Here is a 576000-nt window from a genome sequence, read left to right on the forward strand (position 1 = left end):
TAGTAGTTCAAAAACATCAAAATAACATATAGACTTATAATAATAATGCTAATAACATCAGAAATATAAATAGGTACATCATTATCACTATTATTATTTCGTCCGTATAAAGTCCGAGGACACGGGCCTCCCCTATTGATTTGTTATAGAACTGGTTGTAAAAGGTCTGCATCCAGCATTTTCTGACAATCATAATGTGATCTGTCCACCTTATGAATGAACTTCATACGCTGCGCGTGGCGATCAGTAATCACCACTGCAGAATGTTAAGGCTTCAACGACTATTTGTAACGCACGCAATTTGACCTGGCCATTGCCAGTTTAACTTTCCAATCTACTAAGCTAAGTTGGATACTTTCATTCGTTTATGAATCGCTTTAGCTTTGCTTCGATTTCGAAAAGATATCCTAAGCATACTTGAAGTGACCTTGCCAATGAGACACGAACTGAGAGGCCACGTTCCAGCTAAAGAATAAATAAAAAAATTATAATTGAGAACTTAAAGAATATCAGAAAATTATTAGAAAACAAATAGCAATCGTATAAATTCATAAACTAACCTCGTTTTTCATTTTAATAATAAACTCAATGAAAATATTTACAAAGCAATGAAATGATAATCCATTTTATGAGTTTCTAATTACTGACATTAATTTATAATCATACTAACATCAAGACACTTAATATTCACAATTAAGACAGAACAAAGCAAATTTAATCACATTATACAAATGCTCAACAGTCAAGACAATTATGAATCCATTGCAGAATTGTATCGTTCTACGTCCTTTTATTTAAAAATTGAAGTTCAATTAGTAAAATTATTTTTGTTAATAAAATTCATAATGCATTAACATTCGAGCTGGAAAACGAGACGATGTTAATTCGAATAATTTTAAAATTAAAAATATCATGCACATTCAAATTCAATAAATTAGGTGCAAATGTACTTAACGTTATAATATTACATTATATACATATAGCGTAAAATATCTGTGACCATTGATTTTTGAATACGGTGTACCATATAGTAATGATCTATACATTTACTTCTTTAAAGGTTTTACACTTTTACCTATTACCATGTAAAGCTGTCAAAACGTTGACGTCAATTGAACACAAAAAGGCGCCTTTTGTGATGTAATGAAAAAGAAAATATCGTGTACGATAAAGTAATGCAATAAATACGTAATTACATTATGACTCTTGCTGTGTGCGAAAGAGAACACATTTTAAGGTATCGTTGTTTCTTACGAAGAATTTAAAAATAAAACGAGCGTTATAAAGAGCAACTTATAATTATTTAATATAAAAATAATAAGCACGCCGCGGTTCAAAGAGGTTGAGAGTGAAAGTCTCCCTTCAGAACTGAAGTTTAAAAATAACTTTAACAAACTAAAGCCGTTAAAGTTGCTGACGAGAGAAGAAAACGCAACAACACCGCGGTCGAATCCTTGATAAAGTCCAGACAAAGTTTGGTTTTTAATTAAAAACCTACTTTATTAATATATATACTTAGTCTGCCATAAATACTGTTAAAAAGAAAACATTTTTTATTGTCCGTTACATTCATTATTTTTACTGTGTGTTAATTTAAATAAATATAAAACCATTAAAAATATATATAGCTTATTCGAAGTCATCCCCATTGGCTTGAATAAAGTCCTTTAAACGTTGTGGACAGTTGTCAATAGCAGCACGCATTCTTTTTATGGGAATATTCTTCACTACCAATCGCATGGGTTGTTTCAGGAACTCCAAATTATCACGGCGTTTAGAGTAAGGCCTTACTATTTCCAACTGATCTTAAATCTTAATCCAGTGGATTAAGATCAGAACTAGATGACGACATCTTTAGCTCTGATTTAGTCCGGAACGATCGTTTCGTTGTTTAACTTACATATTCTAAATTTAAAAATTTATGACAAGGAAAACCTGAATAAACGAAGAGGTTATTTATCTGTGTAAAAGAATAAATCGATTTTTTGTACATTCAAATTCGGCTTTGAATATAGATAATTAACTAAGGTTTTTAATAAAGTAAAGAGTAAAATAACTTTTTGGAAAACATTTTTAATGAAGAAAGCAAATAAAAAATATTTAAAATTGTTGATAATTGTCTAAATTCCACAAAGAAAGCGATAAAATTGTTATTAACATTTGTGTTTTTTCTAAATATGGTTTGGACTAATGTAAATAGATATTTACAAAATATTATATAAAATCACGAAAAGTAGGACATAAAAGTTTGCAACAATTAATATATTTTGTGTACTATTATAAACATATTTAAACTACAGATTGCTCCACAGTAGTCGACGAGTTATATTCTTGAAAATCATTACCGGGTGTCCAAATCGAAGAATCATAGTCGGTATCTTTCTTTTGCTTCTCATGTTTAGGATCGTGAAAACTGACTATGTAGAGAACGGGAGCTGTACCTCCAAAAGCTATGCGCTCCTGGTAACTGGCCACAGCTAGGATGGTTCCAGCGGCCGGATATGAACAGCTGATGTATCGATTGTGCAAATTGATCACTTCTAAGCAGCCTGTTCCACTCCCTCCAATAAGAGCGTATTTGCCTTTGCGGTTAAACTAAACAGAAGAGTTTTCTTAATTTTCACCTTTCTGTGTTGCATTGAAACCCAAATGTAGTGAACATTATCATTTACATAATTAATATCGTATTACATTTATATGTTATATATAACAGTACTCCTTATACTTCTGATACTGACAGATTTATCATTATCATCATCATCATTGTTCTGGCTAACATTTACTATCACTTCAGAAAGAGTTAACGGTGGAAGAATTCCAGAAACACTATTTGTGATGGGAAAGGAACTGTCCGCTTTTGTCTAGCAACGGTTTGTATATACTTTGGTGATTTAAGTTGCGTCGTTCGAAGAATATTTCATCATCATCCTTTTAGCCGTAGAATGTCAACAGCAAGACATAGACCTCCCCCATTTATGTAGAAAAAGACTGGTTGGAAGCGGCTTGCATATAGAATATTCCAGCAATTTTGTCAAGGGCATCTGTCCACCATGTGGACAGGGTGGGCATATGTTCTTACAGACACTTCAATTACACAAGCCAACTACTTCGACTACTTTCGCTTGTCGGGTCTTCTCATTTCTGGTTCGATAACGAAGAGAAATCCCGAGCTCTCTTCTCTCGTGTTTTATAATGGTGTAATTAATTTGTTTATCACATGAGCATAAAACAGTTAGAATTTCAAAACTTTTGTAATGTTCTTTGTATCTATAAGGCTACTAACCAAGATGTCCTATCTTGGTTCATAGTTTGAAGAGGTGTAACAATACTTAGAATAATTGCCGGAAGGGAGTTGAAGAAGAGAACAGAGGATAGCTTAGAGTGGAAGACATTCGACAAGGATGGTGAATCTTGAACAGGTTGGATATGCAGCAATTAACAAGACTATATAAAATTCTTACATCACTTGACCTCCAGTAGCGACAAGTATAAATATACTCTCCGTCAACGTCAGGCCGTCGATTTTGCACCCTGATAGTGTTCACCTTCTTCTTTTCAGCAATATCCCACACTGTCAAAGCTTCCGTAGGTTGCCAGCTGCCAACTATACATTGATTTCTCTGAAATTTCAATGTATTAATAAGTTCAAATTTTACGTATTTTATACTTTAATACAAGATACTTGAAAAAGGTTCCAAACAGGTGTTACAAAAAACGTTTTACAAGACTATTTCGTGTACATGCATACCACTGCAATCTTCACGTACTCATCAATTTAAAAACGTTAAATAAATATTTTTTTCTTATTGGAATATTAAAGGCCAATAACTTCTGGTAGAACGAAATTTGCTAATACAGATAGTACACAATAATTAATTTTGATATCAGAATTTCGAAAATGCTTCTTACGGATTACATAATTTATTATTTCTAAAACTTTTGATGTTTCTGGGCAAGCTGTACCCTAAGTTAATTAACAGCAAATGAGATATATATTCACTCCTTTAAAATATTTTACACCTATAACAAATCACTCTGTATATATATTGCCATATTCATAGAGCATAATATCATAGACATATAGTGAAAAGCACGAGCCTTACGTTTAAATCAATACTGTCAGCGCAAACATTAACACCTTCGAAAGTCGTAACGCAACCAATTTTGCATCGAATGTCCCATATCTGCAAAGTACAGGAAATGCTATAGAATCGCCATTAGATGTCTAAAAAAAATATTGCCAAATACAAATAATTTACAGTACCCGCAAAGTCCGGTCCCAAGCTCCGCTGGCAAACATAAAAATGTTCTGATCATGGCAACGCAATGCACAGATCTGACCGAAATGTAAACGTTGCAATTTCTTCGGAATAAACTGCATTCGAAGCTTCTGCACTTTGTAAGTTAAGTCCAGCTGTGTCAGAAATATTTCCATTGAAAAAAAAATTTAAACACCTAAATAATGAATAATTCACTTGTTTTCTATGCGGTGAAAAGAATGTTGCCAGAAGACTTAGGAGAAATGGACAGATCAGCAATATTTGTTTAGAAACATATCAAAGATCTGAATAGTATTTCGTAGAATCGTGCGTTAAATTGTGTGAGCATATCGACGTGCTGTATCTGTTACCAACTGCATTACTTAAATTAAAATTTATTAGAGAATATATCATAAGTTTAATCATCATTTCAGTCAGAGAATGATCATGGCCGAACAGGTTTTCCCATTGGAAAAGCTGGCTGGAAGCGCTCTGCATCCAACGTCTTCGAATCTTAGCAAAGTCATCAGTCCACCTTGTGAGTGGACGTTCTAAGCTGCGCAAGTTCGCGGTTTCCAATCCAGAACGTTAATATATAGAATTATATTACCATTGGACTGTATACTTGGCTTGCTGGCTTAACACTTCTAACACAAATAAAGAAATACAACATTAGCCAAAGTGACGTACGTGTTCGCTTCTGTGCCGGTTTGTGAAAAAATGAGAGTGTGTGCGTATCCACGAGCGAAATGTTCATTTATGTCGTACCTAAGTTTAAAAGATACCTCGAAAGCCTCGTTATGGAATTAGGTATCCCTTAAATTAATATTCTACTGGCTGGTATGCTATATTGCTTCGGTAGATGCTACAATGACTCTGTGTTTGGCACTGGTCGATGTAACATCTCCTGAGGATGCCCCGTGGAGGAGTGAAACACGTGTAGAGTAAATTAACGGTGGTAGTTGTGTTTCGCGTTTGCCCCACGCGCATTTATCAGCGGACTGGCGTGCGGTGTACTTCATTGCACTACTACTGCTGCATAGCGGAAGTAGCTATATATTAGTCCCTTTCTTAGTTAGGATGGACTTCCGCGAGGTAACGCCGGAATTTATTAGATATCCATGGTTTTTGTTACGACATTCCATAATTAAAAGAATGAAGGAGGGGATGGCCTACAGAACCATGAAATGTCCAACGATTTTGTTATATCACGAATTAAACATCAATTTAACATTAAACCCTCTCATGCAAGAAATTATAGTAAGATAAGGACGTGTAATATCTTCTCATCTGATATCAAAATCCTTGACCAGCGACCTACTTAATAAAGGTAAAAGGATCTTCAAAGATCTATAAAGCCGATATAATACTGGCTATAAAGAGAGATTAAATCTGTTTTATGACATTGAGGTTTATATTAAGCCTTAATATTTCTTTAAGCTTTGTTATCTGTAGATTTACCCTTAGGTATTCTTTATTTGATATACGTATATATATTAGATTGTCTGACAGTATTCCGATCTTTTAAATTCGATGAATATATATATATATATATATATATATATTATTATTAAAATATACTTAGGCATACAAATATGTTATTTATGATAATTTTATACGATGTAAAATATGGTGTAAATTAATATTAATATAAAAAATTATTAATATTAAAAAAATTGTTGTGCGAAAATCCATCACTGCAGATAAAGAAAAAGGAAAACACAACGAAAGTATCCCATGCGTGAGACAGAAGAACATAAATGATTAATATTTTTTTAAATGTCATTTAATAAATGCATTGTACAATTAATTTTACATATAAATTCATATTACCTACAAATTCGAATAATTTCTGAACAAATGTGTAACATTAAAACATAATAAAATTAATTCGAGAAGCCTTCGCATAATGTTAAAAGAATATAGTTCTTTTTAAGTTAGCAAATACCTACTAAATGACCTACTCGGTCGCTGAGGCCTTAAGATTCTGAAGTGGAGACCAAAGACCGGTAAACGCAGCGTAGCTCGTCCAAGCACAAGTTGGACGGACATCATTATCATTATTTTAGTGGCAGTACATCTACTACTGAACATAGGTCTCCAGTATAAATTATCAAAAAGAAAATCCGCTAAATAGGTAGGAAAACATTCACGTAATCTGCTTATAGAATAAGTAATAGATGAAAAAACCTCTTGCGTTTCTATATCATAAACTTTTATGCTGGAATCCCCGTAGCCGACAACCATCTTCACCTGGTCAGCAGTAATACCCAACGACAATGCTGGAGTTCTTTCTGAAAAAGGTTATTCATTCATATACATTATTTTTCACTTAGGATAACGTCGTGAGAAGAATACCAAAGTAACCCAATTTGTAAGAAACTAGAATCAAATTAACCTTCCCTATTGACATTCTTATCCAAAAGCACCTTGGTCTGAGAAAATCCTACAATAAACTTAATTTTTGTGATTCGCAATTTATTTAACAGTAAAAGGTACGTAGCAAAACTACTTTAGAACAGTTTTAAGTTTAAACAAGCGAAACTATGAAATATGCGCTGTGCGTTATTTTCAGTAATGTATATATCTTTAAAAGTAAATTACATCGGTCTACACTTGAAAATATTAAAAGCTACTTAATGGCAATAGTCTGTCGATGGTCTTTTACACGAGACCGTATGACCAATAAACAATTCAAGTCATTCTTTAACAATTGCGGTTGCCTTTTGATGCGATCACATTGTCAACTGACTTAAAATTATTTATTTTATTAAATAAATATAAAGGAAAAACAAGATAGACGCTGCCGAAGCAAATAGTTTAAGACATATTTCTAGAATCTATAGACCACAAGAAAACAATTTAAAGTTTTTTTACTAAACTAAACGAGATGACAGCAGCGTTACAAATGCTACCATTGCTATTCTCCAATGTGAATTACATCCTACAACTGCCAGTATCAATGACCTACGTTTTAGATGGATTGACGAACAATCTATAGGCTTTGTTCCATACGCTAATGATAATAAAATATACATCAATTAAAAATGCGAATAGTGTAAGTTGAACTTTATCTACCTAACTTTTCTATTTCAAAAGCCTTATAGAGAGCAAAAGGCCTTACTGAGTAAAAATAAACAAAAACAGGAAAAGAGCAATTTGTCACCATACGCGTTATGAATGGCGTAGAAGAGGAAGAAATCCCCGGAGCTCCATAGAACTGCGTATTCAAACATTCGAGCGTGGGATCAGCCTTAATACAATATTCCGGTGGATCCTCTGTTGACACATTTATCTGCGTGAAAAAAATATTTTATGGATCATAAGAATTTTTCCTAGTTAAAGATTTCTTCTACATATAAGAACTGCAACCCTTAGCTCCGCATGGCCTGCGCTGTCTATTGTAAATGTATTTTCGCCATAAGTCCAAAAAGTTGTGCAGTTTTAAAGTTTCTTTTTTTTTCAAATCAACATCCCTCAGCCCCTTTGCGGACAGGAATTTGTAAAATTCATTCTTAATTGCCCTTTATTTTGTAAAAGATATATTTCTAACAAATTTCAAGTCTTGAAAGACTTATTATTCGAACGATATGTTAATTTTAGAGTCGATAAGACGATGGAATATAAGAACAATAACAATAGAAAGAAAAATTATAGCTATTGAAAATTTTAAAGTAATATTGCGTAATAAATTTGACCGATTTTCTTCTTTATAAAATGCTATAGAAACTCAAAATCGTGCTTTACTATGCTAAACCTATGATTTCTTCAAAAGAAAAACTATAAGCAGAATTGTTAAAAAAAAGTTACAAAAAAGTACTCCAGGAGGAAATGGTGAAGGAAGAGGCGATTTATGAACACATAAATAACCTAATTTTGAGTGTCAATTATTTTAATTTTACTTAAAACAGTTTTCCACTATGATTGTCTCCGATTTAGTCTTTTATAATCTCATATATCTCGACATGTCTTGATCGATTATCTAAATATAAACCTTTTTCAAAATTTCTACCTACCTAGTTTAACTTAATAAATTAATTAATAATTAAGTTTAAACTACGGTCTTATTTTTGAGGTCCAACTCTTATCCTTAACTGAGTTGGTGTAAAATAACCTTTGCATATTTATAAAATGTAATGTTTTAGGTTGACGGTATCTATACAATTTAAATTCTATAATTAGTTTTAACGGTCCTTCGTGAGCTTAAGCACATAGCTTTATTACAAAATTTTCATTCAGACGGTCGTATAACCTGTAATTATAAGGCGACATTACGACGGTATCTTTGTAAGCGCGTGACCTCAATTGTTACGAAATTTAATTCAAAACACGGCACATGCGGAAGTCGTTTGCCATTTGTTATTTCCCAAACCGCAAAGGGTTCAGTTTTAGTTAGCGTCTACCGCAACTCTATAGAGGGTAAATCTTTCTAATACCGTTAATTAAATACTCAGGTTAAGTACATATAAGTATGTTCTTAAAAAGGTAGGGAATCTACAATTAAAGTCACTGAAGGCTACTTTTAAATTCCAAACGGTCTTACTGTAAATCTATGGAGGTGGCATATGTACAGCAGTAGACGTGTTATAGATTAAATAATGCAGGTTTTTTTTACATGTTGCGTGTAATTTGGACTTAGAGGCGCACTAATATATCTATCCTTCATGAGCTTAAAATGAAACAATATTTCGCAGCAATCGTTCATTTGAAATTTAAAATGCTTTTAATACGTTATGCAAAAGAAAGACGCTGTTGACAGACTTGTCCAAGGTATATAACTAATGACTCAAGATCCATAGGACATCCAACTTTAAGATAGATAAATAAAGTGAAAGCCTTCACGGTATCTCCCCTTAATCCGCGCGTAATGACTCAGTCATAAAGAGATGGCGGAGAGCTGTAAAACGGGCCATGACACCCCCATAACGCTCTCCCAGAATCACACAACTAATAATATTTAGATAATTTCGTAGTTCTTGCCAAAGGATGGATCTTTAGGAGGTATTACTAACGTTGGAGAGTATTGAGTGCATGAAAGCTTAATTAGCTAAAAATGTCCTTGTCCACCCAAGATAGGAAGAACGAGAGGTTCTCAAAGACGGGGATTATATAATAAACATTGGAGAGCATAAAAAATGGATACTCTTTGATTTGAAAAGTAAGAATCAAAATTATGGCGACTGGTTTATAAACTAAAACATAAACTAAAATTTTTATCCTTACTTTTCATCTCTAGAGTCACATTTATTACCGGATAATTACAACGATAGATATACCCAAATATAAAACTTACGTTTGGTATTTCTATGCGGTATATTGCACCGTCCATACACGCGGCATAGCATACTCTTTCTTCCACCAAACTATATTCAAGAGCGTAAATTGGCTTCGGAGGATACTGTATATTCCTCAAAGTACAGATCACTGTCCCAGTACTTCCGTGCCGCATCTAGTATATAACAATATGTATTGATATAAGTAATACCTCGAAATCACCCATCAATTTAAGCCCAAAAAATCTAGTAAAATATTTAAGAAAACTATTGATGACATAACTTCACAAGTTACATTACTACTTAATAGACAAATTAATTCATCATTACTGTCTTTTAAGAGGCTGTGAATTTCCTTAAGATTTCTATTCCCATGACAAAGTAGTAATGTAAAAGAATCTACCCACAGTAACGTACAACATGACGATAATACAATAAGAGCGTTGCGTCTAAAATGTTCTGTTTTATAACCACCGCACAGTCCACAAATGGACTCGGCAATGTATTATATACAATAAGTGATTTGTGAGTATCTATATATGCTTCGTCGTTTCAGCCTATAGACACCGACTACAAAGCATAGGCCTTAAAGACAACTATTGGCAGGTGGGTTTGCGATCGCAGTTTCGTATCATGGTTCGCAAGGGACGAATATTTGTATGCTAATGTAAGTATACTTAATAATGAATAATTAATAATTGTACTAAACTCGATAAAGATATTTCAAAATAATAAATGAAGGATTTCGCGAGCGAACCTGTATTAATCCTGAAGAATGTCCAACTATAATATAATTTCCTTGAGGCGAAAAAGCTAATGATGTTATTGCACCATATTCAGAAAGGAACCATCGATTGTACAAAATTTCGTTTGGTGTCCCTTTCAAAAAGGTTTTATAATTTTCTTTCATCCAACCATTATGATCTCTTTCTTTGCTTCCACCTTTATAAAACATCGGATACCAAATGTGTGGTTTGCGCTCATTTTCGTAATATGTGAATATATTATTAACATACTTTTCAATTATCTGTTTATGTCGGTTCATGTTTTACCATAACCTACTAGACTTCAAACTTATAGCGGCATATTTAACTAAATTTAATCACTGACCTATAGTCCCTTGTGTATTATTAAATATCATTAACAATGTGAACACTGTTGACAGACAAGCCTGCTCTACTACAATAAATACGGGACATAATTCACTAATACGACACAATGCGTTTTGTAAACACAGAATTTCTAAGTTTTTGTCGGGGGATGTTGTAATCATTTTCCGACGTTTGTCTTTAACTTATGTGAGCAACGGTGTAGTGAGGGGTTTCCAGAGCATCATTGGTAAGATCATTTAAAATTTGGTTTAGTAGGAAGTGGAGCTTGGTTGTTTGAGGTAAACGGCAATTCATTGCACGGAGAACTTAAAACTGCTACGTGGGTTTACAACCGCGAATATCGTACCCGAACTCACTACAAGGCGATGGACGACCGCCGCAAGATGAATCCATGGAGTGCTAAAAAGTTTCGCCTTTTAGAAGTGTACCAGCGATCTAAGATTATAAGTTAACGACTAGCACTACATTAAATATGAATATTGTAATAAAATAAAAGTTAAGAAACAGAAATGTCTAGTAAGTTTTGGTAATAAATTTTATACAATTAAATTTCGAATCAGTCGATTTTGAGTCGATGTTGATTCCTAATCTGTCAAAAGTAATTTACATAAATAATCTTCGTAAATTTATTACAATTTATATTATTGAAATATGTCCGTGCTGGGCCTTATAAGTAGGTCACCCAGAGAGCAATAATAGGAGGTGGCAATATGACTGGAGTTCGCTGCGAGATCGAATCAAAATTAGGGAAACACGCAGAAAATAAAAGGTCACTGACATAGCATGAAAACTTGCACTTGGGCAGAGCACACTGCTCGCGCAACTGATGGTCGTTGAGGCCTAAAGGAGGCGAATGGCAGCCACGAACCGCTACATGCGGTGCGCGTAAGCCTCCCACTGAATTGTCTGACGACATAATTAAAGTCGTTGGATGTAGGCAGCGTAAGACTGGCCATCGTGGCTATCTTTGGAGAAGGATTAGGCCTTATAGCGGACGTCTATAGGCTGAAAAGAAGTCGAAGATTGCATCCATTAATATATGTATGTTTATCTTTATATTACACTAAATATTAAAATTGATCAACTAGTATTATCAAATTAAAATGTATACAGCGCCATCTTTTGAATTGAGGTGTTACTATTATGACACAATGACAACTTATAAAGAAAGTATGTGTATGTTTTAAAATTAAAACGTGTATGAAAAACTACACTAATGAATAATAGTAAATAATTATGAAACACACAATTGTTTTACAAAGGCAAACGAAAGAGTTCGGATTAATGTGAAACATGTCTTGAAGATACAGAGCCATCTACAGGTTTAAAATAGAATATCGTTTCGTTTAATTTGACATTTGTTTGTTTCGTAATATTTATCAATTTTGTAATAATAATATAACATACTAATAAAACAATCATGAGAATATTATGTTAAAAATATTTATTAAACCTGAATCATCCCAGTGGAATGTCCGACAATGATGAATTCGCCGTCGGGAGTGTATATCATGCAACAAATAAAGCCAAGTTGATTTAAATAACTTTGTTCAACTAAATAGTCATTTTGTGTATTATCAATGTATTTCTCGTAATTTTCTTGAATCCAGACTTTTTTTTGGGCTTGTGATCTTCTCATGCTAAAAGATACAATTGACTCATCACATTCACCATCTTCATATTTCAGCTCTCCCATAATACGATTCCTATAACTATCTATTAATGATTTCATATCACTGTTTTTGTATTTTTCCTTCGCTGCGCATTCACACATATTGAATTCTGTTAAAATATATGTTATAAATTTAGAATATAACAATCTTTTGCAGTGGTAATTAGACTTCCACAAATATTTCAAAATCTTTTTTGACAACTGATATACATTTTTTTTAATTGAATTTACCCAGAGAAGATAGCAATAGAATTACAGTTATTTAGTGTTCAATGTTAATTCTTTTATAATAAAATATATACAAATATCACGTGAAGATCAAATCAATTCCCATGGATAGGAAAAAGTTGAACGCATTTAAATTAATACGTAGAAAAGGTTGTATAGTCATGCGTCGAACCGAACATAGAGACAGATTAATGCTTAAATTAATCAGAAATCAAAGCATGAATCATTCAAGATTATAATTTTAGTCAGATAATAGAGATGTTGCCATAAATGGCAGCATTGTTAATATTGCCGTAGCCTCTTTTTGAATTAGGGTAAATAAAAAGTACTTATTTGTAAGGAGGTATTGTTTCATTTAGATTACAAATGATAATTATTTTTCAAGTGACACGGCACAAACATAGCCTAACAAGGAGCCAATTGAGTGGGAATCCGGCCGTTTCAGAAACCGTCTTGTCGGAATGTTTTATGCTATTTGATAGTATAAGTCTTGGTTTGGAGGCAGTAGGCTTGATCGCGACCGCCCAAGCGACGTAAGAACTAGGTAATTTACTAATTTGTTTACATGTTTAAGTAACGGTCTAAACCGACGTACCCGAGGAAGCCATAAATCTTAGATACAAAACAAAAATTTCAAGGTAAACGCCCTGAAGGCTAACACAATTTTTTTACGAAAACAAAAAACTCTGCACATACGTCAATATTTTTAATGTATTTATTTTTATTTAAATATAGATATCTTTAATGAAAAAGAATTAATGTTTTTATGAAAAAAAAAAAGTTTAAATTAATTGAAATACTCAACTTAACAATATATTAAGTCCAACATGGATTACTTGTAATAAACTACTGCAAAACTAGGAAATTATTGTCCGTCTCTTTTACTTCTACGAGTAAAGTGTTGTTAATAAAAATATTGCGTATTCACTCGCTCAAACATCTGACACGCACTGTCTATCAGCTAACCGAAAAAAAATACATCAGATGACGAAGTCGGCCCATAAATCTGTTTTCTTAGTTCGTCCAAATAAACGAATTTAAAATGATGGAACAAGAGAAAAGACTGATAATTGAGTTACTACAATTATACAGGGATTTTCCTTGTTTGTGGGACCATACACATTTGTTATACAATAATAGAGAAGCTAGAGAACAAGCTTATAATGTTGTATTAGAAAAGTACAAAGCAATACGTGAAGATGCAACGCTTGAAAATTTGAAAAAGAAATTAGAGAACATGAGAGCAACCTACAAACGTGAATACAAAAAGGTAAATATATTCTTTTGAGAAGGTTTCTATGTAAAATTTTTTGACGTACAGATAAACACATTGTTGCCAGTATCTGTAACCTTGTTATGACATTTTTGAACAGTATAACATTTATAGTAGTAATACGTATACTATAATATATACATTAAATCTGAACCATAATTCCAATCAACTTAAATCTTATTAATAGTAGTGCTTATTTTTGAAAATAAAGTGGTAATCGAGCATTAGTAATAGCCAAGTTATAAAGTAAAATGTTTTGAAATTAAATTTCATACTTCATTTCTATAATAAAATTACCTTTCAGGTACAGGCGGCTAGAAATAACGGAGAACGCGAACACCGACCCACATTGTGGTATTATAAATATTTTACATTTTTAGATAATAGTGAAGATCAAATTGAGTCTGAGACAAACGCCAGTGTTGATAACGATCATATAGACGTAAGTAAAATCCGTGTTCGTTAAAATTAAAACTTTACAAATATTGCATTACAAGTATTTTTAATTTTACAGGAAATAGAAGAATATCATTCAGACTTTGAAGGCGAAGATGAACCGAAGCCTAAAAAATCTAGGGTATCTGCAATTTACTTAAGGGAATCAAGCAAAGATGAAGATTGTAAACAAAATTTTAACTACAGTTTCAATTCTAGAACATCATCACAAGAAAGTTGTGAAACTGAAGCATTTGGAAAAGCGGTAGGGCTGCAACTGCGCGAATTAAATCCTATGCAACGAACGATAGCAGAAAAATTAATATCAGATGTTATATTTCATGGCCGAATAAATGTTTTAACCATAAAATCGTCAATAAACATAAATGGACTTTTGTAGCAATATATTTATTTAATACTTTCAATAACATAACCCGACTCGTCTATAACGTTAGCACGTGTTAGAAATTCACTTTAGATGCCAAAAAATAAGGAAAAGAAATAATTATGGCAACTTTCATGAAGATAATTTAAAGAAACGTAAAATATTAGTTTTTTTAAACATTAAAAAAATAACGATTAAAGTAATTTTCTTTATGAATTTTATATCTATTTTAAACAACAGTAATTAAGAAATTGTGTCAAACAAAGTTTGAAAGAGATAGATATATGTGTCTAGTGTTGTTTCTGATCGAAGAGATCCGATCGTTTCCGAAGTTTCACACCGGGCCCCGAACTCGACGCCATATTGTCATGTCAGGATAGACGAAAGTGGTGAACGCAGATTGCGTTTAGTTTCAATAAATTCTTCAAATAAATTGAAATACCAATTAATCGCGGCTTAAACGACTTTAGGTATATTGAAAAATACTTAAAATACTTGTGTGAACAGTTTGATAAAAGAAATCGATTGAATGTAGTTAATTATGTCGGGGTGTGGTATTTAGATCACAGCTCTTAGGATACTTGTTTGTTTTGTTATAACTAATAGATATCTTAGTTCCATTGCTTATATTAAGGCAAAGTAAGAAGTGTTTATGTGAATAACATGAAACTTTTTGACTTTTGTTTGTTCAGTTGTTTATAAATCGATATCCACGGCTGCGTGGTGAACGGCCTTTCATAGTTATATTTCGTTTGCAGGGCGCAGGGTGCATTGCTGCATCCACTGAATCATGAGCTATCAGATACCATCATCGCAAAGCCGCACGAGTAAGTTTTCTAAATTCATTTAATGATCTAAATAATTAATTAAGAATAAAAATCTTAAAAAATAATCTTAATGTTCCCAGTTTATCACAGTTATATGTTTAGGTTTTAATTCGTAGGTTTATACTTGTTTTTTTTACACAAATTATATAAGGAAAAGAAATAAAAGTTTATTCTATTTATTATAACATAATATGAAGTTAACTACAATAATGACTCACACTTGAAAATATTGTCTTTTTGTTAGTTGTATTGTAATATGATACATCGTACAATTTTGTTCATCCATTATCTATTAAATCAGTAATTTTAATTGTTTAAATCGGTAATCGGTTAAATTGTGCTTTGACATAATTATTAAAAATACAAAATATTTTTCCTGTCTTATAACTGAATATATTTATCGAACTGAAAGTTTAAATAACTTTCTAATTTATACAAAACTACAACTGGGAAATATCATCCTGGGACTATATTTAATATTAAAACTTAGTGTGAAAACCAAAATTTACGTAAAAATTTCGTTTTTAATTTGGCTTAAGATCATATACATTATTTAAAAAAAACATTCTTATCAAAATAGTATTTTTGATGCACAAATGTCTATGCTTCTATGACTTGTAGCAACTTTACTGTTTGCCCCATGGTTTCTCTGGGATGGGATGTAGTATCCCTAAATTTGGAAACTATATACCCAAAGCAAGAGAAATACAATGCCATAGTATAACATTATGAAAATTGAGGAGTTCATAGAACTAAAAAGAAATGCCATTGACCATTATTATTCTTGCATTATAGCAAGAAACTTGGAACCTAAAAGGGAATAAGATATACACTAATTTTAGGATTGTGTAAAAGAAAGTTATGAAAAATCACCTTTTTAAAAACAAAGCCAGTAGTAGTAGAGTAGTAATAGTGTAATTTTATTTTTTCCACATTTAGAAAAAAGTACTTCTATTCTATATTCCAAAAGAAATTGCAGATATTGGCTTTTCTATAATATATTTTGTTAATTGACTAGCCCTGATCTGACTTAATTACTATTTTTATTCAAGACTAAACTAAGACTAATAAAATATGTTGAAGTAATCAAAAGGATAATTACAAATATGTGTATTAATGTTTATATATACATAATATGATTATAGTTAGAAGCAGCCGTTAATATATTTCTGTTTTTCATCATCGTGATTATTTTCATTTTTGATTTTTCCTTTTTTGTTGTATTTCATGATGTTTACTTATTTGACCTACTTTCATTCATCTATCTGTGCAACTAACTAAATGGTTAACAAGATGAAAATGCCTACAGCATTAAGTTTGCTGTTATACACACAGTATAGGAAGAGTTTAAATAAATGAATAATTATCAAACTTTTAGCACTATCTGACCTGAGATATGTCTTAGCAGAGTAATCAATTTAAATCATAAAGTGCACACACTCAAATATTTTACATAAGGTACACAGTGAATTGAAAAAACTGTAAATTGTCAATAATCATTTTATTTTCTGAAAGTTTAAAGTTGATAACCTGGTTTTAATACCCTATAGGTACTTGCTTATGCATAGTACTGGCATATGCAACAAATTACACTATAAGTTTTTGAATTTGTGTAGAATTTTCTTTTTTCCATATGAATGTTCTACAAAGTATAAGGAAACTTATTAAAAAGGTTAATAAAATTGGTTGTCAAGTTATGACATGACCAGCGGAAATAGGGGTTCAGTTTTAAATATACGAAGTAATACTGCTTTTGTTAAAACAGGTTTCATCATTGCCTTGTCCTCACAATGGCAATAATATAATAATAATTCACTTTAATTAATTATTAAATTTGTGGTTTACGTAATTTATACAGCAGAAAAACAATGAATAGTTTGTCTTATCTCTAAGTTAAATATATACATTTATATAAATATAATAGATACATTATTATTGATTCATATAATAGTATTCAGTATTTTATTTTATGAGAGATATTTATTTTTGCCACAAAAGCTTTTCAACTTATTATGTATATTTATCATTCCTGCCATATTATATCCGCTGCTGCATTCTTCATGTTATTATGATTTAATATAACACAGCAATGTTTATATATAGATCATTGCAGGGATAATACAATTGAACGAAACTTACATTAGTCTACTGTGAATGTGTTATTACATTGGCTTATACAAGAAAAACATGAATATTCCACTGAAGGACAGATATAATCCCCTTTTAAACTTATGTTTATATCAAGGCATTTTCATGAATTATTATAATATATAAATGAGATACATATTTTGAAAAAAACTTTTGACATTTTATGAACTCTTTTCAACGCAGATTTCAACCAATTAGGATAAGGTTTTGGTTAAAAAGTTGAACATTAATGTATTTTTGTAGTTAATCTATGAATAATAATTAATGCAAGTTTGAAAACACTGACTTAGTTAAAAATTGGTAAACAAATATGTTTTATTAAGTATTTTATAATCTATTTACTAAAGATAATGGTTAAATGTTTATCTATTGATTTATCAAAAAAAATTGTAATCAAATCAAAATTTTTCCATGTTTTATGTAAATGCTGTGAACAGAACTACTAACTAGTTTATTTATTACTTTATATAAGTACTTTATACAATTCACCAATATATAAACGGAAAGCCAATGAGTTCCAAGGAGAAAGTTAAATTTGATGGAAACACTAATTATGCCGATAACAACTTTAGTTTTTATGTTAAAATTTATGTTACAGTGTCGCACAGCAGCTATGGTGGGTCTGATGTGCCCATGGCACCCAGTAAGGAACAGCAGACTCTTATGTGGCAGCAGAATTCTTATTTGGTGGATTCTGGTATCAATTCTGGGGCAGCTACTCAGGTAATTTGAAAACAATATAGAATTAGTTACTGGTAATGACAGTAAGTAGTGATAAGTGATTTTTTTAATAAAAGGTTTTTTCCAAATGTTTATTTTAGACTCATAATATTAAGCAATACATTTTTACATTGTTATCAAGGAGTTTTTAATTATATATAGAATGTCTTTTGGCCACTGAAATGGTTTTTAATATGTAATGTAATGTATAATTTGAATTCTTGGTCACACAGTTTGATAATAATATAAACATATATATCATAGATCTTAGTTTCTGATGATTTTTCTTAAGATAGACATTGAGCAATAATTTTTTATTGCAGAATTAAAAATATTTTGCAATATCAATGAATTTAAGCATTAAATGGACATCAAAGAATTGATTTCTGAGAGTAATTAATTTAGTTTGACTTCAGTGATAAAGTGGTTCACATTGATTTTTTCCTCAGGTGCCATCACTTACTGGCAAGGAAGATGATGAAATGGAAGGTGATCAACTTATGTTTGATTTGGATCAAGGTTTTGCCCAAGGCTTCACTCAGGAACAAGTTGATGGTATTTATTTTCAAAGCTATTTTGAAATTAAATTTATGTTTTTCATACAGTTGTTATAAGTAAATACTGTTTGTTTTAGATATGAATCAACAGCTATCGCAAACACGCTCTCAGCGTGTACGTGCAGCAATGTTTCCTGAGACCTTGGAGGAAGGAATTGAGATACCATCTACACAGCTGGATCCAGCACAACCTACTGCTGTTCAACGTCTTGCTGAGCCATCACAGATGCTTAAGCATGCTGTTGTTAACTTGATTAACTACCAAGATGACGCTGATTTAGCTACCAGGTTACCTATCTATTTTATTATAGGTTATTTAAAGATTTAAAAGTTATTCATAAATCGATGTTATTATAAATATTTAAGTACCTAATAGAAAAATTTATCTTAGAACATATTTTTGAATAATAGACCTATGTTAATTAACCTAAGTTACATGCCATCATGTAAATTCTTTGATTAATTTACTGTATTTGATTGTGTAGGATTTTGATAAAGTCATTGCTACATAATGTGCCATATAGTTCAGAGAATTGTATTTGTTTAAGAATGCTCCACTATGGTCATCAACACTTACATACAATATGCTATGTAATTCTTCTTCTTGCAAAAATGTAGTGTTTGAAAATTCTCTTATAAAATATACAATACCTTAAATGGTAGGTTATTTAAAAATAATAACAAACAGTATAAGCTACAATTAAGTTTATTAATACCATATTGAATATTTATTTTTAATTAAAAAATCTTGTTAATTTACAGAGCTATACCTGAGTTGATTAAGCTATTGAATGATGAGGATCAAGTAGTTGTATCCCAGGCTGCAATGATGGTTCACCAACTCTCCAAAAAGGAGGCATCTCGTCATGCTATTATGAACTCCCCACAGATGGTAGCCGCTTTGGTTCGCGCCATATCTAATAGCAATGACCTGGAAACAACTAAGGGCGCAGTTGGAACTTTGCACAATTTGTCCCACCATCGCCAGGGTCTTCTGGCTATATTCAAGAGTGGTGGTATACCTGCTTTAGTTAAACTTCTGAGTTCCCCTGTTGAGTCAGTACTGTTTTATGCTATCACCACCCTGCATAATTTACTGCTTCATCAAGATGGTTCCAAGATGGCTGTTCGTTTAGCTGGAGGGCTTCAGAAGATGGTAGCATTGTTACAGAGAAACAATGTAAAGTTTTTGGCGATTGTGACCGATTGTCTACAGATATTGGCATATGGAAACCAAGAGTCTAAGCTCATCATACTTGCATCTCAAGGACCTATTGAGCTAGTGCGAATCATGCGCTCTTATGACTATGAAAAGTTGCTTTGGACTACTTCTAGAGTTCTGAAGGTTAGTACCCATAACAATTTGCATTTTCACAAAAGTTCTTAATATTTGCATAATCATTGCTATCTATTTCTATTTATATATATTAATCTTTTTCTTCTTCAAGAGGAAAATTTGTAATTATGTAATTGAAAAAAATTTAATATCATTAAATATGATATAAAATGAAAATATGTAATTACTTTCAGGTCCTTTCGGTGTGCTCCAGCAATAAGCCAGCAATTGTGGAGGCTGGCGGTATGCAAGCTTTGGCCATGCACCTTGGTAATCCTAGTGGCCGTCTTGTTCAGAATTGTCTCTGGACTTTGAGGAACCTTTCTGACGCCGCTACAAAGGTATTTTATATTTCTTTTAAAGCTAGAAAAAGTAGATCAATGTCAGTTATTTCAGAATGTGCACTTTATTTATTGAATGTGAAATAGATTAATTCTTTGATTATCATTTTATGGTATTTACATTTACTAAAATAAATTTTCAATAACATCATTAGGAATTTTACAAAGGAATGATAAATGAAAATAGTGAGGTCAGTTTGAAGTTATAGTGACCAAAATTGAATGATTATATAAGTTGAATCACTGTACCTTTCAATATTGTAAATCTTAGGGCAGAACTTACCGTAAATTTTCTTTAAAAGTAGATTGGTAAAATTCTTTAAAAGATGTATTTAATTCATGTCAGCCAATAAATGCCTTTTGCAAGACAGGCCTTTCAAAAACATCGCTTCAATAACCAGTCTTGATCTGCTTGCATCCAAGGACTTACAGTGACTTTGATTATGTTGTTAGTCCACATAGTAAGGGCGTACCCACTCAACCTACAGGCTCGTAGTAGCCATTTAAAACCTTGCGCCCTCAATGACCTTTGGCTAAACGAGCAGTATGACCCGTCCACTAACACATCTGACAAGCAATTCTTAGAGATATGTTGGTGACTATGTTTCTTCTGTGGATCTCCTATTTTCCGAGTCATCTGAGTACATTGCTCTCTAGGTGACGTTGAGCCTGTGAGCCCCATCATAAGCGGCTCCGTCCGTCGTCAATAGTCACAGACTTACATCTTCAGATATTGCAGTATTTTGGACGATATGTTTCGGGAGCTTCCCGAACACTGTCAATATTTAATCTTTAACGAATGAACGCATTTTTCTAGAACGATAACCAGTTATTCGGATTTTTAAGAAATTGTGCGCGTTATTTCCAAAGCGAAAAAAGGTGCATAAATCCTTTAGAATATTTGCAATGTCGCGAGTGTGGCGGCATTCGTTCGCTATGGGTACCAGTTAATAGTTATAAAATAATTCCTTTTCTCACAGGTCGAAGGATTAGAAGCTCTACTTCAAAGTCTGGTCCAAGTGCTGGCATCCACCGACGTTAATATCGTCACATGTGCTGCAGGCATTCTGTCTAATTTGACTTGCAATAATCAGCGCAATAAGGTAAGTTACAATATAATACTACAATTGTTATTCTTTTTTTTTTCTTAATTATTTTTGTATACAGGAACAAAGCTGAACAAGGGGTCTTTGCTACACGTTTTGTTTGCGTGATATCAGTCTTGATCCAAATTATTGCTCTAGTGATTCACGAGACATTCTTTAAGAATTTTTTTTTATAATACTTCACTTCTCTTTCTTCACCAGCCACAGCAAATTCAGTTACTAATATATTCCACAATTCATATAAGTTTTACCTGAAGACCTGAGTTTAATTGAACAACTCTATTCTTGTGTGTAAACATGTCTGTATTACACTCAATACTAGTTCAGAAGTCTTATACATTTTGGCACCGCAATTTATAAAATTAAAGATTATTATTATTAAAATCTAAAAAATGTTTATCAAGCTCATTTCATAGAGGTTTAATAATGTTTTTATGACATTGTTGCAGGTGACGGTGTGCCAGGCGGGCGGTGTAGATGCACTGGTGCGCACTGTGGTTTCGGCGGGCGACCGCGAGGAGATCACCGAGCCCGCTGTGTGCGCCCTGCGTCACCTCACCTCGCGTCACGTCGAAAGCGAGATGGCGCAAAACGCAGTCCGCTTGCACTATGGTCTGCCGGTTAGTAAACTCTTAATATTATGATTACCAGTCTTGTCAAAATTATTGTTATAAAGTATACTATTATGGTTCCATGATGTCACTAATAGAGCACACTGCCGATGCCAAAGGGTTAAGTGTAGCCTCACGCCATCATGTCCCTCATTGTTGGAACCAACTAAAATGGGAAGGCACTCTTCCATCATTTGTCTGTCAGCTGTCTATAACCAATTATTACAATAAATAGCTTAGATATGACAATCGCAGATGAGTCAACATTCCTAGTTCTACATATATTCATTAACTAACAACTCCTGATTTCTAAAATAAGAGTAATTCAATATTATATTTTTTGATTTTATCTTTATAACTAAAAAATGGAAGGTGATCTTGTAGAACTCTATAATAAATTCCTAATAATATATAATATTTATATAAGTCATGTGTTTTAACACATTAATATATTTATTTTTGTAAATTAAATAGCAGCTATTTCATACTGATCATAAGCCACTAAAACTCATGCATGATGAACTAATGTAGATGTCATAGTAGGTGATAAAAATTTATTTTAAGTACAGGGTAAGTTGAAAGGTAACTACTCTAGCTCAATGTGAAACACTACATTTGAGACTATCTAAGAACATTTATTTGTTTAATGTGAAGAATAAGCTCTTACACTTTGTTCTGTATTACACTCATAACAGTTGAATAATGTGCAAATTCAAATTAACATAAAACATTGTCTGATCTGTAAATAAGAAGTCATTTTCTCTTTTATAATCGGAACTTAAGGTTTCATTGAAAATAAATCTCTTTGTATGTAGAAAAATATTTAACAATCCTACTTCAGACCTTAAGGACAAAGTGATAATTATAATTTTTTAATGAATTCCAGGTCATTGTAAAGCTCCTGCAGCCACCTTCCCGCTGGCCATTGGTTAAGGCGGTGGTCGGTTTGGTGCGTAACCTGGCGCTCTGCCCCGCCAACCACGCTCCGCTGCGCGAACACGGCGCCGTGCACCACCTGGTTAGACTCCTGATGCGTGCATTCAACGATACGCAGAGGGTTAGTATATCAATTAACATTATTGATTTCAGGATTTTTACTTAAACATAGTAAACTGCTTGCAAGCATCTAAATAAAATGGTGGTGAATACAAACTATGGTTTTAACAAGCAGTACAATATCTGCAAGGTTCTGACAGTTATTGTCTTAGTGTTAAATGCAATTCGTAAATTTTAATGAACTCATCACATTGAATATAATATAAGTAGAGTTAGAGAGATACTAAAAGAATATATCCATCATTTAGATGTCAGTAATGAAAATTGTCATTAGCTTTCTCAACTGTACAGTTAGATGCCTTATGTATTTTTAAATTGACTATAAGTTAATTGCATTAATATGGCAGCAACGTTCATCCGTGTCTGGCGGCGGCGGTGCCGGAGGAGCCTACGCAGATGGGGTACGCATGGAAGAAATTGTAGAAGGGGCTGTGGGGGCCTTGCACATCCTCGCTAGAGAGAGCCTCAACCGCCAGCTTATTCGCCAGCAAAATGTCATTCCGATATTTGTGCAGCTGCTTTTCAATGAAATCGAAAATATACAGGTGAGAGAAATGCTATTTTTATTTTAATTTAAGTGGTTCTAGTGAAATCATTAGGAAATTTATAGAATCTGGTTATGCAATCAAAATCGAACTATTAATTTAAAATACGATGTTATTTTTTAAAGGTTTAAGTGTAATTCTAGTTCATTGGAAGTAAGTGACATGGGTATTCGTTTTTAATTTTTTTATTGCATTTATTAAGTTAATAGTATTTCATAACCTATTTTGTAACTTGGATCTTGGATTAAGAAGTGGCTGTGTTGTACTATGTTTTGACCTATCTGTTGAGTTATAATGATGAATAGTTTCCATATTTGAAACACAATATAACTTATAATGCAATTAGTGTTAATAGCACAAGAATAATTAACTTTTAGTAATATTAGAATTCATTATCAAATTTAATTGCCAGATTCATATTTGGTTAGGCATGAGATTTATTAGTTAATAATGAATAATGTTTTTATACTAAATTCATAATCACAATATAATAAATTAAAAAAATATTTTCATAGTGTATTTATAAAGCACTGATCAAAGACTGGCTATGGCCCAAATTTCGATTGATAAAAATTTCCAACTCATTCAATAATAAATGAATAATGCATACTTTTCAGAAGCCATTTTTGATCTTAAGTTTTATTATAAAGAAAACTGTAAATATGTAACTTGACTTACCATACTATTTTTGTCCAATCCTAAATTTCATTATTAGAAATATTGAAGAAAAATACTTTGATATATCATTAGACTTCCAGACTCTTTATATTAATTATTCATTCTTTACATTACACTTAGAACAAAACCTGACTCTACCCAAATTTCGACTAATAAAAATCTTTAATTAATTTGTAATAAACGGAATCAGATTTTCTTAATTTTTCGTAAAACATTATTGGACTACCATTTACGAAATTTAAAACGCATATTAAAAGTATATTGGCTGAAAAGGCATAATATTCAATAAATGAATACTTAAATGACAAGAATCCTTGGCTATGAATTTGCCTGATTATTTTTCATTTTGGTTATATCTGACTAGGTGTATGTAAACATTTTAAAGCATATATAATTGTGGATTTTCTTTCCGCTTCTTTTCCACAACCATAACGCCTTGCAAAACAGAGTAGAGTCAAAAAAATAATTAAAAAAAAGTTAAAACTCAATAAGAATCCATTATTAAGTAAATTAATCTTTTATACTTTGAATGTAAATAGTCTTCCAATGACCTTGACAAGAACATCTATTCAATTAAAGTATATTACAGAAAAAATAATAGACCGGGCTGTTAATGAACATAAAATTTTGTTTAAATCTGGTATGAGAAAATAAATCCAGTATTTAATATACAATGTTTTAAATAAGTAATTTATTATCTTTCTTTTTTGGACTGAGGTTATTGTTACGTTTAACAGCGCGTAGCTGCTGGGGTTCTCTGCGAACTGGCGGCCGATAAGGAAGGCGCTGAAATGATAGAGTCTGAAGGTGCCACGGCTCCACTCACCGAGTTGCTGCACTCTCGTAATGAAGGTGAGTATTTACTTTCAAATATAGAACTGATTTAAGTCTGATGTGATGTTTATATTGAACAAATCAATAACTTCGCCCTTATATACATGTGTCACCATGAATTCTTTTTTCTATTTTTACAAAAATAATTTCAATTATATCGCTAACACATAAGAAGGCAAAATATCATAAATGTCTTTGCTATTCTTCCAAGTATGAGTTACTTTCAAATATCATTCTTATTTTTAAAAATAAAAGCTTTTTAATGCACTCCTTTGTAGATATATATGTTTGAATTTGATCAGCTAATCAAGAAACAAGGAAAAATTAAAAAAAATGAATGTATCTTTTTAATTAGGTAAAAATAAAAATTTGCTGCCAGAGAGTAATGACTGACAAACAATTAAATGTTGCCATTCTCCAAGATAAAAATGTGGTTTTAGTTTATATGACTTGGTTATTTTTCAATTCACATTCGTTTATTTTATCCTGGTATTTAATATCTTAACATTTAACTTAGCTCTTGATATGGTTGGTCCTTTACTTTAACCACGAGAACACTTGAAGTAGGAATGTAACTGAAGAATATTTGTTCCCAAACAAAAATGCATATAATTACCGTCAAATTTTACCCAGGAGTTGCTACATACGCCGCCGCTGTTTTGTTCCGCATGTCTGAAGACAAGCCTCATGATTACAAAAAGAGACTCTCTATGGAGTTGACCAATTCGCTGTTCCGCGATGATCACCAGATGTGGCCCAACGATCTTGGAATGCAGCCAGACCTTCAGGTAAATATTTACAAAATTTATTATCTGTGCTTTGTCACAAGCATGCAGAAAATAAATTTAAGTTCCCACACAAAAGTTAAAAAAATAAACCCATAAATGTATAGCTGAAAATACTTTTACATGTCGTATTTTTTATCTCGTAAAGGCAAAAAAATTAATCCATATGGTATTTTTGGTTTCATTTCATTATCTATTTCGCTTCTGGTGTAAAGAACAGATGTAAAATCAAAAACGCACACTTTTCAGAGCAGCTATTTATGATCTAAAGTTATCTATAAATATTGGTTTTATTGTATAAATACTTTTCGCATATTATGATTTAAAACTACTATATATATGTAACTTATCATCCTATGCCTGTCAAATTCCAATTTTCACTGTTAGAGAAATATTGATGAAAAATACCTTTGTTTGTTGTTAGAATTACAGACTGTATGTTAAATACTTATTACATTTACAACAATAGCATGTGGCTTAAATAATGTAATAAATTAATCAACATTTGTTTGTAATATTTACTTGCTGTAAATTAAGCCCAAATTTAATATCATTTCCGATTCATAAATTTCCAATTTTCTAGGATATGTTGGGGCCAGAGCAGGGCTATGAGGGATTGTATGGCACTCGACCATCATTTCACCAGCAAGGTAAGCATGGACATTTTCTTAAGTGGTTTGGTTAACTAACACCAAGAATGGAAAAGTAGAACTTTGAATATATTGTTTATTAACCTAGCAAAATTATATGTATTATTTAGTTTCTATTTTATTAGATTTAATGCCAATCTGTACTATATTTGCTAATTAATATAGCTCTATTTCAACCACTCTTTTATATACAAGTTATTGTGAAAGATAACAGATAACAGGTGTCAACAATTAAAAAGAAGTCTTAAGGTCCTTTCACACTTAGCCACTTTTTAAAGGTAACTTTTTTATTCAATTCATTATAAAATTTTTGAATCTTTTTTCAGTGAGGTATCATTTAATTATGTATAACATACAATTTTTTACTTAATCCTTAATTTTTTAAATACCTTGATTGACTGATTGTCAAGGGGGTACACCCCTAAACCCATACTAGTTACACTAAACTCGGTTCCGTGTAGTTCATTAAATTTTATTATTACGACTGTTTGTAATTTTTTGACCCGGAAATCTCTATTCACTTAAAAAAATGTGAATAGTATTCTTCATAGCCGCCCTTTTAAAACTTGCTCTGAACACTGGCGGTTCTCCTTCTAGGGCATAATAGGTTTATACGTGTTTTTTTCGCAAATGTAGACACATCCGTTAGCAATAATGTATGTATTATGTGATATTTATTGTATTCAGCAAACATAGTACAGACTGGCACTTAAAAAATATGTTACGGCATTAGTATATTAGTTATTATAATATATGTTTCAAGCCATTTCAATATTTTCAATAGCACATATCTGTATTGTCATATAAAGATTTTCAGTTTCTGTATAAATATGTACCTTCTCTTCTTTACACGCAGCTTAATCCGGGACCTATATATCACTAAACACAGGTGATGGGAATATTATTATTATGAGTGTGTTTCGTTTTATAACATCATCCTCTATTTATTTATTCATTTCTCCTATAGTGATTACTAAGAAGATTTTGTTGTGACTAATTACTAATATTTACAGGCAATATCATCCATATCTACATTAACACTTTAATTTTTTTTATAATTTTATTTAATTTTTAATGAGCTTTAACTGACCTTTAAACACGTTTTTGGTAACGAAAGACATTATATACGATTTCTTTTTACATACCTCATAACGTAATTTACTTTAAGGCTTTCGTTTGAATGTATCTAATCCACACATAAATACATCCTATAATTTTTTTCGTGTAAAAGATTCCCGTGAAAACTAAATTAAATCAAAGTATTGGAAAAAAAATATGAAAAAAGTTCAATTATGGTAATACCAAAAATTTTCGACTTTTTAGTAGGGCAACATTATTTTATTCAATATTATTTCCTAAAAGTAATTTGTTGCGAAAATGTTTACTCAATACACTGTGGCCAAAAGGGATATGGCGAATGTCTTACATGACTACTTACAACTCAAAAATTTTCAAGCCTAAAATGTTTGGCTACAATTATTTATACAAGAACTATTAGATAAGCAATGGAAAATGATACATATTTTTGTTTTCAACATAATTACCAGCTTTTTTACATAATACATTGCCATTTTACCATTAATACAGTCTGCTTTCAGATTTGTTTTTAAGTTTTCTTAATACATTATGTGAATTAAGTTTTAAGAGTTACTCGCGGAATCCATTTGCTTTCATGTTTGATATGCTTATGATGTTGTATTTCAATGAGATGTTTCGAAATCAGCAGGCTACGATCAGATCCCGATAGATTCGATGCAGGGCTTGGAGATTGGCAGCGGCTTTGGAATGGACATGGACATTGGAGAGTCGGAGGGGGCAGGCGCCGCTTCAGCTGACCTGGCCTTCCCAGAGCCGCCGCATGACAACAACAACGTTGCAGCCTGGTACGACACCGACCTATAAGCACTACCTCCAATGAGGCCTCTATCACCCAATGTCAACTTTTATGTCAGGCAAACTCCAAAATCAAGTGAAGCTATATTGTACTAAATACAAACATGTACCTATCATATACATATCATTTGCATCATATGGAAATATAAATGCACATATAAATCAGTATTTTTTGTTATTAAAATGCAAAGTTGTACAAAAGTGAAAAAATTAATGCACAATTATTTATTGGTAATTTTATGCAGTGTGACAAAATTTTTAGTGGTAAATGTTACAAATATCCTGTTACAAAAATTTAAAATATTTAACAGGGCATCTATTCAAGCAAAGTAACTTATGAGTATCAGCGCTTGCTTATCTGGTCATATACTGATATGGAGTGTATCATTACCTATATATTTGGTTTCAATGATGAACGCAGTCGCGTATATATACGCTCCGGTTAGTGATCGGGAAAATTAAACGTATATATATATACACTTATGATGCAAATGGGTTAAACATTTAACTAGTTTTTTTTTTTTTAAGTTAAGGTTGAAAATAATCAATGGTGAAAACATTTAGCAGTCATTGTTTCAAAATTATTTGATTGGATTTGACTACATTAACCTAGACTGCAGTATTTTTCTTTACTTAAAGTTTTGAAAGAGTAATTATTTATATTATGTGTTAACAATACAAACTAGGAAATATATTCCATATCTAACTGTTGATTTCAAACTTAACATTACAAAGTTTGTAAAGAGATTCAATATGTTATATAGACTTTGTGCATTATAAACATGCCTTTTGACTTTTTATTAATTGTTATATTATTTTATTAAATCATATAAATTAATAATACTGATGATGAATGACTCGAGTGTGCTGTTTTAGTGTTTGCTATATCACATATCTGTACTTCATTTAATTTTATATGGCGATATCTCCAAGCGTTATTTCCTGTGATACAACGAATAATGACGTGATTAAAAGCAGCGCCAATTTTAATTCTTGTTTAAACAATATTGTTTCCTTTGGTTAACATTGGTGCTACTTCCGAAGATAACCATGTGATTTTCCAACGAGATTCCATCATACGAGCAACGCCCTGCATCGATTATATCTCAACTTTTATATACGAATGTATATAACGCGTGTAATCGGAAAATAGGGTAATTTATAATTATAAGATTTTTCTAGGCTTTAAAATTGTTAGTGTACCTAATTGAAATTATTAATACGCGCATTTACGTAGTTGTCATCCACTCTGTCTTGTCGGTTGTATGGAACATTTTAAATGAAAATTAATAAGACTGTCTGTCTGTTTATATTATAGAATTGTAGAGTGACTGCCATTTCTTTTAACAGGCCAAATACTAAAGGCGGTTGACCATAACGCACTTTTTTTTTTTACTTAAGTTAGTATTAAGTTTAGTGTTTGTGGGAATGTGATTGTTTTACGTTATAGGAAAAGATATCATTTGCCAATACAGTAGTATTGTAATCGTAATTTAAAATATAGATGTATTTAATATCTGGCAGCATTATGCAATTGAATTACCATTTATGCATTTGTTGTATCCCATATTATAACAACTTATAAGATTGCATGACACATCATCTGAAGAACTTTGTTTGAATTAGTACGGCTGGAAATAAAAGTTGATAAATAAATAATGTTGCGTATACTCGGACTTTTTCTAATAAAAGTCTTCTGGTGTACTGTCATTTATGTTAAACTGAAACTTAGCGAATGCACTAAAAATAAAATAAAATACACGTGTAGATGAATAGTATTATGTAATCGTATAAACAATAAGTGTTAGTATTAATTACGTAATTCCGTTTAGGATCCTCTATATAATTTTTCTATTTAATATTTTAACCGTCTTTACCAATGTTTTTATACTATTGACTATGAAGACATTGTTAAAGTATGTCATTTTGTGTCCATTTATGTATGGATAATAAATAAATTTAAACACTTCAAATGAGTTTTATTTAATTAGGGTAATACCCAAAGTAAATTTATTTTATTATAAGTTTTAATTTATTAAAACGGCTATTGTAGACGTATGATGGCTCAGGTCATAATTAAGTAAATTACAAAGGTTTACTAAATGTTAATAAAGTAAGATTTCTACCTTATAATAAAACGATACAAAATTAATTACACTGAAAATTGACAAATTCTGTTTTAAACATTGAACATTTTCCAAGTGATTTTATTGACTTAAAAAGGAATGCTTTGCTAAGTTACCAGTGACTCGTTCGGTTATCGGCACCCACAGTTTCTATAAAGCAGAATCATTCAAAAACATGATAAATAATAGTTTGTTATTTACAAAAAAAAGCAAAGCTGTATTTTTAATTGATTATAATGCGTCTAAATACAAAGGTCTGGCCAATGTGTGTTTCTAGTTACATACGGATCCTAGACGTCGCTTACGATAGGCCTCATAAAAAGGCTGTCGCCCAGAGAGCAGTGGGGAGGCATAGGCATGGTTACGCTGCGAGATCGAATGAAATCAGAAATGACTTTGTGGCCTTACCACTAGGTGGTCCGACGACATATTAGATGCCGTCATTTTCAGGTCTAGTTATAATCCAAATATTCAAGTTTTTAACAAAAGTTACGATTTAAGAATAAAAGGCAAAGTACAATAAAAATCAAGAAGGTAATGTTAAGTTTTGAATGAATTCTAAAAAAAAGAACGCATATGCAGAAACAATTATTTTATGATTGTAAGAAAATTACGGGAATACATATAATTTAGCGATTTTATATAGCGCTCAAAACCAAAAGAATTGACCGTGGACCGGCAAGCGCAGCGTTGGAGGTCCGCCTACAAAATTGACCTTTTTAAGATTCTCAGAAGACTTGATGCTAGCCGCTTCCAACCAGTCCTATTGAAAATGTATGAAAGGGCCTATGTCCAGTTGCAGACATCTTATGGCTCTGGAATGCTAATGATAATGATGGCAAATTTTGGCTTGCGCCCGGCTAACGGAAATATATCCAAAATCAACCAATAAACTTTTGCTTCAAAGCAAAAAGGAATAAAAGTCAAACCTTTATGTTTTGATATAAAGAGTTAGGTGCTTTTAATAAAACAAACATACTGACAAACTTGATGTTATATTATTATGTCCAAAATAAAAATTCAGCCTAAGGTAAACGAAGTTACAAAATTTCGCATGATATTTTCAATCTATATAGCGTATAACAGTATATGATATCCTAATAAAGTATATTCAAGCTTTAATGACAGAATATTTTAAATATAAAGTTTAAAAACATCCATAATCCTTAAGCAAATAATTTTAATTTTGTTAAATATTTATATTGAAAATAAAGCGAATAATGACACAAAATATGATTAAATTACTTAGGCCGGTTATAAATATTGTTATAATTAAAAATACAGAAATTGATTTTGAATTTGGAATCTGTCATTTTTATATGATTGTGCATTATGTTTTATTATTTTCGCGCCAATATATTGTCAAATATTTTGTGATATTAAAATGGAGCGAGGTGATGAAGAGAACCGATTCGTTGTGATTTCACATAAGGTAGGTATCGTGCCAAATACAACTTATGAAACCCTTGGTATTTCAAAAATGTTTGGGTGTCAAGCTATTGATAGGTACAATGAAACCTTTTGGCACAAAAACAGAATCTGGCCCTTCACATAGTGCGCACGAAAAAGGCGATCAAAACAGTAACATCAGTGTACAACGTGGGTATTATCCGACTTCAGTGATGGTTTGATGGGGAGCTATGAAGGAGTGACTGAGCTATATTTTGGTAAAAAAAGTATCAAAACAGTCACAAGCGTATCAAGATTCTTTAGAGGACGAATAAGCTCGTTAATAAAACCATGTTCAATAATAAGTCATGGTCCGAATCAAAAAACTCGAATCATCCCATCTTGGTTCGAAATAACCGAAATTAAAAACTACCCGTTATCTAGTTCTGATCTTAATACAATGGATTATGGTTTATGGTCAATTTTAGAGAATAAGGATTTACTCTAAACGCCATGATAATTTGGAGTTCCTGGAACAATACATACGTTACCAATCGTAAAAAAAATTTCCCATAGAAAGAATGTGTGCTGTTCACTGCCCTCAAAGTTTAAAGGACTGTATTGAAGCCAATGGAGATCACTCAGAATAAGCTACATTGAAAATATATATATTATATATTTTCAATGGTTTTAACTAATATACTGTGATATTAATAAATATTATGTGTAATGAAAATGTTTGTTTTTTTTTGTAACAATATTTATGGCAAGATTAAGTATTGTTAAACGGGATTTAAATTGATTATTATAACTAAAAAAACGCCAAGTGAGGGAGACAGGCCATGGTAGACAAGGCAATTAATGTAAGTGTAAGAAACTGTGTACCGTGCAAACGACAGATGTAGGCTAATATTTTTTCTAATGTATCCCTTTGTTTAGATGAAAGTTTTATAGCAACCTGTTAATATTTTAAAATCATTAATGAAAAGAAGCTTTTAGATAATCTGAAGAATAAAAGAGTAGTGCAATTAGTTTTGCGCATAGGCTTTTAGTGGAGTTGTATAAGCTTCAAGGCGTGCATGTATCCAAAGACGACATAACTCGACGCGGCCGCAAATTGTTAGCGAAGTAAGGTGGGACCGCAGACCGCGAGACGCAACTTCCCCACCTTTGTCCCGACAGTTATTATGTTCAATTTAGACTTAGACCGAAGCACGCGGCACTAATCTTGCAAGAACTCCGACGTCGCGTTACCGGGGTATAGATAAAATAGTTCGTCTCGGCTAATTGTTGCAAGACCAGAGTTACTGACTATGCATAAAATAAATATAGGTTGGCTGAACATTGGTTGAAAATGTATTGTATTTTTTTTATCTGTATATCTATATACAAGGTCATATATGTGAAAGCTTCAAGGGCTAAATTTATAATTCATTTGCTTTTGGTTCATGTATTAAACCCTATCTATAACTTATTGGTTCCAGAAATAATAAATAACGTAATGATAATCTAGTAAGAAAAATCCTTTTCAAGATGCATATTAAAATTAATCATTGTTTACTCCGTCCCTGCAAATTTTAAAGTGTCAAGACATGTCGCGTTAAAATAAAAATTATTTATATATTTCGGAGTGATCATTTTATAGACGGTGATTTGTTATAAGTATAAAAATTTAAATCTTTTCGTTGACATTAACCCCTTTTAACCCAACATACGTATAACCAAACACTCTGTATAAATAAAATGACAATCTAAACGTGTTGATAAGCGTTAAACTCGAGAACGTCTTTTCCAATTCGTCTAGTTTTTTTAAATATTTTAGGTAAAGCCTAAGACAATATGCCATTCCGAAAACGAAATATAAAGGATAAAATATGAAATTCAGCAAGAAACCATTGTTTTAATCAAAAATTTACAACAAAATTTTACAGTAATAATAATTATTTTATTTTAGATTGGATAAACCAACCAGATAGCACTTTGAACTTGCTAAATATTTACTACGCGACGCGCAGGGCATTTATAATTCACAAGGGAGTTCCCAAATCACTGACTGTACCCAGTAATCATCGACAAATTTACTCATTTATGTTTGATACGGCTAAATGGTTTTCGGCCATTTCCCATGTGACGATCAGAAGGTAGCAATTAATATATGATCGGTATTTTGTACATGCGCAGACCTATTGCCACGTGTATAAGGTTCCACTTCCTGAAACTAATTCTAATACGTGTAATTATCGAGGAGTGCACTGTTGTCGTTAATTATTGTTCGAGAACTAAATACTACCGGCGACGTATAACTTGCGTAGGTGGATAACTAAGTTGGGAACTGAAAATCCACAAATTATACGGTATATTTGTTCATGTTTAAATTATTTTTAATTTAATTTAAAATTTTATTATAGGTATGTATCTATAGTCATCATAGTAGTAATAACGTCAAAAGTAAAAAATTCGTTGAAGTTTGTATATAATAAATGTTTTACGTTAACTATATTCTTAGGCAAAGTGGAGGTGAACACGGTACTGGTCCAAATGTTCGCGGGACACGGGTGATTCGCTAAGTACCTCCATATGTTTAAGCGCAGCAAAACCCAGCGGTGGACCAGACCGTGGTGCACGTAATAACAAGCTGTTTCGTATTCGCAAGACAAAGGTTAGAATTTGTAGTGGAGGTTGAGGAAAAGGTAGAAAACGGAACTGTCACCCCCCCCCCCCCTAATAAAATACAAAACACTTTGTTATATGTTTTTTAAACTTTAAAAATAAAAACTACAAAAGTAAAGTAAATGTAAAACTAAAAAGTTAAGATAAAATATGTAAGAAAATGTAACGTTTGAAAAGGGATAGAATGAAAGAAATAGTGAAGGCTGTGAGGAAAGAATACTAAAAAAATTAAAAGGAAATTTTTTTTCACAAAAAGTCCCTATTATAGCTATACAATATGAGGGTCGAAAGGCCCCCAAAACCGGCGTTTTGTTATTCGTATATTATTTTAACTTAATTTCCATGTTTAATTGTTTTTAACACACAGAAGTAAAAATATTTAAAGAAACTACCTCAATTACTAAGGTAATAAATAATTATTATCTTATTGTATTACACAAAGTTGAAAAAAAAATGTTTTATCACGGTGGCCTTATTATCATATATTTCGGCATAGGATTATTGAGTTCCGAGGCCGTCTAGTTCTTATGAAGTGGGCGCATGCTCCATGAGTAACCAGGATGGATGCCTCGTAGATGGGACTCCAGTTTGGGCTGTCACGTACATGCACGATTTAATACTGCGAAATGGTGCCGGATAGGGCCTTTTTAACATTTACTAATACTTTGGAAAGCGTTAGCGCTGAAAGAAGGAGTAATGAAAGAAACTCTTACGACAATTTTATAGTATTAATAGCTGTTCCCTGTATACTTCTATTTGCTGTTTAGCTGTTCTCGACGTGATGTGGTCTTGTCTTGCCTTGGTTTATATATACTTCGGTATGGATTATTGTTTTCGCGTCATCTAAAGCATATTTTATCATCATTATCTTTTCAGCCATATGACGTCCATGGTTGAATATATGCCTTCCCTATAGACTTTTAATAGGTATGATTGGAAGCTGCATCTAGCGATCTAGCGTCTGCCGACTACCTTAATAAGTTCGTTCTTTCTCCTTCTGGGTGGACTTCCTATGCTGCGCTTGTCGGACCGTGGTCACTTCTTCAGAATTAGGATCCTTCAGGGTCTCTTCTGCGTCCTATGTGGTCCGCTCACTGCCAATTCACATTGCCAATCTGATGCACCTATTTGCTCTATTTGCTGTTTATTTCTAATATTAATAGCTTTTGTTAGTTAACATCAAATTGATTCATATTAGATTGTTGTTGTAAGTGAAAATGAAGAAGTAGTTACTGTAAATCTTTATAATTCGCTATCAAAGGTAAAAGTATTAAAACTCATGTTTACGAAACACAGAACTTTTCAATTCTTAAATCTCAAACAATAAAAGTATTTGCTCATTTTACATTCTAAAAACGTTTGTTGCTTGGGCTTAGAATAGCATAAATAATTATTTAAATTTATTCTTAATTACGTACATTTAAAAGTCACATAAATTATATAAATTGTATATTTATTGATTATTTAAAATTTACCAAAGCACGCCGAGATAACGTATTAGGTTGAGAACGACATGGAACGCAAATCGACGTGCGGTTTCAAGTCTGTCGCCGAAACTTTTTTCATTAGAAACTTCACTGCCAGAAACCCGTGCAAAATTTTGTATTTCCGCATTATGTACGGTTTTTTTATTCAATGTATTTCAACAATAAAAAAATAATGTCTTGTTATAATTTATACACAATTACATAAACATTATCTAATTTATGTAAATTAAAAAAAAATTAATTTAAATTACATATAATAAAAAAAAAATGTTTTAAAATGTTTTCTAAAAGATAACATAGTCAAAGATTATTTTAAGATATTATGTAATACTTCACTCAAACACTTCATCTTCGCACAAGCGTTTAATTTTAAAAACCGACTAAATCAATAAGTAACCAATACATATAGTTCATATTTATTTAAAAATAAACGGTTAACTCTATCACAAATAAAATAAGATTTTCTGTAATTTGTAATTTTATTGCCATAATTAAAAAGACTTACCTATTTTTTGTTTGTAAAGAATAATCTGTTAATAATAATATAATCATATTAAGTTAATTGTTATTCAAAATGTTATTAATTAACAATTTCCAAATAAATAACTTCTTATTATTCGAAGTAATAATTGTGCTTAATTACTTTGTTTCCGCATGTGATTGACTTTTAAAATGCTTATATAAATTATAATACACTTAAAACAATAATATGAACAAAAAATGCTTATATAAATTATAATACACTTAAAACAATAATATGAACTAATATTGAATTACAGAAAGAAATAATGTCAAAATTAAATGTAGTCTCTTTAAATCACTATCAAGATGAATGCAGTAAATTACGAATTTTACTACTTTGCAGTTAAGAGTCTAATTATCAGATGCAATGTATCTGGACCCTTGCATCATATTTTACGACTGCTTAATAAACCCTTGTTTTCAAGCAGGGGTCGATGATAATATTTTTTATAGCCAGAGATCGGATCTCGATTTGTCCACTCCTCTTGTTTCTGTTTTCAAGTAGACGTGTTTATTGTGAGACTGATACAGCTACGTCGGCCACAGGACTAATAATTTGTCCAATCTGTTAGTACAATATTCATATTTTTTCAGCCGACACACCTCCTCTGCAAGGTACAGGCCTACTCCAAAGATCGTCACGATAAGTGGCCCTGCACTGCCCGCATTTAGCGACTTTTCGCGATCTTAACAATGTTGTCCACCTAGTGAACCACTTGAGAACCTTTCGACCACAACGGCATGATATTAGCATGGCATGATATTTATGTATAATGCAGCTAATTTAAATATATTTTACACAATAAATATCCACTTTGAGTGTAATTTACTTCGTGATTTGACAGTGATAGACGCTTGTAATATTGAACCAATTAACGTTACAATATTATTGTGTATTTTACAGCGAATCACTTTAAATACGTGTTTAGCAAAAAATACACCAAAGGATAACCTGTGTGAATAACATACTGTTTTGAATATAAACACCTAGAAAATTAATTATAAATACTCATTAGTATCAGTTTGTACTTGCTTCGTGTACAGACCAAATATTATAATGTACTGAATCGGATTTAATCGTGATTCGTCTAAAAAGCCACTAGATTTTTACGATATAAAAATATAAATATCTTTTAATATTAATTACACAGATAAGCTTTTAGTCTTAATAAAAATTTCTCGTTTAAAAAAAGAAATATCGACCGTGTCCCACCTGCCGACCGTTACGGGATTAATGTACGGAGTTTTTACTACTTTTTAAAAGCCAAGAGTGACTCCCGACGATTTTATGGACTTTTAGAATAAAAACACTCTGAATTAACTTTACGGCTAAATCCATGTTTTAACAAGAAACAGTCTGTGGAGTGGCTCAACTATTTGCATTATACAGAAATTATTACAGACATTTACCGGTATTAAATATATAACATAAAAGTACGTTTATGACAAATATGTTGCTAGTGATGATTTATGGCACTGAAACGTGATCTCTCACTTCGGGATACAACGTTTTCTTTTTCTCCTAATGTGATATTTCTTCATTGATACGTTTATTTTTAAACATTCACAAACTATTTTGTATATATTATAAAAATAAACACTCGCGGAACTATTGATAACAGAACTGCAGGCTCACTTAATCTATCTATTACTATGAACATTTAAAAAAGATTTTCTTGTTCTTAGCACATTACACGATTATATTATTTTTTAACGAACAACTTATTGCTTATCTTATTTACTATACTTAATAATTAATTTAATTGTGTATACTTGTTTTATTTACGATTTCTAGTTTTTTTTTGTATTTTTCTCTTTCTACCGTAGACTCTGTTTTAAAATAGTTTTACGTTGAACAATGTTTAAATATGTATGAAAAAAAAATTGATTTGACTCTACATTAATAAAGCCTTTTACGTTCTTGTTCTCGACCTTGAACTTTCGACCGTTACCGTGTCTCTGTAAATTTTCCACGAATTTCTTCGCTTTAAGTTAAGCGTGTGTTTTTTTTTTTATTAAAGAACGCGTGTTCCCAGATATTCTTAATATTCTATTCAACTGTTGACTATGCCTCGTGTCATATAGATATATAACATAATAAAATCGGTCTTTGCTGTTATCGCTTCGGAACGTTTGTATATAGAATAAAACTTTATAATAATTTTTAAAGTCCCGCAGTCAGTATGTACTGTATAACCTTTACTGAAATCATTGCAATGAAAGAAATAATAAAGTTCTTTTTTTAAATTAATTTATTATGTATTCAACAATAACCCAATTATGACGGCTATCTAAAAAATATTCAATTAAAACTTAAACTATAGAGTTGGCTGTACTTTTGATAGAAACTTAAATTCTATGTAGTGACAAAAGGCACATGTTTCATCTAGATGGTATTTCATTGAGAGTCCGCCTAAGCTATGTAAAACCTATACCTTTAAGGAGGTCTTAGACCAATTGCCCTTGTTCCCACTAATTTACAAATGACAATTAGCCGCGGTGTAAACCAGGGAAAAAAAACAAAGTTTTTACATTAATATTTTCGTAAAACTACAGCCAGTGTATTTGATTCGTTCACGGCTAGCTGTGGGATAGCCGTGACCCGTCGGGGTGCCGTTACTGTCGTTGACAGGCGAAAATTAGGCCCAGTCGTGTCCACAGGACCGCCGGCAATGGAATGTTAATTAAATTCGTCGCCCGCGAAAGATTCGATAAACTTTCTCCGTTTTGTAATTCTATTGTTTCATTCCTATTATTTTTTCCATAAGATTTTAGCACACGATATATGTAGACTTTGTTTTAATATTTATTTATCTAAGAAAAATAAGAATTTGCAAATATGTGAGTATTTTTTTGTAAAAATTATTTTATGTTTACCGAATTATAATAAAATATTTTTATATGTAACATATGACTAATTATTTATAAAGTTTTTTTATCTGTTTTATATCTATCTTAGACAAGTGAGAACTCCTTTCAGTTAATATTAAATTTTTATTTACAGCTGCATATATTTTAATATATTTATTATTAGTATAATTAAATAAATATTTATATACAAATAAAATTATTGTGTATGCTCGTATAAACGTCGACTACAAGTTACTTCTCTTTTTATTTTCATATTGTAGTAGTCTGTTACAGATTGCTTTCAGCGATAAGACATTGTACTTTTTTAGTTTTTATAAATTTGTATTTCTTTTGTTATCTACGCAATGAATTGAATTTAAAACTTAATTACATCACACGCACACATTTCATGCTATCGCAAGCGGTAAGGAACAAACTGAGGATATAGTTTAATGATTTGTTGTTCTTAATTAAACCTTTACCTATTCTTTCCTGTTTTTATTTTTTTATGTATTGTACCTTTAAAACATTACTATTTTGATTATTTATTACATTTAGTTCAAAAAGTTTAACATTTTTAACTTAAATAAAAAATTTAAGTCTTTAGTCTCGTCATAAATAATCTGACAATAAAAAAAACTTTTTATTAAACGTAACATTTATTACTATTACAGTGTGTTAGATTAATATATTAATATAAAACCATTAAAAATACATAATACTTATTTGAAGCGGTCTTTATTGGCTGCAATACAGTCCTTTAAACTTTGAAGCCAGTAGATAGCATCTTTCAATCTATAATTCTTTATATCTATATAAATCGTACCGATTATTTTAGGAACTCCAAATTATCAAGGCGTAAAGAGTGAGCCTTTCTTTCTAAAACTGATCATAAAACCTAATCCAGTTGAGTAACTAATTCGGAGCCATGTCTTCCTAAACCGTTATTGGTTATTAAAAATAGTGTTGTTTGGTGCACTCATGCTGATGTTTTGAAGCTATCACTGAAGTCGAATAATGCCCACGTTGAACTGAATTGACTAATTGAAAGGTTTCTTTAGAGCTTCAGCATAAATAAGGTAGTTTGATATGTTAAAGTAATGCACAATTGTAAAAATTTTCTCTCACATAAACAAAACGTTTCTGTGATCTCATTGCATACCGCTTAACATCTTACAACTTGATCTTAAAAACGCCCGTGCATCTCTGTACAAATCCTAAGACATCTGTTTAAAATACGCGGAACCGTTCAAGGTGCCATCTTTATTTCCAGAACCTTTTGCTTTCGAACAGGATTTCTTCGAATTCTTTCCCTCATTGCTTTGATCGCCTTTTTCGTACGAATACTAAGTGAATAGCCAAATATTTTTCTGTTACAAACACACAAACATATGATTAATATTAAGCGTATGCAGGTACTTTATTTTAATTAAAATCTCTCATCTCTATTTTATAAAAATGAGAGATTCCAAATTAAAAAGTTAAATTATGTTTATTATTAATTGAAACTGTATTAATGGCAAGACTTAGTATTTATGATTTCGAATGCCATTATTTTAAATAGTAAAAATAAAATATTTTACATTTACATAAATCTGTCTGTTTGAAATGTATTAATTAAATTATTAATATATTAATAATTACCAACGTTATACGTGCGGTCTTTTGATCATAGTACTGTATAAGAACCTCAAAAACTGTGTTAACAAAAAGTTTTGGTAATTTTTTAACTACTTAAGAATTTTCAAACGGATTCGAAGTGATCACCAGGTAATTTAAGGCGATTGCCAAGCGCAATTCCTGTCTGCTATTTATTATGCCTTATCTAGCAACCATAAATAAAGGCGCAAGACAGAGAATTCAGATGCGTTCTTGTTTAATTTCAGAAGTAAATATTGAAGATTTTAAGGTGTAAATAAATCTTCTGCTAACTAAAAGAGGGTTTTAAATATATTCACACTAAATAATATCGTTTCTTGTCCATACAATAGTAATTACTAACACTATATATTGTCCAAAACTAACCTAGCACATATCTGTCTCAATTGATTTAATTAAAAATTATTTTTATATTATATTTACTCAAGAATCTTCAACGGGCGATACTCTTTATTCAATGAGTTCAATGAAACAATTTGTTTACAATTCAACATTCTTCCAAAAAATAGATAAAAATATTATTCCGTTTTAAGTTTTACACAAAAGTAAAGTACAGATTATTTTTTTTTTTGCACATTATCCATTCCGGACACTTTCAAATTATAATTAAAATGCACTGAATACTTGAATGGATTCTTTATTTTTTTTCTTTTATTTACAGTGATCAAGTGTTTTTTAAACACCTATAACCAAATCACATAGCGCGTAGAACAGATAGCCGCAGGGGTCTTAAGTTTCTGGAGTGGAGACCCGCAAGATTAATAGACGACTTTGTTAAGGTGGTCGGAAGGCTTCCCATCGGTCTTATTGGAAATCTATGTGTGAGGATGTCCAGCAGTGGATGTCCCACGGCTGAAATGATGATGACGACGCACTAAGCGCTGTGACAATTTTAAGTTCCCGAAATAAACTATTACATTGCCATTCTAGTAATTTTCCATAGAGTACAGGGCTCTCTTAATAACTTGCTTAACGTTTAAATGATTAAATTAAACCATTTGGAGTTTTTTGAATAATCTTTATTTATTTAGGTGTTGTAATATAAATGTATAAATTAACACACAATATATTTACAAATGTTTTATTTTACAGGAAAAAAAAGAATTTTTTCTTGTAGTAACAGTTTCGGCAAAACTGAGTTACATGAACCCCCCGATGTTTCAGTAACTGGCAACACAACAGACTAGGGAAAAAAAACAAAAACAAAAATTTGCTTGTTTACTTATTACTAAGACTTCAGTCACTTAAAATTATACACTCTCTTGAGTCGTAACTGCACAGCACTCAATTCAAATTAGGCCCACTGCAATAAAGGAAAATGAGATTTTTTTTATGAAGAGAGAGGTATATGCTTTTATTGCGTTGGAAATTTTTCCCGCCCTCACCGCACTGATTAACTTCATTTACCGGAGGGCGGATTTATTATGATTTCATTTATTACCTAATGCTACGCAATTTTTCGACGTAATCTTTGAATAATTATTGTTTCTTTATTTGTTTTTATTTTTTATTTTTCTTGTAAAAGGGAGAAAAACTAAACTCCTAATGTTGTACATCATGTAAAAATCAACATCTGTAACAAGTTAAAGAACAGATGGCTACTGAGGTCCTAAGACTCGGGAGTAAAGAACACGAATTGGCAAACGTAATTAGAGTAAAAAAATCGTAATTATACACTATTATGTTATAATTTTTTTCCAAATTAATCAATAATATTGGACGGGGTCTGCCATAAATTATTCGACAACAAATGAGTTGTACATTTACCTGTTTATAGTTTTTACACCTATAAGCGATCACCGTGTATTTTAATAACACACACTCCTTAGTATTGTACCTACCTACATATACTTCGCCGTTATATTAACATACGTGTAATGATTATTAAGTGTAGTCAAAATATAGACTTATTATGATAATTGAAGTTACGTCACATATTTTGAAACACACTGTGATATAATCTCCGGCGTAAGCAAGTTTTATATATAGGTTTTATATAATTTTATTTGATATTTATTTTACTGTCAAGTCACGCCTAATGTTTATTTATTTATTTTACTATCGAGATAGGATCATTTAAAATGATCACGTGAGAATGTCAAATAAAGAGGAATGTGAATCAAAAAAAAAATAAAGTTAGGAAAGCCCAATTTTATCGAAGAATGCTAGAGTTAGCCCATAAAAGCGTCTCTCAAATTTACCTACGAGAATATCAAACATGCCCTGAAGTGAGAAAAGCTCACAATAAACTCAAACAGTTTTTTTTGTGGTCACTTTACATTTTCACAATATTCTTAATACAATCATAGAGAAATACTTTTGCAAGCTTTAATATCTCTTAAAAAATTCTTTACACTGTAATAGGTTACAAGTTTTGTTAAATAATACGGGAATGTATTGTAAAACCATAGCCAGTAACTTTTCAGTTACTAATGTTATGAAGCATAGAGATATAATAAGCTTCTGTTTCTATTTTATGTTAACAAAAAACGTAACCAAAATACAAACAGAAACGAATTAATGTCAAAAGAAAAATGTTCATAGCAACCCTAATGAATACAGCCCTAATTTACTTCGAATCGCGACGTAATCTAATAAACAAATAATAACAGAACAAAAGCGAAGCACTCAATCAAGGAATAATGAGCGGGAAGATTAGATAAAACGTTTGGCGGAGCGAACTCAGCGAGACAGGGTCCATAAATCTCTCAGCGCCAATTACATGTCTATGATCGTCGAATATCCGAATTCGGAATCGAACTAGGCACCGGCTGCTCAATGGCTCTTTTGGGAAATACTTGCGACAATTGAGCTCGCGATCGGGAACAGCGACGGGTCCCGGAGTGCGTCCGCCACGACGTGTTCCATTGTGAATTATTTTATTTGTGTACACGTGCGTTAGAAAAGCGTTAACGTTCTATATTCAAATTTCTTTTTATTTAACCGTCAATCATATAGAGTTTCTTATACTTACTTTATTTTCATTTATTAAATAGCATTGTAAACGAAATAACTATGTATTATAAAGGTAAAGGAAGTGTACTAATTTTTTATTATCATTATTCCATTGTTTGATTTTAGTTGCTTAATTAACAAAACAGAGGTGCTATACGGCGTATATATATGCTTCCAAAATGTATTGAAAAAACTTAATTTTATTTTTACAAAACTTAAATAAGCGCTGAATAAACTTTTTCAACTTTAAATAAAGAGCTATGATAATGTAATTTAAATTGATTACATTCAGCCACGTTAGCGATTTTGATTTCAGGTCTTTATTTGTTATAGTACATTTTCGTCATAATATCTAAAGCAATACTTTCTGTTTTCAGCAGAGTAGAAACAATAGAAAATTTATATGTTATTATGAAAAATAATAATTTTGTTAAAATTTAACACAAAAAATGAACTATGTGCTCTACTAGTGGATAATTCATTGTACATGAGAAACAACAAAATGACCATTATACCTTTTAGCAGTATCTCAGTATCTTTTGATAGTCAATTATTGTATAAAATTTACTTATTTGTCATCAACACAAACATCGTCAAACAATAAGCAAATTAGGTTGGAACGGGTCTAGAAGGCAAGTATAAAGGGAAAACAAAGACACCGGGCACCTTGGACGAAGCGGTGGAACTTTTAATTCATTCGTTTCTCCGCGGACCTTTCTGGAACTTCTCTAAGTTGTATGCGGTCGCTGGTTTCAAAAATACAAACCCCTGACGAACCGAAACAGCGTCGTTTAATATGCTCTACGGTAAAAACGAAGCTCCTTTGCGGTTTTCCTTCTATACCGCGAACTTTATGGATTACGATTTTTAAGTAGCCACTCTCTGATGCTTAATATTTCAGCGTACCATTTGCTATTTACATTTTAATTAAATGAAAGTATTATAATAGATATAGATATTAAGACAATTTAATACTGTGTCTTTTAGTATATATGTGGAAAGAAAATATGAAAAAAATCCTAGAAATAAAAACTAAAACAACTATTTTATTTACCCGTTCAAATCTTGAAGTATTTTAAAACACACGTTCCGATCCGGCAAAAATTTTTCGTCAATAAAATAAAAATAATATATATAATTAAGAAAAACATATTATTACCATATTCAGATTTTCGTTACAAAACTACGAAGAAAAAAATTCATGTAAAGAAAATATTCAAAACCGTTCATTTTACATTCCCATACAAAATAAAAATAAATTAAATGGTCAGGCTCTTGTTTTTCCATCGTAAAACATTACAATGAAAATATAAAAAAAATAATCATGAAATCAAACTTTTTTTAAACAAAGTAATCTATGTTTATTAGTAAGACATTAAATAAGTAAAGAAATGGATCAATGAAATAAGTGTTCTGTCTGAGCTGCGACCGGCGAATAACTTTCGATATAATTCTATCCGGGCAACTAGCTCTTAATAAATCTGTTTCGGAGAATATTGTATTACATACCGAACTATGGACATCAGGTTAACGGCCTGTTCAACTTGCCTTCTATAGCTCTAAAATATTATGTATATTCGAATAAAGATATCGTGATGTATAGATAATAGGCTAAACTTAAATAAAGTTAATCGCTTTACATGAATTTAATGTCTACAGAAATGACAGAAATATTTCCTATATAAATAACATAATTTCAGAAAAAATAGTTATTGATATAGAATATACATGTATACAGCCGTTAGTAAGAAATTGACGTATTACTGACTTTTACAGATTTACGTATTAAAGGGTGTAGGGCGCAGATTGTGTTTTTTTAGCCTGTACTTCCTTTTTATTAGTAAATCTTGGGAATTCTCTCAAGACCCTTGGCTGGAGTCTGTATAAGTGATTTGCAATTTGTAAAAAAGTAATAATATACACACCAGACTTCGTGAGTCTTAAAAATATTAGTAAGTTAAAGTCAATTTTTACTTTAAAGGCTATGTTGTTAACTGTTTAGTACTTCAACATAATACCAGGAAAACTCGATCGAAAAATCGAAAGTAAATGATCATTGTAAAAAAATAACAATACTACTAAAATGATTTGTCCAAAATTAATTAACTGTCAACAATCAAAACAGAAACAACGCGTCCCAAGAACGTAACTCGGGTACAATTTAAATCGAAACTGTTTTGTTTGGAGCCGTCATAGAACGGATTCAATCAATGACAACTTTGTGGAGCGCTTGGTAATTTGTACAGAGGTACCATATTGAAAGGTTCCCCAACTTTATAATTGGTGTTGGTACATTCTACCTCTGTTAGGGAAAGAACAATGCTGCGCCGGAGAAAAGGCGACAGGTGAGAGACAATAACGATTTCGTAACCAGTACAACGTTTCACTGCCGACCATTTTTAATTTTCAACCTGTGTGCTTCGTCAACCTATATTTTTATTTGTAATTCTTTTCTGGAAAACTGTGTACGTTATTACAATACCATATTACATACCATGTAATGTCTCTTAATTATCTTGTAATAAATTACAGAAATCCTGATAAAACCTATTATAATATGTAAGTGATATTACAGTTTGAGGATAAATTTCTCTACATACGTATTAAGGATAATGTAAATGTGACCACCAAAAAAACCCTCCTGACTTTATTTAGATAAATCGTAAATTAAAAAATTTCTTAATAATTTTTATACACATTAAAGCACTAAACTTATCTATTTATTATTTTACTTCTTATTAAACAATATCAATTTAATTACAACTAGGTATTTAAATTTCCTGGTAGTGAACTTTGTAAAAGAATTGCATTGCAACGACAACTTTATAATGAATCAGATAATATAAAAGTGTTTTTTTGTTGTCAAGGTGATAGATTTTTGAAAATTTTCAATTAACACAATATAAAACTTTCAATAGGGCTTTCAGCAAACTAACGAATGAAGAGAATTATTTACGTCGAGATTTATTTGATTTGGTAGTTCGTAAATATGTTACGTTGTTAATATTAATCTTCTATGAACACAATCGGTTTTAATTACTCAATAGGTACATGCGGAGCTGTCGGAAGACTGTGTAATTAATTACAGAGTTTAAGTTTAGTCTTCTGCCTGATGTGCCAAATATATTTCCACATACTAATTTTTTTTGAATCGTGCATTGCTTTCATTGTTATCTAAATATGCAAAAATTTAAAAAGATTATATATACGATATGATACGAACACTAATTATTTAATAAGTATTCGTTCATATTCGGTCAACTTCATTGAGCTGAGCAAAAAAATAATATTAGTAGGTAATATAACCTAGATATACACTACTATATAGTGTACTTAATTTCAACTTTGGTACAAAATTAATGAATTTCGTACAGTGGTTATTTTTTTTTGAAAAGTATTTTCTAAAGTTGAAATTTTGAATAAATGAACGTGGCAGTTTTGTTTAGATGAGATATGCGAAACTTCTGTTTAACATTATTATGGGGAACCTAATTAACTTTTCAGCGTCGACAGCCGAGCCGGGAAGTCGTGACCGCGCCGCTACACCTCATATTAAGAGTAAATCCTTTTAAATGCATAAATAATTTAGCTGACGTTGGATTAAAGATCACCGCTTTTATAACGTTCCGTAACGTTAGCTCTTGTTTTTTAATAAATTTAAACTAAATTTTATTACATTAAATATATACGTTGTTTGTGTAATATCAAACGTCGATATAAAATAAAATAAAATATAACATTATTTTACTGATAATATTTTATGCGACCTTCATCTTACTTTACTTCACTGGCATGCTCACAGTTGCTGGTTTGAGAGGGCTATTTTCGGAATTTTCCTAGGAGGTCGCATAAGGAGACTCGTTTACGAAAGAATGTAACCGACCGATATTCGGATGATGTTCGGAACCGAATGATATTCGGATTCGAAAGTTGAGGTGGTAGTACTGGACACAGCGGGCAGAACACATGGCTGCTGGGGCCTGAAGGTCTGGAGTGGACCAAGGATAGGCAAAAACAACCAGGGCCGTCGATCCAGAGAGTGAGCAGACGACTTTGTTCATGTCTTATGAAAATGAAGAATGCAGAACGCTTCCAGGCGGTTCTATTGGAAGTCTATGGAGGAGGATTATGTTCGGCGGTCGACGTTCTACGGCTGAAATTATAATAATCATGTCGAATATTAAACAAGAGACCACAATCTAATATATAAACGCACAGATGTAACTTTAAAATTTGTTTTCTTAAGAAATATTTTTCTTTACAAGGTTTTTTTTTATTGACCAGGTCGAAAGAAATGATCACCAGAGAAGCTTAACAGACTAAAACCAATTTGCACTAGCGAAAAGATACACGAGCGATGGCACAATCCGTATGACTGCAACCTTTTGCAAAGAGAAGAATCGAACTATTACATAGTTTTTGTATTGATGAACAACTGCCTCCAGCGACTACTCGTGACCTTAACTATTTATTTTTATTGACCCCTATTTTTGTGACTCTCGTACATCCCTATCGTATTTTTCGGCCAAGAATTTGTACATTATTAAATTAGTCTTTTCACTTAATATTTTCATTTCTTTACTCCTCTATCATTCGTTATAAGATTTTTATTTTGTCATCTTCAATTCTGCATTTTTCTAGCATTCCTTTCCATAATAATTTTTCTTTCATGCATCGGCTCTCTTTCTTCACCTCATTCCTGAAATATACGAGATACAGGTTATTATCACATTTTATTTCTTTAGCTTATATTAATGCTATACTATTTATTATCCATATTTAATGCAGGTTATTGTATTTTATTACAGTTTACTATATTTTAATTTATTTACATTACTTCTGTTTAGCTTATTTTTTAGTCTTTTGTTTTCAATTCATGTTTTATTGACCCTGACTATTACGTCGGTCTACCTAGCAGAGACCGTAACTACGCCGCGTCTACCGACTAAATGCAGAGCTACAACGTAATTATGTAACGTGGCTAGATCGTAAATACAATCAACGAATGGATATTAAAAATACACGTCGGTGTGAGTGGAGGCCGTTGCTCGTATGAGATTTGAATGCGACCCTCGTCTTGCCGCTGCATCACGTAATCCTCTTAATAGATTCCGACGGACGCTGACGTATGTACCGATAAATGGAACTCTCCGGTGAAGTGATCTCAGCAGTGACATGTTTGCAAACGAAGTAATTAAACTTACGATATCGTTTTACTATAACTTCACCAAAGGAGTTTCGATAAAGGAGTAATTAGTTACCTTGTTAAAATACTTATAACTTATAATACCTGATTTCACGTAACATGTTAAATCTTACGGAAGTATAAACTGCTTATACTCCATTGTATACCCAGGAGGCATGTAATATTGATCGACGAATATCATTATCATCGGAATGAGTGACTGCTGGGGTCTCAGGGTTCTAGGGGCGGAGACCACGGACTGGTAAGCCCAACGTAAGATGTCCACCTGCAAGTTAGCCACACCTAACCATCTTATTAAGGTTCTCGGGTGACGCTGGATGGTAATATATAATAAGATGTTTATTTTACATAAAAAATTTGTAGCTATATATGTGTTTACCACAAAATAATTATTTTTTAACAATCAAGCGATTTTAAACAGGATTAGTCTTGTGTGAAGATTTTTGCCACTATCAACAACAACGAAATACAAAGTAGTATCGAGAAATTTACTTATATTGGACTAAAGACGGTTCTATTCCTTTTATAAAAGAGGCGTTATTTAAAATATTACAATAATCACGTTACAAGCATGCGTATCTCACACGTCATGTTTTAGGCTTTTGCTCATGCCTCTTCATTAACTTATGATTGTTCGTCGCTTTAACGATTTTAAATTATATTTTATAGAGTAACAGCGTTTATTAAAACTTGTGTTATTATACGCACACATTCCCCAACTTAGCAGACAGGTTTTCATCATATTTCACGACAAAGCAAGAAAGATTACTTTTCTATCCTGCTTGCAAGAAGATTATAATATCATTACAGGTTTGAAAAGTTTACTACGGACAGATGACGAAATTTCTTGTATTCTGGAAATATATAAGATACTCTGAAATGAAAATGTTAATTAAAAAAAATATATACCACTAAAATGTCCTTACGACGTAACGATGAACTTGTCTACAGTTCCGTTCATTTATTCGTAATATAAAAACGATAAAAATTTGAATTTGGAAATTTTATTTTTATATGGAGCCTTCAACAATGAGATTGGAAGAACTAATTATATAATTTTATTTCTATAAGGTGGACAGACGAACAAGTCGTCTAGAGACGCTGGATGCAGGGCGCTTCCTTCCGATTATATTGGAATTCATTCTAAGGGGAGGCCATTATCCAACAATGGACGTCCTATGACTGAAATGATGATAATGATGATTATGGTGACGACCGGTCCTGCGCTGCCTGCATCCTGCGACCTTATCTATGTCAGTCTACCTAGTGGAGGGCCTAGTCTCGCCGTGTCTACCCACTCATGGTCACCACTCGTGAATCTTTCGGCCCCCACGGCAATTGGTTACACGAGCGATGTGCGCCGCCCACTGCCACTTTAGACTTCAGATGATGCCTTTACTTTAGGTAAAACAAACTTAACACGTTCACTGCGGGCCCAATTTTGAAGAACTTTCAGCTGGATGCGGCTGAGGTCGAATCAGCCTCAAGCTGAACTTCCTAGTAGTGCGGTTGAGGCCTTTTCTGCCTCATGTTCATCAATATTTTTTTACAATATTGAGTCAATGCTTCGCAGACATAAAGAAAGCTTTATTTGTCTTTGTCATACCTCATACGGTTGAGTGTAAACAGCCGCCGCACTAGAGAGAAAACACGAGTTTTACGCGCCGCACCAGTGCAAAGTTTACCATGAGGCTGAATCGACCTCAAGCCGCAGTGAACGTGTTAAATGGTTTTTAAAGTTATTTATATTTGGTTTCAACAAGAAAAATGGTTCACAAATAAATTCTAAAAATGTTTCAGTTTCGAATTTTCGTTAAGGTTTAAAAATAATCCCATGTCGTCGCCACGCCCCGTGCGTAACCCTTTGATGGGGCGATGTATAATTAATTAACATTTTTAAGAATATATTTCAATGTGAAATAATTCAATACGGTCCGTAAAAGGGTGAAATTTTGTCACTTGTCAGGAAATCGAGAGAAAAGCGAAACCGTGTAAGTTTTTAATTGAATTAATTTAAATACAGTTCGTTTATTTTATATTACAAATTTTCAATTTAACTTTTTCAAAACAATTTGAGAGAATTTGATTTTAAAAATTATTTAGTTACGATCAAAATGGTATTATCATTCTAGAATCAAGTAAATTTATAAACACATAAAAACATATAAAATTCTGTTTACAAAACGGTGCAATTAAATATATATTTTTAGGAAGCTACTATGATCAGCTATTTCAGAACATATGGTACAAATTGGTTGATATTTTATACAATAATTTTTTAAAGCAATCTCATGATACTTTCCGGATCCTTGAGCATTGTGACCAAAGAAGCTGTAACAAATCTACAAAAGTTAAATTCGTCGCCTTCACTTACAGGATGTCTAGTCTTGTCTTACGGTAGTCATCGGCGTCACATATCCTATACATTTCCAATAGCACCGGTTAGAAAGATAGTAAAATTGTAAACAAAACATTAGAATTAATAAAATTGATTGTGATACCAACTGTGATAATATCAACAAATTAAATTAGTAAAAAGGGTTAAGCACTAAAAACTGTGAAATAAAAAAGTTAAGAGACCCATTACCACCCCTTTGACATTTGAGAAGTGAGGTGAAGGATGAAAGGTGGTAAAAAGGAGATAACTAAAAATGGATGAGTGTGTAATTATCATGTGATGTATGTTCGAATAGTAAATGAATGAACTTAAAAAGATTAAAAGAGGAGGAAAAAAATAAAAAGAAGGATGTGAAATGATTAATTAAAAACTTTAAGTTCATTGTCCCTAAACGAAATAGGATAGAACGAGAGGCCCCAATAACTTTTGATACTATCTATATTATATACGTACGTCTAATGAGGCAAGGACATAGGTATTTAAAATTAACGTTTATATGACATATACTATAATTAAGAAAGTGAAAGTTTTTTTATGTTAACTTAATTACATGGTTGATAAAAAAAGTACCGGTTGAAAGCGGTACATTAAAGTCCACGTTGTAGGTTGACGCCCCATGTTGCGCCTTCGGGTCTATGGTCTCCGCTCCAGAATTTTAAGGCCTGTGGCTATCTGTTCTGTGCATATGGAACCTGGCTACTGGCACCTCAACTCACTAATCCATTGGGCTATAAGGTTACTTTCGTTCGTGTACAGATCACATATACAGATAGCATAGTTTTCTCTATGGTTCTTTGAGAGACTGTGAGTTTGCTAATGAGGTTCAAAATAAGAGACAATTTCACTGCGTAAGGCAACATTCGAAGATCTTTTTCTTAAGTACTGTGGGATATTGGACGAAAATATTTTCCGAAGTTTTATTTATTTAAATTATTTTTTTATTTGCGATTCATGTACAGCGTATTATTAGTTATAAAATAGAATAGGATATGATTAACAATTTGCACATGAGATATTTAAGAACAGATGGCATTATATTCGGTAGGAAAACGACCTGCCTCCCTGCAGCATAATTCCTTTTATGTACAAAAAAGATAAGACAGTAAAAATTATTATTGTAAGTGTGTAACATACCCGTAAAACAATAAAGGCACACGAGATTTCGGATGTCGCCGAGACAAAGATTAAATGATGCAATAGTCGAAGAGCTATGTGTAATTTCCTTTTCTTCGGAAATCCTCGTGAATTTAACTGACAACATACTTTGTATTGGTTTTCTATGTCTAATTTTATTACTGTTTAGGCATGATGCTCATAAGATTTCATATTACATCAATTATGAATAATCTTTTAATTCGTTAAAATACCTAACACTGTTATAATGACATCACATCATTTTCTAGCACTATTGAAAATTATGTTAGACTGATATGGTAAATATGGCCAGCTTTGTTTATTTATTGATTTATTATTTCAGTTTACTATGACGGTCTGGTATATAAAGGAAATGCAACCAATATTTTGTTTACACGATTAATACTATCTGAGAAGAATAATGATATATAAAAACGCGTCGAATAAAATTGAGTTTTCTGTTAATAATTTTAAAGGCTATTAGCGTGTTAGGTCGTATTTATGATTATGTTTTTTTTTTAAATATTGTTTAACATGATATGTTATAAATGAATATTATCATGTTATTTATATATGTTAATGTATTTACAAATACTACATATAAATATTTATATTTATATGCAAATATCATCGTTGTTTCAGCCCATAAATGCTAACTGCAATGCATAGGCATTCCCCTAAAATGTATATTGGAAGATATACCACAATCGCCATGCTTGGCAGGCGGGTTGGTGATCGCATTTTCGTATTATAGTACGCAGATGATGCTACTACTTTTGCTCTCGGAAAATTTTCATTTATTCGACTAACAGCGTAACAATGTCATTAAAGATTCGAACGTTCCGGCGGTTGAAGCGACAACTCTACGCTGTCGATACGACGTTTATTTATACTAGCTAACAAGACATACTTCCATCCTCAATAACTACTTTTTAAATATATCATTGGTTCTCAACAATCATTCGATTTTACAACGCAGCCACGTTGACATATAGTACATATAATATTAATTGACATTAGTAAAAACTATGGTCACAGTTATAGGATTTTTATTATGTCATGTTTGATATAATATTGAACGGAGGTTGCTTAATGGTTTATAACTAAAACTTTTATTTGCGTGTAGCGGATTGGATTTACACTAGGCGAATCCTCGAAATCATTTTAGTTGTTATATGTCCACTCCTCGTAGGAATAGACGTCTTTCCTGGATTTTCAGAGAAACGGTTCGAAACGGCCTGTACTTAGCGTCGTTCAATAACCTTAACCAGGTCTATCGGCCTTATGTATCTTCACACCCTTACTTACCTACTCCGCTGGCTCAGTGACCTAAAGTGGGTCTTGGCTTTCGAAACGAGAGACTTCCACTTTCCTCTATCTAGCGCCATCGTCTGCCATTGGTTGACATTCAATTCGCGCAAGTCTGCCTCAACGCGATCGATCCAGCGATACCTGGGTCTACCCACTGGTCTTCGACCCCTCGGTTTTTCCAGGTACGCTGCCTTCACACCCAGAACGTTAAATTCCCCAAAGGACTTCTTTTACAGGCGCTATGTAGTCTTCACACTACTATTTCAATTTAATTATTCGATATTAGTGATACTAACTGATTAACACAACATTTCAGTTACCAACATAAAAACACTAATAAAATTTATTACCACTGGATTTTGTTTTTAATATACGTTAATTCTGCTTGTTGAAAAAATTAAATAAATTAACAAAGTTTATTCTTATGTAATGTAGTGAGAAATAAACAGTATTAAATTTTCCGTGTCTCTAAATTTTCAAAGTTCTCGCGGCGCAGTCTATGCCCGGGTACACTTATGCACTTTAATTATGCGAGGTAATTGCATCTGCGCAGCGCGATAATGATTGTAAGATTACATAAATGTCGCCGTTATGATTTTAATGCTTTACAAACACAAAGGAAGCGTGTATTGAACGTGTAGTTATAAAATGAGGTATGTATTTTTAAACATTTATTACTGAATTTAGAAAACAATGGCACGCCGAAAATAAATTTATTGTATGATTCTGTAATTGCTTGAATAAGTGTTTTAATTGTATCGATATGTTTCATGACGGAATGAACATTTTTAGTTAAAAAATACATATTTATTTATTTATTTATTTATTTATTTATTTAACAGTTTATTGTACACAATAAAAACACTAAAGTAACAATACAAATATAACTGACACAACAGGCACTACTTATTTCTAACCAGAAATTTCTTCCAGTAGGCCTACGGAAGGAGATTCATAAAAAGTAAGGCAGACACAACGTGCACAATAATTAAATTGAAATATTTACAATAGATACGACTTTTGACCATAATTATATACTTAACATGAACATAAATGTATACTTACATATTATAAACTTACATAAATAAGCATAATAAATAATATATATACATAATATAAGCATAAATACATATATAACATATATAACTAAAAATATTATATATACTAGACAACTAGCGATAAATAGTGCTCTTTGACTCGCTTTTTAAATACAGGTAATGATGGACAATCACGTACTTCGTAGGGGAGAGCGTTCCATAATCTTGCAGCATGGACAGTGAAGGAATAGGAAAAGAAATCAGAGTGATGGGTGGGGATGGCCAGTGACGTCCTTACGTTCGTACGACAAGGTTTGTCCTGGGCCCGGGAGAAGTGGAAGAGGTTACGGAGATAAGAAGGAGCAGAGGGATGTTATAGAGAGTAGAAAGAACATGAGCGTTCCTGCGGTGACGAATTGGAAGCCACTTGAGTTGCGATCGGAACTGGGAAATATGATCGTACTTACGTAAACCGAAAATAAATCTAATACATACATTTTGGAGACGCTCTAGTTTGTTTAGAAGCTTCTCAGTGGCATCCAGGTAGCACGCGTCAGCGTAGTCAAGAATGGGGAAAAGGAGAGTCTGTACGAGGGAGATCTTGGTTTTCAGAGGTAAAAAGTTCTGGAGGCATTTGAGCGAGTGAAGTGAAAAATGTAATTTTTTGCTGACCTCATTGACGTGCGGGAGCCAAGACAAATTGGAATCGATGATTACCCCTAGATTCTTTGCAGATTTGCTAAAAGGTATAATAACGCCATCGTAAAGCAATGGACGGATAGCAGTGACAGCGCCAAGACGCTTATACATATATGCGCTCCCAATAAGCAAAGCCTGTGACTTTTTCGGGTTTACTACTAGTCCGAATGACTTAGCCCAAGTAGAGATCCGCTCCAGATCGGCATTGATAAGAGCAATAGCATCATCAAGATCAGAGATTTTGAAATGCCGATAGATCTGCAAGTCGTCTGCATAAATATGGAAGTTAGACAAAATTACAGTGGTGACTGTGTTTATAAAAACGGAAAACAGGAGTGGTGACAGTACACCACCCTGCGGCACACCCGCACCGAGATCGCACCAGTCTGAGGAGACATCATCAGAGTGGATCCGCTGAGAACGACCACGAAGGTAAGACTCAAACCACGCCAAAGCAAGAGGAGAGACGTTAAGAGAGCGAAGAATAGCGAGAAGGACATCAAAGTCTACAGAATTGAAAGCGCTGCTAAAGTCGAGTAGTGTTAATATCGTCAGAGACTTGTCCTCCATTGCAAGACGTATATCATCTGTGACCTTTAGCAGCGCTGTCACAGTACTGTGACCTGACCGGAAACCTGACTGGAAGGGAGAAAGTAGACTATTTGATGTAAGATAAGAAGACAGCTGATTGTGGACAATGTGTTCGAGGACTTTGGAAAGGTAAGGCAATAAAGATATGGGACGAAAATTGGAAAAGGACGTAGGATTGGAGACTTTTGGAAGAGGAATAATATTTGCACGCTTCCAGGCTGATGGAAAACAACTATTTACTAAGGAGTAATTAAAGACGTGACAGAGAATGGGTAAGAGTTGTGGAAGTAGGAGAGAGATCATGCGGGAGGATATATCATCATTGCCCACGGCTGTAGAAGTGATAGCGAGAATATGCTTCTTAACGTCCTCCTCCGCAACAGTAGTTAATTGAAAAGAAGAGCAAAGAGGGCGTGGCTGGTCATTGAGATATCCCAATGTGCGAGCTTTAACACTGGCATCTAAGGTCACAGGCACCGAGGAAAAGTGGACATTTAGTGCATTCAAATCCACAGAGCCACTAAAGGAATTTGAAGTCTTACCGATGCCTAGTGACCTCAGAAATGACCAAGTTTTTGCTGGGCTAGAGCCAACGATGGAATTATGTATATGGCGTCTTCTCGCATCCCTACACAGACGACTGCAGAAGTTTCTCCAATACTTGTAGCGACCGAGGTTTATGTCTGAAGAACATTTATTGTAGCGACGCTTGGCGCTGTCCCGTTTTAACATCGCATCCCTAATATCCTGCGTGATCCAAGGCGCAGGTGCATGTCTTAATCTAATTTTCTTGATTGGGGCATGAGCATCATAGAGCTGGAAAATGAGCCTCTGAAATTCTTGAACCTTCACGTCAATGCGGTCGGCATCAATAACAACACTCCAATCAATATGGACTGCATCACGTCTCAAAGCCTCCAGATTGATACCACTGAAATTACGCAAGAGTCGAAAGTTGGGTTTAGGTTTGGGAGTACGAGTTTTAAAAGAAAGGTAGACAAGATCATGGTACGAAAAGGTACAATCTTTTTTTTTCAAGATTAGACAGTATTTCATTGTTGTAGTTCATAGAAATTTAAAACTAAAAAAATTTAAATGCAACAGATGATTCATTTGTATCATTCATTATATAAAAAGCTACTAATCTTCTGCTAATGAAATTTGTAACTGTTGACATTTAAAATAAATTCATGTATATTTTTTGTTTATGTTACTATTTGTACAAAACATGTAAATATGTAACTGTTTTACTAATGCTATCCTGAAACTTATTATCAAAAAATATTTATAATGAATGATTATTTAATGTTTTAACAATAAAGTTCTTAAAAAATTGTTTTTATTTTTTTCCTGCCTTGTCTTGCCTTCTATTTCCGTCCGGGAAGCTCTGAACACCTTCACGTTTAAAAATATCGACATACGGTTCTGAGACGTGGTCAATGGTAAGCCCATGCCTTAAAGAAGGAAAATAGTAAATTATGATTGTTTATAACAAAAGTATTTAATTTTTTTTCGACAAGACATTATTAAGAATCTAATTACATTTTTATTGTAATTGTTTATAATAATAATAATTTATGTGAAACTAGTGAGTCCACAGAATTTGTGTATGTTTTAATCATGTTTTAATAATTAATAAATTAAAGCTATGTTTGTTATAGGTTGGTATTTACATATTTATTTATTCTTTATATATTGGCGAACTTAATGCTTTATATCTATTTCTACCAGTCAAACCTAATTAGTATTGTATACAATTTAAAGATAACAGAAATTTTGAATATAATTTCAAGTTTAAAAAACAACTTAATACATGAACTTATTTTAGTACTAGATGTGTGGTAGACATACACTTCCATAAACAATGACATAAAAGAGGTAAATCATAACGGCCAGCAATCATTTTTGGGATTCGATCGGAACTAGTTTATGGTAGATGATATTTTTGGTTGATTATATTTTAACACACGTTTTTGGTTTCGATTGACAGGAAATATTTGTACTTTGTATGAAAATCGAAAAGTGATGTTTATTTTTTTGTCGTATTATTTTCGTTTTTCTCTTAATAGTAACTTTTCTCGTTCATTTTGCCTGCATTGAATGAGCCGTTGTCGAGTTTGGTACGTAGCAACATATTCTGAGATTTTTACTTAAATAGTTTTTTGATTTATTATAACACGTCGAGTAACCGTAGGCTGGTGGTGGCTTCGATTTATTATCATTATTCGTGATTTCAGTCGCCAGAGAGCCGCACATTGTTAACTATATAAAAATTACATTGATACCAAACGGTCAAAGAAAACATCGAAACTGTCCTACTTCGGTCTAGTGTTAAAATTCGATCAATATATGATGTGGTTTTTATTATCGTACGCCACAATAGGAGCTACACCACCCGGTCATATGAATACTTACAATCAATTTAATCCGAAAAAATCCGAATTGGACATTTGGGATACCATTAGGTGCTTTTAGAAAAATAATGTTTAAGCAATTCGTAATTATATTACTTTTTATTTTTTCGCTGAAACGAAAGTATAAAATCTTGGCCATAATTAATTTACCATAGAATAGATTATTCATGTCTATACTTATTAGAAAGCTGTTTAATACTGTTTACAGTTTTATTTAGACATTAACGTTTAGATATAAGTTATAAGCATAATTATAGTTAAGGCTGCGTATGCTTACGATAGACTAACATATTTAAATTTGTACTTTGTTAAATAAACCTAACGAAAAATTATATTTTATAAACAAGAGAAAAATGGAGAGGATTATACTCGGAGTTTCGTTGCGAGAATTAGAAAGAAGGAGATGCGATCAGGAAGAAGAATTGCTCGTCTGAAGTGGCAGTGGGCGAGGAACATCGCTCGTGCAACCGCTGGAAGCGGGCAGCGCAAGGCTGGTCATCGTGGCAGTGGCGTAGCTAGGGGGTGGCGAGCGGGGCGGCCGCACCAGGCACCACAAGTAGGGGGGGCACCAAAGTTGAAAATGTTTTTTTTGAATGATGAATAATGAAATGTTAAAAGAAAAATGAAAACCAGAAAAAAGAAAATAACATAAAAAGATTATCGAATTTTACTATTTTTGTGCTAAAAAAGTTGTTAAATAATATCAACATAAAAAAATAAACGGTTACAAATTATAATAAACACAGTGTTTAAGCCTTTCATTCGCAAAACACAAAGTGTTTTTCAAAAGGGCCCTAAATGACAAAATAATAAATTATTACATTATTGCAAGATTATTTATTGATAAATAGATTAAATAATCTTGCAATAATGTCAATAGAACATGAACTAGTCGACACTATTGATTTTGAAAATGTGGTTAATGACTCTGCAGGCCAAAAAGCGAGGTATGTTCGTTTTTAAATTTTCCCAATAAATTTTATTAAGATCTAATGTTATTTTATATATATTTATTATTATTTTGAACTAAAAAATATATATATTAACTACATTCTGTTCTAAATTTTGAAATTATTTACTCTTTAGGGGGGGGGGGGGGCACCAAGCCCCAATCTGCCCCAGGCCCCAAATACCATAGCTAAGCCACTGCATCGTGGTGACCTTTAGCGCAGAAGAAGAAAGAAGAAACTTATATTTTGTATTGATGTACATCAATCTTCTTATGTGAAAACATTTTTACTGTTGGAACACAAGTAACAAAATACATTAAGAGTTAAACATTGATATTAAACGTTCATGGTCTCGGAATAAGGTACGCGTACATCGACACTTCGTAGCTTCCCTGCTACGATTCTACGAACTACATTTATCGTTCGCCTTATTGTGACTTCGCTCAGGTCAGTGATCTTTTCAATATCATTTTCAAAAATTAATGTTGACAAATGTAAATATATAATACATAGTTCTAATGTAAACAAAATATCATAGTTTACTTATAAGTAGAGATACATTACATATTTTTTTATAATTTCTTAATCAGTTTTGTTTCAATAAATATGTCGACTACTTCTTCTATTCAGCCGATGGACGCCCACTGCAAGATATAGTTCTCCCTCTTAAATCGCCACGGTGACCGGTCCAATATATGAAATGAATGATATGTAATAAGTATAATATATATAAGTATTTAAACTAGACAAATACTTATTTAATCGTGTAGAATAAATAACTCGTTATTCTCAACATACTGGTTCCGAATAGATAGCAGCCATTAAATATTGATAAATAAAATTTGACAAGCGATTTTTTAAAACTTTCTTTCGTTATACCATAAACAAAAAAGATTCTTTTGTATATTTTTATTTCAATTCTCAATTTTTTTGTCAAAATAATTTATAAAGAGGATATTATCAAAATTTTTGAACTGTGTAAATATTAATATGTATTGTAAAAAAAAATAACCCGTATTTCCCTACCAACTGGCTGTGAAGGGGCAACGCATTCAAATTTGCCATCATATTCTTTACTAAGAATTTATATCTAAATACGAACAACAGTTAATTTTGGATGTTAAAAATAATTTGTCGCTTTTAATGATATTGAAATTAATATTATTTTGTATAAACTGGTTTTAAAGGTTTACCTTTGTTAACGTGATATTTATAGAAATAAATTCACTCTAATGAAATAACCCACGCATTACAATGTTCGTCTGAGTTTCTCAAAAATCCTCACAAGCGTCAACAGCATTTCATAAGCTAACTTTATTTATCTCATAAAGTACTCGTTAATACTCAAGCCCCGGGAGTCGTAGGTACGTCGGAGTCTGGCTTCGGTGTCTTCGGTCAAACCCGATTAGTTGCTCGACTGGCTGGATGATCTTACAGAAAGCCAACTTCCCTTGATCTTTGCTTCCCTATTTATATTTGAGCTGAGCACTTGAGTTTACTGGCGCTGTAAGATTCGTCGTAGTTCTATTAATATTAGTTTCGTTTCGCAGATTGATTGTCGAATAATTTGTTGTTCAGGGGGTGAATGTTGGTAGGAGGGTTGGCGGGGTGGAAGCGTTTATAGACAAAACTTGTTTACACTACTTAAAGAATTAAATCACTTTAGTCGATATTCTAAGTTCAACCGTGTACCGACTGTCTTTAACTTTGAATTTTGATTACTATCTTACATTTGCTAATACTAAAAGTTAGTTCAGTTAAATTATTGAGTGTTATTTTTTTCTATAAAATCCTTTTTGATTTCGACATAAATTTTATTAATGAAAGTAAAAAAAACAGTAGATAAAATAATAAGTTATTAAAAATTTTAAAATATAGAATAGACTAATTACGAGAGTTACTATTAAGAGTTATTTAAAATAATACTCGTATTTATGTGCCGAAGTTTTAAATGCTATATCCTTAGTACAATACCGAATGAAAATGTAATTTAAACTAGGACGCGAACGCAATAAAAACTTTACAAGTTATTAAACAAACTTTTAATTTGAACTGGTGGGCGATATGAAGTTAGGCAAGGCGGTTAGACACGGTGTGTCGAGGTCGCCAATCATTCTTACGTCGTTATATAGTTATATAAAGTAGTACTTCTTTGTAAAAAATAGTTTGCAAAGTTTAAACTCGTAAAAGCAGAGAGCGCGTGTGGTGTGTAGTTCACTGCGCTGCTATTCGTTACGAAAGCCGGCCGTCGCGCCGCACAAGCGCGCCGCGACCGGCAATCGTCCCCCTCCGGCAAATAAACGGACAAGTTTTAATGTTTTGCTCACAAAGTGTATGATTAAACGCGGAGAGCGGCAGAGAGAGTCGGCCGTAAGTTATTGATTTTCCCCGACGGAACCCCTGTCGGCTACGCGACTCGCGGTCCGGTAAGAGAGCTCTACGCGACGATCTTAACTTCTAACTTACTTCAAAGTATTAAAAAAGTTATTATATTAATGAACCAAGCGATAAAAACACTTTTTGAGTCGGCCAAAAAGTTTTCGGTTTGAAAAACTAACTATTGGCAAGTTTTTTTTATGTATTATTATGAGAAAAGTTAGGAGGGACTGCGCAGACGTACCACGCGCGGCGCGAGCCAAACTCAACAACTTCACGTCGCTCTACGTTCCGAAGTTAACGCAAAGTTCCACCATTTTGGAACATGCTCACAACCCACTTGTTTTATAAAGAAACTTTTTATTAATTCCTGTGGGCCGCGGAGTGTCAGTAAGATGTTTTGAGGTTATACTTAAAGACAAAATACGTCGCCGTGACTTGAAGATATTGTTTTAGTGTGTTTGTGGTCATGTATGAAACGAAAATAAGTGTTTACGACAATTTGGAGATTTGTTTTGAAGTGTAACTTAAGTGACTGCTCTTGAAATAAGTCTTTGTAATTTGTGTTTACTTCTGCGATCTGCTGTTGGACGCTGAGACTACTTCTTGGAATTGCCTATGTACCGGATAAGTGAACAAGTGACAGGTGATAACAAATAAAGTTAGTTTCAATACTTTATATTACGTTTTAAAAGTTAGCTTACTGAAAAGTTTCAGTGAAAAGTATTTACGTGTATGTCATTGTACAAGTCAATAGTTGGATATATAAAAATACGAGTTGTTCGAAATAGAGTAATGTAAACAAACTTGAAACGATATTAAAATGAAATAATAATACTTTTTCGCGGAACATATGATTGTTGTACAACAAAGAGGACGTTTGTTTATAAATATCAGAGGCCAAAACGTAAATGAAAATAAGAAAAACAAGTGTAAAGGCGCACAGAGAAATGTTGTAATAGTGTTTACTTTTCTTGAAATCAAATCAAAGTAAGTATTCAGTTTCGTAGAAAAGGGGAATTTTATAATTGCTTTTTGTGATGTAACTTTGAGTATGGTCGCGAACGTTTAGTTAGAATATTTGTTATTTTACTGTAAGACAAGTGATTTTTTAATGTTAAAAGCTATTTTGCATAAAGGATTACTAAAACCGGAATGTCTTTTAAAAGTTATTTGTTCTGTTTTTTAACATTTTATAATTTTAGGTGTTCTTTTAATGTTATTGATTCTAAGAAAAATTTCATTACCTTTTATGTTCTAGGTAACAAAATTATAGTCTGTTTGTTGCGTAACGATCAATGTTTAATATTTTATAAATCATATTAACATAACAATAAGTCAACATAAAATCGCTTTATTGAAGATGTCAGCCATTACAAAGTCATTTTGGTAACCGATTTTAGTTCCAGTCTATTGTGCAGAAGGAAAATCTTTCTACAGTCACGGCTCTCGATGGGATAACACCAAGATTATTTGAAAGCGAAACGCCCCATGTACAATCCAGTCTCTAAACAATAATTAACCCAATCCCTACAGTCTAAAGTGCAAACTTGTATAACAGCTAAGAAAGCTATGAAACTTTGTTAAATAACTTTTCAGATAACTTGAACTTGGTCTATTTGCGCAAAGTTGTAAGCGGAATTCTACCGCGAGCTAATTCAATCTGTGCTCGCTTGTAATAAATGTTGTTTTCGCGTAATGCCAATTGGGGAGTTAGCGTACTTCGCCGAGTTGGAAGTTGTGAACTTCACGAAGCAAAACGCGAACTTTTGTAGAACATTTCAGTGTAGTTAGTACAATGTTATAATGGAAATAAGCACTTCAAAATGGCGTCTCTTGCAGCTGTGTTAATAGGTATGTGTATCGATTACCAGAAGTTGTTTAACTTATTGCAGGATTATTTTAATTTGCATACTTTACACATAAATACATACAATGTTTTCTTTGCGTACTGGACACCAAACGCCATCTCTGTGTCTAATTTGTACTAAAAGACATTTAACAGTTATTATTAATAACTATAATTACAAGTAAATTTTTTTGTACATATATATGTGTATAATATATACATAATATACATTGTCATAACAAACAAATAACCTTCATTTGAGTTTATTTTGGCTTACATTATAACAATAATAGAAATAAACAATGTAATTTAATTATAACTAAGTGATAATCTCAAAGAACATTATTTTCATATAATTAAAGCAGAACGTAAAGAAACCCAAATTGTGGAAAGCGGCTCTAATGACATAGTGATTATATAATATACGTGAACACAGTATTCAGAATTTACTGCTAGCGCTGAATAAACTCTAATAACCTGTTGCTTCCAAAAGGTGACATCGTCATTCGATGTGCTAAATCAAAAACGAGTCTTATGTTTAATTGATAAGATATATATTTGTTTGTTTAGAGAAGTTGTCAAGCGTCTTTAACGACCGTCTATTTACGTTTGTTCCGTTTCTTTTTACTTTGAACAATAAATGGCTGTTTGGAACGCAACTGTCTTTTAAGACCTTCGTATGAATAGTATATTCGTGATACGTTTTATTGAAATTTTGTGACAGACCACTCCTTTTATTATTTTAAAAATAATGGCTGAATGAAATTTAATGTAAAGGCGGAGTGGGTTAATCCCCTCCCTCACCCCCTAGGTGGACCGATAAAATACTCAAGGTCAAGATCGGTCATTGTGACGATTCCTATTCCTTTTAGTTGGCGTCTATCGACTCGATGAATCGAGTGTGATTGTAACCTCATTGGATCAGCGCAAGGTGCTGCAGCCTCGTGGTCGCCGCCCATCTTTTCCAACCGCCGTCCAACTTTCTATAGATCAAAAGTAGTTCTAAATTGTCACCGCTTTTCTTGGCTATTTGACCGAAAAATAGACTAGATTGATAGATAAATAGTACACGTTGTGTATAAATCTGAGGCAATTTATTGAAGTAATAAATAAAACGATGAAATTATTTTGTACAATATGTTCGCAATAAAGCAATCTCGCTCGCTGCTTCATAATTTTTTTCATGTAATGAACCTGTCCTTTTCAATTTTTCGTTGCTGAAGCGAAACCATTTGCTTTACTTTTTTATCGAAATCGCAAAATATTAGGTCAATGGAAAAAGATTTTATCGTGTACAGTAAGTCAATACTTCATCAAGTATTTTACGTTATCCTACGTGTACTACGAATGAGTTTTATTGTTTTGATGTACGGGTGACTTTAAAAGCCTTTACGGATTTGAAGGAGTGAATGTATAGCTCATCAATACATTAATAAATGGTTCAACTTATCTGAAAAGCAATGGTTTCAGAAATAATAAATTACGTAATGATAATGTAGTAAGAGAAATTGTCTTCAATATTCGGATTACTGCGTATTAAAATTAATTATCGTCTTCTATCTGTCCTCGCAGACTTACATTACATATCTCACATTAATAATTTATATAGAGTGATGAAAATAGGTGTAAAATCTTGAAAGTATTTTGCTGACAAATGAGCTATGCATTCACACTTTTATAGCTTTTACTTTTATAATCAATCAACCTGTATATTTATAGCAATATCTTGTAATACAAAAGCTTCTGAAATGGCACCGGATGGTCTCGTTTAAGGCTTTCTACAATTACTCACGTAGCCTACCATCACTGCATATATTATATTTTTCCGCCAAATAGTTATGCAATCATCACGTTCCAATTTATACTGTTACAAGTCCAAATAATCAATAACCATGAAAATTGGTCCAGCAGATCTCGAATTACAAGTGTTGTAATGAACCCGTCTTTGTTTTATATATATAGATAAGTAAAATTTTGACAAGTTTTGCGCGGGAAATTGACTGAAGGTAAGATCTTATCTATAATGGATAGAACGACTAAAGTGTTCAGACGATGTTAATGACCTGATAGTAAGTTACATAATTATTTAACGCGGCACTAAAAATATTTTTATATACAAATTTAAAAATTCTTTATTCAACAAATAATGCATTTCTTTTTGACGTCAAGAAGAGTCTATCGATTGTCCGGATGATAAAGGTATGAAACCTGAGAAGAACAGGCCAAAGACACAATAAGCGAGGCTTTAATATTTTTTTAAAAAAATAAAATTTTACATTTAATTTATATTGAAATATTCTTTACTAAAGTAACACAGCCCAGTGGAAGAGGCAGCGGGCTAATCACACAACTCCCAGAACAAATGGCCGCTCTAGCCCTAAGGTTTTGGAGTGGTGACCACGAACCGGCAAGCTCCGCGGAGGTGGACAGAAGACGTTGGATGCAGGTCGCTTTCAGTTATAGGATGGCTGGTTCTAAAGGGAACTTTTGAGGCAGGCCTATGTCCCAGTAGTGGACGTCTTACGGCTTAAATGAAGATGATAATGAATGACAGATGCTATCTTCTATGATTTGGAACTACAACATCTTGTGTTACACCCTTTACAAATTTAAACAAAAAAACCTTTTTTTTTAGTTTAACGGTTGTAATAGTCATTTGTAATAGTACTGTGTTCATACAGTTTTTTTAAAACATTTTCTGTATTAGAATGTTGTAAAAAATTATAAATAAATCGACATTAGGGCACTTAATTAATAAACAGTTATTACATTATGTTAATTTATAACTGTTATCAAAATTAACGTTCTAGAATATTCCATTGTTCTCAGCGTCCGTTCGGATCCTTTGCATGCAATACAGATACAAACAATGTAGCTCGCGTAGGAAACTATTTCTAATAAAAGCAAAGTTTCATATAGAATTGGTAAACGTATAGAGAACAAACAAAGCGATAACTTTATTGCGATTTATTTTCTGTATAACCAACAGATGTGGAAATAATAAATTTATATACGAGCCTGGTCTTCTGTTGAGTCAACTTTTACAAAGGTGATAATAAATTTATATAACATATATAATTCCTAGTTTTACATTGCATTAATGGTACTTCAAAATATCTAAACATGAGTAAAATTTATACACAGTTAACCTATAATTCATCGTCATCTGTTCATCCGTATGACCACCGCCGAACATGATTTCAGGGGTTTCATCAATAGATTTACAATAAGACCGCGATAAGCGGCCTAGATCCATCATTAACTGATGACATTATCAAGGTCATATCCACGTTGTGGGTGGATGTCCCACGTTGCTTTTGTCCCTAGAGTTTCTATTACATACCATATGGTCATATAAGGTTTTGTCGTGTACGGATCTCTTCATTTCCACTTGACCTAGCCATAAATTTTAGCCGATAGATACCCCCTTCTCTTAAAAATACCTATAGAGTGACATACCATAACCGCTACGCTTGGCTAGCGGGTTGGCCATCACAGTATGGTGATATGATATGCAGAGGATGCTGCTGCTCATCCCCTGGAGTCGTTTATGAGCAATGGCAATCCGATATAATTAACGCACAAAGTGTGAATTATATAAAATTTTATCACGGGAATCAAACTCGCAACCTACGATCGCAATTCTTAGTTCTCTACCGCTAAGCTACCACTGCTCTACATTTCTAAATACATTTACATAATAAAAATATATGTCTTGGCATATTCTGTTCACTTCGTGACAAATTTAACCCACCGATAGGAAAGGTAAAAAAAATCTATAATGCTGTAATTTATTGATACACCGACGCCTAGGAACGTCTTGTTTAACCTTGTCATTACAAGAATATCGATGGCACTCTATAACTGGTACATTATGTATATGCAGTAAACTGTGGTTAATATAAATAATAGTTATTGTATTTTTATATTTGTAATTAATATATGTTTATTAAAATAATGATTTTCACATTTTTACCGTATGAAAGTTAATCGTGGTCGTGGTGAACACACATTCTTTTTGAGTTTTCCCTGTCGTAGAGTGACTCACTCCAACTTTCTCTACGAGATCGAGTCAGGAATGAGAAGATCCGTAAATGAAAGAAAGCAACCGTCATAGCACAGTGAAAAGGCAAGTTGAGTGACAGGCATAGCAGAGAACAGAACAGATGTCCTCTGGGACGTTAAGGTTCCGGAGCGGAGACCATGGAATGGCAAGCGCAGCGTAGGACTTCCAATCACATAGTAGACAGACGGCCTTGTTATGGTCGGGACACGCGGGTGCAGGCCGCTTCCAACATATTACACCTGTGACCCAGCTGTGGGCTAGATTCTGGTGCACTTGGTCGCCCACTGCTTTGCATTCGGAAAACAGAGATCGAAGTTGGAAATGGAAAAAGGAGAGAGGAATGAGGTAGAAAACATCGCCTCCATGATGGGCGACGAAAAACGTCGCCCTTCGTTCCTAAAATTCAGCAAAGAGGTCACATAAGTTGTAATGGAGAGAAATAAAACAAAGCAGTAAGGGCCCGACCCTTATAATACATTATAACTAAAAAAAAAAGTGCAAGAATGTAATTAGAAACCTACTACGATATTTTGGGAGCGAAAGAGAAACCAGAAAGTTGATAGGTAGAAAAAGACTACTAAGGTATAAGCATTCCTCTGTCCTCGAGATATTGTGAAGAAAAATAAAAGAATGTATGTCTGAGATTGTGGCGGGAAAACAAGGGTACAAAAAATATAAACGGAAGTGAAATCAATTTTGAATTGTAAAAAAAACCCTGTCCTTCTCAAGTTTGGGGTGAGCTAGATAATAAAAACAGTTTTTATTAGAAATCTACAAAAGAAGTCTATGATTGTTGAACGAGTATTTCGCGCGGGCTTTTGAATTTTAAAATCCAGGAGTTCTTATCTTAGGACATCGAAATGGATAGGCCTTGTCATGTTAATTATATATTCCGTAGCCTTATGAATTATCTATGATGAATTAATATCGTCTCCTTTAAATAACGAAATATATCTCTTCGATTTATCGCTTCATGGGTTATTTATTATCATAAGCCGAATAGAAAGTCGACGAATGTAAACAAATAAAAATGAAATATTAATGAGAGTCAGGTTCGTGTGCTGATATTTATTAAAGAGAAACCTTTATAAAAGTAATGAGGTACGTCGTTTCTAAGGTAATTGGTTGCGGCACATCAAAAGTTAGCTTGTATCGCATTGTCAAGTGAATATATAAGCGAAATACCTTATAAGAACGCGATCTAGCGGAAACGATTACGTATATCAAGTTGTACGAATTGGCTCTAAATTATAATAGACGTATATGTACTCACTGACTCACTAACTTAATATTATACTGACTTACTGACTGACTCACTAACTTAAAATGTATTTACTGACTGACTTACTAACTTTATAATTTACTGACACACTAACTGACTTACTAACTTAATATTATACTGACTTACTGACTCACTAACTTAATAATTTACTTACTGACAGACTTACTAACTTAATTGCATGTGTCAATGTGTTTTGAAGACTTTACTTTAAAATATAGTTATTATTCTATTGTTCCATAATAATGTAAGAACTTTCACTATAATAAAATGGACTGGGTGTAGTCTTACTATCAAATAGTATGCTGTTATTATAATTTAATAAAAAAGATAATTTTGACGATAATTAGTTTCTTTTGTTGATAGACGTTTTGTTACAATTATTTGACCAAGCAACAAACATTCTATTTCAAGAGTGTTGCATTACTTTCTCTAACTTGCGATTTACTATTTTTATTTTACATGTAATTAGCAGAAGATAGTCTATTAAATAATTACGTATAGTTTATATATCCATGTAGTGCGTATTCAAATAATGTGAACTATGACAAAAAATGTAACACAGTTTAATGATTGCCAGATATAAGTTACTATATCACTATATAATAAAGTTACTATTTCGTTAATTTTTTTTTCTTGTGGACATTAAATACTTTTATAAAAAAATAGCCGTATAATTTTATAAATGAAAAATCGAATAACCGTTTTTGTTTATCTGTAAACACATTAATGTTATCACGTAGTAAGTTATTCATAAATAAATCATTGGAATAGGTATAGCTAAATTCGTTTGAAATACTTTTTCTTCTCCTTTCATCCAATAGACGCTTACTGTAAGGCACAGGCCTCTCCCAAAGATGGCGATGATCATCGGTCCCGCGCTGCTCGCATCCAGTGATTTTCGGTCTACCCACGTTACCAACCGACGCCGCGTAACTGTTCTTGGTTGCGACACGAGAACCTTTCGGTCCTAACATTGGTTACACGAACCATCTGCCCACAGCCACTTCAGGCGAAAAATTTTTCAAGCTACGTTGGTGACCTTGGTTTTTCCGGTTCGTCTCTTTTCTGATTCGATCTCGCAATGAAACTCGGAGCATAATCCTCTCCATTGCCGTCTGGATGACCTCAGATCCGTATGCCATCACTGGCAACACACATTGCTCAAATACCTTTGTCATCAGATATTGCTGTATTGAGGACGAGAAGTTGTTCCTAAACGCTGCCCATCCGAGTTGGATTAGGCGAATCATCTCTTTCTCTTCTTTCTATTAAATTATTTAGCAAGATTTACAAGCAAAGAAAAGAAGCTTGTACTTCTGTAAATTCGTAGACATTTGTGTGAATGTCTAAAACCTGTTTACAATGTATGTTAATAAATGGCCATTACAGTGCACTTGTCGGAGCTTTAAGAAGAACGTGTTAAGCTGTTCAGTGATAATATAATAACTTGAATAGCTTTCAACAGACGGTACGGACGGTAAAGTTACATAAATTGACAAGATACCTGATAAGAAGTGATTTAAATTTTTGAAAATTAAATTCTTGTGCAACACTTCATTATTTGTTTTATTGGACAATTTTGCTAGTATCTTTAACACTCTTACTTCACTAGTTTCGTCACTATATAGTATTAATAAAGTGACGAAACTAGTGAAGTAAGAGTGGTAGGTAATAAAGACCTAAACCTATTTAAATAAAGTATGTAAATTACCACTGCTAAGTTTGCAGTCGCTGATCGAACCAAAATGTAGCTTTTGTCAGGATTCCTCTAAGAGATAGATAGAATCAGGAATAAGTAAATACGTAGATGAAGTAGAAGTGGAAAGGCCCCTAAGCGCGCAGAACAGATGTCCGCTGTAGTCTTAGATTAAAAAGTAGAGACAACGGGCTGGGAAGCGCAACGTTCGACATCCACATACAAGGTGGACAAACGACCTTGTTGAGGTCATTGGCAGACACTGAATGCAGGTCACTTCTAACTGGTTCTATTTAAATCTATAGGAAAGGCCTATGTCCAGCAAAGGACATCCTATGGTTTAAATGATGATTATTATTATAAAAATAAAAGTTAACCTAGGCTGTACTCCTTAAATTTTTATTTAAAATAAGAACACACATATACAACTTTTCTTTCTAAATTGTTGTAAATTAAAGTACAGAAGAGTAGAGTTAAATAAATAAAATAAAAACTTTGTAGCGGTGAGCTCGCCGCGGTTTTTTGTATTTACTCGTTGAAGGACACACGTGTAAGCGTGCAGTACACCCGAATAGCACAGATAAAAAATTATTTGTGTACTTTTTACATTGTTGACTGTATAAACTATACTAGAAATAGATTAGGACGTACATTTAAACTAACAAAATAGCATAGTTTAAATAGTAATATACAAGTTAGGGACTACTTTTAATGAGGGGAAAACATTATTTAAAAATTTTGTGATAGATTCAATTAAATATAAAAATGTTTTAAAAAATGCAGTTTATTTGTAATGCTGTGCATTGTAAAATTCAAGGATGGCTGGATCAATTCGTCTTTTTTTTTACGCATTGAAAGCGCGCGGAATTGGAGGATTTATAGAGAGGAAATAATGTAACAAATAAATTGCGTTAAATTTTCTTTTCCCGTACAAACCATAGAGTAAATTAAATATACCCGTCTTTAGCTATTAAATATTTGCAAATAATCATGTCAAAATAAACCAATAAAGTCAAATAATTTAAGAAAAATTGTAGTGTATTAAAACATTATATTAAAAATATAAGTAAGCCTTTACCGTTTTTTTTTCCTTTCATTAGTCTTGCAGTGTATGAAAAAGAAAACATATTTTTATAAACAATTGTAATTTAAGGATAAATAGATTAATAGGAAAAATATAATAACGATTAACATTTCATAAATGCTACGAATCAAAATATAAAATATACTGATGAAAAACTAAAACCTTTTTTTAAATATATAATCACTTTCATGCATTAGTAGAACAATGATTGTATTTATATTGTAAAGAGGATAGAATCATTTTCTTAATTAAAGAAAAAAACAAATTCATTCACGTGGAAAAGTATATACGGTTCACGTCTTTTCGTAGACATTTTTCCGTAGAAGCTGACTATGCGCGGCCCGCTACAGAATAAACGCGGCCATTGAATTTCGTAAACGATCAAAGAATGTTTTTAAAGACCCTATTATGATATCACTGGGTACAGTAGGCAAAAACGCGCTCTGGTATTTTTAAATAAATTTACATTAACTCTATTATAGTTATGAAATTTAATTAAATTCAAGAATTTCCATTGCAAATAATAATAACGGCACCTAAATTTAAAGCTTTTTATGTAATTGCGTGCGCTGCAAAGTAATTTTTAACTTAAGAAAATAGTCGAACAATACTCTTGGGATGTAAGATCTTTGCGTTTCATGAATTCACCATCATGGAAGGCTAATCGGGTTCATCGCCTTCAAGAGGACCCAAAAACGATGCTCAAGACTCGCTAAGGAGCTTTAAAGAAAACTTCCGTTCGATGCATTTGCGTACACCTTAACCGATCAGACTCTCCCTACTTAACAAAATTTGTAATGATTAAGACAAACTAATGCTGCTTTAGAAGCCAGTTATAGAAATGAGTTAATGTTAGCTTTCGACAGGCCTAAATTCTTCATTAGACCGTAGAAAAGTCGTGGTATAAGGAATAAAACGAATGTTTGAAAAACTTCATAGTAAATAATTCTCGTAATAAAAGGTTGAGAGTTAGCTAATAATACATATAGTACGAAGGCAGTACTATTAATTCCATTCAAATGAACATACAGCGAAGCTATAACTTGTACAGTGAACGAACATCGATACGTCTTCAGAAGGTTATTCATAGCAAACACGTTATTTGTTACGACTGTTCCATTTATGGCATTTCATTACATTTGTTATTTATTCGTGTGTATTTATGTATTTTTATATTGATTATTTGAAGACGCATAAAAGTTGTACTCTATATTTTATTTAGTTACGATAACGAAAACATATTACCAATATTAGAGAGTGAAGAAAAATATTTACTTTTTATTAATTTTTAGTAAAAGGTTATAAGCTATTTATACCATGTTATATAAGGGGGCTAAGGAAATATCGTAAAACGTATGATGAAATAAATTGTCGTATAATGTCGTACGAATATTTTGTGTAAATACAAGAGTGACGCAAAAATAGAACAAAACAATGTATTCGTTTATGTTTACATGAAACCCGCAAAATGTCAACAGAAATGAACTTTTGGTAGCACAGTATACAAGGTGATTGTTTATACGTATTAACGCTTTAAAGGGGTGACTGAATAGCTTGTTTGTCAAAGCATTAAAAGTTTTAATTCCAACGACGCTTATTTCCAATCATCCTGTGTAAAGTGATCATCCTGAAATATGTTTCATTAATTTATTTTTTCTATTGTAATGCGACTGGCCAATAACCTTCAAGATTATAGCCTTTATGGACAGATAGTAAGCAATAATTTATTTCAATAAATAGTACATTACCCGGCGATAAATATTGCACATCGACCTTTAAGAAGAGACAATCGTCTAATATCGGTTTCGTAGAGTGTTATCTCTGACGCACGAAATACAATGACTGACAAAACGTCACATAGGTAGTGTGGGACAGAGATAGTGCTTTTAGAGCCATTTATTTAAACTTTTACAGCCTTTACACCTATAAACAATCACCTTATGTAAGGACGCGTTTGAAAATCAATGTCTGGTTGACTTTGATGTTTGTTGACGCGTCTGTATCTTTCGCAGGATGTCCCGCAAGTCCCGGCAAGGTTACAGCATCCGGCACCTGCTGCAGCTGCCGAACGCGTCCCGCTCCCCGCCCGCCTCGCCACCGCACCCGCCCGCGCCCTGCATCAAGGTCAGTTATAACGACCTCACTTTGAATAGATATAGCCGTGGAAATTTTATTAGCGCTCGATAACTTATTACTCGCTGCGACGGATTACCGTCACAGAGTTCGTTACTACAGTTTAGCGTTGAAGTTTTAAAGTACTTTGAAATGTGAGTAGTGTTTAAAACTTGCAGCTCGACATTTCACAGTGTTACTTAATTAAAATTACAAAGCATTTTATTACACGATAAAAAACTTTTATCTATAATTTGGGTTAATTTATTTTTGTTTTAAAATTATTATAGCTATTAATTAGTGTATATTGTAATTCACTTAGGATCATTTGTCTTACCTTGTATCAAAACGGTTTTTCTCAAACAAAGGTCATTGCGCTCATATTGTGTTGGCTTGAGTCTACTCAACCCAGCTCCTTAAGAAATCCCAACAGACCATATGCCGCCGATGACATCGGGGATTCCCCGGACTTAGGATCATTTACAACGACCGCTTGTATTCGTCATGGGTGTTGTATTCGTCAGTGTGCCAGAGAAGCCTAATTTGATACAAACTAAGTGAGATAGTATAGTTTTTGCTCCTTTATAACATCATCTTTTAAGTTAATGACTTGAGGGTTTAAAACGAGCCATGAGAAGAGCCCAGAATAATTTTCTTTGTTCTTCCTGTTTTCGTTTTCTTCCTATGTTTTATAATTACTTAAAAAAAGTTTTAAATATAATATGGTTTTTCACCTAAATACTGTAAAATAAAATTGTTAACATTCTATATATTTATGAAAATAGAATCAGCTTTTAAGCTAACGTTACGTCCTTTTATTTAAGAGAACGGTTATGAAATATTTACTCGACCATTGATTACTTATCCATTTATTCAGTATTTTTTTCTTTCTTTGTTTCTTTATTATCTCTGAGGTAAGTGCGCTGCATATTAATTTATTAATGTATATATGTTTGTATGTACACGTTAATTACCTGCTGCTGCTTCTTCTATTTCCTTATTATGGTTGTCTGGAAGAAATTACCGTGTCGAAATAATGAGACGGCTTATTTTTTGCAACTATGTGTTTATATTTTCTAACATTCGCATTAAAAAGAATTAAATTAAACTTAAGTCCTGTGTTTTTTCTTGTGTGATATTATTAAAGTCTCTCCAAAAATACATGATATTTAAATACAAAATACATCATTATTATTAATTTCACCCGCAGGACGCTGGATATAGACGCCTTTATTATAGATTTCCAATAATGTAAAAGCGAAAAACATAACGTATATACCGTAAAATATACCAACAGTAATATGTAGTTAGAACAAATAATACGAAAATAATTATTTAAGCTATAAAGTATTTTTTTAGGCGAATATTGCAGGTAAATATTCCAAAAAAACAACATTTAGAACTAGTAAAATATTTATATTCAATAGTGTACTTAAGAATAGTCGATTCACGTTCTTAATATAAAAATAAAAAGGCAGGTGCGGACCATGTGCTCGTAAGTTATAACGCCATCTAAATAGGAAAACAAAACAAATTTGCTTTCTAAAAGGACACAAATGTAGTGAGCAATTTAATTAATGTTTTTCAATAATTTACGAAGGTAATCGCTATTTAATATTATCCATCCATCTTGTTTTGGAGATTACCAAAAGTAGATAAATATGGAGGTTATGAAACGTCAAAAGATACTCGTCTTAGTTGTACAAAGAGATATGCGTAATTCGGGAAAGAGTCTGACCATACTTCGATCATCGCACAGAATGTATTTGTTTTGGTTGATTTGCCTCATGTATTCCAAGGGCTTTAAATTTTTTTACGGTTGAAAAGTAAAAGAAAACTATATTCCAAATTAAACATGCATAATAAATATTTAATTTGACGGAAAAACCCAAATCGAAGGTATGCTAGTGTCCTACAATTTTAAAAAGTAAAGTAGAATTAAAGAGGTCAATGCTCATACGAATCGGTGAACAAAGAACGTTAAGATTGCTTTGACAAATTTAAATGAAAATGTCGTTTTGAATACATTTCGGTAAGATGTAAAAGTTTTTTACAAAAATGATTTGTACAAATACTTTATTTGTTACGTGATATTTATTGATAACATAAGTAATCTACAAAATACACTGACTGTACACAAAATACGTCAAAATGATTTTTTATTCTTTTTTATAATCATTAATTTTAAAGAAAAAATATTAAATAACTATAAAGTATTCACACGTTTTCTTTTTTACCTACATAAAGAAAAGTGATTCGTTAAATGTCATGAAAACCGCGTGGAAATGTCGGTAAAGTACACTGTAAAACGTTTAGTAAAGTAAGCTTACAAAGAGGTGTTTCAAAGCAAATTTTCGTAGCGCTGTAAACATCCCATCGCGGAGGGTTGTTCTTGAGAGAACAAGGACGAGCTAGTTCTCTTCAGATAACACAGATGGCGTTGTTACATATTACAAGTTGTATTATTTTTCCGAAAGTTGTTTCAAAATTTTAATTTATATTTCATTAGGATCATGCAAATACAATATAACTTTTTATAGAAAAGTGCCATTTTAATTATCTTATATCATACATTATGTTCATGTTTTTCATTTTTGATTTTACATGGACAATAAATAGTGTAAATAAACAAAAATAATATATATATTTTTAATTTTCACTAAACATATTCTTTATTATATAATTATTCGTTCTTTGGCTCTTTATTTCGTTCTTTATTTCACAATACTAATTTAATATTTATTTGAAATTTTAATTTACTATACGACAATTTAGACATGTCTTAGTTATGTTCAGTGAAATACATTTATTTTGTTTTTAATACTTAATTTATTTTTAGGATAACGGATAATGCAAAAGATATCATAGAGCCGCTACAGCTATTTTGTATATAGATAATATAGATCTTATAATGTTTGAATCACGATTTGTTATCTATACGTCTTTGCCATTTTAAAAAGTTAATTTTCAATATATTTATATTTAAAGCTAAGTAGAGTTAGTTACACCATTTACAACGTACGTACTACTGGAATAATTTGTATTATTTCTATGATTGATTATAAAAATTAGTTCAGATAAAAAATGTTATATTTTTCGATTAAAAATATTGTTTATGAAGTAGATTATATTCAGATACATTTTTTAAATTTATTTATATTTCAATAATGTTTGCTAATGTATTCAAAATGTAATTTTTGTAACTAGTGTATTTTTAATCAATTGATTGTTGGCGGAACCAAATAGGACTCGACTACTATATAGCATGAAATTTAGCATATAATCAATTTCAATAAAGTACAGATTATAAAAGCCATTACGTTTTTCTTTTTGAGAAGATATACTAGTTGTTAATTTTCGTACCTTTTAATGAAGGTGAGTTATTTCCTGTTTATTTTTCGCCTGCAATACCTAAGGGTGCACGGAGGGCATTTTTGGGCAATAAATTTGTCGTTAATCGGGCGAGTGTTAAGTGATTAAGCACTCAGCGGGTGACCGGGCGGTCTCTTACGCGCCGATTTGTTAAACAGCTATGTGATGTAGACAACAGTGTTGCGGTTTCATTATCGACATTTTATTTTTGTGACAAGACGTACTATTTTGTATCGCTGTGATAAAGAAAATGCAGTACAATGTGATTATTACTCAAAGAATTCGTGGTTTATTTTTGAGGAAAAGGTGTAGTTTTGTGCAAATAAAAAATCTTTTGATTTATCTGACTTTTTAATGTGATTTTGACTGACTAGTTGTAAGAACCTTATTACTTTAGAGACACTTAGCTTTTTTGCTTTATGTGGCTCGCTCACTGCCACTAACCAGCCCACCGTTGGGCGATGTCGATCTCCTGATTCCCGAATCTAACTTATAGAAAAACTTGAGTTCGTTGATGGTTCGTTGTGTGACTGTGAGATTTTCAATGGGACCCGGGAGAGAGACTACAGGAATGTTTAACTAATGTGTCTTTATTAATTAATTATTAGTAATTATTTATTAGCGTGTACATTTTAAGGCTTTTTTTTGCTTGTAAAACTCGTTCTTTGTTACCTTACTTACTTAACAATTACATAGTTGCATATCAGTAATTTAGTTACTGAGTTAGTCGAAGGCTTACTCGGTCAATGCCGTCATATACAGTTATTACCGGATTGAGGCTTAACTCAGGATCTGTTATTGTTTTAGACATAATGATACTATAATCGACATCATGTATACGTGTTAGTTAACGCTTAACACCTACATACGTTATCTTTCATTCGTATATTTTGCGAAGTATTTAAGTCAAAGAATGATTTAAAAAAATTCTGGGTTCCGTTACAAAATTTATTTAACTTTTTAATTTGCATAAAGATACAGAAAACAAAAATAAATAATTTATATAAAGAATAAGTACAAGAAGAATTACAAATGGGGGTATTATTGCAAAAGGTGATTTGTCCCAGACAACCAATGGATGGATCTTTTAAATGAGGAAAAATAAAGCGAGCAGTCATCGTGTAATGAAAGGGGCTTTAAATGTGACGTACATAAGTATTGAAATACAGAGCTAGAATAACTACATATTATAATATGTAAAATTAAAGTGTTAAGGAGTATCATTATTTTAGACGTATGACGTCCATTGCTAGACATAAGCCTTTTTTATATATTTCCGAAAGAAACGCTTGGTAGCCTGCATTCAGCGTTTTCCGTCGATGTAAACAAGGTCTTTCTACTTTATAGAATTACAGAGGTAAAATATTATAGTTAGAAATAATTTAGCATTATAAGCCTTTTGAAAATAGGTTATGATTTTGCCTTTCTTACTGATAAAAGAAAAAGGAAAGAGATGTTTATCTTTCCGTAAACACGCTAACTTGTAAATATTTTAAAGGAAGATTAGTATACAGAGATTGAAAAAAAAATCATGATGGTGGTAGTTTTTAACTGCCAATCTATCTTCAGTTATCGATATCCTATAAAGATAGCAACTGGCAACACCATTAGTGGCAATATTTCTTTCGTCGACGACCACGCGCGCCTTCGTCCGGCGATTTACCGCCCTCTCGAAATATACGGCGGTGGATTGAAACAAAGCGACTGATTGTAATTTATTTATCTATTAACATTATATAACAGATTTTATTAAGTTTTAATCAATTGTTTATTTATTTATTGTATGAATAGGATACCAATTACGATAAGTTATTGGAAAAGTCGTGTCAATGGAGGCTTTTATCATAAGATGTAGTTAGATATTTATGCATTTATATTACTATTCATTAAGGATCATTTATAGTGATAGCTTGTGTATTTCATAAGAAAAATGCAACAAGAGCCCAATTTGGTAGAAACTAGAATTAAATTCAGCTCCCTTACAAATGCAATCGTTTAGCTTGAACCTACGAGACTTCAAACGCAGCCTGATCGTAGAAGAGCCCATAACAAACACGAATGGGTTTTCTGTGGTCACTTTTATAACATCCTTAACATAGTGGTAGAGAAATTCATTCCCAACCTTTATAGTTAAAAAAGTTTTTGTGCAACAAACTTTTTAAATTTACTGCATGACAATTTAGACGTTACACGGAAGTGTTATTTAATTGTGTTAAAATTATATTAAAAAAAGAATTATTAATTTTAGGAAGAGAAAGGTATAATAACCATACATATCTTAATTTTTAGGTTTAACCTAACAAACATAGCAGTTTTTCTCATATTTATTAATGTTTTGTTAAACTTTAACTAAAATACGTATGTATAGATTTTGTATTGTCAAAAAAACCTTTTTGCGCGGTTTAACTCTCTCTATTACACATGTATAACATTGCCCTTTCTTATTTAATCTCATACGGGCTATATTTTGACTCATACGAGGAAATATACGATCACTAAATAATCTTTTTTGTTCCAAATTCGAATTTTACCAACTCTTACACTACTTCTTCTTTCTACTACTTCTTTCTTCAATTTTACCAATTTTTCCTTTTCTGTCAATAGCGTCTTACTTTGGAATTTACTCTCTCGGAATTAGAAAGTCCGTAAATCTTAATACAAGATTCGAGACATACTGGAAGAATTGTCGTATTTATCATTACTTTGATCACAATCATCATTTAAGCCGTTGGACATTTTTCAAAAGGATCAGTTGGAAACGATCTGTGTTCAGGGCCTTCCGAAGTCTAACAAAATTGTAAAAATCCAACCATGATTTGGGTAAACATCCTATGCTGCTCTTACCGGTACATGATCTCCACTCCTAAATCTAAAGATAGCTCATGATTTTTTATTATAGAACTTACACGTGCTATTCATTTTTTTATAAACAATTACTTTGGACTAACCACAGAAGGTTTACGAACGGAGTAGAGACACAGATAAAGCAAGAACACTTCGAATCAATATACGTCACTATTTACGGGCAATATGTCTTTTCGCAATAAGTTAGCTTCGTGCTTTTAGCGAACGTTATTGTTCCCGGGCGGGTAATTCCCGATAAACGCTCGTAAGGTTTGCGTCTCACGTGCTATCGGCCCTCCGACAATTTTTTATTCTTTTTATCTTATTTAAAATAAACCACCAATATAGCGGAGATATTGCAACTTAAAACGTGTGTATAAATAGGCTCAATGATTCAGGCACATCCAGTGCTATTGCACAGAACGTCATCGACATTTTTACTGTAAAAGCGTTTGTACAATTTTACCAAAGTCAAAATTCGTAGATCTGGAGTCTAATTTTAATATAAAAATGTATGGCATTCATTTTACGTAAAATAAGTTAGATATTTGAAATAATATCTATTGAACAAAAAAAAACTAGTGCGTTTTACCAGTAATTTTTTACGTATATATATTTATTTTTATTAGGCAAAGAAAGACTTCTTTCAAGAAGCTGGCAGCGAATAACCGTTATCATTATTTTAATTATAAGACGCCTACAGCTGAATATAGGCTTGCTACATAGGATTTTAATAAGGTGGTTTGGAAGCGGTCCATAAACAATAAAGAAATACAACAAAACCTAACAAGATAATTTATTTAGTCGCAATTTCAATTTGTATAATTTTATAAATCAAAAATAAAAAGTCTTAAAAAATGAACATACATGCTTGTAAATCTAATTAATCTTCTATTAATTTATAGAGGCTCAATTTAATAAGAGTATATTTTAGAAGCAAGATTTTGATAATTTCGGTTTTCCTTGTTACCATCAAGTCACTTCATTATATTGTGACGTTGTATACAGTACAAAGTTTCGCAGAGACATTTTGTCGTGAGGCTGCCACGATCTCACGAGACGTGACCCTCCACCGCAGCATGGCAGCATCCTAACGAGTTTTTGAACGCCTCCGACAACGGACTCATCGTAAAGGGATTTTCACTTTGTAAGTATACTGCTGACACTGAAACAGATACAACTAGACAGATTATTGCGGCTCCAACCGGAATTACTTAATATTTACATTCAAATCTATTTCATTTCACATACAATTATTTTTTGTTACGTATTACTACAATTTATATTAACACAATAATATTTTTTATATACATGGTGATGATATCTAAAAGTTTCAAATGGGTGAAAGCATAGCACATATGCAGTGTATTATTGTATTGTACACTCTATTAAAATATCAATGGTTTTAAAACTTATTAATAACATAATGATAATTCAATAAAGAAGCGTCGTATTAGACAATGAAATTATATTAAAAAAATGCTTGTATTTTAGTGTAATTTTTTCATTTTGTCGTATTAATTTATAAATGTCGAGAATGCCTGAAAACCCCAAAATCAGAGGGTTTTTTTATATATCTTTAAAACATGAGTAGAGAAATTAATTCTTCACCTAAAATCCTTTAAACTGTAATCATTATTTTTTTTAAACAAAATTGTTTAATTGACTTTTTAACTTATATTTATTACATGATAAGAAACATCAAATGAAAGTATTTTGTAGTAACGTACACAGTGCCCACAAAAAAGTTTTTAATTTTTTGGAGTTACATACAACATGTTTATTTTTTTGTTAGTGTTATTTTATATACAACAATACTTTTGTTTTAAATTTTGAATGAACTCTATAAAAGATACACGATGCGTGATGAATTGAAAATGAACACAAAACAACAGTCAACAAAGTTGTTCTTATAAATTTTAGAATCATAAGCTAAATATAAACATTAGTTGTTTCAAAATTAGTTATGTCAAAGTAAATCTAACGGTATTCGAATGTTCAATAGCGTCAGCAATGAGTTTTGGAAACTAAAGTTACAATACATTATTAGTCAGGTCAACCGTCCTCACTTGAGGATCCGGTGATGATCCATACATTAAGTATTCATCTTGCGACATTAGCGCCGGCCGTTATTAAAACCACCTGTAAATCCCACACTCCTGCATATTGCGACTTGTAGACGCACCACACGTAGCGTGGGGTGGCGGGTGGATCCCTTCCGCCCTTCTGACTTTTGTGTCGAATCTCAGCACGTCTTGGACATCGGGGACACGTCTTACGGAATTAATAATAAGCCAAGAAGGCGGGTGCGGTTTGGTCCCGCAATGTGCCGAAATTTCCAACCCTCATTAAGGGTCCTCTGCACTCACCGCGCGCTCGCAACTTTCTACGTTCGCGCGCGCGTTCGCCCATTGTTTATTGGTGTTGCCAACATCTTAGAACGGGTTTTAATAGTCGAATTAAGGATGTTGCGGACGATTGTAATTTTAGATGTTCGAGCGGCTTATTTGTTCCGGTTTTATCGTGGAAAACTTACCACAAAACATTATCATTAAACCTCGACAGTTTTCGATAACTCGAAGCTTTAAATGGTAAAGAAAATACCTTTATTTCCATTTTTATCATTCTAAAATTACTAAAATATTATTAGAGGATTTTTGCAAATCATCTTCTCTATTAGACGTTGGCAATTGCGTACGGTTTCACATTACAGTCTCGTGTAAGTGCTTAGAAAAACTTGTAAAAATTCTTTTACAATGTCAATAACTTTTTAAGTGATAATAAAAATCTAGAATAAATTACACTAATACTATATTAAGGATGTTGTAAAAGTTATTACGAAAAACTCGTCTGAGTTTGTTGTGGGCTTTTCTTGGACCAATAAAAAATAATGCTATTTTAGGAAAGCTCAATCTGATTCTAATTTATTATTCTATCCCAATCTGATTTTAGTTTGAATAGGCATTCTATTGATGACGTCACACAAGTAGTCACTATAAATGATCCTATAAGGATAGTGATATGATCAGATGAATATTAAAACAAATGGCTATAGCTCCAGGCGGTATATCGAGGATCGAGTTCAATTGTATCTTTTGCATTAGAAAAGACAATACAGTCAAATGAATACCTTCATAATTTTCAATTTCAAAAGATTTTTTAACAGATAATGATAATAAATTTATTATACAATTACGATAGTGCCTTCAAAGATAGAATAAAAGCGTTCAATGGTTACTTATAAATGTCGAGTTACATATTCGAGTGCTTGTTGGCGTCAATATGCCTCGAGCATATGAAAACAAGTTGAAGAAATGTTTAACATCGTTTCGAACCTTTTTACAGACACATACACGGAGAAACGTGTCGTGAGTTACTACTATTATTTACTTTAGATTGAATGTAAAGTAAGTAACGTTTACAGCTATTAAATTTAAATAGAAAGTTCAGAACTCAAACATCATTTCAGTCGTAGGACGTCAACAGCTGGACATACATAGATCTCTCCTATAGACTACGTGGAATATCAGTAGGAAGCGGTTTACATCCAGCTTCTTCTGGCGAGCTTACCAACGTCGTCTGTCCACCTTGTTGGACATCCCACGCCGTGCTTCCTGATTCGTGGTCTCTACTCCTGAATCTCAAGGTCTCAGCGAACATCAGTTCTGCGCACTATGTGGCCTGCCTATTTCTCCTTTAGTTCACCAATTCGCTGGGCTATGTCAACACTCAATACCAAATAAAAAAAATCAAAAGGAAACAATGCCAAGCAGAAAATTAATATTACCATTTATTTAAAAATTATGTCATGTTTAATATTTAAACCCTCAAGATGGTAGAAAGATTTTTTTAGCAATACTATATAATCTTGCAAATAACTTCAATTGCTTGTTAAATCTAACAGGAAGTTGCTAACTCTTATTTGAAAAATATTTTATTGTAAATACACAGAAATATTTCTCTATAAACAGAATCATATTTTTATAAGTCCTTTTCTAATCGTGGAACCCTGATATCGTAAAGCAGCTGCTATTGATCTAAAATTTCGTAAAAGGTACACGAAAATTATCAAAGAAATTTCGTACATATTTTATGCAAAGAAAACCCCATCACACTAAAAAACGGATGTCCTTAATAATTTCACAGGCATTGGGGTGAAGGTATTACGTAAAATCAAAAGTTCATTTCAAATTTCAATTACTTATTCGTTCGATGCGTGTGCTGCATGCGAGGGTTGTCTAGGAAATGAAATAACGTTTAAATGTGATTTATAGCTGAAAATATTATTCCGTTATAAATAAGACATTGTTTTCTTGAATTAATTTACACTCGGTTAACGTTTCGCGAAACTTATCATCGTAATTTATACCTGTACATGCGTAATATTTCTTATCAGATCTCATTTCCTATAATGGAAGTACTTAAAATATTGATCTATTTAAGAAGCAACGAGAAGAGTGAAATGGTTTATTATTTAATGGGGGATACTCGTATGTCACAAATGCTACGATACGAAACAAAGAGGACGCTGCTGTCCATCCTCTAGAAATTAATTCCTGTACCAAAATCAAGGTCGCGGGACATCACACTGGCAGCCTATGCCTTCCAGTGACCGTCTATCGTTTGATATGATGATCAAAGCGGACTAAATCAGATTCTTAATTTTATTGTTTAACTCTTCAACAACATTTATAGTTTTTTTACATAACGACAAGTAAATATAGTAATTATTTCAGCAATGTTTTTTTTTAAAGCATATTCTTAAATAATAATTTTGTAAAATAAATGTAAATGCACTTTGCTTGGTGGCAGAAATACTCGATACTGTTTTATTGCAACATATTTTTATTTCTTTTTCGTTAACGTTCCTTTTAAAGATTAACAATTATTAATATTTTTTTATCGTACTAGTATATTTTACAAAAAATTTCTGTACAAGCATATTTCAATATTGTGTCGTATTATAATCACCAGTTTGTAATTGATAGACTCGCAGGATCAAATGTCACAAGTTCGATTCCTGGCAGGTACATTGTTGAATTATGTAACATTAACATAGCCCACAAACCGTAAAAAATGTCTAAAACGAGGCTTGGATACCTATAGTTGAAATATTGCAAGACTTAAAAAATGTTCTGATTTTACATTACCACACTGAGTAAAAACTAATGTGTAGTTCTTGTACCCTATAAGAAAACTGAAGGACTTATTGGAACACTTATAACTTTTTAGTGAAGAATGTCTTTATAGGGAGTTTTTATTCCAGTTTCTGTCTAATTGAGCCCGTCTGGCATTTACCTCATGACGTACATAAGTCGTTACTGTTACCCTATGTGGATAATATATAAATAAAGAAACAGGGATTCGGAGCTACTTTACAACATAATACTGATTTATAATGATTTTAATAATGTATTCGGTCCGTGTAGCGAGTATTTTACGTATAGAAACGACCACAAAAGAATTTTGTTACACGATAACAATATGTTGTTTTTATTATTTCCCGGTACACCGGTCTCTGTATATTACAAGGAAGATGATGATACAACAGATTTTAAAAAAGGTAACGTTTGCTTCAGCAGAGTACAGAAAGAAACGCGGTCTAGGTAGTTCATTATAAAAGTCCTGATGAAATATAGTCAGTGGAACGACCACATGTCACAGACCTCTCTCGTTTGTGTATATAGTATGTTGCAGTTGTTAAACCTTTATAGCGTTGAATGAAAGCTCATTTGCTATTAATGCAAGATATACCCTATCTAAGAATCAATGATATTATAGTAAGACAAAAAATAAAAAATTAATAAAACGTCTTCAAAATTCTGAGTAACACATATTAAAATTAGTCGTTTACTATCAATTCCTGCAAACTTTGTACTCCTGAAAGTATTAATTCAGGGAGTGATTGGACTATCGCAGTCCAATAGAAATAATAAATAAATATAATATTTTTCAGAGTGATAACTTTATACAGTGTGATTGGAAAGAAAAATAAAAGTTAAGCTTTTAGCTGAAGTACGGCATGTTACTAAAGTAGTGAATATGTTCCTTTAAAGCTTTGAAATCAGTAACCAAACACTCTGTATATTATTAAAAATGGCATCAATACACACAGAACAATATAAACTGTAGTCATGTGAAGGTGTATCCATGCATTAAGATTTGTAGATATTAAATCTCTTTTTCAACCAATATTTTAAAGACCATGATGCTTCTAATGTAAACGAATTTCAGGGTTGATTCCTTTAGCCCCTTCGTTACCGGACGTTGTTCAAGACAGGCATCTATCCTTTTGATGTGGACAACTATTGCATGCGAACGATACGATTGAGATTCTTCCTTATTATTGTCTTAGCACAAACGAAGTAAATTAGTTTACTCGTCGGTGTTTATGAACAATTATAGCTAAGGTCGGCTCTTAGAGAGAAGAAAGAATAGGCTATTGGGTAAATATCTATATTGCGTTTTATTAACTAAAGTTGGCATATCCTAAATTGTTGATGAAAGACTTGTCGACGGACGTAAGAAGGAGTTAACGGGATGTAGTGCAAGTTAAATCGTTTACGTGATTTACGAACCATTACTGCTAATAATCTTAAAACTTTAAAGTACAGTTGCTTAAAGTAAACTTAATCTCGGTGTATTATTCCGAAGCACCGAAGGCCTCCAAATGCCTGCATAACAAATTTTATTTCCCCAAAAAGGAGCGTCCGTACAAAAACGGAACAAGAAAGTTGGGCGTTACGGCGGGGAAGTCCCGTGAATTTATATCGCTTGAAAACAAGAAAACAAAAGTGGAGTCGCGCCAAAGGTACATTATCTTAACAAAGTACAGCAATTAGGTACACGTTCCACATCTGACTATAATAATTTAAATATGATAAAACAAAGTGAGACGCCGAGGCGAAGAATAAGGCCGGGCGCGCTTAACTTATTTATATATTCTTGTGTTCGTAAGACGTTACCCTAAGACGGAGGGCCGCGAGGGCAACCCTTCCTCCCGCTAATGCAATAAAAGGGGCACTCATATAAGTATCACCGCTTACGTGAACAGTGATAAGGGCTAATCCCTTGCTCTTAGTGAACGAATACAGCCTACCACTTACATTGCTTTGTCTTTAGTCCGTTAAAGCACATAATATTTTTATTTATTATTAAGTAATGCAATAACCTTTAATTTTAAAATGCATATAAAAACATTAAACACTTAAACGAAAAATATGAAAAAACACAAACTGAAAATAATGTCATATCTTTTTGTGACTCAATACACAATAATATACAATCTAATATATGTATTAACTATTTTAGGCAAAATAGGCAAGCTTTATGAATAGATAAATCAAGGATAGTAAATGATTCAGCCACTTTATTTTTATCTAGACAGTCGTTACGATATAGAGCCGTGGGAAATTTGAAGGTTGTACGATAACCTATAAATTTTTTAAAATAATTAATCTAGTTAAGATGTACAATGTAACATAAAGGAATATACTGTATCACTAAGGAACTTATATTTACTTTTAAAAGCATTGTACTCAATGGTAAATTTCTCAAAAACTTAAACAAGTTTCATTTTTAAGTTTTTATCAGAGAAAATAGCAGCCAGTGTGTTACATGGAGATATTTTAATAAAAAATTATTTTAATTTACACTAGTTGGAATCATATAATCTAAATCCTACAAATTAAAAATATCTAAGATTAGTTAACATATACGTAAAATTAATGTATATCTGTCTGTCTGTACTGGATAGATTCAAAAAGCATAAATCCAATTCAATTTTTGATTAGATGCATAACACAGTTATGATTGAACAGGTACACCTAGTATTTTATAATTGCAAGAAAGAGTTTTACCTCACAGGACATAAAGTTCGTTATTATTTAATCGTTTGACTGTTATACGTAGTTAAGGCGTAGCTCAAGGTTGAGGTTAAAGTTGAGCTATTGGATTGCATTTACAGACCGCGTCTTCTTTATCTCGTTACCGAAGCCACTAAACATCGCGCTTTAACAAAAACAGACAAGTCGGGGATCGATAGGCCACAATCCTTAGAGCGTGGGCTGGGGGCCGTCTCAATGCTATAAAATTACAGATCAAAACTTCATCGACCCGGTGGCCTTTATTCAAAGCCAACGGAGCGCACTATCAAAGAAAGTCTTCTTAGGAGTTAGCGTCTTAGGGTCGGCCAAGTTTGTTGGCAAGGGTTACGAGATGCGGGTAGGGTGTGGGGTACGTTTTTGAATGTAAATAGTGGCGCGTGGGTCTCGTATGAATTAAATTTAAGTAATTAATGGGTGCCGGTGCGATGGGACTGGATGGTCGGCGGTCGCTACCTCGGCTGAACCGAATGGCCATTTGTTTTAATTGCAGTCAACCTAATGCAATAAAAATATATTAAAACGACTAACATACGTAAAAGATTGCAAAATTCTGAAATTGCGATCACAAAATTAATTAAGAGGGGTTGAAAATTATATTAATAACAATTATTTTTATTTCCATAAGATATGAAGTTAATTTAAAACCCACTGCGTAAAAATGTACGAGGCACAGTAAGTCACGTAATAATTATGATAAAATATATTTTTATTTTCATAACATCAACTATAAATTAGGTAAAAATAGTTTGGCTGGTGTTCAATATTAGATAGTACAAAATCATTAAGTAAAACAAAAATACATGTGTACGATATTATAGTTGCCTGATAATTTTCATAAAATTTTCGGTTCGTAAAAAACTCAATTCTTTTGCAATGATATTTTTAGTTTCTCAATAGTTCATCATCATAATCATGTATTTCAGAAGAGGCCTACTGAAAGGAATAGATAGACCTTCCTCGAAGGTTGCTGCTATGGTCGGTCTTGCGCTGCCTTAATCTAGCTACTCCTCGCAATAGTTAAGGTTGTAAATTTGTTAGATTTTATTAAATTGGTTAATTAAATATGGCTTCATATAAAAACAGGAGGATCGAGTGAATGCTGTTCAGACTGAGGCACTGGTATAAAATATTTACGTTTATATATATTCTGTTTAATTTTATGATTGAACAGCTAAAATATTTTTTTTATACAGATTACTTGGTTATAACTGGAAAAATTTTAAACTGGTGAATGCTCATTTGTCGGCAAAAAACTTTTACACTTATTTCTTATCATGCTGTATAAAGTGAGTAAACTCAAGTCTGAAAATCTATTGGAATACGACAGTAAGTACAGTCTGTAATATGAACTTTATAATCACCATTTCTTACTATATAATCTTTGCGTTATTTATTATCTCCGAAACCGTTGATATATAGAAAATAAGGAAATGGACTTCTTAGAGAAGTTGAAGGTTTAAGTGAAAACTGTTCGGACTGGAGACTCTTGGCATTTAAATACTTAGCAACCAAGCGTATATTTGCTGTACCAGTAGTCCCTGATGTTTGAATACAGAAATAAAAAAGCTTCTCTATGACGTTAAAGATATGTTTACTATTGATTAAAATTTTATTATTAATTTTGCGAATGAATATATTAAAACATTTTTTTATAAAGATAAATAAATTTAAAATGTAACAAAATAGTTTAGATTTAAATTATTTTAATTTATACCATGGTTAGCTGTGTGTATTCGTATTAGGCCTGAAGGGGTCGTGTGGGTCATTAATAAATTATATTAAGTCTAAGAGTGCGGCGTAGGGTAAGGAGTCAACAGCTGAAGGGAGGCTATATTTTAAGACGTCGCCGTCATCTGGTAGCTGAGGAATGTGTGGTGTGGGTCCGGCAGTTGTAATTATTTATTACAACTAACTGCGAGCAAGTGTTTGCCTGATTAAGGTTAATTTTTAACGATCATCGCAGGAGATTCAGTATCAAAGTTTTGTTCTAAAAAGTTACTAACAATTACTTTCAACTTTCTTGATTATTATTGCATGAAATGGGGGCCCAATAAAGGTTTTTTATCAGACTATTTTAAAGAGAATAATTATGACCATTTGCATTTCAGTCATAAGATTTCCAATACTGGATTTAAATCCAGCATAGGACAAATATAACCTATGCCTCTCTTATAAATTTTCAATAAGAGAGACAGAAAGCAGCCTGCCTGCATCAAGCATCTTTCGACGCCTTTAACAAAAATGTCATCTGTCCATATTGTAGGTGAATGAATAAAAAAAATTAAACATATACAACTTTTTAATTTGATTAAAATACATTTACGAACCATTATCAAGTTTTATTATTATTAATTTTCATTATTATTAAGCTACATAGTTTTACAGCGCAATGAAAGAAAATTATCAAAACTGCATTTATTAATTATCAATTTAGAATTATTTATAGTCTACAGTTATACGTAAAAAGAATAATTCACACTGGTACAATTTTGTATTAACCAATTGTAACAAGGTTTAACTTAAAAAAAATCCTTCAACTCAACTTCCTCTTTAGCCTTTTCTGATTCCATGGTCTCAATACTAGCAAGCTCATCAGAGATCTTGTTTGTATATAATATATTTATTATATAAACTAAATGAGCAAAATGTTCTAGAACGTTCAAATTACTTTTGAATAAGTTCGATCGCTCCGAGCAAGCCGATGCCTCTTTACATTGTTAGTTCATTGCGCAAATAGATACTGAAGATTGTAAACCTTAAGTGGAAGACATAAAGTATGTTATCGCGTAAAATTAATTCTGAACGCAGTAGTCTCATGGAGTACATTTATCGGACGGTAACATGATCAAAGTGATCCGTGCCTCTAATCGACGAAATACGTCAAACTCCTTAAAGCCGTTTCACATGTTTTGAGAAATATGTGCATTTGCGAATATATGTACGTTCATTAACTTCGATTCATATAACCAGGGTCTGCATAAAATATTATTATATATGGAAAGTCCTCGGATTACGAAAATAATGTATGCAATGTAGTTTACTTTCTGAACGTACGTGTGTTTTTTTGTGATATAATTTATTTACCACTGGAAGAACGGTGAGAATATCTTGCATTATAAAATTTATACACTTTAGGGTATATTTTTAACCATTTTTTGATTTAATATATTTAGCATAGGTAAACCAACGTCGTTAATAACTTAAAAGTGATGCGTAATGGATAACACGTCTTCCACAAAAAAAAAAACGATGTCAACCCTTAAATTGTCTTTTTAGCCATATTGTTTGAATATGAAATATGTGAAAATTCCATTTTTAAATTATTATCGATGTTCGTCAAAGTACCATTGGAAACGGTCTGCCTTAGGAAAAAAACCGATTATATATTTATGTAGATGTAGATAACCGACAAAAGGTAACATAACTAGGCTTTATGAAAAATTACCAAAGCCGGCAAGAGTCAGTGTTGAAATTTTCTCCAAGTTATTATAAAGATTTTTATTCCGACACTATTACTATACTTTTAAAATTTTGCTGTATAAAAAACATAAAAGTTATATTCTCATTAAAGACTACTTCTTAAAAAAATCGGAGAGAAAAGGTAACGTAATCAAGAACTGTTTTACGTGATTTCGTCTTCCTACGTAATGTTAAAAGTTATATTATTAAGAATTCGCTATATTAAAATACAGAATAGATGGTGCTGTAGACCGCGAAGAGAAAGGCTCATTGTAAGGCGTCAACCCATAAGGCAGACAGACGGTCTTGTTAAAGTCGTCGAAAGACGCCGGATTCAGGCCACTTCCTACAGGTCCTGTTGGAAATCTTTGGGGGAGACTGAAATAAGGACGAAAATGAATTTCCATCTTAGTCACCTTATTAATTGATCGAATCCTTAATATTATAGCTGGAAGTGGTTTGAAAAATTCTTCTCTTTTTAGATGGATATTATAAATAAGTAAATTCTGTCCTTCCGCTACAACGGTTTATGTGAAACAGCACGATAACCCGTTAAATATTCAAAGAACGGGTCAAAGTTCGCGCGAGTCTCCTGGGCCGAAAACGCCCCCTTCTTGGACATAGTCGGGGTTAACCCGCGAGCGCTCACGCGTGTCTAATTTCCGATTTGTCAACCTGAAGGGTTGACTGATTAGCATCTGACTTGTCAAAATGTATCAACCTTTGTTGCTGACGTCTATTCGGCTGTTGGCATTTGCCTTGCGTAATTAACGTTTCGATTGAAATGAATTTGTCTTCTAGGTTGTTTTAAATATGTTAGTTTAGATGCGTTAGATAGAATATAGAAGTCACAAATATTCTTTTAAACAATTGTTATTACTACCTCATTAGGAAATATATTTACAACTTCTCATCTCTTCCCATTTTATCATTTTTTTTTAATTTACTCGTATTACACACACACACATACCGCTTCTTTGTGTTTTGACACTATTTTTCTTGAAGTGAGAAATTGGTGTCTGTAATTTACATATTATTTTAGAGATTGCATTAACTTTATAAACGCAATTTTATGTCATATCATTTATTGTGGAGTCGTGATTAGTATCATAGATGTTTCTTTATTGGAAGATTATCGAAATATATACTTTCTTCTAGATAGGACGTGAAATCGGCCAAAGCAAATTTCTAATCAGAATTTTCTGTTCTAAAAGCCTGTTAAATTGTAATGTTCTAATTTCGTTCATATCTTCAGAGTGAACAAAAGGTAATTTATTATTTTATTTATACACTTTATGTATATCGGAGAACTTAATGTCAAAGACATTCTCTATCAGTTAACCGTTTGGGCGGTGCTGAGACAAATTATTAAAGGTGGGTGAAACATGTTAATATCGTGAGAGACGAAATATAAAATAAAGAAGAAAAATCAGGTTGAGAGGAAAAATAATCAAATAACCTTATATAAATATACTAATGGCTACTACTTAATACAATTATGCATAAATACGAGTATATCATAATATAAATATTTAACTATCTATATATACTATTTATATAAATAAAATAATAAGGTAACTTCCATCTCGATGTACGAAAAAGTTAATTAAAATTGGTCTATTAAGGTATTTATATTGCAAGCAATTATTAAAATTATATTTAAGTATTGGATTTTAGTGTAGTCTTGCAAGATTATTAGTGCGATTGTTAAATATGGCGCGACAGTTTTTTAAGTGTCTAAACAATCATTGCAATAAAGTAACATATGAAAGGTTTGACGTTACTGGGTTTGTTTAAATAAATAAAATTGACAAATAGATGGATCCTCACATTTTTAAGTTGTAATAATTTCCGAACGAAGGTACTTTTTACTAACGAAGGCGTTTTCGGACGAATTCATTCATTCGCTGTTTGCAATTTGTCTATGGAGAAATATATATTAGTTTTTCATATTACTAAAACAATTAATATCGTGCTATCTTTTGTGTAGATATTTTTTTGTTTTCCTTCCGCTTACTGTAAATAATTCAGTTGAGTCACGGCAGACGCTACCCCGGCTTCTCGCTGCATTACCTCGCCGCGACACATGTAAGCCCTCACGACTGTCGAGTGACACCTCATGAATGTCTCATTAATCATTCGTACCATCATTTTCGCACTATACCTGCTTCATAAATGATATTGTCTTTTTAATAAATGGCATTTCGATGATAGTTAAACGATGAAATAGTGCAAGTCTCGCACGTATATAAAATACTAGCTGTTGTTTTGCAAAAAAAAAAAATAAGGTTTTAATTAACAAAAAAAATAAGGGTTGATCGTAGAGGGGTGAAAATTTAAGGTTGTATGTATTTTTGTATGCTGTATCATAATAAAATAAAAACCAAAAAATTTGTCTAAAAAATAAAAAAAAATAATTTAGGGGTGGACCACCCTTATCACTTAGGGGTATGAAAAATAGATAGTAGCCGATTCTCAGATCTACTGAATACGCATATAAAATTTGGTAAAAATCGGTCAAGCCGTTTAGGAGAATTTTATATATTAGATATATTAACTTATCAACCCTAATGAAATATTTTCGAGGAGTTATCTCTGTGAATTACGCCAGCTCTTCTAATTAACAAAAACACGTGCTCAGAGTACTAGGACCTTGGTCTATCCACAGTTTTGTTCTGCATTATTCAGGGATTCACGCATGAAGTGTTGGTTAAGTTTTTACGGGTGTTTACTTGAGTAAAGGGTTCTTGCCTCCTTATAAACCTTAATTAGGTTCGTAATTTTGTACAGCAAGTTTAATTTTTTGTAGTTTGGAGGTTAGAATGAGATTTCTTCACTTCTCTAACGGACGTTTATTTTACTGTAACCGCTTATCTTCAGGCAAGGGATTTGTTTGAGGTATCTATAGTATTGACAAAATTATCCAGTTTGTGTATGTATGTTCGGCAAAGAATAACGTAGTATCGCCTTTCCGAATGTAATTAGATTTTTTTGATAACAGTAATAAAGGAAAGGATTGTTATTATGATCATATATGTATAGTTTTTTTTCCTAAAAATATTTTTTATCAATAGAGTTATTCATTTCCGAATTATTTCTGCATATTTTGGAGATATTGTTTTTTTTTATTTTTGTGTTAACTTTTTTATTTATTTGTATATAATGTGTGTGAGATAAGGGAATGTTCGAAATTTAAATTGTCCGGTGTGGAGGTGGTGGCGACTGGCGACGTATCGGCTGTCACATTACCGCTCCCCGACGCTGCTGCTGTTATTATCAAACTTTTTGAAGGGTCTCCGGTCGCCGGCGCGACGCCGCCAACCACGCACAGATGAACGCTTGGATAATATGGAATCGGCTTTTATTGATTACATTTTATCACATTTTTTTTTAAATTTAAATAACGAAAGTATTCGTGGTGCGATGTTTTATCATCACCATGACGCCAGAAAGATGTCCACCGCATGGCATTGGGCTCGCCTAAAGTTAGTTCTACAGGATAAGTGATCTTGCGGTGTTTGCTTGAATTTGAATATATTATGTTACTATTAAAATAAAATAGTGTAATTAATCTTCCTATATCAAAATATCTCGTATGTTAAGAACTGGTTAAGAAATGGAAGAAGCTTTTTTTTGGAAATCTATATTGTTGATTATCATGAAGTACTGTAATCATTAATGTTTGAGAATAAGGAGTAAGAATAATGATTAAAACACCCCATACAATTTCACAAAATTAAAAATTAATAATTTATAAATAATAAGCTACATAAAGTTAATATGGTACGAAAAATGTTTTCCTAATTCGAATTACTATATATTAAAATTATTATTTAATATCTTTCCATGCAGATTACACTGCCAGAAGTTATTTTTCTGTCGTGTTCTAATAGAAAGATACATAATTCAGAGCAATCGTTTTATATAGGGCAATGGGCAAATGGATTATACATTCCCCCCTTTAAAGCTTTTATACTTATAATCATATGTATAAATAATAAATAAAAATATAAAATTTTATTTTATTATTGCCATCGTGGACAGATTTTTTTTAATAATTTGAATAAGTGGTTGTCCATACTTAGTTAGCCGATGGGCCACAATGTCCAGGAGGCGCATATGGTAATTCCTTATACCAATAGGAAATAGAGGCGGTCAGTCGCAATAATCCATCACGGGCCTCGGTTATTTGTTTGTCCCAGGCTCGACATGTTTTATGTCATTTTACGTATTCCTTACAGCTCCTGATAAATATTTGTTTTGCTCTAGTTTGGACATGTCCAGAAATTGAATATCCGGTATGAATGAGGGTCGCTCGTTGCGTGATTGGCATGAGTCAAGAGTGAAAGCAGTGTCTTTTCATTTTCCCTAATATTTTCCACTTGGTACCACATGTAATGCAATAGATTTTTACTGAGCTCAGTTAACTCAAAAAGTTAACTAGAAAAACGGAAAATAATTTCAGTTAATAGTTTAATAATCGAAAAGTGCTCAAAGGTTTCGGAGAAAAATCATGAAGAAATAGATATGTGAATTCTTAGCGCTCCATCGATTTACCGCACTGTTGATAGAGTTGACGGGTAAGGTGCTTGTGACTACCCGCGTAGCAGGTTTAGTAATGCCTCCTTGAATTAGCTTCTTGCAATTTTATAAGGTTCATATAGCTTTCCCATTTATTATTATATAATGATAGGTGTTGATAAATCTTTTGGTAGAGAGTAGGATTATAAAGCATCTCGAATATAATATCGTGTTTCGGTATGACCACATCTAAAGGTGGAAACATAATGGCCGATAGATAACAGTTCATGTTTCGTGGTGATAGGTTCAATTCCATGTTGTCCAACTATGGGCAGCATCGCACTCTTATGATTTAAATGCATAAGAAAACGAATTATCATCTTGTATTACCTTTAGGTTTCTTTTTATAACTCGATATTAAGTTTAATTACATTGTCTAGAAATTACTATAAAGCTAGTCTAATGATTAAAATATTAGATTTCGTCTGCGTGTTTTAAAAGCGATATAAAATTTTCTCATTTATTTTCTATTAATTCGTTAAGATGTGAAACAATGTTAGCCAACAAAAACTGTTCGCACTATTCTCTAGGGTTTTGACGTCATTACGCCCACAGAGCCGAGCTAAGGATCGCATGCATACAGAATGGGGCTTATCAGTTATGCATAATGTGGAGACCCCAAAGGTGGGCAAAATATTGCAGCGTTAGACTCGACACTGGCGACTAATATACAGGTTGTTCATATTTTTCAAATGCATTAAGTAGTCTTAAAGTTTAACTTTTTTTAAAGATTTTTTTTATGGAGATACTTGAATAATGTCTTAAATTCTTCAGAGTTATAAATTATGTCATAATTTAAATAAAAAGGTTTTCATCTTGCTTATGTCGTCCAAGACTATTCGTAGTGTTGAGAGAGAACCGAAGTAAAAAGAAATTTTACTTTTATTCATTACCCAGTATGTTTAGTCTTTAAAGTATATTATATTTCGCTTAGACTAAATTCCTACAATTTTTACCAATTGATTTTGAGAATTATGTTTGTACAGAGAATCCTAAGTTTGTATTTATATACTTTTTCTCTTTTCCATAAACTTTTTTTTCAATTGAATAAAAAGATTTTTTATTGGCATTACAGATTTACTTTTATTATTCTAAAATAAAGTATATTATACATGGGGAACCCCATTTTTAAACCGTAATTAACTCGTTATTAATATATAATATTTAATAATCGCAATTGCCCTTCTATTCGAAATAATCTTTGTTAAGCTAAATTAAAGCTTTTTTCGCTGCAATTTTAGCATTTCGTAAATTCCACATTGTAAACATCATGTACGTAGTCCAAAATATATGCATCGCTACATCTAGTGTCCCTCTCTGTCACCGTGATGGATTTTGTTTTCTGAATCTATTACTGTTTTTTGTATGGCATCGCTGGTTCCGTAACAATTCAACCTTTCCATGAATATGTACTGCTAAAAAGATATTGTTCTATATTTATCACAGTCTTGACCAGCGTAACTCAGACATCAGTTCCAATTTGTTGCTATTATATTTAGGTTTAGTTCAACCTATATCTTCTTCATAATTGCAGCCCCTGCTGAATGTATGACTTCGCCGAATATATTTCTGATAAGACCCGCTGTAAACCGCCTACGTATCTTACGATGACCGTAACAAGGTCACAGTTCCAACTTATGCTCTTCACCGGTGGGTCTGGCCCTCCAGTCTTCAGCGGGCGTTTGTGCTGCAGCGTTCTTTTTCCACACTCCTGATTCGACCTCATAGAGAAATACAAAATTTGCCAACGAGGTCTTAATTGAAAGAGTACATGACAGGGCAGATAGTCATGTATGTAGTGTTGCCGCTATTTACAATCTGGAAGAATATGCCCCAAAAAATGAATCAACAGTTATAAACAATTTTTAATAAACACACGTATATTTTTGATCAACTTGAAGTCGACGCTAAGGCCTTAATCATTTGATAAAAAGAAGAATCGATCTATGGACACAAGAATTATTTAAACGACGAGACTTGCTTTGAGGTCACAAAAATAATGATAATAAGAAGTAATAAAAATACATCAGTTTTTTCTCAGGCTAAAATCAAAAAAATATTAAGCAGATTCATACGTAGCAACATTAAAAAAGAAATTCTAAGCAAACTACGGTGCGCTGACAAGTTGAAGTTTAAAGTTAAACTCTCCCGCCTTTGCAGATATCGGATCGGTTTCCAATTAACAGCGCCTCAGCTGAGTCTCATTATATTTTTAATTTGGGGGAGGAATCTCTCAAATTAAAGCGGGCGACGTCAAAGGACAAGCTCGACTGCCATTAGAGCTAAATAATTAAAGAATTCGACCGTCTTCACAGTCGTTAGGCGGAATTAAGAAACCGCCCTGTGTTACTCCGTAATTTTGATTCAGCTACACGAACTGTAAACTTGTTTTCAAATTTACAAGTACACTAATAAATAATCGTTTATTAGTAACTGACTCCACTGCGCAGAGGTGCGAAGAAAATCATCGAAATGATTTAAAAAATTATTCGAATTCTGTCGTTTGAAATTTAAACATGAAAAAAAATATTTTAATTACAAGTTTACTTTTTGAATCTTTCTTTACATAGATTGAGAAATACCTAAATTACATACATTCATAATAAAATATTGATAATCAATGGCCAAAAATTATAAAACCGTTTATGTATCACATACTTTGGAATTCTTTTAATAGAACTTATTTCGGAGTAACCTTTTATTTAATGTTTTGATAATAGAACAACTATTGCTTATTCTCTGTTGAAGTACGTGCGGTTAGCCCGAAGGCTTTTACAGCTTCATCTGAGTTCACGGAGCGGAGGGTCTGTGAACTTAAAGACAACTATTACTATTAATATCAAGTTTTCTATTGTGTATTGAAGGTTGAAAAACATTTGACTGCAATGGCCTATCCACGTTTTATTTTACTCTACGTTTATTGTAAGAAAAAAAATATGTATTGTTTTACTATTGTCCTTGCAATTTTTTAGGAATTTTCCTCGTGACAACAATAAAAAAATTGAAGAAAAATTAAAGAACCGTGCCGTTATTGAATTTTGCTTATAGTAGTCAATTTGGCAAATTGTTTTTATTTATTTAGAAGAATATTTATAACTGTTACAGAGCCATACAACAGTCAATGTTTTCATAAAACAATTTAAAACATGACTATTTTGGTCATTGTTCAAAAGAACAAAAATAACCAATGAAATTGTGTACGTATATTAACACAAAAGTTCGCAACCGATTCGCACGGATGAAACAATAGTTAACAACGTATAAAGTTCAAAGCTAAAAGCTTTTGTGGCACCGCCGCGTGGACCCATCGCTTGCACTACGGACAGCCTTCAATTGCCGAACTTTACGAATGTAAATTTCAATTTAGTCGAGACGTGTGAACGTAGAGCATTTACTCGCTAACAAGATTCGTTACAACAATGTACTGCAGTAAACCGATACGTAAAACTGACTTTATTCAAATTTACTTACAACAAATATTTTTATGATTTAACAGAATTAAAAAAAATGATATTTGACAACGAAATTAATACAAAAAGGAGATAAGATATACAACCACACCGCTGTATACCGCAGATGAAAGAAATGATATACATAAAAATGTATATCTTTCAGTGCATAAATCATCACGAAGAAGGAGAATTGCTCCGCACAAGTAAATCGAAATCGTCAAGCCTTTCGTTAGTCATTGTTTCAGCCCATAACCGCCCATTGCAAGGCACAGATAGGCCTCACCCGAAAATCTAATTTTTAGTCCGATGTAAAAATTACAACTTTTTTGTTGCCACTACATTATAATATATATATATATATATATATATATATATATATATATATATATATATATATATATATATACACAAATATATATATATATATATATTTGTTTATCTATATAATAGATTATGTATACAAAGTTATGTAATACTATATGTAGAAACTACGACTTGATATTTTCCTAATGAGAAGTGACAGTTATGATAATACAAGAGTTATATTTCCTTCTCTAATATTTTTATATTTGTGTAGATATCTTATACAAGAAGACATGAATAAGTAGGACCATCACAATTACTTCGTTCACCATAACACAGTAGTGTATTGTAATTTGAAAAAAATTGTAATTTGTAATTTAAATTTAGATTCAGATTTTGGATCTGTGATATAAAAGGAAAGGAAAATTACAACTGACCCGCAGTGTCACCCCAATCTTGCAAGTTTTATAGTTTAGACGTATAGGAAGCGTACATAGTATATTAAAAAAGTATAAACAATTTATTTCAAAATTATATCAAAAAAGCTGCCAACAATATTAATAATGAAAACAATATTAAATAATCAAGATGAATATATCATATTACTGTTTGACACTCAAATGCCTTAAAATATTAAGCTCAAGACGTATAGCCTCGAAAACAAGTGCAGCATTAACCTTAAATGATAATTAAAATTAGAAATTTACGTGAAATTGAAAATAATTACAAACTAAAAATGCATGTTAATTTTCTAGTTAAAAATATCAGTATAGTTAAAATTGTTATTGTCGCATTTGCTAACCCGTACAATAAATTTATTTATATGTAAGTTCTCATTAATAACAACTTTCATAACTTATTTGCCTTAAGATGTTGGTTTTCTACCCTGTGATAGAGATAATCGTAATAAAGAATCTCATATTAGCATAATTTATTAATGTACTAAATAATTTTGAATTAATCACAGCTCTAGCATCTGTGGCTACACTATAAAACTTTCATCGCCACAGAGGTGTCGTTGCTACGATAGTATTCAAATGGAATAAATCCAGAGACCTGGTCTAGGAGACCCTGGGGAGCAATCCACGTAGAGATGACCGCTCTAAAGGTGTTCGACACTTAGATGAGTCCCTGTTATAAAGTCAATACAAACAAACGGCCAACAGATGTAAATCTGATATTGGAATATGTTTCGCTATGAAATATATTTTATTTTACTATTAAAGGCGTTTTTATTACATTAGATAATAATGTGTACGTATATATACTAATAATTCTTTTATGTTGTCTCTAAGATGGGTCAAAATTCTGGAATTCACTTATAAATGTACTTTTAATTTATAACAGCCTAAATGTATAGCATAAATATGTGAAAAAGCGTTATATTTGGGTAAGGCATTAAAGTATCGAGTAAAGATGATTACTCCAGATTTTTTATTACAATACAGGGCATCTATCTGGCCGTATCATTTTAATTTACTCAAGATCGTAGGCGTATGTGTAACCTCTCTGCTCGTCGATCTGATTTTCCATCATTCAAAAATTTGCAAGCTTTGAATACTACTTATTTATGTATATTTTCAACTTACTCCACCAAACACTTTTTATTTGATTCAAACTATCAGGAAAATCCACAGTCATCAATGATCTTTTACAATTTTGTTTTTCACGTAATCTCGATTTCGTTTATTCTTCTTTTTCTTTCTTAAGCGTTTAAATTTGGAATAAACTCCACGGAATTAGTGAACTAGACCAATTGACGAGAAATTTATTGTAATTATCATCATTATTTAGTTATATATTTAATTGTATAATATATAATTTATTTGTATCTGTGTAATTTAGTAAATGTAGTACTGTATTACTCTTTTTTCTTTCTTGATATTTACATGCCTAATGGTTACCTCTACATTACTGGTTGACTAGAAAATAATGCATCATCATCTTCGTCTCGGCCAGGGGATGTTCATTGCTGGTATCGTATACCTCCCCCACATAATACAAACAAGACCGGTGAGAAGCGGCTGACGTTCAGCGTCTTCCAGTAACATTAACAAGGTTGTCTCTCCGTCTTGTGAGTGGAAGCATCAAGTCCGTCATTAAAAACTATAAGTGTATAAGGAGTTAAAATAAGTAAATAAACAAATTGCGATGTCCGTCACATAATATTGCAATTAAAAACAACTTTTGCTTAACGTTGAAAGAAAATATTTTGAGCGTCTGAAACGCTCGTTTGTACGATGCTAATGTTGCAGACAAATTACGATTTTGTCCTGCGTCGACTTGGCGGGAAAGGGGTAATGTTTACAATTTAATGTAAGAATGCCACCTCGGTGCCTCGCGCTCGTTAAGGGGATCATTTCTCGCCCGCAAACATTGACGCTTTAAAATGTCTCTTTTCGCTTTTAATATCGGATGAGATTTGATTAAAGCAGTTTCTCATGTCTTTGCTATTAAATATTTGATCTTGCACTCTTAATTAAAGGTGAGTTCAGAAAAAAGGGGGGAGTAGTGGATTTAATCAAGTTGGTAAATCTACGAGTACTTCTGTTACAAAGTTTATTAATGTTTTTAAAACTAAATAACGTCGAAAAATGTTAAGCTTCAAAATTTATGTCCTTTATAAATAATTTACCTTCATAAACTAAAAAAAAACTTTTAAAAATAAACTAAGTACTGTATCGTAACAGGAGCTAGAGAATAACAGTTTTGAAACATAACTTTGAATAATGAATTATATTGTAATTTACAAAGTAAATAACAAAGGAAATCATTATTTATAAAATGTAATTTGAGGTCTTCTCGGCCAATGTCATTACTAACGTCATCATAATTTCATACGTAGGACATCCACTGCCAGACATAGGCGTCACCATAGATTTCTAATAGGACCACCTGGAAGTGAAATGTTAGTCGAAATATCTAAAACCGCAATGGCAGTGGGCAGTTTTATAATATATAGTCATATATACATTTAAGCTAATGTTTATTTTATATGGTGATATCTCCTGATAGTCCTAAACAAATTGATGAATATATAATAAAAAAAAAACAATAACTAAGCGTTATTGATAGTAGAATTACTGCACCTAAGATATGTTACGATCACTGTGTTTGTATCCGGAAGCGTCTTCTCCGTATTCTTCCTCGCCTAAAAGCTAAATTGTTTTAACATTTTCATCATTAAACAGCCATATGATGTTCACTATCGGCCTCTCCCCTCCCTTTCACTTCCCTGGACAAGTTGGAAGCGACATGCATCCAGCGTCTTCCTTATCAAGGTCATCTGTCTGATCCGTGGTTTCCACTCCAGAACCTTAAGGGTTCAGCTTACCGTCACTTCAACTTCTAAATCGACTTGGCTATGTCATTTGTTACTTCAATAATAATAGCCAAAAGTTGTATGGATATTCTTTAATTTTGTTAATTTTTTATTCATTATAACAATAATAAAACTAATTACAATCATGTTGACTCTAACTAAATAGTTAACTCTTTCGATGCAACGAAAATATAAAATCGTCGCTATAAATAGGCAATAACAATTCCAGTTAATATTAATCGTTTTTCTTTCGCGACCCTTCCGGGAGTCTGCGAGCCGATTTGCTTTATTTCCCTTCTATTTGTCCCTCGGGGATAACTATGATATATTTATTATTACACTAAGACCATTCGAAGACACCCGCGAGATGTATTACATTGTTTCTGCTGCCATTTAACTTAATTATTTTGTCTCCATAAATCAGATACAGAATAATTTTGATTAAAAATATGATTATTTATTTACACACTAGCTGTATCGACGAACTTCGTTCGGCCTTAAAGACAATCATCAATAATTTTGGATTTTACACGGACTATAACATCTTGCGAAGCAGAAAAGAGACAAAAATAAAATAGACTAAAAATTAAATAAATAATAATTTGATGATCCATAAGAGCTCTGTTAAAAATTCCAATGTTGAATAAATGAATTTTATCTTGACTTATTTTACAGGAGTATGTTTAAATACTCACCTATTCTGGACGAAAAAAAACAAAAATCTTAAAAATTGTTCCAGCCGTTCTAGATTCAAAAATATTGTAACTAACATAACTTTGTTTAATATTTACTGAGTGATTGATTATGGGTGTAAAAGCCATAAAGGGTGTCAGGTGTGTAGCTTATTTTCTTTCAATTCATATATGGTACGTTCTATCCAAGCATCAAAAGTTTTAGAAATAATAAATAACGCGATGATAATATAGCGAGAAAAGACGTTTTTTTTTTTAAATCAGGCAATAGGAGCTTCCTGATCAATATCTAAAATCCTGTTGTGAAAGCTCAACATCTACATAATTTTAATGTGTTATCTGCTTGTGAATTTCAATATAATAAAATAGGTAATAGATGTATAGTAAATTTAAAATTTTAGAATAACCATGTTCGTAACATTTCAAAGCTTTATCTAAATGTAAAAATGATTATTAGCGTATACGTGAGCGCACAAGCTCACACTTGAAATCAATAACCGGGCAAAATCAAAGTAAACGACAGTATCCCCGCTAGCGGGCGAGTCGTCCCCGTTAACAACCAACCTGCGTTCTAATCACCTCACGTCAAAAATGGATATGGAGAATTGAATTCGCGGGACTTTTTTCTCTCACTGCGAGGGGCAGGGGCGCGTTCAAATGGCCAGATCAACTCAATAAGGCAACCGTGCCGTGTTTACCCGGAACCCGCAAACTGCACGGTCGCTTTTTTTTACATTTTACCAAACGTTATTTACCCGGTGTCGTAAAGGTATTGTGTACGTCGAACAATTGGTAGGGGTATTTCGTGATTTTTTTTTCTTCTTTTCACGCTTTTATTTTTTCCCATGCGTACTTTTGCTCTTTCGCAGGGTGTCCGTGAACGCGTTATGCTCTTATTAATTTGGAATTGTACAGTTGATACGACGGCTGACACGTTATGCAGGTTTAAAGATACTTTTTGTTTATTTTGTGTTGGGGAATTAATACCAATTTTTTTTTAATAATTTCTGAACATATTATCTTATAAGCATGTATATAAGTGTATTTCAGAAATTTCATGCTATTATTTTATATAATCTCATAAAAATAACTAACAGTTACTTAAATAAATTTAGTGTACTGCAAAACATCTATAATTATAATGTCATTTTAATGGTTTACTATAAAGCCCGTTTTATTTGGTTGAATTTACTCTGTAGTTTAATGAGAAAAGTAAAGTGATTTTTAATTCTTATACTCACAATATTTGATATCATACGAAACTACCAGGTAAAACAAAGAAACAATTAAAAAAAATTGCCAGATTTTTCGAGTTGTTCTGGAGTGCGCTTACAATCATAGTTGGTGATTTTTTTATTAGCTTACGAATAGATATAATATTTTCGGATCACAGTAAGCTAACTGTGTTAGCTGCGAAAAAAGTATTTTTTTGTTAATTTGTACTAAATTATGTCAAAGAAAAATTTGTATATGAAATTAATTTGTCAAAACACTCCTCTGTGCAAGGTGCTTTGAGTTAAGATATAAAATGCATAAGTAAATTATATAAATAGATAATATTCTTTAGTTATTAATTGATGGGATTCACATAAATGTTGCTAGAGCTTTTATGGGAAATCATTCAATGATCATGACTAACAGACAAAGAGTAATAAACAAAAATATGTAACTGCTATTAAGTATCGTGTCAAAAATAAATAATGATTATTAACGTGAGTTGCAATATCGCAGGAGGGGACGTAAATAAATTTCTTCACCTACGACACTTGCTGTTTTACGGTACATTTAGCCTTCGTTGGTAATTAATTTTCATTGTTCCGTTTGAATGGTTATCTTTTACTCTTGTTCATTATTGGTATTTAAATTGCTTACTGCAAATCATAGGCCTACCCCAAAGATATCTATGGGGTCATATACCATAATCGCTACGCTTGGGAGGCGAGTTGGCGATCGCAGAACGGCATTGTGATACGCAAGGAACTCTGCTGCCCATGCTCTAGAAACTTATTTATGAGCTGTGGCAATCCTATATAATTAATAAACAAAGTTATTTAAATTGGTTATAAGAAATGATTACGGGAATCAAACCCGCGACCTACGATCGAAATTCTCAATGCTCTACCGCTAAGCTACCACTGCTCTACACTTATATATACAATAATATTATGAAAATATATATCTTGGTACATTTTGATCACTTCTTAACAAACTTATCTCACCAATGGGGAAGCTAAAAAATCTATGATGCTATAATTTATTGATATACCAACGCCTACGAACGTCTTATTTGACGATGATTATAAGATTGTATTCCGGAAATCGAACCCGCGAACTATGATAGTAAGTGTGAGACTTCTACCAATGAGCTATCACTGCCTATAGAGGATATAAATGTAATATGGATATGTCCATGACCTGGCAAGCGCAGCGTGGTATATCCACTCGAATGGTGGACAGACGAACTTGCTAAGATCGTTATAATAAGCTTGATGTAACTGCTTTCCACCTGCAATATTGGAAATCTATGAAATAGATCCATGTCCAGCAGTGGAAATCTTACTCCGAATATAATGATGATGTTGATGATGTGTGATAAAAATTAGAAATTGTCAATTTCTATAGATAAAAGTGGTTTATTTTAGATGACGTATTGCTAATTATGTTTGACCTAGTATATAAAATATATATATTTTCGGTACAGTGACAAATTTGATAATTGTAATTTTATGTAATACAATTCTATTATTTCGGTATAGCTTTAAATTCTGCATAACATTAATTGGGTAAAATACAATACATCAAATATTCAGTATTATTAATATTATTAAGATTTTCGTGTATATAAGTATATAATATAAAAGCGAAATATGTGTCCGAATTTTGATATAGATGTAAGGAGCGAAAATCGCAATAATGATGACTAATTTACAAAAATTATATCTACAAATATTCTTATACAAATTTTTAATAACATAATGTTGTTTTCGATCAAAACACAAGAAAAATATTAGATACGTAATTTCACGAATGAAATATTTTGTTGATCCTAACCCTATGGCTTTATTAGTGTTTGTGCTCCGGGTTAGGTAGGTACGGACGCTCAAATGTCGGTAAAAGCTTAGGCAACTGTTTTAGCTTCGGCTTTAATAATAAAGAAGCAATAAAGAGCTTCGTCCTTACCCGTTTTCAATAAACACCTTTATCGATTATTCAGCCCGTCGTCCATACTTACAGAGCTCCGCCATAGACAGAAAGTTGGCAAACTAATTCACGACACAGGCATAGCTTGCGCCGGGTGGATGTAGGTGGTCGGCTGGCGATAGCCGGTGGCCACGGGGTGGGAGGGGGAGGATGGGGAATGGGGCGTGGTCGTGACTGGGCGGCGCCGACCAATCGCCTCGCACCACCCACCGACCCCGCCCACCTCACCTGCGCCTCACCATTAAGCCTGCTTTCCTCGTACTTTTTTCGCGGACCTCGCATCCGCTCGGCGCCGTCTTTATTTTATTTTCTCCTTTGTGCCTCCTTCCCGACTCGCCTCCTATTTTACGCCCGCCGTAGGTAGCGAGAACCTTTTGTGAATACGAATGTCAGGTAACTCCGGAACGCTCGTTAGCCGCGGCCTTATATGTAAAGTAAATAAAGCTTCTTTGCTGGCAGAGTAACGAAGCTAACCTGCGTGCTCGTTACCCAATGCGGACAGACACGCGAGCCGTTCGCAAAGGACCTAATTAAAAACGTCTACGGCATTAAATATTCGCCGGTCGGCGGCGCGCAAACTTTGCTTTACGAGCGCACGAGGGAAGGCGGCTGATAAACTTTTTAACTTCCGTATCGATCCGTAAAAAGTTCCCGTCGAAAGTAATCCCGGCCAACCTTGCTCTACATTTTGTTTCAACAGGCTCGCAGGACGGCCTGCGTCGTATGCAAGTGTCCTCACCAGGGTGAACGATCCCACATCGATGAACTTCAGCCGAACTTGGTAAAAACTTGTTGGAACTTTGGCGCCGCGTGATTAGAAAGACTTAGTTTTGAACTTAGCCGGGAACTGTTTTTTCAGTTTCGAAAGTGGGTGGCTCAGTTTATGATACGGGTGAAAGTCGCCGCGGATCGATGAACTCGGCGCGGGTCAACTCCGCCGATCAAACTTTGCAGGCTAATAACCAAATTTAATACGCGAGGGGAACCCACCACACTTTGTCTGCCGGGTATTCGTATATTTATGTCTATATTTAAGATCTATACAACGTCTCAACATTTAGAGCAATGCTATCGAGTAGGCGCATCTGTAATATCTTGATAACAACAGTCTTAATTATTCTTCTTTAACATTTTACATATTTATTTTGTGATATATATCATTCTGACCTTCACCAATCCAGTACTTAAGTAAAGATAAGTTTAGAAAAAAAAAACATTATTATTATTTATCAAAAACTATTTAATGTCTCTCATGTATAATTTCGAAATTAATACATTTACTTATTTTTAAAAATTAGTTTTTTAATTGCTAAATGCGTAAAATTCTTTTAAATATTAATCTTTAAATTTAAAGTATAGTTTTAGATTTTTATGACGATTAATATATTTTTCCTTTAGCGAAAATTGGAGTAGGAAATAATGAAAAGAGACAATAAGATAATCGGTGTAGGCTACTGCCGAGGTCGGAAAAATAAATAAAGTCGGTCGTAAGTGCGTTTATGCTTCCGTCGGTTGTGCCTTATCGCACCAAACGGGAAACCCCCGTCCTATCACTAATAAGCGATCGCCCGTAAACAATGTGCTCGCTGCCCTTGCATTGCTAGGAATTCGTGATACATTTATCATTGAACGAGTGTTTTCTTTGAACAAGTGCTGATTATCAAAGCACTGCAACAGACCACGGATTATTGAACGATTAGGACGTTATATTATTACTAGGTGCTTCTAAAAATGTTGTACTGTAAAAATTTATTTGATTGTTTCAGTTTAAGAGACGTAACTTCTTACCATTCCGTAGATTCACCGTGCGGATACCGGGTATATCGCTTAACAGTAAATAAACAAATAAATAAAACATGTTGCAAGATTTAATATTTCGACTTACTGTCTAAATAATAAACAACTTTATTTTATGAACGTAAATATTCTGTTTCACACAATGGTACAATTTAGTAATAATGTGGTTATATTTTCATTGTAATGGTTATGGTACGCGCAATTATTTGTATGACATCCTTACACTTCTTTTTCTGAATATATTGTATTGATAGACATGGACAGTTATTTTAATTTACCCATATCATAGAGTTAATATTGGATAACTTTTGTTATTATTGTTTATTTACTTGAAAGTTTTACATTTTCTCTCTCTACAAGAACCATCCTCGAACGTTACTGAAAATATTAAAATAGTTATCCTAATTAGTCGAGCTGTTGTCAAGTTTTAATTTTGGCAATACATTTGTCGATAATTATTTATTTATTTTGAACATTACTCAACGGAACAATCGTACCAGCAGTAGATGACTGTTACTGGCGATATAATGCCGCGGGTTTGATTCTCGAAATAAAATCTTACATATAATTAATTTTTTGTACATAAATAATATAGAATTGCTTCTACACATCTATAACAATGATTTGAGGAATCTTACATCGTAAATGTTAAAATAATTTGGCAATAGTGATGAGCTTTATCTTACATATGACATTTTCTTGATTATTTACGAACTAATAGAATAGTGTGTAGCTATAAGAAAAGAATTGAGCAGTGGTAGCTCAGCGATAGGGGAATTAGATTTGCGATGTGGGTCGTTGGTTCGATTCCCGGGATACATTTCTCTATTCATTTTATCGGATATCCACTACTCACAAAAAGTTTCCAGAGTAAGGTCATCAGCGTCTTCTACATACCATAATAGCACACTGCGATCGCCAATACGTCAGCTTGGCGATTATGATATCCCCCGTAGATATCTTTAGGGGATATCTATGTCTTGCAATGCGCAACTAAACGGAACAATCATATTAATATTGAAATGGTAATTATTAATATGGATATTGTTATTTTACTAAAAATTAAGTTATAATTCTTGAAATCATTTCAATAATTGTAGTATAAGGAGCTAAGTTCTCGCTGTCTTTATTTTTAAAAATGCAACTTGACAGTAAACAGAGAATTGATGATCGGCAAAGCTCGAACATTATTACGATAAGTTTTCATTGTTGAAGTATATGACGTCACAGTAAAACCACATAAGTAGTGTTATTTAGTTTATATTTTTTAACAAAATCGACCAACATTTACTGCCGGAGATATGTATATAGTTATATTAACAAAGAGCGAAAACTCTGCATTTGTAAGAAGTATTTAGTATTAATAAATATTATTTCATTGATTTCAAGTGCATAGTATTCCGTACCATATTTTTAATGCTATGTATTTATAAGTGTTTTCTTTTTTAAAAGACTATTATTATTATAAATAGGTAAATATGACATGTCGATTATACTACAGTGTTAACTTTATTATTAAATAAGTTTAATTTTAAATAATTGTTCTATACACTCGCCCCTTACACACAAGTGGTCCAGTGTTGTTAGTATCTGTAAGATAAGAAAACTTGGTCGCCTCAGCGTCAGCTGCCCCCGCCTCGTTTCATTAGATCTAAGATTACGTAGGCAGGTTGTGTTCAGAGGATATTGCTCTCGTGTCGATCAAGCGAGATTTCATGTTACAAACAATATAAGTACGTACGAGTCCTAAACTTTATTGACTTCTTATGATTTTTGAGTGTTGTGTGAGAGATATATTAATAATTATTTCGTAACATCAAAATAATTACATTCTTATTATCATTCCATATATCCAGCATATTTTGTCGATCATAACAAGGTCGTCGACCTTATGGGTGAACAGCCTAAGTTGGACTGCCGTTTCGAGGTTTACACCTCAGAACTTTAAGGCTCTACCAGCCTTTTGTACACCGTGCTATGTTGCCCGCCTCCTGCGACAACAACCTGTCAATCCGCTAAGCTATGTCTACTTTTGTTAGTATACGGATCTATGTATTCCTTTTGTATATCTCTGTAGTCTATCTCTGATTTGATTTTGTAAAGAAAGCCATCTACTTGTGATACTGTGAGCTTTAAAATAAAGCCTAAAGTGAGAGACGACGTCTTAGTGCTTAATTATGTCGATTAATTAAATCGACATAATTATCGATTATTAGTAGTTTTTTTTTTAAAAAACTATGTTTTTAAACCATTAGTTTTATAACAGGCAATACAATGACTACGTTCTATTATAATTGTTTCAAGGTCTAATAACTTTGTGAGTTATTCATAAGACGCCCGGTAGACCCGCTTGTAACTAGATGATGCGGCGTCCAAATTGTTACTTTGAATAAATTTCAATCAATTAGCAAGGCGAGACGCGCGGACCCGATAGTTTCATAACATAATACCTCGTCCGATCTCGCTGAATATTCAATCGACATCTTTGATGTGTACATTTTCGAAATTCATGGACATGTTCCGTAAAGTTTGTCGTATTTATCATACGTAAGGTTACAGCATCTAAAAATTGTTAAATTTTACTTATACATTATAGTATTTTTAACATAATCTTATTATGATTTAGTTCAATAAGTTTTACACATATATTAATATTACTACTTGACATATTTATGTGACAAGTTCATTAACCTTTATCTCACGTAACAACTTCGAATAATGTGTAAATCAATGGGTAAAGCCTTTTTATAATTTCCGGACAAGTCAAATTATATTAACATATCTTTGTACAGTAGCTGTAGATATTGATTGATGTGGATAGTTACATACACTTACACATTAGTCGTCGTCGTTTCAGCCTCTAGACGCTCATTGCAATGCCCAGGCCTCTTTCAAAGATATCCACGGGGAGATATACCATAATAACCACGCTTGATAGGCGTGTTTGCGATCGCAATGCAGTTTTAAAGTACCCAGAGGTTGCTGCTGCTTATCCTTTGGAAACTTATTTGTGAGATTGTATCCCGGGAATCGAACCCGGGATCCGGTTCTCTACCGCTTGGCTACCACTAATCAAGCTCACAAACATATTCATTTATATATACACTAATACTTAGTCGTACATCATCTTTTTTGTGTGAGTCTTAAGAACATCAAGGCAAAGATTGAATGATACTATTTGGAACAAAGTTTAAGACGATGTGATATATGTATTTTGTAAGTAAAATATTTCATGGAAAAATAGATAGTTACAGTACCTTATTTTCTGTTTCTTCCCAATAATACAGTTACAGATGATATATTTATATCTACTAGATTTAATACGAAAATAAAAGTAAATTTAATTCCCGTGATAATATATCAAGTGTTATTAATATTAACAGTTTATATATATATATATTTATGTATTCTATTTCTGTCAAAAGCTACCTGACTTTAAGGCGGTTACCAGCAAATTACCTACACTAAGTTGTTTGTAGTTGGTAATTCATCTAATCTCCACCCAAAGTTGCGAGTGCGGCTCGATAAATCAAAGGGATAGTGCTGAGGCATCGTTTCTTATTAACCATTGTCTCGGAATCGAGTGGGTACGGGTAATTAAACGTTTGGGGCGATAACCATTATGGCCCGCCTCGGCTAGACCTCACGAGCAATATTGATCTAATAAATTATCCATACCTATATCACAGAGATTATCGAGAACGAGCTCTCGGCTCTCGGGTTACGTATAAACCACGCTCAGTTCTCTTGAATAAACTTTGCCCATCCATCATTATTATGAGTATCCTTATTTAGATAATATTAAACATTTTTTTTACCATTGGGTAATATTTATTCAAAATTACGTTTTAATTATATGGCTAAAAATGAAGACAGCTATGCTCGGCGTTTCGTTGCAAGATCGAATCACAAATGAAGAGATCTGCAGAACGAAGGTCATCGACGTAGATCTAAGAAATGTTTGTCGTAAAGTGCAATTGGCGGAGCGCATCGTTCATGGACGATGGTCAAAAGCGATCACTAGGTGGATCGACCACATTATTAAGTTCGCGGGGGGATAATGAACGCAGGCAGTGTAAGAGCGGCCACCGTGGCGATCAGCTGAAAAAAAAATAATAAGGAGAGAAGGAATTTATTAATAAATATAAGGATTCATTCGTACGATCAATATTTTAATTACGAATCTGTATATTTAGGAATATAATTTATTCAATAGATACTAGTTCTGATATTAAATGTAAGTAATTGAAAGTGACTTTATTATTTTGTTATTTTATATTTGTATCCTGTAATTTTCGCACAGAACATGAACCATTCTTGTGTGCAAGCGTTGCATACCATACGAAATCCCGACTATAAAATGTTGAGTACGATAAAACTTTCACATTCCTGACTCGGTATTCGGAGTCCCGCCTGCCCTCAGGAATCTCTAGCCGTCGTTTACAGCCGTCGCGTCTTAAAGCTGATGTCTTGAGACATGCTCGGACATGTCCGGGTTTACCCACATTACACGCGCTAATTGCTTTATGCAGATGCCTAGCGGTCGAGTGGGCGACCGGCGGGGAAATTTTACGACGAATATATTCCGTTCTAAATGTACAGAAACTCGTGTTTGCATATTGAGTATATAAGGTTTGTTTGTACATGTGAGCAATTATTTGTAGATTGTATGTAGAGTAAATGTAATAAAGAGATTTCCAATTGAATCTAAAGTAAAAAAATACTTATTAATTACATAAAACATTTATTTATTTACTCTTTATTGTACATTACTAAACATGAAGAGAAATTATAATAGACCAAAATAAGTATAAATCATATCGCAATCCGCGATTTCTTTTAAACCGTTTGATAGACCTTGGTAATGAGGGAAAATTTAGCGATCGGTCAATCTAAAATACTACTTACATAAAATGTAATTATTCACTGTAGATACATAAACTACAGAATTATAATATGTCACTGGACATAAGAAGTACACATCTCTATTTGTAATTATATTTTATAAAATGTAAGCCACTCTACTAAATTCATATATCTATTTAAACTTATATATTACCTATTTACATTACACCATTTTATACATTATTATTAACTGATATTTTTACTACACTAAAATATAGTGGGGGGGACTAGGGCTAGATTGCGAGCGTAGGTCGCGGGTTTGATTCCCGAATACAATCTTATGTAAGTCTTACTTTCTGCATAAATCATAGGGAATTGCCACTGATCACATACTAGTTTCCAGATGATGAGCAGCATCGTCCTCTATGTAACATGAAAAAAACTTCGATCGCCAATCCGCCTACCATGCGTAACCGTTATGATATATCCCCCATAGATATTTTTGAGCATGGCCTATGTCTTTGGGTAAGCGTCAGGCTGAAATAGCGAAGATAACATATTACATAAAAAGACTTAGATAGAGCGTACATAAAAAATGTGTAATTTTATACTATCATAAAAAGTCAATGATATAGCTGAAATACAATATATACACATCTACAGTGATAATCAGACGTATACATCTCTAACCTTATTGTAGTAACCAAAATATAACATTCACTAGTGAGTCTGTACTCATATTATGTACTTTTCCGTTAGCTAAGCGTAAATGTTCATATGTTTATAATAAACACTGTCTTAGGGTCTAAATATCTTCTGAAGAATTATTTTAAATTTGTTTATATCATAACCTAATGATTTTGATCGCATATTGCACTTTTGCCCTTTACACCTTCCTCTTAAGAAAAAGTAACTGCATCTTTTTCAGTCTAAAATACGTAAAATGTTTACATCGAACACGAAAACCATTACCATGTCATTTCACATAATTATATACATACAGATAAAAGCAAGATCCTATTACGCATATATGAATTGTAAAAGGCAGAAGATTTGTAATGTTTATTTAAAGTCTTGTTTAAACAAAGAAATACTATAGTTAAAGATGTAGGGGTCTAATGAAAGACGATATATCGTTAATTTTAATGAAATGAGATTTATCTATTGACCATTTCCATCTAATTTTTAAAATGAATTTCATAAGTTTACGACTCGTTTTTATAAATTCTTATAAAAATGTTTATCCAATCTAAATAAGGCGTTTAGTTTAATATTGATATTTAAATAAATCACGATAAAATACTTTTATTTAAATTCTAGTATGACACAAATTTATTTTTAAAAACGTTTGTAAGTCCACAAACTTAACTTACTTATCGTTAATCCCAAAAGTAATCGAGGTTTGATAATTGTGATTGTATAAAGATTTTCTGTGTTATTAAACAAAATATTTTTACGACCTTTACCATTTTTGTTATAACCTTTTTCACAAATACAAAGAATTACGAACATCATAGATTTCTTTATACTGTGTTCGAACTTCTAATGTCTCCGCGCATAGTTCAAAATAATTCATTAAAATGCACTACATTAATTTATTAGGATACTCTTTAACTTAAGTAGTACGTTGTGATTTTTTATTACTTAAATATGAGAGACCCTTAAAACATTTCTTAAGATAATCAAAAAACCAATCAAAATTAGAGTTGATATTTTCACAGCCACAGATACATTCTAACCCGTTTTTTTTTGTTAAACGCGATTTCATAATTTCAAGTTTACGTTGTACCTTTTCTGTTTTATCCTTTCGGGGAAAACAAAGGTTTGCAAGCATAGGAGTTCAGAACGCAATTTGTAACTAGTATGTGGGTCTAGCAGACCCAAATCAAACACAGCCCCTTTGAGAGCGTATTGAGAATGCACGAGACGGATTCCCGGTAGCAAAGCGATTATTTGAACTGATATATTACTTGCAAGCACAGCTTTACATGTATATATTAAATAGATTTTCTGTTATGTTATTACAAAGAGAATAACGAGTGGTGGATATTTATGTTAGACTGCAGACTATTGCAGGCACATAACGATAGTACTAGTTTTATTATCTCGAGAAATGTTTCTGACAAAAGTAACTTAAAAACTCACATGTTCGTTATAAAACTTGCAAAAAGCATATTTATTTGGTGTTACAGAACAAATCTGCAACTACTTGTATAATATATAGTTTTTTTATTTTGTGAATATGTCACCTGATCGGTGTTTTGTTTAAATTAAATACATAAAAGATTTGTTAATATAGATATTATTATTATGAGAAAATATAAAGTTTTAATCATATGTATAACTGGAAAACAATAATGCCTTCGCACTCATGTTACAACGTCGTGTTATTTGGCATTGTGGCACTTTTTGAATAAGGAATATAAGTATGTATAATTATTGTATTATTGTGTAATAATTCATATTTTAAAATTAAGAATCAGTTCAAAATGTATTTAGTAAATAATTTACAGTATTTATACCATAAATTTTTATTAAAATATTTATATCATCTTACGAAATGTTATTACATTGAAGGCAGATTCATATTCTCTTTAATTTTTTACCGATTCTTAAATATACGTAAATGTCACAGCCGATTGGATTTTAAACTCACCATATAAATTACTTTACATTGGTGCAGTTTTATAAAAGATTATATAAATTTATGGACGAAATGTTCTATTTAAAACTAAAAATCATTACAAAAGTTTTTATCGTAAAAACGGTGTGAAAATAAAATAAATTACAAGTTTCAAAATCAGTAGTACAGTATACAATTACAATCACTCGGCACATTAAGCGCGAAGATGTCCGTTGCGGCGCGGGCGGTTGGGAGGAAGTCTCAAATATGACATATCTGGGAGCCGTCAGTACCGCAACAGTGTACCAAAACTTGGTCTGCGGCCAACGCAGATGTGTTCTGTGTACACCGAAGTACAGTGAGCGTCCAAAGTTTTCCTCCGGCAAGGGAAAGCGCCTCCGGCGCGGTGCGCGTAGCCGTCGCATTAAAATTATTAACGACCGTGACATGATTATTTACTTATCCTGGGACAAACCACTCGCAATGAGGTTAGGTAACCGGCGCTATTTTATATTAACATATCTAGTGACTCCACTCTAACTTGAACATATGTAGCGTGGTATATATTGGCTATAACGAAGCCAATATGTAGTTAGTGCGTTTTTCCAATATTTTTAAATTATGGTAAATTAACCATAAACAAAATTTTGTACATAAAACAGTTTTAGGCCCTGCGGTTGCTAAATATAAGAACTTTTTATGAAAATAAATAAAAAAGTTTTCAATTCAAGTTTGAAGTAAGTCATTTTTTTCATTATCAAATTAAAGCTATTCATAACAACGATACTCTTTCATAATCCTCATTGCAGTGGGTTGAGATCTTCTGGATACATAGTTATATTATCGTAAAAGTACATATTACGACTACGTGATACTATTTTTTATATCAAGGAATAATAATACACTGCGGCATTGAGAGCGCAGCATGAATATATGTGTTAAGTGTTGAGCGGATTTGGTTCGAACAACTCATTGGACTTCAAAGAATTTCTTTTGGAAATCTGAATGAGGCCTATGTCTAGCAGTGGACGTCCCGTAGCTGAAATGATAATGATAAACTGAAGGAATTACGACCTTTCGAACTTTTGGTTTCAACTTTTCCCCTCAACTTTAGATTAATAAAAGTATATTTATATTACTAATAAACGTAAATTTATTATTTTTATGGGCTTAATTTTGTTTATTTAAAACTTTACAAACGATTGATAGAAGATAGAAAAAAAAAATTACAGAGTAGTATATAGCAAATATCCAAGAATGAATGTAATTCACAATCTTCGGTCGTCCAGAAAATTCGACGGTTTCAATACTCTTTCCCCAAACACATATCCGTCATTCAATTGCAGCGAAATGTGACGCATTGAAATTCTGCGACGCCGCAACCCTATTCAATTTTCAATAGCAAACATTTGTCCGCTGCGAAGTTCCACTACGGAATCAAATTTAAAAATATGGATATTTTTATGTAGATTGGACCCTCGGACCCGTGCCGCTGACAAGTGCGAAGTGAATCGCTAAAGGCGAGATTCGTATTGTGCACGGTGGACCTATTCTTTATTTCTCCGAGCTTTATAAACTTACCGAATTGTTTGCTGGTGTATATAGTGGATTTTACATATATTTGGGGCTATTTCGTCCTGTCTTTGGACTTTTTTACCTTTTAAAATTCATGAAAAAAAAAAACATTGAATAAAATAGATAATAGTCACAAATACAACGATTATAACTTTAATTAAGTTTGAAAAATATATCGTATAGCGTTTAAGTTTACAATTAAAGTTTGTTTTTTTTTTAATGAATTTGGTTAAAGATAATCATCTTGATTTTTATTTGGTATAATTTTTCTATAGAATAAATTACATAACCACACTAAAATATGTGAAACTATATAAAAATCGCGATGCAAATAATCTACGTAGAGGCAAAGACATTCTCCAAATCTCAAACTTCCCTCCAATGAAGACCAATGATTCGAATTTACGCTTTATGCAGCGGAAAATGATAAATTTATTGGCGTCCAGTTCCTGTCTCGATACATTTTTACGTCTTCGAAGGAGATTCTTGATTTTTTATGGTTACTGCGGCACGTTTGCATAATCGGCTCCTATTTTCTTTTCATAACAAAGGCATTTGCATGTGTTAGACGGTCCATTTTGTTAATAATCTATTAACACATAATTCTTGTAATTATAGCGACATTATTTTTCTATTACAATATCATGCATGGTGAAATTGTTCGCTTAGTGGTGAGTAACATATTTCACCCTTACAATGTTAAAAAAGAAGAACTTATGAACTATAAACTGCGCATGAAAATATGACAATTTTTAGATTAGTTACGTATTTTTAATCTAGCTCCATAAAGTTTCAAACCAAAACACAATAATAATTGTGCACTTATATTGAATGATAGAAATATATATCGCGATGGTACGGTACATAAGTCACTTGGAAAAAAACAACTATTATATGTTCTTTAGTATCGTGATGACAACGTAACGTGATACAATTCGTGTATATTTATTTGGGTTTATATTAAGAAAAATATTAGATTGTGTTAAACATTAAATAACATCGCTTTAAATTGGTCACACAATTAATTTTAAAACTTTTTAGTGATGATATTATTTCGAAGTGGTTTGAGTAGATCGTTTGCTCTGGCAAATGTATTAGTGGTTTTTGTAAAATTTTAAAACTGAGTTTTCGTGATTATTTGGCAGGTCAGGACTCACTTACAATTTCGAAGGTTTATTTTAAGTTTAACTATGTTAATTTAACATAAAATAGTAAACGTCGCGAGAAGGCTCTGAATTCGGATCGCTAAAGATCAGTCATTGTATCGACCATTGGAGGAGGCCTTTGTGGTAGGCTTCTATCGACTGATATGAACGATTTTAGTTTTAGACGAGTTCAACTTGATAACAGTTTAAATAAATTAAATAAAAATAAAATTAATATCGTAAAATCAAAAATACTTAAAGCTTTCAATTTTTTAATTTATTACACACGCTTTGTGTGTATAAAATACAAATATAACATGAAACATATAGGAAACAAATTTCTGTTTCGAAAAGACAGATGGTACGGTGGATCACGTAGGACGCATGGGCGTCCGCTTCAACCCTTCTTGGATAATATCTTTAAAAGTTAGCCAGGCCCCGCATCCACCGCCTTCCCAAGGGGACCGCCAACGTGCTCTTTAAATTTTGCTTGCAATCAAATATTATTAATACGAAATGCTTCTATTAAAACTGAATTTTAACATATATTTATTAGAAATACATATCTTGAAATCATGCTTTTTAAAATCGTCGAAATTTCTTTTTGAAACTGATCTGCTAAACCATGGGTTAGAATAGTTTCTTGAATGTAAGTTTTTGGTAAAAAAATTGTTTTGAGTTTTGTTGTTCGTTTTGAATGTAGTTGTTTGACGAACGAGAGAAAGAAAATACAAATAAAATATAATTCACCCTTGGTAACAATTCAACTGGAACATTTGCTTTTTTCTTTGTATATCAATGGACATGCCAGCAACAAAATAAGTTTACATTAGTTTCTTATAATACAGTACGCGTATATATTATACTTAAAGTTAATAAACGATCAAAATGAAAAAAAAAAATTAATCGATTCTCTGAATATAAAAATAGTGTATGTATTATCAATTATAGTTAGAATTTTATACTTTCCTTACTGTGATATTATTAACAAAAAAAAATTACGAAGAGTGTTAAAATGTTACCTCTAGAGTCACCAAAAATTATTACAGCATTAAATTGATTCAAAGGTGTAGTCCAAGGTTGGTATTGTGCCGGTGGTACTAAAAGTATTAAAAATTATTCATCGTTGGCTATATGTACTTATAAGACACATAGCAATACTAACAAAGACCAAACTGGTTTATTATATTTTTTAAATTACTAAAATTGCATTTAGGCATCGACTTATTTTGGCTTGAGTTTCTAATTCAAATTTAATTCCACTGAAAAGATTATAAACCAGGGGAAGGGATGATTGATTTAATTATTCTACTCCTAAGACGTGTCCTCTCTTATAATGATACTTCATTACTTAAACATCGCTTTATACAGACTAATTACTTAATAGAAGGAACAAGTTATTTCCATCGCAAAGTCGAACCTTGAAAGTGGAATGTAATCAACATTAAACGGGGTCGGAAAACGATGGAAATTTGAGAAAATAAATAAGTACACCGGTACAGAATGGAATTCGACTCTCCGTTGCGTTTGGGCTCTTTTGCTCTGTATCGTTTTATATCCTCTGTCCAACAGCTTTATCGTTTGCGTTTAAAGGTTCTAATTAAGTCTATATCTAGTCAATATACTTATGAAACCAAGAACCGTGTAAATAAAAGGATGAAGTTATATATAATAATAAATAAGTTTGAGTATACTGCGATGAAATATCGTTGCTATTAATACGCTTTTTGTCCACCAGACAAGAGCTACTTTGACTATTTATTATAATTTAAGTGGTAAATGTATTTGAGCAAAAAAGGAAATTAAAATATTGCTGTTGCTTCTCAGAAGGATGTTCTTCTCAATTGCACTTCTACTAAAACATTACTGATTTTCCCAGGTAGTGTGATATGTACAATATTAATAACAAAAGTAAAAACAAATTTTGTGTACCAAGGACTTCGAGTTTTTTAAGAGAAATGTGTACGGTTATACAATAGTTTCTCGTATAAAGTTTAAAAAGATATTATCTCTGAATTTATAAAAATAAAAATTAATTGTGTGTTAAGAGTTACACTGTAAACGAACGTTATAAGCTATATAAGGTAGCGAAATTTGGAAATGAAATTTGGAAATTTGAAAATGTTTATTAAAAATGTAGTTTCATACTATTTAAAATACATAGTCTCGCGGGGTTAATTTCGCCTGTTCTGAATAGGTTGTATGTTCAACTTAAATAAGAGATGTAATCCGTCGCACGTTGAATAAAGAATTTTTGAATTTGAATTTTTTCAACTCTTTTTCACTGCACCAGTTTCTAGTTTTATAATAGTATGATGTACAGCATTGAAATAAATTTCAATAACTTGTGTCAAAGATATAATACAATCGAATAACAAAGTATATAAAATCATGGAGTTCATGTTCTTTATGTTGTAGAGCTGCATAATCAATATATATTTCATTCGCGAGGATGGAACTGTGATAACTCAATAAGCGAGTCCACTGTGACTGGTTTTGCGCCCGCGGACGTGTATTTACGACCGAGTCTGCCATCTTGGATTTATGTATGTGACGCATTCATACATCGAAATAGAATTACGTCTTCCACAAAATGGGACGTTCTAGAATAATTCAATTTTGATTTGATTTAAATTTTTAGGTTAACATTAAGCCTTCAATATTTTTCAAACGTTAAATTCACTTGTAACACTAAAAATATTAAAGCGAATTGTCGAACGCATTACAGGTTGAAAGACTTTCTAAGCCCGAGGGTACGTACACCTTGATAATACTTGTTTACGAAACTTTTCTGAGCACCTTCGCGTAAGTGCACAAAATAACAAATGCCGTTACAAAGAAAATTTAATAATATGAATATTTTTAGCCTTGCATTTTGATTCTGTGTATATATAGAAGTAGCAAATTGTTTTTGGAGCAATTGCCTATTATATATAACCTTATTTGTCGCGAAATTAATTCCAGATATTAAAAAGCCCTGCACCGGTACCTGATAATGAATTTAAAAATAGCAATGAACAATACAACTATGTTACAGTCATTTGTATCACGTGATCCTCTAACTACAGTGCTAAAGAAACCGGAGTACATATGCATATTTCCAAATTGTATATAATTTTTTGTCTACATAACATGAAAAATGGCCGACGGATTATTTTGTTGAGCAAATCGTATATGTAAGATTGTACAAGTTCTTTCTTTAAACATATATATAGTACAAACAAAGCGTTGTAGTTTATGCCACAAAATTTTCTCAATTTCAATTAATTATATGAAAAAATGAATATTCGATAAGGATTTTTTATGAATCCGATATAAAATCTTAATTTTATACAGTAACACTTTGTAGTCGTACTTAATAACAATAAACCAGTTCTAACGTGAGTCTTTTAATCTAACATAAACCTTTATTCGCATTCTTCTGAGACGCAACTTCTCAGCTTTCTATGGATTTACCGTACAGGTTTCGGATCAATCGCGTAGCAAGGAGAGCTTAGAGAAACTTCTTTACCATACATAAACGTTCACCGATCACACTTGTCTCCCTACCTAGCTAAATCTTAAATGATCCTAATAATACTGTTTATTTATACCTTACTCTCAATAAAGATTTATCCTGCAGCGGATTACGAAGAGGTTTAGATGTACCTTTCGCTTCTATTTATGTATGTAAAAAAATTATTTGGTGTTTGCAATTTGTGACTGGTCCGGTCTAGATAACCTCTACGCAATATATTAAGAGATTCTATAATGTTTCTCATACGAATCCGACTAGAAGCTGAAAGCATCTCCTGATTTAACTCTTCACATAACTTGGTAAGAAATATAATCATTGTTTTTGTAGCGTGTTTTGAAAATATATATTAAAATAAAATTTACATTTTTAAAAAAGAAAAAACATTTTTTTTCAATTTTCAATAAAAGCTTTTTGTTTTTGCGCAAAGAATGTAACGGACAAAGCAAATAGCCTAGTTTGTTGCAGGCAATCAGTTACTTTGTATCCCTGCCCAGTGGTCTGCGAGCGCAAATAGGGGACATAAATGTGAATGGATGTTAACGTGTTTTTTACGACGCTAGCGGTGGCGTATCGTTTTGTTTGCGCTCGCCGATATCTTTATCTGCCAGTGCACCCCACGCATTTTGTTTTTGATACTACCTTCCACTTCATTGGATTAAAAAATCCATAAATATCTAATACAAAAACTAAATCAGTTCTGCAAAATTTTTTTGAAACTTCACTTGTAGACCTAATTTAAATAATTAAGTATTTCAAACAAAGAAAATTTTATTTCCGTAAAATCTAAGTGTAATATCCATTAGAAAGCTCGCAGACGCTCAAAAAGCCACGGAGAAGGCTCGAGATTTCTCAACGAAATCGAATCAGGAATGAGGGGATCCGAAGGCGAACGAAGTTAGCTGACATTGTCCAGCAGATTGTCAAGTTTAAGTGCCGTTGGGAAGGCTATATAGCACGGAGAACGTATAGCCGCTAGGGCCTTTAGGTTCTGGAGAAGAGATCACAAACTGGCAGCGTAAGACGTCCACCCACGAGATGGCCAGGCGCCGGTCGACGTTGGTCCTTTTGGAAATGGTTGGAAAAGTCTCATGTCGATTTGTACACGTAGTTGATATCCTAAAATTAAATTCATTTTGATTATGTTAAATCAGGTAATAAATTCTATATCAATTATTTTGATAAAACGACTTTTTATTTTTTTTTATTTCAATGTATAATTTTTCATTTTTATTATTATTCAGGTATTTTAAGAATAAATCTGCGATTGCCTACTACGATAGTAACAAATAAGATCATAGTAGATTGACAGGCGTAATTTATTTATACGATTTATTGTCCCACCACGAGAAGGGGAGACCGAGGAGCAGTCAACATTGACTTTGTGTCGAAGTGTTTGCACAGTATCGGACCGGATTGGCGTGTTCTTTTTGGGACGTTTCCACATTACACAATACAACCGATAAATGATCAGATTCAATTTATAAAGACTTAGTACCGTTTTAAACTTCAGCAAACTTTTTTTTATTACATTATATTAATAACGACTATCTATAGAATTCAACTTAATTAACTGAAATTTACGTAAGTATTTAAAAAGAATAATTTGATGTAAATAGTAATAGAGAATAGAAAAAGATGGTCAGTTTGTCAGAAGTTAAGCGATGATGTAGTAACAATAGCGGGAAGGAGATGGAAGTCAAAGAATAAGGCATGGAGGCTGTGCTGGAGGAACTTGGATGGAATGGTGCTGGAAACGTACTGTAAGCCCCTGAAATGCATAGGCCTCCTCATATATTAATTAACCTATGGGCAATATACCATAATAGCCTCGCTTAGCAGGCGGGCTAGTCATCGCAGTTTGGTATTATGGTGCGCAGGGACCGCGGCTGTCAATCCTCTGAGAACTTGTTTGCGAGCAGTGGCAATTCTCTATTATTAATGCACAAAGTGTGAATTATATATACAATTGTATCCTAGTAATCGAACCGATCTACGGTCGCAAGTCACAGTTCTCTACTGCAGGGCTACCACTGTTCTATACATAATGTTAACAATTTCAATTTTAAAACCTAAAATTGGAATATATTAAAACAAAGTCAACGTGTGTGTATATTAAAGTAATAGAAAAATATATATGAAACGTATCGTTAGTTATTAATTCTTTACTTACATAATCTATTAGCTGCTACAAATTCATGTTTTTCTTGTAATAAATAATTATCTGTTAAAAGTTTAAAAATTAATATTGTGTTGAATTTTAAATTTGGTCGTCTTTTTTAACATCGTGGTATTTAATTAGATTGGTACTTAAGTTCGTTTTTTCTTTGCATTTATTTATATTTATTTATATTGTGTTGTTTAGTGTGTAATACACGTATTATTATAATTAATTTAGATAACTTAACAATAAAAATGAACTAATTATTTAAATTAAACAAAAATTATCTGAATTCTACCGATAATACTAACTTATCGAAATATATAACTGCGTGTATTGATATATCAAAAAGCACAGGTTGGACGTCAAACGCTCGCCTCGCTAAGGACGATCAAAGCGTTCCGTTGAGCAATTATTCGCTTTGCTGATGATAAATTGACTTCATAACATGAACCAGCGCTCTTTTTGTCTATGCGCTCTGAGTGATGCGCCCTCCGGGCTAAGTCACTAGTATGGAGAACGACTTTATTTAATTTTAAAGTAACCTTTAGTATTAACATTATATAATTAATACAAAATTCATACAATACATGTTTAGCGTCTATTGCTGAGAAAGCTTTAGTTTATATAATGGGAGCTTAAAAAGGTTAGCAACAAACATATTTGAGTACAAAATTTAACTATCCGTAGAATTTATTAGAAATCTCTTGAATGTTGAACAGGTAGTTTTAATTAAATTGTTACTGAAAGTAATAATATTAAAAGCATTGAGCAGGATAGTGAGTTACATTATTTTCCTAGCGTTGTTCCTATTGATAAACGTGACTCTTTTTGAAAATTGGTCGCTTTCTATGTCACTAATATATTATGAAACTTTGATAAAGAAAGGGACAAATCATATAGTCGTTTATTTTTATTTTAATGTTTTTGGCATTTACTAGTGTGAGTGTAAAATCAGTTGAAATTATAAATCGGATTTATTCTCGTGAATGTTCAAAAAAGTACTCAGTGAGTCAAAGAAATGATAATACGCAATGTCTAAGTAGTCAAAATTGTGTGCATTGTTATAGTGCTTCTCCATACATGCGTAGCCTGCTCACACGGCGGGGTCCCCGCCCGCGGCCTATTGTCGTGTCGCATTAACGAGAATCGCATCATAACTCCCGATAATCTACGTTTATTGGCTCCGTTCGCAGGCTTTATTACTCTCTCCGATATATGTTATTATCTATTTCAATATTTACGTGCCTCAGATATTTGAGGATAAATGCGCAATGATCAATTCGTGTTTTTGTTATTACGGGAGATTTTTTTTTTAAATATTTTTATTTTTTCTTGGGTCGCTAACATATATTAAAATTGGCAGAATGTTCTTTGTATCTTATTCTATAGTTGTCTTAATATGACTGTAAACAGAATTATAGGCGACAAGAGCATGCGCGTGAATAAGAGTAACTTAATCTTGCATTAGGTAATTTTAATGCAATGTCAAAAAAACATAAACAATATTACAATTTTCACCCCGCTTCGAGAAAATTCAGAATTTTACTTGGTAGAAAAATCAAGAGTTTTAATCCAAATTTCATGATTTTTTTTATAACATTAGCTTTGGAGTCATCGATATAATTTCAATCGTAGGATCCAATGTTGAACATAGGCCTTCTCTATAAAATTTATTGGAAGCCAGGTTTTAATTCGAGTCAAGTGGCTTCCAACAACCTTAAAGCCTTCTGTCCACCTTATAGGAAGCTTTATAGAGCATCGTTCGCTGCGCCTGCGGATCAGATTCAATGTGTCTATACGTCTTTTTTATTGTATTTCGATCTCAATAAATCATTTATCCGGTTTTTATTGAATATGTCTTGATAAATTTTAATTTCGTTTTCTCCTATGCTATTTAAAAATAGTTTTTCCTTTATTTAATGAAAATATAACATTAACATTGATTTGTTATGTGCTAGTGTACATAAATAAAAATAAAAATTTGTATATACTGTACCAAACTGTAACGTTTAAGTCTATGATCATTAACGGAACTGACAATTTTTGTAAATCTTTATTAACTTTATACTGACTATAATAATATAAAAAAACTAAACAGGTCAGTCAAATAAATTACGAGAAATAAAACCTATAACAAACTACCAAGCGACGCGGTAAATTTATCTCATAGTAAATTCAAGAAATTTATTAAGCACAGGCTCTGCCTAAAGGCATATTGCTGTATTTCAGAGTATGTTCAGGATAAAGATGTTTGGAAACGAATTGTTGTAATAATTAAGGTAGATCAGCGGTGGAGGAATGATACTGACATCGTAGGTCGCTGGTTCGATCCCCAGGATGTAAGAATATAATTCACACTTGCTTATTAATTATACAGGATTACCACTGCTCACAAAAAAGTTTTCAGATAATGGGCAGCAGCGTCTTCTGCTTATTGTACCATAATGCGATCACCAACCCACCCACCACTATGGATATCTTTAGTGGATGCCTATGTCTAGCAGTGGGCCTCTATGGTCTGAAACGCCGTTGACGACGAATAATTTAGGATTTTTTTGTTTATACAATCATCAAAGAAAAATTACAAAACCCATCATAAACTATCGTAAATTTAATTTTAAGATGACCATTATAGGTGGTTGTATTGACCTTTTTTTGGTATTTTTTATTTTGATCTTGACTTTAAGTAAGGTCTAAACCTAGCAGTGGGCGTCTATTCGTTGACCTAATGATGATGACATAGCTTGTCAAAATAGATTTTTTTTAATTACTTTACATATTTGAATACATTATGGTTGTAGGTACTGTTCTTATTTTTACGCATATAATTATTAAAGTTGCATTTTGTGTTATCTCTATTAAGCTACCAAAATGAAATAAAATAAATTCTGTGGCTCGATTTCAAAACATACGAAGTAATTTTCTTATCACTAAAATAAAATAAAAAAATTGAGTGTTCCGCCTGACGTGAATAATATATTCTCTTCACGATATTCAAATATAACCACTAAAGTATAACACTGTACCCGCAGCATTAAAATCTCCAAGCAATATACTAAAGACAATTCATTATTAGAGAGCCGTTATGGAGGCCATAATCGGCATTTATCGCCCTTTTATAGCAGATTTTACGAGCTAAACTATTCACCCAAGAATTGTACGCGCTCTTATCCGGGGCAGAGCTTTTGTTAGAGCTAATTACGTGACCATACCGTTGACGTTTGACGAGAGTTGTAATTACAAATAACACGCGGCTTTTTAGATAAGACTATGTAGTAGGTAGTGTAATTGAATCACTTGTGTTGTGATCAAATCGTCATTTTGGCCTCCCCCGAAGATATCGATAGGAAGATATACCATAATCGGCGATGGTAGTATGGTATTATAATACGCAGAAGAAACTGCTGCACATCCTCTGGAAACTTTTTATGAGCAGTGCCAATCCTTTATAATTAATGCACTAAATCTTAATTATAAAGAATTATATCACGGCATTAGAACCCGTGACCTACGTTAGTACGTCTCAGTTCTCTAACGCCGGGCTAGCATTGCTCACCACACATTTACCACATTATGACCAAATTATTTATTATTTGCTGATTTACAATAGCAAGATCGTAACTTCAATTCTCACCAAGTTTAATTTTAATTGTTTGTTGTAGTAATATAACTTCGTAAGGAAATTGTCTTGTTCTAAAATTAAAAATTTTGCAATGTTTGTAACATGCATCGATGAGCTTTGGGCTCTATGGTTGATTGCATACACTCTGTCTTTTCCCACAGTACAAGGCTGGATATAAAAAGAGTGTTCATCTTTTACATCTTTTAATATTCGAAAAAAAACTGTATGAAATAAAATGAAGAGAATAAATAAAATGCTTTCCTATTAACTTGTAATAGTTGTTTACAGCCGCTCCTTGCTGTGCGTTTACAATATATTACGGGCTTGTCGGCAATAAAAAAGGGGTAAGGAAAAAAAAATGAATAAAACGGGAAACGTTAAAATAAAGGCGCCCGTGAATATATACGACTTCCTGGAGGAAATAATAATGCTGTTTGCAATTCATTTGGCTCTCTACCTGGTTACCCTCGTCTTTGGGAGAAAACAACGGCTTGATAGGTATTTCTTTTAAAGGTTACCCCTCGCGGTACGATTTTTCTCAGGAGGGTCGCGATTTTCGCTACCAACCCTTTGCTTTACAATGTACAGCTTAAAAACGGCTGATCTATAAATGGATACAAATGAAATTTTAGTAACCTCATAATTTCAATACGTATGACGTCAGTCGATAAAAAGCTAACTTACTTCGGTGACTTTATTAGTACGTTTAAAATCGCGGTAAATATACGAGTAAAAATATCGTTTTCATATTTAAATTAGAACAACGTTTATTTTTTCCTATAGCCTTCACTAAAAACCTTTGATAAGTCAAGACATTGATATAACTTACTTTTAAATATGTTTTATATATAATACTATTATTTTAATTTTTCTCCATACTACTGCCATATTCGAAAAATTGTTTCTCAAACTCTATATTTACTTTTTTAACTCCTTACAATGTTGTCATATTGTAAATTTTTTATTCTTCACTGGAAAAAAATAGTTTAAAATTTTTTTATTTTCGTCTTTCTTAGTGTAAACCGTCACGCCGACAAATAGCGTGTCGCATAAGAAAAATCAAAGCGTAACAAGGAGCCGGCTTGCTTACATTTAAAAAGGTAATTGTAACTAACCGCCCCTTTTATTAATTTACCTCATTTATATCTGCCATCCCCCCAGCGTCACGTTCCGTGGAAAGAGTAAAAACGTCAAGATTTCTTCTAAAATATTCATGGTATTGTAAGCTCGCAGAAATCTTCGACTTTCCTCTGATTGTTTATCCGAAGTATGCGAATAGGTTACAATATTTCTACGAAATCACGGTAATATTTGATAATTGGAATATGTGTTCAAATAAATAAAATTGGACAGTTTGGTTGTAATATTAAAATAACCGCTTTTTATACATGCATATGAATATATAAGCTATATATATATATTTTTTTTAATTTTTGTCGGTCTGTTTGTTCTGGCTAATCTATTAAATGGCTGGACCGATTTTGACGGCACGTATTGTGCGGGTAGCTGATGTAATAATTAAGGCTACTTTTATATCAGAAAAAAAATTTAAGTGAACTAATTAATATATTAGTATAATATTTTTCTACTTAAATTCTACGCGGGCAAAGTCGCGGGCACAGCTAGTCTTAAATAATTTTAGTGAAATAAAAAATTAGTCCCCAAAAATATGATTGATAGCCATAAGTTTTTTAAAGAAATAAAAACTTCATAAAAAAGTAGTAGTGTGAATTTAACTTAAAAAACTATATTACTTTCCTGCCCCCCTAATACTAACGTAAAAGAGATAAAAATTGTTTATACATTTGTTATTTACAATAGATAACTTACACGCATTATTCTTATGCCAAACTAAATCAAAGCGACTTGAAGAACATTCCATAATCTTTATGAAAAATATGTTGTCGAGTAATATCTCAGCTTGATACTCAAAAACTACTCTATCATTATTATACCCTTTGCTATTTTACCAATGTACACAAGACGAAAGTGATTATATTTATGATAATTATGTACTTTATCAATTTTAATGCAAATCGTGCATATAATTATTTGATCAACAATAGACTACTTAAGAAAGTGACATTGCTTTTAAATAACAGAATTCATTATTCTAAATTTTACTGACAATCAAAAACTTATTTCTTTAAAAAATTTTTTACACGTCAATTATTCTTTCATAATCTGACCGCTTTTGGGCAATAATTAAAAAGCATACTGAATTTCAGTCTTTCCAGTGTTGAACAAAGGTTAATTATTGTAGTAAAAACGAGTAAAACCTATTTAAAATATTTTTGGTAGGCACTCTGGGCAAAGTTTTATATAGTGCTAATAAAATGTCACTAACTAAAATGTATTTAATATTAAAAAAGGACACCATATATCCATTGGACAAATGTTTTATGATATTATTTCTTGACTTTTTACCATATAAAGATCACAGATCACCAGAATAAAAACTTAAAAGATACATCGTCTTATATCCGAGATGGTCTCCTCTGTTTTAGCAATAATAACATCAAATAAGCTAAGAATTTTTGGGTTTTTTAATTGACGTTACTAGAATGTGTCTAAATATTCTCCTCATATAATGAGTAGCACGATGTAAAAATAAATAGTATCAATTGGCTGAGGTAAATTTAGCGAAATCTGTCTCAAAACGTTAGCATTCGAATCAACTAATAACATTTAGGGTCGTCAGCTCAGAAAAGTTTCAGTGATTGAAAGATACGATCGAGAGTTACGTCCCGTGAATATTTAAGAAGACCTCTCCAGTGAGTCTCAAGAGGTTCGTAAGAGTCACTTAAAATCCTTGATGAGCAATCCAGTTAGGGACAGGGATATATAGACACTGTCTCAATAGAAATAAAAGATCTGTTTATAAAAGCGAATTGGCTCTTTGACATCTGTTTGTTAAGCGTTTTATTTTCATACATGTTCCTGAGTTTCCATACAGACTTCGTATTGTCATAAGGTCTTGTCGCAGTCCAATATATAAATGAAACGTATTTCAGAGTGATCACATCAATATTACACGTTTATTTTGGTTACATCTTAAGACTTATAAAAATTTATGCTGTAAAATATTAGACAGATGCAGACAAGATTTAAATTTTAGTTAGATAGGTTTAGTAGTAGATTTTTATAGTGAAAGAAGAGTGTTGTTTTTATTTTACTATATTTTCTCATAATTTTTCTACAAGAACCATCTTCGTGCCTTAACGAAAATATGAAAACGTAAGCAAATTAGTTTACCTTTCGCTATTCAATTCATATGTAGATAATGTAGATGTCGTTTGCTGGAAAAGGCTAAATACAGAATGCTTTTTACTGGTCCTTTTGAAAAAATAAATAGAGGAGGCCATAATCCAGTAGAGGACAATACAGAATTAATAACGTTAAATTTGATTTCAATCAAAATCGATGATTAAAAATTAATTTAAAATTTAATTTTTCCAATTCATCAAAAGTCGTAACGATTACAAAAATGAACATCTGAGCGGGTGCCCCCTTTTTTTTTAAACCATCAAACGCGCCGCCTGCCGGGGTCGGGACCGCTCGCATTCCTCCTTGCTCCGTCTACGACCGTTCCTTTTTTAAATCCTGGTAACAAGCCAATAAATCCCGGCGCATTTTTCTCAACCCGGACCTCGCACAGATCCGTCCCGGAAAAAAGGCTTAACGCGATTACATTCAAATTTACTTAACACTTAAATTAGACCGCGTAATAAGATCCGTTAACATAATTTGCTTATGACAGACACGTGAACCCGGCAACGTGTGTGGTCCATTTTAATTAGATAATTGTCGAGAATCGGGTCTTGTGAAAATTATGTTGTCAAATTGAATTTGAATATGATTAATTCTCCGTTAGGACAAAGGTTATGTTGGAGTTAAAATTTCACGTACATTACTTGATTAGTCAGATGCTACCAACGTTTCCCGTAAAAGCATTGAATTTAAATTAAATAAATAATTAAGATGAATTCGTTCGTTAGTTGCACAAACATGGGAACAGGTAAACAGCGATGTGTATTAGAGTTGCCTCGGAGCTACACGAGGACTCTTTTAATTAATTAAGTATATGGAGTGTGCTGAGCAGTCGTAGACTTCTGAGTTGATTAGCGACGTACAGTCATGCACAGAATGGCTTACAATTATATTTGCCATGAAAGCTATTTCATTAATTATTTTATTTTTGTCATAAAAGTAAAGCAAGTATTGTTCATACGTTGCTACATTTATAGTATGAGCGAGGACCTGCTCCAATCCTAAATTTAGTGTAAACTAAAGTTTGTTAAACCAATAGTTAAGTCAAAATGATTTTTACAACGTGTCAACCATGAACTAATGGATATAAAATATTATACCACTCTAATATTATTATTTAACAAGCTGTCCCGATCGCTATTTTACTGCCAGAAAACAAAGACCTGTTGTATTCAATAATAAAGTATGAATTAATATTAAATTCTATTACAAAATAATAATACATAAATATTAATTATACAATAGCTGTCAAACCAAAATATTAAATTTAAATTTCAGTAGCCAATTTATTTTACAAAATTTTTATAATATGCTTATTTTTTCTTGTACGTACCTACTACGAAGTATTAAGAATCTTTTAAAAAATAATGAAATCCGTAAAGACATTATCAAGTTATGTTACCAACTCTATCTGTTCTAGGCGTTATGTGGTCTGTCCACTACATTACTTTGGATCATCTACAAATATACCCATTTCTGATTCGAGCACTTAGGGAAATCCTGGTCAAAGTACCCATGACTGCCAGCTCAATTGCTCAACAAGACCCGAGGTGAAAGACTACGACGCACACGTAGTCACATGTAGATTTCTATATGAAATCAATTTTGTAAAAAAATATATTCTTGTAAACACACGAGATCCTTACAAGGTAAACATAGATAAGAAACATTAGAGCTTCAGTGATCGTAAAACCAATATTACAAAATTTACGTTTCACCCTTACAAATCACTCTTTATTAAATTACACGAAACATTTCCACGTAATAAATTATTAAGCCCGAGATAAGTCTTAAGGCCCTTATTACAAATTCACTTTGGCCTGTTCCGATACTGCCGAGTAACTCTTGTTAGTGATCGACGTACAATTTTCGAGGTTTCTATTAATTACATGGGTACACTAAGCACCTGTCATCGGTCATTCCTGATCAGAGGGTGTAATTAGGTTGTTTTCGCGGTCCGTTTGACCGACAACCGTCGTGCCGATGCGCCCGATTGATTAGAGAAACCTTAACCGGACTATTTCTAATTCGTTCCGATACCGGACCTTAAATCTAATCTAGCGGTAACAAATAGACTCACTAAGGATTCTCTTGATTCGATATTCAGCTAATGTTAATTTAGATTTAAATTTGAATTAATTAAGAATCGTTAAGTACGATCCCAGACAATAATTAACCTTATTCGTGTATAAAAATTTTAAAATTTAATTGACTGATAAATGTTTAGTTGTTTCTAATGAAGTGGAATTGAAGTACGTGTTTCATTAATTCCTGAATATTACTTTTACTCAACAATATAATAACAAAATTCATACACCAAACCTGTAAACCAGAATGCTTCATTTTTGTCTGAATGTTTTGTGTATAACATGGAAGGTATAGATAGCGTTATTGGAATTGGAAGCGGTATTATAAGTTAAGCATTTTTCCAAAACCAGAGATTTCTTGACCAGGTTTGTTTTAAAAGGAAGATATCGCGAGGAACGCGTTCCTAATTAGGTATCTATGAATGTGAAGATAAACATAGCACCGTCTATTCCATATAGGCAATTAAAATTGCGCATATTAAGTGCTATCTTTTGCAAGTCGCTATCTATTATACCTCTGTCTCATATCATCTATTTTTATCATCAATTTTCCCATAGCGTTGGGGTCTATGGCACAGTTAGTCATATAATTTTGGCTTATGACCTTGTTAAAATTACGTTATTACAGGTATGTGTGGTGCAAAACGTCACGTAATAGACCATCGTACTGGTCACATAGAAAACAAAGGCAGTTCTAAGTTCAGTACAAATTTCTCCGAGCGATCCGTCCACCTTTTGGCAGTAAATTTTGAAATATTAATTATTCCGATTCGTCATAAGCGATGATTAATTATTACTACTCACAACTGGTGTACGCAGAAGGTGCCTGCGATTAGCGATATGTCACCAGTAAATATGGCAACACTTATTCCACGATTTATATAGGAAGGGGGAGAGTGGGGTAATGGGGACACTCGGCAATAAATCTACGCGAAGTGATTTGGTACAAAGCACTGAGCCCACGGTGTAAGCTCGGCGCGGTCAGGAACATCCATTGTGGGCCGAACACCCGCGGAATCCGATAATGCCTCCGAGATTGTCCCGTCTTTCCTTTAACACCTCCCGATACTCCTGCTTATACACTCCCATTTCTATTTCGAAAAGATTTGTTATTTCAATTTAGTACAGAAAGTTTTCGAAGCTTCGTGCTTAATTGTTCCATTTCAATTACACCATCTTATTAAATAGTTTTAATCAATTGAACATATATATTTGATAATTGAATTTAGTAAGCCGATAGGCGTTTTATAAAAAAAAACGTTTTTTTTTAATAAATACATAATAATTTATCTTACATTTATTTAACTAACTTCAAAACACTGGAAAAATACGTACAAAACATACTTAAAAAATAAATAAAACTAACGCCTTGTCGCTTTTGCGATTGAGATGGCAACGGTTTTAAAACATGTGTTCGTACAAAAGTGAAGCACGGTGCTACAACACAAGATTCACATGGTATTGCAACGTCTTACACAGCACATTCTTTACCCGTTCAAGGAAATCAAGGTGTCTGTATACGTATCGTGATATGGCCCTCTACTCGTGACAATAGAAATATATTTTTTATTAATTTTTAATCTGTAGTACATGATAATTTCTTCTGATATCCTGTACCTAATTTAGCTGATAATTTAATACTTAGAGGTACAGGGAATATTTAAATTTACTATCGAGTTTAATGTGGACTTCTTTATGTAAACTAAAAAGAAAAACTGTGAGATCAACCTCAATGTAAATTCTATATAAACTCAATGCAACGTTATGTATGTCAAAACTTTCACAAAATACTTAATTGCATCTCGCGCCTCAACAACTAATATTAAAAGCTGTCTCTTCCGACAATAATATCCGCTTTTATAAGCGATGTCTCTCTTCTACTTTAACTAGATTATCTTTTATTTTTGACAATCGCATGCAAGAAAACCCTCACTTAACCACGCGTCTTTAATGACTGGTAACAGGACGATTTCGAGCATCTATAGACATGCTATATATTTTGAATGAAACATTAACAGTAAAAGGATTTCAATATGTCGGCAGTGAGCCACTGCGCCGCGTGTGCGACCCGGCCGGCCGGAACTTAATCTATAAATCAAGAAGTGAAACTATTTCGTAATTAGATCGTATTTAGGATGGGGTACAACACCTTTGCCGGCTTCTTGAGAGCGCCTCCCAAAGGACTCAAGGTAGAGGCTCCGATGCCTTTCAAGCACCTCTTTAACTGCTAATATCCTTAGTAAATGGATCTCAAATATTTCCTTGCACAACTGTTTGGGTAAAACGTTATCACGTTTATTACATCTTGGACCATAAATTATTATTATTGTTGTTGCATCGATATTGTCATAGTCCTTCTACGATTTGTGATAATGTTATATTAGAAGAAACACTGTACCATTTTTTTGAATCCGAAGTAACTTAACTCTCTGACATTAAATGATAGAACGTATTTATATGTAGTTTTCAAAGTAAAAATTACAATAGTCGTATCGTAGTATGTATAACAATAAATATAATACAAGTGGCGATAATAAAATTCACCTTTGAAAATATAATAAAAAATGTGCGTGTTGTGCTTTGACGAATACATATTGTTATTTAAAATAATAGGAATTTATTTTTTTCCAGATGTTCAAGATGTTTTTTTAAACAATACTAAAGTTTTTCAAAAACACCCCTGCGAGTTTAAGCTATTGGAACCGCCGCTATTTCGTCTTGAATATTTTGTTTTAAATTCAGTATTTTCGGAGAGCTACAGATGGTTGTTGGTATGTATAAGGAGACAAGTAAGCCAAGAGAGTGTGAGATATTGTGATAAAAATAGATGAGGAATGAAAAAAATTGTTAAGAATGTAAGGAGAGAGAGAAAATTATTTAACAAAATGAAAAGACCCTGTCCCTTCCTAGTTAGGGGCCAACGAGTCATTTATAAAAAAGATGACTTTGTTCTTTAGATGTCTTCATTAAAAATTACACGGTGACAAATCTAGACTTCGTAGTGGACATTTAATGTCACTTTTCGATGTGATATTTCTTACGTTTCTCGTAGACCTCTTTGTTGGCACTTGATGTGCGACAAGTGGTCCCTTCTGCTGTCATCAAGTCATGGAGTTGTACATATGGAGCTTTTGAAACGTTGGTTGTGAAATGATTTATCATATATTTCAAGATGACAAGAGTCTAAAATATAGCCAATACATAAATGTTTGGCTCGTTACAAAAAACATTCTTAAGTTTAAAAAAAAACATTATTGTTCTCCCTCGTTTTTGAAACGTAAATGAATTAATTTAAAAAAAATCGGGACACGCGAGACAAAGCCTCTTACAAAGCGCCATTCTTTTATTCAGTAAAACGCTTTTGATGTTTGTATACTTAGTGTTTAAATAAGTTGATCCTATTACAATGTCCAGGTAACGTCGCGTCACAATGGAGTCGCTGTGTCGCTAACAAGATTATAACTTATTTCGTAAATTAATAAAAAAAAGTACGCGAGCCATATGTATTATTCTCATCCTACTTAATATTTCCATACAAAATAAATTATTATAAGTACTGATACAAAGTACTTATATAAATATTTGAAAAAAGACAATTGTGGAATTAAATTTTACTTCTACTTAATTAAGAAATTTGTGTAGAAAGTTTTTGTGGATATTTCCTAATCAGTCCAAATTGGACTTCTATTGATTACAATAATGTTATGAAATTTAAATGTAGTTATTTGTTTACTGTGAACTAATAATGTATTCGTTGTCGTCGTTTCAGTCCATAGACGCCCTTTGGCTTAGGCCTCCCTCGAAGATAACAATAATAGTCACGCATAGCAGTTAGGTTTGCGATCTCATCGTGGTATTATAAAACGTAAAAGATGCTGCCGCCCATCCTTTGGAAACTTGTCTGTGAGCAGTAGAAATCCTAAATAGTTAATCCACAAAGTGTGAATTAAATGAGACTGTATCCCGAGAACACGCGACCTACGATCGTAAGTCTTAGTTCTCTCTGGGCTACCACTACTCACTAATCTATTCAAATGACTTGAATAGCACTAATTGTCTTGGTAGATATTATAAAAATATTTTGCCGCGTATATTCTTCAAATCAAATTTATAGATACGAAATCTTTCTTAATTACTAGTTATACTTAATAATATGTACACTACTTGTGTTTGACAAAAATTGTTTGAAATTAAATAAGAACTATTGTAAATCAATAAAATGTAATTAACAATTGTGGTTTTATGCTATGTCATTGTTTTATCGTTAATAAGAATAGGAAATATTCTCCACTGGCGGCTTCGACAGGTTTTATACTTTTGAATTTTATTGACCTGTATGTATTGTGTGACTGTATTGACAGTTTCAAAATTTCAGAATGACTATTTAATTTATTCTTCTGATAAGTTTTATATTATGTTATTCTATATTTTATACAATATTTTGTTTTATATTTAAAAGCATTTTTCTTTTAGCTTTTATTTTGTGAAATGTCTGTCTTCATTTGATCTGTGGTTGATGTGAGGAAATCATAATAATATATGTGACTATTCTATATATCCTCTAAATTTTTCCATTTATACTCTTTATGAAAATTTTCCTATAGCTTCAACAAAAAAAATATTTGAGTTTATACATGTACATAAAAAATAAGTAAAAGGTTCTTGTAGTAAGTGATAGAATTGCGGGCACACATGTCACATAATCCCGTGTTAATGAAACAATAAATTCGTATTCCGTATACAGGATGTTCTCTTCTGGCCGACGTTCCCCCAACGCTCACGAGTATGACGCGCGTTGTCTCTCATTAACTTAATACGTTATGGTATGTACTTTAGTAATATCAGCGAGATGAAATACTTCATGTATACAGTATGTATCTAATATCAATATCTGTTTTCCTTTTTTGATTAAACTTGCTTTCGCCTTATCTATTTTTTTAATAAATCAAAAACACCTTTAATCGTCTTTGTCGACTTCGGCCACATAGTTTGGATGCAATTTGGGAGTTTCGATAAGCTGGTTGTCTTAGGAAAAGTGGAGGTATAGAGGCCAACAGGGCGATCATCAATCCGACGGTCTGACTATGCGAGTGGAGATGGTCTTGACAATATTTGAAGTACTCAGAAAAGTAGGATATAAAGACCTGTGGACGCAACTGGTCGAACCTTCGAACAAGGCTTCCCAGGAAGGACCTTCAGCAATGATGATAATAGACCCAGAGGAAGAAGGCAATGTAAAAAATTCCTTGCTTTATAATAAATAATATTTTATGATATACACATGACATAAAATAATAAAATCTTAAAAGAAGTATGCTTAAAAAGAAACGCAATATTATAGACCCAAAGTGAAAGTGAAATAAAAGTGTTTAAACTAAATTTCATATTTTATTATTAAAGTCGCAATACAAATTTATAGTTTTTAATGTTTTAGTGTTAAAAAAGTATAACATTACAAAAAAAAATATATCGAAGAAAATATTCTGAAACTATGATATTGCTTTTATAATCCACCTGTGTATAACGACTCATCAACAGCATTGCGTGCAAACGAGTTACTGCAACTCGTACAGTTGACGGACACTCGGTGTAATTTTATGAAGATCCGCGGTAAGCCGAGATCCGCATAAGTGGTATTGGCATTGACGCATTTAGGGTGTTCCCCGGACAATATTGCATTGGAATGAGAAAAATTAGCCTTTGTGTATATATATATATACATTTACGTGTATAAATACGTATAAATTATGCACTTATGCATATACAAATCGTAAATAGTCATAAATTAATAATGAAATTATTTTTTGTGTACGTTTATATGAATATTAAATATCACGTATAAATGTTAATACACACGGTAATTGGTTAAAGGTGGAAAAAGTTCATAAAACTAATTTGCTGTCAATTAATCTTTGGTACACCCTATCCAAACATGGGTTCAGATATAATAAGGAACGTAATGATAAAATGTATAGAAAAAGAGTTTTCAAAATTCGGATTATGACGTATTAAATTTAATTGTTATTTGTGTGTACTGATAAAAGGTATTGGCATGTCTTATTATAATCGAAAAAAAATACCTTATTGCAGAATGAGATCACTTCATAAAGGGTGATTGGAAATAGGCGTTCAAAAGCTTCAACGCTTCTTCTTACAAATGAGCTTTGAAGCTTTTTCAACATTAACCAAAAGAACTGTACACACTGTCGTTCTTATCACATGTTAAATAAAACAATTGTGAAATCTCTTAAAAGAGACAGTTTCCCGACAAAAACTTGCGATTTATGTGCCAGAGGGCAGTAGCCGCAAACAAAATGCGCAGCGGAGCAAACATTAACATAATGTCAGTGGTTCTTACGAAAGCACCTAGTGTCGGTCGCATTACGGTCTGCCAGAAGAAGTTACCCAGCCCGGATGGGCATTAATGACCCGGCCGGACAATAACATACGAGTGCCGCGAGACTCCAACGCGACTGATTTCCTCTTTACTCCCCAGAGGATGCCGGGAGAAATGCCACCATATAAGAAGTTATGACTAGTTTGGGAAACAAAAATTACTTAAATTTAGAGTTTATTCTGCAAAAAAAAGACTTTCTACGAAATTATAATGTCTATGTTGAAGTAAATTTTTTTTAGTAGCTTAGTTAATGATATGTGCTGATAATTTTCTTAATAAATTAAAAAAAATACTTTTTTTTAATTAAACTTCATTAAAATCTGTTGATATTAATATTAAAATGTATATATTCGTTAAAATTGTCGATTTTTTTTAAAATAAAAGATTACGAACTATTATATAAAACCTATTTTTTAATTTATATATTTGTAATGGGACGTTTCGTATAATTTACGAATTGCAGACATGTACGTTAAAGCATAAATCACGAAATTATAATACAATAGAAAAGGTATTTAATACTGTTTAAGTGACAAGTTAACGTATAAAAATTTTAAGTTTTCTTTCAAAGTCTTAACATTTATCTCAATGTTCCTTGAGTGATGGTACTTTCTTTATTGATAATAACATGATGTAATTGAATTATGTCGTTGGCAGCTATACTAATTATTAACTAGGTAACAGTTTATCCATGAATGTATGTATTAATCTACGCATTTATTTTGTTACAATTTAGAGAATTAAAATTAAAGTTAAATTTCACGTATTGATCAAAGAGTTTGCAACACAAATCATTCGGGCCGCGGACGGGCGTGGGGCTTCAACAAAGGTAACTTAGTAACGCTTGTTAATTAAAGTCGGAACACGTCGTGTACGCTGACCGGCGCATATCCTATTAGTGCAAGCAACCCTTGCCTACCTAGAGTTATGATAGCGCCGATTCGGCAAGATAATGCCGCGTATTTACTTTGATTCTCGTCGTTAAAAGTTCGGGGGGGCTGACGAGGGCCGTCGTTAGGCCTCCTAATGGCCACCATTTGTCTTGTCCGGCCTCTAGTTGTGCCCCGCTAATGAAATTATTGCCGCAACTATAGTAAAGGTTATAAATACCCCCTGAAAGGCCCGAGCGGACGCCACCTTGTTTGGCACTAATGGACCGGTCAAACTGTAAACTGTGTTATCAATGAAATTACAATTAGTGAGGGGATAAAAATGACCCAAGGGTAGGAAGTTACGTTTACCGTTCCACCGTACAATAAGCTTTGTTCTTCCGTTTTAATTTGATTTCATTAATAATTTTGAATACTTAAAAGTAAATACATTTTATTTAAAAATAAATTTCAAATTTTAAACAGTTTTACAGTTATTAGTTACATTATTTCATAAGTTAAATTAAAATAGAATTGTATATACATTTTTTTGAACTTATTATTTTATTTCCTTTTCATTGATTCTCTTTTATGAAAATTTCCTATTTCGACTACCTTCATTAATTTATCTCTGCTTTACCTAAATATGGATATAAAAGTGAGAAATGACCTTGGTTATAATTCCCCGGGAAATAAGGAAGACGAAGGCGAATCGTTTCATACTAGAGCGATCGGGAACGCTAAAGTTAAAGCTATACTTACATTTATTAAATTATGATTTAAGAAATACTGAAATAAATAACTTCTATTCTATTATATATGTGATTCCGAGAACGTGCAGTAGCTTAAGGAAAGAGGAAAAAAATACGAAATATCAATAAGGTGGTAGTGTTGTCTTCTTAACGACACTTGGTGATGAGTTCTCTGGGATAAACTTAGTATGGACACAATGAAATCTGGCATTCTGTTCGTTTCGCCGAATGTGTCGACCAGGAATGCCAGCTGCCTCGGACAATCAAAACTTTTCGGGAATGGAATTTTCTGCTTAGCGTGCACTGTATTGCGTTAGACAGTTCTACTCGACTAGTTTACCGTGAATTTCTAAATTGTATATATCTACATTCTAGAGCCAATTTCTTTACTTTAAAAAAAAACTAATTATATTAATGTTATTGATGATACTGATAATAGACCACAATATTTAACCGGGTGATCACATGTTTATCGGAGTTAATTACTTGAATTGTAATTGGTAATCTATTTAGTTATGTAGAAATTCCATGTATTGCTCTGTCTACTTTTGAGTTTGTAATTTTTGTAAACATATTTAAGAATTTTTTTACTTTTCTTTTAAATCTTTTCCAAACAGGTTTAACAGGTAAAAGATTTAGGAGATAAGATACGTTATAAAAATAAACGTCTAAATTTCGAACATTGAACGTTATAGTTTTTTTCTTTACAAAAAAATCGTGAATTTCATGGACTTTTTTTGCAATTAATTACACGTATTTGTTTTTCCCCTGCCACAGTGAAACCTAGGTGTACATAGAACAATGTTGTTTCCCAATTTTGTTTTAATTATTTGTGTTTCTCCTCACTTAGTGAATGTGTGTTCCATTTACGTCTTAACTTATTAAAAAAATAAATAATAGTAAAATTAATGTTACATTAACATTTTATATGACATATCGTCGGATGGAAGAATTAATATTTTTCCATATATATTAAACATTTAAAACGAGACGGTTTCTTAGCATGGAGCTTAGCGTGGAAAGCCAATGTCAGTCTCCCTTTCTTTTTCTAAATGAAAATAAAAGAATTCTTCACTAAATGTTTCCGAAATGTTTCAATAAATTTTTGCATTCGGTTCATTGACTATTGCAGTAAGAAATACTAAAACTTTTTTTTTAAACTTCTTGTTCAATTATAAAATTAAATAGCTGCATCTAAAAAAACTAAAAAGATAAGTGCAACGAGATTTATTAGAGATTTGAAAAAAGATACTGTCTTAATGAAAAATGTTTACATTGATTTAAAGGTTTTTTTACTTTTATTTGTAAAACTGTTTAAAATGCCATTTTAAATTACGTTTTTGTATAATGTGTTAATCAGGATTTATTTGAGATAAATACAGAAGTATAAGATTTTAAATAAAACTATTAACTTTGTTAAAATAGGCGTACCAGTTATTAAAAAGTTTCATGTAATTAAAAAAAAATTAACATGATACAGATTGACGTTATAAAGTTTCGTTTGTGAAAGCTTTTATTAAAAAAAAGACACAGTGGCCGCCAAATAGATGAACCGATTCGGAATCGGAAGGAAGTACGTTTTGTTTTACATTGGTTGGCCACAAAAGGGATGAGACGGAGGAACGTCGACGTTTTTATTGTGCCCTTTATTTAAGGGAAAAAAACGAAATAGGCTAATAATAATACCCTAATCTTCATACATCAAACGACGAATCCAAACCTTGATATTACACGCGTCATTTGAACACTTTCAAAGACATTCCTCGTTGGGAAAAAATTAAAATAACAAAGCGAACAATGGTTGTACGGGAGACGAGCGGTACTGATTTGCAGTTCATACATCGCTATGGAAATTGTTGATTAAATTAAAAAATTCTTCAGGGAATACTTCTTTCGTACACTAAACCTTAATACTTTCGAGTTTCCAAATGTATTAAGAATATTAAGAAAAATATCTCTTAAAATGTAAAACAATTATAAAGTTTGTTTTTAGTGTTTCTGCGTTAAATTTGCGAAATTATGTGTGTCTCACGGTCTGCGGTTACGTGGACAGATGATGGATAGGTCGAGCGTCTCTCGCATTGTGTACGATTTCCGTACGGTTACCTTCTAATACACGGTTTGTTCCCTCGAGTGTTCGCAGATTTTAAACGCATTCCTCCATTTTGTGGACCATTAGTCGAGGTGAAAGAGGCGGTGATTATGATTGATCGCGCACACAAACACAATGCGGTTACTTGACTTGTTGAATAGGACCCCTCACGTGTGCACTCAGCTTATTTGTTGCAAACTTCTTGCCTCAAAATTTGTCACTTTGCTTGATTACTTCGTTGTTTTGATTGCCATTCTGCGAATCAAAAGTTGATTTCATTTTTATTCTTAATTTAATTGGCATGGGTAAGGTATTATTTTTTTTAATAGAAACTCACAAATACACGTTATTACTACAGGAGTTTTTGGCTTAATTTTAGTTTAGTAACTGTTCGCCTAAATCAATTATTGACAAAAAAGGTAATTTTTCTTCTCTAAAAGAGAATTGTATTTTTAAAACTAATCGATTTGTGGTGAGAAGTTACCACAGGAAAATCGGGCGAATAAGTTAATATTTTGATTATTGAAATTTCCTAAAAATCTATACGTTAATATTAACGTATTTTGGTAGACAGAATCACTAACACACGTGGATCATGTTTTCAAATACTTATACCTCAAAATCAGGCCGCAATTCTTTTCTTATTGTGAGTTCTGGCAACACTTGAGCTAGAAAAAATTTAAATTATTGTTAATAAGACCTATTTTTCCGACTTATATTAATTTCAATAGAAGTTGACTCCGTCTGTACGTTTGTGTTTGTAGTATAAAATATGAACGGCAGCATTGAGAAGCAGTCCAATGCACCCATTGTGTATCCTGCAGCCGATAGCCGCATTCGGAGCAAATCGAGAATGAACCGAGATTAACAATTGGAAACTTTGCTTCAAGATATCGATTTAGAAACGTTCGCTTAAGGCTATTTTAGGTGTAGCGTTGGTTTCTGTTCGAATAATTACGTTGGAGTATAATACGTCTTTAAAATCTAATGGACACGTATAGGATGATTGGAAATAAAAATAATACAAGGTTTAAAGGCGTGAATATGTAAGTCAAATCATTCTATATACGATCACTTTATTAAAAAATATCTATGTCTGTAAATTTATAATTTAATTATAACAAGAACGTTATTTTTCAACAGATATGCTTTGATATCAAAGCATATCTATTCACATGTCAAAATGTTTCAACCGAGCGGTTTAAACATTTTGCCATGTGAATTAAAAACATGCCATTCATCTAATTTATTTAATTTAAAATTATCTAATTATTGAGCGTTTCAATCATAAGACTTAATAGTCACTATTTCAGCCAAAGGACGTTTGTTCACCTCTAGACCTAAACCTTCTCCATAGATTCCAATTGGAACGTTTGTTGTGTACCGTGTTATCGGACAACCTTGATACGTCTCAATAACACTAGATTTTTTAAATCAAAGAGTTTATACAAAGTCAATAGAATTTTATCTTAAAACTCAAAATCCTCAACGTTATAGATGCGCTATTTTGCCAAAATGCATTTTTATTAAATACGTCATCTTTGATTCATTCTTCGATATTATTTATCAAATTTTTTATAGTTGACAAACCATACTCTTGTCAACACAGTAAAAAACTATAAGTTTTTCACATATTTGTTTAATTTCGATTAGAAAAACAAAGTCTTTGTTGAAAAATCTCTTCTTGGTGTAGAATTGAGTGAAGGAAGCAATTATTTTTTATCGATACGCACGAATGCCCGGACCGGAGACGCGGATTGGTAAGGAGGGGCAAACGGCAACAACAGGACACATTGCACCCGCGGGACCGCGGCGACGTCTCCAAACGTCTTTTTTATAATCTGTTTACTTACTCTCACATTTACGAAATAATCTTCTTACACCGAACACCCTGTGTGAATATTTGCACTTGATATTTTTAAAATGCATTTCTTTTTCCATCTTCAAATAGTACTTTAAGAAAATTTAATGTTAAAATCAGTTTTTTTTATAAAAATGTAAAAAAATGTTGTTCCTGGTAGGCGAGTGTTATTATCATCGTCAATTCAGCTGTAGGACATCCTCTGAAAGTCACAGGCTTCCTCCACAAATGTCTAGATGTGTGCTATATGCATATTTAATAACTACCAGTTTTCTTTTGCTGGTATTTATAAAAGGTTGTGGCGCGGAGTATCATCACACCTGTTTGAGAAAGTCGAATTATAAGTTACCACAGACTTTTTGAGTCTTAAGTTGCTTAATATTACTCCTGTCGTCGACATATGACAAAAAGTATAAAAGACTTAACTTACTTAAACCGTAGTCTACATGAGCCGTGTGCCTATTTTAATGAAATTATTACTAATTTTCTTAAAAGAAATTTTGTCAAACTGTTTCCGGATTGCGTTTAATTCTCTTGCGTATTATGAGCCGTTTAACAAACTTTAACTGTACATAAAATTTTATTAACCCATATATGAAATAGTAAGACAATCTCGTCTCGGATACGCCGAGTTTCCCCGAGTCATTAGACGGATTTTTATTATCCAATGACAATAAACATGTCGTAAGCTTTCGAATGAAAACATTCATAGAATTAGTTTTCCGGCGTTATTTAGAACGATTCTATTATCACGATTATATCCTTCGATATAATCGACGCCTCATAATCGATATGTTAATATCGAATGACAATTCGCTGATATGATTGACTAGATCTATTCACTAATTCAAATTAAGATTTCGTTTTGGTTGGAAATTGAGACATCAACGGTACATTTTAGATTCCAAATTATACGCTCCAAATATCCCAATATTAGCCTTGTCAGTAATTTGTTAGCCAGCTGCAAGATGGTCTCTTGGACTTAAAAAGCGTTTATTTTTACCTGACAGCATCTGCACATAACATAATTAACGATTATAACAGAAGGTTGCATATAGATCTGTGTATTTGTTTTATTTAGTTTGCAACAACAAATAATTGTGTAATGTGAATCAAGTTAATAACAGTAGTAACTTAACTATAGTGGTAACTTTGGTATTATACTACTTAAAAAAAGGTAAACAAATTCAAAGAGCTTTTATATTAATTTAAAAAAAATATTAGATGGCAAACGAAATTTTTACTTAAAAGATAATTTATGTAAAATATTTATTTTTAAGAACATAACGAGTTAAATAGATTTCTTTTTTAACAGAGATTACAAAATAATGAAATTTGGAGTTGTAAAACAGTGGCCTAGAAAATTATACAAAAAACCATTAACGTGTCTAAGAAACAATATTTAAATGTCGTAGTACTTAAAGATTAAAGTTTAATAAAAAATCTATAGACGATTTTGTAAAAATGATTGAAAGACAAGATGCAGCCCAGATGTAACCGGCTCTATTCGAAGGGCCTATGTCCTGTGGTGGAATGTCCTGTGGCTGAAGTGATGATGACAAAATAAGCAGGAAAAAATATCGATGTGATGATAAGATGATCTGAATGATTTTGTTATTATTCACTCACTTATAAAATAAACGATCGCGCGTTTCTGCGGCTGGATATTATTTATTGCTAACAATTTTGCTTACAGAACAGTATAAAATATTGCGGCACATTTTTCCGCGGCGACGGGCGATGCTCTCGGAACTCCTAATTTCTAATGGGCCATTTGCCACTTTGTCAATTGCTCCAATAAATCTGAGCGAGTCGCCGCGCCGCGACTGAGTTACGACCCTGTCCTTCACTAAACAATGGCACATTCGTTTTGTTTTTTCGTCATTACACAAGATGTTCACGGAATTTTTTTTGTCATAACTTTTATAATAATCTAGATTAAATCTAGATTTAAATTAATAATCCGATATTGTTACATTTTTAAACTATAAATTTTCAATAATAAGTCACAGTGTTCAAAATTTTTCGGAATACATATAACTGCAAGATGTATTGATTGTACTGTGCACATTTATGTATTTCAAAGTAAAATGTTATTTAATTAACTTGTCCGTGAATTGTTCATACTCTTTTTATTTTCAGCCGATTAACGCAACGCGTAGGTCACCGAAGGTTTCCACGGTGACCGGTCTTGTCTTATTTTATGTAAATTACACTTACGAAAATGAAAATTCATAAGGCTATTCTATACTGTAAATCCTTAAACATAAAAAGTCTCATGTAATAGGCCAAAAGGAGTGAAGTAATGGGCGGTCGTATCGTAAAACATGATTACTTCCGGACAATTGGTTGAACTTAGTTGATACGGAAAAACAGAGAAGGCAGTCAACAAGCGATAAAAGGTATTATAAACAGGTACACATAGATAATACATTTCAATTAAAATATGAAATAGCTTTATGATACATATTTTAAAAAAGCTATTTACGAAATATACCAGTTTTTCCTAAAAATGCTCTTAACACTAAATATACCATAAGGGGTCAAAATGACCCATTTGAGTTCATCTTATTGATTTTGCAAATTTATATATCATGACTTTTTGTTACTAATCAATCTACAGCTATTTACACTAATTAAATTTAATTTTAATTTCCTTTCTAAGAAACTTATTTCATACATTCAAGCAGGAAACAAAGTTGGGTCATTTGACCTATTATGGTAGGAATAAGTACTTCATAAGTGTTGGTATGATTAGTGTTAAATCATCAAACACGTTTTGTTTTGATTCTCAACGATTTTTAATCTGTGAAATTAAACATTTTTCACATACACATATTCTATTTTTAAAAATTCAATGTTACTGCAGACAAAGTTAGGACATGATAAATTAGAAGTCAGTCCGAACACATTGATGTGAACGATTTTATTGGAGAATTCCATTTTAATTCCATTAAACAAAAGGGTTTTACACCATCTAACTGAGAGAAAAGTTTGCATATCGCATTCTATTTTTAATTCGATTGTGGTTAGCTTTTCAAGCGAAGTTCGCACCAAACTGCCGTCGGACACTGTATGTGCATTAGATTAGTATTGAATTTTTTTACTAGCTCTAAAACTTTGTGTATAAATATATTTACAAATTATTACCGTTGAAATTCAGAATAAAATTATATATATATGTAAATTAGTGGTAAAATTAAGACAACTTAGTATACGCACATAGGTGAATGCTCGTGTGCTACGTATTCATGATGTATTGAGAAAAATTGGTAACAAAATTCGGTATACCACATATTAAAATTAATTGCTATCTACTATATGTCCCTACAGACTTTGTAATGCCGGAAGTTATTTTATGTTATGGCTAATCGCATTCCTATGGAAAAATACATCAATTGAACATATTATTTATATATATATCACTTTATGAATTATTATATATATATCACTTTATTAATTATATTATATATATATCACTTTATGAAGAGGTGCTTTTATAAGTCACTAAGAGTTTAAAGCTTTTTGCTGACAAATAAGCTATGAATTTTCTCCATTCAAAGCCTATTTTCAAACATCCCGTATAATTTACATCGTCTTCGTTCGTTTTTAATTAAAAGCCCGGAAAAACTTATTTTTAGTATGTTTAAAAAAGGGCGTCCACTTTTGCTCCTCGATTTTCTTCGAGCACGACCTGGCTATGTTTGTCCGACAGTTTGATACTGGCCTGCGTTTATTCCTTAAATTTTGGATGGAGTCAACGTCGGAGTTGGTTGGATATAAGTTGGACAGTCTGAATGGGTAACGTGAAGTTGGTTCCGACGGCAACTGAATATTGGAAGTTGTGATTGACGGACGTCGCAGCCAGGTAAGGATCTGTTTGAATTTCGATCCAGTTAAATCGCTGCTCGGTGATTTCAATGTACTAAAATAGTAGAAAAATATACGTACCTAAAGTTATAATGCTTATTAATATGATACTCAACTAATTTTTGTCCTAGTGTATCTTATCTTTTTTATATTCCTGACTTTCCTGCGATGTAATTCGTAAAAATATTTTTAATTTCATCAGTGATATTAGTGTAAATCGTTGGTTATAAATATTTTATACAGTGTTTGTACAGCCCAAATCACTCTTAGGAAGTCATGATTTTTACTCAAGGTTACATAAACCTTTCAAAGATCATTTAATGCTATATCACCTGTATTTCATTTAATTTAATTATCTTTCAGTTTAGCTAATGAGTATTATAAACGGCAGTTGTCACTGTTTTTAACAAGAAGTACAATAATATTTGTTCACAACTAATATTATTTTAATTGATGAATTAAATCTTCAAAAATATTATTTTAATGTTATTCCTACAGCTGTGGTTCTATATTTATAATTGAATAAAACTAGAAAAGCATACTGAAAAGCATATACTCTATAAAAGTAGCACCGGTTTATTACGATGGTCAATAGTGCGATTGAAGATGATAAATGTTTTTGGAAATGTAAATATTTAAATGGTTCGAGACGTTATAAAATTTAATTAAGGCCAGTCATCAGTCACCAGGCGGTTCGGGTCGCGTCACTGCTTCAGTAAGATAACGTAGGGTCAGACGATGCACTAACTGCCGGGCGGAGATGAATGTGCCCTTAACAGACCTCAAATATGCCCGCTGACAGCTCCCTACTAACTGTTTGGATAACCCATGCAGTTAAATATTGAGATTGCCTCAGTGGGGCGTGAACAAAGAGGACGTTTGTAAGTATATTTAGATCTAACAAAACAGGTTTTTTAAAAGTCGATTATTAATGTTTGGATTGCTATTGCGAAATATACATGGTAGACCATACTAGAAGTTACTTCATTTTTTTTTTGTTAAATTCTTACCACCAAAGCTTCAATAGCTCAACATCATGAATTGCTACCAGCAGGACGGGGCTACTTGTGACATGTAATGCCAACAAAGAGGTCGTAAAACAAATGTTTCCAAGAAAAATCACATTGACTAGGGGTGATATTGGGTTGCCATAGCAAAGTCCTGATCCATTTTAAAAACAGTCTTCTGCAACTCTTCGAAAACAGCTGCTTATATGGCTGTAGTAATTATATATTTTATAAAGAAGTTTAGATACAGCACTTATCCGTATCCAAAAAGTTTGAGGATTATTTAAAACTTTTTAGAGATATTTTCAGGAACGCACTTTTTCGTAACTCGGTCTTCTCGATGTTAATTGTATAAATATCGTTAAAGACGAATAGCGAGCAATCGATTTGCTGTAATTTCATCATTGCGTACCAACACGGCGGTACGGCAGATCTCGTGAAAAGTGTTTACGCTATGTTTATTCCGTTCAATTAATCGGGCGTGCCGAGCCGCCAACTTCGCCGTGCATATTAAAATATCAAATGGCAACACAAAGCGTGCGGGAGTCGTTACACGGGCCGGCGTTCACCTTCTCACTCCTCATTAAAATTTGTACGACAGCTTCTAAATTCTACTCTTTTCTCCGCACCTCCATTTCAATATACAGGAAAAAGTGGAAGAGCGCTGTGTACGGAGCACCGAGCCGGGCTGGCGAAACTTTTACCTCCCCATCCTACGGAGGGTGGCAAAAAGTGTTGCCGACGGGTGAACGCTTGTATTTATACCTATGTCGGGGAAAAGTTTTCCGTGTTGCGGGTAGGGGGTAGGAGGGGAGGAGGAGAGTGGGCGCATGCGCGACGTACTCGCCGCATAGCTGCTTCGCTAGTCCTTTTCGGGACGTTGACATGGATGCAAGGGCTTAAACCTTCTCGCTATGTTACTACACGTTTTACGTAACCACTTTGATTTTTATAAAGATTTGTCTTTACAATCATTACGTCCTTTAAACACAACAATAATAAACACAAAACACACCAGTTTATGAACAAAAGGATTTATTTGTTTTACGTTTGTTTATGCCTATATACAATAGCTTATTTTTGCCTGACAGAGCGTGGTGTATATTTATATTTCTAACACATTTTATATTTCTAGCATTGTCTTTAGAAAATAGCCTACATGAAAATTTAACTATTATTTGTAGTGCAATAATAAACATAATTTTTTAAAATTTGATGCGTAGAAGTAAAATTAGAGACTGTCTATTGTGAACAGTTCTTTATATAATAAGAAAATAGAAAACGACATATATTTTCTGATATTTTAATATTTAGTCTATCGATTGCGGGATTTATTTGATGACATACAGTAGTACCGTGTACTGACTACGCGACGGCGCAATTCGCGGCTGAACTTGAAAACGACTCGCGCGCCACTTTCCATCAGGGATTTGTTGGGACTTGTTGTTGCCCGTTTGTTACCAAACTAAATTTGAGTTGCTAAACTAAAGTTGTGGATATTTAAAGAGAACTTTTTCTCGGAGTCAACGGCCGGTTAGACCGTCACCCAGTTTCAGAGTACCTACGGAGTTATGGCAGTTGTTCGCAAACTACTTGGACCAGCTAGCAGAGGGCTGCTGTGGGAAGGTCATGGCGCTAATTCGACCTTGCCCACTAGTTCTGAACGCTTGAGTTCGACTACACAACTTCCAAGTTGCTGTTTAATTGTTGTTGTAATTGATAAACACATACAGGCGATTACTATTTCTGTAATATGGGAAATTAAACGAGTTTTTATTTAGCAATTATCATTGAATAATATATAATACATGAAAATAAAACAAAATAAAAAAATCTGCTAGATTAATTATCAAGGTGACAGAAGTAATAAAGTTTATTAAACCAAATTAGTAAAAAAAACCTGCGGTGTATAGAAATTTTCAGATAAAACAACTTATGTGTGAATTACTATACATATATAGATATTTATAAAAATTATGAAAGTGACCCCAAAAATAATGACTATTTTGTGTGCTCTTTTTTATAAGGTTACGTTTTGAACTTATTAGTTCTTATTGCTTTATTTTTAACGGAGGGAAGTCATTGTAGAGTAGTTTAATTTAGCATTATTTTCAATGAAATCGTGCTTTTTTTTAATTTTTTTGTTAGCACAGACAGGTGTTGGCCTGAGTCTTGATATCGGAAGTCGCGGGTTCGATGCCCGGTGTGCATTCATTATACAGAATTGTCACTGTTCACACTAGATTGGTAATAGTGTCTTCTGCGATAATAACACAGTGTATTTGCCACCCCACCTACCAAGCTAGGCGGTTATTATATCCCCTATAGATATATTTGGTAGAGGCCTATGGAGTTACAGTGAGCATTTATAAGCTGAAACGACGACGAAGATAGACAAATAATCACAACAATTAATACAGTAAATTAATATATTTAGTTAGTTGTCTACAACTAACTAAATATATTAATTGCAATTATAACAAAATAGAGTAACGTAACATAATATGCAGTTTGTTTCTGGTTAGGCTTATCTACTACTCAATGAGTATGTGTATGCACCAATTTTGACTTTTTTTCTATACATTAGAATTAGGTAGCTGATGAATTTTTTATAGATGCTTATAGACCCAAAAATCGTTCAAAAATTCTTAACTGAAGAATTTTATTATAACAAACTAGTTAAAAATAGTTCTGGTAGAATCGATTGATTTTTAAATTTTACATGGTTGCAAATAGATTTTTTAAACATTACATTTTAGAGTACACTTATCATCTTAACATCTTAACTTCTTCCTACATTGCATACACCCTTAATTACCAAATAACGTTTTAGTCTCATGTTAGAAATTTTCAAACATACTATATAGTTACTTTGCAAGTCATTTACTGTAGATAAATATCGTCTGTGGAATGTTACGTGTACTAATTAGAAAAGCAAAATCTCATTGAGATTTTACCAGACTTTAAAAAATGATATCTCTTTTTCCCTGTTTTTTATACTGATTTGTGTAGTAATAGTCATTGTATGATTATACAATATCAGCTAAATTTTTATTAGTAATAACATCTTTGTTTGTTATTTTATAATGTTCTTTTTCGTATTGGTCATCATTACTCTATTGAAGTATAAATATTTCATCTTTCGTGCAATTTTGACAATTTTTACTAAAAAAATTTGTCGAAATTTGACGTTTTGTAATATCTTTTTGCCATGTTTATAAAATGTATAAACAAGTAAAGATTTGAACATACTAGATCGAATGTGTAAGCAGTGGGTGAAGTCAGCGGTTTCCTATGACTTTTATGTAATGAAAGAAACAATGTATATCTGAGTAAAAAAATTCGATAGACTCAATGTTTTATGACAATGTGTATTATTAAGTAAGAACAAATCATTGAATGGTTTTTTAAAAGTGTCTGTTTTTTGGATCACCTAAATTAACGTTATTAAATGAAAGCATGAGAAAATCATCAATAGTTAATAAAGTCGATAAAAGTTACCATCACCGTCCCGCTCCTGTTCGGTTCGGACGGACTTAATAAACCGATTCTCCATCGGACGTCAAAGGCTTCAAACAAATTGGCCACGGCAAAATAATGCGGCGGATAATAGTCGTTTAGACAGCGACCGAACAACCGCCGTCGGCGTAGCACCTGACTAACGAAATTAATTACAGTCCAATAAGGAAATATTAACCGGCCGCTTAATAAGCCATTCTCGGGGATACGCCGCAATTAAATTGGGAGGGTCGCGAACTCATTATTTATAAACAATAATATATCAAAGAGATATTTTCAAGATGGCGCACGCCGCAGACCAAGCAATGCCTCACCGTAAGACGTTACGCGCACAGATGGACTGCTCCTCATATACAGGGTGACTGGTTTTAGTTGTAAAAGCTTTATTAATGTGTTGCGCATTAACTCTCAATATATGATACACCTTATCCGCAAATCCATGGTTTCAAAAATAATAAATAACGTGATGATAATATAAATAATAATTATTTACTATCCGTTCCACCATCCAGCGAAATATTTATTTTCTTACGATGCATCTGAGCAATGAAAGCACTTATAATGTTACATAACATTCGTATAAATATATTATCGAATCGTTTAGAATTATAATTAAAATCAAAGTCATACGGTAAATAATAGCGTTATTAAAATAAAATCATTGAACGTAAGAACAATATATATGGTTTATGATAACATGGTGAACACCATATGCGACAATTTTACCACAATTCTATTTAAGCTGTACCTGAGTGGCAGCCCGGCGGTAGAGGCCTAAGATTTGCGATCGTAGGTCACCAGTTCGATTTTCGGGATACGATCTTATATTATCTAAACTTTGTCCATTTATTATATAGGATCCACACAAACAAGTTTCCACAAGATACGTAACATCGTCCTCTTCGTACCATAATACCACACAGCCAACCCGCTCTGCCAAGTGTGGCGATTATGGTACATCCCCCAAAAATATCTTTGGGTGAAGCCTATACCTTGCAGTAGGCATTTACGTCTAAAACGACGTGTTGTAGCTGTTTCGAAAGGAAACGGTTTTGCTTATTTTTTGTACGGTGGCACTACCAAGTTTTGCACTGTAAAGACTCATTATTTATGGACACGTAAAAAACTTACCTAATTACTGCATTCAATTAAAGGAAATACATAAATATTATAAATAAAGTTTTCAATACAAAACAGTTTCTGAACAATGAATATTTTATAACTGTATTGTGGTATCAAATTTGTAAATTAAGGTATGAATTATATATCTGACAAAATGTTTTAATAAAAATGAAAAAAGTAAAAGTAGATAATTTTAAGCCTTTCTTTCATTGTAGCAAATTAGTTTGTCAAAATATAAATTCTGTGACAGAAAACATGGTATAGTAATAATAAAATTACAATTATGATTGCTAATTCTTCGTTCTGTATTTTTCGTAATAAGCAGTCGTAATAAGCGAGAAATACAAAATTTCACGAGAAAATTTCAGCTACTGAGAGTCTACTGGCGTTGGAGAGAGCAAAACACGGCACGGGTCGGCGTACAGCGCATATTTATGGTTATATGACGGAAAAGTTTTGGAGCGTAGGAGCTAAAGCCATCGATTTTCAAAACTTTTTCATGGAAATAAACCTACTTTCGTTGTGTACGCGCCGCTGTGCCTGTGTGAGTAAAGGCCACTCACACAAATGTAGCCCGGTTGGAGGTCATACGCCCTTTATTGATTGCTCATGCATTTTGTTTTAAACTTATTAATCAAAATGAATTAACATATCACAAAATTGTACATACAATAAAAAAAACATTTAACTATATTTTAAGTATTACAAATATGTAACTAAATTTCATTGTATTTCATAAATTAAATCATAAAAAATATTGTCAATCATTTAATGTCAATTTTAAAATATTTTTCTATAAAGTTGTAGTAATTCAAAGTCTAATGAATTAAAAACAGAATTTATTTGATTTACTTTTTAAATAATTTGATTTATTTTTGTTCGGTTATAATCACTAGAATTATTATTAAGACCTTTGTTTATGCTAGATTACCCAAGGTCTATCGACCGAGTGTATGAAACGTATTTTAACACACACATGCGCAAAGGTACTGTACTTGTAATGGGCCCGCAAAGAAAACTTTTTAAAACTTTTCCAGCGAGGCAATATGGCTCGTGTTCTCAGCCGTAATGTTTTATTTAGGCTACATTTAACCATCTCACTCTACGTTGCATGCTTATCCTTCTGAAGAAACGGGATAGTTATATTTTATGTTAGAACTGAGTGAAACGATACGACTGCCTTGCCCGGGATACGAAATAATTATTTCTATTCTGTCATTGTCGTTTATTTTTTATGCGTTGTTGTTATTTTATGTGTTGCAACACAGCATAATTTCTGACTAAATTCTGTCGAAGGGTTAACAGTAACGAACATCAGAGTTTACCTCACCGAAGTTGGGAGCATTGTTTCAAACAAAAATTAGGAAAAGTACCGGTATAAATAGATTACTTGGCCAATTTGTTCTTGTGGATTATGCAGCAGTTTAATTCTATTACATAAATATTTTTAATTATATTATGTAAGCGATTGTTCGATTCTAATAATATTTCGTCGAATAGTCAAGATATTCTATATAATGTAAGCTTTATGAGAAACATGTTTGTTTTTTTCTTTTTTCGTCTTTTACATCTGTGTAGCTCGTTGTAGATTGCGGAAGGCGAGAATGCAGTCTCACGGTGGTCGTTTATCAAGATCGCCATCTGATTGGGGCGCGGCTCAGCTGCGTTTTATTGTCGAATTACCGAGCGCCCATTCAAATTTTAATTTATGTTTCGAACATCATGTTCGAAAATTGAAATTTCTTGTTTCGTTTGTTCTTGTGTGGAGTGATTTTATGTGTGTATATAAACTGTATGTTCTACTATTGTAATTTTGAGTATTTATTGTGTTGAATTGGTAGCAGACTTCATACCGCGCGGAACAGATGACTGATGGAGACTTAGGAACGTCCACCCACAAAATGTACAGACGACTTTGTTAAGAGCATCAAAAAACCGGGTTGCAGACCGCTTCCTACCTCTTCTATTGGAAAGCTATGAGGAAGGCTTATGTCCAACCGTGGACGTTATTCGGCAGAAATAATGATGACTATGATAATTATAATGTTATATAAAAATTTCCATAAAGTTCTATTATTTATAAATATTTGCTATCATAAAAATAAAAGTACAGATGGTGATACAACATATTTTGAAAAGTCCCAATTTTTTCTTAGGATATCTAAATTTTTATAAAATTCGAAAACGTCTTTAAGTATAAATTTGATATAAATGTTTTAGGGTTTCCTCTTTCAATTTAAGAATACACCTATAGAATATAATGATATAGAATAGGCATCTACGCATCCTTATTTTTGCTACTAGTGTGTTATTCCTGATTGCTTGTAACTACAGGGACCATATTGTATTTTGTCATGTTGAGTTTTCGGCAGCAGTTTTCTAGGCATGGATGGTGTTATCGCTGTTTATCATTTAAATTTTCCAGTGACCATAAGCTCGTCGGGGTTGCTTTTATATTTTGAGGATATGTGACCAAAATACATCACGACACATAGGCAAATGGATGATTTATCACCGCATAGTCACTACAATAAATCATAATCAGAGTCATTATAATTTACTTATTCAACATAGGAAAACATACAGCTAAAATTAATAACAGTCAAAGACTTTAGATATAAAACGGTCATTTTTAGCGGTGTTTTACGAATAGGACCTAAAATATTATTAAAGTTATTGATAATATGAAAGAGCGAAACAAAAAGACAATTCAAATAAGTTAAAATATAAAGAAACAGGAACAACCTATACGATTGCTCCATACATGTCTGCAAATTAGTCAAAATATATATAGTTGAACTAAATTTTAAAGTAATAATCACTTTATTTTTTACATTAATTAAAATTGGTTATTGAAAAAAAACTTGTTACATGCTTTACACCAACCAAACGTGGTTTACAAATATATGTAATATTTCTGTATATTAGTTAACTTCGCTGTCTAGAGGACGGGAAGCATTTAACTCCAGATCTTCATTTATTGAACAACCCCAACTCTGTGGCGAATATTAAGAGTCAATATAATAATGCCCTAATATAGAGTAAAATGAAATATATCAAGATATAAAGTCTACAATTTTACGCACTAATTTAAAACACAAATAATAATTATTATTTGTAATTAAACCATTGCGGTAACAACAGTGAATGTATTACATTTACTTAATTCACTATTAATATTAAGCTAGACGTAACTTCAGCCAAAAATATCGCAATAAAGAAAGAATAAACTTTTTCTTTGAAATACGTTTCACAACTTATGCGACATAAATATTTAATCATAAATTCTTGAGACGAATTGTTACAGAAATATTATTTCTTATGATTCATAAAGTGTTTGATAAAATTGAATATTAATCACTGTTATTTAAATATAATTTACTTTTTTCCATATAATTTACTTACCCTGTTTGCTTCTAAATTTAAATAATAAAATACACCGGTAGTCTCTGATGGGCGCCATGCGATTTTACTTCTAATCTTAATTCCCGTTTTAAGAGCCGTTGAATTATCAAATGGAAGTCGCTATTAAAACTGTGAGCGCTCGAACTTTTCTTCGCTCCAATGTAAGCCGTAAATTATGAAGGCATTGTTTTATACTCTTATTACATGGATTGTTTTAGTAAAAGTGAATTTATGAGTTAAGTTTTTTTTTTTACAACTGATTAATACCTCCTTTGAATTTTCATTCACAATATACACTTTATAATATTAAAACTACTTCCGAAATGTGCCGTAACTACAAACTTATTTCAAGCACTGTTGCTTTTCGATATGTATATACAAATGTATTATATATTCATAAAAGCATTACCGTTTTCCCAGGAATTGTCATATACACAATGTAAACACCAGAACAAATTTTATGTACCTATTATATATCTATTATGTACCTATTATATACCTATTATGTACCTAAGACTAGATTTCATGGACTTAGCAATACGCTTTCACAGAAGCGTTTCTATTATATATAATGTACTACATATATGATAATATTCAGAAAGCTTTTAAAGTTATATTATAAAAACATGCCAAAGAAAGTTAGTGTGTTAAGAGTTATTACCCTTTAAACGACTCAATAGGAAATTGCACATCTTAGGAATAATTTGCTTGGGTTTAGGCTATTGTAATGTTTAATAAATTATTCATTAAAAAAAATAAAGTTTCATAGAAATTATTCCACCTGTTCTTCTCAGTCTGTGGTATTTATCATCCGATAAAGTGGTATGCTCAATTAGTCAATAGGAGATGTAATCTATCGTAAGTGAAACTTAATAGCACAGTCTTTTGACACAGATTTTTTTAACACAAATTTATTTAGTCTCCCGTCTTCTAGGCTAGGTGTCAACCTGTGGTAGAAAAGAGTGCTCATTTGTGAATAAAAATAAAAAGGTTAATTGCAAGCTAGGTAACCAGACGTTTTTTTAATTTTTAAATATTCGTAAATTAATTAATATTATTTTGAACTATTTTTACTCATACATTATTTACAATGTTGTCGCATGTTAACATGTTTTTTTACTGTGTATTTTTTATACTCTCTATGCGGTTGAAACAGCGCAATATAAACTGTTTATATAATATAATTTGTATAACAAGTATATCACAACAAATTTATTAAATTATATTCTTTAAAATTAACGAGTAACAATAATAATTTTAAAAAATACACAAGTTGATTAGAAACAGATAGAGTTACAGAGGTGAAAAAAACCGTAGAGCTCATTTGCTGTCATGTGTATGGTAGTACTGGCAGTAGTTATTGGCCCGTCGCATTACTAAACAACAAAACCTACTACTAATATCATATTTCAGAGTGATCCGATTATTAAGCGAACCAATCATCCTGTATATTTTATTTTACCTTTCATTGTCAATAAATAATTGATCATTTAAATACATACTGAAAACATAAATTATTTTTTCGTTCTTCGATCGTGAGTGGTTCAACATGACTCTTGCTCATTCGTGTGTTCAGCTCGAATCGGATGTGGCGATCGGCACTTCCGGCCGCCCAAACGCACGCCACTTCCGGTAGCGCGCCTGCTGCCTGACGCGCCCTGCTGAATGTTCTGTTGTTTTAGGGATCTTGCAAATGCTGAAAGCTTAACAATGTTGATTTTGATAACAAAATTGAAGACTTCTGATTTGGCTTTACGGAGGGTGTAATGTTTTGTTAAGGGATCGATAAAATCAATTTATATAAATAAAATGGATTAACAATAATGTTTTAGCAGATTACTTATAAACGAGGGCCGTAAATCATGTCAGTCTCTGCTACCAGTGTTCCCCAGGCTCTTCTGTTCTTCTTCTCGGCACTTCAGTGCAGCGGGTATGTAAATAATTGAAGGCTAGAAAACCGTATCCACTGACATAGTTCGTTATAACTCTTCAATGATGTTAATTGATGCTATTATAGGAAATAAATCTAATTCTTTTTCCATCAAGTTAGGCTCTTCTGGGATTCTTCTGACAACGTACATACAAGTTTTAAATATGTTTTTTTAAATGCATAGCTAATTTTCTGTTAATTAATGTAACGTACATTATCCAAAAAGGTTTCCGAAATAATAAATAATGTAATGATAAAACAGTAAGAAAAGGCGCTTTCAAAATTCGGATTACTACCAATCAATATTAATTTTTTTTTCTCTTTGTCCTTGCAGAATTTGCAATGTCAGAATTTATTGGCCTGTTGCACTGCTTTACAAAAAAATGATTTCAAAGTGATAACTTTAAAAGAGAAAAACTTTAAAGCTTTCTTCTGATAAAAGAGCTATACGTGTACTTCTTCAAATCTTTTACACCTGTAACCAATTCCCATGTTTAATGTACAAAAATCAAATATATCTATAATTAATAATAATTAATATAATTAATAATTATAGGTAATAAAATTATAATTAAAAGTTAATAAAATAATAGAATAATAATTAATAGATTCGATTTTCATTTTTAAAGAATGTAAAACAATAAAATGAAATTTAAGATTACACTGTCTGTTTCAGTTGTGCAAACTGTTATATCCCCCATAAAGCTAATCGTAGCGTATCCACTGCGAAATCCGAGCCACTGCGGTAGTGTCACGTGCGCTTACGAATACCAAACCCAATTCTGCACATTTTATAAGAACTCGCAGTAATGACAGTACGTTTAACCTTGTTTAAACATTGTTTGTATACAAGTTGACTAAATAGGCGAAAAAGCTTTAAAGGGATGAATGTACTGTCGATTACTATAATACACCATTTTTTAATAATCTACGGTTTTATAAATATAAATTATGTAATGATCATCATGGTATTAACCAAAAACTTTTTTAAAAATTACGATCAATACATATTAAAACAAATAATAATTTACCATCTGTTTCGGCCGATTTATGTTGCCAAAAGAAAAGTTACATTTATCATTATAATCTTTTTAGCCGAATCCACTGGCAAATCTAGCACACTGTATAGATTTCCTATAGAATCACTTGTAAGCGGCCTGCATCTAGAGTCTTCTGATGACTTTAGCAATATCATCTGTCCACCTTTGTTTGGTTGTCTTTGTGCTTGCTTTTCAGTGGTTTTTACTCCAGAAGCTTAAGACACAATTGGCCGTCTATTCCGCGCGCTATGTGGCCTATTCAATGCAACTTGCCGATGAACTTGACTATACCTGTAGCTTTCGTTCGGGTATGGATATCCTCATTTCCAATTCTATGTTGTAGAGAAATTCTGGGCGTAGATCTCTCACGCATCTCTCTAGAATCAGCATCATCATCATATCAGCATACAAAAGCCCGCTGCGAGGTATAAACCTCCCCCAAAAATCGCCAAAATGACATTTCAGAAGAGAAAGTAAAAAAAATATTTTGTAATAGTAGTCATTGCTTTTATACTAACGGGAGTACAAGGTTAGCGTTATTTATTTCGTCGCTAGAAAGCGCTGTCACGAAACGCGGACCTCGCTGCAGTCGCATAAATATGAACGGTAATTAGCATTCGTCGTCGTTGAACTGGTCTCGTGGTGGAACCTTAATTTTTACTTCTCGTGACAACTATCACGGAAACGGGCGACGCTGTCTTACCTCGATTCTTCGTGACAGTGTATCGTTTTTTACATTTTTGTTTCGTTGTAAAAGCAAGACTCGTGTCACAAGTAAGATAGGCTTTTTAATTTTATTTAATTAATTTAGGACTTAAATTTGGCTTTCAAACTTTTACCTATGGCTATTACGTTGCAACATATTCCTTTTCAGCTTCACTTTTAAATATAGAGACTTTAAATTTAAAAAGTATATATTTTTATGTATATATTTAAATATGATTAATAAAAAATATTACTATGAAAATGATTTAATATTTTTTTATCAGCAGTTGTTACAACAGTACATGCTTATTGTTATAATTAGTTATATTAAACCGTTAACACACTTTTTATTCTAATTACACAACTATTTAAAAAATCTACGATATGCTTTAAATTTGTATGGGACTTTTAATCAATAACATTTTTAATAAAATTTTTAAAAAGTAAATAATCTAGCCCGAACAGCATTTTACGAAATTTGCACTGTTTATTGTCGAAAATATCGTAGTTTTACTATTTTATGCACTTTTAATTTTTGAAAATGTTTATGAGATTTATAAGAGTGTGTAAATCTGTACTGCAGATAAAACCTTAAATAAAACAGTTCAGAATGTTCAAGCTAGATCTTTAAATGCGCGATAGAGTCATAATTTTCGTTACATGACAAATACGCACAAATTACGATGAAATTACTACAGGAAGCATAGCGACATTTAGCATCACGTGCGTTGGGTAACTGCCGTTCATTAGGGTAGTGTTGACAGTGCATGCGTGCGCGCTGCCAGCGCCTGGCACCGGCCTATCGCACCACCATCGATGACTAATAAACCAAGACTGCGTCAAATCTACCTAATCTTGCATCCATTATGTCTCTTATCCTCATCACATAAGACATGTATTTCCTTGAAACACAAGTAAACGTATTTTGGCCTTTGTAATCACAATTCTCTCGACTAATTTTATTCTTGCATTCTATATGTTTCTTATTGCTTTGTGATAAGAAATAATTTTCTATGTACAACTGAAAGTAAATGGGAATAAATTTGTGCTGTAATCGTGACCACTTCTGGTGAACACTTATTTCGGAACTCCTTCCCCGAATTGAGCGATCCGTGTCAGAATTCACGTAGAAACTATCGGAGCATAATTTATTTGTGCGTGGGAAGGTATTATTTCTTCATTTCCATTTCTGTTACGTTTATTGTTTGGTCGATGTTTTATTTTGTTTCATGTCGATGTATTCTCTTGTCGGATCTGATAAGGCGTCACGGTACATTAAATTGACAATCGAATGAACAGCATTTTAATTTTCACACAATCATGCGTTTGTTATGTTTTTTTTTTAATATCAAATATATTACTTGTATAAACTACTGGTAAAAAAACAATGTAAGGAATATAATACTGGTCAAAATTAATACCTGGCAAAAATTTCTTGTTTGTTTGTTGTTTAGGACCAGATGGCTTTGCAGACTGTACCGCCATGAGTAATTGGCCTGATAACTTACAAAAGAAAAAATAAATCAATATAACATATTTCAGAGTGATCACTTTATACAGAATGATAAAATATAGTTGAAAAAGCTTTTAAACTTTCTGTTGACAAATAGGCTACACATTCAACACATTAAAGCTTTTCGCCTATAAACAATTACACCATGACAATATACTGTCATAATACCTTCTTCACAAAACATTTATCAAAGGCAGGCATGAGTCTATATTTAAGCTTATAAATTGCGGAACCAAATATCTTTTGTAGGACAAAATTTGTATGAATATTACCGGAAACATACTCTATCTGCTACCAAAGGGAGGTTTGTCACGGCTTAATACGCGTTTTAGATTTCAGGAGTCGCAAAAGTTTTATCTCAAGAACCGGCCGAGCACCTCCGGATTACTCATTTCGCAATAGCCCGAGGCAATTAAAAAGGAAGGGGTAGTGCTATCATTAACCGAGAGCGCGGCGTCTTAACAAGAATATAATGCAATTTTAAAATAATCCCCGCAAAAAAGAAATTAATGCAGGCACCTCGCTGGATTCTCTTTTTATCTCCTTAATTGGTTTTCACATCTTTCAGTTTAAAAAAAAATATCGTGTTCTTTGTAATCTCGGGCGATGTTTTAATAAATATAACGAAGTGAGCTCGGGTTGGGGGAGGAAAAAATATTGCTGCCTTTTAAATAAACCTTCACACTTGAAAGATCAACGCGCCAAGTAGACCGTTCAGGATTTATTGGGAAGTAATTAAACAAGGGCCCCCTGGCGTCGCCTGATCACTTGCTGTAATTAAACAAAGTATGGCTCAAGGTGTTGCTAACTTTTTTTCGTCAATTATTTTCACTACTGAGAACGTTGTTTAATTTCTTTCTTTTTTTATTCAATTGAGTCCAATAACAATTATTATACTTATTACAGACACAATTTAAAAATAAGGTTTTAATTTCAAAGCTACAAACAGTCGTAATGTAAATTTATAGGAGAGACCAATATACAGCAAGGGACGTCTTATAGCTGAATAATATACACGTCGACGAAACCGCGTTATAAAATCGCATTGTTGTTGAAAATTGATTATAGTAAACACATTTCATAAACACCTGATTATTAAAAATTGGGAACAGAATATTTGTACCTCGACAATAAGGTGGGTATAAATAATTTCGCACCGATGGCACAAGAGATTCTTGTTGATTTTTGAAGATATTATCATACTCTTTGACATATCTAAGATTTTCCGAAATTGTGTTCAATAAGAATAGTGTTCTAGTAAATATTTTATTAGTGTTGTCAGTAAAGCAGACATTACACTCTTTTTAAAAAATCATTACCGAAGATGTACTGGGATTATAAGAAAGGTGAAATTGTCATTTAAAACTCCTACGCAGATATTTTTTTTTTAATTGTCTGTCTATAACATTTTTTCAAATGTCTGTTTATCAGAAGGATATAATTATCTCCGAGTTGCTCATATTTGTGTCAAATTTTGTTTAAAAATAGTTTTTAAAAAAAAAAACTTAAAACGCTCGACTGATACGTTTCGCAACCACCGTATTGGCCTGATTTGGCTCTGAGCGACTTCTGGCTAGAACGGGGATGCCGGTGTAACATGATTGAGGAGGTAAAACTCGAATCGGAGGTCTTCACACGTCACAGGTAGAGGCATTGGCAAAAGTGCGTTTTATCCGATGTGATTACTTTGATGGGAATGAAATTGATTTGGGAATAAATGAGGAACTTACTCTTTATAAATAAATTCACCTTACTTTTTGATCACAGTATTACATAATTATTTACTTGTTTATTAACTTCATTGTAACTAATAAAATATTGACAGAGGAAAGACATAATGCTATTTATTATCAATTCCTTATAAGTTAATTTGATGCACGTAAATAAGAAGTAGACTATTTTTGCAAAGTTAATAAAAAAATTAGTCATTTTAAAGCGTTATCTAAAGTATTGTAAGCTACAGCTCTTTAATATTAAAGATTGAATGTGTAAACAAATTGTCAGCAAAAAGTTTTTATTAAAATGTTTTTCATCTATTTCCCCTATGTAGTATGATAACTCTGAAACTCTATTGGAATACCACAGGTTAATAATTCTTTTGGCACAACAAATACTGCAGGAACAGAGACAGTAATTAGTTGTAATATATAATTCGAATTTTGAAAACGCTTTTTCACACCATATTATCATTACGATATTATTATTTCCTAAACGATTAATTTTTGGACATGGTGGACCCTCCATTACTTAGCAGTAAATGGGCATATAACAGCATTTACAGCTTTTATACCTCTAACCGACTATACTTTATGGTTCCAACATACTTATTACTTACATGCGTATAAACTCATATATATTACATTGTTACTTAAAGCTAAACAAGCTTCTATTAACAGATTGTTACAGTAAACAGCGGTAGTATATTAACTACAATTACACTTTGTTCGTTTCATACGGCAACGAGCAACTCGCATTAAAATGCAATCAGTTAGCTTTGCATGGTTGCAAAACAAACGACCTTTATATTTGCACTTTAAATCTGATTTATCTGTATTCGTTTTTGTGTTTGTTCACAACTTCAATTAGCTTGGACGTTAGTAGTGTGTTGTTTTAATATTAACTTGAATTCAAATGAAATATATTTACTTTTTTATTGCTTAATTCGTACAGAAGATATTTGCATATTCTTTGATTAAATAAACAGGTGACGAATAAACATTGGAATCAGCTTGTAGTATGTGCAGTAGTGGATATTCTACGGCTGAAATGACGATGGTGACTATTCTGTCCAAAACCTTTAGGTATGAAATACTTTGGCAAATTTTCTCTTTTATGCATTTCATATGCTTTTGGAAAAGCCTTAAGGAGTTCTTTGCACGGCTCTTCTCGTAGTCTTCCGTCATCTTACCCTTTATTATATATTATATATACTTATTTCGCTAGTATAAATTCAGAAGCGATTCAATGTTGACATTCACCTGACCCATCTCATTCACTCTACCATGGGCAACTAATAACTCTCTTCACCATTATCGTATTTAAGCCGAAGAACGTCAACTGCTGGCCGCACTCAATGTCTATTAATGAGCATTCAATGTCTTCCAGTGACTTTAATAAATTCGTCTATTAACCCTGAGCGATCAGGAAACTACGAAACATCTAGTCCTATATCCCTCAGTGCCAGTTAGTGCAGAAACAGTCTCCAACTTTAGCCACAAGCGCGCCCAAGGAATCATTGTGAGGGCTATAACCAGAATTTTATTAGAAATCGAATTAGGATTAAATCCGATCCGTAGACAAATAAAAGTATCCACTGTCCACCCAGAAGGGAGAAAGACGACATTGTTATAATTTCTGTGAAGATCCTGGGTAATTGGCTGCATCTAACCAGTCCTTGGAAAATATAAAGGAGAGCTCTAAGTCCAGTTGTGAACATTCCACAACTCAAATAAGGATGGTGACCATGATAAATCCTCATACCCGACGATGATTTAAACACCAATGGAAGTAGAGCGCTAATTCAGAAAAAGTCGTTCGCGGTATTAGGGTAACTTTAATGATAAAACTAGTAACAATTGTATGATTGAGAGAAAAAATTTCAAACACCTAAAATAGTAACACTTAACCTTAAATAAACCGTTTTTGCAATTACAAGTAACGTTTTAAAATTATTTTTATTTCATCATGCCCATAAAAAATTAGCTAAATTTTATCGTGTTATTTTATCACTATTCGCAAGGAAGAATTGTTTACGTAATAAATTTTTGAGCAGCATATTTCAACTGTCACATTATGCTTTCATAACAAAATGACAAATGAAATAACGATAGCCCTTTGCGTCGCGGCGACACTACAAAGTAATGTAATCCACTCATAAAACCTCTATTAATCCTTCCACTCTGCAGTACTGTTGTGTCATCAACGGTAGTCGAAATTTTAATCACCGCCTCCCCCTCACACCCTGTCCGCCCCCTGCGACGCCCTAGGGCTCCGGACGACCGCTCCTTACACGATATTCCCATTACTTAGTCCAGGGCCATAATAAAATTTAATATAATGCCGTGAGGAAACGGATGCGACCACGCTGACAGACGGCAACCACGGAGATGAATTTTAACGTGCGAAGAGAGCAAAGCTTTGTTATTTACTTGTAATCCTTAATGTTATAACACTCAGATAATTTAAAAAAATAAATGTATTTTCTTTATTTTACTTTAAAAAGAGTTTACAAAAGAGAATACGCGTAATATACAATGTTTTATGATACGGCGTAATAATAGTAATGTTTCCTCTGCTTAAAGTAAACTTCAACACGCAAACTTACATTGTAAACGAAATATAAATCAATGTTACAAAGACAACAAAAAAATTCTAAGCAGTGGTCGATACAAGATAGCATTAGTGTTTTTTTTTGGAAACTTGAATTTTATTTTGCAGTATTAAATGTTATGGGTATTACCAACATTATATAACATAACATATATAACTAATCATTTAGTTCAGATTACATGTGATTTTTGTGGAGTTTAGGAGACTTGTGTTTGGCGTTCGAATAAAAGCAAAATATGTTATATTATAAAAAAATATGACGAATGTACAAGGTCATATGTGTGCATGCTTTAAAGTGGAGCATGTGCAGTTAATAAAGACATGGTTCGCTCAATCTAAAAGTTAATAGTAATTAGAAATAATAAAAACATTATGATAATATAGAGAAAAAAGCGTTTTCGTAATTAGGATTTCTGCTTATTGAATGTATTGTTATAAGCTACTGATATGTCGTATTCACATATAATTTCACTTTATACATGATGGCCGGAAATATGCGTGGTGTAGCTGTATATACCCAACCACTCCGTGTACATAAATATTATTGATTTAAAAGTTTAATTGATTTTATTTCAGATGGGCCTTCTGATTGTATATTTAAAGATAGAACAGCCGCGGTAAAGTTTAATTCAACCCTCAAATTCTTAGTAAAGCAATAAAATAGGAGCCGATCTTCGGTATCTGAATCGGGCTAGAGAGCCGCAGGCTGTCGAAGGGTTACACTAGTAGGTATATCTTTTGTGCGTCCATCTCCAAGAACGAAGGGGTTCCGGATGTACGAGAAAATTGAGAAATGGACCGGTTAATGTTGTTACAACTCCCCGGCGCTACTGGATTAAGGAACGGCCCAGATGAAAAATGTTTTGTTTTTGTTCATTTATAGTGAAAATTTTTTTAGAAACGTTAACCTGCAATTTTTCTAAAATTTTATATCACGCTTAGTAAATATTTTTTATATCCTCAAATAATACTCATTATGTAAAAAATAAGTGGTGTATTAAGCGTACGTTTGTTCCTTTAAAAGGGTGAATGTATAGCTCAATAACTATCAAATATTATAAGATATAATAACGCAAGGCGTATAAAAATCTAAATTCAGATTACTACATATTAAAATTAATTATTGTTTACTATTAGTCCCTGCAGACTTCATGCTGTCAGAAGTTACTGACTTGTCGCATTAAAATAGAATTCCATTTTGCATATGTTCATTAAAAAGAGGTTTTAAAGCATTAAACCTTTTTGCTGACAAATAAGCTATACATTTATTACCTTAAATCTTTTACACCTACCAATCACTCTGTATACGTAAAAATTGTAGTTGTTCAAATGCTGGAGATAATATGATAATAAACTATCGGCATTTGTGTACCATTTGCATACATCTATCAAAACCCGCTACACAATAACTTTAAATAAGCCGATAAGTTTGTAGTTTTAGTGGTCAGACTCAACGCATAACTCTGCGTCGAATCTGACCACTGACCGCATTTTTAGTTGCATCGGTATTTTGTAAAAAAATATTTTTATGTTAAATACAATACAGCGACAATTTCTCTTCTCCATTTTGCATATGTGTTACAATAGTGAAGAATATTATTATTATTAAAATATTATTATTGTTTGTATATATTTTATGCGATCTCCTCCAGGATTTTAGAACATATATTCGTAGGCCTAATAAAAAATTTAAACGAATAAAACCTTTTTCACAATTTGGATTTCATTTATATATTTAACAATAAAGAACGGTTAACAATTAAATAAGTTTTTTTTCGTCTACTGCGTTGATTTAGTAATGATATTTTTTGTTCTATTACACACCTTATCTTGATTTTTTTATTTATTTAAAAACTTCCTGTACAATGTATGTAAAACGGCTAAGAGATTGCCGGAGGCATTTTCTACAGGATCACCGTTTGCGCGGTGTAGAAATAAATTAAAGGTTATTGAAATAAGTATATATCGTAAAAAAAAAGAAAAATATTAACGAAGAAGAAAAACACTTGATTCAAATATAATGATTACTACAAACTATAAATAAATATAGCATAATACATATTTTATAACTTTATCGACATATTTTATTTACATGAATTTAATAAAAAAAAAAAAAACAAATTATCGTGATGAATCTGTCAGCTTGTCAAGCAACAGCGTTCGAACATTCGGTACTCTGTAGAAAAAAAAATTGCTTTTTCTTTACATATTTCTTGTTTCCATAAAAATCTTCCTCGTGCCTTAAAGTAATATATATAAATATATAATTAGTGTTATGGGATAAACGATAAGAAACTAAGTATAAACTTTAACAAAATGTTTAATATTTTCTCTTGAATTCAATTTCTTAAAACGTCATAGTAAATATCACCTTTAATGTTGTTGAAAAGTATCCAAATGATCCCGTTTCATTTCTCAGTGCTACTAATATTATTTATTTCCGAACTTTTGACTCTATATATCGGATCGTATCTTGGCAGCAAATACCCGTCTATTTCGAGATACCCAACTTAAAGTAATTTTTCAATATATTTTAATGTAAAGATATCTAGTGTAAAGATGTGTCATACGTTTGGCCTTGAATCTCAATTGAAATAATGAAAAGTGGAAAAAACAATGGGGATAAATTAATGTGTAAAAATGTTTTATATATAACAAGTTTCGTATAGTTGATTTAGTACTAGGATATATTTAAATATTGTAGGTCAAAAAGACCGCATGTTTAAGTAATATTCAAGTGAGTGATTCTCAAGTTAAAATATAACTACAAGGGACAGAAACTACAGCTAAATCTTTAACTTCGTATTTTTTGTCTTGATCTCGACGAAGGCTTTTTTTACTCTTTGCAATGGTGGACTCAATACCCCATAAGCTTTTTCAACCAGAGAATCTAGAGAAATGTGAAAGAAAAATAATACAAAATATGTTTTTTACTACTTTTTTCACGTTACATATCCACAGTTTTTGGCGAAAATGTAAAACACTTTGTACATGATAAATATACCTATAATTAAAACATTACTAAACATAAAGGGGAATATAATACATATAAATTACAAATATACATATACTATATCATTTAAAAAGAGAATGAAGTTACGTAAACTATTCTATCAAAAGGTCTCGTAACTTCTTTTTAAACATAACACAGCTTGCTTACTCTTTAATTCCGTGAGAGCGTTATTAAATTGTCAAACGTTTTGCAGGGAAAAAGATGAAAGAACTAAATAAGATGTGTTGTAATGACAAAGTAATAAAAGATTATTTAATTATTGTAATTTTTTGTTATCGTTTGAGTGAAGAAAACGCTTAATACAAAATTTATTTCTAAGTCACAAAAGTCATAAAACATTTATTTTATCAAAAATGTAGGCACAGTTATGTATAACAGAAAAAGCTAATACTTTATACGCGTTATGTGTGTGCGAGAAACTAAACGTGTGAGTATCTATTACTTCTGCTATGGCGACGAAAATGAAAAGTAGGTGAAAAAATGATTTATAATCCTGACTCGACACTAATAACAGAGACTATATCAATGTTGGAGTAGAAATAGAAATAGTTCAACAATTATTTAACTTTAAAAAGTACATTGCCCGTAGTGGCCAGTAATACTGAGCATTATTTTTGTACTACACACTTTTATAAACAACTGCAATCTATTCTACAACTATATAAAATGTTATAAAATACTGAGTACAAATTAACACGATCTAATTACTATAATATACGACAGCGACACTTAAAACTTGAAGTCGATGCATGTAGGTCACGAGTCAAGTGTTTGCGATCAAACTGGGGAGAGGTTGCTGCAAAACGAATGTTTAATACGAACGACGATTGCAACCGACTTAATTACTAACAGCGCAAAGGCAAGCGAGGCGCCTGAAGTTTTACACTTTAAAAAACTTACCTCGGGGATGCAGTAAACTCATTAGGCTGAGCGCATGACTTATTAGACAAGGTTGCCTGCTTTCTAGTGGCACGGATACACGGAATCGCAATATTCAATGAGCAAAATTGTAGAAAAAGATACGTAATGTGAAATGGAAAAAAGCTTTTCGTATAAAGTGGATTTATGGTAAAAAAAGTTTTATTTAGAATCTCCAGCTGTATAGTGTTATTTAAAATTTGGGATAATTGGTTTATGGGAAGAATGTGTAGCTCACTTGTCATCAAAAATCGTTAAAGCTTTTATATTTATTCCAATCACTCTGTGTAATGTGATCATTTTGATTTTTTTTCTATTGGAATGCATCAGGCTTCAACTTCTGACCGTACAAAGTCTGCAAAGACAGATTGTTAAAAAAATTTTTGAATATGCAGTAATCTTCTTTCTTTCAATACTGTTATAACGTTATTTATTATTTTGAAATTATTGATTTTGATATAAAGTCTACCATACATTAATTGATAGAAAGTACGATTTACATTTATCCCTTTCAAGCCTATACACTCATTCCTAGTCAACTTGTATATCATATATTCAATCCATCTTTACTGCGAAAATCATGCCATAATGTAAAAATAAATTTGTCATTATAGGCAAAATACCTTATGTGTCCAAATTTATAGAATTCGAATTATTTCACATTCACAGATTGATCTTAATTATTTGGCTATCTAAAATACACGTATCTTTATTAATTGATATTTCTATTCTGCGTATTGAAAATCAAACAAAATCAAATTGTCAACAAAATTAGAAGCTTTGCCACGTTGTTTTAGAATAATTTCTCTAAGGTATCTTCAAAAGCACTACCCAGCGTTGGATAGAGTTTGTTTATAGACTTATAAGAGACAACAGTCTCAGTTTTCAAGACGCTAAAGGTCGGACGAAGTGTAGGAATTTAATTAAAGCTGATTCGTGTAACAAGTACATGCCATTCATTAAGTATTTATAACATCTAGAAGAACGTTGTAGTACTTAGAGCTGGCTTATCTAATCCTCATAATATTGTTAATATAGCCGAGTAGCAAACAAACGTCTACGTAAATCTTGCAAACATGTAGTTTTAACGAGCACATTAACTGTAAATCTTCTAATGGTGTTTCGTTGCTTTCTTACGTATAATTCATATTCTCGCATCGTAATTAAACTTTATACTTGAGATAATTACACGCAAAGTTGCATAAATAAAAATTTCACGTGTTTGCTTTACTACCTTTTAATTACAGAGTTTTTCGAATTTGCTGAATTACTTTGTTACGTCATAAAAAATAATGACACGAATTAGGCTCTCTTAGGAGCAATAATGACGGTAAAAAATAACATCTGAAATAAGTACAATTCCATTTTTAAAGACGCCTAAAAGCTTCCCAAGAGCTTTGTCACTAACATAATGTAAGCCAATAGACTAACATAAATAAAGAGTCGGTGACATGAATAAGGCTTTATAGGACAACAGGAACAATCCGACGAAAAATTTATCCGAAATCAGTACAATTCCATTAAAAACGCGCAAAAGCTGTCTAAGAACTTCGTCTTTATCGTATCAGCTGACAGATGCTCTCTGCAAAGTATAGGCCTTTCCTAAAAATCGCCTGAGTACTTAATCTGTAAAAATCGATAGTTTTATTTCTAATTTATTACTAAAGGTTTTTCCAAGAAACACAACTGTCATGAAACTACTCTACTATTTTTGAATTCTTGAAATCTTTCTGCTAAATGAATCGACTTACCTCGTTATATAATTGTAATTAACAATACACATTTTTAGTTAAAAATTAAAAAAAAAACTTCTTATTTTCCATACATCTTTTATCGACGTCAACACTAGCACCGTTCCGGATGGTAAATGCCACATACTCAAGAAGACCAGTCAAAAGAAACTTAGCGGAACAAGCAATATATTTATTACAAGCAATGTATTTATTAAACATTAAAATAGCTACAATGAAATTCTTATTCTGTGAAGTTATTTACAGTATCGTTACGTTCATACGTTCCTTGTCAATTTTTTTTAAATTATCAATTAAGATTTTTTAATATCTTAACAAGAAAATCTTTTCTGGCAGTGTTAGTAATAAACTAGGAGGTAGACAGGAGTATGAATAAATTTATAATGAATTTCGTGTGTGCATTACCGTAGCAGTGATCAAGTGTCGGTGCATATGCATTTCGCGCATGCATCGCGAGCGCTCTTCCCTCCGAACCGTTATAACTTGCTTCCGACGTTTTATTGTGATTTAGTGTTCAATTATTTAGATCGCTCTTTGAATAACATGGTTACAGTTGAATAATACATATTTAAATATTTTTGTTAGTAAGATATTAAAAATGAAATTGTGTTTCATGGCAACTTTACGTAAATCAAACTTTATCGCCAAATATAGCCAGGCTATGCGCCTACTCGTGACCCGGTGACCAACTTGGTTGGTTTTTTAATATTTCAGTTAAGACACCATGAACGTTTTTAAAGAACGAAATATATAAAACCGATGGAAATCTTAAAACAACACTTCTCTTTTACTTAACCCTTTCAGGACCATAAGGTTACGGTACCTTATTTAATCAATTTAGCTAGATGTAATGAATTAATAGGCATCCTAAAAACATAATTTATACTAAAAATCCAAAAAAGTTTTACATTTTTTTTGGAAATCTATGGGACAAATATGTCCCTATGGTCGCTAAGGGTTACTTTCTACTTAAACTCTAAATTTTGGTTTACTTATTGGTAAGTCTGTTTTGTTGTAAAAAATGTACATTTGTTACTTAGTGTAATTTTTTTTACTTGTTTATGAATAATATAAATATAATAGGGCAAGTTATTTGTGGTACTCAGCGAAACAATTCCTGTTGTTAGATGATTGGTTAATGATTAGATGGATTGTTTTTTTGAGACATTGAAGGTTCAGGTGATTCTTTCCGTTGAAGAATCGTCGTTTCTTCAACCTCGACATCAAATACCCCTTGGTCACCATCCTGTACTAGAAGTCTTTGGTCTTCGTCATCAAGCACTAAGTCATCTTCCTCATCGCTATTGTCACCCACAAAAATTTGAAGAATTTTATTTTTTCGAAGTTCAAAAACTCCACGTCCCTTACGAAACATATTCTGAGAAAAATATGAATAAGAAAATGATAGTATTTTGGTATATCACCAGGCCAAAGTTAAGAAACTCCGTATAAAAAGTATCCCTTTACGCCGACAGGGACATCCGTGTCCCATAATCTTTATAACGATTTATCACAGAATACAATATAAATACATTACTACTGAATATTTAGAATAACAATTTACTTAACAGGTAATGATAATTTGACACTGTTAAAACTTGAAAAGCATTTTCACAATATCAATTATTTATTCCAAACAGCAGATCATTCGCGCCAAAAGAACTCTAACGTTCCGATGACGATAAACAATAAACGGTGTTAGTTATTCTATATTGCCAGTAAAAAATAATAAAAAGGTACTTTCCGAAATATTAAAACAAAAAAATAATTCACAATGGTTACGTAAATATTTAATTAATCCATGATTTTTGCTTGGGACACAGGCGTCCCCGTGGTCGTGAAAGGGTTAACAAACCTCTTCTAAGCTTCTGTCTCTGCTTGAAATACAGGATTAGGTTTTGCAGTATACGTGTAAAACAACGTATTCTTGTCAGTAATCTATATTTATTATTAAGACAATAACACTTTAAATGAAGTAATAACTTAATTACGTCTTATTTATTATTTTTTAATGACTGCGACATGATAAATATTTTAAAAATTACTAAATCTGTCGGAGTGATGCAAAAATTTTCTATTTTGTTTTTCTTAATTTTTTTTGTGAATGTGTTTACTAATTAATTATACATGATGATTAATATTGGTTTATTAGTCTTTAATAAATTTTAATGCGCAATTTGATCACATAAGATAATTAATACAAGATAACTGCTTCTTTTTAGTTGGCTTTTCCCACGACACAAACATCACTGTTATTTTGAACTCAAATGGAGCGGATTCGATCCCACTTTAGAAGTACTGTCGACACATATATATAACTTTTGGTGAAAAGTGTGTAGATATCGTATGATCTACATCAAAAAAGTATAAAATTGGAAAGATTATTTATTTTAAATTTAAATATCAAGCTTTTTAACATAATCGTAAACATTTTCCGTGGCATTTGATATTTTAATTATAAACTTCCTTCGGTAAATCTCTCAGCCAACATTGGGTACATAGTCAACTAAATCCTTATAGTAATGTCAACATTGACGACGTAGTATAAGTAATTGCAGCGAAGAAACACAAACACCTCACGGGATCTGGCTAATCGCTTAATCAAAATTTATTCCGCACTTTGATTTTAAATTTGGAACGCAACATTTATTACTGGACCCCTCGGAGCAACCCTTCGTGGGGGCGCTTCATTATCGCGGATTAAGGCTGCGGAATATTCTATCGATCGCATCGACTCCGCCAGTATTCATTTTCAATTAAGCGCCAAGTATTTTATTAAGTTCGAGCACGGAATTGATGAGTTTCGCGAACTAAAATTTACAATGGCGTACGTTGTATCACCGCGTACGTCGTGTAACACGCGCTGCGGTCTCCATCAAGACCAATATCATAGGACGCAGTAATTATATTCTACCATATATTATGAAGTTTCATATAAATATTTTTTGGTTAAATTATCATAAGTTAAATGATCTCATTATAAAAGAGTTAATAAAATTTCTGTCATTCTTCTGGATTGACGTCCATTATAAGGCTTAGGCCTCCCTTAAAGATCGTCACGATAAGCGGTCTGGTGCTGCCCGTATGCAGAGACTCCCCGCGACCTCAAGTATATCATCGATCTACCTAGGGGGCCCTAACCACGCCGCGTCTGCCGGGTCGTGGTAGCCACTCTAGAACTTTTCGGCACCAACGGCTATCGGTAGCACTAGTGATGTGCCCCGCTGCCACTTTAGACGACGAATATTTCGAGCTACGCCTGTAACCTTGTTTCATCTGTGGATTTCTGATTTGATCTCGTAGCGAAACTCCGGATATAGTTCTGTCCATTGCTGTACCATAAAAGATACTGGAAACTTTTACGTCTTTTTGAAGGTTTTTTTTTTGTTAACCGATTAGATACCTTGTTATGGTTATTTATTTGTTTTTGTGAGAAAGAGTTTTTTTTTTCTCCGCAACGATACCTATCGAACGGTCCAAACGATGACCAACATAGGGTTTACTGTCGGCATATTGCCAAGTTGACACATAGTTTTAACTACTTCATGTTTGTTTCGTCTGTTCTTTTTTAAGTATTTACTTCGTGTCTGTTTGTAATAAATAGTTTTCTATCCGTCTCTTATAATATTTAAGTCATATTGTTTAAAACTGTTTATTATTAAAAACAATCGTATATCCTATTTAAAGAACGGAGTAGTCAAAGAGAAACTTGTCTGTTACAAGCTCAACAGAAACGTTTTTATATTCAATTGTTTTAACGGAACTAAATAATAAATCGATATTCAATTTAAACCGAATACAATCCGCAAAGCGAGTCGAACAGATAAATTAGATGTTCTTTAACAAAGCATTGTTCGTACGTCGAGGTGACTTCAATTTCCTGGCAGCGGCGGCGGTTCGGAGAACTTTTGAAGGCTGCACCTCGTCATGAAATCCGATGCACCTACGCGTCTTTGTGCTTACACATGCCTGAAAACAAATACGAGTAAATTGTTCTCCTGTTACGTTGCAAGCTAGTCGATTGTTTTGACAGAATCCAAACAAATTTTATGCATGTTATACTCCATACGTTAAACGTTTCTACCTACGTCGAAATACAAAAAAGAATTGTCAGTTTAATCGCATAGTACTCGGCATTTGACTTGGCACATCTAAAATAACTTCCCACGAAAATGTGAAACTCTGGTCTGAAATGGTCTGTTCTACGCAGGTCTGAAGTTTTACCTTGACATTAAAAAGGTACATAATTCATACAATATTGAATAAAAAAAATGAATTTAAATTTAAGCACACGACAGCCGCAGTTTTTTAGCGTTATAAACATAAACACAATGTATATTCATACTATTTATTTATTAGACGTCAACACACAAAATTCACCAGTAGAACTAACACCAAAACGAATAATATCAGCAACACCAACATATTACAGAGACCAAAAATCAGCGAGTAAACCCGTGCGGTGAGGTAGTCTCACATTGCGACGAGTTGTGTAGGCCACCAAACATCGTGCGCTATACGTATATATATATACGTCACAGTCAGCTGCACCGACGCGGGCGCATCTTTACGCATAATTACGACTTCGTCCCCGTGTACGTAAATATACTTTTAAATGTTTGTGGAGTTTTATCCAAACAAGAAAACCCCTACACTTTTAATTATTAATTATATTTAAAATGACACCAAATATTGTTAATCAATAAACAAAATTAACATGATTTTAATAATATTTATTATCATCATCAATTCAGCCGATATACGCCCCCTGCATTGCATTGGTCTCCTCCAAAGATCAGCACGATGGCCAGACGTGCGGTGTTACATTAGTAGTCATAGCTAAATCAAGTTTCCTTTAAAGGTGAAATTTCGATAGGACATTAGTAGTATCGTAGCAATTATTATTACATTATACTTAAAACGACTAACTCGTGTCAGGTAAACGCTCTGCGGGAATATACAGATGAAGCTAGAAGTGCAGTTAGGGCGGTACGGTGGCTGCGTCTAATGCAATTTCCGTCTAGCGTGTGCCCGATAATGTTCGTGACATTGCTAAAGTTCTGAGTCATCTTATTTTTGCTTCGTATCTGCTAGTTCCAGAAAGCAGACTGGTTGATGAATCTCTTTAAATTTAAAATTGCTCATCTGAAGACGACAACGAGCTGGTAGATGCGACGAGAGTAGGCCCTTCACTATGTGGACCGAAAATATAGTAAAGGAGAAGAAGAGAAGAGAGAAGTCGCTGGATGCGCATAGCGCGAGACCAGAAATCGACGCAACCTTTTTCTATCAGCTGACATATTGATGATGATGATGATGAACATGACTTTATATGTATCCACCATTGAATACAGCCCTTTCATCTGTATTGCCGAGTAATTAATTAAAGGGGACTCGTCTGTTGCGGGGGCATGAAAAAGGTTTTATTTATTGCTAATAGTTAAAACCTGACTGTCTTCCTTGTCACCTTTTGTCAGAACTATGACAGCGCCTTCACATAATACTATATATAGTTCTAAGGTCATTGGCCTGTAGCTCAACATTTCAGGATAGACCTGGAAATCCCACACGTTATCATAAATACGCGACAAGAATTACCTCGTGAACAACCACTGGACCAGAGTACGTACGCGCAGCGGATCTCCCTGAATCCGCTGCCCAAGTCTTGCTATATATTACAATTCCGTGTTACTACATTTCCATTACAGTGCAATCGTAATGCCTCACATGCTGTCCACTGTTGTTCTCGTGCACCTATTCTGTCAATAGGACATCCAGAGCTTTCCAATTTTTTAAGGACTTGTCCCTAGTGAGTTATAATCTGCTTTTAAAGTTTGAAAATTTAAATGTAAAAATGTAGTTCTTAAAAATTTAAATTTTCTCTCGATTTTCTTTCACGCATTACGATTTTCTTCTACGCTCGATTTTCTTTTACGCTCTTGTGTGTTATAAAAAAGGATGGATCAGAGTCAGTAAATCTTTTTACAAATTCGAATCCAAATTAATACCTAAGGAATCCTTTAGATGATTTTATTAAAAATCTTTAAAAATATATAAATCGTAAAAATGTAACCGCAACATTGTAAAACGTATTTATGGGGTACTACAATAATTATTAGGTTTTTCCTTTATGTCCCTTGTATCATTTAAATCAATTTCGTTACCATTATTAATCTACGTATGGTATTAACATTTATAAAACATATGGATTTTGGTAACATTTTATTAAAATTCAAAGAATAGAGTAGTCTTCTGTATTTAAGTAAATATGTAATCAAGACGAGAACATAAATAAACGTACATTATGAAAGAACTATTATGCGAACACAAAATTTACTGTGATACGTGAAAAAAAAATGTAGTCTTCGCGATACGCGGGTCTAAATCAGAATGGAAACCGAGTGTGGGTACGAGTCTGTTCTTCCTTGCGAGACTTGCAACTGTTCCACAGACAGAAGAGTCCCTATAATGCCCACATTTAACAGTCTCATAAATACCACGCGTCCTACGGATGGAATTACCTGTGTGATAATTGTTACAGTAACAAATTAAAGACTTCAAAAGTAAACTGAATATTTTTCAAGCTGGTAGTGTGTCTGTGTGAGTACTGATCTAAAAAATATCTTTTACTCGAAGTTAACAGATCATTAAATTGCAAATACTTTGATAAATACATTTCTATTAATATTAATAAGAATAATATCCCTAGCAAGATTGTTTCAAACTGTGAGTTTATATAGGGAGAACGTAGCCAAAAAGCTACGGGCGACTGTTTACCCTCTCGAATAGATGAAAATGTTAGTTGAAGGGATCGCATTAAGTCGTGCATTTACCTGGCTGCATGGACGCATCGCCTGGTATCCCATTTGTCTGACAAGCTCGGGAGACGGCCGCTAAATGATGAAGGAACTTTACACTTTGCATCACGACGGCTTCCGTTTAATCAACACAGACTGCTATCGTGATAAGTAAGTACTTTAAAATGTGTTTACGTTATAATATATATATATATATATATATATATATATATATATATATATATATATATATATATTATAACATACAAAAATAAAAATTACTTAAACACTTTTAATGCTAAATTAAGGGTGATTGATTATATATAGGTGTACCGGTGGGGGTCAATTTATAGCTTATTTGCTGTCAATTAATGCTTAGTATCTGCTATCCAAAATCAATGGTTTACTATTGACTAAAGTAAGATTTTTTTTGAGGTGTATTAATTGAAAATTATCTCGGTCATGTTTAATAAACAGACAAGCGTCAATAAACTGATAATAATGCAAATTCTTACGTCATTGTAATACCAGTGTAGTTTATTTTTTAAACTAAAAACTGAAATATTACAAAATTATGTCAAAATATTGGTGATTATTGAATTAAATAATATATAAAGCGCAAGTTTAAAAGCGCACAATGTGGAATACATTTTTTCATTTCGCAATTTGCGGCTCTTTCATTCGTTTTAAAATTTTTCGTCTCTGTAATACCCGGCACGGCAAAAGTACGACGATTTTACATGCGGCTATTAGGCAAGCGAAAATGCTTCAACTCGGCTCGGTGCGGCTTTGCGGGGCTCATTGTCGGCGCAACAGCGGCCGCCTTCGCGAAACGAAAACTTTTCGAAATGCCCCGTCGGCCGGGCCTTTATTAAAACCTACGGAGCATATTGCATAACTGACGGCAATAACTAAGGCGACCGGCGCACTCTCGGCGCCGCAACGAATTCAATATTCAGAGCGAGTCGGAAAGTTTTATTATTGCGGCGTAAATATAATGAGTGCAGGTGAGCCGGTTGCGTCTGCCGGGATTTACGGTCACGCTTTATTCGCGAGGCAAGACAGCACGCCCGAATTCACTCACACGAGCGCGCGTAAATTAGCTCCCGTAGTTTTAAATCATTCTGCTTACTATGAATATTCGTACCTGATCCAAAGTTATTTCTCGTGTTATTGTAAGAAGTTAAACTTATTCTTGACAATGGTAAATATTTGTGAGATATAACTCTAAGAAATTAATTTAAATTAAAAAAAAATCATATGATTTGAAAAACTATTGTATTAAAATAATATGCATAAAATTTCTTTTGTTATTTCATAAGTATAATTTAAAGATATGGGACATATATGTCAGTCATTAATATTATTTGGATACTATCACCTGATCACGATTTGGAGTTGATTTATGGGCAACTTTGTTTATTTTCTATGGTTGCAATCTTTCAATTCAAAATATGCCTTATTTTTATAACCAAGTTGATAGACGATATATAGAAATAGTCTGTTTTCAATTCGCATTAAAACTATAAACGCAATTTGGCTGCAGGTTTTTATTTAATTATAATATTTCTAACTTTAATACTATAAGTGATGACTTATAATTGTTAATTAAACTATTACTTTACTGTAAAAATGAATAATGATTACTGACAACCAATAGATTTAGTAAAACATTCTGTCGTCTCCATTCAAAGCTTGGAATTACCGATGTACGCTGTATCCCCCACGTCGCGGAACAGCATCTCCTAAGACGCCAAAACATTATTTAAACCAAATCGCCGTCCCATAAATCAAAGAGCGCCAGAGGTGCGCATATTTCATACTTAATTCTTTCGTGGTTCATACCTCTCTGTGTGTTTTATGAGCCGTCAGTTATACGGCCTGTTTAGGCAGTTTGCCTGCACCTGTATTTTGGGAGCTTTTTGCTGATGTCATTTTAATAGTGATTTTATTGCATTCAAAGTATAATGAGTGGAGTCTTTCCTTATTTTCATTTTCAAATATCGTTGCAGCTACACTTTGTTTAAAAAATCCTTACGTCGTACCCCTCATAACTGTGAATTGTGATTCTTTTTAGAAAAGGGTCATATATTGATGCTTTAGGCATAAGTTTTAGTGCTAAGAAGGCGACGACACATCTTAAAAATATACGCAGTAAATGAAGCATATAACCTCATATTTAATTTTAATATAAAGGTCCTTCGCGTTAAAAATGTAAAACGTTCATAAAAAAATCAATTAACAGTCACCAGTTAGAAGTATACTCTCTTCTAAATGTACTTCTTAGAAAGCACTTTCATTATTATATTATCATTGTTTTAGTCGTAGACCAGCGACTGCTGAATTGCCTACTCTATAGATTTCTAACAAGACTAGTCAAATATATATATATATATATAAATGTATATATATACTTATAATAAATAAAAGTTAATAAAAAACGTAATTGTGTACGTTCCGTAAAGCAATGAAAAAGAAAAATTACCATTAAATTGAGAGCGGCACCTAGCATCTTCCGGCGACGTTAATACCTTGAAGGCTATCCTATTCTGCGCTTGCAGGTATAAGTCTCCTCTGCAGAACCTTATGACCCGACCAGCCTTCAATTTTGTACGCTATGTGGCCTGTTCACTGCCACTTTTACTTGAAAATCGTAAATAGTCTACAGTAATATGTGGCCTTTCAAAATTCAAAACGCTATTTTCTAATATTGATATTTATTGGACATCTAAAAGGAAATGAGGGTAACGAACTTCAAATTCCTAATGTATTATAGTATTAAAAAATGTTTGAAGAAATGTTCCGTTCCGCTTTAATACTTTATCGTAAAAAGCAATTCCATATTCAATCGCAAAATAACGCTGGAAATTGATTAATATTCCTGAAGGTAAGCCATAAATCTGATGTTTGGGAAAATCTCAGCTGTACCCTCCCTTGGCAGTCATATATTGCAATATCGCGGCTTCGTCCGCCGAGACTGCCGCGTTCTTTGACTCAAGGCTCCTGCTTAGTACATCTTATAGAAACAGATCCACTATGTATGTCTACATATTTAAAGCATATTTTAGACAATGACTCATGTACGAAATTGCTTCCCAAAATTTTTACGCTTGTTTTTATATTTTTCATTTAATTGCGCAGAAAACCCAGTAAATATTCACAGTCTAAAATTACAAATTTCAAAGAAAATTTAGGTTTACTGTTTAAAAATATCTCATGATTTTTCATTAAAATAAAAATTGTTATGTATGTGTTGTAATAAAATATCAATTAATTACCTTATCCAAGTAGAAAAAAAATACCCTAATAATTGTAATCCCGAACGGAATAATGTGTATGTACATGTGTGCTTGTGTTTTTAAATGTGTTTCCTTTTTGTTTTGTAGGTTTTAGTTAAGTTTTTGTTAAAGTTGCTCCAAGGTGGTTGTAATAAAATATAGATAATACAATAATAAGTCAGACTCCTTGTTTTGTAGCCAACGACATTTTGATTTAAAAATGGTTTTTCTACCATTTATATTCTTAATATTTAAATGACACTACACCGAAAAGGTAAACAAATGCTTGGAGAAGGTCGGTACAGAAATCTATTACAATAATTTGTTTGGTTGTATATCCAGAGGACATAGGCGGCGTCAATACTCTGTGTTCGTGAGTTTTTATATATGTTTGCGAGCGGATCTATTCAGCATAGGCGAAATGGTCTTCCATAGGCCCAATGTGTTGAGCGAGCACGGTCGTGTTGCATTAATTAATTATTATTGAGTTTAATTGAGTATTAAACAAAGGGTTTTTCTTAAATTTTTAACTGCTTGAATTAAGGTAAAAACAACTTGTAGTCATTTAAGAAGTAAAAAGTAAATGAATTAAGGTCGTTAACAATTACAAAGCAGTTTTATTAAATTTTGCTTAATGTTGAAAAACACTAATATGTAATCCTTACACGCGGTAACACATCGTGAAAGGCCAAAACGGGCGCACCGTTCTCGCAATTTGTGCAAATTTCGCATAGGTATGGTCCCATGTAAATGATGGGCCAACACAATGGACTCCAAATAAGTTTTGCAGGCTCTTTGATTTCCAAATTCACACCCTGTTTTACGCTCACTAATTTTCTTGTTCGGACACAATTTCGTCGGCGGTGGACCCCTCACAATAATAATTTCGCAGGGAAACTATTATAGTCGATCCTCTCTAGCCAGTAATTAATTTTGCCATAAACTGGCTCAATTGAAGCGTGAAGATTTCGTGTAGGCTGACTCGGCCCTACTAACTTTCGAGAATGAGAATTAATTTTCAATTAAATTTAAAATAAATATTTTTAATGGAATTCGTTCGAAGTTTTGGAAAGTAAACCCTGGTTGAATATCATTTGGCAAAATTTGGAGCATAATTTTGTGGACGAATAATTACTTTACCACAGAAAAAAAAATCGCGAAATTAAATTAAAATTGTGAAGAAGTGCATTACTAAGACATTGTTACCTTTATTCAGTCACACATGCAATAAGATACAACACGATACCCGGCGAAGTTTCGAGAACAAAGCCACAACTTACGTCCTTTACTTATATTACACAAGTACTCCTATTCCCGCATTGTCGAATTCACTTATGCTACTAACATAATACGTAATGTATTATATCTTTATAATATATTGCACGGTATTTTATATACAATACGGAATTTTACATAAAACATGTTTTAAAACCTCATATCATTAGTTAATAAAAATATAATATTATATAGGTTGTTTCGTTATAGAAGTATAAGTTTTAAAATAACTTGTGAGAAAAAGCGTTATTACTACATATCAAAAATAATTATTGTTCACTTTCTTTTCCTACTGACTTTGTATTGCCAGAATATATTGGCTTCTACAAAAGTCTAAACACATTAAAAGTAAATGTGCGGAGAAATCTTATTATTCAATGAACTAATATTTAAATGATTAGAATCCTTGGCAGTGATGTCGCCTGATGATTTTGATTTCATTTAGGCTACATCTGACAAAGTGTATTGGTATAGATCTGTTAAACTTTATTAAAAGGTGTGTTGATATGGAGTTTCTCCCTGTTTCTTCTCCACAACTATAACCTTTGCAAAGCAGAGTCAAAGTTAAAATAGATAATAAGTGGACGATCAAAAAGAGTTCTGCTAAAAGTTCCATTCTTAACTAAACAAATTATATCTTTTTTATCATTTTATCCAACAGAAAAAAAATGATGTAGCATATTTCAGAGTGAACACTTTTTACAGTGAGATTTTAAATATGGTGTGAAAGCTTTAAAGGTTTTTGCTGACAAATTGGCTATTCATTAACCGATTTAAACTTTTTACACCTAGAACCAAGTAACATGTATAAAAAATATATACTCAAGTTATATTTCAATAGCAAATGAAACTATAAATTTGTTGTATAATTTTGACTTACATTTATTGATACCAGAGACTTGTCTAGCCGGTGGGCGTCTAGCGCATTCTCACCTGGGGCCCGGATTTGCTAAGACTTCGTAACTTTGACGTAGGCTTCAATGCGGTCTTCAAACACTCAGGTAAGACGTTCACAATCGATAACTTCGGAACGGTTGGCGAGTGGTGTCAATGAATAAACCTTAGCCACAAATTACATTTAATTTAAATTTTAATATATTGATACGTGTCAATGAATTTGTATTCATATCATATCTTTAAATTAAAATTAAATGTTTAGATATTTCACTATATTATATATCTACATATATTTAATATAGTGATCCTTGACAACATACATAGATAAGGCTATATTATTCTTGTTAAGACGCGTACCACTAAAATTATTTCCTTTCCGGCTATTAAATAGACGTTATCTATATAAGTTTTAATATTTTTCATTCTGGAACTTATACTAAGATCTTTTCAGTTACATACATATATCGTAATTTTTAAAATCATTTTCAAATCAATTTCGAATATATAACAATATAATAAAAGGAAAATATTTAAATACGTGGATTTTCCGAGAACCCCTGTTTCTGTTTTTAAATATAATTTATTAATGCGATAGGTTATAAAACTGTGTTCACCAATAATTACCTGTTAACATTAATGGAATTTTTCTGTTAATGTTTTAATAGATCCTGGAAAAAATAGTTTCAACTCGGCAGCCAATGTTGTATAGTACAGTAGAATCTGTTATTTTGTTGCAGAACCAACAAATATTTTAGAGCGAAATAGCTGTTGCGATAACGTCCCGAGGTTTTATTTTTCGTAATTAACTACCGAGCCATGCCGGCACGTAACAACCACGTTTAACCATAAATACAGTAAGAAATCGGGACCATCCCCATAAATTCCTCTCGTAAAAGGCTCTGCGATTATGTTAGAGGGTGGTATTAGCAAAGTTTGTCCGATAGAGGGGGGCACCCCCCTACTAATACATTTTTCGTTGATGTAACACGATTTCTCGACGGCTCTCGGTTACGTGATGGATTAAGAAGAGGCTCAGTCTCACCAGCGTTAGATTAAGACGGGGGCTCCGATATTTAGGGCATCGCTGTCTAATATACAATGTTTGCCTGTCGATAGACTTAGTCGAGTAATGCTCAGGATTCGGTGGATTGCCGTCGTTGGTACAACAAGGGTTCTTTCGTATTATACATACTTGTATTTGGTCAGTACTCTAAAGATAATTCCAGCTAACTTACCATTTAACTTTTCTTACAGGTAAAGTCAATTAAGTAATCCCCTTACTATAGTACTATGGGGTAATGCTTACTCTCTTTTATGAAACGCCGTCTGTCTGAGTAATATCGTATTTAGCGGCTTATGTAACGCTTCAAATTGACAGGTTCAGAAAGTTTTGCGTACGCTTTTGTTTTCATTGCATTACTGAATACGGGGTAGAGCTTATAATTACTTTGTTTCTACCAATAATAAAATATCTAAATTTAAATTATTAAACAGGCTGTTTATGTTGTTTATGATTACGACAGACGCAATGAAAGGCGTCCCCTCACAAGTTGGACATACTATCGAGTTATAGTCGTCAGAAGAAGCTGGAAACTAGCCGCTTCTAACAGGTCCTATTCGTAATTAACGGGCGAGGTCTATGTCTAGCAGTGTCATCATCATCTTTAAAACTTATTCAAACTGTATCTTTTATACCATAGAGCTAAAGCTAGAGCTTCGCAAGAGATTTCTTAACGAGATCGAATCAGGAATGGGGATATCCTTAGAAGAACAAATTAATCGAACAGCCAGTGGATTGTAAAGTTATAAATCAGTGGGCTTGCCACATAGCGCCCAGAACCAATGGAAACTGGGGCTATAAGGTTCTGAAGTGGAGACCACGTACCGGCTATTGCAACATATGAGGTCCACTCATAAGGTCGACAGGCGACCATGCAGGCTATGTTCAGTATTGAACATCTGTTTAAATAATAATGATGAAGTTATTTAATGTATATACAAGAAACTTCCCAAAAAATCAATTCCTTTTTACTGAATTTTTTCTAGGAAGGATTCGGCAATAATCATAAATACATTACGCGCGATTGGAGACGGGAGCCGGTTCGTAAACAACGCACCTCGCTCTACTCCCATTTCGCCTTTATTGCCTATCTAACTTTGACGGATTTTAATAATATACCAACTTCGGCCCGCCGAGCTTCCACGCACCAGCAGCTCGTACAGATGCTTATGTATTATAGTTTATTATAAACATAATGTTTACGAAACATATTGTGATTAATTAGTTTCCAAAACCGTATCGTAATTCATTAAAATATATTTCATTATTGCTTTATTCATAACGTATTAATATCTTCTCATAATTTTTCCTCATTAAACAATTAAAGATATGATGTACAAGTATATTTTAAACATGTTAAATCGTTGTGTAATAGATTTTTTTTATTTTGGTTTATATAAATCGTAATAATGTAGAACATATTTATTATTAAATACACTTAGGTTTTATTAACCATAAAATCCATCCAAGATATATCTTTAATTATCATTCCCATATGTTAGTAAGTCTTAACATTTTTTCGTATTAATTTGATTATTCAAATTATTACCTACATAGGACCATTTAAAGTGATCAACTGTGTCAACTAAAACTAAGAGGGTTCAAAATACGCACTGATTTGTGAAGAACCCACAATTAGCTCGGACGCGTTTTTTGTAACGTATTTCTGAATATCCTTGATACCGTACAGCAAATCATTCCAAAGCGTTAATATATATTTAAAATCATTCAGTCTGTAAAGATTTTCCTTTACGATTTTTATATATTTATTTATTCTAAATAGCCATAACAACAGTTAAACATAATAAAAATTTTCATTAGTATCACAAACAATTTTAAATATGTTTGCCAGTTTACACGTAGACCGCCCTGGCCATTATTATAACAAGTCTAAGGATTAAAAAATTAATAAAATAATATGAAGCCGTTATTTACCTTATAATAAATGTAGACACGAACAATCTATGTTAATTTATGTATGAACAAGATTATACTTTCATTACAGTGATGTTAAAGAAAAAATGTTTAATAAACTTCGCAAATCTATTAACTTGATTACTCAGATATCTTATAAAGCGATATAGGAATGTAATACGGGATAATGGAATACCGTACCGTGGAATACAGTTAAAACAACCTTACTTCATCAGTGTATGTTCATTACGCACATATTTAACAACGAAAGCAGCTAATTGAAGCAAATTTTACAAATTTTCCTTAAACCGGCCGACGTCTAGAGACGAGTGGCAGCCCCCTGAACGTATAAATACTGAATAAGCAGTAAACTGTATTACTTCGGCGAACCCTTTTCACTTGGCGAATTAGTAAAAAGCTATTGGGGAGTGAAAATTTTAACTTAAATGCGCCCGTAAGCTTTCCTACCTGCGCATGTGTTTGACAGTCCGAAGTGATTACATCGTATAACCGTGCCCTTCCTTTTGTTTGTTTTGATTCGGCTTAATTTGATTTGTGACATTTTTAACGTATGTTTAAGTGCGAAGCTATTAAAGGGAGAAGTATTTTATAAATACAATCTTAAAAATATCAAATTTCAGACATATGTGTATATACATACGTGTAAGAATTATACTTAACGTTCTGAACAGGGATTATTACGTATTTATAATTTTTGTTACATAATATTGGTATATTTATATATTAATTAATTGCATCAAAATTTTTGATTTAAAAACCGACATGTTACCGAAATCTTTGTAATAAATTTGGTTTTTTATGGCCCCCGTTTTTGGAGATCTCCCGTTCACTACCCCTATATGTTGAATAGGGACTCGGTTTACAAAGGTGTAGGAATTTTTTCAGATTAAATTTTTTTTCTTTCATTATTCCAATTTTTTCTTTCATTCTTCATCTTTCTTGCTTCACAGATTCTAACATTTCTTAGATTTTTTACGTAACTCTCACACATCTCCATACATCTTACACCATCATTCCTAATGTATCACAGCTTTTTAATCTTGAAAATGATAATACCATAATCTATACAATGTATCATAATCGCACGCTACGCAGGTAAGTCGGGGATAACATTGTAGTATTATGGTACGCAGAGGATGTTGTTGTCCATACTCTGGAACCCGTAACCTACAATGTTAAGCCTAAGTCCTCTATGCAGGGATACCACTACTTAATTGAACATACGTGATTACAATAAAAGTACCCAATACAACATTTTAAATAAAAACATATATCTTAATAAAGAGAACGATTAAATTCACATATTTTGTGGTTTAACTTTCAAATTAAACACGTACTGATAGAACGGGTTCTAAAATTAATGTTAATATAACTTTAAATTCGGACGTTATTGAAATACAAACAATTGGTTTGTCGTGTGTACAGCGGTAGACGGACGGATGGACGGTGTGGCATAGGTAGCAGTCAGACGAAATTATCACGCATAATTAAAAATGCCAACACAGCAGACACGCCCCGGGCCTGTCTAATTAGCAAAAAGTTAATAAACAGACATAAGGGCTTGACAGTGACAAGCTCCCGTGAAAATGCCAAGATGAAACACGTTTAATTTGCATACTCGTTACGTTGTCGAGTTACGTGGGCATATGAGAGCACCCTGGAAAATAACTAGCTCTCCCTAAGGATGTCTGCATGCTCCGAGGTTAGGTTAGGATACGCATTATTATAATTTCAGTATTCTGAATATAAATTATGAATTAAATTTAACTAATGTTTAATAGAGTCCAGACAGCTACGCGATAGGATCCTCTCTTAGTTCTATGTGTGACGAAGGCTAATTTCCGATCATACGTATGCCCGTCTGTCGTTTATTTTCTCCAAATATGAACACACAAATGTTTTTATTGTCCTCAAATAATTTTATTTTTAGTCATGTGGACGTAAAAACACCCAGTTCGTCTCTGGCGGTACGAAGCAATGAACAGCACGGAAGTTAAAAATATTTTTACTACTAGAAATATTTCCGTAAATCTAAGAAGTCACTTTGAATTTCTTTTTGTTTTAACAATTTTTTAGATCTTTTTATATTATTTTTCTTTTTTTCAGCCCATATATAGCCATTGCCGGACTAGACATCCCCAGTGGTGTACCTAGAACTTTTGCCGCCCGGGGCGATCTCCAGTTTGCCGCCCTTTCTATTATATGTCAATCAAATAGTAATAGGTTTTTGAGTATAATATAAAATATTAAACTTATTAGGTATTAAACTTATAATAATCATTTATTATTCAAGAAAGAAAATAAATTTGAAATGAAAAAGTTGCTTTTTACAACTATAAGTAAATATAAAAAATGCCGCCCCTAGGTAAGTGCCGCCCGGTGCGGACCGCACCCACCGCCCCCCCCTAGGTACGCCACTGGACATCCCCCATAGATACCTTTGGGATATATCGTAATCGCCTGGCTTGGCAGGCGGTTTGCGATCACAGTGTGGTATTATGGTACGCAGAAGAGGTTGCACATCCTCTGGAAACTTGTTTGAGAGCAGTGGCAATCCTGTGTATATAATTCACAAAGTGTAAAGTATTTAAAATTGTCTCAAGGAAACCGAACAAGCGACCTGCGATCGCCAGTCTTAGTCCTCTACCACTGGGTTACCTCCGATCAATTAATGCTAATATAAATATTAATTTTACACTTATTTATTAATCATAAACACACATTAATTATATGTGTTTTATATTAATGGTGGAGTAGGCCTATATCCAGCAGTGAACGTCTTACGTATTAAAATGATTATCACCATGATGACGATGTTTAATAGTACCGAGTTATTCATTCATTCATTTATGCACGCCGTTTAGCTCCGCCCGCAAGACACAGCCCTACTGTAAAGATCGCTACAAGGACTGCTCTTGCGCTGCCCATATCCGGCGACTTCTCGCGATCCTGACTATATTCGCCACTTATTGGGGGGCTCACCCAGGCCACGTCTTGTATTATTCATTGATACTGAATTATTAAAGTTCTTTAATTCATAAAAAGTAAATAAAATAGTTTAACTCCATTTGTTTTAATTCGAAGTTATTGTTAGTCAGTTATTCTATCAACCCCCAAGTTCAAATCTCACAAAAGCACCATCACACGTGACCGTTGAAACAACTAGTCATTAAGGTCATCTCGTGCCGATAGAGGGCGCCCATCGATCTGTCAAATTAGTCGCTCGCATCCGATCGAGTACTCTCTCAGGTGTCGAAGACGGGCATTCCTAACAAAGCCAATCAGGGGCATGCGACGCGGCCCTAACCGATAATCTATCATAATGACATCGATTTCCTATCTTACCGGAGAGTTGTACGTGACTGATGTCGTGTGACATCTCTCGAGTCGCTGCATCTCGGCACAATTCTTTATTGTTTATCATATATTTATGAAATGATAAATTTTTAAAAACATAATTTTTACTGCGTGAATTTTTTCATTATAACAGTAATAAAATCAATAGGCTATTTCATTTAACATAAATTGATTTCCTTGCTGGCCACGTGATTTTCTGGTGTATAAAATAAATAATCTTAACATTGCAGTCCCCTATGATAGGTATACGGAATAGTTTAGAAAATATTTAGTTATTCTCATTGACTTATTATCGTCTTTCTTCTGAATAACTTTTATGCTCACCTTTGCTTTGACTGTTTATATTAAATATCTTCTTTAATTTTTTTTTTTATTATATAACGTCACGGACACAGACAAACAGACTTTATCGCAAGCCTTAAATTCAGTGCAAACCTTTATAATAGATTTACAGCATCTCTATTTAAATTTGGTACAGCAAATTATTATCATAATTGAAACTTTAATTATAAAGAAAAATAAGATGGTAAATAATTTGTAATGATACAGAAATTTGTCTCTAAAGTCTTCTTCTATTGGATAGGAGTATTTTGTCATACGTTTTTAATATTGACCAATCAATAAAATGGGTTTGTATGGAATTAAATGCAATGCACCTAATGGTGTGATGAGGTTTAATACTTCGACGCATACTATTAACTATATACAGATAATTAACTTTATTGAACCTTTAATAGTAGCATACGTGAATGAATTTTATCTATTCGCCGCTAATTCGCACGTCTGCTCGTCACATTTGACGACAAGGCGCCAACCGGAGGCACGCCTCGCTACGTGTCTAATAAGACTCTGCGGCCGCTCATTGCCGAACGCGCTACAATTAACGCCGCGTCTTGTGCCATTGTGAAGGGTACTTTATACTTGCACACATCGTCTACATTGCTACTATAAAACTTTTATTATAATACTAAATAATATAAACCATATCTTATAATTTTGTACATAAGTTTCACAAATTTTTATCTTCGACATTAAACCAGTATCTTTTTTAATTTGTTTGTTTTTAGTTAAAAAAATTATGACGTAATTTGAGAGTATGAAATAAATTATCACCTAAGTTATATTTTCGTTCAAAATTATATTTATAGATTTAATTATGAATAGTATGATGATTAATATTTTACTATTTTCTAGGCTTAATAATGGAACCGGTTATCACGCGAAATCACGGTGCAAAAGTAACACTCCTTCCGAGTCCTTAAATAATTTAATAAATATAACATATCTTATATTTAAGGTAACTTAATTAATCGTAACGAAACCTTAATTTGCGATTTGTCGTAATATCTTATACCTGTATACGACAAAAATTATTTATAAATAATTACCTGAAGGTAGTTAGTTCGAAATATCGCTTGTTAAAAGTGTATTCTTGTGTGTATCGCAATTTAATTTAAAAATAATTTTTCTGAGTAAAGATTAGAAGTACGCAACACTATTTAAGTACTCGCGCAATGCGGGTCCTTACCAACTCCCCCTCATTGACACAATACTGCCGTTTCACAAATCTATTTTTGCAACTCAGACGTCAGAGAAGCCATACCTCTAACAGTGTGTTTACATCTCTCAACCATTTCCACTTATTATTTCACAATATTTTCTAATTAATTCTCAACGAAAACATGTTGCAAAAGTCTTAATTATTTTACTTAGTAATGATCTTAATCGAATTTATTTGCAATATTATGTGTTAGCCCGGGGTTTTTTTAACATTAAAGATATCGTTATTTAGTAAGGTTAAGTTTCAGTCCCTGTAGAGTTAATAATTCATGAACAAAGAATACAAAGGAAAATATTTTTTTTTCCACAATTATAATGGACAATAAAATAGTTTATACAACATCGCCAAAGTGTAGACATAGTTTGTTAGTGAAAGTATGCAAATTACTCTTGAAATTACTATTTTTTATACATTAAGATTATTTATAGGTGTAAAAGCATTAAAGAGGTCAATTCAATTCAATTCGTAAACTCATTTGTAAACAAAAAGTTTTAAAGTTTTTATACCTCTTTTTAATCATCTCGTATAAAATCACATCATCATCAATAAATTTTGGTAATGAACAGTAATTAATTTTAATATTTAGTAATCCGAGTTTTATAAATGCGTACCTGCTATGTTATGATCACGTTATTTTTTATTTCTGTAACCATTTACTTTTGGATAGGGTGTACTATACATAAATTGATAGTAAATTATCTATATTTACCTTTTAAAAGTATCTACCGTGTATAAACATTTTGATTTTGTAATGGAAAAATATATTCATTTCATATAATGTGCATAAGATTTGCAATACATTAACGTTTAGCGGAGTAATACTATGGAGGGATTCACTCTTTCCCTGCTTTAATGAAGCGACCGCTTTGCCGACGACGTCGAGTGCCATAATGGTTTCCTCTCGAGGCTTTTGTCGAGCCAACTTTGCAACTCCTCAACTAAGAATAACTAGAAGGGATGCGGACGTGTGACTTGCTCCACTTCGTAACACGCTTCTTGTCACAGCCCGTTCCTTTTTATGTACTATTGAAACCTGGAATGATATATATTCATCATATCAAAAACTGCTGTTATATTTTACTGCTATTATATTATAATACAAGTATTATAAAGTTATTGAAACGTTATTAGCTGCAGTTCATCAAATAACGAGAAAAAAAAACTTTTATTTTACTAATCCGTGTAGTTCATCATAGTATTATATATTTAAAAAAAATTAGATGAAATAGGCTAAAAATTTAGTACAAAGTGCGGTCTTATCTAAAATGGGTATGTCTGCCGGACATCCATTTTATCATAATCATCCTCATTATTTCAGCTGAAAGGCGTTCTTTTCTGAGTATAGGAATTCTCCAAAGTTTTTCTATATGACTGGTTGAAAGCGGCCTGCATCATGTCTTACGCTGCATTTGCTGGTCTGTCTCCATCTAAGAATTATTAGTTCTTATGGGCGGTTAACAATGTTTGCCATCAAATTAAAAATTAAATGAAAAAAAAAAAAACATTTATTTAATTTTAACCCAAGACATTTCCATTCGAAATAAAGGCTTTGAATCAATCCCGAAGTATTTATTTCCCCTAAAGAAGCAAACACCGAGCAGTCCTATAGTTTCTTGAAGACTTCTTCAGCTTTCATTCAGAGGCATGCAGATACGTTTCTGATTAAACACGCCTCACGCTATTTATATAAGGCGTAATTAAAGATGCGGCGGCGGCTACGCGTCATCAAAAGAAGCCTCTGTTTATTTATTTGACTGTCAATATTTACTTTTAATAAATCCACGCGTGAGTGCTCAGAGAAATCGTAACAGAATATTTGGTTTTGTTCGGTGGTGTTAATTATGTAATTATGAGCTTTTTGTGTATTCTGGAATCTGAATTTTGTTTATTTACATTGCTATAATCCTCGGAGAAAACTTTACTTTAAAAGGTAATTCTGTTGATCTATGTAATTAACGAATAGTATTTTTGAGTATCCTGTACATAAATCGTATGCGTATCGCTTATTTTTATTTATATGTTCCCGAAGTTTTGAGTCCTTTGCAGTTTCCCTTAATCACAGGTATTATTGTGTAGGAAATCCGTAAGTCATAATTATTACATAGTACCTCGAACATTTTTAATTATATCTAGATATCTTGTATTGCGTATATATGATGCGAAGAAGTCAATAAATTTAATATTATAAATGCTTTCAAAAAAATTTCAACCACTTGATGGATGTTTGGAAATACTGGAATGAAATGTTTTTGTATCATGTTCAATATTAAAATAAGTACTGTACTGAATATCCAAAGCAACTGGTGCCGTTATTTACATAAACTTTGTACCGAAACTTCTCGAATGTAATTACGGAGGCGTCACCTGTGAACGAGGCGTCTGTATGCAAATCCACCGCGGATCGGAAATTTTCTACACCTTATTATAAGAATGCAAAAGTGTTCGCGGACGGGGGCCGATTCTCAGATAACGTTTCATCTGATAAACACCCTCCCAATTTCCGCGTGTTCATACATCCCCGTTCGAATATCATTTAGGGTGAAAATATTGGGTATAACTAATTTATTCGCTCTTACGCGGGCAGAGGCTGAAAATGAAGGCCGCACATACAATATATTTTAATAACGCACTCTCCGGAGACTCGCGGCCCTATGATACGGATAACGATGTTCAAAATACGTATTTTTACTTTTGCACGGCCTCTGTAATTTAAAAAAGGAAATTTTTTAAAAGCTATAAATTTCTGTTAAAGGGAATGGAGTACCTTTATAATTATAAGCACGGTAGATATGTTGTTACCATAGATACAGGTACCTATTTTTAATATCAGAAAATAATTATATTTACTGATAGTAAATAATACTACAAAATCATATTAGTTTATAGATCGTTCGTGTTAAGAATTAATCAATCGTTCTTATTTATAAAATCAAGTGACACAACAACCACTTGAATGACTAATGAACGAAACGACTGAATCCAACGATTTGGAAGGCTAGGTTAACAAACAATAATAATACGCTATTATTAATGTTACTATATTATACTACAACTTATAAACCATTGAAATCAGAACGTTGTATGAACTAATGCTGTTTCGCGACAGAAAGAAGTAAAGATGCAAACTGAGCAGCCTTTGCAAAAGAAACCTTCAGATTATTTTTTTAAACTTTTATACATACAACATAAATTAATAATTGTTTCAAAATTGTCACGCAATATAAACCTATTTTGTCATTTTTAACTAATTTAACGTTTTGTAACTAAATTAGACAAATATTAATTACTTAAACGTATTTAATGAAAACGGCAAATACATATTTAAACACATCTTGAATATCTAACTCTTGCAAACTAACACAAGTCCTGTTCACTCCTGCAAAAGACATCTTCAGCTAGTATACTTTTGTATTATTTTTTAATACATGCGACTTGAATGGTACACACTACTTACCTCGCCTTTAACTTTTTTCAATCTTAGAAGGAAATGAAAATTTTCTAACCTCGTGTGAACCAAGTGAATGGTGGTTCCCTGTGAGTGTAGGGAACGCTCATATCTGGTAGCAAACGGAAACGTTTCGAGTCGGCCCCGATATCAGGACGCAGGTCGCAGCGACACACCCGCAGATTGGATCGAGTTAATTTCGCTCCACAAACAAATTGACAAAGTTTAGAGCGGGGCATATTTCTTCGCGGGCACTCCACCCTCTGCCACCCTGCCCCGCCGCGCCCCGTGACAGATTCCCGCACGGCGGAAATTAAATTTCACATCCGAACAAGAGCGGGAACACTCGCCGCGACAAGCACGTGTCGCGACACGCTGCGGTGACGTCACGGCACACGATGCGCGAACCTGCAATTAGTGTTACAGATAATTAATTGCCAGAAATATAAAAGTATTTAATAACCGTTTTTAGGATGTTATCATAATCATGCCAGTCGAAAGACGCCCACTGCAAGGCACAGGCCTTACCCAAAGATCGCTTCTGCCCGCATCCAGCGACTTCCCGCGATCTTGACTATGTCGTCAGTACACCTAGCGTGAGGCCGGTAAACGCAGTTTATGGTCGTCACTTGAGAACAGGCTCCTACGGCCTCCGCTTACACGAGCGAGTACCCGCTGCCACTTCAGATTCGGGAACAGTTCTTCAACATACATCAGTGACCTTGGTTCGTCTGCTGATCTTCTCTTTTCGGTTCGATCTCGCAGCGAACCTCCGATAGTAGCCCTCACCATTTATCTTTGGTACGTAGTTTTTTCCTAGTCAGCACGCCAACAGAGCAAATAAAACACATGTAATAGATAAAAAAAGTACAAAGAGCGGTGTTAGAATTTGATGGACTTGCTGAGAAATGAAAAATAGAGCGGGCGGTTATCAAGTGAAAGATAGGATTAGAGTAGTAAAATGTAAACTTATATGACATTAATAAAATAACATACATACATAAAGTACATATTTATATAACAATATATCTAGTAACTAACAAAAGTACACATTTTACAGTGATACTTTACTACCCCGTCGTAGGCAACTCGTTCCATAAGTTCGTTTCAGAAATTAGTTACATTGACTTTCTAATAGCTGTATTAATTATATTGCCTGCAGACCTTAAAAAATCTTTTTACACCACAAACATCCGAGCTTTCGTGTATTGACCTTTTCCATTTACAATAACTTGTTCTGGTAGAATAAGCGACTATAAGCATGTATATATTCGCAACTATTAGAATATAGAAACTAATCCGGGCTTGCTCTATTAAAATCGCAATTAAAAGCCCATTTACGGCGGCGGCCAGAGACAGACCTGGGGTCACCTCGAGAAGGACGCACGAATTAGCCATTAGCGGGCGCTTCGGACCTTGTTTACACCGCGCTTGCCCTAATGACGACCTTTGCTCTGCTTCCCTTCGTTAAGGCGAGCGAAAACCTCACACTAAAAGGCGCCGGTCCCCGGACCGGACCCGCAGAGACGCGCGAGACAAAGTAACACGCAACACCTCGGTGGGAAAAGGACAAAGGGCGATAGCTTTCGGATTAATGCCCATGTACAGGGCCGTTAAAAGGCTAGCCGACTCACTCGGTGCGCCAGGGTTAACAAGGTTATTACGGGATCATCCCGACCAACCGCCGCCGTAAAAGTGTTAATTATGTTTTAGGAAATGGAGATTATTCCTGCTTGAAGTACGGTGACCGAAGAAACGTTGATAAAGAAGTTCGCTGTAAGAAACGTACAAATGTTATTTTTAATATTTCTCATATTAAAAATAATATAATAATATTCCAAAAACGACAACAAAATGTTAATTAAAAAATATGTCGACAAAATAATCAAGATTTAAATATCTAACAAGAGATGTAAAACCAAAAAAAGTACCGGACAACGTCCGTACGAAACTATAAAGTTGAAATAACTTTAACTTATTTAACTCTAGCGATATTTAACAAAATAGAGTTCTAAAGAAAGGTAACCAAATACTTGTTTACACTTACTTTTGATATCTAAAGAATAAATTTTAGAGACTTTTATTTGTTCTTACGAAGAAGGAATGCTGTGAATAATCTTATGTAAATGTGTTGACTTAGTGGAAATATAAATGTATTCTAGTTACGACTAGTTATGTCGTTTTAGCTCATAGATGCCGACTGCAATACATCGGTTAAGAATATATGGTGGGATATACCGTAATCGCTATGCTTGGCAGGCGGGTTGGCGGCCGCAGTGTAATATGTATGGTACGCAGAGGACGCTGCTGCTCATCCTTGGAAAACTTGTCTGTATGCAGTGGCAATCCCTTATAACCCGCGACCTACGATCAATTATTAGTTTAATAAATATAAGTAATATATAGTTGTACAAGTGACCCTACTTTGTCGAATAAATTATATGTACAGTTGGGCGATTTTGTACGTACATATTTTTTTATTTATTTTATGTATGAAAAGAAAATAAAGGTATATCATATTACATAGGTACCATTAAAAACACTTGTCAACATTGTTATGATTTAAATCACTAGTACTGCATATAATTTTATTTATGTAATAACAATATAGTTTATAAAAACAGTTTACGATGTTATTTAAAGAAATTATAATTTAAATGAGACTTAATATTTCAGACAGTAAATTTGTTTTTAAAATTAAATTGAATTATAATCGGTGGATAGCAAGCGATTTCAAAAAAAAATTGTTTTAAAAGTAGACATATCACAAGTATCAAGTCTAGATAGTCTACATAGGGTTGATACTTGTAGTACGCCTACATTATGAATGTTCACATAACTGTATAATGCGAATGTGTCAAATTTATTTAAATATGACAATTCCTGAGAGTGTTGTTTCGATTCATAAAGAAATTGGCGTACTAAAATACGTTACGGCGAGTACACGATAAACAAAAGCATTACAAAAGCTTCCGAACTTCGTCGAATCCTAATGGAGTCTATTGACATAAATGTTTTATTCAATTGGAGTCCAGGCCAGAATAAAAACCATGCTGTTGTCGTTATGAGACAAAAAGTTTTTACCCTAAAGATTTTCTTCTAGTAAGAAAATATTTTAATGATCTTTATTTATTTTATATATTTAATTCATAAACGCTAATGCCCCGTACATATATATTTTTCGTTGAAATACAATAAAGTAGCATTAGTTTAGTGTGTCCACAAAAATAAAAGATATTGAGTACTGCACGAAAATTAATTAAATGGTACGTAACAGCTTTAGAAAACGGCGTCCCAAGTTGATTCCGCGTTCGAGCGCCTCGTGTGCAAATTCACTATAAATTCGAGCATTAGGTCGGAGCTTTCATTACTTAAGTCTCGTAAAACCCTTATCCCATAACGTTAATAACACAATTACAATAAATCTATCATCGCGGAGTAAACACGGTCCGAATCTCAGCCTAAGCTAATACATTTTGTCCACACCCGTGCCCATAGTTAACGACTGGGGAGTAGTATTTGCTAAACACACACGCGGCGCCCGCACGCGCAATATAACCTGGAAGACGGCTGGGTCGAGCCCCGGGGTCCTTCCCCAACCCGAGAGGACAGTAATTACGGTAGGCAAATTAAGCAGTAAGGGGCCGAATCGACCCCGCCGTGTCCATCTTTGTGCTACGTTCGGCGGTTTATTTTAGGTTATTCCACGTCTTATTACAATGTAGCCCGCCTCCCCTGCGGCGCGCTCACCTCCGAAACTGATTTGGGCCCCAGCATCAGAGTTTCATTACGGTCTGTCGAAAACAATCCACTCTAAATATCTATTCTTGGGTGCGCGCACTCCGGAATTACATTAGTCTGAGGTGGCGAAGGCTCGACTCAATTTGTTTGGCCGTAATAACGCTACGCTATCAGGTTGGTTATAACAAATGAGCTATTGTGAGAGTAAATCCGTGCAAAACGTTTTCCTACTGTCTGCTCGATTATTTAGTTTGTTTAACTGCAGGGACTGCGGTGCTTTGTGTGTCGAAATATGATTTGTTATATTCTATCGATAATTACCAATACAACATTCCATTTTCAAGGCTTTATTACTGTAAACATACATTTGTTCACATAACCGCGTGCCAGTCTTTTGATTACAAAACTAATATAGTTGGGAGCATACAAATTTTTTAATTTTTTTTGTCGCTATAAATTCAAATTCATCTCTGCGATACCACCCTGCAAACCTAATGAAATAGATATACATATTTTACGATTTAAATTATTTACACCACGTGACTTACACATTGACAATAAAATTATAATAGTGTATATATACATATAATGATATTTTTATTAATGTTAAAGAAATAAATGTAAATGTAACGTAGTATCGGCGGTTCGAAGTTGTCGCTTGAACTGCCAAAGAGTTTACATCTCTCAAGACATTGTCTCGCTGTTAGCAGAACAGAAGACGATTCTCACGAAGCTATTTTATAGGAAATTAGTCATAATCACTAAAATTAAGTTAATAATGTCAGCATAACTGACATCATCTTAAAAATACTATCGACGCTATTTCTGTTCCGCGTTAAAAAATAATATTTAAAAATTTTACTGAATAATAATCTCTTGACTATTAATATAGTAGTATTTCAAAACCTTATTATTATTGTTATAGAACTGTAAATAAAATTAAAATAAGTTGTTAAAGACAAAGAATTTTCTAACAACATAAATTTTAAATAAAGTTCTTATTCCCCCAAGGTTCCGAAACACCTCGTATTGCATGCGAGCCTTCGAAACCTTTGCAGTCTTTTAAAGGCTGACGTATAAAAGGCCGGGGCACGCGATCCCTCAGAGATTTCCGAGCAAATATAATTTGTCCATTAAAAAAATCAACAAGCGATGACCACACTCCAGGCTTGGAGATGGTCACAAAGCGTCTCGTTAGCGACCGTACGTGCTGCTTGTCACACACTTCAGCCCATCGGCCCTTCGTAAATAATGAGAGGAAGGAGTCCACGAGGATAAGAAATAAATAGATTTTCGGATACGGCATATTTTTTTTTTAATTACTATAACGATTGACAATCGTTATGACAAACTGGTATTTCATATATGTAATGCTCCTGGCATTATAGATTTTAATATAGTATTCCGCAGAAATATTATTGTATTCGTAAATCATACGTGATTAAGCAAAACAAGTGAGATGAGCACCTTTTATATTGTCAAAACGTTTAAAAAAAACCTAAGCAATTTATTAAAAGTAAAATACAAAATAAAACTGCAATAGCGCAGATGAAACCAAACGTAAGTTATAACAGAAAAAACAATTTCTAACCAATTTTATTAAAAGTTTAATAATATTCAATAAACTGCCGCATCCAATATATCCCCAACATTTTATTTCGCTGCCCTCTAAACCCTTGGGAACTAAAACCTACGTGGGGCTCCGTCGACATGTCGTCGGCCGGCTCTCAAGGCTGAATGCCTCTTAGATTGCCTCCGACCTCCTAAATATAGCCAGTCCGCCAAACAAGGGCTTGTATTAGGCGCGTGAAATGGGATTTCCTAAAGCTTGAGACGTACATAGATGTACGACGATGATACGACCGCGTATGCTGACGTTAAAGGGGATCTTAATAGACTTGAGATTATTACATTCGAGGAGGAATGATAGAAACAGACGCAAATGCACAATGGCGGACTAATTGCGGTTCTCCGATGCCGTCCAATCACTTTGATTCAGTTACTAATTTATTTGAACAAATATATTTCCGTACAAATTCTTTTAAATGCTAATTATAAAAAATACAAAAGATATTAACCTTTTGTATTTTTTATAATTAGCATAAATACTGTCATAAGAAATCAATATCACGTTCTTAATAATCCGTGTATAATAACAATAAAAGGTGTATAAAATAAAAAAATATATATTACGAATTATAAAAAAATATTTGTGCTGTCCTAAAAAGATATATCGAGTAAATAAACCGCCATAATTTAAATACTTATATATAAAATAGTGTCATACACGTGATAAATACAAGAAATAAAAATAAACTTGTAAAGCCTAAATGTTCACAAATCCTTCAGGTCTAGATGTAGTGTACACATTTATAATAATATCTAATATATCTTAGACCTGACTTTTATTAATTTATTAAATCTATAATAAGAAGTATATGATTAAACTAATGTTATTATAGCATTCAAGAGGTTTTATTTTAATTAAATGTGTAAGACTTAGGTTGTTGGCTCATTTAAACGGTTGACATTGACATAATGTAGAATTGAAATTGTTAAATTTCAGTAACACAGTACAGTTGAAAAAGCACAGATGACTGTTGAGTTAATAGCCGGCTATACTCAACAAACCAGTATTCAGAGCTAGTGGCTTGCTACTTATAGTATTGAAATAATTGACATGTTAAAATTACGCGTAAAATGCCTTTTCGAATATAGATATTTTTAATTTGATTTGAATTCAAGCATCTCCGACAAAGTGAATGAGAGACCGTGTCAAATAATTGTATTAAATTAGCTTAAAAATCGAAGAGCTTACTGAGGCAGTAGCTATTTACATGAATTAGCCGACATTTATGCCTCCGTCGAGACAAACCACAGCGTCGCGGCGCCACCTGGCGGCGGAGAATTATGCGGCCGTTACTCGCTCTGCCGCCTTCAGCCCCGCGTCGTCTTTAACTTACTTTTTATTGCTCTACACCACTGTTTTAATCAATCACTTAAAACATGACTGCCCAGACTTCTTACTAGTGAAAATTATATTGATTTTTTTCCATTATAGAATGTTTATTACGACCCATACATGACAAAGGCGACATATTAAAATGGTAATAATAATATTGTAAGATTCATAATAAAATATTCTAATATTAAATTTGTTACAGGATGATCCAGGATGTAAAAGTTTTACAGAGACGAATGTTCATTTGTCAAAAAACGCTTTAAAGACTTCACCTATTTCCAATTACCTTATATAATATTATTGTGAGTTTTTATTGTTTTATAATGCATAAAGCCAATAGTTTCTGACAGCATACAATCTGTAGACACTGATAGCAAAGAATAATCATATTAACATTTTGTAAAACGATTTTTCTTACGCTATTATCATTAAATTATTTTTTAATTCTGATACCAACGATTTTTGTACAGTGTTTTTTTATGTTGTTTGACATAAAATGAAGCTATACATTCATCTCTTTAAAGCTTCTACACCTTTAACCAACCATCAAGAAACTCGATTTTCAGTTAATCACTCGTGAATTGGTGATAGATTGCAAATAAAAATCAACGTTGCGTTCAAGCGTTCTAGCAACTTTTTATTTATTAAATTACAACTAAACAAAAATTTAATCGTAGTGTCAATTTATTTTAAACGGCATTTTAGAAGCCTAACGGCTGCGATTTATTATCGATAATTCTGCATTAATTTAGAATTTTAATTCTCTATCTATGAATAACTATAACGATTTCTTTTTTTTTTATTAATTAGAAGAATAAGGGCCGAAGAAAAGAAGAAATATTTATTGTCATAGGGACTGCGTAGTTCAACTACAAATGAATAACAATTTCAATTGTAGCATCAGATAATAAAAATTTAAGCAAAGGGCGACCTAAATGCCGTAAATTTTAACGAGAAAAAATTGTTTCTTATTACTAATTTATACTACTAATGAAAATGTGTTCAAAAAAGGATCAATGCCACGCTCAATAATACAATTTGGCAATATACGTCTTTTAGGCATAATAACATATATATACATGGCTGGTTTTTTCATTCAATTTTGGATAAATCAAATTTGGATAAGAACATAGGAACCTATCCTCTAATAATTACCCTTTGTAATATTAAAAATTGTTTATTATAAAATGTCCAATGGCTTAAACAGACACGTTGCAGTGTCGAGGCCGTGTATTGTAGGAATCGGCGTGAATTACTCGCTCGTTACGCGCTCGGGTGCTTCGGGGGCTTGTACGGGCGGTGCTATCTTTTAAATAGCTCCTTTGTGGAATATCTATCAGGAGTAAGTTTACAAAGCTATGGAGTGCATGCAAATACGATTTTAAAGCAGTAAATATTTCCGAAATTTTTTTGGTTGTTTATGATAAACAATATGATAAATAATAATAATTGATTGTGAAACCTATTGCCGCTAATTACACTCGGCTCATAAAAATCATGAATGATTTTTTTATTAACGACTAAACATTTTTTCATTAATATGATTTAATTAAACAAAATGTTTGCATCAGTATTACTATTTAGTGTTGAGATTTAGTTATGTGTCAAAAATGATGGATGTTGAAAAGAATTTTTTTGAAACATCTTTAAAACAACATTTCCTTTTCCATATAAAATACTTGTAACGAAAATATAATCACGTAATTACATATTTGTTTTCCAATAAATATAAATAAACACGCAATACTGAAATAGAATCTAACTTTTTAAAGTAATAGTCCGACGACAATACGAAGTCTGTCTGATTTGCGATCGAAGTAAAATATTTGGTCTGTTCCCATCTCTGATTTAGAAAGGTTGTCGTGAACCGATCGTAGCCATCTCCGGGATTCCCCTGTTCCCGTGCGGCGCCGTTTGTCTCCGGCGCACCTCCGCGCGTCCGATTTATGGTACAGTTTTGTGAACTCTTAACCGTTACGTGATCTGCTTCCGAATCCAATTTATGCCCTCCATGGGAAAAGTTCGCCAGTGCCGCCTATTCTTTACGACTCATCCGCTGTCGCGTGCCAGACCTTTCGACTCGCGTTCATTTGAATTACGTTTCATTAATTGTCATTGACTTCTATAATGCACACAAATTATATTTTTATACTTAATAAGATGCTCTAAAGAATAAAAAAAATTACAAGAAACATAAGATTTCTTTCCATTAATAACTTCAAGAGAATTGGGATCCGTTCAATAAGTATTTGAGTTTAAAGGACTAAACAAATGAACTAAACTGAGGAAAAACAAATTGACTTAAACATTTGATTATTGAGGGATCTTAGTCCTCACAAAACAAGTTTACACAACGAAGTAGCCCAATTTAACGTGTATCGTATTTATTGTATTTTAAAATCTTTTTATTGTAACTTTAACAATGAAAATGTAAATATCTGTAAACATACTTAATTATATTGAACAAACATTTAGGTGTGAAAATAACAATTTTTTAGTTTAGACATATTTGATTATTAACACAGTATCAAATCTGAACATTGTAAGGTTTACTATAAACACACTGATTCACAATTTTTTTAATTCTTCTTGGTCGTTTCGTCGTTTGCCCTTCTTGGTAATGGTGGACCTGGGTCCAGAGGATTCGATTTCTTTTTTTTTATTTAAATAGAAGAATAAAAGCCGAAGATAATTCGACGAATTGTGTCCACAGGTCTCTAAGTCCTGTTTTTATGATAGTTTCCGTTATTGTTAGACCCATCACTACCCATGCAGAGCTCGCTCATTGGGTTGGTAATCACCCTCTGCGTTTTTCCTTATGCTATTCCTATGACTACCAGCTTAACTGGTCTCTCTGGTTGCCTCCAAGCTATGTGGTCCAAGTAGTCCATAATCCGTTTGTTGCAGATGATAGTGTACCAGATCTTTGTACGTAGTTGATTGAGAACAGATATTTTGGTTCTTCTGTAAGTCCAAGGTATGCTTGGAATTCTTCGCCAGGACCACATAAAGTAACACTACGTATAAACTACTAAAGAAATTAAATATGCTACATATACCAGTACATTTAATTTCTTTTTTTTTTATTATTTAACAACGTATATATTACATCTTTCATAGACCTTGATATTTTTTTACATTTATTTTTATTTACTTGTTTACTAGGTTATTTTTATTTACTTGTTTACTAGGTTAATTTTCCTATTGAATAGTGCTTATGTGGTTCTAAGGTTTTAAATATAAAAGCTCATAAAATATCGTATACACTTTCTCATTATAAAAATATCGTAATTTATATTCCGCAAATTTTCATTTAACGCTTTATTTGTAAACTGTATTACGTATTAAATTTATCACGGTTTATGGTTGCATATTTTTATTACACATTTCATTGTTATACCTTTTAAACATGTTTTAAATTCAAATATACAATTTTCACGTCAAAAGCGTGAGGTATATACTTTCTATCGTGGTCGGGTCAGTCGGTAGGCGTTTAGCATTATTATTTATTGACAATCTTTCCCCGATTCACTTTCCACTTCGCCCCTCGAGTCCGAAACTGGTAAACAAATCGGAAGAAGTCATTATTAAAATACAGCAAATAAAGGGGTTTTAGAAAATTCATTGTACTTTGAAATACATCATCATTAATTTGAACAAATTTTCAGGTTGAGTATTTTAATATTAAGGTCATGATATTTGTTTTATTTGTAAAGTAAAACATAAATATACGTTGATTGTTCATAATTGTAAAAGCTTTAAAAATTGGAATGTATTACATAGCTCATATATCTTAAATATTTGATATCTATTTGCAATCATTATCTATTTACAAGTCATATATTAGTGATATTGATATATTCTCGTGCTCTATCGTATCTTTTAAAAAAACATTTTTGTTCGAAATTATTGAGTACACACAATACAATTTAAACCTCATTGGAACGTAACGGCTTGCTGTGACTCGTAATTATTGCGGTGTGATATGCAGAATGCGATGGATCTTTGATCGCTGTTTAGTAATGTTTTTATTTGTTCTGTCATTGTTTGACTATAAATCATTAAATGTTCTTAGTGAGATAGTTAAAGGGTAACAATTGTTACTAATTTTATATTTCTAAGCTTCTAAGTTTGTACTTTCTTACTCCCTATTGTTACTGTATATCTCCAATAAAGTAATTAAATAAATAAATCATCTGGTAAAAACCGATCACTCCAAAAATTAAATTTATAGGAATACGCCAACAACTCTTAGCCGTTTATGAATTTTAAAACGTTGTAATCTGAATTTTTGAAACGCTTTTTCTAACTATATTATCATTACGATATTCATTATTTCCACACAATAATTGACATTACATGTGCTATATACTCAACCCTTTAGCTTTGACATCTATAACCAATCATATATAATAGTATACTTAAAAAGTATTGTAATTGATATCGACAATGAAATACCGGAGCTAGTTTCCAAATAAATGTGTAACTTAAAAAATTACAAAGACCTATATATATAACATTTCGGACAAAGGAATTGTTCGTTTCCGTTGAAACGAAGAAATCTACATTCAGCCGTAATACGGAAATCGAAGCATTACTAGTTTTGTTATTTCGCGCGCGAGATCTTTTGTTGCATGGATTCGCGTTAAATGGGCGGGAAGTTAGTGCCGGGAGGTGCGCTCAATCGGCCGAACGGAGCAATCTTTGTTTCTCAAGGCTCTGTTAGATTTCCTTTTCAATTTGACACATGACAACGTATCAATAGACCCCACAGCCGTCTGAGTATCATATATAGCTCGGCGGCAGGGTAGGTCTTATTATATTGGTTACATTTATTCTAACGGAAAAACCTTGTCCACCCCAGTCGCCTCTCTGTCGAATAAATCAGAATCTAATACGGTGAGACATGATAGCTGGAGTTTTTACGTCATATTGAACCTAAAAAAAAACTACGCTATAGAAAATTGATTCATGTTACGAATACAGTATTCAAATATATATCGTCAGAAATCAATGACTCATTTTAGAATAGTTGGTAGATATAAGACGAACCGGCAAGCGCAGCGTAGGATGCCCAGTCGCAAGTTGGAGTATCAATCTTTTTAAAATCGTCGGAAGACGCTGAATTCAGGCCGCTTAGAATCGGTCTTATTGAACGTTTATGGAGGACGCCTCTGTCCAACAGTGGACGTCCTGTGTTTGAAATGATGGTATCGATAATAATAAATTGTCAAATAATTTGAAAATATTGAAACATACCCGTGTCCGCTAAGACAGTTTTCTTTTTTATGTTTTTGTTAAGGTACCTATCAGTTCAAACTAATAATTAAAATAGTTGTTAATAATAAATAAATATTATTTTCCTGTACAAACCAAAGAATGAATAACACTTCTCTCTTTCGTTTAATGTTTGACGCCTGTCGATATGAAAACAAGCGTGTTACGGACGTAATAAAACAAAAAATATGATATCTCGTTAAACATGTGATGAAAATGTGATTATTACTTAAGTCTTGGAGTATAAGAAAGAAAAACCTATGGTAGATATCTTGAAGCTGAAATAATGATGATTGCGATAGAGTTTTTGTTAATAACATCATGAAAGGCAATTTATTATTAATAAATAAAGTGATCACTTTTTAATGTGTCATTTTTATGTTTTCTAAACAACTGCGATTGACTGAAAACTTTCACTCCGAAGACTTTTGTAGTACAATATAAAATAATTTAATAACTCTAGTAGCTAATAGAAATATATTAAAATATAATCGCGTCAAAAATTATTTAGTTCAATAATGAATATACCAAAAACATAATACGATCATTGATAATAATCACAAATTAATTAAAAAACAGTAATATAGAAGAATTCAAATTTGTCTTTTTTAAACTGCTTATATCCTAATAAATGTGATGATACAAGAATGGTTTGATCAATACTGACACATTGATTATTATAAACTTTGTTTTCGTGTATTATTATTAAGTTTGTTGTTAATTAAGTGCCAAATAAAAGTTAAGAAACCATGTAAACATATAGTTTGTACTTAGAATGTCTCAGCTTTATTTTTACATTAAAATAAACACACTGTATATAGTTTCAATATACATGGTCTATCAATTACCTAAAGTATTGAAAGCTATATTGGAGCGACGGTCAAACATTAAAATCAGTCGTCTGGCCTAGAGTTGAAAATTAATTCCGTTGAGTGTACAGTGAGATGAAATGAGGCGAAGTTTTCAATTTAATAAATTTCCGATGCATGTTCAAATTGGAGGCCGAAGGTATCTTAATATTATTGTATTCGCAAATATACAGTTTAGTTTAGTTTTAACTTGGTTCTTTCTTAGAATCCAAGAATCCAATCCAATAATGTATATAAAAAAGCGAATGCATACTAATCTCCTAGAGAATTGAGTAATAAAAAGGAGAAAAATAATTATTGGTAAAGAGGTTACGAAATCTAATTTGAGAATATAGTGAGAATGGTAAAAAATCTTATACTTTAATATGAAAGTGACTTTTTTAACAAAACGGTCCAGTTCAGCCTTCATCATTATCAGTGCTTTCAATACAAAACATTAATGCAATACAAGTTTTTTTTTTAAAAAGTCCATTAATTAAATAAAAAGTATTTGTAATTAACAAAAACATTGTAAATACCAATCTAAACAAATAATTACAAAATTATCAAGAATCGGGAAAACAAATGTCCAATCCATGATTACTTAATTGTTAATTATTTAAAATTGAATGTTTATAAATAAACAAAAATGAAATAAAACAAGAGTAACTACGCTCCAGTGGAAATCGCCGGTAAACATACTTGTTAATTTAGCGGGAATTCGACAAAGTTTCGTGAAGCGATGTCAGCGAAAGAGCTGGCGGCTATGCCCTGATATTGCTGCTATTTTGCAAATAGTCTAGTCTGAGATTTAGTGGTTACTGTATTAGATGTATCTTAATAACATTTGCAGCAATCGGAACACAATCTCTACAAACATGCTCGTTCTTGCTACTGTTAACCATGTATACATATTCATACTACGATAATTTTGTTCCATTTTGCTCATTTTTAGATCAATACTTATTTACACTAACGTGGTTGTTAATACAATGCAATATTTTTTCGGCGGCGTAGATTATTATCATTTAATTACAAGGATGTTTTCACAATAAAAGTCTCTTAATTCTTTGGCTAAATTGAAAAGTATACAAAACATTGTAATGATTTTTTTTAAATAGTGTTATATGTATTATTATACCCAGTCCCCTTCTTCGTCCATTTGAATTTTACATTCTATGAAATTCGAAATAGTACACATTTAGTTTTTTTTTAAACTTTTGAAATATTTCATCGTTTTCTGGAAACAGTTGCGTTTAGCTATAGTCATCCTCCGTACTCCATTTTTTATTAGATTTTTTCTTATGGGACATAATATGCATTGTGCAATATGCACAAATTGGAGTAAATTATAAATAAAAAAAAATAAAGTTCAAAAATCGTCATTATATAACAAAACTATGTAAGATTAGACTAGGTGTAATGTGAAATGTGTTCAATTAGTTGCGAGGCGAATTCGCTCTAAAGGAAATGACGGTCAAAGCTTTAATATTTTCTTAAATTTCCCGCATGCATGACGTGGGTGCTGTAGTACTAATTTGCTGAAATTTAAACTCATAATCGACTCATCTTTGAGCGCAAAGCCGACTTGCGCACGATGCATGAGTGAGCTTGCATGGACCGCTTGACGTACGTACGTAGCTTTACACGACGTGTGCGAGCCTTATTTCATGCTTCACGACACATCTTATCGCCTGAGGTGGGCCGCTGAGAACCCGAATCATAATTCCTAATGTTCATACCCTCAAAGTTGTTTTTGCGGTATAGCTTCTACTTGAAATTCATGTTTTGTGATTTTACTACGAAATTATAATAATTGTGCAGTGATGACTTAATGGTTAAAAACTTATGATTTTAAATTGCAGGTTCGATACGAAATAGAAAAGCATATTGAAATTTTAAAATAGCCGCTTTTTCGTAACGTTTGTAAGATCTAATCCACTTATAGTTATTATTATCTTCATCATCATCAATTTAGCCATTGGATGTTTGTCCCGTTCGACATCACGTTCTTAGGAAGCGGCCGCCGGCTCCTTAACCGCGAACAGCGTGGGCGAATCGAGGTTGGATCTAGATCCATCCTTGGCTCGCCTGTGGTCCACGCTGCCGTCTCAAACCGCATATACACAACATCAACACTGCACCGCTCTACTCCGCCGCAGTGCCGCTTACTACATGCGAACGTCATCGTATAACTGGAAAGCGTTTGTCCAGCTTTTGTTTTTTTTAAGTTCATGAACCCTTCCGCACCGTGAACTCAGTTCCGATGATGCGGTAAAAGCTTTCAAATAGGAACGATCAGATGAACCCAGTGTCATCTGACGACCTTAATATCTCTAGTCTTCTGTCCATTTAATGGGTGGTCCCCAAAAATCTTTAAGTCACAGGGGCCATCAGTTCCGTGTTCTATTTCGGATGATGTTTTTTTTGGTTTCAAATTATGACAGTAACTTTCGTTATTTGCTGGCATATATTATAAATTTTACTTATCCGTGCTATAAGTTTATTACACTGTAATATTAAATATCTTTCTAGTAATTAGACTGTTTTAACCTCAACATATTAGAACACTGCAACGAAAGTTTCATTGTTTATTTATAAAAAGCTAAAATAAGCGATATATCCGACAGAAAATTCACATCGCGTAACGGCGTAGGCATGTTATTCGTTCAAAACTCAAATGTCTAAGAGCTTTAAAACCTTATTACGAGGTCATTAAACAAATTGCCAGTCGCTTAGGAATAATGGAATTAACTTAATCGAATAGTTGTTTACACTGTGTCACTGCGAGCAATTAAAATTGTTTCCGTAGACGATAAATCATTCCGTTGAAAGTGAAACATCACCCCGGTAGGTGCACCTTGCAATAAATTTCACAATTACTTGCCAAAATTCCGATGGTACCGCTCCGCGGCGAAGGCGGGTGAGAAAATTAAATTAATTACTGGTAATACGCCAATCTAGCAAACTTAAAGCTTTACCGATAAATAATAAAAGTTTAACATTTTATTACGTTAAAGATTTCATTAATTGATATTTATAATGACATAAAAATGACATCAAGATACTCATGCTACTCGATTACCATTTCTGTAATACAATTTTACAATAAATTTCAAAGCACACGTAAATCAACTTCTCGGCAAAACCGGACATTAGGACAAAGGGTGGCTAATTTCAGAAAAACTATTAAAAAATTTATACCACAATTTTTATTTAAATTATAGTTGCATGTGGTAATAATTTTAATGAAATAGTTTAACGAAAAGTGCAACATACTTTCAAAATCATAGTTCGAAAATTTATCTCCTTTATAAAAAGATTAATCACGATAATGGAAAAGTGGTAAAAATTAGAAAAGTTGTGTGTGTTGTTTTTAGTCATAGTAATAATATCACAAGGTTCATGAAATTCGTATTTTTAACATTTATTTTAGTCATTTAATAGCTATAATTTCAAAAACACGTGAAATTTTTTTTTTGTTTTTAATTGCCCTCGTGGTGTTAAGTATTCCTCCTTTTTATTACTAAGTATAAATATTATATTATTTTGTAAATTTTATCTAACATTTGTATATCAGATTTTTCCTCGTCCGTTTCGAGCCGAAAATACTAAGCGCCATAACATAAACATTGTCTCAGCCAATAAAAGCCTTCTGGTAGAAGTAGGCCTCCTACAAAGATGACGATGACTTCTGTTGCGTTACCCGCATTTAGCGATTATCTGCGATATTGAATATGTCGTCGCTTCAGTCCGGTTCCCCCGTTTTATGATTTTTTTTTTCACGTCAATACAATTAAATTACGTATTATAAATAAGTTATATTATAGCGAGTAGTATTAATACTGATCGTCGCGTTGACTCTTACGTCACATGGTGTACACACTTCCGCACTTAGCCCCGTGTTCATTTGACGATGACTGTCGCTCAGCCATCCGTCACCGCCGCGGGCCGAGACGCGCCTTTATGACACCTAATTGTAAGATCATCCGCTGAACTGAAGGGGTAACAGATTGCGACTCAATGACTTGTTACATTTCACCCAAGTGCGAAAATTAAGCTTCGTTCCTGCATTCCATTCAATACATTAATTTAAGTACTGTGTAACAAAAAAAAAACATTTTAAATCGTGTATTTGAATGTACATATTAACAATTTAACTTCGCCTCCAGTCTAACAGATTCAGTTTCCTAGACGAGACAAAAGGCTCGCCTGCGATAATTGGATGTGGCCTTTCCGAACGCACACTAGACGAGACTTAATTGAGGTTTTAGAGTTGGGCTAATTCGCCCACCTTCGATCAGGCTTGCTCCCCTGATCCCGGCGGGTTGAAAGGCTTCGTCTGGCAGCTCGGTTAGCGCCAACAATAATACTGCGGCGGTTATTGAGGTTAAATGCGGTACATTGGTGTTTTGTTTCTCAAACTCGCTTTTACGAATACGAACTTGGCCTGTCGGAAATATTTGTATAAATGTAAAGTACGTATAGATTCTTCTTGAATTTTTGAAGGCTTTTGTAACATTGAACCAACTAGTAATAATAAAAACTAACAAAGCCCAATATGATAAACAGTCCTCTCACGTACAGCGTAACAAAAAGTAACAACTAAATATTTCGGAGACCGATAGAGGTCGGGTGCGGATAACAAAAAGTGGGGCCTCGGCCCCGGGCCCTCGACACCCGCGCAGATATGATAATCCCAAGTATGTAAAATAGTGAAATTTAAGGCCTCTCCATGTGAAGAATTGTGCTCGTTCGGTGGCAAATTATTCTAATGCGGCCCTTTTATTCGAGGCACATGCCGTACTTGGGCCTTCTCCGACACTCATTTGTATTTCAATAAAACGCCACTAACCCTATCTAAACAGAGCCTATGATTCAAATATTGAACCGGTCTATTTACGCGGTGAGTCTAAACCATTATAACTTTCCTTAATAGGAAAATGGAAGCCGGCTTAATATCGACTACATGTCTCAAAAAAGTTCAAATTAAAGCTCTACACTAAATCATTTTAGTCAACGTCTACAAAGTTGTAAATATATTAAACAAATTGAATGATATTACGTTAACTTAATTTATATGCACTATACCTAGAGATAACTATGACCTTATTCATAATATAAATTAAAAATATTATTATAATGTTGTCAGTTAAATTATTTTCTGAAGACGGCCGTTCGTCAATCGGTATTCAATGAATCAATTTGAATACATTGAGCGGAGACAACGCTCATCAAAGTTTACGCAAAGTTAGAAGCTATGAATATACATATCTAGCTCGCACGAACAAAAAACTCGCCCCGGTCCGTGCACAATAAGCCGGGGCCCCCGATACCGGGGCATTCGTTGGTGCGCAAATTCAAATCTGTAAATGGAGGCGACATATCGATGCGGCGGAATCCGGCCGGTCCGCCGTGTATCTTCTCGGTTGTCCGATTTGCATAGCGTCGAAAAGTTCACAATCGCATTTTCCTCATCACCCTGCGGGGAGCATAATTCTTCCTTCCATCTGCCGTCTTCCTGTATCAACCCTACGAAAACCTGTTTTTGTAGAAGCGGCCGGCGGCGTTGTGCCTGATACATAAATTTTTGCGATCGGTCATCCCTTAAAAACAAGTTTAGCTCTTTATCCAGAGGAGAGCAAGTTAAAGAATGGCACGGCCGTACGTTACCCTCCGATTCGTTACGTATTCAAATTATTTCGCCATCCTGTTTTTGCGTCCATTTGTATTGCGATGCGTACCTACGAGTTGGTCCTCTTTTGTCATTTGATTAATTAGAGTCACATAAATAAGACAACCTTTCTGTTAGTTTCAATACTATTGCGAGGTTTTAGTAAATTAGGTTGAATAAACTTATTTATGAGTTATAATACATGAAACCATTGTTTAAAGATTTAAAAACATTAAAATAATAAATATGTCGCTCGATGTAAAATATATTATGGTGCATCCCATCCAAAAATCAATGGTTTCAGAAGTGATAAATTACGTAATGTAAATGACGTAAGGCTCTGAACTGTCAGATATGATTGGCTCGTCGCATTCCAATACAAATATAAACTAATGTAACATATTTGAAACTGATTACTTAATACACGATAATTTCAAATACTGATGAGTTAACATTCACCTCTTCAAAGCTTTTACACCTGTAACGAAACACTCTGTATATCGTGTTAAGTTACGTGTTACTAAAGATAGGATATAGATATTTTGCTATTAGATATCACACAGCAGATATATAGAAGTCAAGTATTCAGGAACTTGGCACCTTAGCCAGTGTCAATTCCTAACTAATTAGCGTAGTGTGCCCGAGCTAAGGCGGTAGACGGATGCCCCTTGACGAGTCTTCAGACAGTACGCCAGCCTCAGGAGGTGACGTCGACTTACTCGTGTAATTCCCTCTGGGCAATTAAATAGTAAGTAAGCTTAAATGTGTACTTTACTCGCTGCACATTTGGATATCCCGTAACCTTACGTAATAATGTTCTCTTTAAGTAATGTAACAGAATCATTTATATTATCTTTCCAGCATAATTTGATGATGTTTTCTCTCGGTCACTTCCCATAATAAAAGCAGTTCAGTTTAATTCACTGTTTCTAAACATTTCGAAGAAACAATTAGAGAGTGAGTTTTATCGAACGGTTTACGATTTTAATTTTGTGTGTTTCGACTCGTTGTTAGTCTTTGTGATATCTATTATATGTCCTCACTTCTTTTAAAATAAAAAATACATATATATTCACGATAGAACTTTCTTTCAACCAAAATCAAAATCTACGTTGCTGGAGTTGTATAAAAGTTGCAACAAATAAAATATTTTTATTTCAAGTCTTTCATAAGGCTCGGTTCACGTGCCCCTTAAAGCGAGTACAATGGAGCAGCAGCAACGCCCACGAGTCCGACGGAAGCTTCCATCTCGCGTCTTTGTGCTAAGATACAATACCGCACAGACACACTCCTATACGATTAGGGTTACCAGTTATCTGAATTTCTCTCAAATGTCTTGATTTAAATCATCACATTAATAAATTCATTTTATCAGCTACCTAATATAAATATATAAATAATAATAAATTAAAATAAAATATCTGTGTACAATTAAAATACAAAAAAAAGCTACAAATTGATCGTACCTCTAAATAAATTACGCAAATAATATTTTACATGTTTACGGACGTTAGATAGGTAATCTATGACAATAAACATTAGCGTATGTTTATAATACGGAAACAACTTTAAAGTTCTACTTCAAATACATATTATCAAGGCTACTCATTGCATATATATATTTATAATATTATAAAGAAGGATATAGACTAACCATTGCATATAGACATCTCGCTTGTTCATATATGTGCTTTTATAATTTGGGTCATCAAAGAACGATTAAGCCCAAAGAAAACAAGACTTAAATTGAGTTCTCATATAATGCCATATTTAAATTTAAAATAAAGCTGTTAGGGTTCCAAACGCGTCTTTATTCGAGAAGAACACACGACAAAATCAGATGGGTTTTTGCCTACTGCCTACAAATATTTGTTATATTGTGCTTAAAGGTATTTATTACAATTATATATAAAAATTAAAAATACTTTACACTGTTGTAGGATTTTTTTACCGTTATTTATTTTGAAGCAATACAAAGGGTTTTATTGTAAAAGTGTACACAGTTGCCTAAAGTATTTCATACTTTATGGAGCCTAGAGAAAGGTCTGTCTTTGTTACATGTCAATTGTGCTGTATTGACCTTAATATCTATTTTAGGTCATCGTTCACGAAACAAAACATGTTCCGATTTCAGGCAGTACAAAGAGTGACAGTACTGTTTCTCTGTGCTTATATAACAGCTGTAAATAGGCTTTCAGTGGTTTAGTAAAACGCATTAAGCCAACACCCACGGCGTCCGACTCTGCGTTCCGGGCACGACTACGCCGAGCTATTCAACCTGTGCGAGCGGAAACTTTAACAGTAAGAGCGCTAGAAGATAAAGCTTCGCATATGCAAGCGCTGCACGTAGACTCTTTACAAATTCAGCGCTGATGTGAAGCAATTCAAATAGCGGATAAGTTTTGCCCGGTGTGCGACCGCCTGACTGGCGCGATAAGTTGCCACAGATTCACAATGAGCGAATCGTGAGATCATTGCTTATTATATTCTGTTGTTTCAAAGTTGGTGACTCGGAAAGTTTTATTACTGGTCAGGTATTTTTTTCTGAAATTCTAAAACAGTACTTACCCACTTCCTATTCACATATATTATACATTATAACATTTATTTTCACAAATTGACTACAAATAGGAGTTGAAATCTTATAATGGTTTTACAGAATACAACTACGTGACATTGTCCGATTCTCTAGTGGACTATTTTGAATAGCTATTAATTATTTATAAGTGGGACTTAATTTTAATTTTTGGTATTCTTAAGACTTTTACTTCACCGTTTGTTACTTTTAATACTTAATCCATTTACAGACTATAGATATGCCCATTCTTAAATTCTTTTCGCCATTCTTCTTTTCAAATTGTCAATGCAAAATACTACTAAATTATACTGATATATTCAATCTTCTAAAACGTCGTAACTTTCAAGCGTTTGCGTTCAGACAATAGTGACACGTCATTCACTAAAAGACGGCATAGTAATTTTTAAAATTCAAATCAGATGCGGCTGTACTTGCTGAATGGCTGTCTTCAACTGGTCAACGTGAACACGTGTACAATTCCTGGGGTATCTCAGATAATTCACACATTGTGCATTAATAATATAGGATTGTAACTGCCTACAAACAAGTTTCTAGAGAATGAGCAGCAGCGTCCTGTGTACCATAACACCAAACTGCAATCACCGACCCGGTTCCCAAGCGTGGCGATAATGGTATATCCCCCTATAAATATCTTTTCGAGAGGCCTATGCCTCGCAGTGGGCTTGGGATGAAATGACAATGTTTTTTCAAAACGAAAATAAGTGAAATACTGGCCATGAAAAATATATGAATTTTCAAAAATGATTAATAACACAACTGTGGCTTTACGGTTTATTTATTACTAATTTTATTTAATTGTTATTTCTTAAAAACTTACGTAGTTAAAATTTTTACACACTGGTTGATTAGTTATAGATGTAGAGGCTTTAACAGGGTGAATATAAAGTTCATTTGCTATCAACGAATTTTTCGCGCACCCAATTATGAAGATGATGATGATCAAATGTTTCAGAAATATAAATAACGTAATGATTATACAATAACAAAAAGTGTTCACAATTTGAATTACTACATATTAAAATTAATTATTGTTTACTATATGTATATATATTTATATATATATATATAAACATGAAGAAACCCAAAGTGCTATATACAATACAGATATCTTGGTTGAAAAACTTACGCCAGTGGTTCAGAAAGAGCACACGTTCTGATCCTCAGAGACTTTCGTAAAAAGATGGCACTTTGAGAAGAAGAACTGTCACTGCAAATTTTTTTCTGCTAGAAGTTATTAGCATGTCGCATTCCATAAGAAAATATAAATAATTATGTTTCAGTGATGAGAAATAGAGGTAAAAACTTAAAAAAATAATTGCTGATAAATAATCTATATATTTACTATGTATTTATATAAAATGATTAAGTAATATTTGCTAGACCAATGATTATTTATCCTTTAATATGTTTTTTTCTTTCTTTCTGTTTTTTTATTCTTTCCGAGACAAGTGCGATCCTAGTCCGTTAGGTGTTTTTATTTTTTATTATATCTGTAAAATCTATTATACCATAATATGTATTGTACCGTAATATATATTATATCGTATTTATTAAATTATTTATGCTACATACATAAGTATGTATTTTTGTATATGTGTATGTTTTGTGCATATTAATTATTTATGTACACTTCTACTGTTTCAGTACTATGTACGGAATATATATGTACTATACCTGTCTGGAAGAAATTGCTTCGTTTGATAAAACCGCACCTGTATATATTTTCTAGCGTGTACAATAAAGAATATTAAATTAAATTTAATAAAGTACACTATCACTGTTAGTTTGAGCAACAACGTTCAATTGTTGTACAATCTGTATTTGATAGATACGAAATTTATATCCGAAAACTGCGAAGAGACATTAAAACGACAATATCTTTAAAGACTCATAAGCATAACAAAAGAGTTTCGGACACATGTCGCCGATAGCATTAGCGGAGTAAAAAGTCTGCGAGCGCCGGAAAGCGTGGAGGTCGGAGCTTTCGATGTAACAAAACGTAGGGAGACCAGCGAAGCATGGTGCTGTGACTCATGCAGTTATTCAATAAGCGAACGTAGCTCTTGTCCGCGCTTACGATACCGTGAAAGAATACGTAAATGCAGACATAGGGTTATATCGAGTTTTATTGGATTGCTATTCCAATATATTTTACTGTGGATTATATTTATTGCTTCCGTCATACTATTATGCAAACATTAATGTTTTTATATATACTAAATAATTGGTGTAAATTCTTTAAAAGAGGAATGTTTAACTCATTGGTCAACTAAAACCTTTAAAGCTTTTATACATATTTCAAACTACCTTGTATAAAATGATAAGTCTGTAATATGTTATATAAATATGACATTTTTTTTTGTCGGTATGCGACAAATAACTTCTAGTAGTACAAAGTTTGCAGGGACAGTAATTCAAATATTAAAAACAATATAATTGTATATTAACGAACGGAAGTGCAACAGATCATACAAAATATCGCCGGAGAAATTCTGAATAGTATCCTCGTAGATGATGACCGTTTAAGAAGGCTTTTTTGCAATGCATTGGCGTTACCTCAACTGACCTAGCTACTCGGCCTACTGAATTAAATTTTAAATAATTCCACCATTATAGAAGCCCGTGCCAGAAGAGAGCTAATGGTTGCTCTTGAAAAGTGTAAACTTTTCAGTAGGTTACGGAAAGATTTCCCTGTTATACCTCTTGCTTCTACCACCACCGTTGAATTGGACGTATCGATCGACGTATCGAACTATCAAAATGTTTAATGTAAATTAATATAACATATTCATACAATAAATATTTAGAACATTTTCAATGAATTTCAATTCAAAAATATCTGAAGAAAAAGCCGAAAAAATTTATAAGTACAATTCTTGTGTTGAATATTTGAGTAAGGCATAGCACGTGCGATCGACACTGGTTTCTACCCCCGATACCGTCGAGACACACAAATCATGCAACAGATCGCTCTTATGAAAATATCGAAACGACATGTATACTTGGAACGTATACATAACCAAGTTATTCATGTGTTTTTAACTTAAAAAATTTTTGACTGTACTTTGATGAGTTTATAATAATGGCAACTAACCTCAATATGTCATTAACGAAAACTAGGTTGATTACCACACACGTGCGAAGAACGTTGTGATGATAAAATATAAGATAATCATCATCGTCATTATTTCTCAATTTCCCACCATGGATTTCCAATACGAGCATTTGGTAGCTGTCTGCATGCAGAATCTTCCAACCTTATTAACACGGTTGTCTGCATTGTCTGTGTCAGGTCGCGTTATCGGTTCTATTGGAAATCTATTCGAAGGTGATGATGATGCTGAAATGATGATGACAATAGACGGTAGTGTAAACGTTCTGCGTCCGTTTACCCCAGATTGTTTATAAGTGTAAAAGTAGATAGAACAGTGAATGATTAAAGCAAAGAAAAAACATTTACAGATGTAATAATTGCATTTCTAAACATTACCACGTCCGTATCCTCGTTTGTTAAGCAAAACCAACTGCAGATCGTTTTTACAACGTCATAAAATATTGAAATAAAAACTCGTCCGCGAACCTGCAATAAAATAAAATACTAACCGTTTTAACGGCGCCGACGATATAATGAAATAATCGTAATGGCCGTTGCCGTCGCGTTGAATTGACCAATAAATCTTCCTTGGGTCATATTGTCCGCAGTTCTCTTGACAACACTTTAATATCGAGAAATATCATCCCCGTAATCGAACGGCCGAGCACTAGTCGCGCTCTGTAAATCATTCCCCCGCTCTCGGCCGCTTATTTTTTAGACTTTCCATTTCTAAATAAAGTCCCAGAGCGGCGGGCCAGCGCTTCCTCCTTCCGGGGCGGTTTTTATATGATTTGTCGGCCGACGTCCCTTTCCCTTTATACCGTCAATATTTCAAATACTAATTGTTATAAATCAACAAACTTTTCCACGCCGCCACGTAGTTTCCATTTTGATTTCAATAAGAACGTATATAATTATGATGTCTAATGGCGATTTTTAAATGTGTTTTTTATGATTGCCGCGTAGGCGATGAGCGGTGGGCAGGCGTCAAACTACGAAGGTACACTTAGTGCGTCAATCTACGCATTACTTTGTAAAAGTTCCGCCCATAAAACATTAACAAGCACTCAGGAAAATTCCCGGGTGCTACCCTGTTCGTTAAGTAATGTCAGCCTGTAGTTTTTCCCACCTCCGTGTCCACTAGAGGCCGAAGGGTCGCTGTCAACGCAATTGGCGAGTCGATATCTCCCAAGAGTGTCGCCCTCCGGGGCCGGCAGAGAAGATCATCGAAAAGCCCGCAATTAATGACGAGCCCCGCCTTCGCGACCAATTTTCACTTGTCTCTCTTGTTTTATGTGGTGACAGTCGCAGGAATTCGTTGGCACGGCACTTACATATTACATTTGTCTATTACATAACAGTATTTGTTATAATTATGCAATTAATTTGTTAAATTCAATTTGCGATAATGATACGCACACAACATTAAGTTATATTTCTTTCATATTGATACTATTTACGGTCACATGTTTATAGGCAAAGTACTCCGTGGATCAAATAAATTTTATTCTCTAAACACGTGTCTCAATAAATGAAAGGCTAATTGTGTTGCATTTTTGGAAAATTTCATATAATCGTAATCGTCATCAGGGAATTCAGTCGGAGTTCGCTAAGTGGAAATGCTGTCCGATATTTTCACGAGGCAGAGATGCGAGAGTCGTCGCTCGCTCGGCGCTCGCTATCGATCCCGGCGAGAGGGGGCCGCGGGGGCAGAAATTTGGGAAAACTTTGAAAGTTTCGCGTCTAATTCAGGCGCACGCACACAGCCGCAATTCCAGCTTAACTACCGCACACAGCCTTAACTGTTGCCTCGTGATTTGTGTTCTGTTTTGTGCCCGCACCGAATAACTCGTGTCACATTCAAATTTAACATTTTTTGTGTTATTACCTCAACCGAACTGACCAAACATTCGATCGCACTTTTATGGCTACTGAGTCAACAATGGTTGTACAACTATTTAATAGTTACCGATGACTCGGAGCATCTTACAAAAAATGCCTTCGATTCAAATACCTATAACAGAATGAAAAGAAACCATAATAAGTTTTGTTTCATCCATTAATTACAATTTAACCATCGTGAAGAAAGGATGGGTTTTAAGAGGCCCACATGGACAAAAGATAATGTAAAGGTTCTCGGAAGACGTTAGGTGCAAACTGCTCTAAACGGGACCTATTCGAAATCTACGAGGGAAGCCTGTATGTAGTGGACGTCCTAAGGCTAAAACTATGTTTATATACCTTAAATAAATACAAAGACCTGCTACCTTTAAATATTATAGTACATATCCCTTAAAAAATAATTAAGCTATATATTTGGAAAAAAAAATCAGTCGTGTCAAATAAACGCAAATAATAGACTCACATCAAAGCTGGTGTCATTACCTATTGTGCCGTGAGTGCTTTAGCAAAGAAAACAATTAAGAAGATGAGTAGGGTGACCATACGCCGAGGCTCAATGACAATGGACCGGAGGCGTTCACTTCCTGCGACTAGATCAAAGAGACACTTTTTAAAGACCATTCAATGATTAGTTGTCACTTCATTATACACGTTTTCATAAAGCATTTAATGAACCGAATATTGTTTACACATACTAAAGACAATTGTTACATAAATACAGTTTTTATTAATTTATAACAGTACAGAAGTACTACTTGCAGCCTTGTCACATACCTCTATTTCTTACCATTAATCTTGTGATGTTTTGGAATAAAAGTGTTTTTAATAAAGGCAAAAGAAAGAAGAAAAAAGAAGAATCTACGGGTTTGGATAGTGCAGCGATAGACGTTCAACAAGTGAAATGGTGATGATTATGATGAAACGATTTTATTATGTAGCTAATTACTAACATGAAATTAAATAATGGTATATCATATAGTTACAAAATACATTATAATATACATAATAAATAAATATAATATAAATAGTACATTAATTAAACAATATAAATACATTTCAATATTATGACGAAAATCTATTATATAATGTTGGTACTAGGCCGTTTTCACTCTGAGTTCTTTTAATTTAATTAAATTTTATTCTAAAATCATTTACCTCTTTGTGTTACTCGTATAATGACCACATCGAAAAACAAACGGAAAAAAATTTTCAGCATTATACACGAAGTATTTTCACTCGTTTCTTTGTAATTTATCGGCATTATAATTTCTGAATAGCCTTTGTCGCTGGCCGCTGTTAGTAAACAGGCTGTTTGCGCCGCAAATAAAGGAATTCCAGTCAAAGCGTTGCTTTTGCGAGCAACAAAAAATGGGCCGCAAATAAAAACAAAGCAGTATCATGAAAGCGCAATTAGCGTGATTTAATGGCCATTTAATAAGACATGATTAACGGCCCGTTTAATATTTTTAAAAATTAAGTCATGCTTTATTCAAATAAGAATATAAATATTATCTAATAATTATAAATTTCATGTAAAAACTGGGTTTGTACTTTAGCGCTATAATAGTGCAACAAAATGCATATAAAGTTGTATTACTATTATTTTCGAAATAAATTCGTGCATGTGTGTGTGATAGTGACACTGAAAGCAGGCCACTTTTAGCTGTCCTATTCGAACTCAATAGGGAAACCCTATGCCTAATGCTGAACGTAGTGTACACTCACGGGCGTGACAATTAATGTTACATGGTTTTCCAGACTATAACAATATCAGTACCAGAGTAAAATATTTATAGTTACACAAGCACATATATACTTCGTAATGTTACGACGACGTAAATAAAATAAATATGTGTTGCATTTTTTTTAAATCATTTATTGCAAATCATAACAGTTTTTTAATTGTTCTTCTCTCTTCCGACACACGCCCACCGCAAGGCGCCAACCTCCCCCAAAAATCGCCACGATAACGCTAGTGGTCCAGCTAGTATTGTTCATTGTTAAATTATCTTCCAAAAAATATTACATCAAAAGAACTCTGGAGAGGAGTGGTTAGTCAAGATACGTAATTTTTTTAAAACACCAACTGCTCGAAAGGCTTTTTAAAGTTTTTGGCCTCTCGTGGGCCAATAGATAATATAAAATAGAAAATATGAATGTCACAATGATGTCATAAATTATTTATTTAATATCTTTATATTAAGCAACGATTAATACTATGATAAGTTTTCGATTTAGTACACTGGAAGAGTTTACGAATGTGATATGTTTCACGATAATATTTTATTTCGCACGGTACACTAACACGCCTTAGCACCATTTCAGTTGACGTCAAATATTTAACAGCTAGTATTATTACTCTGTGGCTTGTATGGGTAAGGAAAGTATCTTTTATACCATTTTCTTCTTAATTTTTGGACGTTTTTTTGTCAACGCAAACGGTGGTTATGTAACTAACTAAAAAAACATTTGCAACTAATTTTGTATTTATAATTAAGAAGAAAGAAGAATTAAATAACAAGTAAATACGGGTTAACTAAAGGCTTTGTAAGAGTAGTATGAAAGATGATAAAAAGACTTTCATGCTAGGAGGGAATAATACACAAAGCATATTAATCCTCAGTATTAATAATAGACACATATTGATTAGCTATAGGTGTAAAAGCATTCAATCCTTTTGCTGACCAAACGGGTTGTTACTTCGCTCCATTACAACTTTAACATATATATACAATAAACCTGTACACTCATTTAACATTTGAAATGTAGGCTAAAGATTTAAAAACTAAAATTGTTGGAGAATACAGTAGTAGTAGTAAGATTGCAATTATAAAACTGAACGATAATGCATCATTCGTCTTAATTTTAGTTAGAACTTCAGGCCCGCGCGAATCTCGGTCGCAATTAACATTCGCACTCCATTAGTGTAATTAAAGAGTTCTCTATTCGCATGTACGTGCTTTTCCTTAATAAACATGCAAGAGGATTGAAACATTAAGATGATTTATTGTCACTATACTTATTAAAACGAACGAAAAATATATCCTAGACAACATCTCATTGTAGTTTCATCTATTGTTTTATACATTTATTAATTTTACTGAATATAAAAACTTCTCACAGGTTTCAAGAAGAAAATTTGTATCTATGTTTTATATTTACTACTAAAATATCGTAAAATATTGATATTTTGTAATTGGTTATACGTAAAATATTTGACCTCTGTCTCACCTGATGTTAAGCGATGACGAGGCTTACGATTATGACATGCTTATCTAGGCGATACCTATTCAATTTTGATTTGCGACTACCAAGTTGTAGCTAACTGGAAACAACGCCTGCACATCTTTCCATACCTTAGCTCTTCGGACAATAAAAATAGTAGCAAAATGCTTAGTGCGAGTTGAAGTGATTTCAAATGTATATGTCGTGGATCCATGCATCTTGTTGTCCGATGGAAAAAAAAGAGAAGGGGGAATTAATTCATGTAACTTCGACACAAGGTCCCCAAATTGCAGACAAGACAGACCAAAGCTACTCTCTGATATTTCCCGGAACCATCTTAAAGATGGCTATATGTCCAGACTCGCATTACAAACATACTCAGGACCAGTCATAATGTAAAACACTGTCGAACCCTTTCTAGAATATGAAATTTTTTTGTGTACCATAAACCATTACAATGAACGTAGAAAAGTTTAAACATAATCTTTATTCATTATTAAGTAGCTATACCAGCAAATAAAGTGATCATTCTTTTTTACTTTTGGTTAATAGTTTTTGTCAGTACAAAATATTACAATGCAACTAGTTTAACTAAAAGGAATTAACTTCCATTAAAATTCTTTACTCCACATTGAAGGTTTTAAAATTCTTCCTCGCGCTGTAACAGCGTTGCAGTTATTATGTTTGACGGTTTTACAAATTAAAGGAAATTAAGAAAATCGTAAGCAAAGAAGTAAAGGGGTGAAGACAGGACCAATATTGCCTGCGTTTAATTAAATTAGAATCGTTTCAGTTTGAACCAATTGACTATAATTGAAAGCATTTTTACATGATATATTTCAAATTATAATTAATAGTTTTTTTACATATTTAATCTAAATAGAAACATAACTCAAATATGAAATATATATTTTAATACCTTTAAATAATTTTATAGTTTCTTATGAAACCTGTCTTTTCCTCAGTCGTATCTTCACTTCTGAAGGTCATGTTCGTTTTGACTGAATTGACGACTAGATTTTTCGCATACCTTTACTCAGATAAGTATTGTTGGAATGTCCTGTTGTTTATTTGACTTGATTAAACCGGCGAATGATCTTCAACGGGGTCTTTGGCCGTTTACTTTTTTCTGCAACCAGTAATTTGACGAAGTGGTTATGAAGATCCTGGTCCTATATTTGTGCTGATCAAAGATGGACTTATTGATGCGTTGTGCATATACTATTTAACATATATACACGTAGCGTTTAAAAAAATCTTTACGCGGAAATAAATCAATAAATTCTCCGCCTCAATTTTTCAAATGACTACTTTTATTAATTTCTATGCTTCTATATTTTAGTTCACTTTGTCATTTTTTTAAATGCTGTGACTGTTTACTTTTCTTACGCGTATCATTTATTAGTAGTAACGTCATTTTAAGTTGTAAAATATTATTTTGATATTTATATTTATTTTTTTCTGACGCAAAAATTTAAAAATAAATGAAAAAATCTTTAACGGATAAAAGTATAATAAAGAATGACGCATTGGCACCGAAGAAAATTTAATTCTGTAAATCGATTTAAGCAATATATTTGGCCAATATATCTATGTGGTTTAAAAGAGTGGTGGCAACAAATAAAGCAGTTAGCTGTAAATCGGCAGTCGGGTCACGGCGACGCACGGGATCAAGTGCACTCCGAAGATCGGGTGCACACGAGAGTAAAGATCTTAAAATATATCCTGAGAACTGAGAACCAAACATATGATAAATATTACTAAAATACTTTAGAATATTTTATTCCACAATTTATATTTATTATTTGCAATTTAAAAAAATTATGAAATTATTCAAAAACACTAGTTGCAAATTTTTTTCTTAATTATTTTTCAAACTATCTTATAAAATTTTGTTAAAAATATTAGTAATAAATTAGAAGATAAAGATTTTTCTGCACTTTAATTTCTTTACAATTTTTTTTATCTGAAAAATATTTTTTTTTAAAAATGAATACTGATAAATTGTCGTTAATTTTTTTATTTTGAATTTAGACTGTTAACGTAAAATGTATGATACTTTATTTTAACAAAAGTCGAGCGGATTCCCGCTTCGATTCCTCAATCTCGTGTGAGCACGCGATCCACGTAAAAGAAAGTCGAGACAGAGTAATAAGAAAAGGTAAGAGTGCCCCATTGAATGATAACTCGGGGCCTTTGTCTCGTGCGTCCGTCTTGACGAATCGAATTAAAAGGCTTATTGTGTCTACGTGACAGCCTCAGCTTTCGGCCCCTCGGGCTCGAGACGTTTTTGTTTCAAACAAACTAAAATATTACAGACCATTCACTAGATCCCGCCCCAGCTGGGGTGCTTCGCTACTTGAATTTGTACTCAATTTTTAACAGGGACCGTTAATTAAGAGAGAGTTGCTCTTTATTGGCGAGAGAAGTCTTAATGCGTTAATTGTCGAAATGCAATCTCGGAAGGAGGCTTTTTATCATTTCGGTGTTTCATATTTTAATTTTAACTGAATTTTCCATTTGTGTTTTTCGAGCTTTGATTAATGAATTTTAATAAGTGTCGTTTTTAATCAAGTTTGTTGTCGGGTAGCGACAAATTTGATTTTCGGAATTTTTGTTTTTTAATTTTAAATTTGTTTGTTACAGGCGTCGCTGAGACACCGTATACCTTCTCCGACAGATCAAGGTTAGAACTTATAATTTTACTTTCTTTACATATTATTCTAAATGAATTTCGAAAAAAAAGTGTCACATTACTTCTAATTTCGCGATTTAATTGAAGAATGGAACAATAATTTCAATTTAAAATTTTTTTTTTATACTTACGTCAATGTTGCTTGTTCTGTGCCAACGTCATTATTAATCCTCAACCTTGACGAAAAAACCTGGCACTTCCCGGGGGAAGCAAAAGTACAACCACAACATGTCTTAATTATTCATTACATCCCACGACGCAGTTTCTTCCAGACGCCGGCCAAAAAGCGCCGTAAAAATATATAGGTCCTTAAACGAACACGCACATTAATGAGGGCCGTGCAATATTTATACACAAGCTACCCTAATTGCTAGGGTGGAGAGTGGAAAAAATGGGCAATTTCACGTAATGTAATATGTATATTTAAGGTGAAATTCCCAAACCTAACGGTGGAATTCTGTCGCGGCGATACTCATTTCATGAAACCACTTCAAACGTCTTTCCGAGCCACGCTGCGGCTGCAGTTCAAAAGTATCTCTACTTTGTTTGTGGTTAGATAAAATCCAAAGCGGAAACGATTTTCCATTTAAACTATATTTCAGGTAGTAAAGGAAATACAGTAAGCACCTACTCCTGTATTCCCGTTTAATAATGAAAAAAATTATATTTTTTTACACCTCTCACCAAAATAAAACATAATTGACAACAAATATTCGATAAATCAAAATAAATAACATTATAAAATTGACAAAGTGGAGCAACTCGACAACTAAAAAGGTACGTGAGTAGCTGGGATTTTTTTTTTCAATATGTTTAGGTGCTCAGCTCTCTCCCCTCGGCGGCCACAATTTCCTCTTGACGGAAACCCTCAATCTAATGATACGCCTGTGTTAAAAAACACAAGGAAATTTAATAACGCCGCGGGCCCACAGACTACGAAAGAAAACAAAGAAAATTTAATTTCGACGATTCCCACATGCTCAATATCGCTGAGAAGTTACGCCCTTATAGCTCGCTGTGCAAATTAAAAAAATCCCCACCTAAATAAAGATTTCTTTCGTCGACATCAATTTTTATTGAACCACTTTGCATACATTAGTACTGTATTTCTGGAAGAATCCGAAGTTACAACATTAATATACTTTACCTTGGAGAGTTGACAGGATGAGCCGTAAAAAAGGAGAGGTGGAATAAATGTGCATATCACGTTACGGGGACGTTTACCCTTCTGTAATTATTCGGTACGCAACCTTAACACATTTCAAAGGTAAGCAAATTAGTTCCGTACTTAATGATCCGACAAAGGGCGTAAATCTTTTTAAAATGCGCTCCCGAAGTGTTTCCTCTTCCTGTAGGGTGGGCAAACAGTACGTAAAAAATATTTGCCTAAGCTCACCCCGCATATATGCAAATTTGTCGGCCCGTACGTGGGAAGGCGGTGAAAATTGTATCAAATTGTTCCAACGACACGTAGGCTTTACCGGCAATTTGTCAAGCGCGTATAATTATTTCAGGCGCCCGTCTTACCGCGAATTGTCCCGTGTAGAGTTGAAAATGATGAAATAAAATATTATTTTTTATCAGGACGTTGTTTATCACACTTTATACAGCAAATTAAAAATATTGTTAAAATCGATTATTAATATTAAAATAAAATTATTTATATCAGAAAAAATATAACAATTTTAAAGATCATTTCATTCGAGTAACCTTATAATTTTCATAATCAGGACATCCATTGCTGAGCATATGCCTTCCCATAAATTACCAATGACGTCGTATACCTCACTTGCCTGCTTGTTGTCTCAAAACAGTTACATAATAAATTTGTTTACTTAAAAACTTGTTACTTAAAAAGAATATTTAAATACATTTAAACGAAACAATTAAAAGCTTGTTATTTTATTTTTAAATCTGCATAAGTAAAACTATATTTATGTTTTAACTATAAAATGCAATCTTAAGCCCATGGTATATATATAAATGATACTGCGCAAATCGTAATTTATTTAATTACTAGATTTTTTTTCAAGTAAAATACAACGTGTAAATTATACACGTTGTATTTTATTGCATTGTGGTTACAAAACAAATGTAGAACAAGATTGAAGGCAATCGGTTTCCCGCGATTTTCAATAAAAACAAACTGCCCAAATCATGGAACGAATGGGCTGAAATTAAGCCGGGCAACCATAGCGCCCGACGAGGCAGTGCCCCGGCCCGCGCGCTGAAAAATGTTATACGCCACCTGTAGCTCCACGGCGTAATCGTATGCGTTTATCTCCACGGGGAATGTATGCACTGGGCTCGTGTCCTCTCACCGTTAAACCTGTTACAAAGATCTAGAGAACATACCATTACCATGAAATACTTCAAAGATGAGATAATCACGAATGAATATTATACTTATTCATGTGTATTAATTTTTAAAAAGATAAATGTTGCTCAGATAAATAATAAAATACATAAATAAGTATTAGTATTTCACATCAAGCGCATCGGAGGACGACCGCCATTTTTTGGGAAAGATGACTTTTGTTGAAGCAAATGAAAAATTCTTGATGCTTTTAGAGGAGCTTATGCCCAGCGTGATGATTTCTTTTCGGGCCTTATTATCAAGTTCACAGTCATCTAGCCGCCATGAAGAGGGCTATACTTGGAATCTCTCTACGAGGTCAATTCAGATAAGAGGTGATCCGTAGATACAAAGTAACATAGCTCAGTGGATTGGCAAGATGAAGTCGCAGTAGGCTGGACACATAGCAAAACAGATGACCACTGATGCCTCAAGTTGAAGTAAGTTTAGTGTAAGACATACCTACAGACGACTTTGTTAAGGTCTTCGGAAGACACTGAATGCTAGTCACTGCCGTAATAATGTTGGGTAAAAATCACATTGTAACTCGTAGCCGCAATAAGTATTATTGGTATTATACTTTAAAATTACCACAAAACAATAAAGGTATTCTTAAAATGAATCATATTCAAATCGCCTTAAAAACTAAATGAGGGATTAATGAACAAACCGGAATGTTATGTCTCATCTAGAAGCTATAGCAGGAGCATTTATTTCACACGTATGAGCGTCCACGTACTTCCGTTCAATTCCACACCGATTGCCTGAATTTATGCGGCGTCCGACGCTCAGGCGATTATCATTGACGCAATGACTGCCCACCGCACACTCGGTTTTCCCCACGGCGCCTGAACCAGGCCGGTTCGCACCCAATCAATTAACACACCCGTCCCATTTCCACTCGATTTATCCAATGTATTTACTACACAAAATACTTTAAAAATACCACAGAATTAATAAATGTTTCCCAACAAAATAGTAGAGAAGCCTCTCGTGTGCGAGTGAACAGATTTTCCCACGGTTATGAGGTCTTAATAGTGCACTACGGTCCTTTATGAAGTCGAGCGGACACAATAACGATAAAGGTGAGCAGAAAATCCGGACAATAAAGTCGACAAAAAAGCTGAGCGAGGGCTAGTACGGGCAAATAGTTCGTGAAATTTCGAAGGGTCCTGTAGTGGGGCAGGACGAGGCGCACAGAGCCCGGCGCGGGTCGAACACTTTACGACGGTCCGCTCAGTAAACCTGCCCATTATGTCGGGTTAAAGGATCGTCTTATTCCACATATAAAGATGCCGAACGCTAAGATTTGTTGCCGGTTTATGGATGTAGAAGGGTTGTTGGATGCAGCCGAGGGTATTATGATTACGTCGAGAGGCGAGGACGTATCATTTACAGAAGTCAACATCGCGAAAATGATGGAGGGCTTTCGACGATGCAATGCGGGAAATATAAGACTGTTCAAGTGAATATTTCGAGTGCATAAACCTTGTGCTCATTTTTAACATTAAAATACAGAGTTATAAAAGTTTTATATATTCTTTGTGGTTATAGTATTATATTTTCTACGCTTTAAAAGCGTACTAACAAAAAAAACTTTGAACATGCAAGTAAATTTTAAATTGAAATTATTAATAATTTTATTTTATTTCGCTACTTTAAATAGTCCGTCTCTTTATTGGTATTTAGAAATAGAAAATCGTTGCCAACTAAACAGGTTTATTTGTATCATGTTATATGAATGAAAACAACATGAAAATATAAATTATATAAATGACTATAAAATTTAAATAATAAGAAAAAAATTATTTAGAAGGACGAAATTAATTGCGGAATTCTATTGCATAGATATGGCGAGCGCCATGCTCGGTTTGTAGTGAGCCATTGACGGCTAATTGGACAGGGCGACGGACAGTATAAATAGAGGCGAGTGCAAAGGCGCTGCAGGTGTTTACTGACGACCCTCACGTAAACAGCTGTTTGCCAGGTATTTGCGAGACATAGCTTGTTCGAAGCTCCTTCGAATTCACTAACTTTACATCTTATTCGGGATTTTCACTGCATTTTATTTTAATTAAAATAAATTTGTTCATTTAATGTTTATAATATAGGTAATTAAATGCAGTGTTACTTAACAAAAGCGATTATATTATGTGAATCGGTTATTAACAACATTATTACGTTAATCATAGTACATCCAATGCTGGACATGGACCTTCATAGAATTCCAGTTAAAAGCAGCCTGCATACGGCTTACGACTGCCTTAATATAGTCTTATTCACACTTTGTATAATTATGTCATAAACGAAATATGCTTAACATATTGTAATTTATATATTAACATATCTACAGATATTTATTTATTGATTGTATTTTTATATTTACCAATTTCAAGTGATCACTTAAAATTGACTATTTTTATTTGACAATTTTTATTGAAATTGGAATGAAATAGAGCACCCCTTAGGTAATATTCTTCAACCCAAGCAACATTGCCGTATTTTATATTAATGTTCTGTCCTAATCAATTTTCAACAATTAAGTTACTTTAATTAACATGTGTAATAAATTAAAATATTATCCCATAAAATAAAAAATATGAGTATATTTTATAGACTTTTGTAACATTTAAAGTGATATCACAATACATTTAAAGGAAAATTTGAGTAGTTAACTAATCTATATAACGGAATACTACTACAACTAAAGAAAAATAAAATTTCTAATCACTATACACGAAGCTAAAACAATTTTGAGTAATAACTATATGTTTGTATAGGAATGCATCATTGTTAACATATCAAGCCAATAGATGCCGTTGAAAGGTATAGGCCTCCGCAAAGATTACCTCAATGACCGGTGTTGCGCTGATTGCATCAAGTTGCCAACTCATGTAATAATGATAAGAATTATAACTTAAAAATACAATTATTAAAAAATTTTGTACCATTCCCGTCAATAAAAACAAAGAAAAATATACGTGTTTTTTAATATATGTAAAATAGACCATTCCTCAGACATCTTTCACACAACCAAATAAGAAATTTCTAATGTTCAAAATAATTGGAGCTAATATTTCAAATGTCCACTTTTAACTCAAAGGATAGTTGGGAAACGAAGTGTGGTCGAGACATGCCGCCGAGGCGCGTCTCGGTCAATCCTTTTGACGCCGATCCACCCCGTGCGAACCGAGCCTTTGAGCTCGCACCTAACGCCGACCGCAAACGTTTGCGCCAACGAATACATGCAGGATGGATTTCTAAGATCTGAATTATGCTGGCTGTTTACACTGGCTTTAATTCACACAGGCTCTTTTCCGGTACATCAAACCATATAAACTACTAATTTATTTTTAATTTCTTTACATCGAGAGTCGATTTTATTTGAAAAATTATTCAATATTCCAACCGTAAGACATACACAGGACTTAGGCCTGTGTCAGAGATTTCCCGATACCCCGAGAGTAGACGTACGCTGTGCTTGATAGTCTGTGGTATCCACTCGCAGTACCTTAAAGCCTTAACGACCATTTGTACTGCGCTTTGTATTGCCAGCCACCTGACACTCCTATCTGCTGGACTATATCGCTTGATGTATAAGGAGGATAGAGGAATTTAACTGATTATTGTTTTTTAAAAATTAGCTAATTTGGTGTTATTTTCATGACGAAGTTGTACCTGTAAATGATGTTCAATTTAAATTGCAAATCTACTGGGTTTTGTCGCTTACTGTCATTCGTATACGAATCTCCTCATTCATGTTTCCATCTGGTAGAAAAATCCCGGGCATAGCCCTCTCCATGGCTATTAAGATTGTGACTACCCAAAGAGTTCTAGAGTGAAAGACCACGTCGTAAGTTATCGCTGGTATGAATCAAAAACGTAAAGAACGTAAAAAAATGATTAGGGAAATATGAAACATGAATATAGAAATCAGTTAAAAATGTTTAAGCAAACGACGCGGAGTGTGGGAAGTTGGCTTTGGAGCTCGGTTTTTCGCAAAATATGCAATGCGCCGCCGAGCGTACGCCGGACGGAACCGCCTCCCTCGCTGCATATTACATGAGGCCAACTTTTACAGATTTCTTTAATATTTTAGCGTGGGAAATTCCACCACTGCATACCTAATATTATACTTCATCTTATATTATGTATACCTAATTATACAAGTATTTATCTTATCAAAAATATTTAAACACGTCGACTGAATTATGCTATTTTAGTTAACTTAATATATTACCAAACAAGACAACAATTAAAATAATCGTAGATGTTATAAAATAGTTTTATACTTTACAATTAACACAAAGTGTACTGTGATACATAGCCGTTAAAAATAATTTATGCTCGCTGTCTTCTCATTTGTGCAATCTGGTCATGGTCATATCCTGCTCGGTTCTTATGCCCCTGCTCGCCAAGTCGTCATATAGCTCGATGTTTCTCGAATGAGAGGATTCATTTTCTGACTTATTAGTTTTGATGATGTCTATTCATCTTGTTGGAGAGCATTCACAAGATATCTTGCCTTCCACTTTGCCTTGCATTACCAAACGTTCTATTAAGTACTCATAACGGGTGATATGTCCTAAGAGTGAGTGAAAGTGCTCTTTTATGTTGAATACTTTGAGGATAAAAACATTATTGGTTCGGCGCGCTGGCCCGCGGTTCGACTAGTAGCCGAGTGTAGATACGAAGCAATCCTTCCTTACATACCTGGCGACACCCACATCGTTTCTTAAGCAAAACGGTCTCTAAACGGTTTGTATTTTCGCAACCACGCGAGGTCATTGCATATTCATAATCATAATTTCAGCCGAAGGATGTCCACTACTGTGCATGGGCTTTTTAAAACAGGTTCAAAGCGGCCTACATCCAGCGCCGTCCGACTTTTCCTTAACAAGTTCATATGCCCATCTTCCACGATCCGTATTCGTATTTTTAGGATGTGCTGGTAGGAGTAATTTTTATAATTAATAAGTGTTTTACTTTTACTTTCTTTTTAATCAATTCTAGTACATTTCTATATGTATATTCTAGTATTTTTCAAAAAGCTATAAAACAGCAAATTAATTTGTGTATAATTAATTAAATACTATGCGAATTTATTTTACAATTACTCTATATTTCTTTCAAAGGTAAGTAATGCACTTAAATATTAAATTTCATGTACAATTATTTAAACAAAAGTGTCTAATGATGATATTTAGACACATTTCTTTCACTCAATAGATAAATTGTATCCTCTTTCATCATTACTTTGTGGTTAAATCCATAAATATTTCCAATATTTTTTTATTTTTTTAAGGCGATGTTAAAAGATAGTTACTTTTTAAAATCGACCACTTTATTATGTTAACAATCATTAACGAAATAGTAAGCTCAAAGAGCGGTGTTAGCAGTGTTTATTAAAAATAAAGCATGCATGAAAATAATCTGCGAACTATTCAAAGTTTACCTTGGCGAAATCTAGAGCGCCGGGGGCCGCCCGACCATACATCATAGCCGCGTGCCCTCCAGCGCACGTCGCTTTGTAGGTGCCTGAGAGCGAACACAACGCCATTGTACTATAAACGCCGAGCTCCCGCATGCAATGACGAGATTGCACTTGAGACTTAATTTCATTTCCTAATACACGCTAGTCGTATTTGCTCACCATCCATCCGTGTTTGCGCGCCACCGCATTCATTTTATGCCTCAGACGTTCGCCATATTTTCCTTTTGTCTAGACGAAATCTTAGCGAATATTTAAGTAGACTCGACCCCGCATAGTGATTATATTTTCTTAACAACGCACGGTTTCTGTAAGCAACGAATGTAAGTTCGCCGAGGGGGCGATATCTTCAAATTGCTCATGTAAGACAAAATTAACCCTCACCCACATTAACACAGATAAGTCGGCGAGCTCATTTGCGAGCCTTCCGGCTGGCGTTCGTTACATCTTGATATTCTTTACCCCTTCACCGATACCCGGTACCACACGAGCAATAAATGGCGCGGAAGGAGCCCGCTATCGCGCCGTCCCGATATCTTCCATCCGAATTAATTTCGGAACGTTCCTCAGAAACGAACCAAGTTCGCGGACTTGTTATTTGTACGCGCAGCGGGGCGAGAGCGCGCGAGCTCTAATCGCGAAGAGTTCGGAGATAAAATGGCGACCCGTAATTACCATAACGCGCCTTCCGAAGATATGTGGAGAATCTTAATGGTACGGTGGCTCCGTAAATAATGGGCTCTTATGGGAAAGTTGCTAAGAGCACTGTTTCGAATGTAATTACGACCGCCTCCCGCCACACGTGCCTTTGGAATAACGTGTTAAATATCGAATGCGGTAATGATGGCATTCGCTCCAGTATCCAACGTTTATAATTAAATATAGAAATACTTACAAATTAAATTATACATTAACATATCTAATCTTAATTAGTAACATCGTTAATTTTTTTTTTTCAGAAAAATGTTTATTTTATTAAAACAATAGCATTAAAAGAAGCTAGAGACTCTCTTAGAGAAAAGTTTCGTAAAGAAAACATTATGAGTATACATAGTTGATTTATGTATGTGAACCTATCTGAATATAAATAAATAATAACAAGATTCATTAAATTTGTAACTCTTTTGTAGACAACTACGTACGGCAATACATTCCCGTGTGATATCTCCATATTTTCATGTAATGAATTTAAGAAATTTATTAAAACAAATCTCCTTAAACGTCACATTAAACATTGTGTATTGTTTATTAACGTGATTATATACTTGAGGATGAAATACTATACTACATTACTACGTATGTTGTTAAAATTACTTCAATAAAGGCCTTCTTAGTTTGTTACGGGCTCTTCTTAGATCATCATTTCAGCCGAGGGACGTCCAACGATGGGTATAAGTCTCCTTCAAGAGTTCCCAATAGGCCCGGTTGTTTCTGCGCTTTCAGGTGTATTTAACAATCATCTGTCCACTCTGTGGGTAAATGACTTCTGTGGCTCTGGCCGGTCCCTGGTCTCCACTCCAGATTCTTCGCGCCACAAAGACCACCTTTCTGCGAGTTATATGGCCTGCACACTGCCACTTCAACTTGCCAATCCATTGGGCTATGTCAGTTACTGTATGACATTGGAACTCAAGTGGTAACTATTAACAATCCACATTGGATAATCATCATGATCGCATGCCAGCCACACGCCCACGACCATAGCAAAGCAAATGCCTTCTCAAAAGGTCGCCACGACGACCGATCATGTGCTGCCCATATCCAGCCACTTAGATAATGAATGAAGCCATTTATTTTCAATTGTTTATAAAATTACATTTTGAGTATTTTTAGAAATGTTTAATATTTCCTTAATGTTAGTTGTTGGTATTTGTTAGTAATTTATTTTTCTTTGATTTGGATCTCTTCCTTCATTCATCCCTGACTTTTGCCTTGTTCACCCAGTTATTTGTTTGCGATTTTCGAGATATCATCATTCTTTCATGATCAACTTTTCTTTTTTCCAAATAGACCTTCACATTTTCTTAACAGCAGTGTCCACCTTATATATTTACAGCGCCCTACATGCCCAACTCATCGCTACTTTAATCCGAGAGGCTGGGTGAGAGTTATAGACATTGGTTATGCATCTGATCTTTTGGGCTGTTCCTCATCTTAAATAATAATGTGAACAAATTAATAATGTAATGCTATCCTAGATGGCAACAAAGCTCGGGTAGCAAATCGTTCGCTATCAGTGCAGGATGCAGTGTCGCGGGGCGACAGCTGATACGCGTGATATACGAGCCACCGCTTACTACGGCCTCTTGCCTCCTCCGCCGTCGTTTCTTTCATTCTGTTGATAATTAACGTCGCAATAAAAACCCTTTAAAATGAGAACTGTTGATAACAATTCCCTTTATAAAATGTGTTCGCCATTGTAAAGTGCTACAAACAGCCCTTATTTTTTTTTAATATTTTGTTTATTTATTATATATTTTTAAGATCGAACATGAACTATGACCTCGTGTGTTGGAGTTTCATCAGCCAGAATCTGACCAAGTAACTGCAAGCAACGTCAAATTTTATTCCATTTATATTTACAAAATCAATGTTATGTATTTTTTTAAATAACGACAGGTCAAAGCAGCTTCGATCGAAATATGTTATAATAAAACCTTAGCAATTTTTAATTTATGCTAATGCCAGCTGTAAATAAAATTCATCACAACGCCAAACAGCTTAAGATTTACCTCGATATAAATCCCTTAATTTAAATGCACCAGTTACTTGCAAAAATAAAACACTACAACTTTTTACATAAAGCACTTCCAACTAACATTACAACGTTCAACATTTGAAACGAGGTGAACAGTTAAAGTGGTTCATTGTGGTACACAAGGCAATATTTGAAGCAAACATTTGCTTAGTGCATTGTGCCGGTATTCAAATCCGCAAACTGCTCGACTAATATATTTAAAAGCGCTCCTGACGTTGCCCAGGAAACGATACGTACCTGAGCGCAAGTACAATGAATATGTTCCCGACATTACGAGCACTGTAAATTAGGCACCAAAAACGGTCTCATTTTCCACTCGAGCGCTGCGGCTAATATTGTCTCGCTCTTGAAATATGCAGTCTTACCTGCGGGACCGCGCTGCCGGCGAATGCACTGTAATTGTTGAATATACTGCATCGTTTAATCCGAGCTACATCTTCTGGAATGTTCGAGAACGCAGCCAAGATTTGCAGGCAGTCTGCGGCCGGGAGACTTGGCCTGGGGCCTAGTATTCGCTTAATGAGCAACTTAGCTTTAGACGGGATTTCGCAATACCTCGCACTTAATAGTTAAAACCACTTCAATGTATTGTTTATGCTTGATATTTTTTAATTCAACGTATTTAACGTGGTAAGTTGCGAAACTTCTGATACGCAAACAATTGTTAGACGTCTACGTTGAAATTGCAAAAATGTAAAAGAGCTAATGTTTGCACACCTTGAACCCCTTCTCGACCCCACGAGCCGGCGTGACGAGCCGGATAAAAGGCTTTAATACACCCTCATCCCTTATTACGAAACTTGAAAAAGACAACAATATAGATCGAATGTGTCGCGGGCGCGGGCAATCATACGCGCATCAAAGGTGGCGTGCCTCCGGGGTAGCCAAGTGTGGAGACGCCTTTGTAATCGTTTTGTGTTACCACTCTGTATGGAAATACCGAGTCAAAGGGTTACGCGCGTTATGAGATCTGAAACAATACGGATTGTGACAATCCTGTTTCCTTCATACGCGAGGAAATGTCGTTTGAATGTTTAATGAGTAGTCAGATATTGTATCCTATAAACATGAACTACACGGATTTGCGACAGATGATATTAGTTTCTTAACTACATGTACAAATTTGATTTCATTATAATTTTTTTACTTGATTTTTCAGGGAGCCAGAATATTATTAAACTTAGGTAGACAGAGTACCTTGCTAAAGTCATCAAAAAACGTTGGATGCAGATCGGTGCAAACTGGTCCTTTTGGAAATTTATAGAGAGGCCCATGTGCAGTCGAGGACGTTCTGTGGCTGGAATTATGATGATGAGGATATAAATGACATAAGTTCTTAAACTACGTGAAATGTAACCGATGTCTTATTTATACGGATTAAACCCTAATTAATTTTACAATGTTTTTAATTAGCTCATAAAAGTTCACAAACTCTAACTTCTAACATTTTATTTATGCCGCTTTTCAAAATTAAGGCTGCGCATTTTTGTACACCATCTTTATCTGGTTTTATTTAATATTAAAAGTATATTACTGCAATATGAATGTTAAAAACTTAAAATTATTATCATCTCTAAATTAAATATAAAAATTATTAATTACATATAAACAGTCCGTCTCCATAGCAAGCTCGCTCCTAACACATCAAGCAGTCATTACCGCCCTCCTGAAAAATCTCGGCAGGGCCGCTTTGCAAGTCAAAACTCCTTCACGCGGCTACACGTGACAGCGGCGCCCATCAACCCGTGAGTGCCTTAAGCGCCGAGTGCGAAAGGTACCTCGTAGGTGACACACCTTTATAATACGTCTTTACCAATACGCAGAGACAGGGTGCAGTGATTCATAAAACATCGGTAAATGTTTAAATGTTTTTTTTAGTATTTTTTATTATAATTAATATTATGGTTGTGTGTTATTTTTATTATTCGTTTTTTTATAAACCCTTCATCGTGTACGTGATTGTGGCTTCTGCGTATAATTACTCTCGAGCAGCGGTAGGTTAGCGATAGAGAACCGATACTTGCGGTAGGTCGCGGGTACGAATTCACTCTTTGTGCATTGATTATATAGGATTGTCACTGCTCAACATTTTCCCAGAGAATTGGGCAGCAGCTTTTTCTACGTGCCATAACACCATACTGCAATCGCTAATTCTGCCAAGGTTAGCGATTATTTTAATTCCCCACAAAGATATTTTTGCGGGAGGTCTATGCCTGGCAGTGGGAGTATGGGTCAATGAAACAGTCAATTGCTAAGCCAACCTATAGAAGTCATGGTCATGACTCTTGACTCTGATCTTATATGGTCCCTACACATGCCTAAAAGGTATCACAGGAACCACATATTTTTATGGCTCCGTTCTTGGGGCTTCTGTTTCATCTCTACGCGTGGGATAGGTTCGTTATTTTGCAAATTTATTTCATTTTTAATATTTATTTTGTTTTCCTCCTTCATTCTTGTCATTCTTTACATTCCTTTCAAACATCGCCTTCCATGCTTCACATAGATGTGACTTCAGTTCACTAGGTATCACAGTTTGGCTTCTAAAATATTTATCACAGAACATTTATTTTACACTACGGATTTAGTTACTAATTAACTAGTACATTTATTTCTTATTTTTTATTCTCTAGACAACACTATTGAGAAATCTTTTTGTTCCTACTATTGATTGACTTCGCAGCTTAAAGTATATTATGGATTCTTTATCAGAGCTCTATTAAAATAAAATTCCTTGAATGATACCGAAATTGATATCACAAATATTTAAAGTAACAATATTGGCAATGTTTCTCCGACAAATATATTTATTTAGGATCAATTTTTTGGAGGAATTTTGAAATGTTTTTTTTACTACTGGAGTCGTATCCACCTCCAAAGTCCTAAAACTCGTTAGTAGACTAATAATCTCTGTATGTGACATTGCGGTAGGGTTAGTGTATAATTTATATCCCACCGACAGACGCAGCAGTTCAGGTGTGGTAAGAATAGAGGTACATTCAACACAATACTATTAATAAGCATATCTATTTCGGCTTACTGGCTTTTTTATATAAAAATAAATTATAATGTATTCTTTATTTGACAAAATTTGTACTCACCGCAAATAACGTTTTGTTATTGATACAACACAATGTCAAAGAGCGTTCTATACAACAATTCAGAAATTTTTTTTGCTCTATTAACCAATATTATATTAAAAATTCTTTAAACCGTAAAACATGAAATTAGTTGTAATATAAAACCAACTTTTGTAAAACTTTTGTTAAACTTTACCACAATTTTTGTAAAATATTCTCTAATTTACTTTCTGATGACGTTTATTTATTTCATATTTTATTTTATTTACTTCGGGTCATATACGGTGATCATTTGTGATGAAAAAAATGTCAGTAAAGCTCAATTTAATAAAAACTAAAAAAAAAATCATTATATTCTTGCGAATTACGTCCCTCGTGGATTGCGAGTCTGCTAGTTCTGAGTCCAATGAAAATACAAAACTCAATCGACTAGCCATTACCAGTACTAACATCAACCGAATCAAATCTAACTTTTATTGTAATCTAATAATTATGTCCTAAAAAGTGGATTGAGTAAAATCACTAACTTCGTTAATGTTCTTCTACTTTATCCAGAAAGGTACGTCGAAATACGATAGTATATTACTAAAAATGGTATTAAATGATACTTAGTTCAAAGTGAGCTTGTGATCTCTTGTTATGATTTATATAAATGGCGTCAGTGTCATTTATCACGCTGGAGACATAAGTATTCTGTTCGATATCCCAGCTAAGCTGAAGATATCGGCGGCGCGCGATGCTCGCGTCGTTAAAGCGACGTGTACGCCATTACGCGGAATTATTTCAGCGACAGGCCGGGGCATGTTGCCAGGCCGCAAATTGACATTCAATCAGCGCAGCGACATTGTTTCCCTATCAATACTTATTGGGAGTTGGCACACGCGCCACGCCAATGCGCCGCCATCAAATCGCAATTTGTTTATGAAAATTTATTGTATTTGCCATTACCGCGGATTCTTTTCCTACGGGAGCGACCCCGTGGAACGAAATCACCTTATTCAATTCCCTTTTTGCATACATCACACACGCGGATGTCTTCGGAGGGGAACATCGACGGTTTTTGTCTGAACACGTGAATCGCGTTTGGGACGCGTGTTCCCATCTTATTAGTCTGGATCGCTTCTACCTTTTTCGCAAATCGCCCGCAGGGTGTACACCTTGCCTAACTTGTACCTTTTGTAAAATATTTCACGTTTAATTTTATTTATTACTTTATATAAATATTTTAACTAAATCGTTTAATTTTACATAATAGCCTTGATATATTTTCACTGTGGGGTCACAAGTCTCGAACGATGGACAAAAACTATGCTTGGCTTTATCGAGGCTTTGTTTTTCACGTTAACACGTGATATGTGATTGCTTATAGCTGTAAAAACTTTTAAGGAGTTAATGTATTGTTCATCCTACATAATGTACACAAAGTACGCGGCTGCCGGGAATCAAACCTGCAACTTACGATCGTAAATCACAATCACATACTACCTAATAACCTAACGGTACAGAGGTTCCGGTCTGTCTATACTGCTCGGCTTCGCATAATAAATCCTTTGAAAGGCTAGCATTTAGTTAATTTAGCATTTAATTAAAATTCTTATACTTTTAAAATACATTATGCAATGGCGAACTTAATGCATTATAAAAAACCTTCTAGTCAACCCACAGTGATATAGAGATAACCAATAGCCTGGTGTGTTTTTAAAAAAAAATAAGGAAAGCGATAAATAAAATACTATACCATGTACACATAATATCCAATACATTTATTAGTCGAATAAAAAAAATGAAAATAATTATGCTTATTCTTCCGCCAATAGGTTCCAAAGCATCTTAGGTAATATTAACGATTTCCTGACTGTCTAATTATTTAATTAGGAGTTTATTACAAACTAGACAATTATTTTAATTAGGAGTTTATTACAAACTAGACTTTAGATAAAAGAAAAAGATTGAACAAATTCGGACATGATTATTTGGCGATCCTACATTTCTTTCACGGTTTCAATCAATTTAATTATGGGTTATTTTAACCGTTCAACTTTTAAGAAATTATACAAATCATTTTTCGCACAGAAAAGTTAGTCTGTGCTTCCTTCCTGGCAATGCCCAGGTTCACATACCGCTCAGAATTGATGACCGCTGGGCCCTTAAGGTTCTGGAATAGAGACCACGGATTGGTAAGCCTAGTAACAAGATATACGGATGACCTTGTTAAGTGAAGACGATGCATGAAAGCCGCTTCCAACCTGTTCTATTGAAGTCTAGAAGAGGTTTCTATACCCAGCAATGAAAGTCCTAGGTTGAAATTATGATGATGGTAATATAACGAGTATAATATATTATCATATGATATAATTTAATTACACGACGTTTACTCATTGAAATATATAAAAAAATATATAATACATGATCAAATATCGTATGATAAAAGTGAAGAGGCATAAATGCGTACAGAGAACACAAATACCTGAGATCGTGACGAATCACTGGAAAATTTCCAATTCCAAATTCCGCGAAAATCATTTATCAACGCGGAATTAGCGCGTCGCACATGCAAAGTGTCGATGGCAAGCCGGGCGCGCGATATGACACCGCTTCCCTTCTGTCTCGAGGATTTGGGAAAAGAATTGTCGCATATATCACAGTTAATAGGGCGTGGAGAGAGCACTACTTATGCCTAATGCGACAAGGAAACATGCTATGCGCTCGTACGTTCGAATAAATTTCAACGAGTTCATTTTCAGTGGTAATAAATACACATGAAAATAATATATGGTCATAAAATTGTATGTCTGATCGAATCAAAAGATGTTATTTAACTTACATGCACGAACATAGATAACACAGATTTCCTTTATAAACTACTTCACAAGCATCGACATCTGCTTATGGGTACATTACTACTATATTAATTTACAGTAGTAAATTCTACGTCGTAGGGATTAAAAAGAGCTAATATTAATTTTTTAAAGTTGTGCAAAGACGCTGGGATGCAAGAGCTTCCAACTGTTCCTAGCTGAAAACTATTTTTTAAAAAGGATGTAACTAATAATACAAACTAATTTCTTATATATACTTATAGTAACAGTCGTCGCTATCACCATCATTTCAGCCGTAGTACGACTTTAGATTTCCAAAAAAGACCGGATATCCTGCGCAGTGCTTGCCAGTCCGTGGTCTTCACTCCAGAACGATTAGGCTCCACAGCCATCGCTTCGTTTCCCCCATTTTGCTATTTACCTATTCGCTGGACTTTATCGGTTCCTTTGTTCGTCTACGGATTTCGCCATTTGTGATTCACATATCTATCTCTCTTTCTCTTTACAGGTTTATATCTCACGTTGTAATTCAGTTATTATCGTAGTTCTAAATTGTGTCCATTAATATTATATTTTTGCAGCGACGGTGAAGAAAACTTTTTAGTTCTAGTATAAAAAGTATTTACTTTTGAATAGCAAACTCTTTAGCCACCTGCGTTTTATTAGATCACTGAATAAAAAATAACATTGACCCCTTTCTTATGGTATAACAATAAAGTGTCGTCGTCGTAAACACGACGAAATGACATTCCATAAAAAGCAACGACTGCGGTAAATATGGACAGGCGATGTGCACCGACTTTCCAGAAAATTCGATTCAATACTTTATAAAAGCTTGGAAAAGCTTTGTAAAATTGAAAAAATATTACAACACACGAGAGTAAATTAATTACTTTTAAATTTTTACTAGTTCATATTTTTAAAATTTCTTTGGGCTTCATTGGAAAGCTCCATCTCTTAACTAGCCATGGAAAAGGCTCTTGCTCAGAATTTCTCTTCGAAATGAGTCATTATTGAAAGCAAGATAAAAAGGTAGTGGGTAAGCTACATAGAGTTCAGAAAAGATGGTCTCTGAGGCTGTGAAAAGACCGCGGGCCGACAAGGCGGAGTGATGACCTTGGTAAAATCCTCGAAAGACAGTGAATACAGGCCGCTTCTGTCCGACCTTATTAGAAATTTATGATGTAAGTAGAGGACCTCTTGCTGATAAAAAAAAATGTTTCATATGATTTATTAATTATCGAAAATAAAATAAGCTTTTACAAAGAATACGTCTTTGGTGTTAACGACGACATTCAGCCCTTTTTCTGTAGTAATTTTACTTACAGCGGATTTTGCGAAGTAATTATTGCAATTTGAAAATGTTTGTATATTTCTTTTACGTCTTCCTCCCCAACTTAACATAAAATTATCATGAGTACAAACGATAAAGCTGTTTATATGCCGCGGCGAACGACCAAATCAGTCGAAGATTATGCTAAATACTCGTAGGTATTATTTGGTGCGACGTACGACGCATACGTAACAAGAGTTTATCAAACGCCCCTCGCTAAAAAGCTGTTATATTTTCAACACATGATTATGTAAAAGAATTCCGAGATTTCAACGAACGAGGGAAAGAAAATGTGTGTCGTTAAGATGCGAGGTGTTCTGCGATTTGCATCTGCGGGGGTGAACCACTCGCCGCAAAGCTTTCTTTTAAATAATCACACGTACATATCTACGTACTTACAGCCCACATTACAGCTGACAAATGATTATAACTTTACATTAATCATAGAACGTGCTGTCCTGTTATTTATACATATTATACGTAATAATATTAGCATCACTAACATTTTTTAGAAATAATAAATTAGCGCTTTTTCTCATATAAAATATGTTCTCTTTTACATATCTCTAGCTTAAAACAAGGGTTAAGGATAATGTCGCTAAAAATATATTATAAAGTGCAAAAACAGGCTACATATGTGAGCAGTGTGTAGAGTGTATCTGGAAATACTAAATAATTTGTAATGAATTCTTATCTTTTTGTTAAATTTATTATTATAATGCAGGTTGGTGGTTTTTTAATATTTAACCGTAAAAGCCTTATTCTGCTACCGGACAGCAAACTAAATACGTAAGTAAATACATATAAGGTAGTTTCAGACTTCGAATATTATAATTACAAGTTACAATAACAATAGAGCATATCTTGCTACCGTGAGTTTTATTTAAAAAATATATAACATATAATTCTTTTAATAATTGATTTCATTGATCAAAGATTTATAATTTACACTATAACATTTATTTATTGTATGTACTCTTATATACAAAAAAGTAAATGCACAAATTAAGCCTAAATGTGAAAATTGGTATATAAAATGGACACCCTAAATGTTAATGATGTACGCTATCCTTAACTAAATAAAACGCATTGAATTTTCCAGAACGCCAAACGACTTCCTCGTCAAGTTAATAACAGAAAACAAATTACCAGCCCAAATCTCCTAGCGGCACCGAAACAATTAATCAAAACATTCGAGCCCCTGGAAAAAATTAAAGGAATAATCCTTTCGTGCCATTATTATTATTTAAATCTTCAAAATGACTCAACAAAACTGAGCGATATAGATATAAGTCGGCAATAACCCATTTAGGAGGATAAGAAAAAGGGATGGTAGTCATTAGCATATAATGACAGTAATTAAAATACACAAATAGAGCTATAAAGAAGGCCCGGCGTTGAAGGGTTGTCTTCATCATCCGCGGCGAGAATTTATACATGGCAAATATTTTCGCTGCGGCTCAGGCAAGCCGCTCCAGAATTAAGAACGGCATTGTTTAATTTATTAATTAATGGACCCACTGTTGCGGCGTTGACGACGCCGGAACGGCTCGGCACACACTGCCGGAATTTATGATTTGTATGCGCAACTACCATGTTAATTGTAAGTTTAAATTAGATTTATTATAGATGAAACAACTCCTCCAATTTCATATATACTTCGAATACGTTCAGTTGCTCAAATGCTCTATTTATCAAAACAATATTTTTTGCAATTCAATTGCTTAAAAGCGTTATAATAATATTTTCAAATTTCTTACACTTATACAGCATGATTGGTTATAGGTGTGAAATCTTCAAAGCGGTAAATGTATAGCTCATTTCAACATAAAACTTCAAAGCTTTACCTAATTCCAATGATCATGTATAAAGTAATAACTCTGATATTTTGTATTATCTTATGACAGTTCAATAACTTCGGGCAATGCAAAGACAAATACTAAACAATAGTTAATTTTAAAACATAGTAGTACAGATTAGAAAACGCTTTTTTACGAAATTATTATTATAGATTGGGTCCGTCATATAATTATTGACAACAAATGAGCCAATAATGACACAAGATAACCAATCACCCTGTATGTGTGTTTTTCATATAAATAAAATACAAATTGAAAAGACTTCATAATCCCTCACGCTTCGCCCGTGGATAATCTTTTCCCAGCATTTTCGCTTCCGTCTCTCGCTCCACCGCCTCTACAGACAATGAGTCGGCTAATTACGAGATGTAAAGCTTTATTAACGCAATCGGGTGGTAATTAACATAAAAAAATAATAATAACCGAGTCTCGCGCCGGAGAAGGCCGTTTAATTTACGAACATTGCGGCATTAGGTTCACTGCGCTCGTCCCAACCCTTTCTTCTCCACAAATAATTGCAGCGATGTTACTCCTTGAGAGATGGGATAACCGTCAAGATTAAAGCTCATCATAGATGTTACAGTGCAGAAAATTTAGAATTGTAATATTAGGCATTAACTTCTCTCCCCACTGAAGGCGTGTAAAGCAATGCTTATTGATATTTCTCCCGTTCCCTTAGTAGTACAAATTAGTCTACGTACAATACGTCTGAACATCTTAAATTGACGTCTGGAAATCACCCATTGATATTTTAATGATGGACCACCTCTACCCCAATTTCACGGTTACTTTATTAGCATATAAATAGCGAGTAAAATATGACATCAGCATTTTAATTTTTCGATATTACGAAACGATTTACAAATTAGCCGGTAAGAAAAACGCTACGGAGGCCTTAAGAGGGTCGACTGGCTCGCAGATGTTCTATTTAAATGTAAATTCGCTCCAACACGCCGACGACACGGATAAAAAATATAATTTGAAATCAAAATATTTGACGGGATCGCTCAATATTTTGTTAAAGTTGTTACAGGTAGATTTTACAAAACGAATTCAGAGGATCTCTTGATTAAATTCAAGATTTACACAATTTGACAGTTTTTAAATACATTACTTTTATTCTCAAAACACCATTATACAAATAATTTATAAAAAAAATACAAAAAAGTTTGTACACGATTTATATGAATGACAAAATCAATGTGCTACAAAAAGCAAATATAATTAAAATAATATAATAAAATACATACAGAACTAGTGTATAGTCCCGACCGTCTTGTTTTAATTACGAACCAGTACCTGATTAGAACCTGATCAGCTCCAGTCGCGTGCTAGCTGCCACGATAAAGTTCCATGGACATATAGCAAACCGTTATATATATGTATTGTTTCACGAAAAGTCTCTATACGACTAGAATTCTTTCCTAACAATACCTTAAACACAACTTAGGAAATTAATGTTACTGAAGGATACACTTTAATTAAATGAATATCTTCCCGCTAAAAATCCCACAGTGCCTTAAGACGAAGATCTAAAAACAAAATGTGTTGCCAGAGAGGACTTTGAGCAGTAAAGCATAGTCTCTCACTACAGACCTCATTAGCAAGCTAGTGGTCACTTAACTAGCCATAGAGAAGACCATGATCAGGATTTCTTTTCGAAATCAAAAAAAGTATGAGAAGAACAAACTGATATAGCCGGAACTTGACAGGTTAAAGTTGCAGTGCCACTCACAGAACAGATGGTTGCAGGAGCCTTAAGGTTTTTGAGTAAGGCCACGGATTGGCAAGCACAGTGTAGGATGTTAATCCGCAATGTGGACAGACGACGTTGTTAAGGTCATCTAAAGACCTGTTGCAAATCTATGTGGAAAGTTTATGTCCAGCAGTGGACGTATTACTACCACTATCATAGACATACATGTCATATCACATATATTCTGATTGTGGAAATATACTTATAAATGTTGTATTATAATGCTCAACATATCAATGATAGTTTTACCATGTTTTTTTTTAACAAATGTTGATTGAGAATAAGACACGTATTTGAAATGAAAGATCGCAAAACTTTCAATTAATTTATCAACGAACGTAAAAATTATTACAATTAAAAAATCTATTTTAAATTCATCTTGACATGACGTACCTGCTGAAAGAGAAGTCGCAATTTTTTAAAACAGTATTTAATCAACAAACGCAACAAACACTAGGGCGGTGACAGTTGCAGACCTCGGAAATAGAAAAGAAAGAATTCTTTTCACTGCGAAAGGCAACAATAAAAGAATTGAAGAAAAAAGGTCCGCGACGGAAGTGGAAGTGACAGATCGTCGACAATGGTGAAAAGTCACACCTCTTGTTTACGGGACGGCGAGCACGGCTAAATTAGCTATCGTTTACTTAAGCACTTTATATAATTAAGCGGAATAACTGCTGCTGGGGTAAGTCGACATATTCTTTTCAGGGCCGGCTCTAATTGAGCCTCTTAGTTCCATTTTTATAGCAGCTTTATTTGCTGTGAATTGTACAATATTTTTCATTTATACTTTTTCTCTTGACGTTATCTCCTTTTCAAACTGTCACTATGAAACTAATAGTTGCGTTTATAATTAGAGTTTAAATAGTTATGTGAATTATTGTTTTTATTGTCATTATCATCATCTTTTGCGTTGGATGCTCACTGCTGGACATAAGGCTTCCCCATAAATTTCCATCCTGCGTCCATCGAAGGTCCACCATGCGAGTGGACAGGCGTTCTATTTTGTTTGACTCTTCGCGATACTTTGGCGTTCACCTTCACCGACCAGACTCTTCATGATATCTAATCTAAGTTCAAATGATCAATGCTCCTTTGGAAGCCTGTTCCACAAATGAACTAATGTTGTCTCTTGACAGACCAAACTCCTACAGTAGGTTATGCAGAGATTTCATCGTTATAGCTCTTGATCCTACCTTCACCACATACATATTCGCTACAAATTTATTCCTAGTTATTTCGTTGACTAGGGCGTTGTACTTTACTACATAGTTGTGTGGTCTCTAAACATGTATTTCCAACGGAACTATAAGTTTTTGGTGTAGGGTTTAGAAGCCGTAATTAGTTCGATCACACGTAAGTATATAACTACAGAAATTTTAGCGCATTTTTTTTTCAATTAATAATAACCAATACAGTAGTATCGAGAATTGTTTATATGGAATTGTATTACGTTCAAATATTATTTAATATTTGATCCAATGCCATTACGTATAACGATAACTTATTTTCATTTTAATGAAATATACTACTTACTGTTAATAATTTGAGAAATGGGATTAAATATTAGTTCGCGATTGGGATTAAAAGAAAATTTTGGTGGAATACAAGCTAATGATGAACATTTTGCACTTATTAGAGATCAAAATAAAAAATAAAAACTTTTATAAATAATCATTAGTCGTTTTTAATACCTATTAAACACAGATCCATAGTTTCCTAATGTACATAAAATCCTAAAAATTTGTTGATATTAAAATCTCGATTCAATAATAAGCGACACTCAATTCCTTATAATATACCACAGGAATTTTCATTAATCCCCTTTTGCATCTCGAATTAACGAATCGATCATAATTGATTAAGTACGGAGCGCAGCCAAGGCGCACCACAAAGGCGCCCATTCGGACCACCTCCGAGGAAAACAAAAACAAGCCTCTCCCTTCCTTTTTTGACCGAACAGTCGTAACGGTGAAATCTGGCTTTGTTCATTTACTCGGTAAACCGATAATTTCATTAAACAACAAAGTGGGACTCGACGGAGGCTCTCTGTAAACACGGCAAGAAGCCAATGTCCCCTAAGATGGGAAAATCATTCCGAGAAAAAATTCCGGGGTCTCGCAAATTAAGAATCTTCACCCTCTGTTTAGGCTGAACAAAATATGCAAGAGACAAGATAGGTAAAAACTACTAGATTTTTCCCTGTTCAAAATAAAAGACAAATTCGATTATTTAAATTAAAAAAGTTATCTCTTACTTTTTGGCGCTAATATCTTTTTACAAATCTCTGATATCATAAAATTTACTACCAACATTGACGGACAGACAAATTGAAAAATTCGATAGAATACATCTCTTATTGACGTTAACTCAACAGTTCAGATATTAATTAACGAAGATCTGAGTAGAACAGGCAAAAAAACTTAGCAGGACTAAATAAACATTTTTTAATTAATAATATAATTAAAATTTCATAAATATTGAAATAGCCTTGAGGCAAACACATCGTTATCTCCTATGAAGTCATTTACATTGTAGTAACCTTTAGCTTACAGATGTTCTTTTACAATTTTTTTAATCCATCTAGACAAGTATTATCTGGGATCCTTTTGTAAAATTGTAAACATTTCCCGTAGAAGAATTTCGTAACTTTATAAAATTAAGTTACTTCATGGGAAATTCGGTAAAGTTTTGTGGATATACATTTTATGTGTCCTCTGAAAAAATTTAAACGTTTTATAATTATAATGATTGATTCAATAATAGCATAGGGCGAAAATAATAATTTTTAATTTCGAAATTTTCGCGAACATAATCTTAATCGACTTCCTCCCGACAGAATCGGCTAATATTGTTCGCGTAACCTAAAACGTTCGCATTCCGAGCGTTAAAAATATCGCAGAGTAATTTGGAGCATTCGGCCGGGCCACTCGCATTAAAGTTAGGTAGCCGGCAAATTAAGCCGAACCCCAATATATTGCGTTTGTTCTTTTGAAGCCGCCGGTGAAGGGTTAAACCAAGAATGCTTTGCTTTTTATAGGAGATCCAATAAACTGGGGGCGGAGATCCACATATAGCTCTTTGCAGAAGTTGAGCAATCTAAAACTTTCGTATATTTAGCGAGTTATTTCTGCGGTACGATTGTAAAGGTTTTCGTTGCAACAATAACTCAAGTACTGAATAACCTTTTGTTACTGTAACCGCTATTGAAAACCTTTTATTTACATATAAAATTAAATTACATACGCCTTTAAATATAGCTTATTTATTTGTGTTATTAATATAAACTCTAAATGTAAACAACATTTTACATTTAATAAATGAATTTATAACTTTCAGTTTGGTTCGATGAATACGTATGAAAGGACTCATGTTGGTGACAACTGTAGTATAATTGTAAAAGCAACTTGTTTCTCAAAAATCAGTGACAAAAATACATTTGAAAAAGTATGGAAAGAGCCTTAAGTTTCTTTTTGTTTTATACAGGGTATACACAATGGGATACAGTGAAAGTTATAAGTAACAGACAGGTTATGAATCTAGTATCAATTCCTATCTATGTATACACAACGTGATAGACGTTAAATATTTCATGTTATTTTATACATTACCGTTTGTTCAATTACGCATTTGAAAAAACGTTCGCAACTTATAATAAATATCCATAAAGTGGCATATATTTTCGAAATTGTGCAAAATTCCCACACATACCGGATAACCGTTATTACAAAAGTCAATGAATTATACCTCAGGTAGGTAATTAGACCGAAAATACCATTAAATTAATAAATAAAAAACAAGAGCACCGCCCCATCTCACAGGGACGCATGGGCCCCTCCGTCGAATAAATTTATGTAAAAATTTTCATTAATATTTTTGAGGCCGAACGTCCGCCTGCCCTTGGGAGTGGAAATCGAGTTCGCGGTCGCGATGGAAAAATGCAAACCAAAAATTATGGGCTCCCTCGCCTTGTATTTGCTTATGAATACCGTTCGTACCTGCAGCGTTGTTCCGTTGTATGCCATATGAGTGCCGCTCGGGATGAATAAAATTGGCAATGCTTGCGGTAAATATTTATTTTGTATATTCTTGATATTGTCATAATTTACATTATAACTAACAGTTCAAATTTCAAAGGGATTGTAATAAACTTTAAGAATTACTCTCGATTAAGGTAAGGTTATGATTTTGCAACATACTATGATATTCGACTATAAAATATTCTCGGGGAATAACATGGGACTTGACGTGAGGAAGTGCCGCACCAGGTGGACCGACAGCATAGACAAGATCGCGGGGAGTCGTTGCAAGTAGGCAGCGCAAGCCTGGACTTCGCGGCGATCTTTGGGGAAACCTGGTCCTGTCTGTTACGATAATTATAAAGATGAACGTATGATTCGACTTCATTGAATTAGTGAATTTACCCTGAGATTCTATACTAAAAGCGTATACGCTTATACAATAGCATACCACATAAGAAAGCTGCTATTGGATGATGAAAAAAAAATTGTCTAAGAACCATTGTATGCAGAGGATTATTACACTGTAAATGAATTCCTAAAAGATAGCATACTTTTGGAACGTTGCGTTCGATTTAATTCTATTTCAATATTAATTAAATACATTATAACATACTATATAAACCAAATGGTTAATCTAGTTTAATATCTTTCGCCTATTCTTCACAGTACTGATGTATTTATTATCCGAACAGGCTGTAGATAAAGTTAATAAAATATTACGTCCATCTTATGTTGAATAAATTATTTTTTAAATTTATATTCTATCTTTATATATATATATATATATATATATATATATATGTATATCACACAGTATTTTAATTATATTCATAATCATTAAAAAATAAAAGAAAATAATTAAGTATTATCGTAAAAATATTTTATATAAATTTAATTCCTATTTAAAAACTCATTTCGAGTACTTAAGTGCTGAACATATACGCGTCCTGCATTCTTCAAATAATCGTCTCCTTCATTGTCCTTCTTACCGTACTGACTTTCTTCACTGTTCTTTTTTTGTGAAATTTATTCTCGTAGTCTTACAGTAGTATTGTTATTGTATCATTAGTAGATATGTTCCATTTTATTATAGTTTAAGCACCGACCTCGATTATTTCCCCTCTGGTAGACTGGTAGAAAACGCCTATGGCGTTAAGTCCGCCATTGTACGATTTTGTGTGCATAAAGAGTGAATAAATAAATAAGTTCTGTGTCTAGGTCAGTTTTTTAAATAATACTAAAAATTTCAGAACAAAAACAATGAGAACAAACCTACAATAAATCTAGAGATAAATAGCAATGCGAACATCGGAATACCTTTACGTCTTATGAGAAATTTAAGAAGGGCGACCTTTGTTCGAGTAGTTTTTCGTCCACCCCAACTTACAAAAAAGCGCTCAGTATGAGGGACGCCCCTCTAACTCTCGGCGAGATTATGAAAGATTTGTGAGTTTTGGAGTGGCGCCGACGACCGCTCGCGTTCTGCTTAAGAGATTTAAATCGCCCGCTGGCCTGGAACGCCAGATACAAACAGATTTCTTTCTCTCCCACGCTCACCCGTCATGATAGCTTTTAGAAAAAGCGCGCTTAAGACACTAAACGTTGACTTTAAGTTACAAATTCTTATCAAAACAATAGATCACAATAATACACAATATTTTTGGTACATATACAGGATAATTAGTTATTGTTACAAAAGATTTAAAGGGATGAATACATAGCTAATTTCTCAGCAAACAATTTTTAAGATTTTACACCTATATCCAATCAAGCTGTATGATTTGATCTCTCTGAAATATGTTACATTGATATGTTTTATTCCATTGGAATGCGACAGACTAGTAACTTCTGACAGTACAACCTTAACGAGGTCGTTTGTTCATCTTGTGAGTGGTCGCCCTACACTGCGCTTGTCGGTCTGTGGTTTCCACATCTTGAGGCCACATGTTTTAAAAAATTGTTTTATTTCTTGTAAATTACACAGCCCTAATTAAAAACAGGATATTTAATGATAGTGTTGTAGAAATATTCAGGGACTTAAATGAGTTTTTTTATATATAATAGTACTGTAGTGAATGCAACAGAGATCTACGCACGATATCTCGCCGAGGAACCTGTAAATCTTCGAGGCATTTTTATATTCGCGGCGCCCCGACTCGGAGGGCTAAGCAAGTGGCGGCACCGCACCGTCCCGAGATTATATCTTGACACTTGATGGATGAATGGTTATTGGATCTCTACATTTTTATCATTTTGATACAGTCGCTAGGGCAAGGTGAACTTATGTTTGCGCACTGCTCCTGATATTAGTTTCACTTTCTATTCCTATATACTAATACTCTGTGGAGTCGTTTTTTATATACTTCAAGAATGGTAATGTAGTGTATACATTCATCTCTTTAAAGCCTTTGTATCTATTACTAACCATCCTTTATAACCATTTACTTGATGATGTTTATAAATAGTTTTAAATCACAATATATTATTTACCATAGACGGCTCCTTTATACTTTAAAAAAATAGAATAGTGTGGAAAAATGTGAAGCAACCAAGAAAAATGTATATACTGACCCCAACTGATACCGTGGCAATATTAATATAGTTATTCATCACATCCTAGTGATCATTGCAGCCGAAGCACATCCACAGCTGGTCATGCCCTTGTAATAACCAGTAGGATCAGCGTCTTCCGATAACCTTAACAAGGTGAACCCTTTGTCACTTTTCCTCCGTTCCCTTTAAATTATACAGTAAAGAATTCTGCATTACAGGAAACAATACTCGAATAAATTATAATGCATTACAGTAACAAAATATTTGCTTTTAAAACTTTAATAAAAAAAGTATATACTTTATAATCATTGTTTCATTTTAGTAATATCGATATATGTGATTTGTAGAAATTATTTCTTAACGTAATACTGAATGAAAGTAGTAGACCATAAAGAAAAAAAACCTTTTTTTAATTTGATTCGAAATTTAAATTAACGTCATTTTTAGAAAGATTCTGATCAATGTAATATAACTGTCTTTCTTTACAATGCGTTTAATTGTTAAAATAATTAATACAATTGATAATTGACGTACATTAAATAAAATGTAAAAATTCCAACTAAAACTATAATAAAATAAATTGTGATGTCGTATATGTGAAGAATCCAGTCTATAATATGTAACAGCTTTCACGTAGGTCCCATATGAAAAACGTTGGATTGCCAATGTTCTTAGCGAACGGCACCGTCTGACACTGAGACCCGATCGTTTGCACTCTTTACTACACCCCCATCTCACACTTCACCTGACATGTACGGTCAGAATAAAAATTATCACATTTTAGTCTTAACACAAGATGATTGGTTATAAATGCTTTTAAGGGATAAATGAATAGCTCGTTTTCTGTCAACTAATGTATTTTACACCATATTTAAAAATTAATGATTTCAGAAATAATTACGCAACGATAGTATGAAAAAGAGCTTTCTAATTTCGGATTGCAACTTATTAAAATTAATTATCGTCTATTATCAGTCAATGTAGAATTTTTACCTCCAGAAGTTAGTGGCCTTTCGCATGGTTGGATCCTTGAAGTAAGTGGGAGGCCTCCTAGCCACTCCGCGTTTACCGGCTTGTGGTCACCACTCGAGAACCTTTCGAGCCCAACGACCGTCTGTTGCACGAGCAATGTACCCCACTTATTCTATTAAAACGAATTATTGTAATTAAAAAAATATATTTTTTGTCAGTAAAAGCATTTCTTTTTTTGCTGTCGCTCCCCGGGTGCCCTTCCGAGCGCATCATACGCGGCGATATGGTCTGAAAAATGCCGCGACCGCCGCCGCGGCGCGTTAGCGGAAACATATCAATTCAATTTCCAAAACGCTCCGTAGAGTACCGTGAAATAGGGCCGTCATGTGCTAAATCATGGGACTGGAGCGTGATAAACATATCGGAAGGGTTTATGTTTTATTAGCTTTGACTACAGATTTTTATCGTTATAACACAAACTTCTTGGTATGAAACAACGTAAGAATTTTTATTTTTTTGGAACAAAATTATAATGCATGATGGATGCGGGGTTTCAGCCAGTGTAGAAGTCCTTATGGCATTGGCTATTAAGATAAAATAAAATACGTTAATTCAACAAAGAAACTTTTGACAGATCTCTTAATAATCGTCAAATTATTATGTATATAATTTTTAAATATATTTTACTTTTGACTCTACTCTGCTTCGAATACTTGTGAAGAAGAAGCAGGAAAAAACTCTACGACTAGAAATCTTTCAATAAAGATTAACATCTAATCGACATCACTGCCAAGGATTCTTATCATTTAAATATCCCTATATTGAATAATAAGCTTTCTCAAAAAATTTAATATGTGTTTTGAATTTAATTGTTGGTAGTCTAATAATTTTTGGCGGCATTTCATCTGATTCCCTTTATTACAAATTAATTAGAGATTGCGATCGAAACTTTTATACAGCCTTTTACGGTTCCTTGTAAACACACTATGGATGTCTCCTATTTTTTCGAATTTATTGTAATCGTGGCTAAAACATTTTGAGTTTTTTTTATTTTAATTATCATAATACTTAACGTAATATAAACGTGGTCTCTCACTCTAGGCGTGATTAACATTCTCACACTCACTCAACGAGCCATGGAGACGGCAATGGCGTACAGGCAGACGGCATGGATTTCCTTAGAAGATCGAATCAGGAACGAGGAAATCTTTAGTTAAATGAAAGAACCCAGCATAGTCCAGCGGATAGGTAAGCTGAAGTTGCAGTGGACAGCTCACATAGCGCGCAGAACAGATGGCCGCTGAGGCTTTGAGGCTCTCACTGGAGGTTACGAAACGAAAAAGGCAGCGTAGTCTGTCTCTACCCCAAGATGGACAGATGACCTTTTTAAGGTCGTCAGAAGACGCTCATATTAGAAATGGGAGGCCATATACAACAGTGGACGAGCAGTAATAATATAATAATAACTAATTTAGCAACAAATTTAAATTAACCGCACTTGATATAAACTGTTCAATGTTACCAAGAACCGTTACCAAGAAATAGTATCCAAAATTGATGTGTTGTACGAATTAATAACAAACTACGATCAATAGTCTTTATAAGTTTAGGGTGATTGGTTATAGATTCAAAAGCTTTAAAGAGGGTAATAGCTCATTTGTAAACAAAAAGCTTTACGCAAGTAATCGATCTAAAACCATACCGGAATTCATGAAATCAATAATTTCTGACAACATAAAAAATGACTGGGACAAGTAATAAACGTTAATTAATTTTAAAATGTTGTAATCTGAAATTTGAAAAAAACTTTTAGTACTATATTATCATTAAGCTGATGATGTATTATTTCTGAGAAATTGATTTTTGAATAGGGCATGCCATAGATTAATTTATAGGAAACCAACCTGTATATAAATTACCGACGAGTAAATGACTTTCTATCTTAACAATGTTGTTTACCCCAAAAAATACTTGATTAAACAGTGCAGATCCATCACAGAGGTCGTACCTCAATTAACCCACTCCCCACTAATAAGATAGAAGGAGAACGCCTCAGTAAAAATTCAACACGTCATCCGCAGCTGGGTGGATATAAAAATTAAAAATGCACACTCGGTGGTGACGCCTCAAGGAAAATATGTTAAGGGAAGCAAATTCTTCGTTAAAATTTTTAAAAACTCAAAGATAGATGGGGTATTAAAAACTTTATGCGCTCTGCATTAAGTGGTTTTAATACGAATGTACTTTAATATAACATTTAAAAAATGATGTATGTTTACCGCATATATATAACTATCAAAAATGACAGAAAAAATATTCACACTTTTCATTTGTATTTTCTGAATATATAATTATGTACGTGCAGTTATAGCTCAGTGGTAGAGGACTGAGACCCGCCGTCGTAGGTCGCGGGATCGAATCCCGGAAATCGGAAATCGAATTTTACATAATTCACACTATGTGCATTAATATAGGATTACCACTGCTCACTAACAATATTTCAAAGGATGGGCAGCAGCGTCATCTATAATACCACACTACGATCGCCAACCTGCCAAGCGTGGCTTTTATGGTATATCCCCTATAGATAACTTTGAAGGAGGCCTAAGCATTGCAGTAGATATCTATGGTGTTGCCTTTTATTCAACCATTTTTAAAAATTTAAGTTCAGGTGTGCCGTTAAAAAAATTAATTAAATGGCGTAAAAAAATCAGCTTTATGTGTTACTAGGGTAAAACCAACGGTACATTTGACGTACAAGCTATGTCTTATAGTGCCTTATAGAACATGGGGACTAATCTCTCAAACATAGCTAAATCATTTTTTGTCGTTTACGTGTAGTCCAAATATTGTAACCTGAAAAGTCTTGTGCAATTTAATTTATGCAATATTTTCTTTGAATATAAATATCTATTTAGCCTAGTTTAGTTATTTAATTTATAGTTTAACTCGTTCTTTTTTTGTGTACCAAGCAAAAAATTTATCATTATTATTATTGTTTAATAAATTACTACTATCAGTTTATAAGTATATTAATTTTCGAATATGACTGTCTATCAATAGATGTAGCGGTTTAATATCCCAGTCATAATTGAAGCGAACGTTCTTCCAAACCCATTAGGTGGAGCTCGCAGACTCGTTGAGGCCCCGGCGAGGTAATGAACTCACATTATAAATGCAACGAGGCATCGCCTCTGCCGATGCACCGCGAGAGCGCACTCCGACGAGAAGAATTAATTCATTTGCATGTAAAACTTCACCTACGGTAGTCTACTCGAGATTAGGTATGTAAGACCAACGTCTTACATACCTAATCTCGAGTAGAGATTGATTTTTCATTGAGAGATCTCAACAGATCGATAGGGGTTAGTAGGGTCGGCAGAGCGGTGTCGTGCGACTTATTATTGTTACAACCTTTATATAAAACATATTTCACTCAACATATTAGCCAAGTAACGTCCACTACTGGACATAGACCTTTCATGGACTTCCAACAAACAACAACAACCGGTTGTTGAAAATAGCTTCCATCCTCTATGCAATTATCATTAAGATATTTATATAACTAAATATTATAGATATATTCCTCTAGCTTGATTCTGAGAAGAGGTTTACGTCTAATGTGAAATATTACAATAATTATATCATCATCACAATTTTAGCTGCAGAATGGCCACTGCTTGATACATGCCTCTTCTATAAATTTCTAACAGGACCGGCTGAAAGTTAGTCTACAGGCAGCATCTTCTGACAAGCTTGACATGGTTGTCTCCTCACCTTTTCGGTGGACGTCTTATGCTTCGTTTACCAGTCTTTGGTTTGGCAAGCCTTGGCTCCCAAACCTTAAGGTTTCCTATTACTACTACTACTACGTTGTTTAATGACACACATATTAATGACTATTTTAATACGTACATTTGTATTAAAAAAAACTCCTGTGTTTATTTTGTAATAATTTATTTGTTGTAATACACTCACTAAATTTTACTTTAATGGTTAAACCTAATGTAACTGGTTTAACGTAAAACGAAAACAAAATTGTAAAAAAAAATCTTTGCTAAAAAACAAGTTGGTTGATTCACAGCACTAAAACCGCGGGCCGCGGCACCTGCATTATCCGGCGGCGCTTTTAATGGGATCGCTGCGGTCCCCTCATCTGAGACCTCCTCCTAATTCCACGTACTTCTCTCAAGAAGCACTTTTTAGACTCATTTCCCGCCTCTTGAGGACAATCGGAAGCAGAATGGAGGCTTCAATTTGTTAAAACGAGATCATCGCTCTTTTGGACCAACGAAAAAGAGATATCACATTTTTTTTAATTATCAGCAATAACTATGACTTTGGTATACAGGAAAGTTATACTCAATTTCAGTTATTTTTTATCTGACAAAATAGTCAAAATATTTTTCAGGAAATTTTAAAACAGAAGAATACACAAGGTAACACATATACACACTAGGTAACAACTTAATAACGGCTTCACTTATTTCACCTTCTTATTTTATTGTACGTTCATTAATTTATCTCTTTACCGCCTCAATAGTTAACTGGTAGAACATGCCTTCGGCATTAAGTTTGCGTTTTCGGCATTGTATGAATAAATATATAAATAATGGCCAATAATTTTTTGTTAATAATATAACTGGTTTCTTTCTAACACTAACGTGTGAAATTAAACATTTTGTTTTATTTTAATTGAAGCTTCAAGTAAGATATAAAAAAAGAGAAATTATCTTGAAAGTCAATATATTTCAGCAGGAGTTTCATCATCGCTCTGGGAGTATTCTTATCATTGATAATAAGTTTTTTTGTTGTCCATAACATTTGCATAACTCCCATAGACTCTATCGACACAGCACGCCTTGAAGCCTCGAGGCGACCTCGGGGAACGATGCGGCCTATACTTTGTAAGATCATTTTCAGACTTTGCGAAACTCCGTCGCTGTCTACGGGGACCTGTAAAGCGGGGAGTAATTTGTAAATTACCTACAACGACGTAACACGGCAAGCGCAATTTTTTAAAATAATGTTGTACTAATATATAAAACATGTTTCTACTAATAGGTAGTAAATAGGAAGGATTTGAACTAAAATAACATACATAATACAAAAATTTCATAATTTGTTTACTCTAACATATAATTATCGGCTCTTTAAAGGAACTTTTAACATGTATTTTTAAATAATATATGACCTTATTCGACTAATTAGAATTGATCAAAGCCTCTTTCAACAGATCCTTTTGAAAATCTATGAGCTGCCCTATGCCCAGCTATGGGCGGGTTGAAACGATGATGACGAAATGAAGTTCGTATATTTTCGCGTTATTTCGTATTATCTCATATGAAATAGTTGGATAGAGCTATATATACCATGAAGTAATAGAACGTACTACAGCAAAGTAGGGTTAACCAGGCTTTTAGTAATTAAAAATCTTACAAAATACTTAATTTGAGCAACCTTTGACATTGGTAGTCACCTGAACTTAATAAATACACTAATTACTTTATTTCTTCATCAAGGTGTGGTGATTTCATCACGAGAGGAATTATTTTTTTTTTTCATTATTTGAAATATTTACTAGTCTATCAACAAACTTTTATTATAAATTACGGACTAAATATTCTTACGGAGTAAGCATTTTTTTTTTTTGAAATGCGGTTGTTTAAACATAGAAAAACAATGCTACGATGTGTTATTAATTATTAGTTTATGGTTTTTTGCAACTAAACTAAACGGAACTAAATTAACAATTAACACGCAATGTTTCGTCAAAAATCTATTAGCAATATAACTTCAATGTTTCTAATGTTAATATTGGCTACATCTATCATTTGACGTTAGAAAGATGCTGATTAATTCAGTTTGAATGGGACTATTTTGACAGCTGTCATATTCAGACGTCCCTTCGACAAACGAAGCTAATTTCGAACGTTTCGTCTCAGCCGTAATAAGGCAGTCGTTAAATCAATAATGTAATGTGCGTCTGAAAAAAGATACAATTTATTTTTTTGGTTTCTATATTTTTAAATTTTAATGAACCTTAAATATATATTTTTTACAAGCTGCCTCGACAGTTTTTGTACTATCGTATTCTGGAATTTAACGTCTTATCGACATATTTGGAAATTCATTTTTATTTGTATGTCATTTAAGATTTCAAATTAAGCCATTGTTTATGAGTGTAAATCAAGTGTGAGACTATATTAGCGGGATTTGTACTGGTATTAATTTACGTGTATGTAAATAATATTTAAAATGACTCGTCTTAATAACAAGATTATTTAATTTATATATTAGTATAATAAGACATTTTCATCTCAGGGAAATTAAACAAAAATTATTTACAACAATGTTATAAATTAAGGATTACAATTTAAATTGTAATCTAAAAATAGAGGTGATATATTTAAGAGCCTCCATGGCTTAATAGGATGGTATCACTGGAAGCAGCTGTTATGATACCGTCCAGAGTGTCGCCGCAGTCACCCTTAAAGAGATTTTTTTAAATACAGACAAGTATGGAAAAGGACTTCGATTTAATTTCAAAAAAACTTTGTTTTTTTTTTTTTTAATATTCAATACAATGATGATGATTTGAATGATTTTCGTTCATAGTTACGATTTCTAAAATTAACTTTGTTCATGTGATTTATTTTTTTTAATGGAAAATTCGTTTTAAAAAATGTTCTTTTCAAGGAATTATAAAAGTTGTAACAATTACAACTTAGTCTATAACTTATTCAAACATAGAACACAGGCCTCTCTAAAATATTTCCAATAAGACCGGTTGATAGCGACTAAAATCCATCGTCTTCCGATGACCTTTATGCAAAGCGAAGTATATCTTGTTAACGGACGTCTTACGTTGCACTTGCTGGTCCGTGGTTTCCGCTTCTAAACTTAAAATCCCTAAGCGGCCTTCTGTTCAGTATTTGTATTGTAACAAAATAAGAGCTCAGTAAATACCATAAATAAATAATAATAAGTTCACGATCTTTTAAATTATAGTTTCTATTTAAATTAAAAATTTCAGAATCTACAGGCGATCGTAACCTTTTTTTAATGGTTTTATTATTTATTTTTAACGTTATTTCTATCTTTTTCAGTTTAACGACCAGGATATTAAAAAAAAACATGTCATATTTATACTAACGCTCATTGAAATATAATAACATGTAAATAGAAAAAAATTCTAATTATTATTTTATAAATAAAGGTGCCGTTTCCATATTTTCGTAGCTTGTAACGAAGCCAAAGTAAAGGCGATCGCCTTTTTTCTCGCCCCAACCTTCGGAAAAAAAATAGGGGAGATTCCTATCTTGTCGCTTCTAATTTACTTATTCCTCTTTTAAAGACTTATTTACCTTCAAAATCCCATTGTGCCCTAACGGTACCCGGCAGATATCCGTCGGTAATAACGAGACGACCTCTCGACGTGTCAAACGAGGATTTTCTTAAAAAAGCAATAACAATTTACATAAACACCCGGTCCTAGTTAACAGTTAATAAAGGAAACGATGTCGCAATTGACAAGGCTGCCTCTTTTAAATGCCTTTTAGATGGAAATGTGACGGCACATTGTTTTACAAGGAACTTTTTAGCTAAATGCTTTATCTCATAATAAAATAGCCGGATTAGACCCTATCATTATTTTCTTTCTTATTATTTCTTTGTATTACATTGTACGTAATGAACCTTTTTAAATCAAATTTCCTTTTATTTTTTATTTTAGCTGTGCTCTTGTCATGTATAGATATAATACGTTTACGTATAAATGATTTTTGTACAATATTATAAAAAAAATCTTTATCTATTTCAAAGATCATCGTATTAAATATATCAAATAATCCTAAAATTTGAATGCTACACTGTTTATAGCTATTACTAAATTAGAAAAAAATTAAAAAATAGAAAATGTTCATAGCTTTTTGTTTTGATTGGTATGCCATTTCCTTTTCAAATTTTCGTAAATAAAATTAATAAGATGAAATAATCAGGTGATAAAAATAGCGTTTGTTACTTGAAATTAAGTTTGTTTTTGATTAAATAAATCTAGTCTGACTTATTGAAATTTTATATACTATAGATTTCTGTGTTTTGAGCGTACTAAACACGTTAAAGTCGACATGACGCAAAAGACATCGCGTCGTCGTGTGGTTTGCCAACCAAGGAGAGAACTTATTAAAAAAAAAAAACAAGGAGAGACCACTTGTGCAATAAACTGTGATTACGCGCTATTCCAGAATCAGGAATATAATTATGGGGCTAATCAATACTATATTATCAATACTAATTAATACTATACATATGTATGCCTCAAATCAAAATGCCTGCGTCATCTTTGTGTACGGATGAAAATTTGCATCTTTCGATTTTTTTTTCGAATAAACCGGAATACTGGAGTAAATGTTAAATATAAGTGATGGTAGAGTTTTAGTCAATATGCATGAATATGCAAAACAATTTGAAAAAAACATTTTTTGTTGTTGAAATACTTGTTTAATTTAATTTGCTACTTGTTCGTCTAAATCTTGGAAATTACATTATAAAAATGAATACCCGATTCAAATATGTCGTGTAGTACGTTAATTTAAAAATGATAGTTCAGATATAGATAATATCGGTTATAAAGTTAAAAATCACATTAATTTTTAAAAGAATTTCATTATCATCATCATATCAATGTCACCATAAGCGACGACATCAAGACGTAGGTGCCTCCCAAAGTTCGTCACGAATCCTAGGGACTTCCCGCGAGTACGTAGTCTCAAAGAAATACCCATGTTGTAAGCGGAAATTTAATTAATTTTTATTTATAAAACTATTTTCGATAAATTCTGATAGTTATTTCTATAATACGATTATAATTCATGTCCAAAATAATTTTGATCTTAAAATTAAATTCGTTTCAGTAACCCACTACTAACAAATCAACGCCAAAAATTTATGACAATGGTTCAAAAGTTGAGTGCTATTGGCCACGACCGACGACTGTTTGGCTGTCGATCGATCCCCAGTTCATTGCTCTCTATTCGCGAATTAAAATGATGCACTCAGCTTATTTAACTCCGTGATGTCCGCGCTCATGCTCCCAGTGGCTCCACCCCCATTCTATTAAAAACTTTCTGTCTTCAACTTTAGTAATAGTAATCTGAAACAAAGTTGCCCAGTTCAAGGTCGCAATTTAAAGTTTTTCGAAAAGTTCAGTTCCCGTTCACTTTTTTATAAGTATATAAATCTTTTTGCCGACGAAGTTCTTCCAAGTTTTTGGCCCAGATTGTCATCGATTTTTGTTTCAAGAGTTTGTTTTTTCATTGTTCTTCTTTTCTTGTTTGACGGTTAATTCATAAAAACTTTGCCGCCTCTATAATCGATAACGATCGCGCCGCATCGTTTGTAAACAAAGGTCCGTTTCAACATTTCCTTTACCACAATTTTTCAAGTCAGATAATATGGAAGAGCACTTAGTTTTTAGTTTAAAAAGTAGGTGTTCGTAATGTGGAATTACCATTAGAGAACTTAGTGGACTCATTTGTAGGGTTGATTGAAATATTATTTTTATTTAAAAAGTACAACTGTTGAGTTTCTAGTCCGCTTTTCTTAGCAGATCAACATTCCGAGCGGAATGGAATAAAGTTAAAAATAAGTAGCGATTCAATAGTACCTGTCAAAATGTTAAAAGCACCTACTTGAATAAGATATTATTAGTTTGAAACAAAAACATATCTCTTTTGGGACTACCACACATTTGAATCATAATAACACTTAACACTTGATAGTTGTAAATATTTCAGTCGCCTTATAAACTTCGAATCCCCTACTCGCTTGTAAATATTTTCTCCGTCATAAAGGCCACGCATGCGAATCGCCTGGAGGGCTCATCACCTCGGCCCTGAATATTTTCGTATAAATTCCGCGACCCTCTGTCTCGACTTATGTAAATAAAGTCCTAACACTTTCACCGTTTTTCTCACATTTGAAACGCAATACCGTTCCTCCGCTATTTGATAGCAAAATCCTTACATAATTCACTCGAGTCTTCATGAAACTAACAGAGTTTGCAAAGTACGTACCTTATTTTCGTTTTTTGGGATCGTAATAAATGTATTATTTTGTGACTAAGATTTATGCGAAAATTATATATAGACATAAAAGTATTTCTTATACATTACATTATTTTCAGCCATAAAAATGAAAACGGAAAATAAACGTTAAATACACTGTGATGTTGTCGTTTTAGCCTATAGACGCCCACTGGCCAAGGCAAATTTTTTGCAAATAATTTTTAAATGTTGGTACTTATTTTTACCCCAGTTAGTTGGTCTCCATTACACAAATTTAAAAGTTAAATTCTTAACATATATAAGAAAGGTTGTCAGTCGCCTCAATTATTACTATACACTGAATCTATTCCAACATCAAATTAAAAAGTCCAAATTAAAATGTTAACAGTAAAAGGATACTGTTACTTGTGAAATTGCTACAGTGAGACGGTCTTGTTCTTAACTGTATGTTCTGGTTAAAATTATATTAATTTAAAAAGTACAGTGATATATTACACATACAAATATCAAATTAGCCTATACTTCATAAGTTTAGATACGTAACTAAATATAATTATTTATTTTATGATCAAGTTATAATACACAAGCTATATTAATTGAACTGGCTTCTTACAAATATTGTTCAGAAAGTTCAAATTTAACATAGGAAGTATGGTGAAGTAAGACTAAATAACTTGTAACACATAATTTAAAATGAAAAAATTTTTTAGAAAACTGAACGAAATCAATAAAAAGAAACACATTTCGTAGTCCGTCATGTTGTCTTTTTAATAGGCCAAAAATAAATAAAAACATTTGGTGAACTGAATTTTTGCTTAACATAGCGTATACTATTTTTTGTTACATAACTCCATCGATTATTTATAAATATTTGTGGTACCTAGTAATTTAGATCAATTATAATACATCAAGTTTGGCATATGAATCTTGTATACATTTAGTTTTAAATAATTGAACCTATGAAGTAGATTATCATAAAGATATATAAAAGACAGAAAAGATTTTTTTTAATTATTGGAGACGAACAAAGGAGGCATAATGAATAACCGCCCCACTGTCCGTCTCGGCTGATTTATTTCATGACTTTTCGGATATGCAAATAGCATTAACATTCAAAGATGTAGGTATCGTCGCCCCCTTAAAAGAAATCCGGCGACCGCAGAATGATGCCAATCCTGTCGGAATCTTAATATTTTATGTTGTGTTATTTCTCTCTCTTTTCCTTCCTGATATTATTTATTTTGTTTTCCGACAATGAGATTCCCACTTTGGCGCGTAATAAAAAAGAATTATTGTTCATCTCTTTGTAACACGCCGTTTTCTTGGGTTTAATTCGATGAAGATTGACTGCTAATTTTGAGCTTTATTGTTTTGTTCTAATCATGAAATAAAAATCTTTATTTTTCTCAGTTGTTAACTTCAGATTTGTACTATGAACCAAAGAAGAATACTCTTGTTATTTACCCATTTTTAAAACGTTATAGTTGTTTCAACACATACATATACACAGGATAATTGGTTATAGATGAAAAGGTTTAAAGGAGTAAATGTATCGCTTATTTGTTATCAAAACTGTACAAGCTTTTATGCCCATTACCTATCACCTTGTACAAAGTAATCACTGAAATATGAAACAATTATTTTGAAATGTGACAGGCCAATAATCTCTGACAGTACAGGCAGCATGATCTGATAGTAAACAATAATTAATTTTAATACATAGTAATCCGGGTTTTGTTAAAAACACATTTTTATACCATTGAATCTTTTATTACACTTTTGATATACATTAATTAACAGTAAATAAGCTAGTAGCTATAATAAGTACTTAATTTTTATCAAAAAATATTTTTTTTATATTACATTGCAATTTGTTATACATATAATCTGTAAGAATTTTTCTTATTCTTTATTACTAAATGTCACACCCGTTCTAGTGGGTTTTAATAAGGATTGGATATGCTGAATGTTTACGACCTGTCGTGGACCTGTCTTACCCATCGTGGAACATGAGTAACAATTAGTGATCCATAATCTCTTTGATTATTTCAGACTATCGAGTAAGTAAAGCAGTCTTTAGGTCTTTTTGGTATCATTAACTATTCCTAATACAATAAGATTTTGTGTTAGAGATGAATTTATGAAGATATATGAGAAGCGCATGTACATGTACAGAATTGCACGCTTTTGATTTAAATGATGATGATGAATATATAAATAATTATCAAAAATGTAAAAATAATTAACAAATTAACTATAAATAAAACAGTGTTAAAAAACCCCTTTTCAAAAGCAATTTATTCTAGCAAATAATACATCGTAAAATACAAAAAAGGTCTGAATTGTAAAGAGAATTCACGAATATTGTTTGAGATATCGAGTAAAAAAAATATTTCACGTATCGTTGCTCACGCACGAACATGGTTCACATCTCGCGCACAATTGATTAACAAGTCCCCAAAGGTTTGGATACAAAAGTGGGAAAAATCATCGTGGTTCGTGGCCTGGGGAGTGATCGGCCAGATGATTGATCGTCGCACTAATTGCGTGATGGATGACGCCTTCGCGGGCCCCAAGAACTTCACCTACAAAATATTGATGATACTAAAACCTTTAGTTCGCAAATAAGACAAATAAGAATGTTATTGATACATCATTGATTTTATCAAAAAAGTCATGAAAACAATTCGTCGGTTTCTTCTATGGGCTTTTTTTATCTGATTTTGGGACAGAGCATTAACATTTTTTTAAATAATTCCTTTTACATACCATTTTATTTCTTTCCTGTTCTTTCATTCTGTACTTCTCTAGCATTCCTCTGCATACTAATTTCCTTTCATGCATCACCTCGATCCTCAAATATCACTGGTTTAGTAATTATCACATTTTCTCTCTTTTAGCTCTATTTTTATGCTAAACTATTTTGTATTCCTATTTCTTATACTTATTTAACAGAGGTTAACACATATTTATCACAGATACGATTTTCAATTTATTCACGTTACTTCTGTTTTATTTGTATCGTCCTATTTGGTTTATGATTCTGCCTATTTATTTAATTACTAACTCAACCTATTCTATTTATCGGTTTTATTTATTTTATTTGTTTCCTCAACTAATACCCTGCAGCATTTGAGGAGCGCTGGCCAGTCTTTATCATCGTTAATGAGTCTTCTATAAACTACGATAAATCCTCCACTACATAACTTCTAGTGTACACAATAACAGAAGGTACTTGTGCAGCTCTCCCTCCTTCATAAAATAAAATATAATTAAAAAAAATAGTTATTAAACATTGAGTACCACATGCAACATCTACGGGTCTTGTAAGATGAAAGTGAAACATGTTCAATGACGTTGTTTATTTTGCTGGCCTGTAATATGTGCGTCGACACTTAAACCCACAAGTTAAGTCTTAATCGATCGACGTTCAACATTTCAAGTTGCATGTATAATAACTGAGAATAATAAAATAAAAAAAGTTTTTGATTTTTTTTTTATTTCAAAAAAGTAGCGCAATTTTGGCCGAAAGTTTTGCAAAGGGGCCGAAATATTCTTGAATTGCGACCCCGGGCTGGTAGGCCCCCCACTAGTTGGAACGACGACATAGTCGTGAGAAGTAGCTGGATGCGGGCAGGGCAAGACCGATCATCATGGCGACCTTTGGGTGAGGTGTATGCCTTGCAGTAGACGTCCATCGGCTGAAAAGAAAGGTATACGATAACGTTATTAGATAAATCATCTAAGAGTCTTAAAAAATTTCATAATATTCAAAATCTTTGTCGTTGATACGTTATCACGAATATTTCAATAAATTTATTAGGAAAGAACAAAGAAAATGAGAAAAAACGGGGTTATTATCAAAGAAAAAACAGTACAACTAAGATTTATCTGACAAATTTGTTAATATAGTTTGAAAATGTTTCGTGTAATCTCTAGAACATGTCTTGCGTAATCTCTATTGGAAGCTCCGATGTTCTATGATGTTTAATTTAAATTTATGCGAAATTAAACATCAAGAGTCATCTAAGTCAACGTAACAGTACTTCCAAATAGTAATTAAATTCCTCGTATCAGTACAAAGCAGAAGATACGCAGCGGAACCTAATTTTCATAGCTGATTAGACTCACCCCATACGGGATCACGTGATTGCGTCACGCATCCGTATTCAGGGAAATGACGCGTGATTAACTTTATTTATTCAAATATTGTTATTATGAGGCTTAAAGAGGATATAGGAGTGTCTTTATAGCAATGACACTCCATTCGTGTAATTATTGCGAGCGATTTAATGAACATTAAAAAAAACGTTTCTTAACCTAAATCTTATCTACTAGGTAATTGGTTATAAGTTTAAAATAAGTTAAGTAAAAACTTTTGCGAAAGTCACATTATTACATATTAATTTAAAGTGTTTTTTACTATCTGTGCCTACAAATTTTTGTACTACCAGATATTATTAGCCTGTCAAAAATTCCAATAGAAAAATTAAATTAATAAGACATACTGTAATATAGTGTAATAGGTTTAAAGCATTTTACTAAAAATGAGCTATACAATAACCCCTTTATAACTACGCCACCAATAAATCATCCTTGATATTAAAATCTAAATAAATATTAAACGTTAAACGTGTGTTTAAACATAAAACTTGAAAACGGCTCGTCTAATCGGGGTTTTATTATTTTCAGATGAAATTCAAAAGGCCTATAAAATTAGCGTTACAAAGTTTGACAAAATAATGAGAGTACAATAATGACTCTTGCGTACGCGTGTCGCGGGTTCGATTCTCGGTATACAGACTTATATATAATTTACCCTTTGTACATTAATAATTATACGATTGCCACTGCTCATATACAAGTTTTCACAAGATGGGTAGCAGCGTCTCCGTACCATAATACCTTACAGCAGTTGCCAACCCGCCTGCCAAGCGTGGCGATAATGGTATATCCCCTCTAAATATCTTTGCCTTGCAAAGGGCATCTATGGGCTGAAACAATCACGACTAATTTACGATAATATTTCGAGCAATAATTTTAATAATCAATAGTCGAACAACGTTACTGTCGCTTAGTATGAAACACATCAGTATTATTCTCCAGAATAAGGCTCCCGCTTCGTTCATCTGCAGAGCACATGTGATGATACCCCTATCAACTGTCGGATGCACGCCAATGCTGACGTCACATTTGACGTCTTGACTTGGAAAGACGCCAAACAATTTTCTCTCCAGTTTAAGTAATTGAAAAGATTATTTTCAATTTACATGATTTTTGTTTCTTAAATAAATTTTCTTGCGATTTTATTACAAACACAGTAAATATATATTTGTATTTTTACTAGATTCATTAATTCGATTAACGTGTTATCTCAGCATTCGTTACTACCAGAACTTATTCTATGATATTTCCATATTATAATTGTCTTTAAAAACGCCAATGTGTTAAGATCGCCTATGGTAAATAATTTTTTGTAATTATATCTGTATGTTTCCGTTCTGTTTTTGTCTTTTCGTACGTGTACAATAAAGATGAATCAAATTATTAATTTTATTTTAGACTTGTAGAAAAAGCATCTAAAAATTATGCTATAATTTCAATCAGCTGATCAAATCCTAAAAAAACGTAGAGTGCAGGTCGCTTTCTGCTGGTTCTATTGGTAACCTATGTTGAGGCCTATATCCAGCTGTGAACGTTCTTCGGCTACAATGATGAAGATGACGATAAATCCTTAACGCCATTGTCCTAGTCATGACCATTGGTCCTGTAATAGACTAAAAACGGCGGTAATATGAAAATAAAAATTAACCGAGGTGTTCTGATGAAAGTAAGTTTTGATATTATGTGTAACATTCGCGGAAACTTAAGAAGATATATTTATAATTGCCAAATTATACTCTTTTATATTATAACCTCCAACACATGTATGTGTACGTATATTACCTTAGCAGTATTCGTCACTAACGCAATTATGAATAATTAGAAGAAACTTTCAATACAACACAGTACATATTATTATTAAAAATTGTATAAGATTAAAATTAGAAAGAAAAATAAAAATTACATAACAAAGACAAGAATTAAATTGCAATGTCTAAAAGAAAATCTACTGTGATATTTTGGGAACGAAGCAAGAAACGTGATGTATAAGACTAGTAAGTAAGAATGTGAGATATTGTGAAGAAAAATAGATATAATAAGATAGAATGTATGACTGAGATTTTGTCAGGAAAAAAGTATAGTCAAAATAAAATAAAAGTGAGAAGTTATTAAATTGTAAAAATCACCTTATATTCGAATAACAGCGAAAGGTCTTGAGAAATCCGAACGCTCCGGCGGTTCGAGCTTCAACTTTCTTTCCCTGTGCCACCGATGAGGCTTTATACCAACAAAATTTACAAACATTTATCTACTCTCCATAACAATTAATTTTAACTATCAAGCGATAATACAACGCTGTCACACTGAGTATACCAAATAAATCAAATTTACTTATTTATAAGCATTTAGTGAGGTTTTCATCTTTTTAACGACTGACTCTGAAATCTATATAAAGCTTAGAAATTTAAGATTTAGATATTCTTACCAGATCTCTTTCTTCTTATTTCTACCAAATTTTTTCGCCGAGTGGAAGTCAGCTAAGGACCAATATAAGAAGATTCTACCCGCAACTGTAGTAGATGCTCATTCATTAAAAAATTGCATAGATACGTATTTATTTACCAAGAATGGATTTTATGAAATCACAGCCAAAAAAGTAATGCGGGCTAAGTGAAGCGGGCGGTTGCCTGTGTACACATATATTATCTGTCGGCCCCTGGAACATTTGTTTAGCTAAAAAAAAATCCTTTTTTTTTTCAAAATAACATGGCTTCGTTCAAATATGACATGTACTCAAATTTATTAGAAATGTAGTAATATTTACTTTACGGAAACAATTCTCAAGTGAACTTTTTCCTCTTGAGAACAGTATTATAGCGTAAATTAAAATTACACAGTTCAAGTTAATGAGAAGTAGCCAAGCTGATTGGTGGTAAACAATAGTCACCGCTTTCGATCGAACGTCGCACCCTGTATACTTACGGGCTAAAGAGCCGGTGCATATAAAAGCTGTCTAGAAAGTTTTCTGTCGCTCGCGCCCGATCGATACCGCACTGAGGTACGCCCCGGAGTTACACAGCGGGTAACGAACGTTGCAGCGGCTAGTTTCACTTCTTCATTTAGGTTATCATGTCATTTGATTAGACAACAGAACGTTCAATCCTTCACACGTATGTTTCTTTTATACACTTATATTATTTTCATCATTTATAGTGACCACTAATGTCCTTCATGGAAACATCTCCCATATAGTCCAATTTGACAAACGATAGAATCTGATTTTACTCCTCTATTAAAATTATTTTCCATATTAAAGCTCGAAACATATTTTGAACTAAAGAAGAATCCAAAACAAAGTCAGATAATTTTTTTTGTTGTCACTTTTAAAACAGCCTTTGTTATAGTAGTAGAGCAATTCCTTCCCAACCTTTATCGCTTAAAAATCCTGTACACTATAATATGATTTTTAACAAATTTTTATTTAAAAATCTTTTTAAAATTTATTACAAGATTTTTTAAAAACATACGAGTACATTGTAATTCTATACATATTCGCCTACAAAAGATCTACTCATTATATGAAACCCAAAAAGGTTTAAACTATTTATTTCATTAAAAACGCCAACAGCAAAATGTACCATACATGATGTTAAGCGATGACAAGGTGTACGATGCTTAACGCTTGCCTAAAAGAAACCTATTCTCTCTTGACTTGAAGACACCCAAGTTACAGTTAGCTGGAAATAACGACGCCGGTAGATTGTTCCATTCCTTTGCAGTTCACACTATAAAAATATTATGAAAACGATTATTGCGGGGTGAAGGGATTTCAACCATGTATGGATGTCGTGAATCCGTATTAATTATTTAAAAAGGTTATCTTATTAATAATGCAACAAACTACATATAGTTAATATTAAATTAATGATCAAAAATGCAATGTAAGATAATTAAGACTATCTAATATTTACACTACAGTGATATTATATATCGTTGGAAGACGTTGAATATAAACCGCGTTCAACCGGTCCTATTCGAAGTCGCTGAGGGAGGCATTTGATCAGCACTGGTCGTCTACGCCTCAAATAATGACGATTAAAAGTGGCTGTGAGAAACCACCTGTGCATATTTTATGTGTATATTGTATACTTTGAGCTTTTAAATAGAAACACGAAATTTAAAGTTTCCAAAAACAGGCTGCTCAAAAGGATTGTTTTAAACAAGACTTTTATTTTATTAAAAGAAAGTTCCTTAATTTTTTTTTTTTTTAACTTGATTCACTTTTTGGAATAAGTCCAATGGGAGAATCACTCGGAACATTAACATTGTATAGTATTTTATACTCAATTTTAGGTTGAGTTTTTATCCAAGTTTGGACATGTCGATCACATTGTTAGTATTCGCAATCACAACATTCAAAAATCATTATAAAGGAAAGACATCAGTCTGCAAAATCATTTAGCCGTAGTCCGACAAAATAAAATGCGCAGAGGCACAGTCGAGTTTTATATTTTTAAATGGTCTAATCTGTTCTTTGTGGGACTTGTAACTATAACTAAAAGTGTCTCCATTTTCCGAATATATCCTTGATTACAATTAATGTTATAATCTTAAACGCCTTACCTACGGTCCTTCCTTTCCCAAATATCTGTAATCCCGGGTAAGGTCTGCACGCGATGTATTTAGGCTTTAGTAACACATAATTGGGATTCGGATCTTATAGGATCCGTAATATAAAACGACATTTTGGTTTGTGCGTGTACATTGACGAAATTAATAAAATTAACGGAGCAACTTCGTTTTTATTTGACTAAAACAAAAGCAGATTGAACGTAGTAATGAAAAAAATACAGTGTGATTGGTTATATGTGTAAAAGTTTTGAAGGTTTGAATGTGTAGCTCATTTGTCAAAAAGCAGCAAAAAAGCAAAAATTTTACAGTTCTCTCTTTTCTAATCAACTATATAATGTGATCGTTCTGAAATATGTTGTATTAGTTTATTTTATATATTGGAATACATCAGTCTATAGTAAACAATTATTAATATACAGTAATCCGAATAATAAAAAAGCTTTTTGCTATTTACGTTATTTATGATTTATATATGATACTTTAATTATTAGAAATTGAGCTATTCATTCATCCTTTTTAAGTTTTTACATCTATAACCAATACAACTGTATGTAAAAAAATATTACTAAAATTTGACTAAACCAGATTTGAAATACAAAATGATCAATTTATTTTTCTGATTTTAAACAATATTAAATTTGAATACACCATTCGGGGCATATTTATTAATGAAACGATTATAAAGTCACATAAAAGTAGACAAGTTTGGTATCAAAATTCTTTAATTAATTTATTCACATTTTTTTTCTAATGTCTAATATACTGTTTTAAATTTCGAATGTCAATTTGACGTTTTAGATGACACCACAAATGCGTAAAACTCCCGCAGTCTCTGAATAGAACTCGGTTTAACCGCTAGACCACAGCGCGGGGATTCCCAGCATTGAGCTTAGCACTGAAACCTCATCCCCGACGTGGCATTTATGGTTTGAATTAATAGCCGTTTGAATTTTTTTTTAAACTTGATACTGCAAAACGATTTAGCGTTAAAGACATTTTTATAATTATTTTGACAAGTCTACTTGTTTCGAAAAATTATTTAATATGAAAACTTGTAAAAAATAAATACAATAAAACATTATCACCGTCTCAGTAAGACGTCTACTGTTGGACATAGATCTTCTCCATAGATTCCCCATAGGACCAAATGTAAGCGGCCTGCATCCAATGTCCTACGACGACTTTAACAAGGTCCGCTTTTTACCTCTTCCTTTCGTTGTGCTTGTCGGACAGTTGGTCTACATTACAAAACCTTAAAACCCTAACGGCCATCTGTTCTGCGTATCATGTGGCTTGCAATACAATTACATAACCAAAGCAGACATACGATGACTGTAGTCTCCGCTTAAGTTATTAAAAAAAAATCAATGCTTAAATAAATTTTCGGTATAAAAATTTCAATACATTTACCTTGTATAAAGTTTATAATTTTTTTTCTCCTCACAAGTCCAGAAAACTGCGGCTATTACTTAATACCTATACAGCCTGTTTGTGGAAAAAAAACTTGAAATGTCTCCTCGACGGTGTTCATATTTTATATCCGTCAAGTCACTACTGATTATCAAATTGAACTATCACCACATAAATTTAGATGAAGCTTTTTTATAAAAAATATATATATTTTTTATAACAGTAAGAAAATTAAAGTTTTTTCTCTCTTCCGACACTGCAGCCTAACTAACAGAATTTGTTTAAATACAAACTTACTAGGAATGGTAAAAACAGAGAGAAAGACATTGATAATTATTATTTTAATATGTATTAGTAAAAAGTTCTTAATGTAATTTTATATGGTATTACATACTGGGAATATATAGTATTATCCACGCCTACATCAAAATCCCGCGGGCATTCGTCACGTCTCGGGCAGGATTACCGTCTCGGTACGGACTCAGAGCACGGAGGTCGACGGTAAATTATCCGCGTGTGTGTCCGCACCTTCACGCCGCACTGCTCCCGACAGCTCCGATTTATGAACCCGCTCAACCCACAAACCAACAAGCGCTTAATTTAAAAACACATTAGAGAACTCGAAACGTCGTCAATAGCGATGGCGCTCGTTTCTTTCGCTAAAAATAAATTTCCGAACGCTCGCAGTAACTACGCGAGGTTCTTCGCAAACTTCAAAGGCAAACATTTTCGTTATACTTGTTGGCATCGAAGCAACCGGCCAGGTTCTTTTCACTGAAACTAAAGTGTTTTCAGTTCGCTTCTGTTTTCGTACCGCAATTAAACTCCTGTTAAAGTTCTTGCAGCGGTGTTTGTGGAGCACCTGAACGGTCCGCGAAAGTTGTGCGGACGTACCTTGTTTGCCTGCTAATTATCCCGGCTCGAAGCGAATCGGCTTCCGAAACGCTGACCCATTCGAAATGGTCAACCGGGGCTAAAAGCGTTTCACGGCTCCTTTCAAGTAAGGCTTCCGACCCGCCCCGTAACCATAGTGACCGCCTACTCGTCGCTATTATTTCATTGTATCAACATTCATATCGACATCACGCGTAGCGATGGCTCGATTAAACGAGGGGCGCCCCGAAGCCAGATTTGTCAAGTCTCCTTTCAAATTAGTCTCCACGGTCCGGGTCCGGCATTGGCACTTCACGCGACGTTTAAAATCAAAAGCGCAGAAGGGTTACGTAATCCGGACCTTTTTCGGCGCGCCTTATGTTTGTGTGCATGTCTCGTCTTTTGTCACGTATTCTTAATTAAGGACCGCCGGCTGCCAAGCGACCCCACTCATCACATTTTCATATCGATTGTGAGAGGGCTACGCGTACGCTGCATCTGGCATTGTGCCATTAAACATTTGAACGGCGTTTTTGTTTTTTTTCCCGATCGACACATAGAGCGGTAAAATTAAATCCACGCACATCCCCCGGCTGCGAGTCGGAAGCCGGGCCTAATAAAGCGACACTTAACCTCTCGCGACAAAGCCGATACAAACTGAGTGACATCCCGTTTCTAAAGAGATCTCGCGGAAAAAATCCGGCGGCGACGTGTCAAAGACACCGCGCGCCGGGGGAGCCTTTGTTGTCTAACGAAATATTTTTTAAAGCTCAACTCCTTAGCGAATTGAGAGATTAAGTCTTTTTGAAGAGGCAAGCGGTCCCCGGGGTCGGGCGTGATCATTCCTTCGGATCTCATTTCCGCGGATGCTCTATTTGATTGTTATTTTTGTTACTTTTTTCCCATTCCATTTGTCCGGGCGTCGACGGGATTTTCGAGTGACAGTCGACGATTTGCACTAGAGCGCGATAAGTGTTTTTCAGTATTTTTATAACAAGCTCTTCGTGTTTTCTCTTTGAACTACTTTTTTACATTTACAAGTGGAGAACTGGACGATGTCGAAACGATTTGCTGTTAATAAGTTTGCAAGTTAACAGTCAGCTCTACAAAACTATGTATGCGACATGAGTATTTAATATAAAATCTATTTACGATCAAGCCGAGGCCCTCCGCGGGCATACGACATAAAGCCGCAAGAAAATATGCAAATCACCATACGGCAGTAGGTAAGCGCTCGTAAGCCATGTAATTATTCACATCGGATTTGGGAATAGCGCCCGAAGCGTTCCATTTCTGCATGCACGAATTAAACTGACCCTTAGCGCGCGTTTAAATCAAAACACATGTGCTGAGAGCGGGCCGGCTTAGTCGGACGCTGATTTTGAGATGAGGGCTTCCCCTTTTTGCGGGTCCCTGCGTCGATTCCTTGGCGGGCGATGATCGATACCCCGCCCCCGCCGCCGGCCGCGTCCCACCCTCTCTCCTTCTTAATTAGGACTCGGAATCTGCGGCGGACACACACACGCTCGCGCGTATAATGTTAATCAACTTTCATTATGCACTAAGGAATTATATGGGTACGCCTGAGGAGTGATTATACGAGTTAAGGCTGCGTCCCCGACCAAGAAATCATACTTTATTATGATCATTCCGCATTCGGCTTTACAGCGGCACCTCGCGGGGCAGGCACTCGCGTTAGAATTAACTGCGCATATATCACTCGGGGCGGTGTAACAAGCATTGTTTGTAAGCGCAGGATAATTAGCTTTTGTTGCAACTCCGCTTCACAACTAACTAGTTTTATTTTTCGTGGAAACCGCTTCCTTTAGGAGTAGTTTGTTTGTGATCTGTAATCGTGTATAGAACTAAAACAAAAGCTAAACTTCGCGACTAAAATCATTAAAAATTAAACATAAACATTTTTATTATATACATACTATTTGTTTTGTTGTAAGAGAGTGAAATTTTTACAACAATTTTTTAAACTTAAACTAAATAAAACTATTTGAATTATTCGTTTAATCGTAATTAAAACTTGGGCGCATAAACAAAGGTAAATTTATTTAGTTTTACAAAACGAAAAACCTGCTCTAATATACAAAAGAATCTGAACTGGATTCTAATTCATAGCCGTCATACTCATCGCACACAGAAGCACACGGCCACAACCATTACTCATGTTCATAATTTATCAATTTTTTATTTTTTCACTTTTAGGGCACATACTTTCCTTTATATACATTACCGTACTAACATATAATATTAACCTCTAAATTCATTGCATATATATCAGTAGAGAGAGTACTTTATTATTATATCTGTACTTTTACACAAAAAATGTTTTTGAAAAAAACAGGCCGATCAGAACGATTTAGAACGAACGGCTATTAACGACTAAGCTATATATAAAAAAAAATTTTAATTTATTTGGATATTCCGTCCGTTTGTTTAATACGTGTAATGTCCTAAATGCTTCTACAATAGCCGTTTAATCGTACGAGTCCTTCGTAAGACGAGAGGGCCTCCCGTATTGAGTAATGCCCTTTAAGCTACGGTTATGAGGATAAACCTTCAATAAATCTTTCACTTAGGCCGCCCTTTAATTAACGCTTGCAATAAAATTTAATTGATCAAAGCGTATAGTTTGTAGAGAACTATTTATGAGAAACCTGGAGACTTTGTATTAATTACTGGAATTGACCGTAGCCAGCTTTTTAATTTATACAAATATTTTATTTTGCCTCACAGATAACATCGATTCAATCAGACATTAGAAATTGAATTCTTGTTGAAATCGAAAGTATATTCAATCATACACTAGTCAATTATATGTATCAGGGTGATACCTTAATCTGTAGTATCCGACTGTATCCAGTAATTTCAATCAGTCAGTGTTTGATATCACTAGAGAATCCGAGATGAAAAATGCCCACGCATTCTAAATCATACACGGCAAAGTCTTTTTCCATACAAGCTGTTCAGTTGTGGAATACGTCACCGGTAACAATAAGATGACAATTTTTCTTAATTAAAATGATTAAGAAGTATTCTTGACAATTGGTTTTTCAATTTTTATTTTTTTTTCTATCTCAGTCAAATGCGAAATTCACGCAAGTTAATTTGAAGTTTTTTTTATTTATTTATTGTTATTTTAATAAATAAAGGATGCATATATATACATACGTAAGTACATGTATGTAATTGTAATAGCCCAGTGGTAGAGGATTGGGACTTAAGATCGTAGGTCGCGTGTTCGATTTCCGGAAAACAACCTTACATAATTCACACCTTGTGCATTAATTGTTTAGGTTTGCCACTGCTCACGAACAAGATTTCAAAGGATGGGCAGCAGCGTCCTCTGCGTACCATTATACCACACTGCGATCGCCAACCCGCCTGCTAAGCGTGGCGATTATGATACATCCCTCTTTTATCTTTAGGGGATGATAAACGCCGAAATGTATACACAATTATAGTGTTTTTGAGTACATTTATACACTTACAGTTTCTTAAAGTTCCTTCTACAATATAAACGTCGACTGTCCGCTACCTTTCCATCTTCTGTTTCCATATTATGGTTGTAGTTAAGAAACAGCCTCGAGTGATAAGATCGTCTTGTATTATTATCGAACGTCTATTGTACTATATTCACCTACTCTATTCTATACGCTTATCCTTGATATAACGTATATAATAGACAGTATTAAATAAATAAAATAATGTTTTCCATTTTAAAGTTACTGTAGCCTATGTTACTCTACAAACAGAAAGAATCATATGTTGTCTTAACCTGAATTCGTGTAAATTATGTACATATTAAACAAGACATTTAACAGAATTCTCTGTCATAAAAACGTAGATGATCCGTAAAAAAAGAAAACAAATTTCTCTACTAAACTTATACTAAAATGCTTGATAATATTTTTACTAAAATTTCACTTTTTTGTTTTAAATTGTATTTAATACCTTTTTTTAAATAAGGAGGTCATATTTTGCTTCATATAACAAGAAAATTATTATCACAAATTTTGTTATTTATTAGATTAAGACCATCACAATTTCCTATTACATATCAATCATGTGACCTCACAAAATTAGTTATGGACTGTTTTTGATAAATGAATATTCTTCCTTCATTCTCTTTACGCGCAATTTATTGTGTTAACCGTACACGGTAACCATCCAGTATCGTTAGACCTTCATCATAAAGAACAGTATTTATGTTGTCTAATATTTTAATATGTCGGCAGAGGTCGTGGCGTGTCTTTATAAGCTGGTAAGTCATTCCTACATGTGAGAATTTTCACGGGCCCTTCAGCTAATGTAATAGATGAGGTGTTCCCATTAATTACAAAGAACGTCGAGACCAGCGGCATCGCCGCGGGTAACTCGGGAACAAATTAATAAGATTATTAACTCCTTCCGACAAGTCATTCTTTCTTATAAGAACGTATCGCGGCACTGCAGAGTATTATCTTACTACACTATGATACTTAAATATGAATAATTTAAGTTTTTTGTAATGCTTTTTTATCTATTATTTAGCAATAATAATATGCCTATACGATTTATTATGGCTACATACAGACATACAAGCCACGTCAACGTATACATTGCAAAAAATACATCATGATTTTCATTACCTTTCCAACCATAAACGTTCACTTCTGGACATAGACCTCTTCCGTAGACCTCCGAGAGGCAGATTAAAATAATTAAAAAAATATATAAAAAGTGACATCTTACGCTATGCTTGCTGGTCCGTAGTGCCAGAACCAGGACCTTAAGGCTCTAACGGCTTCTGTTCTGCATACTTTGGAGCCTGGCCGCTGGCACTTTAACTTGCCAGTCCACTGGGCTATGCCAGTAGCTTTCATTCTTCCACGAATCTCCACATTCCTAATTCTAATGCCCTGAAGTTCAAATTATAATCGTTTAAATTGCAAACAATCGCGTTACATTTCTGCTCTAAATGTTTAAATTATTGGTTAACAATGTCGTATGTCCACCTTGTGTATGTACGTCCTACTTTGTGGTGGTTCGTGGTTTCCACTCCACAACCTTAAGGCTCCAGCGGCCATCTGTTCTGTACACTCTGTTTACCCGAAGTATTCTTTAATTAACAAAATAAAGATATGATCTTTACCAATTCCAACTGGATCTGCAGGATTATAAGGAGATAAATATCGTTGACCAAAGTTAAAAGGTTTACAACAACAACGTTAAGTCGCTGTCGTTTTTGCTACAGGTTAATCAGAACGCTGCAAGCTGTCTCAAGCAGCACAAGCATATGTGATTGATTGTTAATGAAGTGTTGCGGGGTGATAGTTATTAATGACGCCCGGCTCCGCCCGAGCGAGCGGCTTCTTTATTTACCCACTAACACCTATTAGCCGACCGTGTCCAACAACGCCTACGACAATATATCATGCGGCCAAAATCGTATCAATCAATTTACTATATTACATCGTGACGTCGAATTTATCAACCCTTCGCATGGGAGTATTTCTGGATACACACATCTCTGTTATTTTAATATTACCTTGATGAATTTCGAACATAATAATCATAAACAAATATAAATACTTTAACACTTATAAACGATCTTTAATAATTGATACATAATATTTATTTAATAAAACAATTTAGAAAAATAATTTAAAAAAACCTGCTTATGTATTTCCTCGAAAAAGTTGAAGTTAGCCGGCCATATAAAATAAATCTTTACAATGAGAAATCAAAGAAAAAAAAATATCATTCGCTTAAATTTTTCGCATAAATATAGATATTCTCTGCTAAACTATGAGGCAACACAGAGGCAGATATGTTAATGTTGTAAATAAAATATTTAATTATAAAATAATTTAAGCTATGTACATGATTAATTTGTGATATATTATCTAATTCTAATTCTAATTAATAATAATTAAATATCTGAATAGTAGGATATTATATGTACATAAATTACACAAATATATGTACTTATTTTGTTGCGTTTTTTATTTATTTGTCTACATAGAAAAATTATCGTCGTCATCCAAACTGCAATGACAAGATTACGTTAAACTGAAAGGCACGGAACAATTTTTCATGATAACTTTGCAATAACATTAATGTTTGAGAATTTAACTTAAACATATGATAAAATTAATAAAAATAAATCTTAAATTTCAAAAAAAAATATTATTATACTGTTTTTTGTAAATTTAAAGTAGGCTTTTAATTCGAAATTTGAGAATTATGATATCAAATCAACAATTCGCTGTACATAGAGAACGGAGTCTTTGTTATTCCGCCCATTCTAATTTTCAGCAGCGGACAAAAAGGGGTTTTGTTTTATTTCAATTAAATCGTAATCACAAAGATTTTCGGCACCGCAGCAGTCACTCCATCGCCGACGATTTAAACAGATGTCGTGTTAAGGAGGTCCTCTTAGAATACTCGTTCGGAATTTAAATTGTAAATTTGTTCAGCGGCAGGTGCAGCTTTGCGATTGAATGTCAACCTCCCTCTCCGACACTTATATATCTCCTTCCCACTCTCCGGCAACGTACAAAATCAACCCATAATGAATGTCAACAAATAAAACTCGAGAGTTACTAATTACTCGGGCCGCTCGAACGGAGAGAGGCAATCTTTGCACTCTATTGCAAAGCGGAAATCTTGAAGCTAATGGCGTTAATTTAAAAAGAGGCCGATGACTGGAATTTTTCTTTACGCGAACTTTCTGACTCGTGATTTATTGACATTGCAAAGTGAGACTTTTTTGCTGAGACGTATAATACTGTCGTTGATGTGTCAAGACCGATACGGAATGTAAGTCACACACGAGGTCTCTTAAAACTAAACAGAGGGTGTAATTCATTACGGGCTGGGCAGGGTACAGGCTAAATTAAAGTTCAGCTCATTCTCAACGTGCGTATTGTGGCAACTGTTTGCGTAGTCCGGTCACGGATGTGCGGCTCTTTAATCAATGGAAAATTCGACCGGTTCCTCTAAACACATCTACACTGCAATTTAGTCTAACTTACCAAAACAATCAATAAGACATGTATTATATATTTTGGTTTTGCTTATATATTTTTGATTTTGATTATATAAAATACGCTTAGTATTTTTATTGTTCCTTGTTTATTGAAATGAATCTATAACAAATTTTTTGACCTCCCGCTATGATACAGGGTGATTGGGTATAGATAGTTTTAAAGGTGTGAATGTCTATCTAAAAATCGTTGATTTCATATAAACAAAGATTTTAAGTAAAAGAAACGTTTTATAGATTCAGGTTACTGCAAATTTTTATAATTTTTTGACTATCTCTGCAGACCTTGTACTTGATGCAATTATCCTATCGCATTTCTATAGGAAATAAATAAATGTAACTTATTTCAGAGTGATCACTTTATACAGATTGAATGAAAATACGTGTAAAAGCTTACATTTTTTGCTGGCTGATGAGCTATTTAACCTTTTTAAAGGTTTTTCACCAATATCCTTCTGTATAAATCCGTTCAATTAGTTTTTTATCTGGATAAGTATGATATAGCTGTTCAAATTCTATTGTGAGGAAGCTATAATATTTCTTATAATTCAAATACTATTCAATAGAAATAAATCTTTACATTCGTTTTTTACTCATTAGGAGTTCTCGTTAATCTATTTTGCGTCCCCATTGCGGTCTTTCTTGCGTAGCCAAGTAATTAGCTTTCTAATTTTAAAGAGCGCCTCTACGCTCGGTGCCACCCATCAATCCGCTCCCCTGCCCGCCGCTGAATCGATAATAATTAATTATTTTTGACATAATCACAGCCAAAATCCATTCTGTTTTTGCTAATTCACGGCCTTATCATAAAATAGGGCGACGCTTTTAGGCTTAGTTGGATAAAATTATTAAAAAATATATTAATATTCAATACAGGAATCAGCGGTCCTAAGCAAATTTTGACAGCAACTTGCGTTCCCAGATAACGTAATTGAATTGAAATTACTACCGTAGAAATCGTAAACATTTTACATTTTAACTTATAATTTTGAAATGAAAAAATATCATATAACAATATGAAATGACATGGTTTTAATAAATGATCTAAGATACTACTATCAATTAAAGACGCATCACGTAATAAATATTGGTTGGACGTAAATCGATGTATCATACGTAAATAGGTAGTCACGGATATTCATTACACATTTCATAATTAGTATGTAGCGTACTCTATAAACGCATCTTATAGACTGGCCACTTCTGTCAAAAATATTCCGTATGTTATAAAAATTAATTTTTTGAAATTCTAGTTAGAATTCTTGTTTCAAATTCGGGTATTTTCATTTAGCCGGATATTCTTTGTTATAATTCTAATGAAAGATATTGTAAAACATTGTATATTCTTTTCAATGTACGCAAGACATAAATATAAATAGTTTTTATATCCTCGCCAAAGAAGTAAGAATAATATGAAAAGGTGGTTTCTGGCGTCCAAAAAAATACATAATCGTTATCATCTCTGCCGTCTACTACTTATCTATATGACCCCCACTGATTTATCTGTAAAGACCCTCAATATGACTGGTGGGAATCGTTCTGCATCAAGCTCCTTAACAAAATTGTCTGTCCACCGGTCGTCGTTCTGCGCTTACCAATCCGCGATCTCCATTCCAGAACCTTAAGGCTTCAGAGGACATTGCTACTTCAATCTGTCAATCCCCTAGGCATTATCGATTACTTTTGTTCGTCCAGCGATGATTTTTAACGAGTATTAAAACAACATTTAAAAAATACATAGTAAAAACACTAGCCCGAGGTTGGTTTGCCCCGTGATTAAACTCAGCGAAGCATGCGTAATGAGGCTAGCATGTTTGAACGCTTGCGAATATTCGTCCGGACATAGGTCGGGAGTGGAGGGCGCAACCACCGGCGCTTGTTTATTGTCGGTTAAGACCTCGCTCCTTGAGGTTCACGTATTGTTTGCACAGGCCTCTCGACCCAGATACGTTCTATGACGAACACTTGAATATATTATAATAACAGACAACAAACATAATTCACACATAAATTTTTAACCATCGCAATCATGACCCTCAAAAGATTATTTAGAATTTTGAATGACTGTTGCTATTTGGATTATATTTTAATCAATTATTTATCACCCGTGCTCAATTAAAACATATTACCAGCTTTATTCTATTATACAATATAAACATAGTGTACATATATACATACACTGTATTTTTATTAACACCAATAGACATCTAACTAGACAATATTTTTTTATATAAGTCAGTTTAGTAATTTAAAATCTTCAAGTGTATTACTACCATGCGTAAAGATGTTTTAATTTATTTTTTATTATCTATACTATGGATACTTTATGGTGATCACATGTGTACTTCATATAAAGAAGACCAATCTAATTGAAATTAGAATCAAATTGGGCTTTCCAATAATACAACCTTTCAACATAAAATTCATGCCTGCATTGTAAACGAGCCCAGAGTCGAGAAAAGCCCATGACAAAATTAGTCTGTTTTTTTTTTGTCATAACTTTTTCAAACATCTATAGATAAGGCATTTTATTGCCCAATATATATCTCTATCATCATCTATTCAGCCGTAAGACGTCCACCCAGCTGCCATTGCGTCAAGCTCAAGCTGTATTATCTCTTGAAAATATTTTACGTTGTATTACATTTAGTGTACCATTACATAAAAATTTTCGATTGAAAATTCCTTATGAAAATGAAATGAAAATTTATCGAAAAAAAATTATTTGTTTACTCTTTTACGCATGTATAATGGAACACAATTGGTCGAGTAATTAAAAGTTATTTAAAACCATGTATCGTTTTTATAATCTGGGAAGGAATCTCGCACGAAATTAAATATTATTTGGTAGGGATTAGTATCACGAGTGAGCGGCCACATGCTAATGCAAGAAGTTTTTAATTAAAACCGTCCGCTGTTAAGAGGCTACGTAATGGCTGATCCTCCGGAGGGATCCGATATTAGGCATGTGTACTGGAAAAGCCCAAGTACAAACATATTTAGGTCCGGTACGCTTCGTAGTGCTCTGGCCAATCACTGCCCAGTACACGGATTTCTTTGTGTACAACGTCATAAACCCCTTTCTTGATCACGTTTAATTAAAAAACACAATGTTATAATTAACAAAGTTTTAATCACAAAATGTCCTTTTTCAGATGCACGCGACTGTGACGAAGACAATACTGATAAGGCAAGTAATAATTTTTATTTAATTTATTTCGCCATCCTTCACAGCTAATAAATTCTTATTCATTTATTAATATATATAAGTAAGGATCATTTATAGTGACCATTTGTGTACGTCTTAAGAAGAATGCCGACCAATTTGATAGAATCTAGAATAAGATTTAATTCCTCTATAAAGACGTTCTTGAATAAAACAACGAGGGTTTCAAACGCGTCCAGATTTGTGGAAGTATCCATAGTAAAATGAGACAGGTTTTATGGTCACTTTTATAATATTCAGAGTAGCAGTACAATTGATTTCCAAACCTTATTATCACATAAATTCTTTCACACTATAATTATTTTTATTTACAAATTATAATTAATGAACTTCTTAAATTTATTAAAATGGTGTACATTACGTAACGTATAGGTATGTATTTATATATAAACTACGCTAAAATCACGATAGCGAATTTGAAAGAAAAAGAAATAGAACGAAACAGAATCTATAATAACATTGTGTACAGCGTGTTAGGTACGTTCAGTGTGTGAAGTCTGTGTGGTACAAATATTAAAATTGTTTTGGTTAAGTGTATAAAAAGGTATGGTGACAACCAGAACTCGAATTTCTCTAGCGGTATTCGAAGTTTTTTGCAGAGTTTTATAGCTCGTGTGACCGCCAAAAGTCGCCGAGGAAAAGTGCAAGCTTGTTTACTCATATATCAGCGCCTCGGGTCGACATTTCTTTCTGATAAGCCCGGCTCCCTTGCTGCCAATAAAGCGATTAAGTCGCAAATCGTAGCGCTACGGCGACTCCGCTCGCGAACTTTGATATACTGCCGACTAGGGCTGGCAACCAGTTTACTTATACTAACTTGTTATATTTTTTATTGCTCACACGCTGTGTCTGTATATACAGGGTGATTGGTTATAGATGTAAAAGCTTTAAAGGTGTGAACGTATAGCTCATTCAGAGTTTCAGAAATAATATATCACGTATTACATTACCAATAAACATACTCAAATAGATAGGTATTCCTATTTAAGAATGTGTTTATCAGGTATAGTATCAATCATGTGAATATAGTATATAAGAAAAGGACCAATATTTAGCCACTTCCGTACATGCAGTGGTAGTCGTGCAACAAAGTGCACTACCCGCCAACCGGTTGATAAATGCGTATGCGATAAACAATGCGAATTACACAACTGCCACCGTCAAATCACTCAACACGTGTTTCACCCCTCCACGGGACATCTAACATCTGGTCAACACTAACTAACACGACTACCACTGCTTGTGCGAAAGTGGCTAAATATTGGTCCTTTTCTTACTTAGGATGGACTTACGCAAGGTAACGCCTGATTCTATTAAATGTAGTATATTGCACACTATATGAAAAATGTTACTACATATTATATAATGTAACATACTATACATACAAACTATATATTACCACTGCTGAGCAATGTTACCCCAACGGTAGAAGCCTAAGACTTGTGATTGTAGGTCGCAAGTTCGATTCCCGAGATATAATCTTATATATAATTCACATTTCGAACAATAACATAGTTATATAGGATTACCATTCCTTACAAACAAGTTTTCAGAGGATGGGCAGTAGCGTCATCTGCCTATCATAACACCACACTTCAATCGCCAATTTACCTGCCGAGTGTGGCGATTACGTTAAATCCTTCTATATTATCTTTGAGGGAGGCCATTGCCTTGCATTGGGCTAGTCTTTGGGCTAAAACGATAATACTTTGTATAACGTAACATTTTATGTTTTGTGATATTTTTAATCACATTTACACACCTGCCTATATCTTATCTATGCATCTCTCTAGTTTGACTGATAGATAAATAACAATAATATAATAAGTATATACAAGTATAAATATAATACATTTTTGAAACAGAGTACATGCAGTGTCAAAATAAAAAAATGTGTAAATAGACTTTTATTTACATAAGTTTTGAAAAACCTATATAAAAAATAACGCAACAAAAAAGTTTGTACGAATATTGAAAACTAAACAAATGGTTTAAAATGAAAACAAAAAAGAAACATCGCATTTAAATCATTAATTTGATTTCTCGGCTTAACTGAAGTTTATTTGAAATATTTATAAAATGTTTAAATCCTTAAAATCACACTGGCATGTTATGAAAAAATGAATTTAAGGACGTTAATAATTTTAAACGTTCTACAAAAAATTAAGTTTCACTAAACAAGTGAACGCTACGTTTCGATGCTTGGTTACGCAGGCCCACGCCGAACCCCGTCGATCGGCTCTATTACAAATAAATTGCCCTTCGAAATCGTTCGGCGTGTTATAAATTTCATACGTGCTGAGAAATGACATACGGCATTATTTATGGCCTACAGTTTTTTCCGGGGAAAATACAAAGAAGACATTATTATGTAATTGAGCCACATTTCGTTAGAACACGCTATAATTTAATACGTTATTCCGAATAATGTTAAGAATTATGAATTTATCTGTACATGAAATACAACGAAATATGGTATAAAATTATTTCTTAAAGAGACAAGCTTCGATGTAGACAAATGTTTTAAATTTAGAATGATTGAAATTATATTGTGACTTAATTATTTGTAATGTTGTAAATCTATTCAGAGAGTAATATCGCTAATAAAACGGTTAATCTTACGTAATAGACTATTTTATACTATCATTGTTTCACATTTTTAGTATCAAATCTTTCGTAATATCTATTTTCGAAAAAAATAACAGATTTTTTGGTTTAATAAAATTCATAAGAAGTGAACGTATAGATCGTTTGCTATCAATAAATGTATGGTATAGTATACGCTCACCAAAAATCAACTTTTTCAGAAATTATACACAGCGATAAATGGTATTCTTGTAAAAACTGTTTTAAATATTCGGATTACTTATGTAGTAATTACTTATTGTTACTATCTGTCCCTGCAAACTTTTTACCGTCAGAATTTATTGACCTGCATCGTATTTCAAAGAGGTCAATATTTACAAGAAAATTGTAAGTAAGTGTAAAACCTTTAAAGCTTTTTGTTTCTAAATAAGCTCATTAAAGCCTTTTCAACTGTAACACATCATCAAATGTAATTAACATTATAGATTAAATATAAAGTAAATATACTTCAAAAAATCTTACGTTTTATGCACAGTAAATATATTCACTGTTGCCTTTCTTGTTTTCTTAATGTAGTAGATCCCTATAGAGCACTTGGGTAACACCGCACCGAAGCACATATTTGCCGCTAAGGAATTACTATTTTGAATAGGACCCTATAGCCTATATATTTACTAAAGAGGGTTTTTACCTTCTATCTAAAATTATAAGTCTAATAATCAATCAAAAAAACCTCAAGTTTTTTTTAGATTTTTATGGAGCATCTGATCAATGATTCGCTGTCTTATCGAATGAAATAGCTTAATGTAAATTTGTTTTACTTTTGAAAATCTTACAAACTCCGTCCTGTTAAAATTTATAGACCTGTCAAAATAGTTAAAATATATTTCAACAACAATTACTTACGTAAACAAAGTTTCTATTTAGTTTACAATACGCCGTTCTAGTTTTAAGCATAGGAACTAAATTTGGTTATAAATTATAATAATTGCGTATATTTATATTGCTTAATACATGTAACATAAATACTTATAATATACGTAACACAATATGTTCCATTTATAAAGCGTAAGTCACAATTACTAATAGATTCTAATGTCAGATCATTAACAGCCGTCGACGGTAGATAACACGGTGTTTACGCGTTTCCCTCAACCCTGCTCGGTTCCCACCGCGACATTAATAGGCGGCGCTATTAGCTCTACAAATGACACTAAAATGAAATCTATTCATTTCCTTTGAGTCGAGTCAATCGACGGTGGATATTGTCTAATTTCACGCGATCCGCGCATTATGCGCGTCCTCACCACCCAGTGATTTGCGTTAACGTTTATAACTCAATCTCGATCAAACTGATTTAAAAAAAATGCACACGAGATTTAACATAATTTTATTTTCATATTACATCTATATAAATATAAAATTGTCATGTCTATCACAGTGCCATTCTCTCTGAAACCGCTCGACCGATTTTTGTTAAATTAATTTATAGTACTTCAATAATTTTCTACCCTTGGCAGTCGATAATTGATCATTTACGTACATACTACAACATTGAGCGATTTATATTGGTTTTTAGTTTTGTTGTTGTAAATAATGTCATGTAAATAAGTCACTACCTTTTTTATTTATCTTTAATTATTTTTTTCTTTTTAGTTCTTTATTCTTTCTGATGCAAATATGATCCAATCAGTTTGATGTTTTTATTTATTATTGTATTTATAACATGTATTATACCATAATATGTTCATGTATAAAAGTTTGTTCGTCTGTTTATTTTGTACGCGATAACTTTTCGTTATTTCTTCTGTTTCTAAAATGTTGTCTGAAAGAAATTGCCCCGTGTGATAAGACCGCCCACTAAACCCTATATACCCACTATACCCTATATATTTATATATATATATATATATAACGTGTACAACAAAAAATATTAAATTAAAAATTAGTGATAATAATAATAAAGTAATGTTTAGTGTTTTTATTTTTGTTATCCGTCGTCGTTCACAGCTTTTCCTGTCTCAGTCTTATATACCAAATCTTCACTAGCTTTTAAAAAGTTGGTTATTTATTTCTACACTAGAACTGTTAGAAATCTTTGGGAATGCCGCCGTCCAGCAGATGATGTTCCACAGCTAAAACGATGATGAAAATTGTGATTAATATTTATGTGATTAAAAAAACTTGTACTCTATTGCCTTAGAACTACAATGACAACAATGACAGATGACGTATGTAACAGTCAGTAGTTACACGGTGCTTTTCGTAATATACGTAGTTCATTATATGTCGACCGTTAGTTTTTAGTAGTACTGAATATTTATTTTTAAAAATTTAGAAGAAAGGAGAAAAAAATTGAGCAGTATATCAGAACTTAAATATTGCGAAGTAGTGTTGGTCTTAGACTTATTTTTTTATTTACTCTTGTTTGAGATCAAAGAATTATTTTCATTTTTGTCAGTAGGTGGACACGGTTAAGATCACCGTAAGATACTTGATGTAGGCTGCTTTTAACCGGTCTTATTTTATCTATGGGGAAGGCTTATGTCTAGTAATGGACTTCCTAATCAAACAAATTAAAGTAAATAAAGGCTAATACTTCTTTATTTGCTTTATTCACATCTCATTACCATAAACATACCCATATTAAATAGTTTTAATTAACACTGGCCCACTAAACTACATGAAAGGCAACTTACCGATGTTTGCCGAGAGAACTATTGCAAAAAAATCTACCTAGTTCTACCTCAACGGCTATATAGCGTGAAACACGGAGGCGTTAGCGGAACCCCTGACCGTACACGCATTGCTACAAGCGCCGGCTCCGGGTTAATTTGTTACTGCGATGTTTATCGCTCCAATCGACCCGGATACATTTGTCAGACATAACCGATACGCGATGGGTTTAATTTCGTCCGAATCGATCAATTTAGTACAAACTGTAGTATACTGTTTATGTCAAACTACGCACAGTTTATGTCATATAATATAAGTTTTCTGTACTTTTTTTGCTTTATTTATTCATTACATGTTAGCATTAACTACCTGTATATTGGTACAAGATATCATGGTTTTGAATCTAAGGAGATACAGCATATAATACGTAAAAAATAGACAGTCTACAAATAAATAGTTTTCAACTATTAAAATCACATTCATACGACGTCCACTGCTAGATGTAAACCTCAACCATAGATTTCCAATAGGATCAGTTGAAAGCTGCCTACAACAAGCTTTTCTAACGACCTTAACAAGATCGTCTACCCACCCTATGGTTCCAAGTCTTAAAAAAAATTATTTATATATATTAATAGACAAATATTAAAAATAATCTTTTGATATATGTAAAATTTGAAATTTAAAGTCTAAGTTACTATATAACTTAGACTTTATACTACTTCGCAACATTTACGATCTAATACAGTGTGTTGTCCTAATTTTAAGTAAGAATTATAGAAGTCGTCAATTTCTGGTTAGACAGCTGGAAGAATATTACACTCGCGCGCCGGTCTGTCTATCACTGAGTTTAGCAAGGTTGATTCGAGTTCGAAGTGCTTTCAATAATCGACGAGGGAAGCATAGGATATTACTGGGCAATTAACACCGTTGTTCAAGACTTTGTACAAAAAGACTGGATATGACAGATGGTGACGATCCTGAAGAGAAAATAAATTAAAGAATTAGTCTTTGTATATACGAGGTTATTTTATTTTTAACTTTTACATGTGCCACTTAGTTACAAATCAATCTTTATTGCGCAGATTGAGTTCAGAGAAAGTCCTGTCAGAGAAAGGTTAGAAAGTAGTCTCTCAAAGTATGTTCTACGATATCGTAGAACCTTTATCTTTATACAAAGTGATTATATATGTCTGCAAGCTTTAAGAAGTGAATATATAGCTAGTATGGTATACCCTACCTAAAAAACAATGGATTCATAAATACGTTACATTATAACGTAATGTTAATGTATTAAAAAATCCTCTTCGAAATTGTCATTACTACATATTAAAATTCTATTAAATAAATCATAGTTTACTATCTGTCAGTGCAGACGTTAAGGTGCCATAATTTATTTACTTCTAGCATTCCAATAGAAATATTTCATAGTTCGGAGTCATCTTTTCATACGGGTAGATAGAAATAAGCGTAAAAGCTTATCTTCAAAAATATCTTCTTCTCTTTCAAAAATATCTTCTTTAAATCTTTTAGCTAAAGAAATGAGTTGTACATTCATCCCTTTAAAGGTTTTACATCTATAACTTATCCTGTATACCTGAGGACTTAAGAAATATTTTTGAAATTCTGAATGTATGTACCCGTATGTTATCCATAGGTATGTATGGTTTGTAAATAAATTCTCTTTTGAATGTTATGAACTAAAGCTTTAGTAGCGAGAGTTATCCTAATAATTATAATCATATTCTATGGTACTTGAAAAATGCCATAAACAATAGGACATTTATTCATTCACTTCATTTAAATGGTTAATGAGCCAAATTGGAAGCAAACGACTCCGAAATTACATAGAAAATGACACGTCCGCCGGTATAATTTTACTCCTTACTTACGAACTACTAAAATCAATGTTGCGACGTAGTATTATCAAAAAAAATTGGCTTTATTATCAAACTATCCACCCGTCGGTAACTATCTTGATCAAATAAAAAATTAACGTGGAACGAGGGTGACCGCACGTTACGCGGACAAATTGGTTCAATCGCTCAACGATACCTCGCGGGCAAATCGTATCGCGCTACCCAACTGTATTATTTGATAACTGCATTTAATCGCTAGTACGTTTTGCTTTTATTGGAAAAAATATAACAGACTATTAGGCGTGCAAATATTTGCAGGGGCTTTTTTTGTAATGGCAACTAAATAGTTTCCTTTTCTATAAATATAGATACAATATAAAATTACAATTATAATAGAGTAGATGAAGTAGGTTATCGACGTAGTTCGAAGAATTGCTCGTCTGAAATGGCAGTGGGCACATTGCTCATTTAACCAATAGTCGTTGTGGCCAAAAAGTTCTCGATTTGCGACCATTAGCCACTACACGTAGTGGAGAGCCTGCTCTCTCCACTACGTGTACTGACGACATACGACAGGTCGCAGGACACGGGCAGCCTGAGAACTATCATCATAGCGATCTTTGGGGGAGGCCTTTGTTTTGTAGTAAACGTTTCTTGACACAAAAGATGAAGGAGACATTGTCCAACTATCTTACACGTTTAGGAATATCGACCCCTGGGAAGCGTCCCAGAAGATTTGTATTATTTGTTGTTTATTGGAAATCTATGGGAAAGGTCTATGACCAACAGCGGCCATTATCAACATCAATGACGACGATAAACTCATAAATCCAAGATTGGCATATTTCTTTTTTGAAGTTTCGTAACGTAAATTTATATGCGACCATTTTTTAAATAATTAAATAGTTTATAAGTCGTTATCGTTGTTTCAGCTTCTAAACGCCTAATGCAAGGCATAGGCCTCCCCCAATAGATATCTAGGGGGAGATTTATCATAATCGCCACGTTTGGCAGACGATTTAGCTATCGCACTATGGATGGTACGCAGAGGGTGCAACTGGCCATCCTCTTGAAACTTATTTGTGAGCAGTGGCAATCCTATATATTTAATGCACAAAGTAATCAGAATCCAAGAAATCGAACCCACAACCTGTGATTGCAAGTCTCAGTCGTTTACCGCCTGGCTACCACTGCTCAAGTTTATAAGTAATTTTGGTTTAGTTTGCATCCTCAACTGCAGCCCAATGTAATTAAGTTGCAATTAGTGCTATACTCAAAATACAATTTAGTTTCACTTAGTTTCTTTTGGTTATTAAACTATGTACTTGTAAAACCAGATGATTACTTAAAATTTATAAATGAGACAATAGCTCTTCGATGAATAATAGAAGAATGTAATTTAGTAATATTCGGGATTGAAAACAACTGTATAGTACTAAAATGTAATGTATACGGGAATGTATTGATAACACAATAACTTAAAGTTTAATAAAAGAATTAAGATTCTGTGAGTCCAAATAGATTAATTAGATGATAGTTAGCAATATGCCAAGTGTCATCTATATCTCAGTATAGAAGGCACACGTACATTTTGTCTGCATTAAATCTCACTTTGCATCTTCTGTGTTTATGTAATAAGAGTTTTTATTTTGTTATTTGCCCATTACCGTATAAAGAAAATATTGTGATAAAAAAATAATAACTTCGAGGAAGACATAAAGTCATTTGGTGGATCAAAAACGGATGTGGTATGCACTTACCTTATATGTAGTGGTACAAAACAGTTTTAACGTTTTCAAAACTATAAGCTAGCTTTATTTTTACTATAAAACTAAAGAACTAACTAAAAAAATAACAAATAGCATTCGTGATTGTTAGAATTTAGCATGAAATTATTGGATGTAATAAAGCCATCACAGAGGTTATAACAACAAGGTGAAATGTGTATATGGCAAGATTTACGAATAAATTTTGTCTTGAATTTTAATGTACGTGTATAGGAAGGTTTCAAAAAAAAACCTTTCGTTTAAAAGAACAATATTGACAGAATCAATTTTGTTTTAAAGCAAATTATTCATCGTCGAGATTCAACAAAACTCAACGTCACGCCCGAGCAGTCAAAAACAATACTTATTCAAATGAAACAAAAAGCAATTAACGGAGGAGATATCCCTCCGTCCTCGGAGGATACAAGAGAAGAGAGATTATTGAAAAAATAATTAATAAATATTTATGGCGGGCCACCTGAGGAGCGACACGGCGCGGATTCCATTTTTATCCAGTGCTCGAGTACGCATCTGCAGCGTTACGAAGCCGGTTTATTACAAATGCAAAATTTTCCATTCATATTCAAAATTTTATATCCCGATGTGGCCGGGAGAGAGCTAATTTATTCCGAGGGAGCGGCTAAGGAGACGTCCCGGCACCTCGCGTCTTGGGGAGGATTAGGGAAGGGTTGCGCGCTGCGAAATTGACAGGTGCCCGTCAAAAATTACAATTAATAAACGCGACCGCCGCGGCTACCACTACCAGGAGTGCTCAGGCGACAATTATGATGATACCGACAAATGCGAGATACATTGCTTTCTAATTTTGTTACACTACCCCAAGCGTAGCGTAGAACGTTCCACACTCCTCACAAGATAGACAGATGACTTTGTTCGTCGGAAGACGCTGGATGCAGGTTGCTCTCTTCCAATCTTATCGTAAATATATTCTACAACCAGCTATGGAAGTCCAACGGTGAAATTGAAAAAAATTGGTACGAGAATTTCAATGCCTAAAGTAAATTTTGAATGTTATACTGATCACTAACGCAAGCTCGCTGGGCGTTTAAAAAGCTAACGAAAAACTTTTTTTCAAATTCATCCAACAAAAATAATAAAAATCTATGGAAGAGGCCCATCTCCAGCAGAGGACGTTCCACAGCTGTAATGATGATGAACTTTTATAAATTTCGTTCAGTTTCCATGTTAATTCCTTCTAATATTTTATCTTTATGATTCGTTCTATAATTGTTGCTAAGACTGACCATTTTTTAAAATGAGTAAACCAACCTGAGCTGAGCCTATTCGTTAATATTATTCCATAACTGATCTCCGAGCTGGAACTTATCTCTCACGAACCATGTAGAAATATGTTGTATATTAACCAAAAAATAAGAGGTACTTAAAATGTGGAAAATTTTATTAAAATCAGAGTTACTTTTATACGTACACACTGTACGTATTTGTTTGAAATTATCTAAGTCATTTTGTCCAAGCACATCACTAAAGTCCGTTTTAATACCGATATAATGGACAACATTGGGGCGCGCATCGATTACGCGTTTTACAACTCGGATAGCGCTTAATGGCGGTAATCCACTGACGAGAGCGGTTTACGGCCGCAGCACTACGCTGTAACCCGGCCCTGGCAACACTCCAACACGGTCAAAAGTCTTCACTAGCAAGATATACGTATTAAAAAGTACTATAAATTACATGTTCAAGTGATTATTGCCTTTGTCTGGTTTAGTTGGTGACAAAAATCAGTTGCGAGTTTTAGATAACCAAACAGCAAGTTAAAATAAATTAAAAAAACGAAATTTAGTTTTCGGTCTTTTTGGTAAGCTCACGCTAGTCTCGCTCAACGAGCTATGAAGAGGAATCATGCTTGGCATTTCTACGAGTATCAGAAATAAGGAAATTAGCATTAGCAAGTTGAAGTGAAGACATAGCGCACAGAACAGGCATTAACCCTTTCCACTTCAAGGCTGTTACGTAGCATCGATAAAATTTAATTGAATTATAGTATCTTGCGATTCTAGAATATGTTTCATTCATTCGTGATTCAGACATGTTAGTAACAAAAATCTTTCCTGTTTTAAAATTTTCCGCAAAAAGAAGTATTACACCATGTCGAGAATCACTCGACAGTGGAGCTTGTGGAACAAAATCAGTGTCGAGTGACACTCGACATTGGAGTGGAAAGGGTTAATGTTCTGGAGTGAAGATCACGAACCAGCAACTTACACCAAAGTGGATAGACAGACGACCTTGTTGTAACTGTTCGAAAACGCTGGATGCAAACCGCTTCCAATCGATCCTATTGTAAATCTATGAGAGAAGGCTGTATCCAGTTGTTAACATCTTACGTCAGTAATGACGATGGTAGTGCTATTTTGAAAAGAACCAGAATTAGATTGATGTCGTAGAATTTTTTGGTCTTTCGTATCACCACACCTATTATTGTAGGCAAGCAGTAGAACTGATGTGTTCGATGTGAAAATTACAATCTACGTGTTTACAAAAAAAAAACCGCATAACTCATTTCTGGTGGACCTGAGTATTCTCATTTTCTTAATCTAACATATTAAATCACTGCAAATGAGTAGATTTTAATATGGCTGAAAAATAAAGATATACAAAATATTTAAAACTTGGTTTAAATTATAGCATAGTAATGCGATATGACGAGAAACTAGATATGGAAGAGTTTTCTTTAAATTTATTAAAAGGAACCGAAAAACGTATTCCTGCTAACCTGTATAAATTGAGGCAGATTCAGCTAAAAGAAGAAAAAAAAATTAAGGTATCATTTAATAAAAAAATAAAACATTATTTATTAAAAAATCGACACCCGTCACGAGATAAAACTTTACAGCACTATACAGTTCTAACAGCGCCATCAAATCCATGGAAACGAACATCACAAAGTTTTAAACAATCCCATACGTAAACTGAAATGATCAATCGCCTCTGCACAATCGTTTGATCGAAAGCGGTAAATGCATTCCGCTGCGTCCGCTAACAAACGACGCCACTTCGTCAAAAGGTCAGTGCTCAATGAACGTCCCATGAAACTTTTAGTGGTGCCCTTGTTATATCGATATATGAATGAACATATGTCTATTATCGAGTATTTATATCGATTCCACATTAAAACATTTATAAATATTTTTTTGACAATAAATGTTTCGATGTATATTTTTAAGTTTGAATAAAAAATACTATAACAGCATATTTAAATTATAAATTTTGAATTATTTTTCTGATTCACAATTTTTATATACTATGAGGACATGTCAAAATACAAACATTACAAAATTAAGTTGTTGTTAAAAATGATTATTGTATATTGTAAGCTAAATACATACTTACAATCTCCTAATTGTTAGAAAAGTATTCTTGAGGGTTGAGGAAATTTTGTCTTGTTACTGGTTATATATAAGATTCTAAACATTGTGTTCCAACATTCAAAATTTATGTAATAGTAAGTTATACGGTGGCGAAAAATCAACATTTAACGAAAATTACATGAAAGGAATTCGAGATTCTAAATGATTAAAGATCCTCTGGTAGAAATCGCGCCGAGCGATAAGACCGCCTCTTGTTTTATATGGTACAAAAAAAAACAATTCATATGAATTATTTCTTTTTTCCTCTATTTATTGTCTATGGTGTACAAAATTTGTAAATAAATCAAATAAAAATATATGATTTAATACGGTGATTTACTATTACGAAACATATCGACAAAACTGACGTGAGCGAAATGCAAGCGAAATCATTAATTTAGACATCGATAACAAAATCCAAACCACCCTTACTGATACAGAGCATTATTGATAGCGGTCATTTTTCAAACTCTGCAATCGGTCACTTTTGCTTAATCTGTTTCCATACGTAGCAATTTTGATGAACAATCAAATTGAGATTATTTTAAATAGTATTATTATTCATTATATTAATTTATTGTTAGAAGAATAATGCTATTTAATAATGTGCAAATCGAATTTTCATAGGACTAAAATGTAATTTTTTTATCGATCAAGATATATATACATTTCTATTTATAATTAAATAAATCCTTATTAAGTACAAATAAAGTTTAACTAAATTTTGTAATCATAGATTCTTTGTTATAAATAACATTGTTTATAACAAAACGAACTTTAGTTTCTCTGAACATTTTAACACGGAATGAAATATCTTTCTATAGATAAAATTAAATTCGTTAACCTATTCTTATAACTTAACAATATTAGAATCACTGAATGGTTGTCTGAAAGAAATCGCTTTTCTTATCGCAGACCGCTTTTAGCACATAATTTTTTTGCCTCTTACGTGTAATTTCTATCCACGTCCCATTAATGTACAATGAAGAGTAAATAAATAAATTAATTAAATCACGTCATTTGCTTTGACTGTTGCAATTGATAATACAATGATTGTTGTCAGTGGTGAAAGAATTTTTACGTTAAGTACGTGGTTTCACCCCTTCAACGCCCACTGCAAAGCATAGGCCTCTTCCAAGGATAGCAGCTATTTGGAGAATATATCATAATCGCTACGCTTGGCTGAAAGGTTAGCGATAGCAGTGTGGTATTATGGTACGCAGAGAACGCTGCTGCTCATCCTCTGGAATCTTTTTTGTAAGCAGTGACAATCCTATTTTTTTTTTCCCTGAAATGTATCACCGCTATCTACGATCGCAAGTTTCAGTCGTCTACCGCTGGGCTACCACATTTGGTTAATCAACAGATAATTAGAAAATGTAGTATCAGATTGATTACGTATTGCACAGTAGGTATATCTTCACCGTTTTAGCCGTAAGACGTCCACTGCTGGACATAGGCCTCGCCCAAAAATTTTCAATACGAGCGGTTAAAACCGATCTACATACAGCGTCTTCTGGTGACCTTAAAAAGGCCGTTTCTCTACCACAAGTTGTGCGATTGCCGCGTTTAAAACATGACAGCTAATTAAATTCCCTGTATTGATTTTGCTTACAATTCGCTCACGTCTGTTTTGTTTAATATTTGGATAATAATAATTCTAGCATGTCGAGGCAATAAGCAATATTCTTAGGTACATTTCAAAAGCTCACTTTAATAATTTTCCGCACAGAGTTTCCGTCGTGTCTACGTCGTAAATATTTTGTCCGATTATCGTTCGTTCGACAGCCGCGAGGCGTAAGAAAATGTTAATTAACGAATCCATTGTTTTCCCGCCCGGCGGCTCCAAGATGGTGCCGCTTCCGTTTCCGGCGGCCGCCTTCTTTATGTGCGTTTCCCTTATTTTTACGTCAGTCGGGTAGAGCGGCGGCATTGTGGCGCGCGTCGGTGTATAATGATTTTAATTTCCTCTAATCAAGCCATCGGCGGGGCTTAAGAATTCTAAACATGCACGCCGCCGACACGACCGCCGCCGCACCGGCTGACAGAAACATCAGCACTTATTCTGATTGCGTCGAGTGTGGCGCTGAATAATTAATACGCCTTCGTTTTGTTACGCTCCTCTCACGAAACAAAAGGAGCTCGTCCTCCTAATTTATGATTTGTGAAATGTTAATAACCGTTACTTTAAAAGATTTTTATTTAAATAAATTTTCATTCAAAGCGAAAACATTTACTTCTATTGTTTATTACCTCAGTCTTTATTGAATACTTCTCTTTTATAAAACCAACAATAATCTTCGTTAATTACAACTATGAACGCGATAGGTATTATAAAAACACGAGTCGAAGTAAAGTTAAATTATATTGGGGTAACGATGAGCAACCCTTCCATCCAGCCCGCTCTAACGACCGCATTTCGGTTGCCTAAATCACTACGACGCCGATCGCAATTAATTTTTTATTCATATATCCCTTTTATAATACATTGTACAAGAAAACACTAATTCTGGGTATTTTTTATTGCAATGATTCCTATTAAATATCGCTATTTCTCTGGGTTTATTCAATCATGATCGAATATTGGTATTTTAGTGGCTTTCACACAATTTAGATTGTCTAGTAAGACCGTACGTTGTGTAAATTAGACAATATTACAGCTAATCGTTGGGCTTAGCGTCTGACATGGTGCAGCAGATTAGCAAGTAGGCAGGTGGACGCAGGGGAATTAAGTTTCTAAACGTGGAGACCACAGACCGGCTAGCGCAGCGCAGGATGTCAATCCACAATACCGCCAATTTATCTTGTTGAAGGTGTCGTGAGAACCCCGAAGTCGAAAAATCCAATAAATATAAAAACTCCAAATCGCACTGAATCCGTGTGTTGATGACGAAAACTTGTGCCTCAGACGGGATTATGTTTATACACTACAAAGAAACAAAGACTCATTCTGTTGAATATAAAGTAAGTTTCGAATACCGGAAATTAAGTCACACCCCAATGAACAAATACATAAAGTCACGGTTTATTTCAACTTTGGTATACCTTGAGAAAATATGGCCTATTCACTATCGTATATATCGTATATAATTTTTATTAAGTATTAAATAAGTCATCAACCCTTAGTAAATTCTTATTAAAAAACGTCATTTTCTTTCTTCTCTTTCTTCCATCAGTCTACCGTCATTTCTTCTGTTTTAAGGTATCTAGAACTAATATACTTAGTTGTGATTCCGTGAGGACTCTTACCTAAACCATCCATTATAAAGCTGGGCAACCTCTGAATCTTAAGCCATTCATTTTATTTTAATAAACACACCCATTCATAGCGCCATCTTTCTTCCGTATAACACGGCCAAAATATTTTAAAATTTGATCTTGAACCTTTCGTTAATAAACAGCTGAAGACGTTGTTATGTTTATGATATCTTTTATCCTTTCATCGTTCGCAGACAAACAATCATGCCCTAAGTCGTCTACCCACAAGGTGGGCAGACGATACCACACACACTTCCTGTATAGATGTCCACTGTGACCTTACAATTCTGAAGTGGAGATCACGAACCGGCAAGCGCACTGTAAGCTGCCCACAAATTTGACAGACGACCTTGTTAAGTTTGTCGGAACACACAGAATAAAAGTCGCTTCCAACCAGTCCTATTGGAAATCTACCGGGCAGACCTCTGTTAGTGCTTTTCATACGGCTAAGATGATAAGGTCAATGACCGCTCGTAAGAAGACAAAATAAAGCGATAACTGACTTAAGCATGCTGAACGTTTATTAAGCAAAAACTTTTCTACACATTCATCGAACGGAAATAACTGGAAAACAAGTACATTAGGTTTTATGATGTCACACGATATCGCACTGGTCGGTCTAATCGCCGGGCCATCAACATCCTCATTTACTTAACGACGTTATACTGAACATCTATGTTATCTGTACCTGCGTAATATATTTCAAGGTAACAGTTTATTACTCCGCAATCTTTGAATAAATAAACTTGTAGCCCTTGAGTGAGAAAGCTCCACATTACAGGTAAGGCCACTTTAGTCATTAATACTTTTTAGAAAAAAAAATTATAACTCATTTGATTTAGAATTCGAACGCCGATTCGCAATCACTATTGTTGTTCAAATTATCATTATTAATAGTCTCGTAAGTGTAGTGATGTACATCTAATAAATGACAACCGGTTATTGTTTTATTCTCCGACAAAGAAGGAAGAAATATATTAACGAGTGGTTTCCGACTGCCTTCCAGAAAATATGTATAACATTAAAGTTAAATTCATCTAGATCCTGGTCGAACTTATACAAAGAGCTATTGGTTTAATAACTCACCAGGTTTAATACCTCACTAAAGTCAAACTTAATTCCAAATGTACATATTACAGACAACATATTCAGTCCATAGATGCCCACTGCAAAGCATAGACCTTCCAATAGAAACTTATTTATGACGCAATACTATAATTATTGATCCTATAATTAATAATCCACAAATCGTGAATTATATAAAACTCTATTCCAGGGATCGAACCCGCGTCTTACTATCGGAAGACACGGTTCCCTGCCACTGGGCTGTGATCATATAACTGCTCTTATTAGATCAAGAAGTATATATATATATGTATATATATACTATAAAGCTTTAATTTTATAAGATGTTTTCACTGGGAAGCTAATTTTTTATTAATTTCTACCAAATCCTCTTTTCTCATTCTTTTAGCATTTTTTGCTTGACATGTATATCGATCGCTATAAATGATTCTAGTTATTATACGTGAGTATAAAAGTAAATAAAGATAACTTTTACATTTTACATAATATTGGATTAACTAAGCAGGATATTAACGAATCTCTTATTAAGATGGTAACACTGTCAACGCCTTAGTAATCTTACAGAAGCTAAACTTGTATTGCAAAGAAGGAGACGTGGTCAAAGGGTTGAACGTCTATAACATTGTACTAACAGAAGTTATTGGCACTCAAATTTAAAAAAAATTAATGTGACATTTTTCAGAGTAATCACTTCATGCAGAATAATTTATATTACGTAGGTGTATAAGCTTTAAAGCCTTTTGTTGATAAATGAGCTATACATTCACCTATTTAACGTTTTTACACCTTGAACCTACCTACCTTATATACGGTTTGACGTAAATTAATCAATGTAGCAAAACAAACAAAACAGAAAAATAAACTTTTGTAACAAACAATGTTCTACGTATTTATAAAAGAAACCATTTAATGAAAGAGATTGAAGCGATTTATTCTATACCAAGATTTCTCATCGCGGTTTTTCGTTGCTTTCAAAGCATGGCATAGCTACCGACGTTTGGCGGCTGCGGTCCGCCCACGACGCACAATTAAGGCAACCCTTGCTCGGAGCTCACTTAGCATTCAAATCAGGCAGCGAACAGCCCCACAGAAGGAAGACGCACTCCGTGGAATTAAGTGTGAAAATAACTGCATAGCACGGTATCCTGGTTGAATTATGGCACTTTCATAGGATACTAGGCATGCTCACACCATAAACAATATTGATACCTTTATTTCAATGTGAAACAAAAATGCAAATATCTTTCGAGCTAAACTAAGCGCTTACAAAACATCAAAACATTAATATAACATAAATTTATATTTATAAATATTCAAAAATATATACGTATATATGAGATATATAGTATAAAATAATACATATATTACAAAAACTGCTGCTGCCAGGTAAAAACTCGATAGTTAATAATTTTTTAACTAATGTCTAGATAACATATCTAGACATTAGTTAAAGCAAAGTACTTATAATATTTCAAACTAAAAAGCCTTCGTAATATATTATTAACAACACTGTAAAAAGCTTTTTATTAATTTCATATGAGCGTTTACTCAACTAAATTGTTAACGATAAAAATTGTCCCCAAATTTACATTATGTTAACCAGTGTAAGGATGTAATAAGTCATTTATTTCCAAATTTAAAAATGTGTGCAATTAAAATTAATACTGTTTAGCTCTTTCAGCCTCTTATTTCAAAAAGCCTCAATATTTTAATTGAAGTTAATTAATAATGCAATCGCAAATTCGATAACCATCACAACAAAATAAGCTTTCATAGCGCTATAGCGTGATATATAAAAGTCTGCAAATTACTTATCCAATCATGCAATCAACATGGCAAAAAAATAAAAACATCAAAGTTCTCTATGCACTAATAGATCCACAAAAACATAACGTAACATTAAAATAAAATAATCTTGATTTATTTCGACAAAACTGAACGCAACAACTTCATCTCCCCGACATACTCATAACCCTCGAATAAATAAGGCACGGCAGCAATAAATGCGAAAAACGATTACGGATCAATGAAGCGTGGCTTCCCTCTCGGGGTGCAAATAAAGCCCAAGTACACACTTCAAATATGCTTTTCTTAATCGTTCTCATAAAACAAAGATCAGCCTGCAGTCTCCCCCGTACGATGAAAAAAAAACTCTCCCGTTCGCCCTATTATTCATCTGTCATCGCGGATTTAAACAAATTTGATTACTTTGACCAACTATTAAGACAATCCAACATATAGATTAAAGTTAATTAATAAAATGGTCATGTCCTATCTATCCATATAAATAAATTTGTATGGATACAAGAGATTCCGCGATTCTACTCATCACGTTATAGCTAAAATTATAAGGCATAGAGACTTGAAATTTGGTAGAAATATTTCTTTTACTGAAAAAAAGTCTGCTATGAACAGATTTATTTAAATTCTTTATATGATTAGGATTGACAGATGTTCATTAAAAATAAACACAAAGTAGTCGTGGCTCTTATAGCTATAAAACTGGAGAACAATATTTTTTTTGGGATGTTAAAAATTACAAAAAAATGAATTTTATGAAATGACACCACAAATAAATACAATGCAGGTCGCTGCGAACCAGTCCTATCGGAAATCTATTTTGAGACATATAAGCCGCAGTCGACCCCCTATGGCTGAATCGACGATGATATGTTAAAAAAAAAACAGAGTAACCATAAATATCGATAACCACTCGTCCGCAATCAATTAATAATAGCCACCTCAATTACAAAGGCTATAATAGAAAAATTGTATCGGACGTATTAAGGCAAGCGTCTAAGGCGGTATTGAGATTCCTGAAGTTGGATTAGCTTAAAACCTCCCGGCGGATGTGTCATCGTAATTTGTAGGGGAGGGATGACGGATCCGACGCCCCGGGCTCCAGCGAATTATAATACCATAAGCTATTTTAATCTTAACTTAGTTAAAAATCTTGCGGCCGACATTAGCATTAATCACTCGTGACAGCCATTGTAATGGATATAGTGTAATTAATGTGTCTTAAGTTTGAAAATAGATTAGATCATTGCCAAATATGATTTATCTATATTATATGTAGGTATATGTAGTCACGTTGTATAATCTCTTGGCAATATAAAGTTTTAAAATGTTAAAGACTATCAATTCCAACAAAAAAGGAGAGTATATTTATTATTAGGTTTTTCTATGTGGATGTATAATACGAACATTTTCACTTTAATTTTACTGTACACATTTATTAAGTACACAAAGTACTAAATTTTCTTTACACATTCGGGTTGCTTAAGATAATTAGATTTATTATTTTTAAGGCACTATTATTGTAATCTTGTAGATTTTTATATATATATATTTAGAATGCTAGACAAAACAAGTAGATTTTAATTACAATTATTTTGGATGTATTTTTTGAGAAATTGTTAGTTTAGTTAGAAATTGTTTATCAAAATTATTTTTACTTAGTTTTAATAACTAATTAATATTGTTTATTAAAAACTGTGAATATGGTCAAGTAAATTTGTTGATAAGTTACAATCTAGATTTAGTTAATAGGACATCATTTTTTTTCTTAGTAGGCGTGCAGTTCAGCGACTCCTTTTATAAGAACGTACCCCGTTTCGTAACTGCTTTATTAGACATATTTAAAACTGTCAAAAAGATGGTTTTTTTTTAATATTTACGAATTTCTAAACGTTAAGGGTTTTGGAAAGAATTCCTTTTCCATATTGTTTTTTTTTTAATTTAGAAAGCTTTTGATTAGAAAATATATATAAAGCACGCAGATCTAGTAAAAAATTATAGATGATTCATATACACGACATGATTCGCAATTTTGTATTGATATGTAATTGACGCAGTGTTCGCCTGGCGAAGATCGAACCTGCGACCTCAGATCATAAATCACAGTTATTGGCCACCAACCCCTTCTCAATATGACATCACATATTGATTATATGAAATATATACATATGTTAAATGTATTGTGTGTTTAATTACATAAGAAGCAAAATTAATAATGGTCAAATGGGACTTGAAGGGTAGGAACTCAAATTTGAATTATATTTAAAATATCAAATTAAAATACATATTGTGTACATATACAATAAGTACTTATAATATTTTAAGGTTCACATTTTTAAGAGAAAACAATTATGTTTTTATTGTATTTTCGATAATTTTTACCAATCACAAACCAACACAATTTGATCTCAAGCCAAATTTCTTAACTAAATAACATTTATAATTTACCATTCCGAGTGAATCAAATTAAAATATTATTTTCAAAGAAACAAAGGAAATGCCTCATCAAGAACGAAATCTAAAGCTTAATTGAACGTCGACATTGAGAGATTTCAATTCAATTACTAAACCATATTTAACGAAATCCAATCCCCTTTTCCTCGTGAAATAATATTATTTATTCACAAAAAATAATACAAAACGCGGCAACGAGTCGCTGAACGCTCTGTTGGTTTAACGGAGATCATTCGATGTAAAAGTTGGAAGCTGAGGACGGAGGCAGGAAGAAAACTTGGATAAGCGAAACCCTCTAAAAATGATTGATGCCATAGAGCGGGGGGCAGGCTGGCTCCGGAGCCGGCGCCTCCCGCGCTTGTACATTTTAAAACGAATAAACGTCGAACCGCTGCAAATTTGAGAATGAAGATCATTAGCGCCATACCGCATCAAACTCCCGCCAATTCATTATTACCCGATGGAATTTCGAATTTTTGCTGCGGCCCCCGTCAATCATTTCGGCTGGAACGATTAGATTTTAGCATTAAAGCTCGCTCCACTTGAGCGAGAGACGACGCTAGCACAACAAAGGCGATCGGTTCGTTCGCATTGCGATCGTGTATAGCCAATTTCCTAACGTATTGGAAACACTGAACAATTGTTTGAAGACATGTTATTACGCGAAGCGTTTAGCCCGGGAGCTAACAAGCGCTGACGTCGTTTGTTTCTGCGCAGTCTTTGTTCGGAATATAACAATTAGGCAGACAAAGCGGACGGTGGCGGTCGGTGTTATCGCGGTGATTCCTACCTGCACAATGGAGCTCTCTACAATGCATGCTCAATATCTTTATGCTGCCGGCTGCTGAAGGCCGATGCACTCGTTCGCTGAATCAGACTCCTTGACTAAACTAGAATTTCACAGTTAAACGTGAACATTTTGTACGAAACCATAGACATACAAATGCCCAAAGACAATTTCATAATTAATTTTATTTGTATTCTTGTTTGAAACTTATTCATTAAAATTGTTTTAATATTATATCATATACTATTTCAACTGCGGTGCATTTTATAGAATATTAATTTTAGTCATGAAAGTGACTGATATATGAAACAGGCAACAATATAATATAATATTAAATTTATTTTAATAAAGTGATATGTCTAATAAACCCCGATAATAACCTGTAGTTTTCTCTCCTTTTAAAAAATTAAACATATGTTAACAAAAGCATAATATAAAAAAATGTTAATAATGTAAATACATAGCTAAACACCTTACCGACTAACTTACCAAACCAAAAATGCTTTTCATTCAAAAACAAAAACTAAGAAACTAAAATAAAAATTCGCCAAATTTATGAGAACTTGATTATAACTTCATATAACAGCCTAGTTCCCATAAGCTATAAACAACAGTTCCTATGAGTTATAAACATTATATTTTTTATTTAAAGAGATAAAGCTAACACCTTTATTCTATTCTTTCTTCTATTCTACAATTTGCTCTGGTTAATATTTATATAATTACTTCAATGATTCGATCTTAGAAAAGTTAGAAGAAATATATGTTTATTCAGGTTTAAGTTCAGATCTAGTTCGTCTTTAAGTTTTGCATCCGTGGTTAGCGCGCCGAGACACCTCAAGGCGCGTCAGGGCCGTCTCTTTGTGCTCACTTCCTACTTCCTGCCGACGTCGTCTCCCATACAGTTGTCCTCGCTCACAAGTTAGAGCACATTCGATGCTCCCCACTAAACACTATATAATTACTTATAATATTTTGTATCATATTATTAATAATCTATTAATAGTAAATTACAAACAATTTAGGAACTGGTTTTTATGTAATGAAAGACACTTAAAGCCCAGTTCGAATTGGTACATACCACAAATCCTTTTTACTATGTAGCCGTTGGATATGCGTGGTTACTCATTTTGTATTCCTACGCCAGTTTCGCGTGATCATCATCATCATTTCAACCGTAGGACGTCCACTGCTGGGCATATATCTCCCTCATAGATTTTCAAAAGTAGCGGTTAGAAGTAGCCGGGATTGAGCGACTACTGACGACCTTAAAATGATTGTCTGTGCCCCTTGTAAGTGGAGTTCTTATATTGCGCCTGCCGGTCATCTATTCAGCGTACTATGTGACTTACTGCTACGTCAATTTGCTAAATCACTGGGCTAAATTAATAACTTTTGTTACCGTACTCTTTGTAAACCCGAGATCTACAATCACAAGTCACTCCTTAACCACAAAGCCACTGATTTGTACATTTAAAACCACTTTTAAAATAAATAAACCTTTGACATGTTAACACAAACAGTTAAATCGGTGTACAGTAATTGAGCAATTAATCACCTCACTATTTACTGACAGTATCAAATCACGTAGCGGCGCGTAGCGGGGCGTAGAGGCGCGTAGCGGCAGACGTTTACGCAACAAACGTTCACGTGTCATGCCGGCGTCGACACCTGCGGATCTGCGGATGTACAGAGCGTTTAATCGTATAAAGAGCTAATTGTCTGTGCGGATTCCGCAAGTAAACACTACACGCCCGCCACCATTTACACACAACCACACGAAACAGCCCGGAGCTACGAAAGCGACTAATAATATTAATGTGAGCTGTTCGTTTTGAAATGTTGATTCCCTTTTTAACTGATTCAAATAAAAACTTAGTGATTGCTTGTTATTCTATTAATTTTATAACGGAATTACAAGAGACGAGTAAATATAATCTGATTAAAAAAGAATGTTAAAATAACACTAAACTTATAATTTTATTTATATTGTACAAAAGAAAGGGTTTCAAACGTAACGTGTATGTAGCGGAGAGAAAATTGATTAAAAAAATAATATAGTTTTTAATTTTAAAAAAATTCTTTTTTCATCTCTTACTTTAAAATATTAATAGTATGTAAGACAAAAAGGTCAGAGAGCCCAATTCGATAGAATACGCATCTTGGTAGAGACCACAAAAAACTTAGTTATATTGTATTCGCTTTCACAAATCTTCTTAATACATCTTAGAACAGTTCATTCCTAAGTTACGAGTATATTATCTATAAAAAAACATAATTACATATTTTTTTATTTAAGTATTGATAACATTACCATGTGTTGATTAAGTAACATCAAGTTTTTTTGTGCAAAAAATTAATGATTCTACATCGAAAAACTAATTCTAAAAGTATTAAAAAAACTCCAGTTAAACTAAATAAAAAGGACATTATATGGTTTTAATAAATTTAATACAAAATACCAACTCCATTACTTCTTAAATTCATGACGCACAACCATATGGGTTTACATATATTGTCAATCTCGTATATTCAGTTCAAATGAATCACTTAATTAATGTCAATCGTCATGAAAGCTGTTACTAAGATGTAAAGTATATTTAGCGAGATTTGGATTATGAAGCAATGTCATTGCCAAGTTTATTTTTTTAGATGTAAAAATTGTGAATTTACACGACTCACTTTTCATACATCTAGACAGATATAGAGTCCCCGTAGTCGTCGTTCGTCTTCGTCGTGAAAAACTTAGACCTCCCATAAAGATATCTTTGGGGGAATATACCATAATACCCAGGTCGATGGTCACACTGTCGTTTTATGATACGGAGAAGAAATTGCTGCCTATCTTCTAGAAACTTGTTTGTTAGCAGTGACAATTCTATATAATTCATGCACACGAGTGTGAATTTTATAAAATTGTAACCCACAACCTACGATCGCAAGTCTTACTCTACAAATAAGAAGAGCAGAACACTCCAAATATGTTTTTGAAATCGATTTACATTGCTTATTCTTCTCAGATACAAGTCTATCAAGAGCGAACGTCAGCGAATGCCAATACATTACTTCCCTTGATACAACGCAATGCACTCAGCACCAGGTTAATACATAAAAAGCTGGGAAGTTAAGTCTTCGATTTCCAAAAGATGTTCTACCTTACCGTGTGTATAGAGGCAATGCTATTAACAAAGTGTGATTGCCATGTCTTGCCAGAAAACGAAACACAAACTTATCATCACAAGTTTCGTACATAAGTTATTATTTAGTTTAGTTTATTATCTTAGGTTGTTGCGGACATAAAAAGCCTATATTTTACTGCTTTCTTCTATTCCGCAGACTCGGATGTCAAATTCACTACCACTACTTTGGTATTATTAACATTATTTTCTCATGTACAAGTAATACCGTCTAGTTTATACAAGTATTAGTTTATAACCAACTTCTAACTCTATAAAAATAATGTTCAACATGAAATCGTGGAACGGTTTTACGATCCTTTGGGGTTACTCCTATTTGACGCAAAAGGGGATATTTAGCAGAATGAAAACACAAACGGAATAGATATAAGTGTGTATAAAAATCGGAGTTATGTTTTATAGTGGACGTGCAGTGAATAAAGGCGCCTACAAAAATGTAGGTGCCGCTCCCCTACGACAGTTTTAAATATCGACATCGTTAAATATCGTTTGACTACGATCAATGTTTTGTGTAATAGTTTTTGTAAATTAAACTAGTTAGATAGGTAGGCGTATTTTCAAAAATATATTTACATAAAACGAAAAAACTTTTAAATTTTTATTTTTTGTATTTCTTTTTTCGCAGTTAACACTAAATGCAATTTTTAGACAGATAGCTATCAATATTCTTTAGTAATAACAACAATGTCTTTGTTATAATATTATTTATTCATTTAACTCTCTATTATAGATCTAAACGCAAGGAAACAGCTAATAAACTAGACAAAAGCAGTGACAGCGATTGCATTTGTTTATTTATCAGCTCATTTTTTTTCTTCGTAGAAGAGATCATAGATCAGATGCACATAAACACTAAAATACAGTTTACTTATAATGCACGTAACTTTAAAATAATTACATCCCAAAGTACATAAACTACAGCGTTAAAATAATATATTTATACATAAGCAGAAATATACATCTCTACCTTTCTTCGAATTTTTGGTGCAAGGATAAACCGGTTTGATTCCAAGTTTTATTTTTTTCTTTGTATGAGTAGCAATAGTATTATAAGCCAACTGCGTTTAATTATGTTATACATCAATGTGTGTTTTAATAAAAACCTTTACTTCTTAACATTATTTATTATTATATATAAACTTGTGTCTTCAATTTTTAAGTAATAGTTAATAATAAAAGTGAGCATAAAATTCCACGTAGCAAGATGGCACGAAACTGACTGCCGTTGTCGACGCTCGGCAATTCTTTATTATTCATGGGACGATCTTGCTCGCAGAGTGTTTTATATGAGCGACGATCGAGTATCAATTTGTAGCGAACGGCCCGTATTAGCATTTCCCGCGATGCCTACGTGTACATTGTTTCACAAAGGGCAGCCACGCAAAGTTTTTTCCTCATTTAAATACAAGTTGTTATGGCTGGGGAAATAAAATTTACACCAAGGTATATACTTAAGACGGTATTATTTAGCAATTTTTATCTGGTACGTGTTTCATAAAGAATTTTAGAGGCAGGCCATCGTGGAATTTTCCACGAAAAAGCGTAGAGTACATTAAAATATTCTTCTTAGTGTTGTAGTGGTGGGGAGACAGATAATCGGATGATCTTGTTAAGATCGTTGGAAGACTAGGTACCGGTTGCTTCCTATCGGTTCTATTTGAAATCTATGGCGGATGTCTTTGTCCAGCTGTGGACGTCATAAGGCTAAAATCATAATGATGGTAATGAAATCAATCATTAAAGCGGTATCTCTGAAATACAATTTTTTTTTTCTGTTTGTCACTTACAGGTTAATTACTTTTTATTTTCGGTATTATGTTTTCAAGTCAGCTAATATTAATATATGTCAGTATTATAATCGTCAAAGGAATAATACATTTTATTTAAGTAAACAAACATGTCTTTATCGCGAGTGTTATTAAAAGCCGTTCGTCTGTATAATTAAATAAGGGAACATTCGCACTAATAATTAAAGATGCGAGACAGTATCGCTTCCTCTACAAAACGCAAATCCCACAAAGCCTGCTCTCAGCTCGTTCGAGCCGTCGCGTGTTCGCATAGCTACAGGCAACGTAACCGGCACAATACGTTGACTAGTGCACGTTTATGAGTGTACGTTAAAGATACGATAAAGACGGCGGCGGCTAAATTGGCTGTTTCTGACTATCGCGGGCTCGGGGTAAGGGATGCACTCCACTAAGCTCTTTCTGAATCGCACCGCATACATTCCTAATTAAGAACGACGTTATACAATTTTGTCCATAAATAAATAATGACTCGATAAAACGGCTGACGTGGTTAATTAGTCTGAAAATACTTTATTATTTTATAAAAGAAACCTGAACTAACTGGCCATAAAAGTAACAGGAGAAAAAAATAGAGTTAGCCATCATCATCTATGCCACATGCTATATTTTATAATGTAGTTGTAGGCGTGGAAGTTTTTTAAAATGTTTTTCCGGCGCGTTTTATAACTCAAAATGCTTTATTTACTAAACTACATAAAATAATTAGGTGAATAATTTGGGACAAAATATGATTAAAATTTCATACTATATTATTACAGCTATCTTCTTGTAGCAAAGATGTGAATTTTATTCAGTTGACACCTCTTTGATGTAATTTTGTAAACTCTAAAATAAATTGTAAAAAAAAAACTTTTTGATTTGTAAATAATTTAACTCACGATTTATTTTTTTAAATACGTAAATTATTTAAATGTATTCTTATCCTCTGCTAGAATAATATAAATCCTTTAATATGTATAGATAAACGATAAGTTGATAATTATAATATAATTACTTAATTAATGACATTACAAAATGTTTTGTTGATCAAATATTTGCAATACATATATAGAACAGAAACAATTTAATCTCAGATAAATACTATGTGCTTTTAAAGACAAAAGCTTCAGATGACAGTGTCACAATGTTCTTAATAAATGAACATTCATTTCAGCGCAGATGTATATAGTTTAACTAACAAGGGGCTGTTAATTTAAATTTAGTATCATGACTTCGCGTAATGAACGGGAGCATAATTATTATAATGGCATTGTAGATTTCTTGTCGTCAACTCACAAGTATTATTTGCTTTCAATATAATTATGATATTAATTCTTCAATATTGCTTAGTAGTTTTAAGACAAATGTTAAATGTACAAGTGTATGAGATAAACGAAGTGATTCTGGTTATTTTTTTAATAGATATGAAAAGGTACACTATCACTCTTACTTAACTTCAGCTATTCCTTTCTATGATCGTCTGAAAGGAATCGCTTAGCGGGAAGATCGCCTATACTAGCATCACAATAGATATAAATATATTGGCTTTATTTTTGTATATTGTAAATATACCAAGATTAAAAAGACTACGTGGATTCTGGGTGACCTTATGAAGTTTTTTTGCAATATTTTTCTAAATTTCAATCTGACAAGTAATCAGGCTAATGTAATATAACCTTATATAATACTTCTAAGATAAATTAAAATTATTTTTAATATAAATGTATTACTTAAGTTATTTAGAAATGAACTTCGTGTGGTCATCCTGTGAAGTGGTCATTTTCGAATTTGTATAGTTAGGAATAGTAGATTAGTGTTTTTTTTTACAATATCACAATCTTTTCTGCATCATATTAAATAAACTGAAACCGTTTCAATAAATTAATTTAATATCATCGTAGTCATTTCAGCTGCCGGACGTTCACTGGACATAGGCCTCCTCCAATATTTTCAATAAGATCTATAAGAAACGTTAACATTAGCAAGGTCTTCTGTCCGTCTTGTAGCTGGATATTCTACTTTTAAAGATTCGTGGTGTCCACTCAGAACCTTTTGGCCCCAAACGGACACCTGTTCTACACGCTTCGAGGCCTGGCCTCTGCTTTTCGCGCTAGGTTATATCGGGTGTTATTGTATAGATATAACAAATTGTATTTGTAAACCGTATTTCCTATTCTATTTCCATATTTAAAACAACAGTCACAATCGCATATGGTAATCGTTCGCACACATTTGTCTCGCTTCATGCAAATTTCGGTGACGTTGGCAATTTTTAATTACCAAGACGTCTGAGCATCCGTCTGGAGGCGTCGCGATTGTGGCGGTGCCGCTAGCAGTCAGGTGACAAGGCTCGGCGTCGGGGAGCAGTTAAGTGTGGCATTTTACGGCTTTTATGCATATTTGATGGCGCCGCCATAATCTCTGCGGCGAGGGGAGAATGCTCGTGAGCCCGCGTTCACTTCACCTGTATTGGATATGAATCGCTGTTAACTTATGTCGGCGGCGTGGAAATTATACTTAGGATAAGCTCCTAACCTAACGGCAACATGCGTGGAAATGTTTCTCACGCGTTGTCTGTTGCTTTAACTTAAGTAAGATTGATTAAAACTCTACGCGTATGTTACTGCTATAGAAAAAATATCTGTTTTCTATTATGTTTCCATGACGTCATTATTTTACGAATCTTCATCGTTATTTTATTTGTGAAACTGCTGATTATATCGCTCTATCGTAGTAGTAGTATCTTATCATCTCTCTCTCTCTCATCTTATCTCACCATTAGGTAATCCTTACGAATAAAGTATTTACTTTCCAAAACTAAAGGTTAATATGTAGTTTTTTTTCATATAGAACTCGTTTTCGATTTGGCCAAATGACTTTATCAAAAAGATGTACATGTATACAATAAAAATAAAACACAACACAAATTTCTTACTTTCAAACTTTCTTGTTTAATATTCAAAATTGATTGGATTATTTTAAACATTTAAATAATCCATTGTTTAAAAGCCAAAGCCGATGAATTCGAAAATAATTACAGGAATTAGTAGCGTTCTTAGAGGGCTGTATCAATTACAGGCAGTGAGCAAACAGGGCATTACGTACTCAATATTAAAATCACATTTACGGACCGCCCCAGTTTGTGAACTGCCTAAGCGTAGCTACGGGAACGTAACCGTGCTTTGACATGTGGATTGAGGAATAGACGGGTACGGACAGAAAAAGGGTTGAATGAAATTTTAAAACAAAATTTTATATTTAAATATGGCGCAACAGACGCCAAAACTATTAATATAACCTACCATATTGTACAATATCTATCTTTACATAGATACGTATTACTCAAAATCTTATTGTCATCACCATCATTATCATCATCATTTCAGTTACGACGTTCGTCTTATGCATGTCACGAAGAGACCTATGTCCTAACAAGTGTAACCGTAACCGTACTAGCATCCACTACTGGACAGAGGCCTCTTCCATATATTTCCAATAGGACCGGTTGGAAGCGGCTTACATCCTTTATCTTCCTGATCCCGATGACTTTAACAAGGTCGACAGTCTGTATTGTGGGTAGAATAAAATTTACATTAAACGATTTTCTTATTATTTTTACTAACTTCTTTCTAATTTTGAATATATTATCTAGTTATTATTATATTTAGTACCAAAAATTGATAAAATTAATAGATTATTCGCCCTATGTTTATGAACATGGCTCAACAGAACAAAAAGACTGAAATTACATATCTCAAAAGTTCAGCAGTAGTCTTTTTTAAAAAATACATATTTTAAACTTCTTTATGTATCCGAAGCCATATTTTGACATATGTCAATAATTTTAACATCTGTCACTTTTGGCTATGATTTTTTCTCTAGTTATGAAGCACGGATGACGGTTAAATGTCTTTAAAAACAAAAGAATCTTGTCCAACAACAGTCGATGAATACAACAGATAATATAGAACCTGATCGTAACTATCAATCAGTCACAAATCGATATAAGTAATGCTTATGGTCTACTATCTGATAGCAGCTAGGCGTCAGAACATTATGTAGCTGACCATTCACGACATAAACATATTATCATCATTTCAGCTTTATTTCAACTGCTAGATATAAATTTACCTCTTAAATTTCTAATAACATTAGTTGAAAGCGATCTAAATCCAGCGTCTTTCTACGACCACAACAAGGTCGGTTATCCACTTTAAGGTTGGACAACCCACCATCACCAACCTTAAGGCTCCAGAGGTCATCTGTTTTGCGCTATGTTGCTTGCCCACTGCTACTACAACTTGCCAATCTGCAATAGATTTGGCAGTATTTATAAATTTAACACCATCTTAAAGAATAGGTTTACTGTGTTGTGAATAACTCTTTATACAACGCTAACGAAGACAGTTTTAATTTTATTTAATGTGTTCTTCACAAGCTGGAGAATTACATGTAACGAGGTATCAAAACATCAAGTGATATAGAGCCAATAGAGATAGATCACTATAGATGCAAAGCTTTCTATAATCATTAAGTTCATTATAAAGTTATTTCATTGCGTATTTAAAATAGGGTAACTAAATATTTCAACATGATATCGAAGTAAATATTTCTGTAACTTACGCTGCGTTGAGGTTGGCCAAATTCGCAATCTTTATTTATAATTTGCACGCGACTAACCTTTACGAAAACATGATTTAGCAATGAGTTCTCACGTTGCGCAAAAAAAGAAATGAAATTCTAAATACGGTACTAGAATTTCACCAGCTATCCGTACTAGGGAAAAAGTTTCGGTGACCGCTCGCGCAACATCAATTAAAATCGTATTTCGAAACCGTCTCGAACACGTAATGCCGTCATTTCCATCAACACTGGATGTAGCAATTCACCGCCATGTTATTGTGTATGTCTAAAATTAATAACGGTACAGTTTTACGTCGAAACATTTAACTGGGATATTTTATCAACCTGACCATTATCCATTAGTTAACCAGTTATTTATACAACAAACATCTATTTCTTTTTTACAATAAATACATATTGTATATCACACATGGAACACAACTTCAGTTTATTGCATTATAATTGAGATAAATTATACAAGAGTGTATTGTAAAATTATACAGAGCTGTCGACAAAATATTTGCTTATTTTATTGAGCCCACTTTATATTTTTAATTATCCTGCTCCTTTTATTACTAAGGACTTTACTAAATTTCATAGATAAGAGTACCTTTTCATGTTAGTATGCAAGTGTGATGCTGTGTAAAACATATAACAAAATTCCATTTTCCACGGATCTGTTATATGATTATTAATCAATCTGTGATTTCCATGTTAATTTTTCATTTATATAAATTAAAGAAATACTTGAATCCCGGGTAATAAAATTGAATGAGATTAATGACATTTAAAAGAATTTTTAATATTGCGATATAAAGTTTCATAGCCCTATTATCATCTTAATTTTTTTTGTTTCAGAGTAATGACGTTGAGGAATTCACGCACAAATTATTTCGACCGTCCACATCCAAACCGTAAGTTGCATTAATAACATTTACAACATACTTTTCACTAATATTACCACTCGAGAGCTTTCTTCGCAAATCTTTTAATAATATATTTTAAAATTAGTAGAATTTATTTCAAGTTTACTTGATTAGTAAAAATAAATTACGCACTCGAAAATAAACCAACCTACAATATAACTTTATACAATCTCCCTTCTTGTGAATATTTATAGTCTTCCCAAAAGCCAGATTTAACTGAAAATCCATTCACCATAAATATTTTTACACCCAACGATACCAAATTAACAATATCTATTTTAGTAATTTTCGCTAACTTAAATCTTTTGTAATAGTCACCCGACTATTTTTGCTGACCAAATTTCAACATTCACAATATGATTAAAGATTATCAACTCGTAAAACGTAAGACTTAAAATTTTATTGAATAGTTTATTTAATCTCCTAAGTAAATTCTCTTGTTTACGGAATAATATTTATGAATATTAGAAATGAAAATAATAATAAATGTATTCAAATCATGCGTACATTTCCGTATGGTTACATAAAGACAACGATAGAAGCCATAAGACGTAACGCGCGTCGTATTTTAATCTTAACCATAAAACCGCTTGCAATTGTCGCAACCGTTATTTATTTATGTAACGTGCATAAATATGTACAGGGGTGTGCGTGATCCTCGACTCGCGGTAATTATTGCGTGACTTATTGGCGAAGGAAGATAACACGCACATTGCGACCAGAAAGCCGTGAGCTCCGCGAATATACAGAAGTTCCTCCGCATGATAGATAATACAGGAATGAGTAGGGTTCTTTACAAGATGGTGGTTGTGTGCAACGCTCTAGGGTTCGTGGCAGTTTTATCTGCGCGCTTGACTGTCTGATCGTGACTCTCCGACGGAGATTTCTATAATTTCGTTAATTATAAAATCGTGCTATGCAAATTATGAATGGAACAAAAATTATAAAAGATAGAAAAAAATATTTGTGAACAACAAAAGATATACAGTTGAATCATTAGTTTTTTTCTATATTTGTCATAGAATAAATAAGTTTTTACGATCAAAAGAAAATTTTGTGGAGATTTGGAATTAACGATAAGGTGTTTGAATTAAATTTAACAATGACATAATTTTTTTTTATTTCGTGCGTGACAGGATTATAACTTCTGGCAGTTAAAAGTCTACCGGAACCATAATTAATTTTAACAAGAAGTAATTTAAATCCCGAAATCATTTTTTTACCATATTATGATTACGTTATTATTATATTATTTCTATATTGATTTTGAATAGTGTGTACAATACATTAATTATTAGCAAATAGCTTTTAAAAATTTTTTAAATCATCTTTTATACATAAATAATGCAAAATCAAAACGTTGTGAAATTTTTAAACACGTAAAAGCGATACACAAACTTTCGTAAGTCAACAAAATTAAAATTAAAGTACTTAGACCTAGTGAGGAGTTCAGGAATAAAACAAGTTTCGAACAAACGAATGCATTAAAGTCGCCCGCAAACTGATCCAATCGTAATATCGCACTTCCAGACATCGAAAGTTAGTATGCATTGACTTTGAAAAGTCGTCCAAAACTAAGTTGGGTTATGTTTATGAAACTATTCGGATGCGGGTGTGTGCCGATACACATGCAAGAACTCGCGCTCAACTCTGGGCATAGTTCGCTAAGTGGAACAGATGTAAAACAAAGTGGCAAAGGGTCTAGGAACTCAATGTGTACGTCGGCAAGTATTCGGCGCCCGAACACATGTCCTTCGATAAGCACGTGGGGTGGCCGCGATGGCCCGCAACTTTGACAGTTAAATTTGGGAACGCGTCGGGCGACGACCGAAGACGACTTATAAATAAGTTAAACTAGGTCCAACTAAAGCGTTGCGGCGGGTGATAACAGAGCGCCTACACCGCGTCCGCACCCCGCCGCCCTCGCACAGATAAACTTTTAAAATGACTTTGGAAGCTTTTGAGCTTTTAATCGGCAAAGTTGTACAGACAGACAGTTCGGGCACAATCCTTGAACCGCTTGCGCCGGCGACGGCGGCCGCAAAACTTTGTTTTACAGGACTACTTTTCTTCTTGTTTCAAGGTTGGACTCTTAAAACAAACTCCGGTTCGACGGAGTTCGTGAACTCGGGCGCCAACAATTTACAAATTTCTCTCTTTCATAACAACTAACTGCCGTTCGGCGCGGCGAAAGTTGTCCTGCGTAGATCTTAATCGCATTGTCTGCTGCGCTCGCGGCGCGAGCAGCTGGTCGCGGCCGCGCTTTGCCCAACTTTTACGCCCGACGCCCGTTGCGTGGCGCTCTAGCATCGTATCTTACTTTCACTGCAAAACTTATATGGCATTAGATAATCAAGATTTAATCGAACGTTAAACTTGAAAAGGTTGTCAATTATAATTAAACGAAGAGAACGGTCAGCACCCCGGATTCGTTCAATTTATTTAAGTGACATTGATAGCACCGATACGGTAAAAAAACTCGTCTCCCAATTTTGACGTCGCGCCCCCGGCGTCCGACAGATCTGACTTCTTTTTTCAGTCGCAACACCTGCTGGGGTTTTCAAATTTATCCCTAACGAAATACACTGAGTGGCTTTTAATATTAATCGTTTTGAGTACTGTCAAAAATGTTTATAGCTTTAATGTTATGGTTTTCCACAATGAAATTCGATTCCACATGAAATCGCAAACACAGAGAGTTGGCTAACGGGATTTCAGTTAAAATAAAAGAAACTATAAATTTAAACTTTGTACGTCTCTTGTAAAGCAGGCAATATATCAGTCACTTGTAGGTACGGCAAAATAGTAACATAAGTTATAATGCAGTACCTATTTGGTATTGCGCGTAAATTTTACGTAACTAGAAATAAATAGGTTGCGGGTGTGTGGGGCGGGGCGGCGTGGGCGCGGCGTGCGCGCGCACGTGACCGCCCGCCCCCGCCCCGCGGTGCCCCTCGGCGCCCCCTCGCGGCCTCGATCGCCCTCCGCATAGTCCGCGAATCGCGTCCCGTGAGCAGCCCGCGCCTAGGACCTCGCTCCTCGCCTCGCGCTCACTCTACAGCCTACGGATAAACTTTTCCGACGTAGCCGCGCTACGTAGTGCTACGAACTACGAACCGCACACTACACAAAGTGTATTTTTTTGTGCAGTGTAATATATTTTTTAGTGAACTCGTGCAGCTGTGCGTGATGTGGGTTCGAGTCCCCGGTATTTAACAATGTCAGCATTAGTACGGCCCGTCTGGTAAGTCGAATGAAAATTTGACTAGAAATTTAAATCGAGACTCGTTAACAATTTCACTTAAAAACGAGACAAGTACATTCGATAGTTTTATATTGCGTTACATTTTTTAAATATTTAAAATACTTTTCCGGGAGTTTGTCGTTTCAGCAGTGCATTTTCAACGTCGGTGATGTACGCAAGAAGTGTGAAGAGATAAATAAACCGTTATCGCACAAATCCCACCTTCGTAAAACCATTTCACAAAATGCTTTCAATATTATAATTTCGATATAAGAATAATAAAAGACGTCTGATACCTAAATAAACTCCAACCAATTTACTAATCATAACTGCGATGATATTTTGTTACATATTACATCATGGAATATATTATCTATACAATTAGTGTTTAATTTCTTACCTGCCAATTAAATCCCGCATATTTAAAATGCCAATACCAATTGTATGTTAGTATCGCTAAAGTTTTAGCGACTTTTTTAAAAAAAATATTATCTCATAAACAAATTCCTGGTGAAACATTTAAATACTTATCTTCAAAGTTTTTATTCTGTTATTTTATTATAATTATATTTAGACGTTTTTATAATCTGTTACCGATAATAACGTAATTATTATCAGATTTATTTTATTCAAAAATATCGTTAAAACCGTTTTAATGTTTTTAGTCGAAATAAATCATTTAAATAATTGTACAAATGTTAAACCGAATATATCCTCTATTAATGGACGTAAGTTCATATAAATTTAAATCCAAAAAATGATTTAGTTTAATTCTAATTTTAATGAATAATAAAAAGAGTTGTAATAAAAAGAGTACGCCTTTTTATTTTTAATTAATAAAATATAATAATGGGAAATTACTTAGATGAAACTATTCACGTGACAGTTAGAGCGAGACTTTGCAGGTTACATTAAACCGATTTCACGTGTGACGCTTACGAGAGCCGCGAGCCGATCTAGATAGGCGCCTCAAATTGTTTCCAGCCGTTTGAAACCGGCGAAGCTATCTGATGGGCACCTTCCCACGGGCTTAATTGTGCTTCAATTTCAAGTCACGGGATTTTCCAAATGCGTGTAGTTTAAATGCTGTAACTTTAATTAGAAAACACGGTTTTACGTTCCAAATTTAAATGTAACTTGCTACGTGCAAATAGTTTATACGAATTGTACAAAAATATTTACGAACTGTTATTAGTTAGTTATTTTGTGGACAAAATTAGGTTATTATAATAAATAAAAATCTTTTTTCTTACTCCGTTTATGTATTACTTATCTTTGTACATATTTCATTTATCTTCATAAATGACTACGTACATACATGATCTCTTCAAATTATTTATACTTAAAATTTGATATTTATGACGGAATACTTACAAAATTCTTACAGACATCGGAAGCAGGTTGCTTTAAACCAGTCCTACGACTAAAATAATGACAATGATAAACAAAAATAATATATTTGTGTACAAAAATTTTATTTTATAGAAATTTGATAGAACTACAGGACGTTACACATTTTTTTTTCAATAATTTCAATTTTACAGTTCCAATGACCTGTTTGTAACTTAAACATCGTAACAAAAAAAATATTTTAATTAAATACTATAATTACACAGTTAATATTAAAGTTAGCGATTAACGATATTTAAATAAAAGAAATAAGCGTCTTGTTTAAAGAGAATAAAAACGAAAGTACATCTCAATCGGTTAAAACGAACATTTGGAACGTGGGTGGAGTTCTCACAACGCAAACGTGTCTGCATACACAAGGGTCCCGCGTGGAGCATGATAACCCTCGCGTCGAGTGCACTCCTCACCTAGGGCTGACGCAAGACCACTCTTTTTCTTTTTGCAATAAAATAATGATTAATTTGAGTTTTTAAAAAATATATGAAAAGTTTTACAAATTTGGTAAGGTTGCGTCCAACCAGCTCTATGTAGAAGGCCTTTATCCAGCAATGAACGTCTAACGGCTAAAATTATGATGACGATGAAAAATTTATTGGCCTACAGACATAATTGAAAAAGCAGGAAACTTATAAAGCCAGTTTACGCACTTAAAATACAGTTTAGTATTTTTATCCTCTACTGCTAGAAGCTAGCTATCACAATAGCTATCTCGATCGTATCTATAAACCTAGAAAGTTTCTCTTCATTCTGTTGGTCATCTTGAACGTTTGGAATACTTTTGTGCAAAAGTATTGCAACCAAAAGTTACCTTTTGACACCATTTCGTATGATTGCATAAATTGTCAGGATTTAAAATATATTTAATATATATATTTTAAATAGTATAACCGGAATAAAAGTTTCTTTATTTTTTTTTATTAGTAAGATAATCAAACGTTTCAATATTTAAATTTAACTTATCGTACTTTACGTGACATATGTAACTATTTAATTTTTGCTACACAATAAAAACATTAATAATAAAAATACCATAACCATTCAGATTTCTTACACGTTCGACAGTTGATTTTAGGTTGCGTCTCTTTTGAAATAATTGCGGAAAAAATATACACACAAATAATCTCTGTTTTATAATATTATTTTTAAATTTGAAACAAATAATATATAAAACTTATCTATAAATTTAATATTAATAAAATATGTATAATTTAAAAATGTAGTAATATTATTTATACCACTGGATACACAAACCGAAGGTAAATTAGTTTCTTTGAAATTGTTTTTGAAAACTAAATAATATTATTAAAAAAAATTAAAGAGGAATATTAAAATCTTCCCGTATCAACCCTACACGTACACTGGGGTAAGCGCCGTTCGCAGTATTTCGCTCTAAGCCATTAGCCTACTTATTTAGAGCGAATTTAACTATTGCAATATTGATTTTTCACTCTAACTGTGGGGTGTAAGTTGCTTTATAACGTATTGCGCTTACATCAAATTCTAAGCTAGAATATTGAAGCTATTCATTGGGTATAAAAATTGTTTAAAAACAAAAAATATTCACGTCCTTTTAAACATAAAACTAAAAGCAAATATGAATGCCTTTTGATAAAAAAAATTGTATATAAATAACATGTCGGATTCATTCATAAATTCAGAGTCGAAACAAAAGTAAGCATTTATGTAGCTAAAATAATGCATAAATGAATGTTTTTGAACTAACTAACAAAAGTTTTAAAAGAAAGCAAGAGTGTAAAATGAGAAAAGATATCATACGCAATAAATTATATCTGTGCTGTTTAATAAAATCATTTTTCCTAGTCGTTTGAGCAATTAAAAACGTTATTATGTTTCATAGTAAGTATAAGTTATTTTTAAACTATAGATATCTCGATTCATAAAAGAAATAACTTTGTTAGACTTCGATCCGTCATTAGAACGTGTTTTCCTCATTAAGGGAGTTCATTTAGACGAAATTTTACGCATAAGATTTATAATAAAAAAAAATATAAGAAGTAATAACTACATATTAATCACTTCCTTAATTGTTGATACGAAGCTTTTATATATTATTAAAAGCCGTATATGCTAGAAAAACAGATTTAAAAATTCTATATATACACTATAAGCCTATATAAACTTATTTAATCGTAGTTTATTATTTTACAGTAGAAACACAAGCTAAGGATACGTAATTTTATATTTTATTACAATAAATACCTTTTTGCAAAATCATAAAAAAATACTTGATAATTATGAATAAACCTTAGTATTTTTATTTATTTATTCACATTATTATTAACTGGTCATTTAAAGTACACCGCAAGAGAAATTTTAGAAGCTGGACTTAATAAAAACTAGAATCAAGTCGAGATTCCCTATAATTGCATCATCCAACTTAAAATAAAGCTATATCTAAACGGGTTCTAAATCTGAGAAAATCCCACGGTAATGTACCTCGAATTTTTTTGTGTTCTCTTTTACAAATACTCCTGTCCCTGATTACATTGTTAAAACTACTGTATTAAACTGACTTTTGTTCCTGAAACTAATCGATGGAAAAATTAACAACATTAAAAACTTTGTTTTATTAATAACAGATATGTAATTTATTAATACATATATGATATGAGAACGCTTTTTGAAGGTTTTATACAATAGTTGCGACTTGCTTCTGCCCCAAAACAGTAATAAGAAAAAAATATTACTTAGTTTTAAATATTTCACAGCCAATGAAATTACTACATTAAAAATCACTTTAAGCTTAAAAATAAGACTTATTAAGCCGTAATAATGTTTTTTTTTAATAACACGGTTAGTGTGACTTTTTATCACATACATAAAAGTTAAAACCTTTACGGGAAAGTTATTAAAAAGCCTTAAAACATTAGTTACACTAAGTAGAAGATTTAAAAATCGTTAAATAATACAATATTATAATATTATATTATAATAAAAATGCAATAAAAAAAATATTATGTAACTGTTACCGTCTTATTTAAATATAAAATACATGCTATATAAGTTAAAACAGTATATTTTCAGCTACGGATGCCAACTGCTGCAGCTAACATAATTTATATATCTATAAAAATAATAGTTAGCCAATTAATAAAGTGATCACTCGAAAACATGTAACATCAATTTATTTTTACTATTAGAATGCGATAACAGAATAACTACTGACTGTACAAAGTCTGCCGGGACTGCTAATATTCGATAAATACACTAAGCACTATCAAAGTCAAGAATTAATAGAACCTTATACATGTTTATAACTAAACATAAACTTATTAAAGAAGGCAGTGCAGTATAAAAATAGAAATAATAATTAAAGAGTTTTAATCTTTATTTAAATTATTGAAAAAATAAATAACTATTAGATGTTAGTTATATCGACACAAAATATTCTAATCAATTCATAGATTAATTAGGTACAACCACAACATATTTCTAACTTATAATAAAATAAAATACAACAACAGTTTTTTTTCTTCTAAATATTTTGTATATGATTCTGTATTTCAATTCAATTACTGCATTTCTTTATCAGAAAACATCAAGAAGTTAAATCTTGGTAATGGGTCCGAATTTAACGAACGCTGTTCGTAAGGCCGTTTGATAATCAGTCACTCGCAGTTGTTATCCGCCGCCAACCTGAGCCACCTTTAAAGTTGTTTAAACGGGAAACTTGCTCCGGGACTGAAGCCAAATTGGGAGTATATTTATCTCAGCGAGGGAGTCGATTTAAAGGCAAAATCACGCGAGCACACAGAGCCATTATCGCCGACGCGGGATTCCCAGGCCGCGCCAACTCTATGAATCTAATCCAGAGGATTTAGCCGCTGATTTACAGCCGAGCGAGGCCAACGGGGGCGCGACTGCTTGAAAGAAAAGTGATAATGTCTTAATCCTACCACACTTGAGTTTTCTCGCGTTCGCCCACCCTCAATTTTATGGTCGCCCGCCCAGACGGCACGTTTTGATTTATGATTTCAATAATTAAGAATTCTAAGGTGCAATTTGAATTTGGAAGCCGCGGTGTCTGGGGGCCTGCGGGAGGTCGACGCGTGTATATTATTGCTGCGAGGGAAAGGGTCTTTCCTCACCTTTCGTTCTCGAACAATATGGAATCCGCGGAAAATTGGAATTTCCACAAATTAAGACAAACATTTCTCATGAAATAGAAGTAAGTCTTGTTACCATATGCACAAATAGAACTCAATATAATTGAAAAAATTGTTAACAAATACAGTTATAAAATTATAGGCGAAATAATACGTGAACTATTTTTGTATAAACACTACTCGGGACAATAAAAACATTTTTTCATACTATGCCGACATTTAGTTTACCAATAACTAGACAAAAAATTTTTTTATAGATTATTACACGACCAATTGAACCTACTTTTAAAAAATTCAGACACTCTTAATGTTTATTACAAATTTAAAAACGCAACAACATTCAAACTTGAATGACTAGACAAGAAATATAGTCAAGTCAAAATAAAAATAGTTCAAGAAAAATTATCGGCTTAAAGGTATTAAGTATATTCTATAGAAAATCGCCACATAGATTTAAATCATCAGTTTTAAATATGATGCTGAAAAATAAAAATGAACATTATTACTTCTTCAATGATGTTACTGGCTAATATGTTTAAATCGACGTTGTGTCAAATTAATGGTGAATAAGGGTGCTTTAGATAATAACGTAATATACTTATTAATTCTGAGAGATCTCATGAGGTATATCTTAATAAAAACATGGTTAAACCTGGTGTATCATTGGTATTACATTTTATATTAAAGCTTTCGTGTTCTGCTTGGCGGTATAGCACTATATATGTCTATAACGCCCCCTAATCTATAGGCATTACAATTAACGCGGCCCCGAGATAACCCGCCACTCGGCACCCGCTGATAAAGGTCCGGACTAGTACTAGTTTAAACCGGTTAAGCAACCACCGCCCTCGGGGTTTATCTAATTACGCTTCGCCAACACGTAAGCGTTTTCGCAAACGCAAATTCGTGCGTTACAACCCTTCTGCGAGCTTCTGAAAACGTTTCACGTTTCGGACAATTTCTGTTAAGAACGGTACAGACTGAGGGGTGCGTCACGTACGTAAATGTTTGCCGGGCGACCGTACTATCGGCATTCCGAGCTTCCGGTAGCCTCCCCGCGGCTACCTTCGTCAAGGACCATCGATTACTATCTAAAGTAGAAACGGGCGCATATTGCACAACTCTCGGGGAATATCGGAGATCAATAAATTAAGTTGAATTGCTTTACGCACTTATAACTTTTCCTTTTCCGATTTCTTTAGTTAATATATATCCTATTCACGTCCAATAAATCGAAGTTAATTATAAATTTATGTGCATTACAATAAGTGACTTGATATATTATTGTTGGCGCTGGGGACGTTCAAGTTTTGCAATCGCATTAGGGGAATTAAAAAACAAATTTAAATATTTATAATTGATTTGATTCAAAATCTACGAAATGTGCGTTATTATGGAAATTAAACAAACAAATTGGATTAACAGTAAACAAAAATATAAATATTTCGAATTAATATTTAAGATACATTATTTTACAAATATAAAAAATATAATTAATTAAATCTTTCGGGAAAGCATTAACGAATATAATTTAAAATGAAAATGAATTCTTTAAAATGCAATGATTTAATTTGTGTATGTAAAGTGCGCTTTAACTAACGTAGCTAATTTGTGCTTCTTAGAGCGCTTGAATTACATTTTTACGAAAGGAAGTAATTAAAAATGCAAGCTCAATAATTCAATATTAATAATTAATTTTCTCGACGAAATAAAAATCGTATTAATTATTTTAATTTAATAAAATTAGTGAACAAAGTAAAAATAAAAATATTTAGTTATTTTTACAGTTAATATAACAAACCTCTTTTATTACGACATAACTTGTCAATTTGACACGTTTGTAAAACTTTTTGCAAAGTTTGCTTGACCGCGAAACATTAAAGAATTAGATCAACCAAAACTAGCTATGTTCTTTATAATATCTGATATAAAAATACTGTTTGTTGTAACAATTGCTTTAAATTTTCAACTCTCAAAATATATGGTACGATATCGTTTCGTATTGATTCCGTGCCAACCTGAAATGAGAATCCCTCACTTAACGCTAAATAAATTTTTAATTAATTCCTATTTGATTGATTTGCCCTTGTCAAAATCATAAAATTGGTCTGAAAGCTCTTGAGTGAAATGGTTTTTACGTGGGAACGATTTTTGTGCAGTTAAACTTAATTACGAAGTGCTTTTTTTGTGATGACGTCGGATTGGAAGCGCCGAGAATCATTTCCGCGTAAAAATATTTTGATTGTGGATGGAAAATCGAATCGCAAGTACAAACAATACTCTTACTATATAATTGTTTAATATTATATGTCAATCGGAAAAGATTTGACTAATATGTTTGTTTCAGGACCACGACGCTGCCACATTCGTCATTAACACAAATAAATAAAAGAAGACTGGAGATAGGGGTAGACATAGAAGCATTTCGTGTAAACGATAGGAGATTTGAGTGTATTGGTAACGAGAAATCCATGGATGAGCAGGCGATCCATAAGCGTCGGCGACATCTTATAGAAAACGAACACACGGAAGACTCCGATATGTTGCAGCACACCTTCGCAAGCAAATTATCTCAGTCTTTACGGCAGCCGGGAGAGGACGAAGAGAATTTATTTCGGGAAACCCAAGCAGCTTTAATGACTCTTTCAGGGAATTGGTCGCGTGATCAACGATTTTTAAACAGCAGCGACGAAAACGACGGCAATGATTTTGATCACCTTTTCGATGACAAAAGATCTGATAAAATGCTTCCGTCCTCACCATCACAGTCGTCAGAAAGTGCCGAAGCGTCACAAAAAAGTTTTATATTGCGAAGTCTCAACGAAGAACACAATAACTGCGATTCTAATGAGGATCACAAACAGCAACCATCTTACTCCGACAGGGAAAAGAGTATCGAAGACGACGGTCATAGTAGATACTCCAATCACTACGACGGGCCTAACTTCGACGAACTCGTGGACTCCTCTTCAAACGAACTTGAAATAGACATGTCAGATAGAAACGACGACGAGGATAAGGATTTAAAACTGAAGCGCAATAGTGAGATGCTTGCTGTTAACAAGCAATCACTTTACAACGCATACAAGGCGGCAACAGCGGCTCTGCCGTTTTCGACTCAGTCTGCGTTCAAACCACCGGCTGAGGTGAAACATAAAATCCCTCAGACGACGTTCCCAAGCGAGCCTTTCGGCGGGTATTCAAATGAACATGAGAAGAGCTCAGGACCCAAGGTGTCGAAGCAATACACGGTTTTGCAGCCGGCGGGCGCCGGGTCCAGGGCGGCAACGGCGTTACAGGAGGCGCGGACTGTACCTTCAACGCAGCCGGCGCGAGATTCAAGAATTTTCTCGTCGCTTTCTCCGCCGCCACCCCGAGGTGCGACGCTCTACAGAACATCCTCAAACTTTCTTAACGACCTTACTCTCTTGCTCTAGACTAACTTTGTTCGAAGGTCACGCCGTTACCTCTTGTTTTATTCGACCGATGTGACTGACTTCCTTAACGTCTATTTTTATATAAGTATTTTCTTGTTAAGATAACTTTAATAGTAAAATACAAATACGTTGAATAGAGAAGTAATAACAATGGTGTTATTATTGAATTCTATTGTCATACTTAACAGATTTCAGCTCCAAAAATCATGTGTCATTTGTGAGACATCTCTCATATGTAGGAAACTCCACCTACGTAATATATAATACCTAAATGTTTTCGTCGTATTGCCGGCCGATAGCTGGGTTTACGTGCAATAAAAACGGGTCAGGGCAGGCGTTGGGCGGGGCGTTGCTACGCCGCCCTGCGTCAGCTGAAAGAAAAATCGGCAGTAAGGTCGCGCAGCCGCCTGACGTTCTTTATTTTTTCTTTAGAACTTGTCGACGGGAGGGCACGGGGGCTGGGCGGGGCCGCGCAGGTACGCCCCGCAGACACGCCCCCCGTATCGATCACCCCCCGCCCATGCCTGCTGATTAAGAAAATTCTAATTCGTGTACTGGTCGATTTGTTCGCAGAAGGCAACAAGTGTCCTACTCCTGGCTGCAATGGGCAGGGCCACGTCACTGGACTTTACACGCACCACCGTAGGTGAGTTTTCGATGACCGTCATGTATTTCAGTTCACGAAGGCCTCATCAAAACAGTCAAATGCTACGTATGTTTAAAGTTTACACCTAATTTTCAAAAACCGCTCCTTTTAAGAAAATATCTATTAATTAACAATAGCGAAGTGTAATTTATTACTCCATATTTCTACTGCATAAACTGATCAGAGCATATTTTTTCCCTCAGTCTGTCAGGATGCCCAAGAAAGGATAAAGTTACCCCAGAGAGTAAGTAACGCAGTGACGAACATTACGTTATAGCTTCTTACTGTATCATTTCTTTAATTATTCATGTTTCGTGATAATTATGAAGAATATACTTCATCAAGGTTTATTCTAATAATTATTTTGAATATTAAATTATGAACTAATTAAAAAAGCTAATCTACGAAGCAATGAATAAGTTATTAGTCATTCAATTTAATTTAATTGCTATAATTAGTTTATTAGATAAATTTTATTGCATTTGATTTTTTTTTATCTTTTGTTGTTTTTGGTGTTTAGATTCATTGTAGGTTTTTTAAAAACAATTACATAACGTAATGTCAACACACGAAATTCGCAAACAAGTTTGTCAGTTCAGCTTAAAAAATGTATATGTATGCGATGTCTTAATATAAAAATATATTTCAAATTGAGAAGAATGGAAGAGTATCAGTAATTTACACAAGGAGCTATGTTTGTTCTTCAAGTACACAAAGTACTTAGTACTTATTTTATTATTATTAATAGGTTTAATAGGATATAATAGGTTACGAGTACCAATATTAAAAACCAATGACCGTGTTTACATTAAAAAATAATTGAATTCACTAAAATGATTATGGCTGTGGTAATCTATTATTATATATATAAATCTATTATTATATATTTTACTAGCTTTTTAATATTTTACAAGCTCTCTTAGCAAATAAAATCTTAATGAATAATGAAAAACAGTAACAAGTATTCTTGTCAACAGACAGAGAAAAACATTTTTATGACAAAATAGATAAACCATTAAAAATAACATTTCATTTTTACAAAAAGTCTTATTAGTTTCTACAACACGAGACATCTTATAATACATAAATATAGAAAGTATACATAACGTCACATTTTATGTATAACATAGTCGACTTTCGATACTTCGGATATACATAAATGTTTATTGACAGAAACATTCACTTTGACATTAGTCAATTTATATTAATAGCGATAAATAAATGATCGAATCAGGAATGATAAAATTCATTGAGAAACGAAAGTAACAAAGCCCAGCCAATTTGAAGTGGCAGTAAGGCACATAAATATAAGCAGAACAGATGGCCACTACGACGGCGCAGTGCACGACCAGGGTTGTCTTTTGATCTTGTGGTTCTCCACCCAGGTCGCTGGAAGACACTGAATGCAAGCCGCCTCCAACAAGTTTTATTGTAATAGGTGGTGGCTTATATTCAGTAGTGGACATTCGAAGGTCTATATGATGATGAAGAATGATGACAAAAAAGCTCTCGAGCGATCAGGGTGACTTATAATATAGGCTCCAGTCCATCATGATGTAGAGTAGAGTTAGTCAGTAATGCTTTAAGTAAGCTTTAGCTTTTTTCATGAAGCCGTACTGTATTAGATTAGAATCAACGTGCGTTAGCAGACACAACTCGACTCATGCAAATTTAATTAATGATATTCTTGTATTAAACTAGTTTTGGCACTCCACGAGACAATCTTGAAGTGCCCAACACCGGGCTGCAACGGACGAGGTCACGTGAGCTCCAACAGAAGCACACACCGTTCTCTTTCCGGCTGCCCCACTGCAGCTGCACGCAAAGCTGCCGCTCGGTCACAACGTGCCAGGCCTGCAGGTTCGCTCATAATCCATATACACTTTCTCATATATCGTATTCTGTCAATGCAGTAAAATAAGCTATAAATACCTCAGTACATTTTTAGGCCTTGACTTTACGGTTCTTGGTTCTCTGTTATCGAGTGATTTATTTAGTATTCTTTATTATACACTCTAGTATAAATTTAAATAGTTTCATAATAATAAACAAAAAAGCGGTCACAATCTCTTACAGACAACCAAAGTATGGAAACGGTAGAGGTAAAAATAATGGGTAGTTAACGTGTACAAAACACATATATTTAAACATGTATAAGAAAATAACATAAATACTCATAATAAATAATGAGTAATATATATTACGGTATAATATATATTATAAAAATAACATAATAAATAGAAACATCAAACTGATGTGGATCGCACTTGCCTCAGAAAGAATAAAGAAACAGTGGAATTTACTTATATATACTTCCAATTTATTACGTTTTTTATGTTCTTTATATATTACATAAAACACTAGTTGTCTCTTCACCACTTCGTGTAGCTGCACTGCCTTTTGTGACTGTAATTTCATGGTAATTTTACATTTTATTTGAGCTAAAGTTTGAAAAAGTACTTTTTTGTAATAAAAAGCACCTCAATCCTCCTTGCGACTGGAATATTACTAATTCCTTTCTTAACTAGCCTCTATCGAGTGTTAGAAATATCCCTACCCAATTTCTAGTCTCTAAGTATATATCAACATACATAAGTATATATCTCTTATATGTTATGGATTGCCGTTCGATTCATATTTATAGCTCTCTTATCATGTTTTAATTTATTTATCTGTAGGATTTCATTCATTTTCCCACGGAGGTCCAGCTATCATTAGATACTCAAAATGCTATCTAGTATTCATATTGAATCAGGTTCGCAGATTCTTGCGCTATAAGACCAGAAATTATGGTCAGAATTTCATCGGCCTAGACTTTTACCGTGAATAACGAGGAACACCTGATATTTGTTATTTTTCATTCATAGACGCAAACACTCCAATTTCTTATCTTCTAACCTAAAAATCACATTCGTTTAAATTAATAATCATATATAACTTAATGATTATGATATTTTTAGGTTATTCTAAAATAAAAATTATCGTTTTTTTTATTTATTGTTAATGTAGTACCATCACTACCGCATGCAACAATAAGCGCGACCGTCGATTCAAACGCGTCTCGTGAACGTGAAAGAGAACGGGAAAGAGAAAGAGAACGTGAAAGAGAAAGAGAGCGTGAGCGCGAACGAGAACGCGAACGTGAAAGAGAACGAGAACGGGAAAGGGAACGAGAAAGAGAACGGGAACGGGAAAGAGAACTCGAAAGAGAACGGCAGTTGGAACGCGAGCGTGAATTGGAATTAGAACGAGAGCAAGCGGCATCCCCGCCTAGCCCCGAAGTGAAGAGCGAAGTCCCCGAGCTGCTGGTGCCGAAGCGCGAGGCCGCCGAGCCCGAGCGCGACTCCCCCGCCGGGATGGAGACGCGCCACGCCGGCTACGGCGCGCCGCCCGACCAGCGCTCGCCTTACGAGCGGCCCCCGGACGACCACGTGCGATCCTACAGGTACGTGATACTCTGAACTTATGATCAGGAGAACACACAAATGAGGAGATGAACAAAGGTCACCGACTTAGCACGAAAAATTTCTTCTCTGATGTAGCAGTTGGCACTCCGCATCACTGCACTGGACCGTCGAATTACCCGAGGTCACGAGAAGTCGCTAGATGCTAACAGCATAAGACTGCACATTATGGCGATCTTTGGAGGACTATGCCTTGCAGTGGGCGTCTACCGTCTGACATGTTAAGGATATCTACAAAGTATTGCTTATATAGGGTTATATTATAATGTTTTAAGCTCTTATACCACATATTCTTACAAATTATATAAAATGATACTATTAAGTATTATTAAATGACATTTGTTTAATTTTTATATTGAAATTTGACTGGCCTATGACTTCTGGTATTATCACTTTAAATATATTCTTATTAATATATTCTTTCACACTTTTAAAAAAGCCTTTAATGGTTATTGGTTTAATTACTCTGTACATAGAGCTTAATGTTAAATTTCACAATTAAAATATCGATTTTTGTAGATCATTTCGCACTGAGACTTAAGTTTTATCCTCGCTTGTACATCTGAATTTCAAATTATATTCGTAGCCAAATGAACGATGCCCGCTACGGCTACGAGCCTCGATGCTACGAAGCCACTCCTGCGTTTGAGCGATACGATCCCGCGCAGTGTCCGCAACGTCCATACGGGTGGGAGGATGAGCGATACCACGACCCCCACCTGCCTACACCAATGAAAACAGATCAGTCCGAACAGGAGACGAGCTCCGGCCCGATATACCCTAGGTAATAAGACAATTGTTAGTGTTCTTAGCAGCTTAAATATTTTCAATTACAAAGTTTTAACATAAGAAATGCCTAATATGTGGTAAACGAGGTACCTTACACACGCTATTCCTATAATGTTGAAATTCGTTTCGTTAAAAAAAATTGAATGCAAGTACAATCCTTCGGTGCAGACCAATGTACCACTACGAAGCCAGTAGCGGAGTAGGGGGCGTGGGAGGCGTGGGAGGAGTTGGAGGAGTGGGAGGAGTGGGTGGCATGGCGCCTGGTGTCCCCCCCGGCTTCTCCGCGATTAATCTTTCGGTGAAGATCGCAGCGGCGCAGGCTCAGCGACCCCGTAGCCCTACGCCCCGCGACCCACGCGACCCCCGTCCGGCTATAGATCTCTCAACTTCCAGTGGTAGTCCACAGGTGAGATCTCACATCCCAAATTATTATAACCGCTTTTATTATCTGATGCATTTCAATTTCGTAGCTCCTTATCTTAAATTCTAAAAGGCCATTTTTACAACAGGGTCCATACGCATCCCCGGTGTACACAAGCGCCGGTGGCGGAAGCGGGGGCGGAGCCCGAGGCAGTCCACAGCCAGGCGCTTCGCCCCAACTCACAGCCAGCCCCCAGGTGCCAAGTCCACAGGGTCAGACCCTTGACCTTAGTGTGTCCCGTTTACCACATAGGTGAGGCATATTAAGATAGGCTTACTAAGTACTTACTCTTTAGATGCTATACCAAAATGCCCTATTTATTGTTCCTTATTCATAAACAACTTTTTTATTCTAATAATTTTTAAATATATACTTGTTTGTCAATAGTCGAGGCTTCCCTGGTGGTGTTTCATACAGTCGAGAGTCAACACCGGACAGCGGCGGCAGTCATCCGTATCTAGAAGCATATCATAGAGATGCTGCAGGTAAATGTCATATTCATAAATCTTGCTTTAAGACCAAACTTTTATTGCTGCCCAAAAGGGATTTGCAGATTTCGCGGGTTCGAGACGGCAGGGCGCATACGGCATCTAACCTAAAACTTGTTTTATATATTGCTCTTGTTAATTGCATTACATAAGAAGTGTAATGATCATGTAATTCGTTACATTTTTTAATTTTTTTCTTCATTGTCGTAAGTAAATATCAGGTATACTAATTCGATGAAATTTTTTTCCTATAGTTGAGAAAAACTTTCAAACAGCAGTATTTATACCAATCCAAAAAAAACAGAAAAGTAAAAACATAAAAGTTTTTAATATTGTATAGGACAAATAGGTTAGTAAATTTGGTTCTCTGTAATGTTTATAACAGTTTCATATTTATTTTAGTCTTTTGTCAATATTCACAGAATGTATTTCACCTTGCTACGTGGATAAGCTATGGTGGCTTAAAACAAATTGCGAAAATTGAAGCCCGTTATTACTAACAGCGCCGTGTAAACCTCGCTAGCGGAACATGTTGCTTGTCAAAATGTTGCTAATAAAATGTAGCAGGCGCTTCTACAAATGTGTACAACATTATTTCTGACTATTCTTATGATAAAATAACGCTATATATTCTTTATAACAAGCGACATTTATTATAAATATCTTTTTTATTTTAATAAATTCTTTGTCACGAATTATCGCTGTTGATGTTTTGCCCAAATCTCGGAGCCTCGGTTCGAGCAAACACGACTGATTATTTTATTAAATTTTAAAAATATTTTTTCATCATGAGTTTTTAGATATTTTTACACCTCAGGATACTTACGACGTGTGGATGTCCAACACCGGACTTCTAATCACGTCCATGTTGTTTTCAATTGCTAAAAACTTTATGTAATATAAAAATTTAAATAAACGGAATATAATCTATTGAAACTTTTATGTTTCAATATTTTTTATCATACATTTTTACGGATTGATATTTCTCAGTGTTTTCCTTCACTGTCAGTATTGATCCTGCCGAAAATATAGATCACAACCAATGATGACAAATCACTCTTTTATAATAGTCCGGTCGGATCCGCGCTACCGCGCGTTTTATACAACTAAATATTTGACATGCGGTACACTGTTTTTAATTATTTATTAATCTTCTATAAAAATAAAAAAAATATTACCATAAAGATTGCTAAGCGCAAAACTTGTGAACGGCTCCACCAATTCTGCCATTTTTATTTCATAATTTTAAAACTCGCGAAAGGTTCTTGTGGAAGAGAAATTGAAATTTGTCATCAAACAAAAACATAAAAAAAGAGTGTGTACGTCCGATGGCAGAAATGATGATGAAGATTACTAAAATCCTGCTGTGTATGAAGTAAAAAAGTTATTATTGTTTTTATTTATTAAGATGTTGAATCAATAAGAAATTGATCATTCTGAAAAATATTTTATTAGGATTGCGACATGCCGATAATTTTGATAATATTACACCGGTACAGCTAGTAATAAAAAATACACTAGACGTCATTTTAACGACAGGACTTCCACTGCTTAAGATAAGCATACTCCATAGAATTCCAATAGGACTGATTGAAAGCTGACTACGTCCTGCGTCTTCAGGCAACCTTACCAGAATTTTAAGAAGAGTATTAAAGAGTATAAATGCTATATAATTACTTTAACAGGATACGGAGGAGTCAGTCCACATCCAGTTGCCGGTTATGGTCTTGGCCAACCGGATTACGCGGCAGCAGCAGCAGCGGCTGGCTACGGCGGCTACCAGTACCAATGTGGCGCTTACCCCCCTCCACCTGCCTACCCACCACATGCCCCACCATACTCACCGCCATGCTACATGCCACCACCACACGCGCCCCACGACAAACCCAAGGATAGCAGGTGAATATACAAATACACTACATCCTTCAATTGTACTGTAAAGGGATTATCAATTGAATGAAGCTATTAACTACTCGGTGTTGCCACGTTCTGAATATACATGTTCTTGAGTATTTAAAATGTTCTTAAACGAAAAATATTTCAATACATTTATTCGCGGAAGCGTTTGGATAAATTGTAAACATAGTCAAGCGGGTAGATTCTGAATGCGGGCGACATAAGGCTGGACATCATGGTGATCTTTGAGGGAAGCATATGTCTTGCAATGGGCGTCTATCAAAAACCCTAGTCCTTCTTCTTAGCGTCCGTATTTCTACTTCTTTTCTACATTTCGCTATATCCAAAACGTCTCCACCTAAGAAACCACAGCATCTCAAGCCTTTCTTTACAGAACTCATATACCGTGCACGCCATATTGCCTATATACTTGAGAATCTATAGTCTTGCTTTAGTGTAATAAAAAAAGTTTGTGAAAAATAAAAGCTTCTTACATAATCTTGCTACTGACAATAAGATGATAAAATGTATAATACATTGGAACTAACATGCTAAAACTCGTGCCTGAATGTAACACATTTGTAAAAATTAAACTCATAGTAATAATGTATTATTTTTAAATGCAATTCGCCTACTGTGTTTTGTGTGGTGGGAGAATTATTACCATAGGTATCCGAAACAGCGGTATGAATAGTTAAATTTCAAATAACATTTTATTCCCCATAGAAGACATTTTTTCCATTTAAAACACTACATTTACCTTTTGCATAAATTCCTAATACTATTGTCGCTAAACAATCATATGCACAAAAAGCTTTTTTGTTTTGAAACTTTGAAAGTTTTCTTTAATTAATAAAATTTATTATTTTTTCTATAAGTCGCTTACAAACAAAATTATTTGTTTCCATTTGTATATAATTAAAAATCGATTTTATATATTATTGTTCTATTGTCTACACTATTTCAATAAAATTATAAGTAAACTTTCTAAATTTAGTCTCAACAACTAACGACAATTTTCGTGTACGTTCTTCTTAAAAATATTGAATTCTGGAAACGTCTTTTACTGATCAACACTATAATTCACTATACGGGTTGTTTCGTTATAGGTCAAAAGTTTTAACTATTTCCAATCACCCGTTGCTGGTCACTCTGAAATAAGTTACAATAATTAATTTTTGTATTAGAATGCGACAGGACTACAACTTCTACGTCTGCATGGACAGATAATAAATAATGATTTTAATATGTAGTAATCCTATAATAATTCTGAAAAAGGTTTTTACGCATTACGTTAAAAACTTTTTTTTAAAATCTTTAATTTTTGATAACCATATATTCACCACATATTCACCCTTTTACATCTATTACCAACAAACTTTATATGATATAAGTGTTATGAGCGGACAAAAATTATAATAAGGTGATTATTATCATTCGAATCTAGATTACTATTGCTATAAACTTATTCATTCATTAGTGTTGTTTATATATGCAAATAAATATTGACAAAATCTTTCAATACAAGATACGTTACACTATTGTCTCGAAGTGTGGGATTCCAATTGTAACTAAGTCACTGCGGATCAGTCTAAATATACCAGCGCAGACGCGCTCCCGCGTATGAGCAAACAAATATAAATTAAGATAAGATATACTACGAAGCAGCAAAATACAGCTATGCGACGAAACAGGTGAGATAAATAAAAAATTAATACTCATTGACCGTTTATAATAAATTAATAACAATTATTTTTAATCTATATTAAAGTTGAAACGATAAAGATTATATTGGTTAACATTTGCATGCGGTTTATATAGAATTTCATCGCGTTAAAAGTATACAACAAATGTCAAAAGTAGAATAGGTTATATGTCTGAAAAAGACATTTATCATTTTGACCTATGTCGATAGGCGCAAGCGTATTGCATTATTACGTTTAATTTATGTGTAAAATTTACACGATGTATTTGTCGAATGTTTTATTGTTTATTTTACGATAGCTATCTTCGCGAAGAGTATTACGGGAAACCGGGTTACCGGACGCGAGAGTCGAGAGAGCTAATCCAGTGCCCGGTGGAGACGTGCGACGGCTCGGGGCACGTGTCGGGGAACTTCGCAACGCATCGCAGGCAAGCGATAATATTCGCGAACGCTCGCGAATATTCGCGGTTGCATTGCTATACACACCGTATGCGGTTTCGTGTCGTTTCGCGCCCCTCGACGCCAATTTACCCGTTTCCGACCAACGATTTGACGGCGCAATCCGAGGTTTCTCTGTGCACTAACCGCATGACGAAATGTTGACGTGAGATCGTTGGAAGTATCGAATTATGTTGCGTGCTCGCTGTTTGAAATGCTAACCATTTGACGTCACGAAATTACTAAACCAATTTAAAACGAATTAAACATCTCTAATTTATGAATAATTTACTTTCGAATAAATCTATTAATAAATTAACCACATTTTCTATCTGTAACACTAAAAATCGTAAGCAGCGCATGAACGAATATAAACAGAAAATTTATATATAGAAACACGATGCATTCTTACTCGAGAATAGTCTTAGTACGTTTCATGCTCAATGCTTCTTATTTTAAACGTATTCTGATCTAATGATGATCCATCTTTAAAATAAAACAACGAATATATAGGTTAAAAAACTGTAGATTACTATACAATATTTTTAATCTGTGGTAAGGCTTTCAAGGAAAATTAATTCAGAACAATGAAAAGTTTTAGCAAATTTAAATGATTTATTATATACATAATTTAACTAACAAGCTTATGATGTCTTAAAACATTACTTATTGTTTTTATATAGATCAAGTTTACCATTATTAAATTTAAATAGGATTTATTGTTATTACCAAAGTTCATTAATTAAACCATTTAAGTACAAAAAAGTGTATTTTAAGTTTATTGGTAAATTATTTCTAATCCGTATTTTGACTTTAAAGATACTTATATAATATATGATTCTATGAGGTATTTTAATAATGAGAACATCAAATCCAAATTTGTTTTGTTTATAAAACTCTTTGCTTTATTTGTTAAATGCTTTTAATTATATAATACGACATACGTACGGTCTTACGTAGATGTTTAAAATTATTAATGATAACTATAATCTTCATGTTTATAAATACCGCTATAAAAATTTATAAGGCAATGGCTTATTAATAATCGCTATCTTGTACCAGCCAGGTTATTATTATTAACATAACAAATATATTGCAACATTTACACGTAATTATAGAGGTTATGTAAAGTAAATATTTTTTAAAAGCATGCACGTGGTCTTTAAATCTTAACCCGCATGTTTGTTGATATAGCATTTTAATTATTTGAAATAATAGCGTTCCAAACTATGCTTACATTTAAAAATTTTAAAGCAGTATTTTGCATAAACAAATCTTAAGTGAAAAGGCTTTGTAAACCACGCGGTTCAATGAAAAATTTTTCTTTATGACAATCAAATTAATCATATTAGTACAAACATGTTACTGACTTTTTTGTTTTGACAATTGCTTACAGGCTCTTTTAATTGTCAGTCATAAACGTCCTTCATACAGTCTTAAAACAATTTAAATTCCATGCTACTTATACATAACTAAAAAAAATTTTTTACTTATTTTGCTTGATGAACTTTTACTAAGCTTAATTGTGTGCAGTCAGTTGCAGCGCGAATAAGTGTCTCATTTACACTCAATTAAAATTGTAATTCAAATACAAAATATCTTAATTGAAGTAGGTATTTACACGCACTTTTGAATCATCAATTGTTTCTAATATTTTATATCAGTCAGTGTAGTTAGTCCGTAAATAGGCTATCACCAGCTCGTAAGGCTGAACTGCTGAGAGGAGCCGGGGAGGAACTCATAAGTTGCTCTATTACGAGTATCATGTTTGATATAAACAGTATAACATCAATACTGCAAATGAGTCAACTAACCAAGTTCTGCGTTTTTCGATGAACTAAAAACTCTTGAATGCTGTTATAATTTTTATTTGGATATACACTTTTAATTTTAGATGTAAAACTATGAAAAGGAATTCCGAGATATCTTATGGAACTTTGATATATATGCACACTTGCCCGAGAAGATATTTTGACTTTTTGATGACAAAATTTAGGCGTTACGAGTGTATTGTTTTATCTTGTATCTAAATCAAAGTTCTTTATGGAAAATAAAAGTATTAAGTAACTGCTCTTTTTGGGAAATAAATATCATTTTCGTAAGAGTAGGAAAGGTTAGGTAGGTAGGAAATATTATTTACATGCATAGTTATCTTCTTTATTTATATTTAAAATATGACATTATGTAGACACTCGTGTCCTTACTTATTGTTATGTTGGAAATGTTAAGGAGTCTTTTTATGGGGTATATATCATTTAATATTCACCGATGCGATAAGTTGCGTCGTCACGCCATTGTAAGCAGTTTGTATATGTGCAGTCTGTCCGGGTGTCCGCGAGCCGACCGTTCGCAACTGCAGCCGCATTCCCAGGAGCTCAAGTGCCCAACCCCGGGCTGCGACGGCTCCGGACACGTTACCGGGAACTACTCCTCCCACCGATCTCTGTCCGGATGCCCTAGAGCCAACAAACCGAAGAGCAAGCCTAGGGATGGCCAAGACTCTGAGCCACTCAGGTAAACACATCTAAATTTCTACACAACACTTTCGATTTTGTCTTAGGGGCCGTTCATATAATACGACATTTTCTTGAATGATTTCAACGCTATTAGCCCAAGCTTTCTTACAGCTTCAGCGGAATTTAGCCGGGTTCCACAAAATACGTCGCCTGAAATTTTTTTTTTCTTCCTCTTTCGTTATCACATGACGCTACACTTTCCGCGGCCTAAACTATAAAAATTACGTAAAAAAATCTAAAATAATGAAGAGTCATAACAATTTTTTTTTAATAGTAACGAAATTAAATTAAACTAGTATACTTTATCATTATTATGATTTTAGTTATAGAACGTCCACAAGTGGACATAGGCCTCTCCCATATAATAGCAATGGGACTGGCAGGAAACAGTCTGCGTCCAGTGTCTTTCGTGACCTTAGCATGGTCGTGTGTCCACTTAGTGAGCGGACATACGATGAAATATAAACAAATGATTTCATTTTTGTTCAGATGTCCGTGGTATTTTAAAGCGCACATTTCCTCTCAGAACAAACGTATTTTATAAACGGCTCCTTATTAGTTAGTTACAGATCGAAATTATAAATGTAATTTCCTCTTGTTAATTGTTTGTCTATACCTGCAATTGGTATTTTTTGCCTATTGGCATTTACAGCTACTAAGTTCGAGAGTTCCCTCTTTAAACTCAGCTCGGACATTATATTTTTCACTGGATTTAGAGAACGTCGACAACTTAGCTCATTTACAATGACGCTCCGTGCAGTGGTCGTTAATAAAGACACTTGCACCCAACTGGTTATTACTTATAAATGGCATTATTTGAATTACAATACGATAATATTCAAATAATTTGAAATCATCAATTTGAATATCAATTTGTAATACCAAAATCTTTATTCATCGACAGATTACATCTCGTGTTGATGTTATTTTGGATCTGTACGTATAATAAATGTCTCCTGTCTGAGAAGAACAGACGTAAAAAACTCAACAGGACTTTTTTTAATAAAATTAAATTACATAATTAATATTGAAATAGCCAGGAGGCGAACACATCTCCTCAAGACATCTCCTATTAAATCAATATTAAAAAAGATACAGGTCTAATTAAAATATGAATAGGTAAACCTTAACACAGTACAGAACTATATGAACATCCAGAAATATTAAAAAGACTCGCCTCTAAAGAACAATGTCGTTCATATTAATAAATCATGTTTATATATAATTTACTCCGGTCATCATACAAAACACAGTAGGAAGCTTTGGTTTTAATATTTTATAATATATATCCGAATTCGTATTTGCGCCAATACGGAAAAATGTAATTTTACATCTTACATTTGAACTGAGAATTGGTTAATGATAAATTTCTTTAAGTTAATACGTATAGTTGTGCGCACAGTATGGTGTCTCTTATTTGGATTTACTGCACCGTAATTTAGTCTAAATGAAAATTAATTTTTAAAAGAATATCGTACAAATAAATCTAAAAATATGTCTGGAAATGTTTCAACGATTTTTTTAAAATAATTTAACGGTGAAGCTTTACTTTAGTAATAAAATGTTAACAGTACGTTTACATATAGCATGTTGATTATTTGCACGCTGCTTAGATGCCCTATACCGGGCTGTGATGGATCTGGACACGCCACTGGGAAGTTCTTATCGCATCGAAGGTAAGATCACGTGAAACTACCACGTAAAGTTTCGTAAATTCGGGTAAAGCTAGAAATGTGATGAGTGTCATATGAATAAGCATTTTGAGTTATCTAATCGAATATTTATTTTATCAGCGCTTCCGGCTGTCCTATTGCGAACAGAAATAAAATGCGGGTGCTGGAGAGCGGAGGAACTGTAGAACAGCACAAGGCTGCTGTAGCGGCGGCGGCGTCTGCGATCAAATTTGATGGCGTCAATTGTCCGACTCCTGGTTGCGACGGCTCAGGGCATATAAATGGGTCGTTTCTAACCCACCGGTCACTCTCCGGGTGCCCCGTGGCGGGTTCTTCTACACCCACCCCGCAGCCAAAGAAGCCCAAATATCCCGATGACATCACACCGCTGTATCCGAAACCATACTCAGGTATCTCAATAACATTAGATTAAATAAAACTACGTAAGTCATATAGAACTTTCAAATATAAAATTGAAGAATTTCTGACAATTGATTACAGGGATGGAAATGAATATGCAGACTGGGAACGGCGAAGATCTTATGACCCTTGAACAAGAAATAACAGAACTGCAGAGGGAGAACGCTCGCGTCGAATCTCAAATGATCCGTCTGAAGTCAGATATCAACGCCATGGAAACGCACCTCAGTCACGGTGAAAGAGTGAGTATTTAGGAATATTTTAGAGAGAGGACGACGTTATCGACGTTACTTGTTAATCTTTCAATGGTCCAAAATTTCGTAGATGGTACTGTCATGGCTCCAAACATCCAGCTTTGAGTGCTACTAACATCTTGCTAACATTTGTGAGTACCGCCATAACTATTCGGTCACACCCACTCGTGACAAATTGACCCAAAACCTTTATGAATAAAAGAATAATTTTCGCTTTTTTTACAGGAGAACCAGCTGATCTCCCAGCGTAATAACAACCTAAATGAGTATTACGAGAGCTTGCGCAACAATGTTATAACTTTACTTGAGCATGTTCGGATTCCTGGTGGCGGTACCGCTCCTGTTACGAACGCTGGAGGTACACCCGGCGCTCCGCCGCCTCCCGTCCCGGGAGATAAGCCAGCGCACGACAACTTCGACTCTTATCTAACGAAACTGCAAACTCTATGCTCACCGGACGGCTATTGTCCTGACGAGAACCGACCTATATACGAAACCGTGAAAAACGCGCTCCAAGACTTTACAGTTCTCCCGACGCCTATTTAAGGTTCAACTAGCGACGCCGAGAACGAGAGACAATAAAGGCATTGTCCAGATTAATTCGGCGGAGCTTACCGAACAACAAAAGACTTAGTGCAATTGATTTCGCGTAAAGTTAATATATTTACCAAAGATTTTAAACTTTTAAAGTAAATCGGTTAAAACAGTGAACGCTCTGTGTATGTGCGTACTTCGTGTAAGTAGTACGAATGACTTTGTTCGGTGTGTCCAAATGCATCGGATTTTTTCGGACAATATGTGTTCTGCTTAGATAACAATGTTTGGTAAACCATTGTATACGATTTGTGATTTCCTTTCGTCATCACACTACATTAAAATCTATCCAATGTTAAAAAAAGTAACTAAAAAAAAGGACTTATTGTAAGACTTAAATAAAATTTAAATACTGTTACTCGTACATGCTTAAAATTAACTAAACGTTAGGAAAAGTTTATACTATTGAATATAAGTGATTTTACTTCACGACAACACAATATACTATCAGATTTCAATGTAAATATTGTACCTAATTCGATACGAATAAAAAATATGTTATTGTCGGCGGCAATGGTTCGAGTTTAGCGGAAAGATGAATTTGTTTTGCCCAGAGGATGAAATTGAATAGTGTATAAGGTGATATGTTAACGAATTCTTGCGTTCTAATACTGGGAATGTGCCAAACGCTTCAGACAAAACGGCCCTCTTCGCTGGTTGGTATATTATGACTTGTCCACGAAGATAAAGATTTAAATAAAAACGAAATTAATAAACTCTTTAGAGGACTCTCTAGTCACTTATGTAAATAAAATTGTGAATACATAGTTGACTCGTCATATGGACGTTTTTATTTATATTAGATAATAATGAGATCTCATTAGTAAGGTAAATAATTCAGCATTAATTATCCAATTTTAGAAATTAATGAAAAATTTCTTTGTTAGTCAAGTTTCACTTAAACTGTGATTATGTTACGTGTTACGACTTATTTATTGTTACCATTACGGAATGTGATAGCTTAAATGTCGCGAGTTGATGTTAATTTGCAATGTTTTTAGTTGACGCTCTTTACACAAATGATGTGCAATGATTGTTTGGAACTGTACCTATTTCGCGATCTTTCGTTAAATATAAAATTATTTAAGCTTAATTATCTTCTCTTCAAATCACATTGGTACAAGAAACGATAATTGTATTCGCATTTAAATACTAAACCTATTACTATGTTACTAATCTGATTGTCATATACGTTTCTGTAAAGTATGTGTTGTTAAAGAGAATAAAAATAATAAATACTAATATTTGCCGTCACTTTCTGTTCCCTTTAAAAAAATCATTAAATATAACCTAAAATTTAATTTTTGTTTTTCTAATCTACATGTTTATTAATTTTATTTTTTTCCAAAAAAAACCTTCCTGTACGGAGAGGAATGTCCATTTTTAAGCTTTACATATTTATACTTACTTATTATACTTTCATTTATATTATGATAATTTTCTAATTTCTTAAACTAAATATGCTACTACATGTTGCTACGAAATCTTCAGAACTGAAAAATACTAAATCGAGAGCTGTGAATTATTATTCATCTAAACAATAATGTAGTATATAAATGAGACAAGAATATAAATTAATAAAATACAGTATTCGCTGTAACTTTTAAGAAACAGAAAAGAAAAAAGAAAGGTTCTACAATCCCATTCACATTCGATCAAATTTCATATTATGAAATCGTTAATAAACTAACAAATATACTTAAATATTTGGAGCTTTTAATAATTTACTAATAAATAATTTTTACAATGGTTTGGCTAAGCTACATATTCAACATGTATTATTGGAATAATATTTGTAAAGATTTTAGACTTTTTAATATATGATAGTATAGTAATTGGAAACAGGGACGTGGTTTGAAAATTTTTTAAAAAAAGGGACAAAACAATGTATATGATGTGTTGTATGAAATGTGGCGAAGGATCGAAGACGTTGCATAGAAAGAATGTATTAGTGCTACGGAACGTAAGATAATGTGACGGACAGAAGAAAGAAAGGAATAAAAGAAATTTTGAAAGAGGAAAGAGTAGTATTAAAATAAAAGTATGAATAAGTGAAAAAATCAATATAATTAAAGTCCATTTCCTAAAACATTATAGAGGAACGTAAAGCCCCAAAAACTTAGCTATAATAAAAACAGGGAAGTGGTAACAAAAATCGTTATTCAATAAAGAAAATATTCGTAGATAAATTCTGGTCACTTGTAAAACGTGTAGTATATATTAATAATTAAAAAATGTATCATTGCATAAATTTAAAAAAGAACATAGAAAAAATAATTTTATGCCATCAGTAGATTATACATTATATGTATTATATATATTTACATAAAACATGTTTTTGCATTAACGCAATACTCTAATAATTCATCTCTCATTTAATCAGTGTTGTTTGATACGCATCTATATTATAAAATACTATAGTAATAGCTTACGCTTATGATACTATTTTTATAATTAGCATAATGCTAAATTTTTATTTAAGCCCAACAGTCTTAAAATAAAAACCAAAATTTACTCATTTAATACTTAAAAGATAATATAACATTGACACATTGATTTTAGATATAAAATTAACATCGTACTACTGGATAATAATAAAATAACTACAAACTGGAAATACGTTTCATTCATAACTAGGAAAAATCTAATTCAAGATCATTGTTAAGAAGACTTTACGATAAGAATAGAATAAATAAGCTCCAAGGCGTAATAAAGAATCTAAATTAAGTCAACACGTAATTGGGTTTAACTTTTAATAAAAAGTATATGAATTATAATAAATAGTTGTAAATGTTATTTTTCGCAATACCAAATAACAAAAAAAATGTCATTAAATAAAACTTTACCTTGATTGTGCTATTATTGTACTTGTCTATCTTTTCAAGTTCACTTGTATATTATATATTTCAAGATTTAGGTTAGTGTACATTTGTCTTAAATTCTTATAAAAAAAAAAACAAACGTCACATCGTATGTCAATGTCATTTCAACATGCGGTAATATTTTTGTTGATGTCAAAGTACGAGTACTATTAAAATGAAGAATTCTAAGGTAGTGTAAAATATTAATATTAATTTTAATGTAATAGAATTTAAATTGGGATAAGTTAAGTAAAAAAATAATATTTTTCAGACTCGCTATTTTGACAAACAAGCTGGCGCTGACGATAGTAAAGATGTAAAAGTGTACAATGTAAAAATAAAACCACGATTATTCAAAAATCAGAAAATTAAAGTAAGTAAAGTCATTTAATAAACCAAATATTATGTATTATAACTATCTTTGTAAAGGTATAAGATAGATAAATGTTAACAGATGACGTTTTAGAAATTCTATAGTTTTGGTAAATTATACAGATTTAATTCTAACTGTTCTTATTAAAACGTATAACAAATTTCAGGAATTAAAATCCATTGAAAAAGGTTTGAAAAGAAAAAAGAATGAGAGGTTTCCAGGAAAGGCTCCCCTTGATCCAAAAAAACTAGAACGTCATTCTAGGGGAGAAGGTTTTCAAGGAAAAGGGGTAACACATCCATTGCATGCAAAGAAATTGCAAAAGAAAGAAAGGAAACACAACTATGCCCAGGAGCAAGCAGCTAGAGCTGAAATTCTACTTACTGAAGATCAAGGGTATTTATACATTTACAGTTGTTTCGAATAATTGACAAAATAATCTAAATCAAATAATCTCAGAAGCTTTTGTGGCTAGATTAATATCTATGTAATATGAAATTGTTTTAAAAAGACTCAATTCTGTCAGCTAAGTCATAAGATTTAATTATCTCAGACTATGGTCTTTTTCTGAAATAAACTATAGTGAATTCATGTAGGTCTACCTTTATTCATATTTTTATTTAAATTAGTCAAATTCTCCATGAAAAAATCTTTTCTTTGTAATAAAAATGAGAGTTCCCTAGAGGGAGACCCTGAGCATAGTCACTCAATAAAGCATGAGCTAAAACAATCTAATAGCTCAGGCTGCCAATCTGGTGGTAAAGTAATGATATGCAGCAACCGGAGCCCTCAGGCTTCGCTGATTTTAAAAAGAGGTGTTAGGCTAATGCCCCCTGCCGCCTCGAACCTGCAAATCTGCAATTGAGAGTCCAAAGAAAAAAATGTCTATCACAAATTATTTTTTCTGTATACTACAATTAATTATAGGACTAATTATAATCTTAGCTTATTTGTCTACTAGTTTAATTTATGTCTGTAATGGCTGAAAAGTTGACTGGAAGAAAATGCCTTTGGCATTAAGATTGCTTATGTACTTAATATAGTATAAGAAGTAAATAAATCAATAACTAAGTTTATTACCAAAATATATTTGTGAATGGATATTATGTTCAAGGTTAATCGAAGTCGAAGAAGGCGAGAAAACCACAGCTATATCACAGAAAATTATAGCTGATAATGTTGATATTGCAGCTGCAACAAAGATATTTGAGCTTAATCTTGACTTTGGACCGTATAGAGCGAAATATTCACGCAATGGCAGACATTTGCTTTTGGGAAGTAAAAAAGGTCACCTTGCAGCATTTGATTGGGTTACGAAGAAATTACACTGTGAGATAAATGTAATGGAGAGTATTCATGATATAAGGTACATGTTTATTTTTTTATGCTATTTTATTCTCTAGCAAATATTTTATTTTTTATCTGTGTATTCGGTTATAACTTTGAGTACTTAATATGTAACCTAATGGAATCTTTTATTCCTTCACATATTTACAAATATTAATTTTAGCAGAAAATGATGAATGATTCAATTATATCATCATAATTTTAGAGCAAGGTGTCCACTTCTGGACATAGGTTCATGCCTAATCTTTAAAATAGGACCGGTTGAAAACAGCATGCATTAGTGACCTTTCAAGGTTTTCTGTTCATTGCTACCATCAATTACACTGAACCAATCTTCATCTCTTTTTCAAACAATAGACTCCCACTGCAAAGCATAAGCTCAATAATCGCCATGATGATCTTGCGCTGCCTATATGCAGTGACTTCCAATGACCTTAATTATGTCAGTCCACCTTACCATAGTCAATAACAGAAGGACCGCTAGGGACAAGGGCCTGATTTCTTAGAGGTACCAATCGCAATGGGTTGTTATGGTATGCAGAGGATGCTGTTGCTCATTCTCGGGAAACTAATACTTCTGTCGCCTCATACAACACCCATTATCCTACATTAATCACATTATTCATATTTCAGTTGGCTTCATGTAGAAACAATGATTGCTGCTGCACAAAAAGAATGGTTATATATCTATGATAACAATGGAACTGAGATACATTGCATTAAGAGAATGGATAAAATTTTGCGAATGGAATTTTTGCCTTATCACTTCTTGTTAGCTACAGTTGTAAGTAGTATTAACTTGAAATAATTTTAAATGTCTTTAGCTATGTAAGCTTACATACTAGCAAAGTTTATACATGTTTTTGGTAATTGTTACAGAATGAATATGGTTTTATGTCATGGTTGGATATATCTATTGGTGAAATAGTTGGACATTACAATAATCGCATGGGTCGGTCAATAGTAATGACGCAGAACCCTTATAATGCCACTCTGTGTTTAGGAAGCTCTAAAGGAGTTGTTTCTTTGTGGTCTCCTAATGTTCGGGAACCATTGGCAAAAATATTATGCCATAAAACACCTTTAACTGCTATTGCTGTGGACAATAGAGGAATGTAAGTAAAATGTGGGTTACAATTTTTCAAATTAAAATTATAATAATTTCATCTACAGAACGACAACCGCTGGACTAGTTGGCAGCACCTGCATCCAGTATCTTCCGAGGACCATAACCTTATTGTCTGATAATGGTCCACCTTTGTGGGTTAATTCATATGACTACATTTGAATCCACTCATATGTAGATATAAATGTAGTCATAGGCTCATATTAAAAAAGTTATGAAGCTAAATATTTGAGGGACCGGAAAGTAATATAGTATATATATATATATATATATATATATATATAGATTTATTTACATTTTGATGGAAACACAGAAATAGTTGCTTATATGCTTGCTTGTATGTTCTGTGCTGATAAGTCCATTATAGATGGCAGACATCTGAATGTTTCGTAATGTAATATTGAAAGTAACAACATTTCTTGATAGAATTTCTCTAAACAACATTAAAATTCAGTGATGATTTGTAGATTTTTCATTTGAAAGTGAATATTTTTATGTATTTCAGTTATTTTTTACAAGTTGTTTTTTGAAGCTTTTGTATTAAGTTTTTATGTAAATAAAATATTGTATACAGGTGATTGGTTGTAGATGTAAAAGCTTTCCAAGGTTGAATATAAAGCTGTGTCAGCAAAATGATTTATAGCTTATAAATATATAGTTATCACCCTGAAATAAGTTACATTAATTTTTTTGATCCAGTGCTAAACGGTAATTTCTGGCGGTATAGATTCTGCAGAAACAGATATTAAACCATAACTACTTTGTCACTCACACAGAAGTAGCGTTAAAATTATGTGCAGCGATACTTCTTAAATAATAGTAAGAAGCCTAAAAGGAGAGTGTTTACACTTATCATACATAATGTAAAAACACAACATGTAAATACACAGGATGATTGATTTTAAATGTAAAACCTTTAAATATGTGAATGTGTATCTAAATGTCAGCAAAACGCTTCAAGATGTTTCACTTATTTCCATCAACCTGAATAAAGTGATCACTCAAATATGAGATATGATTAGAACACTCAGAGATGTGATATATTTATTTTTTATTACCTAGAAGACAGATAGCAGACAATAAATGATTTTATGTAGTAATTTTAGAATGCTTTTTCTTACCATGTTATTTATGATTTCTTAAACCATTGATTTTTGAATAGGGTGGCGTACCATACAATAATGACCTTATACATTCATTATATAAATATTCAATATATGCCAGAAAGTAGAAAGGGGTGTTCATAAAATGTTTCCCATTATTATTTAAGGTATATGGCCACGTCAGGTGTGGATCGGAGTTTGAAAATATGGGACATCAGGAACCTTGATGGACCTTTACAACATTACAAATTGAGAAGTGCCCCTGTTGATTTAGATTTCTCCCAAAAAGATATGCTTGCTGTTGGCCTCGGAGATGTGGTGGAAATATACAAGTATGTATTAAAATAAACTCATTTTGATAATAAAAATAATTTTTAATACAAGCATATATAATGAAATAAAATTTATGAATATCTTGTGTTTTGAGTAATTTATAAAAAATATATTTTCTAGCAACTGCTGTTCACAAACCACTGAAAAACCATACCTGAGGCATAGAATGGCGAAGTCGATAAGCAATTTCAAATTCTGTCCATATGAGGATGTTTTAGGAGTTGGAACAAATAATGGTTTTACCAGCATAATTGTACCTGGTAAATATAACAAATATTTACGTCATTTATGAGATGTTTAGGTATGAATAACAAATTAATTTGTAAATCACATTACAGGCAGCGGAGAACCTAACTTTGATGCTTTGGAAAGCAATCCATTCCAAACGAAAAAACAAAGAAAAGAAGCAGAAGTTAAAGCTTTGCTTGAAAAAATACCGGCTGAACTTATTACACTTAATCCATTTGACGTTTTAGAAGTGGATGTGGCCTCAATGAAGAAGCAAATGGAAGCCAAGACTAAATTATTGGTAATTTATTTATTTACAACAGTTATTACAAATTAATTAAAATCGGCTAAAAGTTTTAATATGTATTACAAATAATTATTAGAATTAAATAAATTAAAAAAGTAATCATTCTTCACAGCATGTTAAGCCAAAGAATGTTGACTTTACACCCAGACATAAAAACAAAGGCAAATCTAATATAGCTAGGAAGAAAATCATAAAGGATGCTACAAGAAAGGTAAAAACTGGAGTTATAACAGATTATTTTTATCATTATTTTGGTCTTTTAAATTATATGACTGAACATATTTTGTTTTTGCAGGAGTTAATTGAACAAACAATTGAAGCTCAGAAACTATTAGATACGCCTGAAAAAGTTTTTGTTCCAAGACAGTCGTTTGGCGTTTTAGATAGATTTGTTCCAAATATAAAACCTAAAAAATAATAAGTTTTTTTTAATGTTCAAATATATAATACTTTTCAAAACCCCAATGTTGCAAACCTTAATAATAGTACTTATGCTGAGTCATTCTGTCTGTTAATTTTATTATTGTTGCTAATTTGGCTGTAGGAAAATAAAGTTGACTCAAAATACATTTATTTAAGTAAACATTTACATTCGCTTTTTGGTGACCAGCGCCTCCTAGGGATGACTCCCTAGGAGGCGCTGGAACTTTTCATAGGGCGGTGTTGTCTCCCGTGTTGCGCAGGAGTTTATGAACTGCACTGGCTTTAGGGGGCGCTGAAACTATATGGGTGCAACACAGTCCCCCAGGAGGCTTTGAAGCTTTTTATGGGTTCAATACTATCACACAAGAGGTGCAGTAATTTTTATGGGGGCAGTACTGTCCCCGGGGGGCGCTGAAACTTTTTATGAGGCAGTACAGCCCTTCTGAAGTGCAGGAACGTGTCTTCGGGGCTGTATTGAATAGGGCGCTGAAACTTATTAAGGATGCAGCGCTATCCTCCAAGGAGCGCTGAATTTATTCAAGGGGCGATACAGTCCCTTAGAAAGCACAGAAATTTAATATTGGAGCTTTACTGGCTGATAAAAAGTTATTGGTACAGTACAGTCTCCAGGAGTCGCCGGAGCTTTTTATGGGGGCGGTATTGTACCCCAGGAAGTGCCAGAACTTTTCACTGGGCGGTACCGTCATTCGAGCATCGGTAGCAAATCCGAATAAAAAAGGATGCGTTATGAAATTACTAATTCCATGTGTATAATTTTTTCTCTTTTTGTATACACCTCTAGAATTGGTATGACTAAGTATTTTTAAATAGACTAGTGGGAATTTTCTACACACATAGATTAGACCTTAAAGAAATAGTTGTATTTAAAAACATAGTAAATGTAACAAAGAGGAGAATAGGCAAGAATGAAATAATAAAAATTGATCTTAATAATTCATACAAATAAAGTCAAGAATAACTATTTTCTATAAATGCTCATCTAAAGTGGGACACAAAAACTTTATTTATTATTTTATGTGAAAACTTTCTATGCACTTCCCCATTTATACACCTTCACAATACATATATAAGTTCACAGACCTAGTATTAAAGTTAAATAACCAGTTCTTAAATATTAGTTATTTAAATTATTTTTATATTTCTTTTAAACCACACCTTTTATAACTGTACTTATGAGTAGTTCCATATAAAGTTTTGCAATACAATTGTCTCTATATTTAAACATTCAGTATCCTAAATAATTTAAAGATTTTTATTAAACTAGATTATTAATAATTATTTTATATATTTAATTAAATATAAATAGAGTACATTATTTAAATCAATACCCAATGTGATTAAAATTAACATACAAGAAAACGTTCAAATTCATTTATTTATGTATATCTTATTTACATGATTTATATACACTAATTTAAATTTAACATGATCACAAAATTATGATTTAATAAAAAAATATGTCTTCAAATATGTAAACAAAAAAGTGAGTATATAAGAATTAATTCTTTTTAAATTAACAAGGTATGTCAAATAAATCGCATAATCCTTCACTGCCTCGCAATGAAAATGAAAAGTCGTGTTTAGTTACTGGAGGACTTAATCTTAATAGATATTCTGAAACAAAAAATATTAAACAATGTGTTATATACTTAAACCCGATAATAAAATTTTATGAAGAAAAAAACACAAATACAGATAACAAATAAAAAAATGATAGATTAAAACTGTACTTACTCGAGTTGTAAATATTTTCACAATTATGCATGTTATTCATATAACTTTGTACTTCTATGTCATCCATATTTTCTTCCATTCTTCTCTGAAATAATATTTTAATACACATTAATACACAATTTAATAGAATTTAATAAGCAACTAGCTGATCTTGGCTCACTGCAGTTGGCATAAAGTTAAGAAAGAAACATTGAATTTTGCCTTATAAATTATCATGAATGTATTCTAAACAATTTTTATAATATAACATTTATAGTTGGATTTTTTTAATGAATTAATCTCAACCTCTCCCATGTGGGTGTAATTTCGTAAAATCCTTTCTTAAGTGACCTCTAACTAGCTCTAAGCCATATAGTTTCAAAAATATTCTAATGAGTAAGTGCATAATTGGAATCATATCATGTTTAGTTTGGTGTGTCTTTTTGGCATAGATGAAGAAAGATTAAAAAAAACAAACAAAAATTGATATACTAGTACCAATTACAAGGTATATCATCTGCAATTTAGAAGAACAAAAGTATTTTTTCATAAAAATCTGTTTATATTTACAATATTTGATAGCAATTCATTGATGCAAATATTAATTCACTGTGTTCAATATTTTAAAAATTACCTTTTCATTCTCAATGTCACATAAAAGTATGACCCCCACTTGTTCTGTAGATTTCACATGTAAACTGTAATTTGTTTCGATGTCCTGCAAGAAATCAGTATTATGTACTTTAAAATGTGTTCATAAATTTTAAAATAACAAATGAAGCTTTTATGTATGGTTTAAAGGGAAAAAAAATATTAATAACTGAACTAGCTATAGGCATTTGAGTATTAAATTCTTCCTTAGAATCCTTGTTATCACGTTAAATGCTCTTAAGAATAAATGATATTAGTAAATAATTTATTGGTTTTAAATTTGTATGTATGTGTATTATGTATATATATAGACATATACACATACATATGGATATATATATACATATATATAATTAAACATTTTTGTATTTTTGTCTGTGATAAAAACTTGACAGGGTGACTTACCTTACTAGGAGAGCCGACAGCTAAACTTTCACCAAGAGGAACTTCTAAAACCAATATTTGATCACCCTTAAAACAATTCTTAATGTCATTCTCTGTCACATAACATAGCTCTCCATTTTCTGTATCGTCCATCACATTTTTTATGCTTTGCTCAATGTAGTGCAACTGTCTGTAATAAAAATGAATTTTGGAATGAGTAAGAATCTTAAGTTAACAGAAGTTTCAACTTTGTGTTGTTAAATATACAGATTTAATCAGAAATAAGGAGATCCATAGATAAATGAAAGTAGCCATCATAGCTCACTGGATTGGCAAGTTCAAGTGGCTGTGGGAAAAGGGTGTTTGCAGAATTGATGGGTACACTAAAAGCCTTGTCTCAATATTCTGAAGTGTAGGCCACAGACCATCAAAAGCACTGTAGTACATCAAGCCCACAATGTAGACAGAACACTTGGCTTAACTTCATCAAAAGACACTGTATACTGACAGCTTCCAATTGTTTCTATTAAAAACTATCTAACAACAGAAAATAAATAGCATTGTTTTATTTAATAATCATTATCATAAGACAACTACTGCTAGACATAGGCTTCACACATAGACTTAAAAAAGACCTGCTGGAAGCAGTTTGCATCCAGCATTTTCCATAACAAGGTTGCCAATCTATGCAAGAATGGCCTTCTGATGCTGCAATTGCCAGTCCCAAACCTCCACTCCCGAAACGTAAGGCTCCAATACCCATTTTATCTGCGCACTATATGTTCACTGCCACTTCAACTTTCCAATAAATGATAAATATATTTAAGATAACATATTTAGTATCTTTCGTTTCCTTGTATTTTATTACAATAGTTACTTAAAACAATACTGACTTGTCTAGTAAAAGTTCATGTTCTTCAAGGCGCCCAATCTGTCTTCTCAATTTTGTAACCTTTTCACCTATATCTGTTGTAGTACCATCAGGTCCAACACCCCTGTAAAGAATAAACACATAATGTTGGTGTAAATCCATTATTTTTTGTACATGGGGAAAATGTTTTGTATCTCTTACTCTTGTCTGACCAAGAAGGGTTATGTCAGACTTGAACTGACTAAAAACCCACAATGTTCATATATAATTGATAAAAGGCAGGGCCAAACATATCTAAAGCTTCGTCTGCGACGGCCGCCTTTACAGTTACATCTCGGGGGAATCACCAGATTCCATAGCGCACCTAAATTCCTTGACCTCTTCAAAAAATGCGGGTAACGGACTCGAGTCCGTCACAAGGCGGGAATCAGTTAACAGGTATTATTCATAACCCCAACTACTAGACTATTGAGTATGTTGTCCTTATCATAATAAAATAAATAGAAATATAATCCAATTATTATACTTACTTCCATTGAATACTATTTTTACTTCGCTTTTCAATTAAGCCAATACCTTCTAATACATTGGTGATGTCATAAATTCTTCTTTTTTGACGGACAGCTAACAAATCGGTCGCCTAAAAGTGCATTGTACTTAGTGTTAATGTTCATACTTTTGAAAATGTCTATTTTTTGTGCGTATACTTACTATTTTCAAATCCAACACACCGTCTTTAGCTTTTTGCAACAAAGAAACAAATCGTGTCGTCAACAAACCGAGTGACTTTTCATTTCTCTTATAAATTAAATCAGTCATTGTATACGAGAAATAAATTAAAAGATTTTAAAAACACTGATTTTTAAGATTTTACGTTGCGGCGGGACATCAGGTTGGTAAACATGGTTTTAAAAAACATAGATAACAAGTTAAGAAGACATTTGGGTGACCACAGACTATATATTAATAGTTAAGTGCTATATAATTTTTTTTTTTTAGTTTAATCTCACCTTTTTTAATTAATAATTTCATGATATGTCGTACTTACTGCTACTTCTTTCCACTCCTTAGTGTTAAAATTCTTTTCAACGTCGAAAAAACCGAGAATTGCATCATAAAATCGAAATCGCTAAAGGTCGGTGGAGTTATAGTCGAAGCCAAATTCGTCGTAAGATTCTTTAAGTGGTTACTTAACAAATTTTAAACGGCCCGTATAGAAGTTTATAAAAGAGTTATCGGAGGTAGTTACTACGAAGAAATCAATGCTATATATATGTGCAATAAAAACCAACGGGCAAACGCCGTCTTCATGACCCAAAATAATTAAAATTATAATATCATTTATTTTCTTGTAGTTAATTCTTAAGGTCGAGAGATCCAACTGTACAATAGCAAAAATTTTTAAGGTGTTTTTGTCAGAAACAAGTTTTACGTTTAAACAAGGTTAGTAAGCTAATATTTACCAGATAACACGTCTATTTTTTGTTTTTGTTCTCGACGTTTCATGAAGTACTAAGGTGTTGGAAGTACACAAGTCCTTGTTCTTCTATCCTAAGATACTTGATAAAAATAAACCGTCTTAAAAGAATACTTTCATTTTATGATTAATGATCTCTTGAACCTAAGAAGTCATTAAATATAGTTATGAGCTATAAAGCATCCCTAGTTGTTCCTATTAGGAACATATTGTCAAAGAAAAGTCATTAGCTTCCCATAACATCTCATATAGTTACTAGTAGATGTAAGCAAAATTAAAATTTTTTGTATGAATAATGACCCTGTTATTCAAAAGAATAAAAGGTTATTTAAAAAAAATCCTAAACTAGTTTTTTTTTTGACGAAATTAATTATACTCTTACTTGTGAAACCTCTGCAACCACCGCAAAAGTACGCATATAGATAAAACCTGTGAAATGATTCACTATTAACATGTGTTGCATGTAGTTGTTGTAGCCCATGTTTTAGTTATCTATAATTTAATTCTTTGTAAGTAGTTGGAAATTTTTTTACAAACGGAAGATATAGCTTTAATTAAATATAAGCAAATTTAAATAAAAAGGATAATTGGCCAAATAAGGAATTTATTGATTGCTAATGTTGTAACACAATCTACACAGCTGGTATAATTATTGCTTTGTTTTTAAGGATTTCTTAACTTACTCTAAAATACTTATGTAGAGTAACAAGAAAGTAGAGCTAGTTTTTAGAGAAAAATTTCTTAAGCATTTCAAATTTTTCTCTCTCTATGCTTAATAATGTTTCCTGTTTCCTCTCCCACATTTCCATTTTTCGTAAATCAATGGAATTTTTTATTTCTATAGCTCTCTTACGAAGTTCCAACTCTTCTTCCCTTAATTCCAAATCCCTATCCAACATTTCATCTCTTGTATGCTTTTGTTCCTCTTGTCTCTTTAGGTATTCAAGCCACTGATTTTCTAAGTGAATTTTGCTTTGTGATGTATCAGATTCTATTCTACTAGCCAATCTAACTTTTCGCAATTCTATCATAGTTTTGCTTTCATGGCCTGATTTGAAACCCACATTTTGGTTTAACGCTGCATTTGTCTGATCTTTTTCACATTCCTTTTTCTTTTGTAACAGCTCTGCAATTGTGTAGGCATCATTGTCAACATTAAATTTTGAATAAATGCTGTCCATTTCCTTAAAATATTTGAACTTTTCATGTTGGCCACTGTCAATACATTGTTTGTATTTTTTTGTTAGTGCATTTATTTTCCATCGGACTTGATCTGAAGTCATCTGTAATAATTAGAAGAGTTATTAAAATTCTATATGCTAAGAAATAATACTGAGATAAGTCTCTTTTTATATGCAATTATATAACAGAAGAATGGTTTAGTTGTTGGACATCTTTCAAAATTTTTGCATATTTATTGTGTAAATGTTAGACAATTCTATTTTATACATATTTATATTTCCACTAACAGATTGATTTGAATTTTGGAAAGGTCAGAAAGGTCTGAGAATGGACTTTATGAAATTCTGGTAATAAGGAGTTGAGAAGGCCTTTATTAAAATAAATTCATATTTGCAAAATCTGTATTTTTAATTATAACTATTTATAAAAACTTGATTAGAATGTTTTTTGTTGGGATGGTTAAGATTACTAAGAATGTATTTTATGAAGTTACACCCTCAATAGCCTTTTCCATTGCTTCACCATTGGTGACTGTCTCAAGTGCCGCTTCATGCCTTAGAAGAGTTCCAGCAATTTATGAATTGGGTTATAATGAAACCGTGTCGTTTGAGGCCTATCTGTATGTATTCAAAGCTAAGGTTTTGTTAGTGTTGACATTTTAAACCTTTATATGCAACAGCATTGATTTTTTAGTGTATCTTTATCCAACTTTGTCACTGTGAATACAAAAAAACTAAGACATTCCGCAATGTCAACTATAACTTTAATATAAAAGATTTTATTACATATTCTTGCAAAGCAAATAGGAAAGGCAATGTATATTTTTAAATTTATTAAAGTAAGATATTTTGTTTCTGTTTTAACAGGTAACACCTGAAGGACAAATGACATGATAATGAATATGTGAGAATAAAATTAATTAAATCATTTAAGATTTTAAGTTTATTATTTAATACAATTTATAATTAAAGATAATTAGTAATATTTGATAAATTGGTGGTTGTTAAGTATTGTTAAGTTTGACTAACCTCTATGTTGTAGTTTTTTAAACTTTCTGAAATTGCCATCCAAATTCTGGTTTTCTTCTTGGGTGTTTCTAACATTTCTAGTTTATTTTCATATAATTTTAAAAGTGTTAATGTAGCATCAGTAGTCCAAACTGCACCTGAATGAAGAATTAGTATAGTTTTAACAACAATAACCAACTTCAATTCTTAATATTCTCTACATCTCATTTTAATACAGAATTCTCCATATAATGGGAGAATCTATTTTGTCATAATTGCTTTGTTTATTCATTTTAAGTAAATTTAAACATGAAATAATATACAGCAGTAATTTATGTTTATAATTTAAAATGATTTTTCTCAGATGTGAAAGCTTTAAAGGGTAAAGCTATTTTTTTTTGGAATGGGAAAAGTCAACAAATTCCGGCAGTACAGTCAGCAGAATAAAACAGTAAAATAATTTAATTTAATATAAAGTCATCTGAATTTTATATTATGATAACATTATTTACAATTTCTGAAATCACTTGTTTTTGGATAAGGTGTACCATACATTAATTGGCAGTAAATAGACTGCACAATCATGCCCTTAAAGCTTTTACGGCTATAACCAATCATGTACCATGGTTTATTTCTCTAATTGTGATATTTTGTTACAACACTCACTGTGCTTTTCTGTATTGTAGCTGCTACCCTCTTCATGGCCATTTTGGTCATAGGAATGACTGGAATTATTGCAAGATTCTAAACAGTCTTCATGTGCTAAAATAAAAAGAAAATATATTTCATAACATAAGACTAATATGCCAACTTTTATAAAATAAAGTATTGTAGCCTGTTTCACAAATTAATTATAAAAAGAATTATCTAATATAAACAATATTTTTATTTAACATAACATATTTATATTAAAATTTCTGAAGGGTTCTCAGTACAAAATTGTAAAAATTGCTTTGTATTTTAATTAATCTCATAACACTCTGTGTAGTTTTGTGGTAAAAACGTTTGTCTAAACTTTGTAAACCATTTTTCAATTATTCACTACTAGAAAGTAAGTATATCTACTATTAAGTTACGGTAAATATATTTATTCTCAAATAGCGTATCTTTATTCATGTTGGACACAAAGTTGCTGTCGATACGAGTTATTTACTAAGCAAAGTGGAAAATAGTTCTAGAATCAATGCAATGTACCATTTAACTCATTTGAATTTTCTAAAATTTGGCGCACAAAAGAAATATTATTATCAATATCCATTTTCATAATCCTTTTAATTTTATGTTTCTAAACCATCTTTAATTTAGATGTAAATCTATAACAGTAAGCATATATGCGACAACACAAGATCAATACCGTAGTCTATTATGAGTCTCTCTGGACTCAGTAATATCAATCAATGATGACATATTGAATTTTGACAATGTAAAATATTTATTAAACATATGAAAACAATCTAGTTTTAAATAATACAGTAAGATATACCACAGAGTAAATTTTTTTTGAAAAAGTTTTTTACCTCTTTCAAATACAATGAAACATTTAAGGTATATTATAATGATAAAATAATACATAAATTATTGTAAGTAAATGTAATATTATTTATTAAGACGCAGATTAACACTTCGATTATAGTTGGTAATGAATAAAATTTTGCATTTGCCGTACACAGTTAATAAAGGAATATAACATAAGGATGTATTTACTTGTCAGTCTACATATGTCCAGGGAAAAATATAGTGTAAACTAAACGTTTTAGACAAATATTGTTCAACAATTACAAACATAAAGATGCACCAAACTAGAAGCCATTTCATTTGTCGGCGTAGTTAACATATTCCTAAATAATTAAAGGCTATTTACTGCCTTTACTAGCTTGAACCCATAAATCTCCATTGTAGAGTAATTAAGAACCTAAAAATTCGTAGGTTAGTAATAAACCATTGTCTATTGAGGTGCACAGTACCCGGCGATGAATATTGCACATCGACTTTTGGAAAGAGACAATCGGTTAATTTCGGCTTCATAGAGCACCATCTCTGTCCCACACTGACAGAGATAACGCTCCTTCCAAAGGCCGAAGTGTAATATTTATCGCCGGGTACTGTACTAGCCTTCAATCTTAGTAGATTTAAGATTTACCTAATAAAATAGTATGCAAACTACCTGTTTACAAAATATTAACGTAAATATTTCTATGGAAACAAGAAATAATAAGAAAATATGGATAAAATTTTCTGCATATCCCAAAAATTTAATGACCTGATGACAATATTTAACTCCGTCCAAATTTTTAAGTAAAAGTAAACTAGTATTTTATCACCACTAATACTACAACATTGTATCAAAAGTGAAATTTTGCACCAGAAAATTCTGTTTTTGTTTAAGTTATGGTATGATATGGTTTAGTTAATATATTATATCTTATTTTTGACAAATTTTCTTAAAAAAATTAAACTGATTGTAGAAGATCTTTAAAAAAGCCGCCCAGAATTTTATTTAAATCTAAATCATGTTTTTGATTCGAGTTAGCATTGTGGTACCAAAGATATTGTAATGAGTTATTAAATAATTGGTAACCTATTATGTATATATAATAAATAATCATATTCTTTTCTATATTACATATCTATTACCATATGATTAAATTTATGCGTGTAACTTTCTAGCTTACCGTTTTACCTATAAAGGTTATTAAACTTCAGTTCATTTGCATACATCATGTTCATTCGCATACATATATTCTTAAAAACTTTTTCCATACTCTTTTATTTTCACATGCTTCTTAACTTTTGGGGGAAACGCATAAAAATTTGTTAGAGTTAATTTTATAAATTGTAATAAAATTTGCTTTTTTAAAGTATATAATAATATATATCTATACAATTAATAATATATAATGAAGGGTAGCAAAATTGTTTTTAGATATTTCTATTAACTTATTTTTATACTGTAATTGTGAAAACATGTCAAATGCTAACATTTATTTGACACTCATATGGTTGTTTATTTGTTTTCAATAAATAAATATAACCTCGTATTTTCTGAAAATTCTACTCCTCTATTTGTTTGATGTCTGATAAAAAGATTATTTTGTGGCTTACAAATCCAATAGTAAGCAGCGACGACAGTGATTCCAGTTGTTGGAGTGACTTGAGTTCTGTAAAATCTGAATCATGCGAGGAAGAAGACGAAGACGACAGATTATTTTTTCCTCTAATGCAATACTTGATAAGATTACGAAGAATAAGAGTAGACGATTATTTACACATAGTGGACTCATGGACAGATGCCGAATTCAAAAATCGTTTAAGATTATCGCGCAAAACAGCTTACATACTTATAGGTAATATTTTTAAATGACTATTTTTAAAATCAAATTGTCATGCTTATGAATTTCATGTTATTGTTTCAGATGATTTAGAAAAATCTGGTTTTATAGCAACACATAAATTTGGTTTAAAGCCATTGGAACCAAAATTATGTTTTTACATATTTTTGTCATTTATTGCTAACACAGAACCACTAACTCCAATTGCGACTAGGTTCGATATATCGATATCCTCAACTTTTCGAGTAATTAGAAGAGTTATAGCTTGGTTACTAACAAAATTAAATCATGCTGTTAAGTGGCCTACAGAATACAATGAAGTTAAAACTATCTGTGAAAATTTTCACACTAGATCAGGAATATCAAATATATTAGGTGTAATTGATTGTACACATATTAAGATTGAAAAACCAACAAATGCAACAAGATATTGTAATTCAAAAGGTTATTTTTCAATAATTTTACAAGTGACTATTGATGCAAATATGAGATTTACTAACATCTATTGTGGTGAACCAGGATCCTTAAGCAGTGTAAGAGTATTAAAAAAGTCACCATTGTTTAAAACAGCCAGTCAAAATAGAAACATGCTTTTACCACATAATACCTTTTTAATTGGACATTCCGGCTACCCATCACTTCCTTGGCTTGTACCTCCATTCAGAGAAAACAGTAGATTAACAATGCAACAAAGAGAATTTAATTCTTTACATGCATCTGCAAGGAGATTAAGCAATAAAGCATTTAATCTTTTGAAAAGTAGATTTAAAAGAATTAAATTATTTACTGTTTATAGAAATATAACATTTATTACAGATACAGTGGTAGCAGCCTGCATTTTGCATAACTATTGTCTAAATGAAAATGATAATTTTAATGAAACTGCATAATGGAATAATGATTGTAGATTACCTTTCATTATACTGTAAGCGGCAGAGTAGTCAATAACATTATTTCATTCTATTGTCTCAGCATATAATTAAATATTTTATGATGAATATAAAAATATAAAATTAATCATGGAATGTTCTTATAGTAAACATCACTTAAGTAATATTTGGTGGATGCCAATTTTTTGGTGATGATAAAATGAAGATTTAACCAATATTGTGTTAACTGTTTCAATATGTTATATTTATGTAAGTTTTTAGTTTAGTACTATAAGCTTACAGATTTCTACAAGAATTCATAAATTATGAAAGTTTTTTTGATGTATGTTATAGGATTAAAAAGATCATTTTTAAAAATGGACCTTAGATCAAGAAAATTATGCCAGTTTCAATTTTTTGAATTGGAATACAAACACCAAGGTACATTTGTATTTTTGAGGGAATAATCCAGTTTTATTATTTTTAATATTAGAATGACGAAGTAAAAGACTTTTAGATTATTGATGTACTAAGTTGCTAAAACTGATTCTTTAAAATCTGGACATAGGAATATTTGTTTGATATAAAAACTTATGTAGTCTTTGTAACAGCATAGATACCTCAACTCATCTCTATGTGTACATCTAATTCTAAAAATAATTCTTTACATGGGGTATTATTGACCCGGCAGCAGTGGCGCACCTAGGGGGGGGCGGTGGGTGCGGTCCGCACCGGGCGGCACTTACCTTGGGGCGGCATTTTTTATATTTACTTATAGTTGTAAAAAGCAACTTTTTCATTTCAAATTTATTTTCTTTCTTGAATAATAAATGATTATTATAAGTTTAATATTTGTTTTATATAAATTATGATTAACTTTATGATTTCGAACATTATTCCTCGGTGTATATAAATGCATTTTAGTGTAAATTTTGGATTCTAGTTCAAGAACAAGATAATAATTTTATTTTATTGTATTCATTAAAATTCGTTGAATTCGTAAAACGATCTTTACGACTTTGTTCAGCAATTTTTCCTAACTAAAATTTTTTGAAGTCTGTTTATAAATGTTATTTCTTTTGAAAAGTTTATATGATTACTTTGAAGTGATATATCAATATTTTTTTAAATCAAAAACCACTATTTGATTGTCATATAATAGAAAGGATGGCAAACTGGAGATCGCCCCGGGCGGCAAAAGTTCTAGGTACGCCACTGCCTGGCAGTCTACAAGAGCATTACATGGTCTCATTAAGTCTTAGTATTATTATAAATTTAAGCAAATTAAAAAATAAATAGGTGAGTTGAACTATCTATACCTAAGTGTTATCCTTTTAGGTCATTCAAAAACTTTCTTAACAAAGCACATTTTTCTCTTTCAATCATTAGTATTTCTTCTTGTTTTTTCTCTCTCAATTGTAACTTTTTCAAAGCAAAACTTTCTTTCATTTCCAACTCCTTTTTTCGTAATGCCAGTTCTTCTTCCTTCAGTCTCAAACTTCTCTCATATCTTTGATCCCTTATTTGCTTCTGATCCTCTTGTCGCTTCAAATATTCTAACCATTGCTTGTCTAACTCCACTTTAGCTCTCCTTTCTGCTCGCAACTTACGATGTGGAGTTGAATTTGAAAAAATAATATTCTTTTTAACTTTTACCTTCTCACAGTCGTGTGAAACACCAGATGCCAGTTTGTATATTTCATTGTCATCATTATATCTCCCTAATATTTGATGCATTTCATTAAAATACTTAAAAGCCATATTTCCTTGGCCACTTTCAATACAGTCTTTGTACTTTTTGGTTAGGGCATTTATTTTCCATCTTACTTGGTCCGGTGTCACCTGCAATTATTTTTGTACTGTTTATTTTATAAGAATGAATGTAATTCAAGTAGTTCAAATGAGTAATTACCTCAATATTTAATGACTTTAATTCTTCTGCCATTGATATCCACATCTTTGATTTTTTTTTTGGGTTATCTAACAAATGCATTTTGGTCTCATATAAATTTAAAAGTAATAAAGTTGCATCTTTTGTCCAGATAACATCTAAAATAAGTAATTTATTATTTTAAAATTAATTACAATCTAATAATGGTTTATAAATATATCTTGAATACATACTTTGTTTGTTTGTCTCATTACCCTCTGTATCCTCAGATTTCATTGCATGAGGTTGACTGTAATCTGTTATAATCATATTTTGCTTGTAGGGAGTGGAAGCTAAATATCCATATGCAAAAAATGAACATTTGTTGTAAATATTTGAAACACATACTGTCTAATACATAGTTTAGAATATTAATAATCTTACATTGATTATCCAGCATAGCTAAAACTGACGCATTATTATCGATGTTTTCAACCATTTCATCAGAATTATATTTTGACCAGGTTTACTCTTAAATTATTACTTTACATTACCGAGTTTCTTCATAATAAATAAAATCTAAAACATGTTTTAATACTGTTGTTTACAAGAAATCATGTGTTTGACAACATCAACAATGACATATTAAAAAAAAAAAATATTTGTGCTGTGACTGTTAAGTAGAGTAAATAATAACTTTTTTGTTTACACTATGAAAAACAAAGCACGCAAAATAAAAAGTGTACAATTTTTATAACTATACTCACTTACTTAAATCAAATTTTCTGTTAAATTAGTGCAAATTTTAGAATGCCAGATCAAGTTATTTTAAAGCTAAGGTTAAAAACGTAAAAAAATTTGTATCAAGGTAAATAATGATAGGCTTTATCCTTTCTTATAACAAGCATATATTTACGGGATTGATTATGATTTTTTGGTAAATTTAGTTAGTTAAAACATTGTAATAAGTTAGTTGTAAGAATGGCCACACTGTTTAGTTTAATACAATTTGACAGTTTCGCCGTTGACGTGACATCAACTTGATAGTTTCCTAAATAAATGAAAGAATAATTAATTATTCTTGGTAACTGCCAAGCCTCAAACAACAGTTTTAGATCTACAATGGCCAGCTGTGGAGATTTTTTAAAAAGTCAATTTCCTTTGATAGACGATGACCTTAAAAAATACGTGGAAGGTATGTGTTATAGAGGTTATGAAGGAATGTATTTTTTTTTCTTTGTAATACATTGATATTAATTAAAAGGCCTTAACGAAACTAAATAAATGTTTAAATTAAATTTTAAATAATCAGTTTGACTTGTTTTAATTAATGTTTGTTTAAATAAAATGTGTAAATTTATTTTTTTGGGGATAATTTTAAGAGTATTAGCAGTAAATGGTATTTTTGCGTTTAGATATTTTAGACAACAGTGCCGGAGAATTTGAAGACACTGAAGAAGTTTATGAAGCAGTTGGCGTGGTCTTACAAGGGATATCAGAAAAATCTGAAGATGATATAAGGTGTGTGATGTTTTGTCACTTAATTTTTAGGAAAAATAAACAATATCTGTCATTTACTGTAAAATAATTTATTTTTCTCTGAACAAATAGTTTAATGAAACAATATTTTCGAGACAATTAAAACCTTTTATGACATATATAACAGTTTTTATTTAATAATTTTGTTGGTAAATAGTTACATAAATATAATTTAATTATTTTTGACATTTTTAATTATTTTGATTAATTATAATTTCCTTTTTTAGAGATATATGTGAGCAGTTATTGCATATGTTGCAACCTGATAAAACAGAAATTGCAAATGGGCCTAGGAAAGTTTTAGATGCCCCCATACATTTAGCCTCAATGACAACAACTACAAATGAAACTGATGACCTGAAAAGTATTTGGTTACAAACCAGGGATGATAATTTTGTAAGATTATACCAAATTAATTATTTCAGTAAATTAGTGTATGATTTCATTAGTAATAATTATTTGAATATTTTTAGGAAAAACATATTGTCTTTTAAGTATAGACCATAATTTGTAAATGTTTATTAATTAAAATAAAATTACCACTAATAATAATGAAAAAACAATACAAAAGTTTATTAATGATATTAGAAATTTGAATTAAAAAAAACTATGAGATGAGTTACACAATTTCCAAATATCTGTAAATATGTGAAACATTTTTTCTCCTCTGTGTTTATTATGATACACTTTCATTAGTTTGTATTTTAAATTTTTATTGTATACATTAGACTGTGTATTTACATTTTAAATGTTTTTAATACTGATGACATAATTGAGATCTGTCTTAGATACTTTTTGTACCATGCAATATAGAAATGATATGTTGGATTGAAAAAATTTAATTTTTGTTGATGTCAATAAAAATTGCAATTAATTTACAGAAAGTTGATGCAAAAAAGTTAGAAAAAGCTGAGGCAAAGTTACAACAGAAACAGCTAAAGCAAAAAGATGCCAAAGTACCTGCAGCGGTACCTGTTTTGCAAACAGCTACTGCTTCACAAGTCACATCAAAGAAAGACAGCAAGTTAGAAGCAAAGGGTACAAATAGAACTCAGGATATAAGAATAGAAAACTTTGACATAGCTTATGGTGACAGGTATTTAATTATTGATGCATTTAAGTTAATAAACATAATGATTAAGTCCAAAATCCATAAAATCATTTAAATTACACTCTTTAATATAAATTTATAATCCACAATATTCCTTAAAATCATTTTATTCTGTATAAATTATTTTGTTTGGGAATTTTACTCCGATTTAATTTTCAAAATAATAAAACAGAATTTAATGTTATTGATCAATTATTGTTATCAGGTCAGCCAATAGACATACATTCTAAGGCATAGGATTCTCCGAAGGTCACCACATGTACTGCCCACATTCAGTGATTTCCTGTGACTTTGAGAATATATCATTAGTCCACATAGTTATCAATTGAACGATAATTTAAAACATTTTCAGAGTGTTATTACAAGGAGCAGACCTTGTTCTGGCTTTTGGCCGGCGTTATGGTTTAGTAGGACGTAATGGTCTTGGTAAAACAACACTACTCAGAATGATCTCTGCAAAACAACTCAAAATACCTTCACATATATCCATATTGCATGTTGAACAAGAAGTTGTTGGTGATGAAACTTTGGCATTGCAAAGTGTTTTAGAGTGTGATATGCTTAGAGAAAGTTTGTTAAGGAGAGAAAAGGATATAACAGCTGCTATTAACAACGGGTATGTATATAAAAATGTTATTATTTTTCTTATGATTTATTTATCTACATTAGTGCTAAAATATGATAATTTTTCAATATAGTTACTCTATTGTTGATGACTTCACAAGTTAAACTTCAAATAAATTAACAGCTGTTTGAAAATTTGGAATGTGACTACTTTTGTATGATAAATGAGAATTTAAAGTCTATGTAAATTAAAAAATTCGCACTTTACTTAACATACTGAATACTATGTGAAAAATTGTGTATTTTCAAATGGGCAACATAGCTGACAAATGAATGTTTAAGCCATGGAGGTTACATATGAGCCACATATAATGTTCATTGGAAACATATTCTACAAGCAACATATTGCAACTATCAAACAAAACACACAGAATGTTGTTTTTGAAACATACTTGGATGCCATATCTAATGAACACTATTAGATTTTAGTCCTTTTGCTATGTCATAAAACTAGATGTAAAAGTCATTATATTTTATTTTATGTATAGATAGCCCCATTTTAAATATTTTAGAATGTTAATCTCAATAAAAATATTTGATTTCTTGATTCATGAAGCATGCAATTTTTTTAATTCATCTTTTTTTTTTGATTTTACGTAATTCTAATTTTTTTAAAACCACTTGCTTCAAGGTATTTGTAGCAAGATCAAAAGTAAAATTGGATAATGGTATAATTATAAAAAAATAACATTTTTTTTATGTAATTACCCATACAATTGTTTTTTTAATATCTTTTAAAATTTATCTGTGTTTTCTTTATATTTTTCCTACTTTAATATAGGTCGACAGATACAACATTATCGACAGAATTGAGTGAAGTTTATGCCCAACTAGAGAATATAGAGGCTGATAAAGCACCTGCCCGTGCATCAATTATTCTTAGTGGTTTGGGTTTCACAACTGAGATGCAGAACAGAGCTACGAAAACATTTTCGGGAGGTTGGCGCATGAGGCTGGCATTAGCACGTGCCTTATTTTCAAAGTATGTGATTTTGTTTCAATTAAGACATCGTCGTTATTAATATATTATTATATTATATTATGGTGACTTTTGAGGGGAATGTCTACCAGATGTTATGAAGGTGATGATGATTCGATTATCATTCATATCACTATCCGTTAGATATGATCACTTGTTTAAATCAAGAAGAATGCCTGGAGAGTTCAATTTGTTATAAACTTAAAGACAGTTCCATAGTTGATTTTGTTAAAGGTGGCTTAAGAATTATAAGAAAATTATGTTTACATGATTGCCGTATTTAAATATATGCAATGAAAACAGGTTTTTTTAAACACGCCGCATAGAGCTTGCATTACAATTGCCTGATTAGGTAGACATAACTGTCATAGGTGGCATGATAACATAGTTATTTTATATTGCATCATACACACCTAATGTGATTTTTAATAAAAAGTATAAAGATTAGACGTTTTTAAATTAAAAATGTTTTACGAAATGTTGTTTTCTATAAGGTGTTTTATAAAAAAGTATAAAATTTTACTTAATTAATATGAATCTTCATTTTTCAGACCTGATTTATTATTACTTGATGAGCCCACTAACATGTTAGATATAAAAGCAATCATATGGTTAGAAAATTACCTACAAAACTGGCCCACAACGCTCCTGGTAGTGTCTCACGACCGCAACTTCTTGGATACAGTTCCAACAGATATATTACATTTGCACTCGCACAGGATAGACACTTATAGGTATGTAAAATTACATTTTAGTTGAAATCACCAAAGTTAATCATTTATATTTAAAATTATTTATCAACGCGATTTCCATTCTTACCAGAGTAGACTAAATACTTTACTAAAGTAACGTATTGTAACAATTATTAACAAGGTCAAAGGCCCCGGTAAATAATTAGAATATAATTACATAAATCATTTGCAATGTACATTAAAAATCTTTTATAGAGGTAATTATGAGCAGTTCCACAAGACAAAGAGTGAGAAGTTGAAGAACCAGCAACGAGAATATGAAGCCCAACAGCAACAGAGGGCCCATATGCAAGAGTTCATTGACCGTTTCCGATACAATGCGAACCGCGCCTCATCCGTGCAGAGTAAGATCAAAATGCTGGATAAGCTGTGAGTATATAAATTAGAATTTTATTTCATAATATTCTTTAGGACTTTGTTATCAATGTCTATCAGGTAACTGATTTCATTTTGCTTAACATTGATTTATAGGACACAGCTCTTATAATTAATTTAATATAAAGTAATGATTCTCTCACTTTGAGTCTCTTTGGCATGTTGTCGTTCAATGAGCCATGGACAGAACTATGCTCGGGATTTTCCATTAAGATAATTTTTTTTTCAAATTGAAGAGATTTTAAGGTGGACAAAGTAACTTATATAGCCTAGTGGATTGGTAATTTGAAGTGGTAGTGGGCAACCCTAATATGAATATGAATGATGCTATAACTTCTGGAGTAGAAATCACGTACTGGTTAAAGTTCTTGGAAGGCGCTGGACGCAGGCCTGCAAATGTCAAATGGGTCAAATGGGGAATCTGTGGGATAGGTCCATGTCTAGCAATGGATGACCTGCGGCTGCAATGCTGATGATAATGTATCAAATTTATTTTTAATTATCTTTTCAGTCCTGAATTAAGGCCAGTTGAAAAAGACCTAGATGTACAACTAAAATTCCCCGAGACGGAGCCTCTCTCTCCGCCTATTTTGCAGTTAAATGAAGTGGGCTTTTATTACTCCAAAGACAAAGTGATATTCTCCAATGTTAATTTAGGAGCAACATTAGAATCAAGGATTTGTATTGTAAGTATATGAATTATACTTCTAAATGTGTTTTCAGAATGGATCTTCTACCAAATATGTTCACATAAATTCAGGAAATTTGATTTTGCTACAATCTACAAACACTGCTTACTATTCTTTTCAATACCCAATTTCTTAATCTAAAATGTTCAATTTCTTAATTCTAATATCAAATTTTGTAATAATCTTGAATACTTATACAAGGGGTGACTGAATTGCAGCTCCTGAGCCACATACAGCTCTATGAATGATTGTTTTTGGTTCCGATTGATTGTCGAATTATTTCAATATTTAAATTTAAATTACATATGTCAGCTCCTGGGAAATCGAAACAAGTTACTGCTGTGAATAATTATAATTCTAGTATAAAATTAGCGAAATCCAACTATCATTAGGAGAGCTGTCATATATATGTGCCAATATATCTAACCAATACACATTGTACTTTTTTTCAAAATATTTTAATAAACAAGATTATTGTAAAAAAAAAATGTTTTTGCATGTTTTAAATCCGTATTCAATTGTGGCTCAAATTCAAATTTCGAAAAATGGCTCGCACTATCAAAGAGCTTGGCCACCACTGACTTATTTATTTCAAAATTATACATGATTTTCAAATAAAATTCTACAAAAATGTTTTCAAAACCCTAACGATAAAAGTTGTAAGTACATAAGTAAGAATAATAAATATTGCATTAAGTAGATGTTATTCATCAAGGTTGTCTCCCTGGTTTTCTCGGTTAGCAATTTAAATGACTCTGATATTGATTGCAATAGAATTATGCACCCGTTGACCTTGGTGTCATGCTATACGAGAAAATTCATTCAAAGCCTCGGCACAGATACAATTCAATAAATACTCTGTATAAATTTATTTTTTCTTTGTGTAATAATTTTGATATTCTGCAAATATTTTACTGTGGTGATATATACATTTTATATATTATTTTTAATTTAGGTCGGTGATAATGGCGCGGGTAAAACAACATTATTAAAAATAATAATGGGTATCCTGTCTCCTACGAATGGCATGCGCAGTGTACACCGTGGCCTCAAATTTGGATACTTCTCCCAACATCACGTTGATCAACTCGAAATGAATGTTAATTCAGTTGAGCTGCTGCAGCGAAGTTATCCAGGTATTAGAAAAATTATTTATATTAAATTTTAAGAGCATTTATATGCAATTATAAAAAAAATCCACAAGACATCTTGGACCTCTATTCTTAGTTTTAAACCTAAAATTAAAAGCATATTACTAACTAAATATTTTTACAGTATTAAAAAATTTTTAGCTGATTGAAATGTGGGAACTTAGTTTGTTGAATCATTAGTAGGATTGATTACTAATGAAGAGATTATTTATTACATCTGACTGAGATTATTAATGAATACATCAAACACTGACAGATTGCATTAAAAAAGAGCAATTATCGAGGCTCTTCTCATCAGGTCAGACTTGTGTGCTAATGCTTGAGTTTAAAGATAAATTGAATTTGAAGTATGACTTCAATTGAAAGGCATTTATTTATTTTTTCAATTTGTTTGTGACACGCTATTAACTTCTGGAAGTACAGTTCACATGGATAGATAGTAATCAAAAATTAATTTTAGTTAGTAGTAATTTGAATTTTGATAACATTTTCTTCTTATATTATCATTACGTTATATTTATGAAACCATTGATTGTTGAATATTGTGTAACATACATTAATTCTCAGCAAATGGAAGATGGAAGATTTTAAAATGTCATTATTTGTTTCAAAGGTAAATCAGTAGAAGAATATAGAAGACAGCTTGGTAGTTTTGGTGTTAGCGGTGATCTTGCATTGCAAACCATTGCCAGTTTGTCCGGAGGGCAAAAGTCACGAGTGGCCTTCGCGAGGATGTGCATGGGGAATCCCAACTTCCTTGTTCTGGACGAGCCCACTAATCATTTGGATATAGAGACTATTGAGGCTCTGGGAAAAGCTATCAACAAATATACGGTATGTTCAGACTTGGTATAAATTAATAATTTTTACTGTTTCCAATCTTTTGTCTATAAATCAAATTACCAATTTGAATTTATTTAGTTACAACTTTTAATAGTACTCCATATTGGAATAGAAGTATTTGGATTTCTTAAAAATAAAAATCGTGTGTACCTCTGACAAGTTACATTACATTAACATGTTTTTACAAAGCTTAATTGCGAAAAAAATAATAATCTCGTTATTTTCATTAAAAAATCAAATTTATGTGTTTTTTTAAAACATTTTTTTTATTTTGATTTATGCATAGTATGTGAATATAGTAGTATGTGATTTAATATCAATGTATTTTATTATTATTAGGGAGGTGTAATCTTGGTATCTCACGACGAAAGGTTAATACGAATGGTGTGCAAAGAGCTGTGGGTGTGTGGCAACGGCTCCGTCACGAGTATAGAAGGCGGATTCGACGAATATCGAAAGATAGTCGAGCGGGAACTCGACGCACAGAATAAATGAAATAAGCTTTAACATGTGGCTAACAACATAATCTGTGTAAAAAGTATTCCTAAATTATAAAATGTAATATATATACACATTTCTTTTATTTTTTTACAACCGTTTATGAAAGTCGATCTGATGAAAAATATGAAACATTTGTATTAGATTTTTGCACTAAATAGTACTTTGTTACCTCAAAATTATGAGATATGAAAATTAAGAGTGCTCGGACTAGGCTATCTGTAAATGAAAATAAATTGTGGATGCCGCACTTTTCAAATCTATGGGGATGGCCTATGTCCAGCAGTGGACGTCTTACAGCTGAAATAATGATGATGCCGCGTGGGAACCTATAACGGTGATCAGAGATTTATTCGTATGCATATATGCCCAAAGTTCAATTATAATTTTCACATGGAAAACACTTTTGTATTGAGATAGATAACTTTGCCTGATTTGCAAGATAAATTACAGTTACTTATAAATTAGTAAAAAATTGAAGCCGCATCCATACTTTATCAGCGTAATGTAACTTAGTCTGTGATAGTGATTTAAAGTGAAATTTATAATTGAATTATTTATATTTTTATTAAGGAAGATACCTTAAAGAACATTTTCAGAGTTCTTGTTTTTCTTCTTTCATTGTTTACATTATATATGTATCAATGTTTCTATATGAAGTTTAAAAGTATTAGTTTTATGGTTAATAATGACAATGTAGCCAATGGTTCCATGCCAGACATGATTGGCGTAGATAATTTTTTTTTATGTTTGGGTACCGAAGTCATATATATTTATTAGTATATACACCGTTATTTAAAATAAGTTTGGTCTAAAAGGTGTAGTTTTTTATAAACGAAATGAATATTTTGTTATCAAAAATTGAAGATATGGGTTTGGCAACCTGATTCCTCGTCTTAGGATACGAAATGAAACAGGTTATTAAAATAATTTTAATCATAGATGAACACTTATACAGATAAACTATGCTAAGTATTATTATTGCGTCAAAATATTATTTAAGTTTAATGCTATTTTTATAGCTAATAGAATCATTTTTTTGCATTTTAAACTTGAGTCATCGTTCGTTTAATTCATAGAAAAAAAGATAAATTCTACCAATAAAATAGTATGTTACACCTATACGGGATATTTTACAGTTTATAACAAGGAAAAAACTAAAAAGGGTGTTTAAAATCAAAATCAAATATATATTATGCAAATTTTTATTGTATACCTTCAACCTTCCTCTGTCTTCATTAAATAATTTTAGCATACAATTCCATAACGAATCAGAAGTACTCGCAATTACCATGGCAATTAAAAAAAAACATTAACTTATAAAAATGAATATTTACAAATCATAAATTGAAATACAGAATATACAGTTAAATTAGTGACTAATATAGCAACGGAATAGAGTTAAGAGATAAAAACTATTCAGTTTAAAACGCCGAATTAATTCATTCCAAATGCTAAAATAAACATTCAGCCGAATACTTCTTCATACATTTGTATTTAATATAATTTAAATGCAATTATTTTATATCTCCTGATATTATACGACTCAAAAAGCACAATGCGGTATCGGAGGGGTATTTTGCTATTGTATTATATGAATACGTCTCTGTTAAATATTGTTGCATGTGTATATGAGTTTTATGGCATTCTATGATTGTTCGCGAGTTGGGTAAAACTTAAATGTATCGCTAGCAGATCACAAAAACTACTAAACTAAATATGTCCAGCTGGCAAAGACAAATGGCGGTTGGATCACTCTACCCCCGCGATCCGGCGAGGGTGGGGTCTAATAGGTAAAACGAATACGTCTACTAGTCTACTGATGCTTTTTGCGCCTGTTCTTAGTTTTGTCAGCGTTTCGAAGAACCTCGGCGTAAGAGAGCTCGAGTTTTCTCAGTTTGTGTATTTCTTGTGACGCGGTGCTTTGCTTGATGTCCCAGGAATCGGTTTCAGAGTTCCATCCTTGGTAGATCTTCCCGGTGCGGCCGCTGGCGCTCGGAGTTGGCGAATTCATGTTGCGGTTGTAGAACTGTAACGTGTTTCCGTTCCATTCCATTTCATTTCCTCTTACGAGTGGGCTTGCCTCGATCGGTCTGTAATCTCGCCTCTTTTTGTTTGACTGTTTTTGGTAAATAATCTTCGGTGGCGACGGGAAGACGGGCGAGTCCGCACCCTGCCGGTCTTGGCTGTGTTTTCGGTTGCGGTGTCTAGGCTTCTTCCTAGTGGCCGCGATGTACTCCAACGGTTGGCGAACGAGCGGCGTCAAAACGCGATCTTTGTCGTTATCCTTGTCTGTCTCTTGCTCTTTCTTTTCTACTTCAGCAGCAGGTTTAACTTTCTCTTTGAGTTTGTACGTTGGTTTTTCCTTTGCTTTCTCCTTGACTTTTTCGACAGGTGTTTCAATGGGCGTAGATTTAGTATCTTTATTCTTTTGGGGATCTTGTGTCTTTACCGGCTCAGTGAGTTCCGCCGGGATCTCCATTTCTTTTAATGTTGGCGTTTCTGGTGCTGTGATATCAGACACTGGGAGCGATTGCTCGGACATAACGGAAGATAGAACACTTTGCGTGTCATCTGTAAAGTTTCCTGGAGGCTCCTCTGTTGCCGGAGTCACTGGTGGCACTTTACCGGCTGTGGTGTCATCAAGTAAAGGCAATCTTTCACCTTCGTCTTTATTTTCGGCTGCCTTTTTAAGGATCGTGAATATTTCCTTGAACAATTCACGATACTCCGGCCTATTTCTGAAGCGACTGTCCATTGGGCTGACATCGTCATAAATGCTGAATCTGTAATCTTCACCGTCGGCGATTGTGCATAGGAAAGAGCCGGGTCTTTCGCGCTCTGTTTGCGTTGCCTTGTTGCTTGTTTCATCAGAGAATCCGGAGCTAGATGTTTCCGCTTCAGAAAAGTCAGGTGTTTGGATGATTTTCTTTCGAGAAGTTGTTTCGATTTTCTTAGATTGGTTCTCTTTCTGGGCTTCCTCACCATGGCCACTTTCTTCGTCTGTATCTTTGACGCTGAACTGGCTGTAGTCGCCAGAGGTTTGTAATTCGTCTTGAAGCGAGAGGGGGCCGGACTGGTTTTGTGCGGGTAACGTGTTCTCTTTGTTTTTCCTTATATTCTTCACCTGCGACAACTGAACTTCTAAAAGAGCCTCGTATTTCTGTACTAACTCTCTGTAAGGATTCTCTTGGCCGTCATCCTTATTTGCCCATATACCTTGAAGTAATTTTTCCTTGGCATTCTGTAAAACAGTAACTTATATTGTTTCTACTTTGTATCGATGTAAGTGAAGGTGACAAACAAGAAATACGTTATAATGATAATATTATTCAAATTAATGACTGTAAATAAATGCTGGTTACTTTTTGTAATGATAACGATAGTTACTATGGCGTGAAGATAAGATTAATTTGAAGATATGACAAGATTTCCTTTATTAGAAAGAAAAATAAATAACTTATTGTTTCAAATGACATATTTTGAAAATCAGACAGATGTCGAACATTAGTTTGTAACGAATTGAGATTATTATTTATTAGTCAAAAATACAGCCATTACTTCACACGTACAGTTAGGTACATATTAACAAAAATAATTATATACATATATTATTAGCATGGATTATATAATATAAATAGTACATTTCATTCCTATGCAAGAAGCAGTTTTGTCATTTCACCCTTATAATAACATTTAAAGACACATGATCAGATGGCCGTCACCGATGGCTTTGGTTAGATGCGAATCCGCGCTTACAGTAATGTGTCAGTAATGGACGTACCTTCGACTACATACGATATATCCAAAGAAAACTACTGCAAATGCGCTTCATAATGCATATGCAAAGCGTGATCAACAACATCAGGGGCAGTTGGAAAAGCTTTGTCGCCTAGAAACGATCGAAACAGTCGTATGAGATTTTGAAGTGGCGCCATTATTGCTTTATATTACTTATTTAAATATGGGTTCAAATTAATTACATCTTTATTTCAAAGCGCATTAGGTTTACTTTCGATTACCCAATATGAAGTCTATTGAATGTTTCTTTTGAATCCGTAATGTTAGTAGTTAGTTATTTTGCATATATTTGCGAAATTGTGAGTTAATATTGTTACTAATTGATACAAATATTCTAAAATCAGCACAACAAGGAAATGTTAATAGAAAAGAAGTAACTATTTCACAGAAAGAGAGGAAAGCTATAAAGTAATTATTAGGTTTATTTCCTTTAGGAAATATTAGAAACTCTATGCATTTTTATTTAAGGAATACATACGTCAAATTTGACAAGCTTGCTGGTAACGTGGTCCTCGCGTAGACTGTCTTGTCCCGAAGGTGTAAGTATTAGAGAGCTGATTGCACTTCTATCGTCGTCATCGCCATCGAGAATAGATGACATATCGTCGCCTCTTTCAACCCCACGCAAACATCTGATGCATAGTTGTCCTTGTCTGAAATTAAAATTTAGAAAAGCTGATGACTATAGTGAATGGCAGGATGGGATACATCATCTATTTAATTTCGATGAAAGTTTTTCTGTACATTGAATAAATTTTGAGATAAGAATGGGACGACTGTAACTGCTTGTATGAGTTAGGCGACAAATTGTATCTGGGCGGAGATAGATTTTCCAAGAAACTGTTTCTATTAGTAAGCCATCGAAGCCGCTTCTATAATTTCTTAGCGGAAAAATAACATAGGACAAATAAACATCCGATGATTTCATTTCTGGTATCTAATTTAGAGAGAAACTCAGTAATAAAGGATTTTAGAATATAATATTAATTTTAATTATCGGTAAATTTTATTAGTCTTTTTACACCTTGTCCGATACTTTTCAACATTATACACATTTTGTAACGCGATAAAATATGCACTTTTCGGTGATTCATGTCATATAAATTGGTATAACAATGTAACAAGATAAACGTCTGGCTTTTGCGTAGTAATAGTTAAAATGAGTAAGATACAATTGTTAACAATCTTAAAATGTGTTTAAAAAAATTTCTTATGCACACAAAACTAGCACCTTACCTGTTACAGTATGCGATATACACATTATCAATTAATATTATATGTTTTACGAACTATGTTTCATTTTACCTCACTTCTTCAAGGATCGAGAACTCTTCATGCATGGACTTTGGTTCATCATCCCTCTGGTGCCAATTCCGTAATTGATCTTGTAATCTGTTGTTCTCCTGTACGATGGATGCCAGTTGTTCTTCTAGTTCAGTAACGCGCCGCTGTTCCTGTGCGAAAGCTGCTTTGTTTTCTCGTAACTCATCGCTTAGCCTGAGCAAATCTTCATCCTCTTTCGTGAGCTCTGGGAGAGGCGCTATGGCTTTTATTGGAGTGCTATTCAAAGTTGGCTTTTTAGTATTTGGCGAAACTTGTTCCACTGGTTTATTTTCCTTTTCTTTAGGTTTTTCAGTACACTCTGGTTTTCGTTCAGCTCTACGTCTGACGATTTCTAATTGGGCATTCAAGTCGTCCACAGTCTTTTGAAGCTCTTCACATCTACCCTCCAGTGTTTCAATGTTTGAGCATAATCTAAAAGTTATTATATTATTATTAAACAAATATTGTATTAACCAATTCATTTTTGTCAATGCTTTGATGTATAGATATTGATTATAGATGTAAGAGCATTAAAGAAGTGAAATGTGTACCCATTTTGTAGGCAATATGTTACATTGATTTATTTCTATTGGAATGCGGCGGGCCAATAACTTTTGCTAGTACAAAGTCTGCAGAGACAAACAGTAAACAATAATTTAATTTAATATGTTGTAATCCAAAATAATAAAAACGTATTTAATTATTTCTGCAACCATTAATTTTTGAATTGGTATACTATATCATCAAATAAGTTATACATTCTCTTTAGAGTTTTTGCGCCTACATACCAACATTGTACAGTTAATAAAGGTGTCTAAGTAAAAGATGTATTTCATTTAGAAGCTAAAATTTGGAAAGGCGTTGTAAAGGTCATTGTTCGTTAAGATTGTGCATAATTATCTGCTCATAAACCTTGGTATGTGTTTCAAGAATGTAGAATTTATTTGTATTGCTCCTAACATCATCCGTTTACTTATATAGAGATATTTAAGTTAAAAGAAGGCCAGCTTATATTATTTTCTAAACTTTGTAACATGTGCTTAGAACCTCTATAAATGTAGGGTAATCGCAAATTGACTGTTATTCCGTAGTTAAATGGATTACTTTAATCAAACTGTGAAAGGCTTTAACGAAGAATCCAGTTTATAAAATTAAGTCTTCTAAGCTATAACAATGTCTTTACAATTTTTGTTAGAAAATGTTAGATTGGAATCGGTTTTTTCTTGGTAACATTTATAAATATTATTATTACTTATGCAAAAATGTCAGCATAGTTCGTATAATACATAGAAAGCAACCTAAGCCTATTTAAGAGTATTAATAGTAGCTTAGCTAGCAATTTTTGATATGGTCTCTCAGAGACCTATTCATAATTCGAAAAACTTTGTTTAAACCGTGCCAGGTTCTCTTAAAAAAAACTTTTTACTAAATTTCGTAATCAGGCATTAATAAAAATTATAATTATAAATTAAATAAATCTAAATGTCGTAAATTTAAACATTTTTACGTTAATCATTATTTGGTTTTCTTTGACCTTTTAACTATTCTGAAATAAAAAGATTGACCACAACAACACCTTCAAGTTGTAAAAGATATGCTTATATACTTTTTTCAGTATCTATAGAACACAAAAAAAATATTTTTCTTTGTAAATATTCTGTACCTGTATTTAGCTACATACAGTATGATAGTGATAGTTCTTTAAAAGTGGGGCCTGGTACTTCAGATATAAACAGACGAATAGACTCTGCTTTTGTTTTGATATATGTATATATACACAAAGCTCTGTTTTATATTATATTTATTTTATTTTATACATTATGATATCACGATTTCGTATCATGTTGCGGAAATATATTAATTTTTTTATTTGCTTTTTTATCACAAATTCATTGGTAATGTGTAGTTATACAACTTATCATGACCATCATCATAACTTCAGCCGTAGGATATCTTCTACTGGACATGGTCTTCCACATAGATTTTCAATAATAACGGTAGATAGTGGCCTGTATCTAGTTAGTTATAATTGGCTGTAATGTGAATAAAATATCTACGCTTACGTTTTAATGTGCTTTTTGTCGCCGGCATGGTCGACTGCTAGCCTGTGATTTGCCCGCTCCAAATCCTGGATGCTTACTTCCAGCTGTTCGTATATTCTCAGTCTTGAGTCGTTCACCTCCCGCAGTGCGACGGTTTGCTTTGTTAAGTACTGAAATATTTTTAAATGTTCATTTCAATACAATGTTCAACAGAATGGAGGTTAAGTAGTAATTATAATAAGTCATGAATACCGTCATACTTTTTTGAGTGCAAGTTTTTAAAAGGTAGAATAGTGAAATATATTCAGTATTTATTGGCTACTAATATCTGGAATGTGCTATTATATTGACTTTAGCCATAAGTATATTTTGGATCAGAAATTATCAAAGTATCTCAAATAGGTTATCATCATGTCAATCATAGGCGTTCATTGTAAGCCTCTCCCATAGACGTCTAATAAGAGTCGATGGAAGTCTCTATCCAACAGTCCTTCAACGATCTTAACAAGTTCGTATACCTTGTGAAACCACCTTATGAAAAATAAAAGAAGGTATAGCAAATATTGGCTCGTATAGTCACATTAATGATTTGCTAATGTTCCAGAAGTAAAATTAATTTCATATTTAAATAATTTTGTTTCGGATTCTTAAAAATACAAGAGGTTTTTTTTCCAATAGATGAAATGCATTTGATTTTGTTACCTCAATTTCTTGCGCTTGATCTTCAATAACATTTTGATGTTGACGGAGCGCTGTTTCCAATTCCTTATTCCTCTCTAAAAGGGTCTTCCCGAGTTCAGCCGCGAGCTGCAAATCTGCAATTGAAGAGATAGTGTTTATTTAAATGACTCACAATACATTGTACTAAATTACACGTGTTATCTTCAAGAAATGATGTCAGTGTTCAGACGATAAAAACTGAAAAGATAAATTTTAACTAATAAAACCACACGTTATCTGTACTATTTTTGTATAATCAAATAATTATAAACCTCAAAGTACTAAAAAAACTATATTGATGGTTACATCAGTAATTAATGAGAGTGTAATTTAAAAAAAATAATAATGTTGTTGTTGCGTCGTTATTAGTATGAAGTAAAAACAATCAAGGTCATCGCTACGCCGCCATTTAATTCTTATACAGAATTAGAGTTCCGAATGCCAGTTGCGTCAAGAGTTCGTCGAGGCGATGAACAGGCTTCAGCTAGCACTGGCGCAATGCTTTGTTCAGACGTGTTCTACTTTGTAGTACGGATACTTAAAATGATTTGCCGCCAGCCATGTGATAAAAAAATAATAGACCTGACATTGTTTTAAATCAAAGTTAGGTAGACTACTTTTAAAAGCATACAATACAAACATTTAATGTAATGTTTAAATTATTAACACATAACAGTATTTATCACATTATTCACATATATCTGAATAAATTCAAATTGGAATCCTTCCGTTTTATACCACATTAACACGAAATAATAAGATTGTTGCTTCAGCAACGTTACTTCATAGATTCCCGCTGCATGGCATAGGTCTCCATTAATGCACAAAGTGTGAATTATATAAGTTTGTATCCCGGGAATCGTAGCCGCGACGTATAATCGCAAGTCTTAGTCCCTTATCGCTGGGTTCCTACTACTCAATAATGTGAAACAAGTGTAAAACTTTTTAGAAGTTGTATTATATTTTTGTTTGTATAGTTGACCTTGAAATTCAACAAAAAATAATCTTTACTTGCTAGTAATCTTTATTTATTGCGTAGTACTCTTAGCACTTACACGTAATACATAAGTACAAGTAATACACACATTACGTCGTCCCACATAAAAAAAAATAAAAACAAAACTTAAAATGTTTGCGTCCACAAAACTTAGTCTATACCGAAATGCTTTAAGACTTGGTTTACTTGACGTTCGCGCCGTTAATTATTAATTATTATCTTAAGTGCTTGACACATTAACATGATACGACTTAAGTCTTCCCCATTGCCTTCTACCCCGTGTAGTTTCTGTTCTCCTCACATTAGCACACAAGGGCATATTATATTATACATAATAGCATATTGCCTCAAATTAACATTCATGCATAATGATGAGAATGTACACATAAATTTTGTTATAAAATAGCGTATAAAAAACTCAAGAGAAATTCTCAGTCGGCGTGTTTTAATATTTTTTACGCGGAACAAACTTCTCTAAGAATTATATAATTCTTGAGTGGTCCGTCTATACTACAGAACATTAATCTAACACGCATTCCAGTGTTTAAATTATAAAAGAAATGTCTGGTTATGTATGAAGAACGAAAAAATGAAAGTAATTTTTAGACAAATTTTATAATTCTACAACGTTTTAAATTTATAATTACCGTGGCTTCTTCTTTCTACTGATTGCGATCATGTATAACTGGATAGAATATGAAAAGTAAATTAAAAGAAAATCTTTCAAACATTTCGGGAATAAGTGCTGGAAGCTGATGATATAGATCTTATGTTTAGTACAAGTTAAATTAATACAAACGAAAGTAAATGACATAACCTAGCAGATTACAAATTGAAGTGGCAGTGGGAGAAAAGATAGCGGTTTATAGAGGGCAGCTGGGGGCCTGAAGGCTCTGAAGTAAGACCACGGACCGGCAAGCGTAGTGTAGGATGTCCACGCGGAGGGTGATCTTAAGATTGTTAAAAGGAAGACATTGGATGTAGGCTAATTCCAAGCAGTTCTATTGTAAATTTCGACGAGGAGGGGGGGGGGGGGAGCTATTGCGTTTAGAAGTGGACGTCTTATGACTGAAATGATGAATATAATAAAATTAATATGTAGCAACTACATATTGAATGTTTAATCTAATTAGATAGTTGAGAAATATCTACTCGTAAATAATGGATATATCTCAACTTATTTAGATCAAAAATCATTCATTAGGTCTTATACTAGATCAGCTGTAAATGTTTTTCGTAAAATAAACTTGGAGGGTGAACGTTTTTTTACATTTATTATTAGCTTTAATAATGCGGCGACTTTATTAAATTTTTACCGTATTTATGGCAAAATAATCCAAAGAAAAAATCTTTTCTTCAATGTTTAGGTTTACAACCTCAATTGCTGTACCGAGCGCGTGTACGCTATTGAGAAGTTTGACAAACCGGTTTACGACGTGTGAAATTAATTGCGGTTTCTTACAAAAAAGTTTGAACAAAAACTTTACGAAACAGTCTTCAACAAATCTTCCAATTTTTAAACATGTGTAAGTATTTTTCCATATTCTCTTGTATAATACGTTGTATCGTTGTTTTCAAAAGTTCATTACACTGAAAACAATTGTATTGTTAGGATTATTATTTACTTAAAAAATCTACTAACTTTTTGAACTTTGTGTTATTATAAGCAAATTGCGACAAAAATATAATATACTGTCCCGCAATTAATTGGCAGTCGTCTTGAAGCAAAATAGCATGTCTATTATATTTTATATGATTATTATGCACTACGAATACTAACAGATGTCTATGTTTGCACAATTGATTAGAAACGGTGTTTAAATTCAAAGTCTTGAAAGATGTTCACAGTATTTGGTATTTTTTGTAGAACATACCATATACTAATAGTAAAAACATTACATTCGCTGAGGAGATTAAATATATTTCTTTCAATAGCACGTTTCTAAAAAAGTGAAAAGAACAGTTAATTAATCAATTGTCTTATTAACTAGCTGCTAAATTTGTAGGCGTAAATTGTTACAAATTACAAGGAAGTGTTTACATGGCCACTATTTTTTTAAAAAGGTTAGCAAGTAATAAAATTGTATTTATATGGAGATATCAAACCAATGTTTGGAATTTGAACAAATTTTTGGATTTTATAAAGGAATCAGCATCGGTGTAAAATGAAGCAGCGTTTTATTATTAAAATGAAATTTAATTAGATTAAGAACACTTTTAGGATTTATGCAGATGGCCTCGTTACCGCCATTATACAATCACTATTGGAAATTGAAGTAATTGATGTACAAGTTTATTTAAATATTTTATTTTCATGATTATGGAAAACTTACAAGTCATACTGAATTACATACTTAACATAAAGATATCAAAACCTATAATAATATTTGGTCTCCAACGAAGCCTTTTGAGATTTACATTAATATATCCTTCACAATGCTGCAGCAATCAAAACTTTTTATTACAATGTATTATACAGGATAGTGACTCGGTCTGTATATATCTGCATGTTGACATTGAACTAAACGGACATGAATTCATTACTTTGACTGCGCTGCTCGAAACACAAATTTATTTATTGTAGCCGCTTCCTATAATACGATCACACTCGGTACATTGAAACGCCGTCTTGCGACCAAGGCTCGAGTTTCCAGACGACGCGACGACTATAAGACAAGCCCCGTACAATACCGTCATCGTCGGCAGTCAATAACCAACCGGTCTCGTCGGAACCAAGGTTGGATTGTACATCACAGGGGAAGCCAACCCCCAATCATACTAGATAGACGCGTTGCTGGAGTTTCTTCCGCCATTTCTCCAACGTTAACGCTTTCCGAAGTAATAGATATATTAGCCAAGCAATTGCAACCGGCTAAGCCAAGGTGCGGCCCTTGTGTCGGAACGCTAATCGGGTATTATTGATGAGTGACAGCCTAAGTCGAGGTCGGCGGCTTCCCAATCTAATAAAATAGTATGTAACGGCCTGAGTCCAGGCTCCCGGGGCGGTCCTGAGGTTCGCTACTTTATAAGAGTTCTCAGGCGAAAAAAAATCGGCTTTGATTTGATCATCATCATTTCAGCCGTATGACGTATACATCTATACACAATCCTCCTCTATAGATTTCTAATAGGTTTTAATTTAACAAAAAGTGAAAATTCACTGTTTGATATCTTAAAAATTGCATGTGTTATGTTTTCATTGCATGTCTATGTTGTGAATAATGACTAAATTATATAGATCGCACATTAATCCTGTTATTACAATTAAGCATAGCCAATTATGAAAGAATATGCATTGAATTTTTCGATATTATCTTTCAACTTGTTTGAGTAATCGGTATAGATCGAAACAATGCAAGCATCTAAAAGTACAAAGGCCTCGACGGATTTCTAATGGTGATTACTTATTATTAAGAAAAGAGGTCTGTATGACACGAGACTTTCTAGAGAGATGGTGCACATTATTTGGATCGCTCTGATACGTTACTGGCTGGTAAGATTTGATTTAAGTTTAATGTGTTTTTTATAGTAAGCGGCTATCTATTCAGTCACGAATTAGAAGAAGGTTGAAGAAAAAGTCAATTAATGTAGTATTACTGATTTTGACGTTGCTTGAAGCAATCACTTTAATACTTCTTCGATATGACTGTCGAAGTTTCGAATAAAATATATAGAACTGTTTTGTTTGATAGATTGAATTATTACATATTTTTATTTATTTTCTTCTACCAATAACTTATGTTGTTATCATTACATATATTCCGCTAAGAACATTTTTTCACTATTTAAGTTGTTATAGAGAGTATGGCTAGTGTGACAATTGAAATTTGAGATCAAAAATAAACTATTTTAAAGAGAATCATATTTTTTTTGTATTAAATTTCTGTCAATTATAGACAATATTAGACCAATATTGTTTAGTAGACATCGAAATGATCGTTAGATATTTTTAAATACCGGTGAATGAAATAATTTTGAGAAGTAAAAAATGTTTATTTTTATTAATCTTTTATGGTATTTTCAACGTTTGATAATTTGAATAAGATGATAAATAAAGTAAAAAATATGTTTTGAAAACTGACAAGTAAATTATTAACTGAGATTGTATTTTTTACTTAAATTTAGGTAAAAATAATTGTTTTCTAAATATTCGCCTACAATAAAAAATCATGTAGAGCTTTAACATTTTATTTGCAGAAACAGTTATTGATGAAACGGTTATCTTCAAATACTGTTAGACGATAACCAAGGCGGTGCATTAGTTGATCCCAGAGGTATACCGCAGTACCGAGTGTTAAGTATAGCTAACTACCTAATGTGCGGTACATCGGTTACGGTTGGACTACAATTAGCAATTGCTACTTTACCACATACTATTAGACGAGATCGTCGTTAAGTACGGGATAATTACGTATAAAGCAACATTGAACGCAAAGTTAAAATCTGTATTTATTTACCACCTAATAAAATTATTCTAATATTTGAGTAAAGTTAATATTTATGAAAATTATTGTTTGATAAGTCAGAAGTGTTTTAAGTGAAGTTATTACGCGCTAACTCTTAATTTACAATTTGAATAAGGATTAAAGAAAGAAAAGCTGCATCTAAGCAATTTTAATGGTCAGTATTTAACCCTTTCACGACCACGGGGACGCCGGTGTCCCAAGCAAAAATCATGGATTAATAAAATATTTACGTAACAATTGTAAATTATTTTTTTTGTTTTAACATTTCGGAAAGAACCTATTTATTATTTTTTACTGGAAATACATGATAACTAACACCGTTTATTGTCTATCGTCACCGGAACGTTAGAGTTCTTTTGGCGCGAATGATCTGCTGTTTGGAATAAATAATTAATATTGTAAAAGTGCTTTTCAAGTTTTTACAGTGTCAAATTATCATTACCTGGTAAGTAAATTGTTATTCTAAATATTCAGTAGTAATGTCTTTATGTTGTATTCTGTGATAAATCGTTATAAAGATTATGGGACACGGATGTCCCTGTCGGCGTAAAGGGATACTTTTTATACGGAATTTCTTAACTTTTGGCTTGGTGATATACCAAAGTGCTATCATTTTCTTATTTATATTCTTCGCAGAATATGTTTCGTAAGGGACGTGAAGTTTTTGAACTTCGAAAAAATAAAATTCTTCAAATTTTTGTGGGTGACAATAGCGATGAGGAAGATAACTTAGTGCTTGATGACGAGGACCAAAGACTTCTAGTACAGGATGATAACTAAGGGGTATTTGATGTCGAGCTTGAAGAAACGACGACTCTTCATCGGCAAGAGTCACCTGAACCTTCAACATCTCAAAAAAACAATCCATCTAATCATTAACCAATCATCTAACAACAGGAATTGTTTCGTCGAGTACCACAAATAACTTGCCCTATTATATTTATATTATTCATAAACAAGTAAAAAAAGTACACTAAGTAACAAATGTACATTATTTACAACAAAACAGACTTACCAACAAGTGAACCAAAATTTAGATGTTTAAGTAGAAAGTAACCCTTAGCGACCATAGGGACATATTTGTCCCATAAATTTCCAAAAAAAATGTAAAACTTTTTTGAATTTTTAGTGTAAATTATGTTTTTAGGATGCCTATTAATTCATTACATCTAGCTAAATTGATTAAATAAGGTACCGTAACCTTATGGTCCTGAAAGGGTTAATTAAAAAAATTTTTACAGCAATTAAAATGATCGTTTATTTTTTGCAATAACAGATGCATATTATTATCGATTATATGCAATCAAAAGTTAATAAAAAGTTGGTTATGATCTAGGTTTTATATTCGTATAAATATATTAAATGCAATTTGAAAGAGATGCTTTTATATTTTACGATTATAGAGTTACAAACATAATAAATAAATGACAAGACTTACCACAGCATTTGCAATGCATTTTGAAACCACACAACGTTACACAAGGACCACTTCGATCACTTAATATTATCTATGCTAGTATCTCTAACATTTGACAGAACCGACCCGTGCAGTTATTGCAGCGAGTGTGTTTATAATTAAGTTTTTAGAGTTAATCCGCATAACAAAAAACCCGACTCGAATTAACATTTAAAATTATTCATATTTTACAACAATTAAGGTAAACGAAGGAGGAAGACAAAGCGATGTAAGCAATCTTGAACATAATTAAACGGGTAAAGTTGGTTAGTGTTTCGTATTCGTAACAGACGCCACCTGCCGAATGGTTTCAAAACGCATAATCATTTTACTGGTTTATTATATCGTATATTTTAATGAATTTAAAAAAAAAATTAATGCACATTCACTTAATGATTAATTATGTAATAATACGGTTCAGTTAATTGCTACCTTTAGCAATTAAGATTTTATAATAACTGCATACAGGTATTACACATTGATTAGATATAAAATAAAAGGGATGAAAGGTGAACTTTATTTGCTATCAAACAAAATATGTTACACTTTACCCAAAATGTTTCAGAAATCATAAATAACCTAATATAATAAGAAAAGGTGTTTTCGAAATTTAAATTATTACATATTTAAATAATTATTGTCTACTATCTGCCACTGCAGATTGCATTGCTAGAAGTTATACGCCTGCATTTCAATAGAATAAAATAACGTAACATATTTCAGAGCGAAAACTTTATACAAGCTTATAATTTGAATTTAGTACAAAAGGTATAAAACTTCTTACTAAAAAATGAGCTATATATTTACCCCTTTTTAAACTTTTACACCTGTTTCCAATCAACCCGTATAATCATAAAACTCACCAAATCTCTTTTCAAGCGATAATGTGACTTTTTCGTATTTGTCTTTTTTTAGTGTTACAGATCGTATTTCGTTCATTGAACGGATTGTTATACAACTTTGTAAAGATTATTTCGGCATTACGTTTAATGTTAAATTAAAAAGATTAACCATAAAAGAATAACTATAATTATATAACCGAAAATTTTGGTAAACAATAGATGTACGAGTTTCAACGATTTATTTTGTCTATTGTTATTAACTAGTAACACAAGTGGTGAGATGAGAACAAAGAACGCATAGAATAGTATGTATTTATTGCTGGCCAGATATTTATTTATCAGACTATGCAATTATTAAAAAAATGGTTTGTACACCATTGCTTTATATTTATCTGTTTAATTATAATAGAATTTCTATTTTTGTTTTATGTTTTGAGGTTTATGTGTATTATCATTGACTTACGGTATAGAAACTCGGTTTTTTAATCTGAACCTCATTGCCAGGCTCACAGTAGCTCAAGGTATAATGGAGAGAGTTAGACACAGGATTATTCTACTATTCTAATCATGAATGAGGAGATCCGTAGATGAGTGAAAAAAACCGTTATAGTTATGTCCAGATTGGCAGGTTGAAGTGGCAGTGCCGATGCGGCCTAAGGTTCTGAAGTGGAAACCGCAGACTGGCTTATAGCGTAAGACATATGCTCACAAAGTGAAATGATGACGTGTTAAGGCCTAGAAGACACTAGATGCAGGAACTGCTTCCTAGCAGTATTATTGGATATCGTTAGGAGAGGTGTATGTTTAGTAGTTGAAGTCCTAATGTTGAAAAGATTGATATTTGATCATTAACATGAAATAATAAAATTCGTGAAGAAATCACTTTGCTTTATATTGCTTTCGATGAGTGAAATAAATTAACTTCTTGAGAGTAGTTTTGTTGCTAAAAAACGTGACGCACCATTGATTGTAACTATATGGCATTAATGTATTTAGATATTTATCTCTAATTTTCTTTTTCACCTTGTAAATGCTTGGCAAATACGTAATGTTTTTTTTTTGTATTTCTTCTAATTTTGTTACATCTTGTACTAACGATCGAGTGTTTTGAAATTATGACTAGAAATGATTCGTGGTATATGGTATTAACTATTACCTTGTATTAAAATTATTATTTATGAAGGTATATGTAGGTAGAAATTTTATATTCAACGACATATAACTAAAAATAAGAAAATGTTGTTTGAATTACACTTTAAAGAAACAGACTCCGCGTAAATTCTTAGTCATCTATATGTAAGAGAAAAAGATACTACCTTTAAACATTTATTTATGTTTTCCCGGTAATCTTTAAATAATATATTGACTACGATAATTATTTAATGTCTAAACGTGTGAAGGTAGCAAAGTTTTGGTTTGAAACGGCTTCCTAATACTTATAATAAGTAGATTACAATACTTGTATGCTATCTTAACACTAGGTTTACATAAGGTATTAGGATTAACTATTGTTTTGCAAATATATATATATATATATATATATATATATATATATATATATATATATATATATATATATAGTTGGTTTTAATTTTCAGATTAGAAATTGTATAAAACGTTTTTGATTATATATGTTACTAAAGTTTCGAAAAATAACATAAAATTTTTGCTTTTTTAGTTATACTGCGGCTATTCTAATAATCTTGTGTATATTTTACGTAATTAGAATTACATCTTTGTTTATGACTGCAAAAAATATCTGGATTTATATAATATAAAGACCGTTCGCAGAATTGTTTTAATAAATTTTACGTTTAGCTAATAAAACTTGCATCTTACTATAACTAGTTAAAAACAAGCAACGTACCTAATTAAAGCATCACTGTTTCTTATGAAATAATATTTCATTTTTGTTTCTTAGATTAACTGTACATTTTTAATGCAGCCAAAAATTAAACCACATACAGATTTACATATGTTTAAATTATAGATTTTCTTGGTTCAAATTTAATGACGTGTTTTGGTTTAGATAAGTCTAGTAAAACTAGAGTTAACATGTATAAATTTAATATTATTTCGAATGTTATACTGGTGTTGTACAAATCTACATTATTGTAAAAAACATTGAATACACTAATTCGAATCATGCGGAACCTGTCAGTAATCTGCGTATATTTAAACATAGAATGTATTACTGGATGGTATATGAGTTTATAAAGTAAGAAGTTTGTAATTCTTACTCGAAGACGTCACAGTTCTTTTCAAAATTCTCCTTGTCCCAGCGACATCAAAACAAAGTTAATAATTACATTTATTACTTATATACATCTATCATATTTAGAATAGAAACTTCTGTATTTCACATAATATATACTTTAAAGTAAAATTTAATTTTGCATTTAAATATGTGTATGTTTTGAACGTTTTGAATTTGTATCTATAGCAAAGCCTATTCGGAAGAATAAATGGTTGTTTTATTATTTTAGTAACAAACCTATAGTTTATTATTATTACTTGGAATTTTGTTTTTCACAATTAGAAACGTCGAAAGAACATGCAGGCGATAACACATAAAATAAAATATTATGATTGCTCGTTGTACTCGTATCTATACTGAAACGTAAACCGAAAGCTGCTAGTTAAACCTAATTATGTTACACGGTAGTTTTTTGTAAGTTGAATGAACTGCACTGTCATACCGAACAACGTTTTCAGTATGATGGTACAATAGTTTTTGCTTCTCCGCACGGAACCCATTACGAAACTCAACGAGCTGTAATTTAAAAACGCCATCATAATGCAATGATTGTAGTCACGTTAAGTTTAATTATCAGTTCTAGACATCACTGCTTTTTGTATGTATATGTATTTTAAATATACATATGTATAAGTAAAACAGATTACAATAGTAATAATAAACAATTGTGAGGCGCCTGGACTAAGAATGTGTAGTCATTAGAAAAATGATTATAACAAATCAGATTTGTTAAAAGTTAGCTAATATATTTGTACATACATTAGCTAGATGCAACAAATTTTTATTGATTTTTCTGCCTTCTTTAACGAGACATTTTAAAAAATAGATATTTTTTTTACCAGGTACAATGTGCATGTGCATGTGTGAGCAATGACAGTGTGAGTTATAAATGAACGTAACAAATTTTTTTACGCTTATTATTATTATTAACTACTTTTATATCTAAATTAAAATTTCGTGAAGTACTTCACAGTGTCCATAAGTGCCTAAAGATAAGATATACCACTTTTTTATTATCAATCAATTAATCGTAACTCTGTTAATATTTTTAGGATTGCTGACAATTGCGGTTAGTTAGAAATAATGACATTTTACATCGACAACTTAAGCGCACACAAATTAGCTTTGGCGTGACTTAAAATTCCATAGTAGCTGTAGTTATGTTCTTTTTATTACAAATCGAGTGGCGAATACAACTTCAAAGGCGCCCCTCTCACAACCTTGCGTAAGAACTAACCTTCGGTTCCTTGCAAGCACTCCAGTTCGACGGTGTAATCCCAAAGGTCTAAGGAATTCAGTCCGTTAAGCTCCCACGAATTGAAGGAGTCTTGTTCCTGTTCCTCGCTCATTTTCTTTCCATCGAACACGTATAAGCGCAAAGTTCACTTATGACGTCATTTACTTTTAAATCACGGTGTTCGTGTGGCCATTATTTGCGAGCTGGCGAGAGCCGGCGCGACTGCTACGGCGGCGCGAAACGGACTGAGTCACAGCCGCTAGCGCCGACAAGCATTGCCCAGACAGTACAGTGTAATTAAATAGCAACAATCTCATTTCGATCTCATTTCGTTCAATTATTTAGCGATAGCAAAAGAAATTATCGAATGTTATGGTACCACAAATGAAACGTAGAAAAGTAAAATGCAAAATGGTACCTGAGGACGGTTGGAGAAAGTCGATCTGTGGATATGCTATAATCAATCAAGTAATAAGTCAAAGTTGGTTATCAAAATCTTGTAATATTTTTGTAACAAAAAACCTCGAAAATTAATTAACATTTATGGATAAGTTATTGGTGTGTGCATCATAAAACTTTCTATTTAATCTTTTCGAACATTTTTAAATTTTATGTAATTCTATTTTGTGATTAAACACATCAATTTGTCATATTTTAATTTTACGAAACAGATAACACATTTGTTTTTCATTTAAAAAATACAAAAAGTTGGAGTACAATGACACTTATATTCAAAAAGAGCGTGCACTTTTCCCTTAGTGAAAAGTTGATGCTTTGTTTAAAAAAATATCTTTTTTGCAACAAAAGGTTTTACAATAAAAGTCGCAGGTTAATAATTTTTTGTTTGCGTTATATTTAAAAGTGCCGTGTAGGTTGTTTTCGATCCTTTGGCGTCAGATGTTCTACGGGACATTTTGTGATGGTTGACTGGTTCACGACAGTGAGACGTCGCTTCACTGCATCAAATTAGTTTATCAATTTTTTTTGTTATATTTTTAATATAAAGTGCATTGACACTATGTCAATCAAAATCATGTAGTAAGACTACTAGTCACAGCAAAGTATAGAAATAATAATATAAAATATTTTTAAATAATGTTTATTAATGACTTGGTTACGTTATAAAATTTGTATTAATTACCGAGATAAAGGAAAAGACGAAAATAACATAGCCCAACAGAACAGATGGCCACTGGAGCCTTAAGGTTGTGAAGTGAAGATTACGTACTGGTAAGCGCAACGAAGGACGTCCTCCGACAAGGTGAACAGAGGACCTTTTTTTAAAATTTCTCCTTTGACAAGGACTTGGTTAAGGAAAATTTTTTTTCAGTATTTTGTTCTGCATTCCTTCACAATATCTTTAACTTATAACTTTTATTGACATTCTGTTCTTACATCACTTATTCGTCGCCAAATTTCTCACAATAGTACATAATTATTATTTTCTTTTATTTTTTTTTCATTACATTTGTTTGTCTCAATTGTGAAAAATTGTTTTCTTATAACTACATCACTGATTTTTATTACTATTATCTGACCTTAGGTTTTGTTCATAAAATAGAGGGCCTTGTTAAGGTCAACCCAAGTCGCTTCTTACCGGTCATATTGAAAATCGATAGGGGAAAATATATTATTCTAGCTGCCTCGAAAACTTTATACTATCAAAAAGTATTAGCCTTTGTTGTAATTTATGTATTTAATGTCTTATTTTTTATAATAAACGACGTTTAAAATAAAAAAAATCTGTAACTGTTTCACAAGATATTTTGTATAACATCCTAATAATTTTTTTTTAGTTTTAATTGATAACAAATTTTTGAGAGCTAGGGATAGGTGTTTTAATTTACTTTGTGGTTTGTATGGGTACAGATAAATAATATTTTTACTGTTAAATTTTCTCTCTAAAGAATCTTTCATACACCTTACTTGTGTTTTAAGAAAAATACGAGGAAAGATAAGGAATTGTAACATCTAGCAAATTGCGAGTTTTGCGCTTAGTAACGCTTACAAATATATCAAGCAATGAATATTTAGTTAAATGTACATACTTTTTTTTCTTGCATATTTTATTTCTCCTTATCGACTTGTTAACTGCATATAACGATCCGGGTGCAACTTATAAGTTTTAGTGTTAATTTCGACGAACCTATTAGTCGAAAGAGTTGATACTAACATACATCTACGTATGAATGAAATATTTTACTTTTTACGAACTTAATAATTAGCAATTATAATCCTAATTGACTTTATCAAATTGATTTTGCCGGGGGACACATGGTGCGATGATAAAGAGCATTAAATTCGTCTATCGTTTATCATGGCAGATAAGACTTGAGCTTGACTGTAGTTGTCTTGAGCAAAGATCCGTTTCATAATATTACGGAATCATATCATGTTTTCAAATGGCTTCTGATTTGAAGAGAACTAATCATACAAAATAGCACGTGTCACAGACGGTTCATGGCTGCACTGGAAGACATCTTCCCTTCTTCGGAGAGATAACGTCACCTTGTCTAAAACATTTACAACTGGATTTGTAATGCAGGGCTTTGACTAGCTTGTGAAGTGGAAATAGGTCGGAGCAATGGTTGAGACAGCATCGATTCCCTTTTGGAAAAGGAGAAGAACCGCTTCTTTTTCTAGTGGTTTTGTTGAAGGATGATGGGTGACGTAATTAAGCGTAACAAAACCTTGTAACAAGAAATGTGGTGAGGGTGGGGAGGCGATGCGTGAATGCTGTGAGAATGATAGAAAACATGAAGGATAAAAAAGGGAATAAACAAAGAAATTGCAAAGGATGAAAAAAGGAGAGTGAAAATAGGAAGATCCCTGTCCCGAAAACCAGATGGGGAAAGAGTATTTTTTAAATAAAATAAACTGGATTTGTTTACTCTAGTTCTGTAGTCTGACTGTCATGGTGGCTTTATATTAATCCTTGTAATAATGTTTATTTAGCTAAGAATGTTTTAAATGGATTGTAGTAGCTGTTACAAATACAATTTATTCGTCAATTACATACGCTCACTCTGCGAAGGTACAAACGCCTCGGCATGTTTTACGACATCGATATAGTCACGTAGTCTGAGGTTAAGGTCGAACGGTCGTATTCATGCAATCTTATATTGGTAATGAAAACTTTACGCGTTTTAGAAATTTTATAAACCAGAATCAATACAAAGCATTCGTAACTTAAATTAATATGTTTTCTTTTTCTAAAACGGTTATTGAAAAAAATAGTTTTGAATTTGTTGTTTTACCTGTGGTTTGTAGATTATAAAACAATCACCAGGTTTGTCCTTACACATCCCTAAATCTTTGATATCCTGAAAATCGACCGACATCTTTTAACATTATAAGAAGTCGGCTATGGGGAAAATAATTTTTAAATTCAAAAAAGTTTTCAAGAATTTCCTAGTAGGCAATTCGCTTGTTAGGCTCTATGATAAGCGATAAAATCCGATGTGATAAAATGATATGAATGAGACAAATGTATGTGGATTTTTTTTTTCGCTGGCAGTAACTTTTAGTGTCACTGACGTAAGTAAACAGGTAACATAGAGATATCTTTATATTTTAGTGGAAATAAAGTTAACTGTTGAAATTTAAATTTTAAAATCAGATTCATAATAATATTTTATAATTTATTTACGACACGTTTCTCTAAACTCAATCGTTTACTCAGACGGCGAGGGTATTTATACGCGCATGCGTATTTCTTCTAGAGAATTGTGCGTGTGGTTTTTTTAAACAGTCACGTTTTTCTGAGATAATAATAACCAATCAGATTGACTACAAAAACGTGTGAGTATTTTGATGGTTAACAACAATTAATATTCGCTAACAGATGATTGATAGAATTTCTTCTAGTTTGAGGTAATTACCAATAATATTTTGGATTCATAGGAAATAGTCATAGACGACTTTTTAGTACAAAGTATAGAACGCAGAAAAGTAGTGTTGCGTTATTTGTGTGTTCTAAGCCTCATGACCTTCACACAGCTCGCCCATAAGACTTTCCTTCGAGACAGAGTACAGGTTGTAATCCAGGGCCGCGCTTGGCCCATTTCAGGATTTAAATCCAAAGATATACCGATCTATTATGAGATATATTTATGAGCTGTGACGATGTTATAAAATACATGTAAGTTGGGGTGATTGAAAAAACTTATCAATTCTACAGTATTTTATAATAATAATAACGAAAATAATATAATACCTACTACGTTTTTTGGTCTACCAATAATGTTTATTAGGAATTAATACTATTTAAATCTTGGGGTATGTGATTGTATGTACGAATGTACTATTTTATTAATAATTATTATATTTTATTAATAACTTTGTTCTGTAACAAAAACCGATGATTGACGATGAAGTACAGAAAAACGAAGCAAAAAACTTTACTTACTTCTATATAAACCGGTCGTTAAACAACTTTGTTAATTTGAAATTTATTAATTGTGAAAAAAATATGCAAGACTGTTCCCTACGCAAATTAGATGTTTAATTCTTTAGGTATACAAATTTAGACGGAAACATGGTGATTACCACATAACCGCTTTACAAAGTCCGTGCAGTGAGATAGTGTAACAAGCATCTGTGTGTCCAAAACTGTTGTCTATCGCCCATAGTGTGGCCACATACAATGTTCGCATGCGGATATCGAATTCTCGACCTACGAGCAGAGGAATTATTTCACTATCATCACATCAGCCAACAGATGCTCAGTGTAGGGCATAGGACTAATGTCAATATCATCACGATGACTTCTAGACAAATTATGTTGTCGGTTCATTAGCGGAGGCCTTTTCACGCCGCGTCTACCGAAGGTATATTTAACCCGCTACTATTCAAAATCTTTTTTTCTTCGTATTGTTTGTTTTTGCGGAAACTATGCAATGACAATGATATTGTCTTATTAATAGATTATTCAGATCAATAGCCCTTGTACTAATTGGATTATATTTTCAATTATTGTATTCGATACAGCTTCGACATTCGCAAGTACGATCCTGTTTCCTCATTTCGTTCTCAACTTTAATAGACAACCTTCGATAACGAAGGTGTCATGAAAGGTCTTTCCGCTGCGCTTAATTTTTAATTTCATTCCATCCATTTCAACCATAAATACTTAATATATAATACAAGTTTCGGAATCAACTTGCCTGTTATCAACGATTGCTACTTTTTACGGATTTTTATTTCCTGCGGTTTCTTGTGTAAGTATCCATGTAAGCAATAAAGAGAAGATTTGAGATGAGTTACTTTATAATATTTGAGTGGTTAGTAATAGTAAGTAGAAATGAAATCATAAGCTATGAAAGTGTTAAGTTACTAATTCTAAAAGTTTTTTTAGAACTGGCCAGTTTAATTATTTATAAACATAACACGATATTAATCTTTTCAAGTGTATTACATCATTCTGTCATTTATTTTCAAAAATTGAAGGCATGGATGTTATTATGGATTTAATCCGTGAAAATTTTCGTTACATGATTTTTTACGATTTTCTTTGCGATCTCATTAACAAAGAGTCACCATAGACTTTGGTTGGATGATGTACTATTTACAACTGATTTAAAGATGTTCTTAAAATATGATGCGTTCATCTAATCCCACAAATTAAAGCAAGAAAATTGTAATACTGATTCAAGATGCTTAAGAATCGGCAGTTGTTTTCGTGATTACCATGTACAAAACTTCCAAACAGAAGTATCCCACTGCTTTTAACAATGGATTGTCAAGGGGACTATTTTTAAAAACAATAAATAATAAATAAATTGACATTAAGTTTAATTTTTGATATTCTTAAAACTTTCCACGGCACCTTTCGTATTTCTATATAAAAGTATTTAAATATTATATAAAACATTTTTTACTTATTTATTTACGTACATATCGACTAGGATAATTGACAACATAGTCAAGACGCGTAGTGCGCATCTATGGTATCGGGACGGGTTAACGATAGTAGTGTGGTATTATGGTTCGCGATCAAATTAGAGATTTTTATAATCGAACTTTGATATAGTTAGTTATTCTTTAAACTTTTTTTTAAAATAATTTTAACAATTGAAAACGTACAAAATGTGATAAATATATTGTGACGTTACAATAAGAATATTGATTTCTTTGGACAATTTCCCCAAGAAATTTGCTGCTCTATGCCGTAAATTGCTCGGATGGCATAGCACTTTTTTGCAAAACAAATATTTTTACCTCACCCTAAAGTGTCAGTTGTAATGTTGAGGCAATATCTAAAATACACTATCCTAACTAGTATTAAGTTTGTTTGTTTGCTGCATGAAAATGTTACTAGGCATTATCTTTATTTGTTTTCATTGCATAAATTAATAAACAAGGTGACATGACAACAAGAATATGAGAAAGGTATAAAAGTAAGCGTTTTCTTGCTGCATCGTTTTCATAATAATTACGAATTGTTGTATGTAGAAATAAGCTTCGTACTAAATTAAACGATGTTGTAATTTGAAACTTGTCAGATATAAAAGTTATAATTTTGTGAAACTGGTACACATGATATTTCTACATTATATGCAATGAGAACTACTACATTAATTTGGCGAATAAAAATAGATGACTATCTCATTTCAATAAATAAGGATAACTGTCACTAATCCTTTCTGTAAGTCGTATTTATTGTACATGCATGTACGCGATTATTAACTCAACGGTTTTTATTGGTTTAGCAACTAAGTAATTGCCGATTTCGGATATAAACGTCTTAATCATTCCTATGGTATCCGTAAATGTTAAGATCTTCTTCTTATGTTATCTGTGATTCTTACTAAGCTTTACTAGTTCATTGAGTAGATATTAATGTAAAAAAATGTTGGATTTTTAAGCTATTACCGCCATTTTTTAATCAATTTACATTTTTACACATCATGTGTTTTTTTATACGTTTTGTGCTTGTCGTAATAGTTATGAAGCCCTTAAAGAAGGCGTTACCTAAATCCGATTTAAAAATCCAGTTTTAAATTTATTTTTAAATTACAAATTAAGAAAGATGATTTGGTTTATAGTTTGTAACTATGTATGAGATGTCTTAAAATGCATTTTAACGATAATAAATAAAAAAAAAGTTTGTTAAAAAAAGTTTTAATAACTAATTATATTTTTACGTTAATATCATCGAAATGTCTCAAATGTTTATTAGAGTTCACGACACTTATTGATTCGAATACTAATTTACCTTGATCGGTAAACTTCGCAACAGCTGTCTTTTCATATATCTAAATATTCTTTCAAATTCTTTTACTTTACTTATAGGTTATATATATAGTTTTATGAAAAAAAGAAACCACGAACCCTTGGCAAAGATGTATAAAATAAAATGTTCTTTTGTTTTGAACACAAAAGTTTTATTATAGAGATATGGAGAAGTAGACATTAATAAAAACAAAAAGAATCTCTCGTTTGAGATATATGTATCAAAATGCAGCCGGCGATTTCGTATGATGAAACGTAAATGACGTTAAGCCTGTGTATTGGATGTATTATTACACAGGTAGTTATTTTAAAACTGTGTCCTCATCAGGGTCGTTTAGCCAAATGTTACAACGGTTATATAAGCACATTTCATCATGTATATTCCGACGTATCAATCTTAAGTCGAAAATAATCACACGGACATTGTGAAATTAGTGCAGTTTACAGATATTGCAATAGTGTTCATTTATTTAAAGTGTCGCTTGAGTCGATTAGTTAACTGAACATTATTATTCAATCATTTATCACTCTTGATTAATTATTTTTGAATAATCGAAAAGATACCATCGATATGTTGATTTAAAAAAAAATAATATTTATGGTTACGCTTTTTGAAATTTGACGATAATAAATATAAAAAATTATCAATAACTCTTTCTTATCCTATTGCTAAGGAACGCATCGATAACAAAAATAATAGCTGCGTTCTGTTTTAATGTTAGTACGTCAGACAGTTAATAATGATGTGGCATATTGAAACAAAATTATAATTGATGATGATTAATCATTAGCTTATAACCTCAATGCCGTTGGGTAAAGTTTCCCGTTTAGTTTTATGTAACAGAACAACTGATATAACTTACTACTAGTATATGTATGATCAATATAAATAACTTATGTTTTAATGTGTAAAGCCAGCGATAATTGCAGACGTAATTAATAGGAATAAAGATGTAAATAGTGCAGGTCGGGTAAGAAATTAATGGAAAAGAAAAAAAATACTAATGTGAAATAAATAAAGCTAAAATAAACAAAACAGAAATTTACGTAAATATGCAAAAACTGTTTAATTGTGAAAGTAAATAAGTATTTAAATTAAGAATGTTATATATTACAAATAAGATTGTAATGTCCTGTCCCATAAATACGAGACGGGAGAGCGAGAGGTGGGAGTAGCGGGAGTCATTAAAAAAATGTGAAAAGCCTAATAGCTACCATGTTTCCTTTATTTTCATGTGTTGCTAAGTCCATTTTAGGTTAATTTTTTAGAAATAAGTCTCATAATGTTTAAGTTTGTACGTCAATAAAATCGTATGCAGTCAAATAGCATAGAGCGGTATTCGCGTCGCAATGTGTGAATAACTAGTGTAATAATTGCGGGTATTGCAACATTTGGGAAGGCACTTCTAGAGTTGTAGCCGCTCAAGGCTCTCAAGCAAATAAACTTGCAACGTTCAAGTAGCTGTTTATATTAACATTGTTACGTACATGCGTTTAGATTACATCGTTTTACGTCAACGTCGTGACATTGATGCGTGAAAACGAGCAGAATACACGCGAACCAATACGTATGTGGTGGCAGCAGATACTGTAAATATGGTTCGAAATGAATGTTAGAGGTACGTTTTTGCAAAAGGCGAGGCCGTACAATAGTCGACTTTCTAAAACAAATTGATTCGGCTTTCGACAAATTGCCGCCTGCACTGCGCCTTAGTACACGCGAGACGCCGCTTGAGGCTCTTACTGATAGCTTCGGTGTCCACCGGTGGTTTTGTATGGCGTACCATAAATTTAAGCGATCTTGAAGGAATAATCTTGAAAATAAGTCCATTTTAACTTAATTATTGTTAGGCGTTCTCCGACGAGGTGGACATACATCCTTTTTATGGTCACCAGAAGACTGGATGTATGCAGCTTCTAATTGGCCCTATCTATGAGGGTTTAGAAGTTTACGTCGTACGGCTAAAATGATGATGAATATTACAACAGCATTCACTTGCTTCATGTAATATGCGTTTGTTCGAAATTATTAGAACATATAAATTGTGTGTGATAATAATAAAAACTAAGTGCAGTGACATGCTTTGTCTATTGTTAAAAGTCTTGTCTACGACCGTATATCTTAGTCACCGGGTTTTTTCGTTAGTTTTAGTATACACGTAGACGGTTTTTTTAGAGTACCGTACAATTTTGTAATGGCCCATTCTATAGCACGGTATAATATGCAACATATTTTATATTGTTCTGTGACATTCACGACGATGCAAGTACAAAGAAATAATAAGATTTATTACATAAGTACATTTGACAAATTGTACTGGTTTAAAATAAAGGCGCAGATCGAATGGCCGCTAGGTTTTAATGTTCTGGAGTGGAAAACACAGACCAGTAGGTACAGTGTAATACGTCCTTCCACCTACAAGTTGGACAGACGACTTTAATAAAATCGTCGGAAGACACTAGACGCAGGCTGGACCCAACTAATCTTATTCAAAGTTCTGGGGAGTGGCCCATGTCCAGTCTTACAACTGAAATGATGATTGTACTAACTTACATAGGAATATTAACTTAAATTAAATATTATATGAATAATTTACGATGTATACAAGAATATGACTGTGACCCAATTCAGCGCTATTGATTTAAAATAACGTCAGTCAAATTATTTGATAATTAATGTTTAAACTCTTGTCGCTTATCATAAACAAATTGGGTCATGATGTTTGTTTGTCTATTGCACTATTTAATGCTAAAAATAATTTAAAAAATGAAAGTAAAACTACTGTTTACAGAAATAGCTAAAAAGTTATAAAAAAGTTATATAAAATAGATTAAAAGTAAGGAACATTTTGTCTTCTTCTTTTTCTTTTAAGCCGATGAACGCTCACTGCAAGACATAGGTCCAAAGATCTCCACGATGACCAGTCTTGTGTTGCCCACATCTAACGACCTTGACCATGTCGTCGGTCCACCTAGTGGGCCTACCCAGACCGCTTTTACCGCCTTGTTATTAAGGATCATTTATAGTGACCATTTGTGTACCTCGTAAGAAGAACGCCAAAAGAGACTAATTCGATGGTAACTAGAATGAGATTGAGCTCCCCTATAATGACATTCTTCAACATAAAGCTACGAGAATTTCAAACGCGCATTAACATGAGAAGAACCATAACATACTCAGCTGGGTTTTCTTGTGATCTCTTTCAGATTTTATTTAATACATTAGTTTATAACTCATTCCCTCATGCTTTATTATTACCTAAAAAATCACAGAGTCTATTACTATTTTTAACAAGTTTTATTTAATTAACTTTTTAAATTTATTACATTATAATTCAGAGACATATATGTGTATTGTACTCTTGCATACATATTTGTACTTAATGTATTTATTACTTTTTATATTTATTATAATATATTTATATATTATTTAACACGTATGTGTACTCTTTGCTCTGACAAATAAAACAGGTAAAGATGTAAATGGAATTGATCAACGACAAAAACAATCAGCGTTCTCGGAGACAAAATAAATCAGCATCGGATGATCATTTTTCTTTTTAAGACAACATCGAACATATTGTAGCTGTGTGAAGAGGATTGGTTATTGGTGTATAAGTTTTCAAAGGGGTGAACGTACAATTCATTTGCCATTAATTTTTTTTAAACCTTTTATAGCTACTCAAAATCAACGTGTATTATATTAAGTGAAAACTGAGGTATGTTACATTAATTTTTTTTTCTATTGGTATGCAGCAATAATATCTGACAGACTAAAGTCTGCAAGAATAAAGTAAACAATAACAATTAACTTTAATATGCAGTAATCCGAATTTTGTAAACTCTTTATTTTTTTATATACCATATTACCATTATGTCGTTCATAATTTCTGAAACCATTGATTTCTGGATACGACGTATTTATTGGCGGCGAATGAGATACGCATTCATCCCTTTAAAGCTTTTACCCCTACCTTTATCCTGCATGTAAAGTTAACACAAAATCAGTGACAAGGAATTTAAAAATATAGTTTAACGACACAGGCAGCTGTACGCAGCGTTTTTAATTAAGGAAAATATAATTCGTCATAATTACACGAACGTCCGGCAACAGTGTCCTCAATTAATGCCAGCGACCCTATAAAGATTTAATTCTGCATATCCTAAAGTTTGCTATGGGTAAGGAACAGTGAACATACCAAATAATTTTAACTAACCTTATTACGGATTTAATGCTTGTGATACAAGTCGTCATATCGGAGATATAAACAGCGATTTAACGTATCAAATCCTTGATAACTTGTTTATTTATAGTATAATATATTTAATCAGGAAATCTTAATTTTAACGTGGTCTTCAAGTGTTAATTTAAAGATTTATTTAAATAGATTCACTAATTTTAACTCTTATTATAATACAATAATATAAATTACTCATTCCACTAATGCAATAAAAATCCATTGAGACTATTTACTGTTATTTTTACAAAGATTATTTAAAGAAGAAATTGTGAAATAAATGGTAAATTTAAGCATTTAATTTAAAAAAGAGGTATTTATTTAATGGTTTCATAGATTGACATGAGTATTACTAGTAAATTTAATATAAATTTTAATGGATTACATCAATTTATTTCGATTTTTACTTTCGATTACCTTGTAGCATTAAGTCTTATTGAAAATCTAAGGAAGACATATCTAGCAGTGGACGTCAAGCAGCAAAAATGATGGTGATGATGACTTTGTAGTACCCATGGTCTAGGACAGATTCTACAATTCAAATTTAAATTATTTTTTTTCGAGTAGGTATTTACACGCACTTTTGAATCGTCGATTATTTTAACATTATAAGTACTAAACTGCCACCGGCTTATAACGCTGATCTACAAAGGATAGCTGGACAACTCAACTGTTGACTCTTTTGAATGAAATTTACATGTGTAATATACACGTATTCATTTTTATTTATTTATTTATTATTGTTTACTGTACACGCTATAAATACAAACATTTAAATAAATAGTTTCATAATAATACACAAAAAAGTACAATGGGCGGTCTAATTATACGATATATTATATATTTAAGTGGATATTAAAATATAAACCATTTAAATGAGTAACCAAATCGATTTACAAACATTTAAATGAACTGAAAACATTTGAATGCTATAATAAGATTTATTTATTGATTTACTTTTAATTTTAGACAGAAAAAATTAAGAAAGTTTGAATTTAAACTTTAAGTAAAAAAAATCTAAAAACTGTAAAAATGTAGTGCATTATGTATATACAGCAAAGGAGATAGCACTAGGCTATGTTTATGGTAAAGTTAAGTAAAAAGTTCAAAACCGGATGCTGAGATGTCTGCCGTGCAGTTCAAGGGCAAACTTGATACCGGTTCTTTGTGCAAGTTTAACTTGCACTACATATAATTAATGTTTTAACATTAATTTACTTGTTTTACTATTATTTGTGTTGAAAAAACTAACACGCGACCATGAGCTCAATACAGACTTAAAAATCACGTAGCACCAACGTGTGATTTCATATTGGTTTGGTTAGTTTTTTGAAGGTGGAACATTTCGACAATCTTATATTAATACAATACATCGTATAATTTTGTCTGTCTAGTATATAAGCAAAGAGGGGATTAAAACATTACACATTTGTATATTAGGTAAGAAAGTTTATCGTGTAACGCACACGCATACATATATATACACGTATATGTCATATCTTCTATTAACCTTACACGTAAAATACTATGTTAGTCGTTTCAACCAATAGACGCCCACTGCATGGCTTAGGTCTCCCGCAAAGATATCTATGGGGGATATACTATAATCACGGTGTGTTTTGTGTGTACGGAGAGGACGCTGCTTTCTATTGTCTGGAAAATTGCTTGTGAGCATTGTATATAGGATATATAATTAAAGCACATAGTGCGAATTGGAATCGAACCCATGACCTTCAATCGCTGGGCTACCAGCGGTAGAGGACTGAGACAGTAGAGAGAGTAGTACCCTACAAAATAGTTTTAGAACGTGATAGTTATTTCATTATGCTTAAGTTAATTAGTTAAATTATTTTTAAGTTAATAGATAGTTTATGTATCACAGATATTTCGAAATATCATCTCTATTTCACAAGGAATGTTTTATCCTGCGATTTCAGAATATAGAAATCTTATAATAAATCATAAAATATTAGACTGAGATCAGGTTATCATAGAAAATATTAATTATCAATTTGCATATATACTATACATTTTCATATTTAAACGGAACGGAAAAAAAAAATAAAACATGATATGTTCTGCCTGACTGCCTATTTTTAAAATTGATATGCATAATTTTAAAATAAAATATTTTGCTTTAACATCAATAGATATGAACGTTGATATAGATGATATTTGATCTAGACATAGAATCTTCAAGCTTAGAAGTTTTTCTGTTATTAAACTGTCAAAAGTCAATAAGCGAGGACAAACATCGTAAGAAATGTTGTAAAAAACATTTACCACGGAAACCGCAGGAGTCATAAACGTTCGGTGTCGACTTGCAGCGTCAGGTCAGTTATAAACAGAATTGAACAATCGCGACCCGCGGTGCCCGGTGTCACGGCAGCTTAAACCGCGAAATTTGACACTTTCCGAATGGCCTCACGCATTATTGACTAATTATATTTACGTTGCAACTTGCAGCATTCTCTTATTAACTGATTTAGAAAAATTAGTGGGAAAATTTAAATTTAGAAGAAACTGCTTTTCGAGATCGTTATTATTTATATGTTTTTATTTTGAAATATTTTATTAACAGGTAACATGATACCCTTAATATGTTAAAAAAAACCTTAAGAAATTAAGATACAACTGTGTAACAACAATAAACACAACTATTGTTTTTGGAAGTAGAAGCCAGTAAAATGGCTCTTAGAGATACACTGTGTCTCTTACAAGAAAAGAAGTGAACATGTTGTACTAGGTAATGGTTAATGCTAGTTATAGCGTAACAACAATAAATTAACTTCTGTTGTTTCTGCAGTATATAGCATTTTATTGCTTTATAACTTAGTTTAACACATCTTAGTTCTTAACTTCGGCCGTTGTAGTCATAACATATAAAAATCTTTTAAAAATATTGCCTGCATTTATGAAAAATTCATTCCAATTTTCCGTTTTTTAAGGTTCATTCTGTAAATATTTATTATTGTACAAATAGATATCTTCAAAATTAAAAACAATCGTGTGCATTATTTAGATTTCTTGGCCAGAGAACGTTAACATGTGAATAGAAAGAGAAGATGTAACTTTCTCTTTTTATATTAAAAGACGAATGATTTAGTTGTCTGTGATAAGAATAAAAATGTACACAATTTTACAATATTTTCTTTCAATACTTTTGCCGAAGCCAAAGTTGAGTATATTGGAATGGCATGGAATTAAAAAGTTCCTCCGATAGTGAGCAATCACGATGCTGTTATCTTGATTTGGTAATTCATTTGAACCATGGTTCGATTGATGATTGTCGCTGTTAGCCTTTCAGGCTCTTACAGCTTCATCAGAGTGCGCTCCGCTGTGGAGCAAAAGGACCCCAAGTGCGCGCGCAAGAGACTGCCGCTCTTCGGAGCATGGGAGGATTAACTACGCTTGAAGCGACCAATAGGGTAAGAATTAGAATAGCTCCATACCCCATCACTACCTTACTGTGTAGAAAAGGACTCCCCAAAGGGAGTCAAAGTTTCTACATCAGTGGTGTCGAGGAAACTTGATGGTTTCCTGAGTCAGTCGGGTTGATTGTCTTTGGATGAATACCCCGCAAATCTAAATCTGTCTGTCTAAATCCGAAGCCTAGCCTCCTGGGTGAGAGCCAGGTATCCTAGCCACTAGACCATATCGTTTTTTGTTTTTTTTTTTTAATTGTAGAAATCGTTAATTGCAAGCTATGCTTTTGCTGTTGCGCGCTGTAGTCAAGCTGCATGGCGGCGACGGACTTCATGGATTCGAGCAGCACGGAGCACTGCGCGCGCCCGAAAGCTCAGCCCGCAAGCTCAGCTCTTTCTCTGGTGTACTCAAGCATTGGGGTCATTACTTTACATATTCCAGCCGAGGCAGAAGATTATGTAAAGCAATGACCCGAATACATCTCGCTTAGTTACTGAAAAAAAAAAGGTCTAGACTGCGCGCGCATTCTGCGCTTTGCCACACCAAACAGGCTAAAATTTTAGAATACCGCTAATAACACCTTTAAATAAATATATTTAATAATTAGTATAGTCCAAGGCATCTTCATAAATAGAGACAATAAAAAATCGGCGTATTATTATAATTTCATATGTATTTTTATTACTATCAACAACATTAAAATCTCTTGATCACGCACGGATGTTTTGAAATTGAATACGGTATTACAATTTTGCGGAATCAGTTCATTTCCGGTACCTTAATGGTCGACACTAATCAAGTCCGTAGTATTACAGATGTGTTTCGATGACTGCATTAAAACAAGGCCGTCGTATATTAATTGCAATAGATACTTATATGTTAGCAGAGGCCTTCAGTACACATATAACAACTTTATCATTATATTAATATCTTCTTGATAGCGTGATAATAGTGAAAGAATTTGATCCTGCTTTCGCCATCTAGAGAAAGTCAATATTTTATATAACGTGTATAGCTATTTTTTCTCTGATTATTCCATACAGCATATATATATGAAGATAACGAAGCCGCTTCATTTAATAAGCGTCTGTATTTCTCAAACTTAAAGATATTATTTTAGTTCTGTTCGTTGCAACAAAATGCTGATATTATTTCAGAAAATTAAGCCTGGTGCACGATGTGGTTATTTGTAATCGTGACAGTTAAAATAGAGTACTAAAGTCATATATATATATATATATATATATATATATATATATATATGTATACTCTGCTGTATATATCTTTATCATTTAATAGAATAAACCAAAAAGATCAATTTGTTAATAAGGAAATAGAAAATTTTTAAATGTACATTGTTGTTGCACTATATTATTGTTTTTAATGTGAACTATTTTTATATTAATAATAATTGTAAATTAAGTAGAATATAACCTAATGTAAAATTTGAGGTCTAAAATTAGAATTCACGTCTGTATAATAAGAAAGGAAAACCAAAATTCAGACGGAGAGGAGACGCGTGGGTACTTTCGACCCCAAACGTAATATAAATAGGGGAACCGCCCCTATATTTTATTCAAATTGCAGACCCCTTGTCGTTGTTAACAGACTGTCAATATAACCAGCTATATAAGGTATATATACATATGAAAAGAATGCAATGTACCTATGAAAAATCATAAACATGTCAATTGATTGATTTCATTCAATTTGGTTATGAAGTCAGTTAAATTTTGAAGTATATTACTAAAGATATACATGTGAGACGAATTTACATTAATGTTTTTACTTCAATCTCAAATAATGTATCCGATATTGACTCTTAGGGGTCGAAATAATTATTAATAATTAAATTAATCAAAATCAAAATCTTCATAAATATTTTGTATCTATGGGAATAACATTGAGAATATTTAAAATAATTTGGTTGTATAGTATCAGTTTATTTTTGGGTCTTTTGCTCAAAACTATTTGGGAATCCTTGTGTATGTATCATGTATGTTGTCTTATCTTAAAATGCAACAAACAGTTCAAAGTCAATTAGGTTATTTTATAATTAGTATGTTCAATATTTGTTATCATACAATTGTTGTTAGTATCATGGTTAGTGTGTACAATGTATTAACAAACAAATCTTGCATTACGTAATACATTTGTATTGAATTTATGAGTGTAGGTAGTAAGTTGATAGATTGCCACGCGGAATAATAATTAGCATTTTATCTATGATAAGTTTCTAAGCAATCCATTTCCTTTAACTAATGACAATTTTTATAGAATCACATAATATTTTCAGCGTTACACGCAGTTTTGAATCTTTAATTATTTTAACAATGTAAGATGTAAGCTCTACTGGCTCAAAATGTTGATGTGCTGAGAAGAGTCGGTCAGAAATTCAGATATGACTTCCTATAAGATCAATGATTAGACAGGTAGCAGTATCAGACAAACTATTTTATTAAAACGTTAGAAAACAGAAATGCAATGGGAATGAAGACAAACGAATAATTATGTTCTTTACATTATTATAAAGAAAGATGCTATTGCCATCTTTATTTATATTTTTATTTGCTTAGCGACATTGGAGTTTATTCTGTTGGTGGACATGTAAGTAGACATTGCATAGGCGTAGTTTTAATCATTCAGCAAGGGGGAGGCAATATCGATTTTAAAACCCTATAAAAGCCCCTGGGCGAGGGGAAACGGGGTGAACGCACGCAGCGGCACGTTGCAAGGATCACAATACGAAGTTTCGCCTGCCAAAACGGGATACCATCAGTCTCACGCACACAATTCGACTTCTCGAATTTGTTTTTGTGACTCACCATGTAAACCTGTTTATTGTTTTGTATCGTTCATTATTAAAATATTTATGATTAAATAAAAAAAACAAGGAAATAAGATGTAGGAAGTTGAGTCACACATCTTATGAAATTCCTATTCTTTGGAGTTAATCTTAAGAATGCACCTTTAGCCTATTGTTGTGACCGCAATAGTTAATAATCCGGATGCAAAAGGAAATATTGATATTTTTTACATACCTATGTCTATAGTATTATGATGATATTATAATTTAGGTTTGAAGGACGGATCTTTGCAATAACTAAGATTTTAGCTACGTGTAAACACTGCGCTGCTTCTTGTGTCAACGGCATGAAAAATCGATAGCTGGACCAGCGTTCCTCCATGCGGTTGATCGCAATGCGTTTTTTTGCTGTTCATGCATTTTTAAATCTAATATATTCATTGTATAGTTTTATAAGTAATAACTACTTATATATTATATATATTAATAATTTCTTACCATCTAACATACATCGACGAGAATCCCAGTCATCCTCGTCGAATTCCTCGATTCTTCTGCTCTTTTCCTTCGCGATATCCATGTTTCTTCGTCCATTCACAATTAACACATATTAAGACATCACACAATCACAATTACTAACGCACCACACACATATCACAGAATTTAGACATATAAATGAATGCGGGTCCGGTATAATGAAATTGTAGGGTGGCTTCGAAAAATATTGTGCTGCGATTTAATATCGCCTGTAACTTAAATAAATAAATGACAAATAAAAAGGCAAGCGACCGCCTCACCGCCCGTTCAATGTCAGTATTGAGTGGACGATCAATTATGCGACAGAAGCGCGTAAAGAGGAGCCGTGTGTCGCAAACTAACCTCGTGTAGTTTGATACTAAGGCGGTACGCTAAGCGCCTGCGGGTTGCCGGCAGCACGCATGCGTGACGCACATCGCTTGTCGATACGAAAGTCCAGGCGCTGTGGTGTCCATCGGAACAAATAGAGCACTTGTCTACACTCCTATTGTGTAACATTAATTATCGCGCAATAATTAATCAATTATTTTATATTATTTTTAATAACATATACATCTAAAATTACATATTATTTTTCCACTAATTCCACTTTTAATTTTCTCTAGATTTTATATTACGCGAATGTTTACATTATGACATGACGTGAAGATGAGAAAATGTTTTTTTTTTATTCTGCTCGGTATTTAAACAGATAACTTTTATCACATATTTTGACAGTCGAGAAATAAATATTAATATATAATGATAAAATGAAAAAAGGGTTAATCAAAAAATAATTTATACATGTGCTTAAGTTAGTTTTTTAAGTAAAATAATTAAAAAAATCACTTGTACGACGTCCACAGGCGAACGTAAGCCTTTTCCGTTGATCTCCAATATGACTGGTTTTAATCGGCCTGCATTTATTCTTTTGACAACAAGGTCGTTTGTCCAACATGTAACCCAACCCCAGCATAATGTAATTCCAATCTAAATGTAACAATTTTAAAATATATTTTTTTTTAATTTTTGACAGTTAAATAATTTTATTTATTTATTTTAAATTGTTCGCCACAAAGTACATTGTCCTCCGTTTCTTTACTATGTTATCTCTTACTAATAAAAAACATCAATAGAATTATCAATAAAACAAAATAATCCTCTAGATTCAAACTCATCGTTGTAAGAACCGGAAAGACTAGAGGTACCGAACATCAATTTAAAATAACAATCTGATCGAATTAGTTGCTGATAATCGTACCCACTTCAATACTTTTTATCTTGTTTAACAATAGAATAATACTCATATAATGTTGTATCTGGTAGACAGAAATGAAATTGCTTCCTGGAGTTATCATAATCGTTTTTTTTTTTTATTATCAACCGAATAATAGACGGAAGAGAGTGGCCCAAATGCTTTATTTATTATTTACACAAGTGTATAAGGTTGATAACATTTGTCATTTCTTTCCACGTTTGTTATTTTTTGGTAAAATTGTAAAAAACTGTTCTATAATTAAAGTTTAAATTTGTTTTCAATTAATACATGGTACACCCTATCCTAACATCAATGGTTTCAGAAATAATAAATAAAGTAATATAGTAAGAAAAAGCATTTTCAAGATTCGGGTTACAATATGTAAAAATGAATTATTGTTTACCATCTGTCTCAATAGACTTAAGGTTATTGGCGTGTAGCATTCCAATAGAAAAAAATAAATTGATTACATATATCAGAGTGTTCACGTTATACAGAATTATCGGAAATAGGTGGAAAAGCTAAAAAGCAGTTTGCGGATTAGCCATAAATTCACCCTTTCTAAGCTTTTAAATCTGTAACTTATTAGATATATATTATTTAAAATTAATATTCCAAATCAGAACAAAGTAGCAACATTACAAATAAAATTTGAAATTCTTCTTTTAAGTCAAATCCAAAAGCGATGTAAAAATTATTCGACCTGGTCACCGTATTTTATCCATTACCATAGTTACAGTTCTAATATAAGCAGAGCATCATTCCAAGATCCTGGATGCAGGCTTCTTTCAATCGGTTTAAATGGAAAATTTGTACCCTTGGATTGGTTTCAAATATTGTATTTTTGGGTATGTCGTTTATGAGAATTTTTATTAGAACCTGCCTATTAACAATAAAACTAATATTTCAATTACAAAACCGACAGATAATAAAAATATAGATGACATTATAGATTAAAATACACTTTTAGATTAATCGATTTCAGTTTTAAACAACGCGTTACGAAACAAATAGATGGCACATGACAATAAACGTAACGAAAGTTTTGAATTACCTGTAAGGCGTTCACAAAGCTTCGTTCACAGGGATACGACAATGGTACATTATTTTATTGCCCACTAGCGAAAGCTCATTGCGTAAGAGCACGTAAACGTGCATTAAAATAATTAACGAGCAGACCTAATGACTTACATCACAGATGTTCTGAGAGGCCGAAGATAACAATGGGCCGTAAAATTTATTGTTTTTAATGAAATAGTAATAAAACTTTGTCTACGGAACTCCTATTTGAAAAACATCTATTTGCTTGACTCGAGAGAAAATTGTAAAATGATACAAACTGTTATTCATAGGTATAAAAGCTTTACAGGGGTAAATCTATAGCTCATTTGTCAGTAGAAAAATTTAAGGCTTCTTATATCCGGTCGCCCTATATAAAGTAATCACGCGGAAATATATCAATTTTTTTTTCAATTCGGATGCGTCAGTACATTTACTTCTGGCCGTATAAAGTCTGCAAAGACAGATAATAAATAAAAATTAATTTTAATAATATGCAGAACTCTTTTAATACATATATTATCATAAAGGTGTTTATTGTTTCTGAAACCTTTGAAATTTTCAATAGACCCACATTAATTGACAGCAAGTAAGGCTGTGTTTTAATGGGAAGTGGCTGATTGTGGGCAACGCAGGATCAGTCATTATGGCGAATTTTGGGAAAGGCATATGCCTTGCAGTGGACGTCTATGTTCTGACATGAAGAAATGAATGGAGCTATACATACTCCCTTCAAAGTTTTTACATCTATAAGTGATAAATTTTTTTATTAGACTCGATTTAAACGGTGGAGTGGTTTACGTTAAATTAAAAAGTTTTTTTTTTTATTCCGTTTCCTGTTGACGTTCTAATGTGTTTTACACATGCTGCAGATAGAAAGTATAGATTTCGATATATTTTCTAATCTAATAAAGTACCAAAATGTAGCTTCAGTCAGACATTTACATTTTACCGATACGTGTAAAGATGAATTAAATTTGCATTGACTAAATATAAAATGTATCTGATTTTCAACTAATATTTTCTAAGCATTAATCTTCAATAATAATGGACGTGTATAATCAATCGTTCGTTGCACACAATGACACAACAACACTTTTTAATTCAATAGTGCGACGTGTTAATTATAATAACCTTCATATAGCTTTAATGTTTGGCTTATAAATATGCTAAAAACAATTTGAAACTGGTTTCCAGCATAGACTGCGTGGCTTCTAAATTAATTGGCCTGTCGTAGTGATCATAAAAAAATATTTTATAAAGAACGCATTTTCTAGTATTCACTTTATTTATTGATTAAATATCTTAATAATAAATAGGAATCCTTTTAATGTGCTTTAGCAAAACCGTCTTTGACACTTTTTAGTTTTACGTTTAGCAAGACATTTAATGATTCATTTTATTTATTATATGTTTTTACATTGACATATTGATAATTATACGTCATTTTATAATGATATTATTTGGATAAGTAAATATTTCTGTTGAATGACAGTTTGTCTATATATATGTAATACGAGCATCCCACCATTTTGTAATGAATAAATCATCTTTTTTTCTTTAAATCAATATTTTTGACGAAAAAAGTATAAAAAATATTATTACTGCAGACAGTCCTGATTTGAAATGTACACAAACATCACACACACGCAAAGACATTAATGAATAAATAAATAATATTTCCGTATGTGATAGATTATACGATTTTTATAGACTTTATTTTTTTTACTTCTTTAGTATATTTGAATGATTTCTTAAATATATTCGATATTTAAGTAGAAAGACTCCAACGGCTGCGATAAAGTAACACAATAGCTGCCAAAGACGTGCTAGAATATAACATACAGTTGATTTCTTTTAATAAATAATTTAAAAATTCAGTTATATCAATAAAATTTCAGTTGTACATTATTGAATAACAGTGTAGCCCTTTTTGAATTTTTAAAATAAATTGTAGAAATTTGTCGCAGTACCTAGATATAGAGACCTTGGCACTCGGCAGGTTCGATGCCCGCACGAAAAGTACGACCCGAGGATATTTCTACCGAATCAGGTAAAGTACTTATATGCTTACCTTTATATATTATTTAACGATAAACGTAGTATATATATTTATAGTAAGTCGTGGTAAATTATTTTTTATAATAAATAAAACTATAAAATTTATTTATGTACGTTAATGATAGTAATAAAAGAAAAACATCTTTTATGTATTATAGTTATTACATCAGGGTGCACAAATAAAAAGAAATAAAGTATCTTAGAGGCATGATATATTTGTAAAGTTAATTTAAACGCAACAAGTCCGAGAGGCGCGCGTATTATGTTCAGTGACAGCTTATCTCTTAGGATTTATACCTAGTTACAATTTTTCTTGGATCACTCATCGTCAATGCTAAATGTCTGTTGCTTCTTAGTACGTACATGAGTATGTATTATGTATCAACAAATACATTGCTGATTTTCCTAGATAGTATAAAACCAATGAAACCAACCATTGTCAATAAATCAGAAGCAAGTTTCGAATTAATAGGACTCGACTTTTTCTCATTGAACTTATGGAGTTGATAAATATTTCTATCAGCAATGTAGATAAATGCTTTTACAATAGGATTCCAGATAATGTTAAGAATAATAAATAATCTTCCTGCTAGATTTAAAAAAGTGAAAGTACTTCTCTATAAATATTTTCAAAGAAGAACTTGTGTCCGCTTCTGGACTACTTTAATGTTAATTATTTATTAATTAATTTTAAAAATTATGTGTAGCTGAGTTTTCTTCACCTGTTCTTTTCTGGTCTAAGGCAATGATTATCCAAAAAAGTGATTTTACTAAACTTGACGTAATACGTGATGTTATCGTATCTCGAATAAAAAAATTTTAAATTTGGGTTAATTGGACTGGTTAAACACATTCTACAACATTGATTCGTTAGTCGAATAAAGATATTTTTGTGATATTATTGCACGGCGTTTTATACAGTTCGGTTTTTCTACGTAACAAATACTTCGAATATTATTTCATTCCAAAAATGTATTTATAAAATAGCCAATATCTCTTGAAAATATATAGTACACGTATTTGCACGAATGTCGCTACAAACAATTTAAGAAACTTGGCCAAGGCTGTCGTCATGTTTGGTTTCTACGGTTACACTGAGTTTACCTTGCCGTTTACATTAAACTAACAGGTGTTAACGACCCCATTGATTGTGTGAGAATTGGTACATACTTTACAACGACACTATTTATATATATATTTTACCTATTGGAGACGGAATACTTAATTTTAACATTGCGTTTTATCTAGTTACTATCCCAGTGCCTGTTTTTAAGTCTATGCGTCAAGGAACTACTACTGTCCTAACAATAAAAGGATTTTAAGTGATAATACAGCTTAACCTTTAATAACTTAGAGTTTCAATTTTGAAACCAATCTTTTAAACCGAATGTTCACATTACTGTTAGTTTTTTTTATGGGTTGGCTGTACGTATTTTACTGTTGTATAATATTCTTTCTGACGACATTAAAAAAAAAACTATTTTCCCTTCATCTAGACAACACAATACTAGCAAACACAATATTATAAAAAAATCACTTTCGTAAATAAGGCTACTAAGGGTTAAGGGTTGTGGAATGGAGACCGCTGACGTCCGGCAGGTGGATAGATTACCTTGTTAATGTCGTTGAAAGACGCTGGCAGGTAGCTTCCAAGTAATTCTGTTGAAAAGCTACAAGGAAGGCCTATACTTAATAAATAAAAATATTGGACGTCCTATGTTTCAATAATGATGATGATAATCACAGCTTAAAAAAGAATTGCTGTGAATAGACTATTAACAACTTTTATAAAAGCGATCACGTAGAAAAAATTAGACTAGTTTTGTTTTGGTCTCTTCTCAGATCACTACGCGTTTAATTTCCTCGTAAGTTAATATCAAGTTTAAGAATCTTGTTATATAGGAGCTTAATTTAATTCTAATCAATTAGGCTTTTCCGGAGTTCTTCTCCTACCGTACAATAGTCATCACTATAAATAACTTAAAGTGGAAAATAACAGATGAATAAAGTTAATCATTGTCTACTTGAGTAGTAACTTGTTTAGTTTGAGGTTATGTTAAAAACTACGTTACATATACTGTACAACAAATAAAAAGCTTGTGTACACTTGTAAGGAAATACTAAATAAAAACCTTTGGGTAAATGTATGGTTTGAGAAGTATATATGCATTTTGGCCACTGTATTAATAAAAAATGTTGTTTGCTTTTTATGTTAATTACACAGACTGAACCAGACGAGGTCAACGGTGCGAAAATCTACATATTCCTTTTCCCAGGAACAAAACAACTTCACGACACTATATTTACATTCGTTTTACCGTTATCTTTAAGACTTGTGTTATATAATTTAATATACTGTTCTTTAAAGAAGTGTTTGATATAAATCTTGGGGTCAGACAAGCCTACTCCCAAAAAGAGTGCATGTGGGTATTTGTATAGTAAATTATATCAAATGTAATTCACCACGCGGATTTAATACGAATTAGTCAGGAAGGTGTTTATAAATCATTAACATATTTTAAGTCGGTAATTTTAAAATAAAAAAGGTGTCTTTCTTTCTACTAAAGGCCAATCGATTTAAATTTACGTTTAATTGTTGATACTACGATTTGAGAGAATGTCTGAATGCGTATAAAGTTGAGTTTCTCATAGAATTTTTTCCTGGTTATGTAAAAAATTATAAAATTCAAAAAAATTATACCTGTGAATATTAGTTATTTATATATATTATATATAGCCAATCGGTGAATTTAAATGATTTTTGTCAGAATTTATTTTTTTTTGAACTAAAATCTCAGTTTTTATCCGGAAAAATTATTTTTTCCACTCGTCGTAAGTTATTTTTTGGCTTCTTTTATATTTTAAATTTAAGTTTTATATTACTTCTTTCCAACTACTTGCTTATGATGAATAAAACTTTATTTTATTTATGCATTGCGAAGTTTGGGCCGGACATAGATATTTAAATATTCGTAATCTTAGGTTAAGGAATGATTTACAAATTGTTGAACTAACCTTCATACTTGCCCCAGGCAGGTAAACAAAAGTTTATCTGATTTTCAAAGTAATATATACATGATTGTTGCTTCAATTGATCTTTCAGAAACTTGCCGTTCATAAATATCAGCGATACAATAGTAAACGATGAAATAATAGTTTTCATATATTTATACCATAAACAAGTTAAACGTTACGATCGTGATGTTACGATATTGTATTTTCAATGTAAGAAGTTGCACATTCAGGTATTGGTTGCTTTCTTAAGGTGTGCCAACAGCCTTTTCGCTTTGACCATAAAAAGTATAAACATTATTTCAACAATCTCAGTTGACTAAGGCACAAAAAATGTAATAGCCTATACTGTGTGCCACTGGCATTATATAAAAGGGCTTGCAAACTCAATATGCTACGAGAATGTAGTATTCAATGACTTCTTATTTCCGTATAAAATGTGTTGTCACATTTAGTACAGTAAATTTTGTATACAGCTTGATCGTTTACAGGTATTTAAGCCTAAAAACTTGTACACTTATTTCCACTCGGAAATATGTAACATTAATTCATTTGTTCTTTTGGAACGGAAGAGACACAGTAAATACTAAATATTTTAGTAACGTAAAAAAAGTTTTGGGTAGGGTTTCTTACTCAAAACTCAATGTTGAATTTATATGATTGAATTAGTGTATACATTAATTGACCGCGAATGAGCTAAAAATCATATACATTTGCCCTTTTAAGTTATTACACTTGTAATCAAACACCATGTATGCATGTCACGCGTAACTTAAATTCCAATTTCATATTTTAATGCAGGTGCCGCTCCTTTTTGACAACATTGTACGTTTCTATTAAATTACGTAACTATTTAATATTAATGCCCCGGTTCGTCTTTCACTTTAAAATATTATTTATTCAAATTTGTTCAACTGAAAGAAGGTGAAGGTCTTTTTAAATGAATCGCTGCGGCAACATTTTTATGAATATTACAGTTCAAATTAAGTAAACGATTCAAATTACTCATTCTGTTTCGTTAAAATTCGTTCTCTTTCTGTTAAGTTAGGGTGCCTATATTTGCATACAATTTATTTCAGCATATAAACGTAAGCAGACATTAGTCCCATAAATCCACGTCAAGCCGAAATCGGTTTGTGGCTAACACCTGAAAATTAATTTTAATAAATCTATGTCGCATATTTTAACGGTCGGATAAAGTTGGACATAGTCAAAAGTTTGAGCTTTGATTTTTATACTAGTTGATTGCAAATACGCGAAACAGCTTTATAGATTTTTACTGACAAATCAGCTATACATTCACCCCTTTAAAGACTATATACCTACCAGTAATAAATAGTAAAATAAAATTAAAAATATTATAAGTAATCTGAATTTACGCTTATAATGTATATTCATTTGTTTTCTTGACGTTGGTGATCTATTTATTTCAATAAAAAGTCAAGTAAATATGATTACTAAATACTATTCAACAAAATTTTTATTAACTTATTTATTTCTTTTTTGAAAAAAGTTTTTACCTTTACACGTTCGTTACATCAGAATTGTGGAGCGTATTCCTGTTTCTTACTTAATTAGTTAAACATAATGCTGTACTTACAGTATAAACGAGTTAAAGGTTTAATCAAAACAGTTCATTGCTTGGTATCCAATATTAAAGTTAAAGAAATTGTTTTTATTTAGCGGTTAAGCTAAAATCACATGGTGCCACAGCTAATCTGAAAAATAGTTGCAATTATAATTAATACTGTCTGTGCCTGCGACTCCGTCCGCTTAGAATTTATCAAAATAATAATTAGTTTATTTAGGTTTTTTTTTTCGGTTACATACTAGTATAAGTACCGCCAGTGAGGTCCTGTCAAAATCGTTCCAGCCATTTCAAAGATTAGCCGGAACAAACAAACAGACAGGCAAAAATTAAAAAAATATTATTTTGGTATATGTACCGTAGATATTCAATTATATATAGTAAAAAATAGCAGTAATTTTAATATTAAAATCAGACAATTGTATTGATTATATCTTAGAAGAAGTAATGACAATATAATAAACAAGAAATATTAATTCCCTCAACGCAACGTTTAAATTACTTAAGAAACTGTAAAATATTGTTTTATTTTTAATAATCGCCTCCAATATCATGTTGTTGGACTGGGATTTTTTCACTTTTTTTTTCTTTTATTTCTGTACTCTTTTATCTTTCTTCGTATAATCTATCCTTCTTCTTCTTTCTTCTACAATTTTCTCTAATTCTTTTCATACCTATTTCCGTTCATTCACCGCCTCACTTCATTCGCCTCATTCCTCAATTATCACAGATCCGGGTTATATCACATTTCTTTACCTTGATTTATATTTATTTTGTGATATATTGTATTATATTTAATTTAATATGATAATTTATTGTAAAATAATGTTGAAAAATTTTTAACGGACCTGTATCAAATTTACTTTTATTACTTTAAAACTTTTTGGGCTAAGAAATATTTAATAATAACATTAAATCAAATATTGTTAAATTTCCCTTTAAAAGAGCAACTGTTGAGATTCTGGCCGGCTTTTAGCGTATCAGCATTCCGAGCTTACTCACTGACTGATTACACTGACCTTTTTATAATGTTAAAAATAATTGAAGATTCTCAAGTGTGTGTAAATACATTAAAGATATATTGCATTTTAATTTAAGGCATATGCGTTAAATTTTTTACGTTTAAAATACCGTTTAAAGTGATATTTCAATAAAACACTGATTTTTGCAACAAATGCCTTGATTAAAACTTCTTCGCGTAAATCAAAATTTAATTACGCTTTCAACAAATGGCACTTATGAAGTGCCTGTCAAGTTAATGCGCAGTAGTTTCGCGGGCGATATTAACTGGGTTCTTTTTGCACTTGCACACGGTTCTTGCGCAATTAGCCCGGTTCCATTGCCCATATTGAATTTCGATAAACCGTTGTCGGAAGTACGCGACTATTATAATAGCTCAATGTATCTTCGGTTACATTATACATATTTGATTTGTTCATATGATATCATTCGGTATACTTGCTTAAATAAGTTATATTTCAATGACGTTTCTGATATATTAGCGGTAGTATTTCTAAAAAGAACTTACGTTTCATAGTTTTAAAAACAAAAACTTTATTAAACTTTATTTGTTGAGTTATTTACATGTTTAAGAGTGTACAGTGTTAAGAGCCGGTGGTTGTACTTTTACTGTACTATTTACTGCAAGGTGTATATATATATATATATATATATATATATATTACATGTATTTATATATATAAGCCTCCCCCAAAGATCGCCATGATTACCGGTCTTGCGCTGCCATTGTCTTGACTATGTCGTCGGTCTACAGCTTACCCACTCGAGAACCATTGAACCTCAAAGGCTAATAGTGCAACTTCAAACGAGCATTTCTTCGAGCTACGTCAGTGATCATTTCTTCTCCGATAGAAATATACTTAGACCAATATAAAATAATTATTCATGTTCTAATAATGGCTTTGAATAGCTACAAATCCGGACTGACTCTACATAGGACTCTTGCACTCTTATGTCACTCGCGTAGTTTTAATTAGTGCCTTGTTTTAGTCAAGCAATGACTTTCTCGTTATTTTTTTTCTGTTATGGAGTCGATTGGCTTCCTATTTGTAATACAAAATATATTTCAATTGCTGCAATTGCGTAACAATAGGTTATCGTAACCAACGCAGTCTAAGTAAGTTGAACTTCCTTTAGATAGTTAGCGCGTAACGAAATGTAAATCCAGTTATCTACTAGAATGTCGCGAACACTTCCTTAAAGTACACCGCTGATAACCATTGCCACAGTATTATCGATTTCTATAAATCTTTCCTTGAAGATATCTTACGTTGATTCTTGACTAATTGACGCCCCTGGGGTTACATGATGGAGGATGATGGAACAGAGAATGCTAGAATCGCTCTTTTACTGATTTTGTACATGTTCACAGCCCTAACGACATAAAAATGTTGGTTGTTTTCATGACTATATATATATATATATATATGTATATATATTTATATATATTGAGTGGAGCAACATTGAGTTCTATTTTAGTAAACATTCGTTATATTCCTATATCGCAATTGCTTTAAAAGATAAAAGTTGTTTCCAGCTGACTATAACTTGGGAGACTTCTTGTAAAGAGTGAACAAGTTTATCACTTTACATCAGGCGAGACAGAAGTCAAATGTTTGCCTATATTGGATAAAGAAAAATATTCAGTTACCAACAAGTATTAAAATAGAAAAAAATAATGTTTGACACAACTCAAAGTATGTCAGAATCAAGTTGTCTAAACCGCGATATTGCTCCAATATTTATGTACGTATAGCAAACACATAGACTAATAAAACGTGTTATTTAAACAACATTGCATTTACAGCCTTATTAACCGTTCCCATTAACGCGTCTCCTACTATGGTAGCTTAAATAAAATTAATCAGTGGAAACTGTCCGTCGGCCTGATCTATGCCCACAAAAGGCTTCCTCGTTCGTTCCGTATATCTGACTCTGTAAACACGCCGCGATAAATCCATTTGAAAGGTAAGTAATTTGTATGGTTGTTTCTCGTTATGTTGCGTGAAAGGGAAATTATTTACTGAGATGATCTTCGTAAAGTATTCGTGGGCGGATGATACAGATATTTTATTACAAACAATTACTTCCTAGTTTCTTCCTTAAAGAAAGCTAGATATTGACAATTTAATAATTTATATTATGTCGTAATATACTCAGTCATTAGTTATAGTTATATAGTTATATAAGGAGTACGCACTCTATTCAAAAATCAATATTTTAAGATATAATAACAATTTAGTAATAAAAAGCGTTTTGACAATTTGGATAACCACATATTAAAATATATTAATGTTTACTATATCCTATATCCCTGCAAGACTTACTGCCCGAAATAATTAGCCTGTATAAATCTAATAGAAAAAAAATGTTTGCGAGCGGCCAGGGTTTATTGCAAATATATGTAAAAGCTTTAAATGTTTTTACTGACAAATAGGTTATACATTGACGTTATTTACACTTATAATCAATCGTCATGTATTTTATTACTAAATGTTGAAGTTCGATTCGATAAAATTATTAAAAATAATGAATTTAGTTAAATGAATCGTTTCCAAACGTATAGCTTAAAAATGTAAAACTATAATATGCAATACTCGTTAATTTATTTCAACGCCGCACGAATATTTGAGCTTGTGTAAGTGTGTCAGTCAAGTAGCAGCAGGTCAAGCCACATCTCATATTGAACCAAACAAACCAATTATAATTAAAATCTTGTACAGTATATACATTGTGAAGATTTTATAATGAATCATACGAAATTTATTAAATGAAACTTGAAGGACCAGAGTTTATTTTCTTCACCCTTATAGAGATAAAGATATACTCCTATATTTTCAATCATATTTGATAGGAAATACTCGTCAAAGCTTAAAAGATGTGAACATATAGGATTTACTGCTAATTAATGAATGATAAAACCTATCTAAACATCAATGGTTTCAGTATAATAAGTAACTAAATGATAATGTAATGCAAAAATGCTTTTTTAAATTCGGATTACTACATATTAAAAATAATTATTGTTTACTATCTGTCTCTGTAGATCATGCTTGTGACTAAAGCCTGTGCTGGCTAGTCGCATTTTAATGGAAAAAAAGTATATGTAATATATTTCAGAATGATTGGAAAAAAGGTTTAATAGCTACAAAGGTTTTTGTTGCTAAATGAGTTATACATTGACGTTTTTTAAGCTTTTGCACCTACCAATCACCCTGTATATTAGAATATTAAGTTGATAGCGCGTTGCTTCGAAGGATGTCATTATAGGAGAGCTAAATCTGATTGTAGTTTTTAATAAATTGGTCTCTTGTGGCAATTTTTTTATGATATACACAAATAAGGACCATTTCACACAAGTATATAGGTTATATAGAATTAGATACAGATACTTTTAGCCGCTGCTAAGCAATACCGTGTAGACATGAATGTCATTTATTTTAAAATCGTCGTGTCTAGTTAATTTTATGAGGGTAATAAGAAATAATATCTTATGTCTCAAGACGTAGATGTAATATTACGCATGATATTCTTTTGCAATTCTGTTAAGCATATCGCAAGGTCAACGGACTATTCGTTTCTTGATTTTCTAGTTTATAAGCAGTTTATCTTTGATTCACACGTTTATATGATAATTTAAATAATCTGTTCTCATGCAAAGATTAGTTTTGACAACTGTTGTATAACTTAAAAGCGAATGTTATGTGGTATTCATTAGTTCCGTATATTACATTTACCGGTGTTTAATATGATTACAGTTCACATCGAACTTTATTCATTTAAATAATACCTTATTAAATACTTTTAATGCCTTAGCAACTGCTTTTTTCCCCGGTTGCATATCACGGCATTTATTACTGCCACTAATATACAAACGATACCGTGTACATTTTTAAAATTACTTTTTTCGTCAAATTGACCAGCAAGTTATGTCAAAAACTTTTGAATACCGCTTGGTTTAATTTTTTTACATTGTTATTAAAAATAATTATTCTGATTATTATTTTACTCCCCAGTCATTTATGGATAAATATAATAATCGTGTTATTTTAATGAACACAAATGTAAAGTGAATATGTACACATTCATAACTAGAGGAAAAAACTTTTGAGCAATATTTTACCTACGATGTTTACTATTTTTTGGATATGTTTTAATTCAGTAAATTTATTATATCTGTACAGAGTATCGCGGACTTACACACCTTTATACCAGCACATATGTAGAAGTGTATATATTAGTGCCTAAGTGTGCGAAAAGTTAGGTTAGGTTAGAATAAAATGACTGAGGAACGACCTCTCGTTACCAGGCTTTGTTAAGACGATGGTACACAACGAGCAGTCGTGGAGCACTGGAGCGGAATAACCTTCTGCAAAAAAGTGATATCGCAGAAGGAGGCTGCGGACAGAGAGAAAAAGAAAGAACATTTTAGCTCCCCATCAGCAGTCGGAGATCTGGACGTTGGAATGTGTTATACCGCGCCTTTTTCCAACCCCCTTAGCATGACCTTGACGACGGAGTCGGGGTGATTCGCCGCAAGTAAGGAGTCAAGAAAAAATTAGGTTAGGTTAAAACACAATTTTAAAAATCTATTCTTTTATTCTATTAATATTATCATTAAAGCAATACCTGCAAATATCACTACAAGTATATCCAGCACTATAAACGTTGTACTGCTCAAGTATAACGTATATAACTCAGACAGTTTACAGACTACTACTAACTTAAGAACATAACTCATGACGATATTGGAACATTATCGTATTTTATGACAACAGATCGCCGCGGCCGTTGAAGCCCACGCCTGCTATTAACGTGCGGGATATCTAAGTTCAGGTTTGTCGACGATCACGAACTTCTCTTTATTGAATCGTTATTAATCGTATCCATCTTGAATACTTGTTTCAAGGAGCTGCCTCTCTAACCGTCGTTAAATTAATTATTGATGGAATTAAAACGTGAAAACGTGAGAATAACTTTTTATGACTATGATACAATCATCAATGGGTTTCTCTTTATTTAAAATACAGTTACGTATAAACGATACCTTTAACATGTGGTGAATTGATTTAGAAGTATATACTTCATGTTGCGCTTAGAAGCAAATTTGGCAAGTTCTTTTAATTTATTTAAAAAGTTTATGAAACTTTTATGTAATTTAAAATGCTATAAACTCTCGACTAAATAGATGTCTGATAATAAATATTACCTTATTGCCTGAAATGAGGCACAATTGTTTAATACGCCCAGTTATTCAACTTTCCCCGACAGTATCTTTCCAAGTCTGTAGGCACGATAAGAATATTAAGCTCTTTACATCAATACGCCTATGCTTCGAATGTTTTTGTCCCACTTAGAAAAAGTAGGACGTTCTCAAGGTTATTTTCGCCATTTTGTATTTGTGTACGCTTCATTAAATAACTAACGTGCCGGAAATAATTGAAGAATTGTTTTATTTGTTGGCGTCGAGATGACGCCTACATAATGTGTCTCATACATTACATTAAATACAGAATACAAGATTTTTTTAATACTAAGATACTGAAAGGAAGAAATAGAGCAGGTGATCACCATAGTCGATATACCACGGTCTCCTACTGTCCGCATCCAACTACTTCCGGCAATCTTGACTATGTTGTCGGTCTACCTAGTTAGCTACTCACGCTACGTCTACCGGTTCATAGTCGCTATTCAAAAACCTGTAGTTCCCAACGCCCATCGGTTGCACGAGCTCAATGCCACTCCAAAGCCTTTCGAGCTACGTCGATTACCTGTGGTCTCTCAGCTCTCTCCGCTGCTCTCTAAGTGACCTCGAGCCTTCTTATCACGCCTGGTAAATGGCCACGTCTAGGATTCATATGTTATCACTGGCAACGCACATTGATCAAATACTTTCGTCCTCAAACATTGCGGTACATTAAACATAATGATGGAGGTTATTTGTTATGCTCGCTTATTTTATAAATATATAAAACAAAGATGCTTCCGGAACCCTTCTCTATTGTGCCTTTCACCTCTTTTTACGTATTTATTCGCGCGTCGGCAAGGTGTTCTTGTTTCCTTGCATAACTTGACCTACGTCCTACGTAATATATTAAAGTGTTTACGGGCAAGACAGATTATCATTATGTAACTGCTCGTGAGACTATTCAAAATGTTATACCAAATTAAGGTCATTTCTTTTTTGTCTAGTTACAATACATTAACTACGATCGACATTCAAGTGGTTATTTTTAAATTATTTTTTGACCTTTGCGAAACTATCATCTTTAGAATTGAAAGTACTTAAGGAAACTCAAGTGAAATAATTTTTTTTCAGAAATGATCTTTATTAACGTGTAGCTATGAATTACTAAAATCACTAATTCTTTCATTTTTATTTTTTTATTAGGTATTAATAGATACTACTTACATTGATGTACTTGTATCATCAATTTAATGTAGATACTAATTTCATTTAAAAAGAGCAACTGTTGAGTTTCCTTCCAGCGCTTCTCAGAACAGCTTTCTGAATCGGTGGTGGTTAACTCACTGACCTCTTAATAATATTAAAAATAATTAACTTCCTAAAAGTGCGTATGAATGCCCAATTGCAATAAAAATATTTGTAATTGAATATACACACATTGCGTTACTTTAATAGGTCGTTAATTATTATATAGTTCTGTTCTATATTCGTGTACTGGTTTTAATTTATCTATTTTTTCGTTTAACAATTTGGCCAATCGTTTGTATTTGCCGCCATCGGTCAGTTTAAGTAAGATTTGTGGTTTTCAATTTCACTGATTGCGACGTTGATCCGGTGAAAGCACCTTTCTATGATATTTCATTAAATTATAATGTGTGCGCTTCGAAAATGCGCGCGCAACTCATATTTTCCGCTTTTGAAGCACGCCGTTTAAATGTATCTTATATATTCTAATTTTATTTTCACGTCTTTACATTTTTGAAATTTATTAAAACCTTTCTCTCTCGGTTTTTGTAATTTTATTTTACTGCAAGTCATTGCAGACTATAATTTGTACACAAATTGTTTTTTTTTTTAATTCAAGTGTTGTAATATCCATTTATTATTACATTCGAGATATGTGCAAGATATGTGTATTACATGTTTATTTTATATTGCAAGAAGAGGTATTTTTAAAAGATGATTGTTAATAACAAGTTATTGTAAATGCTATTTCATTTCGGTGTCCTCGGATTCCTTTCTCCGCGTTCAGCTAACATTGAACTTTTGTCAAAAAAACTTTCGCGGCAGCGATGGTACCTAGCAGTTTTGAGCAAAAGATGTTTTACTATTTTTCAATTATCATGCATAAATTTATTGTCTTATATCGGAATAATCAAAGAAATTACGATTATTATATTTATGTTAATTTAATCAAAATCGCTTACGGACTGTTGTTTACGGTGTTTGTTCTTTAAAACAAAATTTTTAGAAACGTTGGAATTAAAACACCACTGTACATATGTTCGATTGCTGACAATGATTAAGACCTTTTGTTAAACCTAGCTCCATAGTAAAGGTAGAACTAAATAATTATTTAATATTTCAAGTTTTCTATACTTGCAAATAGACTTATTTCTAAACAAAATAGAATTATGTTGAAACAAATGAATAGCTAATTCCAAAAAAAAAACTTTGAGATACAATGGAATTGTGTCATACCAAAATAAAATATTAGATATATATTTTTAGGCGCTCCAAGTTATTAAAGAGCAAGTGAATCGAATTTTTTATATTTAACTATTTTATTTTGACCGCCGCCCGCTTCGCGAACTTAATGAACAACTTCCTCCCCTGCCTTGCGAGTGGAAATTTGTAAAATCCGTTCCTAGCTGATCTCTACTCGGTCATAATATTCCTATAAAAGATGACAATTTTTCTTTATTATAAATATAGATAAAACTCATATTTAACGTCTTTTATTTATAGATTATGATCCTATTAATATTTTGTTTAGCAAGCTTCTAAAACTAGGTACAATATGAACCTCCCACGTTATGAAGAGAACAACCACTACACTGGATTAACATCATAAAATAGCAGCTTACCGTTGTAGTATTCAATGAGGCGAGTGAAAGAGACCGGAGTGCTTGTTACTGGCAACGTGGAATTACTCAGCAATAGCGCATCTGCGAATTTCCTTTTAAAGAAAAAACGTCTCTAGCCTACATGGATCACATAACTTATTGAGTTTCCGTGTATTTCGTTGAAAGTTCTTAAAAATAACAGCTGCTTTCATATATTATTTTTATTGTTTATTTTTGTTTCCATTACATTATATGCTAGTCATTATTGTATTAAATACACAGGATGATTGGTTACAGGTGTTAATTTTTTTTTTGGATTGCGCCGTGGCAATAACTTTTGACAGTATAAAGTATGCAGTAATAAACAGTAAACAATAATTAATTTTAATACACGTTAACCCAAATTTTGAAAACGATTTGTCTAACTGTAATAGCATGTACTTTATTTATTATTTCAAAAAGCATTTATTTTTAATAGGGAGACCACAGGTTAATTAATAGCAAATGAGCATATTGCTCTTACTTACCCATTTCAAAGTAATTCTAAGCATTCTGTATGTATCTTAGAACTTTAATAAACAAAATCATCGTGCAGGTGATTTATGTATACTTATGTAAACGAGACGTTACAATATCTATAAATAAGCGACAGTAACAGATATAACATCATTAATAACAGATACAATAGCCATTGTTGTCAGCTTATGATCGTAGCTTCATATTTTGAGCTTTTAATGATATCTGGGCTGTAATGACTTGTTGTAACAGTGAATTTCGGATTTCTTATACTCGACCTCAAACTCACGCTCACCATATCATTAGATCCCGTTGAAATAGACGCCCACAAGTGACAGCATCTATTTCTACGCTTATCATTACGTCGCTATATTCTAACCTCAATATTAGGTTACAGCTGTTAGCCTTTTTTGATTAGAAAGTATAGACCAATTAAAGATTCTGAAAAACAGAATCGCCTAGGTTTTGCATCGAATCGCCTAATCGTTAGATTTTTAAAGAATTATTATTGTAGGGTAAACACGTATTTTGTAACTACCTTATAGTTTAAAAAATAAACAACTCCATAGTGACCCAGTCGTGTTCCTCCGACATATAATTCACATTAAAATTGCCGTCATGTTAAACATAAATATTGAAACTAATTGTTATTGCACGGAACGATAGTGTTAAATAGTGATATTTTTCTTATACTTTATCCACAATATAAATATATATTGATTATTTTATAATATCAATTTATTATAAACCTTTTTAAATATACATTATTATCAATACTAATGTATTTTCATAAATTCAACGAACATTTCCATGGGTTTATATGAAGTTAATAAAAATAAAATAATTAATTCAAATTATATAAAATTGTATTATTCTGACTGGATAAGGTGTCATTTCATATTACAAAATTAAAGGACACATTAATTATTAATAATATTTTACCTCAATTGTAATTTTCCTGAACCGTCATAAATTAAAAGTATGTTACCTGTAACAAAATAAATATTTCATTAGTGGTTACTATACATAGGTACATATTATATTTTTACTTACTACGATTTTATGAAAGGTATATATGTACATAACTATAAAAAGAGAAACAAAACGTAAAATAAATAAATCATGTATTTAATTTTTATATTTGAATTATTTAAAAAAAAGACAAACCCTACAAAGAAAAGAAAAACTCGGTTTAAACGTAAAATCATATGTAATTGATAATATTAAAAGTAAAAACGACTATATAAGCTTCGATTCAAAATGCACTTTAGCTTCAACTAGAAGTCGTTTTAAACATGTTTAATTTCAACTTTCCTCTCTGTTTTAGGGGCTGGTCGAGGAACCGTCTAGACAATCGAGTATTTCTTCTATATTTAGACCTAACGTAACAAGTTTATGAAAGCAAAAAGCGAAAGGAACAACTTTTGATCGATAACTGATTGTTTGTCACATGTACCTTCTCGTTAAGGAAAATTGAAAGTGTTCTTTGATTTATTATCCGCCTTTCGATAACATTAATCGCATTACAACAGTTTTTTGTTCTACGTTTGTGTAGGTACCTGATTATTCTCTTTTCTATACATAATAATCATCATATAAATAAAATTTGCCTTCAGATATGTGCTATAAACTGGATGGACAGTCCTGAGGTAAACAATCAAATCTGAAAAAGATTGTCTTATGGAAGTTTTTTTAAAAATATTTTTTTAATTATAAGTTTTAATCTTACTACAATTAACATAAAAAATAACATAAAATTACATTAAATATAATTGATATAAACATTAATATAATAAGAAATGATATCTTAAATTGTAGCCAGATTAAAGCTTATGACTAGAAAAAAAGAATAGAATATAAGTATTGATAGATACATAATCATATCATCAATTAATAACTTAGATAAAAAAGGCTTGCCGCCTTTTTGTATAACATTATTAGCATAAATATATTTGTAAAGTTATTAAAAAGAATTTCAAACGGTCACTGTGTAAAGTGGTCTTTACAGATTCGAACGTATATTTATCAACGGTCGAGATATGAACATTGATTTCTTCACTCATGTATTTATGGAACTATAGATATTCTCATTTATAAGACCGAATAAGTGCAAATAGTAATAAAATTCAGATATTTCATATTTTAAAATTATAATTTTTAATGAACCGGGCTCAGGTGCCCAAATGGCATTTGCAAATTCCGTGGGTTCAAGGCGTCAGGGCGCAATAGGCCTAGCCCCTTCCAAGGCAGCGACGCTCTTTGGCTCTCTGGGGAACCTCTGCTTGGACCACTAAATGTAACTAATCACTGCGCAAGTGGTGTAGCACAACCAAACAAAAAACCACATAATGCTAGTAACAAAAAGTCTCAATCAAATACAAGTATTGGTGGACAGTTATTAAAGTTTAATGTGAAAGATTATTCTAAATCTTCCATGTTATACTTTCTTTACGTAAGAGGTTCATTATTCATTTTAAAAAAATTACGTATAATTAAAAAACCTTTTTTTATTATATTTTCATTTAATGTTCTTTGTTGTACACGCTAGGTTTAAATGCAAATTTAAATAGTTTCATGATAATAAATAAAATAATACAATGGACGGTCTTATCACACAAGGCAAACTCTTACAGACAGCCCTAGTATGAAAAAGGTAAAAGTAAAAATAATGGGTAGTTATCGTGTAAACATACATACATACAAAATTACTGACATGTTAAAAATTAAAATAATTAAAACTCCACAGACAAACGTGTCTAGCATGACACACGGAAGTTTATATGTCTGAGAAGATGTTCTTCGAAGGCCAGCTTTCAAAATTCAATGGCTGTCCGTTAAAATGACAGTCGAAGAGCTTTTAGAAATTACCTGTACTTTAACCGCATCTTCACTTGGATGGGTGAAACTTAATGGTGCATATAAAACCTAGATATTCTATTATGGAACATAATTAGTTTTGCTTTCATAATATATTAATATTACATTACACGTTTTCTTGTCTGGCAACGAAGTGTAAATTACAGTATTTGTTTACGTGCTAAATTTGTCTTAATTAAAATATTGCCAAGGTTGAAACAAATGCCAAATGACATTTTTCATAAAATGGATATCTTTCATTGTTCTATATATTATATGTTACGTTATAAAACAAATTGATGTATTTAGGATTGACTGAAATGAACCGATATGCATAGGGTGTAAATGAAAGAGCGGATTCAGTATGAATCGTATGATGTATTACTATCGTTTGATTTATGTATATTTTCTGTTTTGATACTATCAACTTGCTTTTAAATATAATGTTTATCGTTTTACCTTCATCTATATAAACCGTGCATTATATTTGAGAAAATAATTCAAATTTATCACAATATTTTCTGTCTTAATTGAAATTAAGTGTATAAAACTCAGTATTTAGTCTAGATTTTTTTATTTCTTTAGACATTGATAATTAACTGACTATAAATCGAGTCAAAGACGTTCCAAAAACATGTGCTTATTCTCTGAAATAAATTCAATGAACATTCTGTAATATCTGCAGAATTTTAAAATGAAATAAATAAGTTTCCGACATTTTTACAAGAACCACCTAAACTTAATTGTTGTTTTTTGAATTCGAAGGGGAATTATTAATGTCGGTAGGTCGTTAAGATAAATACGTGTCCTTTAAGAATATATTACGCAAAGTAAATGTTATTTAACTTGTTACGTGACATAGTGATAAGCGAAATTACCGATTTAAACAGCTTCTTTTGCCAATTATGCACTTAATATCCGACACGTTCATTAAAGTAAAAAGCACGTAATGTGTATAAGCATTCACATCGCATGTCCCTTAACGGTTAAAATTTTCATTTTGTGTGTTTATTTTTATGATTCTATACTCTATAAACTTAAAAGATGCGTATTAAATATAAATTACATGAACAAAAATTACCGGCGTAGCCCAGCCCATTAGTAAGTTAAAGTCGTAATGGGCAGACCTTACAGTACGCAGAACAGTAGGCTGCTGGGACCTTAAGATTCTGGAGTGAAGACCTCAGAACAGCAAGCACTACCTAAGACGTCCACACACGAGGTGGAACAGACGACCTTGTTAAGGTCGAGGCGCTGGTTGCAGATCGCTTACTACCGGTGTCATCGAAGGTGTATAGGGAAGAACTATGACCAGTAGTTTAATGAATGGTTAAAATGATGAAAAATTGTTAATGACAAAAGATTATTCTGGAAGTTTCTCAGATATGACGTGGAAGTACAATTGCGTAAAAAATACTCACATAGATCATAGTCGACATTGTTTTTGTAACAGATTAATTATTAACTTCATGTCATAAGTCGCAAGCAAAACGTATAAAATAATTTTGTCTGTTTTGCTTGCGTTCTTGATATACATACGCTGTATTGGCAACAAAATAGAAACACAACAATGAGTAATTAGTAGGCGATGAAAGGGCAAGAGGTATTACGCTTTAATATTATGACGTATATAGCACTAATATTATCATATTTTTTTTAAACATTAAAGACAGAATACAAAGTTGTGGCAAAGTTTTGGCGATTTTAAATGGTCGATTGACAAAGTTGTTTGCTTCTAACGAAAAAGAGGACAGCGAGGCCAGTGAAGAAAAACTATTTTTAATAAAATGAGTTGTTTCATATAAAATACGTTACAACGTATGATACAACGGATTATAGTACACATTCGTTATTTTTTTTAGTTTATCCAACGGAGAAACATTGACTCATCATTGTGTACAAATAAGCACATGTAGGTTAAAGGTTAATAAAAACGCATAAAATAAAAAAAAAACTACACAGCACTGTTTACTAGACTACATACTCAAAACCGAGAACACGGTTTACAAAGGCACTCTATGAAAAAACGTGTTTTGTTATATTTGTTTTAAAAACTAGGACTTATTTCTTAATTATTAGTTACGTATATTACTAAAACCGTAATTTTGAGGTAAAACTAACAGTGAAAGTTGGATTAAATGTTTTAAAAAGGAATCGATTTGATTGAAAGTTCCTTTATCGTCTTATATTGTGTCTGACAATAGCATTTAAATTTTATCAAAAATGATAACAAAGGGGACACATGTAACAATGGTGAGACTAAACCAGTTGCCAAATATCAACCACGCCTTATTAGGACGCATCTTACACCATAGAGACTTAATGGTTTTAAATAGGCGTATCTATTGAGCCATAGAGGCACACCTTTGGCGCACCATTGTAACCACCTGTTTGTTAAACAATGGCGTCGGTTTACTTTCGTCCGCGCCTCTCGTTAACATTTGCGAGTAACCAGTCCGAATCGTGACCGAACGAGATCTCTCGGCTCCTTTCAACGGTCACGAATATAAGCGCCTGCGGCCGATAATTACACCAGGTCGTCTGGGAAACTAACTGATAGCTTCTATATACAATCGTATGTGATAATGCATTCAAAACAGCTAATTTTATAATTCGAAATTAAAGTCTATTTATCAATATTTAGGTTATTTGTCCGTTGACATTAACAGCTGCAACAGGTATGAAGTAGCAGATAAACCATAAAAACCTCTTCTCTGGTCAGTACATATATACATAGCACTGATTTTCTATGGCCCCCGTTTTTGGGCGCCTCCTGTACACACCTATCTTATTGTGGGAAAAGGACTTTCACATTTTAATAATTTTTTAACATGTCTTTTATTTTCGTTCTCTTCTTCCAGTCTTCGCATAATCGTTCATTTACTCTTTATTGCACCGGTCTGAGAGGCCACCAAGCTCTTAGATTGCTTTAGCGGGTTTATAGAATATAAAGGAGGAGATTGGGTATAGATAACACCGGGTAGCGGCTTGGGTTATTAAGCATTCGGATTCCAAGGTGACTGAGGACCTCTGACATTTACGTCTCTACAAGCACTAGCTTGATCGCTGATATTAACGGATTATCGAGACGACTTCTACAAATGATACTCTAGAAACCCGCAAATCGTTACAGGTGGTAATTGCGTAAAAGACACCAGCAGCGCTTTTGAAATTAACCAAAGATAAAATCATTATCGTTTGATATTTAACTCATACTGTTTTCAGGCTAAATAAATTAAAAAATAAAGAAAAGTACTGTCATTTATAAATGATTTTTAATGTTTGATTACAATTATATTTTGTCTTTTACATGATTGCAATCATCATCACATGATGATATGGGATTCAGCCATTGATTTTCAACATGACCGGTTGGAAGGGGCTTGCATCCATACTTTATTTAATAAAATAGTCCGTGGTTAGTACATCGAACTGATTTTCAAACTATCTTTCCATAAGAGATCACATGACTCAAAAAGAATAAATTGAGAGCCGCCCGTCGATTTATATTTTGCAACGACTTTGTACGGTGACGACTTTTTACTTGGCATTTAAAAAGTTATGTAATAAAGAATGTTAAATAATTGACCTCAACAGCAATACCAAATTAAATTTCGAATATTAAAAGGAAGGTAATCAGATGTTGATAAAATCTACTATTTCCGACAATAACATTTTTATTACCGAAGAAGTTTTAAACTACATTTATTATTATAAAAGTAAAGTTTTTTTTTATTTTTACGTTTATAAGATGTGCTTAATATAAATGATTTCATTACTTCGTCACATTATTTTAAGTAACATATTCGCTGTTTTATATATCAGAGCTTATAGCATCGGCGAAATGTTGCCAGTTTTTGGTGTTCTATGGAGTGCATTTTGGAGAGTTTGTATCGGAGTTACATGAATTAATTCCCACATCACCTTTCTCCATCAGACTACAAGACGCATGGATTCACGACATCCATACACAGTTAAAATCCCTTCAATCCACACTAAGCATTTTGCTATTACTTTTATAGTGCGAACAAAAAAGATATGGAATAACCTACCGGCGTCGTTGTTTCCAGATAGTTATAACTTGATAGTCTTCAGGTCAAAAGTAAATTCGTATCTTCGAGTCATTGTTGATATCGTTATCGCTTAACATCAAGCGAGACAGAGGTCAAACGCTCTGCCTATAACTTATAAAACTATTTAATTGACATTTCCCGTTAAAATTTACACACCTCTTTTCAGTTTTAAGGATCTGAATGCAAGAGCAATCCCATGAGGATTTTGTCTTGGCCTGTCCAAACTAAGCGTCTTTTAAATATCATTGATGCCCACTGCAAGGGATAGGCTTCCCCCAAAAATCTTCCCGATGACAGGTCTCGCCCTGCCCGCATCCTGTAATTTTCTGAGTACTTATCGTTCGTTATTTGCTTCAAGTAAATTATTATAGTATTATTAAGTTACAGAAAAGCTTAATTTTTACGCTATTATTTTTTATGTCATTATTTCATAAATATTTTAATTCCGACACGATAAGGGCGATTCTAACAATATTTACAAAAATCAATAAATTAAAAATAAGTAAACGCATTTTACAATTATCTTTATGAAAGTTCAAAAACACTTCATTATTTACTTATTATTCTTATTATTTGTTTGACTTAACTTACGTAGATGTAAGTTAATGATAAATTGAATACATTTTTTAGAGTTTGTATTAAAGTAGCATCTAATTACGAAAAGTCACGGAGGTCTTATTTTTCGTTCATCTTATTTTGTTCACTTTTTGTAAGATAATACGGCATGATTGTAGGTTTGGAATATAGTAGCACAGTAATAATAATTTGATTACGGATGTATAGAGTTACAGAAACACAAAAGTCAAGGAGGAAATAAATAAAATCGGATTAGTTTCAACAAATGTATGTATACTTCGAAGTATATTAAATATTTTATTAATATTTACAATATAAAATATATTAATTCATAGTTAATTACATACAATTTTAACTACAATAATGATTTATTTCTGTGGTAATGTTTGTATACACCATCCCTGGTTGGTAATAGGTGTAAAAGCTTTAAGAGAGTGAATGTATCCACAAATGTGTTATTCAGTGCAAACAAGTCGAAAACAGTTTGACTTAGCTGAATTAGCTAATTTTTCTTCTTTTTTTGGCACGAGGAATGTCGAAAAAAATTGTAAATGAAAGTAATATTAAGATCAACAATTTTCCGTTACCAAACAAAACATTGAGAAAATTAAAATAGTTCTCAAACATTTGACATCAAAGACGAAATAGCAGGATAGGGTGTAATCGAATAAATATAATAATGTACCATTCTGCATTTAAATAAAACAATACCGTTATTACTTGCAGTGTCCGAAATAGAAAATTTATATATGTAAATAATTATTACTTCCTACTGAGAGAGTAATTTAATAAAGAAAGAAAAAAAGAAAAAATCACTCTGAAATATGTTACTTTTTTATAGCGTCAATAACTTAGGATAGTAAGAACTTAGTAAGAGCAAATAATTTTTAAAAAAAATACACTTAAATTATGTATTATATTTTTTCTTCTTAATAGTTATGTTATGACTGAGGGGCGTGGCCAATGACGTCAAACTCCACTAACATTTTTGCCTAGGTTTTTCTGTTATCTGAAAGTATTATGGAGGCGTGGCTATAGTGTGGCAAGCAATGTGTTTGAAACGGTGTCAGTCTAGCGAATAAGTGCTTGTGTTTTAGCCTTTTTACATTGGCGATTACTATAAAATATTCAGATTTTCTAGGCTTGTCCTTCCATTTGTGTAATTATATAAAAAAATATTAATTATAGATTAAAGATCACTAGCCAGGTGCGGTAACATATTTAATGTTACTCGGTCGTATGAAGCGTGCACGTGAAACCGAAGTGGTTTTTATTATAAAATCGACAAGTAAGGCTTCATGTCAGGACATATGTTTCGGTGTCATATGCGTAGCGCGTGACATACGATGATCGTGGATAAATTTCATTAGAAGTTTAAAAAACTATCGTTTCCATCTGTTGAAAGACTAAAAGGTAGTAGGCGATATTATTCAAAAGAAGTATCAAGTCATAAAAATTGCATTAATAGTATATATTTAGTTACGTATTCTATATTTCGCCACATTTTTTAAATCTCATTTAAACGAGTACTTTGTGAACGTTTGCGTAATAAAATAAATTGCTATGATTAGTTTTATGCTTAAAAGCTTTAAAGGGTTGAATATGTCGCTCATATGTATGTCAGCAAAAAGCTTTTATAGTCATTTCAAATCAGCCCGTATAAAATGATCACTCCAATACATGTTACATTAATTTCTGTCTTTCTATTGAAATGCCACAGCCCAATAACTTCTAGCAGTACAAAATAAGACAGATAGTAAATACTAATTAATCTTTATAGATTTTAATTCGAATTTTTAAAACGATTTCTTTACTATATTATCATCACGTTATTTATTTCTTAAACCATTGTTATTTTTTTATGTTTTTGCACCTCCAATCAATCATCCTGTGAATGAATGTGTAAATGAAATGATTTGTATTGCATGAAGCCGTCTTGTAATAAAATCTTAGTTTATCAAGGCAAAAATAAAAAAATTGATAGTTTATATCTTCATTATTTTATTATCTAAGCCGTAGGATGTTCACCTTTTGGACAAAAATATTGCCTCTCCTTTTTGTAGTTTTTACGTTCCACGCCAAGAGCTGGTATTGTTAAAGATAATTATAATTAAATGAATACAATAGGTTGTCTACTAAAAATAATAAAATATTGTACAGAAGTTAGAAAATATTCTTTACTAGTTACCTAAAGGAGAAGAATAAAATAAAATAATGGATTTTTTTTTCAACGATTCATTTGGAAACAAAGAATTACAAATCTAGAAAGAACATTCTCATTCAGTACAGTTTTTTCTTTATATTATATTATATTTTTTGTTTTGATACTATAATAAGAACAGTAACTTCTCATGGAAAAAATGTAATGGTTCTATAATGTTTATAAATGTTATGATTAAAATGAGAATTTATTAAGAATCATGAAGGAGGTAAAAACGACGGGTACGCTGACATTTATTTTTTTCTACGGAAGTGTTATTATATTATTATGTTTAGTAATAAATTAAAGGGCAAATTATTTCATCATCATCACCGTTGTAGCCGCAAGACGTTCACCGCTGGACATATAACTCTTCCATAGATTTCGACAAGACCATTTTAACAGGGTTGTCTACGTCCTTGGTTATATTTACCGGGCCGTCGCCTACACTCCAGAACCAAATTGTTTACCTAATAAATATTAATATATAAAAATCATTTGTTTGATTTTTTTTGTTTTGGTAACGCGTGAAAAATTAATTATTTCCTATCCTTAACTTATTAACTAAAGCATGGTTATCTGAGCGAAAAGCTTAAATTTCATATTTAATAAAAAATATATACCTTCATTATTAGTATCGCCATTACCTGCTCGTTTTCGGCGTGACGCAATTCGTCTCGGTTACGGGCACGGATAAAGAAAGCTATTCCGTATAATTGATACATATCGATAACCGACGTGTTATTAAGAAGGCCTTGATAACAAACGTATTAATTAACTTCAAATATTTTACCGAATTTTAAAGTTTTTATTTTATTAACGTTGCATTTACGTTACGGTTAAGTTGGTTATAATAATTGATATTTTTAAAAACGTAGATTTTTTGCTTATATCTGATTTAATATTTTGTTACACTTTACAGTTTACTTGTAATAATAAAGTGTTTACACAGTAGTAATATAATAATGAAGTGTGAGTATTGTATTTATTTAGTAATTTCGAATCGACAGTCCCTTTTTACAGCCATAGATCGTCCACAGCTGGACATAGGCGTTACTCATAGATTTCTACTAAGACAGGTAGGAAGCGGCCAGCTTTCAGCGTTTTCTAATGACCTTAGCATGGTGCGCTTGTCAGTCCGTGATACGACCATCTGTTCTGCGCGATGTATGGCCTGCCAACTGTTACTTCAGTGAACCCCTTATGACTCGTCTAATGATGTTCTTTTTTATTATTCTTCTCCTTTCAGCCGATGGACGCCTCCTGCAAGACATACGTCTACCCCAAAGACCGCCACGATTACCGGTTTTGCGTTGCCCGCATCCATCCTTCCGCATCTTTTTTATTCGTTGAGTTTAAAAAGTGAATACGATTTTGCATTAATAACTCAAGCTTATGACAAACAAAATTTCTGATGATGCTTAGTTAAGAAATTTCACGAAATAAGACCCTCGTTCAAACTTAAATGCATTTTTTGGGCTATTTTTAGCTAGCAAAAATTGTCTATACGTAGATATATAATCTATTACTACTCATGTATCTTAATTCGAATTTTAAAAACGCTTTAACACTAAACAATGTTTTGTCGGTATTTCTGTTAAAAGACATCTGAGTAACGCAACGCCTATTTCCGATAGCACATAGCCCGCCGAAACTTTTAATAGGAATATTAATAAAATCACGATACACATATAAACTTGAAAACCACGAAGGATTTTACAATATAAAACTTTTAGTGTCACAATATTGTTATGAAGTCTATAAGACTCAGTGTAATATGTCTATTCGTCGGTTTTCGGTTTTAAAATTGTTTTGGTTAACACTTTGTTATAAATTATAAAAATGTTAACCTCCATTTTTGAGTATTTAATAATGATTGGCGTTTTAATTTTTTCAGATATTTATGTCGTAACTATGTTTTTATACGCAACAGTGGCTTCATTGCAATGTCCAACAGAAACGCCAGTTTGTGCTACTGATGGAAAAACTTATACTAACATATGTGACATGAATAAAGTTGCAGCCGAAGTGAACGATCTCCAAGTTCTTCACGATGGTCCTTGTTACTTAAAGTTTGTTGATAATAACGACTTAACAATACTGAAAACCAATAATAAATTTGAACGCACCGACAATAATATAAATGGAACGAAAAAAGATTCACAGAACGTTAACATAGTTTTAACAATTGATAAAAATAATATAAGGATTAAGTTGCTTGGTTGTGATGATTGTTGGATGAAATGTTTTCGTGAATTCGATAACTTTTACTTAAATTTAGCGGGTGAATGTGTTCGTTGCTGCTTTAATAAACTCAAGGAAAGAAAATCAGACGAAAAGGCCCAAAGCAAACTTTAAATTAATCCAAACATTAGTAAAACTACATGAATATAAATATATTTTCTTTTTAAAATAGAAATTTAATTAACATAAATATTGGTAATAAAACAAGCAAATTGGTTTCTTTTATGAATTTTACAAATTTATATGAGACAAGTCGTTATATCTTTAATAATTACATAACTTGGTATGTCTTGATTAATTCAACGCCCAGAGGTGTTTTGACCTTCTAAGTTTTGACTACTTTATATCACTAATGAACGTTACATCCAGAAAACTTTTATGTCTTAACTGTTCGCTATTGTAAATTATATATTAGCGTATATTAGATATATTAGCAGGTACTGTATCTACAGAAGTACCTTTATCAAAGAGATAGACAAGAGCGTGTAAATTGAATGAGCAGTATTTGAAAAGATTGACTATATCTAGCAAATACTTAAAGATAAAAGCACTTATGAAGCAATTTGTCCTCTCTACTATAACCTATTGAGCAGAATTTTGTTATCCGAAGAGAAAAGCTAGTCCTATCCCCTGCAAACATTCCCACAGCGAGTGATAAACAATATTTTATTTAAAATTTATTTTTAATGGGTTCGAATCCTTACAAAGAAAGTAAATATCTAAATAAAGTAGTCGATCATCGGTTTTGCACCGTCTATTTTATCGGACGGGAAAACTTAGACAGTAGAAAGCATTGCGGAAAAGACAAATTTAAATTTGAGTAACCGATAAGAGAATGGAAACTAGGTTGTATATTTAATCCAAGCCTTAAATAATTAATTTAATTACAAACTTAGTCAATTATTGTATAAAATTCACGAAATATGTATAAATTATATGAGAGAATGAATTAATATTGATCCAGGTTAATTGTTCTACAGAAAGGATCAAAAATTTAATAGTTATGTAATAGTTCAATATTTTTTTGAAACAGCCTCGTAAATAAGCTTGTGTAATATTCATTATGTGTAATTTATTCATTACCCAAGATTTGTTTTGTACAAAAAGCATCTGCTATAAGTTGCAGAGTAATTTGTCAATGTTCGGCTTGTTATTTGTCGACCTTGATGTTATATGATTAACGCATACTTATGATTTGTTCAAATTCTTGCACAGTAATTCATGGCGTAATAGAAATTGGGTAATAAAACTTCAAATGTTATAGTTGTTGGTCACTAACCTTTATTCGCGCTTTTGTATTGCTTATTATTTATTTTTTTGGACCGACTATCGTTGTTTGGTCATTAAAGGCGCATGATTGCTTGACCTAAACCTCTCCGCACAAAGTAAACTTTAGGACTCCATCAAGATAATTGGCTCAGAGTATTGTTTAAGCTATGTCATCGATTTGGGAAACCTCAATGTTCTTGGATCACACAGGTGATGAGTATAGCTCCCCTAATAAAAGGTGCTCGAGACGACCACGACTGCTTTTTAAATACGGATTACGAAAAAATAGCATTTATGTTAATTATGTTATTCTGTTATTTATAAATATTTTAAAATGCAATTTGGGAGGACATTCACCTACAAGGTGAACAGATGATCTTGTTAAATTTGTCGGAAGACGCTGGATAAAATCCGGTTTTAACAGTACTTTTTGTAAATCTAAAATTAAGACCTATGCCTAGTAGAGGATGTCTTACGGCTGAAAAGATGGTAATAAAGACACAAACAATCTGATGTATTGGTGTAGTAGTTTACAGTGTCTTAAGGGAGCACACTTATATTTCAGAATTTATTTTACCATAACATAATCATTAATACTAGTTTATATTCGAAATAAAAATGTTGCTATCCGTGAAACGGCCAATTTCTAGGACCTAATTCATCGTAATTTATATTATTTTCGTCGTCATAATACGAAAAGGAAATTCTTTTTTTATTACTCCCTGTCGACTTCTTGTTGGTAAGCGTTACGTTAGAAGATAACTTCAGTGGACATGGACCTGAATGCATTGGGAGAAGATCTGATTGTTCTGATTTTGCCGAGTCTAAGTGACAAATATTTCGATATGTTCTATGATCGTTTCCGCATAATGGAGAGTACGATTGACAGATTTTCTTCGGGTAGCCTCTATGAACCACTTCAATACTAGGATCATTTTCTTGTTCTCTTAAGAATAATGGTGAATACGTTTTAAACTTTGAAGCATATAGTGAATCACTTTTGTCCAACTTCGTAACAAATCGACAAGTTGTATGTGCCACTATTAATAGAAATACTGAAAAAAAAACAGACATTATTATAAATTTCATTTATATGTATGTTTACGAGTATATAGTTACACATATTTATTATACAATTATGTCTATTTATACAAGTATGTCTGTACATATGTATGTGTAAAGTAATGTACGTATTTATAAGTATGTACACCCCAAATTCATGTCTCTCTCACCTCCATCCAAAGGTTATCTGGTGGAGATCGCCTCAAGCGATAAGATCGCCTCTTATACCTCTATATAAATTGTTTCTTTCATTACTTATTATATATGTACAATAAAGTGTAAATAAATAAATAAATTTTACTTTTCGCTGAATATCATTTAAATCATTATATTTTTAAGAGACCAAATTCTTCTTATTGTTAGTGAAAGAACAAATTAATAACATAAAAAATGTAAATAAAATGTACAAACCATACAGAAAAATATGTCGAATAGACATTTTAAAAAAGTCATAATTCGTTTACGAATCTTTAGTTCCAATCACTGCTGGTAAAATATGAACAATCATATAAAAAATATTAACCAAATTTAAAACTCTCTTGTACACTCTTTCCTGTCATACTGAGACTGTACATATTTCATGCCTTTATCGGTTAAATTACCTGCAAACTGTGTTTAATTTATAGATTACATGTTGGTAATTACCACAAAGTTGTTACTTGAGTATGAATAATTCTAATGAATTTCAATTTTGCGCGATAATACAATATGGATTTCAGCTTTGTTGATAAAGATTGCACACACATGTTATTCATGTTACATTAAATGACTGCAAAAGAGAATTTAGAAACCAAATAATGGTAAGTTATCTTTTTTTTACACATTTACGAAAATAAATAAATATTGGCAAGTATTGTAACAAATCAATGACGAAATTCAATAAACCTATACATGATTGTCTGCAGATAGTGTTACGGAAAAAAATGTTTATCTGGTAATTCAATAAAGCAGTCTCCAAATAGTTTTAGCCAAATATTTATCCAAATTCATCACCGTATATAACACCTATTATTTACTTAGTCAATATAAAATAAACCTTTTTTTTTAGTAAAAATAAACATTTTAACCATATAACTCGTAACAATCGACATTTCTTTTTTTTTGCTTTCTAATGTTTCCAGACCATAATAAATTAAAAATATAATGTGGTGTTGTGTCAATTAAGTTGTAAAATTAATTCCATTATCGCTTTTTTGAATCTCTTTATTCGACACGAAATGCAAAAATAAAAAACCGTTCATTTGTCTAGTACATATTAACATAAGCTGCTGTGATACATTTTTAAATATTTATTTAAAGCCATTAAATCGATGTATTCCCAAAACATATAAGGTGCTATAATAAAAATGAAATCATCATCATTTCAGCGGTAAGTCTACAGCTGCACATGGTCTTCCGAAAGAGATTTCCAATAAGATTGGTTGGAGAAAGCCTTCAGCGTCTTTCGACTACCTTGTTAAGCTCGTCCGTCCACCTTGTTGATGAAAGTCCGTAAAATATTAGTCTTGTATAATTGTAAGTAGATAAAGGACTTTGACTATAATACTTAACTATAATCTTCTGTATGAAATATCGTCCGTATGTAATGGGGACGGTAAGGTAACGAGTCTAATTTTAAATTACACAAAAACCATTAAACAACGGCAACCATTCGTATCGTCTTCTCACAACTTTGTAAGTTTTTATTATATTTTTTAACAATCTCATCGGCGTCCGACAGATTGCACTGAGTGTAATTATTTGAAAGTGTCGACTCATTTGCGAGATTTCCGATTACAGCTAACGGAGCATGACTGTGGATGTTTCATTACTAACCTTGACTTACGTTTATGTCCCATAAAGCTACTTCTTACATCGTAAATACAGAGATCACGACGACAGCCTGGTAATAATAGCTTAGTCAAGGTAATACAGCAACGTGGAATCTACAAATTTAGTATTACACTTACATGGCTTTTAATTTAAAAGTTTTCGCCTCATTAGCTACAATATCTCTAGTAATGTCCACTTGAATATTTAATGGAATCAGGCGTTACCTCGCGGAAGTCCATCCTAAGTAAGAAAAGGACCAATATTTAGCCACTTCCGCACATGCAGTGGTAGTCATGCAATAAAATGCCGCCAGCCCGCTGATAATTGCGTATGCGGCAAACAATGCGAATCACACAACCGCCACCGCCAAATTACTCAACACGTGTTTCACCCCTCCACGGGGCATCTTCAGGAGTTATGTTACACCGATTAGTGCCAAACACTCAGAGTCACTCAGAGTCTCAGTCAGCCAGTCGGAAGCGGTCTACATCCAGCGTCTTTCGATGAACAAGAGTAACGGAGCGGCAGAGGACTAGGGAGCTGTTCTTTTTGTCACTCGAGAAGAAAAGCCTTTGTCCGTGAATATTATTCCCTCAGCTGGCTCTAACGTAAATCACGAGAGGTGAGGGTGCTTTACTTTTATACGCTTGTAGCTAATACCACCACGATCTAGTACATGATATTTTTATCATTTGAAAAATTACAATCTTAATTGTATATTATAATCTTAAACATCGACAAACAGTAAATAAGTATGACTTTTAAAAAGAAATATAGATGTCTGGTTTGAAATTATGTAATTAAACTCGTAAGAACTTTATGATTTAGTACATGCGTGACTAATTAATATTCTAGGTTTATGCATGCCATGAATATATGTATTGTTCTTCGCATAAAAATTATTAATTACCTCTATTATTGATTACGATCGAAATTAAGTTTGTCCCTCTTTACAATTTCTCCATTCCTTTGTATTCTTTCAATTTGATTATACCCATTGACGTCTAATGAATTTATTGTTTTAACTCAATTGGCATTCATTTGATTAATCTATGTGAAACATACATGTCACGTCTTGAACAAAAACAAATGAAGAACGCAATATAAGCTATACAGTGTGATTGGTTATAGATGTAAAAGCTTTAAATTAATGTTAATTAATATAATTAAAATACATTTAATTAATTTATGGGTGGATATAGTAAAAGAAGCGTTTTCAAAATTCAGATTACTATATTTTAAAATTAATTATTCTTTACTATTTGTCCCTGAAGTTTTTGTACTTCCAAAAGTTACTGACCTGCCGCATTCCAATAAAAAGTCGTTATTCAGATTGATAATTTTATACAAAAATTGTAAATGGAAATAATGTAAAAGGTGTGAAGATTTTGTGCTATACCTTTACCCTTTTACAGCTGTAATCAATCATCCTGTATAAGCATCGTAGATGTCGCAAGAGCGGAGTTGGTTGTGTAAGAATAGGAGATAATAACAAGGATGAAATTTAACATGGTGTTGCGCCACCGAAGTAGACACATTTAAACACCTACACAAACAAAGCCTAGGGCGGTACTGCATAAACCATACGTCCGGCGTTACGTACCTTATCGCACCTGAACAATCTTTGTTAACAACTAATGATTGCAAACATGACTGCTATACCTACTTACTTATAGCCCTATGTAGTTATCTGTAACACTATGATTATAATGTAATTAAATCTTGCAAATGGCGCTTATATAACAGAAAAAATTATAATCTTTATTATACATTGGAATACATGTAATTATCCAATTAATAAATTATGAGCTGATGTGGATTAATAATATAAATAATAAACGATCCATAGCAATAATAACAGTAGTTTTTAAGTGTAATTATACTCGAAATAAATTACAGATTAAATATATTTTTCTGCTCAATTACATAAAATATGGTCTAGATAAAGCAAAGTAATTAAGTAAAATTACCTTTCCATAATGATAAAAGAAAAGTGATGAAACGTCTATCAGCTGGTCTGATCAAGAGAAATCAATAACTGGACTGTCTATTACTACCGCCTTGAGGAAAGCAGTGGATGTGATAGATGAGATCTTCAAAAATGAAGAAACCACTGAAAAAAAAGTTTCTTTAACTAGACAGATCTGACATGGTATATCAACAACTAGACCACCATTTCACCACAAAAAATGATACATAAAACTAATCGATGTAATAAAACTGTATGTACGAGTTTGGATATGACACAGGTAATTGATACATTATGGCCGTGAGGCAAGGTCTTTCAGAGAAAAACAAAATGCCGATATGTAGTTAAAAAGAGATGTACTAGCCAATAATGTATAAGGTGCAGAATAGTAACTAAGAAACTAAACAGAAAAAAACCGTGCGTCGTCGCTAGCTGTGGTTAGACCAGATGAAAAAGAAACCTCAGTAACCAATTTGCGTAAAAATATATCTACTAAGCTAAGCAACGATACCAATGGTGTGAGCTGGTTGACCGAAAAAGACGAAACAGAATATCCAAAGAATGTTGATTATATCACAGCTGCATGACTTCAATTGCTGAACATTTTTGGAAGCGACTTGCTTTGTGTGGATGTGTTATGCTGCGCAGTTCGCAATGTCCATTCTGGGACTTTCAGACCCCAACGACCATCTTTTCTGCGTACTATGAAGCCTGTCCGGTCAACTACTAACATAGTACTTTTAAAATAAATAGAAGAAAAAGTAAATCTAAATTAAAAATAGAATAAAAAAGAAAAGACAATAGAATGCAGCATTTGACATTGTGCAATTGACGTGCTTGTGGTCGTTGAGATAGCCGTCAATTAAATACGCACTTGACTTTCAAAACTAAGCCGACAATTATGGTTATTTGTTGAAAAAAGTAGTAATTTCATTACCGCTCTTCTTTAGTGAAAATACACGAAAAGTGGGTCGACGTGCCAAGACCGCTGATGGGTGCTGAATTCTAATATACGAGCATTTCTTGTCTGCGGTATTTAAGCTATTGTAATCTTTAGTAAACCTACATAAAGCTGTAAATTATGTGCATGCTATAAAATAACATTGACTTAAAATCTTTTGTGTTACATTGTATATGTTCCTAAGTTGAAACTAGCGATTTCATATGAGATTGTTGAATTGCATAGCTTGTACTTTCTAACATATACGTACTTACTTGCCCTGATTCACGTGTGATTTAATATTTATATTTAATCGATATTGGAGATTATTTTAAAATAACTATTAGATATTATTTTACCTGGTAATACTAGTTGTAGGTAAGTCCTCTCATATTTGATTCATTCTTGATTCTCCAACATATCATCCGGTAATGGCACAGACTCTTTTTTATTCTTTCTAGAAGTTTCCTGGTTCTCTTATCACTCGATTTGAAAATCGCAAGCCTCTAATGTCATGAGTATACGATATCAGGTACGGTACGGTTCATTTCATTTTATATCACATTTACTAATTTATAAAATAATTTCCGATAAACATTTTCAAGACGTTGCTAAGCGGATTCAATGCCAGATTGCTCGCATAATGTAAATACCAATGTGTCCGTACCCACCCAACATTGTGTGCACCTCCTACTTTAATATAAATGTAAATAAGTCTCTTTGTTTATAAATCAAAAGACTTCGAAACAGAATCTTAAATATTTTAAAATACCACATTGCATTCAAATGAATTTCGAATCGACGTATGTTTTAATTGTTGAAATTGCTAGTATAAATAATACGTTATATCATCATCTGATTTTAGCCTTATGACGTCCACAGCTGAAACTAACCTGCCCCGTAGATTTCCAAGAGGTCCCGTAGGAAGCGGCTTGCGTCCAGCGTCTTTATGAAGACCATAACAAGGTCATCTCTCTTTACCTTGTGAGTAGATTATTAGTTATTTATTACAAATCTGTTAACTTTGTAAATGAATTTATACGTGCGCGATATTTTAACGAATAAAATTCTTATTTTTTAAGAATTACAAACGCAAAATCAGACTAAAAATAATTTTTTATCTTTGGTTATAAGAGAAATTATAATTGCTGATCAATATGTAAAATATAAAGGGGATAATATATGTATAGTAACTACTATGCTAAAAAACAGACATCTGTTACCATCGTGAGGTTTAACACGATTCTGCGACAGCTTAGTGATGATGATATGAAGTGTTTTAGTTCAACAGATAGCCCTTAACTTTGCAGACGACATCGCGTTGCAAAGTTATAGTTTGTTTGAGAACACGTAACAAACCTAGACGTTGTCGTATGATGAGTTTAAATTCGGTTTGAATAGTATTTCTAATGAGAGATCAAGCAATATATTTTGTTCACAGAAAAAGTTCTAGTTACTAAAAATTATTAATAATAATGTGGGCGGAAATAATATCTTGAGATTAATAATAAGTAACGATAAAAAAGGGTCTGTGACATTTGATATCTCTACAATACTAGGAATATAAATGAGGCATACTGATTGTTTCTTAGTTATCATAACTGACAACCCATTTTACTGTACGGGGCCAAGAATAGCGTAATTTCCTTACATAAATCCCGTAGCACTTGTATGGGAAGAGTTAGAGATGTGAAAAATCATACAGTGAGTCTATGAGGTAGGGCTGACCAGGAGGATAATCTGAACGGGCACTGACGGGAAGAAAGTAGGTGGACTTTATACTAGAGGAAATATGAATGGTGGAAAGAAAAGAATTCAATTTGGCCTGTGGCTTAGAGTAAATCTGATTTCGCAACGAAAGTCGAGTCGAAAAAAAGATAAAGATGAAAGGATGCAAGTGTAGCGTATAACTTCCGTCCACAAGGTTAAAGTCGTGGGAAGACGTTGAATTCGGTTTGTTTTCAGTCGGTTCTATATAGGTCTGAGCTATGTTCAGCTGTGGATGTCCAACGACTGAAATAATGATAACGATTTTTATATAAATAAATGAATATTACATACAAAGTGTTCTTTTGCAAGAGGCTGTATTCGTGGGAATTTTGAAGGAGTTGTTTTTCGCTTAAAAATGTATGTCGCACACGAATTAAAACTCACGCTTCCACATTACTTAATATTTAATATCGGCGTGACTGAAATGTAGCGTGTCGTAACTGTTTCATCTCGATCTTCCAGCTGATACACATCTAACACGCAACTAATTTACAAGACTTTGTAAACTTTAATAAAATTACGGAAACGGAAATTCACTGATAGTTTTTTTGTATCATGTAAGAAATTTTAAAGATCAATAATTTTTTAATAAAAAAAACATTAAGAGGAGAGGATTTTTTACGTAATAATAAAACGATTCGAAAAATTACCCGTCAACTTTATTTTCAAATACTGTATTAAAAATGTTTGATAAAATAAACAAATTAAGTTCGTTATCGCTTCATTACAGATCGAGTTGCTTTTAAAACCCTAATAGTCATGTATTTTAATATAAAGGATGCTATTATAAGAGATATATTTTTTGATTCTGCTGTCTACCTAATTTCATTACTCTTGCATTCTTCTCGTGTTGTTTTCTAGTGACCACAAAAAATGATTAAAAGTGAATAATTATCATCATCAACATTTCAGCCGGAAGACGCCCATAGATGGTTATAGGCCTTACCTAGATATTTCAATTAGAAGCGGTTGGCATCCAGCTTTTAAAAAAATTCGTAAAACCAAAAAAGAAATCTAAAAATGCATTTTTTTCTTTCAGTTATGCCTCGAGAATAAAGAAATCTAGGAATTTATTTAGCACACATGTGTACAGATAAAAATGAGATCCATATGTTCAATTAAAACCAATTAGTACACTAATTTTAATCCGGCTAATTATGAATATTTACATAAAAAAGTAAAATCTTTTTCGTAAAAGTCCGATGCACATTTCTAATTTATTTAAAACGTGTGACCAGCTGTATCATTAAGACTAGAAAACGTGACACGTCTATAGAAACGAATATAGACAATCAAAGTAAATAACTTTAGCGTTGTTTCGTGTCATTGTGATGTTTAGAAGAAAATGTAATCTGCGAGCGGAATGCTGTTCTTGATTACTGTGTGACATTCATGGCCTATGGATTGAGGTCATCATAATGAATGTGTGTCCTAAACATTTTATTATTATTAAGACTTACGGTACTTAAACATGGTCGCTTACTCTGGGACCTATTGCCAAGCTCACAGCTGCAGAACCGGTAGCCGCCGGGGCCTTGAGGTCTTGGAATTGAGACCACGGATCGACAAATGTCATCAAGATATCCATCCATGAAGCAGAAAGATGAGTTTTTTAAGATCCTCGGAAGACAATAGATGCAGGCCGCTTCCAACAGGCCTTGTTGGAAATCTAAGAGGTTGACCTATCCCCAGCAGTGGACGTCTTAAGACTTAAATGGTGATGATATCTTAAACACTCCCTATATACTTGTTCACTTCGGTAAGTGAAATATACAACAGGTGAGAATACAAAAAATAAGGTATTGTGAATTTAATCATGAATTAATCATGAATAGTGTACACTATTTTAACTTAACTATAAAATTAACCAATACAATATAAGGATATTAACTATATTTATATAAAGACATCATATTGTATTTAATTATTGTTAAGTTTCGATATCGGAAAATAATATCGAGAAGCGCTAGTGAGATCTAGAAAAGAATTAGATTGCGTTGCAAAGGAGGTCAAATCATTCATATAAATACATAATATATCTTATGCACTTAAACTAAAAATGATTTTTATGACATGAGTAAATTAAAAATAAGTATGAAAGATAATTGATTGTAAATGTAGAAGCTTATAGGGGTGATGTATAACTGATTTGGTAGCTAAAGTCTTGAATGTTTTTATACCTATATCATCCTGTATTATGTGATCACTTTAAAGCATATTATATTTATTATTAATTTCTAGTAGTAGATAGTAAAATTATTATAATTTTGAAGCTATGTAATCCGCATTTAAAATACGCTTTTTCTTACTATATTAACATTATGTTTTTATTTCTAAAACCATTGATTTTCTATAGGGTGCACCATATTATTAACTAGTAGCAAATAATCAATATAATAATCGTTATAAATCTTTTACATCTATAACCAATTATATTGTAGATTTTACGTAAAGTATCTGTCTTATCCTTCCGGTCAATGACGCAGTTTGGTTTCGCACCAACTCCAGCAGATCGGTCGCGCTCGGCAGCCCGCCTGTCAACCCTGCATCTCCCACGACTGAGCGTTCTCGCATTACATCAACGAGTTGATGGGAGCTTATATTGAAAACACAAAAACAATAGTCGCGAAACATAATGAACCCACCAAGGTGACTTTTTTTGTAACATTCGATATTCGAACGGCGTCTAAAATTTCAGATGCCTTCTATTTTTTTTAAACAACATAAAACGCATCAAGTTGTTATGCAGTATAAAATAACGAGAATTATTTTTTGATCGTAACTTTAAAGGTAAACACAATTCTTTAGTAAAAACTTTAAATAAAAATTTCTAATGTTTATACCGGAAAAATAAATATATCACATTGTTGAGATATAAAAGGTAAGATATAAAAGGTATTTTAAGAAATAAATATTCTTTCATATTAAACATCAAAAAATTTTAAAAGCCACTTTTGTGTTCTTTTTAGTAAATCCATCGCTGAAAAAATCTGCACTTCAGTAAATATTTGAATACAGCGTAATTGGTCAAAAGTTTACAAGGTTTAAAGTATTATATAGCTCATTTGCCAGTAAAAAGTTTTAAGCATTATACATCTATTTCAAATCACGGTGTATAAAGTGATCACTCTGAAATATATAAATTATTTATTTTATCGATTGGACATTATCTAACAATTTAAATACTTCTGGCAGTACGCAGACTGCAGCAAGAGATAGTAAACATTTGTTAAATTTAATATTTAATAATTCGAATTTTGAAAACTCCTATTTTTATTATATTATCATTAGCTTATTTATTATATCTGAAACCATTGATTTATTGATGGGATGTACCGTATATTAATTGACAACGAATAAGCTAGACATTCACCCCTTTAAAAAATTTTACACTTATTTTCAATTTTGTATTAGTTATATACGTGATAGTCGACAAACACTTGTTTGCAAAAGTTGACGCGAGAATCTATTTATCATTAGGTATCATGCGCTACAGACTTTCTGACACACGTATTGAACCCCTGTCCAAAAATAGATTAATTATGATAGCAATAAGGAATTGTAAATATAAATAAATAACAATATGAAAGGCTTGAAAATATTTCTGTATCAATACGAGGTATGTTTAGAGAATCATTTGTAAATATACTGTTAACAATGAATTGTTTATTATAGATGTAATCTTCAAGATAATAGAACTAATTACGATGAATTCTCTCTATGGAAATGCCACTCGAAAGTAAAACAAAAGCTTAGCCGACCTTCTTTCAATATTTCATAACTGTTTTACTGGTTATTGGTATTGGTAATACGTTAATTATTCTGCAATGATAATTAAAAATAAAGGTTCAATTAAATGAAAATAAAATAACTAAGTGAAAAAATTTAATGCTTGTAAAGTCCCTATCCCAACATAAATAGGGGTACGAGAGGCCCCCAATAGCGGGGGTCACAAAAAAAAAAAAAAAAGGTTCAATTAATAATTTTATTGCGACACAAAATAAATAAATCTTCACATTAATGAAGAATTTTTAAATTAAATGTAAAAAATAGATTAATGTTTAAAATAATTAATTATTATCATCATCATTTCAGGTGTATGGCGTCTACTGCTGAACATAGGCTTACCATAAAAGCAGAGATTATAATAGCACCGGATATGAGTGGCCTGCACTCAGCGTCTTAACAAGATCCTCGTGACAAATTGGACAGACGACTTTGTTAAGATATTAGGTAAGACCTACTGATCCCTCCCTTCGGGCAGGTGTACTATATCCATTGGTATACCCAAGCGGTTGGGAACTTTGGGGACAGTATGAACAACGAATTAGTAATAGATAAGATTATTAATTACTTTTACAAATCGTCAAACATTGAATAATCATTTGTACATACGCGATGTTTTAATAAATATATTTTTAATTTAAAAACAAATGCATAATTAGTGTAAAAAATATGTATCTCATCTGTTTTATGACAAACTGCAATGGTCGAATAAGATGCAAAATTTAAAGCAGGATATATTTATAGCAACTGAATAAAATACGTCCTCCGCTACTCTTGCAAGCCTCTCCGGCCATTTGTTCAGCGTGCAATATATGTTCTCTGCTACTTTAGCCCGCCAACTACCAAATATAAATATACTTAAACATGATCGTGTCAGCTGACATTCAGATTAGATTACTCAGTCTATTTAAAAAAAAATCTGTCTCTGAGGAACATAACGCGCCTAAACATTAAATTAATTTAACAGGTACTTTACAGTAACAAGTATACGATTAAAATAAACATTAGATTATACAAAACTAAACTAAATTAGGAGTTAAGGCATTGCCACTAGTTAGCTTCTTACCGTACAAATTAGACACCTGCCATTACTGAAGACCGTCAACTTAATACTGTTTATACAGGGTGATAATTTGCTATTAATTAATGTACCAACTTATCCAGAAAAATATATTAGAATTAATTATTGTTTACTATCCCTGTAGACTTTGTATTTCCAGAAGTTTTTAGCCTGCTGCAATGCAATAGGGTTTCAGATAGATCACTTTATACAGGTGATTAGAAAGAGGTCTAAAGCTTTTTGCTCGCAAATGAGCAAAACATTCACCACCTCAAAGCTTTTACATTTATAACCAATCACCTTGTATAAAATAAGTTAAAAAGCAAACAATTGGACAATAACTGTCTAAACACGCCAATTTATTGTGAGTAGATCCATTATAGTTAAAACGTTTTAAACTAAATCCATTATAATGTTAGATGTAAAATAAAATCGTACGACGCAATAGTTCAATTTGTTTCATAACATTAGTAAATTGTTCAATAAAGTGTGCGGAGAAAACTAACGTAAGAAAGTTGTTTTAAAAAATAATGGCGCCAATTCTATGTGTCTACAAACAGTTGTAAAAGCTATTCGTGGAAAGTTCACGCTAATTGTTTCTAACGTTTAAGTCGAGAAACTTAATAAAAAACGCGTCCGATTACTTGTCCTAAGAGTTTTGAGTATTTTTAATGGCAATCAAATGTTGTGCATAATTAATACGAGACAATATTTGTGAGTTCCATTTTTAAATTTTCACATAGCAATGTGATCGTGGTCGGAATTTATTACTCTTTATCGTGATAAACACAGTTAAATTATACAAATTATTTTAGAAACAATCATGATAGAGATATTGATATTCATACATCAAGTGACCATTTGTGTACGCATTGGAAAAATGCCATAAGATGTCAGTTCGATAGAATATAGAATTAGATTGAACTCCTTTATAAGATATCTTGCAATTTAAACTACAAGAGTTCCAAACGCGTCCATTAGGCATGTGACAGGAAAGTGTTTTGATGATCACGTTCACGTCAAAACACTTTTTTGAATACTTACAATTTTCTTAAAACATTATGGCGAAAGATTCCCAAGCTCTATTATCACTTAAAAATCTTATATACTATAATAGTTTTTGTTTAATAAACTTCTTAAATTTATTACAAAACACTTTAGACGCATTTCATGAAATGAACATTTTTTAATAACAAATGTGTTCATCGCAGTCAAAAATGCGATAATAATCACAGACGTACCGATAAAAATTTTCTAAAAATAATACTTGCATAAATTTATAAAAAATTTGTAATGTGATTTCTCTATTAATCTGAACGCAGCAGTAACATTTATTTTAATTAACATTCACATACTTTACAAGTTTCATAACGGTCAATGTGTATTGAAGCATATTTATGTAAATTACGTGACTTCTTATGTTCTCAACCGAGTATAACAATTGTGTAAATATTTCTCGCGTTTTTATTATTTAAATTAATTATGTTCGAGTTATAAAATAATTCCAACATGAACAACTATATTTATTATTACATTAAATAACGTTTATTTTATTATGCAATGAATCGTTTGTAATAATAATAAATGAGCCGTAAACGATCAAGCTGCCCGTATTTGTTTGTGGCACTTTAGCATTGTCTATTGTTATCTGAAAATAGCTTATAAGTTTTTCGGAACGTTATCAGAACGACTTAGCCAGCTTAGCTAAATTTTTTTATTCATAATATTGTTTAGGTAAGAAAAACGTCTTTATGGTGAGATAAAATTTAAAACTTGCAAAGTAGAATAAGAAAATCACTTTCTTTCCCATTTGCCTCACCACAGATTAAACTAAAACATCAATCAAACATTTAACGGTAATCGTTGTCACCATAACGCATTACAATAAAAATAGGTGTTATAAAATTAGAGAAAAGGTGTAATAAAATGTAAGATTTAAATGTATGAGAAAATAAATAGAGCATAAATTAAAATGTAAATGAGGCTAAATTTGAAAGGCCGAAGAATATTAAGTAAATAAATTAGACATAAGTTTTATATAAAATGTAAACAAAAGTAAAGAATCTGAGAAGATTATTATACCCTAGATTAAAAGCCTCTGCCAGTATTCGCTAGAGTTAACAGATGACAGCTAAGATAAAAAAAATTAAAATATAATCATGTAATTATTTAAATCTTGTAGCGTTAAAAAAATATTGGTTGATATTTTGAAATTATGTCAATAATATTGCAAACTAACAGGCAAATAAGTTTTTACAGGACAGTCTATAAATTCTTGCATATGTTTTGAGAGTACCATTAAAAAAAGGGTTGGGTTTTTTTTTAATTAATCGTTATGTAGCACAATTAAAATTGATTAATTTTATTATAAGGTTTAGCATTTTTTCATCACATGTTAACATGTATAGGCGCTAAACAGTATCACCAAAAAAATTGTATTTTCATAGTTTTCTACTTTTTAAACGATGTCTTATGACGAGGATTAAAAGTCACGTCATTAGTTAAATTACAAGGCTAACATTACAGCTATTATGTCACAGATCTTGTGTAGAAACCCATGGTCGCTCAGTAATACTTACCATCAAGTAAGAACTTTGTACATTTAGTCCCTATATAGGTTGTTTATAAATAGGTAGTAAAAACTTTTAATAAAGTGATTACTCTTAAAAATGTTACATTCATTTTTTTCTATTGAAATGCATTAAGGCAATAACGCTTGTCAGTACAAAATCTATATGGTCAAATAATAAACAATAATTTTTCTTGCTTATCATTACGTTATTTTTTTTAATTTCTAATCTAACCATTGATTTTTAGATGTTGTTACCATACATTAATTGACACCTAAAGAGACCACTCACCACTCATATGAAGCTTTTGTATCAATTTCCAATCGTGGTATATAAAAATATAAGTAAAGTGTTACTATAGTAAGTAGTAAAGTTTTATTATATCGTGTAATTAATATATAGTGTAATGAAGATAATTCACAAAATCTAAACATTCACAAATCTACCGTTTCTCTTCTAATCTATTAAGGAGCCATAGACTATATAAAAAGAGACATTAGCGTGGACGCTCTGAGTTTTTGTGCGATTGTAAAAGTACACACTCTTGTGGGCAGAGATGTACTGTTAATTACTGTTCCGATTTCTATGAATATTTTCATATAGCGGTTGTATACGTTATATTGTAGTTAGCACAACTAACGATAGCTACTATGAAAACGTATTATATTTGGTAATGGAATTAGTTTTTTTATTAATAATTTTTAATTATCAGGATCAAAATAACAATTACTAACGATTTTTTCTGTATGTCTTTTTTCAGTATCTAACTATTAAAAAATCAGAAAATGCTCGCTGATACTTAACCTCAACTATACAAAGTCCTACTTTTATTTAATTTTACTACACAAATCTATTCTTAAGTATTTCTTAGTTAATAAAAATTGACATACAAATAAAATATATAAAAATTAGTAATAGCAATTTTTTTTGCAATACCTGTCTGTCATAATTGTCCCTATTTTTTATTTCATCATCGTGATTTTAACCATAGCTCTTCCAGTGCTGAACATAGGCCTCCTCCAAAAATTTTCAATAAGACCCGTAGAAAGGTTTTGTGTGCGTTTTCCGACGACCTTGACCAGGTCGTTTGTTCACTTTGTGTATGAACCTCCTACTCTGCGTTTGCAGCTCCCTCCTTGTTTTTTTATTTAAATTTGAATGTTTCAATAAATAACAAATAAATAGGATGTTTATTATTATACACAAAATATAAACCCTATCCTTATAGTGTGCCAAACTATATAATAGTTTCATAGTACAGTATATCCACGAGTGAGATACTAATATATCTCGGATATATTACAGCTGCAACAATTACCAAGTACTACCTTATAAATTCATAACTTAGATATTTTGAATAGATATGTTTAGACTCATCTACGTAGATATTTATGCCAATACATCATGTGGTTTCAAGTATCAAGCAAGTACTTCTTCTTATTATTTTTAGCCGATAAAAGCCTACTGTAAAACATGGGTCTCTTTCAAAGAACGCCACGATGATCAGTCTTGTTGTAGTATGTTAAGATGCAGTTACAATGACAGTTTATATTAATATTTAAAAAAAAAAGAAATAAAAAGGAGATTTAAGTTTTAATTACAAGTACAATGTAGCCATTACTTTTACATCCAACAATGTTGACATGCCCGCGCCTTAGTTTTCGACATACATAGCTTATCTTTCACGAATAAATAATAAGAAATTCTCAAAGCGAAATAGTATAAAGGTCGACCTCGGTAGATGCGAGGTCAACTCGATCGCGCCTCGACGCGCAACAACCATAGACAGATTCGTTACGCGGTCGGACGAAAGGCGTTTGCGAGCCGAGCTTTCGGTTCTGTTCAGTAAAACAAGGAGTGACCTCGGTCTCCTCCGCGCGGAGTCACGGCCCGTAACTTGCCACATACATCGCGATGGCTATCCACGAGCATTAATCTGCCATCATTATTCATGTAGAAGTAATTGCGCATTTCACTAACACAACACGACTATAGAACGGGCACAACCGATACAAGCCAACGATAGCAAATTGGATACGACCATCTACATTTAAGCGATAATGCTTTTTCCACAAAAAAAACTTGCGACAAACTTGTTTTTGTATTCATTTTATTCGAAATTTTGAAAATGTTGAAGAAAATCTTACGTTACGAGTTTTTTATAAATATAAAAGTACTTCGATATTTCTAATTAATTAAGAAATTAATAGGAATTAAATCTATGTAAAATTAGCTTATATCAACTTATAAGTATGTTTTAAAGCCATTTAAAATTTTCAAATAAACTACTAAATAATTTTAAAATTATTGTTACATATTATATTTTACAGATGTTGTTATAAAATAATTGGAGATCTTTCCAGAATTCTAAGAGAAGACTATTGTTTTACTATATGTGCTCTTTTTTAACGATTTAGTTGAAGTCTGCTTCTATCTTGCTACCGTCGAATATACTATGCCCTTCAAAGATTTTTTTTTGTTTTTACTCGTTCAGGAAACTTAAAAGCTAGTGACCAGTTTCCGCCTTTGCATTATTTACATTGTGAGGACGTAAAAAAGGATCATTACCTACATAGAAAAAATTACTCGATAAACTCTATAGCACATACAGGATAAGCAACAAAGTCGTTCGTCATATTTAATTGCGAATATTTATTTAATACTCCGAATAGACACTCCTTATTGGTGATAAAAAACCGAAAAATCTCCAATAAAAATTTGTTTCCAATATAACACTAAAATTGTTATTTGTACGTAAATGGATATAGAATATCAAAGAGAAATTGACATGGCAAATCGAGTGTAAACAACGTGAACAAATATTGCCTTTACTTCCGCCGTATAGGTTGCAGTGAAGTTACATCTGACTTGCGGTAGACCTTAATCATTGAGGTTTTCATGGCTTAGCGTCGCACGAATATCTCTAGGATAACCGGAATTAAATATACAGGATGATTCGTGAGTGAAATTTATAGTTACTTACACCTATTTGCAATCACCTGTTCACTCTGAAATATGGTACATTAATTATTAGCTTATATTTAAATTCTATGAGCCAATGACTTTTGTTAGTACAGTCTCCACGGACAGATAGTAATCAATTTTAATATTTAGTAATTAGAATTTCGGTAACGCTTCATCTATCTTATCTTTTGAATAGGGTGTACCATATAACGTGTACATTGACCAAAACATAAAACAAACAAATTTACTTTTATGGCAACCATTAAGTAACTATTATAATAACCAATTATAAGTTGACTATTATACTTCTGATTACATATAGATGAAAATTTATCAACAAAAAATTTAAGAATAAAGCAATAACCTGTTCCAATAATTAAAATAATTATATATTTATAGCATCAATCAAAAGGATTTATCACAAATAGAAAACTTTAGTCAATTTTACTTTCAATATTTGTTTAATTTACATTTTGAATGTGTTATTTTAAAACGCAAGTTTCACTTTTACTCGACAAAAGTCGCTGTTCACTTTATCAACCGGAACATCTCCTGGCAAATAGCCACACGACAACCGCTTCACCTTGTTAGGCGTTTGTTTTCCATCGTTGTTATCGAACTGTTCGTGTTTTCCCGTATCGCAGTGTCGGTGTTTCAGTACTCTGCTTGTAGGTTGAGAATTCGTAGACTTTGTAACGGTAAACCGTCGTGTCAGGCACACCATTGTTATGCAGGTGACACGGTCTGTCCCTTTCATATTTGACGATGACTCGAAATAGATACCCGTTGAACACTTGCAACGTCACAGTGTTAACCTCGTTACATATGGAATAACTTAAACGCCGAAGTCTGGGCCGGACGGAAATTTTATTTTTAACTTTGTGTCACGTTGTACCTAAAACTGCTTACATTTTAAAATATTCAATGGTCACATGGTATTAGCCATTTGGTTAATTTGAAATTTAACTTATTATCCTTTCTTCATATTAAACATATAATACCAATACCAAAGTGAAAAAGAAACTTATAGCCCAATAAATTATAAGTAAAAGACCACAGATAATAGCAAGTTAAAAAAATATGCTGACTAGTTATACAGAATGTTCACGTAGCCTTAGAAGTTCTAAAAATCATAAAAATGTGATTCAATCCGTATAGAAACACATTATGAATCACGACGTTTCATAGGATTTTACTAAACAAAACGAGGATATAGCCAAAAACGTTCTCGAATGTCGACCCCAACTTGAATTTAATACGCGGTTAGCATTCCGATACGAGGATGTTCGGAAGGTCCAAACAACGGCCCAATTTTATAAAAAACAACTTGTAAAAAAATATAATACAACGTTAAGGATATTGATATTTTTAGACATGACTAACATTGCTGCCCAAATGTAAATAAAAATAATTTTTTTATGATGGATGAATGAAAGAAAAAATATGAAAGATACTGTGAAGGAAGAAAAAAGATAAATGTTAATAAAATAATATATCTGATAAACTTATTACTCGAAATTGTAACGTCCCTGTTCCACACCGAAACAGGGCAACAAAAAAAAAGAAGATCAAGCGGCAGTAGCTTGGAATGCATAGCTCAATTACTGTCTTAAATTAGTTAACTTGACTACAATAATATCCGTCTGAGCTTTAAACCCTTGTAGCTGTTGGTTGAAGGATTTGTTTACAGAGGAAGCTGAATCTGATTTTAGTTTCTATCGCATTGGTTTCTTCTGATATTATTCCATTGACGTACACAAGTGGCTATATGATTCTAAGTGCATGAATAATTTATAGATTTATGAAAGACCTCGCTGTAAATTTCTTCTATATCAGAATGCTTTTAGTACAGATGCTAACAAATCTCATAAACTGTTGCATAATCTAGAAATTCTTAAAAAGATTGAACACTCGCCTTAACTGCTATTATTAATACCAATTTTCACTTACCGATTTAGCATTTTTAGGCGTGACAACAATTTACATACAGCTATTTATTCATTCCATTAGAAGGATAAATTTTTTTTGCTCTCTTCAATATAACTAATTTCTTTCAATAGTATACGCTAAAGCGAAATTGACGAACATAGAAATTACCTAAAATGAAATCTAGAAACATGTTATTTAACATTTCTTACAAAACATTGATTAGAATCTAGTTTGGCGTCATAGCTTTGGCTTATATAAATGTGGTTTTGCAAAGTATTAATAATTTGTCTCATGTTCTAATTTTAAATCGTAGTTAGTCGGACTATATCACCGGAAATCTGTAACTCCCATTCATCGATATCTACAGATTGTAATCGCTACTTCCGCAGTAACACGTTTATAAATGAGATAAAAATATTGCTACAATTTATATTTATCTTTATGATTTTGTCTATTTTTTCCGATAAAAAGGCAATTTAATTATTTCCCACTACGGAGCAATACTCAGCCCTTCGAAATTCAAAATCTCACACAGCATATTTATGTTTCCGGCGAATTTAGTATAACTATGCTAATTATGCTATTTCGCAATTTTACGAACAACTGATAGAGATGGATGAAAGTGGTAGACGTCAACAATTAATGTGTATAGAAATTTTAAGATGCGTACACGTACTTTTTTTTAATACGCGTAAAGACAATTTTACTTATTAACAGATTTTCTTTTAATTTCTGCGTTTTTTAATAAAATTTTCAGTTAGCCTTCTGTTTTATAATTTACTTCATAAAATTTTGGTACTTCGAATTTCAAGTGTTCTAATTCGTAGCGTGAACAGGAATAATCAATTTTACAAACGATAACTGACATTAAACATGTAAACACATCCTTAGATTGTTATTAAAACAGTGATAAATTGGGCCTCGTTGTGTTAGTTAGAAGACCATAGATGTTGGCTACTTTCAACCGGTGTTACTGTAAATCTGTGGGGCAGGCCGATTCCCAGGAGTGGGTATCCTATAGCTAAAATGATGATATTGAAGTTGAACGTATTCTGATATGAACTCTGCCTGGAAAATACTGAATAGATTTACGACCTTCTATTAGTCAAAATTTGATTTTGAGAACGATGTCAATTTAGAAATCCAGGATATTGAAAGGAGATAAACTATGAAATAAGTTATTAGTTAATAGTTATGAAATAAGTAATTTATTTTATAAATAAATTTTATATTTGAACACGTAATTATTGTATTACTACTGCTATACGTCTTATTTCATAGTTTATCTCCTTTCAATATCTAATTAATAATTAATTATTGTATTGTACACATTCACATTTTAATAAGTCGTATTTCATATTACAACATTGTCCTACTTCATGTAATATTTATATCTACCTACGTGTTGATGTATTAATTATTAAGGAGTTACATAAATAACGTAATTACTGGAAGTCCCTTTGAGTGAAAGGAGATTTTTTGTGGTAATTGGACTCTTTACCGCTTACCAGTTTCACGTGATATTAACATTAAATGCAATTGTGCAACTGATTCACGATTAGGGGGCTTGAAGTAATTCTTGGGTCAATGACAGATGTGCGGATTAAGCACAGCCATGGGAACGCCACGATTTAGTTATTTGATAAAGTTATAATAAGTCGAATTCAGAACAATAACTGTAATCAAAGAGAATAATAATCTTTATAGCTTACAGTTTAATTGCACCCTTCGGATGTGAAACGAAAGAGAAATGATAGCACTTTCAATTCAAACTTAATTGTCTTAATCGCATTGCGATTTCTGAATTAAAATTTGAACGGAGCTAACGAGAAATTGTTGTAAAAAAGCGATTAAAAATGTAATTGTCGGTTGTGAAAAGGGGCTTAAATTATTTAAATAGAGAACAGTTTGTGAAACTCTATGTCATCTGTAATATAATATCGTTACAGCAATAAAACATATCATAACGTTTAGAATCAAAAATTGGTGGAACCGCATGTATTGCAAGATGACGAATTCAAATAGATAATATGTTATATTACACATAAATGAATATATATAAAGGATACAATTATAATAAAAATTAAATATATTTCAAACTTAATGAATCCATACAATATTAGTATAAACGCTAAATGAAGACCGCATCTATCCTTTCCCATTGGAAATCCATGGTTCCCCCATCTATGTTCATAAGTGGACGTCTTACGGTTGAAATGACATTGATAATGAAGCCAATAACGATTTTTACTTAAAGAATGTGATAGTGACTGGTTAGTAATTATTACAATTTGAAGCTATAATGTTCTATAATGACATACAAAAATTCTATGTCATGAGGAAAAATTAAGTATATTCTACATTTAAAACTCATTAAGATAATTATTTAAAGCCAATCTCAATCTTAATTATATATTTATATAACATTTAGCATGTAAAATAATAATTTTACATTTGGCAAATCACGTAAAATATTTTTTGGAGTGTTTTTCGGGAAAATAATTTATTTTTTAAATTTAGTTAAGATTTACTTTTTAAATGCGTCGTTCTGGTTTTGTTTTTAATCTGTATTCTGTGGATGTGAAGCTAACGTGTAAGTGATTGTTGTGTTTATATAAATGTTTATCTAAGTTTAGTGCATATCTAAGTGTGAACATTTGTAGGCTAGGCTTTTAAAAATAAAAATACGTTTTTTTCTTGAGTTTGTAAAATAGACTTTCTAAAGATTAGTATTATTTTGCCAAAAATTGTTTAATATATGTACTCACGGAAGTTTTAGAATCTTTACATCTATAAAATAAGGCATGAAGAAACAGTTGATTCAATGTTGTGAATACTCCTTCTATATTTAAAAAAATATGATGAGAAATACGTAATATAATCAGAAAACATAATAAAGAAAGAGAAGCGTCTGAACTTTTTATCGAAACCGCACCTGCCTATTGAAATAGGGTATAGTGGTCTTTAATGAACATCCAACCGGCAGGCAATCTTTTCTTCATTTCATCAAAGCAGAGCATATTATGTTTCCGTGCCATTTGTCTTGTACTAACAAAGGTTCAATGGACAAAACTTGTTCATTCAGACGCGGTAAGGAAAAAGTGCATTAAGCCGATGCGATAAAATCGCTCATAGCGTAAAAAGTCTATAAGTTATAAACGGATGCCTGTTTGCATACTCATAAATTCATGTCAGCCGATAGACGCCAACTTCAAGGCATAGGTCTTCCCCAAAAATTGCCACTCCTGGCGCTGCCCGAATCCAGCGAATTTCTGCGACTTCACACGACTTGATTATGTCGTCAGTTCACCTAGTGGGGGACGACCCACGCCGTGTTGATAAAACATATATCATATATTGCTTTCATTCACCCAAATAATGCAGGCTGCTCGAGTCCGACAAAAAATTTATGAGGGGGCCAATATCCAACAGCGGATGTCATATGGCTGAGTCGATAATGATGACTCAAATAACACTCTAGATACGTACAATGGAAGAACTTACTAGTCAAAGATATAATTTAGTTAACCCACAGAATGAATAATAATTGCCTCCGCGAATTACGTCCAACGAATATTGTTTCTCATGTGAAAACAAAGGAATTAATATTTCAATTTATGGATTTAACCTTAACTTTTTATACAGACTCTGATATAATGAAGTATATGAAATAATTATAATAATTACATTTATTTCCTATTAAATGTAGTGTCAAGTACCCAAATTGTCATATAATTCATCAATTCCAAAAACGGTGGCCCTTTACCATAGATTAAAAATAAAATTTATTGTTGAACATTACGATTAAAATATAATTTACAAATATACTTATCTCTTGTGACTTGGACATCAGGCTACCTTCCTGAAAGCGTGACTGCGTCGACAAATGGTAAAATAAATATTAGATAAACATATAAGACGGGAACATATTGCAGATTCAACGATTCGCACAACCAAGGCTCGTTATCACGTCCAATTTCTTTAACAAGAAATATTCTACGTGACATTTTGGCAACGGCAAAATTGCTTGACATGTTCCGACGGGAACTTATTACCAACAAACATAATGTTGTATTAAAATGAAGATAATAAAAATAAGGACGATATTACAATCTATTTAAAAAATGTAACGTCACAGGTTTACCATATTTTTTTTTAAAGAGGTTGTAAGCTACAAAAATAAATATGTAACGAAGGTAAATAAAATTAACAAGAGGACCTTTAATGCAAATTTATGAATGAATTGCGTGACATGATATTAATTGATGTCAACTGCATTTTGCGAACCTATTAACACCAGGTATTTCCACAACCAAGCGCCTTTCTAATACCATTAAAGCGAGAAAGGGTCTAAAGATTTATTACGTAAATATAAAAGTACTGTCGGATTAGAATCGTTAATGTTACAGGTTTCGTTCTGTGTTCCTACTTTCATAAGACCCTGGGAACAAATGTCAAACGATGAACCCACGCAATATTTTTCATTTCACACCATATCACAACATTATTGCTGATCCTTATTATTTTTAAAGAACCTCATATTTTTGCTCTTCTGGGAATTCTCTTCTGAGAGACGAATTATGGTTTTTTTGACACGTTTTGTAAGTTCATCAATCTTTTTTGTTAAACTACAATGCGGGAAGGATTGTGGAAGTCAAATTGTCTGTCCCAATATGCCCTTGTTTGAAGTAATCTCCACTAAGTAAAGTTTTTGTACATACAACAAGATGGATATTATTATTATTCAAGGAAAATACCATTAAATGAATGAAATAATGTTTGCACATTTTCAATTTAATATGTAAGAACAGTGGTTTTAAATATATAGTTATATTTCTTTTCCCTCCAAAGATTATAAATATTTTATATAAAAACTCTTTTATAAAGTAACAATTGAAAAATTTAAGGAAACATAATGACTATTGAAACTGTGCATTTGACAGTTTGCTGTGAACATCGCGCGTTTGTAAGTTGGCTTTGACCTTCGCATTTTAAAAATTCACGCGCTGCAAATTTAAAATGTTGTTTAATAGCTGTATTGGCCAGTATTTATTTTACATTTAAATAATAAACAACGAGGTGACTTATATACGTTATATTATTTTTTAAAAGAATGCGACAGGCCAGTCACTGGTAATGTGTCAGGACGGCTAGTATTTCGATAAATCTCGTTAGAAATATAAAGATTATTAAATGCCTAGAATTACAACTTAAGGTATATAATAATATTTTACACATAACAATATCACTGTGCAATAATTCGTGCAATAGATGTACTGAAATATTACTCATTGTTTCCTCGATTTAATATCAAATTATTTTTGCGTGTAACCTCTTTATTATATAGTAAGTATTTATGTAGTACAGGCCATCAGCTTTATATACAAATAAAAAAATATATATACTAAAGGAACGGAATGAGAAGGGCGTTCGCCTAATGGTATTTCGATTATAATGTGATGATACCCTACACGTTTTGAAATACAAAATCATGCGTAACCTAGACTTTTTGCAAGAGCGGTACTTATGCGCCTAGACATCTTCGATTACATTATAAACAAAACGTGATTAAAGTCACTACGTATTCCACAGGTTGTAACAACTCTTTACAAGCATGCGTACGCTTGATAGACGATCTACAGGTTTTAAAAACTATACTAACACGTAAATACTACAAAACAATATTAATTACAACATAGATTAGTAGTAGTGTATATACTGCCGAAGCAAGAACAATGTCGTTTTTCATATGTTTTTGTGACCGCAGAAACCATTTCATGGATAATAACGCATTATCCATTACCGGTTTAAATGTCCACGATAATACTAAACTTTTTAATTTTATTATCTATATAAATAATAAAAAAATCGAAAATTCTTTATTTAAAATACATCTCTTTTTGACATCAAAATGAGTCTATAATCCGTTTGGATAATTAATACAAACATCAGACCTGAAAAGAACAGGCGAAAGATGCTCAGCGCGACCGTATGTTTTTTAAAAGAATATAAAATGACTTATTTAACTAAACTTAGCATAGACATAACCTGCACGTCAACACATCATCCCCTGGTGTGCTATCGTTTGTGAAGTCTTTAACAATGTAGTATCCGTAAGACATTCTTTGCCATTTTTTACAAATCTAGCAGTTTTTGAGAATTATCTAGGATCCTAGTATAAAAGTATATTAATTGCCGGTAGGGAAGTTACTGGCTTGGTCAAGTCGAAATACAAACAAATGAAATCATATAATAAGTCCATTACTAATTATAATAGTTACAAACCCACGGTTCTCTATATCTTATAAAAATTAAATTCTAATAATTTGAGCAGGAATATTTTGATTTATATGTGTATTCATTGGTTGTTAGTAAATAATTTTCCTTAATTGATATTTGTTTTTTTTACCATGTTTTGAAAATATAAAGTACAAAAGAATCAAATTAATTAGTTCTTGAACTGTTGTTGGAACACTACCCTATTGTAAAATCGACGAGGCGTAACAAAATTGCGATAATAATAGAAACAAACATGACAGAATAACTAATAGAGACAGCGATTGACTGCAAGGTCTTATATCTTAATAACTGTAATTATTTGCACTTATGATGATTATAATTATAACTTATGGTTTTACTAAGGTACGTGTATTTTAACATACCGTACATAAGTATTATATAATTAATATGATATTGAATAATTAAGAATTTAAACTCAATCCTGCGAAGCTCATCTCGGGTGAGCTACAGCCAAATTTCTTATTTTTATTTTAAAAACGAAACGGCTTTAACATGTAATATCAATTCGCCACACCGCAATCTCATAGCTATCATTACAGGTCACTCACCTGAAGGTGTCCAACATTCTGGACACTCCTGACAGAGCGACGCCCAGTCAAAGGCGAGATCCTCGAAACTAGCCATAGCTGCAACCAGCTAAACGTTCAGTCTCCAAAGCATATCAGGCAGTTTATAAAAGGATAGCAACCGGCACAATCACAAACACAACTATAAAAATTTTTACATAGCGTATTCAAGTATGATAAACTTTAGATCACTTGTATTTTGTATTAAATCATATGTTGTCATAGGACGCCGGTTGAAAAACAAGTTCGCGCCAATCGCCGCGTCGCTGCACGATTCGTATGTGCACGCGCATGCGCACTAGCGGCCAGCGAAGCACTGCGCGGCAACCTCGCGGCCCACTCGGGATGTGAGTCGGAACCTGTTCCTCGGACATCAAGCTACAAGCATTCACTCAGTGAGCTCTTTCGATTTCAATGAACCGTTAACGTTCTTTTCTTGACTTGTCTTATCTCTACGATATCACGTAATGTGACCGCATCTGTGATTTGTACGAATTCGCAATCGTTTGCTAAAGAAATAGATTTATGCAAGCTTAAAGCACGCGCAAAAGCAATGAACCGTAAAAAACGTTAAAACATTTTGCTTCGTTTTAAATTCCAAGCACGTCGTAGCCGTTAAATCTGACGTCCTTTATGCGAACCCACACGCACGCAATATGCGAAAAGCAAAGCTTACTCGAGAATCGATGAATCGATTTTACGACACTGTTATTTATAATTATTAACGGTTTCAAAATTTCCACCCGATTAGTGTGTTTTGTTAAAAACAAAGCCTTATTTGTAGACAAACCTTGAATAGTCAATACATAAATTAATATTGTATTTAATAAGAAAGTATCCTAACTATAAATTTAATTATCTTAAATATGCTTGTAAGGAATAGAAAAAAAAATAAGTAGACAGGCATCACACATATCGCTTCATAATAAATTAGAATGCGTTTTCTATGTAAATGCTTACTCAATTTTATTTCGCATAAACATGGAATAGCCTCGCTAATTGCTGCCCGGTCGTTGCTTTATACGTTGCCAAAGCAGAAAGCGGTAAGTGAGCGTAATATTTATTCAGAAAATTATCGATGGTATCATTGGAATATTTGAAAAAAAAAATGATCACACAGAGTAAAAACTTCGGCACCGATAAAGAATGGAAATAAGATTATATAGATATAAATTACACAGGTTTAATTTTTTCGAAGCATCTTTTATATTTTAAGCGTTTATATGTAAATTTTCGAATAAATAACTAACGAAGAACAGGATACGAGATATCTAAGATATCATTGAAATGATATTAAAAACACTGTTTATGTAGACCGCGTCCATCTACGTCAACTCAGACACATATAACTCATTATCATGTAATTCATAAAAAGAATGTGCTTGCTTACAGCTCTGAGATGTAATCACTTACGTTGGGCCTTATAAGAAGGCTCCACGTCACCCAGAGAGCAATGGAGTAGGCTCGGTGTTCCGCTGCAAGATCGTATCAGATATTAGAAGATCCCCTAAAGAATTGAAGTCACTATGTAGCCGAAGAATTGCTCATCTAAAGTGACAGGTGGCAGGACACATGATGGCCGTTGGAGCCGAAAGGTTTACAGTGGCAACCACGACCTGGTACACTCGACGTCATCAGATGGTTTGACGATAAGCCACAGGACATGGCTATCTTTGGGAGAGGCATATACCTTGCAGTGAGTGTTTCTCGGTTGACATGGTGATGATGATGACCTGCTTGCTCGAAATTGAACTAAATCACCACTTTAAGTGCCAACAAATCGTAATGAAAATGCTTATCATCTCAAAAAAGTATACTTTTTATTGAAGTATTGTATATTTCTTATATGGATGTGTGAGTAACATTGGTACAGTTTGAAATGTTTTTGGAAATTAATTGTTGCGTGCTACTATTTCAAACAGAGTAATTTTAATAAAAAACCCCAGCAAAATATCTACTAAGTAAAAAAATAAGGATATACATTAAGAAAGATTAATGAATCCACCAAACTCTGAATATTATTATATTTAGTTATAGTATATACCGGCGGTGATCTATTTTAGAAAAAGAATAAAACACAAAGACATATAAGCGTTACAATAATATAAAAGTTGCTGTAATATTGTACATCCGAAAATGGTAATAATAATACATAAATATATATATAAGACATAATAAATATACTAGAAGAAAACATAAACGTAAAAAGAAGCTATCATTGTTTTTAAATAGAAGTATACAAATAAAAAAAAAATTTGTCTTGGTGTTGAAATTTTTAAGTTTCGTTAATTATTTTTGTCTTGCATTATCTTGATTACACGTAACATAACGGAAAAACAATGTTAATTAGCCACGATTAACGGATCAACGTAACACGTCGTCCTTGAACTGGAGTAACTGAATGCAACACGGTAAGGCACAAACAAACGTGTACAACTCGAGGTGGAACACTTGCTTCACACAATTGCAGGTAGAAACACGTACTTATGTAGTAAATAGGGCATGCTGTCTCATCTTTCTTAAGAGGGCCGTTCTTTAAAAGAACAATAATGTGTTCATAATGTAAAATGAAAATTTCATAATTTTAGAAATGTAATACATTATTGCAATTTCAACAAGTTAAGAAAATACGATTAAAAAGAGCACGGTGAAAAAAGGTCGCTTTAACTAAATAAGCATATACAGCATACAGTATCATTATATGATAGAAAATTCCTTTTGACAGTCGGAGCATCACCAGTGTTCATGGTTCCAGCTCTTTTTTACCTTAGCTGAGTGGTTCACCTCCAAATAAATCATATTATTAGTTACCAATCGTCATTTAAAAATCGTTTTAGATGTTAAAACGCATATAAATGATTTAGCAAAACTTTACTACAGATATAAAGTCGATTTTAAAATATCCGAATTGATTTTTTTATCTGCATCATATGTTATTTAGTATTAGATATAGATACATATTAACATATTGAATAAATTGCCAAATATGGCAACTTTTTTGTGTTCAAATAATTAGTAACTAATTTTTAATTTATGTATGTTTCATTATTATTATCAGAGATGATATACTTATTATTGTAAATCTTTTTTTCATTGTATAAGATGATTTGAAGATTTTACTTTACATTTTTTTTTTGTGAACAATTTTATGACAAAATTGTTGACAGGCTATGTAAAGATGGTGCTTAAAGTCCTTGATTTTAATTTATATTTTATTATATATTTATATACATTTTTTTTGTAACAGTCGCATTTGGATCTGTATAAATAACTAGAAAAAGAATTACTATCGTTAAATTTCGTGACCGGCGTTTTTTTTTTTTCATTTCCTTTGCTATTCTTCGACCTATTCTAATAATTTCTTCATAAGTTACCATGAGATGTAGAATCATATACATAGTAAAAGTAGTGTAGAGGCTATGATTTCAAACACATATAAAATACTTTTAACTTAGCCAGGTGAGAGACATCGACCAAGTTGAGGTTCGGCACTCTCGGCCGCCCTGAAGTCGGAACCCTTATGCTAATCCACCAATAACTGCCGAAGTCGAAGAAAACTCGTGGTAGCCCATGAGTCTAGTGACTCCATGTTGTATCCACCTAAGCGATATAAGAGCTCAGCGGCATTCCAATTACTTGTACAACGTGACTTATACAAACACATTTCTAACCAACGTTTGATCCGAGTGTGTATATAATATATATTAATTTTACAATTATTATTATAAAAATTTCAAAATTCTAGGTACTAATTGTATTATTGAGCATACCTATATATTCCTCATATTTTTTATACTGTGTATGTCTCAATTTAAAAGAGTATGTTCGATATTAGATATAAATTAAAAAATGCTTTTATAATTTTTTTTTGTTTTATTTTTATTTGCTATTACAAAGAAGTTTCAAATATTGATACTCTGTAAAAATAACAAAAATACGTTTTTAAAAAAAAAATAAACATAACGGATATCCTCGCGATGTTCATTTAGACGTCAGAACAGAAAGTCGTGAATAACTTTTTAATTTCCGATGTATGCCGTATTTAGAAATAGGATAGGGGGCGACTAATTTGTATGTCATTCAACCCCAATGTTCGAGACGGAAACAAAATGTAACTCAATATAAACGTCGTTGAAAATATCCTGATATTTAATATTTTGTTATTTCGTTTGGCATATAATTTGTTTAGCAATTTATAATAAAGATATTATTTATTTAAAATTACGATCGATACATTTCGCTAACTTTTTAATATTTTTTTAAGGAACAAAGAAGTTTCTAATGTAGTATATGTGATATATATATAACGTAGAAATAAAAAAATACTTTATTCCCTATACAAACCACAGAGTAAATTAAAACATTAATTCCTAGCTAAACTCAAACATTTAGCGTTAATCAAATCGAAAAAGCTGTTTAAATTATTTTTGGTTAAGCACTTTAATAACATATTACAGTTGAAAATTTATTATGTTACGTTGCAGTCATTTAATCAATAAAGAGATCACTCTGAAGTACGTAATAATTATTTGGTTTTTTATTAGATTTTGAGCTTTTGGCAGCACGAAATCAGATAATACTTAAAATAAATTTTGTTCGAAGCATTGACATAAATTGTCTATTCTTATTGGAACACGTCTTTCATTAGCGCTTATGACTCGGGTCAAGTTAGCAAACAACTTAGCCTCATTATATGATACATCAACGGATGTATTGCTTTAACGAAGTCATGAGCGCCTTACTACTAACGACTTTACCGCAACTTAGTGGAATTCAAGAAACATCAAGTAGAATAGTACACCGATTACCGTTGCGATTGCAAAAAACAAATTGATGTTTAGATTAAAATAATTCATAAACAGTTTTTCAGAGTTTTAGTTCATTTATTGCTTTTTACTACTATTTAAATTATAGCACAAGGTGGCTATTGGGATGTGCGTATTTTAAAGTCATAGACAAAAAAAAAACTGCAACGCTTGGGAAAGTAAAATTATATTTATTAAAATAACATCAATGTTATGTACGCCACATAAACAAACAAACTCCTCTATCTAGGTCACAAATTCGTTAAAACTCATTGTTATTTCGCTCGTGGATTAGCGGATACTTTTTCGCGAATGTTGTTTTTGAGCTGGGCAATCATGATCGGTTTATTGGCCAAAGACGCGGATCTTATGGCACTAATAGAAAAAAAAATTCAGTTGCGATATATTACATATGGGATATCAGTTTTCCTCGAAACATTTAGTTAAAGAATCATTGTATGTATAGATAACGCGCCATTGTATTGGAACTATGTTGGACCTCATTTTCTAATTTTAAATTCGTACGCCTTTTTCACCCACTGTGTATTAATGTTAATGACTAGTAATAATTTATAAAATCGATGACCAAAATTATACAGCATTAAAACTAAATTTGGCAAGTTTTACTACATACAATGTATTATTAAACATATAATAAGAGATTTCATTAAAGGCTTTGTGTCATTTATATATCTATTAAAAATGTCCAGAGCAAAATAAGACAATCAATATTATACAATTACTCATAGGTGGCTACAGAGCCATATGATATGTAATATATTTTTAGGTGGCTTCTTCACGAAACTACCATTACTGTATATTTATTTACCGGTTGATTGATTATCGGTGTAAAAGTTTTAAAGGAGTGAATCGCTGTTTGTCAGAAAGCTTTAGAGCTTGGACACTTATTTAAAATCACTCCGTATAAACTGATCGCTCTGAAATATGTTACATCATTTTTTTATTGGAATATGACATGCCAATAATTTTTGGCAGTACAGTTGGCAAGGACAGGAAGTAAATAATAATCAATTATATTATGTAGTGATCCGAATTTTTATAAAGCTATTTTGTACTTTATTCTAAGTAGTTTTAACCCACAAATGCCTACTGCAAGGCTCATACCTACCCCAAAGACATCTATGGGGGGTTATACCTAACACGCATGGCAGGCGGTTTGGCGATCCCATTTGTAATATGGTACGCAGAGAACGCTGCTGCCCATAATCTAGAAACTTATTAGTGAGCAATGTCAATGCTATATTTAAAGCACATAATGTTTAATATATGATTGTATGCCGACAATCGAAACCTACGATCACATGTATCAAGTCCTGTACTAAAGAGCTACCATTGTTCTTACCATATCATTAAGTTATTTATTGTCTCTAACCTATATTTGGGTAGGGCGTACCATACGTTAATTGACAGCAAATTACCTTTTGCATCTATAACTGTTTTGTGTATAGCAATGTTACTAATTTTAAAATAAATTATAAATTAGTGGTAAGGATTTCAGTGCTGTAAGCAACGAAAGGGCCCGTGCAGCGACGAGGCGGTCTTATGGTCATGTTCATGTCGCTTTGAAGGCATGTTGTGCCTCTCAAGGTACGACCATAAATTATACTCTGATATTGACCGTGTTCAATCCCTTTTTGGTCGAAAAACATCCAATAGACTCAAGCATGTTTGGTAATACGTTATAAAATATTATCAGTTACCTAAATTGTGTGGAAACTATCATAAGAGTTCGTAACATTTTAAAACCGTTTTAGATATAACTCTGTGTACAACTTTGTATATGTTGTGTTATAGGCAGTATGTTTCCTTCTAACAGATGAGGTGCGTGTTAATTTTATTGCTTGTTGATCGCTTAAATTATTGATATATCGTCTTAAACTTTAAATCGTGTGTCGATTGCTTTTAATTTCCCCATATTTTCCTTTGACATTTTGACGTGTTTTTTTATATCATTTCTATTATAATTTAACATAAAGGTTTAATACGAACCGTTAATATTGTGTGGCTACAACTATTTTTCAATAATTTATTGTACTTTTTCAAATCATTATTTCAATCGTGGACCTCTCACTTCTGAACATAAGCCTTCCCTACAGATTTCTAAAAAAACGGAAGGAAGAGAGATAGACTTATTTACTTATGATACCATTGACTTTTGGATAGGATGTTACGTTAACAGACATCAAAAGAGTCATATATTACTAATATTAAAAGTGAAGTTTTTATATACATATTTCTAATCACCATGTAGCGTCTATACATTATCCACCCTAAACTGCCCTCATCTTCATGTCTCTCATCTCCATCCAAAGGTTATCTGGTTGAAATCACCTCGAGCGACAAGACCGCCCGTTGTATCATCTGAATTGTTTCATTTTCCCCTTCTTTTCATTATCTATGGTGTTTAAGAAAGTGTTAATAATAATAATATTGCGTTTATTTGTGTGCCAACAGACTTAACTGCAGGAGTAACTCCTTTACAGTATAAAGCAAAGTAGTTTACCGCAACTGTTTCCTGTTGTAAGTGAAGGGGACTCGACATCCAATTACAGGTGACGAAGCATTGTACTTCGGTCACAGCTTTTCTTATCGAATCTTAGAAGTTTATTGGCTTCCGAGATAAATTGTTATATAAAACTACCTTCTTACATCAAAATTAAGAGAGGCAAAGTGAAAATTTATATCGAGAATGGATTGTAAGAGCAAGTAGCTAGCTTAAAAACCATGTTTTTTATGAATTTATTTTAAAACATATTTAAATACTTGCAATAATATATGAAATTTACTAAAATATGTTTTGTTGTAGCCGTGAATAATTAAATATTAATAAATATTAGGGGGACCGGAATGTAATACTACCTTCTTAAGCTAAATTCACACGACTACATTTTTAACGAGTTTTTATTTCTAATCAACAATATATTCACCTTCGTTATCAACAATCTTTTGCCATCTAGTATACAGCGTCCTCCAAATACGTAATGAGCTACCAAATGACAATCAAATATTGACATGCGCATGCGCAGAAACGACATTATTTTCCGATCCTTCTAAAATAAAATGGGTTTATTTCCTAATTCTATACTATGTTAATAGTATGTACGTCGTTTAATCTTGTTACTAGGTCTTTTTGCACATCACAGTGTGTTGTTGTAAAAATGAACACGTGAAAGGAAAATATTTAATAATATGTTTATGGTAAACACATTGTAGTCTAGTCAATATATAATTTGTTACTTTTCTAATTAAGTACTGCGGTCTTTCATGTGTCGTTGTTTTTTATTTAATGGAATCAGGCGTTACCTTGCGGAAGTCCATCCTAGGTAAGAAAAGGACCAATATTTGCGGGCGTTTGCGTTTGGCGGGCGGTGCACTTTGTTGCACGACTACCATTGCATGTGCGGAAGTAGGTAAATATCGGTCCTTTTCTTACTCGTTGTTTTTTCTTTACCACACAACTTGGATTAATACTAATACATACCATTTTCATTAGAAGAGGTAAATATTTGCAAACACGAGTTGAAATTCTGGTAAAATCAAACTAATTTCCTTTAAGTGTCTTGGGATACAGCTATGTTTGTATCTTTACGATGACGATGATAGTATATCAGAACATTGAATACCATTGTCAAATATTGTTTATGTATAACGTATGACAATGCGGGAAACCTTTTAAAATATAAAGAATGGTAATTAAATACTAAAGTGTATTAAAAATATTTATTCAAATTATTTGCAAACACACATTCAAATCATAGTAAATTACATCGTATGATACTCCAATTCTTAAAAATGACCATATATAATTATTATAATTAACTGCTTATACATATTTGGTATAATGAAGTATAATCTGTTAATTAAGGAAGTTCACATAACATTTAACCGCTTGAGAGTTTACACTATTCCCTCCTTTGTTGGAGTACCGCAAGATTTTAACACGCTCGCATTGTAAGCCGCATACTACGACCTTTTACGGGCGGAACATCGGAGCTATGTATCAATTTGAATAATATTTTTCTGTTATTCCAATAGAATTTTAATTGCTTAACACAAAATTCATGGTATATTCTTCCCCACGGATAAGAAACCTGACGTATTAGAGAAGTACTTCGCGTTGGCTTCATTCACTCGTGTCTCAGCTGCTTGCGGATTGACGATTTCCAAACCCTGTAAAAGAATTGTTTGATTATTTTTTAAAACTCTTAATGTACTACAAACAAATTTATACAAGTCTTTTCTGGGTATTATCTTAAAGCATTGTCAAACATTTTAAAAATAGAACTTTTAGGAATGGAGACCATTGACCGACAAGCGCAGTGTGGGACGCCACACAAAGTAGACAGACCTTGGTTAAGGTCTGGATGTAGGCCGCTTCTAACTGACATTATTGGTAATATATGGGAGAGACCTATGTCTAGAAGTGGACGTCTGAAATGATGATAATATATATAGTCCAATAATTGTACAATAAAATGTGGTCAGAGTGTGTAGTCGTCGTTTCAGCGCATAGACAAACTAGAAAAGCACTGCAAGGCATTGGCCTCCCTAAAACTTGACTTTGGCGGGTTGGCGATCGCTGTGTGGTATAATGATAGACATGGACCGCAGCTGCCCATCCTCTAGAAACTTCTTTATGAGCAGCGGCAATCCTATATAATTAATGCACAAAGTATGAATTATATAAGATTGTATCCCGAGAATCGAAATCGCGACATACGATCGTAATCTCAGCACTCTACCGCTGGGCTACCACATATTTAAGAGAGGACGTTTTAATTCAATATGTCAAAGTTATACTTTCGCATAAAGCAATCATTGGCTCGACATCGACGATACGCCTTATAACGTTTCAGTTCAAGTAACGCAGTAGCAAGGAACTTTACTGGCCTAATCAAGCGTATCTGATGTCTTAATGTGCAAATGTATATTATGATCGAATGTTGGTCTGTGTAGAATCGCTTTTTAAAGAGCGAAATGACCACGAAATAAACGCTCGCTCGCCATATTAATGCAATAAAATACTAATGATAATAGAATGTATCTTTAATTATTTAATTTTAATTGGCGACTACATATAAATATAAATCAAAGACATTTTTGTCTAAAATAAGAAATTTCAATTTTCATATTTTCGTTAAGGCACAAAAATGTTTTTACGCAGAGAAAAAACGAAAAAATTGCGATGAAGGTAGTATAAGACGAAAAAATTTTAACCAAAAAATTTTAACCAAAAATATTCTTTTCTCACAAAAAACCATCATTAAAACACTGTTGACAGTGTTAAAAACAATGTTACCATATAGTTAAACATTTGACGGTGTTCAAAATCAAAAAAGATGTGTTGTAATGTAAACAAGTTCAATATATTTTGTACTATAAAGCATTTCAAGAAAAATAAAGTCACATTATTACTAAAGAGTCACATTTTTCTTATATGTATTCGTTGTTTAATATTAAGACACTGTAACAATAAATTAATATTATTCATTTAGTTTCTCTACGAGACAGTACAAAGTTGTCGAGAGTATATAGTACAAAAATAAAGATAATAACGAAGGAACTTAAATCGCGTAACATTGTACACATAGTTGGCATGCAACGCAGCACGGGGTGGACGACACGGCGGACGCCCAGTCAAGTGCATACCGGGCTAACGAGATCGTATCGCCTGCGTTATGATAGATCTGTGGCGCTGGCCTTGTCATTCCGCGCTATTACATCGACCGTGATTAGACGCCGTACGCATGAGCCAATGCCGGCGTAATCACTAACATTTTGTTGTTTATCAACCTTACGGTTACAGTAAAAGTATGCCAAATGTTCTGTATAACTAAGTATAGAAGGCATATATATATATATATATATATATATATATATATATATATATATATATATATATGTGCGTAAAAATTGTAAGTCAACCGCGGAAAAAATGATTTGAAATAAAACCATACGGGCTTCTTAAAATTCCACTCAAATTGTATACATGTACATATACAAACATATACCTCCTTATGTACATACTACCTACTTCCCTGAACTGTCTTGTCATGTCTCTCATCTTCATCCAAAGATTGTCTGGTAGAGATCGCCTCTAGCAATAACACCGTCTCTTGCACCATCCATATAAATTGTTCCTTTTATGTTTTAGTTACTATTTATGGCGTACAATAAAGTGTAAATAAATACTACCTATTGCATAATAAACTTGCCTTTAAATAGTTATATTTATAAATAATATTTATAGAAGATAATATAATTATATTGATAATTACGTGATGCGGCAGGTACATGCTATTAAAAATTAAAAAAAATCTGATGTTAAATTGAAAATAAGTATTATATTGACTCTTCTGTTTAATGGAAAGGCAATTAACAGGCGTAATATTTAAAAACAATCTTACGACAACTATTTACTTCATGAAACCAAAACTTATAAAACATCCTATTATAGTGAGAAGGGTTTCTAAGCGACAATAGAACTTAGGAATTAATTGATCTAACTGCTATATTAATAATATTGTATTGTAATACAGTAAAAGCTTATTTGCGCTTCCTTCTTTTGTGTTTTTCCTATCCGCGGAATAGAAAATGCGACCAATTTCCTATAAAAAAAGCTAAAAAATTCTCTATTAACAGATCTAATAATTATATACATAATGATAAAACAATTCCAATCGGTACCCAACCATTATTTGAACCTTGAGATAATTAATTAAAATGTTGTAAACCTTTAATTAAATCGATTTTTTATATATATTTTTTATTATCATTATTTTGTCACCCAGGAACGAACCGCGTATAATTCTGCATAAATTGCTATTACGTATTCACGGTTTCTTTATTCGCGGCATATTTATGGAACATATACCCTGCGAATAAAGAGCTTTTACTATAAAATGTATCAGGGCGCGTTTGAAACCGTCATATTTTAGTTTCGGTCGAATTGGGCTCTTGTAGCATTATTCTTATAACATCCACAAGTGATTTATTTTGTTTTAGATGATCCTATGCAGATAATAATACAAATTAATATTTATGCAGACGATATTTATCAACGTTGTTTGCTTTACGACCCATCGGTGTACTTAGTGTACTATTATTTACATTCCTAAGTATATAAAATGCAGATACCGTGTAATTTTAGCGATATAAGACCCAAAATCAAAATCAAACAGTATATAATATAATAATATATACTAGATTTCAAAATCACACCGTCCAGTTGGGCAACAATCCCACGCGGCTTACTTTTATATAAGTTGTTTGATAGCTGCAATATGTAGTGAGAAAAGTTTCCGATATACCTTTAACGCGGCTCACAGATAACCTTCACGGCTTAAATGGTCCAGAGCGACTCACCGGAGAGCCGCATGGCCAATATGGAATAGTTGCATTTACAGATTCAGAGCAGCAGTTCGAGGGAGATAGACCTACCCTCTGAGGGCGCTTAGCCCATAACCTCTTTTGAGGTGAAAAGGTCGTGGGTTCCTAGAAGAGCTTTACTTCGCTATTTTAATACTATTTGACAGGATTCTCCGTAGAGAGTCTAGATTCCTTAGAGGACCAAGGCCCCCTTAAAGAGACGTTGGTTTGAACTGTCACACGTCGATAATTTTATATCATTCTACGTGTTAATGTTAAGTAATAAACTACACACACGTTATTGATAAGTAATAAACTACAATTTTAACAGTACAAACAAGTGGGTTACTAGGCGTGCGGGTAGGTGGTCGAAATAATTTCTTAGCCCGATTAATGTAAATGAAATTATTATCTCAGTATATCATTAGTTCGTTGCTATTTTCTACCAGCCGCGATCTTCAACCTCCGGCATCATTTAACTTTCTAAGTCGAAAGTCGATAACTGAATAATGAAAATCAAATGTACATACGTACATCAAGCAGTGTTATAAATTATTCTATTTTCTTGTTGATCGACAGTCATTATTATTGAGTATGAATTAAAGGAGTTTTTATAGTATACACACACACACACATGTGTATATATATATATATATATATATATATATATATATATATATATATATATATATATATACGCAACATGACCATAGCCGATACCCTTAGAAAAGACATACATTTTTAAAAGTGATTTTTAAGAGTTTATTAAGAACTATGTAATTTAAGTAATTAGATCTGACGATTTTACGAAATTGCACACGGAAGAGGTTACAGAGCGTGTTTATAAAGTTCACGAACCCGGCGGGCAACTAGTTAACGTATATATACGCTAAATAATTGTCAAGACGGTTAATATTAGTCATCATAAGAATTGGATACGAAGCCGCACCTAAACATTTACAAAACAGCGTAACATTTAGCAGAGTCGAACCTATTATAGACATGATCAGAATGTGGGCTGGTGAGTGGCGCGGGACAGTGAAATATGCGGCCATTACGCTTCGCCGCGATTCAAGGGTCAAAAGATTATCGCCAACGCCTTTTCGGTCTTTGAGACTTTATATCAGATCTTAGTCTGCACACCGTTATATCGGAACAATTGCTAATTTACTTGTTAAGAATTCTATTGTGGCTATATGCAAGACATCCTTCATATATAAACAACAAAGGGGAACTAAGACATGAATATCTACGCTATTAGTAGAGTGCTTTTTATTTTTAAATTCTTCATATTTTTCTTCGTCGGAATACGATTTTGAATAAGGAAGCGGCTAACTCTTCCATATTCAAAATGTAAGTGGGAGACAAGTCCAGCAGTGCACATCTTACGGGCGAAATGAAAATAATGATGAAATATCTATTTTTGTTATAGATGTAAAAAATTTCAACGAGTGAATGTTCTCTGTCTCTATGCTAATTTGTTGTTAATTAATATATATGTACTATTCGGAAATTAATGGTTTCAGAAATAATAAACAATGTCAGTAAGAAAAAGAAAAGAAAATTACATGTAAGCAATCACCTCGTCTACTAAGCCTTTTAGGTTGATTGGATTTGAATAAAATTAAAACATCCAATAATCATGTATTAATATATTTAAATGAAGATATTAACTATGTATTTTATATCTTAAATATATTTACACGTATTTTAAGATTAATACGAATAATACGGAAACAAATATAATATTAGTTGAGGTCAACTGCTAGATGAGATAATATTTATTATGATATTTATTAACGTTTTACTGTGCAACAAAACATAAAAAGGAACTCATACGAAATTGACAAAAAAGAAAACGTAAATATTTCTGCAAAACAAACATCGGATAGTAAAAAAACTAAAGAAACACCCGCTTTTCCTGAGTTTATGTATATAAAGACTATATACACTCTTTGGTTTGGATGTGAATTTTGATGCCCAGCGGTAGATGACTAAGACTTGCGATCGTAGTTCTCGGGTTCAATTCCCGGGATACAATCTTATATAATTCACAACATTCACAAAGGCATTAATTATACAGGATTGCAGCTTCATAGCATGTCCATAAAGAAACATAAAAACAAACCAGTGAAGATGTACGGAATTAATAAAAAAAACTATGTTCGATACGCAGCCCTTGTCAATAACAGCGTCGATTGCCATCGCTGGACTGAGGGCATGATTAAATAGTCCGTGTATTGTAATAATAATCCTTCGTTTCCCGCAGTCGTTAAAGCTAAGTACTCTCTCAGTAATTTAATCGTCCCAGGCTCAGTACATGGTTTATTAAGTTTGCAAAAAGAAACCATGAACTACCAAAGCGATTTATTATTATTGTTTGCACTATGGTTAAAGCCGTTAACTGGCAGTTTAAACGTACAATTGATATTTAGTTAAAGAAACTGGACATTTAAATCGTTGGTCTGATGGTAGTTATTAGGCGATGTTATTCAGGAATTTGTAACGTGGAATCTTACCATTATGTTGCATTTTCCTGTACCTTCACATGTACATTGGAATAACTCGCTGTAAACTTATTAACTATGGCATTTTTGATTCATTTATAAAAATGATCTTCTTCTAAGTCAAACACTCTTGTCGAAGCGGTCGTAATCGTGCCGCGGTTGGTTCTGGTACCGTTGCTATGTACCTCGGTGTTTAATGGTGTGAGAGCATTCATTTACTGATTTTACTGCTACTTTTGATAATATGGTGATAAAATTCATATGCAAGCATTATTCGTATCTGTTAGTGTTATATATAAAATCGGGCGGGATATAATAAAGTTCACTTTAAGATTAATTTTCAAAAAAATCATGTGCTTTGACAAATATACATTTTTATTAAAGAAATGTAGGTATGTAATTATTTTATATAAAATTACATCGACTCCACATTCTTCCAAACGACACTAAAGGTTTTCATAAACGACTGCAGGTTTAAGATGCTGGAACCGCCGCCATTTCTTTCCGAATATATTTTTGTTCAATTTATTAGATATTTTCGGAGAGTTACTGAAAACTCTGCTTGTAAGGTACACTTATAAAAAAATCACAAAGTGACAAATCTGGTCTTTGTAGTGGCCACTCAATATGGGTGACATCTCTTCGATATGACTTTTCTAGAAAACTTTTGTGGGACCTCCATGCTAACATTAGATGGGTGACGAGTAGTCCCGCCTTGCTAGAACTCATTGAGCTCTTGTAGCTTTCATAACAAGAAGGTATTTAAAAACGTACATGAACTTTATTATGGTGCACGCTTTATAATTACAACAGTTATCTTCTAAAACTTTTTCTCTATTACAGTTTATATCACTTTTTTCTTGGCGTAGATCTGCTCACTTCGGCTCGAAACATTTACCTTTTTGTTTCACCGTATTGGGGAACCGCCACCCTCAAGATAGAGGCACCCGAGAGAGGATGTTTTAAGTCTTGCACTCGAAACGAGAATTGAAATTCCAGGATGTCAACAGGCCAGAATATTGGTTTAATCGATTGACATTGCATTATACATCCATAATAATACCTAATCCGAATTTGCATACAAATATGCTATAATTAAATATACACGAAATAAACATCATAAACTTAAGATTATTATTTAGTTGATAATGTCAAGTAATATATATTGAAAAACAAGATTTTTTTTCTGTCGATGACTAATAAGTTTTTTTTCATTGATAACCTTAAAAATTTCAAGGTTGAAGGTTAAAACATCGTAAATTGAAAAGTATAAAAGATACACAAGTTCATAACCTACTCTATGAGAAAATATCGCCGGTATATTTGTCATTGATATTTTTATACACTCGTATATTAACTGAACGAACAAGTTTTTTAATTTTTGGACAGGTATTTGTTATGATGTGTTAAATAATCTTTCAACTGTGATTTGCGTGCAATAGTCAAAACATTCTATTAAAATATATGAAGAATGTTCGGATTAGTTATTAGATATTATTTATTTTGCGATTACCAATTTTTTTGGTATTTTTCTTTAAACTTTACTCTTTAAATTTAATTTATTTTTAATGTGTTAATAATTAATTATACTTGTTTTGTACAGCATTTTAATGTTAACCGGTTTTTCCACGTGCAATCGTTTTTGAATAACGAAAATAAACCATAGACAAAATTTAACGATTAATTTTAATTTAACTGTTAGTTAATGAATATATTACCTTAGGAAAATGGAAACTATGGAAAATTTCAATTTATCGTTTCGATAAATATCTAAATTATTTTTATCATCTTGCAATTGCAATGTGTTTTGAATAAATTTCGTTGAACTTAATAAACAATAGACAGTATTGTTCGTTACTAAAATTTGCAGGATGTAATAGCGAAAGTTCATCTAAGTCTTCCTTATTCAGCAAAAACTATGAAGCAGTATATCTTTTCACTAGATCATTAAGATAGATATGAGTTAATGTAGCAAATAAAATTGGCTATAAATTCCGTTTGCGACACGCTGCAAGCTAATCCCGACGTGACTATCGGAGACGTATCTGCGGAATGGTGAACGATGTTTAACATTAAAGCGAAGGGCGTTGCCATTCCCATAGCACAAATACCAAAGGCGAGATGTAGACGGTGAAAGTACTAACCAGATCTTCTGAAATACCAATACGCTAGCACCGCCCGCTCGTGCAACTTGTAAATGACCGGAGAATAGAGCTGCCGTGTACATTTGCATAAAAGCGCATAACGGAACTCTCGATGACATTATTACTTATAAATGCTCCAATATACTCTGTCTATTTACTTAATTTTTATTACTTTCAACTGTTTAAATAAAAATAAATCAAAGAGTTGTTGATGACTAGATAACGGTTCGACCAATTCGGAAAATTTTGATTATACAATGAAAAAAAAAATATGAGAAACATACTGCAAAAACACTTGCCTTTACCAATACAGTTCACAAAATAAATTAAAACAAAAAAAAATTCTTACATGGAGCACGATATTTTTGTTTGAAAGTTCAATTCAGTCGAGTATATGAAATAGCGCATTGGTAGCCTAGCGATAAGGACAAAGACTTGCGATTGTAGATATCGGGTTCGATTTTCGCCATATAATCTTATATAATCCCAATTTCTGCGTTAATTACACAGGATTACACTGGTCACAAACATTCGCGCGACGATAGATGATTGCGAACTTGTTCACCAAGCGTGATGATTATGGTATATCCTCCCTTATGTATCATCAGGGAGAGGTCTATGCCATGCAGTGGGCGTCTATGGACTGAAACGACGACTACTACAATATTATATAGTAACTTTAAATTATAACTGCTAACCTTCGTATCAGTGTAATAAAGTAACAAAACCGACTTTAAACATTAGTGTTATGTATCCATAAAGAAGATTGAGTGTATTATTTACTGTCACTGTATTATTATTATTAGCAAAAAGTATCCAACAAGTAATATTTAAATCGGTACGGTTTTAAATGACTTTTTTAAATATATAATTATTTATTGGCATATTCTGTAGAATAACGAAAGTATCCGCCTGGCCACATAGCTCGTAGAAGAGACGGTCACTGGAGACTTAAGTTTCTGGAGTTGAGACCACGAATAGACGACGTTAAGTTTCTTTGAAGATAATCTGCTTCCAACTAATCCCTATTATTCGAAATCTATTTGTAAGGTTAATGTTTAGAAGTGGGCGCCCTGTGGCTGAAATAATGATGATAAAACGGAGGTGGAATGAAAATTAATGAGGGTTCATAGCGCATTCGGATGTAGTTTTCTACTTTCAGATAACAATAGCGTACCGTAACCGCGTACGAATATTCATAACACGATTGCATGTTTAACTCGAATAGGTCTTACCCTTTCAGAATCAATTAGAGATTGCAATACAATACAAGCACTATCACTACTGTCTTGTACCGTAGCCCCAATAGTATTGACCTCCGACACCAAAAGGTCTTTGATCTTTTGAAAATATGGTTTCTAATCCACCAATACAACTAGTTCATATTTTAAGAAAATATAGTAAATAAATTGGTTAATAATCACATATTATAAAGTAAAAAAAAATCAAAATCGTTCTTCACGAATAAACTTGTACATAATCCTAGTAAGACATAACACGCATATCCAATTAAATTAAAAAGATGTATCTGGTCTTAAACTTTACACTTTTCGTGTCGGATCGCTTTTTATTTTTACTTAAATTACATTTTAGATTGATTACTTTTGCTAGCTTCATCCTGATTTCTCAAGAACATACATTAAATAGATTCTAGTTTAAAAAAATAATAAAATTGAAGTTGTATGAGAGAATGGTAATAATCAAAAGTAAAATTAAGCAGATGCTTATATTTTTTAAACAGAAAATATTCTTTGTTAAAGAGGCAGATTAAGATTCTTTTTCGAAGATTCTGTCTTGGTTAATAAGTCGGAATTTACATCTTTGACAATGTCACTACGGTTTAAAGTTAGACACTTAGTAGTTAATAGCTTACCCCCTAGTTACCGACTATTTAGGCAAGGGGCGAAATATTGGCGTGGCGATCTTTGACTGAGACCTATGGCTTGCATTTGACGAGTACAGACTGAAATGGTGATGATAAATATTTAGATTTAAAGCACTTATTAAACTGGATTTCGTGGAAACATAAATAATTCAAATCACAAACAAAATACGTAGATATAAATAGAACAGAAGTAATGTAAATAAATTGAAAATCGTATCTGTGATAAAATGTGATAACCTGTGTTAAATAAGTATTTAACAATTAAAAGGTATGTGAAAAAATTATTAAAAAAAATGTAAATCCCCAGTCCCGAAATTTTTTATTTGTTTGCCGCATGCGCTTTTATCAGCGGACTGGCGGACGGTGCACTTTGTTGCACGATTACCACTGCATGTGCGGAAGTGGCTAAATATTGGTCCTTTTTTTACTTAAGACTTGACTAAATAATAATTCTGATGCGTACAATTTTTTCGAAATATTAAAAAAAAAGATGTAGTTTGAGAGAAAGTAACAGGTTGTCAAATATCTCCCTTCCGCTTTTTTGCTCTTTATTCAATGCTTTATAAAAAGTGTTACAGTGATCGGATTTAGTTCAAATATGCGCCGTTTTGTTCGATAATCTGTTTCCATCTAGACGGCAACTTCATAATACCTCCCTCGTAGAAGCCCCCCTCCTTATTTGCGAAGAACTCGGACAGCCACTTTTCACAAACCTCTTTTGAGTTCAACTTTACACCACTAAGGGCGTTCGCCATGGACAGGAACAGGTGGTAATCACTTGGCGCTATGTCCGGGCTATATGGTGGATGTGATAAAACCTCCCATCCGAGCTTCCGTAGCTTCTGACGAGTCATCAACGAAGTGTGTGGTCTGGCGTTGTCCTGGTAGAACACTACACACTTCCTGTTGGCCAATTCTGGACGCTTCTGGTCGATCGCCTGCTTCAAGCGGTCCAATTGTTCGCAGTAGATGTTATATTAGATTTTATATCATGAAAATTTGTACAGCGAAGGGTACTAATAAACGGACATAGCGTTAAATAAAAACTGCATGTTCATGTTAAGATGAAACATACCGTGGCGGATGGCGACTTATTTATCACGGATCATTTAACTTTCTGATACTAAGATTTCAATATCGTTATAAATTATATCACTGATGTTTTTTGAAGTAAATTTTTTTAGAAGTTCGAAAACAATGTTTTTTTAATGAATTTTAATACAACATAACCAAGGTCGCAGGAAGTAGATGGATACTCCTCATTGGAAGAGGCATATGCTTTGCAGTGGACATTTATCGGCGTACCACGATGAAATGTTATTTGCCCGGTAATGTTACAGGTTGGACATCTTTGATTAAGTTTGTAGTATATTCTGGAATACTACAAGAAGGTTTGCAATCCTAGGTCGCGAGTCCCGGGGCACGATCTTATACAATTTACACTTTGTGCATTCGTTATATATGATTGCACTGCCCATAAGTTTGCAGAGAATGGGCAGCAGCGTCCTTTGCGTATATATATACCACTCTACGAACGCAAACTAGCCTGCCAAGCGTGGCAGTTTTTACATAAATCCCACATAGATATCTATGGGGAAGTCTATGCCTTGCATTAGGCGTCTAGGGGCTGAAACAACGACGACCACAAGGTAAAAAGCTCACAATAAGCCAAACATCACATTGGCAGACGATTCATATTTTTTGTTAACGCATAAAAACAGCATACACTTTAAAAAAAACCCATACAGCATCAGTTTCATTATAATATTTGTGTAAGTATTCGTTCTTCTCTATTTTCTTCGCGTGTCGGTTTCTACAGATTACACAAAAGCCTATTATTAATTTCATTCCATATTTCACGCTCCATGCAATGTCTTAAATGTGCAAATGTGCAAGCTACCGATGTGTCGAATTGTGATATTTTGTATAGAACGACCAACAGACGTTAAATCATTTTGTTAGTGTGCATCGTAAAATCATTTATTAGCAGATTAACTTCGTAGTAAAGATGCAGTTTAATTTGCAGGAGATTCCACCTAACATCGTCCAGTCGATACTTATGAAATCTTCCATACGGAAATGCACAGTTGAAGTTACGCCACTAAAACATGGTTACGTGCGCAGTTGACAACTTCCGACGATAATCTAAAATTGACATCACGTCTTGGCGGCAGACGCAAAATGGTTGCAATTTGACGACTACAAAAACTTTGCATATCCATCAAAATTTCTGTCTAGAAAAATTGACCGTTTATTTCGAACAAAACTTTCTAGATGAAACAATATAATTTTACCCACCTTTTTTCCAAGCTAAGCTCCCGTTAAAGCATCGTAACAACATACTATAAAAAGATAAATAAATAAATTTTAGCTAGCTTTACCATTTCAGTTTTGACTTTTCTTGTTTTATTGTCTTCTTGTATTGTCTCATAAAAGTTGGTCGGTAGGAATCTCGCGTCGGCGCGAGATGGGGGCCTCAACATACACTCCGCGTCTCGTGCCGACGCGAGACTCGCAGCTAAATTATCAAGAACGTGTTCTGTCCACTTTGTGGAATCTACGTCCAACGCTACGTTTGCTGGTCCTTGGCTTCCAGTTCAGAACCTAACCCCAAGCGGCAGTCTGTTCTGCGCGCTATGTGGACTGCATACTGCACTTCAACTCAATAAATCTTTTACACGTTACAATAGTGCTTCCATTCGATATTAGAGTGATCAGAAATCGTTGCGCATTTAAAGCGAACGTTCGAAAGCTGTTGGTTGACAGGCTGACAGAATGATCGCGTTAATTGTTTTTATTATGGTCTATTCATATATAATAATAGTAAGTTTATCCATTAATATATTCGTATTAAGTAAAGTAAAAGTAAGTGTATTTTTTTAACTTAGTGTTTATTTTCCTTCTCAATTAGATTTTTTATAAATTTCTTTTTTATATTAACTTGTTTCACCTACGTTAATTAATTTATATCTGCACTGGCTTACCGATTAACTGCTAGAGAATGCCTTCAACATAAAGTTCGCCGTTATAAATAAATTGCATGAAAAGTTTTAAATAAATAAATATAATTTTTTTAATTTAATTAAAATGCTTACGTCTTTGACTTTTGAGTATATATTACGTATTATATAGTATATGTCTTAAAGCGTAATCGGGCCAATAATACTAAATTACCACATTATGATATCATTTCGATAACATTGAATGAAAACATGAAAAAACAACATCACTATTGATTTTTAAACAGTCCATTGTTCTGCTCGCAGAATACCGAGCGGTTGCGGCTTGCACGAGAGCCTAGATCATGTGATAATACTATAATGATGCCTTCTCTGGATTCTCAATTACCTTTACTAGAAGTCTAACGTACTAATAACTACTTCTGTCCTCCCTATGTTATTTTCTGTTATAAATATTACTTGCATTATGTATTGATGCCATTACTACTTTCATTATCTATGACGAATAGTTATAGGTTATAATACTTCAAAGAGGGAATGTCTACCACATTTGACAGCAAAAAGCTTTAAACCTTTATACACGTATTTAATACAAGCTGTATAAAGTGATCACTTTTAAATATACTACATTAATTTATTTTCTCTATTGGTATGCGGCAGGCTAAACCATAATTCATTTCGAAAACACTTTTTTTATTAAATTATCATTACGTTATTTATTTCTGAAAGTATTTATTTTTGTATATGGCTTAACATGTATTAATTGACTGAAAATGAGATATATATTCAATTCATCCCTTTAAAGCCAAAATTGATAATGGGCAGGCTATATATATAGCGTACAGAACAAATCTCCACTGGAGCCTTAAGGTTCTGAAGTGGAGACCACAGACCAGAAACTGCAGCGAATGACGTCCACAAAAAACAAGATGGATCAGACGACTTTGTTAAGATCGTCAAGAGGCGCTGAATACGAACCGCTTCAAATCAGTCTTATTCGGAATCTATAGAAGAAGAGGCCTTTGGCCAGCAGTGGATGTCATACAGCTGATATGAATATGTTGAAAAACAAAAAAATTGTTAGTTAGTTTAATTATTAATACAAGTTTTTATCTTGCCCCATAACTCATTTTCAATGTTAATAATTAATATTCCAAATAAGGTCATGGAATTATAATAAAAATGACATGATTTTTTTAATATGATATGAGATTTCATGTCATTTTTATTACAAGTTATGACGTATTATTTATTAATTTAAAACTTGAAAACGCTGTTAACCTAGATAATTATTTCGGTATTAGTAAGATGAAGTTGATTAGTGACCCCAGGCAAAATTAATAAATCTCTTTAAGGTAATTAAGTGTGAATGCAACCTTATTTAATTTCATTATCATCATTGCAGCCGTAGGATAGGACAACTAGACACATGTATCCTCCATAAATTTCAACATGGCCAGTTAGAGGAGATGTACATCCAGTATCTTACGACAACTTTAAGATCGTCTATCCACCTTCTGGGCAGACGTTGTTTGCTGCGCTTGCGGGTCAGTCCAAAACCATGAGACCCCAGGGACTCGCTATGTGGCCTTCTTACTGCCACTTTAACTTGTCAATCAGCTGGGAGAAGGCAGTTACTTTCGTTCGTCTACGTATCTCTTCGTAATGTATTATTTTAACATTGGGCACTATCACATTGAACAATATTTGACAAATTGCAGCACTTATTATCGTTTATAATTATTCCTTCTCTTCTATAACAAATAATAAAAGAAGTGCACGAAGTACACATTTCAATTTTATCGTTAAAGTATGTGCACTTATATTAGTAATTAGATAATACTTGTTTAGACGAACAGTTGATCGTGTATCCATTGGATGACTTCCTAAGCGAGGTTTGCGTTTCTGTGATCTCCACTATATAATCTTAAGGCTTCTTCTTGCTTCTTAAGCCTGACATTGGAACTTTAACTTGCCAATACGCAGAGCAATGTCGGCATTTTCGTTCATCTACGGCTCTCTTGATTCCTAATTCGATCTAATAAAGAAATCCCGAGAAATTTATATGATTATTAAACCTTCTTTTTTAACTTTTCTAAAATCTACTATGTTAGATCAAACGGGTGAAATGTATCCTATTGTTCAAGTTACAAGTCCGCGCACATGTTATATGATAGCGTACAGAAAAGTTTGGTACGATGAACATGATATAGAATTGTTTAATACAGAAAACATCTGCGGGCGTTTTAGGCGGAGCCGGTCGAGAGATAATGGAAGTATTACGTCGTTATGATGACAATAGAACTTGTTAACTCGAGTACATCGACACGGTTACCGGCCATACTTAACCCGCATTTATGTAACACGAAATATTTTTTTTTCGTTTGCAGACAAGACAATATCATAGCCAGAATCAAGGCGAAAGCAATTAGATTGTTATACACGCGTTGTAATTATATAGAGCATATTCTTTTCACCGTGTATCTTATTTGTATGTGGCGATACATCTCTGTCGTAATGAAATGATTTATAATGTTTCAAAACATAGTATTCATAAATCATGTAATTGTCTCACATATCTTTAAAATATATTAACGATCAGTGGTAGCCCAGCGATTGCAGGTCGCTGGTTCGTTTACGACAATACAATCTTATACAATTGACACTTTGTGCATGAATCACATAGGAATGCCACTGGTCATAAACACGTTTCCAGAGAATGGGCAGCAGTGTCTTCTCCGTACCAAAATACCACACTGCAATCGCCACATCGCCTGCTAAGAGTTGTAATTATGATAAATCCCCTCATACTTTGGGCACGAAACGACGACTACACTCCGATTTCATTTTACCGTATAATGACATCTACTTCTAGATATAGGTCTACCATCACTTGTTAATGAAAAAAAAAAACGTTATTAAAATTATTATGGCATTGAGGAATAGTCGTTTTATAATTACGAAGTTAGTAATTTGTGTACTAACCTGCAAAGGCGTAAACGCGACAGACGATGCCGTTCCCGACACCTGCCTCCTAATGCTTGTAGCGCCGCCGTACTGTTGGTTTTGTTTCTGTAAGTTCTTTTGCAGAGTTTTGCTGATGCGTACTTTAGTCTTCTCGTCTATTTGCGGCAAGCGCACACGACCGGTGCTAGACTTGCCGATAGTGCCGCGAGTGTATCCCAGGTCCTCTTGATATGCGTCGTCTTCAATCTGTTAAAAGAAAATTATTACTTAATAAAAATTTTATAAAACGATGCAACTGTACGTAAAGACGTAATAAAAGTATTTAGCCTTGAAATTCCACTAGTTAAAACTGATGTGTTGTTGTTGTTGTTAGGTATGATCTACCTAACATTAATTTATTATTCTTCTAACTGAAGAACGGAGACGTACTACTGTGCTATGATATAGAAGATAAAGGCATGGTAATACATAATCAATTCCAAAACAGATCAAATAACAAACAACTTTTCTACATTAGTTTTGATAAACCATGAATTATTTCTGTATATTTCTGTACGCGTGGGAAATATGTATGCTAAATCTCATACAAAGCTAAGGATAGACACATTCGTGATGTTATGTAGACTTTAAATGTTAACAAACTCGTGGAGGAAACGAAAGAATCACTCGGTAGTAATCACAAAACTCAAAGAGCTCAAACAGTGACCACCAGTCATAATAAAAATTACATAAATATAATCAATTCATTACGTAACACATAAATAATTTAATCAAACTGTACACAATCTTCTTTATGAAAGTACGCGAAAATCAAATAAGCTATTGTTAATGAATTAGAACAGATTCTAGATAGCGATATCTAATTTAGTCATTGTTTCAGCGTTACCCGTACACGCGGATATAAAACTTTCACATTTTATATCGGAATAGAAGAACAAAACTGTAGATGTTCTTATCATGTTAATTAATTTGGCCTTATGATTGGTTGAACATAGACCTTACTAATAGATTTCCAATAGGACCGGTTGGAACCAGGCTGCATCCAGCGCCGTCTAAAGACGTTGAGGTCCTATATTTTTTTTTTTTTTATTAATTCTAATTTGTATCGCTGGTGTTTTTTTTTTTTACAGTATTTATCTTTCGCTTTAACTAAACGCAGACAGTTGGGAGAGGGTTGCCGCTATTTGATACGGATCTTTCTTCTCCCAGCTGCGAGGCACGACAGCGTTTTATATTATTATTACAATTTTTTTTTTTTTTTTACAATTTTTTTTTACACAATTTTCACTTATGGGTAAATACAGCTAAAATTTATACATATTAACAATACAATTTGGAATACACAATTATATATTAGTTGCTACATTATTTTATTTAAGTCGCTGCCCAAGCGCTACAGACCGTTAAATGCCTTGAGATTTAGGACAATGTGCCGGGCCAACTCATCAAAAGATTCTGCTGTAGATTTTTTCTTGAGAAGGTCCGGTAAGCTGAACGGAGATATATTAAGGTTTTCACATAAGGTCACGTGGATATGTCTTTTGGATGCGAATCGGGAGCAGTGTCTGAGTAAGTGATCAAAAGTCTGTACTGTGGAGTCGTCACATGGGCAAGTCTCATTATCGATTATTTTAAAACGGTGCAGGTACTGCTTGCAGTACCCGTGCCCGCTTAGTAGTTGTGTCAGATGGAAGGATGTCTTGATGAGTTTTCGCAGTTTGTTTATGTTGGTGAGTTTCGAAAGGAGTCCTATGGTATGTCGACCCTGTGCCGAGCTCTCGTATCTAGCCTGCCAAATGCGGTTGTGTTCCGCACGGATTGCGCTCTTCACGAAACTCATTGGGAAGTAGACATAAGCCGGTGGAGAGTGCATTGCGGCAGCACTCTTTGCTGCCAAGTCGGCTTCCTCGTTACCGACGACGCCTGTGTGGCTTTTGACCCATGTAAAGTTACGCTTGTTCCAGCGTGCAACAGTTCTGCGCGCTATGTGGTCTATACGCTGCCACTTCAATCTGCCAATAGCCATATCCATGGCTCGTAGAGAGATTTTGTAGTACTTGTCCGTAAAACCCAAAGTTTCAATATCTCCTAAGAATATTTGACCCTGAATATCACATCCGTGACCTTTACTAAGGATGTCGAAAATAGTCAAAAATAATATTAATAGTTCGAAAACTATTATATATTATATTATTTACATTAGTACGTGTCACCTAGATTACAAAAGAATTAATTCAAATCATAAACCTAGTAAACTGAGATCTAAAGAATATTTAAAATTTCATTTAGTAATTATTTTCATTATATCGACCTCGTTCCAACAATGTAATTTTTCTTAGTGAACGATTGCGGTCTGTTTTCTATTCATTAATGCACTTGTACTCCAGATCTTAATGAATCAAACGCTAAGTGAATTTCTCACGCGGGACGTTTTATTGTAATTAACTCAATGTTTTATTAGTTAGTTAAAAATTCATTAATATTGTAGCGCAAGCTAATAGTACGTCTGCTTCTTTAATTAAAATTAAGATTACTATTTTTTATCATCAATTCATGGCAATATTTCTAAACTCATTTCCCCAATAAGTTTATCAAATTGTTTCTATGTAATCATACTCTTATTGTTCTAATCGAATTCAAAATATCTTTATTTGAGTAGGAATTTATATGCACTTTTGAATCGCAGTTTCATACTAAATAGATAAGACATGAACCAAAGATTTGATTCATATTGTAACATAGGCATTAATTCGCACAACTTATATTTCATACATGTTTAAAAAAAATGTTATACATTATACATTTTAACTAAGAAAGGGACTAATATATAGCTACTTCCGCTACTTTCGTCGTAGCGGAAGTAGCTATATATTAGTTCCTTTCTTAGTAAGGATGGACTTCCGCGAGGTAACCCCTGAATCTCTTAGGTATTAAACATTTTATGTATAAACATTAATATATTTTGTAATAATATTTGTGTCAAATATTTAAGGTTATTGACCTTATTTCGTTATTTTATAGTACTTCCACTTTAATGATATTTACTTTTTTCACTCACTTTTCTCTGTACTGTCCTTATGTTTGACTGGATGTGAATTCCTGAGGTATTAAGTTCGCCGTTGTACTTTGTAAAAGTGTTTTGTTTTCGTTATTAGTAAAAGTGTAGGATCATATTTAGCATTTAGCAGTGGAAGTCCAGCGATAAAAGATTAGGGACTTGTGATCATAGGTCTCTCTTTGTGTATTAATTATATATAATTGCCACTACCACAGCAGCGTCCTTTGCGTAATTTGATTTTCGATTAACATTAATATTTAAATCAACCCACAAACTATAATTTTAAAGAACCGATGACGTAACATGTATTAACTAATCAAATAACTATTAGCTGTAAACATTTGCTTGACATTGAAAATTTCCTGTTTATTCGGAGTAAATAACATGATTTGCCAAACCCTAATACATTTTTAAAAACTTACATTAAATGTAATTGATAAATGTAGTTTCTAAATTGATTTTGTTCATAAGGTAATTTTACTTTGAATTATTTCTTTCGTTATTTAACATACTATGGATGTAACAACTAAGCAAGACTAATCACGTGTAATCTATTTAATCTTACAATGTTTTGCTTTCATGAAGAAAGCGATCGACAACTCGTACTGTAATCAGCACGCGTCAGGTCGAATTAAAGTTTTTAGCTTACAGATAGTAGTCACTGCAGAGGACACACGGTCATTGAGAAATGATAATATTGATGCAAATAATTAGGAAATTTGATTTAATTTTATTTGAAACTTCCCGACTCTTCCGATTTCACGAAGACTAATTATTGTAATGTATACACACGTATATGTACACGTAAAGAATTAATTATTAGTGATTGGTAATATGCGCAAAAATCCTTAAACATATAAATATATAGCTCATTTGTCAACATTTCTTTGGAGGGTTATCATATATTAACACGTTCCGCGCCACGGTAACTTTTGAATATTATCTGTTCAGGCCGTTCATACGACCCATACTTAAAAATTAAAAAAAAAGTTGTTGAAGAAGCATGCTTTTCAATTTTTTAATACTGCAAATCTACAATGACTCTACAATGCATTTTTTAAGAATCCTTTGTTTTTCGATGAGAGCTGCAAATCGCCTGAACGGAAAATGTAGCAGGGGTCGTATACGCCCGCATGGCATGGAATGTGATAAATAATAGCAAATGAGCTGTACATTCACACTTTTAAAGCTTTTAAATCTAAAATTAATCACCCTTTCGTATTATGATTAATTTTTAGCGATGGAAATTGACTGTGGACTTTCTTACCGGGATTTACTGTTTCAGCGGAACTGTTCAAAAAGTCGCAAAAAAAGTATCATCAATCCTGTTAAAGTAGGCTGAATGATAAAAATACGCTTTAATCTATTCTGAACGCGTCTCCCGATTGGACACTTATAATTGACACCTAATAGATATATAATAGAATTTCCAGGAATATGGTGGGGACGTCTTCTAGACCGGACTTATTCCTATTCACCAGAATTATTTTTCCCTGGGAAACTAATATACCATAAGACCACACAATTGAGGTAAACATATAATACGATTTAGTAACTCAAATAACTGGAAATAAATTAATTGAAAGTTTGTAAACGATGAGGTAAGAGCGAGAGGCATAACAGTGATTTTTTTATAACCTTATGTATTTAGGCCGGTCAAAAGCGAACACCGACTCCAGTCTGCAAATAGCTTCTAAAGCAGCATTAACAATATCATTTAAAATCTGGTTAAGTATGGAGAGGAGTTGAATCGGTGAAGATGAACATCTGGCCCCTCTGCCTACAATGCAATCCAACGCATGCTACGTAGAAATCTCAGTATTTAAAGTATTTCACTGGAACTGGGTGAATGTTGTTAGGAGTCCTGGGCAAGTACTTCATAGAGTGATTAGACGTAAGAGACACCGAAAGGACTTCTGCTCGGGTTGACAGTTGCGTTTACCGTTCCGATTCAAGTGTGCAGAGAAAGCCGAGTATCGGCTTCATTTGTTTAAGTGATATTTTGATTACGCTTAAAAAAAACTTTTCGTAATTAAACTTTAATTAAGGCTCTTGGCTGTTAATAATATAATCGATTGAAAAGACGAGAATAACTCGGATTGAGCTTTTATTTAACATCTGCGTTTATCCAATATTTCTCTTAAGAAGCTCCAGGTATGATCAGATCGATTGGTACAGTCGGTTCTTAATTAATTTAGAATTACTTCATCGCTTTGAAAAAAAATTATATTAGTTGAAATAAAAATGTTTGTCATTCTTCATGGCAATGTGTACGTGAATTTGAGCGCAACAAACGGGGCAATAAGCACGGACGTCCACGCGCTTCAACAGGTCGGGTTCCGGTCTATTTGTGTAACGCAAAAAAGATCTGGCTTCTGTAACGATTATTAGAAATTCTACTCATCTGCCGTAGCTCGCCGAGCGTGACGTCACATTTGTTAGTTTTCCTCAAGACTCCGCAACGGTTGGGAAACGATATAACCGTTGCTGTACTGTATCTTATGCATATTGTGCAGTCGCATGATTTAACTGTTACGAGGAGGCGCATATAAAAACTTCACATGTATCCTCGTTATATAATACACGCAATGTAATACTAAAAGCAACGTAGTAAATGTCTGTCAATGACTTACTTATCATATCAAGCTTCTGTGAGATTTAGCAATAATGACTTTATATATTTACTCAAATATAACCCAAGAAAAGTATGTACATTTTTTTATTTTCCAAATTTTCTCTACATTACCTTTAACGAATTATAAATTTCAATTATTCTCCATATATCTGTATTCTGTAAGCGAGTTAAGAAAATCTGGAGAAGCATATAGATGTCGACAATGTAGAAGGTAAAGGGATAGAAGACGAAACTACTCGCTGGACTGATGTCTTTACATAACCCCGCAACACCACCGCTTCGAGATAAAAAAAATCTTTCCAGTCCCACAGTAAACACTAGATCACATTGTATTAATTCGGATTTGTTACAGTCTGTAAAGCTTCACCACGAACTATTTCGGCCACTCATGACGTGATTCAATTTTAATCATCAGTTATCAATATTTTTATAAAAACGTTTCAGTTTCATTACATCTATACGTACATGGTTCATTACGTATTTTTCAGTCAGCTCTTGTGTACTATAATATCGATTATTATTAATTATTATTTATTATAAGTATATACATATGTATGTATGTTTGTATACATGTATGTTTTGTACACGTTAACTACTATTGTCATACTTCTACCTTTTCAATACTATGGTTGTCTTTTAGAGATTGCCTTGATAAGATTGCCCATTGTACTTTTTTGTTTATTATCATGGAACTATTTAAATACATCCTAATGTGTACATATACGAATAGTAAATAAATAAAGTCGATCTTTGTCCTTTTTTTTCAAAAATTGACCACAAAACAGTTTGGACCTATTTGAAAAATCGTTTTTCGTCAAACTGTTTTGTGGTCAATTTTCAATGCTTCAGCTACTCCGTGACTATATATGCCGATCTTGATCCACTTTTTAACAAATCCATTTAATCCGTATCTGGGTGATCAGAGCGAGATGCATGGTTAAACCAACTTTCTGCTATTCTTACTGACGCTCCATTAGGTCAATAAAACTCACAATTTTTTGGTTCGCGGCTTTCTTTTCATTACCCTTTTTTTAAAATAAATTTTTTAAATGTTCCTATTATTTTCATTACATCCGCTGATTTTAACAGAAGGAAAAACAAATAAAAAATCTCGAAGAAAAAGCTCGAAACTAAATTTCACTAACTTGCTTCTTGTTTTTAAACGTAACATTTATAATATTATTACAACCAGCCAGCAACAAATAGAACAGATTATATTACAATTTTGTAAATACTTATGAAAAAACTTTCTCCAACCATATACCTAATGTTTGATATACTGTTTTGTTATTAAATGAGATTATATTAGATGAAAAGAACTTAGAATGCAAAATAAAAGACTCTACAGTTTTCAACGCGAATAATAAAATAAATATCACATTATATTTCCAGTGTGGGTAATTGAAAGCGTGAAAAAATTGTAAAAGTGATGATATGTGTGGCATGAAAAGGAGGGTAACGCTATTGGCGAAATACATAGGCGATATCATCTACCGCGGATGCATAGTAGCAACGCTCATACGGCCCGGCACATCACGTTTATGCAACGCACAGAGAACGTATGAACGACAGAAAAACGCACCGTTGCGTGCTTATTCCTTTTCGTGTGATGATGTTATGGTGACGACACACGCAAGTATTAGCGTAAAATAAAAAAAAAACACACACGTTGTTATGACATCAACAATACGACTACGATCGAAGAGAGTGAAGTCGTATCGTCATAACTATACCGTCAATTCTTGATATACTACGGGGTTATTCCAACTTGGTACGTAAATCGAAAATCATACAAAAATAATTAATATGTTACACTCATATTTATTATACTAACACGACCCCTTCAACTCTTCTTGAAGTTGAATTAAACAGTTACTCAGACCAAAGGAATATTCGTAAAATTTCATGTCTTTAATCATAAGTTTCAGAGATATCGTGACGAATCAGTAAGTTAGTAGTATGTTGTATGTTTTAAGTTATTCTGCTTGTTCTTTTGGTTGGTTGCAGCTTCATCGAACTCGCGGAACCAGGGGATCTGACCTAAAAATTTTGCTATGGCACATCATATTCCAGTTACTACGATCACGTCTGCATGAAGGGGGACTATACACGTGTAAGTGTATAGTGTAGGGACTGAAGTGCAATACAAGCATATAGATAAACCTTGTGGGCGCACTCCAAAACCTTATAGTTCCAGTGGCCATCTGTACTGCGAACTATGTGGCTTGCCCACTGCTGCTTAAACTTGCCAATCCGAAGGGCTATGTCAGTTATTTTAATACGTTTCGTAATTCTAAATTTAAATAATTTTTAATTGTCTATCATAATATATTAGCTTCGATTACAAAACGTTGTTATATCTAATATATGGTGACCCTAGGTATATTATCTATATATATAAAAAGTAATGTATGTCTGTAAGTCTTTTATAGAATCGTAAACTATGCATATGATCGTGTGATAATTTTTATTGTGTTGGTTGTATTGTTTTTTTTTTATATAATGAATAAAATGAATCAAAATGAAGTATGTGTAATGTTTTTTTGTTAAATTTATTTTAGTTGTTGGCGTAACAAGGCAATAAAACTTGGCGCATCTCAGATCAAATGAAAGCTGTTTGATGTTTTCGTACTAAGTCCGTGTAAATGTTGTTTGTATAGGAAAGCTGACCAGTTTCCTTTATTCATGAGCCTTCTGCATAACTACTTCGAATATTACATATTCTATTTAAGTTTGAAAACATAAATCACTAGAAGCGTTATTTTTTATCTGTGTAAAAAAAAAGTGAACGTTACACTCACGTCAGCGAAGTTAAGTCGGTTCGCATTCTTCCGGAACTCCGTCATGGCGTATCTTTCCTTCATCTTCCTAACTCGTTTGCCGCCCCTTTTCTTACGACTTTGTTCAATCGGCTTCGGTAACGGCTTCACAAATTTTACAGGTGGTGGTTCCTAAAAGCAAATCCATGTTTAACATTTTTTTAAATATGAGATCTTAAACGTAGCAAAATTTTCCCTCAGCATTTGTTTGGCACGCCGGATATAATTTCAGCGCTCTGACAGCTGAGTACATATATAGAGTAATTAAAAACGATTGTATTTATAAAACAATTACTCATGTGACAAATCAATTGCCGGCTGTAATCATTAACTCGTTACTCGAATGTTACTCTTTTTCCTTTAATCAATATTAATTATCATTTCATCACCATGTCAACCGAAGACGCTCATTATAAAACATAAGCCTTCCCCAAAAATCGCTACAAAAACCGGTATTGCTCTACCTGCACCCTGCGACTTCCCGTCACCTTAACTACATCATCGGTTCACCTAGTGGGGGGCCTAACCACGCCGCGTTTACCGGCCCAATATGATATTTATCATTTGATGAACATTATAATTCAATAATTTATTCATATTAATAAATCGCTACAATATTGACAGTGAATTTAAATTATTTATGACATGATTTTTGCCACTATTAATATTACAACAAAAAATTAAAGTTATTCTGAAATAAAGTTTAACAATAATAATTACCTGCAATTTGTCAAGTTTCTTTTCGATTCCTTCTCGGAGCATCCTCCCAATACTTCCGTCAGTGCTTTCATGGCAAGCATCAACTCTGGCGGCCAGTGTTAGCTTAGTTGATACAAGCTTGGCGGCCTTAAACCTCAATTCCTAATATAAACAAGAACATACTTTTTAGTACTTTTAATATTCATATTCATTAGTTTTATTATCAAAAAAAAATATTTGACGTTAATGTATATATTATCAGAAAGAAGCACAGAGTTATAAAAACATAAAAAGTTAACATTTTTAAATTTAATGATATAAATAGGCTGTAGCCACACAGTCTACTGAGTAAGCGTTAAAATATTATGGGTAAATTTATATTTAAAAAAAAAGCCAGCCTCACACGAATTTCGGCTGTCGCTCTCACACACAAAGTAATCCCAATAACAAAAATTTAAAAAATAACACGTACTAGTTAATCAAGAGATAATTTCTTTATACCCATATAAACATAGAAGAATTCAGAAATATTAAAAATTAAAAACCGAAACAATGGTTGTTTTCAAATTAATACTGTGTGTAAACAAACTTGATTGTCGAGCAAAAAAAAAACAAACCTATGTATAACACAACTAATGACAATAAATAATTTGTACTTACAGGGGGTGTGTCTTGAACAATTTGAGAGAAATATATAAAGCCTGTGTGTGGAAGTGAAGCAGCCTGTGAGAAACCGGAAAGGGTTTTCTTCTGCTGTCCTAGTGGAAGAACATTGCATGCGGGCATTTTTGAAAGCTTCGACAGACCACCTGCTACACCAAGGATTTTTGCTGCGGTTGAAGCACCTGCAAAAAAGAGTATTATTTACAATCAGCTGCAAAATTTTTGGACAACCTTCTGATTTTGCAATAAAAAATAAACATTTTTGTAAACCACTGGCTAGTCTTGACATACTTTGTACAGCCAAAAGTAAATGGTCTGTGACAGCCCAATTAGAAAAAATGAAAGTAACATTTAAGTGATCACTTTATTTATAAAAATTTGAAAGAAATACGTCACTCCTCTTAATAAACACTTATCAATATTAAACAATAGAAATGTTTTGCGGGTGTATTGTCGAATTCACAAAGTTTCAATTGAACAGTCAAATGTGAAGTTAAAATACATATTATCTAAAAACTTGCGAATTACTGCACAATTTCCTTTTCTTTGTACAAACATGTTCTATAAAGAATTAGGAAACACAAAAACAAGAAAAATGAAAACAATTATTCTTAAGTTAAGGTGTGATAATGACAAATAGAGATTTTTGTTCACATTTATATAAGTTGTACAATGTTACAATATACACTTATAACAATGATAGAATATAATCTTTCCACTTTAAAAAAAAGTAGAGGTGAATTAATAAGAACTGGTGCTGTTATCAGTGTATTCTAATGTTAAAATCAGAGATCAGACAATCAGAATCATATTTCCTTAAAGTCATTTTTGAGTAAAATTAACAGAAGTGGTTTCTAAAAGTTGCTTTAATATATTAAGAAAAGAAACTATTTTCAGAGTTAATATTTGTAGAAAAGCTATATTAATTTGTTGTCTTGCTCATGCAAACATTAATAATACTTATACATTCACAAAATTAATATTATAAATGCTTTCCATGTAGTAAATAGTTTAACTCCAGAAAAACATGCAATTGAAGATTTAATCTCTGGTTGTAATATGAACTAAATACAAAGTTTATTAAAAACTTCTACTGACCCACAATTGCTGTAATGTTAGGAGCAATGAATGTCATTCTGCTTTCAACATATTCATAAATTTTTGATTTGTAGAGATTTAATTCAGTAGCCATATCACAAGCTTCAGTTATTTCTTCCAATTCTTTTTCTGTTAACAATTTTCTGTAACAAAACAAAATTCCTCAAACTAAATTTCATTCTTATGAAAAAAGAAAATTACACTTTTTGATGAAATGTAAACTCATAATTATAATTAAATCAAATTTCAAAATGGTATAGATTTATTATTAATTTTCTGTAATTAGCCACTACCTGCCCCATCACCTGATTTTAGCTTGACCTTGATTTAAAGAAAACTTTGTAAATAATACAGACATGTATCTTTATCACCAGAGAACCACAGTTAGCTTCAGCGAAACTTTATAACTAGTAAACAATTATTTTAAACAAAGTTGAAATATCCTTACCCCTGAGTTGTAGAAGCTGTTACAGACACTATCATAATAGTAGCTTGCGTAAGAAAACTTTGCAATGTTTCATTGTTTTTAGCTCTATCTAAATCATTGCCAAGTTCCTTCACAGTGCGTATATACTCATGTGGAGTAATGATTAAAGAGTCCAACTCTGGGAACCTTTTCTGATACTTATCCCGAACAAATCTGTGAATAATGGCTGGAAAATGAAATTGCACACCTATATTCATACTATAATTAAAATTATAACAAAATGATAGCAAGTCTTACAAGTACTTTCCATGCCTTTTATTAGTGTTATGTTAAAACAAATTTTGATAAATATTACACTCTCTTATCAACGTTGGAGTGATGTCTTATAAAACAAGGTCTAAGATACATCTTAAGTTTGTCGGAACAGGTATCACTGTTATATACAATTTTCTGCCTAACTCCAGGCATGTTACAGTATAATAATAACCTTTTAGGTCTCTTAAGTGTTATATAAAACTTTTTGCATAGATTATTTTTTTCAAACTTTTAAGATTCAAATGAAACCTATGCTGCAAGAAACTAAACCAATTTTGGTTCAACATCATCTAGTGTAGTCCATGGAAGTCTTTTGGGAAAATTAAATAAAGAGATAAAAAAGGCCCTTTACATCATGTTTCAAAGCTCCATGATAGCTCTGTATGATTTTTAGTTTGTAAATGTTTAAATAATTGAATAAACAATAATTTATTCATAGTAGTTTCTACCCACCTATTTCTCCATCAATTTCCACAGCAATGTTATTTGCTTCTACTATCAATTGATACTCCGGATCTGACTCCATCAATCCCATTACTTCAATCTTCTTTCTATTACTACCAGAGTTTTGCTCAATTTCAGTTATTACCTAAAAATATATACCAGAATTATTTGTAAAACAGTCACGAACATATGTTTAGTAAACATATAATTTAGGAAATTTAAAACTGAGTAGTAATCAAACACAATAACACTTAACCTACCCGTTGTAATCGATCAGAATATCTCAATTTAGCGAGTTCTCTGATGGATACATTTTTAATTTCTTCTTCTTTCGGAATGACCGGGTAAGGGACAGCAAACTCGTGAGCAGCATTATTAGATGTTTTACTATCAATTAAGGTTTCAAGTTCAGCATCATCATTTTCTTCTAAATCGGCTAGTAACTCATCGGCCAAAGACATTGTAAAAGGGAAATACAACTCCTTCTTAACTGAGACCAATTAATATACTCAAGTATACTTTTAAGTTTTTTTTTTAAATTCCCATTTTGTCACTGTGTGATGTATATATCAATAATAATCTGACAGACTTTTAGCAACAAAATTAGGTTACAAATTTGACAATTGGTATATGTGACAAAGCGTTATAGTTGCTATAGTGACGAGTACAAAAATGCAGCGAAGTAAAACCTAATTAATAACGTAATTATTTTAATCTGCAATTGTTTCCTTTATATAAATCAGCTTATACTTATTCTTGACGTTTGTCTGAAAATTATCTCAATCTTTCAAATTATAATTTATTCTGCAACATTAACTCTTTATTTAACTAATTAAACTTTTAAGCAATGATTTTTTATCATCATCAGTTGTACACTTATTAATTGACCTTCATGTTAACGTAACTGAAAATTTAGTAATCAAGAACACGTAGGTAGCCATTATTTTTTGCTAGGTTTGCATGTTTATTTTGCTGACACTTACTTGATATGTGCATAATTAATTTTATTATTTGAATACTTTATATTTGTACATTTGTACATTGAAAGGTTTATTAAGAATTTCGGATTGAAAAATAACATATAAAGAAAAGTGAAGTTTTGATAAAAGAAAATAAAAGAGAACAAATAATTTTTGTTACCTGAATTTTAATAGCTGATGAATCCACGTATATGAGTAAAATTTTCTTTTATGTATATTTTCTAACTTTACAGATCCAACAAGACTTTCAAAATATTTTATAATGGTAGCACTGCCAGCGCTTTGCCATTTTTGTTCGGTGTGAAGGGTACGCAAGAGGCCCACTAAAGGCCGGGGTTTTCATAATTTGAAGCGATTGCTTCTCGATTCATTGGCATTTAAGGACTCCTTTACTAGTCTAAATGGCGTTAAATCCTCAGTACGATGCCATCGGTAAAGGTTTTGTACAACAATATTACACACTTTTTGACGATCCGGTGCAACGATCAACCCTGGCAAATATGTACAACGTGAGTTCTTTCCTCTAAATATGATCAGTTTAATATGTTCCTGTTTTGTTATTTTTTGCCTTCGAATATTTCGTAACTTCTCTTTAACAGTTAAGGTTAAGTTGCACTCTCCCGCCTAAAGCTGCTTAGTCCATTCTTTACAAATATAAATATCCTAGTTAGGTACATGTTAGTAACAATACTAACACTACGTTGAGGATAATAACTTTACCCACTTCTAGCATCGTTCATAAGCTATTAAAATACTATTGACATATTTCTCTTGCATAAATAACGAAATTGTCTAGAATAAGTATAAATCAGTACAAAAAGTTATTGGTTATTTATATCTATTTAGTGTAATAAATAACATTAAATATACATTAAACATAATAGTTTATAAACCTTCAACGTCTGTTTGATGAAATCTATGAACTTCTTTTTGCAGTAAATATTAGTCATAATTTATATAACCTCTATTAAAATGTTGTCACCAAAATGATGTAAACAAACAAATTATATGAAGTTTCTTTTAAATAATGGCCTTTAATAATACATGACGTGTTTATAATTAAACATATACAAAGATAATAAAGGATGGATGTTGGTATTTTGATGTAGGTACCAATTACCAAAAACCTCAGTTGAAGTTCATCATATTTAGTTGTCTTTCATAAATACTATTTACCTGTTGGCATTTACAGCTTTTTGGGGTCTATGGTGGTAGGATGCTAAATGTGCTCAACATACACATTTTTACAGCAACTAATAGGGGCTTTCTTAGAAAATGCCATTCAAGTTGTTATATTACTTATTTTACCAGGTGAGAAGGTTGTCAAGTTCTTACAGCTTAAGTGCATGCACTGATTACTCAGTGTAAAGACTACTGAAAGTAAACCTGGGCTTTGATTGTTCAAACACATACCATTATTGAATGTTTAGTAGTACCTTCACTTTTTCAAATGTTGTTATTGCATTATACTCTGTTTTATGTTTTCATTTGTACAGTATAATTTATCTTGAATTGTATGATTGTCTTTTCTGGTCACTAACATGTTTGACATTTTAAATTGCAGGTAGAATCATCATTTATGACTTTTGAAGGGGTTCAATTACAGGGTGCTGTAAAAATTATGGAAAAATTGAATGTAAGTAGCATATTCTTTTTTGATGCTATAACATAAGTTAATATCATTGTTCATGAAAAAAATGGCATGCATGACATTATTGTTATTTGATTAACTTGTAACATGGTGTTTATAAATATTACTTATTATTTAGATCATTTGTTTTCTGTTATTTAAGCAGGTAATTATTAAATATACATCTAGGTATTAAGCAAACTAAACATTTTATACCGAAATATTTTGATGATGATTATCATCTTAGTATTAGCCTAAAAACACCTACTGCAAGGCAAAAGCTTCCACCAAAGATCACCACAAAAAAAGCAAATAATGAATGGTTGAAGCATATAACATTTAACAGACATCAAATGGATAAAATGCAGAAGTTATAGCTGTATCGGTTTTAGAATTTATGGTTTACCTTGCACCATGTCTTACATATAAATGCAGTATCAGGTTTCTTTGAAATAAATCTTTTTCTCTTGAGGTGACAATGACTTGCTTGATTGTATGGATAGGAGTTCTATGCAGCCTGTAACAAATAGTTCCACAATTGCTACTTAATATTCTGTGCAATTATGTATTAGTGACACTTTTTATAAGACCAGAAAATAATTCAAGAAATAATGATTATCCAAACCTTTTTAAGTCTAATATCAATATCAAATCTATAATTTTAAATATTTTATTCTTTTATATAACTATTGTAAAGGAAAAATAGTTAACTGGAAACTGCTCTTTTATGTGTAATAAATTGCTTTTAATTTATACAAAAATGTGTTTATTTTATTTTCAGAGTTTGACATTTCAAAAAATAACTAGATTAGTTACATCAGTTGATTCACAACCAATGTTTGACGGAGGTGTACTAATTAATGTCCTTGGAAGATTGCAGGTTTGTAAATATTTGGATAATAATATTGATATTAGTGATGAAGGTGCAAATGTTATTATGAATACATTTATTACGATATTGTTTAATTATAAGTGAATGTGGAATATTCATCTTCCACCTTGTCTTCATTAGCATATTTGGTCATGTCCAGTGCCAGCCAACCTTAGGCTTATGTCCTTGTGAAACTCAGGGCTTGTTAAACTGGAATCCATAAGCTAAAAGAAACCTTGCCTGGTGCAACTTCAATACCTAATGAATGTGACAAACAATTATTAAATCAATGCACATAAAATATCTTATAGAAATATTGTTTCTGATATTAATTAAGCTGTTTCAGCAGAAGTATTAGGACCTTGAATAAGTTCTTTAGTTTTGCATAGTATGAAAAAAATGGAAAATTTATATATTTTAAAACTTGAAAGGGTTTAAGACATTGTTGCAATCATTAAGAATTATTATAGGTATTTTAATATTTGCAACAGACAGATGAGGACCAGCCACATGCCTACTTTCAAACGTTTGTGTTGAAGCCCATAGGAAACTCGTTCTATGTAGAGCATGATATGTTCAGGCTGGCTCTTCATGATGTATAAATATAATTTGTTCAACAGTGACAAAGTAAGACACATGTTTGAATCCTCTGACAGCTATGTAAATAATCCTTTCTTTGTCTTAGAGTTGCAATACTTATACTTCCATTAATGCATTTTTAACCTTTCGCATGCTTTACCCAAGCCCATAGTAACTTTCGCCATTAAATGACGCGAGAGTGGCGAGTATTCCTTAAACCAAACATACAAAATATATTTTATAAAAGCATATTTCAAATGTTTTGTTTGGTTAGTTGTGGATTACACATACCTGTTGCTGTGTTCTGTGTGTGCTGTTTTTTCAAACAGGGATCCATGTAAAGTACATGAAAGGTTAAGAGAGATTTAATATTCAGATACATATTTACCTGAAGTATAAGAGTTATATTGTTATGCACATCTGGAGGCTAATGACTGTCCTCTATAATTTCTTAAGTTTTTATTTTATGTAAATATGCATAGGAATATACAATCTCTAATAATTAATTTTCTTGTTTGTTTATAAACATTTAGGCTACAATTATGTTCACCTTAATTTAGCATTACACTCTATGGCATGAGTATATAATGCCTGATGATTTTGACACTTGTCTGTTGATTGTTTGTTTTTCTTTAGTGTTACTGTGTAATGTTCGGAACACCATTATAAGTGCTAAGTTCCTTTCTATCATCTGCATCTTTTAGTTGCTGTCCCCTGCTCATACTATACATAGTTAAAAACTATTATATTTTAACACCAACTTAACCTACTTGATGGTGGAATTTTTTAAAATTCGTTTTCAGGTGATCTGTAGCAAACAAAATAAATATTCCAAACTGTCAATTCTATAATTCATACTGCATTTGGGTAGAATTATTTATATTGCAATATCCAACCACACAGATATTGTGATGAGGAAATAGGTGGAAATCTGTTGTAAATATATGATTAATAATTAAATTAGATAACTTTATTCAAGTTAATGAATTATTTTTACAAATATATATATATATATATATATATATATATATATATAAATCATTTCAGAATTGTTATTGCAAATATGAAACCAATTACTAATCCATTTATTTTGTGCAAGATTATGAAATTTACATTATATTTTATATTTATTACAAAATTCTATTTTTGCGTTCTGTTCTTGGCGCAAAAAGTATCATTCACTTACCATATTTCAACATGCATCATACTTGCTGTGTTAGAAAATTTCTAATTTATGTTTAGCTACTTTACAGAATTGTGTAGACTACTTCATTAACTATGCAAAATATGTGTGGTATTGTGAAAAAATATTTTCACAAGATTTACTCTATTCTTTTTAATTGATTTTTTTCAAGGACTTATTGACAATGATGAAACTGCATGTACACTGATGTTCTTGCTTTATAATCTTTTTTTTCATGTATAATGAAGCACCTAAATTTACTTATTTTATTATCAGTTTGGATACTCTAAAGCATATTTACCTGATGTTTGAATGTTTTTTGCAACAAACACTTGTATTAAAATAATCCTGGGTTATTAAATCTAATATCTATGTCTACTTTTGCTAATGTCATCACAAACAACATTTAGTATACATTGAAAATTGTCCTATCTTTTCTATTTAACATAACTAACTTTTGGCTGCTTCTAAATTTTTTACACAGTACATAATTAAATAAATATGCATTAGACAATCCAAATACTAAGTTTATTTTTAAGAATAAAACAGTTATAGTTTGCCAGAATGCTTTCATAGATAAATTATTTTGTATGTGTGTATATATGAAAGTGAAACATTATATACAGGGTGATAATAAATATAACTGTATAAGCTTTAAAGGAGTGAATGTTAAGTTTCTGGAAAGTTAAATAATGATAATAGTAATAAAATATGATTTCAAAATTCTATTTATTACATCTATCTGCCCATGCACATTTTATTTAAATAATAATGAAAATAAATTATTTTGGAATGATCACTTTATACAACATGAATGTATAGCTGACGTTGATATTTGTGACAAATGAGCTACAAATTGCCACTTAAAAAGCTTTTACTACCTATTTACAGTTACCTTGTATATGAATGCGAAAAAAATAGTATATAGAATATGTTGTTATAAATATTGGCAGACACTTAACATATAATGTTAAGGATTTGACAAATTTTTAATAAAAATATTTAAATGTCATAGCAATCCACATTTACTTAACAATTGACAACAATTCTTCTTTTTCAGTGTGACGATGATCCCCCACATCCGTATATGCAGACATTTGTCCTAAAACCACTTGGAGATTCTTTCTTTGTTCAGCACGATATATTCCGTCTCGGCATTCACGACGTCGCTTAATATTGAACAATTCTCTTTGAATGTTACATTCAGTCGAGCTAGATCAAACTTCAATAATCAACATGCTATAACGAAAATATGTATCTTGTTTTGGTTATCTAGGTATAAGATATACGTACATTTATTGCCTACTTTGTAAATTCAAATTTTTCTATATTAAATTAATGAAAATCATTATTTGGCATTGATTTGGCTTTGTAAAAATATTGACAGGATTTCTTTTCAGTTATATGTAAACATTTTGTAATAAATACATTATAATTTTGTAATGCATCGTTTTTTAACATATTAGGGCCAATATGCCTTCATACCAGTTTGTTGAGCCTACTGCGAGATGTGGAGAAAATTTAAAAAATAAATAATTTTTAATAAAAACCTTCTTTGAAAATGTTTGTGTAAACTAAACATATCATGTTTCATGTAGAAGTAACTAGGAACTTGCAAATTTAGAGGACAACAAAAACTTTAAATTAATATAGGGAACATCTCAATACAAGCTTTTAAATCTATAACTCAGAAGACGATAGTGTGTTTTCGGCAAGAAAAACAAATAACTATATTAATTATGAGATTTAGCTTTTTGTAACTACTTAGTAAAGGAAATCCGAAAAGTTCCATGCAGTGGGTGTCTATGGGCTGAAACGATGACCAGGCATTTTATTTGGCACATCGGGTAAAATAGTAATACTTACTGCACAAATTTGCTAGATTTAGTTTTGTAGAGCGTTGTTTTCATCGCAAAATAACACGTAACAGCGACAGAATAAAGTCTTTATAATTTGACCGTGTATTTAAAATGAAACAATTAAATGATGCTAAGACAATCATGTATTAATTAATAAATAGTCAAAAATTAACAAAAGAAACACTGAAAACAGGTACATTTTTACCAATCTCAGAATTTAAGACTTGCAACTCTCTTTAAATCCTTAGACGCTATGAACACTTAACAAGTTACTTGCATGCACTACTAACGAAATACACACCACACCCCGGACGTTGTCCGGGCCCCCACTTGTCTAAGTGAATGACTAGGTTGCAGAAGTAATACGTTCAATGCAAGGTCTCGCTACGCTTTGGTGGATTCCTTAAACGGTGTAGATATAAATTATTGACTTAAGAGATTTCTATGAATCTCAAATGGTACAGCCAACAATTTATAATACATTTGTAACCTATGGTCATTAGGTTAAATGTCAATATCAAATAGCAACGTACACATCGAAACTTGATGCATTCGTGCTTGTTATTCAAATACAAAAAACTACAAATAGTATTTTAAACTATTATTGCTTATCAAAAGCATTTCGTAAACAAGAAATAACCTTACAAAGTAATTAACGAGACTGGAACGGTCCATTATTGGATACTTTAGATATAAAACTGTAAATATATTAGAAGCCATTCTCTTTTTTTTTAATCCGCATGAAAAATACCATTGGAATGATTTTTTAGTCAAATGGTAAAACACTACAAAGCAGAAATAAAATTGACCACGACAATATCCAGTCATTTAAAAACCACAATCAACAATATTTGTACGTCAATTGATTAGCCTCTTATAGGTAGTACTGTTCTGTTACGGTGAATTTTAAATATAAATAATCTATAATTAAAACTGACCACGAATAGGAGTTCGCTTTTTGGTCGTGCAAGCAGTGGACATGCAATGGCATCCGAAACATTTCGTTCAAAATACTACAATATCTGAAGACCAAGGTCTATTGTGTGTTGCTTTTGATAATTTACAGTTCCATGACGCAGCCCCTTACGTTGTGCCTTTTCAAAAGGCTCAAGCTCACCCAAAGAGAAATGGAGGAAGCTATGCTCGGAGTTTCGCTGCGAAGTCGAATCAGAAATCAGATCCGCAGAACCATGGGTACCAACGTAGCTCAAAGAATTACTTGTCTGAAATGGCAATGGATGGGGGCACATTGTGCAACCAAACGCCATCTTTGGGCCTGAAAGTTTCTTGAACAGTGGTGTAAATATGTGGCAGAAGGATAAAGTACAGGTTGCGGGAAATCGCTAAATGCGCAGTGTAGCTAACTGGTTATCGTTGCGATCTTTGCGATATAGAGCGTAGAACAGGTGGCCGTTGGGGCTCTAAGATTCTTGAGTAGAGACCATGAACCGGCAAGCACAGCCTGGAACCCACAAGGTTGACAGGTGAACTTAAACATTGTCGGAAAACACAATGGGTTTCACCTAGTCAGAAATATATTCGATGCCAATGCTCAGCTATTTTTATTTTTACTTTCATTACACTAGAGTATTTTAATATATATAAAATTAAATCACATTGTTTTTCCAAAAACAAAATTGTTTGAATTTCGCAAGAGAAATGGGACATATCCCAGTAAATGACTAGATTCGTTTCTGGATAAAAGATATCTTAATAAATTCAAAGTAATTTATTTTAGAATAATTAGTTGTTCTGTATTATATTTTTAATCTGCAAAATTGTAACAGAACAGTACTACAACTTAAGGTATTTATCTCTCCCGGTATTAACAACCGTATTTATTATGAAAAACGTTTTGTTAAACATTTTGTATTTATTTTTCACGTTCGAGTGAACTGCGATAAACCGTTTCAAGATGTTCAATTTTCAAACCAGAATTTAAAATCTCTATACTTAAAAAATTACATTATTACATACATAATTATTGCTTAAAAAACAAGTGCTTTTTTACGATAAACTAATTACAGTCCAAATACATAAAAAAATAGTTTTTATTATAATTTTGGTTCATTGGATTTCACTTTGCATATTTGATTAGAGTAAAAAATATCTATGGTAAATTATGACATGCCCAATACTTGTAACGAACTAAAGGTGACATATAATATATAATTTTGTAAGTTTTGTGTTCACGACTTGCTGATGGAATATTATTTAAAGGCGAATTATAATCACTCATTAGGTTTCAGTTTTTTGTTCGTAATAAATGTTGTTTTTTTTTGTGCCTGTTAAGGTTCTGACATACATTGCTATTAAACAACATATATGAATCAAGTAAAATTGAATACTTTAATTTATTCTATTCAGTTGATTTTAATTTAGTTCTCAAAATAAATAAATTAATTAGAAAATAACGAAAATGTTAATGATAATTATTGTGATATTCAACAAGGCAGATATCGCCATAAGTAAGTTTTAATATTTTTTTAAGTTTATCAAAATTATATAGACGGAATATTTGAATTTTAAATATGTCAGATATTTGGTGCGTTAAGGCGGTATGACTTAGGAACTAAAGAGAAAAACAGAGTAGGTGTAGATACAAGCAAGTATAGAGATTGTAAATTCAAGCTGATGGTCGCCAGTTGGGTTGAAATCTTACGAGCCGCCTTTCTTCCTGCCTCGCGAGCCTGTCAAGGACACGCCGCGCAAGGAACGCATCGCCATTGCTCTGTTGAAGTGCCTTTGTGTCTTATGCTCTTCCGTATCGCTGGCATTGTCCACTGACGACAATATCACAAGTAGCACGCCCATAACCTGAAAATTTTTCTATTTTTATACACCATTGCCTACTGTATTTAGAGGAGTTAAAACTAGAAAACGTTATTGGTTAGTGAGCAAGGCAAGTGGTCGTATCTTCTCAAGGTCGCTTACGCTGTCCTTGCAGTTGTCGTTCTAACGCTGAAAGTATTATGATGAAGTGGTAAGGATGCGTTTACATGTTCATAATATTTATGCATATGTCGTTTGCACCGTTTTGTCTTGTTTACGCTGATAACTGCGCGTTTTTAGGTTTAATGAATTCCAGTGGCCATCATTATATATTGTGAATTGATATTATTGATTTATTTTGGAAATTATTATTCTATCTATTTTAATAATTATTACTATCCTCACAATTTTGTTATTAACTAACAATTAAAATAAAAAAATAGTTCGTAGCCTTTTTTACTTAACCTTTTACTTGAGAACGACTTCAAAAAACTCAGTTATTTTTTTCTCATTAGTTCCATGTTAATTTCGAGGAAAATTGTAAAGATAATTGTTTTATTTTGCCACATAAAACAGAGTGAATTAAAACGCCTGACCTTTGGCTGTCTAACATTTGATGTCTATCAAAACAGAAATAAAGGCATGTTAAAATATAATCAAACAAAAATACCGTATTTATCTAAATATCGAGCATTACAAGGAAAATATATTCAAATTTTTAATGAAGTGTAAAAAGTTTATTCAATAAATAAAGTTATCGCTCAGAAATACTTTTGACAGTATGAAGTTCGACGCAACAGCTAGTAATAAATAACTATTTGTAAAGTTTCCGATATAATGTATTATAACACACGATAATTCGTTACGTAAGGAACAGATAAAGAATATTACCAAACAGACGATGATAAGAAGCGTGTATACGTGTACGGAAGCTTCCGGTATGTTTTCGATGTCTTTGAGTGCAGTCAGTGCTGGTTCGAAGTCGGGCCGTAGATCTAGTGCATGTCTGAGGTGAACTGCGGCTTCCTAGAATTAAAAAAAAGGTTTTAATTTGACTTTTATGAGATATGTTAAATCGGCTGTACTCAACGTGCGGACTTCCTGGTTCTTATAGTTGATCCATTTGTTGTTATTTTAAATAATTATTTATTTATTTGTATGGAAGATTTACTGCTGTAGATAATTATCTGTGTACAAAATAATAATATAAATAAATAGGAGCCCATAAAGCCTTCACACATAGCAGAATATCAAGTTACAAATAGTTATAATTATATAACAAATAAAAATTCCTCATGATATACATGAAAGGTATTTGAGATCATCAGAGAATCAGAAATTAAAAGTAGCGGTTTTTTCTTCGTTCATGGCCAAATCTTTTACTTCACAGGCTGTTTGATTGTGGAATGATTTATCACTGAACGTAAGACGTGCGTTACACTACCTATTTTTAAGAAAAAGGTCAAGAATTATTTACTCGACTTGATTTTTTATTAATCTGTTAATGCGTTTATTTTTCTTTCTCAGTTTTTTATTCTTTCTGAGTCAAGTTTTTTATTCTTTCTAAGTCAATTTAATGTTTTTATTTATTATTGTGTTTGTAAAATGTATTATACCATATGAGATATTCTACTGTATTTGTTATAAATATACATGATATATATATATGTTCGTACGTGTATGTACGTTTGTTTGTATGTATGTTTTGTATATGTTAACGACTTATTATTTAACTACCAATTTTTTTACTTTTACCTTTTCCATACTGTGGTTGTCTGTAAGAGGTTGGCTTGTGTGATAAGACTGCCCATTGTACTTTTTTATTATTATGAAACTATTTAAACTTATACAATGTAGAATATTAAAAATTAACAAATGTTGCCGAAAAAATTAAAATTTAGTAGACACCTTCTCACTGAATAAACAGTGGCTGAATACAGAGACTATTAAAGTTATCGTTCGGAAAGTATAACTATTAGTTAATGGAATTTAGTTGACGTAGAAATGGACGGATTACATTTCAATGTCAATAAATAGATAAATCAAAATTTTTTAAACAGTAAATAGATTATTTATTTTGGATACGGTTTTTTATTATAGTGATACCGAAACCGCCGTACCAAAAACGAAATTATTGACCGTTCCGTTCAGTTAGCCCGTCGATCGCTCGTTGCATCGGCACTCATGCTCTTATTTCCTAGACCCCTACCTTGCTATGCTTGCATTCGCCGCGATTCATTGGTTTTAGTATCATCAGAAGACCTAAATATTTTTAAATGAATTTCATGGTGAATAAAATGACAGAGAAACTGTAAATATATGCCCAATAATTTCCGTCAAAAATCCGTTTAATTCAAACATTTCATAATCCGCGAAGACCTAAGAAATCATTACCGACTTTTTTTTAGTTTTATTTTTCATCCGGTGAAAAAAAGGTTGACAGCCGCTGCGTAAAATGGCCGGCGCTGCAGTAGCCGAAATAGTTTAGATAAACTTTATCGCTACATTTTTATAATTCATCAAATTTGACATTTGAATCTTGTTTACATTTAGTTGAGTACCTAAACCCGTGTTTATGTGGATCCTAATCGCAAGTTCATGTTTATACAATCAATTCCAATATAACATCTGAATTATTATGCAACAAATATTCAATAAAAACAAGTATAAAAGCTTAAAATAACTCGTAACTATTGTTGTATATTGACTGATAACATATAAAAATACGACAGTCTGACTCTTTTTAGATCACAGCCATGTATTTAATTTAAATAATTCCATTGTGGGAGAGAACAATTTGATTGTAGTTTCTATCAAATTAGATTCTTTTGGCGTACCCAAGCGATACTATAAATGACCTAAAGTGAATAATGAATAATCTTGATAAGATTTAATGGTTAGTCTGCGCACATTAGCATTAAGTTTCCGCAGAATCTAGCTGGAAGTGTGCATAGCTTGAACCTCTTTAATTCCTTCTTCTTTTTTATGTCTATAATTAATTCTCGATTTAGTATTATTTAAGTCAAATATCATAGAGTGGTACCCTAGGGATGAGAGAAGAAACAAAAGCAGGCAAGTGAAAAGATGGGGTGATGACTTACCTTGTGGTCGGATATGTATTTGTTAAGAAGAAACTCATGTCTTAAAGAGAACCAATCCAATCAGAAGTGAATAATACCTTTTTTATTTATTAATTATTTAATACAATTCTATTTCCAAAAAAATTCTTATTTTATGCTGTACCCTCAGTTAATATGTGGAGCTGATTGAACTGTTCTTACAATTATACTTATACAAATACCCAGAAATACTAACTTGATAGTGTCCATATGCTTTAAATATCTCTCCTAGTGTGAAGTACTGCTGCCAGGCGCTGCGGTCCGGCGGTTGGACCTCCAGGGAGCGACGCGTCAAGTAAATAGCGTCGTCAAGGTACTGCAGCGTGAACAGCACTCTTGCTAGGTTCAGCAGCACCTGCATCAACACATTTTTGACTGCTAAAAGATAATGCAAGCAAATTAAAAATTATTTAACTATGGTCTGACTTTACCATAAATACAGTGCGATCCTTAATAATATTCAAAATTGTTGCTCAACAGACATCAGATTTAACTTAATTCTCCATGAGAAGCCTTTTTTTAAAGCAATGGCAATCAGTTTTATCGACCAGACTTACAATCTAGCCAAATTGTAAAATATTCTACTAATGTTGCTTTTGAAACAGGTGTTCCCCAAATAATATTTGCACTGAACAGGCCTAAATCATTAACAGGGTAGGGATTTCACTATTAAACTTTTTGCTCATACAAATTTTAATTATTTAAACACAAGGGTTGTGTTTGATTACCTTAGTTGTATGTACTTTAGGTATATTTGTTTCCCCGGCAACAGTATGTACAACCTCAATCTTAATTCCTTTATAGAAGAAAAGAAGTTATGATGTTATAATGTGTAACAAATATGAATAATTAAAAGTCAGACAGACTACTTAAGATAAATCCTATAATTTATAAACCGTGAACCAATTCCTTCATGTAATAAGTCGACAATTTATCTAGCTAATAAAAAAATAATAAAATTGTAATTTAATGTTGTTATAGGTCATACCTTCAGTGCCATCATTCTGATAAAGTTGAAAATAATTGTTTAACAGAAAAAGCAAATATAATGTACCAACATCTATAACACAAAAAATACAATTTAATTTCAAGTTGTTCCTAAAATTTTGTAACTAGTAAAAAGTCACTGGTGGCAGGCAGCGCAAGATCAGTTATTGTGGCCATCTTTGGGTGGGCCACTGACTTGATGATGATGATGATGATGATGATGACAATGATGATAAAAGTGACACCATAGATAAACACTTGCCTCTGAGTTATAAGGCGACACGGCTAGTGCACGCCGGAAACATTCTATAGACTGTCGAGTATCGCCTTTAATTCTCCAAAAGTTACCAATCTGGTTGTAGAGTTGAACTGACTTTGGTTTTTCTCTCTTCGCTTTCTTTAAACGCTTCTCTAAAGCATTGATATCCAACTCTGACACACCATTTTTGAAAGACTTTTTCTTTGTAAATATCAGTGCAACCTGTTATAAAGTTTTTAAGTCAATACCTTGTTATTAATTATAAAATCGATTAGGGGTTAAGTTCAAATTTATTTTTTTGTAAATAGAAATTGAATAGAAATTTATTTTTGCTGTATCTAACGTGGGCATAAAGTATAGTCAATAAAAAAAACTTAAATTAGCCACTATCGTTTAATTAGAGCTACTAAGCAATTTTCCTGCACGAATAACTAATTAGTAAAGTGATCATAACATTCGGTATTAAAATCTCCAATAAGTGCACGAAACACAAATTTATTTAAAAATATTACTTTTATTGAACAGAACATAAAATATACTTTCGGATTCACACAAGGTTTAATTAGTTCAAAATTGTGTACCATAAAGCAAACTTCATGCCTGAATTTTTACCATATTTATTTTATATAATCAAAATATTAACATTAACAACTGCACGCACATAAAAGAATCATTTAAATGAGTAATTTTTCCTCAAAATATTTTCAATTTCTTGCATTAAAATAATGATAAAATTTATAATATTTATTTGGCTGTCAAAATAATAGGTAACATAATTAAAATAACAAGTATTTTGATACACAAATATAAGTTCGATTGGTAGCGGGTGTAAAAGTTGTAAAGCTTGTTTGTCAAGGAAAAGCTTTAAAGCTTTTAATTTTTTCAACGGGATCAATGGAATGCAAGTCTACAGGGACAGACAGCAAACAACAATTAAGGTCAATATGCAGTAATTCAAATTTTGAAAATGATTTTTCTTAATATATTATAATTGTGTTGTTTTTTATTTCTAAAACTATTGATTCCTGGATAAGGTATACCATATATTACTGAAAGCAATTGAACTATATATCCACTTTAAACCTTTTACACCTAACTATACATACTTGTAAAATAAAAACTATAACCTTTCTACTAAAACTGAATAGGCATTAATCTTTTAACAAGATATTCAATGTCTGCTGATTACATTCAATATGATATATAAACAAGCTTTTAAAGACCAAAGTAAATATATTAATATGTTAATAATTATTCCATAAATAACAAATAATTTACCTGTGGCTCAGGTACATTTGGATGTCTGTGTCGTCTGGCCACACCGACAAGATTGTCATAATATGTGAAGTTGACAGCTTTTCCGCAGTCTAAATATTCATCATCAGCTTCACCATTATGTTCTGTTGGTGACACTTCTTCACCATTTTCAGAAGTCCTGAAAATAGTTACCCTTTTATTATCAAGCTTCATAATATAGGCTAGATGGAAGGTCATTGGTAAGTAATATATAAGTTACCTTTAATACTCATATTTATAAAAATTACCGCATTAAGTTCACCAGCATGCTTTTTTACAGTTATAGGTGTGAAATTTAAGCTATTATAATTTTTTCCAGAGCTCTTTTTAATTTTTATGATAATATAATATACAATGATTAGAAAGCAGCATAACTATGTAGCAGATATCTAACTGAATAAAATTACAGCAACCATCCTGTTTTAATACCAAGTTGTTTATAGCAACAAACAAGAAGTCTGATAGAAATATTAATTGTTACACAATAGTATTGGACTCCTTGTAAATATAGTAAATTACAATTTATCTAATTATTTACGATGTTAAGAATATTCTATGTGTAAATATATATAGATCAAATAAATGAGTAAAAAACAAACAAAATTACATTTTATTCATAATCGTGATATATATATGACAATTATAATATGTAGTTAAGTCAAGAAATATAATTAATTTTAAAACTAATATTGTGAATGTTAATTATAAATACCTTTGTTGATCATGGCAGTCTGTACAGAACATGTCAAATCCATGTTTAGTCCAAGTATTACCATAGTAAACAGTTGATGTAATAATATTAAATACAGCATCTTCTTCAGATATTTTTGATTTATCAGACTCACCCTAAAATCATATTGAATACTCATTAAAATAGTGAACATGTAAACAGTAATAAATGAAACTGTCTTAATACAATCCAGTTAAAGGATAATTTTTGTAATATAAAAACTATCGGAATCAAGGCTAACCAGTTAAGTAATCAAGTACCCTAAAGGGTCAAATGTACCTAGGATTTTGTTCCACATTTCACCAAACAAGTTACATAAAAGAGAAAAATTAAATTTAACATACCTGCGGCAACGTACTACCGTCTACAATTTGTCCTTCTTCAATATCCAATTTCCAAATATTAGACGTGCGAGAGTTAGTAGCTATAATTTGAAAAGAAAATATGTACAAAACTAAACAAGTCAAATAAGGCGAGTCCTTCATGTCGCCAACTTAAATTAAAAACAAACATGTAAATTGTTTTGTAATAAGTAATTGAAGTTACTCATACACAAAATAAAGAAATATTAGGGCACAATCTTCGTGTAGTCAAAAATTTTAATCACAAGCTCTACTCCTCTCCTTCCTTTCGTATTTTGACACATTATCAACACAGAGTAAACAGAATTTTTTTATTAAAACAGAATGTTCAGAAATCAAGGGTATTTTGTCTATGACAATAAACTTTTCAATTAAATCATATCATTAAATATACATAAATTATACACGGTTCTAAGTGCACGTATTGAAAATCCATTCTATTTAGGCAAGCGACACACAAAATTTATTACTCTAGATATAATATAGTCGTTTTCACAGCCTGTAATGAATCCATCAACGTAACGTAATATTATTGAAAGTCGTTAAAGGTTTTGTATAAATATTACAACGCATTATTACTCAATTTTTTATTAATATAAAAACAAAAGAAATATCATTAGTACTAGTATTATTATACTATCTGTGCGATTCTTTATTTGTCAAAATCATTGTCAGTTGTATGGCTATCATAACAATTTCTGACAATTTTACGTCCGCGTATTTTATAGAGTTGTTTTATAGTTAGTGTTTGTTTACATTTAGGTTATATTATGTATAAAATGTGTATTTTTTAAAACACCAACATGAAGAAAGAACGTACGGGCGATAATTGCCGTCCCTTTAAATTATAAGTATTTTATTCAAATGCACTCATTTCTTAATATTTGTTTTCTTAAATTTTTATAATATAATTGTATTTTACAGCCCATCAAATATTGAGCTTGACTGGTATTAGTTTTGAAAGACGAAGTATAATCGTAAGTTAAAATTTATTAAGTAGATTAACGTTTTTTTTACAATTTGTGTACAATTTACTTTAATGCCATGGTGTTTTAAGGGTTTCGTTGAATTAACAATTGTACCTTTAAAAAACAATTTGAGATTCATTCGTCTAAACGCAAAACAGTGCCGCATTTACCGAGTCTGCCTGAATGACCAATATGAAGCTAATTTTCAGTATTGTGATCCTTTTCTGGATATATGTCAAGCTGATCCCAACACGTAAGTTTTTTTTTTAAATCATAGTAATAAACGTAGACAGAAGATGATAAAGTTTTTATTTAGGGTATTATTTTGCTTGTACCCACCCTCTACTGTGAAATGTGGGTTTGAATCTTTTTTTTTTTTTAATATTGTACACAATTAATTTAATTTTAACATTATTTGACAGGCGTTCGTTGGATACATTCTCTCATTATCACTTAGCTGCAGCACAAAAAGTTGACCCTGATCATAACTCTGGAGAGCTTCATATACAAGTTCCTGATGATGCTGCCCATTTGGTTGGTGAAGGGCGTGGATTGCGGATTGGGATTGAATTTTCATTGGAATCCCCACAGGGTGGTATGCACTTTGTTGTGCCAGAAGGGGAAGGAACATTGGTTGAGGTACCTCTACTTTATAAAGTCATTTATAAATACATGTATTATATATCTTAAACTATTAAGTACATATTATCATATGATATGGTCTTGTTTTATCATAGTAATTAATCATTCAATAATAGCAATCAGAGAAGTAATTTTGGTTTTCTTTGCTCCATCAAATGTAAATGCTAAGTGTTGGATCAAATTTGGACCTCTCTCTTAAGGCCCTTGCTTGTTAACTACAAAAGAAGCTTAGTGCTCTAAATCTTTTAATGTTTTTGATGCTTTTTTATCTCACATCCAGTAAAGCTGGCTCAAAATATCAAATGTAATTCAAAACAAGCTTAATATAACTATGAGGGGCACCGGAAGCTAATGCCACTTTTTTAAGCTAAATTTATGCAACTATATTTTAGCAAGTTTTTATTTCTAATCTACAATATATTCAGCCTTGTTATCAACAATCTTTTGACATATTGCATACAATGCATACATTTTTCAATGCCAGAGTGGCAATAATCAATCAGTTTTTCTGTAAAATATATTGATTGAAACAACATTACTTTCCGGTTCATTTAATATAATGAACAAATCATTTAGATTATGTATGCTATAAGTAAATAACATGAAGAGGTTACTATGGTATAATACAAGTTTTATTAGAATAAGACAAGTATTGTTTTGTGGAAAGGTATGTCTCTTATGTATGTTTTTTTTAAATGTGCTCTATGGCAGATTGAGAGAAACGAATATAACAATAAAAAATTGTAAAAAGAGGGCATAAATAGGTTACATATTTGGATGCAAATCTTTATATAAAACTACTTGTTTAAAACCAAAATCAATTTTATATGTAATATGAATGTTGAGGTAATATGATAAAATAATGTTGAAATTTTATTGCAGAAATCAGCGCATATGTTCACATACGGTCATTCAGCACGCCTATGGTTTCCCTGTGTGGATAGTTTTGCAGAGCCATGTACTTGGAAATTAGAGTTTACAGTAGATGAGTGTTTAACTGCAGTTTCCTGTGGGGAACTTTTAGATGTTGTGTACACACCTGACCACAGACGGAAGACATTCCACTATGTTGTTAATACACCTGCATGTGCTCCTAATATTGCTCTTGCTATAGGGTAAGATTAAATAATAAAGAAAACATTTAAATGTCTGTTAAACTTTTTAACCTATTTTATGTATTTTTCAGACCATTTGAAACTTATGTAGATCCTTTTATGAATGAAGTTACCCATTACTGTTTACCTAATTTAATGCAAATACTAAAGAATACAGTTAGATACTTACATGAAGCATTTGAATTTTATGAAGAGACATTATCTACAAGATATCCATACCCATGTTATAAGCAAGTTTTTATAGATGAGGTGAGTTATTGTTAGGCTTAAATAAATGAACTAGACAGCAAAGTTAAGAAAATATGTATATTGCGATCGGAGTTTTACAATAAACTCAACGTAAACTTTGATGTGTGGCAATAATTCAGGTAAAGTTTGTAGTGTACACGCCTAGTCAGACGACGAACGAGTGTGGTGAAGTTTGTAGTTTATTTTAAGTTTAATTTAAGTTTTATTACATGATAATTCAGTGGAATAATAGAAGTTAATTGTAAAATCATATACAGTTATATATAAAAGACGTCACCATTTTATGGAGCTTAGAGAAACGGTATTATTTGCATTGATCAAAATTGGTAGAAATCATATATACCTATGATTTGGTATATTTGGTACCAATTTTTTTTTCAATTTAACTTCCAGACTGAAGATGATGCGTCAGCTTACACCACCATGTCAATACTTAGCACCCATCTTCTCCACTCAATTGCTATAATTGACCAGACATATATTAGCCGCAAAGCTATGGCTCAAGCTGTTGCTGAACAGTTTTTTGGTTGCTTCATAACTATGCAGAATTGGTCAGATTTGTGGCTCGCCAAAGGAATACCTGATTACCTGTGTGGATTGTATTCTAAAAAATGTTTTGGAAACAATGAATACAGATATTGGATTCATCAAGAACTACAAGAGGTTATTACAATTTCATTAAATATTGTAGTAGATAGAGTATCATTATTTACAATAACTAATATTAATTTTATATTTTATTTACTGAGCCAAATTTATACAGATATCTTTCAAAACCACTTGTATAAGTGATAGACATAGACATGCATGACATTATGGTGGAAAAAAAATGCTTTTCAATTTTTTTGTTGTTGGATTTTTAAATACACTTGTTATTGCTGTCTAAGAAACATCAAGGCCCCGATTGAATAGGAATGTATGTTGTGGAGGTGGAGCAAGAAACAGAGAGAACAGTGAAATCTCTCTGTAATCTGCTGTAGGATTCCATAGTGTTAGAAGCTAACACCAGCTCATTTCTAGAACGCAACTCCCAAAGCAACATTAGTAGAATCATTTAAAATTTGGTTAGGTAGGAAAGGTACTCTGGTTGGTGAAAATGTCAATGCATTGTAAGGAGAACATGCTACTGGGGTTATCAGTCCCTTTCTGTCTATCTCTCCTTACAACGAGAGTGGTGAGAAGTTACATCTTCGCCCAAAAAATGTCATAGAGTGAAGGCGTATTTTTGAAGATGTTACACTAAGTAAATTAAGGATGCATGAAAACGCAAATGTGAACGCATTCAGAATCAAAGTCAAAATTACTTTGTTATATGAGATCATTTATAATCGTCAGCTTTAAATGAAGTTTACATTAGTTAGTAGTGCGCCATCTACTGAGAATAACTAACAACAAACTCATTGGGGTTTATATGTCAACAAGGTTTTTTTTTCTTTAAAATTAGTACAATTAATTTGCAAACATATTTATCTTGATGACATTTTGAAATAGAGTAATATATGTTTTGGCAGTGTGCTTAATGAATTTCTATATATATATATGAAGAGATAAATCTACGGCGTTTTTTAAGTAGTTTGTTGTAAAATTGTATATGCCTATACCCTATACCTATGAATGAGTAAGACATATATAGAGGTTAATAGTTGGCATATCAAGTTTTGTTTTATTCCTTAGATTACATTGATGGTAATCACAATTCGCCTTAAATTCTTACTTTGTCATTGTTTAACAAAGAAATAAGTTTTCTGCGTTAATAATTTTCCTTGAATATAGTATTTTAACATAACGTAAATATTTAAAAATATTTTTACTAAAATAAATATTTTACAATTCAAATAAATTTCTTTTTAAGTTGATATAAGTTTAAGACATATTTTAAATAGTCTGTTTAAAAACAGGTTGTGGGCTATGAAGAGCAGTATGGTGGTATAGTTCTCGATCCGTGGCAGCCTCCGGCCAGCGGTGCTCGGGTGGAACCCAAAGATGTATTCTATTTTCCAGTTCGTAATGTTCATACTATGTCTCCGCGATATATTGAGGTAATTATAACACCGTGTAACTTGCTTCAACTTAGCTTTCACTATAAGATCAAACCAGGAATGTGGATATCAAACTGTCAAAAGTAACCGATATAGGCCAGCGGATTGGCTAGTTAAAGCGGTACTGGGCAGTCCACATAGGGGAGAACAGATGGCCACAAAGGTCTTAAAGTTCTGAAGTGGTTATCACGAACCGGCAAGCGAAGCAAAGGATGTCTTACGACAAGGTGGACCCTCTACGATCTTGTCAAATTCGTTGGAAGTCTTGCAAGCCGCTTTCGACCAGGAAACCTTTCACGAAGGCCTAGTTCTAACACTTGATGTCCAACGGCTGAGATGATGATACCTTATTATTTTTATATACTTGATGATATTAAAATTCAGTTTGGCGAATTACATAATAAAATGTACTTTTAGGTGATGAGGAAGAAATCGCATTTGGTGTTACGGATGTTAGAGCAACGAATCGGTCAAGAGCTTCTTCTCCAAGTATTCAATAAACAGCTCTCTCTGGCCACAAACGCCGCTAACACTAAAATCGGCAGCGGACTGTGGGGTCATCTGCTTTTGTCAACCAATCTGTTCGTCAAAGCTATATTCACTGTGACTGGCAAGGATATGGCAGTTTTTGTGGACCAATGGGTCAGAACTAGTGGCCACGCTAAGTTTCAACTTACGTCTATTTTCAATCGGAAAAGGTGAGCATTAATTATTTTGGTAAATTATTTTTCACGTCAGTTATTATTAAACTGTGGAAAAAAACTTTATTGGGTGGCTTTAGTAGGCAAGCCATAAAGCAAATTATCAGTTCGAAGCTTTGGACTTCATACAGAGATGAGTTAAGAGGTTCATTGGTAATGATGTTTATGTGATAGCTGAGCTTCAGAGCTTATAGCATCGGACAAAAGTTGCCAATTTATCGTTATAGAATATATTATGAAGTGTATGAGTCGGAGTTACATAAATTAATTCCCCAATCTCTTCTCTTCTATCAGTCAACAAGGCGCACGAATTTACGGCATCCATACAAGGTTAAAATCCCTTCAAACCGCTCTAAGCGTTTTTTACTACTTTTATAGCGCGAACAGCCAAGGTACAACCTAGCAGCGTCGGCGTTTACATCTAACTATAATTTGGGAGCATTTAAGTCAAAAGTGAGCAGGTTGCTTTTGGGCAAGCATGTAGCATCGTAGACCTTATTATCACTTAATATCAGTCGAGAAAGAGGTCAAATGCTTTGCCGATAGTCGTTTAAAAAAATACTATATACTTAGCTAATGGGGCATTAAGTTTCTGGAGTAAAGACAACAGACAGACCAGCAGAACGCAAGACGTTTATTAATCAAAAAGGTACACTTCAGTCCATGTGATAAACGGACGTAAAGAGGCATGACCCAGAGAATTGCCAAGTTGAAATGCTTGAGGGAAGGCACATAGTGCAATGAATAGATACTTCTACCCACAAGGTGGAGAGCCGACCTCATTAAGGTCGCTGGAAGACGCTGGACGCTCTAACAGGTCTTTTTGGAAGTCTGTCGAGAAGGCAGTCTTCTGGCAGTAGACTACGGCTGTTGATAATGAACTTTCAATCCTCGATACTGTGTATATTTGATATTTATCATATATTACTTATATGTGAACACCTATGAAATAACTTTTAATAGAGATAATCACTTTAAATTTTTAATAGTTATAACTAACTGCATTTGCTGATTAATATTACAGTAAATGTATAACGTTTTTTTTTAGAAATACAGTTGAACTTGAAATACGACAAGACAGTGTTCACGAGCGTGGTATTAGAAAGTATGTGGGACCGTTATTGGTGCAACTCCAGGAGTTGGACGGTACATTTAAGCATACACTTCAAATCGAGAACACTGTAGTAAAAGCTGATATAACGTGTCATAGCAAAAGCAGAAGGAATAAGAAGAAAAAGATACCTCTCTGTACAGGTGAAGAGGTTGATATGGATCTATCAGCTATGGAGTAAGTCAATAATTTGATAATTTTTAAATAATTATGCAATTTATTCATATCCGTAGGAATAAATGATTAATTGATGGATTTATGATTCAAAAACGCAGTGTTGCACATAGGCAATGCGCTTATTGTGAACCGGTGCGTCGTGAAAAACTAAGACATCTGCTGTGAAAACGTGAAACATTATTTCACGTTTTCTTGTAGTTTTTAAATGACATAGAATAATACTATGATTTTTTTTGTAGTCAATCAGTAAGATTACTTTAGAACACCAAAGCACTTTGGTCATAACTTTGCTGACAGATGGTATGAATTTAAACTTCTTTAGTGATTTATTTATGCCACTGAATGAACTCTTGTGCGCTCTCTGAATTAATCTTCACCGCTAGCCACATGTGGTTTTTGTACCAATCCTCTTTTTTTGGGGGAGGGGGGAATCTTCCGGACGTTCAAGATGTCCCGCCTCTGGGAGGAAGACAGGGGTATGTGGGATTCCTACACTCTAACCCCCCCCCCCCGCGATTGTCCTCTGCGCTGTATGGGGGACCGCGGTATCTCCCGGTCATGGATCGCCACCGTTTTCCCTCACCCGATATTTATTTCGATAGCCCGTCTCGGGGTATGCGTGTATGGTTCACACTACTTTCGAAACCCTCGTGGTGCTATCACGATGGTTCGAGACCACGTTGAACCATCGTCCGCCTCAGAGTCGGCCCCCACCCTAAACTCCCGCGACTCCGAAGGCTCCGTTTATGGTAGGGGAGCACCATTCACCGGAGGGCCGTCGCGAGGCGCGTTCCTGATGGCGGCGGCTCCGAGCGGGATCTGTCTTTTGCCGATCCCTTTCTGAACCAAACCTCTGGTTTAATATGACTATATGGTTTTCGTCTCGCTTTCCTAAGGAGCGGTACAGAGGTTTTGATAGCACTATAGTCGATAAGTTTGAACATGAAGTTGTTTCTTATACTAATAATATTTGACAGTGACTCGCCAGTGTTATGGATCCGTTTGGACCCGGAGATGTCGCTGTTAAGAAGCACGGTTATATCGCAGCCGGATTACCAGTGGCAGTATCAGTTGCGTCACGAACGTGACGTCACAGCCCAAAGCGAGGCCATCGACGCCCTCCACTCGTTCCCCGAGCCGGTCACTCGTAAAGCACTCACTGATACTATTGAAAATGAGCAGACTTACTACAAGATAAGATGTAGAGCTGCGCATTGTTTAACCAAGGTAGGTACATAAAGAATGTAAAAATATTAGTAGTTTAGAGTAACTTAAAAGCTTGCCACTTTTTAACATACCATTTAGTTAGAAGAGAAACTTATGTGAACAACGACGACTTAGTGAACGAAATAACTAGGAAAAAATGTAGCAGTCACATCTCAGTCACTGAAGGATTTTAACTTCTTCAAGAATGAACATCATTTGATTTCTGGAAGGAACTTCCATAGCAGTATTTCTCATTTCAAATTCGTTTAGATAGAGTGAAGAGTCTGGGTGAAGGTGAACACCAATGCATTGCAAGAAGGCCTGTTTAAATTTGTTACGCTGCTCGTTAGCTCTTTGATCCTCTCGATAATATGACAGACATGGCACTAGGACGGTTAATCTTATAATACAACTAATATCACTGCTGAAATTTCCACGTTAAGTTATTAAAAGTTCCGTCATTTATCATATTGAGTAATAATGAGTTAAGAAAGTGTTTACATGCATCTCATATTTGCACGATGCGGACGCTCTCCTTTGCTTTTAGGTAGATTGTTTCTGTTTACGTACCTTTTAGGACTTTCTTTTATTTTATCTTTAATTTGGTATGTTCGTTGATTTTCTTTTAACCAATGTAATATCTTTTTCCAACAACAATTGGAATTATATCAAAAAACTTAGCTATATAGAGTTTGGAACGGCATTTATTCGTTAGTCGAATCCAAATTGTTACCGGCCTTTTAAAATAAAAAAAAAAACTACGTAAAACGCCTCTTTAGTTTTTTGTAATTACTGTCGCTTACTACAACTATCTTAATATTATTCGACAAATGTAAAGAAAAATGTACAGATATGGTGTCTTTAAACAGAATATAGTAATAAATTAAACTGCCCAATTACTAGTATTCTTTGGTGTTCTGAATGAAATAATGTATGGGATATTTTAGTCACATATATAAATTGAAACTCTTTTCCAGGTTGCAAATGCAATGATAAGCTCTTGGGCCGGACCGCCAGCCATGTTGACTATATTCAGAAAAATGTTTGGATCTTTTTCTGCTCCGCACATCATAAAGCAAAATAATTTCGACAATTTACAACATTACTTTTTACAGAAAAATATTCCTGTCGCTATGGCTGGTAAGCGTGAAACTTTTGTAAAGGAAGTTTTTTTTATCAATAGTCCAGTTTTACTTATCAAAATTAAACAAAGGGTTTATGTAAAAATAATTTAAATGTCTTCGACAGAGAAAGATTGAGAAATTATTTAAAAAAAATCACTAATGACACTACGATTGATTCAAGAAAAATGTTCGTATTAAAGATACAATGCAATTTTGGTAAAATAACGGAGCTGTAATTTTTTTATTGTCGTCATTTCTATCGTCATCTTTAATCAAGTTTTATTAGCTCTTCATATAGAATATATCTATAATATAGCTCCTCAGGAGACTATCCAGTGATGTCAAATTTTATGATCGGAGCGGTCAATTAACTGCTTAAATAAAAACTATTAAGATTACAAGTAAAATTATAATTAATTAGTTATCATGTGCTAGAAGTTATCTTCCTGTCGCATTCCTATATAAAAAAATAAACTGAAGTATTTCTAACTGATCACTGTAATTATTGATTAAGAGTGAAATAAAAAAAAATAATTTTTGATAATTATTTTATGATCCTTGACAAATGATCAATAACAAATTTTCAGAAACTTTAATTATATATATAACTTACAAAGTATCTCATAATTAAACAAAATGTATGGAATCGGACTTTGTTTTCAAGTTATGGTGTAAGCAAGGGAATATAGAATTTTTTATAAATCGATGATTAAAAAATACATTATAAATTCATTTCTGTTATAAAAAAAATATTTTTTCATTTGTCACAGGTTTAAGGAACATTCATGGAATTTGTCCGCCCGAAGTGGTAAGATTTCTTCTGGACCTGTTCAAGTATAATGATAATTCGAAGAACCATTTTTCAGACAATTACTACAGAGCAGCACTCGTCGACGCATTAGCTGCCACAATCACACCGGTTATTTCTGTATTACAACCCGTAAGTACATAACATTCATTGTCATATATACATTTGACATTAAAAATAATTAAAACATTGCTATGCTTTTTTTCTTCAGGGCGCACCAATAACAGCCGATTCCTTATCAGCTGACACAAAATTAGTATTAGAAGAGATAACTCGAATGTTAAACTTGGAGAAAGTGTTGCCATGTTATAAAAATACAGTAACAGTTAGCTGTCTGCGCGCCATACGTCGTCTGCAGCAGTGTGGCCATCTACCAAGCATTCCAACTGTCTTTAGGGCATACGCACAATACGGCCAGTACATAGGTAATACATATTTATAAAAAAAATATTTTTAAACAATTTATATATTAACAATACCGCAGTCTGAAAACTGTGGTCTATAAATAGTGTGTGTTGCTAGTGATGATGATATATAGATAGATCTTTGAACTGGTTGTTTATTATAGTTTTTGTAAGAATAATTAGTCACTCAGATTGCATTGAAGAGGGTTGCCCTGAGAGCTTTGTTGCTAGGTTGATTCAGAAATGAGACCCGCAGAACAACTAAGATCATCAACAGGAATTGTTGGTTTGAAGTAGCAGTGGGTGGAACACATCGCCCGTGCAGTCGACGGCTATTGGAGCCGAAGGATACTGGAGTGGCGACCATGAGCTGGTATACGTGTTGTGGGTAGTCCTCCCATCAGGAGGACTGGTGACTTAATCAAGGTCGCCGGAAGTCGCTGGATGCGGGCAGCGTAAGACAGGTCATAGTGGCGTTTTTTCGGGGATACCTATGCTTTGCTGTGGACGTCTATTGGCAGACATGTTGATGATAATTTTATATTATTAATTATATTCATTATCAGTTTATTTCACTCTAGTAACTTTTCTTATGTCGTTATCAATTCATTCAAAAGATTAAAAAAGTCAGAGCAGCTTTATGACATAGATCATAACAATCATTTATAATCGTCAGTAATTAGGTTACTGTAAGTGAATTTACGATAATAAAAAAACGCGATGAAAAATTACAATTGTAATTTTTATCGCGTTTATGTAATATTTTTTTCTTTACTCTGAAATAGAGTAATATGCATTTTGAAGCATAAACTCTGTGCTTATTGGATCTCTTGAATTTACTAAGAGATAAATTTATCGCGTAATTAGGTAGTTTGTTGTAAAGTCGTATACATTGCAATAAGAACGAATGAGATATTCTTTGGAGCCCAATGATAGATGCAGCACAATTAATTTTATTTCTTAGATGGTGACCACTATTTGTCTAAAAGACACGTTGTTTTCTGTAAGAAAACGATAACGATGAGACATCAATTGTACGTTTGTATTGTTATTGTAGTTTTAATATTATATTAATATAGTTATAAATAGAAAAATAAAAACTTTTTATGGCCCTTATAAAAAGAGTTAAGGACCTCTAATACAATGGCATGAAATTCATTTGTGCAGATGTTCGTTTGGCTGCCTTTGAGTGTCTAGTGGACTTCGTACGCGTGGACGGGAAGCCAGAGGACCTGTCGTCACTGCTGACGGCGGTGGAAAATGACCCGGAGCCAGGTGTCCGGCATGGTCTGGCACGTCTCATGGTCAGCATGCCGCCGTTCGAGCGCGCGCAAAGACATCGCCTCGACACTGAGGCTGTTGTGCATAGGTAATTAATTACAATTACTAAATACATTATTCCCAGGTTTTTTTTTTAAATTGGATTTTTGATAATCTATACCCAAGTTACGGGTTGTTATAGTTTATAGCATTGTATTTATTAAACATCAGCTTTTACTTTGTGTTATCTAAAGTTTTCAAAAATATTGCTAAGTCACAGGGCATCTTCCAATATAGGTTTTTATAAACTTAAAAGAGGAGTTTATCAACTCTATCGTTTAAGAATTTGTAATTGACGAATGATTAACTTTTTTAATTGTCTATTTCTTTGGCTAATAATAATGTCCCTGTTTATTGCACTATATACTACCACAAAAAGTATGGAAAGTGGATGGGGAGTTTCGCTGCGAGATCAAATTAGAAATGAGAAGATCCGCAGAAAAACCAAGGTAACACGTGTTCAGGAATTGCTCGTCTGAATTGGCAGTGCAATCAATGGTCGGAAAGTTTTTGGAGTGGCGATCACGAGCTGGTAGACTCGGCGTCGGTTGGTCCTCCACTAGGTGGACCGACAGCACAGTTAAGGTGGCGGGAGGTCGCTGGATGCGTGCAGCAGAGGACCGGTCATCTTCGAGATCTTTGGGAGAAACCTATGCGTTTATCAGCTACAAAAAAGGCAATAATAAACTGTGGACTATCACTGATATATAACACGATGTTGTTGTTTCAGACTATGGAATAATATAAACAGTCATTTATCAAACGACGCACGACTACGTTGCGACCTCGTTGATCTCTATTACACACTGTATGGATTAAAGCGGCCCCTCTGCGTGCCCTTGGTTGAGATTCAAGCTATGATGAAACAGATGCATCACAAGGAAAGAGAAAGACTAGAAAGGGAGAAGGTGAGGGAAAGAGAACGGGAAAGACTGAGAGAGCTAGAAACGAAATCGGTTATCAAACAAGAGATAGACGATGTAAGTATGTAAAATCTTAATTTTCAGGAAAAAATTATGACTTTTAATCAAAGTTGTAGCTTTGTAGCAGTATATTATAATTTTGTGAGAAAATGTTCCGGAGAAAACATCGCAAGCGAGATACACTGGTTTTAAATTTGTTCATATTTATATTGTTAACCTAAACGGTTATTATATATCGGATCATTCACAGTGACGACTTGTATACTACATGAAAAGAATTCCAGTAGAGACCAATTTGATAAGAACCAGAATCAGTTTGAGCCCCCCTGTAATGAAATCTGTCAATGCTATGAGGGTTCCCCCCTATAATGTAATTCATCAATGTTACGAGGGTTCTTAATGTGCTATGAACTCGGAAGAGCCCACAAAAACTCAGACTCAGGGTTTCTATTTTTTTAGTTACATAATATCTTTAATACAGTTTAAGATTAAATTATTCACAAATTTTATTATAAGTTAATGAAATTATACCGTCAATCAATGTTTCCTAATGATGGGCCCACGTCTCATAGGGTGAAAATTGATTAAGAGGACCAATATGAAAGTGGTTCTCGACAACTTTCACCCTTTCGCTTTAATATAAAAATCATGCATAACATATATAATTTTAACGGGATCGTAAGAATTTTAGAAAGGCTTTTTAGGTAATGGCACTAAAAAGGTTTGTATAATACGGCTGTAGTAGATAAATATAACGAAAAAATAAACGAAATTTGAATACCCATATTAGATCTATTTCTATCGTCCGTTATACCGTGAATCCAGTAAAATATTAATTTATAAGGGCTAGATTGATAAGTAGGATGATAGGCTATCAGTGTAAAAGCCTTAAAGGGGTGAATGTACAGCACATTTGCATTCATTAATTACATTTAGCCCTTGAAAAGCTTTAACTAATCATTCTCTATACATTGTAAGTATTTTTTACTAAATGTACATATTTACATAATAACTAATATTCAAAGAATTCACTCGATTCGCGTAATTTTTTTCACTTTACATTATACCTTAATTACATTTAGTACGGTTTTTATATGTAGTACGATAACAAATAATCATTAATAATAATAGGGACCGCGTGTTGCGTCATGAAAGAAAGAAGCGGATTACACGCGGATCACGCGATGGAAAAGTAATTTCCGCTTTTTTGCTGGCCACATTTGTACAACGGTCATAGGCAACCCATACGAAGTAGGTTATCGCAAACATTCTATCAATGATATCAAAAGTAATGACGAACTATTATTAATAACGTTTCAACAATTATGCAAATAGCAGATTGCATATGAATGGTTTGTGTGCAGAAATAGCGCTAATTCGGCTATTAACATATAGCATAGCCTTTTTTATACATTCCGTCTCGGTCATTAGTCGCATTACGATATATGTCTTAAAAATAGATAAAATAATTTTTTTATCCGCATTTAAGATTAAATTAGATTATCGTATAATAAATTTAAATTTTAAATTAAATCAACAAAAAAATAATAAAATTCTACTACTGTGTAAAAGATTAAAAGTCTGGTAGAGATCGCCTTGAGCGATAAGACCGCCGCTTGTACCTCTATATGAGTTGTTTCTCTTTGTTTTTAATAGTATCTATGGTGTACAAAAGAGTGTAAATAAATAAAGATTTTCAAACAATATAGTTTAAGAATGTTTTGCTCTAGCTACTGGAATAATTGATAATAATAACTTCCTAGAGTTTATTTGTGGGCTATTCTCATATCGATGCGCGTTTGGAACCTGCATACAAGACTATTGTACGTTGGAAAATGCAGATATAGGCCAGCTCGATAGGACTTTCACTGCTCGATAGGTCTCTTTGATACATTTCCAATAGGATCGACGAAAAGCGACCACTACAACTACACTACTACACTACCTATCTCTGTATCTGCATTAGGGGGACCGGAAAATAATGTTACTTTCTTAAGTTAAACTCACTCGACAACATTTTTAACAACTTTTGTTATCAACAACATTTTGCTATCTAGTATATATCGTCTTGCAAGTACGTAATATGCTACCAAATGATAATCAAATATCGAAATGCGCAGAAACGATATTACTTTCCGGTAATTATTTTTGGTTGTGTATAGATCTCTTTATTTCTGATTCCAACTAGTAGAGAAATCTTTAACACAGCCCTCTACGAGTACACGTTGCCAAGTAAGCGACAGTGAGCTTGCCAACGTCCTTACATTTATACTCATAAAAACACTAAGAAAACTCTTCGTGTCTCTTGGGCTTCTTGATTGTCTTAGTGTCTCTATTTACAGTCCAATATAAAAATGGAGGTAGACGTCGGGCAGTCGGAATTGCCACTTCAGTCCACGAATGCAGCTATCGCCGCGAATGACATACGCGACGATGGGTTGCCTGTTCCCATATCAAGTATCAAAGAAGAAGATGTCAAAATCGACGTGGTATCCGTACATGAGATGCCAATTCGAGTGTACAGTGTAAGTTATTTCGTGTCATATATATGTATAATTTATATTGTAAAGTAGTAGCAGACTTGTGATCTTTGGTCGCAGGTTCTATTCCCGGGAAACAGTCTTATATAATTAACACTTTGTGCATTATTTATATAGGGTTGCCACTGCTCACAAACATATTTCCTGACGATTGGGAAATACTAACCAACTCGTCACTTACGACTGTAATACATTAATGCACTATGTATTAAGTGGTTAATTTATAATAAATAAATAAATTGATAAGTAGGACAGTGTTGCGAAATTACAATTATAAAATAAAAAAAATTGCAATAAAATTAAATACAATCATATTTAGATTGCATTTATTCATTATTTTTATAAACCTGTTCTTTTTTGCATCTGTATATTGGCGAGATTGAGTTTTTATAGCAATAATACTCGTCGTCCTTGGTTAAACAATAAAAAAGTCTGAAATTGTATTACTACGACTTTGGCTATCGAAAAGTGATTAAAAGATCTTTTACCTCTCGTAGGCATTACGTAATTTAAGATTTATTGTGTAACATGCTCATACCTTATTTGTATATTAAAAAATAAATTTCCTATTATCTGTGAACAATTACTAAAGTACACAATTTATTGCACACAATAATTAAGAAGTAATATTATTTATGACTGATAAATTCAAATTGAACTGTCAAACGCACGTAGTTCGTTGCGGACTGTCAAATGCGTAACATTTCAGTAGCCATTGCTTTTTCTGAGATTTTTCTAGTTATTTTTTTGTTCCATAAACTTCTTTCCAAGAAAAAAAATAGATTAAAATACCGGCAGTTCTCAAGTTTTTAGCGCGACAATTGGAAATAAGGCATAATGTGTGTATATATATAGGCTACCTAACCAATTTTTTTAATTTACGTTTATAATAACTTTACAAGAACTACTTACTTACTTAATGGTAAATAAATATGCATGGAAGTCTATTTAATGTGTGTGATGATGCGTCCAGAACCTTCTTTGGTTATAGCTTAGAAACGATTTGCAATTTAGGCAATAAAAAGTTGTCTAAAGCAAGTATTTTTTTGAGACCCGTTATATAATAATTACAAGGTCAAATGTATTCGGTCGTTTACCCGTTAGCGGTGAACGTGAACAGTATTTCGTCTTTAATATCCTATCCCTTGTGAAGAAGTTTTGATTAACACCCGTAGACGATGCCAATTTTTTTTATGTACAGGACGACAACAAACGTGAGTTTATTTCGGACAATGCTGTACCCTTGCCTGGCATCCCCGGCACTTCTGGACCGATTGGCTTTGAGCCAGGAATGTTTAAACGTGATAAGGATGATTTAGGAGCACCAAAGGTAACTTCAGTTAGAATATAAACTTTGGAAAAAATTATCTTCATTACGTTTTTGAATTTAAATAGATAGTTAAGTGTTGATGGATACATAAATATTTTTTCGTAGGCAAAGAAGAAGAAAAAGGAGAAAAAGAAGCATAAACATAAGCACAAGCATAAACATAGCAGTAAAGATAAATCATCTAAAGATAAGGATAAGTCACTGCCGCCGAGACCGCCATCTAGTACAGAACATTTGAAGATAAAAGAAGAAACTCGCGAAACACTCAGCTCATTCAGTTCGAGTCAAAGTCCATCGGAGGACTTGTCTTCAATGCCGTCAAATATGAGTTTTTAATTAAGAATAAGTGGTTTTCTCTTTACATTAGTTTATAATTAGGTGTATAACTGAAAAGAAAATAATATGTTAAATAAAATATATTTAGTTAAACCACATATTTTTTTCACTATTTTATTATTTGTAAATCAAAGATACATTAAAAATATTATTTATTAATTATAATACAAAGTTTGCAACAATTCCGCGCTTCGTCATTTATATTGATTTAACAGTCTTTGAATATTATTCTATTAAATACTAAAATATATAGCATAGATAATTGGACACAATTAATTTGGTTTAAATTACTAATTGCTAACAAATTTAACGTGCCGTAGATATGGATTATTTTATTCTAAATACAATACGCAATGAAAAACTCTCTGCTACCTCTGAATTTATTCCACATATGTTTCCTGTATTTAGTTTTATGGTGAATATTCAAGCCAACTACGTGACCATCTAAACGATTATCGAGATGGGTGATGGTGATATACCAGTTGTAATTCCTCAACTTTCTTTAGCACTTACCCTTGTATTTTTTGATACCAGGAATTTAAAAGAAGTGCTTGGTGGTTATTTCGATAGCAAATAATCCTCCATGATTATTTTTAATTACAAGAATTTATGATTAAGAAAGTCCAAACTTAAAATGAACGTTGTCATAAGAGATTGTATTGTTTATAGTTTAGCACTTCTATTATATTTTTGAGGACCCAACTAAAAGAGACGTAAAGCGGCTGATAGACGTTCGAGTAAGTACGCGTACTTGTGGCTCGTCAACCTTTTTGCCTGTCTGTAACCTGTAGTACTAAAATTATTTTGCAAGATCGTCAGCGATCCAGCCTGTTTGAAATTTTGCTCGTAGTTGGACGTGCATTGAACATATATGACGTACCAAGAATTCTTTTGTTATAGCAAAATATATATTTGCATTCGAGCATCAAGATAGAAAAAACAATTACAGTACCTAGCGGTAAATATTGCACATAAAAAATAAAATAAATGTACCTAGCCACCTTAGAGTAAGAAGATGATGGAAGAAAGGCGAGGTAAGAAAGAAGGTATAAAAGAGCAAAACGAAAGATATTATGAAGGACGAAAATAAAGAATGAAAGATATTGTGACGCGTGAAAGAGAGTGATCAATAAATAAAATACTGAAATAATTATTGAATAATAAAGTCTTTGATCCCAATAAGTTAGGGGTACGAGAGGCCCCCAATAGCGAGGGCCATAAAAAATGCACATCGATTTTTGGAAAGAGATAATCGGCTAATTTCGGCTTCGTAGAGCGTTATCTCTGTTGCACGAAATACACACAGTCCGGTATCTATTAGGAACTGGTAAAAAAATATCATTTGCTTCTTTTGATAATTATTTTATTTTTTCTATAAAATACACCAATTTTTTCATAAGTGGTGGCTTTAGGTTGGGGTGAAATAAAATAAAACATTTTCAAATTATGTTTATGTATTTAATTATTTAGGAAAATTACAACTGTACATAATAAACACCAATATACCTATTGTTAAAAGCACAGATAATGAAATGGAAGTAACCAAAAATTAGAATTATTATTATTTTTATTACAATTTCTCATTTTAACATTATTATTATATAACTAAATAAGTATATAAGTTAACATTTATTGAAAATTTACAATATAAAAATATTCTCCAAGTAAAAAAATACTAAAGTGTAGGCATCGGCGCTTATTTGTTAGAGAAGCTTTTGATCCAGTTAGTAACCGCAGTGTGGGTGTAGCTCAAGATTAGCTGTAACGGTATTTCTTCCTGTTTACTGATAAACCTATCAACTGGTCGTCGAAGCAAGTGTTTGTGCCGAAGCATGTGCAATTACTAATATAAGTACACGCACTTTATCGTAAGGGTTTAAACTCCTACGATAAAGTTGAAATTACGCGCACTTGTTTTGATATCTGTTATCGAGGAGAGAAGGAATAATTTTATATTATAATAAGTGTTGCGATCTGTCAAATATTATACAATGTGATGCTACCCAAAGTTAAAATAACACATTATGAAGAGATATGTAGACGGTAGAAAGTGTCTGATTTCTTCAAGTGGTTTGGCAAGTTCAAGTGTCAGTGGTGAGGTCACATAGCGAGACGGTCTGGGGCCTCAAAGTTCTGACTGGCGATCACGAACTCGCAAGCAAAGAACATCCAACCACAATGTGGACAGACGACAATGTTAAGGTCGTTGGAAGAATCTGGATACAGACAGCTTCCAGCCAGTCCTCTTAAAGAATTATAGTGAGATGAAGGTTGGTATTTAAGACCTCAAGTCACTTTCGCGAGATCTCGAAATCGTTTAGGTGGAAGTTTCACGGAACTGTCAATTAAGAATCAATGGAGCTTGAGAGGGCAACGGTTCGGATAGTTGCATTACATACAAATTATCAGTTTAACTGCCGTGGTTATACCGGTATATAGAGAAGTCAGCACTCTCCCTTCCAGTGGTAGGTTTAAGAGCCAGCTAAGGATGAAATATTCATGGAATATTAGCAGCAGTATCTCACGAATATATTTGAAAGAAAAAGCTGCCCACAGATCGCCATGCGCATGACGTTAACTTACAAGATGGACATACCAAGCCGTTGTGCGAAGTGGCCACTTCCAACCGGTCCTAGTGGAAATTTAAGGGAGCCATGTCCATCAGTGGACGACTGAAATAATGACGATGATGATACCTAGTTCAATCATTACCAATGTATTACAAAGTTAAGCTAACGAGATTAGATTCATTCCGCATTAACATAGGATGATACAGTAGAAATATTACAGTAATGATATTAAATAATTTTAAGGATTTAACATGTTCCTTTTTTAAAAAATTCCACATCGAAGACAGAGAAAAAGTTAGTTAGTTTTTAAGTTCCAATCTTTATAGGAGATCACAACCTTTATTTGCAAACGAATAGATTATTTAAAAAAAGTCGAGGCAAGTTCCACTCAGACCGGTTTTCGTACTTTGTTTTTTAGTAGTTTTGTTTTGTAGAAAGACCGCGATACAAATGTATCGGTTTTTCTACAGCGAAACTAACCATAACGTACGCTTCATCGAATCTCATCACTGCGGTAGTGGATCCTTTTTATTATTCATAGATATGGTGAAACAATCTATCTCACGTACATACCGTGGCGTGGAGGCGAAAATAATAATAGTTTTAATGAAGAATGAGATTTATTAAAAAAAACTCAAAACATTTTACATTTTGGTGATTTATTTTTAAATTTACTTCAGCAAATTATTACCTATTTAGGTTATGGTACGAAATAAGAATCGAATTTCTCGCACAAATAATTTTTAAGACCGTTAAAATATACGCAATATTTAAAAATAGTAAATTTTCACCTATTACGTACTTAACTACAAAAATATCGTACTCTTTTGACAATTACAATGTAATTTTTGGCGCCAAACATCACATTCTCCAACCTGTCACTGTACATTGCCCAAATATGACTACTTATGAATTTGATTATGTATATTGGAATTTTAATTACAATTATTAAGTTCTAATATAATGTAATAATGTTGACAACACTGTTCTACTATAATAATTATAAGTATTGTATATCTTTATTCAAAACCGTTATAGATAAATAATTAATGCATCATTTACGTAATTAAATTAATGGAACAGGTTTTTTTTTGCGTTGTTGTAACATAATATGTCCGATGAAGAGATAAAATATGTGATTTTACAATATGGAATTTAAGGTCACGATATGTAGTGGAAATACAAGATTATAGAAACGTGTCAATTTATAATACCGAGAAACAGGCGCAAATACGGTTCGAATTTTAAAATTATCGGCATTTGGTAAAAATATAGATTAGCTACACAATTCGTACTTCAAAACAAATATTACCATTAATTTACATTTCTATTCTCACGTGACTTACATGATAAGTCGCTTAGATCATCGGAGAACTCGAAATTGACTTTGCCTGCTCATTCTATTATATTTATGGAGAAATCTTTAACTATTGTCTCTGAAAGGTTATGGAATGAGCTACCAGAATCAATTAGATTCGCTGAACTGTCAGCATAAAAAAAAAGTAAAACTGCACTTTCTTGGCCTCTGAAATAGGATATTGTCTAGCATTTGTTCCCTTTCTCACGTAAATATATACATATAAGTATGTATATGTATGGATATATATGTTTATATGTATATATAAATATTCTTGTTTGTGTGTGTGTGTGTAGTAATGTATGTTTTTGTATGTACGTATACCCTAAGCTGCACTCTCCATTATGTCTATCATCTCTATCCAAAGGTTGTCTCGTAGAGATCGCCTCGAGCGACAAGACCGCCTCTTGTACTTTATGAATTGTTTCTTTTTTTTCTCTATTTATTGTATATGGTGTAAACAAATTTAAGATGTATATTCTTATTCTTGTTATGTAACACTAGTACAATAATAAAAATAAAGTTATTAGCGACCGTAAGCCGCAGGACCCAATGCTAGCAGCAGCAAAAACTGGAATATCCAAAAAATATGTGAATACCATCAATTCGTAATAGACTTTTTTTTAAGTAACAGATTTTTACAGCGTACACTCTATCCAAGAAAGATCTATGTCCCACTCAATATTGGGAATAAGAGAAAAATTTTATTACTGTATTTTTAACTTCTCCGTCCATTTGTCTTTCACACCGTTTTGTAATGTATGCTTTTGATTGATTCAAGTCGGTGTTATACTTCGGTGTAACACGAAGTCGATTCAAAGGAACAGTAATATGTTAAGAGTAACACCAATTAGCGACATATTTCGGTTTTATTATTTCATTCTATTTACTTCGTATCGTTTATATCAAGCTGTTATTTAAGAAGATGTATGAATATTGCAAATATGTATTTATATCGTAACTATAATAAATCGTAAATGCATGTCCGTGGTACAAACTTTCGTAATATAAGAGATATACACCTTCCGATATACTCTTACGATCTATACTCCTTTCGAATGTTCTTGTTTATTAAGTTCTGTGAGCTAATAATAATGAGATTACCACAATTCACTGGCTATGCAAGTTAATTTTTCATAAATCTTTCTACAAAATTCGCAAAGTAGAACGCACAGTAAGCTACAAGTAAAAGTAACAATTTAAGCAAAAATATCAATTATTGGTGACAAGTCCCTTTTGCAAGACAGTCGGTGTGTGGTAAAATATTATCGACTATGTAATTATATTTGTAATACGTGATATGATTGATTATGTTTGTGATGTACTACTAAACATTATAAATTCAAGAAATAAGTGAGCTATTTATCCTATAGTAAGTAACAGTTATTGAATATTATTGCATGCTTGTTTTTGTTGTCGAAAAAAGAACGTCGCAGTTATTTTGTAGAATTATTTAACAAATAAAACTTGAAAATGAGTGTTGCATTGTCAGTTTTACACGGGATTTTGTGTTTAAAAATCTACTAAATCGCACTGACTTTCAACTAGATGCCTTGTTTGTCTCATCATTGAAAATATATTTTCTAAACGCGGGATTCTATTGGAAATTAATAGGGGATGCTTATGTCCAACTTCGTCTTACGGCTGAAATGATGACGAATACAGTTATCAAAATGATTTTATTTTTGTCATTGCTTATTTTAATATATATTTTTCTAATAATAATATTAGTGGCCAGGTTTCTGTGCATAATGTTTAAACTATTAACAAGGAATGAACAATTTTTATGAATATAAAATTAAAACCAGTAACTAAAGTTACATCAAATTTACGATCCGTAATGGGATTTTAAGCCGAATTTTTAATTTTATTTACATAAAAAACTGTTCAAACGTATTAATAAAAGTAATTTATTCAAATAATAGTAATGATACTGCTTTAGTCTTAATATAAATTACATTAGCTGACGTAAGAGGCAGTTGAATAAATTTAAATTTCCTTGAAGTCACATGATTAGTATAACTAAAGTTCCCATTTAACATAAAATTTACTTATAACACAATACATATGTAGTAACATTTATTTGAAAAGATTAAAAAAATATATAATTTTTGTCATGAGCGTCAATGTAAAGAAATAAAATATTTCTACCTAAAATGTTTTTTACATAATTGATTTCTTAATAAAATCGATTATTCAGTTAACGTTTTGTCATGTCTCTACTCTAGTAGGAGTATTCAATTAAATATTTTGAGCATTAATATTCAGATTAATCCGATTATAGCCTCTTAGTTAATTTTTATTAAGCTCTGGACTTGGAATGGTAACCACGTTTCAGTAATAGTCTAAAGGAAAAGAGGTGCCTTCTAGGAGGCCGTTGACCCATAAACTTCTAGGAACGATCGCATAAGTGACTTGAAAACTTTACGACTTTCCATCCGGTAGTATATCTAATGAATGTTCCAAGCTGTGGTTAATAGAAGGAACGCTTGAGTTTAGCTAATGTAAAGAGGTTCTTGCTGTCTCCAATGCTTTTCAAATCCGCTTACGTTAAATATACAAACGGGGAAACGGTGTATATTCATCATCAATCATAGTCAGTTCAGTCTAAAGATGTCCACTGTTGGATATAGGTTCTCCACTTGATTTATATTAGGACCGTTTGTAAGCTGCCTGTATCTAGCTTCTTCCGACAACTTTAACAAATTCATTTGTCCATCTTTAGGGGTAGAAGCCCGTGGTCTCCTCTCACAAAACCTTAAAGCCTCACCTTTTAATTCTATTTCTATTGCAGATCTTAGTAGATTATTCTCATTATTATTGGCGAACGTCTATTTAATACGTCAGGTGTAATATTTATGATATATTAATAATTTTTATTGTAAACTATACCTATAATTTTATAAATTTGTAACACTATTAGGCATTCGACCGTAAACCGCCAAGTCTATGTTCAGTAATTTAAAACGGCGGCTTTGTCTCAAATATCACAGATCGTAATTCAATTATGTTCTCTTTAATCCGATTTCGATGTCATTGTTTTTTTCACGATTATACCTATTATATTATGTTATACTAGATATCACGATTGTATATTATATCATACGAGATATAATTATCTATTCAAATCGCAATATGAAAAAGAAATAAAGTGAGTATATGGTTCTTCTTCCATCTTTGGGCGGGACCATCTGAACACAAATGAAGTTTTGTTTAACTCGGCTGGTATAAGCCTCTCCGATAGACTTCCAATAGAACTGGTTTGAAGCGTTCAGCGTCTTCCGACTACCTTAGCAAGGTCGTGTATCTACCTTGTGAATACTTTTTATTTACATATTGTTTTTATTGTAATAACTTGGAGTTAATACAGTACAAATATTAGAGAGTTTTATAGAGAATTTAATGAGACTGAAGACAAGTATTATGATCCTTATATCTACGGACTTTTATATTCTTACTTCATGCTGGTTATGTATTATATATTTTTTAATGATTTAAATATATATCCCTTTATACTTATAGACTAATAAGGTCTATAACCAATGAGTTTTGCTAGTGTCACTGAAATGAACGCAAGTAACCGACTTAACTCAATGGATTGGCTGATCGACTAAAGTGGACAGGCTAAATAGCGTGCAGAACAGATAGCTGCTGGGACTTTTAGGTTCTGGAGCGGAATGTGAATGACTGGCGTGGAACTTCCACTCATCATTAGATGAACAGATTACCTCGTTAAAGTTGTAAGAGGATGCTAAATGCACGGGGAGGCCTGTGGCTACAACGATGATGATGATGGTAAAATACATTTTCAGTTTAATATAGTAAAAATTCATTAGCACACTACTAGCTTTGTGTCCTTCCTTTCCAATAGGCTACTGACTAAAAAATAAGTTTGTACTACAGAACGAGTTAGGCTGTACTAGAGCTTGCAGCGGAGTCAAGTTGTCTATTGTCAGTACATTTACAGTAACCTTCAAATTTAAGTTTTTTATTTTATTTTAAACATATTTCATTCATAAATATGTTCTTTTTACGTTTTTTTTTCTATTTATCGATTGTTTATTCTGACGACAGAGATCTACCATGGCACCGATAAGGAAATTAGTTTTATAATCTTGAACGCAATAGTTCTCCAAGAATATTTCATAAGAACAAATTCTTTGTAAAAATTAACTTGCTGTAAAGGTACTCTTGATGAGTTATAGGGTTGTTAAAGAAGAAAAAATATCAAAAACATAATAAAATCATATATTTGTTAACAGACGATTCGTATGTTTATTTGTCACCCTAGTTTATAAATTAAAAGAAGGTGATATAAGGTAATAGGGCTACAAATAACGAGTCCAACTAACCAATAACATCATAATTATTCTAATTACATTGTATAAGTTTTAGTTAGTTTATTTTTATTCTTTTTACTTAAATTATTTTTATGAATGTTGTGTACTAGACTTGAGTAAATTAATGTTTAATTTGATAGACAAATAATAAATAAACAAATGATTATTAATGTCTTCTTTAGACGAAAAAAAAATGTTATTGTAAATTCCAAAAAACGTGTAACACTTACACACCCGTCTATATGTTATATCTGCACGACCTCAGGTTGACTAGTAGAGAATTCTAATAAGGAATTAAGTCCGCCATTAAGAATGTGTTAAAAAGAGTGAATAAATTAACAGTTAACACATAACTGTACATAATGTATAGCCTATCAAATCCGGATTACGCGTCGTTAAGAATATTCATTTAATCAAAACCTTTGTAAACAAGGGCATGCGGTCGTGTTATAAAGTGTATTATGTAATTTTAAAACAACCGATTAATTTATTGCAATGTTTCTTTACATCCAGTCATTAAAGTGATTTATTGCACTGACAGATATGTACCATATGATCGCAACGTAAACATTAATTAAAATATCTAAATGCATGTATTTTATTTATTTATTTATTTGTAGAACAATAAACCTTCATAATTAAAAACCATTGATAAAATTTTCTAAATGTCCACATTAGTCAAAGTACGTAAGTACGTCTTTATCTTTTAAATTTATTGAATGTAGATGTCATTGAACTAATACTGCCTTCTTAGTGCTATGTGAATCAAGATTCTTTTTTTTCAATCAAATGGATTAATGTCCGCTTATTACATTTTTTGAGCATCATAAAATATTTACGTACAACTTTCACGATACAAATTTCAAAAACATGTTTACTGGCTAACAACTAAATGTTTCTTACTTTTTTGTTTTGACTAGTTCCACAGATCATATATATAAAAAAAAACTCTAAACCCTTTTATCCTTATCAGGTCAACGCCGATCAACCTATGCCGGACTTTTTTATTTTATTAGGGAGACCGGAAAGTAATGTCGTTTCTGTCGACATATTTTACAGAAAAACCGATTTATATTTACCACTCTGACACTTAATTCGTATACTAGATGGCAAAAGGTTGTTGATAACGAAGGTGAATATATTGTTGGTTAGAAATAAAAACTTGTTAAAAATGTTGTCATGTAAATTTAACTTAAGAAAGCAACATTACGTAGCCCAAAATATATATCAGAATGTACTTTATTAAACACGGGGAGCTCGTCAATCAATAATTAAGTGCATAAGACAGTTAATAATACCATAATCGGCTTAATAACTATTTTTTTTAAATTACGTTTTGTTTTTTTTTTTTTAATTTGTGAGTGTAATAGTTCGTACTAACAACGGTATGTTTTTTAACATAGATTATATAAGAACATTACATTTTTATATTGCTTTATAACTGTTATGTGTATAAACGTATTATTCACTTTGTGGTAAATAAGAATTAGTGACTGATTTTAATTATGAATTTCGCACATTTGACAGTTTAGGCGCTGAAATTTTATATTGTTATTTAACAGCTGCATCAGCTAGTATTTAACGATAACAAAATTAATTAATTTATTTCACATTTAATCAATGAATACAGTGATCACTCTGAAATATGTGAAATTAAATTTTTTTTTCTACTGCAACGCGACAGTCCAATTATCTTCGGGTGGGAGCTTATATCCAACAGAGGTCTTACGACTGAAAAGATGATGATAATGATAAATGCGACTGGCTGATAATGTCTGGCAGTCAAAGTCTGTCGGAACAGCTAATAGCCAATAAATTTTAAAAGAACAATCGAAAGGAATATAATTCAAATATGTGGTTATGTGAACAAGTTTGCTTTCAAAATATTTATTTTCTGCTAAAGTTTTAATTTTTTTAAATATTTGAACTGTTGATTTTTTTAAATCACTATTATTTTATAATCGTTGCAAATAATGTTATAATTTTTGAGGTTATTTTGATTATAATTGAACGGAGACCTAAAGCTAAGTCTACACTGTGAGGCTACTTATATTTAATCACTGCGCGAACTGTGCATTCAAGTCTATAATATGTTACAAACACGTGGACACACGCTTTTACGCGGCCAGGATGTCCCGACAGTGGATACTGGTTTAGTTGTTTTCGGAGACTTCCGCTGTGTACATCGCTCTCAAAAAAAAGATTATTACGAAATATTAATTAATTAATATTTTAAATTAATAATAATAACGGTTATTTTTGCGTATATGCTATTTATTATTTATTAATTGCAGTTTAAAATTATTAATTTCAAAATACAAGAACAAGGGTGGAAGAAATAAAGAAAAATACGCAGAATGGCACAGAATGGATATAAGAAGAAACCCTTAGATGTAGTCGTTGTTGGCGGAGGCTTAGTAAGTATGAAATTTTAAAAACTTTATTTTAATAAATATTTTAATAAAAATATTTAATGCTATTACATTATTTTTAAACTCAATGCCGTCCAAAGATACTTCAGACATTAACTCATACATATTTTCAAAGGTTTAAAAAATAAAAAGTAATCAATGTTTAAAAAATATTTAAAAAAAAACTCAAATATTTATAACATTTTCGTTCGACAGACTTAATTTTTATTAAATGCAATTGAAATACCTTTACACGAAAATTAAAAAGTAAGTGTTGATTGTTTTTTCAATCCTTACATAAGGGTTACGTAAATGTTTTTGTATAGCTTTAACGGTTACGTGATTTTGAGTTTTAGCTTTTAGTAGTTAATAATATTTTAGCACGGAACCAAAATTTTGGTTAAATACCAAAATTACGTATATATATTAAGGTAAAAAATGTTATTCACTATGGGAATTCATAAACGGAGACTTGATTTTTTTATTAAAATTAAATATTAGTAGGGCGTTCACTTGTTATTAAGATATACGGCGTGTACATAACAGTGATGATGGCTTTATATTCGTTACAAAAAATTATAAAACATTAATTTCATTGAAGACAGATAACCTTTTTTCTAAAACAACCAAAAAAAATGTATAATTTATTTAAAGTTTAATGAGATGTTGCCTAAATTTATAACTTAAATAAAGGCGAAAATAATTATTTGAATTAAATAAAAATAATTATAGTAAATTTACCAATATCTCCAGTGACTAATTTTTTTAACTTATAAGGTCTGTGAAGTTTAGTTAGTAATAAAATAATAATAGCTTTGAAATATCTGATTCATAAAATACTTAATGCGGAGAGAAAGCATTAATTTAAATTAATAAAAATAAAAATGAAACTAAATTAATAAAGTTAAATCATAAAGAATGGACACTGGCTGTAGAGAGTAGTTTTTTTTTAAAAAAAAAGGTGTTCACGCTATAAATATTTATATATCACTATACAGAGTAAACGGAGTGCGGACTTTTTCGTATCCGGCATTTCCACGTGGCCGTAAAATGTAGAAGCTCGCGTAGATAAATTAAACATAATATAGGTATACACACATATACATATACATTTAATTTGGTAAATTTTAACCGAAAGTTATTAATAATTTTAATCGTCAATTTTCCTGTGACATAACTATTGTCCTTTTTATTTATATTCATATATTTATTTACCGTTTACGTATACAAGTTTTGTATGATATGTTATTATGCTTTATAAATTACGTGATAGCTTTTTTAAAAGAACACACAAAGAATGACTACAGAGGAATTCAAATTAAAAGACGTTACGTAAAGTTTTATCAGGGTAGATAAAATAAACAATGGTGTTCTATGTTAATGTAGTAATTATTTGACAGGTCGGTTCACTGGAAGCGTTATACCTAGCCAAAAGAGGTCATCGTGTTCGTCTTTATGAGTATCGTGAAGGTGAGCAAGAGTCATCTTTTAAAAAAATTTATAACATTATTGGCACGCGCCACTCTAATTTAACAGGTTATAAATTATTCGACGTTATGTAATTTCTTCAAAAAAATATTTTCATGCTGAGCAATTTGAAACAACAATCTTGTTCATTATAATTTATGTTTAGTCGAAATACTTATTTTAAAGGCATTGATTTAGGAGGTTTGTAAACTATGGGAGGTGGTGCAGAATATCATTATTATGATTTTAGCAATAGAAAGTCAGTAAGTAAGTAAAGTGAGGCCACATCCAGCGTCTTCTGATGACTGTCCATGTGACATGTGGATAAACGTATTATGCTGCGCCTTCTGGTCCGTGATCTCCTCTCCTGAAGGTCCAAGTGGCCGGCTGTGTGTGGTTTCGTAACTTTCGTTATGGATGTATAGTAATATGCGCATATTATAATCCAACCCGCAATTTTTAGTTAAACTAATTTATTTGAAATTATTAAAGATTTTTTACTTTAGTAGTCGATTTCCGATGTTCATATTAAAGTAAAGAAAATTGTTCATTGTCATACTAATTATTGATATTGAATTATGATCAATTGATGTTAATTTAGAATAGAAAATGGACAATTGACGACCTTAACTGGGTTAATTACTTAATTAATGTATGTCTCTTCAAATTTGGGTATACATGTTCATAAAGATTTTAAACACAAGATGAATTATTTTCTATATTGGAGTTTCAAGGCCAGACATTGTTAACTTTCAAATGTCTTGTTATTTATGATATAAATATCTATTAGTGACAGTTTTATCTATATGTATCAAAATTCCTTGTTTCAAATTGTTACACGAGAACGACTTTATCTATATCATTCCATCAATTCCAGTCAGGAGAGCACAGACTCCAGAAGCTTAAGACTTATTGCCTTTTTAAAAATACATTTTTAATGTATTTATACTTGAGTGTAGTGTATTGGTATTTTTATAGATATACGCAAGATGCCAAGTATGCGAGGAAGATCAATTAATTTGGCGTTGTCGGTACGCGGACGAAAGGCACTGAAAGGCGTAGGATTGGAAGAACAAATGATTCGTGACCACGGCATCCCTATGGTGGGACGATATATCCATAGAGTAGATGGTTCTACTTACGTTATACCCTATGATGCCAGGACAAATCAGGTTAGATTATTAAAATTAATAGATCTAGATATTAGAGTGAATTATCAGTACTAAGTAATTTGTTAAGTAAAAAGACGCGACTGGTAGATGATAGTGAATGAATGAATGAAAGAAGGTTTCATTAAACTTGCTACGCGGGTTTCGAAGAACGCACTACATCCATGGAATGCTGAGAAGTTGTCTTCTTTTACCTAGCCTTACAAAATATTTTTTTAGGATGATAATGAATAGAATAAATACGTTAAGTAAACTAGTAGTTATATGTAGAATTGTTTTAAAAAAGGTATAATATCTAGTTACTTTTGCTAAACTGATACTCGCTAAACAATGATACTTATGTTTATAAAATTGTAACAACCTTTAAACCAAGTTGACGCAAATAAAAATATGTTAATTTCATTTAATTTTGTCTCGTCTCGCCTCGTCTCGCCTCGTCCCGTCTCGTCTCTAAATTATTTCATTTATTGTTATATGTTATATGGCGACTCAACTTGTGCTGTCCGGTATGATAGTTCCGAGCAAGTTCGGTAGTTTATAAGCCCATAGCACAGATTTACTAGGGGGCAAGTAATTTTCAAAATCAAATGACCATTTTCGGAGCTAAAGCGTGTTTATGTGCGTTTGTGTTATACTAAATTTATTTCTATAACAAGTATTATTTTAAACTCAATGCAAACTATCTGTTTATGTAGTAAATTTCTAATACCTAATCGTAACTCTGTTTTACTTTTTCAGTGCATTTATTCTGTGGGCCGAAACTATTTAAATTCTCTTCTATTGAAAGGTTTGTATTATACCACTACTTTACATTTTATTTAAACGTAATTAAATCTATTCTACTCAACTTTGCAGTTACGATTTACTTAATATTGTTATTATGGGCATTCTTAACTACCTTGTCTATAACTAATTATGCATAAATTATATATTTTTTATTTATTATCAAATATCCATATATAGATACTACCTATCATTCTGTGAAAAGAGATCACGCTAATTAAGATTTTTTTCTAATGCAATGAGAAAGGCTTTCCAGCTTCTGACTCAATAAAGTCTGCAGTCTATGTAATAATCTAAATGTTGAAAAAGCTTTTTCTTACTAGGGTATACCATACATTAATTATTAGCAAATTTTTAAATATATGGTTATCTCTTTAACTCTTATACATTAACAACCATTCCGTATATTTTATTTTGTATTGCAAACATAAATAAAAATTGACGAAGGTAATTCCCAAAGGTTTATACTGAAATATGGTGCTTACAGGCGCCTCAAAAAGACTCCATATACATACATACATTATGATATACGTCTGTCTTAATTGAGATATTATTTTTTTACGCGAAAACTTCGCTAATAACAATGATGACAGTAAGTATTCGTAAAATGTCACAGTTATAACAATTCTTCTGGGATTATGTAAATAAGCGTAAATATTTAAGAATGTGCGTATGCTTTCCTCTTAACTGATTACTGTAAGTGTTTTATTAGACAAGTCATTTCATTTATTATTTAAGTCGTTATAGTTTGTTTATATTTAATTAACTTTTAATATCTACTTATCTTTCCGAGGGCTTGTTAACGATTATTGATATTTTGAATGATATTAATAGTTATCTGAATATTAAGGAAAAATGACCGTGGAATTGAGTTTTATGAAATTTAAAAACTTGCATTTCAATTTTTTTGTGAATACATATTTTAAAGTTTAGATTAATTTTTTTAGAAATATCCTCAAGTATGATTTATAATTTTATACGTGTACTACAATTTACGATAAAAAAACTTTTTACAGAGTCCGAGAAGTACGAAAATGTAGAGAAATATTTCAATCATAAATTGATCAGCGCTAATCTGCAAAAAGGTTCCCTCACCTTTCAAAAGTAAGTACGACTACCAATTATCTTAGAGATGAGGCATCTGAACAAGATCACCCTTTTCATCTACCTTTAAATTATGTTACAAATAAAAAATTGTAAATCTTTTTAATTAAAAGTTATTTTTACGGTGCTTTGCATCATTTTCTACCGTTCAAAGAAAACGTGAGTTAAAGGTCGAGAAATAATTATAAACTCAAATCAATTTTAAACTTCTATTATTAATTATAATTTAGCGTGTGGTAATCATAACACATAATGTCTAAACTTTATTACAAATCTGTACATTATCTTTAAACATTTAACAAAACTAACCGGTGTAGTTTCACTGAGCTTGGCATGTTGATGTGAAGGAAGGACAGATGGCGCGCAGAACGTATTGAGCCTTAAAGTACGGAAGTGGATATTATAGTTCAGAAAAGATAGCGTAGAACTTACAACCATAGTGTAGACAAATTTAAGGCTGTCGGTAAATGCGGGATGCAAGCCAGTTTTAGCAGGTCTTATCGGAATCTATAGGTGTGGCTTATGTCTGGCAGAGGGTGGCGTACGGCTGAAATGATGTACTTTAAATATTATCTTGAAACTTATTTATAATATTAATTCTGCGACGTTCCCCGAAGCGTGTTATATGACTATCGGTCTCAAAGAGAGCAAAGCCCCCACCAGCTCTCTAGACTTTATTATTGACAACTTCTTATTTATTGCTACCTGCAGAAGTAAAGTCATATAAATGCTCCGAAAAACTTTTACATTATTTTTGGTTTACTTGTGTGTTTATATTTTAGGACAAAGGATAATGACATAGTCGAGGTGAATGCAGACCTAATTATTGGCGCGGACGGAGCTTACTCGGCAGTTCGAAAAGCAATGATGAAGGAACCTCTGTTTGATTATAGTCAAAAGTATATAGAACATGGATATATGGAGCTGTGTATACCTCCTGGGGAAGACGGAGAAGTAAGTTTATGGTGTTTTAATGAAAAGTACTATATTTAAGTATTGTGTAAGATACTGTAATAAGTACGTATAAGTACGATAACTGAATGTGAATATTTTAACGAGCTTCCAATATTACAATTTTGTAAAATATCTCATTTTTGACAAGCATAATTTTAGAAAATGTAAAAGAAGTAAAAAATAAAGGAAGAAGACTACTGAGATAAAAATGATATGCAATTAATATATATATATATATATATATTAATATATATATATATATATATATATATATATATATATATATATATATATACATACATACATATATTGCAAGGAATTTTTAGGTTATTAAACATTATGTAGAAGTGTATAATATATTTATTTTCAAATCATTAAAAATACTTAAACATTAGTTCAACATTAAGTTAGATTATTAATAAAAATCATGTCATCAATTAATCAGGGAATTGGTGCATATACTCTACCACAGTCGAAATGTAACACGTGTTTTGTAATTAAATAGTTAGTAGTTGTCTTTTATTTTGTCATTAATGTTAGAAATTATTATACACTTTAATCTTTCAATAATAAAACATACAAGAGACATTAATGTTCCAGCTAAAAGGAGGGCGAAGGGAACTCTTAAGTCGGCAATACCAATTCTTTTATAATCTTGATTGAAGCGACGCATTGAGTTTAAGTTTTTTATAGAAATAATTTTTAAATGTCTTTGTAGCAAACCCGATTCGTACATATATAGTGCATAATTTTGAAATTTGTCTTTCAACGGAAATCCTCTAACAATGTAGATCGACATAATAGTGTCATATAAAAAATCCCAAGAATCCATTAAATGGTTTCCGTCTTTGTCTATATATTTATACTGTCTTAATTTATAACTATTACTCATCTCAATTGCGTACATATTGTTTCTTGATGCAACTGTAGTCATAGCACTTTCTGTGAATTTGCATTCGGGGTTACCATTACCCTCTGGCAGACTAAAATTAAAAGCATATTCGAAAATAGTTCGTATGGGATCACTAATACAAGGTTTTAATGGAAGTGAATTTATTTCATCTGTATCAACAGTCCTCAGTTCCTTTACATGTCCAGTTATTATACTATAGTAGGCTGTGTTGTAGAAACTGTGAATAAAGAAAGTAAACATTGACCACAACACTATTAGGCTTCTCGGGCGAGTGTTTCTTATTAACCTCTCGTCAGAAAATCCGTAAAAGTAAGCCCATAATTTCATACATATGGTGAAGGTATTCATTCGTTTCTTAGATAAAATATATTGTGAGATTACTGTGAACGACGTCATCAAAGTATATGCAAGTATAATTAGAAGCCATGTTTTTAATCCAAATTCACGATAAACTTTTCTCCAAACATGTTCGCCAATGGCTGGGGTTAGTAAAACGAAATCTGTATAACCATATCCCCATATGTAATCAAACACCTCTATTCGGTTTTTTATTAATACGTATCCTCCTATTGCAATACTTACTTCGCCATTCTCAAGGCGCCCGAGAACTCCAGTAGATGATCGATTTGGTAAAACGACTCCATATGATATATCATCATAAGCACATTCATAATCAATTGTAATATTTTCAATGGCGGCTATGTTTTCGAGCATATATTGTTCCAAGCCTGAAACGTAATAGCCAAACACGGTGAAATTGCTAGAACGAAATATTACGTTTGGAATGTCTTCTTTAGCTGCAACTTTTACTGAACAATTACGCAACGATTGCTGTTCATTATTCAAAAATACATAAATTGTATCAATATCGTCGCAATTTCCTAATTTAACCACTTTGTCAAAATGTTGTCCGCAATTGTTTCTCTCAAATGGATAATAAGTATATAATTCACTTTTATTATCAGCTGTGTAGTTTAATAAAACAACTTTATAAATTCTGTATTTTAAAAATAACATAAAAAGTGTTTTCAAATTAGTCGAATTCATTTGGTTGCAATGAAAAATAAAATAAGCTCTTGGATTCCAGAGAACATCTTTTATAATCTGAATTATGCCGTCTGAGAATTCATTTATACGTTGTATTATAAAAATATAGACTTCAGTTTGTAACAGATAAATATCTAAGGCATAATTGCGGACTCTGATTATAAAACAATCATCTGTATGGAGAGATTTTATTAAACTGTTTACACTGGATTTAGTAAATATTATAGTAACGAGAGTCTTGCATGAAAAATTATTCTTCATTATTGTTTTAATACACTGATCGTCAATTTGTTCGTCATTCCCATCATAGGGTAATAATAAATTATCGTAGTTATTAATTTCACTAAGTGTATAAGAAATAGAAATAAATAGCACATATATAAAAGTATGTTTCATTGTCAATACAGGCGTGATACAAGCACTTGAATGAAATGAACTTTAGCAATGTGTCGTTAGTGAAATATTCAGTTAACTTGTACAAATATAAACAACTTGAGTGATTGACGATGTCCTAACGAGGTGGATTATCCGTAATCGTTGTGTGTTATTGTCATCTTGATTTATTGTCTCTGCTCAAAATCGTGTATTGTTATGGCAGCGATAATTATTTTGGGTAAATATTTATCATCATTTCAACCGAAGTACATACACTGCTGAACATAGATATCTACAATATCTACAATAATTTTCCAATAGAACTAATTGGATGCGGCCTATATCCAGCGTCTTCCGACGATCTTGACAAGTTCGTCAATCCAGAACATTAAGGACACATCGGCCATTTGTTCTGTGGATTGAATAACCATCTCACAGCCATTTTTACTGGCCAATTAGCTAGACTAAGACAGTGATTTACGTTCTAATTCCTAATTCGATCTCTTAGAGAAATCCTGAGTATATCCCTTTCAAAGGTTCGTTAAGCGGCTATGATCTTGCCTATTAGTCTGTTGATTACTTTTGTTCATTTACACTTATTTATGTTTTTACAGAGCCAGATGCCTTCCCAGTATTTGCACATTTGGCCAAGAGGAAATTTTATGATGATTGCTTTACCAAATCAAGATAAAACATGGACAGTTACACTATTTATGCCATTCGTTAAATTCAATGAAATTGATTCAGAAGAAAAACTTTTAAGTTTCTTTGGAAAAAACTTTGCAGATGCAATTCCGTTAATAGGAAAAAAGAAATTAATTGAAGACTATTTTTCTGGTTCAGCATTACCGTTGGTTTCTGTTAAGGTATACTATCGTTATAAATTTGAAAAAAATACATTTCAAGTATTTTATGTCAAATCACAATTTATTCTTTTTTAGTGTCGTCCATATAATATAAAAGACAAGGCACTTCTCATAGGCGATGCAGGACATGCCGTTGTTCCATTTTATGGTCAAGGAATGAATGCTGGATTTGAAGACTGTACGATCCTTGACGAACTATTCCAGAAACACAACGATAACATTAAAAATATTTTAACGGAGTTTTCAAACGAGAGATGGAAAGATGTTTTCGCAGTCAGTGATCTCGCTATGTATAATTATGTTGAGGTAAATAATATTTTGCTTATTTTAGCTTTGTTCGTTGCGTGATATTTATATTAAATGTAACTTTCAGATGCGAGATTTAGTTACAAGGCCCTCATATCTCTTTCGTAAAACAATAGACGACTTTTTGTTTTGGCTCATACCAAACTTATGGGTACCGTTGTATAATTCTGTATCTTTCACGAATATGCCATACAGTCAGTGTGTGAAGAATCGACAGTTCCAGGATAAGGTATATATTTCATCTTCTGTAAAAAATACACTAATGCATTAAGTCTTGACATGTTAATTGATTTTTTATCTAATGTTTTGACTATGGATAATAATTTTTGGTTATCATTTGAATTATACTGAGTTTTATGATTACATTTTAAAACGATTATTGGTATTCAAAATCGACTATCCGACAGGTAACCACAAATCAGAATAACAATTTAGTTCAGTTAGTTAATTAAAACAAAATAATTTCGGCGATTTAATTATTAAATGTCAAAAATTCTTATATAGAATTAAATGCATTTAAGTGATATCAAATGTAATATAATATAATGAATAAGGATAAGACTGCGTGAATTATATTTTGGTAATTTATTTACGGTCTTTGTTACGCTTTTTCTGAAGATATCTATCATTGTCATATTATTTAATAAATGTATACATTTTAGCAGATATGTATTAATCAAAACGTGATTAGTGTTACTATTTTTAATTTTTAATTATTAATTTACCATATTATTTTATTTTTCAGATATTTAAGACGTTTATCGCTTTCGTCGGTCTTCTTACGTTTAGTGGAGTTCTCTTTTTATCTATTTAAATGAGTAAAATTTCGATAAGATTAAGAAATAAATCAGTGCGTATTATTAAATGGATTGATAATTTTGAACTTTTAAGGACATCTTATTTAAGTGTTACGCAATGTAATGGCACAGGAATAAAATTTAAATTTTGTTTAATACAAGAAATGAAATACTCATAACAGATAATTAAATTCATGTTGAATATTTTAATTGTTTTAATGTTTTAAGTTTTTGAACCGAGTGAAAGTAACAACGTCTATTGTTTAAATTCAATTGGTATTCACAAAGAAACTTCAGATGCGTTCTTTTTTTTTATATTGAAACCCTAGTTTTGTTCTTTGTGTTATTATTAAAAGAGAATCGTTAAAAGAAAACATTAAATATAATACAGTAAAATGATAGACATATATTTTGTTCATTGTAGGACAAGTAAAAGGCGTAATGCTAAACTGTTTAGCGAATGTTTTTAAATATTAAAACCTTTGCTATGTAATATCTGACTTCGACAAAATTTTAAAAGCCTGCACTAACGGAATTTTATACATACAGGATGATTGGTCTTTAGTGCAAAATTTTTAGAAGGGTAAATGTATAGCTCATTTGCTGTCAAACAATGTACAGTGCATCCTATCAAAAAATCAATGGTTTCAGAAATAATAAATAACGTTATGATGATAAAGTAAGAAGCGATTTCAAAATTCGGATAACTATAAATTAAAATTCATTTTTGTTTACTTTCTTTTACTGCAAAGTTTGTGTTGCCAGAAGTCACCGGCCTTTCGATTTTTAATATAATAAATACATTTTTGTTTTGATTGGAAATAGGTGTAAAAGCCTTAAGGTTTTTTTTGTTGACAAAAGTGTTATACATTTACCCCTTTGAATAAAACATAAACAAGGAAGTAATATTACCTTAAGTTCTAAATTTGAATTTTAAAATCGAGGAATAACAAATATACCTGAAGAAATTAGTTACACACAGTTTACATTAATATTAACATTGCCTGTTACTCATTTAGAACGTTGCTACAACTCGATCTCGGACCGCACTTTGTTTGTATGAAACTAGGGTACTTACTGGCGTGGTGGAGCTGTCGATGACGTCATCAAGCCGCAGGCTAACCGCCACAGGTAATTAAACTCTAGTTGCGTAATACAGGATGACGCAAGCTCGACTTTACACCGGCCGTGTGCTTTATTAGCAGCTTTCAATTGCTTCATATCTAAAAGGTAAATGAAAACGTGAATAAAACTTCCAATGTAGAGATTTTTCACTTTTTTTACACTATAAAGCGTTGTTGTCAGCAAGGTGTTGTTAGACTATACAGGTTGATTGGTTAAAGGTGTAATATCTTTAAAATGGTGAATATGTACCTCATAAGACAGCAAAATCTTTTAAGCTTTTACTTCTATTTCTAATCATCCTGTAGAATGTGATCATTATGATATTACATTAATTTATGCAATATATTTGACAGTAATCATCTTATACAGGGTGATTGGTAAAAATTAGAATATTCATTTAACCATTTCAAACTATTATGAGGTCAATACCATGCATAAGTCCGTGGTATTTTTGGTTTTGAAATATATGGTTTTGTTAAAATTTCGTTAGAGTGCGATTTTTTTGTTACCACATAGTTGTTGCCAGATTGTCATATTGCACGTTTTGTTTATTTAATTAAAATTATTGCTTAATATAAGTTAAAAGGGCGGGCTTAATGATATCGTAAAGATTTATCATGACAAATAAAAAAAAGGTAAAAGAGAATATATAAAAATATATATCATAGTATATAAAAATAATATTCATAAACTTTTATATATTTTTACATATAAACACATTATATAAACAATAAACACGATAGAAATGTTTATATTTATAAATTAAATATAATTATGTATATGTATATATATATATAAATATATCCTAACGTATATATTTATTTTTTTTGTTAGATATATATATACTCGTATACATATATATATATATATATATATATATATATATATAAATGTATAGAAAAACTCATGATACATATGTAATGAAAATCTTTAAACTGGTGTGTATATTAATGACAGGTTGATTAGAAATAGATTTAAAAGGTTTAGAGTTTTTTGCAGACAAATTAGCTATACATTCACCCATTTAAACTTTTTACCCGTAATACCAATCACTCTATATACAAAAGGATGAAGAACTAATCTTATATCAATTTAATTATTATAGTGAGATAAATATTGGTACTAATGTTTATGTAAATTGTATGTTTATAATTTATATATTCATAACATGCGACACTATAATAATTTTTAATTATTATTATTTTGATAATTTAACTATTTTGTAGTACTGTTATAAAACTATGTTGTAAATGACAAAAAAAAACACCTCAAAAACTCGTTTGCTCTCAAACTTCGTCCTGGGTCCGTAACGAATTGAATAAACTCAGAATGTCTAGAATTTGGACGGTTAACGAGTTTTGAACTGTCCATTTCGCAAAGGTTGCACCGTTGATATATGTACCTACATCGATATGTACATTTTTAAACATTTTAGCTGCAATCGTACTATTTTCACTTTATTCTCAGTTCTCCTTCAGGAGAAAAAATAGTTGAGTTTCGATTTTCAAAATTGATTTTAAAATACTATTACCATATTTATATTTATTACTTCTACAAAAAATTACTTGAAATTATAAAAAGGATTGTCTGTGAGACTTAATTTTTCGCAGTAACTTATACATAGTGATCATTTATATAAGGGGTGAATATATAGCTCAATTGTCAGTAAAAATATTGAAAGCTTTTACACCTATTTCCAATCAGCCTATATAAAGTAATATATTAATTAAAATGAAATTGCAGTAACATAATACACAAAAGTAATATGCAGAACTTTTATGGATATGGTATATTTTTACAAATATGAAAAGTAGACAAAACAGAAATGTATATTGTATTTATGACAAATCTCCAATTTTCTTTTAAAGATTTATAAAACTTATTGCATACATTGACAGATGTGCGCGAAAATTTTATTAAAATTGTGTAAGAAAACAGTTATCTTAAATGAATTTATTTACAAAACCACAAAGACGTAAAGAGAAATAATGATCACTCTAAAATTTACAGTTACATTAAATATTTTTTGCTATTGGAATACGACAGGCTTAACTTGGTAGTAAAAAGTCTACAGGAGCATAAACTAAATAATATTTAATATGAATTTGTAGTTATCTGAGATTTTAAAAAGCTTTTTATATACATTACTTATTATTTGATGTATTGATATTTGTATAGAGTATATCTTAGATTATTTTCGGCAAATCAGCTAAACGTTCATCAATTACTAATTTATATTTATCACTATGTAGATATGTAAGTAATTGGATGATTTGTCAAAGTAGGTAATCAGTAGTAGGCTTTCATTTCGTAAACGAGTCAATTAGTTAATTAGTTTGTAAATATCTGATTGCTAATTTGTTATATCAAATGTATATATTGTTAATATACTTCTGGAACACAAGCTGCTTCTCAGAAGGAGGATATCGCAGTAGACTATTACAAAGGAACAGTCATCATCATCATTTCAGGATTTACGTCCACTGTTGGACATAAGTCCCTACTCTAGGTTTTCAATAAGACCTATAGAAATCGGTTTGCAACGGCAGAAGACTGTATACCTGTAACAAGACTATCTGTCCTCCTTAAGGGTGGACGTTATACGCAGTGTTTGCCGGTCCGGGGTCGACAGTCCAGAACTTTAAGCCTCTTTGTACTAGTGCAGAGAAACGATAGCCATATATATAGTAAAAATTATAATGGGTAATTGTTATGAATGGGTTCCGACCATTTATTTCTCTGTTCAGAATACTTCTACTCTTAATTAAATGAAAACAATTAAGTATATTATGCCTTTTAAATTTATTTGAGAAGAAAAATTTACTGTTTCGAAATTTACTAAAGTTGTCGGAAAATTGATTAAAAATGTAATTATTTAAGTTTATCTTAAGAGCAATCGGAGGTTTTAAAATAATGGGAATTAAAAAAAGAACTCGCTGAGGACAGGATTCGAACCTGCGCGGGTAGAACCCATTGGATTTCAAGTCCAACTCCTTAACCACTCGGACACCTCAGCTATAGCGATATACATCAAATATATTTATAACATTCACAAAAAAAAATACTCACTAACAAGGTTACATGCGAACACCTACAAAATTGTACACATCAATAAAATATTTTAACTTACAGTTGAAATCATAAGATAAATGTTTACTTCCAGATTCATGACCTTACATAAAATACAATATAGAAATTTATTCAAAAGGAATCAAGTCCCTTTGCGAAAAAATCTGCAAACATTCAGTTACCTTTTTTGTAAATGACGGCAGGTGGAAAAGTGGAGACCGAGTGGGATGAAGATGTTATGGGCGCTTTACATTTGAAATAGAGCCTCGAGCTCAGAGCAGCGCTTGGAAGTAGGTACATGAGGAGCGCAGAGGATAGCTTAGGGTAGTGAGCATTGGCGAATACATATTATTCAGAAGTTTCATGTTAAGTATTAAAAAATTAAGTATTAATCTAATAGTGGATTTAAAAAAACAATAAAATTCTATTCATAACTTAGTGTGTTTCATGATATTAAATCTTTGCACCAGGGCACTCCATGTACTGTCTTCCGAATCCAGCTCGGCGACATTTTAATTCGATAACTTGGAAGAATGTCGCGACCCGAGTAGTGGCTCCCGAAGGAGTCTTGAGCTTATAAGTGAGCTTTAGACTAAAGGATATCTGCGCTCTACTTCTTGGACCGGAGAGATCTGCAAATACTATTTGAGCAGCAATGTGTCCAAATAAAAAATTATCAATTGTATTTAAATTTCATTAAATTGAATTCTATTGATATTCTTTCTCTGACATATGTAGATGAACATTATATATGATCCTAAGCAGACATAATATGAATAAATCAATCAATAAATGTATGTACTGTTTGAACAATTGTCTTGAAACGGCAGCATCGCGATGGCATCAATTGAAAAATTTTCAAATGAAATATAAAATTGTATTTTGTTTTAAATAATAAACATTGTTTGCAATTATTGTGTACATTGTCAGGTGATGTATGCAAACATATGTTTACTGTACTATTCTATTATATTTGGTCAATGATGGCCCTATTGATATGACGTGTCAATATTGGGACAGAATCAATATTGACACGAACTGTTATCGGATTTATGAACGTAATATTATTCTTACTTTAGTATTATTTTTGTCTTTTGTGTGAGAGAGGGCTGTGCTTGGATTTAATTGGTCGAATCTGGAAAGAGAAATTTGTACATTAATGAAATTGATCTACGTAGTCCAGCGGGTAGGTAAGTTCGCTAGGAGCACACAGCGCGGAACAGATTGCCACTGCCTTTAGGTTCTGAAGTGAAGACCACAGAGCAAGCTCAGCGCAGGACTTAGAACCTTGGATGCAGGCTGCTTTCAAACTTATGTCGAGTGGAAATCAATAGCAGAGGCCTATGTCCAGCGGGCGTCCTCCAGCTGAATGATGATGATGGTGATGATGATAACGATGATGATTTTGTTATATGACTATAATCAAGTTAAAACAAGATTGTAAAAAATTAAAATATAATGTGTATGTACAATGTTATTTGGTTTTTTAATTTATTTCTGTGGATATATTTATCTAACAGCGCCTTTAGGTTTTATTTCAACAAAAAATATATTTTTTCGGGATTCAATATTTGTTTAGACTTCATTTCTTTCAGTATAGTCATGGAAGATCTAATACTGGACACATATCACTTCTTTAGATTTCAATTAAGACCCGTTAGAAGCGACCTGGAGTGATCGTCTTCCAACGATCATTACAAGGTCGTCTGTCCACCTTACGGGGTGACGTCTAACGCTGACTTTGTGGTCCGTGGTCTCTACTCCAGAAACTTAAGGCCACACAACTAAGGCAGCACTTTGTTTGCACTGCCATTTTAACTTGCCTAACCACAGGGCTACTTTCTTTCTTCTACGGATCTATTCATTTCTGATTTGATTTATTTGTTCATAACTTATGTTTAATTGATAAAACACGTAATGATAGGACTCAATAAGAGCAAGAACAGGAGTAGATAAAATAAAAATGTAAGTTTTTCATTGTTTTAATAAAATATTAGTTAAAATTTAGACGTATTCAAGCAGACATCTGTAAGCTATCTAAATATACTTGTAGAATGCTAGTCATTAAGTGTAACAAAGTTCAACATTCTAGATAGTTAACAGCGGTAAAAGTTACTTAACTTTAGAACGTTAAATTTTTTTACCAATGCCGTAACTACTGAACTCGTGTGCACGTAACCGTCGAACTTTGTACCCGAGCTTAAAGTTCGTAACATAATGAACTGAGTGGATCATTTTATGAAGTATTTCTAAAGCACCTGAGGCTGCGCTGTGTGGAATTTTGATTAGGAGTTTTATTCGCTAATACGATGAGATTTAATATCGGTAATGTTAATAACCAATACGCTGAAAGTTACCTAAAGTTTGCCACAGGTTTAATACATAAGGTTTTAATTAGGAAATTTAATTAAGTCTGAAATTGCAATTTGCGGGGTACATTGTTTGTGCAACCGATGGCTGTTGAAGCCAAAAAGTTCTCGAGTGGCGACCACGACCTAATAGGTAGGCTTTGCCGCGTAGGTAGGTTCCTCTCTAGGCGATCCAACGGTCGTGAGAAGTATTTCGGTGACCGTACCGTTTGGGGAGAACTATCCCTTGCAGTGTGTGTCAACAGGCTGAAATGATGAATAATTACGAAAAAGAACACGTTCATTTTTATAATGACACTCGTATATATTAAACAGATTAATAAGAATTACAACATGATATACTCAAGTTTATATTTGTAGAACAATATAAAACTAATCAATATAAGTAAAAACTAATCGCTAAACATGTTGCTAAGCGCAAAGCACTCGGTTCGACTAAAACGATTTTTTGTCATTAATATTATGAGGAAAGTAGTAAAAATACTTTATTCTTATGGTTTTATGAGACAAAATACAGAGTCAGTGATAATGATGGAAGACTATTTGATGATTCGATATTGATTAATATTTGATGGCAATCAAAATAAGACATGTGTAAAGCATTACAATAAAAATATAAATCACATTTATTACTTCACTCCAGCTGTGTGAAAAAATAGAATACCTCTTATAAGTAATAAGTTGTTAATAACTAACATATTAAATAAGTAAATAATGTGATCACTTTGAAAAAGATTTTATTTATTTTTGTATTGATTTTCAACCGGACTACAAATTTTTACAGTACGATGTGTACTGTGGTAGCTATTATATAAATTCTTCGCTTTTACCCACAAACGCTCACTGCAAAGTAAAACATTGCCACGTTTGGAAGGTGGGTTGGTGATAGCAGTGTGGTATTTTAGTATGCAGAGGATTCTGCTGCCTACCCTCCCTTTAGTGGCCAATGGTAATCTAATATGATTAATACGCAGTGTTAATTATATATAAGACTGCATCCCGGGAAATAAACCCAGGACCTATGATAGCAAATCTCAGTCCTAACGTTGTGCTACCAATACACAATAATATAAGTTATGAATTTAAAACCTTTTCGCTTTTTGTTCTGGATATAGCAAAGCAAACTAATGACATGTTACACTTATTTACTATAATATATATTTAAAATATAATAAATATTAAATTCATTGTAAAGAGACAAAATTTATTACAATTTTTTAATAATTTAATTTTATACAAACTATACTTAAATACATTGATAGCTAGTAATATAATGAAATATGTTTTATATTAAATTTTTTTTTAGAATGGTAGGTTAATAATAATATTTTATGTGTTATATATTGGTTTATACAGTAAATTAGAATGTAATTCTCAATCTTCCTGCACGAACTCAAATTGTCTTCGACATATAAGGAACAAGTTAAATGGGTAGGTGTATACACATATTACAGAGTAATTCAGGAACTTGCTCCATCGAGGACTGCGTCGCTTTATACATTACGTTAAACAAGTTCGCCTTAATGAAATAGAATTGTCGTTAGAACTGTAGAGGGTAACGAAGCTTTAGTACTATTATTTTGCTAATGGTTGCTTTTAACGAGCTCCTATATGAAACACGAAATTTGTTGCCGCTTGTAACTTGTAAATCAGTCTAAAACTTAGTTCGCTTGTTCAAAAATGTTTTTTTCTTATAAATACACTAGTTGTAAAGGTTGGTAAGTTGGTAAGGATATATTATGGCGTACTTTGCGAATTTTATTGTATTCTAAATTTGATTTTTTTTGACAAATGTATACCGACATATGTTATGTTTATATTAGGGGGACCTAAAAATAAAATCACATTCTTAAGGTAAATTCGTACGACTACATTTTTAACAATAATCAACGAATCAGCAATGTGTTTACCATTTTTATAAACAACCTTTTGTCATCTAGTATACAAATTTTTAATTCCGAAATAGTAAAAATCAATCTGTTTTTCTGCAAAACATGTCGACAAAAACGACATTACATTCCAGTTCCCCTAATTAGATTATTATCTACAACGTGTCGGTATTATCATTTTATCTCTCTAGGATTTTTACTTATGTTCTATTTTCATTACACTATTTTTTTCCAGATCCTTGTTTAATACTTAAAATCGTTCTCGTACGGACTTACTTTAATATTATTAATATTTATTTATTATTAATAATTAAGAATGTCAGTCAGTCAATCACTGTGAATATTAAGCCAATCATTTTAATGCTTTGCTAATGCAAAAGACCAAAAGCGAATAAAATACATTTTTAAAATCTGTTTAAATTTAATTCCCGTTTAGTTTCGAACTATTTTCCTTTCACGCCATTTCCTATGAATTCAATTAAAATCAACTTTCATTCGATTTATTGCCCGATTCCGGAAATTCCCAGCAATTTTAATAATTTTATCGTGTTACTTTAAATTTGTTTATTATATTCATGTTTCTTCTGTTACGGCTTTTGCAATGTTTTGAGTTATTGTAGGTACAATTTATTTAAT

The 576000-nt window shown here is 32.5% G+C and overlaps 17 protein-coding genes and 1 non-coding gene across 26 annotated transcripts; 9 read left to right on the forward strand and 9 right to left on the reverse strand.

Annotated features, from left to right (window-relative positions):
• Positions 1-2284: 2284 nt before the first annotated feature.
• On the reverse strand, positions 2285-12340 carry LOC137930363 (uncharacterized). The gene is made up of 8 exons (XM_068773604.1): positions 12098-12340; positions 9553-9708; positions 7431-7554; positions 6450-6553; positions 4265-4414; positions 4104-4184; positions 3462-3620; positions 2285-2595 (listed from the first exon to the last, which is right to left on the reverse strand). The coding sequence occupies exons 1-8, from the start codon at positions 12338-12340 to the stop codon at positions 2290-2292; spliced, it is 1323 nt and encodes a 440-aa protein (XP_068629705.1). The 3' UTR covers positions 2285-2289.
• Positions 12341-13525: 1185 nt separating this feature from the next.
• Positions 13526-14579, forward strand: LOC137930594 (uncharacterized). Its single transcript, XM_068773891.1, has 4 exons — positions 13526-13814; positions 14122-14259; positions 14332-14394; positions 14472-14579. Exons 1-4 carry the CDS (start codon positions 13587-13589, stop codon positions 14493-14495), a joined length of 453 nt encoding a protein of 150 aa, XP_068629992.1. The 5' UTR covers positions 13526-13586; the 3' UTR covers positions 14496-14579.
• A 359-nt stretch (positions 14580-14938) lies between these two features.
• arm (armadillo) lies at positions 14939-28843 on the forward strand. Of its 6 annotated transcripts, none has more exons than XM_068774042.1 (15): positions 14939-15107; positions 15396-15464; positions 18211-18335; positions 18782-18887; positions 18967-19177; positions 19652-20234; positions 20420-20566; positions 21547-21668; positions 22118-22292; positions 23170-23340; positions 23687-23884; positions 25300-25414; positions 26030-26184; positions 26765-26831; positions 27688-27721. In XM_068774042.1, the coding sequence occupies exons 2-15, from the start codon at positions 15428-15430 to the stop codon at positions 27690-27692; spliced, it is 2217 nt and encodes a 738-aa protein (XP_068630143.1). In that variant the 5' UTR covers positions 14939-15107; positions 15396-15427; the 3' UTR covers positions 27693-27721. The 6 variants fall into 6 exon arrangements, with proteins under 6 accessions (XP_068630143.1, XP_068630141.1, XP_068630140.1 ...); XM_068774040.1 differs by lacking the exon at positions 27688-27721 and adding an exon at positions 28555-28843 and having other exon boundaries at positions 14943-15107; positions 26033-26184; XM_068774039.1 differs by lacking the exon at positions 27688-27721 and adding an exon at positions 28558-28843 and having other exon boundaries at positions 14946-15107.
• Positions 28844-74488: 45645 nt separating this feature from the next.
• Positions 74489-351006, forward strand: LOC137930365 (myelin transcription factor 1). The gene is made up of 20 exons (XM_068773605.1): positions 74489-74599; positions 230008-230047; positions 290339-290373; positions 322539-322594; positions 333735-334765; positions 335398-335470; positions 335674-335714; positions 337172-337330; positions 338480-338915; positions 339521-339718; positions 339892-339914; positions 339951-340129; positions 340233-340396; positions 340532-340629; positions 342318-342531; positions 346976-347185; positions 348801-348863; positions 348981-349270; positions 349362-349522; positions 349760-351006. The coding sequence occupies exons 1-20, from the start codon at positions 74489-74491 to the stop codon at positions 350078-350080; spliced, it is 3903 nt and encodes a 1300-aa protein (XP_068629706.1). The 3' UTR covers positions 350081-351006.
• Positions 351007-353099: 2093 nt separating this feature from the next.
• LOC137930694 (WD repeat-containing protein 46) lies at positions 353100-358224 on the forward strand. Its single transcript, XM_068774045.1, has 11 exons — positions 353100-353179; positions 353261-353362; positions 353529-353758; positions 354477-354728; positions 355343-355493; positions 355589-355824; positions 357106-357270; positions 357392-357531; positions 357610-357800; positions 357919-358017; positions 358102-358224. The coding sequence occupies exons 1-11, from the start codon at positions 353165-353167 to the stop codon at positions 358222-358224; spliced, it is 1704 nt and encodes a 567-aa protein (XP_068630146.1). The 5' UTR covers positions 353100-353164.
• A 1423-nt stretch (positions 358225-359647) lies between these two features.
• E2f2 (E2F transcription factor 2) lies at positions 359648-362778 on the reverse strand. The gene is made up of 7 exons (XM_068773680.1): positions 362581-362778; positions 362400-362509; positions 361892-361993; positions 361020-361188; positions 360598-360681; positions 359985-360069; positions 359648-359864 (listed from the first exon to the last, which is right to left on the reverse strand). Exons 1-7 carry the CDS (start codon positions 362686-362688, stop codon positions 359764-359766), a joined length of 759 nt encoding a protein of 252 aa, XP_068629781.1. The 5' UTR covers positions 362689-362778; the 3' UTR covers positions 359648-359763.
• Positions 362779-363942: 1164 nt separating this feature from the next.
• LOC137930232 (reticulocyte-binding protein homolog 2a-like) lies at positions 363943-366877 on the reverse strand. Its single transcript, XM_068773431.1, has 4 exons — positions 366730-366877; positions 366202-366297; positions 365557-365693; positions 363943-364629 (listed from the first exon to the last, which is right to left on the reverse strand). Exons 1-4 carry the CDS (start codon positions 366797-366799, stop codon positions 364066-364068), a joined length of 867 nt encoding a protein of 288 aa, XP_068629532.1. The 5' UTR covers positions 366800-366877; the 3' UTR covers positions 363943-364065.
• A 1671-nt stretch (positions 366878-368548) lies between these two features.
• Positions 368549-370046, forward strand: LOC137930231 (uncharacterized). The gene is made up of 2 exons (XM_068773430.1): positions 368549-368879; positions 368949-370046. The coding sequence occupies exons 1-2, from the start codon at positions 368606-368608 to the stop codon at positions 369752-369754; spliced, it is 1080 nt and encodes a 359-aa protein (XP_068629531.1). The 5' UTR covers positions 368549-368605; the 3' UTR covers positions 369755-370046.
• LOC137930233 (reticulocyte-binding protein homolog 2a-like) lies at positions 369342-372208 on the reverse strand. Its single transcript, XM_068773432.1, has 4 exons — positions 372048-372208; positions 371858-371956; positions 371646-371782; positions 369342-371575 (listed from the first exon to the last, which is right to left on the reverse strand). Exons 1-4 carry the CDS (start codon positions 372100-372102, stop codon positions 371060-371062), a joined length of 807 nt encoding a protein of 268 aa, XP_068629533.1. The 5' UTR covers positions 372103-372208; the 3' UTR covers positions 369342-371059.
• Positions 372209-372626: 418 nt separating this feature from the next.
• LOC137930184 (ATP-binding cassette sub-family F member 3) lies at positions 372627-380236 on the forward strand. Its single transcript, XM_068773347.1, has 12 exons — positions 372627-372798; positions 373019-373124; positions 373370-373538; positions 374024-374238; positions 374606-374869; positions 375659-375859; positions 376408-376590; positions 376804-376977; positions 377495-377669; positions 378628-378808; positions 379437-379657; positions 380006-380236. The coding sequence occupies exons 1-12, from the start codon at positions 372726-372728 to the stop codon at positions 380159-380161; spliced, it is 2118 nt and encodes a 705-aa protein (XP_068629448.1). The 5' UTR covers positions 372627-372725; the 3' UTR covers positions 380162-380236.
• Positions 380237-381385: 1149 nt separating this feature from the next.
• On the reverse strand, positions 381386-476301 carry Cen (cerebellar degeneration-related protein 2-like). 3 transcript variants are annotated; one of them, XM_068773276.1, is made up of 6 exons: positions 476001-476301; positions 388033-388145; positions 387352-387500; positions 385271-385720; positions 384444-384618; positions 381386-383408 (listed from the first exon to the last, which is right to left on the reverse strand). In XM_068773276.1, exons 1-6 carry the CDS (start codon positions 476074-476076, stop codon positions 381981-381983), a joined length of 2391 nt encoding a protein of 796 aa, XP_068629377.1. In that variant the 5' UTR covers positions 476077-476301; the 3' UTR covers positions 381386-381980. The 3 variants fall into 3 exon arrangements, with proteins under 3 accessions (XP_068629377.1, XP_068629376.1, XP_068629375.1); XM_068773275.1 differs by lacking the exon at positions 476001-476301 and adding an exon at positions 417507-417757; XM_068773274.1 differs by lacking the exon at positions 476001-476301 and adding an exon at positions 399306-399528.
• Positions 476302-484590: 8289 nt separating this feature from the next.
• On the reverse strand, positions 484591-513422 carry Prp31 (pre-mRNA processing factor 31). Its single transcript, XM_068773591.1, has 9 exons — positions 513094-513422; positions 512843-512978; positions 512096-512300; positions 511648-511790; positions 510547-510731; positions 509908-510048; positions 509170-509319; positions 500694-500921; positions 484591-485014 (listed from the first exon to the last, which is right to left on the reverse strand). The coding sequence occupies exons 1-9, from the start codon at positions 513292-513294 to the stop codon at positions 484904-484906; spliced, it is 1500 nt and encodes a 499-aa protein (XP_068629692.1). The 5' UTR covers positions 513295-513422; the 3' UTR covers positions 484591-484903.
• A 658-nt stretch (positions 513423-514080) lies between these two features.
• On the forward strand, positions 514081-519519 carry Ntf-2 (nuclear transport factor-2). Of its 2 annotated transcripts, XM_068773327.1 has the most exons (5): positions 514081-514322; positions 515378-515449; positions 516225-516323; positions 516806-516941; positions 519137-519223. In XM_068773327.1, exons 1-4 carry the CDS (start codon positions 514215-514217, stop codon positions 516914-516916), a joined length of 390 nt encoding a protein of 129 aa, XP_068629428.1. In that variant the 5' UTR covers positions 514081-514214; the 3' UTR covers positions 516917-516941; positions 519137-519223. The 2 variants fall into 2 exon arrangements, with proteins under 2 accessions (XP_068629428.1, XP_068629427.1); XM_068773326.1 differs by lacking the exon at positions 516806-516941 and having other exon boundaries at positions 514088-514322; positions 519137-519519.
• A 1926-nt stretch (positions 519520-521445) lies between these two features.
• LOC137930178 (tetratricopeptide repeat protein 17-like) lies at positions 521446-529715 on the reverse strand. The gene is made up of 7 exons (XM_068773328.1): positions 529443-529715; positions 529081-529214; positions 528351-528507; positions 527076-527294; positions 526023-526181; positions 523599-523733; positions 521446-522752 (listed from the first exon to the last, which is right to left on the reverse strand). Exons 1-7 carry the CDS (start codon positions 529581-529583, stop codon positions 522594-522596), a joined length of 1104 nt encoding a protein of 367 aa, XP_068629429.1. The 5' UTR covers positions 529584-529715; the 3' UTR covers positions 521446-522593.
• Positions 529716-530162: 447 nt separating this feature from the next.
• Taf2 (TATA-box binding protein associated factor 2) lies at positions 530163-546565 on the forward strand. The gene is made up of 19 exons (XM_068773228.1): positions 530163-530307; positions 530383-530437; positions 530518-530681; positions 530851-531067; positions 531953-532185; positions 532257-532434; positions 532828-533097; positions 534333-534473; positions 534891-535171; positions 536223-536462; positions 537440-537689; positions 538646-538808; positions 539563-539732; positions 539812-540025; positions 541172-541373; positions 542055-542304; positions 544590-544772; positions 545989-546117; positions 546223-546565. Exons 1-19 carry the CDS (start codon positions 530264-530266, stop codon positions 546451-546453), a joined length of 3615 nt encoding a protein of 1204 aa, XP_068629329.1. The 5' UTR covers positions 530163-530263; the 3' UTR covers positions 546454-546565.
• A 10118-nt stretch (positions 546566-556683) lies between these two features.
• cn (Kynurenine 3-monooxygenase cn) lies at positions 556684-567088 on the forward strand. Its single transcript, XM_068773241.1, has 11 exons — positions 556684-556757; positions 557015-557137; positions 558532-558601; positions 559577-559770; positions 560506-560554; positions 561567-561654; positions 562437-562608; positions 565558-565809; positions 565885-566115; positions 566183-566344; positions 566861-567088. Exons 2-11 carry the CDS (start codon positions 557078-557080, stop codon positions 566927-566929), a joined length of 1347 nt encoding a protein of 448 aa, XP_068629342.1. The 5' UTR covers positions 556684-556757; positions 557015-557077; the 3' UTR covers positions 566930-567088.
• On the reverse strand, positions 563114-564829 carry LOC137930287 (uncharacterized). The gene has a single exon (XM_068773513.1). The coding sequence runs from the start codon at positions 564827-564829 to the stop codon at positions 563114-563116; it is 1716 nt and encodes a 571-aa protein (XP_068629614.1).
• A 3883-nt stretch (positions 567089-570971) lies between the features above and the next one.
• On the reverse strand, positions 570972-571053 carry TRNAS-UGA (transfer RNA serine (anticodon UGA)). The gene has a single exon. It is a non-coding gene; the product is annotated as a tRNA-Ser (tRNA).
• Positions 571054-576000: the final 4947 nt, after the last annotated feature.

The sequence above is a fragment of the Battus philenor genome, unplaced genomic scaffold, assembly GCF_028537555.1.
Source record: "Battus philenor isolate CCGP_79_NKW_IND1 unplaced genomic scaffold, ilBatPhil1.0.hap1 SCAF_6, whole genome shotgun sequence".
In the NCBI taxonomy this organism is placed as follows: domain Eukaryota; kingdom Metazoa; phylum Arthropoda; class Insecta; order Lepidoptera; family Papilionidae; genus Battus; species Battus philenor.

What these genes read in the sequence shown, in the direction of transcription:
- LOC137930184 (XM_068773347.1), top strand. Translation starts at nt 372,726, where the DNA reads ATGGCCAGCTGTGGAGATTTTTTAAAAAGTCAATTTCCTTTGATAGAC. An exon ending in AAATCTGAAGATGATATAAG is followed by an intron (nt 373,125 to 373,369) that starts GTGTGTGATGTT and finishes TTCCTTTTTTAG; the next exon opens with AGATATATGTGAGCAGTTAT. An exon ending in GCTGCAGCGAAGTTATCCAG is followed by an intron (nt 378,809 to 379,436) that starts GTATTAGAAAAA and finishes TTTGTTTCAAAG; the next exon opens with GTAAATCAGTAGAAGAATAT.
- E2f2 (XM_068773680.1), bottom strand. Translation starts at nt 362,688, where the DNA reads ATGACTGATTTAATTTATAAGAGAAATGAAAAGTCACTCGGTTTGTTG. An exon ending in GTGTGTTGGATTTGAAAATA is followed by an intron (nt 362,510 to 362,580) that starts GTAAGTATACGC and finishes ATGCACTTTTAG; the next exon opens with GCGACCGATTTGTTAGCTGT. An exon ending in CTGTCGGCTCTCCTAGTAAG is followed by an intron (nt 360,682 to 361,019) that starts GTAAGTCACCCT and finishes GATTTCTTGCAG; the next exon opens with GACATCGAAACAAATTACAG.
- cn (XM_068773241.1), top strand. Translation starts at nt 557,078, where the DNA reads ATGGCACAGAATGGATATAAGAAGAAACCCTTAGATGTAGTCGTTGTT. An exon ending in TCGTTGTTGGCGGAGGCTTA is followed by an intron (nt 557,138 to 558,531) that starts GTAAGTATGAAA and finishes ATTATTTGACAG; the next exon opens with GTCGGTTCACTGGAAGCGTT. An exon ending in GGTTCCCTCACCTTTCAAAA is followed by an intron (nt 561,655 to 562,436) that starts GTAAGTACGACT and finishes TTTATATTTTAG; the next exon opens with GACAAAGGATAATGACATAG.
- LOC137930287 (XM_068773513.1), bottom strand. Translation starts at nt 564,829, where the DNA reads ATGAAGAATAATTTTTCATGCAAGACTCTCGTTACTATAATATTTACT.
- LOC137930231 (XM_068773430.1), top strand. Translation starts at nt 368,606, where the DNA reads ATGTCTGATAAAAAGATTATTTTGTGGCTTACAAATCCAATAGTAAGC. An exon ending in AACAGCTTACATACTTATAG is followed by an intron (nt 368,880 to 368,948) that starts GTAATATTTTTA and finishes TTATTGTTTCAG; the next exon opens with ATGATTTAGAAAAATCTGGT.
- Ntf-2 (XM_068773326.1), top strand. Translation starts at nt 514,215, where the DNA reads ATGGCGTTAAATCCTCAGTACGATGCCATCGGTAAAGGTTTTGTACAA. An exon ending in CCCTGGCAAATATGTACAAC is followed by an intron (nt 514,323 to 515,377) that starts GTGAGTTCTTTC and finishes TTTAAATTGCAG; the next exon opens with GTAGAATCATCATTTATGAC. An exon ending in AAATTATGGAAAAATTGAAT is followed by an intron (nt 515,450 to 516,224) that starts GTAAGTAGCATA and finishes TTTTATTTTCAG; the next exon opens with AGTTTGACATTTCAAAAAAT.
- LOC137930178 (XM_068773328.1), bottom strand. Translation starts at nt 529,583, where the DNA reads ATGAAGGACTCGCCTTATTTGACTTGTTTAGTTTTGTACATATTTTCT. An exon ending in GACTGCCATGATCAACAAAG is followed by an intron (nt 528,508 to 529,080) that starts GTATTTATAATT and finishes AACTATTTTCAG; the next exon opens with GACTTCTGAAAATGGTGAAG. An exon ending in TTCTTATCATCGTCTGTTTG is followed by an intron (nt 522,753 to 523,598) that starts GTAATATTCTTT and finishes AAAAATTTTCAG; the next exon opens with GTTATGGGCGTGCTACTTGT.
- arm (XM_068774036.1), top strand. Translation starts at nt 15,428, where the DNA reads ATGAGCTATCAGATACCATCATCGCAAAGCCGCACGA. An exon ending in GCTTGCACTATGGTCTGCCG is followed by an intron (nt 22,293 to 23,169) that starts GTTAGTAAACTC and finishes AATGAATTCCAG; the next exon opens with GTCATTGTAAAGCTCCTGCA. An exon ending in GCTGCACTCTCGTAATGAAG is followed by an intron (nt 25,415 to 26,029) that starts GTGAGTATTTAC and finishes AATTTTACCCAG; the next exon opens with GAGTTGCTACATACGCCGCC.
- LOC137930233 (XM_068773432.1), bottom strand. Translation starts at nt 372,102, where the DNA reads ATGGTTGAAAACATCGATAATAATGCGTCAGTTTTAGCTATGCTGGAT. An exon ending in AGCTATGCTGGATAATCAAT is followed by an intron (nt 371,957 to 372,047) that starts GTAAGATTATTA and finishes ATGGATATTTAG; the next exon opens with CTTCCACTCCCTACAAGCAA. An exon ending in TAAAGTCATTAAATATTGAG is followed by an intron (nt 371,576 to 371,645) that starts GTAATTACTCAT and finishes AAATAATTGCAG; the next exon opens with GTGACACCGGACCAAGTAAG.
- Cen (XM_068773274.1), bottom strand. Translation starts at nt 399,417, where the DNA reads ATGAGCGAGGAACAGGAACAAGACTCCTTCAATTCGTGGGAGCTTAAC. An exon ending in GTGCTTGCAAGGAACCGAAG is followed by an intron (nt 388,146 to 399,305) that starts GTTAGTTCTTAC and finishes CTTCAATTGCAG; the next exon opens with ATTTGCAGCTCGCGGCTGAA. An exon ending in GCAAGCTTGTCAAATTTGAC is followed by an intron (nt 383,409 to 384,443) that starts GTATGTATTCCT and finishes ACTGTTTTACAG; the next exon opens with AATGCCAAGGAAAAATTACT.
- LOC137930365 (XM_068773605.1), top strand. Translation starts at nt 74,489, where the DNA reads ATGTCCCGCAAGTCCCGGCAAGGTTACAGCATCCGGCACCTGCTGCAG. An exon ending in GTGTCCCGTTTACCACATAG is followed by an intron (nt 340,397 to 340,531) that starts GTGAGGCATATT and finishes GTTTGTCAATAG; the next exon opens with TCGAGGCTTCCCTGGTGGTG. An exon ending in GACAAACCCAAGGATAGCAG is followed by an intron (nt 342,532 to 346,975) that starts GTGAATATACAA and finishes CATTGTAAGCAG; the next exon opens with TTTGTATATGTGCAGTCTGT.
- LOC137930694 (XM_068774045.1), top strand. An exon ending in ACTTCTTGTTAGCTACAGTT is followed by an intron (nt 355,494 to 355,588) that starts GTAAGTAGTATT and finishes TAATTGTTACAG; the next exon opens with AATGAATATGGTTTTATGTC. An exon ending in AAGCCAAGACTAAATTATTG is followed by an intron (nt 357,801 to 357,918) that starts GTAATTTATTTA and finishes CATTCTTCACAG; the next exon opens with CATGTTAAGCCAAAGAATGT.
- Taf2 (XM_068773228.1), top strand. Translation starts at nt 530,264, where the DNA reads ATGAAGAAAGAACGTACGGGCGATAATTGCCGTCCCTTTAAATT. An exon ending in TGTCAAGCTGATCCCAACAC is followed by an intron (nt 530,682 to 530,850) that starts GTAAGTTTTTTT and finishes ATTATTTGACAG; the next exon opens with GCGTTCGTTGGATACATTCT. An exon ending in TTCATCAAGAACTACAAGAG is followed by an intron (nt 533,098 to 534,332) that starts GTTATTACAATT and finishes GTTTAAAAACAG; the next exon opens with GTTGTGGGCTATGAAGAGCA.
- LOC137930594 (XM_068773891.1), top strand. Translation starts at nt 13,587, where the DNA reads ATGATGGAACAAGAGAAAAGACTGATAATTGAGTTACTACAATTATAC. An exon ending in ACAAACGTGAATACAAAAAG is followed by an intron (nt 13,815 to 14,121) that starts GTAAATATATTC and finishes ATTACCTTTCAG; the next exon opens with GTACAGGCGGCTAGAAATAA. An exon ending in CGAAGCCTAAAAAATCTAGG is followed by an intron (nt 14,395 to 14,471) that starts GTATCTGCAATT and finishes TTTCAATTCTAG; the next exon opens with AACATCATCACAAGAAAGTT.
- Prp31 (XM_068773591.1), bottom strand. Translation starts at nt 513,294, where the DNA reads ATGTCTTTGGCCGATGAGTTACTAGCCGATTTAGAAGAAAATGATGAT. An exon ending in ATTCTGATCGATTACAACGG is followed by an intron (nt 512,979 to 513,093) that starts GTAGGTTAAGTG and finishes ATATATTTTTAG; the next exon opens with GTAATAACTGAAATTGAGCA. An exon ending in TTGTTCAAGACACACCCCCT is followed by an intron (nt 510,049 to 510,546) that starts GTAAGTACAAAT and finishes TGTTTATATTAG; the next exon opens with GAATTGAGGTTTAAGGCCGC.
- LOC137930363 (XM_068773604.1), bottom strand. Translation starts at nt 12,340, where the DNA reads ATGGGAGAGCTGAAATATGAAGATGGTGAATGTGATGAGTCAATTGTA. An exon ending in TTCTACGCCATTCATAACGC is followed by an intron (nt 6,554 to 7,430) that starts GTATGGTGACAA and finishes AACCTTTTTCAG; the next exon opens with AAAGAACTCCAGCATTGTCG. An exon ending in ATGATATAGAAACGCAAGAG is followed by an intron (nt 4,415 to 6,449) that starts GTTTTTTCATCT and finishes TTTCTGACACAG; the next exon opens with CTGGACTTAACTTACAAAGT.
- LOC137930232 (XM_068773431.1), bottom strand. Translation starts at nt 366,799, where the DNA reads ATGAAAATGGATATTGATAATAATATTTCTTTTGTGCGCCAAATTTTA. An exon ending in CTACAATACAGAAAAGCACA is followed by an intron (nt 365,694 to 366,201) that starts GTGAGTGTTGTA and finishes TTCTTCATTCAG; the next exon opens with GTGCAGTTTGGACTACTGAT. An exon ending in TAAAAAACTACAACATAGAG is followed by an intron (nt 364,630 to 365,556) that starts GTTAGTCAAACT and finishes TAATTATTACAG; the next exon opens with ATGACTTCAGATCAAGTCCG.